Source organism: Corvus cornix, chromosome 5 (genome assembly GCF_000738735.6).
Source record: "Corvus cornix cornix isolate S_Up_H32 chromosome 5, ASM73873v5, whole genome shotgun sequence".
NCBI lineage: Eukaryota > Metazoa > Chordata > Aves > Passeriformes > Corvidae > Corvus > Corvus cornix.
Window position 1 is genome coordinate 16111600 of NC_046335.1, and position 576716 is coordinate 16688315.

At 39.3% G+C, this 576716-nt stretch overlaps 6 protein-coding genes, 1 long non-coding RNA gene and 1 pseudogene across 31 annotated transcripts; 7 read left to right on the forward strand and 1 right to left on the reverse strand.

Annotated features, from left to right (window-relative positions):
• The first annotated feature begins 25984 nt into the window (after positions 1-25984).
• PPP4R3A (protein phosphatase 4 regulatory subunit 3A) lies at positions 25985-67817 on the forward strand. 2 transcript variants are annotated; one of them, XM_039552458.1, is made up of 17 exons: positions 25985-27130; positions 34423-34478; positions 42476-42540; positions 43424-43484; positions 43893-43991; positions 46390-47007; positions 55751-55828; positions 55932-56048; positions 56543-56659; positions 56940-57071; positions 57160-57262; positions 58181-58339; positions 59512-59681; positions 61100-61242; positions 63744-63934; positions 64438-64664; positions 66929-67817. In XM_039552458.1, the coding sequence occupies exons 1-17, from the start codon at positions 26989-26991 to the stop codon at positions 67040-67042; spliced, it is 2592 nt and encodes an 863-aa protein (XP_039408392.1). In that variant the 5' UTR covers positions 25985-26988; the 3' UTR covers positions 67043-67817. The 2 variants fall into 2 exon arrangements, with proteins under 2 accessions (XP_039408392.1, XP_010392534.2); XM_010394232.3 differs by lacking the exons at positions 42476-42540; positions 43424-43484.
• Positions 67818-70887: 3070 nt separating this feature from the next.
• Positions 70888-74695, forward strand: LOC109146424. Its single transcript, XR_002048410.2, has 2 exons — positions 70888-70925; positions 73412-74695. It is a non-coding gene; the product is annotated as an uncharacterized LOC109146424 (long non-coding RNA).
• Positions 74696-77105: 2410 nt separating this feature from the next.
• Positions 77106-176721, forward strand: CCDC88C (coiled-coil domain containing 88C). 2 transcript variants are annotated; one of them, XM_039552389.1, is made up of 31 exons: positions 77106-77580; positions 77695-77795; positions 85164-85272; positions 116094-116163; positions 126010-126068; positions 127682-127765; positions 131352-131492; positions 132195-132379; positions 132915-132996; positions 133439-133597; positions 139873-140019; positions 141051-141195; positions 143897-144078; positions 147606-147743; positions 149211-150281; positions 152537-152664; positions 153559-153700; positions 154314-154502; positions 154881-155042; positions 156203-156480; positions 161158-161301; positions 162654-162840; positions 163073-163218; positions 164432-164521; positions 165301-165542; positions 169501-169683; positions 170039-170107; positions 170887-170955; positions 171737-172035; positions 173009-173224; positions 174429-176721. In XM_039552389.1, exons 1-31 carry the CDS (start codon positions 77521-77523, stop codon positions 175440-175442), a joined length of 6291 nt encoding a protein of 2096 aa, XP_039408323.1. In that variant the 5' UTR covers positions 77106-77520; the 3' UTR covers positions 175443-176721. The 2 variants fall into 2 exon arrangements, with proteins under 2 accessions (XP_039408323.1, XP_039408324.1); XM_039552390.1 differs by lacking the exon at positions 173009-173224 and having other exon boundaries at positions 77107-77580.
• Positions 176722-180112: 3391 nt separating this feature from the next.
• GPR68 (G protein-coupled receptor 68) lies at positions 180113-206670 on the forward strand. 3 transcript variants are annotated; one of them, XR_005601962.1, is made up of 4 exons: positions 180113-180849; positions 186754-186940; positions 187739-187858; positions 206458-206670. XR_005601962.1 is itself a non-coding variant. In XM_010394218.4 (4 exons), the coding sequence occupies exon 4, from the start codon at positions 202165-202167 to the stop codon at positions 203239-203241; it is 1077 nt and encodes a 358-aa protein (XP_010392520.1). In that variant the 5' UTR covers positions 180114-180849; positions 186754-186940; positions 187739-187858; positions 202030-202164; the 3' UTR covers positions 203242-204751. The 3 variants fall into 3 exon arrangements, 2 of the variants coding, with proteins under 2 accessions (XP_010392520.1, XP_039408238.1); XM_010394218.4 differs by lacking the exon at positions 206458-206670 and adding an exon at positions 202030-204751 and having other exon boundaries at positions 180114-180849; XM_039552304.1 differs by lacking the exons at positions 180113-180849; positions 186754-186940; positions 187739-187858; positions 206458-206670 and adding exons at positions 199864-200232; positions 202030-204751.
• A 40-nt stretch (positions 206671-206710) lies between these two features.
• DGLUCY (D-glutamate cyclase) lies at positions 206711-255667 on the reverse strand. Of its 16 annotated transcripts, none has more exons than XR_005601961.1 (19): positions 255233-255307; positions 245876-245952; positions 244065-244112; positions 241782-241987; positions 240817-240926; positions 236134-236209; positions 232740-232851; positions 229837-229990; positions 228974-229172; positions 227214-227364; positions 225669-225791; positions 223270-223461; positions 221019-221279; positions 220440-220539; positions 218665-218813; positions 213773-213892; positions 212845-212996; positions 208144-208224; positions 207579-207667 (listed from the first exon to the last, which is right to left on the reverse strand). XR_005601961.1 is itself a non-coding variant. In XM_039552291.1 (19 exons), the coding sequence occupies exons 8-19, from the start codon at positions 232840-232842 to the stop codon at positions 210158-210160; spliced, it is 1932 nt and encodes a 643-aa protein (XP_039408225.1). In that variant the 5' UTR covers positions 232843-232851; positions 236134-236209; positions 240817-240926; positions 241782-241987; positions 242631-242670; positions 244065-244112; positions 245876-245952; positions 255233-255307; the 3' UTR covers positions 208287-210157. The 16 variants fall into 16 exon arrangements, 15 of the variants coding, with proteins under 15 accessions (XP_039408233.1, XP_039408237.1, XP_039408236.1 ...); XM_039552291.1 differs by lacking the exons at positions 207579-207667; positions 208144-208224 and adding exons at positions 208287-210385; positions 242631-242670; XM_039552299.1 differs by lacking the exon at positions 208144-208224 and having other exon boundaries at positions 206711-207667.
• A 168-nt stretch (positions 255668-255835) lies between these two features.
• Positions 255836-328448, forward strand: RPS6KA5 (ribosomal protein S6 kinase A5). 4 transcript variants are annotated; one of them, XM_039552234.1, is made up of 17 exons: positions 255836-256427; positions 269199-269270; positions 280199-280417; positions 283982-284097; positions 284904-285011; positions 299810-299893; positions 303739-303842; positions 312471-312621; positions 313820-313981; positions 315208-315333; positions 316071-316204; positions 319080-319173; positions 321409-321579; positions 324947-325138; positions 325744-325903; positions 326904-327067; positions 328035-328448. In XM_039552234.1, the coding sequence occupies exons 1-17, from the start codon at positions 256364-256366 to the stop codon at positions 328272-328274; spliced, it is 2361 nt and encodes a 786-aa protein (XP_039408168.1). In that variant the 5' UTR covers positions 255836-256363; the 3' UTR covers positions 328275-328448. The 4 variants fall into 4 exon arrangements, with proteins under 4 accessions (XP_039408168.1, XP_019136080.1, XP_019136069.1 ...); XM_019280535.2 differs by lacking the exon at positions 255836-256427 and adding an exon at positions 257608-257685 and having other exon boundaries at positions 328035-328274; XM_019280524.1 differs by lacking the exons at positions 255836-256427; positions 269199-269270; positions 280199-280417; positions 283982-284097 and adding an exon at positions 298994-299121 and having other exon boundaries at positions 284924-285011; positions 328035-328274.
• LOC104687697 lies at positions 299941-302923 on the forward strand (annotated as a pseudogene).
• Positions 328449-344890: 16442 nt separating the features above from the next.
• On the forward strand, positions 344891-475623 carry TTC7B (tetratricopeptide repeat domain 7B). 3 transcript variants are annotated; one of them, XM_039552569.1, is made up of 21 exons: positions 344917-345113; positions 362987-363141; positions 363933-364101; positions 378353-378483; positions 380568-380689; positions 381089-381112; positions 390250-390328; positions 392316-392488; positions 396690-396753; positions 401401-401538; positions 406489-406572; positions 407776-407880; positions 409174-409291; positions 409488-409545; positions 413080-413152; positions 414457-414617; positions 428820-428936; positions 432891-432988; positions 444148-444288; positions 448808-449010; positions 474633-475623. In XM_039552569.1, exons 1-21 carry the CDS (start codon positions 344993-344995, stop codon positions 474852-474854), a joined length of 2556 nt encoding a protein of 851 aa, XP_039408503.1. In that variant the 5' UTR covers positions 344917-344992; the 3' UTR covers positions 474855-475623. The 3 variants fall into 3 exon arrangements, with proteins under 3 accessions (XP_039408504.1, XP_039408503.1, XP_039408505.1); XM_039552570.1 differs by lacking the exon at positions 381089-381112 and having other exon boundaries at positions 344891-345113; XM_039552571.1 differs by lacking the exons at positions 413080-413152; positions 414457-414617.
• Positions 475624-576716: the final 101093 nt, after the last annotated feature.

Consider the following 576716-nt stretch of genomic DNA (forward strand, 5'->3'; position numbering starts at 1 on the left):
AATATTCTTTTCTGCTGTTTTAAGTGGCAATTTTCCTTACTAAGCACAACTTTCCACTGCTTATTTTGATTGTCATGTTTTACTGGCTTATCATTGCTTTTGCACCACTATATTTGGCAAGCACTGTCCTCCTCCACTGATAATATACTGATATCATAATGACAACATGATCTTATTTTTGAGAGGGTGAGCCAACAGGTTCTGTAATACATAAAAACCATTTTACAGACTACCATTGTGCTTTGGATCAGTGTTGGATATCAGAAATTGAAATTCTGAGATTAAAAGTCTTTTCCTGGCTATGTTGGAGACATTTTTAGGTAAATTAGGGACAATAGTTTTCACAATGGTATCTCGTTTTCATCATCAGACTGAGCCTGTCTGCTTCTCAGGCATGTTGGAACTCAGCTTGCTGACATTTTTAAAGTACTTTAACATATTTGCAAGTGTTACTTGCAATTACTATTAACTCTATGAGCTGAGCATTGTAATACAGAGATGTTAAGTTGTTCTAATGTGTATGTTGTGAGAATCGTAAAAGACTTACTGCTGTTGTGACTTTCGCAGTCCTGTTGACTTAAGGGGCTGTTCTGATGTTTTATAAATATCTATTTTTGGATGTATGTATACATATACATTAATATGTATGCTATGCAGGGCAGTAGTGTCACTACTGATTTTATTCCTTCAGTTTCTGCTTCCACCTGTTGAACTTCCTCATTTTGCACTTTGTTCCAGGATGTTTGCCACAGATGACGAATTATTTCCTGGTTTTATTACCCTGTATTTGAAGCTTTTTCCTTTGCAACTTGGGAGGGCAGAGGAGAAATTTAGATATGCTGATACCATCACCTGTGAATAAGGCTTTCCTATGGACTTGCGTTTGGCCAGCTGGTAGAAGTACAGTCATGTCAGCAGTGTATTGCTGCACAGCTGTTTATGGCACAGTAACCTGTTTGTCCACACTTGGCTCCCTGTTCTGTAAGAAGGAGAAAATGCTAAGCATTCAGAGCTGACTGATGCTGTGATCTTTACTCACTGTCTATACAAGGATAAATATGGATACTTCTAAAAGAAATTACATCTTAAAAAAAATAGGCGTGTTAGTTATTTTCTTTAAATTTTGTTCCTTGCTACGTCCGGCCTGGAGTATACAAAACCTGCCATAAGTCCTTCAGAGGGAAGAACATACCTGATAACAATTAACAGTATGAACAGATTATTGGAAGCAGATGTGTGAGGGCTGCTTCAGACACTGCTGACCCCTCCATTCAGCTGGCTGTGAGCACACATCTTATTGTTTCCAAGGTGAAATGAGATGTGTTAATTCCCCAGGAGGAGAGATTTGCAGCAGGCAGCTCTGGTTGTCAGCCTTTTTAAACTGCTGCTGCTGGTCTTCACAGGGTCAGAAGTGAAATGTAGGTGAATTTTGGCTCTGTAGTGACTGAAGCTATTGAGGCAAGACTGCTAGTCCAAGGGGTGAAAGGAGACAGAGTCAATATCCTTTACTCTCAGGAGGATCTGAGTATCAGGGGGGCATTACCAGTAGCAAATTTGAAATGGAATGTATTTCTTTCTGTGCTAGTAACCTTAATGTACATTAATGCACATTTGAAAGGCAGGCTTTGTTTTGATTTTGGTGATGACCACATGTCACTTAAAAAGTAGATTTTCTTAGGTGTAGAACAATAGATTTTCTTTTATATGCCCATTCTTTATTGAAGTAATAGTATTATTAAAGATTTATTTAGTCTGTTGAGAGAAGTTACTACACAAACTGGTTTGTGATTTACAAAATTTTTGAACTGAAGCATGCAATTCATTGAACTGAACAGAATTACTTAATTAAATGTGACTGGTAATAAGTGGTCTCAAAATTTATGTTCAGTCATGTACTTGTCATACAGTTTTTCAATGAAAAATATAACTGGAAACATGCACTTGCTGTTGGACTTGGCATCTCAATGTGGTCCTGGGCAACAAACTCAAGGTGGTCCTCCTTGAACAGGGGTGTTGGACTAGATGCCGTTCAGCAGTCTCGTCCAACTCCAGTCATTCTGTGACTCTATAGTCAGAGGCCTTTGTGGGTATTTTGAGCATGAACTCACCCTGCCATGGCACTGACTACATTACAGTTTCTTTTCTGTACCAGTAGCAAGCTCAGCAGTTACCAGTCTTGCACCCTGATTTTGGTTGTGAAACTTAAATCTCCACCTTGAAAATACATATTTGTCACCTTTGATTAATTGCAACCTATGACTTTCAATTTGATCCTCAATGTTCTCTACTCAGAAATTTGTCTTTTTGCATAAAACACATAACTTGCATATGTTAACTTCAGACTGAAAGTAATGATGTATATGTAGTTGTTTTCATTAAGATTATGGCCTCTGTGATCCTAGAATTGCTACGGCACATCTGCTTTCAAGGAAAAAAAGGTGTGTACCAAGAATTTAACCAATTCAATCAGTTATTCATCTATGAAGTCTGTGAAGTATTTTACCAGTTTAATTGCAATGAAAGAATATCAGAAGACTTCTCAAGGCAAAACATGTATTTTTCTAAGAAAACCAGCTATTATTAATATAGCATAAATGAGGTGAATAATATGGAAATGAGAAGGAAGTTTCTACTGATGTATAACTCTGCAGGGCTTGTTTCCAACAAACAGATCATGAAAAACACCCATTCTTGCATCGTCCATTTTAAAATGAAACAGGACAGGCGATGCTCAGTTTTTCCCAGTATATATGTGATTAGCATGAGTTGTAAACTAGTCTTAATGACAATGCTGACACACTTGTTTCACTAATTTTCTGTGTTGCCACAGGTCATGGCCCTATGTAGATACCCTGCCTATCATTTATTCTTTGTCTTGTCTACTAGGCATCTTTGCAAGTTTCTCAAAATTAGAGACCATTACAAGAGAAATTACATGTTTAAATATGGCTTCATCCACTCTCATTCCTTCATTCCTGATACAGTATTTTGAAGTTCAGTGCTAGAGTAAGAAATGTGATGATAGCCAATTGAAGGTGAGGTGAATAGTAGCAGGTGGCAGCTGTTTATTTCAAAGAGGTGAGTTGCAGAATAGAAACAAGTATGTGTGGGAAGCTAGAAGCTGAAACTTCCAGACATATGGATATACTGAATATGCATTGCCCAGAAAAGAATGAGTGCACATTTTAGGGTAGGCCAAACAACTTTAAATTGTAACCCTGGGGTTCAGTTGCAGCTACTTGAATTTGACTGGGATGTTACCAGCGAATATTCTTATAAGAATGCAAAGGGATGTTTTTAAACAGAATGAACAAAGATTTGAGCTTCTGTATAGTCAGAATAATTAGATCTCCAGCGGGGGGTGGTGCTGGTGCTGCTGTTTGTTTATGTTCAGAGATTTCCATTTCCTGAGTAGAAGAATAATTCGTGTGCTATTTTTTTGGAGGTCTTTTCGGAGTGCTGACCAGATTCCATCTTTCTTGCCTTGAGAAGCTTTTAAATGATCTAGCTATATCCAAATGCAATTAATATAATTCGTTTTGCCTGTTCTTATATTTGCCTGAAAGTTAACTTGTATGATTTATAGATTTATGTCAAAGAGATTCAATCACTACTGATTCCTTTTCATTTTTCGTAGAATGATCGTTTCGCTGTGCAGCGCCGCCTAGTGCACAGACCTGCTGCTGCATCCAGGGACAGCTGCGACACTTGGCATGGCCGGGAGGGATGAGGAGCCTTTCCTGGATAGCTCATGGCAAACAACGTTATTCAGCTCTTGAGAAAAAGCAGCCTTTTTATTTCCAGCTTTCCTTCTCCAACATATGTGTAGGTTTTGCCTTCTCCTGACTTTAAATTCATTCCTAGCTTAAGTATAGTCTACTCTTACTTTCTTGCTAGTCTGTATATTAGTTGCAGGGCCATTATACTACTACCTATTGATGCTTAATGTGTTATTTTCCTGCAGCTCAAGTCCATGGTTCCTGTTTGCAATATAGGAGGCCACAAACTGGAACCCCACATTTCCAAGGTTTGTATTTCCAAACACCAGATTTTTGCCACATGGAATGCTTTTTCACATAGTAATTTCTCTCTGTTTATGGAAATGAGGTATGTATACAAAGAAAGTAATTTTGAATTTGAATGTAATGTAACCTTTTTTTTTCCCCCTTAAGTAGTAAAGATGTAAGGGGTCCAAATCTGCTGTTATAGCCATTTTGGCAAAGTTCCAGAGGAATTTAGAGAGGAACCAAGCTCAAAATTATTAATTTCATGCATTTTCAATTACTGGACCTCATGGTTTTGCAGGGTTTGTACCATTTCTATCAGCGGTCTCATTTAAATTATGAAACTTTCTAAAATAATAGTTATTCAGCATCAGTACCATGAGCAGAAACTGATCTTTAGTGTGGAAATCCTTCGTTTTAGGGTTTTGTAGAGATTACCAAAGAAGCTGTCTGTAAATAATTTTTTGTTACAAAGAAATCTCAGATCAACAGGGAGAGGTCTCTTTATAAATGAGGTTCTGTGTTCAGACAATTCAGTCTATGCACAGTAGTTTACAGACAATTATGAAAATAAATGGCACTTTTACACTTGACGAAGTAGACAGGTACTCTTTTCAAAAAATATTAATTAACTAAAAAGCAGTCTCTTCAGTGGCTCTGCCTCTAAGTATACGTACTAATTCAGAGTGAATATTTATTTAACAGGAGTGGCTATCTAGTGATGGAGGCAATTGTTTTCAGTTATTAAATCTTGAAGATTAAAAAATTGTAAAAGCAAATATGGTACAGTCATTCAGTCACCTTCATGAGCAATAAGGGAAGCTTTTTCTTCCCTAAGGCAGGTGCAGAATTTAAACCTCCTTTTGCCATGAAGCACGGCATGACAGCTACACAAAAAAGCTCCTGCATTAGCCAGTCTTCACACATACTTTGTTAATGCTGTTTTACCATGAACATGTTCTCTACAGAAACATTAATTCTTCCTGTTAGTAAGTTCTGAGTGAAGTTCCAGGTTAGAACACTTGATAAAGAGACAAGATCTGTAGAAAGCAGTAGTAATATGCTTTATTAGTTGTGTAGTTGGCAGAATCAAGCACAATCCTTCACCTAGTTGAAGAGCAGCAGGCTCCAGGCAAAGTATTACAGTGATACCGACACACAAACAAGGAAAGTGTAGTCTGTGACCATGCTAAGCATGAGCAGTCATGCTTCATTACTTGCTGAGAGGTCATCAAAGGACATAGCAAGCTCATCAGTCATATACCATATATTCCTTGTTCATCTGCTACAGAATGCAGATGGCTGTAATTAAATAACTCATGTATTGTCACTGTATGGATTGAATCTTGACAGAGAGACTGTCCTTTCTCCCCTTCCATTTGTTGTAGTTTGCTAAATATAACATACTAGGATAACATTGGCTTATATAGATGATATCAGGAAAGTATAGATTTAATTCAGCTGTCTTTTAATTAATCTCTTCACTTGACAAAAACTAGTTAGCCTGTATAAGGAGAGAACTCTTTAGAAGTCACTTTCTGTGACAGAACAGTGATTCACTAATCCAAGAGTGGATTTTAATTGAATGTTTTGGTACTATATTTTGCAATGAAGGAGAATAAAATGTGTCATTATTTTTGTGTGGTGAAAGTTCTGCGAGAATTAAAATCCATTTGGCTCACTGCTCCTCTACTATAAAAAGAAACCTATCAAGTTCAATGTACATACATAAATTCCACTTTAGGAAGAAGGAAATTGTGCATAAAAAATTATTGAAATCAATGGGAATTTCACCATTATTTTTGCTGTGCTTTGAGTTGAGACCTACGTTTTCCAATCTACAGGTAAGTATACAGATACAAAACCCTTTATTCTTGTAGAACCTTCTTGAATTTATTAGATATAAGTATCCACTCCAATGACCACTGCAGGATAATGTACATGGTATCTTTTCAGGTATCTTAAGAAAAAACATTCTATTTTGTTAACTTCTCGATTTGCTCGGAAAAGATTCTTTTCTTCCCCTTGCTATTTTGCTCTGAAAGTATTTCTTTAGGTGTAAACCAAAGCAAGAGATCTGACTGAAGCACTGAACCTCAATTCTACTCTGTATCATCTTAAGCAGCACAACTTTTGTCTTCCCTTCATGTGATTATTTATTTCTAATTTCGGAAATTTCTAATTTTGGAAACATATGCCAGGCCTGAGACTAACAGCAAGTGTTGTCAGTTTGTACTGTGATCATTTGGGAGCTTTGCATCTAGCTCTTTTGAGTATGTCAAAGTCTGATAGGCTGGAAATAAAGAAGCTAAATGTTTTAAAATTAGTGGAGGTCAGCTGTCAAAAAAATTCAAATAAGGGTTGTAAAATATCCTTTAAATCTGCAAGGAACAGTTTACTTGTCATTGTACACAACTTCAAGAAGATTTGATTTCTGCAAGGAATTGCATCAAAAATATCCCTATTGTATGAAGAAATGCCAGGCCATTACATATATACAGCTGCGTGTACATTTTAAATAAATAAGCTGGACTGGGTGACAACAGCAATGCAGTCAGAGTAAAATTCAGGTAAGAGATAACTATGAATCCTGTAGTACCAGTCCCCCTTCTACCACAAAGAGAATGATTTGACCTCTGTATTTGTAGCTGCTCTTCAGTTCCCTCCAAACTGAGTGTGCTTGAAGAGGCTTTTTCATCCAGCCCGTGTGGCCAGGTTACACTTGCCTGCTGCAGAGGGCTTTGAGTGTTCACCTCACCCTTGGAACACAGCTCGGTGTTGCTGCATAGGCAGACAGTGCTGTATATGATAATAATAGTAGAAATTGAGAATAACTAACTACCTTTTTTTCGGACCTTTTAGGAAGTATAAATTATTTGACCTTGTATTGTGCCCATGATATATCACTGAGCAGCAAATAATACTTTTTGAGCATAGTTCAACCAGAAGGAGAGGCAGTATCAAGAGCTCAAAAATTCATAACCTCTATAAAGGCCAAGTGATACAGTATTGGTAAGATGAGGATACTTAATATGCTAGTATTTAATACTTTCAAACAGTAACAAGGAAAAGAGTGTTGGCCAAATATTTCATAGCTTCTATTTTTACTTTTTTGATATGTTGTTTTAGAAGTTGTAAGCAAATAATAAATGTTCTAGCAAACATGAAAATTCACAATTTGATTGTGGAAATATGGCCAAATATGACATTCTTTATCAATATTTACTTTTTCAGCTTTTCCAAAACAAATCTACCAGTAGTAATTCTGATTCACCAAAGCACCTCTGCTTTGAAAGAAACAAGTTCTGAAAGCAAGGGCACAGCCTATTTAGCACAAACTATTGGGTCTGCTTTTAGCTCAGTATTGATGACATCAGTATCACTATTTCTAGTTCCAAAGATTCATAGATTCCTTAGTGTTCTGGTTTAGGAATGGTGCTCCCCAATTTAGTGCTCCCACTGAGACTCCAAACCAGGCTGCCATTCACTCACTCCCCCTTCCCCTCCTCCCTGTGGAGGGCTGAAGAGGAGAATTGGGGGCACAAAAGGCAAAGGTCACAGGTTGAGAGAAGAACAATTTACTGGGAACAGCAATGAGATAAGAAAACAACCAGTAACAGCAGCACTATTAAGAACAAAAGACTCCCTTCCCCCATACCCAGAAAATTACATGAGGCATTCTAGAATAACCTCCATGTCCTAGACTGTGCCCCCTCTTGACTACTGCAAAAATTAACCCTGTCCTGGCTGGAACCAGGACACTTAGTCACCTACACGATTCATACAGAACTCTGGAAAAATCAGGAGATCCTTTCCTGGATGAGCTAAAGAAAAAATAGATGCCATATGTAATGGAGTATTTATGCAACTCAGCCTAAACAAAATAGTTCTGTTATCAGTCCTAAAGTTGTATATTATTGTTGTTGTTGTTATTAGTTTATCAGAAGTTTTCAGACACACACAAAAAGAAACAGTAAGTTACATAGCATCAGTGAGTATAGTAGATTATTAATACCAAAACTACCTGAGAAAATCTCTTAGGTTACCACCACTTCTTATAATCTATCATATCTGCTGACAAAATCAGTTTGACAGGCATTGTCAGTCCTGAGAGATTTGTATCCTTAGCTACCCCTTTCTAGGAAATCATTTGAACTCTTCTCAGAAGCTGCATATTTTCAATAGGTAGATGCTCTATGGTTTCTACCTATCTTCTTATTTATTAGATAAGTATTTCTCCTCCACAAGAGTTCCTTGAATTTGAAATCATGGGCCTGTGTGAAGTGATTCTTCAAGTGTGTCCACTGTTAAACGGATGTATTTTATCTTTCTCTCTGGCTGTATCAGTTTTTTTTTTAATATATTCCAAATTTTTAGAGGTAGGTGCAAGTACAAATAAACATGGAGGGGAGACAGGGCTTTCAATCCCACGCTGGATTTTTAAGGAAACTGCTTAGCAGCATTTACTGCAGTCAGTGATAAATCAACAGAGTAAAAATTTGGTGGTCTTTTAACACTATTCCTCCATCATACTCTCTCCTTCATAATGTTCAAATAGCCTACCCTTCTTTGTAACATTCTAAAGGACTGGGGTTTTTTAAAGAAATTTTGCCATTTAAAAGTAACAAATTCCCACATCTTTTGTCTTCCCCAAACCACAAATCTTTGTATAAATGGTTCCTCTGTACATTTCAGATGTCATTGTATAGAAATTTTTTACATTCTTTGCTGTCTTTACTGGCCTATTTAAGGATCAGGCAATGTCAGCTGAAATGTATGTACTACCTTGCATGAATGTGTGCTCCGAAACAGCTCTCTCAGATGTCACAAGATACTTTACTATGCATTTTAGCAAAGAAAAAACACTTCTGCTGCTTTTTATGAGTACTAGCATAAGAAAGAAAGATTATGGAACTGTATTCTGTGTGTATGTGCATGCAGATAGCCTAGCTATGTCTATGCATAGAGACAGACTATAAACAATTCTAGTGTGGCTTCTTAGTTTGAATTTGATACAGCTGTTTCATTTATTGAACAGCTTAGGACCTTCTGCCAATAACTGGGCAATAGCTGCAGAATATATATGGACAAGGCTATATGAACTCTATTAGCTAGAAAGAAGGTAAGTAATCACTCTTTGTCTTTTTCAGCAGACAGGCAAAGGAAATACAATCACAGAATCTAAGCCTGTCCCACCAGCTTGTGGGGAGCTTATGAGGACCTACTCTCAAATATTGTTTCATCTGTGCAGGTCACCTGGCATCCACATCTGGTATTTGCCTGTTTGCTTTGACTGCAGAAATTTTTTCTTTAAATTTTTTTAAAATATTAGGAAAGACACACACTTTTTACTTAGGGAATTATCCAAAACAATAAGGAAATTATACTTCTTGTTATTGGCCAGTGGGAGCAGCTCTGGTAGTCACAGACTTCTCACTGGGACACTGTTCACGTTGTTTTTCCTCTGTGATTGTAACTGTTGTGGAGAAGTTTCCCATTGAATCTGAAGAGAGCAGTCCCTGCATAAACATTTGTTAACTATTATAAAGGGTTTAGAGGACACTGGTATTGCATTCCACCTTTCTAATCTCAGTAAGATGCAGATGCATTTGAATATGAGTCATTAATTTGTTACAGTAAAGGGGGCATTAATATATGTTCCCTCTTATTTCAAGCTGTGAATTGTGGTCCTGTATTGCAATGCCACTGTTTCCTATTCAGAATAGGCCCACCATTTCTTTGGAAGCTTCATGTGAAATGCAAGTTCCAGTATTTTACATCTCTGACAATTAGTAGCAGCTCCCAGACCACAGCTTTTCCTCAGTTCACAAGTCAGCAGGACTCAAAAGATCCTACACCTTATAGATGCAAAATTTACTTCTTGGCAGTTTGTCAGAGCCCAATACTCTCTGACCAGGTGATTTTAGATACTCCACATGAGGAGCGTTTAATATCAAATTTACTTCTTTGGTATAGTTGGTATTACATGGCAGTTCAATTTAGCAGAGTGATGCAGCAATCAGTTGAAATCACAACACAAGCATAATATAGCAGTTGCAATATTCAGCTGTAGTTAAATCTCTGTTCTAATATGATTCTCATTACTGGTCCCTGTATGCTCACTATCATAACACTGGGCATCCCCAGTCACCTGGAAAAATAAATGGATGGAAGCCAGCTCAAGCCTGTTAATCCCTTCAAAATTTATCATTTGTCCAATTTTTATGCTTTATGTTGTGCCAAGCTACCTATGCACTGCCTCACCACCTCCAGCCCATGCCCCAGTGTGGGTCTGGCTGGCTCACAAAGACATTGCTCTTTGTTAATAGTCTTGGAACCTGATGATTCACTGAAGCAACTGTCTGTAACTAAAACCAAGGTTACCATCCAGTTTACCTGGTATCGAAATAAGTTCAGCTTCCTTTATATTACATTATTCCCTGAACTCACTGGGGTTTGCCCTTCTTTGACCTCTCGTCCATTGCAGGGGTGTGCGGGTTGGTTACACAGCTGAAGTGCCAAAACCCCTGCTGAGTCCAGCAGTCAGTGGATCTTGGTACCCTGCATGACTTTGCCTTCCTTGAGCAACAGTAAGATTTACAGAAGTCCTTGCTGAATCATGTCACTGCACAGCCCAGGATGCTACAAGCAGCCTGGTCTTGTTGTGAACAGTAAGGGATGTCAGAAGCTATTGCTCTGTGAGTAGAAGCTCCTGCCTCACATTTCTGCTGAGCTTGTAACCTAAGCTTTTAAACTCATATCAATTTGGATTTAAATGCATAAACATTTCCCATTTATATCAAGCATGCATATAAATGTGGTTATAGCTGTCTATAAATAAATAGGCCCTTAATTTTTTTTTCTTACTTGTGATATGCTTTGAACATTGTTGTATAATCATTTTAGAAATCACTATAGTATTTAGTGGTCACTATAGAGACATCTGGATCTGGTGCTGGGTGATATGGTTTAGTGGTTTAGGGGTTACAATGATAGTGCTGAGTTTACAGTTGAACTTCATGATCTTAAAGGTTTCTTCCAACCTTGACGATTCCATGATTCTATAGTAGAATAAGATGTTGTCAACTGCAAAGTGATTATTAGCACTTCAAAATCTTTTATGAGCTCACAAGTCACTTCAATACCTCATTTTACTTAGTGTTCATTCTGCTATTTCTTGGCTAATTGCTCCTTTTTCTCTGAGTTTTTGCTTACTCCTTCTACTTCACCTTCCCTGAGGCAACGCTCCCTTTCAGCCAATCTCTACTCCTTGGGCATAACTTGTACTCCACTTTTCCCCATGACTTTGAGGCAGAGGCCCCTCAGATTTTGCCTCTTCCAGAAAGAAGCTCAGGCTGTTTTTATATTGCTCTTACTGAAAGCTGATTTCCATACCTACCAATACTACAAGTCTAGTAAATTTGTAACATTCTTATCTTCTGTCAGCTCATAATCCTGATGAGGTTCAAAAGAACATTGCTGTAAACAGCCCTTTCCAGCAAGGCAACAGTTCCTATTCCATGTGCACACAGTTACTGCCCCTCACTCACATACACAACTTCTTAAATAGCTGGTGCTTAGCAGATCACTGAATAGGTCAAATTAATAGAACAGAAGCAAAGTGAATGTAAGTAACAGAGATCAGTACATAAACAGAACCTTACTCTAACAAAACAATGTGTATGGTTTGATAATTATTTTAATTGTGTGAAAAAAATGTGGATTTTGGTAGGATATGTCTTGTAAAGCATGTTATTTCTATTGGTAACAGTTTGCATGATAAAATTGTTTAGGAGGAGATTGCCTTAATCACTAAGATAAACATCTCCCACCCAGACTTGAGAGGGGTAATTCTGCAGTAATTGGCCTTCACTAGTTAAAGTTGGAGTTTACCCCAAGTGACCATTTGTTGAAAAGACAAGCATGTGGTAATGGTATTAGTGGTGCTCAAATCGCTAAGGAAACCAGCATCTAGATACTAGAACTTAGCATTCTAAATCAGGAGGAAAAAATACTTCAAAGATGTATTTCCTAAAGATTACAGCATTTATGAATGCAGGCCCCTTTAAGAAATTTGCAAAATTTATGCTCTTAGATCCCAAAGAACACCTTTGAAAATCCCAGCTCTCAGAGGAGACAAAATCCTGTTCCATGCATCTGATGTGATATGAGCTACACTTAACCTGTCTGGGGAGGCAGGAAAGAATTCAAGGTTTTCTTGACACAGCAGTCAGTCCTTCATCCTATGCTGAGCAAGCACCCTGCTGATGATCAGAGAGTAAGACCAGGATTTATAGCTGATCATGATGGGAGTAGGTGACCTATCAAGATGCTTATATAGTCTGCATACGTGTCTTGGGGTGACTTTATGATATGTATCCCCTATCACCTGCTCTATGCCCAGACATGAATCCTTTGCCTTTCTGTGCCTTTAAAACTGGGTCCGAGAGAAAGAAAAAAAGCCAGGCGAACTTTTCAAAGCAGTTTTGTGTTCAAGGACACAGATACACACTCTCCTGCTTTCTGCTCAGCTCCATGAGCATGGGGCTTGAACCCACGACCCTGGCATTCAAACGGGGACAGTACCCTTCAAGAATGCTAAAATATTGATAGTCGGTTTATTAATTTCAGGCCCAGTTATTAGTTTCAGTAATACCTGTCTGACTTTTCTCCCTCTTAAAGGAAAAACAAACAACTGTGCTGCTGCCACTGATGCTTGTCTACTCTACAAATATACTGATAGTCTTGCATTGATTGCTGTGGCTGGAATTCTGGCTGGAATTGTTCCCTCCCATAGCTACCTGATGAATCCATCCTCTGCATATAAGCCCTTCATTCTGTGTTCTCACTCACTGCACAATGACTTTGTAGCCTAATTGTTGAACTCTGGTCTCTGATCTTGATGCTGTTGTTATTGGTCACTGGAGTAGGAAATCAAAACCAGTTCCAGCCATCAGCCAGGAACTTAAGACACTCTTCCTGCTGCAGTGTTACAGGTTGAACCACCATGCTTCCTCACACATGCTGTATTTCTGGCTTCATTTACCTGTGTAAATGCGTAAGAGCAAGTATTTCTGCACTAGGAAAGATGGAAACAGCCACATCCTCACCCAGCTTTATAAGCTAACAGTCAGGATTATCTCTTGAGGACAGGGTTTGGGCTCAGGCTGTGGAGGAAGTTGAACACAGGGCTTGTACTTTCTGGGTGAGTGCTCTGACTAGTAGAGTTGTACTGCCAACAACCAGCACATCCAGCAACAGCTGGCTTTGGAAAACTAAAGTAGCTACACACACATTTTAAAACTGAAGAGGGGCACCTATGATTCCTTTCACCTAACTACATGTGCCAACCGGAGAGATCTCCTTAGGAAATTGATGTGCCACTCCACTTACGTTTGGATCCTTATTAACTTCTGTGGGAGCTGAGAAGTTACTTGCATAGGCCACAGCAGACTTGGTAATGCTCAGACAAGTGTTGAAAAAACACAATGACAAAGGCAATGGTCACAAAAGGAAGCACAGGAAATTAAACATAAGAAAAACCTGTTTTACTGTGAGGATGCATAAATACCACTTGGGGACTCTCCATCCTTGGAGATATTCAAAACTTAACTGGACAAGATCCAGAGCAGCCTTTTCTAGTAGATTCTATTTTGTGCAGGGGATTTAGACCAGGCAGTCTCCAGAAGTCCCTTCCAACTTCAATTATTCTGTGTTTCTGTGAACACTGAGAATTTGAAGGCCAAACAGAAAGGCAAACTCTGACCCCAGGCTCAGCTTCTTGTTCTTGAAACTCAGATAAGTCCTATTTTTAGTACCCAAATCCTCACTGAGATCAAAGCAAAGAAAACCAGCTGCGAGAACTTCCTTTACACTTGCATGTATTTTCTTTCATGTATTAACATGGTTAAACTTAAAAAGAAATGTGTGTGGTGTGGGGGTGGATGGGTGTGTGGGTGGATGGGGGGGGGGGGGGGCGTGTACGTGTTAAAAAAGAAACAACAAAAAGAGGATGGGAGCTGCTTTGTAAGAAAGAATTAAACCCGAGGGCTGGAAAGCTCAGAGCAGTTGAAGTCAGAAAGGAAACTTTCAAATCTACACTTTGTACAGATTTTAAAGCATGAAATAAGTGGAGATGGAAGGGCTACAGACAAAAAAAAAATGTTAAATATCCTTCCACAGTTACTTCTGTAACTTCAGCCAAACTGGCAAAGAAGCAATTACTGGTTTTGTGGAAGGAGTCTGCACAGCTATGATGAAGAAATTTTCCATATTACATTCATATAGCTTTGAATGGAAGTGAGTTCTAGAGTTTGAATTTTTTTTCCCTTTCCTTGTGATTTGCTTCAACTATAGAGAACTAAATACACGTCTTTGCTTTTCACTCAATTTTACAGCTCCAAGTGTGTTTAATAAACCTTATTGTTGGCAATCAATCACTACTGGAAATGAATGCAAAAGAGGACTGGGATTAAATTGATAGCTACACACTGGAATTCTGTTTGTAGCAAAGTCATTACGTTTACAAAATGCATCCATTACAAGCCATTAAGAGAAAAAAAATGAATTCTGATCAATGGCTTTGCTTCCACATTTTTTTATTCTGAATGGTTGTTCAAATACAGTATTATTTTATTCTGAATAGTTTTGGAAAATGGGAGAGTTACATTTTGACTGAGTCAAGAAAAGTAATTATTTATTTTATGTAGTGTAAAAAATAGTTTTATAAAATTTTACTGAAATTCCCTGGTTATCTTTTCTCAGTCCTTGGATAGTATATTAATATACATCAACAAAGCATTCCTCTACATAACAAAAACTGTTCAAAAAATGTTATTCTTTATTAAACTTCAGGTAAAGGAAATGTCCCTCTTCTGGTTTTGGTTCAATCTTGTTACGTTATTATTATTTCTTATATTCTTTCATATCTTCCTCTAAATAGTCAGTTTCTTTCTGGTCTTTCTGTTTTATTCCATAGAGATGTGCATTCAATTACAAATATCTCATGAGATGTAGTTCAGAAGGATTGAAGGAAATCAAACTATAGGCATTGGGTGAGATCAATCTTTGTAAGAATGCCTTCTGATGGAATGGAACGACTTTGATACAGAAGGGAAATCTTAGATGGGTAGTGGGACATTTGAAGAACTGAAAAATAATCTGAGAACTCTGTTATGCTGATTTGTCATAAGGAAAGGTTGTGAAATGAATCAGTTAAAGAAACAGTAAATGTCTGCCAGGGCATGGAAAGGTCATTCAAGAATTTCAAACACGAAATTCCTCACTTGAAAACTGTGGTGTTTAACGCAACATTTCAATCAACCAGGAGAACAGATGACAGACATGTCACTAGTTTTCAAAAACTAGTAATCGCAGGGGTTATCTGAGGAACTACAATACCTACGGTCTGACTTTCATGGGCGGCAAGCGAATTGAAATTATTGTAAGTAGAACAAGTAGTAATTTGAGTAAATTAAAATACGAAGGAACAATCAATATGGTGTTTGAGAAAGGAATTTGCATAGCAAATGTAGCAATCATGAGGCTGAGCTGGTGATTTTTATGTATTTGGATTTGTAAAATGCTTCTTTGAGAAAGGTACCTCACTAAGAACTTTTGAAGAAGTTAACCTCTCATGGAATGGGAGCAAGGATAATCCATGGGCAAACATCTGGATGGGAGATCCAAAGAAATTATAATTTTCCACAAATAATAAAGAAAACAGGGTTCCACTGGATCTACAGCTGTCCAGACCCTGCTGTACAAGCTATTCACAAATGACAACATAAAGGTGTATACTGAAGCAGGAAAGTTTGCAAAGATAAAAAGTTGTGCAGCAAAGTCACAACTAAAGCAGACAGCAAGGATTTGAAGAAAGTTTTAACCAATGCTGAGCAGTCAGACAGTAAAACCTCTCATACAATGTATGCTTACCAAATTCAAACACAGGCACTTGAAAGAAAAATACAAAACAGAGAGCTCTTAGCTGTAACTACTCATGAAAGGATTTGGGAGTTATTTGAATAGGCAACACCATGCCCTGTGACAAGAAAAGACAAACTGAACATTACAATTATTTCCTCATGAAAAGAGTAGAGAACAAACCAGGAAAACATCATGATGTTGTACCAACCTTGAATCTCAAATACGTGCACTTCCGGTTATTGATCTCCAAGACCAGTGCAGTAGCACCAGATAAGATACAGGTAAGTTAAGCAGTAGGGATCAGAAATAGTGAATAGGTTCTATTCAAGGGAAACTGAATAGCACATTTCTTCATGGAAAAAAGATGATGAGAGGTGTAGAGAATATAAAATCAGTGGTATAACTATGGTAATTCATTGTTTCTCAGAAGCACAAAAGCTGTATAGTAATTTGAAACAAACAAAAGGAAACTCTTTTACACGTCACTTAGTTGTACAGAACACTGAAACAGATGGACCTTTGATCTGAGCAGTGTGGCAGTTCTTACAGTCTTGTGGCTGACACTTTTTCTCTGACTGTGTTCAGTGTCATGTTGAGGCAACATCAGTTGAGCAATATGAGAAGCTCAGTATAAAAATAACATCCTTTTCAAAGTATTCTTTCCATTTGTATCTACCACCCCTCTCTACTGTGACAGGCATTGCCAATAGCTAAAAATATGCAAGCACATAAATAACATCAGCACCAATCGTGTGGCAGTGATCTGCTTGTACCATACTTGTCCACATCTTTTCTGTTACCAGTTTTCCAATTCATAATTGGCAACTGCTTCTCCCAAATACTCTGGTAAAAGTATGGCCTTTCCACATACACTGCAAACTAACAAAATCAGGCTTTGTTACATTAAATGGAGAACATGAACTCTTCAACGACACCTAAGTACACTCTAAGGCCATTCCTAACAGAAAGAAGAATCAATGAAATGGTCTTCTGATCATTACTGTAGGAGCATTACAGAAGGTGAAAGTCAGTTTTGAAATGAGTGGTTCCAAGATAAACAAATTCAAACAAGTCCCTTTATACCTTTGCACTAGATTAGTAGGCAGGAGGAGCAAATTTTGCAATGCAAATATATGTCAGTGCAAACATGGTATTCACTGCATTCTTTTAAATGGCTATCTTTGCTTTGGAAGTTACTAATTTATGTTCACAACACAGCTATCTATAGGGTAAATCTACAACAACTGTCATTATCCCAGAAACCTCGTGTATTTGTGATATGGTAGCATGCATTATAACACAGAAGAGTGGCAGCATATGTAGGAAATCAATTCATTGCATTCCTCCAGTTCCAGTGACTGCTGAACTGTGGCTACAGAAAGATACACAAAAGATGAAAATGGTGTTCCTCTCCTCAAAAACTGCTGTTAAGAAAGCTGAGTCACCATTAGGTGGTGCCTAGGAATTGATATAGAAAGAGAAGAACTTCCTACCTCGTGCATTTATTTTTGCAAAAGAACCATGAGCCTGTCTATTCTTTTGCGCACGTTTATCGGAAGAAATTATCAACAACAGCCTACAAATTTCTTTAAGGAGAATACACTGTGCAGAAATAAATCAACAGCAAAATCTGACATTAGACTGGAAAAGTGCATAAAATAAGTGTATTTTTAATATATGCTAAAATCTGGCTTTTGCTTTTAGGATTAATAAATTAAACTGCTATTTTCCATGTGACCCTATGACCTCCTAAGGGGTTATTTCCAGTACAGTGTTTTGGAGGGGGAAAAAAAATCCCTCAGGATCCCTAAGTTCTTCTGCTATGAAAGAGCTGAACGAGATAGCTGGAGGCAAGAAACAGCACAGTTCCCAGTTCTGATACCATTCAATGTACGGCAATTAGAAAAGTGCCATTTAATTGTCATTCCAAAACCATCTCCTCTTTAAATGGCTGAAGTCTTGTTTTGCTAACAAGTTTTTCTTTCATTTTGTGAAATGCATGGATTTGAGTTTAAACTACTATAAAATTGCCTAGCATGTCCTGTGCTTAAAATGCAATTGATTAACAAAACTTGTATATCCTATTAAACTCATATTTCTGATTTTCCCCCCAGACTGTTACTTTTCCCATGTCCATGCCTTCACCATAATTTGTGGCTACAGTGGATTCTCTATACAGTTATTTTGCAATATTATCAGGGATCTTTTTTCCCCCTTTCCACTCCTCATGCCTACAAAGAGGTTATACTGAACTAAATGAATCCCCAAAAAGTCACTTCCTGAGAAACTTGAGAACAATATTTGTAATGTGAAGAAGAAGAGCACCACACATGGGATAAACATGCTGATTGATAGGGGAAGGCTTTCAAGGCAAGTATAAGACAGGAAAGAGAAGGATAGGAAAAAACCTCTAAAAATGTGTCTGGCTTGAGGGGGAACCAAGTTATGCAGGACCTTGCAAGCATAGAGAGTAGTCCTACAGCAGGGAACATGGTACAGCAGAGATTTCAAACTAGTGATAGCTATGAGCAGGATGGCAGGTGAGAACATAACCTAAGCACAACTCATTTGGGTGTGCTGAAAGGAATTGGTAGGAACACAGTAGAGAAATAAAGAGGGCAGCTGTATGAGTAAAGGAGGAAGATGAGCTTGCTCGGATCCATGGTTTCCTCATTGAGAAGGTCAGGGAAGGGATTTAGTGCTGGTCCATGTCATATATAAAAGGTAACAGGAAAGTATAAATCATAATCCCAATGATTTGGGATTACGAGAAGTGAGAAGCACAGAGGAAAGCAGGAAGGGATCAAGGTTTCAGCTTTACTGACTGTAATTAGTCTTGTTTTCCTTTATCTCTAGTTGCCCTAGAATACTCTCATTGCTGGAAAGCACTGTAAGATCTTTAAGTGATGAAGGCTGTTCCAGGGGACCTCAGCAAATGTCAACTGGCAATTCTGTTGTCCCCATACATGCACATTAAACTGACTGGCTATATTACACCACATATCTGAAGCAGTCGAGAATGTCTTGACATCAAGGAACCTCAAACACCTATCATAGAGCAGATGTTTACAAGATTTTTTATGCAGAAGATTTCAGAAAATTTAAAGAATTCTCACCATACTCTTTTAGTCAGTATTAAACACAAATAAACACATATAACTGAGATATATTCTTATAGATCATACATTCTCTCATTATTATTTTCTCAGGTTCTGTCACTAATGAAAACCATAAATGTCACAAATAAATCCGGCATGTTAATTAGTTTAGACAATTGTTAGTGAATATTTAATATCTATTATTCTAATAGTATAATTAATTTCTGTACAGTGAAAAGCTGCAGTGATGATTAATGAAATTGTAGGCACTTACACTGTCTTTGTTAGTAATGTCCAAATGTAGTCCTAGTTGTATTTATTTAGGACTGTTTATCCTCTCTGTGGATTTAGTCCCACTGTCCTGCACCAGCCAGTGCACAGCAGAGCTGTGTCACTGTAGTCACCCCACACTTCAACACACTGGGGCGTGAAAGCTGCCAGATCCCCTTTGCACCTCACTGCTCCAGACCTTACTGGCCCACACACCTTCTTCCTCCTGTACATCCGCTGATAACGCCCACATGCCTCTAATGCCTTTGCCCATTAGTCACAGAAGTGTCTGACTTGAGAGCTCTGCTTCGAGGCCACCCATGCTCTGCAAGAGACCCTCATAGTAGATTAGTACATTGGAGTAAGTTTGACTTCAGCATCGATGTCACCTTGCAGCAGAGGATTCCCTCACTTTCTTCAATGAGCAATGAAAAAACAATTTTTCTTGTTTTGATCATCCCACCCACTTGCTGGACTTCTTGCTCCTCAGTTCTCATATTGGAGGGGACATTAAACAACTGACCCTGGCTAACTTTCTTCATGCCTTTCAAGATGTTAGAGATGTCTGCCAAATCCTATCTCAGGTGCGAGCCCAAATCCTATCTCTGGTGTCAGCCAGAAGGGAGGTAATATATATGGAAAAAGAGGAGACTACGCTGGGAATGTAGAATCAGAGGAATTTCTATGTTGCTATTGAGGCAAACCCATTCCATAACAATTTAGGTTGTTTTTTCTAGGTAACAATAAGAGCAAAACCTCCAGTTTTGCATTTGGTCTACTTTGCTTTGCTTTCAGCTAGAGAGGGGATGCAAAGTGAGGACACTGCACGTTTCCCTCCCTAAATGCTTGGCCTCTGTTACTGCAGAGCTCCTCCACAGAGCCTGGTATCGCGTTCTCACCTCTGTGCTTTGTTGGCTTCATATGCAGAATGGAAGACACTAGAGCCAACTATAATTAGTAAAGTAATCTCTTGAGTAGTTGGATGTGCTCCCAACCTGTTTATATTACTCAGTTGCAAATTGCACCACAATCATTCCTGTTCTGTGCAAGTCTTGAATTATTTGCATCTCTAAGGCCATCATTGTCACAAACACTGAAGTGACTCATATTTTTTAAAATTGAAAAAAACAAGCTTATATTGAATTGCTGTCAGAACAATGGCTGATTCTAAATTACTTCCTTCAAAAAACTCATCTTCCTCCTTTTTTTCAGGACATTTTTTCAGGTGTCTGACATATTTTTACATTTATTACAATTTATTACATACAGAAGTATTGTAACTTTCACTAGCTTTTGTCCAGGAACCTGATCCTAAATTTACACAGGTCTAGTCCAGTCATCCCAGATGGCCGCTCCAATTGAAGTACCAACCTGCTGAGACTCTGTGCGTGTGTGTGGATGAGTGTCCACCTACCTGTGTCCATGTGCTGCTGTCTTGTTCTGGTTCTGACAATGTCCCTTCTCTACCCCTTTTGGCCTTTCTCCCTTTTCACTCTAAATCCGCCTATGTAGTTCTTATTTACACAAACTGGAAACACCTTTAACAGTTCCTACACTCACCTCAGCATGTGCCTAAGGTAACGAGGAATTTATTTTAATGAGAGTATTGCAGCAGATAGTAATTTTTAGGTGATTAGATAGAGATATAATAGAAAAATAGAGATCGTTTTTATCCTTATGGGTTTCTGATGGACTTTCAAATCTTCCTAGAAAAAGGGTTATGACATGGATCCATACTCCTGACTCTCTATCCATCGCTTTCTCAAAAGACCATCAAATGTGTGGGTCTAAGAGAAGCCTGTTGTAGTCTGAGTTATGGATAAAGTACTGGAAACCTTATTTTAAAAAATACATGGGAGCAAAAATTAGGAATAGGAAGTCTGCCATAGAAAAAGGGAAAAAAGGACTCAATAACTCTTACTAAAAACTTTACAAACACAGTCCATGGGCAAAATAATACATGTAAAAATAGAAATATGTACTGCACAAGGACAGCTAGCACAATTCAGACATCTTGGAGTTCCCCTCTCAGAAGGAGGGGAATTTTCACTGCTGGATGAATAAATGACCCAGGCATGTTCTCTGCATCATCAGTGCTTTGAAATTCTTCAGTCTTTTGATAATGAGGCCTACATATTTAGATAAAACATAGCATTTCCAGAGAGGCATACAGGATTCAAAACAAATACAGACTTTGCATGACTGCAGTTGCAGAGAACTCTTAAAAGGAAGCTCTTCTTGGAAGATAAGGGTCTTTTCAGTACTCTGAAAATTGAGATGACAATAGGAGTTGAAAGAAAAGAGATTACATTTCTGTGAAGGGGATTCGTATGCACATTATGTAGGAGGAAGAGTCACAGAATCTTAACTGCTGACCTTCACAGGTTCATGTTTGTGGTTCAGGTACAAGAACAGGGCTACTGCTTCTCAGGGATCTGTGGCAGGATGTGAAAGCTGAGCCACAGTATCTGAGACATGATTCAGAGGGTATGGCTGCAAAAGAGTGCATGCTGCAGGAATCTGAGATTTTGGAGTGCAACAAATGGATCTGCAAAAAAATAAAGCTCTTCAGAGCAGTCCTTTCTGATCCTTTTCAATTTCTTAAAATGTGTTAACTGTGAGGACACCAGAATTATAGAATGTGGCATTAAAGCTTCTTTTATTCCTGATGTTACATTCTTTCACAGTGTGCTAGTTTACAATACACCCAAAAGGTATATTATAGGATCTTACAGAGCAGTATCAGAAGTTTGTGTTGGGTTGCTTGTTTACTATGCAGCCTTGCTTCTTTCAGAGCTGCCTTACTATTTATTCCCATAGATGTGACCCTGTATTTGGCTGTATCTGAAGGGTCCCATTTAGGAGGTGTAGGTCAGAGCACAACCAGGCCACACCCTGGCTGCCTAAGCTGCTCATTCATCAGGTCTTGAACAAACACTGTTTACAGCTCAAAATTTTAAGTGAAAGTGTCACTGCTTGCCTTAAAAATGCAGTGCTTACTGGGAAGCACTTATGAGCTCACAGACATTTGTAAAGCTGGAATAAGCCAGAAGCAGCTGCCAGTAACCTTCCCAGCTGTCCCAGGCTAAGCCATTCTACACCAGCACCTTCAGTAAGTGAACCTGTCTGTTTCTGATCCTTATGTCCTCATCCATTTCTTGCCATTCTTCCAGGCTCTCTGAGTCATACACAGCTTTATGTACAGAGCTTTTACATTGACTTTCTAAACATTACAAGAAATCCTAAATAGCATCAGTCCTACTCTTTATTTCTCACAATCATCTAGGATCATCTACACTGATCAATAATTTCTTTTGAGCTATGCCAGTCACCTCAAATCTGACCCATGCAATGTATTTCTTCACAGAATACAATGTTGACTTTCCAGAAAAATACCTGAGAACTATTCATGTATATTATATCTGCACCATTACCCTTATGAGCAACTTTGTAATTTAACAATAAATTAAACATCTTTCTCCCTAAAGCCACATGAGCTGCTACTACTATATGCCCATCTTGTAATTCTTTATTGCATTCTGTGTGAGCATTTATTGTCTGTGACTGATGTCAGATAAATCAGTCTACTATTATCTGGGTTCTCACTTGTCCAGTTTGAATATTTATAGTCAGTCTTCATGTCTTGCAGACTTTCTGCAATAATTTAAGCTTTATTAAAAGTTAATAAGGTTTCATGCTTCCTGAGATCACACATGCAAGCCTCTTTAGGACTCTCAAATTCAAGTTCTTTAGGACATGCATACCTGAATATGTCTCTCTCTAAGAAAAGTTGTTTAATATCCTTCTCAATAATGACCAGGAAAGCACTTAGTCATCATCATATGATGCAAATACCTCACACATTCTTTCAAGTATAGAACAAATTTATTTATTAAACTATTCTAATTTTTTTTATGTATCAATATCAACATTTTTAAAAATCTTGATAGAATAGCCCTATAATAGTGTTAAGATTTAGGAAATATGAGCTGTTCCTAAAACTACCAACTATGCATAACTCTTGACATTCTTATCCATTTTTTCTGTGCTTCATAACTTGTAATGATTGCTAGGTTTGTCTTTTGTCTACTGTATGTATTTATTTCAAACTGCTGTGTTTGCTTCCCCACTAAACTAGAAACGTATTTTTTCTGAATCTCCCCTCTTTCTTGATCACGATATTCTGACTCCTTTATGGACATCTTCTTCTTTATAGACTCCCCTTATTATGATAATTTTTCTATATAATTTTTTATTTTCACTCAGTCATTCATTTCCACAGCTTTTTGGGGCACAAGTCAGAATACATACCTTGGGAACAAGAAGACATAGCGAGTGTCCATGTGTGTATTATGGATTGTAACCTTGTTTTCACATACTGAATACAGCCATAACTATATACTCAGGCAAGCACAGACTTTCATTCTAGCGATAATCTTCACCATAATAAATTCTGAAGTTGCTAGTTTCCCTAACATAATTTTTTTTTTGTCAGAAAATAGTTAGCTAGGAGTTTTAGGAGCTCTAATAATGCCTTTGTACATAGGACCAAAGTTATATGTGTGACCTGAAGTTCTTCATAATAACAATGCAATTTTTTTCCCCACAATTATTTTTAGACACCGAAAGAAAAGTTATCTTGTTCTTTAGTCTTGACCACTGTGCAAGAAAGTAGCTCTGTATGGTAAACCCAGTTCAGGCTTATTCCTATTACATTGATCCATGTGCAGTTACTTTCCTAGAAATATGAAAGTTTAAAACGGTATTCAGTACTCCATCTCATCATTTATTACTCAATTCCTGGTGGGCCAAAGTTTCTGTCGGGGCTAGGTCCTTTATTATTTACAGGAACTAAAGGGGCCTAAACCTTTTAACTCAGTTAATAGCAGCCTCTCATGATGCCTGAAGGTATTTCCTTCTGGACACAAACTGTCAAACCGCTAGAAATGGAGAGAAGGAATTGAGGTGTGACATGACAGACTTGCTTTATAACTCATTACTCCAAGAAAGAAAGAAAGAAAGAATGTTTCTTTCTTTCACAACTACTTTCTAGCATGGGAAGTTGCTCTCAATGCCCAACCTTTTTTTCTGGAATGACAGGGGTAGAAATGTTTGAAAAAATCAAACCCCTTGCCAAATATAATGAGAATTGGGTTAAAACCTGACACGTGGCCACTATTGTTGGACTGAGCATTGTTCAGACTGGTATCAAAATAAAACAAGGCCCATTAAAAGAAGCTGAGCTGAACATTTTCATAAAGCAAACTATGCAAACTGAAATCTGGTTAAGTTCTTGTTTTCAGTTAAAAAAAAATCAAAACTGCAGTGAGAAGTGTGGTCTCTACTTAATCTGATGGCCACAAGAGGGTACAATTTGTAAATGGTATACGAATATAACAGTCCTACAGAGTTTTCACTAAGTGACATCAACCTTTTCTGAAGCCACAAAAATCCATCTCCAGACTGGCCTGAGAAAAGTTTTAGCACAGCACCTGCTCAGGAACATCCCCTCAAGAGCTGCCCAGGGCACCAAAGGAAGGTAACAAGCATCTTTCTGTACACATGCTGTGTGGCAGTTCCCCTTCAGCTGGGCCCACAGTCCACAGTTCTCAGACATCTGAATCTCTTCAAACCTGTCGCTGCTTTAGCCAAGCTGAGAACCATGCTGAGAACAACAGGCACAACATACAATCAGCTATGTCACAGGCACCCAAACAACACTCTTGAAGGCTCTTGTATTCTTAACCAGCCCTGGGGCATCAGAGCAAAGGCCAAATGACTTTAACTGGGCACATCAGGAATCACAGAATATTCTAATTTGGAAGGGACCCACCAGGATCATCGAATCCAACTCCAGGCTCTGCACAGGACACCCCAAGAGTCACACCATGTGCCTGAGATCATTGTCCAAACACCTCTTGAACTCTGTCCAGCTGGTGCTGTGACCCTGCGGAGCTCGTTCAGGAAGCTGGCTATCAGTCCTGGAACCAAACACTGTCTTTCTCACGGGGCAAACAAAGTAGAAGATGGACAAAGGAAAAACATGGCTTGACTAGAGCCTTCCTTGTGACACATAATTAATTCTGAGGTGAAAGCTGCAAATCTGTGGTTTTGTCTCAAACCACCCGGAATATAACTCACTTTGATAAACAAGTATCAGTACTTGTTCAAAAGCATAAAATAACAGAGTATATATTGCAGTGTGCTCCCATGTACACTGTGTATCTAGAATGTACTGTGAAATGGACTCTCTTCTGCAGTGGTGCTGGTGGGGTCCCAAATGCACCAGTGTTTTCACATATTTTAGGGAAATCTGTCAAACATATGCTCAGATGTTGGCAGCAGTGGCAGAAGCAGAGCCTCGACAGCTTCTATTTGTTATGGGAATTGTTTGATCCCATCTACGACTGCGGAGATCCAACAGACATTGAACCAAAAGCTGTTTAACTTTGGGATCACTCGGCAAGGTGTGACACGAGAGAAAAAAAAAAGAAAGAAAGGAAAAAAAAAAACACAAAGCCGGGGGCCGCCGGGGGCCGCCGGCGCCTCCCCCAGGCCCACGGTAGCGGCGCGGCCACAGCCACACGCGCGTCCCCCGCGCGGAGCCGCTGGCTCTTTAAATGCCGGCGGGCGGCCCGTGCCGCCGCTGGCTGGGAGACCCCGCGCCTCCACTGAGAGGTGAAACCAAGATGGCGGCCGCGCAGTGACTGAGGCGGAGCCGGGGCCGGAGGGAGCTGGGCCGCACCAGCCGCTGCCGCTCGCCCCCTCCCTCCGCAGGGCATAGCGTTTCTCTGCCGGCTGGGCCGCCGAGCGCCTGGAAGCGCAGCCACGTCGCAGGGTGCGCTGGGGAGTCGGGACTGAGCCGCCGCAGCACCGGGAGGAGGAGGAGGAGGAGGAGGAGGAGGAAGAACAACATGGCGGCGGAGTTAGGCTGGGAGTGAAGCCGCCGCCTGCGACCGGAGCCCATGGGGAAGACGGGGCGCTGAGCTCGGCTGGGCATTCACCCCGTCCCGGGACGGGCAGTGTCCGCAGGCCCCGGGCAGCCCCGGCGGGAAGGAGGGCGGCTCCTTGGAGCCCCGCGCTGACGGACGGCGAGCGAGGGGCTTCGGGCCTGGGCAGCTGCTGCACAATAGAGCCGGGCTACAGGCCGGGGCGAGCGGCCCCTCTCCCGCCTGCCTCCCTTCCTCGGCTTCCCTCCGGCCTTACCAGCCTCCCCCCTGTTTTCCTCGGCAGGGCTCCGGCTTCCAGGAACGCCTGCTCCTGTCACGCTGGGCCGGCTGCTGTCCGCCGCGGCTTTCACTACCGTGGATCCCCTTCTCCTCTGGGATCCCTTCTTCACCGCCTCTCCTGCCCGCCCTTCGCCCTGCAAAGAGCCTCTTTCCTCTCTGCGGCTCTCCCTGCCTAGGCTTACTCGCCTTTTGTGCAGCGTCTGACTGTACCTGAAGGAGCAGCTCCCCTTTTCACATCTTCACCTCGTTTCCCCCTCTTCCCAAATCCTCTGTTATCCTCGATAATGAGGATTCTATTGGGGCACTGAAGAGGAGTACGAAGAGTTTGCTTGGCGTGCCCGTGTGGGGCTGCTCCCTTCTTTCCCGCTCCCCTCCCCTGAGGGGGGCCTGGCCCCCGACCAGCCTTTTGCTCCTCCAGCGATTGCAAGCCAGAGTGGTGGCTGCGGTGTGGCAGGCGGCAGGATGACGGACACCCGGCGGAGGGTGAAGGTGTACACGCTAAATGAGGACCGCCAGTGGGATGATCGAGGCACGGGGCATGTGTCCTCTTGCTACGTGGAGAGGCTCAAGGGCATGTCCCTGCTAGTCAGGGCTGAGAGTGATGGTAAGTGTGTACGGCTGAAGGTACAGTCTTTCCTCTGGCTACCCAGAAAGGGAACTGGGTGTAGCTTTGTGTCTGTTGCCTTAATGTTTTGCTGCGTAATTCAAGTGGTATTCCTAAAAGCAAGTAGTCGCTAACCCGGGTTCATTCGTGCTAGGCAAAGTGAAAAATAGAAGATTGCCATCAAGTGCAAGCATAATAGGCACTTGGTTCATACTGAATACAGAGTGTTGCTTGCAAAATGCGTTCAGATCTGGTCGTAAATCTTGCATGGGTTTGGATATCTAGTGGTCTAGTTTCAGAACTGATCACTGGATGTTTCTGGAAGCGATCCCCTCATGAAAGTTGTTGTTCAAAACTTAGATCTTAGTTTGTAGTATTTGTTTTTAGGAAGTCGTTGGATGGCTAACACCCTCCTTTTTCCACCTGCTCTTTTCTTTGGTAGCTTTTAGAATTATGTAAGGCATTATAACAGCTATCAACAGTTTTCAGATACAGTTATGGTAGTAAAGACAATACAATGGACAGAACAGCATTTTCAGAGATGCTTTTTTTTTTTTTTTTAATGTAATGAGACTTCTCAGTCCTTCAGCAGTTCTAGGTCTTCCTGAAAATAAATTTTAAATGTTAGATTATTCTTTCACGTTTTCTGGCAATGTATGTCAGTAGTATAAGTTGAGCAGTAATATCTAGCCCTGTAGCTACATGTTTGGGCTAGTCTTGGCTGTTGGTTAAGTGACTTCATGACTGCTGTGATCAGAGATTTTAAAATGCGTACTTTACAATATCAAGCTTGTACCATTTTGCTTTTAAAGTCTGTCAGTGCATGACTTACTACTTCATTAGATGTATAGCTACTGTATATAGTGACTTGTAGATCTAGTTGTAGCTTGTGGCTGTCAACAGACCTTGTAATTTTATTTATTAAGCTTTTTTATTGTAGGAAGTAGGATGAACAGCAACTTGAGAATCATTAATCCTTACTTTTTGAGAAAGTTCTGACAAACTGTACAATATGTAACCTCCACAGCAAAGCTCATAAACTGATATGGAGGAATCAGTCATCTAGATTGGATTTTGGTAATTGAGCTTCTGATAAGTCCCCAGAGAGATCTTGTAGTTTCTTGATTATACTTTAAAAGGTTAAACTGATACCTGATTTTTATTTATTTTACAGTGAGGAAGATGCATTTAAACCTTGAGCAGCTTCATAGTGCAAGAGAAAACATTTAAAACGGAAATAGATTTAGTTTAATTTCAACGTGAGAAGGGAATTAAAAAGCTATCACCAAATTTTTAGACTAATTTTTACAGTATGTTTTGTTGTAGATACTGTCCTGGCTGCCTACATGGCTATGGGGGTCATGTTTAAAAACTGTTATGTTTCCTATACATGAAAAGTTTTCCGATTTTTTTTTTTAAATTTGTTTTAGAAAAGAAGTCAAAAGAACTGCAGTTCCTAACCTGCTTGTGAAGAAATAGATCATTCATACTAAAATCCATTTATTAACTTGCAGTGGGATATGTGTGCTTCAGACTGATTAGAACCTGAGTTGGACTTTTGTTGCCAGCTCACCTGTAAATGAACATCTATAAGAAGGAAGATAGAAATTGGTATAAAAACTAAAATTAAGTCATCGCTTTGTGTTGCATAGCTAAGATACTCTAATCAAAGCAGAACTGTCTCAAACTTACTAATTGCACCTAATACACAGATGTTTATTTAGTAGGATGCACACTTTAGACCTCTCTCAAACGGCATACTTCGTACTTCGAAGTATTGAGTAATATACAGAGTTAAAGTTCTTAATATAGTAGGTAGTATCATTCCTGGATAAATGTGCACTCTATTAATAGCTAGTTTTTCTAACTTGCTTGTGTTAACACCTCATAAAATTTGATTTATATTTTGTTTACTCCCAGTGTCTATTGTTTGTGGGCTAATTTTGAAGGGAAATAGTCATTTTTACATGTGAGCAAATTATTTGGAAAAAGGTAATGCCATACCTGGGTTTTATATGCTGTGCAATTTGTGTTTCCTTGCATGCTTTCTTAACTAAATGAAGTAGTTGACTGTGATTTTTAACTTTTTCCCAGTTATCAAGGACATACAAGTAGTAGGAATGGACCTGTACACCATTTGCCTCCCTGTTTCCATTGCATTTTTGTATTGTCTTTCTTTGTCAGCTCCTCCTCTTTCCACAATGAAACTTCTTCCTTCCTGCATTTCTAAACCAGCTTTTCCTAGCCTTTGAGCTGAGATTCATCCTGTGCACACTGGCATGTTCTTACTGATTTACTCCAGGAAGCTGACAGAAAACCTCGGGATCTGCCTGAAGGTGCAGGCTCCATTTCCTGAGTGGAGGAGGTCGTGGGGATGTGAGCAGTAGTTCCTGATGTGTGTGGGAAATTCCCACTCCTGTTAAAGGACCAGTTTGGCTATGCACAGATCAACAGCAGAATTACCAGTGGTTTCTTTGGCTGACCACGTGGGCTAGCACATAGTTCAATCTTAGGATTTTGCAGCTGTGACTTGGTGTAGTAGGCTGCTTTACAAGTGGTTGAGATTTTATAGCACAGGGTGTTCAGATAAGGGAAATACAATCAGTATGCCATGTCCAAGGTAAGCTGTCATTTGGAATTGGAGGAATAAGAACTCAAGAAAAGGGATTTTTATCTGTAGGAGTGGTTTTTTGACTTGTGCTGGTGTTTAACCAGAAGTTAAAAGAAAATAATTTAGAGCAGATAAGTGATTTGTGTTGCTAGCTGAATGTCTAAATGTTCCCAGCACTGAACTGTTAAGAGTCATTGGCAGACAATTTGGAGACAATTTTAGAACAGAAATACCATGAACTGCTTTCATATCAGGTATATTATGCTTTGAAGCATGAAGTTGTAATTTTTTTACACTTTAATAGCTATTCACTTTTTATTTTAAACCCTGAAAAGTTTCTCTGTGTGATTCCTAGTTGCAGTGTATTCTACTTGAATTGCAGAGCAATAGTGAAATCTTTTCTTACAAATTATCGCCTTCCATGTGAGTTTCTGTGTGCAATCAGAAGCCTTTAATTTCTTACCCATTTCTGACGTGGTATTTTAGGTTGCTGTGGCCTGTCTTGTTCTTAAAAGGTCTTTGTGCTTCTTGGGGTTTACTGCATGGTTTCAGATCGCCTTCTTTTTGTTCTGAGCCCAGATGACTGAAGTGACCTCTAAAGTTAATGTTTCTGTTCAAGTAATTTGTGTTAATTTGAAGGCTTAAACCTTTAATTAAAACTTACTGGTCTTGTATCTAAACTTTTTGACAAGCCAAAGTTAACCCCTCCATTGCAGGCCATATTTGCGAGCTGTGTTTTAGGAACTCTTACAATTTTCATTCAGAAGTTGTAGTTTGCTTCTTCTGAAGTCTGTATGTTAATAACTTCTGCCACAGGGCAAGCACCTATCCTTGCTGTTTCTGTAGTGCAGGTATCAGTAAACCTGTACATCTAGCAGAAGGCTTAGACAAAATTTGGCTTAAGTTTGTTTTACCTTGTTCAAACTCAAAGGACTGATTTTGTTGGCTTGTTTTTAGGAAAGCAGCACAGTATTTATCTTAGATCAAAATGAAAAAAAGCATGGGGGAGGATGAATTGGGGGGGGGGGTTTGTTTCTTTTCTCCTGGTTCTCCCCTTTCCTTAATATTTGGGTTTGGCCCTCCAAAAGTGTCTTATACTCAGGAATAGTTTCTTGCAATTGTAGAACATTTTCTTGTGCCTTGGTTTGAGCCATTTCTTGAGTTTTTGAGGATTAGTTTCTGTGATTAGGTTGCAGCAGAGCTGATCGCCCACTTAAACCTCTGTGTGCATCTTGCAAGAAACAGCTCTTGAATTGAAACTTTCATTTAAATGTAAACATGTTTATTCTGGTGAGGGCTAATGAGCAGCACTATTTTTTTTCTTTTGAGGAAGACTCCATATAACAGTTTGGTGGGAGAGGAGCAGTGTTCCAGATTACCTGGTCTCTTCCATATGCATATTTGTAAACAAATCTACAAATTTGCTGTTTAAGACTGTTCAATTGGGATATTTGATGTCTCTAAATATAATTGAAAATCTGTATGTAATCTCTTTTGAGCAAGTCTTTCCCTATACACACATGTCTTCTGCAGCACAGAATGGTGTTTTCTACTAACAAAACCCCCAGCTGTGCTGTATTGCATTACAGTGGAAGGTAACAGAATTCTGCAAATCAGTTTTCTTTTTTATTGGTGGTTTCAGATGTTATTTTTTAGCACCAGTGTTTTGCAGTTACCTTTACAAATTCATTCAAGGCTGCAATTTTAAAAATAACTAGATCTGCATGATTTTGGAGCACTTACTAAAAACATAGCTTGTATTAAGGTGAGTTTTCAGGTCTTACCTAACTTTGAATAGAGTCATTGGGTCAATGAAGATGAAATTTTGTTGGTGTATTTTTATGAAGTAGACTGGATAGTCTTAGCATTTTCTAGGATAGTACCAATGGAAAAATACCTACATAGAAAGTAATGCTTATGACAAAAGCATCTCAAACAAGTGATAATGACCTTGAATGGAAAAGGTGTTTATTTGTGGTGTGTTATATCTCTGGAACCTTTTTCTAAAGACTGTATCTGTGTTTCAGACATCTGTTACTACTGCCTAGTTTACACGTGCAATAGCAAAGACTTAACATTGCCTCCTACCAGGAAGGGGCTTGATCCTATAAAACTTAGGGTATGAAATAAACTCATTGAACTAACTAGTAGAATAGTCACTGATTTTTGACTTGTTGAACCCTTTTTGGGGAACTTATTGCACAAATAAAGCATCATATTCTCCAGAAGGATGGATTTGGGGCAGTTACTAGTCATAGAGCACAATTTACCCTTCAGTATGTTTCTATCTCCAGATCAATATTTTTCTAGTTATTGTCCCAAATGGTGAGGAATAAGTTGAATCATGTAGTAGTGAGAAGCAATTCAAACCTTACAAAGCTTGGTTTGTCTTTCCTGCAAGCATCAGGTTTAGTAGAGAAGTAATGCTCTTTTTTGATAAGTCTAGTAAAGAAGTGATTCTCTAGTGTCTGCTTCTAGCTTGGAAGATGAAGTGTCTGCATTCAATTGTTTCAATTTTTTAAAATAGTATTTTGCCAAATGGCATTCAAGTTATGTATGATATTCTTCTAATGTTGGGATTTACATTTCTGTATGTCTGTGTTCAGCCATTGAAATACGATGGTGAAATTATCAATTACTTTTGATTCTTAGAAGATTGCAATTCATACTTGCTGGTATTAAATATTTCTAGACATTAAAGACTTTCTAGAAGTTAGTCAGCTAATTTAATAGCACAAGTAATATTCTAAAACTTCATGTAGTAGAAGCTGGGATTTTGAAAGCATGACTGACTGTGTAGCTGATGATTGTAATGGAAAAGGAAATGCTGGTTTTAGATGTTCATTAGGCAAACCCAAAATTCAAAGCTCGAGAGTATGGCCAAAGTATGAGCAATATATTGGATTCATTGGTAAACCTCATCTTAAATGTTTTCATTCTCTGTCCTGCTCTATGGTTTGTGATTATTTTTTTCTTTAGTTATGTGGTTACACTTAAGCAAATAAGCTGCTTTGGTAAAAGAGCTTGTGCAAGTTAGAAAACTGGAAAAACTCAAAAAAACCTGAATAGTGTTTTTGGGCTTGAGGCAAGAGAGCTTTTTCTTTGTGTCTTGTTTTCCCTTGAGGGGTATTTATTTCAGTTTTGTTGTTGAATTGTATCTGAGCTTGTAAACAACTTTTACTCCAAGAGCAGTTGAGACAGAGTGATAGCTTCTCAAGCCAACTTCATTAGTGAAGGCTGCCTCTTGTAGAACAACAGACTTAAAAATTAGGAACCAGCAGCCTTTGCAGGTACATTAATTTAAAAAAAATACTTAATTGTAAGTATAAGTAAGCTTACTTATAGTAAGCTAATGGATATAAAAACCATTGGTAAAGCTTCTGAATTCATTAAGTAGTAACCTTTCTTATCAGACAACAGAATGTTCTGATACTTAGGTAATTCTTTAATGATACACCAGTCTTACGGCAAGGGAAGTTTTGTGATCTTCTTCTTCCTCCACATCCCCCAGCCTAATATCTTCATCAGTGTCAGACAGAGGGACTGAGTGCGCTCTCAGCAGTTTTGCAGATGACACCAAGCTGCAGTGGTGTGGTTGACATGCCCAAGGGATAGGATACCATCCACATGGACCTGCACAAGCTTGAGAAGTGAGCCGTTGTGAACCTCATGAGGTGCAAGTGCTGCACCTGGGTCAGGGCAGCCCCTGGTATCAGTCCAGGCTAGGGGATGAACAGATGGAGAGCAGCCCATATTCTAGCAGTATGTTTGCCTTAGAACTATAGTGATGAAACTGAGAAGTTAACACTTCTCTTAAAGAATGTTTGGACTTTTCTTAAAGAATAAATTTAAACAGGTAAGTGAATGGAGAATGCCACTTTAAAGGGGCGCTTGCAACCTTATGTTTTAGTTATATGATTGACAATGCGAGTTAATTTATCAGTATTTCTTCATGTAAGCTGAGTGAAGCTCTGCAGATATGTAAATTTAAGTCCCACTCTAGCATTAGTGCAGCTGAGTAGCAAGGTGGATGAGGGAAGTGATTGGTCCAAGAGTAAAATCAGTTTTAAGGATTGTTTTTGCATAGATCAACCCTTCAGATCATTTAAATGTGACAAAATAATGCTAACACGCAAAAAGAAGGGAAAGAAGACACAGACATGAGAATGGAATTGCTGTTCTGTGTCTTACATCAGTAAAACCTGCTGTGAAACCACTGTTCCTGAGTTTATTGTGTGAAGTTTTTTGGTATTAGCAGTCACAGTGGTTGCTGCTCTAAGCATTAGTTTCTAGATATGCTTCCCAGGAAAAGAAGTGTTTTAGCTAACCTTTAAGAACAAATACCACATGATTACAAATTTCACACAAAACAACCATAGATAATCTCTGGAGTGCAGTTGTGATGCTTTTGGTGTGCTGACCTGCAGACTTTATCATCTCTAAAAGATTTTCTGTGGAAAAGTCATTACTCAGAATAAGAAGGGTTTAAAATTCAGTCCTCAGAGCACTCTTAATTATTCTGTACTGGGTGAACAATATCTCTGAGGGACAAATGAAATATCGAGCTCAAGTATAGGGGTTAAGAGACTTAGTGTTGCTTGAAGAAAGAGTGATCAGAAAATTCATGTGGAGATTAAAATTTTAGTGCATATGTGAATAAGTGGAACTTTTTTTTTTCTAGGCTCTCTTCTTTTGGAGTCCAAAATTAACCCGAACACTGCGTACCAGAAGCAACAGGTAAACATACTTTTCTTTTCCTCATGTTTAAAGGCAGATTCTTTAACAATATTCAAGCAACAGTGTAGCAAATAATTTTTTTACCTCTATTGCAAATGATGTTTTATGATCTTGTGCCAAAAATAGGCGAAGTAGTGTGCACCATTTTTGTGCATTACATGATCATGTGTTATTTCTCTGCATTTTTGGTGAAGTTACACAGTTAAATTGCACTCTGTTTTGTACCAGAAGTTTCTTTGGAAGAGACAGGCAAAACATAGTTGTGAAAATCACAAAGTAGCTGAGGTTCCTGAGGGTTATAGTATCTGAAACTTAGTATCATCTGGCTTTTTTCTTCTTTATATTTCAGGTGCTATAATTTTAAATGTATTTTTATTCAAGGGAAGACTAGAAGGCTTTAAAGCTATTTACATATTAACCTTTGTTTGTCTTTTACTTGGAAGGTGGGTATGGGTTACTACTGTTCCAAAGCATTCTGTATGCATAAAAGCAGCTTCTCACCTTTAGTTTGCATCTTGCTTCAATTATTTAAGCCATATATTGTGATCCCCTAAAGAATGCTCATGAGATGGGTGAGAAGTGAACTGTGTGGGATTTGTACTTTATTTGCTGCCCTTAGAGGTTTAAAAATGCTGAACCTGATTGTATTTTGTTGCCTGTTTGGTCAGCTCAGACTTGTTAAAATCTTCTCAGGTATAGTTAGTGTATTAAAACACTCTTCAGTCTTTTAGCTTTAATAGTTTATTACAGGCATGGACATACTGTTGCTTTGTTCACAGGTAGTCCCAGTAGTTGTGTAACTGCAGCTGTTTGTAGGACCGTATTTTAAACTGAATGGGGAGAACCCAGTATGGGTTAAAAATACCCTTCCTTGAAAAATTTAACCCATGTCTGTCTCTTGATAGAATTCATAATGCACTGTATAAGCAGCCCATACTGAACAACTGACAAGGCCAGTGTGGGTCTGGAGAATCAATTCCAGGGAGTGAGAAAGGACAAGACCAGCAAAAATGCTAAGCAGACTTAAGTTTTAGCTGTAATCCTGACTAGCTTGAGGTCATGATTCTATGATACAGTAACTTGAGCTTTAAAACTCCTGAAGTGACACTGAATATTTCACAGCTCTATGGCTTAAAGTGCTGATCTGGTGTGAACTTGCTTTGCTGGGTTAAATTTGTTCAAAGAGCATTGAGGGGTGAATTTTGTATCAATAGGCTGTGTACCAGATCAGACATGAAACCTACTTCAAGTAGGCATAAAATTGCAAGATTGGTGCAAACCATCGCACATGCCTGTCAGTGGTGGTTTTCCTACAGCATTTCCTACTCTGGGCCAGACATGTATTGTAATCTAGTGCTGCATAAATCATACTGGTCATTGTGAAAATATGGCTAGAGAAATAAAAATATTAAACATGAATCTGTCCCGTTAGAATAGCACTGTACATTCTCTGTTCTGGAGAAGGAAAAGTGCTGTTTTTAAAGCTTTCAAATGCTGTGTAGACAGAAATTTTTATTTGCAGGTGGATTGTTAATATTATTTAAGCAAACCAGTTTCTAATATAGGTTGAATATGGGGCTCCACTCCAAGCCTTAGAAATACCAAATGTTTCTTGGTGTGTGTATTAAATCTGCTTTGTAGCCTGTTTTCTTTCATGTGAGGCCTACTTATCCTTTCCCTTAGTAAACGGCAAGTTCAGAGTTTAAACCTGATTCCATATGAGCTAAGTTTGGAGCTTAGCAGCTGAAAGAAAGAGTAGGTTTTTTTTCCAGCTCTGCTCCTAGAACTCTGAACGGCTTAAACTTACTAAGCCACAAGAAAATCAACTTGGTACTTTAAATCCCTCTTCAAAAACTGGTAACTCTTTATGTTGGCAGAAATTTCAAGCCACCTTATGCAAGATGCATTTGTGGAACTGAGATGGAAGAGTGAGTGAGATCTTTCTTTTTGACTGCAGAAGGCCACTTAGGTCACCTCACTACTAGTGAAATGGCAGCCCAAGGTAGAAGACTTGCTTTTGAGCTTGCCTGCTGTTGTTAGTTGCACTTAAAAAATTTCAAGAAAAATCTCCCAGAAATCTAAGACTTAAAACTTCAAAGTAGCTGTGTAATGTTATGATCTTACCGGGCTTTTATCTCAGAATTTTGTTGTGAGGGTGAACCTCCATGCTATTTTAAGGGGTACGTAGCAGCACATCTGTTTCTGCTGTGGCACAGCATGTAAGCTTGTGAGCACTTTGAATATCTAATGGAATAAATAGATGAGTTCTGGCCTTCATCTAGGCTGACATGAGGCTTGTAAGAAGAAACGATTTTTTATTGGACCAACTGAAACTATTTGTGGTTGGAAGCAAGGAGAAATAATGTGTACTGAGTTCTTGGGGAAACTTGCTATGCCAGTTGCTTTGGATCTTTCAACAAAAGAAGCCTATAGATACATTTGTGATAAACAGTGAAGTCTTTCCACTGGTGAAAAAACCTTCTACGTATGCTGCTCTATTACTGCCATTGTGAAACAGATGGTCTCGTTAATTGTTGATGCCACAAATTATGCAATCTCATGGTATACATATGTGTATTTTAATAACTGCATAGTTTAGATAATTATTTATCAAAATACTAGCATGAAGACCTGAGTACAAATTTGCCTTGCTGCCTTTTTTGCCTTGGTGTGTAAAACATTCATGGAAACTAAAAACAAACAAAAACAACTGACCCACCAAAAAAACCCCAACAAAAACTATACCTGTGAAGCTGAGCTTGTAGTATGATTTTGTCCCAGTTCATACATCAACCTGAGATACTTCAGTTTGCACAGTCTAGTTCCCAGACTTACCTGCCATCTGGAGCTTTGAAATAATTTATTAAGGCATGAAATTCATAAGACAGTCTCTTAACTACCTTTTCAGTAGTCAAATAAATTAGTCTGTCACAATGAAGAGTAGTCTTCTGCTGTGTTTAAAAAGAGAGATAGGTCTGTGTATCTGATTCTGCAACACAGAATTACAGTGGAAGTGTATTGATGCTCTGAACCATGTACTTCCTGGCAAACTCATCACTACTTATACTAGAACTAGAAGAAAGGAAGCCATATGAGGAAAAACAGCTAGAAAGAAAACAACTTGAGAAACTAATGTCCTGTGGCTCAAAAAAAGGACTTAATATTTCTTATGTGAAGGTACTACTTGTAGGCAGAAACTTCTTCTGAAAAGGCAAAATGTGCACAGTACAGCCACATGAGCACCTGATTTGTATTCTTGTTTACAGCTTTATGTTAAGTTTTGTTGGTGTTTTTATTTTAAAATGTTACAATAACGGTCCTATAACTTTGCCATGGAGTTAGTATACTGGATTTAGTTACTGGGTAAGTAGCATACACCTTAAAAGCAAATTTTGTTTAGTAGGTGGAATTTAATTACACAAGGCATTGCTGGGTCACACATGGAATACTTAGTTTTTCTCTTCTGATATTGGTTGTTTTCTTAATATTCTAGTAAAGGTAGAAGGTATTTTAGTTGTGGGTTGGAGGGGGTTAAGGCATTAAAACTTCAGAATGTTAATGACAAAGATGCTGTCCTTAAACAAGTGATCCTTATTCAGAAAAGGGATAATTGCACTAGTATATTAGGACAACACATGTCCTAATATACAGGCTTCCTATGCAGCCTAAAGGATTAGAAAAACCTTCTATACACATAGCATTTATCTAGGGAGAAACCTGATACAGGTGTGGACTGGCATATAGCTTTTCAGTGTATTTTGGCAATGCTTTAAAAATAGAACAGTAAAGACTTGTATCCTCAGCTTTTTTAGATGCATCCATGTGTATCCTGTGAAGCAGTGATGAAGTATGTATTGCATCCCTTTCTGTGCCTGATACAAGGAAGATTTGAGTTGCTTACAGCTTCCACCTACAGAGTCTTGCTTCTGCACTAGAGGTGTCTTGTGTCCTTTGCTTTTGCAGTCTCTTTTTCAGTTCCTCAGAAAAATAAAAACTTAAATTCATCCAGGGTACTATCTACTAGCTATGTAACTTGAAGGTGGCCATCCTCAAATAATGGAGAGCAGACTTACTAATAAAAAAGCCAAGTTTTGAAAAGATCCAAAAAGGCACTGACAGAATGCTCAGAGAAAATGAACTTCATACCCTTGCTGTCATGACAAGCAAGTCAACAGTGAAACTATTTCAATAAAATTTCTGCATATTGTAGCAAAGATAGTAAGGAAAAGTGTGTGGCTTTGTGGGGTGAGGGAATAAACAAGGGGAAGGGTGAGCTGCTCTTGGGTTTGGGGTGGGCCGGTTCATCTATTTTAAATTAACATACATTTTTTTTCCTTCATGTCTCTTTTCCTGTGTATTCTGATTTTTCTGCTGTTGCTGAGTATGGCCCGTGAGTCAAGGTTCTGCTGCAGAACTAATAAACTGATTTTATTCCATGGGATTCATGGGAATGCAGCTATGAAATCACTAACTAAAAAGCTGTATTTGATTTTTGAGCTTTTGTAGAAGCTAGTAGAACACAATCTGAGTATGCCTTTGGCATGTTAATAAGTTTTTTGAATAAATTGTTAGCACATAATCAGGTTCTAGGTGAAAAAGTACATGAAAAGTACATGCGGAATTGAAACTTTATATCACATTACTTGGGTGGGTTTTTTTAGCTTGAAGATTCTGCCACAACCTACCACAATACTGTATATTTAACTTAAGAAGTCTGGGTAGTTCGAGTAATTTATTTCATAAAGAGAAACCTGAAATTATGAAGCTGTATTTTTGATTGTAAATATTTAGATAGCAAGGTGCTGAAAGGTGGCTTGGCATGTCCAGGGAAGTGTCTCTAAACAATATAAGGGCTTAGATAAGGAACTAGCAATCAGGCAGTCCAAGAGGGGAAGAAACAGCCTGGCTATGTTGAACCTTGTGTGGGCCAGGAAAGTGTCATAGGCCTGAACCATGTGAGGGCCAATAGGAAGAGATTAATTTGCATTTTTAAGGCTGAAAGCAAGAATTTATGAAAGACTTACCTAATTTAAGGGGTCACTACTTCTTGAGTATAGCCTGAATCTCATAGGGATGATGCTAAGAGAATGTTTTGGAGCTACAGAGAAGACTCATGTTCTCCCTGGGCATGAACAGTAGTGAGAGTCCACTGTCAAACAGTAATGTAACAGTTTTGTTAATTTAATCACATTAGGAAGGAAATCGTAGCAGAATCAAATCTAAAGTACTAGTTGCTCTTAAATTCTTCATGATGAAATCCCAGAGCTTGCTTTGGAGATTGTGTGAGTGCTGTACAACACTGAAAGCTGACTTGCTAATCAGCTTTCTAGTAGTTAAATAAAACTGATTTAATGTCTAATAAAAGTTGATCTTTAGTGAGTGCTATGGTGAGAACTTTAGACTGATAGTATGTATCAAAAACTTTTTACTCTTGAGGAAAGTCAGAAACCTTTTGGCAATAGTTTCAAAAAATGAACAGTCATAGGGTAGATACTAAACCCTGTCCTTCTCAAGTGCAGTTGCCTCTGTTTCCTGAGTTAAACTATTGCAGGTTAGCTGCTGAGACATGAGGCCTCAAATAAAACTGTAGTACACAGTAGTGCTTCTGGAGAACCTCTAACCACAGCTTGCTTCATGAGGGCTTGATGCAGCCAGCAGTGGGAGAAGCAGCACAGGAATCCCCCATTCTATTACAAATTTTTGCCTCAGACTATGCCCTTATAAGGACTAGAGTGTACAAAGCTATCCTCCACTTGTGGAAATGATTGATACCTCTTTATGGGAATGTTAAGTACCTAGGTCTCCTAAAACGAGGCCATACTCAGAACTTTTCATTAAATTTTAAAATTCCTCATTTTATCTGCACAATCATAATGAGCACTGTTATAACAGAAAACAAATTCATGTAAATGGTCCTAAGGAGACAGCAAATTTTGTATGGGCTAAGATAGTGATGACACATCCAACTGGCACTACTGTCAAAATATTTTTTTTGCAAAGCAGCAAATGATTTTTCAATCTTTGAATAAGATCATGAACTCTACGTAAATACCTCCTAATTATCATCCTATTTTAAAAAGATCTTTTTCAAGAACTGTGATGCATCTTAAAAATATGAGGAGCTAGAATGCTAAGATTCTTGCAGAGAACTCAGTATAAGATCCTTCAATGATAAAACCATTGCCCAGGTTTGTGACAGTTCACACACTCTAGCTGTGATTTAATACTGCTGTTTTACATTTTAATTGTTTAACAATGAGCTAGATAAGAACAAATTTTAGATGTTCTAATTATCCCATCCAGTTCCTTGTGTAGATGCTGATATTTTGTATGAAATGCAACAACAAAGCACATGCCTTTGATCCAGCTGAACCAGAACTGCTATTATGAATCAAATAAAATTGAAGATTTAATCCTCATCAAGGTGTAACGTGCAAGACTTATCTCCCTACCTCTCTACCCAATAGCCACTATTACTAAGCATATTTACCCTTACTCCTGTTTTCTCTTTGGAGGAGGCATTCTTAAGAAATTTCAGTTGCTTTCTGGAGTTTCAAGAAGTAGTGTTTGACATTTGGAAGCAACAGATACTCCTATTCCATAGTTGAGAGATCCAGAGTAGTTACTGGACTCAGCTTACACTGAGGAAATGTTAGATCAAGCATATAGAAAGGTTTCTTTCAATAAAATAAACAGAAAGTAGAAAGTAGAGTGTTACTGATGTGTTCTTCTATCTTTAATTCCATCTAGAATTTCCTTCAGTCGTTTCTTCATACATGTATAAGTCTTGTACTGTTATTTTTGATGATTATAAGCTTTGTGAGATTAACAAAATGAAATTATAGTCACACGTGCCTGCATTTAACAGTGAATTTCAACTTAGACAAAACTGTATATTATGCAACAGAGTGAAGTGCTTTTTGTTTCATGTTCTCTTTTTAAAAGCCCTTTGATGCAGGAAAGGTTGTACAAACAAATACAGTTTACTAAAGATCCAGAGAGTAGCAATTGATAGATTTCTGTTGAGGAACCATCATACAAAACCCTTCTGTGATAAGACAACAGATACTAATAATTTTAAATTTTAATGTTGGCAATTGGCAAACACTTTTCTAATATTGATAAAACAAACTGGAAGATTATTGTTCTGCTGTTCACATTATTTCTTTTATCAATTTTTTGTTTTGTTTTCCAAAGAAGAAATAACTAAAACCCAGAATGCACAGAGGTGTGAACTTCTGTAGATGATCTTGTTAAAGGGAAAAATTGCTATGCTGTGGCCGAATACACTTCTCTACATCTGTGACTGTAGTTTTCAAAAGCAGGTTTAACTTTCTGTCTTCTCTTTCATTTTTCTCTGCCTGCCTTCCTTCCTCTGTCTTGATCCATTGCTGGATGTTATTCAGAGACTTAGAGCTTTTGTTTATTAAACAGTTAATGTAAATAACACTGTCCTTGCTTGTGTTCTTCTAGTCATTTCCCCATTTGTTAGTTATGTTGTTTATCAAGAACAAAATACATTTTGGTCTTCTGGAAATGACTCGTTTAGAAATCTAACTACTTTCACCTGAATGGAAATGTAATTAGATGGGAATGTTGCAAGTTCTGCTAGGGTCTACTTAAAATGTGGTGTTAGGGTTGTTTGGGGTTTTTAAATTAAAGAAGCACTACTCAGCATGAACCTAAGGATAGAAAGGCCTTGAAAATTACTGCAGTAGAAATACAGTTGCAGAGATAAATGTATTAGAATTTGAACCTGATACTTACATTTAATACTGCAGTAAGGTACATACTATTTTTAAAAGATGGTAAACAAAAAAAAAAATTTTTGGGGACCTTCACTTTTCAGATTTTTGTAAACTGATTTTTCTTGCTCTATTGGAGTCAGCAGTACCAGGTGCTGTCAATCTGTTATTACCAGAGTATTTGCTCCATGACCTGTCTTTTAGAGAATAAACTATTAATTATGATTTTTTTCTTCCTTTTGTATTTTGGAGGTGGTCTTCCTAAATCCCTTTCTTCTGTGTACCACCTCTTCCTCAACCCTTTGGAAAAGGAAAAGGTAAACTATTTGCCATTTACAAGGTAAAGCCGTTAGTGCCTCTGAAGCAGTATAGCTGCTCTGGTAATGGCAAATTGATTATATTGTATTCCTTAACAATCCTGTTGGAGCTGGCTGATTGTGCTGTTTAGATTATAGTTTAGTTTAAGGTGTTTTCTAGTAAGTGCATATCAAAATCTAAATGTAAGGTTTCTCTTTATTGTCAGTGTTCATTATAGTATTGCTATAAGCAAAATCTGTACTTAATGAAGTAAGGATTCTGTATATTATGTATGAGTAGAAAAATTCTCATGTCTCTTGTCCTAGTGAGTAAATGCATGGTTTAGCACTTGGCTGAAATAATGTGGTTTCATGGAGCTATATGTATTTACTGGGGCTATATTTCAGCTGTTACAGGAAGACAAAAGACTAATGATAAAACTTGATTCAATACATATAAACAATGCTGATTTTATTTTCTTCTTTTACTAATTTAGTTTTTTATGTAGTTATTCTAAGAGTTACTTAGCAGACTCTCTGTCAACTACTTGATCAAATACCTTATCAGTGTGTGAAATTGCTGTTAGCAGCATCAGCTTCCACTTTCATGTATTGGTTTTGCATGCAGTTTGAGGGCTCTGATAAACTTATGAAGTATTCTAGTAAGCAGATGAGAGCTTCAGTGTCTGGGTAGTCAACATAGCTAAGCATGGTTTCAAATAATTTCTAGAAATCTAGGGCAAAACTTCCTTCCAGAGTTGTAGTTTGGAATAAATAAAACTCATGTGTGATTCAGTGTAGCGGGTAGGTGTAGTCCCAGGCAGTCAACTGTGCTGTTTCTCTTCTTCAGAGTTTGTAGCCATCTTGGAGCTACCATTTAAACAGCTGTTCTGTGCATTAGCAGAGTGTCTTCTGGGGCCTACAAAAATGAAAAAATGTATTGTAACTTTGATCCTACAGAAAAAGTGCAGTTTTTTGTGGTCCGGTGGAAACATTAAAAAAAGCCCCTAACATAAACCCCCACAAAACCCGTTGTTTTTGTTACAGTATTTTATTAAAGAATATGTTGAGGTGCAAGTGCATTCTTTTCTAGATCAACCTTTTTGAGATTTACAATATTATGATCACATAAAGTAAGAACATATGTTTCTGGAACTTCTTTTTTCTGATTTATGCAGAAATGTTTTTAATCCTAAGAATCTCAGAACATACAAAAATTTTATGGAGTGTGATGGTTGCATTTGTATTGTAATACTGTCCTGTCATAATTAGGTGTCAGGGTGTTCTTATTTTAAAATTTTACTCTTTAAATACTATTGAGGTTTGTAAGATCTGAAATATATTGCCTGAAAATACTCTCCCTCTCTTTAAAGGATACCTTGATTGTGTGGTCTGAAGCTGAAAATTATGATTTGGCACTTAGCTTTCAAGAAAAAGCAGGATGTGATGAAATATGGGAAAAAATTTGTCAGGTAAGTTTGATAAATGTAAGATGGAGACAACCTAATTTATCTTAATGTTTGTGTTCAAAAGTTTTAGGCTGTTCTGAGAGGTGAATTTGAGCAACAGTAGATAGAAAGTAAAAACTGCCATTTTAGCCAGCCTTCTCCCAAATTTTGCATTTTTAAAATTCGAAAACTTTCTCATTCCTCCAGAAATTTAATACAAACCTAATCTATGTTTTGGGTACTTTTTTGGAGCATTTTCAGGTCTTTCTGCTTAACATAACTTTTTAGCACTATTTTTGCCCAAGGAAGTGTTACTCAAAATGAGTGCTTAAAAAGTAGCATAACAATTGATGTCATAATTAACTTTTTTCTAGTTGGCCATAAGGGAAAAGATTACCTATCTAAGTTTTATTGTAGAGAGAAGAATGTATGTGAGTTCTTAGTGAGTTTTAAAATGTATTTCTTATAGTATATACCGTAAAATGTAACTTTATATATGGTATATGTAATAAAACCGTATTTTATTTACATTTCTCTTTCTACATTTCTCATTCTTCTGTTTCAGGTGAGGGGAATGTTGAGTTTCTCTCAGAACTTCTTTCCATGTAAATGTTTCCAGGCTATGAAAGATCGATCTGATAGTAGGAGATCGCTCTTTCCCTGTATTATCACCTTAAAGATAATGTTTTAAGAAATCAAACAATTTATATGTAGTATGTATATATTTTAACATATGTTTTACCACTACAACCAGATGATTGTATAGTCACTGAATCAGTGTTGTTTGTGGATAATATTTGTTGGCGTATTAACAATTGACCCAAAAGAGTTTAATCAATGTATTCACTGATGTTAGTCCACTTTATCAGTTCTTGTTTGGTTTTTTTATTCCCTTCAAAGCATTACAACTTCTCTTAATTCTGTGCTACATTGTGTGGGATTTCTCTAAATTATTCTAAATCTCTCTCTGCACTCTCTTTCTGTTCTTAACAAACATTTAGCTCTCCCCACTCTGTGTTTTGAAGTTTGTTCTTAGTGATTTCAGAAATAAAGCAGAAGAAACCTGGTTTCACAATTACATGCATATAGATTACTCCTTTTTTTAAGAATGATTCTTTTCAGCACTTTACCACTTATGTAAATTAAGTACAGAAATATTTCCAAGAACCTTAGCAGTCGATGGCCCAAAAGCTGGGGACAGAAACAAAGTGGAGAAGAGGGGAAGTTTTGTTCTTAGGAAACACCCAGAGAGGAAGCCCAGCTTCCTCACCCTCATGTAAAGATCTAATATTTTTGTAGGAAACCAGTGTCTTTACATCCTGTTTTGAGGCTGTGCTGTTGTATTTGTGTCTAGTTTACTTTATAGATCTTAAGCTTCCTCAGTCATTAAAACTTCTTCTAAAAGGAAAGCTTTGATATCCTTTATAGAGAAAGTGGTTGCTGCTGTATAAGCAGAACAATACGTGGGGTTTAGCAGCATTCGAAGTATAGGCTTGCTGTTAGAAATGAAGCATTTTTTCTCCCAGGTGTTTTTTGCCGATATTCAAGATTAAAAAGAACAGCACCTTCTACTGTTCTGCACAGCAGTGCCTCTCTGAATTTGACACATCAGACTCCAGGCAGATGCTAAAATTAAGATGTCATTAAAGCTGATACACTCTGGTACCCAAGCATCTGTGTGTTTTTTTACTAATTCATATTTTCCACAGTTTCCTCATATCTCTGGAGAGATCTTTGCAAGTCCTGTGCATTATTTTTCTGATGGTCAGTTTTCCGCTATTCTTTTGTCAGTGTTGGTTTGAGCTTTTTTGTTCTTAAGAGGAGATTCTCCATCTCTGTTGAGTATTTAGGAAGTGCACAGTAATGGATTTTGACTTGCAGCTCTCCAGGACTGAAAACAACAGATAAGTTAGCAAGACTGGCCTCTCTTCTCTGTTTGAGGTAGTGGAAGCTTTGAAAAGCATCAAGAGCAGTTAATAGCCTATAGATAAATGTTTAAACTACCACTAGAATAGTACTGATTTGCATTTGAAAATCTGTCTGCAGAGAATAAAGACTGGAAACAAACAACTTAGTTCAGTAGTCTATTAAGAAGTTGCTGTCCATATTAATAATTGCAACCTCCTGGTTTTATTTGAAGTACTCAGAAAATGTAGGTTTTTCCTTATTCTTCCTCCTGTTTTTAGAAAATAAATAAAGTTAAATGTCTAATGTAGAAACAGTTCTTTAAAGCTTTCTATTTGAAGAAGTCTTCTCATTATCTCTGTTATTTTCCAAACCAGCTGTGCTCAGTGTCAGACTAGATTAGCATTTCTATTTTGCCCATACAAAGAAAAAGTGTGATACTTAAATGGTATTTTTTAAAAAGCATTCAAGTAGCAGTAAAATTAAACTCCACTTTTTGACACATCTTATTTTTCAGGTTCAAGGCAAAGACCCTTCTGTCGATATTACTCAGGATCTTGTTGATGAATCTGAGGAGGAACGCTTTGATGATATGTCATCACCAGGTCTAGAATTGCCATCCTGTGAACTCAGCCGACTAGAAGAAATCGCAGAACTTGTGGCATCTTCACTGCCTTCACCGTTACGTCGTGAAAAACTCGCACTAGCACTGGAAAATGAGGGTTATATTAAGAAGCTCTTAGAAATTTTTCATGTGTGCGAAGACTTGGAGAACATTGAAGGACTACACCACTTATATGAAATTATTAAAGGAATTTTCCTTTTGAACAGAACTGCACTTTTTGAAGTCATGTTTTCCGAGGAATGTATCATGGACGTAATTGGATGCCTAGAATATGATCCGTCTTTATCACAGTCACGGAAACACAGGGAATTTCTGACTAAGACAGCAAAATTTAAAGAGGTGATACCTATATCTGATCCAGAGCTGAAACAAAAAATACATCAGACATACAGAGTACAGTATATTCAAGATATGGTCCTACCCACTCCCTCAGTTTTTGAGGAAAATATGCTATCAACACTTCATTCTTTCATCTTTTTTAATAAAGTGGAAATAGTTGGCATGTTACAGGTAAGTTTCAAAAATTCATAGTCTCTTACTTGCGCTTGGGCAAAGAAAGTTGGGTAAATAGTCCTGGAAAGATTGAGGTGCTACGGTGGAACCTTCACTTCTGTGATTCTGTAAGTGATTGTGGAGTGTGACAGAAAACGCATGGATTTGAGTACTGAGTTGTCAAATACAGGTTTTTTAATTTCTGGGTTTGGACTAGATTCTCTGTAACCGATTTAAATTGAGCAAACATGTGGAATATTGAATAAGGTTCTTTGGAATGAATAGTACTGTTTTCACTTGGAATCTTTGATTTTAATGGAAGTTTCGAGGGTTAGTTTTTCTTTTTTATTTTGGGACTCTTTAGTCACTAGACGTAGGGATATCTTTTGTCACATTACTATGAAAAAGATTACTTTGCCTAAATTTCACAATATAATCTCCTACCACGATGTAGCTGTTGCTAATTTCGAAGTAAATTAAATTAGCTGTTTGGAAAGTACAGATTAAGAACATAAGACTGCTTTAGGTGCTTGAATGTTTTCTTAGTTTGTCTTAATAAGTCCCTAAATAATGCTTCTTGGAATTACCAGTTTTTCATTAAGTATGTCTTACTGCAAATGTAAAGAGATTATTTGATACTTTACATAGCTTACCAATGTCTTAGATGTTCTGCACCAACCCATGAACTTCCTGAACGGTGTTAGAAATGGGTGGCACATCTCAGTAAGGGGAGCTTTCTGAAGCTTTCAGCTAACTCAGCAGGGTGTTACAGCACATGTATTTTGGTTTGTAGAAGTTAATTATCGTTATCTTATTTCTCCCAGAATTTAAAAAATGAATAGTCAGTGTGTTTGTAGGGGCTGTCTGATCTGGAGAAATGGACCAAGTGTTAGATGTTACTGATTGGTTTAACCTTATTTATCTTCAGTTTGACTCTCAGGATGTACCCTGTATAATTTCATGGAAAACATAGCAAAACAGAGTGAAAATTCCTTTTGCAAACTCATAGAGCAAATAATTGTCAAAACTAGGCCTCACAACTTTTCATCCATTGCACTCAGTTATCAGAATACTGGTATTACTTAATCCACTCTATCGGAGCTTTAATCTGTCAGGTGAAACACCTGGGCCATCTTCAGTAGTACTAGGCCCCAGCTTGTGCCCAGGTGAACCAAGCTGTTCATGTCTGTGTGTGTGTCACTGATAAACAAAGTCACAGTTGCTTATCTGAAACAGTTAGAAGGCCTTAATCATTTTGGAGTTGCCAATTTGAAGAAGTTTACAAGTCTGACTTTGAGAGAATGTTGGTGAGGATCAAGTTAAGGGATCTCAACTAGAGCATTCAGTATGACTATTGTCTCAAAAATGTCTTGCCCGCTTTGCAACAGTTGCTAAAAGCAAATTTCTGAAGATGATACATTTTGACTTGAGGAGTAGGAGGGGAAGAATTATTCAGGAGTCTTGGTTACAGTGGCTGATTCTGAGAGGGGTCTTGAGAAACTGGGCAAGAAAAAAAGGGCCTGATCCTGCAAAATAATTAAGGGTGTGTTTGCCAGACATCCCAAGATAATTTTATTGAGGACTAGTGACTGATGAGTTTCCTTTTTTTGTCTCTTACAACTTGTGTTAGGTTAATGGATGTAGAGCAGGTTTAGGTTAGTATACCAAGGTTTAGTATGGTTGCCAGACTTGTTAGTTGCAGTTTACAGTTGAAATAAAGGCTCAGATCTGATTTTGATTTATTGTGTGACAGCAGATTTTTTAACCTTACCTTCACTTCTGTTGCTGTTCTCTATGGTTGGGAATAAAGTATACTTCATGTATGTTGGAGCCAGAAGAATTAACATTGCATTTCAAAGTTGGATAAACATTTCGAATTGTTGAAGTGCTTTCCACAGCTTTGAGGAGCCCAGAATGATAGCACACAAGAAAGATAATACATCCTGTGCTATATTGCATTTCCTAGTAGTTTCACAGTACAGCTCTCTAGCAAGGAGGGAGAACTCCCTGAATTTATAAGTAAAAATCTGTTGGAATTCATTTGACGTTGTTGATCAATTTTTGGTTTTGAGGGAATTAAAAAATACTCACAAATTATGTGTCCGTTGCATTTCTAAGAGTTTAAAAGGTTTGATTGACTGATTGATTTTTCAAGTTCTTGCAGTGTAGCTCTAACCCAAGGTTTCAGCCTACTTACCTGGTATTTATTTATTCATTGATTCATAGAGCAATAGGTCAGGTTGCACTTTTTGAAAATCTCTGCACTCTAGTTTCATTTCAGCCCCCCATTCCTATAGTCTGTGTATAAAATGTATGATGCTATTGCTTCCCATTTCTTTAAGCAGAATAAATAATGCTCTGAGAACTGACCTAAAATACTTCTTTTGTTGTTTTCACTTCTATAACTAATTCCTAAGGGCTTTCTTCCATTTGTGTGTGGTTTAACATGCATTCCTGTAGCTGGTATCACAATACTTTGGGTGTGTGGAGGGGGTGTTACTTCATGAAGAATGTATAGTTCTCTGTAGTTCCTGCCATTCATTATTTTAGATCTTCTGAGATCTTGGTACTCACTAACCTTACATGTTTACTTAAGAAGTGGTTTCTTTTAGAAGTCATTATTAATTGAAAAGACTCTGGGATGCTTCGTGGTAGTTTATTGGAAGCCATGGATGAGATCTCAGGTTCTTAGTTGATGCATGATAAAGGTTGTTAATGCCTTTGCTGTTGACTTTAGGTTGTCTCTCTTGGACCATTGAGGATGTGAAAAAAGAGATCTCTTCTTGGAAAGTTTCACTTGGCAGAATAAAAGTAGACTCCCTGAGTAGCTGATATCCCATGACATACTGCAACTCTTATGTATACAACTGAGTTGTTGGGTATTCTGTTCTTTTCTCTCTCTCTCTGGCTGTAAAGGAAAGGAAAAGAAAAACTGTTACCTCCATCATGGAAAAACAGTGAGCTGTAACAAGGCCTTTCCATGTCAGGCTGTGTATTAACCAAAGTGGCACCTTACAGTAGTCTCATCTCAATTAACTCAGCCAGACTTCAGTTTCAGAGAAGTGACTAGAAGTCTGTACAAGACTGTACTGATTGTGTCTTAGGCTTTTTGACAGGCTGAGTGACTTTACTAAAAACTACCACTGTGTTTTATTTAAGGCATTTATGGTCAAGATAGGCCATTTACAGTCATTAAAGGTCACTGACATTTAAAGTCAGTTTTTGTTATAATTAATGAATATTGTAAATGAGAATATGCTGATTCTTCAGAGGTCTGGCTTTATTAGAGAGATTTTGTATGTGTTTAAAAAAAATAAATTCTGTAGTCACAGAAGATATTTGCTTCCATGATTTTGCTTTCTTTGGTAGGCAAATAATTGTTGCCCTTTTGTGCTAAAACCAAAAACAGAAAATAGGTAACCTTTGGCATTAGGGTTATGAATCATATTCTTCCCTCCTTCTTCATGAAGGTTAGCTTTCCCATAAGCTTTATAAAAATGTGCTTACATTGATAGGCTTTTCTGAGAACTGGAGGTTAGTTTGTGATTTGATTTTATAAGATTGGTCAATTGAAGTGAGCATGTCACCATCCCACTAAACTGGATACTGTTGTTGCATGATGAATAGTAAAGCCATGAAAGCAGTATTTCCAGCCTGCAGAATTAACTGCTGTGAAAATCTACTCAATTACAGGTTTTTTCATTCACAGTGTGTAAGATATGAGAGAGGTGTTTATAACATTTTTTTGCAATTTCAGCCCCTCCTAATATGCTCTTACTGCTTGGGGTCCAACCTGTTCTAGTCTTGAGATGTCATAGCCACCAAGAATCCTTGCTGAAACATGGAGTTCGCCAAGTTTTGAGAGTGGGGGTGGGATAGGTAAATGGTGTTTCTTGCTTTATATGACGCTCTTTTGCAATTTAAAAAAATACATACTAATGTTCACACTGGAGGCCACCAGTTCTTTCCCTTCGTATTATTAACTAGTTCATAAAAAAAAAACTTGCAAAACTGCGCCATAGAGTGAGCAAACACTATTTCCTTCTGTTCTCTCCCCCTTTTCTCATTGGTGTGCTCTTTTTGCCAGCAAGATGATGTGATGTTTTTATCTTCCAGAATAAAGAATATTGTTAGGATTACTTTTGGGTATGTGCATGTAGACTTCAGGGTCTTTAGTTTTCAGAGAAGGAGAAAAGTGGACATAAGTTAAAATAATTTTTGTGCCTGGTAGAGCAGTGATCAGATGTATTATTGCACTGGTAAATCAGAATTTTTAAATACAAAAATCATATTACTGGTAGTCCCTATATCTCTTTCCAAGAGCTAAAAAATTGCAGGCATTTAGGTACATCTGTATATTTTACTGTATTTATGTGTAACAATAGGCAGATTTTAATTTTTGAAAGTGGTTTTACAGGTAGTTGCTTATTCTAAACAGAGTCCTGTGGATGCAAACATAATTATCTGTAGTTGTTTTAGAGGAAGAATTGTGTTTAGTGCATGTTGGTAGTTTTGCCCAAATCCAGTCTTCTTTCTCATAGTAGTTGGCTCAGGAATAACTGGGGATTTACTTCCAGCAAAATTCACCTTGCAGTGAAGTGTAAAAGGATACTGCTTTCTGGGGGAAATAAATGACTTGGTGAAAGACATTTATGAGTGGTGCATGCTCATGATTTTTGGGATTAACTTCTTCATTGTAGAAAATTATTTTCCACGTGTGCAGAAACTACAGAAGTGATTTGGTGGATCCTCACTACTCTTCCAGCATGTCGATTCACGTGGAAGTAATGCATGATGAAGGCATGTGTGGAAAGGCAGTCCGATATGAAGGAGATTTTAAACTAAGAAATCTTCTGTGTGGTAGCAGGAAGGAATGTGTGTTTGAAGTGGTATTTATCTGTTTGCTAGTAACATTTCATGAAAATTTCACTTTATGGGCTAAAATACTGTTTCTGCCCAAAATGAATATGAAGGTGGAATTTAGGATGGAATGTGTGCTCTCTTTCCAGTTTAGGTGGTGTTGAGTTTCTTGGATGTTTGTTTTTTGAGAAAAGTAGGGTTTATGTCATTTATCTGTAATCACAGACACAAAAGTATCTGATAACTGAATGTTAATTACTAGAGAGGCCTGGTTTTCAAGAATCCTTTTTTAAGTGCCTTTTGGGAGGAGGAGGACTACTTTGAAAGTTGAATCACAAATGTAAATAGTGTCCTTTTTTGTGATCCTACCTTACCTGTGGGTTTTCTTGTTTTTAAAGTCATAAATGATTGAGTGAGTAGTTGGCCTGGCTTGTTTTTATCTTCATGAACTTTGAAATGTATTAAATCCTAGAAGCATCTACTTAGAACTTGTAAAGCATAAATGAATATACTTAGTGTCTGGTATACACATAGTTTAAATGTTGCACTTTTAATAATTTCTGTGCCTGGGGAAAGTACCTAGAATCCACAATTACATCATAAACTATTGTTTGCAGTTTTGTTCTCTTGGAAAACAGTTGTGACCTTCACAGCTTCTAAGATACAGCGAAATGTGTTTTGATACTTGTCTTCGTGAAAAGACCACATACTGCAGAGAATTATGCATTTGCACTGTGTTCACAGACATATTTTGGGGGATTTTTGAAAGTTGAAAAAAAAAGAAAACGTAAATTGATGTAATTCTAGCATTGAGTGTTGGTGCTTTGTGACTTCTAAAATATGTGAACTCTGTTCTCAGACTGTGCATTTCCACAGATCCTGGTAGTATTGTTCAGAAATGTTTCTTCAGATATATTGCCCTTGTCAGTAATTTTACAGCTTGAGAGAGAGAATCTTGTATTTAGAATGTTCTTTGCAATGACAATTTTTCTATAAATGTGAGAGGGAGTCATTTCTTGTGAACAGCAACCTGTCTGCCTTTCATTAAGCATCTGGAATGAGATAAATGCTAAAAGCTTTTCAGGGCTAAGCCGTAAGTGTGAAGTTAGTAATAAGTTGTTTTTATTTTCTTGGAATAAGTGCCATTTACTGCATATTATCCATATAAGGGTGGGATGTTTCAAATCGCTCAGATCCATCTTAATTTGTCTGATTTTAAATAGGTCATGGTTGTTTTGAAGCCTGGAGATTTCAGGTAATCTTGTTAATTTAAAAGTGCAAAGTATTTAATGGAGTTTGGGAGAGGACACGGCATGGAGAATATTTCAATATTATATTTAATGATGGATTGTAAAATACTGTATTGTGGTCTATACTTGGAATGCTGAAAAATAGTTACATACTGAACTTCTGCAAATTCTTCCTGAAACATTAAGTGCCAGCATTGAAGTCTTTATCGCTTGCCAGTGTTAAGTTCCCTGTACAAGTCCCATATGTTTGCAAGCCCAATACCAGGGTGAGTGGATTGCCCTCTGCTGCAGACAGCCACATCTTGAACGGGTCAGGAATGTGGCAGGATATGGTCAGAGAGCTGAGCTGGGGTCCTGCCCACGCCTTCCCTCCCAGCCAGCTTCTGCCTGTCCTGCTCTGCCACATAGTGCCAGATGTGCAGCTTCCTCAGGGAACTCCATCTCTGGGACACTGAAGTCTCATAAATGAGACCCACATACCGCCAACAGTACAGGGTCTCCTCCTTCCACAACATAAAAACCCCAGTTTAATACCCCTGTTTTTATTTTTCAGAAGTACACTATTCCTGGCTCTTACATATGTAAGAGCCATGATTATCTGCTGCTGCTGCTGTTGCCATTATTTTTTCGCAGTGATCACTCTTAAGATAATTTTGTGGTATTGACTCGCCTTTACTCTCAGGTATTATGGAAGAGGTGAAAAGTTGCTTTCACAGTGAGAATGGAAATAGGGGTTATGCTTTCCAGCTGGGGATAAGCATGCATCTTCTCAATAGTTTTCATAGATAAGATTAGTTCTACATCTTGATCGAAACAGCAAAAAGAGAAATGAAAGCAAACTATGTAGCCTTTTCTTAAATGCACTGCTAATCATAGAAAAGAACCTGCATATTCTTCAAAAGAACTGGATTTTATGGGGTTTGGCTTTGTTTGGTTTTTTTAAAATTAATTTTAGTGACTAAGTATGTCAGTATGTCTACTGTGGGTTACTTACGTTACCTATGGTGGCTAATGGGTTAAATATTAGAACAGAAAATTTAGAAAGCCATGTAACAGCTGAATAGCAGGTAGTCTAACATCCTTGTATTCTCCCATCAAAGCTTAAGGTACGTTTCTTGAAATCAAAGACCTTAATAGTTGTTTTGAACATATTTGACTGTTGATATCTGCAAATCAAAATTTACATCTGTGCTTGATCCTCCAGAGTGAATTTTGGTATACTTCAAATGAGGTCTCTCCTATCTCCTTTTGTTTGGATTTTGAAGTAGACACAGAAATAGCACCTGAACTTGTGTCCAGAAATCGCTTTTCTTCATTGTCTGTTGGGTCAGGTTAGGAGCACAGCTCAGCATCAGACAAGAGGAAACATGGCATATTCCAAATGTAGGGTTTACATTATAGTGCAGTGAGATATAGTAGCTCATGCCAGCCTGTTGTGGATTTATCTCTGTTGTGCAGTGCCATGTAGAGATCCTGATTGTGTTGTGGCAGTGTCACAGCAGCCTTAGCATGGTGTGCTGTCAGAACTGAGGTACTCACTTTCTCAGCAAGGCTGCATGGTGAGCCTGGATGAGGTATTGAGGTAATTCACAACATAAGAAAGTTTTTGTGTGTGTATCTGAAGTACTTTCATGGTTTTGCTTTATGCAGTGCAAACATAAGCAAAGCAGCTTGGATTTCTGGCACTGTGGTTTTGGGATGGAGGGATTGTTGCACATGGTGTTACTGACATCGCAAGAAACAACACTGGCAGCTTTCTGAAAAAATGTATTAGTTTCTGATGTACAGGAATCCTTCTTAGCAAGTGCTGTTTTATTATTGTATAATATTGGGAAAAGGATGGGAGAAAGTTTATTTCTGTCTTAATAATCTCCTAGTTGTTAGGACACTAAAGTTCATGGAAAGCTAAGTATTGCTGCTTCGTTCAATCTAAATACTCATTTGTAATGTGTTTGCAGCTGTTTGCAGTTTTGCTAAGGTACAGCAGTGTGAAAATAATGGAATGGGTTTTGATTGCTGTCAGCCAGAATGCCCAATAAATTCTGCATGTAATAGGAACAGTTGTTTTGATTTGGTCTCTAGAATTCACCCTTTTCACAACATTGAGGGGGAAGGAATCTCACCTCATTCCTGCTGTTAGGCGGCTTTCCCTTTATTGTGTTCTTGCTTTTGTTCTGCTGCAGACATCTAATAACATTCCAAAGATATAAATATATGAGAGTGTGCGTGCGTGCGTAGGGCTGTGTGGGAGATCATGTTTGTAAATGTATGTAAATAGCTGAAGCAAGGTTGGTGTGATTTAGGGGGACTGGCATGTGACAAGGGGGAAGGAAGTTGAAGAAGGCAAAGACAAAACAGTGAGAATTGCAGTAGAAAGTAGAAAAAGGGCAACTAGAAGGCAACACAACAAACGTTGTAATTGAGAGTGAATTGTTGGGGGGTGGAGTGATATGAATATGATTAAAGCTCAAAAACAAGATATTAATTTACTTGAAAATTGAATTAGAAAGTTGATAGTGGTGTGATTAATTACAGTATACAAACATATGTTCTCTTCATTCCAGGAAGCATGGTCTAGAAGAACTTTATATTATACTTGGATGCCTTTTGATATTGTCAAATAAACAAATGGTATTGTTTTGCTTTTGTAGGAAGATGAAAAATTTCTGACAGACTTGTTTGCACAACTAACAGATGAAGCCACAGATGAGGAGAAAAGACAGGAATTGGTAAGAAATCTGTAAAATATACATGTGGCAATTATCACAAAGTGACATGTGCATCCCTTTTTTTTTTTTTTTAATTACTGACTGGTATATTCCTGATTTTCAGGTAAATTTTCTGAAAGAGTTTTGTGCATTCTCACAAACACTTCAGCCTCAAAACAGAGATGCATTTTTCAAAACTTTGTCAAATATGGGCATACTGCCTGCACTAGAAGTCATATTGGTAAGTCATTTCAATTCTATTTGTCATAACAAGTTTGTTTATCTTCAGAGAGGCTTTTTTAAAAAAGTAGCTTCAGCACAAACTTCAGCAAGTGCTTTTCTTTTTATTTGCTTCATTTAGCTTGTCCTAGCTTAAGATTCAGAATGTTCAAAATATTTTTGTAAAACTTTAAAAGCTGTTACAATATGTCATTGGTAAGTGCCTTGGCGTTCTTCAGTTTTTGTTTTCTCATTTGCTTTCCTAGCTTTGTTTGCTTTTTGGTATCCAAATAAGTAAGAAAATAGGGAAATCGATCAAAGGGCAGGGAAACCATAAAATTTATTTTGCCCAACTGCTGTCAAATCTACAAAGAAGAAGTGAGAGTTAACTTAGTTTTAGAATATGGCTTTAGCAATAGTTAGGTATGATTTGTGAAAAGGAATTAAAGCTGTATGTTTTCTGGTTCCATTTAAGCTTTTCAAGAAAGCGTAAATGGTTTCATTTGACTTTCCCAGGGTATGGATGATGCGCAAGTACGAAGTGCAGCCACTGATATATTTTCATATTTGGTTGAATACAACCCATCCATGGTACGAGAATTCGTCATGCAGGAAGCGCAGCAGAATGATGATGTAAGTAGAGAGTCCTCAGAAATGTGTGTATTGTTTTTGAAATTACTGGGGTTTGAAATTACTGGTTTATATTTATGACTCTGTGAATGACATGAGCCCTTGTTTCAAAGAAGTATGGAATTTGGTAACAGGATACTGAACTGCTTTGTGTTTTTTAAAGAGTTCTGTTAGGTGAGATGAGTGTTCACCTGTTCACAGATGCTTGTTGCATTGTATAATTTCAGATTTGGTGGAAGGGAGTACCATTTGAATTGATTTTTCTTTCCCCCCCTCCTCTTAGGATATATTACTCATTAACCTCATTATAGAGCACATGATTTGTGACACAGATCCAGAACTTGGAGGGGCAGTACTACTCATGGGTTTGCTTCGTACTTTAGTTGATCCAGAAAATATGCTTGCCACTGCCAATGTAAGTAAATACCTTCAAATGAAATTACGTTAGATGTTTTTAGAGTATTTGATGATATGTGTTACATATATTTTTTTTCATTCCTTAGAAAACAGAAAAGACAGAGTTCTTAGGTTTCTTCTACAAACATTGTATGCATGTTCTGACAGCCCCTTTATTGGCCAATACTACAGAGGACAAGCCTAGCAAAGGTAATGACACTCTGGATTTTGGGCACATCAAGGCTGTTGAAAGTCAATGTCTAGAATAAGTGTCAAAGGACATTTTCTGTCTAAAAAATTTGAGTCTGAGATTATGATACATAGTTCAAAGTAAAACGCTGATTCATTATTTAGTCATTTGAATAATGCATAGGCATAAAACTCAGCAGAGAAACCTGATTTAAGAAGTGAGCAACTTTTGCTGCAAATTTGGCCTTAGCAAAAATTAAAATACTTGTATAATTTTTAGGAACTCATGGGGCAGTTCACTGACGTAGACTTGTAAACATGTCTAAATGTTTTTTTAAGGTCAGGGATTACTAGAAATGTTGCAACATTTCCCCTGGGAAGGTGTGCTGAATTTGAGGGTATTGTTTCTAGATCAGACTAAGAAAGCGGAGATCAGTAATGAACTAACTGTTCATGCTGGCTACTAGCAGCAGTTTGAAGACCCCAAGATATTTCTTGCACAGTACTTTAGTTAAAAGGCATTATAGATCACGTTTTTGGTGCAAACTCAGTTAAGATACTGCATATGGGGCAATAGTTTATGATGTAGATGTGTGGACATCATAATGTGATTTGGTTAAATAAGCCTGACTGCTTGTGTTAGGGTTAAGTTTTGTACTCTGAACCTTCAAACACCAATTTAAGAAAAATGTAATTGGTTTCATATTTTAAGAGAGTTTCCTGCCGTATCTGTATTTATAGAAAACACTCAATCCATAACAAGCTTGTTCAATTTCTGTTTAAAAGACTAAACATATCCTGCAGCATGTTCCATAAAATGTCTGTGGGAAAATAAAAGAACTTGGAAATGTTTACTGGAGTGCAGTTGGATATTTGAAGTTAGCTTCTGAAGGCAGTATTCCAGATATGTTAAATTATTTTGGTTTTGTTTTATTACAGATGATTTTCAGACAGCCCAACTCTTGGCATTAATACTGGAATTGCTAACTTTCTGTGTAGAACATCATACCTATCACATAAAAAACTACATTATTAACAAAGATATCCTGCGAAGGGTACTGGTTCTCATGGCCTCAAAGCACGCTTTCTTGGCATTGTGTAAGTTTGAAAGCTGAGGAATAAACTGGAATTTTGTGAATGTGAGCTGATACATATCTTCACTCTGCTGGAAAAAAACTGTTCATAGATCATGACAATTTTTGACTGAATACAGAAATTCTACTGTTATAGTCTATGTTTCTCATACTAGATTATAGATATATCAGCTACTATTAGTAAATAATTTTGCAGTTTTAGATACCTTTTTATCCTGAAAAAAGAAGGATTTTGCTTCATCTCAGTGGAGAGGGGAATTGAAGAGATGGTATGTTGGTATTGAATATACTAAGAGAAGCGTTGAAGTTTTGATGTTTTTTTAGTAGGAATTATCAGAGGTAGTTAATTAGAACTGTGACTACCTGACTGCATTAAACTGCACAGAAGTTCAGTGTGCTGCTCTTCAGACAATGGTAGTTTCTTGACCATGCTCAGCTCAGTAGTGTCAAAGCAGTGTGACTTAATTCTGGAGACAAGTAAGAGATTTTCTCTGTAGTTCAGTTGTGCACATAGAGTTAAACAAAGCCTTAAGTTGACTGAGCAGTACCATACAATAAGAAGTACCTTTTACATTTTGTAACTGAATAACCTGTACACATGGCTGCTAAGCAAAATGTGCTGCCAGGTGATATTGTACTTTATGCACGGACATTTTCTCACTTGTGTACACTTTAGAGTTTCAGAAAGAGCTTTAAACTGGTTGTAAATCAAGCCTTTGCCTTACTATATGCGTGAATAAAGTGTTGTTTACCAATTTTAAAATTAGATAGTTTATATCCTAATCAGATAGTACTAATTAAATCTAATCAAACATTTGAATAATAGGGATGATAAGCAAATTTCTCAGTTTTTTTACTGAGAAAATGTTTTACCTTTACCATAAGTAATTTTAAAAATCAAAAATAGATTTTTATATTAGCAGTAGTATAGTTAAACAATACTATATGAATCCTTCAGTGAACAGAGATCATTTCATTTGTACAGTTATGATGAAGGATTTCTTTATGATAGAGTAGATAAGTAATCAGCGGTATAGTCAAGACTATTGAGAAGCAGAGAACAACTGAACGTATTGCTGTATATGAACTGAGGCTGTAAATTGCCCTAACTGCTCAGTAATTTCTGCAATTTTGCTTTTAAATTTAAAAACTCCTTTGACAACACATCTGTTTCAGGTGCCCTTCGTTTCAAAAGAAAGATAATTGGGCTAAAGGATGAATTCTACAACCGTTACATAATGAAAAGTTTTTTGTTTGAACCCGTGGTCAAAGCATTTCTAAATAATGGTTCCCGTTATAACCTGATGAACTCTGCCATAATAGAGATGTTCGAATTTATCAGAGTGGTGAGTGCTGTTATATGATGAAGATAATTATTATATTGTTTAGTCTTGTAATTCAATATTACTTTTGGTTTTGCTTTTGCCCTAAATTATGCTATCATAATGGGACCATGTGATACTGTATTTATATGAACCTTGTTTTATATCACTATTACATATTTGTACATGTTCTTTTTTACATTCAAACAGTACCATTACTTGAAGATTAAATTCACTTGATACTGTACTCACAGTACCCAGATTTGCAAAGGCAGCACTAATCAAATTTCATCATGCAGATTGGATGGGCTTGTTATGACAGGAATGTAATTAGAAACTACTGCTACAAACCCATCAAATTTAGCTGTGCTCCGTAATGTCAATTCAGTGGAATATGGAAATACACATAAGAGCTACCAATCTCTTTTGATTATTTTAATGGAGTGCTACCAAGTTCCTTCCATGGGGAGTCTCTAATTGGGCCCAAGCTAGGGTGCAGACAGTTGTAGAAGAGTAAGTCACCAGGCATGGTCACCTCTTGAAATCTTCAGTGTTGATCACCTCTTTTTTCTTTGAGTTGGGACTCAAGGTAATGAATAAGATGACCTGATCATCATGAAACAGTTGATTGAAAACTGGTTTTGAAGCTATGAAAAAGTTCATCTGTGTAGGTGGTTGTGACTTGTACAGTGGTGTATTGGGTTTGCATGGCAAGGTTTTGGTGAGCAGTGGCTAAAGGAGTGGCTTCTGTAGAAGCTGCTGGAAGCTTCCCTTGTGTTCAGTAGAGCCAATGCCAGCTGGCTCCAAGATGAACGTGCCGCTGGCTCAGGTCAGAGCAGAGATTCCCCTGCAGCCTATGGTGATGTCCATGGTGAGACAGCTATCCCCCTGTAGCCCACTGGAGGTCCATGGTGGAGCAGAGATCCACCTGCAGCCTGTGGAGGACCCCAGGCCAGAGCAGGTGGGTGCCCAAAGGAGACTGTGACCCCTTGGGAAGCCTTTGGTGGAGCAGGCTCCTGGCAGGACCTGTGGAGAGAGGAGCCCGCACTGGAGCAGGTTCACTGACAGGACTTTTGATCCCATGAGGGCCCCTTGCTGGAGCTGCCTGTTCCTGAAGGACTGCATGCCATGCACTCTTACCAGTATAAAAATATCTCTAAGTTACAGTGGGGAAGACATTTTAGGCTTGAGTTGGGTCTAGTTTTTGTCAGGCTTTAGGTTCTGTTGTGTTCTGAAGGAGATACTGCTAGAAAATTGATGTTGTTTTGCTAATCAAATAGTTGAGGCTCTAGATTTTTAATTACACTTCTAATACTCATTTTTGCATAAGCTAATGAATACAGTGCTTGCTATGGCATTCTCATTTCAGATACTTTTTATATTGTATTAAATAAACTAATTGGAATGAAAATAAGTCACTTTATGTTTGTTTCTTCCTATAGGAAGATATAAAATCATTAACAGCTCATGTAATTGAAAATTACTGGAAGGCACTGGAAGATGTAGATTATGTGCAGACATTCAAAGGATTGAAACTACGATTTGAACAACAACGGGAAAGACAAGATAATCCAAAACTTGACAGGTAAAATGCACTAAATGTTCTTAATAGTATATTGATGCTTTAATTATCTTATCAGACTATTGATGGGCTGTTCTCTATTACTGGGAAATGGAGATTAAAATTTAGACTCCTGCTTGCATCTCAAGCCTTGCTGAATTTACTTGATTAAAAGTGTGATTTTCAAATATGTTGCTACAGACTTTTGATCAACTTTCAGGAAACGTTAGTTGCTGGACCCCCAGTCATAATGCTAATTTATCATATCTTAAATGTATGTGCACTACTTTAATGAGGTTGGAAGCCTACCAAGTATCTCTACCAAGTTCATTTATTTAAATAATAGATTTCCACTGCTGATTTGAAAGCCTGTTCAGTTGTGAATTACCATTCTGTGGATTTTTCTTTCAAAAATTTTCACATCAGATTTCCTTTTATTTTAGTTGTGGGAATAGATATTTAGATAGGTTTTATCAAAATGCCTGAGGAATAGAATAGCCAAAGAAATTTTCAGAGAATGCTTTTTTTGTCCCTGTTAGATTTGCTGATGGAGTAAGAACAATCTGATGCAAAGCTTGAATAGCTCCTTCCATTTGCCAGAACAAAAGTTCCCTTCCATAGTACACAGGTGCCCAAGGTTAAAAGGTTGAGATGTATAAAAATAGGAAGTTTAGGCCTTTTTGCTCCATTTCTTTTTGCTTTATGTCTAGTTTCATTAAAACAAAATGACTGCTTGTGTGAGCAGATGAGTTACTCTTAAGAATTGTTAGCAAGACCTGTTTTTGTTCTGCTTTCTTGAATTAGTTTGAAAACACAGTAAAATTAATTCTGAGTAGTCCTACTAGGATATCTTGACATTTCAGACTTCTATTTCCTGCCACAGGATTTCTTAATACTTAAATTTGAGATTTGTACAATTAAAATGAGACTGTAAGTGTAGATTTATTTTAAAACATTGAAGCACTTTCAAGAGCATGTGCAGGATCTGCAGTTTTGAGTACTGAGGTGTTAAAAGTGAGATGTTATTATTTTGGCTTATGTCAGCTAAGCTTATGACATAAACAGCTGAAATTCAAGGCTGTGATTCTTACTTACATTAATGCATGTGTGGGAAAGAATACCCAGCTGCTTTCTTCAGCAATTTCCATCCAGTATAGCAAGTAAAGCTTTAGTTTTTTTCTTGGCTTAAGTTGAACTAAGTGGTTGTGCTGCATGAGTTTATCCAACAGAAAATAGAGCTTCAAGAGGTCTGTAGCTCAACCTTCTTCCTACATTTTATATAGTGGCTGCACAAGTCCTGTCACAATCCATGTAATTTTTAAAGTGAAAACCCAGAAATAATAAAATGCACAAATAACAAGAATCTGTTTACATATTTTAGCAAAGAAAGTTCAGTAAGGAAGGAGACCAACATTTTGTGGACATGGGCCACAAAAGTATTCATTAGAGTTCCACTTAAGTCATAGTTCTGTGCTGTTAGCAGAACTTGAGTGTAAATATAATGTAAAATGATGCAGTATGTATAGATAAGAGATGATAATGCTGGCAAGCAACTTACTTATAACTAGATTTAGTGTTTTTATTCAATAGCGTGTAATGTTCTAATTTTTTCCTTGTGGCTTTTTCCTGCAGTCAGTAATGCAAATGTCTAGGTTGTATTATTAACATTTTGATCCCAGTAACAGAGACTTTATGAAAAACATGAAATTTCATCTAGTAAATTGTGAAGTGCTTCATCAAATGCTTCATCATGCTTCTGTTGGAAACTGTTAAAATCAACATCTAGCAATGAAAATGTTTTCAACCTCTCTTCCACTTCTCCTGCCCCATTCTCGAAGGGCCACATCCCTGTCACTCTGCTCCAAGACCATAATACTGCTTCTGTGAGAAAAGAGAAAAGTACGGTGGAGCTGAAATAAACCAACGTTGATAATAGATCAAATAGGGAGAGGTAGCAGTTCATATCCAAGGCCCTGAAAAATGGAAAATACTGATAAGTGACCAAAAGTTGTAATAGATGGATGTGGCAGAGAGAGATAGCTTTCTTTTAAATGTATCTTTTTAAAACTGGAGTCATATTTAAGTTAGATTTTTTTTTTTTAACTTGTTGGACCTGAATACAAACAGGTTACAAAATGTTTTCAGAGAATAAGTCTGTATTTCTAAACTCTTTGTTTTACAACTTTTTATTTACCGGTGCAAACTGATAAACCAAGTCTGAATGCAACACTTTAGTGAGATTTATTAAAATTACTTTTAATAGTGCTGTTTATGTGCTACAGAATTTTGTACTGATTGAGTAGTCTGTGCTATTAGCAGAGTTGTACTTTATTTGATTCTTTACATGGAAAAGTTTATAATGATATTTGCATTGAAAATACAAAGGTTTACATTAGGGAATGATTTGATGGTGTTTTTATTGCTCTGCAGTGTATGGATCTGTAAACTGTCACTAAGTGTTGAGTAGAAGTTTTATTATTGAGTTGATTTTTGAATCTAGGCTTTTCAAACTTACTGTTCTGCAGCATGCGCTCCATTTTGAGAAACCACAGGTACAGAAGGGACGCAAGAACCCTGGAAGATGAGGAGGAAATGTGGTTTAATACTGATGAGGATGATATGGAAGATGGAGAGGCAGTGGTGCCCCCTTCTGACAAGCCTAAAAATGATGAGGATATTATGGACCCTATCAGTAAATTCATGGAAAGAAAAAAATGTAAGTGATGAGAAGATGAATGCCATAACTTGTATTATTTAGTCCTACTGCAGTGAAGGATTTGCATGTATTTATTTTGAAATTGCAACATCAATTTGGTGTTTTACCTTTAAAACAGTTTGGTTGTCTTCAAAAGCAGAATGTGTTGTAGATTTCTTGAAGCATTTGAATTTAAATCTTAACTGATAGTCAAGTTTTTCTGTGTTTTATTTGGGTTATAATTCAATGTTATGTGATGAATATATATAATACTGGTTTATAACTCAAATTTTTCTACATAAATGTTCAGGTGATACCACTGGTAGGAAAAAAGTGTTCATTCCTGGCCAGTGACAGCTGGTAGGTGGTATAGTAGTATGGAAAAAAGTCTATGATGACTCACTTAATTGAGTTATACATAAAGACATAAAGTATTAAGCCTTTCCCCAACAGTGATTTGTGATTAAATGTTGGACTCAATGCTTTACTTTTGCTTTTTTTTTTTTCTTTTCTTTTCTTTCCAGTGAAAGAGAGTGAAGAAAAGGAAGTTCTTCTGAAAACTAACCTTTCAGGTCGTCAGAGCCCAAGTTTCAAGCTTTCTTTTTCCAGTGGTACAAAATCTAACCTTACCAGCCAGTCATCTGCAAGTAATCTGCCTGGATCCCCTGGGTCGCCTGGGTCTCCAGGGTCCCCTGGCTCACCTGGCTCAGTTTCTAAAAGCACATCTCAGATGGCAGCTATTACAACTAAGGTAATTTTGAATGGTTGTAGGTTGACTTCATTGTTACAGAGTAGGAATTTGCTTTTGCATCTCTCTGAAGTTTGTGTGAGTCCTGACACGTTAAGCAGCAATGGACTGTCTGGTTTGTGTGAACTTCTTGTCTGGCCTTCAGCATTTTTAACAAGATCTGCTGTATGTAGAAGAAATAAAAGCTCTTCTAATGCCCAGACTAGTCAAGTAGGAAGCATGCCACTAGTTGCTCCTAGCAGTGATGTTTACTGTGAAATACAGACAACACTGTACTTATGTTAAATTGCACTGGGATATTTGACAGGTAAAAATAAATATTTTGGAAACATAGCCAAATTTTGGTAGATACCACAATGCCCTGCTGCATCCATTGAGGATTTCTACTATCACCATTTTTGTACTGTTCAGAATTCTATAATTGACCTATAGAAGGAAATAAATTGCATTGAATGCTGATTGCTGTAAGCCAGAACAATTTCTGATACCCAAGTGTGACATTTTTACCTTTGAACTGACTTAGTTTTGATTTGGAACATACTGAAATAGAAGAAGAAAGCCCCTTTAAAAGAGCATTGTAACTTGGAGTGAATATTCAAAACAAGCATTTTTAAATACATTTTAGGACACTGTTGGATTTTATCAGATTTTTGACTAAAAATGTTTGAACTGAGTCAGGAAAGTAGTGGGACTGCTGTTTTCCCAGAATGGAGGGGCAGATAAGGTAATGCTGATACAGTGCAGTTCAGATAATGAGAATTTATTTTCATAACAAGTGTTTTCACTTCTGAAAGGTGAGATATGTATATCAGTTGTTCAGGTAATCTTGGAATAACACTGATTCATCCTCGTTTTGTAATGCTACCATTCAGCTTGTTTATCTAACGTCTAGTGAAGGTAAATGGAGATTTAGGTTTTTTCTTCTACTCAACATGGCTTAAGAGTTTGTATTTGGATTGCATTCTATTGAAGACACCTGGATTAGAAGAGTTTGGCTGATGGAAGAAGCTAAGGACACTTCCTCTAAATCCCTCTGTGAAGGAAACTCCTTGCATGACCCAAGAGTTAGTCAAGCACTTTTTAAAAGGGATGGAATTGGCTTGGAAATCCATTCAGTCTGTTAGAGGTTTGTTCTCTCCCAGAGAGAGTGTAATTCCCTGAGTCTGAAATGGAGTCTTTACATATGGAACATATTGGCTACAGTATTGACTCCACAAATTCAAGTAGTGGTGGCAAAAGAAAAATGTTCAGCTTACAAAGGGAAACATGCAGTGCTCTGGAAAACACGCATGGATTCAGGCATAAGGTATCTTACCTTCTTTCAGAGTAAAGCATGCCACAGTTGCAAACTAGAAACAGTGTTGAAATTGGGTTTTTCATTAATTACCAGATGTTGTTGTTTTAGGTGTAGTATACTCAGTGTTATGTGTGACTGTACAGAGTATGTGTAATTGTTTTTCAAGTTGTATTTTGGTATGCAGTTGACTGAAATGTTCTGGTTTGGATGTCCATTATTAGGTACCTGAGTAAGTAATAGGACCTTTGAGTAAAGTATTTGACTACAACTGCCATTGTAGTCAAATGCTGGTTAAGCTTCAGAAATTACTTAACATAATAGAGTTAGGGGAAGTTTCAGAAGTTCATGCTGCTGCTTTTTCATGGGTCCAGAACTGCCTAATCCTAAATTTGTGGGTATTTGCAATACAAGGGAGTTTTTAATGTTACTAGATACATTTCATTTTCAGCTGACAAGTTGTTTAAACTTTGTAACCCATACACTTCATTCAGTTACATTTTTCAAAAAAATTCTTAGTCACTACACATGTAAACTAACTTTTGTGAAGACAACATGTGTTTTAAAAGTATCATAATTCAAAAATTCAAATTGAAGGATATTCTGTATTTGTTTTTGAAGTGCTCCCAGATTGCTCAATCCCAGTCAGCTCTACTCAGTAAAAATAAACTATGTCTTCACACATGGAGCTGCAGTGACACTTAGCAAAATTACGTAGATTTTTGGCTTTACCTAAATTTCAATTGGAAATACTTCCAGTTGGATAAGTAAAACCCTATTTTGGCTTTATTAATTTAAACATTTTTCAGAGAATGTAATTTTCATTCATGCTGAAGGATTTATTTTTGTTCTGCTTAATTTTATTCAAAACCACCTGAACCAGTGTGCTTATGGCAAACATGTTACAATGCAGTCATGAACTATTGATGTGCAAACATTTTCTTAATTATAATAATTGTGTCTGTCTTTGTAGGGAGGCCTTGTTGGGCTTGTAGATTATCCTGATGATGATGAAGAGGATGATGAAGATGAAGATAAAGAGGAAACTTTACCTTTGTCAAAGAAAGCAAAGCTTGAGTCATCATAATGGCAACTGCTGGAGAACATTACCAGTTGGGGAAGGATTTTTTTTCCAAAAACAAAACAAACCCACAGCAAAGCAGCAATCTTTTGTGAATTACTGTGTATGACACAGATCAACCTATACAAATGGATTTCTGCCAATCAAGTGCCAATTCAAAGGAGCAGAAGAAGGAGAAACACTTTGTTTAGGGGAAGGACTTACGCCTTTGAGTTCTCCAGCTTGGACCACATGTTGCCCTTTTCTCAGGGAAGGAAATGGAAAACAAAACAAAAAAACAAAAAAAAAAAAAAAGAAAAAAAAAGAAAAAAAAAAGCCAACAGGGCAGGAGTTTTGTTAGTGGAACTCTGGATTGACTGGTCAGTTGCTACAATCAGAATATGCTTTCTTGGACCATGGATGAGACTTCTGAAGAAAAGGCAGGTTTTGCCATAGTTCTTCACTAGTTAAGAATGCCAGCAGTTTCTTTGTATAAAAGAGACCTGCCTTTGAAATCGTACATTCTGAACATTTTACTCAAGCTACAACAGGTTTTAAAAACCTCTGCGGGGGAGGGCCGAACATAAAGTTTCCTCTTTTTTTTTAAATTTGTTCCCTTTGCCCTTTAAACTGCAGAAATTTTTTTTGAGGTGGGGGATTTGTTTGTCCCTTCTTGATTAAAGATTGAGTGGAATTCTAGATGTGGTCACTTTTGTGTCATAATTTTTTTTTGCCCCCCTGAGTGTATGCTTAGTTGTTGAGTATATATTTGGGACCATTAAAATTTTTTGATGTAATATAATCTCACTGTTGTGCTGGTACCTGTTTCACACTGTGTAATTTTGTTCTGCATCACAGTTCTTACTGTGTTAAGGAATTTATGGAAGATGGTATCGTTTTTATTGGAAAAAAATCTTGCCACAATGTTCATAAAAGCAATACTATTTTGTGACTAAATATTTTATATTAAATTTTACAGCAGCACCTCTTGAGAGAAAAATCAGGGAAATAGGATGAAATAAAAAAATTTAAACTTATAAATAGGAAATTAGTGTTCCAAAGAGACTTTGAAATTTCATAACGCAGAACAGTGATGGTAACTAACTTACCAAATGCAAGGTGGATGAATTAGGAATACCAAAATACTGACTCATTTGACTTAGGAAAATGGCATTAGTAGTATTTTTTAAAAATCTCTGATTCCCTTTGGAATACCAGTTTTAATGAATAAAAGATGGTTGTAGAATAAACTCTTTACAAGGACACCATCTTTTGAAATTTATTCTAATACTCAGTTGAAAAACAGCAATTAACTTGGTCTAACTCAATGACTGCCTTTTTCCCCTTTTCCCAAAAGTCTAAATAATACTAATTTGAAATTAGGCATTATATCCTGCTTCCTTACTCCTTTTACAGAAGATGGCTTTGCATAGCAGTGCTTCCTATGAAAGGGCATTTATTCAGTTCCTTTGCAAATGAGAGACCCTTTCTTACATTTGTTTTCAAGAGCCAGTTTCCTTTTGGGCATTCAAAGCAGCAGTGTTGCAACAATCACGATGTTTAATACGTAAATGTGTCAGTACAAATAGAAATAAGAGAAATGAGAATCTGAGGCAGTGATCACACTCAAGGGTAGATGAGCACTTTGTTTCTGAACATTGTAGATGGCATGGCAGGTTCTGTGCCAACTACAAAAGGCAAAGCTTCAGAGCTTGGGTTTTGTCAGTATATACCAGCCATTTTGGATTTAAGTAAGAGTGTGCATTAGGGAAAAATTATTAGCCATCTTTTTCTCAAAGAGTTCATTTGTAATCACTTTCTAAGGTTGAGTTATTACAATGTATTTGAAATGTCTGTGATAGGGCAGTTCTCAGCAGTAAATTTTACAGAGGTCAGAAGTTGTGCACGTGGTCACTACAGGATTAGACACAACCTGCTGCTGCAGGCTGAGTCCCTGTGCTGTCTCAACAAACTGTCTGAAACCTGATTTTTGCAACTTCGGTGTCAGAGCAGACATTGTGACAAGGAAATCTGCCAGAATTAATTAGCCAGAACCAGAATTAATTAGCCAGAACCTAAACCCAGCTCAAGCTGTCAAACTTTCCCTGAGCATAAAGCTCTCAAAATTTATCCATACAGTCATGTTCAGGTCTTCCAGGCTATATTTCAGGAAGCCATTCTTCTGAGTTAGTCAAAGGCCCACTTTTTGTTAATGTTTTTTTCTGTTCCTTTAGCAATCAAGTGCTTGGATCTTGTGATGTTTGATACTTCAGTCTTCCAGACTTTCAGATACTTTCATAATACTTCTAGGAATCTTGGATTTTGAAGCATTGCATTTAACAGAAGTAGTAGTATCCTGAAGTTACTGGGTCATAATAATGAAAGCAGGAACTTTTTGAAGTTTTTATATTTTTATGAAGCTCTAAAAGACTGGTTAAACATTAGGCTGCACATCTTTTAATGCTCTCTAACTTATGGTTAGTTGTCTTCCCAATTATCTAATGCTTGTAGCCTGACAGGACATGTCTGCACTTGGATAATACATTATTCCTAAAAGTTGGAAGTAGGTGAATGGTGGGTATGCTCTTGCCCAGTGATACTCATTTTTGTGTTCATAAAAATCATGAAATGTACTTTAGAGGGGAAAAAAGGAGAATACTGGGATTGCAAGAAGTGATGGATAATTAAAAAAAATAAAAAGTGGGTTTGAGTTAATAGGTGGAAAAAATGATGTTAGGGAACAGTGCTCTGTTCTAGATCTTTCTCTGGGCTGATTTCTTAAAAGCATTTGTCCTCATCCCAAGACAGCTGCATGTATATTGTCCTAAGCACAGCTCGGTCATCTTCGTTGCATTTTAATTGTGCCGAGGTGTGGTTTACAGAGCACCTATTCCATATTTACAGACAAGAGCCAAGGTGTTTGAATCATCCATAGAGAGCCTTCTGCTCCTTCCGTGGCTGAAAGACTTGATGGCGATTCCTTGAATGTACTTCCGAGCTTTGAGCCTAGACTTGCTGGGAATACCAGACAGAATGTGTATGAAGTACCTGGTCCCCCAAGGAACCCACACACTAGTGAAAGTAATTCCAGGTGATCTGGAATATTTCCAGATTTTCTTCTAATGTGTGCAGTGTGTGGCAGTATTCGAGTTAACAGTGCACATCACCAAAAAAGAGATCTCCTGTGTCATGAAGGTGAAGGGATCTAAAACCTGGTTTATCTAAACAGTGAGTTGTCTCTAGAATGTACTGTCACTGCTGGGTGAGACACCATGTTCTCATGGAATTAAGTGCTTAATGTACTAAGGATGGAACTGTTTGGATGAGGTTTGCCTGTGTTTCTACATCCCTGCAGAGATGTTTAATTGGAGAACTGATGGGGCTCTGTTCTCATGTTGCTGCTTTGGCGCTATTAGGCAAGTGGCTGCCTTTTCTACCCAGCACAAGTGATGTTGGTTACCTTGCTAAATGATGTTTCCTGGCATCTGCAGAGTGGCCACAGAAGTTCAGCCTTACCTGTCTCAACCATTCCACAGCTGCAGAGGCATCCTGGAGCAGTGCTGTCAATGCCTGAGCAGCACCTGCCTTGAGGACATTGACTCCCATTCCAGGTAAGCTGTTGTATTGGTTTGGCACGGCCTGGTTTTTGCTAGCAGGGGGGCCACAAAGGTGGCTCCTGTGAGGAGCTCCTGGAAGTTTCCACCATGTCCAGCAGAGCCAATCTCCGATGGATCTGAAGATGGACATGCTGCTGGCCAAGGTCAGGCCAGTGGGAGAGGTTGGTAACGCCTCTGTGATGACATATTTAAGAAGTTTTTTTCTTAAAAACAAAGTCACAAGGTTTTGGATTCTAGTCAGAGAAGAGGAGGAGGTGAGAACATGTGAGGGAAAACAACATGGAGACACCAAGGTCAGTGAAAAAGGAGGGGGAGCCGAGATGCCTCTGCAGGCCGTGGTGAGAACCGCGGTGCAGCAGCTGTGCCCCTGCAGCCCACCGGGGATGCAGAGATCCACCCACAGCCCGTGGGGATCCACGGGGGATGCAGAGATCCACCCACAGCCCGTGGGGGAGGTGCCCGTGCCGGAGCGGGTGGATGCCTGGAGGAGGCTGTGATCCAGTGGGAGACCCGCTGGAGAGAGAGGGCCCTGCTGCCAGGCTGGAGCAGCCTGTCCTTGGGGGACTGCACCCCGAGGAAGGAGAGAGCCCCGGCGCAGCAGTTTGGGAGGGCTGTGGGCCCGTGGGAGGGGCTCACGCTGCAGCAGGGGCGGTGCGGCCGCTGCTCGGGAGAGCGGACCCACGCCAGGGAAGTTCAGGAGAACTGTCTCCCATGGGAGGGACCCCACGGCCTCACAGGGGAAGACTCCTCTCCTGGCGCAGCGGAAGGAAATCCCGGTGATGGACTGACCAAACCCCCAGGCCCTGTCTCCTGTGCTGTCGGTGGGAAGGAGGGAGGGGCAGGGGGAAGGTGTTCTAATGGCTTCTTTTACTTCTCATTATCCTCCTCTGGTTCTGTTAGTAATAAATTCACTTCCCAACTTAAGCTGAGCCTGTTTCGCCCTTGGAATATTTCTCCCGGTCCTTATCTCACTCATGAAGTGTTTGGTTGTTTTTTTTTTTCCTTTCCCCTCCTCTGCCCAGCTGTGGCAGGGGAGGGCAAACGAGCGGCTCTCGTGGGTGCCTGGCGTTGGGACTGTCAAACCTCAACAGCTGTGAAAGATGAGATGGGTCACCCAGTGTAAAACCAGGCAAGCATTCAAAGAAGAGAAGTTGCCACAGCTTAAGTTTTTCCAGATAAGTTGTCCATGTGCATGTTCTCCACTTTCTGGCGTCCAGAAGAAATGAAGGAATATATAGTTCATAGTTCAGTTCAGAAAGGAGGCAGGGCATGTGGGCATGCTGTAGATACAGGAAAACCTTCTGTGGGAGGGTCTATAATGCCTACCCTCAATCAGAGCCATAATTTAATTCATGTGAGGGAGGTATAACTTACTGTATTTTGGGGTTGTCTTGTACAGAAGCAGGAGCTGGACTCAACCTTTGTAGGTCCCTTCCAACCCATGATATTCTGTGGTTTTATTCTGTGGTTCTGTTCTATGGTCCTATAATTTTTCATCAGTGGCTGGTTACCTGATGAGCTTGTAGATTTGATTTGATGTTGCTCTAGTTGCAACCACATTTACTGGCGTATGAATCTTGTGGGGGTTTTATATAAATTATTAGAACAATTGAAAGCTGAAATGAAACCCTGTGGACTGCTGGGAAAAAGGCAATTAAAAAAGGGACTCTTTATCACTGGACAACCTTAGTTTTGTGCCTTCTGTCACAACCCCTCAAAACTGGAATCTTTCATTAGTTCCTCAAATTCATCTTCCCACATCTGTTCGACTCTTGCACGCAGAAGTGAATTTGGGGTGCTATTTGAGCAGATAGCGGGGACACAAGTTTCCTCATTCCCATGTTGCTCACTGTTCCAAGAAATGGCTCTGTCCTTGGTAGGTATCAGAGGTGGTGGTCCCATCCGTACTGCCATCCACTTCCCTGCTGAAGCTTTGTTAACTTCTCCCTGGAATGTTTTCCTTGCATGTGAATTTATACTTTTCTTCAACTCTGAACAGCCTAAGTATTTCCCAAAGCTGCTTCTAAAACTTTTGGCTGTGCTTGCCTATTATTTTTACCTCAGGCCCAGTGTCATCAATATGGATTTTGATATACTCTTGTATAACTCAAATGTCAAAACAGCAGTCTGAAAAATGAAAATTCCCTAAAGTTTTGGACCTTCAAAATCACATTCTGTTTTTATAAGGACATTTGCTAGTTACAATTGAAAGGAATTGATACTTATGATTTGAAATATTTTTCATATTAATAAAACAATCAAAACACGTTCTATTTGATACATTTTACCTCTTTCTATGCATTCTATACTTCCCTATTTTTCCTTTAAAGCAGTCAGTAACAGTTCCTAGTGTGGTCCTACTAGTTCTTTTACTTGTCTCATGATTCCCAGTTAGTGCTGCTGATGTAGTTGTTCTTTTACCTCCTGACAAAGAAACTGAGAAACATACACAGCAATCTTCTGCCTTGGGTGTTCCCTGCCCTGATGGGAACACAAGTCTTTGGATAAGGTGCCCAAGCCTTTACACAATTATTCTCTTCAGTAATCACCTTCTCAACAGACCAGGACCTATTGTGGCTTCAAAATCTTCAAGAAGACACCTTCCCCTTGCTGCTGCTGCCGCTTCAGAGGACATCTTTCTCAATGTGCTGGACATGAGGTTCCCACCCTACTGTATCTCCTGAACTCACTGCATTAGATCACCAGGACCAGCCTTTGCTTCTAACACCTCTTGTGGTTATGAATCTAACTGAAATTAATTTATTCTCTCTTCTTGCAGGCCCCTGAGCATTCTTCCACTGCTGTGACACTCACTGCCTCTCTGAAGGGTTCAAGTCAACGTGGTTATGTCATCATTTTGTGTTTGCCTGGGATGTGAGTCTTCCTCCCTTGCTTTCAAGTTCATGCAAAGAGCCATAAACCGCTGGTGCGCCTTCATCTCCTCCCCATATCTTTTGCTGAGTATTAACTCTATTGTTTGCCTTGTGTATTTGACTCTCTATTTATTTTCTATGGACTCAGAGGTTTATGAGATACTCTGCCCAAACTCCGTCTCCTTGTATTTTAGATTCTCTATCATGTTGGTCTTCTCAGGAGCCTCAGCAGCTGACTTAAATTTCAGCACTGAACAAATATGTGCCAAAGGTTAATGCTAGTTTTTTCTGAGAGTTTGTCTCTGAATGTTTCAGATACCAGCCACAGACTGTTAATCATCGGCATCCCCCCCTGCCTCCGCATTCAGATTGATTCAATGCACATTAGCAAATACTTCTGGGGTTTTGTTTGTGGTTTGGTAGCACATATGGGTTTGTTTCTTTTTACTCTCATTCAAATTTCTCTAACATTGTTTCTTTACCACCTTTGTCTAAAAATGAACAATATTGGAAACAGCATTTCAGAATCAAATATTGCGAGGAGCAAAGCTATCTTCTGACCACCTTCTTTTTCTCCTGGCACCCATTGTTTACAGCTCCAGAGTCTACTTAAAGCAAACGTGCTCCATAGCTGAGAAGTTGGTTGATGAACAGTCAAGTCATATTTACAAAAAAGCTGCTTAACAGCAGTCCCAAGCAAAGGAGGAGAAAAAGCTCTTTCCTGATTACCATGAGTTTAACTCTTGTATTGTGACTTCATGAATTCCGTTATTCCCATCCCTCAGCAGCTTACACTTCAGACAGCAGATGAATGGTAGAGCTTTGTTGATGGTTGTACTCGTTGCTAGGGGACAGCCTGAGGGGGGGGAATCATGCAATTTACAGTCAGCCTAAAGGAACATTTAGAAATGTTTGAGCTTAGAAAGTTCCTTCTGTAGTCTGTGTTGTTGAAAATCAAGCACTTTGTGGCTGTGAAAACAGCTTTAAAAATACACATGATGATAACGGAGACATTAAACACACTGGTGTCGTTAGTAGCTTGTGTCTATGTATGTGTCTTAAATCACAGTTCTGGTGCTTCTTAATTCTTTGATAATTATGTTCTTAGTTAAAAGCTGACCATGTGAAATGGTGTCAAAACAAAATTGTTGCAAATCACATTAAACTTAAATACTACAAGTTTTCTGCTAGTACATGTCTGGATCTGGACTTTCTTGGGTATATCCGTTGGTATTTGTTTTATTTTATCTGCTGTGGGAAGGCGGCAGCTTAGGTCCCATCAGAAATGAGAACTTGACCTGTAGTAGGAAGGTGAGGTTTTTACAAGACACATCTTTGGTGGAACACAAGGTGTGTGAATAAAAGTGCTCTCGCTATAAATGCTAAGGCATAGTTTGGAGAGGACGTGGAGGAAGCAGCACACACCCAGCTGGGTTTGACAGGTACGACACGGAATTACCGACGGGAAACCCTTCCACAAGCATTTTGGGGGCTCAGAACCAGAGTATGTATTTTGCCCAAGTCGGGCAGCGTGCCCTCCGCAGCCCCGCGTCCAGGGCTGCTCTCAGCGGAGCTCCGGGCAAGCCTGGGCTTGTTCCTGCCCGGGGCAGCCGGGCTCTGCCGCCCGCAGCGTGAGGCTCGGGTGGTTGGGGGAGACTCGCAGCTACTCAGCCTTTCCCAGCGTGCGTCCCCCGGCCTGCCGCCTTTCACAACACCGCGTGCCCCTTGCCCCATGCGTGTTGAAGCAGTTTGTCAGTATTTTCCAGACTGCATCAGTGCTCCCAGCGCATTTCAAAGCAAGGAAAGTATTATTTCCCACTGCTGCTTTGCTTTCGGCATCCGACGAGAGCGCGCAGCCGCTTCCCGCGCCTCCGCCGCCAGAGGGCGCGCGCCCCCCGCCCGCCGTGGCCGAGGCGGCGGCACCCGCATTCCAACCCCATTCCCAGCCCCTGCCCGTCCGGCTACCGCCGCTGCACCTCCAGCACCCGCCCCCATACTGCCCGGGGCCAAATATTTCCTGTAGCGCAGGCAGGCACCTTGAATAACGCGTGAGCATTTGGCAGCTAACAGCATCCCCAGGAAAGTTTCCTGGGTAAGAAGTTTGGGTTTTATAACTGTGCTCCATGATGCGCCCTCCCTTTCAATTCTTTCTACTGGCAACACCTGGATCGGACTATGCAGCTGTCGCTTCTTTTCAGGAGTCTGTTTGTCCTACAAACGAGTTGTATCCAAGTTGTGAAAAGTGGGAAAGCATTCTTCCATCTTTATTCTGTCTTCTGTGAATAGGTCTATATATTTTTCAAATACTAAGTTGTTTTTTGCTCGTAAACAAGTTGCAATTTACATGTACCAGCGTAGCAAGTGGGAGTTATCCGTCCTTGTCTACAGGGCTGCCTAAAAAAACGATCGCATGAAGCAGATCATTAAACCCGATCTTTAGTGGGACAAACAGGCCTCTACAATGAACACCAGTGTCTATCATTTAGTAATAGTTTGCTTGCAAACTGCTCTAGTGCCTCAGGCACAACAACAGATGTCTCTCCCTCAGCCGATGCACAAACACACATGCACCCACCCCCTTAACAAAAATACGTATCGAAGGTAGGTGGTTAATAATAACCAGAATTTCAGATATGTCGTGTCTGACTGTGCAAGATGCAAAATATATTTTTTGAGTTCAGTATGATCGAACAAGAAATAGTCAGAATGCACTAAAAGGTGGCTGATGCACAGGCTGATAAATACCGGAGATAAAAAATTGCATCTGTGAAAAACAGAGCAAACTGTCAAACGGAAATCCTGGCACAACAAAACCCCATTATGTGACACCGTGCCTTAAACTGGTCAGCTTCATTACGAAATTATTTCTCTTCAAGTTCTGAGCCTGGGATAAGTAAAGCAGCAATCATCCAGATTACCTGGCATTATTTATTTTCCTGACTGAAGATTGGGTAAATTCTGCCCCGCAGGAAAATAGCTGGCACCCCGGGCGCTCTGGCAGAAGGGCGGTCTGCTCCGCGGGCTCAGCCAGCCCGGCCCGGCCCCGCTGGACCAGCCCTGGCGGCGGGAGCGCCACGGGCACCTGCTCCCGGTTCATTCCAAGAGGGCGCGCAACAGGTTGTGCCGCTCGCTTTGCTCCAAGTTTCCCCTCTTAGTTCTTTGACCTGCGCTAAGGGGTTTACGCGGCGCATCTGGAAGCACCCCTACAAAGTACTTTGTGGTGAATTTCGTGGCTTTTAAAGCGTAAACTTCGGACCCGCGCGCTCCCGCTCAGCGCTGGCGCCGTTCCCAGCGCAGGAGGGCGCGGCGCCGGGCGGCTCCCGGCAGGTACAGCCGCCCCGGCGCGGCCGCGCGGGCGAATTTCCTGGCGAGGCCGCGCATCACCTCGGTGGCAGCGGGGACGAGGCGCAGCCGCAGGGGTGCGGGGCCGCCCCCGCCGGGGCGGGCAGAGGCCGCGGGCCGCTCTCGCTGCCGCGTGCGGGCGACGCCGAGCGGGCGGCGCGCCCCGACCCCACACCGCATCCCGCCCCCGCGGCCGCCGCCCATTGGCCGGCGCCGGCCCCCTCCGCCCCTTCCATTGGCGGCAGCCGCTGCCCCTCACGCCGCCGCCACCGCCCGGGTCTAATTGCCGGGCTCGGGCACACCCCGGCACAGGTACCGCGGCGGCCGGAGCGGAGCCGTCCTAGAGGAGCTCCGCGCCTTTGCTCCTGGGCGTTTGGCCTGGCGGCTGAGCCCCCTTCTCCTGGTGTGGCTCGCTCTTGCCTGGGGAACTTCTACTGTAGCCACGGGGCGAGCTCGGCGGGGGAAGACTGGCCTGTTGCTGTTGGGAGGAGGGAGCGCGGCGAGCGGCCCCGCGTGTGCCAGCGGGGCGGGGAGCGATGAGCCGCGCATTGTTTGCCCTGTAGGCAGCGCCCGGCGGGCAGTGGGGCGGTGGGCCATGGGCTCCGCGCCTTTGTCTCCCGAGTGAGCCGGCCCCGCGCCCGCAGCCTTCCGCCGCCGCCCGAACCCCGGCGACATGGACGTGACCGTTTCCGAGCTCCTGGAGCTCTTCCTGCAGAGCCCCTTGGTGACCTGGGTGAGCAGAGCGGGGCGGCGGGGAGCGAGGGGCCAGCCGGCGGGGCAGTCCTGTCCTGCCGGGGTTCGCTGTGTCCGCTCGCCATCCCCCAACCCGCTGTCCTTCCTCCGGCAGGTGAAAACCTTCGGGGACCTGGGGAGTGGCGACCAGGATAACCTCGGTATCTACATGGACCTGGTGGATGGCGTGGTCCTGAACAAAATCATGCTGCAAATGTGAGTGGGGTCGGAGGGCGGCAGACATGAGGGGGCGCGCCCCGGCCCCTCCCGCGGGTGTGGGGCTCCGGCCCGGAGTTTTCCTCCTGCGGGGAGGGCGGCCTGGGGCCGGAGCGATTTTCGTTTTGGTTGCTCTTCGAAATTTACAAAAAACAGTGGGGGGAAAAAAGCTCCGAACTAATTCAGTTCTATAAAGTGTTCTTTAACTTCTCTTTCTGGTCTTTTTGCGTGGAGTGTGTTTGGTTTTCCTTCTTTTTTTTTTTTTGTTTTTCTTTTTTCTCTCCTAGTTATCTCAGTTATTCACGCATGCTACAGTGGAAGGTGTGTGGCAGTACAAAGAAGGAAATGAAAGTACAGGATCATATAAAGCTTTACTGGGAGGGTCTCATCTGAACTTTGTTTACTCTTGCGTAAACTTCGATACGGAGTACGTAATTTGGAAAAAAACCCTCAGTGCTACCTCTTTCAAGTGGCACTGCAAGGCCATGTGTTGAGGGATCTTAGAAACTAGTTAAAAGATGGAGTGCTGAAAATACCCTAACATTGAAATGAATCGTTGTTAGGACTTGTGCTGTGTTTTTAACCACATCCTTTCCTGTTGCTGATCTGCTGTGCTGTATGCAGAGCCTGACTGTTTTTTCTTTTCTCTGTATTTGCTTTTAAGTATTCTGAAATATATCTGAGAGTTTGTAGGGAGAAGTATTTGCCTTTCAGGGGAGGAGAGTTTGGCAGTCACTCAGTTTTGGCAGTGCACTCAAGATCTTAAGTGACTGAAGTCAATTGAAGCTTGACCAGTGTTTTGCAGTGTTAATCAAGAATTAAGAATTCATATTAGAATCTTTTTGAATCTTGAGAAATAACATTAAGTCTGACAATCAATGCCTCACCTGCTCAAGTTGCCAAGTTTTGTTATCTTCTGATACCTGGTTGTTCCACGTGAGAAGGTAATAAAATTTTCTTTTGACTTGATGTTGCCAACGGTGAAAATTGTGTACTGGAACTTAGATAGTGAAGCTGGTGAAGATCCAAGATTCAGAACAGAACCCAGATCAGCCAGCACACATGGAGATAACAAACTAATGGTGTAAAATATTAGTAGAGATAGAAGCCTCTTGGAAAGAGAAGGCATAATTTCCAGCATTTTTTAAGGAATAATTACTCTTTAAAAAAATAATTTTCTGGAAATTAAAGCCTCAAGTAGAAATGTTTAGATCCAGGTTTGTAGCTTTCCAATGTGTGGGAAATTAAATTTTGATTTATGACCATTGTGTTTGGCACAAAGATGACCAACCAAACTATCAAGGAAGAGTTGCTGAGTCAGCTGCAGGTTTGACTAAACAGTAGTATTATCTAAGACATTTATTTAATTATAAGTGCAATCATCTTCTTATTTAAAAACAAGAAAAAAATAACTGAGTCACATTTAGTCACAAATTTATGGAGTTATGTGGCTTTTGAATGACTGTGGCATTTTTATGAGAGCTTCATTAGGTGGTGTGTGCAAACTTAAATATTTGTAGTTGGCCATTGAACTAAGTCTAAGGAGATAGAGTTGTTAAAGTCGAGGGAGCAACTGAGCAGTGGTCTGGAGACAAGGAGAGAATGATAAGATCTCATGGAAATAAGGAAGATAAGCATATAGGCTGGCTGAGTGCAGTGACACCAGTTGGTATTTTGTCTGCTCTCATGTGATTATGAGAGATGCCCTGGCATGCTTACTTGTTTTAAGCAGTCAGGTATATAAGTTGGTGGGGTTTTGGTTTTAATTTGTTCGGGTTTTTTCCCCAAGAAACATCTCTGCCAGTCGTGTCTCAGAAAGTGAAATGTGGGAGGCACAAGCACTGTAGGGTAGGAAACTGTCCCATTATACACAGTCGGGCCTTTTTTCCCCCCTTTTTAGGGAGATTACCAGTGCTTCTAATGGTGACTAAGGAGCTTGAAACCAAAAGCTTTGTGCTGAGAGCCCAAGACTGTTTAATTTAGGAAGGATTGCAATTTTATTTATATATCCTGACCTAGCAAGGTGCTCAGGAGAGGTGCTGACTGACCTTTACTTTTCCCTGGTTTTAACTTTAGAAATTGCAATGCAATTACTGGTTGCCTGTAAGTCATGAAAGTCTTGTAAGGCATGTTTCTGCCCCACAGAGCTTTCAGAATAAAAAAACAAATGTGTTTTTAAAAATTCTTGCTCATTGTTTTTAAGTCTTGGTCCCTGAAGATAGTTTTCAGTGCTTGGCTGGAGATTTCTTCCTGCTGAAAGCGTATTAATGGGAGCCTTTGATAAATCTAGAATTGAATTTGCCATGCTGTGATAGTGTTGACTGCTTGAAAGCATAGGTGCAGACATATACACACATGTAGAGAGTAGGGGGTGGCAGGGTGAAAGAGCTGGGCTCCTGATGTGAGCAGCTGCATCATCACTTGTGTGTTATTTCACTTGGATTTTTTTTATCCTGCTTGCCTGATTATGGGAACAGAAATAGCAGGGGCACACGAGCTTGCATCTAAACACCAGGTGTGATGCAGTACTTTGCTGCAAATCAACGTGTTTCTTTCAGTGAAGATTTTGAAATCCAGATTCTTGGGAAATTCCGTACTAAAAATACAACATTTCTGCCCTGCAGCAAAGCAGATTTTAAGTTTCATTCAGGGCAAAAAAGATAGGTGGATCTGTGAAGAAATCCAGATGTACCTGTTCAGTGGAGATTGCTGAGTGGAAGTAAGGCTTTAGCTGTCTGAGTTGTGGGTGGGCTGTAGGAGTTCAGTCAGCCCCTAATTTCTGTTGTAATGGTTTGGATTTTCCCTAAATGCTGTCTGACAACTTTGTGTGGAGAAGATTCCAGCTGCTTTGTGTTGTGGTGTCAATGTTTTTTAGGTGGTGGGTTCATCTCAGCAAGGCAGCTGTGTCACCAGAGAGATATGTGACAGCTATCTATCACTTTTCCTCCTGCCAGGTCCCTGTGGCTCTTTGACAGGAGGTGAAAATAGGGCTGTGCCTTCATTTCATCCTCTTCAGAAATGAACTGCCCCCGGGAATGCTAGCTCTGAATAAAATGTGGTTTGCTCAGGCTTGCCAAATGTAGCCATGGCACAAGGGCAGAGGAAGGGAACCTGGCTGGGTTTAGGCAGACTGTAGTCAGTAGGACACCAGCTGTTGGGCTTTGCTGGTGATCCCTTTGCTTACTGGTAATCTCTAAAACAAGCAAGACTATTTTTAAGAAAGTTGGGCATTGTTTGGTTCTCAGTAGGGGCACCTAGCTGTTAAACAAGTTGAATTTAGTAGGAAGAGTCAGACAACAGTGTTTGGTTTCCCCACTTAGATTTTAAAACAAGACAAATGATTTTTCAAATAATTCTGTTGTAAATGAGTGGTTTCGTGTGCTTGTGTCCTGCTCAAGTGTATATCCCAACCTGATAATTCATGAAGGACAACGTTGATTTTGCAGACTTGCAGTACTGGCTGAATGCTCTGCATACAAAAATGTTTGTTAATCTTCAAAGTGCTGTGTTTCAAGCTTGTGTTGCTGATGGATTTATGTATACCAGGTTAATGAGTTTCTCTGCAGACATACTTTAAAGAACTTTGTTCAGATGGCTGTGTGTCGCTTCCTGGTATGAAATCAGCACGTGGCGACACTGCATAGACTGCCTTCAGTGTTACAGTTGCAGCTGTGGTATAATACCTAACAGAATAAGCAAATATTTGCCCCATTTAACTTCCCAAATGAAACTTCCTATAAGAAATAGTGTGGAGCTTTATGTAGGCATGTAAGTGTTTTCATGTTGGCTTGTTCTAATTCTTCTAATTGATAATTGACTGCTTTTCTGTCAAAACATATAGCGAACAGGAATGTGTTACGAATACAGCTGATAACACTGTATAACTAACACTGTATTTGTGTTAAAATCCTGTTATAAAAATGCACAGTAATAGGTTTTTTCCATTTCAGTGGCAGCTGTCATGGTTTGTGGTGCTGTTGATACGTTGTCTTTAATTCAGACCACGTGACAGGAACAGCCACCTTGTGAGTCCCCGCTCTTTGTGGTTTCTAGAAAATGGCATGAATACCAGAAGGTTAGAGATGTGCATCTGTTTAATTTAAAATTTTAGAATCTTACTTAGAGGTGCACTTTTCCACCATTTTCTAGGCAATTTAGGAATTTGCCAGCCTTAGTAGCATTGCCTCACTTGATGAGAGAGGAAGAACTTGGGTGGTAGGAGGGCTAGAGTGGCCCCAGAGTGGTGTGTTTTTGATCAGTGCCTTGCCTGCAGAGCGAAGTGCTGCAGGATGCTGGGTCAGTCAGTTCCTTCTGGCATCTTATAACCCTTGGGCCTGACTTGAGGGGTTTCCCCTTGTTCATCAAAATGGTTTGTCAGAAATTGTAAGAATGGGATTGTCATTTTAAAATTTAAGTGGGTTTTTTTTGTGGTTACTTTTATTAACTGATGACTTAAAGGATTGCATCTTCATGTTGTGTTGCTGGCCCCATGCCTGCTGAACTTGTCACTTGATCTGTCTCCTGACCCTTCCTTTTCTCTTTCTTCCTAGAAGAGTCATGAGAGTGTACAAACCAGATGACTTCTTTAAAATGTTTGGGTATATAGTGAGGTTTGAGATTTTTACTTCTGTTTATTTGTCTTGGGTGGGTTTTTACTGGTTTATGGAGTACCTCCCTAAGTCACACCTCAGCCATGCAGTCTCAGTCTTATTTAGATAACCTTTTTGATCTTGAGGAGTAGGTGGTTTTCAAAAAAAAGAAATGTAGTTTTCATTAGATTTGTATGTAAGGGAAAGACCAAACATCAAAGGACTGAAAAGGCATCTGAGGTGGTGTTCATGGATTTTTCAGATATATCTAGATGTTAATTTGTTTGGGTTACCCCGTTAGTGTTGCAAAAAAAAAAAAAATAAAATCTCTCTTTAATTTTCACTGTGATCCTTGGAAACAGTTCCTTTCTATAAAATTCTTGATTTCACCATACAAGTAGGTGCTATAATGTACAAAGTGTGGTACCAACAGCTCTGTATTCTCTAGGCTAGGGTTGTCTTTAAGCACAGAAAGAAGAAATGGGATCTTGCCTGTTGAGAAGGAATTGTTTCATTTTCCTGCAAAGACAGTAATCCCTGTGGCAGTTTGAAGTGTAGGCTGTGCTGGACTTGCACATCTTGTGCAGAGGGTCCTCTCTGAAGTGAACTGAGGTGTGAAGCTGGTTACACAACATGTTCAGAAAACTAGGGTTTTTGAGCTACCTTCTATTTTCAGAAAAGCTTTTAACTTCCTTGTGATGGAGAAGTGGCAGGAGTGCCAGAGCTACACTGTGCTGCAGCTTGGCTGCAGGTTAAGAGGACCCTGAGGTCAGTGGCATTAAGGGCTCTTGGAGCAATCAATTACCCTTAACGAAGATGATAGGATAAAAGCTCTGCAATTGCTTCTGTGGGCCTGATCCTGCTGGTGCTTCTGTGGGCCTGATCCTGCTGGTGCTTCTGTGGGCCTGATCCTGCTGGTGCTTCTGTTCTTGTAACACAATCTCCACTGTGCAAAAATGAGCAGTCTAGGAAGTAGTTGTTTTGTGCCTTATGTGCCTTTGAAAACCTCATCCAAATCCTGCAGTTCCACTGCTGCAGCTGTTGACGAAATAGCCTCTCCTTTCCTGTGGCTCGTCAATGTGTTTTGTGGATTTTGGCCCCATTTTGTGCAGTTCTGGGAAGGATTGTGGAGTAGTGACTGCTAGCCAGTCAAAGATCTCCATTCTTGGCCACAAACCTGGAACACTGCCAGACAGTGCCATGGCAGCATGCTGCCTACATGAGCTTTCACATGGAAATGAGAACTGTAGGCTGACCCTTCTGTTTGGCCAGCTTCTCTTTACTGAATGTTTCTTCCCTTTTAGCTTCCCAGTTTGTTGTCATGGCCTTGCCTAAAAAAGCTGTATCCAGCTTCCTTTGAGGTTCAGCATCTGCTCAGACAGTACTGAAGGCAGGGTGATGTCTGAGCTCAAGCCCAGGTGGCATTTATGCTTCGCCCTCAGTGTCGAGGACCCATCCTGTCAAACTGTTACAAGTATGGCTTCTGCACTCCTGTATCTGAGCATCAGTAAAATGGAATACTTACTACAGATTTTACTTTAAAAGCTTGTTGCAGTTGCCTCTTTTTGTTCTTTCTTTCATAATTTATTACAGTACTAATCCACATGCAAAATCCTGTGTTGCTGGAAAGGCTGTGTAGTGTCTTGCTAGTTTTGGTCATCTGTGCTTCACATTGCTTAAACCTTTGTACATAAATACTGTGTCTGATGTTATCTGCTGTCAAGGCAGTTTTCTCTCATCTGTGGAATATCTTTGTATTTTTTCATACTTATTCACACAGCACTGCTTTCACTCAAGAGGTGCTCTGGAATGGTTGTGCATTTAGAAAAAAAAGTAAAAGCTCTTTGACATACTTATGTAAACGTTGGCAGATATATTTTAAAAATAAATATTGGATCAGTTCCTCTTTTATTTCCTTGTCAACGCTTGAGTTCAGTAGTTGGCCCTGGAAGAGCTGTGAATGGCTTAATTAACAGCCGCAGCAGAGCTCTGGGAGGCAGGTGTTTGGATTGTGTAGGAGTCTGCTGATAAGAGTCATTATTAGAGGGCAAACAAAATGCTTTGATCTATGCTATTGGCAGATAAGGATTTTTGGGTTCCTTTTTTTGCAACATCTTAAGAGTGTACAGAGAGGATCTGACATTTGTATGAAATTATTTGCAACTTTTTTCCCATGTCTTATTTTTTATTTTAGAAATAAAGTTGCTTCAGGTACAATTTTGATATGTTTTCTTTAAAATCAAACAAGAAACATAGCATGTATATGAGAGATCTAGTTAGATGATATGGGTGTAATAAGTACAATATTCTTCTTTTCCCTTCAGTTTATAAGACCTCTGGTCTTTGCAGGTTTTTTTTTACATCACTGATCAAGTATTAATACCCTCTTCTTGTTGTAAAACTCCAAAGCCAAGGAAGGCATGATAGTATTTCCTAGACTTTCCTTTATTTGAATAAGGAAAACCCCATATTATCAGAGACTGCTTTGATCTAGCTTGCACAAGCTAGGTAAGTTCTCTTTTCAGGGAAATATGGGTAAGAAGGGAAGCTGCCCTGAAGTGTTGTGTGGGTTGCAGTAGGGTACTTTGTGAAATGCAGGAAATATTGCCAACTTACACATAGGTGTAGAGGTAATGAGCTTATTCTATCATGAATTAATGTATACGTACCCTGTATAGTTGTCAGTGTATTTATTGCATAAACTTAAATGTTACTGAGATGTTAAGTCTTAACACCTGTTTAATTAGTAATATTTTATTTTCTTCTTCCTTTTTAATAGAGATCCTCGACCAACCAACCAACGTGTCAACAAGCACGTAAATAATGATACCTATCTTCGGGTTCAAAACCTGACCATCTTGATCAGAAACATTAAGACTTACTATCAGGTGAGCTTTCTGCTCTCTGCTCATTGATCTGTGGTGACTGCTGTACTGTTTTAGCTAGTGCAGGGGCTGGGGGCTCAAAGAAGCTTGCTGCAGGTGATGCCTTAGGTTTTAACTTCTATATTTTTCAAATTCTGTACTGCTTAGTGTCTAACTCTGAAGCTTCTTGTAGCCTGTTAATTTCTGCTCTCTTGTGCTAGGTAGACATAACAAAGTCTATCCGGGCCTGCTCTTCAAGGACACCCAGACTGTCCTAGGCCCAAAAAGTATAAACCAAAAGCCTTTGAGAGGGGGGCAAGCTGAGGGGAATTACATCATCAAACTGAAGCTTTAATTGGAGAATTAACTCTGATATGCAAATGAATCAAACCTATAAAAGTGTGAAGAACTCGTGACCTGTCGTCCATCTTGGGGTCTATCTTGGCAGTAGCCTCTGGCTCCCCAGGGGGTACCTTTGAAGGCCCTTCAAATAAATACCTACCTTATTCCCTTATTCCTGTCTAGTCTCTGTTTCTGGGAGGCCTCTCAAGGCATCACAGGAAATGGAGGGGAAACTGTGCTTGTGTAAAAGTACTTCCAGCCATGCTTTCTCTTCTGAAAATGACAATATGGTTATCTTCTCTATCTATTCCTCATGGCCAGAGGCTGCTTCCTTGCCTTCCTCTTTTTTTTAAAGAAGTTTTTGTGCTCAAAGACTGTCATAGCATTTGGAGATGCATATACTAAAAGGGCTGTTTTGTGGTAGGATTGTGTATGTGAAGGGGTTTGCTGAAATGGAAGTAGTGTTTCTAGACAGAAGACTTTTTAAAACAGGAAACCTTTTCTTAAAGGGGCTGCTAGAAAATAAAATCTTGATGAAGAAGTGTTTTTAACACTAGAATATGAACCTTAAATTGATAGGAAAAGTAAATCTGTGCTTAGCTTGAAGGTAGACTTCTTACACTCTGTACTTTGGTGTTCAAGTAGTTGTTTGTTCAGAACTCCTCTTAAGAGAGCGAAGTGCAGGAATGACTGCAGAGTCTCACAGTGCACTTGTTGGGTGTCTTTCTTGAACTGTCAGTGTTCCTGTACTGTCACAGTGCTCCCCTAAAACCAGGGTGGTGACAGCTGAGTGCTTTTGCAGAGTTACAAGCAGTTGGCTGCTGCTGGAGAGCCACAGCACAAGTTCAGTTACTCTAAATAGAATTTCTGTATGCACACTGTTATGTATATTTGGACTTCATAGTGAGAAGGTAACTGTTCTGCTGTTACCTTCTACACATCTTTTGCCAGATTTGAATGCTGTGCAGTGTAAACCAAGCTGAAACCACTTAGGATTGTTAAAATGCTTCTCTGTGTGTCTCAGTCATATAACGAACAAGCAAACTAAACTATCGGAGTTGATGTCAGTGTGTTTACCCTGGACACTTCATCTTTTTTGTATATACAGAGGAGACTGTGTATCGGTTTTGTCTTCAAAATACAGAAGAGATGTAGAGTAGTGCCTTTTCGTGCCATTCTCTTCCAAAGCTTGCCTACACTGCTTTTCCAGATTGCCACAACTCTGCTCCTGGACTTGCTTAGGAAAGCCTGAAAGACAGGCACTTGTGGAAAATGACAAAACCAGATGGGGCATATGAGTCATCTGTGCAAGTTCCAGCAGCCTGCTAGGAAAATGAAGTAACTTAGGTTTGAGATGATGGTGTAGGGGAGGATATCATGTGTTTCTGAGGATAACTGATCTGTGTCTCTTGTTGAGATCTGGAGATGCTGATGCAATGTGATGTCATTCCTGAGACTTGTGATTTCTAAGGGGAAATTCCATTTGGTCATAACTAGAGGTTGAAGTTTGGGGGTTAGTGGGTTGGTTTTTTGTTTTGTCTTGTTGTTGCTGTTTCTGTTACTCAGTAAATAGTTTAAATGTATATGGAGTCTATGAGAGAGACTAGTCTTAACCTTCCTTCTCCTTGCCCCCTCAAGATTTAATGTCTGAGAGTCTGGTTCTTCATGTGCTGAAACTTTGATTCACGTGCCTTTTTTTCTTTTCTTGAAGCTGATACTCTGACCTCTTTTAAAAGTACCTGGAGAGAGCTCAGGGTCAGGAAAAAAGAAAAGTGATTCAGAGTCATGTGTTATGTTACTTGTTGACTTAGCTGTTGAGCTAATCCAGTAAAGCTAGCAACAACTAAAATAGGTTAAGACACAGAATTTTCAATGGGAAACAGTAGCTGAGGCTTGCAGTAGCAGCTGTAACAGTCATGTTCCCATTTGTAGTCCAGAAGTTAAGTACTATGAATCTTGCTGCCTGAGGACAACATATATACTGTATGTAAACAAAGTAGTCATGAGAGCTTATCACTCTTTGCATTTGGTCCTGAAAATGTAATTACAACAAAGTTTAAAATAAAATAACTTTTTTTTGATGATAATAACGTTATATAAGAAACTTATTTTTCCTTGACACAATCATATCTTCAGGGCAAATCCAAGGTCTTGTTGCTAATCTGAGATTCCCTTTGATGTGGTGTGTGCAGCCTTCAACTTCCCATAGTCTGGGGGTAGTTGAGGCCGTCTATGCTGTAACTGAGCTCTGTGTGAGATTGATGCCAAGTATAGTGTTGCATCTGTACTCGTGTCTCTGTTAGATGTTTGGAGGTTTTCTTGTCATTAGGATATGATTTAAGTAGGTTTTACTAGGATTTTTTTTAACATGCAACCAAATAGATGCTTTGGAATATTAAATATTATTAATAATTAAATATTGTTAGGCTGCTTCTCTCCTGAATATTAGGAATGTTTTTAAATAGGCTGAAGTTGTGGGCATTGTTTGATGAAGTAGTATTAATACATTAGCCTAAGTTAAAGTGAGGGTAGTGTCTTACTGACTGAAAACGTGTCTGTGGGGACTGTGAGGGATAAGTTCCTGACAAACAATAGGAACACAAATTTTCTGCTTCCTCAAGAGAAACAAAAACTCCTAAAAACACAATACTGGCCTTGACATCTTACATTCCTTTTTGCTTCATGGACTAAAGTCAAGTTTACGGCATAATTGCTGAATTTGGTAGACCAGGTCATCTAGAATGAAGTAGTATTTTCATCATTGTTTTTCAAAGGACATTGGTAGGTATGCAATAATATTTGTCCTTCTTTGTACTGGGCAGGAGCAATCAAGAATATGACATAAATACATGGTACTGTAAACAGTATCTGAGGAAGGTGACGTAAGTGCCTACTAAATTTAATGCTGATATTCAGAAGGTAGCTGAGATTTTGGATCATGTAATTGTCTAGTCTTTCTGTATCTAATATCAGATTTCTAGTATATCTGTATAGCTGATCTCCATTAAAGCAAAATTCTCGTTAATAGAGATAATACTTCAGAAAACATGGACGGGTCTGATCCAGAAGCACAGTTCCAAGTATTAGTGTTGGCACTTTACTGATCTCATAAGCTGAGGGTTTCTGCTGGAAATAAGTATGAACAAGACAGGTTATTGGTGGAATTTGGGTTTGATTTAAGCTTTAAAGATCAACCCCTAGATGTGCTTCACCAGACATAACTTGGGAGGGGTACGTGCAATGAAGAGGCTTTTTTTCCATTTGAATAACCTCTCTCTTTTAGAAATTTGCCAACTGAATTTGTTCATTCGCAATTTTCTGAAGAGTTGCCATCTTGCAACTTTCAGCTGCATGAGACTTCATTGCTGGTGGCTGCTGAGAAAAACTGTCACGACTCTTAAAACAGACGATGACATTGGTTGCTGCAGGCTTTGGTGGTTTTTATTTGTTGGCTACCAGTGGTACCATGCAATGTCTTTGCATTTCCCACTCTCTCAACAGTTGTACCTTTGCAGGTTTTTATTGACTTGAGAGGCCCCTCTTTTGAAACTGAGCATATGACTCATTTTGCTGTGGGATTTTATGAGCATTCAAGATAATGTCATTAATTGCATTTAATAATGGTTATGCTACTGGTTCACTGGAGAAATGGCTGATCATAAAACTTCTGGAATTGGTGCCATATCTTGGAAAAGGCTGAACACAGCACAAAGTTTTCTTTCCTCATAGTGTGAATTTTATATGACTGTTCTTGCTCTGACTGAATTCCAATGCCTGGCTGTCTTTAAACTGAAAGAAGATGGAAGGAGAAAGCTAGAAAATCTGAAGGGTATTAGCCTCTCCCTTTGCTGTATTGTACAGAATATATAATCCTGTAATTCCATGTAAGTTCAGCTGTCCTGATATCTGCAATGCTTGGATAATATGCTCATACCTGTAGAGTTTTGGAAGAAGCCTAAGGTGGGCTGCCAGGGGAAGCTTGAACTGGCTTTATTGTGCTTCCTCTGCTCATGTGTCAGTCTTTGGGCTTAAATGTTTTTTCTAAGGAACTAAAAATCACTTTACCAAAAAAAAGGAGTTTTGTGAAAAGGTCTGTTTTGATAACAGGTAGTTTCCTAACCTTCAAAACTGTCAGCAATCACTCCAGCAGTATATACTGCACTCTCAAGCAAAAATTCCTAGCATTTACATGAAAAACTTGAATCTGACGGAAGAAAAGAATGTGATCATCCCTTGGCTAGGCCTGGATGGGTATTATGGTCACATCTGGAGTATGCAGATGAGAAGTGCTGTTGGAGGAAATGCTACAGTGTGGTCACAGCTGTATTTTTGTTGTGTCTACTCCCTGCAGTTGTGGCCACTAAATACCTAGCAGATTGCCTTGCGTTTCTTAAAAGTTGGAAATGTCTCTTAATTAAAAAAAAGAGTTGTACTGAGCCACAATTCTGAAAAGAGTTGTGACTGTGGGGCATGTGCAACTTCAATGAGAAACTCGTAATAACCCTTAGTGTTCTTATTAAAAGGAGAGGAGGGGTGGGTGAAGAGGAAGCAATTCACTGAATTTTTAGGGATACTTTATCACCACAAATCCTACTGTCCCCACCTAAATCACTTAGCTGGGCCCAGAGATCATGGAGGGCAAGGATGCCGTAATTTTAGGGCATATTTCTTCAGACCCACGTCTTCCTTTTACTTCTCTGCTCTGTACTTGCGTAAAACAAGTACAAGCTGCAGAGTTTTTATCAAGCGCATTAAAGGGTATTAGCTGCCTGTGAGCTGCTGAGGCTGTTTCTAACCTATGGAATAGAGATGAGTTTGTGTTCAGGCTGAGGCAAATGCTGTTTTTCCCTGTGGATCAGTGAAGGTCTTGCAATACCAGTAGCTTCCAAATCAGTAAATAGCTCCCACTTCTGTAGTTGAAGCATTGAGTCAGGTTTAGAGCTCTGAACTGAACTGCAAAGAGCAATTCAAACTTGGAGCTCCAGATTTGGGCACAGCTTAGGGACCGGCAACTGTATTCATGCTATAAATAAAGTTCTGGAAGTAGCAGTGTCCTCTTGTGTGAGCTGGAATCTTTCCCTACTAGGCAGGCTACTTCCAGTGGGCTAGTAATCTAGTCCTTAGCAAAGTAAACACCAAAATGCTAGAAATGCACACACCCTGAAGTCAAAAAAGTATTGTTCTGTTCTTAGGGGGGAAAGTTTGTACTCCCAATGGCCTACTGAAATTAGGTAAAACTAAACTTTTTTGCTAGCTTTGTGAGCTTGATGTGTTAAGCTACACTGTGCCTGAGTGACTGCTTTCCTTTGACTCCTGTTCCCTAGGGAACAGTTTTGGCTTAGGTCCAACCTTTCTTCATCTTGAGCTTTAAATTCCAAAATTATTAACTGAGAGTGTCAGCTTTCTCATGAGCAAGGTATCCGAAGCTTCAACAGACACTCTTTTTAATTCAAATGCTTTACTGATCTCATGCACTCCTGAGTGCAGCTCTCTCCCTTTTCTGTACAGTTGAGTGGGCTGTATTCATAGAGCCTCCCAAATTTTCTGCTTTGGCAGTTGTACTGTTGCACCTACCAGAGGTAGTGTGCATGTTCTTGTGGCGTGAAGTTACAGCTGCACAAAGCAACAACAGTGAGCAGCCATGAAGCCTCTCTGTCTTTTTCACAAGTCTACAAGAAATAAACAAACTCTTAGGACAAATAAGTTATTTGTAAGGTACTGTTGTAGGGATGGGCTGTGTTTCAGTAAGGCAGTGGGCCTTTCAGGACTCGAGATTCTGCCACTGGCACAACCTGGAGTAGAACCTTATTAGCTGTGTGTTTGCTTCCGCCTCTATTCTTCGTTTGACTTCTAGTTAGTTTAAACTTGCTACAGGCACAGACTGTCTATATGTATTTATGCAGTACTTAGCTTAATGAGGCCTTCTTGGTTCTGCAGTGACAAAAATATTTTGAGTTAGGCTTTCTCTTCTGCAGGAGCACGATCATGAGACATGAAGGTTGTATGTAAGACTGGTATTGTCCACAGTGAATTGTGAGGACATTCACTTATTGTAGTGGTGGGTGCAGGGCAAGGGGATGACTGACCTTGGTGCGGCCATTCTGGGAAATGCTGAACCAGTGATGTTAGTCTTTGATCTAGTTCTTCAGCTGAAAAAGAGTACCACTCTGCTGCAGTGGAACAAACATAAGAATAACAAAAATCATGATCATTTTGTATGTTATCAGGTATTTCAGTTATCAGGTCCTGTTATCAGGTATTTCAGTGGGAAAGAGACAGGTGACTCATCACTAGCAGCCAGACTATCTGATGCTTTGTTAGTGAAAATTGTCTTGGTCATTTCCAGAAGAACTAAACAAACATTTCTGCTTCAGAGTTGAAATAAGTTTCTGCAGAGGTCAGTTTTCAAAGTGTTCCCAGGTTGGTGAGAGGTACCTATTCCAGGTTGGACACCTGATTGAGACTACTGGTTGTGACTCTAGGATGCATTTTGGCTGATAGATTGAATTTTATCTGGAAGTTTAAGGGAGGACTCATTTTAGAGACATGGTTTTTTCCCTTGAGGCTCTGTGTGCATTTTAATGCAGAATGAAATAGTGACCTCAAACAGATGGAAGAGAACGGGCTGACTTTTAAACTACTTTTTTCCTGGAGCTAGAATATGGGAAAGGGCAGAGTAGCCTGACATACGTCTGCAGTCTTGTCTTTGTTTTGCTTAATAGGCTTGAGGGATGTGAATATATTGTGCAGACAAATGAAGAAACTGAGCCAAGGAAAGAGAGGAGCAGTGGCCTAAAATAGGCAAATGGAGGTGACCTGTAAAATTTTACAGTATGGAATAGCTGTTTGGTTCCCACACAGAAGCATTTACTTAACCTCTGACATGTTAATCGAGAGCAATTCTTGGGATGTCTGAACTGCAGAACGCATCCACAGTGTCCTTTATATGGCTTTAAAAAGACTAATGTGAGAGTGTGTGTGACTTTCCTTAAGGAAAGCCAAGGCCTAGTGTTAATCTCCTTGACTGTTGCTGTGATTACCAGTGCTAAAGCCACAGAGTATTTCAGTCCTCTACTTCATATGTATTTTTGGATATTAGGTTTGAGATGTAAGTCACTGTTCAGACAGCCATGTTCAGTCCTGCTGCCTCAATTTTGGGCAAATGTCCTATTTTTGTCAGCTGAAATTTTGTGAAGGAGGGAATTAAGTTTTATAGAGCCTACCAATTTTGGGTAAGTTAGAAAACAGCCTGCATGCCACTTACAGCTGAATATAGAGTTGAGGTTTATTTTTTGCTAAAAGATAATAAAAAATGAAAGCTAAAGATCGCTTTGTTGCCTGTGTTTCTGTAATGAATTCCATGTCATTTAGTACTTTTCATTCAAAAGTCTTTAAAGAGAGAAGATGAATTCCACAAATGTATAAAGTATGATTGCCAAACAGTCCCCTAATTGCATACCAATTCCCAAAGCGAATAACTTCTGCTTTTTAATGGCAGGTAGTAAAGGAAAGTGATTTATATTCTTATTTTAAAGGCATGTTCTGCCTGTGAAAGTGTTACTTAATCCAGTGTCACTTTTATTGAGGTTATTGTCACATTCTGTATTGTGACAGACAGGGTTCAGTCCACAGTCTTGCTTTCACACAGCTCTGACTCTGGATTAAGGTTTGGTGCTCAGGCTTGTTCCTGTCAGTTCGAGGCAGTGATCTGAGGCCCTGTGGTGTGGAGCAAGCAAAGGTGTCTCTTTGTGCCTGTAACTCAGCTGGCCTTGGCTTTCCACTCAACAGCATCCTAGTTCAGCTTGTGATACAAAGCTCTGTAATGAACTTTCACCTTTTTAATGGCTTATTAGACCCGTAAGGAATTCTTCCACAGGGTATTTTCATCTGAGACAGGTATTTGAGATGTCTCTTAAAGCAGTGCTTCTGTCCTTCTGAAGGAGTATCAGGTTTCAGAAATGTGTGGAAGATCTTGGATCTAACGCAGAGTTTTATTTACTTCTGAAAACTTTCGTGGTTTGTGTTGTAAAGGTGCGCTTGAGTTTGAGATGACCTCCAGTACTTTGGCAAATGTAAGTGCTCTTGGGCCCAGAAATAGGTGTGAAGGTTGTGGAGACACCTACCCTGGTTAAGAGTGGTGGGATTTACCCTGCTGAGCAGGTTGCTGGACCTGAGAAAGTCATGGACCTGGGGACAGGAGGGAATTTCAGTGTGCTAATTTCTTTGCTGAAGACAACTCACAGGAAAGGGTATATTTCCTACTTTACATGGTGTACGGACTTTGCACCAATGCAAATTAAGGAAGGCACCTGCTCATGAGTGCATAGAAATTGTAATGCTATCATTTCCGGATGCGTGCATGCATCTCCCATTTGCACGCGTTGGTTTTTGAAGAGAAGGATTTATAAAATGAGCAAACTCTAAGGCGCAAATAAAGCAGCAAATTAAAGTGTGTGCACATTGTACTTTGAGTAAGCAGAGTGACTTTTTGAAATAGCTGTTTAGATGGGCTGTTTGAATATAAGCTGTGTGTGAGATTAAGAGATGGAGTTGAAGGAGAGTCAAGTGTTTAAATTCTGCTGGGTCCTCATATGGCCAGTAAAAGTGCCTAAATAAAAATCAGCTCAGCAGACAGAAATGGCCCCTGTGGAGCTGCTACTGTCTGTTCTCTTTCACAATTAGCATTATTAAAAGTCTCTAGATGTTTGTTTAATTTGTTTTTTAGACTTAGAATGACATCAGTTGTGTGCGTTAGGTGATCAAGATAATAGTGACAGACATCTGCTCCTTTGGGGGCTGGGAGGAAAGACTTGTCTTTGCACAAAGGAAGAATATTGTATGAATGCCATTTAATCATTTTCACAGGACAGGAAGATACTTATTTAGTGGGTAATTAATATTTTTAAACTACAGTAGGTGATGCTCTTTCTCTAAAAAAGTCACCTTTATTTACCTTACATTAAAGAACTGACTTCAAAAACATCTAAGTTGTTTGCTGTATGTTTAAGAACCAAAAGAAGCTAAGTTCCCTGTGGAACCTTAGAGTTCTTGTGTGTCTTGGGTTTTTTTCTTCTTTTTTTAATGGTGCTCCTATCCGTATTATATCCACTGGAAACGTATTTGCAAGGGAGTGGAGCATCAAATTTGTATCGCAGAAAGACCTGTTAGATGTGCAGTGTATTTTATAGGAGGGGACGTTGGCACTGAGTTTAATGCCTGGTTCATTTTGGAGCAGCTGTGTTACAGTAAAGCTGAATGACTGGGGACCCAAGGGAGGCATGAGCATTTACTGGTAGAAATTGCAAGGAGCTGAATTTCTTTTAATTTTTTTTATACTATAGGCAGAACTACCAAGTATGTTAAAATACTCATTTGTCAGGATGAAGTTTCTGAAGAAACAGCATCAGTCCCAAGAAGCAGTTATTCTAAAAGTAAAATACATTTCACTTAAAAAAAACCCCCCAAAACTAACCAAGCATGAAAAAAGATGAAAAAATCCCAATCAAAACCAACCAACCAAAAACCAACAACAAAAAAATCCAACAAAAACTGCAGTCACCAAAAAACCCCTACAGCCAAAACCCTTCTCATTTGACTAGTAACCTGTTTGAGTTGCTTGGAGTCTCTCAAGACTGTGTAGTTACTTCAAAGCAAAACAACAATTCATCTACAAGGAGTTGCCCCTTTAAGGGGTAATAAATGTCTCAAGGTCACTTCTTCAATGTTGATATTTTAAAAAGTGAAAGAAAACCCCCAACAACCAAACAAAAAAAACCCTACTCTCTCTTTTCCTGAATATGCAAAAGTATCAGTATTGAAAGCTTTCTCTTTGTTTTCAGAGTTTGTGGCAAATGCTTATCTGAACAGCATGTGGATGTATCTTTACAGTTTTACATGCAGAAGGAATGATTCTGTAGTAGAAGACCACAAAAGCTGCCATTATTAGAAGCCTTGCTTACACTTCAGTGCTCTGGCACTTAATCTAGCTCCCAGCATCCAGTCATGCAGAAGAAACTAAACCAGAGTGCTCTAATTCTCAAACTTGGTTGAGTTGTCTCACATTTCTTCCAGTATGCATTTCCTTTGTAGCCTGAGCCAAAGTCTTGATTAGAGAGGTGATTTTCGTCCCCCCTTTTTCACTTAGCTCATTCTCTTCTTATAAATTGCTAGGTCCAAATTCTGTGCAATTGAGGGATTCAGATTTCAAATAATTTGTTTTTGCTTGAAGACTTGTCTTCCCTTAGACACAGCTGCAGTTTGGCCTTTTGTTTCCTAAAGCATTTCAGTTAACTTGCAATTGTCCTTCCTTTGTATGGCATAGGATCTGATTTTAAGTGACACTGACTTGATAGAGGTGCTGAGCATCTTGCATAGCAGGGTCTTCAAACAGTTTTGGTTTGATACCCTTGGATATTGTGAGACCAGAGCTGTCTGCCAGACCATGATTTGTTTTGGTTCTTCTTGACATATTGCTAGCATATTGCAGCTTTTACCAGTGTCAAGGTATGTATCACACTTTATCAGTGCTTAGAGGTTTTGCAGTGCTTATGGCAGCCGCTTTTAGTATCTGCAGAAGATACACTGGCTTGCTTTCCCAGTCTTGAGCTTAGCAGGACACCTGGTTTTGGAGGCTTTGAGTCCTCTGCCAAACCTGCTGTAAGAGAGACACTCTCAGATGAGAGAGCTGAGTTGGCATGAGAGAGTAAAAAGCAGTTGTTTTTATGACACGGTAAACTGCTGTGCTCTTCTAGCACACAGATTTTGCAGTCAGGCTTGTACTGTCACCCATTTATAAAGGACAGCTCATTTAAAGCTTCTTTTCAGTATGCTTTTAAACAAGTAGAAATACACTTATAGCCAAGTAGATATAGTGTTATTACCAGTAACTCTTGAGACTCTAAAGGAATAATCTTAAATACCAAATACATTTAAAAAACCCCAACTTCAACAACAAAAAAAAAACCCAAACCCACAAGCCACTTTGATCTTACTGATACTCATGCAAGTCTCTCCCTTCAGGTTGTATTAATCTTAATTCCCCTAAATGTTTTGTAAGTTAAGAAAGCTAATGGTGAAGAGTGATTTATTTTTAGTTGGTTAAATGCCATTGAATGCTGCTTAAAACACAAACAAGTTCCTGATTAGCTGTTTTTGCTGTAATAGGTAGCATATAATTCCCAGTTTAAAACTTCAGCAGTAACTCAAATAAAATACTTCAGCTGCTTCTGCCAACTATATTTAATATGCAAAGGAGATGACAAGCAGATTGGCTTTCAGCACGTTTGTTTTAAATAAGCTTTTCTATGTGTGATACTTTTGAATCAGTGAATCTGGGATTTTAAAGCAGCTGTCTGACCAGCGTGCCAAAGGAGGTTATCAGGTCAACACTAGATTTAAGTCATTGTAGTTGTGGGGGTTTTCTGTGTGGGTTTTTTTTTTTTTTTTTTGTTTGTTTGTTTTTGTTCTGTGTGGGGTGTTTGTTTGGATTGTTTTTAATATATAGTGTTGCAGTTTGAGAGGTTTGTGTAACTGGTAAAGAGCTGCTGAAAGATACATCTGCCTAAGCAGAGAAGAGGCTGGGAAATACTCAGTCCTTGTGTTTTTTATCCCCAAAACAAAGCCATATTAAAAATAAAATCTCACACACACACACAAACTCCTCTCCCCACCACCCACCCCACCACCCATAAATCTGTATCAAAGACTAGATTTCTGAGCCATAGGTTTCATTGCATTTGTGTGTGTAGTTTTTGGAGTGGTGGTTGGTTTTTAGTTCTTTTCTTAAGAAAGAGTAAATTCACTCTGCAGGTATATGCTGTGACCTTGTGGTTGTTTCCCTATTTATCCTCTTTGTCTGGTGCCTATGATGGGGAGTGTTTGACTGCCAGAGTGTTCTTTTGTTGGGGTGTGTACAACCATTGTCTTTTCTTCACTGGGATGATAAAGAATGGGTCTTACCTAACACAGTACCAAAAAATTGTGAAAGGGACAAGTGTACAAGTCTGGAGATACATACCTGGAACTCCTTTCTCACCATGCAGATTTCTTGTACTGTCAAGTTAGTTAAAGAGTTACAATGAAGGGTGCTTGAGTGCAAAAAAAGAGATTAAACTGCAAAAATGTACGGCTTAGTATTTCATACTGGTCAGTTCAGATATGTTTTTGACGTGTTTGATGTAACACTTGTTTAATATTTCAAACATCTGTTTGATTCTACAGCAACAAAAATTACATGAGTACATAGGATGGATTTTTAAACTATTTTTATGCACTGTGATAATTTTAATTGTTGTCTTACTCCACTTTCAACTAGGACTAAGGGGTTTTTTTTAAAAGTGCTTCTTCCCCTTTCCTACCTTCTTAGCCATCAGATGAAAAGTTTAACGTGCCCCAAATGAAAGATTTCAGGTCACTTGTAAGAAAAGAGGTAGTTTCACAAAACGAGAAAAAGTGGTATCAAAGTACATCTGTGTGACTTACATGAGATAGGTTAAGAACATGAAATAAAATAAATTGAACAGCTGTCAGAGAAAAAGAGTATGAAAGCCCTGACCCCAGAATACCTGCACTCCAGATGCTGGTAGATTTACCTGGGAGAAGGGGAAAGTCTGAAATATGATCCCATTTGCTGGACTTGTGGCAGCTATGGCACCAACAACTCTGAAATCTTTGGTTTATTGCTAGGTAGATCTGCTGGTGTTGATGGCAACTTTGACTTCCTTAAAGCATGAATCTATACAAACTGAAATGTGCAGCTTCTCAAATGCCCAACCCTTGCAGCACAAGCCTTCTGTCAGATGAGTGCCAGGTTCTAAGGACTGGTTTTCTGTCTGTTGGGTGTGTTGTGACTGTGGTGGGCAGAAAGCCTTTCCAGGTGGGCTCATGTGGGTAGTGCACAAGAGCTCAGGCAGCAGGGACTGTGCCTGGAAGCAGGGACCCCTGGTGAGGTACAGGGAGCTCAGTTTGTGTGTGCCCTTGGAGTGCAGACACCCATCTGCCTGGAGAGACTGGAGCTTTGCAATCTTGAAATACAAAAGGAAGCTCCCATTGGATAGACTTTTCTCCCCCCAAGTACAATGGCTGAGAACTGCAGCCATGGGCAGCTGCTTCAACAAGGCAGCTCCTCCCCACATACACTCATGAGCCTCTGGATTTATTTATCTCAGAGTAATCTGTCCTGTTGGTATCTAGCTGGCTGGCATAAGGCATGTCTTTTAATTACTCCCGTATGTACGTGAAGAAGCATTCAAGTGTCATGATGGAAGTGCAGTGCTTTTTGCTTGGTGTTCCAAGAAGTCTCCTAGAAGGGTATTCTGGTCTCCTTTTGCTAGTCTTAAATTAGGAAAGGATTTTAAAGGATTGTTACATTTTTGTAAGCTGGGATGCAAATCTTAAGGTATTAGGGAAGCTGTGTGTTCATAAAAAGGATGAATTTGGCTTAACTGAGATCAGCTCACTGCACTTACTAGGGGGAGAGAGAGGTTTTTGCACTGTTAGTCAGTTTAAGCACTCCCAGTTTGTTTAATCATCATTCCCTCTGTGTGATACAGGCCCTTTTGAGTTCCACATGTTTGGCACACACTGCTGCTGTATCACAGAAATTATGAATGGAGTGAACTGGTTTGCTGGCACTTGGGAAGTCATTGAAGTTTGTGCTTAACAGAACAACCATACTGAGTAATGTAATGCAATATTAAATACACAGCAGCCTAAAGTAATTTCTGTTTGCAGAGTGGGGACAAGCCTTTTTTGTTTATTTTTTTAGTGTATCATCAAAACAACTATTAAAAGGGAAAAATAGTATTTTTTAAAAATTATTGTCCTTCCAAGGAACCAGCTAGAAGAGAGTAGAGCTTAACTACTACTACCTCTCACCTTTTTAATGACAAGTCATTAATTTTTCTTTGCTATTCAGAGCAAGTCTGTTCCAGTTCCCAAGACATATGCTGTATGCCCTTGAGGAGTAAAGCAATTAAGAATTACAAGGAGTATTACGCATTGCAGAAATAAGCAACCTGCTGAAATAGTAACCTGCCATGTGTTCCTAAGTCTCTCTGTATGAATCAGGGCTCTAAAGTGGTGACTGATACATGAAGAATATGTCATCTTTGAGATTAACAAGAAAGCTGCACTTGAGAGGAGGAACACATTTATTTTCATGTTCTGTAACACTGACCTTCCTTCATGCAAGAAGATTCAGGCTTGAGTAGCTGCTTAAACTGCTGCCTCAGTCCTTAGGATAATATTGCTCTTCTGCTGAGACAAAGCAGGATACAGGTTTAGCTGAATGTACTTCATTACACTGTAGCTCTAATACCACAAACTCTCATTTCCTGAGTGTATTAACTGCCTGGGATTCTTTTCTGAGACTTCCTCCATTGCAGAAATAGGCCATTTAAACTAGTCTTGCTTTCTTGGGTAACTGGCCTCTAATAATTTCTCTAGCTTTCTCTCAGTTGGATAAGTAACCCTGGTTCTTATGATGTTTTAATACCCTGTGGTGTAGCAGTACCTCCTGGTATGGAGTAGTGTCTCGTTCTTGACCACTGGATTTTATGCAGACTGGTTTGGGAAGAGCTTGGGAACGCAATAATTCACTTTGAAGAACTGCTGTGGATCTGTGTTTCATGTCTGTCTGGACTCAGGAATTCAAACATTGTCTTCTGTGTTAACCACTGGACTGCTGTCTTCCTCAATTATATATATGTGAAGAGCAGAACACTTGATGAGGCAGATATACTGGATACACATCAAAGTTTATTAAAACACACATCAACATTTAATAAAAAAGTTGCCTAGTGAAAAAAGTTAGTGTTAATTAAAGAATCTGTGAGTACTAAGAGTTTAGAATTTAAAGTTCATGTTACTTGGCTGCCAAATCTTACAAAAATAAACTCTATGAGAGGTCCAAAGAGCAAGAACTTACACATCTCACTCTATATAACTGAGGTATTTTTAATCCATAAGGAGGAGTGGTGTGTTACAAAGTAGTGGAAACCACTTTGCATTGTGTGCATTCATAAAGAGGTGCTCATTAAAAATGCGTTTTTAGTGACCACCTGTTATTTGTTTAATTTGGTGCTTTACTACAGCGCTGTATTATTTTTATCATCCTTCTTTCCAAAGCACATTATTCATCACTTTGAACCATATGGCCAGAAATATATTCTGAACATCTGATTTCTGTGCTGGCCATTCCCTGAGGAAAAACCCTTGTGTCCATGTTTATGACCGACCAGCAAAGCTTTTTGTGCCATCTTTTCATGAACATTTCTTACCTTCTGCATACCAAAGATGCAATTAGGAGATTCACAGCTGTGGTGCTACAAGGCAACAAGGGAGTTGCACTTGATTAGGCAGAAAAGGCCTCTTTGCTCAAATTCATAAATAAAAAGCAAGTATTATGGGAACAGGGGAGAGCTCTCTGCATGTCCTGTGTCCTCTACCTATCTATCTCTTTCCTTTGCTCTTTCCTTGCCTGGAGTGATACCCAGGGGTCTCCCCCGGCAAAATTTCACAGAAGCTTGTAAGAGTTTGATTCCTCTGGATTAGGCTCATAAAAATGAGTATGAAAGATGCCTGTGGAGTTGTTATAATTAATTTTCCTTGTCTACTCCAAATCTTCTGTAATGTACAAGCATAACTGGGGATAAAGAACCCCATTAAATGTGCTGCAGCCCTGCATTTCAGCACTCTGGCTTTATTGACTGAGTATATCTCCCCCGTTTGGAGATAAGATGTTGGCATGGTGCTGTCTCCCACTTATCTTTTGTGATAGCAGTGTGTCTGGTAATGCTTGCATGAGTTGTACACTCTGTTCAGAGTGTGTGTACAGTGTACTACAGTGCATTTTCCCTTTAATGGGGGGCAAGGGAATGAATAGATGGCAAAGTATCCTTTTCCTTCAGTCTGGTGTGAAATCTTGTATTTAACATGACTAGTGGGCAGGTTTCATTCTTATTCTTCTGGCCTGTGCATGAATCAAAAACCTGCCATACAACCTGGTGTAATCAGCAGTTTGCTCACAGGAGGCCCTGAGTTTGAAACAGCAGGAGTTTTGCAGCTTGGAGCTGAATGGTGTTGGCAGAGCTGTTTGAAGAAGTTTGCTTAGTTCCTGTGTGCATTGTGCTGAGCCAATTTCAAAGGGGCTGTTGCCTCTACCTCGTGAGAATGACTTCTAGTCAAAATTCACAAGGAATCATGTATCTACTAGTCTGAAATACAGCAAATACTCTTTTTATTTTCAGTTTCAGTTGTGCCTGTTTTTGTATTGCTGGTTAGAAAGTAACATCAGTGGCTACAGATTTAGTCTGGGGGAGATTCTGGTCTTTACTACTGTGTGTTAATGTTTGATTTAGCAGATCTGCATATTTTCACTATCAAAAGAAACTGCTTCATTTGGAGGTTCAAACTAAAATGCCTTATTTTTGCACCCTATATTTACTGTGTATCTTAATGTTGTAGAAATAGAAACTTTGCCTTATGCTGAGATTTAGAGGAACAGTGGATTTGGGTACAGCTATTGAGGTGCCAGAGTACCTAGACTTGGGTTAAGGTACTGTGTTACAACTGGATTTTCTCTGATTATTTCCTCCAGGTAGTAAGCATCCATTTCTTCCTTTATAATTTGTGGGAGCTGCATGTTTTCTGAGCACTGTGAAGAAAAATCATTAATTTGGGTGCCCAGCTTCAAAATGCAGGCTATTACTATAGGTTTGAAGAGCACAATTTGTTTTACCGTAACATTCTTCTGGTGAGCGACTGCGCCAGTTCCCATAGAGATCCAGTTTCTGATTGGCCATTCATCACTGAACTAATTCATGATACTTTGAGACAAACAGGTTTGTCAGAGTAATTCGATGCCTGTGCCAAAGTATGTTTAAACAATGATGCAGAGCCATTTTAATAAGTTACGTGAAAGGCTGCTACTAAACTGGAGTAAGATAGTCCTTACTCCAGCATTTAACATCATCATTGTCATTCCCGAGTTTGCAGTGGAGCTTGCATGGCTCCTTTTCATGTTTTACAGCGGAGCTCCTTGCCAAGATTTTGTGCTTTACTGAGGTGAAGGGTGTAAACACTGTCTCTGCAGATAAAATTTTGCTTGTGCTACATCGCTCTGATTGTAGTGTCCCTTAAAATTTCATGGGGGCTGCTTCTAGGAATCAGACTTCTTCTAGACCACCAAGGACGTTCAGCATGCTTTGAGTGCTGCTAGGCTTAGATCTGGTGCTCAGTAGATGCAACAACAGTATACACTTTTGTATAACCTGTGTCTTCTGAAGTACTAGTAGTCTTTATTTCTACAGAGCAACACAGCCCAGATGTGCTGGATGGGACGTGTTGCTGTTCTCTGCAGCCTGAGGCTTGAATTTCTGTTGCCTGGAGCAATTTTTCTAGGGATTTATCCTCCCCTCTGCTGCTTCCAGCTCATCATGGTTGCTTGGCTGTTGTTTTGTGATCTGGTTGATATGCAGCTCAAAGTCACTTGATACTTCATATTGGGTTTCCCTCCATTATGTTGCTTAAATAATAAACCTGAGCTCTGCTGATGGAGGTAAGAGATACTAGCTACAAGTGAGGCAGCTTGGAAATTGCTGAGAACCATACATGTCTTCTACCTTTGTGTGCCCTTCAAGGACACTGAAAATTAAGTAGTATGGTTGAAAAAATGACACCAGTAATAAAAAAGGGGGTTGGCACTATGCATAGTTCTGCTTTTTCTACCTATAGCCAAGGCAGCACCTTGTGTTTGGGGGCTCTTGCTGACTTTGAATCTTTTGTGACCATTTTTTAAGGTTTTCCTCGGTAAATACAAGGTCTTGAAAGTTGCTTTTTCCTTCAGCTATAAATGAGGCTTTTGTCTGAGCATATGATAGATGACATCCGCTTTCAGGAAAGCACGAAACATCACATCTTAGAAGGAAATGGTATTTTGTTGACATAAAAAAAATGTAGTGGTCAGGAGCCTTAAAACTGGCATAGTACTGTTAGAAGCTAATCTATCCTAAATGTTAATAATGGCATAGTGACGCAGCTTCTGTCTGTCTCTCTCACAGATAGCATAAAGAAAGGATTTTCTAGGATGCAACAGTATCCTTCACATTTTTTCTCTTATCATGGGTATCCAGGGTATTGTAGGCATTGAGTGTGCTGTGACTACTGCTCAGTACTGATGAAGAGAAGTAAAAAGTGTGGAGAAAAGTCTTCTCTTAAAACATAGTAATTACTTAACTGAGTTTTCTGCATCAGAAGCTCACCATTGCTGCTTACCTCTGGGGAAGCCGTCTGCTAGGGTTGTCATGAAAGAACGCTTAAACTGAGCTCTGTGGTATGAGGCTGGTGGGAGAGCAAGAAGGGTAAAGTTCTGCTGAGTTAATTAATGTTAACAGTTATGAGTTATCTGCAAGATCCGCAGTAGATTACACAGATTGTATTAAGCAGGGCTAATCAGTCCTTTCAGATACTTAAAGGAGCTCTGTTAAGAGCTGGCAAGACTGAAAATTCTTCTTGAGAAAGTGTTTGCATGTGCAAGTATGCATATGTGTGTGAATGCATAGCCTGGATTGCCATTGATAAGTAAATTTTGCCTAGCAGCTACCACACAGGGATATTGGCTATTTCCTGTCCTGTGTATAGGTGAAATTGTGGCAGCTGTTGGAAGGGACTTTTTCCTTTTATCTATTTTTGGTCATAACTCTCTTTCTGTGAAGTATTTCCCCTGCTGTGCAGTAAGGAGATCTTTGTTATCCTGTGATATTAACTGCAATTTGAATTGTGGACTCAATGTGGCTCCATGGCTTTTCAGCATTAATTTTTAAGGGCTTTCTCTTGCATATCTGTGAAATAGAATGGTGTCTGGGGTTTGTAAGTGTCTAGAGGGTGAATTCATCATAAAGAAGAATTTGATGATTGCAGATGTAAAATCTTGATGTACCACAGCACCTTGTGTTAGGATTTTTCATATTCGTTCAAAATGCTTGTGCGTTCATTTTTTTAAAAAGGTGTTATAGCAACTATTTTTTGGTGTATATTCTCAGACTCAAAATAAGTTGGATAACTGAACTGACCCTGAAAGACTAACCTTAAATTTTATCAAGTATATGATGTATCACAGTTTTTCTTTCATCACTTCAGCACTTTTCAGTGTTGTGTGTTTAAGAAGCCACCTTGTTGCTGTGTGGTGTGGGGTAAGACTCCTGATGCTCTTGCTACTGAGCCATGGGGACTCCAAATGTGAGAATGTGGGGGATAGTTTTCCTTACAGAAAATCAGATGGGGTTTCCTGAAGGATTTTGCTTGTTACAGGTTTGAGCAGTTATAATGATCCCAGAGTAATAGGGGGGAGAAATAGCAGAAACACATACACACAAAACTCGGTATGTGTAGATGTATAGAGATACATAGTGCGTGTACCTATATCTTGTTAGAGGACAGTATTTGTTACTATGGGCCACCCAGCAGGCAGGGGCAACAAGTGAACTTCCGTGAGATGGGAATGGCACAGGAGAGGGCAAGTCCTCCAGTTGTCCTGGGGTGTAGAATGTCCGGGGGCTGCCCCAGGTCCCCTCCTGGACCCGCTTGCTTTGGGTGGGTGCTGAGCACTAAGCATCCTGAAGCATCATCCTCTTTGTTCGGTAGCTCCAGGCTGGCAGCTTACAAAGGGATCAGATGCCAGTGAGAGGTCTCCGTGGGGTGGGACCGAGGAGGAGGCTCCCCGGTGGCAACAAGTTTGGCAAATCAGGGAGGCTGTTCTTGGCAGCTTGACCTGGTAATTGCCTTGTTGGGTTTCGCCTGACCCGGCTTTGCCGAGGTGCGAATTACTGGCAGTAAACTCCGTGAGTAGCTGAGTGTCAACTGCAAATAGCTGTGTCTCCTCTCCGTGGGTACCTGTGCCCCTCCTCCGCGGGGGACTCAGTAACTCTCCAGATGGAAAGGTTGTTTGCCTGTGAAAATCAAAAATGAGCATAGAAAATCCAGAAAGGGAACGATGAGATCCGAGAGGCTATTTTGAGGACATGGCTTCCTTTTCCTGTCCTCTCATTTTATTCACTGCTAGATTCTCTGGTCATCTTTCTTCTCCTCTTTTTCTTCTATTGTAACTGCAGCTCAGTGTTAATGGTAAAACTGATGACTGTCGCAGTAAATGCTGGGAGTGCTTTCTTTCCCAAGGGTGCTTGGGTTACCTTGAGAAAGTCACTGTGAAATTTACTGCAGCTTCTCCACCTGTACAGTGCAGGAGGTGTTGAAGGTCTTGAAAATTCCCTGTGTGTTCCCTGCCTGGGGCAATCTGCTAGCTATAAAGAGAGACACCACTGTACATTTGTGCATTGGAAAACCATCTGATCTGACTTGAAGCTTCTCCCTTTACTCACCTTAAGAAAAAATTTTAGACTGTTGCTACAGTGGCAAAGCACATGGCTAGGGATGTGTGGGTGTTTGTTGAACTTGTTAATATTGGGTAAATTAGATGATAGTGATAATGCGGTGATGCATTGAAGTGATGATGTTGGATATAAATTCTGCTTCAGAATAGTTGGAAAGCTCATAACATTAACCTGCAATGATACCCGTTAAGAGCTTTTTTTTAGGAGTATTTGAGAGGGGCATGCCTGAACTGCAAGGACTCTCTGCTTTACTGGTATTTGAGGTTTTTAGTGCCCCTGTTAGCTGGTTGGTAATGGGAGTTTGCCTACAAGAGAGCGTCAGGTGGTTGTAGCAGAAAGCACCTAACATAATCAAGTGATTAGCAAATACAGACTCCTTTGGTTTTGTTTTAAACTACAGACCTCACCAGTGAAACCTTCTGTTCCCTCTACTTCCTCATTCACCTCATTTGTCCCATAGCATCATATTGTTGGGTCAGGCATCCTTGCAGGGTGGCACAGCTTGTTCCCTGTACCTTCTCCTTTTCCCTTCAGACCAGCTAAAAGCTTCCCTCTTCTGTAAATCCAGCGTGGCTTTTTGCATGGTTATCTGCAAATGCCTCAAGGACCTCCCTTGCCCAGGCTGCATTCTCTGTTGCAGTTAGAAAGTAAGCTGATGGCATAGTGACTGTGTACACGCTTCCCGAAACATTAACTTGCTGTCCAATACTAGGTTGCCTGCAAGCTGCCCAAGCACAGGTTTTAAGCTTGTTGGAAACTCATGGTTAAAAACCTTTAAAATTAGCTTTTGGAAATTGGAGGGTTTAATTTAAACTTAATTGATTTTTTTTTTTTTTTTCCCCCCTTCACATTTATAAACATTCTAGGGGAAGGAAGTACGACAAGTACTGACAGATCAGTTGCTCAGTTCTCTAACAGGTATTCATCAAGCACTGTCACAACCCCTTTCTTCACTGGGAGAAAAAAATTGTCCTGGAAATATTGCTTTTCCTGAGTTAGAGACAAAGATTTTCATGCGTTTCAAAGCGAGCAACGCTAACCAATAACATAAATGTTTATCCCATAAAATTCCTGTTGGTCATCACTGCTTGAGTACTGTCCATGTATTTACAGTTTCTCAGTTTCTAGGTGTCATTTTCTGTGTTTCTCCAGTGCTACCCGTTTGGGTTTCTCAAAATAGTTTACCAGTGTAACGTGAATTAAATCTTGTTTGTTCAGGGAGTATTATTCTGGAAAGACTGAACACATTTGTGCTTGTTTCTGAGCCTTTAACTGCCTTATATTTGAGCAGCTCTGAGGGTGTTTGGATGTTTGGAAGGCAAAGCATGGCACCTTTTGCTGACTTTTGACATGCCCCCATGGCAGTCAAGATGGCTGAGACAGTAGGATCTTACTCTCAGCATTAGTAAGAGTGGCAGGGTAAAGCAGCTTGTTTCTTTTGGGGACTGAGAGGTAGATGGGAAGTTTTTTTGTGCGTTCCTGCTTCCAACAGGACGTTAAGAGTATCATGTTGGTAACAGTCAACTTGGATGTACTTCTATTACCCTGAGTCACTGATGAAATTTGACTCATACATTCACATTAAAGTCCTTTGCATCTGTTAGGCCTCCTGTTTGCTACTAAAATATTTTTCATAATATTAGAAATCATGAAATTATCCCATTCTTGTCCCCTCCCTGCTTTACTCATTTTTTTCTGGTTTGACAGATTTGTTTTCTTATTTAAACTTCAGTGTTGCCTTGGCTTTTCAATATTTGTACTAGAGAAACCTCAGAATTATTCCTGTCACACATGCCCCTGTGCCCTCATAGGATTAGCAGTTTGTTTTAGAGTTTTCCCCAAGAAAACACATTCTTTTTCAAGCAACATTTGTACTAATAAATTATTTGATACTGTCAAAAATGCAAAAAGTATACATTTGTGCTACCTAGCTCCTGCTCATTATTCATCTTTGGGAAAGTAGTATTGCTATAATGTGTAACTCATATTCCTGCATCTTCAACTCCTTTTTTCCTCTACTTTTGGCTGCTGCTTTTTCAGGAATTGTGTCACAATTGTCGCTCCAGTGGCTGCCTGCTTCTTTAGAGTCTTGGCACTTTTTCAGAGCCTGGACCTCTGTATACAGTGTTGAAGCTGCAAAGCAGATGTTTAGTTCTGAACATCTAAGTAAGCCTCACAACTTGCCATGTACTTGCCTTGGGTTAATGAATTTTGGTCTTCTTCATGGCACTATAGAAATTGTGTTAAGAAATTCAGTGTATTTTATCTGAACTGGTATCATGTGCCCAGTTAGGTGTTTACTCTGTATGTTTCATACAAACACATAAACCCCCCAAGATTTAGAAATGCTTGTAATAGGAGAAATGACAGAAAACAGATCTTGCACATAATCTTCCTTAGAGAAGATTTTATTGTGTTGGTGTTTGTTTCTTGATAACAAGTTGTATTTTAATATTATAATTTTTTTCACTCCAGTGATCAAGGGCAGTGGAGTAGAGTTTGTACCTCGGAGCTCTGCATGGCTAATGTGTTTTGGTATCAGGCTTCAGTGTTAAGCTTAAATATAGTTGCTCAGTTTTAGAGTTTGACATGAAATTTTTGATTATCCCAGTAAAATATGCCCAGTGTATGGAGAAAACTGACTTCCTTTTAAAACAAGTGAGGGTGCTTGGTGCTGAGTTTCAGAGAATTCAGTGGTGCTTTAAGTCTGTTCTGATGGCCTGTGGTGTTTTTTTACTGTGTGTTAAGGTGAATTATTACAGCCCTTAGAGACCACCGTAGATTAGCTGAAGGTGTGTTCAACAGATGAATTGCATTTTAGCTGGTTAGATTTGTAATGTCAAGTGACAAGCCTTTAACACAGCACATTTCATATTCCCTGTTACTGCATAAACCACTGCAGGACAAATCAAAGATGAAATAAAATAGAAGTCAAGAGTAATTTGTCAGGACACTGTTACAAATGTGTGTAGTCACTTGCACATGATTTGAAAAGAGAAGTTGAGGTTAAATCGATAGGCTTTTTATTTGTAGCAAAAGTAGGTAAATTAGTCAAAGGTGCTGCTGGCAATACAAGCAGGAAAACACAGCGTTCCACAATTGGATTTTCTCTTCCCTGGGTCAAATCAATATTGCTACTAGGCACAACCATAGCTGTATGTTTTATTAGCATAAGTGATTAATCCTGGAGTTACTGAAACTAGGATAAAAAAATCTGCTGCTATACATTTCATTGTTCAGATGTAAATATACACTTTTGTACTTAGTTTGATTAAAAAATAAAAGTCCTACACAACTGATGTGTGTCAGCTTCTCCATTATTTATTCCATTATGTATATAAAAGTACCTTTATTTAAATACACTTAAATGGTTCTTTTTTGTGATGTGAACAATGCGTGTTGTGAACAATTTCATCCTAAAGCAAAATGTGTTTATCAGGACTTGCTTTGCTTCCCATGCCCTCTGATATCTGGAGTGATTTAGTTCTCTCCAGCCTGGAGGACTTAACTAGTTCATAAAGCAGCAAGTGTGCACACAATGGATCATATTATAACCACAGAATCTTATTTTCATTTCCTTCCTCTGTTGCTTGTTACTAATTTTTTTATCAGCCTACCAATACCTTGGGTATTTATAACAAACTCTTTGTTCCAGGGGTGTCTTACTGTTTGTACAGCTCCAGTGCATGAGGTTTTGCTCCTGGATGGGACCTCTGCACTACTCTAATACAAATAACAAAACCTGAGCCATAACAATGAATTGGGTGGATGGTTATGCCTGGGTCCTTCTAGGTTTTTTGAGGCGTTTTGTATGATAGACTATAATATGCCATCCAAATCTCATATGTGTAAGTTTTTAAAATAAAATCTGATCTTACATGGTGTATTTCTACGCTGAGTATATTTTTGTCATTTAGTGGGTTATCTGTACCCTGCACAGGCTGAGCACAGTTAAGACTAGGTATGATTCCTTCACATCCCCTCCCACTGAGATTCCAGTCTACGATTGTCAGAACTGATTATTTTCAGCAGATGAGGCAACAGTTATTTTAGTGGCTTTTGGGTTTCCACTTGAAGGGTCTTTAGAAATGTGCTTTGTAATTTGCTGGTTTTCAGTAGGAAAAAAAAAAAAATCCCTTTAAAGACAGCTAATCCTCTAGTCCGTCACATAACGACTGCAATTGTTGCAGAGATGAGCAAAGTTCTTAATCAAATTTTGTCATGTATATAATGTGTTGGCAGGGAAACAGTGAGCACTGAGTCACTACATGGTGTCATCAGGCATACTTGCATGGTAAGATGTACATGGAAAACATGTCAATAAAACATTTGTGTTTCTCTTCCTTGTCATTTTTGTGCAACAACTTGTTTCATCTTGTCTAATCTTTTGTGAGACCCTGCCATACAGTTCACGGAATCTTGCTATGATTTCTCTGACACCATTAATAACTCCTCAGATAATTACAGCACCACCCCCAACCTTTATGAAGTTTGTATCTATTGGAAGACAAATATATTTTTCATCTAAAATATAACCTCTTTATCGGCCACAAAATAGCTTTTCATTATTATTTTAATACAAAACTGGAAACTTTGGAAAAAAACATACTTTAAAAAAAAACCCTTGTTTCTCAATTTGCTGTTTAAAGTGTGTTTTACTTTAAAGGTTGTTCATTAGCATGTTTGCTTTTCCTTCAAATTCTGATTCCAGAAGAGAATTGTGTTTGATTGTCCCTTGGACTTGGGAGTGCACCTTGCCTTGGAAATGCAGCTCCCAGCCTGCCTTTGTGGTAGCATCCAAAGGGGCCTTAAAATGTGTAGGGGTAAAGCTGCCACCCTGTACTGCTGCTAAGGAGGCTTTGGGCTGGTGCAGATGGCCAGACTCCTGCTGAGACGTTCTCTAAGGGTTCAGTGTTTCACCAAATGTTTCCCACTCCAGGGATGTTTGTGAGATCAGGTCCGCACAGAGGTTATCAGAGTAAGATGTTGGCTGTGCTGCACAGATAGGACTCTGCTGAGCTTTCCTGCTCTGTTGGCCTGAGTTGCAGCTAAAATGTAAGCTGAATTCCCTGGCTCGATACTGTTTGCTTTTGCTGGTATAAATAAAGCTGATGATGATTTTTCCTCATGGGCATTTTAAGTAGGAAAGCACCATTTGGCTTCCAGTCAGCTGGGCAATTAGCATTTCATAGCCAAGCAATGTACTTAAATGGAATTGCTTGGCTTGAGCATTGAATTACAATGACTGGTAGACTGCCTCTCTCCTTACATAATTTATTTAGTACTAGCTTCTTGTTTAGGATTCAGGCAGAGGTTAATTTAATTTTGCATGAGAAGCTAGTAGTTACTCTATATTAATGCTGTGCTGTATGGTAATGCAGGGGAAAGTTTTTGTGTAAAGCTTGTATTTGTCTGGTCTCTCAGCCATGGAAAGGACAGTTTTGCCTACTCCTTTTCTAGCAATTTGTTCCTTGCAAGGACTGTTGGCACACTTGAATTGGCACTAAAAAAGTGCATCTAAGAATAGTACCTTAAGACCATGCTGTTGCACATGTATTTTTGAGAAGAAAATACGTACTGAAATATAGTATGGACCAAGGAGACTTTGTTCCTACAAAATTACAAGAGGCCCACTTACCCTATTACAAGTAAATACAGTGTTAATATGTGACCACGGTGACTTGAGAGGGAGAGCTTCCACTGCATCTCTTCTGAAGATCTAAGGCAAAGAGTAAACATCCGGTGTTGTGTGATCTTGGAGGGATAAAAAGAGGACATAAAATATCCCTCAGCACTCCAGGAATGATTAGAAACTTTCAGATGGAGGGAATGAATGTGTGTGTTCTTGTGTTTAGTAAGCCTAAATGCTTAATTTGGCACTTAGAATTTTATCTTTAATCTTGTATGTGTCTTGATTTTTCCTAAGGCCCTTGACTGTTAGAATCAATGTGGGGGAACTTTGGCTTTATTTTGTCTTAAGCTTCTTTTTAAAAAAGTGATTGCAGAGAGTTTGCAGATGTCAAGCAAGTTCACAGCAGGGGCTTAGACACCAGAAGGCTGCTGATAAGAGCACAGCATTTATATTTATGTTTAACCTTACGATTTCTAGGTAATTCACTGATGTTTCTTGGTGTACCAGCCCTGGAGAGCCCAGGTGCTTTCAGTAAACTTACCTCTGGCTTAGGCAGTATCCTTCTCATTGCTGGGTGTCACGACTGTCCCAGCTGGCTTCAGGCTCCATGTCTGTGTGGGCAAACACTCAGTGTGACCTTCACTTGAAAAGCCCTCCCTGTCGTTACAGGGTCATGTAACTGCTTGCTCAAACCTTTGTGGGCTTTATCTACTGAATTTGGGTGTCTGGCTCAAGGAGTGTAACACTTGGCTGCTGATCCTTATATTTTGTGATCATGGTGTTGATGTACTATCTAGAAGCATCCATTCTTGCCAACCATTGCTGCTGTCAAAAGACTTTGGACAAATCTTTTTCAAGTTTAAAATATCCCAATCTTTGGGCAAGGAAACATTTCAGAAACCTATGAGCACTGCACTGAGGGCTGACAGGGATTTGTTTTGATTCTTTAAGTAACACTTGATACCAACTTTTTTTTTCATGGAAATCTCACTAGCAACAAAAAATAAAAAAGTCAAACCATATTCTGAGGGAGCTGATTGCTGACTTGCAGTAACTGGCTTCTGAGTTGGTTAATTGTCTAGCTGTAAATCTGGTAACTTAGATCCTAATGGTTCTAATAATCTGGGAAATTGTTACCATGTGTTGTTGTTGTAACCTTTACTGTTTTAACCAAGCTTTAGTTGTGCTGTAAAAATAATTAAAAGGCTTCTCACAGGAGGAATTAGACTTTTTGCTTGTACAGTTGCTCTCCAGGGTACTGTGGGTTGCTGTGGGCTATTTAAAATGTTTGAAAACCCTGTTTCCCTCTCCAGTTCCTGCCTCGATGTGTTGCCCCTAGCCCTGCTGGTTGCCTGAAGTAGAAAGACACACACACACCATCTCTGCCTCTGTTATGGAGTCTTGCAGCTGTGTTTGATTTCAAGCATAATAGCATCCTTTATATATAATGCAGTAACATAATTGCTGCCCCTGTGGGGAAGTGCTGCGTTTTATCTACCATTTCTTTCTCTCTCTGGGCATCAGTGGCGTGTCCAGGTTCACTCAATGCCCAGAGTAGCTGTACCCTGGGAGATGGTTGGGTCCATGGGGCCCTTTGGTCCCTGTGCCAGTTTACAGGCTGGAACAGCAGAGTTTTCTGCCTGAAGCATAAGTTTGACTTCACAGGGTCTTCATGGAGGAGTGATAAGATGTGAGGGGAGCTGGGAGTCCAGGCTGAGGCACAGCATTTTACTTCTCAATCTGTGTTACTGAAAACAAGAAAATACTAATAAATGATAGACGTTGAAGAATTCCTGATTTGCTTTTAGGTGAGGGGGATGCTAGTTCTATTTCCAGATGTGGGATTTTGAGCAATGGATCTGAGATCTGGTCACATTATCCCAGATACTGAGTCAGTCACTGAGTGTCAGCTGAGCTTCACTAACTTCCTGAGGTTTCAGTCTGGACAAAATCTGAGTTAAACTGATCAGTGTAGGAGCTTTCCCTTAACATGTTTTATCTCATGCTTGCAGTTGTATGAGTGGATGGTTCATTGGCACATTGGTTCACAGAGGATAGTTTATTAAACTGAAATAACTGTTTCTCTGACTTGCTTTCCTGAGCTTGAAAAAGGAGAGCAGTGGCACTGGCCTTCCTTTATAAAGTGTTGAGATCTGCTGGTGAGCTGCACTACATAAGTCAGGTGTTATCACAGGCACTAATCTGAAGGTGAAGGCTTTTAGAATAATACAGATAATTATCTGTTTAAACATTTTACTTTGAAAATAAACGGGTCAGAGTATCACCTCTTACAACAATTGGAATCTTTCAATCTGAATTAACAAATCACTCTTCCAGGCTTGGGGCCATTTCAGCTTCTATTCAGTGACTGTCAGATTCTTGCTAGAAGGTATTGAGCTCAGACAATTATGAGGGAGTTCAGACATGGTTGTGTTGGATGATATACTCAAACAATTTTGCAGGAGGAGCTCATGGGAATGTTAGCAGCATAAAGGTTAGCTGTAATGTCTTTTGTGTCTGCCAGTTAAATAGCTAGCGATTTGATGATTACACAAAGACAACGCAAATTCCTTATGCATTCCTGCCTCAGTGCTGTTCCACGGGCTGGGTGACTGGAAGCAGAATTCTTTCTCCTCTTTTTTGCCATGGAAATTGCTGGTTAAAGCTCCATACTTCAGTATATGCGAAGTCTGATTTTTTTTTTTTTTTTTTTTTTTTTTTTTTGGTGTCTTTTTTTGGGGTTGGTTGGTGTTTTGGGGGGGTTTTTTGTTTGGTTTGTTTTTTTGTTTTTTTGTTGGTTTTTTTTTTTGTTTTGTTTAAAGCCTCAGTGCCGTGCTGTATTGTCATAGCACATATTGCACTCCAGCCATGTGGTCTTATATCCTATAGGTTTCACACCTGTTTTGGTGACAGATGCAAACAAACTTTGTTTAATGTGTCTCAAATGCCCAAAATACAAAATGCATTTGGCTAATGAGTCAGGGAATGTTTGGTCTGCCTTAGCCTAGCTTCATATTACATAAAGGACTGTAGAACCTTTTTCCTTAACAGATCCAAAACCCCTATTAGCTGTGACACTGCGATACTTCTACTTTATCCAAAAGCAGAACTGCCAAGGAGTGTTTTTTTGGTATGGATCAGAGGAAAAAAATTAAATGTGTTGTATACAAAACATTTTTTTAGAATATGCACTCTGCTTATCAAAGGCTGCAGGCTCTCTGAATTATTTCCTCTTTCAATCAGGCTTAATTTTCCTCCTGTGGTATAACTTTGAAAGCAGAGAAATAACAATGGGTAGCTTGGAGGGGAAGTGTTTGGGTGAATGGGTGATTGTTTCAGGAAGTGTGTTTCTTTGCTGGGCTGTGGTGCTTTTTCCCCTGGTCTGAATGCTTTTCGAGTATCAATGCCATGTGCCCTTCCAGTGGCCTAGGGGTAGTCTGGGAAGTGGAGACAAGCAGGAAAAAGGCACCTGCCAAACATTTGGTAGGGTTGTATCTGTGAACTTTTGTTTCCTGAATCTCAGCACAGCATTTCAGTCATACAGCTGTTTTCCTCCCAGGCTTTTTATGTGAAATAAAAACTTGCCTGCAAAATGTTTTATCCAGATCATCGCAAGTGGGTGCTGGTAACTGCAGGTCAAAGTTAACAACTGTATTCCTCTGCTCTTTGTTTCTGGGGTGCATGGCTGGTTCTGTTACTGTGCAGAGTCCCCTTTGCAATGTATTTATTGGAACAACTTTAAGCATTTTGCCTGCCCCAGGGTTTGTAGCCTTTCTTCTCTCCTAAGCCATTCTGTGATTTCAGAGCAGCTTCAAACAGCTGGCATTTACATGTTGGACCTGATGCACCTCTGTTCTGTCATCTCCCCTGAAATAAAACAACCCTTAAATGATGTTCATGACATACTTAATTCTGTCTTACTCCTCATTAAAAACAACGCAAATAAATCTAGAACTTTATATCCAGTTTCTCTGAGCAGTGCCAGATGCCTGGTCAAGGGCTTTTCCCCACACCCACTTCCCCAGCCCATCCTTAAATTTTCAGACCCATGAGATAATTTGACCAATTATTTGAGTTACTCAGACTTCACAGAGTGGCTTCGGTACCTTTGAACCAGCTGCATTTATATGCCCTGAAACATGACAGCAGCTGTATGTTGCACATCAGATTAATACAGATCGTGCCTGGGGTAAAGGCATGAATGATTGGTGTTCCTGGCATGGTCATGCATTTATCCTGATTAGTACCATGGGACCCTTTGAGTTCCATATTAGCCATTGTTAAAAGAGGCGATTAGTGCGTGTTAGCTGTGCAACCTGATGCTGTCTTCAAATAGTGATTTCTCTCTCAAGTGGGGCTTCCTCTTGTGACCTTTGACCTGCCAGTATGTTAAAAGTTTTGTAATTGATGGAGCTTTGTATTCTTTGTGGTGGGATTGATTTGGATTCCTTCACGCTGAACTTTGTCTGTTCTCTTTTGTTTAGGAGGTCCTCCAGCAGCTGATTGTAATGAATTTACCAAATGTTTTAATGATTGGCAAAGATCCTCTTTCTGGTGAGTAGTTCATCAGCTTCTTCACCTGTCTCCTCTGCAATACTAAATCTGTTTTGTTTTCTTAAGCGATTCTGTAATTCTGTTCTAATTTAGGTTGGAAAACACCTTACGGAGTCCAGCTCTTAACACTAAACTATGTCCCTAAGCACCACATCTGTGTCTTTTAAATACTTCCAGGGATACTCTATACTCAACCATTTCCCCGGACATCCTGTTCCAATCTTTGACCACCCTTTCAGTGAAGAAATTTTTCCTAGAGTCCATAGGAGTATTCTTAAGCCTCCCCTGGTACAACTTGAGGCCATTTCCTCTTGACCTATGGCTTGTTATTTGGGAGAAGAGACCAACCCCCACGCACTACAACATCCTTTCAGGTAGTTGTAAAGAGCAATAAAGTCCCCCAGAGCTTCCTTTTGTCCAGGCTAATCACCCCCAGCTCCCTCAGCCACTCCTCATCAGACTTATGCTCCAGACCCTTCCCCAGCTCCGTTTCCCTTCTCTGGACACACTCCAGCCCTTCAATGTCCTTCCTGTCATGAGGGGTCCAGACCTGAACACAGGATTTGAGGTGTGGCCTCACCAGTGCCAAGTACAGGGGGACAATTCCTGCCGTGGTCCTGCTGGCCACACTATTGCTGGCACAGAATGCCAGGATGCCACTGGCCTTCTTGGCCACCTGGGCACAGCTGGCTCATGTCCAGCTGCTGTCAAATGGCATCCCCAGGTCCTTTTCCACAGGGCCAGTTTCCAGCCACTCTGCCCCCAGCTTGTAGCACTACCTGGGATTGTTGTTGATCCAAGGGCAGGACCTTTACTGCTTTGAACCTCATTCCACTGGCCTCAGCCCATGGATCCAGCCTGTCCAGATCCCTCTGCAGAGCCTTCCTACCCTCCAGCAGATCAACACTCCCACCCAGTTTGGTGTTGTCTGCAAGCTGACTGAGGGTGCCCTCAATCCCCTTGTCTAGATCATTGATAAAGATACTAAACGGGGCTGGCCTCAGTACTGAGCATTGGGGAGCCCCACTTGTGACTGACCACCAGCGGGATTTAACTGTTTGGACTGAGAGTTGCTCCCAAGGGACTCTGGCAGCCAGTCTCCTAAACAGGCCATAATACAAACATGCTTTTTAATAAACTGTATGTATTTGTAGGCAAATGACAAATATTCAAGCATCTCTGAATCTTACAACTTTATGTATCTAGAATGTAACACTGAGGTATTTATATACCTGTATGAATAAATATACATGTGTATTTGCATGTGATGCATATATATGTGTGATGAGTGAGTTCTTGCCAAAGCCAGAGCAGCAGCTATTTGTTTGAAAGCCGTGTGTCTTCACCCCTTGCTGCAAGTGACCTAGGATATCGTCTGCCATAGGACAATGATGTGCTGTCCTTCAGGTGTTCGTGTGCCTGTATAATGAGTTTAGTTATGAATATATGTACACACACAGGGTCTTGCAGAATTGCCAAAAGATATGAAGGGACTGTTGCAAATGAAATATGGGAAGAAAATTAAGTGAAGATGGAGAGAAAAATACGCATATGAAAAAATAAGAAAAAGTGAGGAAGAGAATGGACAAAAAGAAAAACATTTGTCTGGCTATGTTGTTTAGACAATGATATCTGTTGCATGAAGTAGCATATCAAAAATAAGATGGAAGCCAGTGAGCTCATGTCCAGAGTCCAATGCTTTTGGCGAGACAAAATTAAAGCTGTTTAGCCTGAAAATGAAGTTGACTTCTTTGAACCACATTTCTGAAATGGAAAGTTTTGTTGCTATGTTTCTTACTTTTTTTTTTTTTTTTTTCTTTTTGCCTGCCCATTCTGTCTCTGCCTGAGCCCAGTGCTAGTGCCAAGGACATTGTATTTGTTTTTACCAAAGAAGGTAAACTGAATGAGCCCTGTCAGCAGTGATGGGGAATGACATGGTAATCAGCATCTCCAGAACAAATAAATGGTAGAAACCTTAGCAGAAGATTGTATTTTGCTGCTCTTAGCAGCTGTAGAGTGTGTATGTACAGAAAAGAATTTGTCCGAAAAGAATATTAGCAGCTGTTGGATCACTGATGCTCATAGTCTTGGCACTTCTGCTTAAAATTGAGCTGAGAATAAGGAATCCACTTCTTCAGCAAGCAGAATAAAGTCTGCAAGTCTTAATTGGGCTGTACAGGCTAGTGTTATGGGCAAGGAAGAAAGTCAAAATACAAGAGCTGTTGTTCTTCTCAGTCATATGGGCAATGGGCTGCTTAGCATCAAGAGTGCTGCTGAATAGAAATATCTGGGCCAGCAAGGCAGCATCTCTGCTGGTGGCTAAGTGTCAAGGGGAAAGGCTGGCTGGTTCCTTGTCACAGCCATTCCTGAGCGACAGCTGGCAGGAGACTCATAATGTGGTAAATACAGTTTCGGTTCCTGGGAAAGCTGCACATTTGAAAGCTGTCCTGGGTTCAGCTATAATTTCCTACCCTTGACCTGCTGGTTTTTGTCAGTACCTTAGATCTCTCTTTGAAGAAAGTACCTGTGTCTCTTGTAGGAAAGATGCTGGTCATCCATGTGTTCCTGTCTTCTAGCTCCTTTAATTACAACCAGAAAACTTTCTTCTCTGAGATCTTTAAAAATGTGGTGGTTTAGTTTGGCTTTTTTGGGGTTTTGTTGGGGGGTTTTTTTTGGTTTGGTTGGTTGGTTTGGTTTTGGTTTTTGTGGTATCTTAAGTCAGCAATGGGGAAAATAAATTTTATCTTTGGAATTATTGGGACAGAACATGAGAAGAAAGGATAAAAAAATGCAAAAGTGTAACATCTGGATGTCTAAAGTTGATGGCGTATGTGTGCAAAAAAAAGTACAAATTTCTTATTTAGCCATATTATATAAGGATTTTTGAGAACCAGTCCCAGCCTAGACATGACCAAAGAAGGTGGTGAGCAAAGGAAGACTCAAGATGTGTTTGCTTTCAAGAATGTATTCAAGAAGGAGAGTGTCTGAGGAGCTGATCTTAGTCTTACTGTTGGGTAGGCATTTACTGGTAAGACGTGCAGGAGAAATGGTTATAAAGTGGAGAACTTGAACTTCCTTCAGGAAGAAGAACCTGGCTGAGGGCTAATGGGAAGCTTGGAAAGAGGGAACAGGAAGGAGATGGCTGAGGCAAAGGTAGTAAAACCAATGCAAAAAGCTGAATGAAGGAATAGGCTGTGATGACCAGTGTGAGTGATGACCTGGTGATGATGTCTTTGTTTCTGTCTTGCAGAGAGGAGTCAGAGGAAGGCAGCAGCACTTGGGAGGGGAAAAACAAGCAAAACAGAGATGCTCTCTCTCTCTCTTAGTGAGGCAGAGATGAAATCCCAATTTTGCCTTCCCTGTCCTGTAGCTAAGTTATTTCACTGAAAGGTACCTCTTGATCAGAGAAAAAAATCAATCCCACGGTTTCATTGCTGGAACAAATCCAGTACTGCTTTGTACTGTTTGAGCTGGGAATGCTCTTAATGACTGTATTGACTCCACAGGTCCAAGACCAGAGAGCTGTTAAATCTGATTCACTGTGTACAATTTCAGTGACTTATTTCTTGTAACAAGCCCGTGTGATGTTTTGCTACGCACACTTTTCAGAAATTTTACTTTTCCCCTCTAAAACACAGCAAAAAGTGGTGTTACAGGCATTAAATTATGGATTGAACAGCACTGAGGCTGCGAATGCTGTTCTTGCTATTTAGCTTCCATTTGGCACTCACCGTTGACTGTTGGGGGCTTCTGCAGCTCTGCTTTGAATGTGAGATTATTGGAAAAACAGAGCAGCCATCACAAAAAATGCAGTAGCACTTGGGCTTTGCATAGGAAAAGGCACATGTCTGTTGGGTTTATGAGCTTTACTTGCTTTCATGTCCTCTAATTTGGTTCCAGGCCATGGTAAATTTGCCTACTGTAATTCATTTGTCCATGGGAAAAAAAATCAGAAATATTTGTTAGAAGATGAAGGCTTGACTGTTTTCTAGAATATAGGGAGCTAAAAATAAACTTGAAAGTTTAATTGAAGGATTAAAAAAATTTTCGCAGGAATTTGACTTGCAGAACAATGCAGCTGATATTAGAGGATTTATTCTCTTCACTGCACTGTGTGGTAGACAGCTACTACCATTAAATTTCCTCTTGGCTTCTGTCTTTCTCATTTGTTTTTCTTGCTGAACAGCTTTTTCAATTCATTACTGCACCACAAATCCCCCTGTGTTCAATAAGAGAATCATCAGCCTATTTATCATCTATGACATTGCTGTAATCACTTTTTCATATTATGTCTGGTTTTAGCGTGCCTTATAAACTGCCACTCATTAATGTGGCCACACAGGGAATATCAGTACACAGTAATGGTTGTGAACCTCTGTTTAGGTACATTTTTTAATTTCTCCATTCCTAGACATTTTTAGCTTTACACAGCTAGTGAGTGTACTTAGAAACTTATGGCAATTAATTTTTTGAAACAGTCATAATCATGAGGGGGGAGAGATTTTAACTTGTTTTTAGATCAAGAATGGAAATGAGGTTTTACTTGCCTAAAATAGGCTCCTTTCTGTCCCTTCAAAAAACTTTGCTGTTTATATACAGTTTTCAAATTACATGTTAAGTTTGTGAATGAGAGACCCCAAAGTCCCTGCTAACAAGTGTCTATAGAAAACTAGTTTTCATTAAAATTGTAAAAGTTGTCTACTCTCATTTGGGTATTTTTCATGTCTGGTTTCCTTCCTCATTTTGTTTCACAGTCCTCCAGAGGCACAAAGGTTCATAAAGTATAAAGTTAATAACAAAACAGTGCCTCAATAGTGTAAATCTAGCATTCAAGCTTTTCTCACTGAGGATGTTGCTGGAGTTCGGAAAAACAGCACTTGTGTGTTTCGCCCTCCCCACGTTCTCTGCACGCGCTCCAGCTGCTGCCTGTGACACTCCGTGTGCTGGTGCTCCCACTCCTGTGCTGGACAGAGTAACATCAGAGTAGAAATACGGAGAAACAGGCAGCACAAGCCCAAGATTTTGTACTTACTTGAACCTGCTTGTTCCCATTTCCTCTGACATCTTTCCATCCCCCCTCTCATTTTTTTCATTGTTTGTGTTCTCTCTGTACCTTGATCCTCCTTTTTTTGTTGTGTCTCCTAATCCCTCTGCCTGCCTTCTCCCTGAGTCCTGCCATCTGTTTCCCACCCTCCACCCCCACGAGAGCAGAGGGATCTTCTGGCTCTGGCACAGAGAGGCTCCCAGGATGCACAAGTGGTGTCTGGGCTTTCCCTTCCTTTATTTTCCAGGAAACCTGCTGGCCTTCTCTCACGCCTGGGAGCAGATGGGCTTTCTGCAAATGCTCCGGGTGGCTGGCTGGCTCCCTTGCAGCACAAACACAGGGCCTGAGAGCAATTGCCCTGGAATTTTAAGAAAAGGCATAAAAGTCTTTATTTCTTAATTAGCACCTTTCTGTTTAAGTGATGGTGTTTTGACTCTTGTCTGTTCAGCTTGTGGGTACCTCTCTGCTAGGAGCTGCCCCAGACCTAAATGTTTGCATCCTAGGTCATAGGAGGACAGTGTCTTGGTAAGATCAGCTAATAAGCATGAGTAGACTCCGCAGACTTCCTAGCTGTCTGGGAAGGACTTGTGTCATCCAAGTGAGCCAGCATAGGGGAGCTGGCACATTCCTGCTTATGCGGTTGCACAAGGAACTTTAGCATCTTATAAATGGGCACAAATCAAGCTTTTTGAAAAACATGAGAACCATTCACTGTTTAGAAGGCATGATTGAATCGGGGATGAAGGTTACTTGCTTTCCTTCAGCATGCATTGCAGGATTAGAGGCATTGCAGGGCAGAAGCACTGGCTGCAGTGTAGAACTTCACTGTGGTGCTCTGTAATAGTCCTAGAAGTGCTTCTGATTCACTTGGTCACCTTGGGCACTCCACTGAAGTGTGTGGTATCTCAGCTCTCCTGTGGGTGAGATGAAAAAGGAGAGAGGGGTAATTAATCCCTTCCTGGCTTGTTTTGAGGTTTAATTGAAAACTCTCTCTAAAGCACTTCAGATTGTTAGAGAGGTTTTTTCATACTCATACCCTGTTTTTTCTAAAAATCTCCTGTAATAGTGTAATTCTACAAGGCTTTAAAATGTTACTCAAATGTAGCTTGAGTATGAGTGATCTGGGAGTGCCTTAATGTCAACAAACTGTCTCCTCCCCACGGAAAACAACTTCTGAATGAAAGCCCAAGGAATGGAACTCTTTAATCACACATGATCTTTGGAAGCACTTGTGTGGCTGGTGTATCTGCTGAGTGGACCTTTAAGCCTTACAAGTGTTTCTAGTCAGTAGTACAACCTCACTTTCATTACATGATGTAGCATGTCTGCAAGCATAGAAAAATTTGTTGAAAAAACCTGGACTAATCTGACACTGAACCGTGCCATAAATCAAATCCCTCCTGATGGGCAAGAATTTTCTAAAAGTCCTTGCAAGGAGTTTCAAAGATAAACCAAGACTTTTCCTTGAGTTTCAATGCTGCCAGATAGTTGTTTATTAAGTCTTATCAGAGGAACAGAGCCACTAGCGTGACCCAGGTGCAGCATAGAGCACAGAAAGCAGGAGTGAAGTCTCTAATTATCAAGATTTACACATCCTTTTAAAGATAATTTAACCAATGGTTACTAAAAATGTATATTATTTTCACTTTTCTACCAATTATTCAGTGACACAACCAGGAACTGTGGAATTCTCTATCCAGTCATTCCAAACTACTTTTACTGCAGAGCATGGAGTAGTAGAGGAAGAAGAAGGTTTAGAGAACAACAACAATCCTCCATTTTGGTATTTTTTACTCTTACCTATTTACTACGAGGAGAAGCCCAAAACCTCTAAATTTTCACCCTGTGACAATCTTACATAGTAGTCTATCACCTAATTCACACCACTGTATTTTCTAGTTCTTGTCTGATCATTGGTAATTTTTTTCCAAGGTTGGAGGTTAAAACAGTGTTGTTCAGGGGGGTAAGAACCCTTAAAAACAGGCAGAGAAATATTCTCAGCACTCTGGGTTCCTACATAATCCTGACAGCTATATTTTCACTGCAAGCTGCCAGGGGGGAGAGCAGACTGCTAAATGTTTTGTTTAAAACAGTAAGAGACTAATAACTCATGATTATCTCGTCTTAATTTCTTACTCCTTTCTATAAACTCTAGTTTGTCCATCCCTGCCATGGCTTGCCGTGTCTGCCTCAGCTTCACTTCCTCATGGGAGGGCTGGAGTGGGGTAAGGTCTCACTCAAAAGGCTGTTTCCAGGCAAGGTCGGTCCCTGTTGACCTTGCTAAGTTACTTTGCAGTAATAGCCAAAGGTGTTTCACCTCATAGGGTCGTGGAGCAACACCAATGCCCATCTGTTACCTCACTGAGAAAATAGCAAAGCTGTGTTGCAGAGGGGTAGAGTGTGGTTTGAATGGCTTTAAGTAGCTCACATGCCTTTAGGATGGTATAGATGCTGTCACAGTTGGGAAGTAGCCCTGGTGTTTCTAAAATGAGTGATTTCAAGCCACTGTGCTCACCCCCAGGATAATTGGGATGCCGTGGAGCACAGATTGGAATTTATGGTTGACAGATGAAGGTGCCCAGAGCACATAAGGGTTACATCTCATGTCTGGCATGATCCAGAGCAAGCAGCCTAACTCCTTCAGTCTCTCCACGGAGATGTTCTGCCTGAGTAAGTTTGGGTCAATGAGAGACACACTCAAGTCACTTGCTCTCCATAACTTAATGACTCGCTTTTGTGTCCCACAGACATGCTCTGCATTTAATTCTTGGTCTGTACCTGCTTTGAAGATGATGTAGAATGATACCCAGTGCTGAAACTAATGAGAGCTCAGTTTCTTGAAAAAATACCTTCTGACCAAACCGATAGTCTCCCACTTGTGCCCTCAAAGGAACTGTTCATGAAGTAACAGATTTTTTTTTTGCTGTTGGTGAAGGGTTTTGTGTCACTGTCTATGCTTAAGATTGTGTTACTGAGGCTCATACAGGACAATCAGACTTTCACAGGCTGAAATGTAATTTGTGTGTTAAATTGTAACTTTTCAGGAAAGAGGAAGCCTTGTATTCTGCTACATATGGGGAGAAGAGTAAGAATGATTGTATGTTTTTCAAAACCAGTTTTTAAATATTCTGCAGGGGAATAAGCTATATTGTATTTACAGGCTGAAGTGTGAACTTGCATGCTTAAAGATGGTTGTTCCTGTTGAAGAGAAGAATTTCTGCTTGCAAAATCATAATGGTTACTAAATGCAAGACCTGGATGTTGAGAATTGTAGTGTTCATTCATACAGTCATGATGATTTTTGTAGGGCATTCTTGAGTCGTTTTAAAAGATGAACATTCCTAAAAGTTGTCGAAAATTTGTAGGTATGTTTAAATACTGGTTTAGGACGTTTGTGTGCTCGGAAATCAGGAAACAAGTTACTTCCTAAGCTGCCTGCACGTGGCCATGCTGGCTTGCAAGGTTGTGGGAATGGCAGGAACCGCCGTGGTAATTTAGGTCAGTGCCTTTGTGCAGCTGTGGGGCTGTGGCAGTTTAACTGATGAGTCAGATTAACTCCCCTTCCCTGGCCTTGGGTTCTGCACATGCCTCTGACTTTCTGCCAGGGCAGCCTCACAAGGGCATGGTGTTGGTGGAGGAGCGCAGTTGCACTCAGAATTTAGTATCTATGTAGTGATGGGAGTAATTGAACACCCAAGTAAAGCAGGGTATAAAATGAAAGTGTTAGTCCCAGTTATACACTCAGGAAGAATGCACATGTGTAGGGATGAGAGAAAACTATATGTGGCCTGTTTTGTTTCTTTGTTTCTCTTTCCTGATCTTCCCCCAGTGTGGATGAGGACAGGCTTTTTCTGAAGCTAGCTCCGTAAAGATGCTTTTATTTCCTCATTGAAACTCCTTGCCTTCCTTTTGCCCTCCTTGCCTTGCCCTTTGTCTTATTTTGATATACATAATGTCCTTTACCATCCAACAGTCCACATTAATTTTGTTGAAACAAGCTGTCTCTAAGCTGCACCAGTTCCCCTTGTGAGGCTTTCCCTCTCCTAACCCTAGGAAATGGCCGGCAGGGCTGCTGGTCGCAGCAGGGTTCCCTGCAGCAGCACCAGGGATGTGTCTCCTCTCCCCACGGCTCCCAGCATATGGTCAGCTCCTCAGTATCGCTTATACATCACTCATTCTCTGTCCTCTTACCACATGGAGTTTACGCTTCAAAGTGTGAACAGGCTTTGATGCAGAACACAGGCAGAATTTGTTTGCTAAAACATCTCTCAGAGAGGATTTATATGCACAGAATGGTATTCAGCTTTGGGAAGTCTGAGTGGCAACTGTTTTACAGAAGAAGAATTTAGGGCAAGTTCTTTGTGAGTAACCCTCCTTTGCTTCTGCCCATGGTGTTTTTGTTTTATTTTGGTAGGGTTTTTTGGAGTGGGGAGAGCTGTTGGTAGTTTGTTGGGCTTTTTTGCACTCTTGTTAATAACGACCCAAGAGACAAGGATTGGTCATAGGCATTGAACTATTTAAAGGAATTCTTTTTGTGATGTATTGATCAGAAAAGCCTTAGAAAATGATAGGTGAGGATAGCACATCAAAGGAAAAATGCCTTGCTGAAGTTGGGATTTTAAACTAATCCATATGAACTGCATTGTTGCGTAAAGAATACGGTAACTTTATAACAGGCATATATATTTTGTTCAGGCACTTGTTCGAAGGTCTTCTCTTTTTAGGCATGTATTTTGGAGAGGATCACTTGGACGTAGTTTATCTGTTATACACATGTACTGATGACCTTTTTTCCTCTCTAGGTAAAAGCATGGATGAAATCAAGAAGCTGCTCTTGTTGGTTCTGGGATGTGCTGTGCAGGTGAACATTCATAGAAAATAAGACTTTTTTGAATCTGGTTTTTTTTTTTCTGAGCTGAGAAAATCTACCCAAAGATCAGTGCTATGTGAACAAATCTTGAGCTCAAGACAGCTTGTGAGCTAAATTGTGAGAAACACAATAGGTGAAGGAAAGAAATGCAGGGGAGAGGAAGCACATTGTGTGATAGCAGTAGCCTCAATTTGTTGCTACTGCTTAATCAGACACAGGATGTGTACTTTCACAGCTTCGATAACACAGTGGGACGAGATAAGTTTTGAACAGTGCTCTTGATATCAAGCTTGCTGTTGGTTTATTTTCTTATTTTTTTAAATAAAAAGTGGAACAGTACATGTTAATGCCAAACAAATAGTTTAACAAGTCTAAATATTTGTTTAATGAATCATGATTTTATTTGCACAATATTTTGATTTAATATTGTGTCGAAAATACCAGATTAATAGATACTTTGTATGTTAGTGTGGAGATCTCTGTGTGTGACATTTGTTTAAATAAATAGAGAGACAATGCATATGGAAAACTGCAGAAATGCGCAGCAGTTACTGGATAAAGAAATCAGTGTTCTGCCCACCAAACCTCTGAGGCAGTAAACAATGGCCTTGTTGCGGGCGGGCCTTTGCTGATAATTGACCTTGTTTGTAGGTCTGCCTAGTGTCTTTGTCATGCCTTAGGACACTTACCCTGCTCAGCTATGTCAGCTCAATTATGTCAGGGTAAAGCTGTCTACGTATTGCCCCTCTGAATTACGTTAGTGTTGCATTGCAGCACAAAGAATTGTTTTTGCTGCTGTGCATCCTCAGCCCTCGTTTACTGGTCTGAGGTTCTTCCCAGTGAAATAAATGGTTGAGACTCAGAACCAGGCCCCAGAAGGACACTGTAAATGAGTTTAAAAAAACCCTTTTAAATACTGCTTAAGTTCTTCACAGTGCAGTGTTGTTACAAGAAGGCAATAACGTTCTTAGTGCACAATCACAGATATACAGATAGCAGATGTCTGCCTCTTCTAAAGCCTTAAGTAAAAGATTTACTGAAATCTGTTTGTCTGAAATGTCACTCATTTTTATCCAGAATGTTTCCCAGTTTTTTTTATCTAAAGCATATGTTGATTTAGTCCAACAAACAACATTGGGTGTTGATGTGGATAATATCTAAAGTGATGCATCTCTCTTCATTGCCAAAACTAAGCAAAATGCAAACAGCAAAGCAGACAGGTTAAATGGTGCAGTGTAAATGAAGGTTTACATTTGTGCAGCTCCATTAGTGAAGCTGTGATGATTTCTTCGGGCTGTTTCCCCACCTCTTGATCACACTGCATGTTGAACTTGTTTCTTAAGAGCAAAACCAGCCATTTAACTTAGCCTTAATTGTACTGACTATAAAGTTTAAATAATTTAATGCAATTTGGTTCGTGCTCCATATGGAGCAGTGAAGTGTTACACCTTCTAGTGTGACAAAGTATATAGATCTTAAAACAGTTTTTTATTAGCATTATGGGTTGTTTGAGTTTGGAGGTTTTTTTAAAATTTAAATGAAAAATTGAGCAGTTAAGTTTTAGGGTATGTAGCACTGTTTCAGGGTGTGCTTTCTTTTAACAGTGTGAAAGAAAAGAAGAGTTTATTGACAGAATAAAACAACTGGATATTGAAACCCAAGCTGCCATTGTGTCGCACATTCAGGAGGTAGGATTCCTAGTATTGTCTCTTTTGATGTTGTATCTCTCCCTTCCTTGACTTAACAGTCAATCTGTTAAGGATATTTTTGCTATAAAATATTAATGCTTAGAATTACATAATGGATTCATGAAATTCACAAAAAGGAAAATTGAATATGTTGCTGCACTCAAATTACAAGATGAAAATAGGTGTTGGGATCATTACTTGGCTCAGTGGTCTTTTAGAGATGCAGTGGTAAATGCCTTGCTTGCCACTTAAAGGTTATGTAGAAGGAATTGTTGTAAGGATCCATGTGCAATATTGACAAAATCCATGTATGTCTTAGAAGCTGCAGAGCCCCTTGCACCAATGGTGTAAACACTTAGTCCCCAAGCCCTGTGGTAGGTGACACAGCCTGCCCAGTGTTGGGGTCCCTCCCCTGCCATGGAGCCCTGGGAGAGGGGCCCTGAGGGCACAGACACGGGGTTTCCCTGCCCCTGCTCAGCCTCGTTCCCGTTGGTTGGTTTGTGTTCCCTGCGCGGGCAGAAGGACCCTCGGGTCCCGTGACTGGAACAGTTCCTGGGCAGAGCTCCGGCCATGCGGCTGGAGAAATAAACATCTCTGAAACATCTAGCAAGAATCTGTCTGTCCATATATATTTCCTTTCCACGGGACGCCTGGTTTGGTATATGCATGTTGCAGGATCCCCACTGCAACATAATGGTGGCGAATACGGGCAGAACGATCCCCAATCCCTAAGCGACTGATTTGTGTGAGTAAACCCTGGGAACTTTGGATTCCTCTTCTTGGTTTTGCTTTGCTATTCCATATCTAAACTATGGAGGAACCGTGGGAAGACTCTTGGCTCTCAGAGCCGCATATGGACATTTATCTTAAAATGATTCTTGAACAACGATTTGTAAATTTTAGCTTGATTCAAGCTCAAAAAGAACTGGAACACTTCCTGGCATGGTTGTTTAAGAACTTTTTCTATGTTTCCTGGGATTTAATTCTTACCAAGGGCTTTTGGAAAACCGTTTGGACACAGTTAATACTGGAGTCAAAATATATGCCGATGGAAGAATATTTTCGTGAATATTATTTAGTTACCGAGACTGTTGAGCAATGTCAGCTGTGTCCTGGTGAAGGGAAGCCTGGCGCAGGGACCGTGCGGCGCAGGGACCGTGCGGCCCAGGCCACGTGCACCGAGCGCTCTGCGAGCAGCAGCGAGGCAGTTCCCGCGTGCGGGCGGAGCCACGCGAGCCGCAGTGTCGGTGGCGGAGTGAGGCGCGGCGGGACCTGGAGGTGCCCGCCCAGCTGCGCACAGTGCGTGGTGGAGCGAGCCCTGTGAATGCCCGACCAAGAGGGGCGGCGCGCGGGCAGCGGCTGGCGGCGGTGGCGGTAGAACGGAGCCACGCCCAGCTGAAACGTGCGCTGGAGCAGGGCGTGGGGGGTCGTTGTTCAGGGGCCCGGCCAAGATGTGGGTACAGCACCCGGCATCGGCAGCGAAGCTGCGACCAGAGGAGGCGACGCACGGAGAACTGAGCGGCGCGGCCCGGCCCGGCCCGCGCGGCCCTGAACGCGACCCCGGGAAGAGCGCGCAGGCACGAGCAGCCCCGACAATTCCAACACGGGAGCGACTGAAAGAGAGAGCAAAGACGCAGCGAGACAGAAAACAGCAGCCACTCGGAAAAAGGAAAAGATCATAGTAACTAAGACCTTAGGGATAGTAAAATGGTATAATGTTAAGCAAAATTATGGTTTTATAACAAGGTGTGACAACCAGCAAGACATATTCGTGCATAGAACTGCTATTAAAAAGAATAACCCTGAAAAATGCATCCCAAGCTTGGGAGATGGAGAAGTCGTGGAATTCAAAATTATACGAGGTAGAAAAGGGTTACAAGCATCGCAGGTCACTGGGCCTGATGGTGTTTCTGTGAAAGGCAGTATATATGCTAAAAATCGTAGTCATGTTAGACAATATCTCCATTGTAAGCCCTCCCTACAGTCTCCCTTTCCTAATCCCACCTTTCCCTTTTACCCTATGTCCTATTACCCCCAGTGTATTCCCAATCTGTTTTTTCACCCATGGTTTCCCTCACAAAACCATGCTTTTGCCAATTGTTTCCCCAAAAATCCCTTTCCAATGCCGAGTGGGGGATGAAAAGGGGGAGGGAAGAAGTTAAACCCTCTCCTGCCTCAGTTTCCCCACAAAGCATGCTCAGAGTTCTGTCTCCCTTCTGTCAGCCCTAAGATGTTCCACAGAATCTGTTTGGACATTTAAAGACTCAGGAGGGTGGCTTGTTTTGTCTTGAAACTGTTCTTGTTATGTTTATCCAGTTGTTTTCATTCTCCTTTTATTAAAATAAAACGGGTGAGGTGTTGGGGTCCCTCCCCTGCCGTGTAGCCCTGGGAGAGGGGCCCTGAGGGCACAGACACGGGGCTTCCCTGCCCCTGCTCAGCCTCGTTCCCATGGGTTGGTTTGTGTTCCCTGCGCGGGCAGAAGGACCCTTGGTCCCGTGACTGGAGCAGTTCCTGGGCAGAGCTCCGGCCATGCAGCTGGAGAAATAAACATCTCTGAAACATCTAGCAAGAATCTGTCTGTCCATATATATTTCCTTTCCACGGGACGCCTGGTTTGGTATATGCATGTTGCAGGATCCCCACTGCAACAGCCCAGTGACTCGTTTCAGTGGCCTCTGAGCTAGATGGTCTTGAAGAGCTGAAATTGAACATATAGTCTTTTTAAAAAGGTATTCGATCCAATGACAAGCATTCTTAGATTTCTAGGACTTCAGAAGAAGGAAAGGCTATGGATAGGCCTGGCAAATAATACAGAAAGTCTCTTACTTTGAAGAGCCAGGTGGAAGTGCCCCTCAGTGGGAGTGGATGCTGACTGTGGCCAGGTGCATGCAGGTCATGCATGCAGGTGTAAAAAGCCTGGTACAGTCAGATTTGAGGAACAAATAAGGGAAGTCTTAAGACAGGAATTTTTTCTTAACATTTAAAAAAATAGTTAATTTTTAGGAAAGAAAAAAATTACAATGAGGTAAGGACATGATTATAACAAAAGCTGGAACAGTCATTAACTGAGCTTGAGAGACTTGCCTGATGTTTCTGCTAAATGATTCAGAGTAAATCAATTTAGGTAGGGTAACAGTTGAAAGATACACTGCTAGCAGCAACCAGAGGTATTTCTGCAGCTGATACAGCTCCTCCCAGCTGTATCAGGTGCAAATTGCAAATTCATTGAAATTGGGGATTCTTCCTAGTAAGTTCAGTGTGGGATCAGTCCCTTCTCTGTGGGGATTACCTCAGGGTCAGTAAGACAGTTGCATACTTCTAATATGCAAGTGTGCATGCTATTGATCATATTTATCTGATCACTTTTAAAACTCAGACTTTAAGAATTATAAAAAATGTAAATACCAAGAATTTCTGGGTAGTGTTGTAGTTAAGGTAGTTGCATTTATTATTTGCAGCCTGGGTTTGGTGAAATGGATATGTTTTTTAATTTATCAGTAGAAGAACCTGGGGGATGCTGCATATATGGTGAACAAATTTTCAACTCAACCAGTGGAAAGACATACTTTTCTGTTCCTATTCCTAGGTGACTCACAACCAGGAGAATGTATTTGACTTGCAGTGGCTGGAGCTCCCAGATATGGCCCCAGAAGAACTAGAATCTCTCTCCAGGAACATGGTTTTCCACCTCAGGAGGCTCATTGATGAGAGAGATGAATGCACAGAAGTACGAGGACATATCTATCCCATACAGAGCTGATGAGAAGCTGTGGATGAGGGCTCCATTCCTTCTCTCATGTCTTGTTTGTGGACTAGGTTTCTCTTTCTTCTGCACCTTTCTACTACACCTCTGAAAATTTGTAGAAAGTGTTTGACTTTTCCATTGGTTCTTGTGTAAGCACTAAGATGTGGTAAAATGATTGGTGAAGAGGAGTTGAGCAGTCTCTCCATGAAATGGAGACCGAATGTCTCTGAGTCTCTGTCTAGTCATTCATGCAGTGCTTCCTAGTCTCTCCATTGGCATCTACGCTCCTGGGCTCCATTGTCTTGTCTAGTTTTTTTTGATTCATCAGTTCCTTTCCCTTCAGATCTCTGGAGAAGCCTCACCTTCTTTGGCCTGTTAATCATCTGTCATGCTTTTGACTGCGATTGTGTTAATTAAAACTGTTAGTTGTTACAGGTTTTTATGAATTCTTCAAGGAAAACAGACTACTTATTTTGAGCATTGGAAGGGGAATGTTCTAGTGGTCAGAGCATAGTGGAGATTCCTTTCCTCTTCTGTGTAACCTTCATTCCTGGCTGTCACTAGGATTCTGTATCATGCTAGACCAGTAATTTCCTAAATCTAAAAATATTTTTAGGTATTTTTAAAACAATGTATAAATACGCTATTTATCTCTTGGCACTACATAGTCTTCTGTATTTCCAGGTCATTGTAGATCTCACTCAAGAGAGAGACTATCTGCAGTCTCAGCAACCACCAAGCCCTCTGAAAGTACCAAGTCCAGATTCTTCACCAAACCCTGCCAACCCTCTTTCTAATGAAGAAAAGCAGCACCTTGCAGTTGAGCTGGCGGACACAAAGGCTAAATTGAGAAGAATCCGTCAGGAGCTGTAAGTCACCGTTATTTTGTGCTTCTGGAGAGACTTGCATATTAAGTCTTGTACATCCTGAAAAAGCAGGAGCCTGTTGGCTCCAATACACCAGCTTCCATAGGTGCTCTCAGAATCACACCTTTCAAATCAGAGCAGTAGGAAGCTAGTAGTGTCTTCCATCTTTTCTTCTTTCATAATTGGCTTTTAAATGTAGTGATGGCTGCTTCCATTCTTCTTTTTGTCTCATCTCTCTCTTCCCCTCCTTCAAAATACCAACTGCTAGCTCTGCATTTTAACTTGAAGTAGAAAGTCCACAGGCCAGTGAAGCAGGTGCACGAATGAGATTTAAACAGAGGAACTTAGTATAAAAATAGAGTTGCAAACTCAGATCTATGATATGCGTATGGTATAATGGGAAAATGATGAAGCTGTCATAATAAAGAATATGCTGTGAGATTTGTATCTTCTTTTACAGATTCCTGGCAGTGTCCATATAATCAATATTGTTTCAGGAAAGAAAAAAAATTACTAAGATTTTTCTAATCTTTTTCAGGGAAGAGAAGTCTGAGCAGCTTGCAGATTCTAAACATGAAGTTGAGCAGCTCACCCTAGAGCTGCAAAAAATAAAGCAAGAGGTGAGATGGGCTTGTTTTACTGTGACAATCTTCCCTATTTAAAAAAAGATCCTGTTTCAGTGTGAGGCTAAAATTACTACTATGCCTCTTTTGTAATGAAGAAATCAACTTAGTCCAGCAAGCTGTTCAAAGATTATGGTTGTGGCATAGCAGTGCTATGCTTTTCACTTAACTGTTGAGAACAGTCTCATCTGTTCAGCTTGCAAATAGCCTAGTAGTGCCTGAAGCTTATGCAGCATCAGGCATTAGTAATGTCCAACAGGCTGAAGAACCTCTCTGTCTTGTAGAGAATTTACTGGCTACCAAGAGAATTCTTACTCCTTAACCAGGGGAATACTATTTGTCAACACTTAAAATCAGTAAGTAAATACAAAAAAATAAAGTTTGAAGTACATGCTTAAAAGTGTTAACTTAGATTTTTCTCCCTGGTTATCCCTCACAGAACATGCACCTTGCCTCAGATGCTCGCTCTGCCCGAGCATACAGAGATGAGCTCGACTCTCTGAGAGAGAGGGCAAACCGTGTGGAGAGACTCGAGATGGAACTGGTTCGGTGCAAGGAGAAACTTCACGATGTGGAGTTTTACAAAGCTCGCATGGAGGCAAGTGAAAATTAGGAGGATTCGTTGAGTAATCCTTAATGTGTGGCTTTTGTTGCATTACTAGTTCATGTGTTGTTTGTCATTGAGCTGACTGTAGCAGAACATCAGAGCAAGTAAAATTTTCATGACATACATCATAGCAGTTGACTGAGCATCATTAAACTTCTTTCAGTAGAGGAAGGACTTGGTGCGCACAAAATAAATGCCCATTAGTTTTAAAGAACTCTGCTTAGTTCAGCATTATGTGGCTAAACAGGACAAACCTTTTCTGAATGTTGTTGTTTTTTTTTTTTTTAGAGTCCAGATCCTTAGTTTAGCTTTAGGTAAATTCCCTGTGTTCCAGAGTTGTTCTTTGACCAGCATTTTAAATACCATGTATTAATTAGTTAAGTGGATGTCTGGGAGATTTTCCTTAGGGTTTTGTAGCAGATGCAACTGGTGTTAAAATGGCATTTTTAAGGATGACCTCAGATGACAAATTCTAGCCACCCCTTTTTGCAACTGTTACTTATAGTAGAAAGGAGAAAAAATTTGGTTCCTCCCTAGTTTTATGAGTGGGATATGTTAATGAGAATTGTGTGGCTTTGCCCTAGTAGTAATGTCAGTTACTCAGCTTAGTCACCTGCAGCTATGCCCATCCTGGAATTATTAATTGAATTAGGTTGCAGAAGACCTTGGAGATCATCTGGCCAAACTCATTGGCTCAGCATGGCTGACATTAAATTTAAGTAGGACTGCTTTTACTTTCTGTTCTTTCAGTTCTTTGAGGCATTCACACCAAAACTCCCAATAATCCACATACGTAACACTTCAGCCAAGGTCAAATAAATCCAGACTGCTGAACAAATGCAGGTTCGGTAATTGACAACCTCACTATAATTAGATAAAATCCAGGTCTGAAGTAGAAGAGTGAGGTTGCCAGGCCTCTTGCTGAGAGCATAGACCTTATTTTTCTGCTCTATAAACTCTACTTTGTAGGTGATTTTTTTTTCCCTTCTATAACCTAAGGGGGCAGCTAGCTGCTGCTTCTTATGAATAGGTTCACTAAAATGGATGGTTATTAAATGTAGTAATAGACTACAAAAGCCTGTCTTGCTTCTCAGTAATTCTCAGTTTGCATTAGGAAGTACAAAGCTCTGTCTCTCTCTGTTTTCCTCCCTCAAGCTGGCAAATCAGTCATGCTCTACCCTGGCACACTGGCTATCAGTGAGCCATCCTGGTGTTCCCCTTCTGACTGTGCGCTGGTGGTGCTTAGCTTTACCTGCTGCTCAGATAATTTACCTGGAGCTTGGAGAGGAGTTTTTGTCCCCTTCATCTGAGATCAAGGGAGTAGCCTCCTTGCTTGCCCCAGAGCCAGCACTTTCCTGCGCTGCTGTCTGCATGTCCTGCACTGCTAATCTTGCTTAACACAGCATTCAGTTAAGAGACCTTCACATTAGTTTCAAGTTTGTTCTAACTCTCTTCGCTCTCTCTTCCACTCTGTCAGTTTTTGGTGGAACTGTGGAATGTCAGAGATGAGTGCTGGCTCTCCAGGGATACCTCCCTGCAATACTGTCATAGTTTAACCCCAGCCAGCAGCCAAGCCCCTCGCAGCCACTCACTCACTCCCCCACCAGTGAGATCAGAGAGAGAATTGGAAGGGTAAAAGCTGGAAAACTTGTGGGGTTGGGATATGGACTGTTTAGTAGGGAAAGCAAAAGCCACACACACAAGCAAAGCACACCAAGGAATTCACTGCTTTCCATGGACAGGCAGGGGCCCCATCATGTGTAATGGTGACTTGGAAAGTGAAGCACCATCACTCCAAATGTCTTCCCCTTCCTTCTTTTTCTCCCCACTTTATATACTGAGCATGATGCCATATGGTCTGGAATATCCCTTTGGTGAGTTTGGGTCACCTGTCCTGGCTGCATCTCCTCCCAATCTCCATACACCCCCAACTTCCTCGCCAGCGTGGCAGTAGGACAGCAGAAAAGGCCTTGGCTCTGTGTAAGCCCTGCTCAGCAATAACAAAAACATCTCTTTATTATCAACACTGTGTTCAGCCAAATCCAAAAAACAGCCCCATACCAACCATTGTGAAGAGAACTTACTCTACCCCAGCCAAAACCAGCACAAATACAGTAGTGGGACAAGGACTATTTCCCATCGATCTGGCGCATGTCTGATTTGGAGCCCTAGTGTGGCCTTTAGGAAAAATTGTCGCTATTGTAGGGGCTGAGCTTTTCTAATGTGCAGCAGGATTGCACAGCTGTCTGCAGGGTGCTCTGTGGTTTAGAATAGACAGAGAGTTTCACATTCTCACCACTCCCTCTCCCATCATTGATCGAGTTTTGACACAGCCATGGACTGCCAGCATTGAGCAGCAGGCAAACTCCATTGGTCTCAGGCTGATGCATTCAGAGGATTCCACAGGGCACTATTCCATGTTTTTATGGTCATAGAGTAGCACAAAGGCTGTGCATACTAGCCAGTATCTAGCTTTCCATGGGGGCTCAGTTTTCTGTCAAATCTGACTCAAGTCCTCTGCCCCTCTGAAAGAAGAATTAATGTCTGGGGTCAGTACAGTGTCTGGTTAGATTTGTTCTGGGATGTAACAGAGTAGAGATTCTTACCTCTAGACTGTACAGTGATTATTCATTTCGTGGTGTTTACTGGTTGCTGATGGCTTGCTAAGCTGCTCTAACCCTTAAGACCAACAAATCATACAGAGCACAGCAGTGAAAATGTAGGTGTGTTCAGCATCAGCCATTGTTCTGTGGTAATGTGGTATCTTAAGGCTCATAGAGTCTTGACAGGGTTATTAATAAGCAGTGCCAGATTGGTAGGTGAGAAGAAAAAGTGGATTTAATGTTGTGTATCAATGCAGAAAGCTATTAAATGAGTCCTTAAATCCTTTTCCTTCCTGGTATTGCAGGAGGAGTGCAGAAGGTTCAAATCTGTATGTCAGTGTAAAACATTTAGGGCTTGTGTGTTGTTTTCCTTCTCTGTATGTCTTGACAAATTGTTTAGGAGTGACTTGTTAGTTGAACCATTGTTGAAGGGACATGAATGTGCTCTGGAGCCTTCCTGCTGGGGTGGCTTAATGAGCTGTGAATGTGAAGGAGCAGCTCAGTGCAGGGCTTCCTTCATGGAGGTGCTTCTCTGCAGTGCGAAGCTCCCTTCCAGGATTCATCTCCACTGAACCTTTGGCTGTTCCACAAGATGAGCTTGTTTGCTGAGGCCAAGGAGTGTGCTTTGCCCAGTTTTCCTCCTTCTCACCATAATCAAATTTCTATGCAGGATGACAGGAGTAATCTCTTGTGAATTAAAAAAAGGCAAAAGCATTTCTTGTATGTTTTCATATACTGTTCAATGATTGTCACAAGATGTTAACTGTGCCATGGCTCAGTAGCGACAGCTTCTGAACTGCCTCGAGGCAGGGGTTTGAACTGGGTCTGGATGCATGTGCAAGTTCTCTATTTTCAGATTTAAGCAATTTCATTGCTACTTTAGTTTCTGAAAATGTTTCCCAGTGGCAACACACCCTGATTGTGCAACCACTTATCCCCAGAGTTAATTGTAACCATCTGAATACACAATGCACATTCTTAAAGCTATTTCAAGTTGCAGTTGATAGGGCATCAAACCACAATATGTAATTCATTTTAGAAACTGCAAAAGCTGAATTAAACTCAGTGTATTAGACAAAAAAATACACAGCCAATTTGTTCCTGATTTTAAAATGAACTTAAGGTTATAAAATAATGTTGGTGCATTTGTTAATTCAATTAAAAATAAACCTTAATTTCAGAGGAAGCAGCACCACCTCATGACTACCACCTGCTGACTGTCTAACAAGTGTGATTTGTAGCTAGAGAGATTTTTAGGTCAGCTGTGTTATTCCAGCAACTTCTGGGAGATGTTAGTGCTGTCATGTTTTAGTTCGGACAGCTTTGCTTCCCAGGCCTTGAGATGTAACTCTACAAAGCTCCCATGGACTAATTATTTAAATTACATGAACATCTCAATATTAAGACAACCTCAGATCATGGTGATCTGGGGGTGAGCAATGTCTACCTTGTCATAGCAGGCATTTCCACCTGGTTATTAATTTAATATTTCATCAGAACTATTTTGAACTGGCATGACTGCCCATCCTGGGTACTCAATGGAAAGTGCCTCAGTTTTCCATACACTGCAGCTCCCACTGATGTGTGGTTTGTACCAGAGCCTGCATATGTGCATGTACTTGGCACATAGCTTGACTCTTGATGAGACACTAAAATAACTAGTTCTTGCATGGTAGGCAGTTTTAAGGATAGTTATGAGGTCATGTTTTTGAGGTCAGACGCCACCTTAGTTCTTAGGGCTGTGGTCCACATTGAGTGGGGTGATCTAGCAAAGTAAACTCTTGGCACGTTGCTGTTTCATTACAGATATTCTGGCAGCTTCCATAATAACCCAGCAGTTTTTGTGCCATGTACTTCCTCTGGTCTGTCATCTGTTTAGTGTCAGCCTTTTAAGTTTGCCCACCCTGAAGTGACCCTGTTAGATCAGACTTGGCCCAAAATGCAGGTTCTGTAACTTTAGTGTTTCAGTATTATTGTTATTTTAGTTACTTGCATACTCAGACATTTTAATTGAAGATGAACCTCTTCAAAAGCACTGACATACTTGTCCTTTTAATGCTACTATAGTAGGGAAATTTTTCTCTCATGCTTTTCAAGTTGGTAGCTGACCCACTGAGAGATCAAGGGTAGTATGGTACTGCATAAGGTAGACTTTCCGTATTATGCCATATACAGTCAAGCTGCAACAAACAATTAAGATTATGACAGGCTTTTAAATGATGCCCCCCTGTAGTATCAAAAGGCAGGGGGAGTGGCTGTCATCAGACACTCTTAACTTGTTCTTTACATCTATCTTGTTTCTTTTTCTTCTTCTTTTTTCTTCTCCTTTTTTTCTTTTTTGTTTGTTTTTTAAATAACTGAGCCATATAAGGCTTCTTAAGGCTGATTCCACCCCAAAAAATGAGAAGGTAGTTGCTGATTAAGCTGTGAAAATGATTTGCTCATGCTTGGTGATCTTTCAGGAATCTACTTGGTTTGGGTGTTTGTGGTTTGAGAGACCAGACATGAACACTCTGTCAGCAGAGACATCACATTTGAAATCAGTTATCCAGGAATAAACTTGTCAAGCATTTTGTCCTGTCTGTTTGCACATTTTCTGGTTTTGCATGTATCATTGGAACAGCAGAATGGTTCAGGAGAGGAGGGAGGAAACCCGAGAATGAGAAGTTTCTGTAGAGAATCAATCTGCTTCTTGCCCAGTTGTAACTCATCTGGGGAAAATTCCTTACTGTATCCATTTAATCTTTTAAATGCTGATGCGTTCCTGCCACAGAACATTTGTCTTGTACTCAAGACTTATCTGAGGATCAACAAAAGTAAAAGCTAGAAGTGAGGTATTATAGCTTAAAATGAGACATATTTGATACATGTGTTTAAAACATGACCAATGATTCATGGCCAGATTTCATGCTTTGGATATTTCATGTTTCCAGGATAAGATACTTAAATGCACAGAGTTTCATTTGTTATTTGCAAGAAACAGTTGCAGTGCAGGATAATTAACCTGTTTCTAATGCTGTGGCTACAGAAAAGTAATAAATTAAACTTCTACTCAGTAAAACCAGATCCAAAAGCTCTAATGAGTAAGCGACATGGCTTGTGCAGTTAATGCTCATGTGTTTAGTGGGGAAGTGGCAGGGAGTGTTAAGTATAAAACAACTTCTACTGTTCAAGTGAATTAAAATTCTGTTCATGAGAGAGAAAATTTATTAAACAGGCATTTGCACATAAGTGTACTGAAACAGGAATGCAGATATTGAATGTATTGATGGATACTGTTCCCCATCCCTTGAAAGTAAATCATCTATTTTGAAGCTGGGAAAACAAGGGACTATGATAAGTTGGCAAAGAAATTGGTATTACAACAGTGGAATTGGAACTGAACAGTTGCTCTTTGTGCACCTCTTGATCTAGCCTCATATAAAGCAAATGAAACTGTTAAACTGGTAAAATTGAGGAAAAAGACCCTAAGAAATATTAGATTTACTTGCATAATGACTCCCAGGTAATGAAACATAGTATCACCTCTCATTAAAATATTAGGTAAAAATCTTCTTATGAGACAAACATGTCAGATTTCTTTCTTTTTTTTTGCAATGTCACTTTATGAAACTCACTTGGTCTATGAGAAGTCAGTAAGAAATTAACACTTTTTTCCCCTAGGAATTAAGAGAGGACAACATTGTATTGATCGAAACAAAGGCCATGCTAGAAGAACAGCTAACCATGGCAAGAGCTCGTGGTGATAAGCTGCATGAATTAGAGAAGGAAAATTTGCAGCTGAAATCCAAACTTCATGATGTAGAGCTGGTATGCACTTTCTTTTTCATTATGCTAATTTTTTTAACTTTTGTTTTTATGCTACATTACAAGGGCATGTAGTGATAGGACAAGGGGGAATGGCTTCAAACTGAAAGAGAGTAGGTTTAGATTAGAAAGTAAGAAGAAATTCTTTACTGTGAGGGTGGTGAGGCACTGGAAGAGGTTTCCTGGAGAAGTTGTGGGTGCCCCATCCCTAAAAGTGTTCAAGGCCAGGTTGGATGGGGCTTTGAGCAACCTGGTCTAGTGGGAGGTGTCCCTTCCCATGCTAAGAACTGCATAATCTTTAATGTCCCTTCCACCCCAACCCATTCTATCATTCTGTGATTCAGGACATTATAAAGGTCATGTCATGCTAGCTTTTACGAAGTGGCTGGAGGTTCTGAATGCTTTTGTGGGTGACTTGATGAATTTTTGGGCTATGATTTCTGAAAATTTGAGAACCACTGAGGCAGCACTTCAGTGTCCATAAATGCAAATGGCCCAGATAGTCACAAGAAGCAACAACAGATTCATTCTCCAGATCTGTTTTCAGGAGTTAAAATTCAAATTACGAGGCAGGTGCTACTTGCTGATCCATATGACTGTGTCCAAGTTCGATGTGATGAGTTGAAGCTCTGCAGAATTCAAGGTTCTATCTGCAGAATTTCCAGTGTGTAAGAGCATGATGCTGCATGTTTTTGAAGAGCTTAGCTCTGGAGACATCTTGAATCCAGCCTGCCATACTAGTCCTGGCTTGTAGTGGTCCTGTGATCACCTGGTAGGTTCTCGCTGCCATCCCTCTCTCTCCAAGTGTATTGTGGGCCAGAGCTGATGCTAAACAGGGCCAGCTGGGCTTTGCTTTCTGTGGCATATATGGTAGCCCACAGCAAGCATTTAATGCTGAAGGTGTATTTCGTTATAAAACCACAGTGTTCAAGGAGATTCTTCTACCCTCAACATACACTGTGCTTGTAGCAGCTCGACCTAGAATCTTACAGATGAGCTGAATATGCGTTTGCATTCATGTGTGTCTTGCACAGGACCGGGACACAGACAAGAAGAGAATTGAAGAGCTTCTGGAGGAGAACATGGTCTTGGAGATTGCACAGAAACAGAGCATGAACGAGTCTGCACACCTAGGCTGGGAACTAGAACAGCTGTCTAAAAGCACTGATCTTGCAGATAGTGAGTACCAGCTGGGGTAGCTGTGGTGTTTGTGGTCTGTTTCAGAGTAGACAGATTGGTTGACTGAGATGGGAACAGAAGGTGAATTGAAGATTGGAAAACTTCCCTCATTCAGCCACTTGTCTTTGACCTTAGTTTTTTTTTTTGAACTTCTAAAATGCATTCCTTTAGTATCTTTCACTTTCCTTTGAAAGCATCAAAGTGTTTTGCTTTTGTTTTGTTCATCACTGAGAGAGTGACTTTAAGTATCACACTTTAATAAAAATTGAAAAAAAAAGAAAGCTTTGGAAATGACACAGCAGAAATGTCACACTGAATATTTCCAACTGAGTGGTTGGGTGGAGTCTGTGATCTTTAGTATTCTTTAGTACAGTTAATACAGACAATTAACTGGCCTTTAAGTCCCAGGAAGTAGTGTATGCTGAAGTCATTTATTTTTACTAGATACTGAAAAATGTGTGCAGTTAAAATAACTGGCTGATATTTTTTTCTTTGAGTGATTGATTTGATTTCCGTAACTATCACAAACATAACTAATTCATTCTTCACTGGACAGGTTTTAGAATTGATTTCTGTGTTTAACATTTACTCTATCATACCAGCCTAAATAATGATTCTAAGTGGAACTTGGGAAATACAAGCTATTTCCTGTAATTCAACATGCAGCTTTTACTGAGTATTCACCTTATTTTGCTAAGACTTGCATGTTTGGCTTTGTGTACCAGGAACAGTTGAACTTGAAGACAAAGGAATAAATTAGAGTAAGCAGATGTTTTCAGTGAAACTCTCTAGAATAGCTTTGTTTTGTAAAACAGCTGAGTGTATGCCTGACACCAATTCTGAAATCTTCTTGCTGTCTAGGATCCAAGTTCTCTTCACTAAGATTAATGACTAGTTAATTGTTATTTGTAAATAATAATCTTGCAAAGTAGGTTATGTTAGCCTGAGAAATGAATGTCACTCTAGTACTCCTTACATGTAATCAAGGATATTGCTCATTGTGTTAGTGGAGGGAAAACAGTTTTCTCAAAACTTAGAAATTTTGATCAAGAGTATTTCAGGAAAATGTAAAAATATCGTATTTTCTGGCCTGTATAAAATACCAAGTTTTGTTCCCTTCCTGATTTGCTTTCACTATCAGTGTAATAGAAGGAAGAATGCTAGTTTTATTTTGTTACATCTTATTTACTAATTTCTGAAACATAACTTTCAAAATTAGCTTGAGTGATTTATCACTGCACTGATGTTTAGCATTTTAGCCCTGGAGCATCAGAAACTCTCTGATTAACCAGAGAAAAAGAATGAGGAACTAAGAACATCCACAATCTTGTATTCAGTAGGAAAATAAAATGGTGAAGGAGGCTGGATTCTTTTGTAAAAAGAGACTATTCCAATTTGGACTTTTATCTCATGGAAGTGCTGTTGTGATTTTACAATAATTCTCTTTAAGAAGTTTTATTTCAATCGATGTTGCTGTTCTGAATGCAGCTTGTTTGTCACAAATAGAGTCAAACTGCAAAACTCTTTTGGAAAATCTCCTGTTCCTGGATATCAAGTTGAGTCTGCAAGGGTGATAGATACAAGATTTTATCAGCCAGTTTGGAATATTTTATTCAAAATAATTTAAAAAATAAGCATGGTAAAAAGTAATTTAGATGGACTTTGCTTCAGAACAGAACTTGACTGGAGTATTCAGTTAATGTTAACTATTTGAGTCTTCACTTGACCGAAGCTCTCCAGGTGATGCTCCATAAAAGAGACAAATAGGATTTTACTATTCTCAGAAAGTTGCCAGCTTAAAGTACTCAGTATGCTGTAGTGCTTATTTAGAAGGAGTTATTAATTTTCTTAGATTTAAAGACAGTGTTAAAAGTCAATTTCATATGAAATGCTGTTTTGAGGTGATGGGTAGCAATTATTTCATGTGAAACAGAAGATTGCTCTTGTAATTATTCAAATGCTGGGCAGAGAAATTAACAGAACAGTAAGGCCTGGGTGATGGATTTTGAGGCTGAGAGGTAGTGAGACTTTGATTTACAAACATTGAGTAAAATAACATCTCTGTTGTAAAACTTGATGCAATTTTTTTAGTTCTGAGATTTCAACTTCAGACACTTCTCAGAGCAGCATTCTGATGGGTGTCCTGTGCCTGGGTACCTAGTAATAAATTATTCTCTCTGATTCGGCATATTCTTGATGAAGAAGTTGTAAAGATAAGCACTGGAATACTCCTTTGTAAGAACTTTTTTCATGACTAAATGTGATTAGATACCTGAGTTTTCACTAGCTCTTGGAAGTGCACCACCTTGCTGTTTTAGCAAACAATTAGCAGGGGTTTATTTTCTGCCTCAATTTATTTCCTCTGATGAAAGTATGAGATGGTATCAAAGTATATTTTGCTACTAACATTAGATGCATTCCTAACATGACTAAAGCAGATTTAAGAAGAGTTAAGAAAGTGAGCAACTTTTGAGACAGCTGGCTGTTCAGATGGCTGTTTGTTCAGATAGTAGCCTATTTATTAAAGGTGCTAATGGTTATCTGTGAAAATGGGTTCTGTTTTTAACCGTCTTTACTTAGCAGTCAAGCTGAAATTGTAAGACTGACAGCAATAATCTTCATCTGAGTGGATCTCACACACCTCAAAAGGAGACGTTTGTAAATTGATTAGTGCCACCTTCTGTTTCTCATGTTTCAACAGCCAGAAAGTCCTTTGTGTTTGAGTTGAATGAATGTGCTTCGAGTCGAATACTGAAGCTAGAGAAGGATAATCAGAGCTTGCAGAACACAATCCAAGAGCTGAGAGATGTCTCCTTGACCTCCAGAGAGAGCAGCCTAAGGTTTGTGGAACTGGAAAAGGAAAATCAACAGCTTAGCAAAAAGGTAATTTGTTCACAGGAACAAGTGGAGCTCTTAGTTTTTTAAACACAGTGCACAAAGGACTGTGCAGCATTCCTGAATGATGAGAGTTTTCAGGGAGTTCACCCATGATCCCCGTAAGACTGACCATGGTTTTGGTCCCATCTATTTAATTGCATTCTTATGCAATTAAATTCTAATAATTTTATTTATTGCCTTCTACTTCACTGCCTGCTTATGTGCATCATTGTAAGAAAAAGTGACTGTTCCCATTAAATGAAAGCTGGTTTTCAGTGCCTGTTTGCCCCTGTCAGACTGTACTGTTGATTATGTCCTTTTCTGTTGTCTCACAACCATCACTACTAGGAAAGGAAGCCATGGTCACAGTGAACTACTTTAGTTTTCTGAAAGTTTAATAATTTTTACATGTAAGTCAAATAAATCACACAGGTGAATTCAGGTTAGCATGTTCTAAATGTCTTTCTGGCTGTCCAGAGTCCTGGATCTGCTTTTTCTTTTTTTCTGTCCTCTTCGCTGTTTAAAATTCTCTGGTGTCTCTCTCTCTCTGCAAAGATCTCAGTTCTTCCAGTCTTTGTAACAAACATGTAGGTCATCACTTGGTAAATTTACTTACATATGTGTGTGTGTTGCACTCTGTTATTAACTGTGATGACATTTAGCTCAAGTGCCAGCTCAGTGCTTGTCCTTGTGAAACAAACTGCTCAGTTCATCTCCAACTACCAGCCTTATTTTTGTCTGACTAGTAACTTGAATCCTCAACTCTGGTTAATTGAGCCAAATGCTGCTGGGAAAAAAAGATGCTTGCTACTCTTTAAGTATAAAACATTTTCGTGTTGGATTTTTTCACATTCCTACCGTTCATAAATTATCCAGAATATAAGGCTCATTTCTCCTTTTGCCATTACTGCTGTAACCTGTGTGTGTGTGACATTGATGCAATGATTTCTGTTCTGTTTGGCTTGCCTGTGAGCTAACTGGGTGTTTCAAAGGACAAGGGGAGAAGGCATCTAGATATGAAATGCTGCTTGTGGATGACTAGATTGTAACAAGCCCATTTCTCTGCTGGAGAGAACAGGTATCCAGCACTGGATCATTCCATCTTCTGGAGAGATTAATTTGCTAAGCTGTGATCAGTTCTGCTTCTTTGCTTTCTTTTGTGAGCAAGGAAAACTGCAAAGATTCAGTTCACTCTAATCTTCCTTCCACACTTCCATTTATGACCTGTTGTGTATAAGTAATTCAATCCAGCTCTAATTTACATGCCTAAAATTGGAGAGGGAGGCATAGAAAGCACTCAGCAGATACCTGTGGTGTACAGCCACTCAAGTCACTTGAACAACTGTGGTCAACCTCTGGCTTTGCCCTAGGCAGATTCCTGTGGGCACCTCCTGTTACAGCACTATATTGGTGCCAACAGTTGTGATTCCAGAATTAGTCTGAAGTTTTTGAAGATGATGAATGCTTTGACATGGTGGGGTCACCTAAAGGTCTCGTAGTTCTGTAAGACACAAAATAGTAGTAGGGAACACCTCTGTAGTGTAAGGAGAGCACCACATGTATCAAAGAAATGAAAAAAAAAAGGCAGGCAAAAATAGTCCTATTAAGAGCAAGTGAAATGCCTGAACACTACACCAGAAAAATACAGAATATGATGGGAGCTGGTGACTGAATACCACAGATGAGTCAAGTTGAAGGACTTCATCTCCCCTTCAGGGAAATTTGGGAAAACAATTAGTAGACAGCATTCTGTCTGGTTTTTGTCAGTGTACAAGATTATTTTACATACATAAAATAATCTTTGATGTGAGATGTTCGAATTTGTTTTAATCTTGCCTTTCTCAAGTATGTTTTTGTACTTCTCCCACACATGTATCCCCTCAATTAGAATATAGCAAGGTGTGCCAGGGAAATAATAGGCAAAGTCTCTTACTCACTCAAAAACGTTTAGTGTGGTGGGCAGGGGAGAGTGCAGGGGCTCTGGAAGAGCGTTAAAGTCAAGCATGTATAAGTCAGAGGACAAGAGATAAAGAAGTATTTTTCTCAAATGTTCTGTGTCTTTGGGGTTCTTTTGGTAACTTTCCTGAGATACCCATAGTAAAATCTTGTCTCCCTAAAGTTGTTTAATTGAGCTGAGATTTCATCCACTGTCTGAGACTTTCAAAAAATGTTGTTTGAATATGCTTGTTTATCTGCTGATCTAGTGCTTGGTGGGATCATGTAGCCAAAACAGGATTATTCAGGTAGTACAAGAGGAGATGTTATAAAGGAAAAGTTACGTACAGTTTTTTTTTTCCTTTCTTACAAGGTTTTCAGAGGAGCTAATAATAGAAAACCCTCCTTTCAGGCACAGTCAAGTAGTAGCAGTCTGAGTACCTGTCCATTGTCTCTGCCTTTCTGACTTACTGACAAGAGCTGTAAACAGTAATGTCTTACTTGCCTCCAGTTTTCTGGGAAATGCAGATGAAGATCAGCTATTGCTGAGCTACTGAGTTTGTTGCAGCTTTCTCTGAACAGCTCCTTTGAGACCAATGAACCGCCACATGGTTACATTTCCAACTGCTGAGCCCTCCTTATCTCCAATCTGGGCAGCCCCTGCTTGTTTAAACACTTCCTGTAATAAGGCACATGTTGACACAGGCAGAGCCCAGCCTCCAGCTATTTCCCACTTGTAAGAATTAGGTTTAATACCCCTTTCATTGACATTTTCACTGTTGGCAGAGTTGATAATACCAAGACAAAAATGAGCTGATACTTGTGCAGAGCTGTAGGTGCTCACAGTACTTTGCAAGCTTAGAAAGGAATAAATATTTCCTGACTTGGGGAGTATAGTTCCCAGAACCTCTTGGTTCTAAATACTGAAGAACTACTGCTTTTCTGTTCTTCATGCATTACAAGTATGACTTCAAAAGGAATAAGTAAGAAAACTTTTGTTTGTTGTAGGACTGGAGCCTTATTCACAAATCTTTCAAATGCAGCCTTGTCACCTACTGGGGAAAAGAGGGCCAACAGAGCACAGGGAGTGGGAATTTAAACTTGCTCACTCCAGTGCTTTAGTGTTTTTCCTCTGTTCCTGTTTTAGGTTGGTGTTTTGGTTTTTTTAGTGTTGTTGCTCACTGAAGTGTCTTAATAACTTTGTCTGCATTCAGTGGTAGAGTAAGACCATCAGTGATGGAGTGGCTAGGAGGAGGCAAGTTCCCCAGGAAGAGGAGCACCTTAATCACTTAGAAGGGGAGAAACTTAATCACTTTTGGCAGGAGCACAACAGGGCATTCAGCAGGCAGGTGAACTAAGCATTTCTTACTGCTGTGCCTTATATGCTCTGATCATAAATGGCATGAAGAAGATTCTTGGCACTGTGAGAAAAACAGTCCATTTCCTCCTCTGAGATTGGCAACTGCAGAAGAGAAGGATTTGATCTTTCAGCCATAGTCCCCATCTCATTTCTCTCTGGTCTTCAAAATGACTTAAAGTGCAAACAGTCCTTGTGTCAAGCTGTGGCTGATGTGTTTTGGTGTGTTCTCTCCATACAGATTGAGAAGTTGCAAAATCAAATTGAAAAAGAGAAGCAAAGCAATCAAGACTTGGAAACCTTGAGTGAGGAGCTGATAAAAGATAAAGAGCAGCTACAAGTTGTCATGGAGACTCTAAAAGCTGACAAAGACAGACAGGTGAAAACTTCTCAAATGTAATATAACAACGTGTGCTCAGTAATGGTAATTCAGTGATGCCATTTAGAGCATCTGGTTCTCTCAGGGAGATAAGGCAATTTGAGAGCTATTAAGTGCAGGTTGAACTTGTTCAAATCTAGGTTAAAAGCTTCTTCAAGTATAGAAGCCCAGCATGTTTTGCTGATTTCTGCTCTTGTTACCATAAGGGGATCTTCTGGCTGTTATAGGAACAGACATTCCCCCTTGAGGGAAAAAAGCCCTTGGATTTTACTAAATGGAATACCATCTGGTTTTAGGATGTGCAGATAAATCCCCATTTTATTGCTGAAGATTGGTCTTTTTCCACCTGTATGGCGTGATTGGTTTGGTTGAGGTCCTTCAGCCAGCCTTTTTGCACTATTTTAAAGACATGCTGAGAAAGTATTTATGTCTTCTGGATTGACATTTTAATGGCCCTTCAGCTTTTACCACTGTGCAGTTCATGTGCAATGCCTAGAAATTCTCTTGTTACAGGTTTGTGCAAGTATCATATCATCTGTACTAATCTGACAAATGAAAAAAGTACAGACAAAGATCATTAGAGACTGGTCTAAATATTCTCAACCTGTATGAAAATTTATAAGTTTCTGTGAGGCAAAAATTAAATAGCAAAACATCTTATTTTTGTGTAGTTCTTGTAATCTTGAAGGATTTTTACCCATACTTCTCCCCTGGGAAACTGCACTTTACCAACAAAGTCTTGCATTTCAGTTAGAACAAATACAGATGCTTTGTGGCAGGAATTAATGCATGGTTTGAAGGTAGGGCAGGAAGTAAAACAGGATATATTCTCAGTTGTCAAAAAGAGCAGTTTGTGATTTTTTCAGGTCTAGGCCCTTTTGATTTGTGTGGATGTTGTCTAATATAAGAATCAAATGCAAATTGCAGTCTAAATTGCAATTGCATCAGCTGAAATTTGACCAGTGGGATAAGTGTACTGTCCTTACAGGAAGTGTCTCTTTAATGACATCTGTAACTGCTCTACATTTTCAAGCATTCTGAGATTCCTGACACCTTATCAGAGATAATTTCAGTCTTCAGATCCTAAAGATGAGGACTTTGGGACTTAAGACTATCTTAGACTAAACCTAGACAGAAATATACCCTCTATTAGGAATTATTTGTAGCAAAGCATCTTCTCCAAGGTGTTCTCTGAAGGTCCTCTTTTTACTTTCTCCTTCTGCCTCAGCCTTCTTGGATGGTGGCAGGAATGTAGCGCACACTTTTTAATTTATTAAAATCGTGGCTTACCAGAGGCAACAATTTTTTTCAATAGTTTGGGTTCTTGGTTATATTCAGTAATTTGCTGAGAAATTTATCTTGGATTAAATGGATATGATTTTGTTAACAATCATCTGTCTGCTTTAGGGCTAATTTGTATTGCACTTGTAAAGTAGATGAATAACATTTGCACAACTGTTTATGTAGATAAAGGACCTTAAACAAGAAAATGATCACCTTAATCAAGTTGTCTTATCCCTGAGACAAAGATCACAAGTGAGCAGCGAGGCAAGAGTGAAGGATATCGAAAAAGAGAACAAAATCCTTCATGAAACAGTTACCGAGACTAGTAGCAAACTGAGCAAGCTGGAATTTGAGAAGAAACAATTGCAAAAGGATTTTGACCAGGTTAGAGAAAAAGTGGAAAGGGTGGAAGAAATGGAAAAAGAGCTCCACCGACTGGAGAGGGAGAATGAGCAGCTCACAAAAAAGGCAGCAGTGATGAAAATAGTGACAGAAAAAGTGGAAGTTCTTGAGCAAGAGAATGGCGATCTGGAAGTGGAAAATAGGAAACTAAGAAAATCCTTGGACACATTACAAAATATTTCCATCCGGCTTGGTGACCTGGAAAGGGACAACAAGCAATTGGATGAAGAAAATCTGGAGCTTAGAAGAGTGGTAGAGACCATGAGATTTACCAGCACAAAAATGGCACAAATAGAAGCAGAAAATAAAGATTTGGAGAGGGAGAAAGAGGACTTACGAAAGAATGTGGAAATGTTAAAAGCAGTGAACAAGAAATCAGAGAGGCTGGAGCTAATCTATCAGAGCGTCAACTCTGAAAACCAGAGACTTCAGCAAATGGTGGAGAACAGCAGTAAAAAGATCCAGGAATTAGAAAAAGAAGTTCAAGGAATGGAGAGTGAAAATCAGGTCCTCCAGAGGAACCTTGAAGAGCTAAAGGTTTCTGCCAAACAGCTAGAGAGGTTAGAAAAGGAAAACAAATCCCTAGAACAAGAAATGTCTCAGCTAGAAAAAGACAAAAAAATGCTAGAGAAAGAAACAAAACGGCTTTGGCAGCAATTGGAGTGGAGAGATGCTACTTTGGATGACAATAAAGAAAAGTTGGCAGTTGCTGAGAAGGAAAACAAGACACTAGAAAAGGAAATTGCTCGATTCAGAGATTCATCTAATAAACTGAAAGAGTTTGAAAAGGACAATAAAGACCTCCTAAAGCAAGTTACAATTGATAAGGGAACACTAGCTACATTGAGAGAGGTAAGCAAAATAATTCTACTGGGTTGTATGCTGCTATTTTTTTTTTAAGCTCAGTGAAGTACTAAAGGGAGATATCTGTCCCACAGGAGATCTTCACAGCCTTAACAACTGTTCCTGGAAAGTGGAACATACCAAAAACTGCACTTGGTGCAGCTGTGCAGTACTCCACTTTGTGTCCACAATACAGAGTCTCAAAATTATGTCTTTCTCCATGCAGAATAAAATTTTAAAACAGCTCTCATGTGGTGCCTTTGATACTTTCTCTGACTTTGATACTTTCTCTGACTGTGACCACAAAATTGTTTGCTAACGTAAGAGCTCCAGCAGGGGAGATTGACTCTCAGGTCTAGAAATTTCTAGCACTTGCTGAGGACACATTGGCATCCCTGTTCTGAAAGAGACAAAACCATCCCAGATGACCAACCTAAACCTTTCAATAAGAGCTGCACCAAGATTTGGCTTTACAGCTACCTTACATACAGCATCTTTCCCCACATGCTTCCCTGCTGAGTGAGAGCATGCTAAGCAGCAGTGATCTCTCCCTGCACCAAGCATTGGGACTTTGGCAATCAGAGGATGTGTGTGCCAGAACCTGGCACTCTTATAAGTGGCCTATGAGCAGATTCAGGTTATTGCAACTTGCTCTCATTGCCTGTCCCAGCTGCTGTTGTCCTGCCAGAAACAAGATTTCCTGTGAAATTAAAAGGAAAAAGGGTCGTGCTGCAGTAGCTCAGTGAAATAAGTAAGTTTAGCAAGACTAATACAGTAGGCAATCACTTACTTTAACGTTCAGTTTTATTTCAATTTTTGAAGCATTAGTGTAATTTTGAGGAGGAGAAATAAAGTCTGTCAGAAACACTTGACACAATCCCAAGTTGTGTTTCTGTCCAACTTTCCTTAAAAATAAATAAAATAATATAATTTCTGAGAAGGCTCCTTTTTAATCTTTTCATTCTCAGACTTCTGCAGATTTTCCAGTGGCGCAGACCTCCATACAGCAGCCCATCTTCTTTTCCTTAGTTACTTTCTATAGATCCTGCTGAAGGAGTTAATGGATGTTGAAGGGACCCTTTTTTACAGACCACTGGACTGGCACTGGCCTTACCCATACATTTTTTTCCCTTGCTGTGTGAATGAATTCATGGCTACATTTGTGATATCAGAGGACTCTTGAATACCTAGAGTTTAACAAAATATTTTTCTAAAATTTTATTCTTGCTTCTATTTGATATTCAGGGTAGTTTGGTTTTGTTTTGTTTTGTTTTTTTTACTTAAAGTGCTTCAGTAGCATTTTTGTTCTTTCTTCATGTGTTGTTTAAGAAAACTTTTAGCAGAAACATGAGCAATGTAGATCTCTATGGTGCCTTTGTATTTCAGAGAATTTTGAATGGTAGGGATCTTCACACTTAGCCATGCACCAAAAGTAATTTGTGCTTTTTAGAAACGCAGGCTGTCTTTCGAGGCCGTTTCCACACAGACCACTTTACTGGCATAACAGCAAAGCATTGTCCCAATATACCTTCTGGTACAATGCTGTCAGGTGTTCTCCTTGTGTGACTTCCTTGCTGGGTTCTGCTTTAGTTTCTTCCCAAAGAAACCTAAATGAAACCAGGCTGCATTAGTAGATACCAGAATAAGTGAGCAAAGTCACAAGTCCAAAGCTGTCTTGTCTCTTATGCTACAATAATACACTTTTTAAATTTTGGGCATTAATTTACCGTATGTCAGAAACTCAGTGCATTATTCACTACTGAGCCTGTTACCAAGTCCCTTGCTAATAACATCATAGCCATAATACCTCAGAAGACTTCCATACTGAGGTCCTGTTGCTCCTCTCTATGTATGCCAGTGCTGGCAGGGCTTTTTGTCCTAGCTGAGAGGTGGGAACTCCCTCTGCTGGTCCCCTGGCCTGCACACATCCCTGTGTGGCACAGAGATGGGGTGGTGTCTCCTGGTCCTCACATTCCTTCGTTTGGTAGGCAGGCACAAAGCCAGTGTTGGCAGAAGTCGTTCAGTACAGTGAGTGAGGCAAAGGCCAAAAGAAGCATTCTGCAGATTTATTTCAAGTGACCTATAAATAAAAGCAGTCAGTTTAATTCTGCACTCAGCTGTCACTGATGAAGAATTTTAGCTGACCTACTTGAAACTAGGATTTTATCCAGTGATTTTTTCAGTACTCTTAAAAGAAATGTGTAGTGCTGGATAATTATCACCACCCTTTGCATAGCAACTAGTCATGTTAATGCTTCTTTCAGGATTTGGTCCTGGAGAAGCTGAAGAGTCAGAAGTTGTCTAGTGAGCTGGATAAACTGAGCCAGGAACTGGAGAAGATGGGATTGAACAAAGAGCTGCTGCTGGGGGATGATAATGGAAATGATGACACGTAAGAAAACTGAGCTCTTCTAGTCATTCTTTTGACTCAGCCTAACTGAAGCCCTTTGCCTTTCTTTTTGGTTCTCATCTGTCTCCTTGCCATTACCCTTAACAAGTTTGGAGATAAATCACATTTTTCTGAGGCAAGCTTGGCAGCATACTGTAAGTTTTGCAAAACATTTTTTGGGTGGAAGGAGGAAATGCAATTTTCTACCTCCATGCTAGCAGTGTTACTACAGTTCCTCTGTGCTCCCCAGCAGAGTAGTTGGGTAGCTATTTCAGTGTGTACTTCTCTTCATGATCTCTTTAACAAGTAAGGATAGTGTCTATTAAACAGTGTCTGTCATTACTTCATGTAATTGGTGATCCCGATACCTGTTAGTATAAACATAGATATTGCCTAAGAAACATCTGATGGCAAGGAATTCCTTTGTAAGTCCTATAGTAATGAACAAAGAAAATCCCAACAACCTGTGTGTATATTGGCTTCTTGGTAAGACCTACTTAGAGAAACATACCCATCTTGTAGGAGTCTTTAGTCTGTGAATTTTCCTTCTTGTCACGAATGTACGAAAGAGCCATGAGAAGAAATTTCTGTAGTGTAATTATGGGAAAAAGAGAAAAACTTATTTTCTTTCAAGTTATATAACTCTTTCATACTTCTGTAGAACCATGCTGGTGTTAACCTCTATTACAATTGATTGGATTTTCCATAAGTGAGTTCCCCAGCTATAATATATCAGTAGCAATCTGCAACACTAGAGGAAATCATTTTCCTGAAGAAGCAAGCACATACAATTTAACATGTAGTGAGATTGGGAATGGGTGAAGGTGAAGTCTTCTATTTAGATGGTGGCTCGTATCCTAGTGGCATACACTGGAAAGCTATTATCATATTTTTCAGAAAATACAAGGTTCTGGAAAGCAAAACTGAATCAGCACTAAAATCAACACTAGCTGTGAAAGAGGAAAAGATTGCAATGCTGGAAGCGCAAGTGAAAGACTTTCTGAACTTGAACCAGCAGTTACAGAATGATCTAAATATGGTAAGAGCTTAAGTGAATTTTAACTTTTCACAGTGTAGTTCTGAACACGTAAATGTGTTCACATGTTCAGAGATTCTTTGGTTTGAGGTTTGATTTTTTTTGAAGAACAGGTTGTCTCTTCTCTCTGCCCCTTTCTATACACATCATTCCAAAGAACTTTTTTCCATTGGACTGCCTTTTTTTTTGTCCCTTTCTATATAACGAAACAAAATTCATTAAAAAATTTTGTTCTAGGGGCACATCAGCAAGGGTGCTATTGGATAATTGCTCTTTTTAGATCTGTTTTCCCATGTTTTTTTTATTGGCATGGCTGTGTTTTTCTGCCTTGTTTAGTGGAAACATAGGCTGAAGAAGACTGCAGTTGAAACATCTCACCTAGGAACAGCCTGTTTGTTAGGTGACAGTGAGCTTGGGTCAAAAGACCCCTGACTGGAGGCCAAGAGACGTGGAATCTTCCACCTGTCTGTGTCTCAGCTACCCTGTCTGTGAAGTGGGGTAATGGTTGTTGAATCTCTGAAAGTCTGTACAGAGCAAGAGAGGAGTGACATATCCCATCATTATTAATGCATAATCCCAGTTCCCTCAGTGCTGAAGTTGCTTGTTGACTGTGTAGGTGAAGAAGGACTTCGATGCACTTAAGCAGACTCAGCAGGATGGACAGTGTGCTCAGAAGTCACTGAGGAATTCAGCAGAGAAGCTCATTCCCAACCAGCAAATGAATGAGAAATTGGAAACGGGGCACCAAGAAGCTACCACAGAGCTTCTGAAACTGAAGGACAGGGCAATTGAACTGGAAAGGAATGTAAGCCTTCTTCTATTTCCTCTTAGCTGATAGACTTCCCTTGTGCTCATGAGTGGGTTGCTGGAAACTGGATTTTTGAGCTTAAAGGAATCTGGTAGGTTTTCTGGAGCACCCAAGTCTACCAAATTTCTTGGATGTCTCTTAGGACTACACGGGACTTAAGTGCTTCATGTGTCTTGTGTCCGTCTTGTCCCATCTTTGCAGGGATTAATGTGTAACACCCGTCCTACCTTCATTTAATGCTGGGAAGAGTTTGTTTTATGCCTTTGTTGCAGGATGATCATCACTAATTGGTTCTCATCTTTGATAGGACTCCAGATGATCAGGACAGCTGTTTCTTTTCTTCCTGTCACCCCTTCAATGCCATCTCTCTTTCAGAATGCAGCCCTGCATACTGAGAAGCAGCTGCTTAAGGAACAGCTAAAGCATTTGGAAACACAGAATGTCTCCTTCAACAATCAGATCCTGACACTACAGAAGCAAAACGTCTTCCTTCAGGAGCACAACACTGCCCTGCAGACGCAGACAGCCAAACTCCAGGTCAGGGCAGCCTTGTGCCTCTGTGCCAGGAGGTTGGATTTGATTACAGTAGTGTGGAGAAGATGACAGCTAATAGTAAAACGTTTGTGTTGGTAGGCTGATGCAGTGATGTAAAGATGAGGTCCAGAAGGTGGAGCTTAGTTTGAGGTCTGAATTTCTCTAAGCTAGAAGGGAAGTTGGCTCTGTAGCTAATGTCTGGTAGCTACCTTCAGCAAGAAGGTGGTTAGTTAGAGAGAATTTGTTAAAATCAATACAGCAAAATCCAGATGTGTTATTCCATAAGCTACACTTCTGAAATAAAAAAAAACTTTGCTCTTTGCTTTTTTCTGTTAATGCTATGCCTGTGAAAGAGCTTGGAAGAAATGAAAAGAGGACACAAGTCAGCTCCTCGTAGGTATTGTAGCAATGAGTTCCAATCACAGTTTTCAGGCTTTCAGACAAAATGTCAAAGTTGCGAGTGGAAAAGATACTCATAAAAAGTATTTGAATTTTAAAAAAATAAACTTAGTTTGAGAAAGACCAGTTTCAAAGGACAGCATTGGATTGGAATGGAAAGTCTATGACTTTCACTTCTCAAGCTTTTCCTCTTACCTGTTCAGAGATGGGTGTTTTGGTTCTCTTTAATTATTTCTCACCTGTAATTGACTTATATTAGCAACATATAAAATCAATACACCATCTCTCTACTGAAACCAGACTTGTTATGAGTACTGCTCACATACACAGTGTTAGGAGTATTGTCCACGGACACAGTGATGCAGTTAATATTTTTGAGTTTGGGTGAACTTAAGCTTCGTTACGTGTACACAACTGTGGGGTAACTTTTGACTTTGATCATGATTGTCAGAGATGCAATTGAGTTGCGAGTATTCCAGATCATCTCAGTCTTCGGGCTCAAGAGCTTCTGGTAAAACTGTGTTTTTTCAGTTTGGAGGTCATCGGGATAATTTTCATACTACTTATAGCATGGCTTTATGGGGTGCATACTAGCAGTGGTAATACCAAAATTATGCCAAATTGTACATAGATGCCTTAAGTCTACAAGGCAGTGACTTTATTCTTGAATAACTCTATATTGATGTAAGCTGCTACAAAATGTTTGTTGTATCTACCAGTGGAGGTGAATAAGTAATATTTACTTTCTATTTGAGAAACTTTAGGTAGAAAATTCAACTCTCAGCTCTCAGAGTGCTTCACTGATGGCCCAGAACACTTTACTCCAAAATCAGCAGACAGCCAAGGAGAATGAGAATGAAAATCTACTGAAACAGAAGGAGCAGCTGAAAGCTGAGTATGAGTCATTGCTTCAGGACCATGAACACCTTGCTTCACTGCATGAACGGCAGTCTGCAGAGTATGAAAGGCTAATAAATCAGCACAGCTGCCTGAAAACATTACACAAAACCCTGGATCTGGAGCACAAAGGTCTGGGTGAGAGGTACGCTCACTGCTCAGGAGTATAGTGTAGCCAGAATGTGGCCATGTTAGAATTTTAGCCTTAAATGTTGTCTCCAATTGCAAATAGAAGTTACGAAGTTGTTGCCCTGAAAAAGTGCCTAGTCATTCTTGTTGTCATTGGGACATTGGAGTTTTCCAAGTATTTTCATCTAGATTTCAGATCTCTAAAGGTGTCAGAACAGAGTTAACTCTGGTAATATTTAGCAAACAGTGGCTTGGATCTTGGGGATGCTTTGTCAGAAGTAGCTTAAATGCTTCCACTACATTTAAGAATTTGCGCTGTAACAACCTACAGCCTTAAAAACATTCTCCAGTTCTACTGTGTGAGGTCTCTGTTCTAACGATGAAGTCTGCAGGTCACCCAGGTAGTTACCTGTACGTGCCTGGTGTGTATCTTGAGAAATTTCAATAATTGAACTTTGTGGCATCCATGTCATGTCAAAGGAGGCTCTCCGAAGGAAGCTGTATTGACCTATCAGATAGTGATGTATTATTAATTTTCTTGTAGTTCTCATAATCTAAAGCTTTTGCTTCAGGCCTTTCAGTTGAATTAGGAAATCAGTAAACTGTTAATTGTTTAGTCTCTAGTCACTGTTGTTTTCTGACAGTTGTGCGTGGGTTGAACAATATACATGGTGTATTACTACAAAAAATGCTGCTCCTGCCTACCTCTCAAACTTCTCTTTTGCATTTCAGTGATTTTCCTCAAATCACTTGTATTTAAGTTTAATTTCTGTGCAAGATCATTAATTGGGTTCAGAGCAACTCAGTGGTGATCCTTGATGCTAGACTGAAAACTGGTGCTAAACTTTTCTTCTCAAAGATTAAGGAGCTGGCAAATAATGTGCGGTAGATTCTTATAAAGTACAGAAATAAACTTATTGTGATTAAAATATCCACTGGGGCTGTGTGACAGGACAGCTGCTTGGCTGTTGACTAAATGAGCTGTAAGTGATTACGCAGACGCTGTTCCTACTTACCAAGTCTCTCTCAGACTGATTAATGGTTCTCATTGGTTCAGGCTTTGCTTGAGATTACTACACTGCAGTCTGTTAAGGCGGTTTGCTGTATTCTTTCTTTGCTTGATGAGTACCAAATACTTAGCAGCTCTAGCCTAAGGAAAAAGTGTTTTTCAAAGAATAGGTTACCTAGAGAGGTAAGTGCTCAGATATCCAGTGTAATCATTAACAGTTTGGACTCTGTTTCTGACATGTGATTCCTAGTGAGAGGTGTTGCAGGGGAGCAGGTGGTGGCCTTCTCTATATTCAAAACAGGTTGAGTTTGGCAGTTTTAAGAGTGCAGTATCCTCCTCAGCAGATCAGTCTTAAAAGATACTTACCAAGGTGATTTGTCCAAGGAGCCCATTTGGCTGTCAGGAAAAAAGCCACAAGCCGCTTTTTTAGTGCATGTTTTGTTCTCCCTCCATCATGTGCTGCTGAGGGAGCAGAAGGGAGAAAGACTAGCTAAGAAAAGTTCTCTTATACCTCTTCTTTTTAACTAAAGTATTTAACTGCTAAGATGGAATATTTCACTTTCAAATTCAGCTAGAATGCACCGCCTGCTAAATTTTCACCAGAGCAGCTTAGTGCAGCCAAGGTGTTCTCTTGTGTGGTGTTTAAGAGATGGGTTTTGCTCATCAGAACTCCAAGGTGTTTGGTTTTCCTCAGCTGGTGACAGTACTGTAATCATAGTTCTGTTGCTTAAGGCAGGATTACACTTCCACACAAACCTATGACTGCAGCTTGTCTAGAAAGATCCACAGCAACTTCAGTTAGCTTGTGCACGTCCAACAGCACGTCCCCAAGGTTTGTGTAGTTACCTCTGCTGCATTCTAACCACAGAATGTTTTCTGCACCTGAGCAAACTTTGTTAAACCTCTCTTGGTTCTGTCTGCACAGTATTAACACTGCAGTGGGGATTTAATAATGGGTGGTGTGTTACTGCAGTGAAATGGCCTGTCATAACCCAATGAACCGCAGATGTGTGGGTTTGGCTTAGCAAGAAAAAGAGGGTTGGTATGTTTGGGTCATTTACCATTAATAACAGTTTTTTGACTTTGTGGTGTCTGGCTGACCATCTCAGAGAACACAGAAGGGTTGGCTGCTTCTGCTGCATTTTAAAATTTGCTTTACATATTGCATATTACTAAGAGAAGGTAATAACTTTCTAGCTACAATTGATTAACTGATCCCTGAGCATTTCTTTGTGGCTTAGTCTGGAGAAGTCTAATCCTACAGAGACATTGGAAAAAGAATCCCTGCTGTGTAGGATTACATATTGCAGGGAGCTGTATTATTATGTTACCAGTGCTGCCTGGTAATTATTTTTCTGGGTTCCTTTTGCCACGCTTCCTACCATAGCTGAGTGTTTTCAGAGTTGTCTCAGTCACAATTACCTACCCATAGTATTTCTCCTCAAAAAGCAGCAGAAAAAATAAAAGCCAAAAGGGAGTAAAGAGGACTGTGATTGTTCAGTCCTAGGAATGGTTATAGGTTCTATATGCGTGTATAAGAAAATCTTTTTAAAACCCTTTGTCCAAGAGCCTCATGCTTTAAAAAGTGAAATGACCATGAGTGCCGAATAGTTTACAGGAAGGGTAACCTGGTCCCTGGTGGTAGAACTTGTCAGGTTGCACAGATTGTGCTCAAATTGTAGACTCCAGGCTGAATCTGTACTACAAGAAGGTTTTGGCTGAGGATTAGGGCTTTGGACATGAAGAATCATTTCTATTTTTGAGACAGTCTCCTCTTTCTTACCTTTCACCTAACAACTAGGGGAGCAGCTGTGGTATACCTCGGGCTCCATGTGGCAGCCTGTGGTGCTGGGCCTGGCTGGTAACACTGGACCAGTATTCTGCTTCTCTCTAAGGAGCCCTCTTTAAAATATAGAGGGCTTGGATAAAAATGAACAGAGTAGCCCTATCATACAGACACAGCAAAAGAATTTACAGCACAGTTTCTTCAGAGACAGCCATGGGAATCTCTGCCAAAGGACTAACAGGAGTTTGTCTTCTCAGACTCTGGATTGGCACACAGTCTGTCTAAAATGCTTCTTGGAGCTGGATGTGAAACCTTCCTCTGCTTTCATGTTCTTCCATTTGTTGTACGGACATTGAATTTGAAATGTCCCAGACCTGAATAGAGGAAGAAAATAAATAAATAAGGTTAATTAAACTCTACTGCTGTTACTGGGAATGAATAGCATAAAGCAGCTTTTGTCTGGGAGACAGGTACTTTTCTGTGTGGCCCTTCAATGGACTGGAATTTGGGACAGGCTGTAATTTGACCCTGGGATGAAGGGAATGGTAGCCTGAAAGAAAAAGAAGTTGGCAGGAGTCAGTGTATTTGGTGCTGTCTGCTGGTTTTGGTTTTGGTTTGAAGTTTTCCTGACTGCAGAGTAACTGTGCTCTGCATTCATCTCTGCTGGCATGAGAGTCACAGAAAGATGATGCTTGTTCTCTTTAGCTTTTTAAGCAATGCTGCATCTTCCACCTAGATTCTGTTTTAAAATTGCTTGGAAGAATATTTCTCCATTACTGACACAGATGTATCTGATAGTTTGGGGCAATACCCTTATATTACAGTCACCAAAAAATGTGCTGATGACTTTTGACATTCATTGCACCGGTGGCCCCAGTGGCCTCTGCCGGTGTATCTGTACGGGCACAGATTCTGACAGAAGCCACCAGAGGGAAAAAAAAATCTGGGAACAGCTTGCTGCCTTGTGAAGTGATTTCAATCCACCTCGTTCTTCACAGCATTTTCTGAATGCAGGTGGTGTAGCACCTCAGGGAGGCTGAGCCTCCCTAATCCATGCCTGTGCCAAGTATCAGGGGACTCGTTCCACACATCGGTTACTTTAGCATTCCAGAGATCAAAATTAAAGACACAGTTGATGGCATCAGCCCTCTCTCTCCCCCCATCTCCCTGCCCTGAATGGTTTATCCACAAGTTACATAAACCAAGTAATAGTGGAAGGCCGGATGTGAACACCACTTTTGCTCTTGGTTTTTTCACTAGTGAACGAATAGAGCCACTTGAGCATGTGAGTCACCCCCTGCTTAAAGGTGTTTTGCTGTCAACTCACTGATACTCATCATCTGTCTGGAATATGCAGGAGATTAGTAGATGTGCAGGATGCTATTACCTATACATACAACCTAATATGCATGAGGTGGTTACCTAATAATTTCTTGCTCATTGCTCTGCTTTCTTGTTGCTTTTTGGGAGCTGCTTTCTAGTCAGATTTTTTACTCTTGCCACCATCAATTATTTGTGATTTGGATTCTGGTTTAGTGGAGCAGTTTTGATGCACTCTGCAGAATCTCATGCTTTCACCAAATGACCAAAATCTGGAATTGAAGTAAGATTCTGGCAGTTGTGTTCCAGTTTGCTTAAAAAATGCTTTTCTTTTTCTTTTATTTTTTTTTCCCCCTAAAGTCTTCTCTGCTGACTTGTATACTAAGTTGAATTTTCATGCATAGTGTGGAATTCTTCAGCTTTGGTAGAAGTTTAACCACATAAAGGTGGATGAAATAAAGCAAGCAGGAAAAAAAAATACTTTCTGGTCATTGGGGTATTACGTATTAAAAATCCTAATCCAGAGGAAGAAAAATGTTTAAATGAAAGCTGAGGGTGTGCTATTCCTCCTTTTGCAGATACAGCAGTTTAATGAAACACAAAGCAGAATTAGAAGAGTTGGAATTAGTTTTAAAATCTGAGAGAGAGGTTCTGCAACAAGAGAGAAGATCAAATGCAGTAACCACTGGGGAAAATCAGAAGCTGAGGGAAGAACTGGACAGGTATGGTTCCTTTGCTAAATTGTTATATATTTAATTTAAAAGTCAATTACGCAAAACATGGATATGTTGCTTTAGCTCTGAAGTACCTTCATATAATGTGTCTGTGGTTTTTTCTCTATTTCAGTACTGTTAATTTGGTAATTTTAACTCATTAAATATTGTCAGCTTCATGAATACTGTCAACCGATACTGTTATTTGGTGCTTCAGACCTGGGACCTTTGCTCATACAAAATAAGCTTCCACATGTGGTTGGTTCAGTTCACAAGGGTTTTCTGCAATGAATTGTTTCCAAGCACTTGCCTTTAGTCAGAGCTACAAATGCCCAACCCCCCAGATGGTACTGGGTTTTTTTTTCCCTTGAGGAGAACTGGTTTATGGTTTTTACACGATATGATTTTAGCTCTAGGAGTTACCATTGTTTATTTTCTGCTTCCCAGAGAAAACTGCCATTTCTGTTACTAAAAGCAGTCTTAGAGACTCTTGATCAGTGGGTAGCTGTTCACTCATGGCAGAGCCCCTTTTGAGAGCCACCCCCAAAAACCTCCCCCTAGCCTTGCTAGTTACTACGAAGGTGTTTTGAGAATCTGTTTGGTACAAATAAGGGGCCAAGACCACTTCAAGTTAAAGCAATGTCAGGTTAAATTATATTTAAAAATCACATTTTAAGTTGAGCTACGATTGTACAAGTGTACTTTAGAACAGTGCAGAGCTCTCCAGAGGTATTCTCAAGTTTTCTGTTCCTAATTCATTTTCTTAGGGACAAAGACGTCGCATAATGTTGATTGCAGGGCTGGTAGAGAGCCAGGCTTATCTGTCAGCAGATACAGAACTTAATCTGTTCGTTTAGTTATTTAATGTTATGCCTTCATGATTTGTAGACATTTTTATATTTACCTAAAAGTGTAAAAGACTGCCCCAGTATCATCTTACAACACTACAGCGTTTCACACTTCAGAACACTTAAATGCTCATATTTCATGCATCAGGATAAAAACAAGAATGTGTTTTCTTTATTTTTTGCCAGATAGAGCTGCCTTTATATACAAATGCTCTTAAATACTTTGTGCCTCAGAAATTTGTGGTGTGTTTCTCACATATTGAGGAAACAGCAGTTTTATTTTTCATATATTTTCCTTTCAGTTCTTTTGTAGATTAGAAATTTTTTTATAATGTTATCACTACTTCTTAATAAAATTTTATTATATGCTTAGAATAAAAATGTCCTTAGGAGTTACTCTTTGGAACTATGTTTGATTTAGTGAGAGCTGCAAACAGATGTGGTGTGGTCTTTGAATGTGAGGTCGTTTCTGTGAAGCATCCTTCTTAAGTCTGCTGTCTTCTTCGTGTTTAGGGTGAATTTCTTGCACAACCAACTAAAGGCAGAGTATGAAGGGCTGCATTCACACACTAAAGAGCTGAAAACTTCCTTGAACAACTCTCAGTTGGAGTTGAATCGTTGGCAAGCTCGCTATGATGAGCTGAAAGAACAGCACCAATCCATGGATATCTCTCTGACAAAGCTGGATAACCACTGTGAGGTGAGTAGCTGTAGATACACAGCTGCTGCTGCTTTTGAGTTCGAGAGCTGACATTTATTGTGTGAAGCTTTTGACATGCTATGTATAGAAGGCCAAACTAACAATGCACCCATAAGAGTTTGAAGTTTATGGGTTTGTATCTTAGGTCGCCATGCTACTGTTGTTACCTTGATTATGGTGCACTCCAGGGAAGCCAGATGCAGAGGAGAGCTTAATTTGTCTTGTTTAATAGCTCCTGTCCCGTCTAAAGGGAAATCTGGAAGAAGAAAACCATCACCTCCTGAGTCAGATTCAGATGCTGAGCCAGCAGAATCAGATGTTACTGGAGCAGAACATGGAGAGCAAGGACCAGTATCATGAAGAACAGAAACAGTACATGTAAGAAAAAAGAGATTTCAATTGTGAAACCTAAAAAAGTAATCTAGATGAATATAGAATACAAATCATCCATCAGAGCTAGAAGAGCAGGCAGTGGAATGATAGGTCTTCTTGATATCTGTCAGAAAAGGGGGTGTTTGGTAGGAGATAAGTGTAACTGGAGAAAGCACAAAATGTTTTCACATTTCCTTGCTGCAAAGGGATGTTCACAAAACACCTGGGGAAGCGCAGCTCTTTTCAAATAATACAGATGAACCTATGTGGAAAATTCAGTTAGAAAAGATTGGATGCCAAACCCAGTGGTACTTGTCAAAGAAGAAGAGTTTGGGAAAGTTTGGAAAGATTTTTAAGATTTTGGAAAACAGCCAAGTTGCAACAAATTTAGTCTTGTGAGAGTAATTTTATATTTAGGTTCCTGAATAATAGCAAATATTCATATTCATCTTGGTTTTGTCATTTGCATTTCAAGAAATACCTGCTTTCATGTTGTTTTTAAGGATACAGACATCAACATATGTTGCTGTGTCCTTCATGCACAGGTTGACACGCTGAAGTGAGATACCCTGTTTAAAGATACTGTGCCTTTACAAAGAATCCTGTTTTCACTGCAGTGAATTTCTCTTACAGATATGAAAGAAGGAAGAAAAAATGTCCTTAATCCCAAGAATTTTAGTTTAAGCACATCAGGATGATGTGGGAGTTACTGAGTTGAGTTTTATAGCAGTACTGGCTTATATGGTTGAAGTGTTAAGAAATTGTTTGCTGAAATAGGCTGAATACAGTTCAGATGTACTCTGTTTATCCTGGTGTCTGACTGTTCTGTGATGGAGGTACATTTGCCCTACTACTTGAATGAAAATAAGATTTGCTAACTTCCAGTGTGTAGGTTAATAAAATAATGAGTGAGAGATATAGTTAATTTTAACACCCACCAAACTAACTCTGCCTGAGATATTAGTAATCTAGCACCACCATCTACTGTTGTTCTTTCACCTTTCAAACTTACTGCACAAAAATCACCCACCAGCGTGGTTGGTAGGCTTTTGCATTTGCCCTCTTGAAACAGACTGTAAATGAACTCAGTGGGATTCTGAAGGTTCAGGATAGGAAGGTATTTCAGTCTCTTTCCTCTCTTGGTGGCTTTTGGTCTTCAGTTTTTTGATTATGCTTAATTTCATACAGATGATTCGGAATATGCTTTTCCCCCTCACAGTGATAAATTAAATGCCTTAAGGAGACATAAGGAAAAACTTGAAGAGAAGATAATGGATCAGTACAAGTTCTATGATCCTGCTCCAAAAAAGTAAGTTCCACATGGATTTGGTTCTGCTGTACAGATCTGTGAGGACAAGAAAGGGCTTTCTGTAACTGGGGATAACAGAAACTTCCTCTGAAGTAAGGGTGGTGTCATTTCCACTTGTCTCTTCACTCTTACTCTGAAAGCTATTCCCTGAAGCGCAGCAGGGTGTGTTAATGTGGAATATAGGGCCTCGTGCGGGGCCCTCTGTATTAATACACGAATCTGAAACAAAATTAATTGGGAAAGAGCCACTTTGCTCCCAGTATGGTGACTAAACAGCACTAGGAGCTTTCAGAGCTGCTCTTTCAAAGCAAGGGATAAGCAGTCTGTTGGAGAGAAAGGACTTAAAAATTATGTTAAGAACAAAAAAGAGCCAAGCTAATTCCACCATACCTAGTTCTGACTGATAACCTTAGCAAAGAGGCTTCGAAGCAGCTTTCATTTCTTTCCTCCTTAGTCTGTTCTTGTAGTGGAGTTTTTCACACTGTAAGAATGTCTTACGTGGGTCCATATGTGTAGTTTAGATTTCTAGCAGAGTGAACAGTTGTCTTTCTCACATTTCTCGTGCTGAAGAAATATTTCTGTAAAAGTAATTTTGACTTTAGTAGAGAAATGGATCTCAAGTGCTGTGAAATTTATGCTACATTCTTTGAACCAAATCATGACAGTAAACAAAATAAGAATGTAGGATGGCTTGATGGCTTTAGCACAGCTGTAAACTTCTTTTGGGAGTATTTCTTATAGCATTTTCTGAATTCCATTCACAAAACCTGCTTTATCAGGAAAAACCCCTGGATTGGAGCCAGAGCCTTAGTCAAATTAATCAAGCCAAAGAAGGAGACTCCAAGGGAGCGGTTGAAACCAGCAGCAGAAAGCCCCACATGGCATTCTGAATCCCCAGAGATGGTAAACTCTCCATCTGCTTCCCAAAAACTGAAATACCAACCTGAGGCTCAGGATAATACCTCTCAAGGGTCAAACCCTGTGGAAGAGAGAGAGAACCCTGGGGGTTCTTCAAACAAAGGTAAGGAATGCCCAGCCCAAATTTATAACCTGAAAAAATTTAAAAAATATTTAATATATAGAGAATGTTAAGGCTCAATCACTTTATATTTTATGTCCTTTTTTTTGGTTTTGGGGTTTTTGGTCGGGTTTTTTTTTTTGTTCAGTTGGTTTTGGTTTGGTTTGGTTTTTTTAGTACAATAAAAGTTTTAGTATGCATAAAACCCTGAACTAGAAATTTGAGTAAACTCTAGAAGGTAACGGGTTGGGTTTAGTTTTAGTTTACTTTCTTCCTTTTATCTACTACTACCCCCTTCGCCTTCTGTGTAAAATTCCTTCGTTTTCCTAGATGTATTGCATGTTACTGAATAAGTTGGTTCAAATAGTTCATTTACTGGGGTTTTGTAGCAAAGCAGTTTAAAACTTGATCATGGAATAGTGTGTAGTTCAGGAGAGGCTGCTCTTTGAGGGGCATGAGCTGGCTGACAGCCACTGCCAGCAGGTGGTGCACGTGCAGAACAAATAACCCATTTATTGTAAATAACTGATTTATCATAACCTGGTGATTTTGGAGGACAATACCATGTTTTGATTTAGAATTGAACAAGGAATTTTGTAATGTTAAATGATGAAATTATTTTTTTTTAACACTAAGGCATATGTAGGGAAGATGGAATGGTTTTCTGTTATGTTAGTTTATACAGTAAATCAGGTGTTCCTAATTATGGGAAATTTAAAAGAAAGTTCCTCAAAATAAATACTCTTCATCCTTACTAAAGGTAATATATATGTCCCAAGCTTTGTTTATTCTATTGAGATAATTTCTGTCAGCTTCTATATATAGATTGTTGTATTCCAGGAATACTTTTCAAGAAGCAAATTTGAAATTGATACTTGAATAAAAATTCCTGTCTTCCCACTGTGGTGGGTGGGAAACAGAAGGGGGGAGCAGCTGAGAAAAGTGGAACTCTTATTATAAACTACTGCAAGTATCTGTCTGTCTGAAGGTTTCCTTTTGATTGGGTAAAAAGCCTTTCTCTATTCTAATTCTTTGAGGTCATTTATTCACTTAAAGTAAAAACAGATGTTTTATGGAATAAGATCATCCATATGATTCCAGGAGATGTTAAGTGTTTAACATGCATCAAAAGTTCAGCATGGAAAGTTGGGCTTGGGTTGCTACAGAACAAGGCCCTTGTAGAGTGCCAGAGATAACAGAAAGTCTCTGGGGCTTCATTGATTTTGATGTTGTGTGAAACACACTTCTGTGCAGATGCAGATCACCGGTACTAAAGCCTAGAAGACATCCAGGAAATTTGAGTGTGTTATCACTGAGTAACATGTACACCAATTTAATTTTATATTATAAAGCGAAAACATTTTGAATGCTCTAACAGTAATTTCTTAGTGGACTTGCTTAAATATTGTGTGTATGTGGTAATCTATGACTTAACCTGAGTCAGATTAGCTATGTTCAGCTATGCATTCATCAGTCCTCCATTATAGGTGTTGGTCATTGTTTAGCCGTATCTGTTTTTACTGCTTGTGTAGTCTTTAATCTGTGTTAAGACATTTTAAATTTTATTTATAAGGCTTTTTTTTTTTACTTTTTTTTCTTCTTCTTTTTGGGATACCTGGGTGATAACAATTTAGCTGCACAGCGCAAAAAGATTGCCTTTTTGAGAAGCAAAAGCAAGGATAAAGAAAAGTCTCCTAAGTCTCCATCGAATCATCAGTCTTTCTCTAATCGGCTCCGGTTCTGGTCTTCTTCCGACATCCCATCCTCTCCTAACGAAACTCTTTCTTTCCCGGAACTGGGAATTTTCTAACAACTTCTCTGTAGCATTTATCTTCATTTATTTCTGTCAAATATTAAAAAAAAAAAAAAAAATCCCATATGCCATAAAAGAATACGCACATTGATAGAAACACTCAGCATGTCTATACAATACTCTAAATACAAGCAAAGATTAGTGAACATGGACTTAAGTTTTCCTGTAGAAGATGAATCACTCTTGCACACTGTGGATCATTTCTTCAATGCAGCACACTTAGGGGACCTCATGGCATACAGTTTGCGTATGTATATTGGCTGTGGTGCATGTTGTAAGTGAAGTTGCTGTTCGCTTCAATATTTTCTTGCAGTCATGTACTTGCATTGTGTCCAGTTAAAGTGTTGAACTGATTTGCTGTTGCTATGCTTTCTACAGTGTGGTAGTCATACTAAAATAAAAATACAGTCTTAAACTCCAGAGATTTTTCCAATAGTCTGTGCTACTAAATGATTTTAAAAGACAAGTTTTTTAGCATCTTTTTCTGCTTTTAAATAGTCTAGCTTTGAATATAGAGTGGAAGCTACTGGAAAAATTATTCTCAGCCAAGTGTCTTGATGCTTGCATTCAAACCTGGTATTTGCAAGGTTTTATACTTCCAACTGTGAAAATTCATCCTGAATTGAGCTGATGTTTTGGTTTCTTCTGATTCAGTTTCAACAGATTTTTTGGAAGAAGAATGTAGATTTGTTCTCTTAAGACTGGGAATAACCTTCATTAATCCATTGCCCAGAATTCTTGTTGTCTAGTAGTCATGACCTGGTGGCTTCTGAAATGAATGTGCAGGTCCAGTCCGCACCGTGTTAGAGAATTAGATGCAGCATGGGCAGTGTGCTACCAGGAGCTCAGCAGAGAGGCCAAAAGATCTCGTTTCCCTTCTCACTCTGAGAAGTGTCCCTGGTGGCACAACCAGGGACTCTGGCAGAATAGCCTGTTGCTGCCCATTTTGGGATTTGTAGAGAATGTTAATCTCCAGGGTAATTAATATTTTTGGCATCCATAGAACTTTTAAGTGTGTCTACAAAGTCAATTAGAAATACAGATTTGCATGTGAAGCTTTAGCCAGTAATTTCCCCTGCAGGCGTGGTATAAGCTTCAGTTCTGAGAGCAAGTGCTGGCCCTATGCAGTGGAGTCCACACAGACCTTGGGAGAAAACATTGTTCCTGAATGAAGTCAGCTTCCAGGGGCCACCTAAGATGACAGCACCTTGGTCCATTTCTCTAATACCACTTCACAGCTGCTCTGTGCTTTGAACTGTCTGTCCGTTGTCTCTGCAAGTTGTTTATTTTGACTGCTGCACTCTGCTGCATTTTCAACATTCAGTTTCTATTAATCAAGTAGTCTATAGAAATATATACAGAATCTAGAATCTTGCATCTCATTAAGTGTGTTTTCTGTAGTACATTCTTTAAATTTTGTTCTATGTGTGACTTAAAGCATTACATTCATGTTACAAGGAATTAATTAACCTGCTTCATCAGTAGAAAAGAATTTTTCAGATTCTTAATCTAAGTAATATTCTAGCAGACAGTTTTGTTGTTCTCCTGCTAAGATCCCAGGAACTCCACTTAAAAATCATTGCACCAGAACGTCTTAAGAGCAGTTTCAACCTTGTAAAGACTGAGCTCTTACCCACAGCAAAGATCTAAGCCTGAAAGCAGTTAGCTTAGTGCATGGATCATGATAGATAATTTTCAAATCAGCATTATTTTTCTTCGAATAAGAGCATGACTACTGTCACTCTTTCCTTATTCTATTTTATTACTGAAGTAAGTACTTACAAAATGCACCTACAAGGAATAATGTTATGGGAATTTCACACTTCACTTATCTTTTCTGGATTCATGTCTTTGCTCCTTTTCTTCCTCCTTTCACAGTAATTGTTGCATGTATAATATCAACCCTCCCACCGGCACTAAGCAGCCCTTGTCACTCCCACACTTTACAGAGAGCACACATGATTGACAAGCTGGTGGCAGAAATTTCCTATCCACTACTGCACTGTTTATGGAAAAGCTTGCCAAACTAGCGCCTCTGTTGTGCAGTTTCTTTGTGCCTGTTTGTCATGTTTGTATGGGCAGATAAATACAAATCCCCAAATGCTATTTTTTCACTGAGTCTTATTCATTTACCTCTCTCCCCACCAGCGCTAATGGACCTAAAGCAAAAAAGGAATTCCCATCACGGAGGCAGCAATGATAATGTTGAAATTTCAGCAGACTCTGCAACAAAACCCAGCTGTGTGGAAATGGGTCCCAGGACCTACTCAACCTCAGCTATTCACGTGCACACTTCCACTCCCATCTCTCGGCTCCAGAGCAGGCCCAAAGGTGTGTGGTGCATTTGATACACCGGCTGGTAGTGCCAGGCATGCTGCTTCGTAGCTCCTGCGAGGCTGCTAGTGGCATTTGAGTATAAAGCCAGAGCACTAATATTTTCACTCCTACTTTATCTGCTTAATGGTTTAACGATGAAATACAGGGTTTACTCACTCTTGTAATGTCATCAACTTGACAGACCACATTTGACTGTCAGTTCTTCAGTGGTTCCCTACCCAGTGTTTAGAAGATGGGTCTATAAAACCCTCTTGGATCACCTCAGTCTTCTACACTGCTAGAGAGACTGGCCTGAAGGATTAACCTTTCTGTGTTGAATTGGCCTTTTAAGTTTTATGTTCTTTTCCAGGCTATAATTCAGAAGATAATCTATGTGAACAGTCCCCGGAGGTGGAGTTTGCAAGCACCAGACAGCATGGTAAGCTTGTAGCATGTGTGAGTGCTCTAAACATCTGCATTAAGACTTGTTTCATTACATCCGTGTGAACTGTCCTGGAGTATTTTAGTTACATTAATATTACAGAAGGAGGTGTAGTAATGCAGCACCATTTTGGGAATGTGGTTCCAACTGCTTCTAGTTTTCTGCTGAAGCTTTTAATGGATGTTTTGCCAAAATGAATTTTCAAAACAATGTTAATGTTGAGGCAAGTTGCCTTCCCCCACCAACAGACCTTTTAATGCATGTCCTACAGATTTGTTGGTGATTTTTTTTTGAGAATGTTTAATTCCTTCCTTAAGGGAGTGAATCAGCAGTAAGAAAAATTCTATGTGGGGCTTGTGGATGCACAGTGGCAAGACTGTTGAAGCAGCAGAACTGCCTGCCTAGAGATTGTGGAAGACTTAATTTGCAAGCTGGCTAGCAGCTCCTTCCAAAGAAAACTGAGAAAGAGACAGCAACTTATTGTTGAGCTTTTTCAGTATCTGCATTACTTTATAGTTAGTGTAAAAACAAAACCCAGAAGGTACTACTTTATGCAAAAAATGAGATAAACAAGATGGATCCTAAACAACTTGAAAAATGAAGATGGTTTCTACTCAGTCCAGATTTTGGCATCCTGTGTATATTATGTTGTTAATGTTTTCAAAGTGACTTAGTTGCACAGGTCCTATTTTCAGAAGGGAGACTGATGCCAAGTCTTCTAGAGAATCAGAGGAACTTAAGATCTGTTTGTTCAGTGCTTGATTTTTGTTTTTCAGTGTCCAGGCCAAACAGTTTAGAGAGCAGTAGGAACGCTTCCAGCAGTAATTCACCTCTCAATTTGAAAGGTAAAGCTTTTACAGCTGAGTTATGACAAACAGGAAGTGAAATTCTGTGAAACTGTGTAAAATGCCATTTTCCTTCCAATTAATTTTAAAGACTGTTGTTTTGAAATGGTAATGATTATGCAATCTGGACATGGGAATCAAAATGCTGGCAAGAAGTGCTTTTCTAAGATTGATTCTGGCAAGGGGTGGCTTTTAAGGCACACAATCAAGTTTTGCTTCAGTCTGACTGGCATCGTATTGTGGGAAATATCAGGCCATTTATTAGACTCTCTGCAACGTATTAGACTCTCTACAGCAAGAGGTCTCTGTGGTTCTTACTCTGTACACAGCTTGTGTATGGAATCAGTGTGCTCTGGAGATTTGCTTTTGCTGAAATTGTGCATCCTTGAAGGATGCCAAGAGGGAAAAATCCGCTTTCTGCTTTTCCACTGTCAGGTTCTAGCTCTCAGATCACACAGCCTGGGAGATCTTTTAGTGATTCACAGGTTGTAAAGAGGCACCTCAATATTATCTTATTAATATAAGGCTTATTAGCCTGCAGTGCTATTTTTATTCTTTGGAGAAGTAGTTGTGCTTGTTTAAGGTGCTGAAAGACTCTTACTAGTCCTGATTTTTCAAAGCTCTGATTGCTTTGACTTCTGTAGGAGAAAAAAAGTAAGGTAAAAAATGTCACCCAGTCTGTGTGGAAATGGCCCTGGATGATAAAGTTCCTACTTGAGTGTGAAATCTACTGATATTACATCAGAGCAGTGTCATTAATGGTATTTATGTTTCTCCTCAGGTTCGTTAGACCATATCCATGGTAGAACTGAGAGCCTCAGCAGTGAAGATATGGTGCCAAGCAGGGAGGCATCAGCCTTGCTCCGAGACACCTATTCCCTTCACTCTGTTGCTGCTTTCTTAAGCCCTAGCAGGCATGAGTCCTCCTCCCACCGGAATGGTTTGATGTCCTGTGATACACCTCTGAAGAACAATCCATCTCAGTCTTACGCAGGCAGGCAGCGGTCTGCCTCACCTGGCAGTGAGATGGTAACTTTGGAAGAGTTCTTGGAAGAGAGCAACAGGCTGTCTCTACCAAGTGTAAGTAAATAAAGCCAGATAGCCCATTTCAGATGTCAAAAAACTGTTAAAAGCTGATTTAGGAGGATGAGGGCATAGGGAAACAGAGAGAGACAAGATGATCCTTGTTCATATACGTGAGTACGATGATGTCTTGCGAATGAAACAGTTTCAATAACTGAGGCAAAATTAGCTTTCACATAGCACTCTGCTAATTTATTTTGGTGTATGAGCTGTGACAAGTCAGATAATTCACTGCAAGTACTGTGTGTTGGACTGCTGGGGCTCTTTGCTAGCAAATGGTTGTGGTCAAGGTTTTGTATTATATCATCAGTTCTCAGCTCCAGGTATTTTTATTTATAAACTGGTAACTTTTCTGTGTAATTTTCAGCACTAAACTATAATTAGGAATGAAACCTAGAATACTTTTCAACTGAAGTGCAAAATACGCAGTTGTAAAAACCATCTCTTAATCTGAAAATATCAGTGCATTTGAGAAAGACTATTTTTCTTGCAGACGGAAGTTTTTGATACTTTTCACCATGTTTGTGTGTTGACTGGTGCTAGTTCAATGACTGCAACAATATGTCTCTTATTGAAGTGCTTTTTTCAGGAATTAAATGTTTGTTTTCAAGATGACATTTGTCTTTCACTGCTCAGACATGCTGTACAATGTGAGGCAGTGCACTATTGAACAGGTATATACCTGTAAGGAATATCTTAACAATTAATTGATAGTGTAAGTGAACAGAGATTTCTGTTTTATGAATGCCTTGGTAAAAGTATTAAAATCAGCAGAGCTGTGCCATTTCATGGCATCGGTAAATTCTAGCCCTTGGATCTTCAGAGTAGTGTTTAAATACACCTCCTACTCCCTCATTATTCCAAGTACAATTCTTAGCTTTTAGAGATGTTTAAAATTATTATTTTTGTGTGTGTCTGTAACTACCTGACCATGTCCGTTTTCATTCTTTGTCATCCTGTTCCTTTTCAGCATCGGCGCAGTTTAAATGAGACTGAAATGATTTCATTACACCAGTTTCTGTTAGAAGCTGATGCACTGTATCCCTCTTGCTACTCCTTATGTCCTTCCATTCATCAGGAGCATTCGCAGTCACTTGAATCGGTCCTCAGTGTTTCATGTCCTGACAGCGTGAGGCACAGAACAGGCAGGGGAAATAGGAGATCTGCTTCATTCTATATCCCCAGGGTATCCATTGTTCTTATTATGAAGGCAACAGCTGCTGACTTACCACAGCTTTTGCTAGCATATTAATACCTATAGAAGCATACTGTAACTCTTACTTGTTATTTTAAAGGCTGGCAGATCACTTGCATTAATTGCTCCTAAAGTATTTGCAGTGCTTGTTCGTACACATGCGTGTTTTCGGAGGATTCATCCTTCTGTAATGTTAATGTGTGTAACAGCTGTTTAAATAAAGTTAAAAATAACCTTAATGCTTTAACACTTAGTGGAGCTTAGAAATTTTTACACTGCACTATTACCATTGATGGTGTTTGGTTATGGAAAATGAGTTTTTTGGCTGGAAGAAATATTTGGAACACTAGTGAAATAAGTATATTAAGCTTTAAACATGCTCCCTGAAGAAAACAAGTAAATTTCATTAGCTTGCTCAGCATGTTGTTTGTAAAGACAGCATGTCCCTTAACTGTTCTGAGCATGCCTTTTACTAATACTACAATGGCTGCTGATCAGACATTGCCATTTTTGGATTGCATGGACCATCCCCATGAAATACTCATTGTATGTTTTCTTTTACCACCAGGTTAATTGTCTGACTTGAAATTTGCAAGTTCATAGTGGGCGAACAATTTTTGTAATGGTATTTTTGTACATTTCATTGTATCGCACAGGCAGCTTTTAACATATATTGAGTGGGAAAGGTGAAGGGAATCAATGGAGAAGGAATGAAACTTTTTTGTAATGCTAGCACATTTCCCCAAGGTATTGTCTTCTGTTATCTTCCTGAAGTTACTGTAGAGAGTTATCCAGATGAACTGTATTCTGGAAGATGACAGACATCATTGATATCTGCTGATACCAAAGGCTGATGTAATCAATATGATATTGATGTTAAAGTGACAGTGGCTGATGTGAAAGGAGGCAAAAGAGCTGCTGTCCAGGTTGCAACCAAAATGAAACTTTTAAAAATTATGACAATTAACCTGGCAAACAAGGCTGTCATAATCTAATTACAATAAGCACATTTTTCCTTGAGTTGGATTTATACCCATTTAAGCATTCATCTCTTTTGTTCCCCACTATATAAAATCTATGGTTGTGTTTGGCTTGAATTAAGTGGGAAGGAAGACTATGTGAATACAGAGTTCTGCATGATTCTTTAAAAAAAATGTGTTGTCATTAATGTGATGTGCATATTTTCTCACACCAGGACACCTCCACTAACAGAGATGACTTGCTCGGCGATTATTTTAGGAAAGCAAATGAGCATTCAGCTACTGGGAACTTGCTGGTTCAGCTGTCCAGAAAGGAGGCTGCTAAGATGCCCACTAGTCTTGTTGCTCCAACTGTGAAGATGGCCATCGCTGGTGAAGAAGGAAGAACAGCTAAGCCTGACAATTACATGAAGCCAAACCTCAGACAAGTTGAACCTGATGCTCTGGCAAAGCCCCAAGGGTCCCTTAAGCTTCCTCACACGCCACAGCACCAGTCTGGCAGCGGGATGCGGCAGATGGCACAGCCTCAGCAGCCTGGAACTGTGAGCAGGAGGAGTACGTCACTGAGCAGGGCATTTAGCTTAGCCTCTGCAGACCTCCTCAGGGCTGCTGGCCCAGAGGCCTACAGGCAGGAGAGCCCTCAGAGGTCAGGAGCAGAGCTGCATGGGGGCAAGGACGCTGTCAGTCAGACCACCAGAGCTTCTGTGCCAACGAGCTCCCAGGCACCATTAAGAGAGAGGCCGCAGTCTGCAAAGGTGGCAGGTTCCGTGCAAGGTGTTGATTCCCGCTGTCGGCAGCTTGATGCGAGGCGCCTTTCCCTGGTCCCACCAAAAGATGAGAGGCCACTCTCCTTCCATCAGTTCTCTGCCTCACCCACTGCATCCACCAGCAGTCTGAATGCTCAGCAGCAAGAGCGTGTGAACCCTGGGCAACACTACTCGTCTGCATCACACACTCCCTCAAAAGTCAAACCCAAGTCAGCACCTCGTACTGAGGAGGTGGCCACAGTGGCCCCTGCCAGAGCTGTTTGCAGCAGCACTGAGGGAAGTACTTCCCCAGGGCAAGGCCAGGGTGATGCCCTACCCACCAAGTGCCAGGGTAAGCTGTTAGAAAGCAGCTCCGGGACTGTAGAGGAGCCCATGAGAGGAGGCACCTCCAACAGCACAGGTGGGTCTCCTGATCCCCAGGGGGATCAGCAGACGGTTTGGTATGAGTATGGCTGTGTGTAACCCACAGGTGTAGCTGTAATACGTGTGTTTGGTATGGCTGATGTCCAGGTACCATTTATCTAGACACTGTCAGGTCTTAAAAGGCATCACCTGCATGCTGCTCTGAGTGTTCTCTGGGTACTGTTCTGTAGTTGGACAAAGTGTGATTAAGAGAAGCAAGGAGCAAAACTCCAGTCCTTCTTCTGATGCTGTTGTGCCTAAAACAAAGTGGAAGCCTGACCTAATCTCACAGCAAACTTGGCACCTGATTCTCACAGGTTGTGAGCGTTCCCCAGTCCAGCAGAATCTTAACAGGGTCTTCTGTCGTTGCTGCACGGTGCACCCTTTTACATGCATTAAAGAAAAGTTTCACAGGTCATGTGTGTGCTAAACCCAGCCCCCCCATTGGTAAATAACCACACTGAAAAGGTCATATAAAAGCCAAATTTCTCCCCTAAAGATAGAACCAAATGCTTAAGTAGCATAGAGATGACGAGCAGAAGTGCATGGCTTTAGCCATGGATCTGGTAAAATCTATTTTTCTAGCCACAGCTACATCTTATAGAAGGTATTGTGTAGACTTCAAGGATGGCATCTCAACCTTTCCCACTTGGACTGTGTAAACACAGAGGCCAGCATAATTACCCCACTGCCTTCACTATAGCTGCAGCTCAGTGGATCCTTGACTCTGCAACCACAGTGGTGCTGCCTTTTGAAACTTGTTTTATCTTTTATACAAACACTGGAACTATTGCAGCCTTTCAGGGGAGATGCCATTTCAGTTGCAATGGTGGCATCTCGTGTACAAAAGTGTCTTGTAAGTATGTATATAAGAAGACCAAGTACTGTATAAGAATGCTGTGTAAATTGTGTTATTACAACCTTGTGTGCATGACAGCCCACATCGTAAGTGGTTTGTGGGATTTTGTCTCTTAGAAATCCTTGTTTGTCTCCAAGAATTTTTCTCAGTATAGAAAGCAAAATAATTTTGTACGCATGTGAAAGAAATATACTTCTAAAAATCTATTTATGTGCAAAGAAGTTCCTTGTATGTTTCTGTCCAGAGTGTCATCAGCTGCTTATGTATATATGATCAAATGCATATTTTAATTCCATGTTTGTAAAGCTGTTTTTCTTGCAATAGACTAAATCTTTAAAAAAATACTTGTTTTGCTGGTTCTGATTTAATTTAGTAAAAGATAAAACTGATTCATTTAATGATGTTTTTGTTATCTAATATGTAGCAATCCCATTCTGAAAACTACAAAATTGTTTATAATAAAGATTAAAATAAAATTGATTGATGTTGTACTTTTTGTCCTTGGAAAAATAAAAACCCCCAAAAATGTGATTCGCAGTGCTGGCGATCTGTCTGCAATGGCTCTTTGTAAGCCTTAGTATTGATTTGCATGTCTGGGTGAAGTTTTATTTGTTTTTACAATGTAAGAAGGTATAAAGACTTCTACCAGAAGTCCTTTTGTTTAATTGTAACCTTCTTACCGAAGACTACAGGAGGGCTGAACATGCAAAGTAAGTGACTTACAGTTCACTCTATAATTGGACTGTTAGATTTTTATGTTTCTCTGACCACTTCAGGCAGGGCCAAACATGCCGTCAATTTTGACCAAGCTTGCATCTTGTATAGTCTGTTTTGTAATTAGCTCTCGGGATGCCTTATGAAAGTGAGAAATTATTCATCTTTCAACATGTAGAGAATGGCAAAAACCCCCGTTCTGCCTTCTCTGCTATTTTAATTGCAAACTATAGTTTTGCAACAAATTTAAAATTATGTGTGCTCTATGGCAATTTTGGAACATACTGAATGTTCTTAGTAAACTCAAATTCTTCTTCCAGAAATTTTATCTCAAAATGGATTCTTGGCAGGACCACTAAAGGTTCAAGACTGGTGTTTCTCTCTTGTTTCAGCTCCTTTTTGGAGGGCATGTGCAGGCTGGACTGCTGAGGAAGCGATCTGTGACTTGTTAGTTACTGTAGATCTGCTTTTGCTATAAATACCTGCCCAGTGGCACACCTTAGTTGTCAGTTTCTGGGTAATTTACAATTATTTACGTTCTCAGTTCTAGTGAGTTTGAATAAAAAGATACTAAATACATATGTAGTACCATTCGGGTGTGGGATAATTCTAAATACAGATGTTCTGCCATGAAACAACTGTTGAAGCACAGAGTGCAGTGGCCCTGCAGTGGCCTTTCTGGGAACGTTCAGGAAGGTTTTGGTGTAGGTGCCTGCCCTGCCGTGGCGGGTGCAGTTATTTCGCAGTCTGCTCAGTCCATTAATTGTCAGCTCTTCCTTGACAGTCACGGTGGCTCCCGGCCGCGCTCCCGCCGTGTGCTGCGCCATCAGGTGAGGAAAGTCTGGGCGGGGGAAGGCCTGCCCACAGCCCCGGGGCTGCTGCTGCGCTTTGTCTTCCTGAGGCGCGCAGAGCCAGCGGTAGCGTGAAAGAGGCGTTCTGGTGCCTCAGGGGGAGAAGGGAGTTGTGTTTATGAGAGACAGAAATCGGCAAATCCTCTCTAGTTTTGTGCAGGTGGAGCTGGGCGGGTGGAGGTGCCGTGAGGCACCAGCTTGCGTGAGGTGGCGAGAACTATGGGGAGAGGTGTTCCTGTGAGGGTAAAGGATGGCGCAGAGCTGCCCGACCCTTTCTTGATGCCTTCCAAGAAGTGAAGATTAAATAGCAGCTGTTTCACATTGCGGCTGTCGCGGCTGGGCCAGGCTGCGGGGGGGAACACAGCGAGCTGGCGGAGCCCCCAGCTGCCTGTTGGACAGCGGGATAAAGGCATCTCCAGGAGCCCCAGCCTTCCTCACACTGGCTTTTCCCAGCTCTGCATGGGCTGTAGGATGCTGATATTTCCTGACAGGAGGGAAGGGTGTGCTCTCTGAAGGTTGCTAATTATGTGCTAAGTAGTGCTGCGAATGGTTCTGGGTTCAACGCTGTAAGCCGTTCAGTGGCTCATTAATTCTCTAGGTCGAGTTTTTTATTAAAGGACGGATTTTTGAAGGGGATCCATCCCGAGGAGGCAGCTAAGTTGCCAGTAGTTTTCCAAGAAAGCCGAAGGGCACTTTGTGACTTTGGCAGCACCCGCTCCCTGCAGCGTGCTCAAATTCTGAAGTCAGTGAAGCTGTTTGACGCAAGGAAACAAATGATGGTGTGTGTTTGAAGTACAATAAATGGCTGCTGTGGGAGTGGCTGCCAGGAGGTTGCGTGCTCTGCAGTGACAGAGTATATCCTTAGCGAGAAATCTGAGGTCCTTTACAGACATAGCATGTCATGGAAACCTTTTTCCTATTAGATATTTTTCCACTGTTCCTCAAACTTGGGACCTGATTGTGAAGTGAGCAGACCTTTTCTGATCTCAGTTAACTGAGTTCAGAACATAAAACCACCACAAGTAGAATTTGAAAAAATAGAATTTACTTTTTTTTTTCTATAATGAGGGAAGTTCAAAGTGTTAAGGACATTGTAAAAATAACTGGTGCTTAGCTTAGGAAAACTGTGCATCAGCATGTGGTCGGAAATTATTTCTGATTGTCCAGACATTTGGGGACATACTAGCTCAGCCACAGGTAAATTACTTTTAAGACAGAACATGGAAGAAATTTATCCAGAAATTGTTCATTCAGGTGAAAGGATTACAGCCTGGATGTTAAACTGATGTACAAAGAACAACACTGTTTCTTTTTTTTTTTTTTTTCTGGTTAAACATGAACCCAACTGTCCAGAGAGCATTTGAATTGTGGGTTTGCATTTTCAGATGAAGGGGGCAGTGGAGTGTGGAATCAGTTGTGGTAGATTTCACAAAAAAAAATTTATCCTAAAAATTGCTTCTCTGCCTATCAGGATCATGGAATATCAGATCCCGACGGCGCTGGAAATGTTCAAGACTAGGTGGAAAATTTGTGAATGTTTTTACAAGTCTCCAGTACCAGGCAGAATTGACCTGAAGTAACAGTGCAGGGTGAAATAATTCATTTACCAGAAATAACGAATGAAGTTGTTGTTATGAAGGGCTCACAGGGACTGGAGAATTAGACTGGGCCATGAAGGTCTGGCTTGAAAGCTGGTGCTAGAGGCTGCTGTATGAACTAAGAGAGAATGGCATCAGCTGAAAAAGAGTCATTATTTAAGAGTACTGACAGGAGTTTAAAGTTAGTGGGAGAAGGTATGGCAAGTTTTCCAAAACTAAATGGTGTTTTTCCAGTTACAAGAATTTTTTCAAAAATATGAAGAGAGCAGTAGAAAACAGAGAGCTGCTGTTCAATAGCTTCTAAAATAGGAAAGTCCTTAAAAGGCTAACCTGCGTCCTAAAGACAGAAATGCGAGTTGGTGAATTGTGACAGAAAGCTGAGATTTGTTCAGATTTGGAGGATTGTGAAGAATCCCATTAAAGAGTAACATGGATGAGTAAGGCACCCCAGTAGAAGAGTACTTGTGCTTCTCTCAGCTGAAACATGGAAGAGACAGTTTATTTATTTACTCTTGTTGGGGGTTAGGATATAATGGTAGGGAAGCAAAACTGGGTTTTCCCTGAGAAGAGGACGATGAAAATGTGGTTATTCCACAGAAACTAGGAATGTAAAACATGTCCAAAACAAAACACAGGATGCCATGGAAACTGTCAGCTCATCATTCCCAGATGTTCTAATCAGCTCTAGTTAAAATACTTGAACATTTTTAACCAAAGATTATCATAACTGAGGATTACGTAGCTCTGATGGTGAGACCATGCCAAAGTGCGTGATGTGTGTTGCATACCAGAACGAAAAAGAGCAGCAGATCTGAGCACTGGCACCAGCCTGTGAAAAGCTGTATTGCACAAGGGAAAACAAAAGCAGCCCAGCTCCCTCTGCAGTGAGTGACATCCTATGGTGTGATCTGAAACTCTGCTCAAGGAGAGTGCGCTTAGGAAAGGGAAAGTGAAGCTATTGGTGAGACTCATTGCACCAGGCTCTTATGAGATCAGATAGATTAATAGAATATGGTGTTATAATGGTTTTGGTTTATGATATGAGAGAGTTCATGGGAGAGCTAAACAGCCTGTGCTTTAAGAAAACATCATCAGATAGAAGTATAAGAGCCTCCTGCTTCCTCTCCAACATCTCATGCTGGCTGCCTTTGGATTCCACGCTTGGAACAGTGAGCACCTTCTCCATGTAAAAAACTCTGAAAATTGCGGGTCAAAGATCACCTCACTTCTTGCAGTCGTTGAGTAGTCTGGAAGTGCAAAATGGCAAGAATAGCAGTTTGTGTTTGGGAACATACTGCTAAGGAAGAACATGAGTGTTTGAGAAGGATATTCCAGATGAAGAAGAACAACTTGCCAGTGGACTGCTGAGGCATCTCTAGAGACTTGCATTGGAAGGAAGAGGGAGTTTTCTGCAAGAAATGGAAAAGTATGTCTGAACAACTGAGGTGAGCATTTCATAGGGCTATTACTATGATTGTTTTACCATTTGGCAGGGTATTTTGAACGTTATGGGATTTGGAAGTCTATGTTCCCTTGCCATTTTAAGTACCTCTGACCAAAATTACCCCATTCTTGTTAAACCCATGAAAAAGTTCTTCCTTCCACCTTTGCAAGAGGATTTTTTTCTCTAGTTATGCAAAACTTGGACTTGCATTTGTGTGCACTGTGAGCCCACAAATACCTAATCCACAAATGAGTGTGGTTTAAGGCTGCTGGGGATGTTCAGCTGCAGCATCTCAGCCTTCTACAGAGATGGAAAATTCCCAATCAGTTTGAGTGCTTCTGTAGGACCCTTTTGACTATTTATAAGGGAAAGTAGAAGAAATCATGCAAATCAGGGAAATGTCTGTGAAGGAAAAATCTTTGGAACTTTTTTTACACCTGCAATCCTCTGAACAAGGGTTGCTTGCTCATAGCAGTGCAAAAGCCTGTCAGAGTTCAAGGAGAGTCTGGATGATGCTCTTAGTCATGTGACTGAGTGTTAGATAGTCCTGCCAAGAGCAGGGAGCTGGACTCAATAACCCTTAGGACTCTCTTCCAACCCAGTACATTCTGTGACTCTATGAAAAAGCAGATGGAGAAAACAGGTGGCACAAACTGAATGGAATAGACCTTGTATCAATTTAGTTGGGATTTAACTTAAATTAAGCTAAAGTTGGTAACCTTCAATTTGCTCAGTCTCTTGAGCTTGCTTACAGATTTTTTGGTCCTTCAGTAAATGATGCAAAGGGGTAGAATGCTTTAGGAAGCTGTATGAACAGCATCACGTAAGCAGGACTGTACAGCTTATGTACTCCCATTTGCATCATACCTCCCAACTTTCTGATACAGTTGTTCCTTCTCCATGTGGAGGAGTTTTAGATCAGTTAGAGCACAAAAGGTTTAAAGCAGCATCCAGTGGGGGAAACGCTGTGTACACTCCAGAATGCAGCTTTGGTACCTTCACTGGCAAGAGGATCTCTCTGCTATTGCTGTTTTTTCTTGTGTTTCCACACAGTAGCACCTTGCTCCTGGATAGCTGAGGCTTAAAGGAGGTGGGTTATATATGTTTGATGGGTAATAGTATATTTTTATATACTATTTTGCTATGCTCTTAAAACTACTTCTTCCAACGACAACCACATGGTGTGTTGGTAGAAAATTCTTTGGATGAAAAGGAGCTTTCTCGCTAGATCCTGTCCAAAGCTCAGATAGTGGAACCAGCTACCACAGTCTGATCAAGCCCATTTCACCTCCAGCAATTTTCCTTCCATTGTGACTTCTCCTTGCCAGCGCTAGACATTTTTCTGTTCTTCAGCGCAGAGTATTATCTTTATTCTCTGTGGGAATTAGCTAGCACTTAAAAATATTAGTAGGATGATAGATGCATTTAAGAAGATCCATATCACTTTTTGCATATTGAGGCAAAATTGTTTCTATTTAGTCTTCAGTATTTTTAACAGTACAAGTTTCCACATCATTTTCATTGTTTTAGAATTTCCTTCCTTGCTTATTTTGGCTTCTTTAATTGAAAAAAACTTGGAATTCCTGAAGCCCAGTTCTATTACCCACATTCAGCTCCCATGAACACAGATCCTTTTCCTTGTTTATTTAACCAGCCATATCAATGGTAACAGGTCCCATTTGGCAGATCCTGAATTCCCACCCTGCCCTACGTGAACACGTGCTTGTTCTCTTATGCAATCAGCCAAATGAATGAAAACAGATACCAACGACTTTATTGTATCAAATTACATCCACATGAATTTTTGTAACTAAAATCAGAAGAAATGTTCCCTTCACGTATTAAACTCTTAGGTTATATCTGTTTAACAAGGTTTACCTGGAAAAGGAGAGTATGCTTAGAAGGGAATCTAAAACTGAACGTGGGAAGGAAAGCAAAAAGTGAACTCAGTGACCCCTGTCTATTGTTTTTAGCACGATGTCTGTAGCAATGTTTTATGGCAAGCACCATTATCTGAGGAACTATGAACATTCATGCTTTGATAGAAGACTGGGGACTATATTGTCCTTGAAGTATTGGTTCAAGGGCATTTAGGCCCCATCTTCCTCACTGCATTGGGGCACTGGTGTATGGACTACCTTATGACTACAGTTCTTCTCAAACTAAAATTCCCAAATCCATGCTAATAGGGGGAAGAGGAGCAGCACAGGAGATTAAGGCCACATGGCTGTCCCTCTTGATGAACTCCATTTACCTGTGACCAGCCTTCTTTCCCATAGCTGAATGGAAGTTCATGCACACATTTATAGTGTACCAACCCACCCGCGATCATACACAGGTCCTTCACACAATGAGCCACACATCAAAGCCTGTGTCTCTAGGGGCACCATAACTGGGGAAAGACTTAATAAAGTCTGTTCTGTAGATAGCAAGAGCAGAGATATTTTAGCCTGGATTCTGGACTAGCTGTAATGACTACCAATAACTTCACTGCCCTTGATGCCGAGATTTTGAAAAAACTTTTTATTAATTCTGATAGTCTTGCCATAGAAATTTCTACATTCTCCACTTCCTTTGTGTCTATGTCTGCGCTGTTCAGTATTGTGAACAGAAACAGGCAGAGCCCCTGGATGGCTGTGTAATGCTCATATCACCTCACTCTTTACTCTTTTCTGTATGAGTGAGGCCTTTCTCCCTTTATAGGCAGAGGGAAGAACTGGGTGCTTGAAGCTGTACCACAGGGCACTCTAGGGCAAGCCAGCTGATCCTCTACAGGTCCTTAATCCTCTGCAGATGATGACTGGTAATCCACATGGTAGCCACCATACGGTATTACTTGGTTGCCAAGTTCACCTCCATGAAGCCCATTTCTAGCATCCAAAATGAAGTCTCCGTGTTGGATATTTGCAGTCTAGGTGCAAAAGATTGTTAAATTGCATTTTCAGTGTAAATGAAAAGTGTTCCCTGCCTCAGGAAGGAACTAGAGAGGTGTATGTTACCTGGCAAAAACCCCAGCCCTGTGGGGATGGCTTGCTGTCCCTATCTAGCTTACTGAGTCCTTGCTGCCCTTCCAGGTTCCTACCTCTGCTGTGGTGGGCAAAAGTAGGACATTTTGAGTGCTTTTGAATTTAAATTTTGAAGGAGCTTGGAAAACACCAGCATAGTGAGAACAGAGAGAATTTCCTGCTGGTCATATGTTCCTGTGAACAACCTGTTGCCCTTCTAACCTGTGGGAAAGTTTAAAAATAACACATGGTGCAGTGCAGATGGGGACAAGAGCAGAAGCAAGGGAAAATAGGAGGAGAACATCTAGATAAAGCAAGATGCCTGGCTGCAGTGAAACCTCTGAAACAAGTGAAGCATTGTGTTGCACGGCCACCCCTCCAGGCAGTGTAAGAGCTGGCCCAGCAGTGACTCTAGGGTGGTACCAGGAAGAGCATTAGGAAGTCCTTGTTATTCAGCTATAGAATATGGGAATATCTCTGTGTCACTGCAAAAGAGAGAACTTATTTTCCTCTTTTCCTCACCAAAATGGGTGCTTGAAAGGATTTAAATCAAATTTCATAGCAAAGTTGACCCTCATAGGCAAAGCATAGACCAGGTACTGGGAATCAATGCCAATACTGCCAGAAAGGGTCTCTGCTGGAATATGCTTAAGGAGGAATGCTTATGACTGGAAATGAGATCGTTGTGGGTGAGTAGAGGCCTAGAAAACATGATCTACAAAAAAACACTGGAAAAGTGGGGCTGCTTACTCTCCAAAATCTAAAGAGGGACAGCATGTATAATCCTCAGACATTTAAATGATTGATATTGAGAAAGGTAGCAATAGACTGTTTTTCATGTACATTCACAGAAGGACAATAAAAAGATAAATTAATTGGAAATATAGAAGATAAAGATTTTTATATTAGTGCAAGCTTCTTAAGAACAGTCCTAGCCAGGGAATGGAGACATTGCAAGGGGTGAGGCAGAATCTTCCTTAATGGCAATTTAAGAGAAGCTGAAGCTCTAGAGGAGCTAGTCTAGCCTTTCTCAATGGGTAAGGAGATGGTCTAAATGACCTCCTTCCTGCTGCATTTCCATGGCATCTGTGTCATTTATAATGCCAGCTTAGCTCCATTTTTTTTGAATCTTGCTGCTTCTAGTTTTGACATATGCAAGCCAGGAGCAATTCAATTCAATAGTGTTACTTAATCATCACACACATTAAAATGATTTGACCAAAGTGAGTGAAAAGCTAGAATTGCTACTTGGAGCGAGTAATAGCTATTTGTCAGCTTTAATAACTACTGTATAATTCATGGAGATAAAAGACTACAAAAATGTTATTTCTTTTCATTTTGAGAGTCTTAAATATGGTACAACATAATATGCAGTGGCTGAGTGTGTGTGATGGAGGTGACAACACATGGCTCTGCCCCCTTGGAAGTGATGAGGGCAGTTGGCCCAAGCCCCTAAATCCCATTATTTTAGTTACCTGCTTTACAGCATCTGCATGCTGAGGCAAGCAAAATAGAATGTCTGGATGAAAAAGAAACAAACACAGGATTTTTCTGGAGTTTATTTTGCTCTGTCATTTTCTGAGAGGGATGTTTGTGGAAGTCATTGTTTCTGCTCCACTTGCAAGGCATAATTTACCAGCTGCATGGGTCAAGTGCTGCCTTTTTAGCCCGCTCTGATAGACCTGTATTGTGTCTGATGACCAAGGTTCAGGCTGTGCTTTCTGGATATTCTGTCCACCTGTATCCAACATCTGTGTAACACATCTTTGAGCATGTACACATGTCAGCATGACAAGACAACTGCACCCAACGTGGGAACTAGGAAAGAAATACTGCCCACGATATTATCTCTGCCAGTATCTCTGCTTTCCCTGGTACCCAAAGGGTAATCACTCTCTGTGGATCTTCTCAGGGCTTGTTCCCTATCTGCAGCCTGGACCCTGCAGAAGGTGGAATGCTTTCCCTGCAGCCACCAGTGAGAACTGTATACCACATGATCTCTGCCCTGACGTGCTCTCAGGGAAGGCAAGTAGTCAGTATAATGCCCTGTTGCTTTTTACTGAAGAAAATGCACGTACTACCAAGGAAGTTACTGCACTTCATTTTCTTAATACCATATTTTAGAAATTCTTTAATAAAAGTGTTGCAGTATCCAAGGGTATATAATTTTGGATTAAGAGGTATTGAAGCAAATGTTTTATTTCACTTCCTGAAAGGCCCCAGTCTGCGTGATTTTCTTAATATATATATTCTTATATATGTATATAAAAATAAATAATAAAGACTAAATGAGTACAAAATAAAAGAAAACAATTTAACCACAAACAAAAAAACAACAAAAACAGAAAAATTTAATCAGAGGAGGGAGTATTCCAAGTAGTCCTAATAAATGTGACAGCAACCATTCATATTTCTTAACACTGTAGAGGGTGTTCAGCCTCTGGCTGTGCTCCCAGGTGCCTGTGCCTTGCCTGTTCGGCCAGGTATGCTGCCTGACCTTTGACATCCTCTGAGCAGCACAGTGAGCCTGTAAAGGACTGTTCTCTGCTTGTTGCAGCCTTTTATGACCACATCCAAGAATTTCCTATTTTTTCTGCTCCATCCCTCCTCAGAAACTCAGAGAGGTTTCTTAACCCTGTAGATAACTTCAGATCTCTGATCTGCCAGAGGCCCTGGCAGAGGAAGGGCTCTGCCATTGGATAGCCTGTTGTACCTGAAGAGCCCTTTGACTGTGTTTAGAATGAGGAGTTATTTTTGATGCTGTTTCTGACATTAGCCATGGGTACTCCTGGAGTATTTCCAAGTTTTCTAAATAAATGTTCTTGTGTCATCTCCCTGTTTTGGTTTGTTTTATTTTTTCTATTTTGTTTCTGTGCTTATGTCACTCTCCTTTCCACCAGGCTGGAAATGGAGAACATGTCTTGGAGTTCCCTGCACAAGATTCCTGTTTCCAGTCTCACTGTGTCTGGCTGTCCTTGGAGCACTCATGCCCGTTGCAGTGACCAGAAGGGAGCCCTGGTTGGGTGCTGTTCTGAGCATACAGGGCCACTGGTGTCCCTACAGCAGTATGGCAGAGCACTGCATCAGGTGAGTTACACACCAGTTTAGAGCCTGAGCTGGTAACAGCTTTTGTTTCCAGCTTCAATGGTGTAATTTGTAGTTATCTGTGTTTTTAAAAGCAGTGCGTTTCAGTTTGAGTGACAGACAATTTAATACATATCCCACAGTGCAGCCTTCACTCCTGTGGGAATAGGGGTAGTGCTGTCAGTTAGCAGGAGGTCAGCTTTTTCATCTGCTACACTCTTCCTGAGTGACCTTGGACAAGCCCTTCGATCTGTTTATCTGTCTGTCTGGCCCTCAGTTTGTCTGGCTGTTTAGACAAGAGAGGAAGGAACTGCCCCCCCTCACAGCCCTTACTCTTTCACAGTGAGATAAGATGCTTCCTCATGCAGAGATCACCTTCTGCTGTGTTTGGATGTAATGGTCTGATGTCTGCAAGCTCTAGAAACAACTTACTGTAAATGATACTAATAACAACACTAACACTGTATACTTTTCAATACGCCTGCATGAGGCAACATCTGTGTGTGTTTAGATAAGCTGGAAGCAGCTGTATTTGGCCTCTGCACCAGCTGCTGCGATTGCAGTGCAGTTCTCTGCTGGTCAGTGCGCGTGCCGGTGGGTACGGCTGGGAACACCACTCCGTGTACGTTGCAATCTCTGTATTTAGTGCCTGCTATTGGCACTCTCATCTCTCTTACTTATGAATAAGTGGGTGAGGGAGGAGAGGGCTGGGCTGGGCTGACTCCTTCACAGATGAAACATAAAGAGCACAGGAGCTGAAACACAATCTCCTCCTCCTTTCCTGCGCTGTTTCACGGACAGCCTTGCTCACAGCTGGGAGGAGGACAGCCTCACCAGCAGCCTGAGCAGGAGTGAGGAGAAGGGAAGTTTTGTGCTCTTCACACTGCAGGCGAAACGTCTTTGCATGAACTCTGCTAAAAGGTGAGTTTCATTTTTATCTGTTCATTCTTGAAAGCAAGTTAATTTTCCATCATTGAGCTAGGTCTCACCCCTGGAGAGGTGGTAAGACAGTTTTCTATCTGAGATGTTAAAGCAAAACAACGAGGTGCTCCAAGGACTCAAGCGAAGCAACGTGTCCAAAAAAAATTCACAACTTCAAGATTAATTTCCTTGGCAAAGTTCCTACTAGCAGGAACTTGGAATAAAGATTTTCCCAGAACCACTTTCTTGAGTTCCAATTAGGCACAAGGAGAGCTGACTGTTCAAGTTGTATTGATGAGAGGAAATTGTTAACATAAACTGAGAAACTGTTGTTTGCAGCAAGGAATCAGAGCAGTAGCCTGAAGATAAGTTCCTGGAGTCATTTTCAGAGAACTTAGTCGTACTGTATAAGTTGACTAGATACAAGATATTTGGAAGGACTAGTAAGTGACTTAAATACTTAATTTCCCCTGAGAACACAAGCCAAAAGTTACACCTGGCATGAAATTGCTAAACCACATACCTTGATGTGTGGGTACTCCATGTACACCCATGTAGTTTTGTCTTTGTGTCTCAAACGTATGTCATTACTATATTTTCCAAACACTAAGCTACTTTTCTTGCTGCTGTTCAGAATCTGACTTGGGAAACTTGAAATGTGAGGGTTTGTTTAGTGAAGTGAAATCCATCAGGTGAGGAATTAATTTTTTTTTTCAATAGGATCAAAAATTTTTGTTCATTATTTTAGCTTGTCCTTGTTATGAGAACGTTTTTCTGGTTCTTGTCAGTCTTTGTAAAGGAACAAGAAAAGCAATTCACTGTGTGATGCTTTCTTCTTTTGTGTGTTGCATGGGGAGAGGAGCTGAAAAATGGAGAATTTAGAAGAATGTAACAGCTTGTCCTGTCCTTTTCTGTTCAGAACACATGCAGATATTTATTAATAAAAATGTAAGGAGACTTAGTAAAGTAAGTAAAAATGGCTACATGTAGGCTCATAAGACATGACAGAGTCACTGTGAGCATTATGGGACTTTCTGAGCAGTCTGTTAGTCAGTACCCACTGTGACTTTTTCCACATTAGCACTCTGTATTCACACTGGCTCCAGAAGAGCAGAATGTCTAACCACTTCTTCTTTCAAGTTTTCTTTAACCAAGAAGCCAGTAAAAGATAGCCAATCCTGTGTATTTAACACCCACTCTTCCATTTCTTCTTTGAGGAAACAAAATTTTCTATTGTCCTCAGCCCTATCCTTCCTGCCTCCCCGTCTTACTGCTGCTATGTTGTTATTCCCCCATATCAGGCTGCTCCTGTGCAGGCACTTGTAAAGTCTTTCTGTTGTATGAGTGAAGAGGCAGAAGAGCGTGGTTTCCAGCTTATTTTACACTCCATGCTAAACAGCTGTAGGTAAGATGAGAAATAGATGTAGATAGCATGGAAAGTACATCCCCAAAGTTTTAAAGGACTTTACAGGGTCTAGGAAGTATACTGTAAGAAAGTGTTGGGTTTATAGGATCAGACTAGCATGTTGTTCTGTGATAGCAGGGGTGAAAATGTCTACATCATAGCATTGTGATTTGAATATCACAGTTTTAAATGAAGAAAGATTTGGTGGTTCCAATATCTCATTAAAAAGCCTTGTGTCACTTGACATCTTCGTTGAGAGGTATTTATTTCACTTTGTGGTTGGTGGACAAAAATTGACTCCCTTTGTTCTGGATCTGAGGACTGCAAGTAATCTTACAGCAGTGGGAAAAGAGAGAAGTGGGATATGGGGAAAGGGAAGAGAAGGGATGAAAGTGAATCTCTGCAGAACTAGGTGTACACAGGTGTCATCATACTAGATGTCATCAATTAGGGTGAGCCTGAGGCTGCTTGTGAGGTCAGACAGACAGGAAGCTTCTTACCCGTGGCTGCGCACAGTTGCACAGGGCCAGGTGTTCAAAGGGGGCAATAACTTAAATTTTCCTCACCTAAACCAGCCTTGTGGATGGTGTTACTCAGCTGAACCAGCTGATGCTCTAAATGTGTGTTTTCTTGGCATGGTTGGCATGCACTGGCTTCTCCAGTGCATGGAGAAGAAAATTTCTTGCCTTCCTGTTTTTCTAGTCCTGACCTGAGGGTGCATTCATGGTGCCCTGGGGCTTCACTTCTGATGGCTGTATTGTGTCAGTGTGGTGATAACTAAAGAAAGTCAGGTCCACTCATGAGGACATTTACACAACTTGGTAATTATTTTTAAGGGAAGAATTGTGGAAAGAGAACTCCAGACATGGCAGCCTTGTGAGGCTCATTACCTTGTAATTAGCTGATTGTCTCCTCTAATATGTTTGTTTTTCCTATCAAGCTTATTCTGAGTGGCTTTTATTGCTTGTTATGAATTATTCTGCCAGCTGAAGCATTTGCAGAGCTGCTGACCCTGACAGCTGGTGGCAATTGTTTTTGAAAAGACACAGAGCAGCTTTACTGTTTAGAAGAAACTGACGAATAATTTTAACTAAAAGTATTAGTAAGCAACAGCAGCTAAAAAACCCATTGCAGTTTATTCTCTAAGGGATACATCCACTGTAACCCTTTTTCTCCACTAGAAACACTGTTCTAAACTCTGTTAATCTACAGGGTAGCAAAACAAGAGCTTTTCAGGCACTTCATCTGGAAACTGTAACTAATTTGTCTGAAAAAGAGAAAAAGACTAGATAATAGGTTTAAAACCCTGCTAGAGGGAGAGTGAGAAACAGGCTCCCCTGAAAGTATATTTTCTGTTCCTCTCCATGGAGCCCTCTTTCCAGAAATTGTTTCTGTGGCAACAAACTCCTTTCCAGCAGGGTTGTCTTGGAGTTTGATCTGGGTTTGCTTAGGCTCAGATCTGTCATCATGCCAGAATCAAATAGAAATGCAAAACTGATCTGACCTTCAGGTAACAGAGAGGGCACTCTGCTGCTGTTACTGTTGCTCCACAGGAGATGTCCTCCTGACATTCTCCACTCAGAAATTGCTATGGACAGCTATTGCTGCTAGGATGAGCCTAGACTTTCCTTTCTGAACATTGTTGCGTTGTTCAGCAAGGTTTCAAGATTCTCTTATGTTGTGTTCTGTGGGCCAGCAGTAAAGACACAAAGCTTGGAAGGGAGGTTGAGTAGCCAGCAGAGGAAGGGGAGATAACCAACAAATTAATTACAAGAGCAAATGTAATTGAGCTATCAAATTTGAGTCCCTTTAACGACACCTGAATAAAATGCTAAAATGGTCAATATCAGCAGGGAAGAATGGAAATGTTTCAGAGATCTCTTGGCTTTGCTTTCTTTTAACTCAATATTTTAGTAACCATTAGAATTTTGTCATTTTATATCTGGAAGCATTTTGTCTTCCTTCTGCCAAAGAAGGAGAGTTTTTACTCTGTGACGGATAATGATTTAGTGTCTACTCACATACCTAATTAGAGGATGTATCTGGTTTATGGCCCGTGTTTAAGAACTGTTCAGATATAGCTTTTAAAATAGCAATTGTCTTTTAAACTTACAAGAGGCTTAAACTAAAATACCCGAAACTATCATGTCAGAAAACTATTATTTCAAATTTGAACTTATGTCCAAATTTCAGAGCTGCTTTTACACCTCCGCCCCAAAGCAGGACCTGGATTTCTGAACAGCTCTCAATTTGGAATCTCACATCTCCTGTGCCAGCTTTTCCGTCTCATCAAGAGCTCATCAGAACTGTCCTGAACAAGCATTTGATTCTCTCCCTTTTCTCTAGTCAGAAGCATGTTTGGAAGTGTGAATGGTTTACAGCAAGGTTGTTGCTTTTGCTGTGAATTGCTTCTTTGATACTATTAAAGAAGGGAGGGTTTGCATTTCTGTGAGGTCATGCCTCTTCAACTATTTTTCTCAGTTTTCGTGTTGAATGTCTTTTATCCAGAAATGGAAATTCAGGAAATGAAAATGTAAGCAAACCTGCAGATACAGATGCCAGCACTTTCTTTAAAGTGATTAATCCACTGGGAACTAGGTTGTTGGAGTCCTGTACCCTCAAGTGAAAAAAAAAAAGGACTGACGTTTTCAATAGTCATCTAGGGAGCAAGAACAGCAACGAGTGAAAGAGCACAAAGGAAAAAACCTTTTGCAAGGCACACTACTTCTCGTGAGAAGACTGAGAAATAACAATGGAAGAACATGTCTTACATGTGAATATTGACTCAGTTCTACAGGAAACTTGGTTAATCTCCAGAAGGGAAACTGAAAAAAAAAAGAGAAGAAATTTAATTAAAGATAGCAATAAGGGATAGTTTAGTAGAGTTAGGTTTCTACCTAAGATGGGGACTATTTGAAGACATGCACAAATACATATGCATAATGCAGCACACATACCACCCCCCCTCAATGCTGTATCCAAGGAAGAAATACAGAAATACAGAACAAGAGCCAAAAAAGGCTCACTTGAGCCTCAAAGGAAATAAGCGTAGCTAAACAGAAGTGTGTGGAAGGGTGGATGGTGTGCTAGACTAGAAAGAATTGGATCTAGAACAGAAACATGTCTGAAGTGCACAATGGTGATCAGTGCAAGCCGGAAACCCAAACACAGTACAAAGGCAAAACGGAATTATTTTCGTTTTTCAGATGGCAACAGTGCACACAGTGTTAGGTGCTTCAGTTGAGCAGGCTCCTATCTCATGATGAATTTGTTCTCTTTGGATAAATCCAAACAGAAGAAAAATAATTAAGTCAAAGAAAAATGAGTTGAAGGGAAAAATCTTCAAATATTGTAAGCAGCTTTTCACTTTACCATGTCTTAAAACTTTTGCAGTACAAAATGAATCATATACTGAATCATATATGCAGAAAATGACATTTCAAAAAGAGATGACTTTATTGAATGTATCATTATTTGCTGATGCATGGAATAATGAAAATGCTAACATTCTCCTTGAACAGGAGATCTGCTCCATCTCTTTGGACATGCCAGAGTTTCAACCAGTTAGACCTAGCTAGCAAAATTTTTCCATCAGACAGCCTTTCCTGTTTGTCAAGTGTTATTAGTCAGGCATTGATTATGGATGTCCCAAGCTTGTCAGCAGTATTGCACAATAAGTCTCATCCACTGAATTATCAGTGAATGAAGAGAAAAAATTCTATAGATGGCTGTTTGGTTGCTTTCCAAATGACTTTTAGTTAATGATATTGTTCTGTTTGGAGGATATGATCCTTATGGCATTACAAAAGATGCAAGCAGAAAGATACCTTGGTCCCTGCTTTGTTCTCTAACTTTTCAGATTTTGAGCAAGTTTTCCCTTGAGTGATGCTGGGGAAGCTTGACAGAAGGGACTGCCTTGTGTGTTGCTGGCATTCTGTTCCCTTTCTGAGTGAGCATCTGGGTACAGAGAGCAAGCTGCTCTTAATACACACATCAGCTCCAGGGCCGTGAGCCTCTGGCCAAAGGCAGAGGCTGACAGCCAGAGCTCTGCTCAGCCTTGGTGTGTGCTGACTGGGACGGGGCGAGCTGACCGGGACAGGGTGCCGGCAGTGTGCTACGGCCCATGGTATGTAAATGAGTGGCTCATGCTCAAGCAGCAGAGAAATCTGTGGGTGACTCCCATGGCTCCCTTTGAGCAGCCACTCTGTGAAGCAGGAGCTGTGTGGTAGTGCTGGGGCTGCAGGGACACACTGGCAATCTGAGAAAGGCAAAAATCATTGAAATGCAACACAGATATGAATTAAATGTTAAGTCACTGACCTCAACGCAAGATCATTGCCTGATCTAGCACTGTGCTGGTGTCAGAGCAGGCTGCAGCATCAAAAGAGGCAGTAATACAGTTTAGGAAAATGAATCAGAAGGATGATTTTCCCCAAAGCTGTAGATGGTAAAATGAATCAGAACTCACTGAACTTAGAAGGATGAAGTTCCTATTTCTCAATCCCAGGTTACAACACAGTTGTTCCAGTCATTGTTTCTTATTAATATTGCATGTTGATCATGGCTTATATGGCTTCTAATAAGCAAGACCTGTGTAATCTTGGGTTTTTTTGCATTGTCCTGTTCAACAAGGATCAGTGTATGAGTTTGGGATTATAAGTAGTTCTGATATCTATGACTGATTATGACTTGCCTGCTGCTTCTTCAATAGACACAGGATGGGTTTTTTTCTTTTGTGTCAAGGAGTATTGTGGGGGAGAGGGACATTGACTTCATTGAGGTTTTATTCAGGGAAAAGGAAGATTTGGAATTTTTTCTCTGAGTAATAGAGTGATTTAAGATGTCTGCAGGAAGTAGTGTGATGTGTTTTCCTCCACCCACTGTTCTGTACTCAAGCAAGTCATACACAGAGCTTCAAGGAGATGTGCCCTGTGGGTAGGAACTAGTCACAGTAGCTCAGCAGTGCAATACTTGGAGGGTCATGTTGTCCACTTGGTTGATCTTTAACAGCAGGAAGTGGGGGGCAAATTAGGGTCATTTTTTTTAAGCTTTGAGGCAGCTATAGCGTGACTAATTTCTGCTGTGATTCACCTCCCTGATACTATTTGGACTGCTTGACTGAAATTACACATTGCATGAACTTCATAAATAGGGATTTTCCGAAGTTTTTTCTGTTTTCAGCACTTTCTTGCGCTCAACCAGTTGTTCAGACCTCACATTAGGTAAAAAGGCCCTAATCCTAGATAAAGAATAAGTAGTAGTGTGAGATAGAATGAGTAGTCTGAGGGAACAGGCAGATGTAGTTGCCAAGCTACTGTCCATGATATTTGAGAAGTCATGGCAATCAGAAGAAGTCCCAGGTGACTGGAAAAACGGAAACATTGTACTCATCTTTAAAAAGGGTAGAAAGGTGGACCCTGGGTACTACTGACCTGTTAGCACCACCTGTGTGCCTGGGCAAGATCATGGAACAGATCCTCCTAGAAGCTCTGCTAAGGCGCATCAAGGACAGTGATGTGATTTGGGACAGCCAGCAGAGCTTTACCAAGGGCAGGTCCTGCCTGATCAGCCTATGGCCTTCTATGATGGAGTGGCTGTATCAGTGGACAAGGGAAGGGTTACAGATGTCATTTATCTGGACTTCTGTAGAGACTTTGACAGGGCCCCCCACAGCAGCCTTCTCTCTAAACTGGAAAGAGATGGATTTGGTGGGTGGACTCTTACGTGTGTAAGAAAATGGTGGAACAGTTGCATCCAGAGTGTCATAGTCAATGGCTCAGAGTCCTAATGGACCTCGGTGACAAGTGGTGTCCCTCAAGTGTCTGTACTGGGACCAGTTTTATTTAGTATTTTCATTAATGACATAGACGAAGGAATTGAGTGCAGCCTCAGCAGATTTGTAGATGACACCAAAGAGAGGAGGGACACACCTGAAGGATGGGATGCCACCCAAAGGGACCTGGACAAGCCCAAGAAGTGAGTGCATGGGAATGTCATGAGGTTTAGCAAGACCAAGTGCAAGGTGCTGCACCTGGGCCAGGGCAGCCTCTGGTATCAACAGAGGGTGGGGATGAACAGATCAGAGCAGCCCTGCTGAGAAGGACCTGGGGGTGCTGGTGGATGAGAGGCTGGACAGGAACATTTGGAGCCCAGAGAGCCAAACACATCCTGGTCTGCATCCAAAGCAGCATGGCCAGCAGGGTGAGAGAAGGGATCCTACCGCTTCACTTCCCTCTGTTGAGACCCCACCTCCAGTGCTACATCCAGATCTGGGGTCCTCAGCACACGAAGGACATGGACCTTTGGAGTGAGCCCAGAGGAAGGTTTCCAAGATGATTAGAGGGATGGAGCACCTCTCCTGTGAGGAAAGGCTGAGAGAATTGTTTTTTTTCCAGCTTGGAGAAGAGGGGGCTCCAGGGTGACCTAATTGCTGCCTTCCAGTACCTGGAGGGAGCCTAAAAGAAAGATGGTGAGAAACTTTTTACAAGGGCATGTAGGACATGTGATAAAATAAGGGGGAATGGCCCCAAACTGAAAAATTTAGACTAGATGTTAGAAGGAAATTCTTTACTGTGAGGGTGGTGAGGTACTGGCACAGGTTGCCCAGAGAAGCTGTGGATGCCCCATCCCTAGAAGTGTTCAAGGCCAGGCTGGATGGGGCTCTGAGCAACCTGGGACAGTGGAAAGTGTTCCTGCCCACGGGTTAGAACAAGATGGTCTTTAAGGTCCCTTCCATCCAAACCATTCCACGATTCTATGATATTGGACAAACTGTGCCTATTAACCTACCTCCCTTCCTTGCCCTTCGTCTCAAGTTGTCCTTCCTATGCACAGGCATCAACTAAGAATTCCAAAGTAATAAAAACCTGAAATGAAAAGGTTGGAAATAACATGGATTTCCCAGAATATCAAAAGTTGGAGCAAATGGAATGATTTACCAAGACTGCAAATAGTTGCATATCCATGTTAGGAAAAATTGGTCATTGATGACTAATTAGTCTTTTGTTTATGTGGATTCTGAAAAAAAATGTTGCCGACTTCCTTCTTTGACAATAGATTTATAAGAGGAGTCATCTGATAATGACAAAAGTAAAGTTATTTGTAATTTACAGAACACTTTCATGGTTTCCTTCAACTGAAACAGATACACAGAGTAATAATTATTGTACTCAGAAGTTCACGTTAGAAAAATCCACTTGCCAGTTTCAAACACTGAATAGATTGTGCATAGATGTAAAATACTTTAGTTTAGAAATTCAATTTGACTCCTCTTTTTCACAAAACAAAATGTTATGTCTGTTTTACCCCAATTCATTATAATTCCTGAAACATTAGCAGCAATAATTCACAAATTGCTGTAACTAAATCCGCTGGAGTACATGTATTTTTTTAAAATATCTGTTAGCCTTTGCTGATCTATTTTCCTCTATGCCCCCATCCTATTGTTAAAAATAATTTTGTTGGTTGCTGGTTAACAATTCTGGTTCTAAAGACTGGAATAAAAACCAACAGGAAATATTTCAGTTATCTTTATAGAAATATAAAAATACTTACATACCATATAAACATATGTTATATAAACATATATATTATAAAAATACATACATATTTGTGTTTGTCCCTCATATGTACTTGTCTTTTCCTTTACTTATCTTGTATTAATAGAAACATCTTCCATTGACTTTAATGGCTCCTTCTGCTTGGTACCCTTCTAGAATCAGAATGGTCTGGTTTGGAAAGGACCTTTAAAGGCCATCTAGTCCAACTCTCCTGCAATAAGCAGGGGCATCTTCAACTAGACCAGGTTACTCAGAGCCCCATGAAACCCAACCCTGAATGTTCCCAGGGACGGGGCATCCATCACCTCTCTGGGCAACCTGGGCTAGTGTTTGTCACCCTCATCATAAAAAAATTCATCTTTGTATGTAGTCTGACTCTACCCTCTTTTAGTTTAAAACCATTACCCCTTGTCCTGTTGCTACGAGTCCTATTAAAAAGTCTGTCCCCATGTTTCTTTTAAGTCCCCTTTAGGTACTGAAAGGCTGCAACAAGGTCTTCCCAGAGCCTTCTTCTCCAGGCTGAACAACTTCAACTTTCTCATCCTTTCCTCATAGGAGAGATGCTTCACCCCTCTTGTCATTTCTGTGACCTTCTTCTGGACCTGCTCCAACAGGTTCATTTTTTACATCATAATTCTTCTGATTGAACCCAAACATCATTGTGCCATTTCTTCATACTCAGTGGTGCACCCAAATTTCTACTTTCTTCTACTTTTTTTTTTTTTCTTCAAACTTGCTCTAGGGATATTGTCCCTTTCCTGCCCATTTTATGTTGTTTGACCAGTCCCTAGTCTCTTCGGCTGGTCATCGCTTCCCTGCCTTCTTATCTGACCTTATTCTTCCAGGTTTTGTGAAACAGGATCAAACAATCTGACAAACCTGCAAGTGTTGAAGGAAGTTTATCGTGTGAATTTAAGGGCTGGTGTTTGTGTAGATAATGGCCTGAACCAAATCCTAAACTGAAACCACTCTGGGTTTCTGATTCCAAGGTATGCAGGACAGTTTAAGTCCTGCAATGACAGCCAAGTGACTCAGGCCTGTCTGCACTGTATGACAGGTGCAGGGACAGATTAAATAGCAAGAGACCATGCAGGCACACAACTATGTTACACTCCCTGTTAATGGAAGTGGGTGCTTTGTGAATGAGACAAGCTGGGTGCACAACTGTTGCAAATTCTAGCAAGGAAGTCCTTTGCTGCAGTCCTATTTGTCTCTGCTAAAAAAATATGTAGGCCTAGTTGCAGACAGATTTCTTACAACAAAAATTGTAGCAATATTCACTGAAACTGAAAAGACCCACCTGGGCTCCGTGGTACTCCTTGGTCCAAGGTGAAGAGGCTGCTGTTGTCCGTGGCTCTGGCTGCTTCCTGTGCCGTTGCCAGCAGGCAGTGCTTAACCCATGAGCTGCCCCATGGTTCATCATGCAGGGGCAAATCATGCATTTGTCAACAGCTAAGGCACAAAGGAGTTGGGAAAGAAAAGAACTGTCGTTGAACTCACCAGTGAGTAATAAAGTTGGCTTGTTTAAAGCATGAAAAAGTGAGGCTTTCTGAAGCTCAGGGATCCTTGGCTTTATTTTAAATCCAGGAACAAGAGAATTGTTTGGAGCTCATGTAGATGGAGAGAGTCTTCCAATTTATTGCCAAGACTTAGCCTTAGATGGGTATCATCTAAAAGATGTGGGCATATAGGAGAGAGAAATATTGCCTGGAAATGACTGCAGATTCATGATACTGAATGTGTTACATGAACTACGCTCAAAAAAAAAAAGTCACACAGCTGCACTATGTCCATATTAAAGCTGTCTAAAAGAAATGCCTTTGTGTTCCCGTTCATAACTGCTTTCAGCTTCATGATTGTCTGCACCCTAGATGTTTTTCATAGAGCAACTTTTTAAATTTTTCTCCTTCATCTATTCAGATGTTGCCAGTAAGTAATGGGGGAATTATTTGTCTTTTCTCTTCTATACCATGCATCACTTTTCCTTCATTTTCCCCTTTTTCAGACAGCCTGTAAAGTATTGTGTTATATGTTTTTAATAACAGAGTGGGCTCTTCCACACCCATTTATTTAAACCTGCCAGTGCAGTCCTTTGATACCAGGTTTGTTGAAAAAATCCTGCAGTTTCATTCCCTGTCTGGTGCAGAGCTATATTTAGTGTACCTGGTGCTGGGGAAAAGGTGAACTGCCTCTGTACTTCCGTTTGGCTACTGAGTCTGTCCTTAGCCAGGCACGAATGGTCAAAGGGTACAAAGGTGGCCCAGAGCCCACACACTGAGGAGGCTGAAACAAGGGAAGAATTTCCTGGCTCACTGTTGCCACCGACCAGAACAGCAGTGTAAGACAGGTATTGCCCAAGAATCTGGACCTTTGTTTTTCATCGCCATCTTTGAAATTGAGGAGGGTTTGTTAGCACAAGGCAAAGAGATTTGTTACAGCCAGCCTTCTTTTCCTGCCCCTTCAAACAGCCCACTCCAGAATTTCCTCCAGGAGCAGGAAATGTTGTTGTAATGGTAAGTGCATATTATATTAGCATAATATTGTATCAATAAGACTTTTTCTGCCTCCTTCACATCCTGCATTCTGGCAAGACTTTTAAACTAGGCAGAAATTATTTTTATAATCATATTCTCTGTACATAAACATAATTTGATAAAAACACTTTGAGTTCTTAGAGGAAAAGAAACATTTTCAAAAAACACTGCAACTGTAGAGTACATCTGCTTTTCCTCATACTGTGGTCCATAATGACTCACTGGGTAACACTGAATGAAACTCAGTGCTAGACATATAAAGACAGTTCTGAATTTTCAAAACTGTCAACAGCTTTTGAATTGCTATTACTATTACTTATTGACAGGAGCTGGACACTGGCTGGACACTGGTAGATATGATGATAGGCCTCAGATTTTAGGCATTTTAGAGAACAACTAAGGTGTGCCAATCATCCTGCGCAGGCAAACCCTTACATGTAAAAGTCACCAAATAATACAGAAATGCTATGAAATACAAACGCAGCCCTGGAGCTCTGGATTAAAAAGGCGGGGTGGGGTAAGAAGGTTATCAAACCTGCCTCAGCAAAGATTCTGTGCACTGCCCTTGTCTGCAGGTGGAAGAGATGTGTGATGGTTATCAAGCCTTTGAGAAACTGGATAGTGTTACAGGAGAACTAATGGCCAATAAGTATCAGTGTTTGGGGAAATTTGTCCATAACTTTAGTGACTGATTTCTGCTGTAAATGTCAGCACTGCTAACATTGTCATATTTATTCCAGGGGAAGGTTATGGCAATCTCCTTGAGCAAACTTCAAACTGAACCATAGATATCTGTGACTGGGTCCCTTTAGCAGCATTTCTTCTGCTGAGTTTGACACATGAGTTGTAACTATTGTGACACCTGCACTGGAAGGGGTGAGTCTCTTAAACCCCAAAGGAGATGCTTGAGACTGAAAGAAGGAGAGCAGAGTGCTAGACTTGAGCAGTCTTTCACACAAGTTGCATGGGACAGTGAAGTTAGAAGTTTTGAGGGAGATGATCTTACCTTGGCTTGTTGTTTCTCGACTGAGAGTTTCTGAGCTCCCAAGGACATTCCCACCAAAACAAGGGCTGATTTTCTCTCTGTTGGTAAGAAACAGTAGAAGTAAAGGGACGAAAAACACATCCCAATTTTTATTTGTAGGTGTTTGCTGTGAATTCTGTGGAACTATGCTGGTTGAAGCTAAAAAATGAAGTTCTTTGCAGGTTTGATCATTTATTTCAGCCAGGCAATTATTTTCTGGCCTAAAGCAAGTGATTTTCTTTTCAGTTTCTACAGGAGTAAAGCCTATCACTATTAAAAAAAAAAAAAAACATGTAGCAAAAAAGATTATTTGACAGTAACATCCTCAAGTGCTAAAACTGACACTAATTTTACTGTAGTGTGGTCATGTTTCTGTAAGGGTTGCCTTGGAAGAAATTTTATGTTCCTAGATGGCACAGAATATGATTACAAAAATGCACATTAGCATAGCAAACAGCAAAAAGAAGCAAGGTCTTATCTTTGGATAGTGCTGCTTTTGAATTCATAGTGTCTGAAGCCGTAAAAAGAGTACACAAATTGTTAACCTTACAAAGGTATAGCCAACAACCCTGAATTTTCTGAGGAGAGATTGAAAGAAACACAGTCTTGCTGTTCTGCACCATCAGGTTAAACATGCATCCCCTTCAGACTAGGCACAGTTTGCCCTGCTGTTCTCCAGTGCTCCATTTGTGCCCATGTGAATATATCACGAGGTGATAAAATCCTGCATGGGGTATTACATTGTTTAGTCGAGGGTTTCATCACTGTGAGCTGGGTCCAGGGTTGACCTAGTAGAACTGAGTGCTAACCCATTGTCAGCAGTGGTTCTTGTGTTTTAACTAGTTTAGCATAGCATAGCATAACATAGCATAGCATAGTATAGCAGTGGTTTCTGTGGGTATGTGTTTGGATTATACCAGACTCCTCAGGTGAAAACAATTACATTCATATTTGGTGAAAGTGAAAAGGAAAGATACAAGTGTGTAAGTAGTAAGAGTAAATGAGTGGGTTTGGGAGTTGATGGCAAATAAGGAATATGTAGTATCAAATCCTGTAGAACTGAGACCATGGGGATGCACTGTACCGGAGTGTTACCATGCCCTTCCAACAGAGGAAGACAGCTTGCTTTCAGGATTGTGTTTACAAGTAGCTGTAAGAGAGAGTGCTAAGAATTCAGTTTATTTTTTTAAAATCCTGATGAATTGAACTGCATATTACATGGTATCTTGTATATAAAGGAAAATTTAAGAAATGGAAATTAAAAATCAACAGTTTTTTGAACCCTAGATCCTCTGAAGAAGTCTGAGTGGACTGCTGGTTTACCAGAGACACCTTTTCCATTGTAGAGAAATCTGATTACTGCTTTTCTGCCTCATCTGTACAACAGAGATGATATTTCTTCACATTTTAGATGCCTCCAAAGCTAAAACAACAAATATTTGTAATTGGCTTTGTGATGGATCACATAATTTTCTGGCACTTTTCTGTTACATGCTAGGACTTATGTGATTCATGATTTCCTAGACAGGCTTTATCTTTATCAAAGACTGTAAAATATCTACAGCTAGGAAAGAGCAGCTTTCTGAATAGTGTACTATATATTTAACAATTGTACCTCTTCTAAGGATTTCCTTGTGCTTTATCTTCAGGTTATTAACATCCTGCAGCAAAGGCATCACTTCAGCCTAAACATTTGTGGAAGAAATAAACTCTACATGAAAACTGAATGTAATTAAGTCTTACATTCAGGACCCTGATGAGTGATACAGAGAGAAAAGTAGAAGATGGTGAATTTCACAGAGAATGCAACTGAGAAGTGCAACATTAATCATGATATCCATGAGACATTATCCCCTGTGGTGTACATATTTGTGTTTATATTAGGCTTGCCAGCTAACTGTCTGTCACTGTACTATGGGTATTTACAGATCAAAGCTAAAAATGAATTAGGTATCTACCTTTGCAATTTGACTGTAGCAGACCTGCTGTACATATTTTCTTTGCCTTTTTGGCTTCAGTATGCTTTACAGCATGACAACTGGACTTACGATGAGCTGCTGTGCAAAATTTGTGGCATCATCCTATATGAGAATATCTACATCAGCGTGGGCTTCCTGTGCTGCATCTCCATTGACCGCTATCTGGCCGTAGTGCACCCCTTCCGGTTTCAGCACTTTCGGACCATGAAGGCTGCTGCCATTGTGAGCATCATCATCTGGGCCAAAGAAATAATGACATGCTGCTTTGTGTTCACGCACGGGGAGATCAGCATGGATGCTGAGAGCCACTTGGTGTGCTTTGAGCATTACCCCATCAAGAAATGGGAGCACAATGTCAATTACTACCGCTTCTCTGCTGGCTTCCTTTTCCCTTTCTTTCTGCTGGCCTTCTCCTACTGTGGGATTTTACGAGTTGTCCACAAGAGTCCCGGCACTCAAAAGAAGAAGAAAATCCAAATTAAAAGACTGGTTTCAAGCACTGTTTTCATATTTTTAGTCTGCTTTGGGCCATACCACATCCTACTTGTAGTTCGTAGCTTGTTGGAGAACAACTGCTCATTTGCTGAGAAAGTATTTAATGTTTACCATATTTCTCTCTTGTTAACTACTTTTAACTGTGTTGCTGACCCAGTATTATACTGTTTTTCCAGTGAAAGCACTTACCAGAACTTTGTCAAGATGAGAGACTCTTGTCTAACATGTTTAGGCCGTCTGAGTACTGAGACAAAGGAGTCCTATCCACTGAACATTACTGAAACTCCCAACAGAACACAGCATGAGCAACAACCAGAATTATTACAAATACCACTTGATGGTGCTGGAATGAAGGACTGCTTCACAGCTGATATAGACAGCCTATAGCATTAATCAAAAAAGGACCTTGATCCTAAATCTGCAGCTATGGCCATGTTGTGTATCTGTCTGAATTATTCACGTATTACAGCAGTGTGACCTCGCAAAGGCTTATGAGCAATGCTGTACAGTGAAGCTGTTTCTGGAGGTGCTTGGACCCTGGCAATAGGGAGGAAAGCATATGCCAAGTCAGTTCAGTTATAATCATATATCTGTTGTTGTCATGCTACCACTTAAACCCTGTTTGTCTTGATGACTGCATTGACTGGAATAAGCCAGTACTCATGGTGTGTAGTTCTAGTGAACTCATCTTTAACTGCTTTCTGTTTTCCTCTGTTGCATCTTGAGAAAATAATTCTCTACAAGCTGTCATCATCTATCGAAAAGGTCAGAGACAGAAAAAATTTAATGTCTCCATATGTACTTTTAGAAAGAAAAAGAACCAACAAAACACTTCTGCAACCTCTCTGTAACTCTCTGAAATAACTTCTCCTTCTGCCAGTTTCAAAGCATGTAGAGACCATGCCAGAACCAGCCTCCTGAAACAGTGGTTCCAATAGTGTGAGACGTTATGGGAGAACATGCACAGGGAACTCAGCACCTGCTGAGACCTTCAGGCTGTTATTTGACTGTTGAATCTCAGACTGTTAAACCTCATCATAAGGCTCCTAGAGACTTCCAGAACTATGAGACTCTGGGCTCCAATGGTGTGTCAAGTGTCAGTAACTTGGTGTGTTGACTTGGAAGAGAACAGAAGGTTGGTAGTGTGTGAGGCACTTTGATCCCATGTGCTTCTCTGAGTCACTGTATTCATTTATTTACATCTAAATTCTACTACACCTTGCTACAGTTTTGATTGTGTCCTTTGCAATTTGTGTATTTTGTGCAGCACAGACCATGCAGGCAATTATATAACAATTCATTTGTCAGGGAAACTGTTGAATGAATTCTGTATAAACTCTGTTCTTGCCCACAGATAATATAGTTTAGGGTTCGGTCATGGTTCAGTAAATACAGTATCAGAAATATGATGTATGAATGATCAGTGTCCTGGTTTAGACAGCAACAAAATACAGGAGTAAGTGGAGAATAGTGGCTTTTAAAGATGTGGGAGTTGTACTCTATAGTATTGTTTCTACCACCACCTCCTCTCTAGGTTTTCTAGGGTTTTTTTGTTACAGTAATGAATCCTGTATGATTCTTCTTAGTGATCTGCTCATCACACCTTCTTGTATCTGTAGCTGTTACACCATTAATATTCCCTTGTCCTTTCAATTCTCTGGCTTCAGATCTTCTTTGAAACACCTCTCTGCACCCTGGAGCTGATAACTTCCAGCAGTATAATCAGTTTTGTTTCTTTGGTTTGCTTTTAAGTCAAAAGATTGTCTAGACAGATGTCTACTCATGCTATCTGAAGTATGTCATTGTAACACAGCCTTGCTTGTCATCAGATTCCAAAAGGAATATATACTAACAGTTTTCTGGAAACCACCTTGAGAGTGCAATATTGGACATAATTAGTGGATATGTTTAATAAAGAATGTTTTTATAATTTTCTTTTTATATTTTTTCACTCAATGTTTGAAATAACTATCTTTTAGCTTTGGCTAAAAGATAGTTATTTTCTATTTGTGAGACTACAGATCTTCTCCTCCCTCCTCTAGCAGAAAGGATTCATGTCTCCAATCCCAAGAGGGGATTAGGTTTGCTTAGGTTAACATTTGATTTGTTTAATTATTTTACATTTCTTTATACTTTGACCACTCAGCTGGATTAATTACAACTGCATTTTTTTCTCCTGACTATTAGCACTGTTTAGCTTTATTTTCTCCTAATCTTTCATCTCATCTGCTGTGCGTTCCAAGGGGGTCATAAGGCAGGGACTGCTGGAGTGCTGAGCCTGTACATTGTTAAGCACCAACTCCTTGGACCCCCATGACCTGTCAGACTGCAAGACACACACATGGTTTGTTCTAGGATTAAATATTTGTTGTCATGTTTATGCGTTGCTTCTTTACAGTTACCCATGTTGTTTAAATTAGACAACTGGAATGCAGAGCATGCTGTACTATATGGAGTTGTCATCTGAGGGATTAAGGCTTATTTGAATTGGTGCTTTGATGTGGTCAGCTTTGGTCAGCTGCTGCAGTTGAAAATCAGATGGAAACTTGTGTAACACAGCCCAGCATTCTGCTACAGTTCTCAGCACTTAACCTGCTAACCCTCAACAGAAGGGAGGGATTTCTTCTTCTTTTTCCTCTTTTTTTTCTTGAAGCTGACATTTTATCAATTCTTTCTGTATTGTAACTGTCCACCTCAGGCTGCAGAACTGTAACCAATACAGCAGGAAGGTAACTCCCATTCAGAGTTTTCCTTCCATCTCAGTCAAAACTCACTCAAGAGTCCTGCTAAGGTTGCTAGAGACATGCTACACCTGCTATTGCAGTAAATACAGTGCTTGGGACTGCACACGAGAAGGGATTTTAAAAGCATGCACTAGAGAAAAAGAGAAATAAATTATTAAATTTTGTATTTCTCAATGAAATCTGACTGTTAAGACTTGTATTTTGGGGGAACCAAGAGCAAAACCTTTTTTTGACAAAAGTTAGTGCTTGGAAAGAGTAATATACATTGCACCTGTTAGTGTAGTATGTCAGTAGCACACAGAGAATAAAAGCAGCTGCTTCTTTTAAAATGATGCCAATTTCATTCTGTGAATTCTGTGCAGCAGTGAACATATGCCATCCTACAGGGTTACTGGCTTTGGCAAAAAGTTCAAGCATTCATATGAAATATTTTACTTAATACTTATAGTTTGGAGAGTTTGAAGACTTCTAAAGGAGATGTTTTCTAATTGTGAAACTTCAAAGATACTTTTCCAGAACATCTTTTGAGAAGGTTTGAGATTGATCATTTTTTTAGATTTATCTGTAAAATAAACATTGGGATCTTCGGTGAACCTGAATGTCTAGCTGGCTTTAAGATTTCTTTCTGTCATGTGTTCAACTCTTTTATGTCTTTAAAGGCTTTATGTGCTCAGGGACTTCAGGAGATTAATATTCAAAATATGCTGGTGTTTGTGGTATGAAATTATTTTTCTCATTCTGAAAAAGTTGTCTTGCATCGAAGAAGGAAAATAAAACTCACCTGCCAGGAAGGAAAAGAGATACAAAGTGTTGCTGGCTGCTGGAACTCCAACTAAAGGCAACTTCCATTTTATGACAGGTAAAGCACCAGTGCTCTAGAGGTGCAGTGTCAAAGCTACCCTCCCCTCTCTGCTGTGAGGGCTGACAGCCAGCAGAACTTCAGTGCTGACACTCATCTGGAGTTAAGGTAAAAATCACAGCTTTAAATGACAAAAGTTGGGCACAATTCACAACCATTTGTTGTGTACTGCTTCATTGTTAGAAATTCTATGGGATAGAATTTAATGTTACTTCACGCGGTCTTGTCAGGAGCTGAATTTCTATAACAGGAATTCATGTCAATGTTTATTTACATAATGTTATTTCATACTGAATGCAAATGTTTATTCATTTCTAATCATACTTTTATTTCTAATAATTAATTTTAATCATTATTTATATATTTCTATTCTTTTTAACGACAGGATGCTCTGAAATGTCTACAGTTTTTCTCTATTACCCAGAAAGGGGCAAAATACATAAAAGGCAAACTACTGATACAATGGAGGTCAATGGCACAGCCTACCCTTTACATGGAAGGTCTGCAATGCTGCCCTTATTTTCATTAGCTCAGTTGAAATTTTCTCCTTATCTCCTCACATTTCCACAAACTATCCCCCACCATAAGAAGACAGAGGGGCTACAGAAAGTGGAGCTTTCACTATTTCAAAACTGCAGTTTTGTTTCGAATCTCCCCTCTCTACTGTAGCTGTTTTCCTCACCGCAAGTATTTTTAAACCCAAGTTGTTACGAGAGTTACTTCCTGTTACAGTTATGAGGTCAGTGAAACAAGAACAGCAGTGCAATAATATCTCATTGTAATTGCATGGTTTCTTTGTAAAAGCCAGATCACCTCTCATCATAAATCATTTAATATTCATTCTCCATTTTAAAATTACAGAAAAGAAAGGTAGACCAAGTCATGGTGATGATACCCTCTTCTTGTTGCACAGAGATGTTGTAAGGATAACAATGAAAGGCTGTGTGTGGTCCAGACACCAGAGATGAAAAATCATCTTTTTTTTGGTCTTTTACACCTTGTGAGAGCCTCAAGAATAAGGAAATGACATCGGAGCAACTCTTGATGCAGAAATCATTAGGGGCAGTCACTGCTGTGCTTCTTGCAGCAGCTTTTCAATCATAAGCGAATGGGTGTTGTAGAAGGGCAGCCCGTCCACTTCCATCTCTAGACTGGCAGTTTTGCCACTGCGGACCCCGAGCTGCACAAGTGTTTTCAGAAGCTTTTCTTCCTTAAAAAACAAAGAAACGGAGTATAATTAAAATTCTGAATCAGACAAGAGCAGTCATCAAGATCTTTATTTTAATTCTGGGAGAGACTGACCATATCCTCCATATTTATTTTGCCATCAACTTGCAAGTACTATCTCGTCCCAAAGAATATGTTTAGCATCTGGAGCTCAGGGAGTGTCAGATGGTTTATACCCTTGACTGCTATTTAATTACTGAATATTATTGTTCTCCACACTCCCTCAAACAGAACATTAGTGTCAATTCAGAAACATCTATCATTTTTTGCCTGGTTTCAAGTTCCTATATTGCAAAAATCAGAATCAGAGGAACCTCCACCCAAAGTATCTCAAAAATCCATCTGTGGCAGCTGCATCCAGCTGGCTGCAGCTGCATTTTTAAAGAAAAGAACAGAAGGGAAAGAGGATGCACCAGGAGAAAAGGTTATAGAGAGCACCTGGATGGGCTGCACACTCACTTTTCTGCAGCTTCTCTGATCTCTCCGTGCCTTTGGCCTTCTCTTCCCTTTTTCTTACTGATTTTATGAGAATTTTGGTTGCTTAGGGAAGAAGTGGGGACAAAACAACCTCAGAAATTGTGCTTCCTTGGCATGGTCTGAAATAGCATAAACTTTGTTTAGAACTAGTTATTTTCTTGCTTAACTAATATAAGCAGATAACAAAGCATGTTCCAAGTTGAGCTGTAAAAGTACACAGAGGGAACAAAATGCTTTTTTGTGAGCTATGGGCCAGTTAGCATTGTGGGATGAAAAGATGGAATAAAATGAGCTCTGAAAAAACCACAGGGAACAGTGAAATTTGAAGATCTGGTTTCAAGTGGACGCATGTCTGCCATCAACGGCTCTGCTTTTCATTTGTTATGAAATGTACACAGTAAAACTCTTTCTATTTTTTTAGCATTTACTATACTGAGAATTTATTTCTTGAATTCTATTAATAAAAATCCAAGAAAACAAAAATCCTAGCTTCCCCTACGCCAACCCGGTGATAAGTTATGTAAGACCTTGAAACACTCACCTACCTATCTTTTCCTCCCTTTCTTTGCTAGGAATGCCTTTTCTAGTCTTTGTCTACCATGCCATTTCCACTTGCATGGAAATTGCTACTGGAACAGTCCTACCAGTGTCCTTGACAAAGAGTTCTCTAGGTTTTAACACTTCTTGTTTGACATTACCACACAATAAACTCCAGCAAAGTTCTTTATCTCCTGGACACAAATGAATCATGAAAAAAAAATTATAACGTTAAAATATCTACTCTTATCAAATGTTAGGACTTTTTCCAGGAACACTTCTAAACCACAAAGAATACAGGAGCTGTAGATCTGAATTTAGACACAATATGGTTGTATTTTACATAATAGAGTACATGGTCAAAATGTAATCATTTCTGAATGAAGCAAAGCATGCCCTGTATGACCAATTCAGTTTAATTTTGTAACTTGCTTTCTGAATGCACTTTCTAAAGATCTGTCTTTTATTTCCTGGTAAAACATCCTAGTTCTTAGCTGCAACAAAATTAAATGAGGGTCTGGTTTTCTACTAAAGGAGAAATATGCATAGTTACATGGTGTCAGCAGTGATGCATCTATGTAAGGAAATTATCAGGATACATTAGTAGCATGAAATTTGCTACTTTGTAATTTATAAAATTATAAATATACATCAGTTTATATCATATGAATGTTCATATATATGAATGCAAATATACAACTGATCTTTCTGCACTACAGAGGTTTCTCTTAGCACTGAGTGTATCTAAATGCTTAAGGACAAAGGAGATCTCCTGTGTCGCAAAAGAGATGCCCAAATTGGATACACAAAATGTAATCTCTAAAATGAATGGTTTCTGCTATGTATTTACATATTAGAGCTCTCTGATCTGCTTATATGAGGTAAAAAAGTTTGCTTGCTTAATGCTACATAACTATGCCTGATAAACCATAGTTTGTCATCAAATGCTACTGTTTCCATTTGTAATAAGCAAATACAATGTACAGCACGCTTCCTTAGCTGTACAGTGCTGCAATTTGACCACAGTTCTCTCTTTAGTAAATCATTATGTTGGGAGTGGAGTAACCAGAAAAAATAATCAGAAAAATAGAAAAATACCTTGTTAGTTTGTGCTTTATTCACGGGAACAACTTCCTTATGAATGGCAAAGGTAATAAAGCATACTAAAAATACATCACACCTTCATATATTTATAATATAGTTCATATTCTTAGAGGTCATCATTTAAAAAAACCCCAAATGATACAGTTAATACGCTGCCATTAATGAAGAGCTCAGTAAAAGAACAAATGATTGATATATTAACCTGATTGTGAGATGCAATGAAATGCAGAGTTGACCGTAAGATGTTTAGCATTAGCTACATTTGGATAAGTATGAATGAATTAATTTCATTACAGTCACTTTGATATAACAATACTACAAACATCTGAAAAGCCAAGCCAATACCATAATCAAATTAGTAGGTAAGCAAAGGTAAAGGTAAGCAAAGATTGTTTAGGTCCAATTGTTTCTTGCTCCTGCAGTTCTCGCCACGGAACAAATGCTTTGCAGCATCTGTCGCTAAGATGTGTGTAAAGGCTGATCCATGAGCACAGAACAATCTGAGTTTGCTGTTCAGTGGGAAGGGAGAGCTCCACAGTTCTGGGGTTTGGCAGCGCAGCCCTGACACTGCTTGAACAAGAGCCTGCAGGGAAATAATGCTGGTGTTTCAGGGGAAGTCTTCACTTAGTAATTATGACCTACAGCATTCATGGAAGTGACATTTTTTGAACAAAAATAAAGCACATGATAAGACAGCTGTCTGCTGCTTAGGCACTCCTTCAAATGTCCTCTTTTCAATTACAAATACAACTATAAACACCAAGATGGATCTGTGTGGTGTTGCTCTTTATCTCACTAGGGCAATTATTATACCATTAAATGAAGATGAATTTTGCAGAAAGTAGCCATATAAACATAAATGGTCTGATTTTTTTATACTAATGGAGTATGTGAATACTAATGTATTCAATCTTCTGCATTGTTCACTGTTGTGTGATTTATAATTAAAGATATAATATTTTCTTGTCTGACATTTAGTCATTTTCTCTCCTCCAGAAAACTGTTTCCATTAATTTTATCTCAATAGATTTTTGTATTGCACTTTCAGTAGCCCATTATTGGCTCATTAATATTCCCAGCTGTATAGCTTAGTAAAACAAAAACAAGAAGGTTTTCCTGTACACAGTATGACATTTAATTACACTATCTCATTACCAGGAATTTTGATCATAGTAATTTTAGGATGCATTAATTTAAAGGTCAAAAACCAGTAGATGCCACTGGAAAAAACATTGAAAACTGAAAAGTAATTAATGTATTTTATGAAAAGACTGTGCTAAAAAGGGCCATATAAGCTTTGTTAAACCATATGGCTGTGCCAAGTGTTGGTATCAGTTTCAGTTTTACGACCTCTGGATAAAAAACTAAGATAGCAAGAACTAAAAAAAAATTGTGAGATCTACTCTAAAATACTTAAAAGGTGCTTTGTTGGAATTTCATGCAGAATGTGCTGTCATCTCAGGAGAAAAGCTTCTTTGTTTTGGACAGTTTCTATGGTAGATGGATTGCATTTTGCTTAGCATTCTTGGAGGTCACAAACTTAATGCTTTTGTCCAAATCTCTATAGAGGCACTCAGCCAATAAAGCCGAATTTTGAAGTTCCTAAGTTATTGCAAATACGTGGAACAAACCTTATTTAATCATTAAGAGTGTGTGTGTGTGTGTGTGTGTATATATATAGACAGATTTTTTTTAACCACTGCCAAGTTAAAAATAGAGGCACGTGCTTAGCAGGATGAGCACAGATCACAGTCATTTCTCACCCCTCTCAGTTATTTTACTTTTTCTCAGTCTGAAACCTTTGCATTCCCAGAATATCACACTGTACAGAGCTGCATTAGTCAAAACACATTTAAAAATATTCATGTACAAGTTTTTCTCCAACTTTAATTTAGAAACATTCAAAACTAATTGTAGAAAGGTTCCAGAAAGGTGGAAAGATCAGAAGTACGGTACAAAGATCAGAAGTATGGAGTGGCTACTGCATAAGAACTGTGACTTGATTTTGGAAGCAGACATCTAAAGGACACTAAAACAGAGAGTTATAAAATCATGAATGATGCTAAGGAAGCAAACAGGGAATTTTAATCACTGTATCTCGATACAGGGATTTCTTGGATTGCCCATAAAATTGTAGCACTGTCTTCTGCTTGAAGTTAGAAGACATGAACACATTCATATTGAAGGATTTTTATTTGCAACCTGTTTTGGATCCTTTGTGGAACAGTCTAAGTACAGTGTGGCTGCTTCTTCACAAGGAATGCCCAAAAGTCCCTGAAGACCTTGTGTCTTAGGTTACAATGTAAGATGTAACCAAAAGTATGTATTCTATCACCAGCTCTTAAAACCAGGTGGGGCAGGGTTCTTTGTCTCTTCCATGACACATCCCTGATAACTCCCTCCAGGAGATATCTTCTGTTAATGGGCCATCCAGCCTCACTGCATGACTCATAGAATTACATCATCCCATTGTGAGATGCTCCGCCCAGGAGGAGGAACCAAGCATTCCTACCTGGATATAATCTGAGGTGTGGAACACCACAATGAGCCCTCACCTACTGGGTTTCCAGAGGACAAGAGCTACATGACCACCACTGGACCTTCAGAGGAAGACCAGACCCTTCTACAGGATCACTGCTTCTACAGAACCGTATCTACCACTTCAAAGAGGGCTTCAGCCACCCCTTCATGGGACTGCTGCCACCACCCTGCCCAGCAGGGTGTCAGGTCATATCCTGACTCTGTCAGGTTAAGCCAGTATTTCTGTATTATTGCCTTGTTATATATACTAGTAAAGAACTGTTATTCCTATTTCTCATATAATTGCCTGAAAGCCCCTTAATTTCAAAATTATAGTAATTTGGAGGGAAGGGGGTTACATTTTCCATTCCAAGGGAGGCTCCTGCCTTCCTTAGCAGACACCTGTCTTTTAAACCTTGTGAAGGTAAGGTATTGAACTGGACTAGGCAGGATTCAGCAGCTGGTGGCCACTTCCATCTATGTGTCATGAGCAAGTCTCAACCCCTCGTGCACAGGAATTACCTTGGTGACGGACGGAAGTGCCGGCAGCCAGAGCCTCTGGCTCGGTGCCCGTGGAAAGCCGACGGCTCTGCGCAGGTAGCGGTCGTGGATCTCACAGGAGCGCAGCACAGACAGAGCACAGGCAATGGCATAGCCACCCCAGTTAGAGACCCCTGCAAAAGTGACACTGAAACCAGACTGCAAAAATTGGCTGCTTAGTGTCCAGAGTGTGTCAGAGACACCTGCGTTAGGAACAGAGAAATCTGAGCCCAAGAACAATACGGACCATCCAGTTCACAAGTTGGTCCTTGCTGAACACCTCTCTCTCACTGTGAATTTTATTTCATGCTGGTGTATAAGAGAATTTTAACTGTAACATTCAACTTCAGTTGAATATTAAGAATGTACATTTGTCCTTGAGTGATTATTGAAAGAACTTATCTCTTTGTAAAGGAGCAATATGACTAATTTATGCCTGATACGAGCACACTCACAGAAGTTTATCAATTATACTGAAAATTTGTATGTGCACAGACATTTTAATTCCCACACAGATCACTTCTGCAGTCTTCCTTATGGATTTTTGTTACTGAGTAACCTGGTCTAGTGAAAGGTTTCCTGCCCATGGCAGGAGGAGTAGGAACTGGATGATCTTCAAGGTTCATTCAAACCCAAGCCATTTTTGGATGGATTCTATGGTTCTGTGATTTTATACAATGTGTGATTTTTCAAGAATACTCAGGATTTGCCCTATTTCCAATTAAATACACTTTGTTCATTGAACATTCTCAATTTTCAGTCAGTTCTTCTGAAGCAACAGGTCCTTAACTCTTCAGAAAACGTACATAATACTGAGATAGATTCGTTTGCCAGGGAAAAGACAAATGTTTCCTTGTCAGTTCTATTCTCAAACACCAGCTACTCTCCCACCCCACCAAAAATCCCTTACCAGCTACAACAGTAAAATCAGCTTCAACATCACAAGCTATAACATCTCCATTTTTTATGTGCTTCTTTACAGCATCTTTTACTTTGCCCATTCCTAATTCATTTCCTCCATCTCCAACACCTTTATAAAAGAGAAGAAGACAAAATGAGTATGAACACAGCATATAAATGACAATCCCTCTAGAAGGCATCCAGTGTCTTCCCCACAGTTGCTGTGACAGTTCACAGCTCCATATGAGATGGTTTATCCTTTTTCATCCACACTGCCTAAAAACAGAAGACTGTGAATGAAATAGCTGAAAGCATCATCTATTACATGCCAGCCTCTAGGTTTATACAAGCAATGTACACTGTACATTGTGTGCATACAAAAGAGATCAAAACTATCAAGTGGTTGTGAACTGCAGACAGAATTAAGACAATAAACTTTGCTTATGGAAGGTCTTACATGAGTGTTCTATGTACTGCATTATCACAAGTACATCAAGACAGAGAAGATAGAAAATTAAACCAAAATAAACCTGAGAAATTAGCTGGCAATTCTATAATACAGCAAGCATAGAAAACTTTGGCTTGTTACAAGCTTTAATCAAAAAAAACCAGAATAGAAATAGTAACTATTGCAGAAAGACAAGCAAAAATATACATAAGGATTTGGGCAGAAGTAGGCCTGACTGCACTGCCCATCTGTTTGATACAGATCACTAATGTGCCACAGTACCCAAAGAGCCCAGCCCTGTGTACTATTACTGTTTTCATTTTCCATAGTCATTTACCAAAACGACAACTAGTCTTTATTTTTTAAAGTGCTCTTATGTACTGGATGTGGGGCATTGATTTTTGTTGCACAAATAGAAATACTGTGTATTTGTCTTAGTGATTTTAGTGAAAGTAGTGGGATCTGTGTAATTTCAGAAAAATTCTGGGCAACCCTATATTTAGGACATAAAGTTGTCAGATGTCATTTAGAGACCTGGAGATGAAGGTAACATATAAACTAGCAGTTTACATAAAAGCTGGATAGCACCTCTAATCTCTCATCAATATATTAAAAACATACTAAAAAAATTCATCTATTTAGTTGGAAACTAAAATTTCTCTTTCATCTGTTAGTCTGAATGGCATTGTCTTCAATTTGAAGATTTTACAGAAAAATCCTAGACAATGTCTGTGAAACAGAACAGTGAAGAGCTCCAAGTCCTTGCTGCAATGTATCAGATTTGAATTTGAAATATGACTGTGCTCTAATGCATAGCATGTGTTACAGGAGAGAAATTACAATATTTATAATTTACACTTCAGCCCTGAAAACTGGTAAATTTAACACTTTTAGTTACTGCATAAATATCTCATGTGTCTGTAGCAAATTTCTTCTTTAAGTGAAATGGAAAGTTATTTCTCAGCAGCAATTTTTTATTTGATTCCTTAAGTCTATCCAGTCAAGTGGGGCATAACTGAGTGACACATAGCTTACATAAAAGGATTTGCCATGGAACAGCTACTTTTTTTTATCTTTAATAATCTGCTCACATTTATTTCACCATTGGGAGTTAATGGTGCTTTCAAAAATCTGTTCATTGGTGGTACTTTTCAAACAGGTATTGATTCAATCCTGGTGCTTCTATCCTCATATATAAATACGGAAGTTCTGCTTTGTAAGAATCTGATTTTTCTTATACTCAAAATTAAAATTTTTGCTCCTAATATTCTTTAAAAAGGCTAAGATGAATTTCTTGTCCCATGAAGATAACCAACAGTTTCTTTAACCGAAAGATATCCACTGCTCAGGGCTTTTTCTATCAGTCCTGCTTTGCTTTTCTTGTCTTTGTGGGAGTCCTGTCACCAGGATGGCAGCACAATTAGGAGATCTACTGCTGTGGATGTATCCCATTTGTGTGACACTGGGAGGAAAAGAACACCCCACTGAAAAAGTCTCCTGTCCCCTCTGTTTTCTTCTTCCTCCACACATTGCCAGAGATCTGTTTTACTGTAGATCTCCAGAGTGAAATTCACCTGTGCAAACACAGCCATCCACACATGAGCCAGTCAGTTACACTGCTTTTAAAGTCAGCAGAAAGAAACACTCCCTTCACACATTCAGTTCATCTCACCCCAAGGCAGACATCTCAAATATAGATGTCTGAAAATAGGCAAGATAAATCCTCTTCTAAAGGCCCAATTGCTTTCCAGGCAAAGGAAAAATAGTTCTGCTGGATCTTCCATGCACGTTCCCACTGACTACATTGTTTTCTGAAACTACATTCATGAAATATGCAGGAGATGCCAGTCTTCTGTGCTAAAAATCTTTATGAAAGGGAAATGTGTGACCCCATTTTTTCATGCAGTACTTTGGAAAGCTTTTAATCAGCTCCCACATAAATAGCATATAGCTATGTCAATTGTATGACAGCTGAAAAAAGTCATATGTGGTTCCAGTACATCTCTTAATCTTTCATTTCAGTCTTATGTGGAAAATTAGTCCCTTCCAAACTCAGCCTTTCATGTTTTCTTACTTTGTGAATTCCTCAAGGCTGCTCCTTACTCCCTGAGTTTTTAGGATGTCAGTACCCATACAATTGTAAGCATTGCTCATGCTTTGTCTGTGGTCAAACTACAGGATCAGATTTTTTTAAAAACACAGATCTTGTTTTAAATGGAACTTGACAGCAATTAATCAGCATGTAACAAATGCTCTAACATTTCCCCTCTCCACCTACTGACACAGTGGTTCTTGCCATGGAGCATACTATATAAAGAACTTCTGTAGGCTGAAAACTTGATCTTTCTAGTATTCTAGCCCATAAGGCTATTCGAGTACTCCACCCTAATGATGTACAATGTTTGCATTTATATGCATCATATGCCTCCAAATTCCTACTGACCATATAGAAAGTTGAAGATAGCCCCACCAGAAAAAAATTGATCCTCATCAGTAGCAATACACTGCTATCAGTAATGGGACAAGACACAAAGGCCACAGCCCAGTGGCTAAGTTAAACTAAGCTTTGCAGAAACGCATTGAAAAACCCAACAGCCAACCCAAGAAATTGCTGCCCAATTACAAAAAACAGATACAAAAAATTAGTGTGATAAGCAAAACAAGAAATGTTAACTAGGTAACAGACAGTGCAAGAAACAATTACAGTTTTTTTCTATAGATACTCAATTAGTTCCCCAGAGCAGAATACCCACATACACAAATGCCGTGGGAGATGAGAGCAGATTCCTTCATTGTCCTTTGAAGCCTCCGACTTGTTAAACTATTTTCTATGCAGATATCTCTTTAGAGAAAGTTCACAGCACTGAGACATAGTGAATCTGAATAACTGCTTTTCTTCTTTTTCACAAGCCTGTGGTATTTTTTATTAATTGCAATTTGTAGAATATTTGAATATTCAGAGAATGTTTGAAACAAACTACATTCTGCTGAATAGATTCAAATTCTCAGCTGGCAGAACATTCCTAACTCCAGCAAATGAATAATATACCTTGAGCTGCTGAGGGAGATATTTGAAGAGATTAGGGTATTTTTACTAAAGGAATCAGGTTGTGATGTTATGTAAGTAGCTGGAGAGATCAAGTTCTTGTATCAACAACCTAAAATCAGGGACAAGAGTTGAAACTAACAGCAGCAGATAAAGCTCTGAGGCATTTTGCCAGACGTCTTTACAAAACAGAGCTTCTCCTATACTTAATCAGTCGATCTTTGTCCTCTGTTGAGATTGCCAAGACAGTGCCATCTAGAGTACTTCCTTTTGAATGTTGGAAGGTACTTCTTATGAATAGGAAAAAAACTGAATTAAATCTAAATACAAAGTATTGCAAATTTTACAATAATAAAAAAAATCAGTGAAGTCCTCTGCTGCACAGCTTTTAAATGATATCAATACAGTGAAATCAGACCATGAATTAACTCTGCAGAAGCTCTCTAAATTCTGTGGAAACATTTGAAAAACAACAAAACTGAGAAGCCAAAGTTCCCATACTTTTGGTAACACTTAGAAGCAAGTCCACAGCACTATAAGAAGAAAAAAAGCTAAATTAGCAGACATGTTCTGATGTGGCAGTCTGGCCTGGGTACTTATTTCCAATTTAATTTTAATATTTATAGGGATTATATATCTCCAAACCTCTCATTTGGGCCACACATGGTAGCAGGAAGCATTTGATTGTACAAGAATGTTGTACAATGGTCTATGGCATATTTTTTCAAAACCAGATACGAATAAGTTTTCAAGAAAAAAAGGTTTATTGCCTAAAGAGAGGAGCAGCATGCTGACAAAAGCATTCTCGTTAGAGGGACTAGCAAAGGGCAATGTTGTTTTGGTGGGAAGGACAAGGCATTCCTTTAAGGATTCCTACTGTACACACATATTTTGTTAGAGAAGGCACTATTAGAATAGATGCAAGTATGTAATTCCTGCTTAAAGGGATGTACTGCTAAAGACAATATAAACAAAGATTCTATCCAGATTGCTGATTTAACTTAGGTGTAACAATCATAAACCCAATACTTTAATAAGGAATGTTACCATCCAATAACCATTTACTTTCTATGCTGCCTTTAACACATAAAATACAGAATGGATTCACTATTAAAAACTCCACTTAGAGTGTATGTACATACACTTATGTACAGGTAATACACCTGGCCTTGCTTTTTTTCCCTTAAATAACTTCGAAATCAACTTTTTTTTTTTTTTTGACTGTGAGAATCCTATAATAGAAACTTGCCATTTTTCTCCAGCAATGGTCTCTTCAAATTCAACCAACAAATGGCTGTAGCCTGAAAGCAGCTACTCAGCACCTGCCTCCTGCTCCCCTTCACTACCACTAAGAGGTCCTGTTTTGTGCTTCTCTTGCTTCTGAGAAGTCACACAAACTCACACTTACCTGTTGTTGTGACCCCTGGAATGGTTTGTGCAGCTAAAAATAGTTCATCTATGGGATCCACAAGATGTTTAATGTTAACTTTCCTGGCATTGTAATAATTGCCATCAGCAGCCATCCCAGCACGCTCTATTGCTATCAGGTGATCAAATCTGGTTAGAGGTGAATGAAAAAACAGAGGGGAAAAGTCAAAGCTGTGATTTTCACATGAAAAATTCTTCTGTTGGCTGCTTGTGCTTGGTTCTACTTCTTGACCATTTGGGATTCAAGGTAAAACTTGGATACTGTTTTGTTATTTCTGAATGTAGTTCTCTGTGGGGTTTTTTTCAAAGGTTAGCTCAGTTTTTTTTTTAATAGCTTTAGTGCAGCTCCCCCAAACCACATTTGCTATCAAGAAATGGAGAAGTTCATGCAATCCTCCTAGCCAGCAATCGTTTGGGTCAGCCATCTGGCCTGCCTCTGTTCCACATTAAAGCAGGTGGTATCTTGTAAAATATTAATACACTTGCACTCTGCGAGTGTATTCAAAGAAAACAAAAAAGTGGAAAACTAATGATCATCTAAATCCGTGTTAGTGCAAATATATTTTCTGCTTAAAGTACATTGCTTGACAAATATTCAACTGTTTCTAGTTAGGCAATGTGTGGGTTTGGGTCTTTAGATTTGGGGGATTTATTTTTTAAGTGTATGGCTATTTTGTTGGTTATGAAAGCAGGCAGATGTGCTGCGGCTCTCCTACATTTTAAGTAGAACTTTAGTACTCAGTTCTGCCACTGTATGTTAGAATTAAGTTATTTTGCTTCTGTTTCTCCAATTTTACTGTCAAGAGATTACTAATTCTGCTGAATTACTTAATGTTCTTGTGGGTGGGTATCTACAGTGATTCTAGAGACCTTCAGCAGGTTAGTTGTCTACCTAAAAAATTACTTCAGCTTTTTGGGACTAAGGGACCAATTTAAATAGAATCTGCCTGTACTTTTATTAAGCATAGCTATAAAAGACATTTTTAAAACAATACACAAAAAATGAAAACAGTATCATGCATACTATTACAGTACACACTAACCTGTGGAAAGAAATGGGAATTGAATAAGCTAATGAAGCAAATACCAGGGTGAAAGACCTTTTTATTAAAGAATACAAACTGAAGGCAACTACATTAAAATACTTTATGAGGAAAGATGAATAAAAATGAGTAATGTATGCCTACTTCAAGGAAACTTAAGTTGCCTGCTAAGTCATGAAATGAGCAAACAGCTACTTAGCAAATTCTCCAGTGCATTAACCCTAATCACACCACTACAAACACACAAGACTATTAAGTCAGGTCATATTCCCCAGTTGTCATACTAGAGCTAAAGCTCTAGAAAATGAACACACTCCACAGCTCTTTTCTTAGTTCTTTCACTGATTTTGATATAATACTTTTTGATCTTCTCACTGATTTAAAAATTGGTAAAATAATATATAGTGTGTGTAGATATATTTCCAGAATAACAGCTGAAAAACTTCTAGCAGTTTTTTGAAGGAAAAGAGCTATTGATATATGAAGAATTGTTTCCTTTTTGTACCCCAGAAGTGCATAATTGCAGAATAATGTGTAATTCTGTACTCTGTGTGTGGTCCAATAACAGTGTTTGGGTTCGAAGTTTGTTCTGCTCATTCCAAGTCTTAAGGATTTACTTGTAGCCATTGTGCCTTCTCAGACCATGGTCCTTATTTTTATTATAGTTTTGCACAGTAGAGGTGTGACCCATTCTCAGAAACGGAATACGTACCTAGGTCTTCCAGGATTCCCATTCTCACACAAAAACATTAAAGCTGAATCAGCATTTTGCCTTTGATAACTCAGTAGAGGGATGGGTTTCTTCAGGATTCCTAAAGGAAAGCAAAATTAAATTCAGATACTAAATACTTTTCCTTTTGTTTGATGTGTGTTTGAGTGAATTTAAAAAAAAAAGAAAGCAAAATTGCTAGAACACTAAGAATTAAAATCAAGAACTTTATACAATTCTTGATGAGCTCCCTGTATTTTTATTTTAATTTAAACTTGTTTCAATGTAAATGCTATTAAACAGGACCTTGAGGTAGAAAACAGGTCTACAAGAATAAGAGCAGACATCCAGAATTTATCCCAAGCAACTCATCCAGAATCAGTACCCAGATATGTACACATTAACTTGATGCCAGCTAGGTTTAACAAAATGTCATCGTAGCAATGCTGAGCAGAGCTTAGAGGATGAATTCTGATTCATTCTCTGGGGAAAAAAACTCCTGTACTAAGTGACAGATTAAAACTGAAGCAAACCTTGGCTCAAATTAGAAAGATAAAAACTGAAAAAAACCGTGTCTCTTACCTAGTTGAACAGCTTCTTCCATAATCTTTTTATTCAGATCCATGGCTCGCTGATCTGTAACTATGGCAACCTGCTTCTCCAAGGCCTGCAGCATGGCTGCGATGGCAAGGGCTCCCGGGGGGCCGTCGTTCTCCTCGGGCGGCTCGTGGGCGCAGTGGGTGGGAAATCCCGTGGTTATCAGCACGGAGCCAGCGTGGGACAGCGCCAGGCAGGCCCGCAGCAGCTCACCCCGGCGCCGCAGGTGCAGCACACCCCGCTCTCCTAGACAAGTGGTTTTAAAGAGAGCGGTACACTTCTGGGTATCACTCTCCTGGCCAAGTTCCCTCTGGGTGAAAGTACATACTTTAGTGACATAAAATGGGTTTAAAAAAAAAGAGAGGAAAAACTTCTGGTCAAGGCAGGAATTGGGGTAATTTCCTCAGGAAACCTAAGAAGATGTAGGATATGAGTAATGAAGATAATGGGCTGTTCTTCCAGGTTAAGAATGTCCAATTCTGAAAATTATTATAACTAGCATTTCTAGGTATGAGTGCAAATAGCTTTTTCTGAGAGCTTATTGCATATTGTTTCCTTTCCTTTAGCCCTCTGCTTTCCTTTGACAGTCTTGCTAGACCAGGTTTAGCTACTGAAGCTAGACTGCAACTCAAGCATCCCACACCTTAGTTATAATGCAGACTTCAGATGTGTAAGCTGCTCCTTTGTCTCTGTTTAACTCCATCCACTTCAGGAAGAGCTAATTCCCAAATAAATGTCACTTAATGAAATGATTAACCTCAGAAGTGAGGCTTCAGAGACATTGTAAGTTACCTGGGGACTTTTTAAACTCAATGAATACAGTGGTATCCAGGTGACTACTAGAAGTTCTTGTAACACTTCATGTAGTAGAGAACCATGTTATCAGACCTTGAGAAACAGGTGAATATTAACAGAAGTCTCTTCTCATGGGTCAGTCCCTAAATAGGCAACACTGTTTTCTGTGTATGGCTTTCATTGCTCAAACACTTCCTATCCCATGTCCCTTCCCTGTCACTTGGAAAAAAGTTCACAGCTCAGTTCTTTCGATTTGCTAGCACTCAAGAAAACCATGAATACCAGCATGATGGGCTCATAGAGATAAGTCTTCACTGTTGTTTTCCAATCTCCTCACATCTTCATCCTTCTCGCTCCCCTCATCCCCACATTTTCCTCTTTTTGTCCTCAGTTTCCCCTTTGGCATTTATCCCTCTGTTCCTCCTAAATAACACACAGGCAATACACAGATAATGGATAGATAAAAAAGTTCAGAACAAAACTTAGCATAAGCAGAATATAAGTCTCTGAGAAGAGGGGTATACTGACTGAGACAAAGTACTGTACTCTCCTTTAGCAATAAAATGAGCTAACTCTTAAGTTAGGTCCCGTATTTCTGCAGAGCGTGGCACTGTGCCAAGCCAACTCCAGAGAGTGGGAAAGGAGAGGCCTTGTGAGCAAAAATAAACAGACCCAAATGTATGCACACAGCCCAAACCCGGAGCTTGGGAGTGCTGGGCGTAAGCTGTTTTCCACTACTGCCTACAGAGGATTTCAGAAAATTTATGGCACACTGAGCTCAGACTTTACAGTAGCCAGAGGGGACTAACTCAGTGTGTATTTTAGGAATGGTTGCACTACTCAGTTTGCCTTTGCTTCCCTCTCTTCCTTGTACACACAGGCAGCCCTACCTACACAACCAGCCACTACCTTCTGTGGTGACATGGTCACTGATAGATATGTCAGCAGAAATTAAGATAATTCCACCCATCAGAGAGCAGTGTTTGAAAAACACATGCAACTACTAGAATTTTCTAGTAAGAGCACAGTAGTCATGAATATATGTAAAGAAATGTGCTATTTACTCTACAGTGAACACCCATGTAGCTGTTACCAGCAAGCTGAGGTACCCTGTACTTTACATACCAATTTCAGTTTTATTCTGTAACAGTTCTTATTCCCTGGGGACTCTCCAGTCTGCTGTAAACATCAGTGCTCCTGTGATGTTTGAGAGCATATAGTCATCAAGATCAGATGAATGGTTTTGGCCAGACTCTGATATTAACTACACTAACAGAAAATATAAGACCTAGTTATATAAACTCACTGCATTCCACAAAGAATTCGTAAAACCACCTTTAGATTCTTACTGTGTTCTTGAATTTTAAATATGTAAAAAGGCAGGTTAGGTGGTATCTACCCCACAACGAATGCATTAAAGGGAGACAGTTTTTGTTTATACCTGGATCTATTCCAATTAGAGTCTCCAGAGTCTTTATCTTCTGTGCTGCTTCTGCTGACACAATACTGAAATGCAGAGGATCTTGAGAGATGCAGTGGACCTGTGGGACTCCTCCTAAGGATCTGACATTGTCATTCTTCAGGTCGGTAATGAACATGCAGCCAGGAGAGTGAGTAAAAGCTAATGGAGCACCTAAAATGAATGAAAAAACTTCAGTTAAATGTTATTATTGCAACATAATGAATTATCAGGATGATAAAATTTTGAAAAGCTACTTCATATAACAACAGAGTCCCTGCCTGATGACACTTATAAAAATAGGTTATATTTTAAATTTACACTGCAGTAATTAATACACTTTGAGAAAGAAATATATGCCTGTACATCTGAAAATGTTTTCACTTTTAAAAAGCTCACATGGGTAGTTGAGTTTTTTCCACAATGTTCTCTTTGGTCTAAACTTGAGGCAACCTAAGAACAGAACTCTGGTGCCCTCCCAAAAGGTCTGTCATGATGGCGTTTATCTTCCCAAGTCACCATTACATGTGACAGGGCCCTGCTGCCCTGGAGATGGCTGAACACCTGCCTGCCCATGGGAAGCAGTGAATTAATTCCCTGTTTTGCTCTCTTTGAATGCATGGCTTTTGCTTTCCCTAGGAAACTGTCTTTATCTCAACCCATGCATTTTCCAGCTTTTACCCTTCCAATTTTCTCCCCTAAACCACAACCACTGTAAAGTGGCAAAGAGTCATGACAAAAGGGGACCAGTAAGCCTTAGCAAAGGAAATACGAGTAGCCTCTAAAACCCCGGAGAAAAATAAGCTACTTTATACCTGACAGCATAGTAGCTCCCTAAGCTGAAAATATTTCCTGTCTTTATACTGATTCCAGAAGTCTGGATCTAGGTAATACTTGATTTGGCAAAATTGGTACATTGTTAGGCAAATCTCAACTGGTATACTTAAACAAGCAAATCTTCACTTGATTGGGAGGGTGAAAATAAAGATATTTCTTTACTAAGTATATATGTGCTTGGTTTGAGCTGGATCTGTTGGGACTCTATGGCTAGCAATTTAAAGCACCTGGGGAACATGGTTGTTAAGGTTTACTAGACCTCATTGAACCCTGTGAGCAGACAATTTTTTGTGACAAGCTAGCAGATTCATGTAAAGTATGGGTACTGACGGTATGGCAGACTTTTAACTACCTAGCTGAGAAAGTAGCACAGCAAAATAAAAACTGTCAAAAATTTCCTGGAAGGCACTAATGACAACTGGTTATAATATAGAAAATGGAGAAATAAACATGAGTGAAAGTCAGTTCCAGGCAAGGGCAGGATAGACAGTCACTTTGGGCAACAGATTGGAGAGACATTTGCAATTTTTTTCTCTCTTTTCCTTACAACAAGGATGCATGAGGAAGATAAATAGGTTTGCTGAAGAATACAGGAAAGAGCAGGATTTTCAGCACGGATTTGGGACTGGAGAAAAGAGATTGTATGTAAGAAAGAAAAAGAAGTCTCTTCTCTTAAAGCTGAACATATTTAGAGCAGGTGTTGAGAGAAGTTCAGACAAACATCTGTAAGAAACCATGAAGATCCTGCAAGGAGAGAAGGACAAAGCAGATGGCCTCCCAAGGCTCTCCCAATTATACTGCCTACGATTGTTAAGCTTCTTTTTCAGTAAGAATGAAAATACAGTATTTCATTCCACTCTAGTGACTTAGAGAAGTATATAATACTGTTACTATGGTTTTGTTGCATTTTCTTGCTCTTTGTGCTCATGCCTCCATAAATCACTGCACACAGTGCAGAAACACTCTGTGCAGAGGAGAAAGTTTCGTTTATGTAAAGTGTGTCACATTTACTTAATTTTGGAAAAAACTAAAAGCTCAACATTCTCCATGAGATACTTAAGAACTCTTTTCCATGTCAATCAATTTGCTAGCTCTTGACAACATTTTGGAATGATTTTTGGCTTCTCTTTATTTTTTTCTCTTTTTTTTTTCTTTTTCCTTTGCTATTGCTTTAATGTAGTACAAAATACTATTTCAAAAGAAAGAAGCTTAAAAATGAATGCCTTTAAACCTCTTGTTTTTTACAATGCTTAAAAAGATGTTTTGATGTTGCCAGAGCTGTAGATTTAAACCTTTAAAATACTCACTCAAAAGTGGTGAAATTTCAGCAGGAATTTTCTTTAAAGTAGAGCTGTATTTCACAACAAAAACTGTCCTGCCAAAGTCTTTTTTGTTGTTTGGTTGGGGTGTTTTTTATCTTACCCTAAAATCAAGCCTGCTAATCGGCCAACTCATCCAGTCTGCTTTTAAAAAAGCAAAATAAAAAAGAGAGAGAGAAAAGAGACTGAAAGATAATTTTAAAAAAGTCTCCAAGCAGCACATACTGCAGTTGATAATTGCTTCTACTCCTGTTACTCCACAGGCCCAAAACACTGGAATATCACCAGGGTGAAGGTGAACTGGATCTCCATAATCTGGTTTAGAAAGATCTTGTACTCCCAGCAGACCTGGAATTGATCAAAAATTAAATCATGAGTGATTCTAATTAAGCAGTAATACTGCAAAGCTGGGGGGTGGACCCCAAACATCATTCAATGACACTGACTTGAGTGCAAGAGTGTCAAGTCTGCCTAAAGTGGAACATTTAGTTTGCCTTTGAGAGCATATTCTCAGAGCCTGAGCTGACTTGATTTCCCTTTTTGTACTTGACAACACCAATAAAAATGTATTTACCTTATTTCTGCAACAAAATACAAGCTAGACATTTATGCTGAGCTTCCAAGATAATATAAATCCTCTGGATAAACAGAAGAATTATATTCGTAGCACTGGCAAACAAGAATGAATGATTGCAATGCAAAATGAGTTCTTTCTAGAACACATTTTCTACTGCTTTAACTTCCTACATTCTTTAGCTAGAAAAATGATCAATCTCTCTTTTCCTCTCTGCCTTAGATAAATACATCTCACTCTTAGCTGCCTTTCACTAAATTGTCTTTTATTTTATTCTAACACCTACTTGTAATAATCTGGGTCATTCTAAGCACTCACTATCCTCCCTTGGTTTTAAATTCTTCAGGTGTTTAAATGTACCACTATCTTTTCTGGAATTAATTTATGTAATTTGTATATATAATAATTTACTCTTTAGTAATGACTTATTACTAGTTCCTCAGACTTAAGTACTCAGATATGTTACTCAAATACATTACTGGAGTGTTGTGTTAACCAAAGACATCTCCTTCCATGCCCTTTCCACGTATGCAGCCCATGACTACCAAACTTCTGACAGCAGGGGGGAATTATTCCTATATATCTTCATATTACAGGTGTTTGTTTGGTTTTGCTCTTATCCACACAGCCTCCTGTCTTATTTTTTTTCCAGTTTTGTTCAAACTAGATTTTTTAAAAAATCTTGTCATAGTTCTATTCATTCTGTCTTAAGTGTTATGCTCATTGTATGCCATCTCAGTATTTTTAAAAATAATGCAGTATTTACTTTCACATTCAACCACTAAGACACAACGCATCCACACATACTTTTCCCCATGCTGTCAGTCATTGCCACCCTGTCACTGGAATCTCTGACAGCAAGAAAGTATTCACATATAAATGAAACTGCATACATTTCAGAAAAATGTGATTACACTTTTTTACCAAAACCACCCCGACATATAACTTACCTACGTCCAACAACTATCTTTTATCTAAGAAATCCGTGTGTTCAGCTTACTCAACACCTTGTTTTTTCTTTTTTTTTTTTCCTTCTTTCTTTTTCCTTTTATATTCAGGTTTGTGACCATCAGAAAGGATTAAAACATAATAGATTTAGTGGTACAGGTATTTCAGTCCTACCACTTCCCATGCTTTCCCCCTTCACTTTTATCCATAGTCAGGTGTATGAAGAGTGAAAAATGAAAAGCACTGACCAGGGTCACCTATGTGAATTGGTGCTCCATGGGCTTCTTTTAATTCACACGTTGCTAGCACAGCTGCTTCCAACTTGCTTTCAGGAATAGGTCTCATTGTGACTACTAAGTTGCAGTGAAACATAGAAACGCTGTAGCAAGGCACAGATGTCTGGCAGTTCAAAAGAATCCAGTGTTAGCAGGAATATGGAATACTACTTCTAAAATATTAGAATAAATGAATTTAAATCTTTGTGCTGTACTTGAGTTTAGAAAGGCATTCTAACATTCATTTTGAATCCTTTTGAAAAAAATTCTTAGGATCCCGTATTTTTTCCTTTAAGAGTCCATCATTTAGCTTCATCATATAGATCACTAAAATTTTCAACATCATGCATTTCTTGTTTCTGTGCACCCAACAAGGTGAGCTCAGTATATGTTGAATATTATCAGAAAACAATGGTGTGTTCCCTCTACAGAAAGTGAAAAAGCTAATGGAAGATTATTGCACAGCTGCAAATCTTCTTGGACTGAATCTACCCTCTGTACTTGAACACAGTGCCCTGCAACACGCCTGGGTGAGCCGCTGCTGATGGCAGTACCCACTTGCACAGAAGCAGCATGCCAGTTCCATACAAACAAAATTTTTCATGCCTCTACAAAGGCTCTGGAATTCATAATCCTCACCAACTGGGAGGCTGAAGCACCTTTTCTATTTAGAAATTTCTATTTAGCAGGTCAGCTTTTTATAAAAAAAAAGTCTGGTATCTGAGTTACAGTTGAACATAAACAAGACACACAGAGAGCTAGAGCTGTCTAGAAAATGTTCATTTAAAGCCTTTATAATGATAATAATAATAATCACGCCCGTCACTGAAGAAACAAACTGTGCAGTTCTTCACAGCATTAATGTGCTATAAACTATAGAATTTTTCCTAATTCTGAAATGCTAGAGGCAGATACATAGTTCTACTTTTTCTTTAGCCTTGGTAGAAGGACTCACATATGAGATACGTTTTGTATTTTGACCAGGAGCATAGCACAGATTGTGTAAGAGTAACACTGAAAACAACAATAGCCTTCCTCTAGTAGCACAACATCTGAACTAAAGGAAAAAGGTATGCAGATAGGTACTTTAATGTTCTTAGTATTAAGGGGTTTGCTTACTGGAGCCAGAATTACACTAAGACTTCTGTTAACATTAAAATCTACACCATAAACTTTCTGAGCTCAGTCATAATTTTCAGTGCTATGGTAGACACCCCCAAGTCTTTGGGAACATCTTCTGTCCCAGAGGCCTGGTTTTGCAGCAAATGTGCAGTTTAAAGGCTCTACTGTCACAGGAAAAATCCAAAATGTGGCTGTCACGCAGAAGAAACTGCTATGGTCATGGTTTATAAAAGGAATATTCCAACTGCAAGCAGGAGCTGGTATGGAGAGCAGGACACACGTAAAGGCATGGTCAGAATAGTGCATGGATCACTGGGTGACACTGAGAGGGCAAACCAGAAAGAATCCAAATGAAATGGCTGCCACAGGAAATGGGGAAAGCTTTGTCACGAAAAATGAATAAAAAAAGAAGACTGGCCTTGCACTGAAATGAGGCTGGGAATATTTTACTCTGGACTTTCATGCTCTCAGCACTAGCACATGCCTTAAGTTACTATGTAGGTAGAGAAAAACAGTTCTGATTTGAACAATAGGTATATGCACCTAATGTGAATACAGGCAAAACTCACAGGCAAAATTACAATAAAGACTATGTGTGTGCATATACTTACTTTGTACATGCTTACATTACATTTTTGCTCAACGTTTCTTATAGGAATGCCAGCTTTTTGGACTGCTTTTTCAAAAGAGAAGCTGCAGCCTAAATAAAAAGTCACCATGTCCTTGAGTTGTTCAGAATACTCCTTAAGGCTTTTCAGTGATCCAGTACAAGCTCCATGCTCATATTTTCTGTACTGTAGGCAGTCAGTTCTAGTGAAATAAGAAGTTATCACAGCTTTATCACATTTTTTGAAAACAAGGTGCATTGGTTGAATTGACATAAACCCAGTGTGAAACCACAAGATACAGCCATTTTTTTTCTGAGTAATAACAAAACAAACACAGGCAAAACCCCCAGAACACCTTATTCTGCACAAAACCAAGCTGGCCAACACAGCATTTTTTCAGTTTTATAGGTAAAGGCCCCTTATGTGTATCTAGCCTCTGGCTTTCAAAAAATCGGAAGCCGGTTTAAGCCACGTTTTTAGTGTTTACTACAGGAGTACATCTTTCAAATTTCAGAGACTCTGCAAGTATCATGCAGACATCATGGCCATGTTTCTAGTAAAGAAAAGAAATATAAAACACTAATACTGAATTCTGCAGGCTCAGACTGCAAAATATTTTAAAATTACACAAGATTTTGCCTTTGGATTAGAGAAATACTTGTAATAGTGACAATTATCATAACATGTTTCTCAAGAACAAGATGATCAGGCTGCTATATACATGGTTTTCACACAGAGGTATAATTCCAAGAAAAGAACCTTGTTCAAAATGTTCAACAGTGTAATCAGGCTGTTTCCTGACACCCTCCTAATCACCACCAGCATTCACTGCAGAATATTGACCAGCAGAAATGGTCTGTAGTTACCTGATATCAGAATCATTACTCAGGGAAGGACATTTCCAATCACCTGGTTGACTTCTGTGCAGCAGTGGCAAGGGTCCATCGTTTGCATAGCAGAATTTCTCAAAGTCATCAGCCAGGGACTTGTGCAAAATCACAACATTGGCCTGTTTATAGCCTTAAATTGTGGAAGGTAGTAATGACTGGTTATTAATTCAGCTTTTTGTTTGTGAAACAGTAACTTTTCTGTATAAATTTCTTTGGATGGTCCAAAGGAAATTTTTGATTCAGAACTCTGTAATTAGATTAAACCTCCTGAAGTGTCTTAAAAATCATAGCTGGGCCCACTCTACCTGTGAAGTCATTCATGGCTAAAACAGTTGGCAGACATGGGTAGTAGCAGAATATGAAGACACCATAATTATTAAACATTTCTGTGAATTTATATATAAACATAATTTCTTGTCTAACCTGGGAAATTACTGTTCTGTAGGAAAATACTTTATTTGCAAATGTTAACCCAGAGCCAAAGAAAGGCTATCGCATACCACACTTTCACATTTATTTTTCACAACACCAAGATATAAATTCCTGGTATCTTGTTGTTCGTAGAACATTCTTTAAAATTTCTTGGCTAGGGAATTTTAATGTGGGCTGCAATTAAACAGATACGATTACAGGTCAGGAATAAACTCTTGACTGTTCACTGAATCTCAGTAATTTCCACTATTTCTAATTTAAAAAAAACCACCTAAAATACACAGAACTGCTACACAATTTTAAAAAAACCACCTAAAATACACAGAACTGCTACACTTTCTTCACTTGGAAACAGCTTTGATTTAAAAGGTTGTTGACTACTACCATGAAATAGCTTCTAAAGACATTGATATTTTTGGAATGAGTACCACTGAAGAAAGGTCCCATTCATTTATTTAGCATTTATTTTCTTAACAGTAGTAGTTAATACCAATGCCATTTAAATTTTCCTGCGTGGAAATATCAGCTGTTCAAATAAGGAGGGGAAATTTGGAGTACAACTGGTCTGGGGTGTATAAACCCAGCAATTAACAGTCCTTAAATTCTGTACTGATACTCTCTTGAAGAGTTATTACTGTCTGATATCAGGCAGGCGAGTAGGAGGCTACACAGAAGCACTCACTTTCTTAAATACTGCAGTAGTCTGTCATCAAAGAGGCAATAATTTAGTTGAAATCAATAAGCTTCCTTCAAAGGCTGTAGAAACTGAGCCAAATCTTACTCTTGACCAAAGCTAACAAAGAAATCCAAAGATAGAATTCTATTCCTGATGGAAAAATGCAAAGCAAAGGCAGAGGTAAGCATGTATTTGCATACTGAATTTGTCCACAAACTGCTCTCTTGGGAGCAGTCAGCACAAAAATTCATTTTATTACTAGCAAAAGTTACTAAATACAGAAAGAGATTCTTGCTAAATACAGACAAATATTTTTGCTGAATAAACATACTACATTTAGCACTGAATAAAACGCTATATTCAGTTACCCCTCAACTTCATTCCCTGCCATCCATGAGAAATCCACAGGCACTTGCTGCTTTGCTGGTTATATTAATGACTTCTTAAAATTATGGGTTTAGTCAGGGCATTCAATTGACAACACCAATTTTCACATACTAGTTACAGATGACAGACTGAATCTGCAGGCAAATATCCTCCTGATAGCTATCCTTACTTTTTGTACAAATGAAATCCATACCTCCTGATGTATTCACTTGCATTATGGAATCATTATTATGAATGTATTCACAAGCAATGGTAGTGGGGCTGGATGTGCTGACCAACCCAGGCATTAATTCAACACACTCATGTCCCAGTTCAGAGAAGTTTAGAAAGAGCTTTTAATTTCTTTGGTGAATGACAATGAGGACAGTAAGAAAGAATTGGATAACAACAACATAAGACAGTTGGTTACAATGGTTCTTTTTGTATAATGAAGCTGTTCATGAACTTGTTTTGTATGTCAATAATACTTCTAAAAATGTTAGAACTAATACATTTGAAACTACTGCAGCAACAAATTCATTAAAAAATTCAGTTGGGGCAAACTGCATATTATTAACATTATAAAATGTCTTCCATTAGTATTTTCAATTTAGGAACTGATAGAAAAGAAAACCACAATTTCAAGACTCACTATGGTTCTACAAAATGACCTTTAACATTTTTTATCGTAGTGCTACTACTGTGCACACAGCTTTGTTGATCAGCTATTTGCCATGGTATTTTTGTTTCTATTACTTTTTGAAGTTGATCAGAACAACGACAGGTTTCTCTGCTTCTGTAGAAGTCCAGCTATGACAGGCAAGACAGAAATTAATCTTCCAGAATGCATTCAGTTATCTGAGTATAAAACTAATTTTTCCCTCCCCCCTTATAATTCCCAGTATAGCTGAGCCAGAAATCTTCCCTTTATGCAACAAATGAAGCAGAAAACCGCTTCTGTAACTATATATCTCTAATTCTTCCCCAAAGCATATTTGATGTGCTAAGTTAAGCAAGGTCTCTGTGAAGAACATAGCAGGTCATCTTACAAATGCGATAATAACATGCAAGCAAAGCCAGATTTGCTTAAAGATTTTTCAAATATTTTCTGCATCCATCATTTCTCAGTGACAATAGGAAGCAGAGGGATGCACTGCTAACATTGAAAGCAAAGTCCATGTACATTACTCAGGTAGGATGGTGCATTTTCTCTGCTATATCTTTATGATTTAAAAAACAGTTGGGTGCTTACAAGGTGGTTTCAAAAACTCCCAAGAACATAACATATTCTTCTGTTTTACTTTAGTGCTTTTGATATTTCTTCAATGCTTCACAAACAAAAAACCACATAGTTATGAATCTAAAATGGAATCACTTTGCACAGAGAGCTGTTAGGCTTACTTACCTTCCGCCATTCCAGAAGTGTTACTAATAGTCAGTCTGTTGCATCGAATTATTCTTCTTAGCACATGGGGAAGGAGAGATTTCAAGCCTCCTGTCAAAAGCATCTCTTCATCCTTAACAGAAAGATAATTATAAATTCAAACACAAAGCACTTTTTCTTTTTTTTTCACATTTTAAATTCTGATTTTCTGGAGAACTTAGCTTATGTTTCCTCCTTGTGTTCCACCAAAGTTATTATCACTGGGAAATTCTAAGCTGTAACTCAAAAGGGAGATCAAAGTCAAAGGGTTATTTCACTGACATTCTATAACTATATGCAAACCGAATCTTTCAATAGATTAGCTGGAGACATGCACTTTACCCTTTGGGATAAAATGCAAAATTTTGCTGCCCTATAATGTAAGAAACATTTCTTTCCTCCCTGATATATATTAATTTTCTAGAATATTCCATTTTCCAGAAGTCATTGTAACTTTAAAATTGCAAAAGCACAAATGGATTAACCTACCAAGCTATAATATGTAATATTACTTTTCTGATCAAAATACTTTTAGACACTTAGCAAGGCAACCTTGTGGTAAAGAGAGAACTATATTCAGAAAATGTCACTGTAATACATTTCACATGTATTATGGTTTTCAAATACTAATTATGCAGAAGTGAATACTCCTGTGGCTATTCTTCCACTGGGAAAGCAAACAGAGATGTTTAAGTCACTTGTCATACAATCTGCAGTAGGTACAGAAATAAGTTTCCTAATTACAATCAATATCTGTCTCTTTTTACTTCTTTTGAAGATTTAAAATGTCATTTTTCTGCAATCCAGACAAAGTTCACACATAGTTTTTCTCTCAACCTGAACTACTAATAACTAAAAAGGGTTTATTATATCACTATCAGGAAAAAGTAAGAGTTAAGCCAGACTAAAATAATAACCTGGCTGCATATGATTTTAACCTTGCTCTTTTTTAGGTAAAGAAACTGAACTATCCTCTGGGTAATCAAATTACCAACCTCCAAGTTTTTCTTTAATTCAGAAGAAGCCATTCTTGATGTCATTCATATGAAGTAATAAATATGAGGGAAGCTGTGCTGCTCTTTTTAAAAGATGCTACTAAATTAATGTATAATGAGATGTTACAACCTTCTAGCAAAAGTTAACTTTTCTGTTAAAGGTCCATAGTTTTTGTGCTATAACTATGATAGTACAAAGTTTGTGAGTACACTCTCACAACTGGAGACTGGAGTGGAATAGTGTGAAAATTTATACCTCTGAGCAAGTATTCCACAATTAACTCGAAGAGCAAGTTTTGACTAAAATCATACTTTTATCTTAGTCTGTCCAATATGTTTCCCAGAGTTTGCAGAGTTTCGAAAGGTTAAGTTAGATGCACTGACATTTAGAGTAAACTTTGCATCTATCTTAATTCTGACATCTTTATACAACAGTGTCAGCCAAAAAAAGGTCCTTTTTCTGAACTCCAACTAACTACTTTCTAGCTCTTTTTTGCTGCTTTTACATTATCACTCTGCAGGCTGTACAAAAATAGTCTTCATTACAAAATCATGAACAATTCCAAACACACACTTTAAAGATAACAAGAAGTTGGATATAGAGATGTCGCTGAGCACTAATTCAGGCCTGTAAGTATAAATTTAAGATACACTATTCTTAGAGTAAAGAGAATTTCTAACACCATTCTGGAATGATTCATTCAAGAGATTTCAAACTAAATACAATGATCCTAATAAAACATTCCAGATGTGTTCATTAGATTCTTTCAGATAATTTTTCTTTATTTCTGAGCATCTTTAAAACCATCTAAATCGTCTGTAGGATTGATGGCCTGCTACTGATGAACTCCTAGTTTACTTGGACTTGAAAGACAGTCTGAGTTCAGAAAACTAGTTTGGAACAAAAGCTGTCTTTAACTCAGTATTTTGTCACAAATACCCTGTTCTGATGTTGGGAAAGCCTGACTGTCCTCTCATAAAGTGTGTGCCCAGCAGCAGAAATGAAAGTACCTATGAGGTTTTAACAGCAAACATTTAGGCCCCTAAAAGTTTTTGGTTCATATGACAGCAAGTGGCTAACAAGCTACAGGACTATGAATACCAGTAATGCTGAAATGTCAGCTGTAGATACCATACAGAAGCACCTGGGCCTGTTGCTCCTACTTGTGAATAAACATATAGTGTTGATGTCTGGTTAGAAAGTGAATAACTTAAACTTTGTATAAGAGCAATGAGACAAAACTCACCTTCCTGTGGTGATTTTATATAATAACAGGGAAAATTCAAGAGGATTAACATTCTGAGTTATAACTTCAGATCACTGTATTTGCTGGACAATATCAGTAATAGATGATGCTATTATTTTTGTTGATTAATTACTAAATTTGGATATACAATAAAAACAGTGAGATGCTCACAGTAACACCCAGCTTTTGCTATATGACTTGCCCATGAATGGCTGGAAATGCAGTATGCTATTTCTCTAAGCTAGGAGGCATAGTCAGGTTTAGATTCCTCAACCACCTCTAGAACTTCCCGAAAAATCCTTGGAGCTATCATGACCATGGCATGTTTGGAATGACTGGGGAGAAGCACAGAGATAATTAGGATCTTAAAGCATCTTTTCCATTTTGTCCCATCAGAATGCCTTATGAAGTGTACAGACTGACTTCATGGGGGCCTCAAGCAGCACTCCAAGTAAACAGTCTGAGACAGTGGTTAATCAGTTAGCAGGATCTGTGCCTTGGCAGAGGTTTCTTAATTGCTTTCACTTTGTTCTGAGATAGTTTCAGATAATCATAGTATCAGTTACCTCGTGGGGGTATGTTGGATCATGACACAAATAAAGACAATATGCAGGGTGTTAAAAAGGGCTTAAGAGAAGAGGGTGACAGAGCTTTCAAGATGGCTGTTGTGCCTGAAGGCATCCTGTGTGCTGTGCCCCCAAAGAGACTCTAAGATCTGGCTTTCCAGTGTGTTGTCTTTAATGGAATGAACATCTAAAGCAGACCAGATAGAATCCTGTGTAAATGGCATTTGAAAATCAGGTCATTGACTGGCTTCATGACAAATTACATACTTAAAGCACCCAGTCTGAAAAAAGACCTTTTTCTAAGTCATGCTGCTCACATCAGACTCCCTGACTTCCAACACCAACAACCAATATAGTAAAGCTTCATAGCACTGAAGCATCAAGTTTGCTCTTGATGAACACTTTCTTAAACATTTGGTTCCACATTAGAAGCACAATAAACACTTTTCTTTTTAGAGTTTTCATGAAGATTCAATATATTTCAATTATATCTTGAGTTTTACACACTGAACTTAAATGAATAAATATTAAAGTACATTGCTGTCTGAGACATTAAGATGGCACTTACCCACTACTGATTTGTGGGCACTACCATATCCTGGCCTGCACTTCCAGATCTTGACAAGGATGATGAAACTTCAAAGCTGGAAAGAGATGAAAATGATGTAAGGAGCTATGTGATCAGGTGGTGATGAGAGGATAGCTTATGCAAGATCAGTAGTTCAGAATAATGAATCAATTTGTAAGAAACAATATTGTATTGAAATGACATTATATTATAAAGATATAGATAAATATTCAAGAAAAAAACTCTTCTTTGCATCAAAGTGGCAGTCAAAGTACAGTTTGGTAAAAGTTCTAAATGGATCTGGTTTTAATAAGTAACATAAAATTGTGAGTTGACATCTTCATTCAGTAAATATTTGTGCAGCACCACTTCAGTAGAGTTAAGCGGATACACACAATCTGATTAATTTGGCCCAGGTGATTTTCAGAATATCTCATCGCCCACACAGTAACAATTTTCAAGAAAGCCAGATTTGGAGGGCAAATATTGTTTTATTTGAAATTGTGATCCCTGGTTGCCATATGAAGTTTTAAGTCATTAACCATTTCTACATGCTGTTCTCAGAGCACTAGTTGAACACGGCTGGCTGAGTGGAAAGATGTGCTGATCTTTGCTGAGGTGACTGGAACAGAACTTGTTCTAAGCCTCATTTTCATAACTGATTGTAAAGAATATGCTCTACTTCTCCCAAACTCCACAACTCATGCAAGGAAAAAGGCATGTTGAGAGGAAGACATGAAGCAAGAAAAATGTAGTTCCAGACAAGATTTAATAAAGAGATTGCCCTGAGTTTCAGGTGACTTACATGATGGACAGAGTAGCCTCTTTGCATCTCCCAGGCTATTCCTTATTTTCTTCCTCTTTGTCTACAGTGCGCCTCTATCTCTGCATCTTCTGCTCCCTGAGCTCAGACCCCCATCTCCATAACTCCAAGCTAGGCTGACCTTTGTAGTACTTGCTTCCTTGGTTTATCTGACTGCATCCACTGGCAATATGGGAGTTCGGATGCCTTGTCTCCTCTCACTAGCTCTTTTAAATTTATATACTTGCTGTGTCTCTCAGTTGTACCTTAACCTCTCAACTTTTAATCTTAAATGAGCTTTTCCTCTTCCCAGTGTGAGACAAAATAGTCTAACATCAGAAATCATAATACACAGTAAATTCACAAATGTTTGCCCAGACTTGTAAGATTTAGACTCCTCTGACCCTATTATACTCATATGTGTATATGTATCTGTATCTATATATACACCTTTTAATGTTATAGACAGGCTTGGCTTAAGCATAGTTTTTCTAATTATTTCCTTCTTAATTTTTGACAGTGGAACCACCAACCAGCCCTACAAAATTATATATCTTACAAGATACAGTTTATAAAACAGTTTTACAATCTGCAGAACATAAGCTCTTCATAGAAAAAGAGGAAGAGCAGTAAGTGAAACATTTTATATTACCTTAGAGCTTTCAAAATGAAAAAGTGAACCTGTAAATTTTGCAGGTATTTAAATACGAGCATAGATTCTTTACAGGCCCACATTGTAAATTATTAATTACCCAAGAAAATGGAAAAATGTCATTTAAGTGTCAGAAAGATTACACTTTGAGATGCAGTGGGTGGGTCCATACTGCTGTGCTAAACCACACCAGATAAAAACGAATCAAGAAATTATGTAATAACACAAAGGATTAAAACATTCTTCAGAGGTGTCAGTGTGACTACTTTGCTTTCACACATATCAAGTAAATTAATGACATAGAAGTAAAAACCAGCATTTATGTGGTTTCAAAAATGGAACACATGAGAATACACAACCTGTAAAAAGTATGGGTGGTAAAGGTAATAAAAAGGTCTGAACACTGCAAAGCAGTTAACACCAGATTCTGATGTTACATATTACAGGTCTGTTTCTCCAGTGGCACTCATAGACTAATTAAGAATATGGTTTAATGCAGTGTAATCTAGAGACTTGCTTGCAAGGAGCCCAAAGACTCTTATGAAATACAGCCTTGCACAGTTTATATCACTTTTGTCCTATTTTCAGTTTAAAGTTTGATAAGAAGAATGGGTGGTGGCATTTACGGGATCATGAGCCAAAGAAGTGCAAGGGTCACTACTTAAAACTGCTGGGCAGGTTTTTTTAGATATTGTCACGCAGATACCTTACCCAAAGCTACTGCTGCATGAACAGGAACAGCAGGGTAACCTGAAACATGAGCCAGCCCATGGGCTGCCTTTACCAACACATAATGGAAAGTAATCTAAACTAATTATAATCTAACAAACTCTTTGTGTGCTATGCCTTGCCCTAGTATGAATATGGTTACAGAGGCTTGTTAATGTAAACACACTTTAAATGACCTGCTGTTTAATCATCAAGCTGATTTGAAATTCTGCCAGAAGACTTCTATGAAAAGCACAAGCTTCTCTGCAAATTTAGTCCATTTGATTTTCCAACAGGGTCTCTCAGTTACACTTGTGATCTTTTATTTGAAGAATCAATTAATGATCACTTTTCTTCCTATCTGCTATGAATCATTTCAAAGCACAGAAGTTCTTTGTGTATCATTCCAAAAGGGGAGTGCGTTGTGTATTTTCAGACAGTGGTTCATCTGGAAAATTACTATTTAACTTTACATTTGAAACATAAGGTATATGCATTTGAAGTTTTTGCACCTTTAGATGAGGGTTGCAAATGGAAATTTAAATTAGCTTCCATTAGTGTTCTGTCTGCTGCTTAAAGCAGCCAGCCTATACTTGAGATCTGCAGATGATGTCAGGATGAGAAATTGATGATAGAATCAATGTATCTTTGATGTAATCTTGTTTATTTGCAAAAAAGGTACACTTCTAGTTTCTCTCAGTATATTAAGAACAAATAACAGAAAGCAATTACCGGTTTCAAAGTGGCAATTTCAGACAGCACTGTATGCTACTGTGACCACTGCACTGGTATTACTTTACACTCAGCTTCTGTTCTGGGACAAAATAAATTGTTTCTCAGGTGGAGAAATATGGGCAGTGACTAGAGAATAGTTCACATCGGGGCCCTGCCCTTGCATGGGCACAACCTATGCAAGATCCCAGTTGTTCAGGCTTTATTATCCTGCAAAGGATGAGGCCTCATGACTTCACACACCCTTCCAACCCCTTGGGTAATAGCCTAATACCCACATTCCTGCCTCATCACCTTAAAAATACACATGACCAACAAGTTTTAAAACAGCCACCTCATTTCCATGCACCTTCGGCAAGACACAGTATACACCTAGGAGGAGACTAGGAAATTCATCAAGATTTAAAACTGCTACTTTCATGCCTTTGACTTTGCTGACAGGAATAGTCACCAGCTGTAGTAAGAAGAGACTACAGATGATCCACCAAAGGTTGTTTTCACATAAGATGACAAGATACGCTTATACAGCTTCAAGAAATTGAAAAAGAACATGAGGACATGAGGGTGGTATTTAAATATTGTTTCCCTATCTATGCTGAGCTACAGATCTTCAGAATTGCTCCACAATTCTCTGGGCTGGGTCCAGATACTAGTTCTCTAACTTGGGCTCTTCTGGCACCAAGACAGCCCAAGAATGCAGGAGGACCTTGCTGCAGGCCACCAGTGCCAGCATCTCCCATGCCCCTGTGGCAGCACTGGCCAGCTAACAGTGCACTGCACACAGCAGCCAAGGTGATGGGTATCGGCTGGAAAAAAAACTCCTGAAGTGGGAAAAATCTTACTCAGGAGAAAAGAAAGTGGAACTCCCTAGGACAAAGTACAGTGACTTGTACTGCTTTGTTGGCAAGGCAGCAGCCACAGGTGCTTATTTTGATAAGAACATATGTCACCACCTAGGTTACACCCAGTCACGTCATGCACGGTCACAGGGCTGATGGAGTGCTCATTCCTACCAAGGAATTCCATCTGAAGGTAAGCAGGTAAGTGATGTTCTGCTACCTACGCACCATAAAAATAGAACCATGCTCCCAAAAAACGTGCCATGCTCCTGCTGTCAGGTCATTCAGGCTCCCTCCAGGATTACGCCATTCCTTTTGTATTGACATGTCTGCCAGCAGGTGCTGTCACTGCACCCACTGCTGCTCACCAAGCAGTTCTCAGCGATGGTCACTAAAGAAATGATTGCGGCCCATGTGTTTACACAAAGTTAGTGTCCTTGAGGTGCGTGTGTCTCAGTAGGCTGTGTCTGGGGAACCTCCAGTGAATTGTACCTCTCTAAACTACCAAGAACAAACACCTCTGCCTCCACATATACCTGTAATGAAGAGATACTAAGTTTCATTGTTCCACTGCTTCCTTCAGCTCTTAGACCAGCCATCTTAGAACAGCTCAAAAGGACCAACCATCATTTCCCTGACAAACTTCCTGGCTTAAGCAGTGCTATAGGGATAACCAGATTAATCTGTGGCAGGATCTCCAAGAATACCTCACTGCAACTTTCAGGAATAAGTATAGGTAAATTGCTGTTAGCAACTGTGCTATGTGATAGCAAATGGTCTGCATTTGGACTGTTATTTTGTTTTGGAGCATCTACACTGCCCCTGTAATAAATGTTAATTTTCATCAAGGATACCTGGACAACTCTGTTCTGCAGCATCCATTCTAACTTGAAAGGCTCCAAGTCATGGAGAAACTATGGCTGCATTACTATGCTTTCATTAATGCATACCTGACAACTGTGGTATTATGTGTTGACCGTAGTTGTCATGATGATCTGGAAACGGCCCTCAATGGTCTGTTTGGTGCAGCCAGGGACCTGCAGACACATTTCCCCTCTATCTGCAAGAGCTTAGGGCATGTTTGATCAACACTCAGTAGAGCAGTACAATGAAAAGGACAATGAGCAGTGCTATTAGTAATTAGACATATACTCTAAGGCTGACAGTATCACAGTCCATTTGGAGAAGAGAGTGCTGCTTTGTCCCTAATGAAGATGCCCAAGTTCTAAACCCCACAGACATTACATACTTATTTGATAGACTGCATCACAGACCCAATAAAGGATGAGTGATAATCTTTAACATCCCTGAACTTGTGAACAAGAACTTGTAGTATGAATGAGTTATAATTGTGAACAGTCAAAGCCCCTTGTGGTGGGCCTGAATGAAGATCTGTACATCATTCCTAACTCTTCTTCCCCTGCCTATACAGAGAAACTATGAAACTCTACAGCACATGAACCTTTGAGGACCTCAGCTGGGCAGTAATGTGGGTGATGGAAGACCTGGATGATGTGGCAGTTCAACCAAGCAAATGAGTGTTGCTACACTGACCTGATCGTCCAGTCATCTGCAGGAACCAGGAATTAACTAATTCTATAGGCAAATGGCAATCACGCTGACCATGGGAAGAGACATTCTGCAAGCGGTGTGTTGATGCTGCAGAGTACCAACAGTTGCCTTCACCATTTCTGAACTCAAAACAGTCATTCAAGACCAGTATATGATGTAATTGCCCTGGGCAACTGTCCTCATCCACCACAGCAACCCTTGGCAAAGCACGGAATGCTACACCACAGCCGTAGGCTACCACAGTGCCTTCTGCCTAGAAGAAAGGTAGGCTTGAACTGAAGCATTGTGTTCTGAAAAGGAAATTCCCAATTACCTTACACTTTTAAACTGAAAGAAAGGATACAGGCCCTTATTGAACTGTCCTGGGCAGCCTGACCCCACAGCATGTGGGTGTTTCTGATGCAGTCACTCTGTCATGGCACCCTTGGGGCATCACCGCTGGTGGCAGCAGCACTGTGGCTGTGCAGTGAATGCAATGGAGCAGCTCAGGAGATCTGCTCTGCTGTTGATCCCAGCACAGGCCATGTGAAGAACTTCACATCTAAGGTCCTGGTGACAGATTAGACAGATTAGATCAGGTATCAGTTGACTACACTGTCTCACTCTGCAGCTATTCAGTGCCTTATACAATCATACACAGTGTTCCATGCAGTTACAGCGGGCATAGTGAACATCTCAAACTGCTGTGTTCATAAGCAGTTATCAGCAAAGAACTCAAGATGTTGAAAAAATGCAATTACCTTTCTAGCTCATAGAGTTAATCCTGAACTTTTACCACTTTTCTCTATGTTCCATGGGTAGAGTAAGATCTGTACACATATCACCCTCAAACCTTTTATCACCATTAAAACATTTTTTTAAAAGGCAGTTTGGTGTTAAAAGAGATGACTCATAATGCTGCAGCATCAGTTAGCTGGCTTGAAAGGGATGCTAATGTCATAATTTTGATTTTCATTACCAAGAATAAGAAGGTAAGGGCTGAAAATGTTTTACACACCTATCACCTCATTTTATATTTTAAAGATATAAATAAACTACAGTCATTGGTATCTTGGTGTGCTCTAATTCAAAAATTGAGCCTGTATTTTTTATAGAAGCAACACAAAACAAAAATTTAAGTTCTTACTATTATTATTTTCTTTTAGAGTTTTGTTCCCAGATATGGTAGAGGTAAATATGCATAAAACCTTACCACAGAGCTTACAGCTTAAGGACTCAAACCTATAGTACTTCTATGAATAAAAGCAAAAGAGATAAACAGATAATTAGTCCCATCGAGCTCAAGGACAGATGAAGTGCTTAAACATTTGCTGCATTGTACTTCAGCTGCATACATGTTTGAATACAAGCCATATACTATATGCAGATCGAAGCAAAGAAAGATGTGACAGAAAAGTTAGCATAAAGACAGAAAAATATATAAGCAATACAACTGCTTTTTATAAGCACATGTATGAAACAAGCTAACCACCTTGATATAAAATAAGTTATAACTAGTATTGATGAACCATACAGTTCAGAAATAAGGTTTAGCTCTGTTTTTGTCTTCTTAGCAACCATTGATCCTTTTTCCTGGTTTCTGTATACATGCCAGATAGGAAATGGTAATAATGTACCTTAAAATTCCATATCTCACATTTGGAATTTGATAGGACAAAGGGTAATATCTTCAAACTGGAAGAGGGTAGGGTTAGGTTAGATACTGAGACGAAATTCTTTCCTGAGAGGGTGGTGAAGCACCAACCCGGGCTGCCCATCTCTGGAAGTGCTCAAGGCTGGTTTGGAAGGGGCTTTGGGAAACCTGGTCTAGTGGAAAGTGTTCCTGCCCATGGTAGAGGGATTTGAACTAGATGATTTTCCAGGTCCGTTCCAAACCATTCTATGATATTCCTATTTACAAAGCACTTTTTAAGAGTAACCATTTTTGTTCTTCGACTTTTTTTCACATAACTTATTATATATCCTAAGTCTGAGGAGTGTGCTAAGTTTTGGTTTATTTTGTTTTCAAATGAGAAAAGACTCTTGGCTCATTTGAGCATTAGCTTTTGATCTGACTGAATTTTCCTCCTTCTCTGAAATGGATTTTCAATTTACATTACATCATAGTGCCTGAACAGTTTCATGGTACAGTTAATATATACATGAAGTCCAAATAATTAAAAATATTATTAAAACAGTATTCTTCAGAAAATAGAATTAAAGCTGCATCTAGCCCAGTTTCCTGACATTGATAGTGATCAACAATGCATACCTAAGGAAGAGCTCAAAAGCAGAGAAAACATTCACAAAACCTAGCTGCTTTATCCTTCCAGCATTTCATGACCTCTGGTTCAGAAACTTTGGAGCTAAAGGACATTTCTTTGTTTGTAGAAGTTAACGTAAAGACTGATAGCCAAGTGGACTTTATCCCATATAACTGTATCTTGCAGCATATAATATGGATTTCACCAATTACTTTACTTGGAAAACTGTCTAGATGCAAATGCTAAGAATTTTGCATGGATTTCAAAGCTAATATATTTAAAAGTAACTAAACTGTCTTTATTTTAGAATGCAATCTACAAACACAGGCATTCCTTTAATCCTAATTCCATAAAAATATTTCCTCTTGAGACAAGCATCTTACATGAGTGTTCCAGCAATCTTCAGCAGTATCTCATCCCAAAGGATCAGACTACATGGTATATGCAGTGAAAAAAGACAAGACAAATTAAAAGCACTCAGCAGCTTGCATTAACATGCTTCAAATCTAAATGTACAATTAAAATAGAGCATTCACATTTGAAAAACTAAACTCTGAAAAGCTGTGGGGTTTGTCTCCAAAAGACTAGTCAAATGTGTGGGATTTTGATTGTCGGGGAAAGGGAGTAATGAGTTCGGTTCAAACCTAGGCCTATTTAGGTAGCTTCTCTTTTAATACAATTAGTACAAAGACATATTTTTGGGACCACCTGGAAATTTGAAGATGGAGTATTTAGGAACAGTGTTTCTGGACAGAAAAAAAGTAAACCTACAGAATGGATAATTGTTCAGCTACTTGGAAATATAACAAATCCTATAAAGCAAGGTGTATTGTATGATATATTGCTATATCGTAAATACAAGGAAGTATTTTCAAAAATGTGCAAAGTTAGAAGAACATTATGATTTGAATACAGGATCAAGGTGTTTCTCATTACAAATTAAAAAGAGAGGATTTTAATCAGTTAAAAGTAAGATGAACAGACATCAGTTACTAGAAACTGCTGTGATTTCCAGTCAGACTGGTGGAGTAGTAGGAGACTGCTATTAAAAAAAAGTTACTACAACTAAAACACTTGAAGAGATGATGGTACCTAATGACTTTCAAACTCCATTCTCCACTGACAGATTTCCCTAATGGAAATTTCTTTTCTCTTCTCATAATACTTGTCTTTATAAATTAACTGACTTTGACATAGAAAGTTTGCTATACAAGGCTGATTTTGAATCTATTAAGCACTTCAAACTGCAGATATATGAGATATACAATCATTGAGTCCATGGGAAAATTGGCAGAAGTAATGCAAGCTCACTGGAGCATTAGAAGACTATGAAACCATATATAAAAAATAAGCAAATCTGTGTCTTTTGCATCAAACAATAAACATACTTCCCCCTCCTCCCCCCCTCTCTGTAGTGGAAAATTTAAAAAACAAGCATTCTGAGTAGATCCAGCTTCAGTTTGGATAAAATTACACAATATTTTCCACTCCTTTTGAAGACAGAAAATATTGTGATTTGTACTTGGTTTCAAAATCTGGGCAACAAAAAAAGTATATATATATATGTATATAAATAATATATATGCATTCATTCCATGGTTCATCATATAAAGCAAACTGTTCTCAAGCAGTTATTTCAAGACTGAATAAATTTAACAGAATAAAAGTCCAAAATACGTATGTTATAGTTCAAAGAATAGAATGATCAGTATATGACTTTTCCATGGTTACTAAGTACACAAAAGAAAATACGTGAAACAAAGTGCATTAAGTGGGCATTGTTCAGGATATAATCCATGTATATTAAAAATAGCTAAGTATATTCACAGAAATGCATCTAATTTCAGTGACCTTGAGTTCATGAGCTGAAGTCAAGCATCTCAAATGTCTTTCTTAAAAATAAACAGGAATAGAGAGGATACCATGCTTATTGATGGCTGATTTTGTACCTTGATAGACACGTATTTCTGATGGACAACCAATTTCTGACCTTTATAATCAGCTTCAGTGAAAAAGTCAAAGTTTTCCCAGTTTACAGCTGTCTTCTAAGGGCTTTCATCACAGCACATTAATAAGAAATTTTGGGGGGCATCTTTTTGTTCTGAGTCTGCATCTTGCTCAGCACAAAGTCTGTATCTTGGCCAGCTATAGCAAGGGCTCTTCAGTATTATTGCACTGTGATGTAATCTCTTACCTGCACTGAACACTTGGTAAAGCTGTATGTTTTCAACTAGAGATTGAAACTTCTGCTGAAAATAGCCTTGATACCACCTATAAAATAACATTCAGAATTAATTCATTAGATCTTTTTGTAATAAATCAGAATACATTTGTGGCCTCTTTGAAACAACTTGGGAATATTGGGGGTAACCTGACTGCTGGGATATTTATTGCATGAATATGTGGAGTTAACAGGTAGATGTAAGACAAGCAAATAATCAGAAAAGACAAGAGGTAAGTTTCTCCAAAGTAAATAGGTGAAGATTAGCAATGAACATTCTATAAACAGGGGATGGTGTGATTATTAATAAAATGGATAGGCAGACTTTCTTTAAATATTTTGGGTTTATGGTTATTCTAGACAAGGCTCTGGTTTAATAAGAGTATATGACTTCTGTATTAGTCATGTTTAAGAACCTCAACAGGAATAAAGTTCACAAGACTAAACAGAACAGCCAAATCAGTAAGGCCAAACCACATTAAATTGTAACCCAAAGCTTCAACTACGTAAGAGGATGCACTGTGAAGCTTCAACATAGAGGGGGAAAAGCAATAATAGGAAGAGAAAAGTGATAATGTGAGATGCTTAACGTCACCTTCAGCTGTGACAACAACATCCTTAACTCTGTAATTGAAGACAAATGGATGTTGCTGCTACCATAGCAGAGGCAGGGAGTGGGGGGTAAGGCTGCTCTCCTGGGGTGTGTGGGTGGTGTGAAGGCATTTACTTCTGCAGAGAAAGAGAGGCACTGGAAAGATTAGGCAGCTGTTGTCTTAGAGAAGGCATGATTATTTTTACATGGCATATCCAAAGTCAGAAAGAGTACATACAAGGCTACAGAAAACACAGGTTTGGTCTGTCTTGAGACACAAGATTAAATAAGGGATTAACACTTGCTGTTCGTCAAAGCAGTGAGACTCTCATGATTTCCTCAGAAAACCTCTCTATCTCTTCCTTATATATCCATTAAAGGATAGTGTTCTGGGACTGCAGTGGGTTCCTGTCCAACCCCAAATGATTTATAATTCTGTTGTTTTGGTACTTGTTATCCAAAAGTAATTATTTTATCTTATGTGTAAACCAGACCATTACCTCCACTAATCACAGTTTTCTAAAGAAAAATACTGTCACACAGTGGAACAGTTTAACCAATTTGTTATCTAAAGAAGCAGGAAAATAACGGCAAGCATCTCACAACTCACTCACTACTGCCAAAACCAAATTCTTGGACAGGAAGATACTATAAGGCCACATCACATTATAGATACGTGTTTCTGTGCTAATGTGACAGACTAGAAAGATTACTGGCTCAAAACCTTCCATGTATGTGCATAAGAGACAGGTCAGGCCTTTCCCTGGTGAGGTGGTGCCCTACCCCATACAACCCCCCAGGCCTGTATCCCTGCTCCGAAGTGACCAATCCCTGACACACCTGAGGCAATGCCCTACACCCACCCCAGGAGCTCCCAACCCAGCTCCTGAGTGGCCAAATAACCAGAAGTCCCACCTGGGGGAAGGGCCCAGGAAGACCAAGGGGTATTTAAGGCCAAACAGGAGCCATACATGCCTTGATCTACCTCCTCTTGGAATTTCTCTTAGTTGGACACTGTTGGAACCCAGGAGTTGGTAGCTATATTTGTTCTTTTTGGTATCTTTATTTTCTTTCTTCTTCTGATTCCCTCTTGTTAGAATTTTGAGTAACTTAAAATTGAATGGGCTTTGAGCTTGCTAAGTTAATACTTTGAGAAGTGGCTTATGTTGAGTGAATGCTGTTCTAAACCTTTTGCCAAAGTTCTTTGATTTTCTAAAGTTGTCAGTAAAGTCTTTTTTTGTTGATCTCTTGAGAATATCTTGTCAGTATTTCTCCTATGCATCTAACTCAAAGTACATGAACAACTGTAAGCCCTGTTAAGTCTCATCAAGCAAGTTGTTTGGGGCCTTACAACTGGTTTTGCCTGGGGTAGAATTAATTTTTCTTCACACCAACTGGTATGGGGCTGTGTTTTGGTTTTAGCTGAACACAGTGATGATAATAGGGATACTTCTCTTATTGCTAAGCAGGGCTTGCAACAGCCAAGGCCTTTTCTGCTTTCATACTGCCACACTGGCAAGAAAATTGGAGGGGCATGGGAGGAGATACAGCTAGGACAAGTGACCCAAACTGACCAAAGGGATGTTCCAAACCATGTGACACCATGTTCAGTATTTCAAGTGAGGAGGAGAAGGAGGAAGGGGGGGCACATTTGGAGTGATGGATTTCATCTTCCCAAGTCACCATTACCTGTGATGGGGCCCTGCTCTCCTGGAGATGGCTGAACACCTGCCTGCCCATGGGAAGAAGTAAATCAATTCCTTATTTTGCTTTGCTTCTGTGTGTGGCTTGTGCTTTCTCTATTGAACTGTCTTTATCTTAACCCATAAGCTTTCCAGCTTTTGCCCTTCCAATTCTGTCCCCAATCCTGCCAGTGGGGCAGTGAGTGAGCAGCTGGTTGGGGCTTGGCTGCTGACTGGGGTTAAAGCAAGACAGTTACTCAGAGAACAAGCGATTTAATCAAAGGCATACACTAACTTCTCTGCATATTACAAGTAATCTGTGGCATTTGCCTCATCTGACTTCCAGTTTGAAGATGCATCCCACTAGAGTTGCAGGAAGGTAACATTGAGTCAAATGGGAAGCAAATAATTTATGACAGTAAATCTGTAATCAGTGTTGGGTTTGGAATAAAATCCTTGAATACAAAAGTGTTCTTTTAAAAATGGAGAGAGATGTGTTACTAATATAAATCTTTATTAAATCTTGAAAGTGCTGGGGGGTGAGGGGGTTGAAATACCTCAAAGTTAATGGAGTTATTTACAATGTGAATAATCTATATTGCTGTCATGTTCCCCATCAATACATTAAGAAGCAGTCACAACAGCAAAGTAAGCTTGAATGTGACATGTTGTAAGAAGGATGCCAAACCTCACTCTTAGCCAGGCTTAATAAAAGTTGCCAGTTAAAGGAAAATTGCTTAATGGGGCACTTATTTGCATGGAAGTCTAACACTTCACAGAAAATGCAAATCCTGAGGAATTTACAAGAAGAGTGTACAATGTCTTCTGACCAATTGGAGTTTGACATTCTCTTCAAAGACTGTCACAGCAAACACTCTACATTAGAAAAGAAAAAAGATGTATTAAAACTGAGTGTTCTAACATTTAAATAATCTAGGCTTCCCCCAGAAGTCCTCTCTACCTAAGAAAAATGAAAGAAATGAGGCTGTGCATGGATTACTGAAAGCTCAAAAAACTCCAAGTGCATGGTGCATAACCTCTACAGCAGATTACCTACAGCAAATATTTTACTTGATTTTTTTGAGGTGGTGAAGCTACTGCTTCATATTCTGGGTTTGCCTATGAAATAAGGACAGATGAAGCAAAACCATGGAGGAAATAAAAGGTAACAATTCTTCACTCTCTTTTGTAACTAAATCATTATGGGCCATCAGATGAAACTAGCAAATGGCAAAGTCAATCCAAACAAATAGAGGCCTTTATCCAAGGACTACAGTGTTATACCACAGACTGTCATGACACTACACAGCTGCTCCTGGCCAGCACTGGAGACAGCAATGCTGAGCTAGAGATACCCTAGTTCACATCCTGTATCTAAATAAATCAGTATGGGATTAAAAATTTAAGAAAAACAGTTATGAAATCATAGAATTGCTTCAATACCAGTTACCTGTTAGCTCTAGTCACAAGTCATACAATTTACAGTGCCAGTGTCAATTATGCAGGTGAAGTTAAAAATCCTCATCTTTTGGATGTATTGAAAATTTGTAATCTGCTATTATAGCTTTTGCTACTTGATTTTTCACAATAGTATTTTATATCTAGGCCATGTTCACGGAAACCTATTTATCCACTGGTTCTCTAACACATTTTAATTTATTTTTATTCCTTAAAACTAAGCATAATCCTTCAAACCTTTCATCAAAACATTTTCCTGGTCCTTTTAAAGCTGTTTTTAGTTGTAATGCTGCTTATATTAAATTATATTGTATTCTATTATAAAAATATAATAATACTCTATGTTGAGAGGTGCCTTCCAGCCACCTGATATAGTAGTTGAAACTATTGGGAGTTTTCCTACTTTTTCTGAGGAGCTCCAAGTCCTTTTCAAACTCCAGGAGATATACCAACTGAGTTTGAAACATCATATTCTATTAATTTATCCATTTGCTTCCAGATTTTCTCTTCTTCCACTTCAATTCATGGAGACATCTTATCTTTATAAATTTAAAAGAGTAGGTTCAAAATCAATAATCATACAACTTTTCTCCAGATAAAGGAAAAGGAACCTCTGTAATACTGTTCACTTCATTAAATCTCTTTTTGCTCTGTGGTAATTTAACAGATGCAGTATCTTTAAATATATCATTAGAAGAAAAGTTATGGAAATGAATTTATTATTTTTTAGTAACAGTTTTCAAAAATTCCTTTCCCCTTCATTTTATGTGGCACTTCTTTTTACTTATCTCTTTTTCTGCAGGCTCTCTTTAAGAACTACAATGCAGAACTTTAAGGTCTGCCATTTAAACACTTTTTTTCTCATGTTTATGCTTCCTTCTCTGGAGCAGGAAAGCAGAACCATAACTTCTGCAACTATCAGAATGTATTCACAATCTTCATGATGAGTTAAAAGTTTTAATTTCATCATCACTAGCTTTCAGATCACCTTGATTAACTTCTCCTTTCTAAAGTCCCCTTCTCCAAAATTTTCAAAATAGTGAGAATTTACATGCAGGTCTTGAAAAGGACTGGAAGTTTACTCAGTCAGTATTACTGAGGTTTAACGACAACATTATGTATAACACTCCTGTGTTCCCTCCAACAAATATGAAAAAAAATTCAAACTATTGTGAGTGAGGATTACGATTCAAAAGTCAATTCTTTTTATTAAACAGAAATTCCATTTCTGCCTAGCTTAAGCAGCTTTACCAGTTCAAAAAGTAAAATAACCCCCTATTTCTGTTTTAATGGCTAGTGCGTTCTCTCCCCTCTAGACAGCATTCACTCATTTTCCTTTTCCTCATCAGAAACTGAGAAACCTGACAATTTTTTTTCTCTTCTATAACCATGTAGACTTTTAGCAATTAAACTTTGTAAAGTGCTGCCTGTAATAATAGTAGCTGCAACTGTACAGAGACTGAAGAAAAAGATAACAAATGACTTTTCAGTGAAGAAAGTAATACTAACTGAAACAGGACCCTAGAAACAGTAACAAATGCACTCTTTCAAGAAATGATCCACTTCCTGACAGACTTGTACCACTTCCGTTATGAGAATTACTAGACTTGGATGCTTAGCATAACTTTTCCTTTCATGGTAAAACATTAAGTGGTTTTAGAGAGATAAAACTGTTGCCCAGAGCAGTTTCATAAAAAATACTTTAAACAGCAAATATACCTACCCAGTCTATTTATCTGACAGTTATCAAGCACAGAATGTTCAATTAAAGATTCAGATTAAACCAAAGATAAAAATCAGAGAATATATGCAAACTAAAAACTAGAACTAATACTGTACTAAAATCTCACACAAAAGCTCTTTCATGTCGTGTTTGTCTTTCACAGTGAGTACTTCCCTAAATTAATTTTGTGGTTTCCAAAATTTGATCCTTTTTTCCCCCTGCTGTGCAAATGCTCTCCATGGAGTGATTAAGGGGAACATTTTGTATCATCTGGCTTTCCAAAATTTGTCCTTTTAACACCTATTTCTGTAACAATTCAACGACCATAAGAAAGCACCAGATACCTTCAACTTTCACCTCATAGAAACTACAATTTCCATAAGCAGCTCCCCTTCAGAAAGAAAGTAAACCAAATACCTCAAAACTGTGAGGCCCTGGCACCCTGGAAGTATGCAGCTATAGCACTCACGTTCTTCTTTTTCTCTCTCATTTCCTTTCAGAAGTCTGTACACTGAGCATTTCAATTTCACCTCAGGCCTCAAACCAGCTTGGCACACCACCTCTTTTAGAACCAAACCAAAAATGCTGTGACATTTGTTCTTTAATGAAGTTCAATAATATCTTTCTATGTGGGAATTTTCCACAGCAATTTTTTCCTCTGTCTTTTCACAATTAGGAATGGCAAGTAAATACACATATTTTTGAACAGTTGTGTTGCGGGGTAGAGAAGGGACATCTATCTTTAGAATGGTGTTACTCCATAGTCCCAAACTTGCAACACATACTCAGCCCAAACACTGACCTGGTGGCTGACTGACCCGTTGGGTTGCTCTTATCATGCAGATGAATATGAAAATGCTACTATAAAAAAAAACCCCAAAAATGATGCATTTACACTATGGAGCAAGAGCGGCTCTGCACTGCCCTGTAGCTTTTAATCATTGAAACATCAAATATTTTTCTTTTTAATGCCAGAGAGGTAACTTATTGAATACATATTATACAAATAGTAGGTTTTTTCAGTGTTGCAGCACACACGCACAAATGTATTTAAATGCAAGTAACACTTTCGGTCAGTTAAATTGCACTTCTAAAAGCACAGTTTACATACCAAGGGTGGTTTTACTTCTTCAAACTATAAAGAAATCGCTTGCAGATCAGTCTGTACTCCCTCTGGGTCTACAGCCTATCACTGTTCCTGTACTTTCTCATGCTGCTTTAGCTGCAGCGAGCCACATTTCCTCCCTCATCTGACTCTGTGACTGTCTGTGTTAGTGATTTAAATGGGACAAAGGCACAATCTGAGTGCTGGTACATGACTATAGGTACTTCTGACTGCCGGCATGCAGGAGTTGGGTCCCTGACTAGTATTCTTCCAAGCAATGTCTTTGTACAAGTTGGAGGCTAGCATAGCTCAGTAATGGTAGGCAGTCCCTACAAATCCAGGAGGCAATTCAAGAAAAGCCACTGTTTTGAAGGGGAAAGAATTTAGCTGCACCATGCTATGTCATGCCACTTCCTGGACACCTACAAAATGAATCCTAATCAGTTTTATTTTCTGGTACAGATCTAGCCTGTATATTTCCACCTATCTGTAATTCCTATCTACCATTTAGGTTGACAGAACTCTGGCCTTTTACAGTCACCCACAAAGCCATGTGATACTGCTTCTGAGACAAGTGTGATGGAGGCAATGTAACCAGCCCACTACACCTGGACCATTCCACTGAAAGTAGATCTACTCTTATGTCAAGAACACGACCAAGTCTAGCCCTCCACTGCTCCCAAAAGTTTAGCTGAAAGGAAAACTTGAGCATACTCTTGTATTCATGGACTACTGACAGAAGATTTAGGATTTCACTGGAAATATAGCTCTTTTCTCTGTCAAAAGGTGGGATTCTTTTCAAGCATTCAGTAAGGCTGTTTCTGGATTTGACACAAGAATCCCACTGCAAAAACATTTTAATACCAGAGAAAGTGTTATGCAAAAAATCTTAACTTTTTTTAATGGAAAAACCATGTTGCAAGTACATCAGGGCATCCCTCAATGACAATAAAGAACTTTCAGTTCATGTAGTAGTACTTTGCAAGCCCAATCACATCTTAAACTGAAGTATACACAGTAATCACTGTATCTTGTTATATGCATAGTCAGCATGAATCAGTATTCTTGGTTTGGTATTTTAGGGTTACTGCCTCATTTTTCAAAGCTGTTTTAGCTGAAATTTGGAAGGAGAAATTTTCAGCCTGAGGCAAATAAGCAGATACAGTCTGTCAAGCTATGAACATCTGAAACCAAGACTATTAACAACTACTGGATTCAATGCCAATACCCCTCACACTGAGTGCTAGTAAATGGAGTCAGATTTCAGCTTCTCTTTTCTGAGGCTGCCAGGGACAGTTAGTCCAACTGTAGGCTAGTAGAACCATTGGATGAAATATAGTACTAGTCCCTTTAAAATCTAGTATCTGGGACATGGAATAATCAGAAGTAGCTGTTACGCCTTGTAATGATGAAGTAAATCTCACAGTCCCCACTAACTGTACAGGGGAGCCATTAGTTACAAAGATGCAAAAACTTAATTAATTAGTGTAATATTCCCATTTTCCCTTTTGTAGTTTAATATTATACTGATATAATATTTACTTTCTCTGCAATAGTGAAGCTTCTAGAACCAAGTGACAAAAGGGAATCAATCATTTTCCAGTTTGAAAACATCTCCCGTGATCAGACTTTCTATATTTATAGTCTTGATATAATACTGTTGGAAAGGCAGTAACTGTATGGACATTTTAGGTGGAGTTATGTGTGTACCATATGCTACAGGGAGATACCTCCACAGAACAGCTGCAGTGCTTGCTGGGGAACACCTTCAAAAGTTTTACCAAAAATACTATGAAACCTTTAGGTAGTATTTTTAATTTCTGGGATGACAACCAATTGCAAAGGCACCCTAAACCTGATGTTTGGTACATAAACAATTATGAAGTAGAAAGCTCTCACCAACTTTAAATAGTCCAACTCAATCTCTCCACAAGAAACTGTAGAAATATATACATGTACATGCATTTTTAACATATATGTATACAAACACACTTAATATTTAATACTGGAATGTGAATAAAGGATTAACTTAAGACATTTTATTTCATTGATCTTTGATGTAACTGAATTAAGACTGTGTGAACACTGCTGCTGAGACACGGCATTGTGAATTAGCTTGTGTGTAAGGATAGAAGCGGTGGCATTCAAGAGCAACAAGTCAGAAATTACTGTAAATAAGAAACGGAGAGAAAAGTCATTTGCTTTATCTGTCTCAAGGAAATGAGGGCAGCTTTAGAAGCACCAGATTGCCTCCAAAACATAACAGACTGAGAGGCTTAACTGACGTGAACAGATACGACGTGTTTTGAACCTTATCTCCCTCAACAATGCAGTCAAAGCCCGCTGTGAGGACGGTGTCTCCCTCGCAGCTGAAGGGACCAGATGAACGCGCCCCAGGCAGGGCAAGGTGAACCGGTGGGATGTACCCACCCAGCAACTTCGCCCACTCCCACCTTACGACAAGCAAGCCCCTGTCAGGCACCTCCTGAGCTGCCATAACCCACCAGGCCGTGCGCTTTTCTACCGATCACCAAGGTTGGTTGAACTTCTAGTACATGCGGTCTCTTCGACCTCCCAAGAGGCGGCTCCGCTCGCCGCCTGCACCCCAGCCCAAGCCACGGCCCCGGCCAAGGGCGAAGGCGGGATCAGGCGTGACCCGGGCCCCTGCGCGCACCGGGGGCCCGGCCACCCGCGCCCCCCGTGTTGTGGTGCCCCAGAGCTCGGTGCCCCGAGCGCGAGGCGCACGGCCGCGGGCTGCAGGCGGACATACCGATGTGCCGCAAGCTCTCCAGCCCGGCCGCGCCGCCGCTGCGAGTCCGCACGCGCCGCCCGCGCGGGGAGGCGGGGGCTCAGCGGGCGGGCGGCCGGGGCCTTGCAGGAATCCCTCCCACCCTCGGCTGCGCCTCGCTGCTCCCTGCCCCGCCGCATCCCCCCGCGGGGATATCCCGCTTCCCATCCCGCTGCCGCATCCCCCTCGCCACGCTGTAGCCCAGCTTCCCCCTCCCCCCCCCGCCGCCACTGCGAGTGGGTCAGCCCACGGCGGCTCCCCCTTCGGGGACGGTGGAACCAGCCCGTAACGCGAGGAAGGGCGCCATGGCCGCTCCCTCACGTGATTGCCAGCTCCAGTGGTCAATCAGCGCCTTCCCTTCCCTCTCGGCAGCCCAGCGCCCGCCCTCCCGCGGGGTCGGGGGGCAGCGGGAGAGGCGGGCGGGAATGTTTACAAACAACACCAAGGAGTAGAGGGGCCGGGGGAAGACGGGGGGCGGAGCTGGCGGTTGGCGCAGCCGCCGAGCCAATGGGGGCACGCGGCGCTCGGCGGAAGGGCGGGGGCGGCGCGCGGGGAACGTTCTCTGCCCGACGGCCGCCGGGGTTCGCGGGCGCGCGCGGCCAATGAGCGCCCGGCCCGGGGAGGGAGGGGGCGCGAGCGCCTGAGTAGGAGCCGCTCCCCGCGGCGTCCCCACCTCCGCCCCCCGTGTCGTTCAGCCTATCCCGGCCGAGCTCGGCTCCCCTCGGGTCCACTCGGCTCCCCTCGGGTCCACTCGGCTCGGCGGGGCTCGGCTGCGCTCCCCGCTGTCGGGCGGGGAGGGCGGCCGGAGCCCGGGGGAGGGGAGCCGCAAGGACATGGGCTGGCTCTGAGCGCCGGGGGAGGGAAGCCGTCGTGCTTGTGCCTCCCTAGATTTTAATAACTGTTTGTTGTTGGGTGGTGTAGGTTTGGTGTTTTTTTCGCCCCCGTTTTCCCCAAGGCGGAGGGGAGAGCGGCAGCCCCCAGCGCGCCTGCATGGCTCCTCTTCCCCGGAGCGCCCCTGGGAAATAGAACCCGTCTCGGGCCAGGTGACATCTTCCCGCCGCCGCGCTCACACTCACGGGGAGCGGCAGGGGCGGGAGAGCCGCCCGTGAGGACATGGAGGGACCCTCGGGGGAAGCGGAGCTGCCGCTCCTCACGGTGAAGCACGAGCTGAGGAACGGTGAGCGGGCGGGCCCGGGGGTCGTGCGGGGGCGGAGGGGCCCGGTGGGGCCGGGCTGGGGAAAACACTGCTGAGCAGGGAGCTCCGAGAGAGTTGGTTGGGAGCAGTAGGGAAATCTCAGTGTGGGGAAAAAAGAGGATGAGCTGGAAGGTAAGGGCAGGAGCGTGTACGATGGGGGCGGGGAGGGGGCCTTCTCTTATTTCTGAAAAAAGTATTTCACTTCGAGTTCTGCTCTATGCCTGACTCCCCTGTCCCACTTCCCGGTGGTATTTGACGCTTTTGAAGAAGATAAAGGGTAGCCAGGCTCTCTTTTAAACATTTTTTTTTTTTTAAATTGTGTGTTTGACTGACTTCTGTGGCTATGTTGGGGGTGGGGGGGCGGTTTGTTCCAATCCTCAATGAAGTCGTTTTATATGACAGCTTTTCTCTGACCTTGGTGAAATGCCGGAATTGTAGGGAGGGGAATGTGCCAACACGTAACCGCAGAGTTATCTGGCTTTTCAGTCTGTGAATCTTTTTGTAGCTCGGTAGTTACTTGACGACCCTCTGGAGAAGTAGTTCAACATGTGAAATATATATGACCTTTAAAGATGTAGCAGAAATGCTCTGTTGTAGGTTGTTGTGTTGGGGAAGAGCTTTATTTCTTTTTAAAAGGGATTCTCTGCTTCTCAGAAGTTTCTAGGCAACTTGAACACTGCAATAAATCTAAATTTTAATCTTAATTTAGAAGTGCGTGTAAAACATAATCAGAATGTATATTCTCTGTATTGATTAACAATGAAGGTGCTGTTAACCCATGTGCTTCATTCCTTTTCTGTCATCATCTTTTTCTCCATGATGAAGTAAGAGTAAGCATATGATGCTGTTCACTGCAAAAGTTTGAGAGAGCTGCCCGCCGGGTTAATGTAGTTGACATTCTCGAATGGGCCGATGTGAAAAGCGGGTGGTGGTGCTGGATCTCCTCGGTCTCGTTCTGCCTCCTGCCCCACTGTCCCTCGGTCTTGGGGTCGGGGGAGTAGCCCCAGAGGAATACAGCTATCACTGCTCCTTGGCGGGGGGGGGGGGGGGGGGGGGGGATGGGAGGAGGAGGGGAGGAGGAGAGAAGGAAAAGAAAAAAAAAAAAAAAAAGGCGGTCTCTTGATAGCTACAGAAACCGAAGGGACTGTAGTTTCCTTCTTTCAAGAAGAAGTAAAAGAGCTGCTGGAAAACATAGTTGTCTCGCTAGGTGTTGCTACATTTAAGTGTGGAAGAGGAAAAGGTAAGGGGAAAGGAAGTGGAACATTTATTCAATATATTTACATAGCTATGTCTAGATTTCTTTTGTAAAGGTTGAGAACATGTATGCCTGAGGGATCGTTATTTAAAGGTAGTTTGAGGAATAAACACATTTGTATAAACTAGACAAAGAACTGTCTAATGTAGTGTAATAAGCAACTTTGATTTTAATCCTGATCATAAAGCTTTATGAAGTACCAATTCTCACTTTTATTTTAAAAAGTCTCAACCCCGTTTGTCTTTTTAAGCTTCTGAAATTCAGTTTAGTAGGAATAAGTTGCTTCTCCCCTCCTTGTTCTGTTCTCTGTATTCAGTGTTTAGAAAACTCTGCTTTCTGAAAAATGCTTTCTAACAATGACTTGTCTATTTCTGGAGCACTAGGGTGGAGGAGGGAGCTGTTCTGTCATGTACTCCTGGGAGACTCCTACTCCTGAAGGTGTCAATAGTGTCATCACTATGCAAGACGTATGGAAATACTGTTTCAGAACTTGTCTCTATACAATCCACAGAGATACAATAATTTGAGGAGAAAAGTTTCAGTCAGCTTCTGTTGATACAGAAATGTATAAATCTATAGGATACTTGGCAAGTTTAAAGGTGTTTTCTGTGCTGGGTCTGGTATGTGGATGCTTAGCTGCTGGCTAGGGTTAACTCACCACAGCTTTAAAGCATGCAGAATGATTATTTAATTTTGCTTCATTTTAGGGAAGAGGGTGAGAGGGCATGCAAGAACTAGAATTTGGAGCCAGCAGATCTTTGTCATTCCTAAATATGTTCTATATAATGAATATCCTTTAATGTGCAATTTGTTTAGATTCTGGTGTTCCCCTCATCTGTGTTTTTTCTTTGATGGTGCTAGCTCTGTGACTAATTGAATCGTTTAGAGTTACATAGAGAAAGTAGCTGTCAGTTGACAGATGAGAAAGAGGTTGGTCTCCCCAGTGCTTTGAAAGAATTTACTATTGTCATAGAAATAGAGAGTTCTTTGAGAAGGGTATATCTTATTTTCATGTTGTGGAAGCTGCTACTTGAACCGATTGTAAAAAACTCACTAGTTCAAATCAACTGAATGCAGGTAAACAGTTTGCATTTGGAATTACTTGGTCTTGGGATTGCTCTAAAAGTATTAAATGAGTTAAGGACAGGCATTGATTATGGTCAAGTGAGTAAGTGAACATACTTTAGAATTTGAATTTAAGATTAAATGAATATCTTAAAGAATGAAACAGATGATTGTTGTTACCTCCAAGCAAGTATGGAGGCATATGAAAATGTGTTAAGTTTGAGCATATGCAGTGCTGTTTCTACATAGACCAGCTGATAGTTAACCCTATCATACCATGGTTTGACTTCTTTTAAACCTTGACTTTGAAATTACAGTGCTGGCTTTGGTACGTAGGGTCAGGTTTAATTTTAGCTTTATATCTCATAGTGTTAGAGGCCTGAAATTCCTCTGTTGCATGACCAAAAAGTAATTGCTGGAAAAACATCACTTGATAGGCATGTAGATTGGGTCTGTGATAGGGAAGTAACACTTGAGTGCCTCTGTGTGATACCATGTGATATGCTGTGTTACAAATAATGGGCACTGCTCTGTCTGTATGTGTTGTGTGTGTATGTGTGTGTGTATATATATGTGATGTTTTGCAGATTAGACAGAGCAGTGACTTTTAGGACACATTTCATTTAATAATGATATTCTCCCAATATATTTACCAAGTTTTTTTTCTTTTCCTAACACCAAACCATTTTTGTTCTTGATAGAAGCCTCACAGTTTAGCCACTTCAGAATAGTTACTGTCTTTCTTGTCTCACTTTGGGAAGGAAAATGAGGTTTTGGGGAAAGTGGAATCTCTTTTCAGGAAGTAAAAGCAAAAATGTACCAAAGTTGAAATAGTAGGAAGTGGTGACTGTCTCTGATTCTCACTGAAGCTGTCCAGTGAAAATAATAAGAAAACAAAATTTTATTTAGCATCTGTTTTTGGAATCTTGTAAGGGGAAAGGTTTTATTTTTTGAAGGGTAACTTTCAGAGTTAATGCAACTTCTAATCTTTTTGCAGACCTTAGGAATTACATATTATTTACACTGAAAAAAGAACATTGTTGCATCTTAACATTTCTGTTGCTTGGTAATGCTGCAGAACTGAACAATGGCAAACGGAAAGCCTATCAGAGGAAACGTTTTACATGATAGAGAAGGGTATGGAAAGAGAAGAAAAGTCTTGTGATGTCAGAAGATAAGAAGGAGACAGAACAGTTAAGAGTGAGATTTCCTCCCCATCTCCTCTTGGCTTTTGTCATAACTCTTGTTTTTAGAAAAAAGGATCCAAGGATCCTATACCTTAAGTGGGTATGAGTGATTTTGTAGGAGGTTGCCCATCTTGTGGCATGCATGTGCACTCCCTGCTTTGCCCAGGGAGAGGCAGAGATTGCCAAAACCAGGATCTTGAAGGGAACTTGTGAGGCATTCCATGAATATATGGGCAATGGGCTCTATATACATTGTTTGCTTTGCTTTACAGTGTTGTTCTTTTCCTTTTAGCAAGTCTGTTTTGAAGAGGATACTGGATTTGTTTTAATGTTTTCACAAGCTTTGGGCTAAAGAATTTGTGTTAGTTTGCAGCTTGCCTGACTGTTAAGTGCATGGGAAAAGACATGTATAGCCCAGAAGGTAGTGTAGCAACGGGCTGCAGAAGAATTTGGAACTTCCCCTTGAGTCAAACTTATAATTCAGTATGAAACTATAAAAGGCTTCAGAAAATAAATACACGGATTATCTAAAGGGTTTCATAATGCAAATTCTTAGTTACACCTTCTTGAATGGGAACTTAAATTAGAATGGATTTATTTGTAAACTGGAAGGTTCATGTTACGTTCTAGGGAATTGTGAAAATTCCTGTGACTAAAAAACATGATGAATCATGCACTGAATAGCGAGTTCAGCCTTCACTATGGAGGTACATCTGGCACCTATATTTTATTTTTTCTATTTTTAAAAGGAAACTTTATGAAACTTTAAAGATACTTTTAAAGTTACTTTTTCTGTAAGGCAGGTTTTTAAAAACTTATTTACTAATTTTGTGTATTGTTTAAGGATCAGGAGGTACTAATAGACTATTTCAAAGCTTGGATTGCTTTTGCTTCTACTTTTCTCTTTTGAGCACTAAAAAATACATATTCTTGGATTGTGGGAACTATAAAGAGTATTTTAAGTTTATTAATCATTTTAAATACCGCTTAAATCTGTGGATTTTACTCCTTACGCAATCAATATTTTCTAAAAGTACTTTGTCGTCTAGGAATTTATTGTTATTTATTTTCTTGTAGCTTTGATTATGAAGAGGGATGGCTATTGATCTTTCCTGAGTTGTGTTTGTGGCTTTTTGTTTGTTTTTGTTGGGTGGGATTTTTGTTTGTTTGTTTTCCTTCCTCCAGGCTTTGGAATCTAACAAACCTGGCTAAAATTATCTATAAAAGGGTCTGGTACAACTGATCATTTTGCTGTCATTGTTTCAGTGATGTTCTATAAAATGTCTAATACAAATGAGGACTAGAAGTTGCAGTCTTCATTGTCAGCCTGTTTATTAGCTTTGATCCAATGTCTAATAAATGTGATGGTTTAAAATCTCAGGCTTGATTCCACAAAGGAATTAGGAGTCTTACATGCTGTGTTAATACATTTTAGGATTTTATTCAGAAGGCAGTTCAAAGAGCACTTGCCAGAATTCCTTAATCATATGACAAAGCCTGGGTATCTGAGGATGTGTTTTCCCAATATATTTTCCACATAAATATTTCTGTTATATCCCCATCATTGTATAATTTGGTATCTTATGGTAAACATGCTCTCTGTCTCCTCCCCCCATAGAATTCCAATGATGAGGTGCAAGTTCTACTAAGATTTCTTTGCTTCTGACTCAGTCCATAGATAGGCAGATGACCTGGTTTGTGAAAGACTCACGTTACATGCAGTCAGTTTATTTGGGTTTGTGTTTTGTTTTGGGATCTATTGTGACTGTTTCCTCTTCTCATTTTTCTTGACATCTGTAAATATTTTATGCTGGCTTGGACAGATGCTTATAAAAGCTTTACTTGGGAGAGGATAATTCTTAAGTTTTCTGATTAATGTCTGCATAAACAAATATGTAAATACCTTCCATCACCATGTAAGTTGTCAGTTGCTCTTTTTTGTTGATAAATTAATCTGTATTCTGTTACTCTTGATGCTGTGTCCGAGGTGCCTATGACTCATTTTTTATAAGGTGTTTTCATTCCTTACTAATGATAGAGAAAACCGAAGTTGATTCATATCTTATAGTTAGATAAAATTTTTTGTTTGAAAAGATATGCACAATCCTTAGATATCTGATTGTTTCAACTCGGTTCTGCATTAGATTATGGCAATTTTTTTCATTAGAATCTTGTCTAATTACATTTTGTTAGGGGTTTTTTTTTTGTGGGTTTGGTGGTTTTTTTTTTTTTGGGTTTTTTTGGGTTTTTTTTTTTTTTTTTTTTTTTTTTTTTTTTTTTTTGTTTTTTTGCAATTGTATGATGTGTAGTGTTGCTACACATTAAGTTTGTAGCTGACCATGGAGGTGCCTCTGGACCTAATAGTGATTCAGCTTGCAGTAATGATAAACCTCATGGCAAAGTCACCTCTGTAAGAGGAAAAGATGCTGCTGCATGCAAATGGATCTTAACATGGAGCATTTTCCAGTTCAGACTACTGTGAGTCTGCATCATTAATCTCAGATGCCTGGACTTTTATATTTATTTCAGCTTCCTGTATGCAAATGATAACTTTGGTGGGATAATCTTCTATCTTCTATTTTCATAATGGTAATGACAGTTTCTTATCATGTTTTCCACAGCATTTTATGCTTCTGAATTTCCACATACTGTATTCCATACAATATATGTGTATGCTGTATACATACATGTATACATGTATGTATACATACTGTATTAGCTAGTACTTTAGAGGTCTTTGTCATCTTTGCCTCTGTGAAGTTTGGTTTCCAAGCCTTCTAGAATGGAATCAGCAGCTTTGTGAGAGCTTGAATTTTTTCCACGTTTTTTTTCAAATTTTACGATTTTTTCTCAGTTCGAGTGATCTTACCCTTAAGCATCTAATATTCTACAGAATCAGCAGTTACCAGCCCAGTTACCTTAACTGATACCCTAGAGTTCAGAGCAGTGTGAACTGCATTTTCTTTTCTTTCACATGAGTTCAGAACTGTGTGTTTTATTTTTGCTCTACATTCTTTCTTTTGCCTAAGAAAAGTATTCTTGGGATGTTATGATTTTTAAATTCCATTTTAAGCTTGTAAGGTAGTACCCTGACCTGATTAAATGTTGCTCTTGTTCAGTGACCTGACACTTACTAGGTGGTGATGGTCTCTCAGATTTCAAGGACTTTAGAATATTTCCCTTCACAAATAGTTCTAAGTCGTTGTAACCAGTAACAAAGTATAACTCTATATAGCAGATAAACAGTATAACATATGCATTTTCTTCAGTGTCTAGCAAATAGTTGTGTAGTTTCTATTGCATGGTGTCATTTTTTTTTCCTAGAAAGGAATGTGCTAGTTTTGCTTAATTTTGAGGAAAACCACCCACTCTCCACTCTGAATAAAGCATAAACATATAGGTTTTAAAACAACATCTGTTCTTTGATGCTGTGGCTTAAGTAGATCTGTTAGGTGAGTGGGGATGGGCCATTCTCTGAACTAACAGGTTAAGATCAAGTTAATACTGGTATTAGACATTGCAACCTAATATTTGGAATAATGCAGAATATGTTCTGTCTCATTTTCCTTCTCTGTTCTTCTTATAATTGCCTGAGGTTCATTGTTCTGCTGAATAAAACAGCAGAATTGGTCTAGTGTTGCAGAGAATAGCAGAGACAAGTTTTGGCTTTCAGGCAGAGCTTGTTTTAGAAGATTGCTTGATCAAGTTTGGTAGAGGAAGCTCTAGCTTTGTTTGTCTGCTTCAAGACCTGTATGCAGTGGAGTCCAGAAACAGAGGACAGAGCACATTTTAACTTGAAAACAAACCCTGTTGAAATATTATTTCTCAAGATCAAAGAAGTGCAATTAAAAGCTTATAGACTCATTGCACAGTACCCACTTGGACAGTTCTTAGTTCAGTCTTGGCCATCTCAAAGTTCATGTAGTGAAGATGACAGTCATGTCTCTTATGTCATCTGGAGATCCTCCATCAAACAGAAATGTTATTCTGGATAAACAGGCTGCCCTACTTCCAGGGGACTGAGAATGACAGCTCTGGTCTCCATGCACTGGTGTCCCTGCTTGTCTTTGCAGTGGTAGTATTTCTGGATATTTCCTTTCCTTCTGCTGTCAGAGGTGATGATTGCAACTAGTACCTCTGTTTCCTCTTCGTTTTTATGAATTCTGTGATGTCTTGGCCTTTCCCTTCACTATTTGTTTCTGAGTTGGTGTGTTCTCTCTTGCTGTTGCCCTCAGCTGCACGCTCTACCTAACCATATTGGTGCAATGCTGCTTAGTGTGGACTACAGTAGAACATTAGTAAACGCAAGATTTTTCTAATTGTGTACCCATGCAGTGAGGTTATCTCTAAGGGGATTTGTTAGCTTTCTTTTTTTCCATTATGTACAACCATCCCTTTGTAGTGCTGTGTCATGTGTAGCTTCATATTATTTGTAGAGAAACTCTCATCCTGTTGACTTGGGCAGTACTTTTCTTCCTGTCCAAACTTTATTCCATTCTGTGCTGCACTTCAGCTGATGTGTCAAGACACTTGAAGAAAAAAGTGCATGGAAAAGTAAATTTTCTGTTTCCAAAACTGCTTTCTGTGCACCAATGTACATCCCAATGCTGTCTTGACAGATAGGCTGTGCAGTGTGAACAGACAGTTGTTGGGTCAGGTGCTGACACCATTTCCAGCACGGTGATGTCTGTGGGGTGTGAGAAACTTTTCCCTTTTCTGTTAGTCGTTGTAGTAGTAGTGGTCTCATTGCAATCCTTTAAAACGTCTGTCTCGGGGTTTTTTTTGCACTTCCTCCGGCTGCATGTTGGGCGCCAAATTTATATTTGTCTTGGTTTGAGACTGTCTCGGTTTTTGAGACAAAACTTCAGGAGGAAACACTCTGGAATGAGTGTTCTTCCCCTTTTCCTCCATCAATGAGACAAATGGGTCAGAAGGAGTGAAAGTGGGAAAAAGAAACCAAACTGTTTATTAATACACGAACAAAACAGGGTAGATAGAAAAAACCCCTCAAAATACAACAGATTCCCAGAGAGGGAACAGACACGCGGGCTCAGACCAGCCGGGGCTGCCCCCGCAGGCTCCCTGGACCAGCGAGGAGGTAAGGGAGGCAGTGAGGCAAGGGGAAGGGAAGGGGAAAAAAGAACAAGGAAAAAACCCAACAGAACCTTTTCCCAGCTAGCTGGAACACAAAGGAGACCAAAAAGCAGCACCGTGCTCCCGGCGCTCTCCCTCCTGAGCCCTGCCGAGACCCCTGAGCCCTGAACTGTTGGGCCCAGCTGTTAAACTGCCCCGCACTCGTCCTGTGGCCCCGCCCCCCAGGTCCATCTTAAAGAAACAGCATCCTTGGGCTTTAAGCCCCCACAGGTTTGGAAAGAGATGTCTTGGAGGAAAGTGAAAAAACCTGTTTATTTAACAAGCAGAGTGCATGCAGTCACAAAAAGAATAATGTTAGATAATAAACCTTCTTGTTGTGGAGAAAATCTGAGTCCTTTCTGTAGGTGTGGTTCTGCTCTCTGGAGCTGGGGTGCAGTGTGGGCCCCTCCGGGCCATGGTGTGGGGCCTCCCAGTGATGGTGTTCTGGACTAGAGCTGAACAGTTCCAGGAGAAAAAAAAAGAAGAAGCCACAGTCCCAGGAAAACTCCTTGCTTCAGCTAACGAACAAGAAGCTAGCTAAGAAAAGAATGCACCTCTCTGCCCTGCTGTAGAGCTGAGAGCTGGGGAGGGAGTGAGTGAGTTATCTGTGCTTTTGAACACAGGTTGCCAAAAGAATTCCACTGGCTTCCCCCCACACCCTGTCTTGGACCTAGCTTTAAAGGCACAGAACTCATGTCTGGCATAGGGCAGACGACAGGGGATACAGCATCATAAAATCATCCCAAGACAACATCTCAGTCTTGGAACAGTTTTGTAACTGCAGAGAGCATCCCTGGTGAAAGGTCTTCCAAAAATGGTCATTCAGGTTCCTGGGAGTGAGTGGTGAATAGAATAACTGATACTTTGAGATTTATGCTTCTGAAAGCAAGTTGAAGAAAATGTTGGAATGACAACTTGCATCATGGAGAAACTGCATTTCATCTCTGCTAATGTGTCAAAGTGCTGCACCTGGTTTCAGCAGATGAAGACAAAGGACTGCTCTAGGGGTGTCATTAGAAAATGGCACAAACAAGCTCTTCAGCTTGCTTTTCTTGCACTGTGACTTCAGAGAAGGACAGAGCACTGCAACTGAGGCTGTTGGAGCAAGCCATTGCCATGTGGCAACATTGGGAGGAGCACTTTCTGGGAATTGTTGTTAATCTTTTCTTATAGCTTTGAAAATTTGTTATTCTTATTTTTTAATTAAGGATAATTTTACTTCTTGCTTTATAGGGAGTATTTGTGAGAGAGTTTGTCTCAAGTGTCCTATCACACTTGTGTGTTACGCAGCACCATTTAGCTATTGTGGGATGGCTTTTTTCCTCAGTATGATGTAAAAAGAATGAGGTGGGTCTTACGTTGGAGTTATCACATGCTTATTTGTGACGAAATTTTCTTCTTTTACTATGAAAATAATATTACAGTAACCTTCAGGATATTAAATTTTAATTTTTTTTAGGATAAGGCCATTAAGCATCCTGAATGGAAGTAAAAATGGAATTAAGAGGAGAGTGCAAAATTACAGCTCACATTGAAACAAGTACATAATAATTCAAACTAGCTGTCACTTAGCTTTTTATTGTGTAGCCTCATGAAAGTGGAAAAGGTTTTACTAATATTATTGAATGTGAGTTTATCGTACAGTTTAGATTAATGGATTGAGTTTCAAGACTTGATCTCTTTTTAGGATCACAGCCAGCACTGCAAATTTCAGCATGTTACTGGAGATGCAGTATTTCTCTGGATTCCACTCTGTCTTCTTATTCAGTTCCAAGAATATGGCAGGATTAAGTGACTGTTTTGCTTTCTAGAAGGGTATTTAATTGAAAAACCTTCTGCTGACACTCTTAAAGGATGTAAGATAGCAAAACCTTTCTGGAGTAATTCATTGCAGAAGATCCAAGTTGGTGGATCTTGAAGTGAAAACTTTCTTCCCACCCTGAGTTCAGCACTTACTTCGCTAGTGTCCAGAGAAGGTCTGTGTCCTGAATCTCTTCAGTGTTGTCCACTCCTTCATTAAAAAGTGGATACTCTAGCCCTGGTCTCTTTAGAATAGTCTGCGACTTCTGATGTCCTTGGCAGGAAAGACAATGTTTTGAAACTGTATATTGAGTACCATTTTCAGTACTAGCTAAGAAGAATAATATGAAATATTAAATTGCCTGAAAACAGTTTGCTTTCTGTGACACAACATACCCTAATTGTATAGACACTAACTCAGTCTAGGTTTGCCTAACCTGCTATAGCTCCTTCATTGGCACAGGAGTGTGGCTTCCTTACTGCTGTCTTAAGCAGTGACTGTGATGTAGCTCTAGCAGAAGTATTTGTTCTATTTGCAGTCAAAAGTAGTACAGCAAACTTCAATTCAGCTCCTGTGGTGCATATTGACTCACTGTTTTGTTAAGGATTCTGGTACAGTCTTGCCTAGTACATGTTACTAAAATGGAACTGATCACAAAACTAATCTTTCTCTAATAATAATAACTTGATTATGTTGTGTTTTTTAATGTGTTAGAGTAGCTTGTAGATTCCCTCAGATTTGCAAAAATTCTTGTGTGTACTTCTGGTCATACAAGAAAAAAAACCTGAAAGCTCTTTTAGACTTTATAATCTCACAGTGATTTCAAGTGGTGTCTCTGCACTTACACCGTTTGATTAATCCTTCAAAAAGATGAATTATATAGATTGAAAATAATCTCTTTTTAGGTGAGATTTCACCACTGTTTCGCATTGAGAGCACTAATGTTGCCCTGACCCAACTAAGTACATTTTGTATGTGTGTGCAGACTCCTAGGATTGGTGCAATAAGTCATGAATTTGCTTTTTGATTTATTTAGTGTTTGGATTTTTTTTACACTGGCTCATCTTTGCAGAGAGGTCTTTCCAAAGCTTTGTGTTTTGAGTTGTTGAGTTACTGCAGTTCTGTGAGTGGACATTAATTACACATTTGGACACTAATTTAGGAAGCATGTCTTTATAAAAGTTTCTTCAAAATGTCAAACCGAATGAGAATTTCTGTGAAATTAGTAAGTTAATGTCAGCATCTCCTATCCTAACTGAAGACTTTTTCTCTTTACTAGCCTTTAGACATACAGTTTGTGTAGAAGTTTCTATTTGAGGCATTCTTTTAGTAGCCAGCTTATGCAACTTCTGCTGTTAGATGCTGCATCCTTAATTGTGCTTATGAAGCTGCTTGGTAAAGTGGATCAGGGAACTGAACTTGGATGTGAATAATCAAACTTAGTTAACTTTTTGTCTTGCCAGACTTAGTTAACTTTTTGTCTTGCTGCTTTTCAGCCTAGATCATTTCAGTGAGGGGTTTTGCTGAATGGTCTACAGTGATATAGATGCAAATGGGTGCATAATATTATGATCGTAATGAAAGATGGAAAAAATGGCAACTGCTTAAGGCTTTCTTATAGGAGTTTAGAAGAGAAAAAAAGGCGATAAACAACAAAGCAACCCTGTGCAACTCCTTGTTTTTAAACAGAGGTCTTTATATCCCTTCTTAGAAAAATGTATGTTAGACAAAATAAGTACTCAAAGTTGTATAGATTTGTATAAACATAGTGCAAACTGTGCAACAAATGACAACTTTGTAGCAGCTTTGACCTTCCATACTTGTGAGTTATGTAGACTTAAGGTCATTTCTACTTGCTACTAGTAGAGTCTTTAATAATCCTGAGATAAATGCATGAGCAGTTGTTGGAGCTGTGTTTATGTCATCCCAAACACCATATAATCCAAAAAACTGAGTATTCAGGGTGCTAGGGCTAAGGAATGGCCTGATTGCTGTCTGTAACTATGTGACTGGAGATTACAGACAAGGTAGAACTGGACTCATTTTACAGGTGCCCAGTCATACAATGAAAGATGGTGTATACAAACTAGATAGGCTTCAATTTTTCTGTGATTTTCTACCTCTGGGTACATTGATGGCAGGAAGAAAATTGCTTTCCCTTGCTTTTCCAGTTAAATACAGTATGGAATTGGTTGTCTTCTTAGCGCTGCTTATTTAATTCATCTGCTAACTTGGTTTTATTGTAGTAAGATGTCAGAATGGTGTTTTGGTGTGCTACGTATCTGATGTGATTTTTTTTTTCTTCCTTTCAGCAAATTTGACAGGCCATGCAGAGAAAGTTGGCATTGAAAACTTTGAGCTCCTGAAAGTTCTTGGAACAGGGGGTAAGATGCACTGTTTTAAAGTTAAATGTTGGAAACATTACTCATATGTATGATTTAGTTTTCTAGCTGAGGTTTTGGTAATTGGAACATTCTTTAGGAAGGTAGCACTTTTGTATTGCATAGTGTATTTTTTTCAATTTTTTTTTCACAAATATCATGCAAAATTGGAGGTCACATGTTTTAGCACAGCACGTTTTAAGGTGCACATTTTAAAAAATAAAGGAAAACATCTGGTCAAAAGTTTGTGAGAATTTAATATAGCTTGTGGAAAACCTAATCTAAATTAAGGCATGATCTTGGTAATTTTGTTAAGTTTTGGGAAAAAACCAGTAATTTTAATATATTATTAGATAAGATGCCCCATTTTTTGACTAATCTGTTTTAGGGTCACTGCTGGCTCCATAACTTTCTGTCCTAGTCAGATCCTAGTATTTTATAAGATGGATAAAGTTCATTATTGTATTGTGGGTTTCAGCAAAATGTTGGAGATATCTAGAATGTTGTAGGATTACTGGTGGTAATGAAAAAAACCCTTTGTTTCCCCTTTGCTAAAGGGACACACAGACAGGGCCATATACAGACCAAAAGTAATGACACTTATTCTTTTTAGGGTGTTTACGCTTTTTTGGTCAGTATTAAATCAGATGCATTGTTGAGTAGATTGGGATAATCATGAAGGTGGACTATCATCAGGGTCTGCAGAAGTTTTAGGCTAGTTAAATGATGCCAAATTTTTGGGTGTTATCAGCCATGAATGGCTGGCAGTGAGGCTGTAATTCCCCAAAACATCACTGAAAAGAGCAAAGGATTTTGATTTTCACTTTTAGCTGTCATATTGATTCTTTCATAAATTAGTTAAGCTCTTAAATCACCTGAGAGGATACTTTCCTGTTTCTGCAGTAAATTTTTAAAAGTTTAAATTTAAACATGCTAAAAAATTGAACCCTTGCTGTTAAATTTCAGTAGTTAGGGGCAGACACAAGGAAGCTTTAATATTCATAGATAAATGTTGCATATTCCTAGGTAGAAGCAATCATGACTTTCTGAAATGGTCAGTGTGGATCTGAGTGCGGTTGACAAAAATGAAATTATAAATAATTATGCATTTATGTGAGGATGTCTTTCTTTCCTGCTGATGGAAACATTGGCTGGATTTGTAAATATGTGTGTATATGAAAACCCGTCCCATACTGGAATTTTGTCTGTTTGTTACCTTTGCCATTGGTCTGAGATCACGCTAATATTACACCTATTGCATCTGGGTTACAAAGTAAGTTGGTGGTTTCATAAGGGCCAGTCTTCAAGTTCAGACTAGTAGTAGCCTCACCTTCTCCTGTCTTTAGGCAGTACCTCTGAAATAGCCCATTTTGCTGCTGTTAAACTGTTGTCAGTCATTCATTGCTACCTCCCGTGCCTTCTTTCCTTCATGAACAGGTTGGCCAAATTTTTCTTGGCCTGGAATACTCTTAACCATAGCAGGTAATCCTTAGGCTCACAGTGCAAAGCTATCCTATTCACTCAGGTTAACAGGGTAATTATTGAGGGACCCCTTTCAGAAAAGGCTCCTTCATCGGATGACAGTGGGATTGACTTTGTGTGTGTGTGTGAAGTAAAAAAATAAAGTGGAATAAGCATGCCTGTCTGACTTCATCGTGGTCTAGTAGTCTTCTTGCTCCAGAAATGTCTTCTGTCTAAGTAGATCTTAAACTATTTTAAGAACTGACTAAACGATTCTTGCAAACTTTAGGAATCCAAGGACTCCTTGGATTTCCTGGAACAGCATTTGTAGGAGGAGTAGTTGGCATTTGTTGTGGTGTTTGTTTTTTGGTTTTTTTTCCACTTTTTTGATACGCAGTTTTAATCATAGCCTGAGGTTTTTGCTTCAGAAATCTAGACTGTCCGGGCAGTCAAGAAGCTTTGTTCAGTCTCAAGCCTATGACAGCTGAGACTCATGCACTAGATGTGTCAGAGGTTGCTGCTTTCTAATTACTGGGTGGCATTAAATGCCAATGACCTGATCAGAATGGAGCTAGTTCTCTTTGCTTTTGGGTAAGTGACCATCTGTCAGTTGGCAATGTTTGCTGTAACATGGAATTGCTGGAAACAGGATTCCAAAGAGGTCAGACCTTGAAGAGGTCCCTTAATTGTTTGGCCCAAGACACAGTCCGTTATACCTGTATCACCCCTTGTGCTGATTCATTCTTAAAACCCTTCCAGTACTAGAGATTCTGGAACCTTACTAAGATGTTCTTGCTGATGAAGTTTAATTTCCTAACTTGAGAAACATTCTGGGCATTGCTATAAGCAAATAGACAAAAGCTATTTTTACTCTGGCAGTGAAAGCTTTATCCTGGTGTGAGGTATTTTTATTGTATTATTGATAGTACTGTAATGTAACTAATGCTAAATAAAACTGTGATGCTGTTTTAAAATGCTTCACTGTGGAGTTATGCAGCATGCAGTGTTTTCAAACTAATACTTAATTGATCTACAGTAATGCAAGGGAGAATATATTGAAACCTCACAGTTACATTAAGTGATGACTGTAGATGCTATTTAAACTAATTACAATATTTTAAGGATAGTCTGCTATGAAGCAACTGGAATAACCACAGAAGATACTCAAAACATGCTAAATTAAATGATATCCTTGCATAAGGATATTTAATTGTGATGGTTTCTTGCAGACTTGGTGGTGATTCTTTTCGGGTAGTAGCAGTGAAGGTTTATTTAAATCTTCATTTTTAAGCTTTATATTTTAAAACCACAAACATTTAAGATTATTAGAAATAGTATCTGTGTGTGCTGATGTTTCTCCTTTGGAAGCCATTTTTTGCCATAACTTTTTTCATGCTGTGGCTTAGCATAATTTCATACTTACTATTTTCTTTAGTATGAATTGCTTTCTTACATTCTTTTGTCTGTTTTCTTCTAATATATGCACTCAGTTGGAAGCACACTTGTTACATTTTGCTTTTTGGTATTAAAATTGTATCATGCTATATGCTTTCTTCTTTTGACCTGAGTCTCAGAGGAAAGACAAGGAAGCAAAAGTCTGAATTGGATTCTTTTACATTGCGGTTAGGGGATCGTAATAGACGAAACTTATCCATTGAAGAAATCAGTAGCACTTTACTTCAGTAAAATGAAATACATGACAGTATGCCACTGTTAATGAAGCTGTTAATAATGTACTTGTTGCTCTGGGAACAAATTATTACTGGCTTGACTTCTGACTGCCCCGTGTTCTACTCAGTATACGCTTTTTGACATTGCGCGAGTCTTTCTCTTTGTTATTGTATAGCCTTGCTAATACAGAATTTTCAGATTTCCTGTCCGTGTTCATGTTTCCTGCTTGTCCGTCCTGTCTAGTTAAAGATTTTCTCCCTGTGACAAGGAAAACTAGAGTCTATTCTGTAGAAGATGGTTACTTTTCAGCAAAGTAATCTAATTGCTTCCCAAAGCCAGGAAAGGAACAACAGGAGAAGGTGGCTGTGTTGATTTATGCACGCCCACTTGGCTTATTTGCTTCATTCTTTGAAAATGTGTTTTTAAAATAACAAAACACTCTAGAGTGCATTCTCGTTCATACATTTTTCCACCAAGGATTATTCCTTTTTCTCTACTGAACTTCATTAAATGCCACTTTCGTTCACTCTTTCAACTGCGGTTAAGAAGAGACAATACAATTAGTTCCTGAGCATGTGCACTTATAAGCCATTCTACCTTTTGACCTACGAGAAGACAAAAATAATGAGAAACAAGAATCTAACTAACATATATGAGAGAATGTTTTATACGTGATCTTTTGGATTTAAGTGCTTATACAGGAAGAATATTTACCTTATATGTGGAAGATCCTCAGAATCGGAATGATTTATTCATATGAAGGGAACAAAATTAGTGGGATGAATGTCAGATTTAAATAACTATCTCAAAAATCTTGTTATACAAGGACATATAATGAAGTTTCATCTAAGAGGTCAGAAAGTATTCTGACAAAGTTAAGACGGTGAAATGAAGTTAGTTCTTTCAAAGCATATTGAAGAAAATATAAAATATTCTCTCATAGAAGGAGGAAAAAGAAAGAAGTGGGGATACTGTGCTCAAGAGAGTGAGCCAAAATTAGTGAGTGTCTAAAAATAATTCCAAACTCCAATTAAATATTTTACTTCAGTTTCTGCTGAGGGCAGCTAGAATGTATACTGATTGTTAGGTGGGATGGCTAATTGGAGACAGGGCTTGGAAATGGAAGATTAGTTTTCTGCATGAAGAGCAGACTGAAAAGAGGGGGCTGTGTTCAATATAAGAACCTGGACAAATTTGTCATATTCATCCGCCAGAGAATTCTGAAAAAATCTGTGCATTAAATTGGAGATCAGTAACCAAGATTCTTACTGGAACTAATGTCAGAGAGAACAGCAAAAACAGTCTTAACATTGAAGAAGGAAAGGAGAAAATAAGATGATGTTCTCAGGCAGCTTGTGGTTGTTTGTTCTGACTTCATCAAACTTCAGCAGTATGCAGTACCTTTAAAACAATTTTTGAAGAAAATTATTTACCTTAATTCTTGTAATAATTAAAAATTAATGGCATCTTTATCCAGTGGTAGAATGTCTTTCATATGAGAGCTGCCTTCTAAAAACTTACATGCTTTAAAAAAGAAAAAAAAAAGTTAGGCATGTATTGTCTGCCATAACTATTTACTGTAATAGCATTTACTTTTTAAAAAAAAGGTAAAAAGCCAAAAAATAAACAAAAGCAAAATGCTGATATAAAATACATTTTAAGATGCAACTTACCCTCTCCTGTCACTTTCTGCTTTTCATATTAATCATCACTCTCTTGCTTAATGGGAGAGAAAATTTGTTCTTGGGGTAAGTAATAACATTGAAAAAATTCCATTAGTGATTCTTGCCTGTTTTTGACAGTTTGGTCATAGACAATAAAAACTGGAATTATTCTTCAGAATGCTGTTTGAGATTTGTTAAGGCTTCTGTTTAGCTCCACCCCCCCCTCCCCCATTTTTAGCTGCTAGAGCTATATGCTTTTCTAACTTTGCCACATTCCAATTTTTAATTCATATGGACAGATACTAGCACAGTGAGAGTTCTACCTCCATATTCCTTGGGCAGATTAAATCTAAATTGCAGAGCAAAGATGTCATTAGGCATATATGTGAAAAACAAGGTTCACTCTTTATAAAATTTTAAGAAAGGTTTAATAAAAGGGACAATTAGGAGACAATAGCAAAAAGGGTATTACGGCCGGGTGCTTTGGCAGAGCCAAAGGCACACCTCTACATCCAAAAGATCATCTTTAAAAGTACATCTCTTATTGCATATTCATCACAATCATGCATGATTCATAAATTCTTTGGAGTTTCTGTGTATCATCCCGTCAGCCTTATCTTCCTCCTTGGCTCCATTCCGTCTCTGCTCCCTCCATAAATTCTTCTCTCTCTGGTTTTCTGGTTTTTCTTCTTCTCTGATAAGATACTCCAGGAATATGAAGACTTTCTCTGCCTATCTTTTCTAAATTGACTACATAAACAATAGACATTCTATATCATGTATTACATTACAGAATCTAGGTAAAGTTTTTCTAACATTAAGGAACATGCAAAAATCCAACATCACAATACATTCATAACATACATCATGCAAGAATACAATGAAATTTATTCAAAACCTTAAATATTTTGTGCCTCTGAGCCTTCTCCTTTGTAGTCTCATGATTATTCTTACGCTAACAGTAAAAAAGTAATTTAAGAAAAAGGTGTAGCTTACGTTAACACTTGAAAAGATTAATTTTAAAAAACTGTCTGGGTACAAGTATAAAGTTTTGATGAATTTAGGAGTCCACAGAAACCATCCATTGTGCTATAAACAATAAGAATTGCACTCCTTTTTCTCTGTTAGAATTAGCTGGTGTGATGCAATGCCTTAATGTGCTTGCATTTGTACAGAAAGAACAAGGTAACAAAGAATACTTCATATTTTTAACTCACTGTCTTTCAGCAACTATGTATTTTAGAATATTCTAATGGCCTGCTGAATTGTTACTTAGAATGGTGATACGTATTAGTATGAATACTTATATATGTACTTCTGTCTAAGTATACTTGTAGGTATGCTTATATATACTTACTATGTATTACTATGAATTTGTATTCATGGAAGGGGCAGTAATGAAAGAGTTTTTAGCACCCAATTATATTTTCCTATCTCACGAATTGAGTGGAAATTTCCTATAAATTGCTGGTGTGAAATATCTTAATCATCATAAAGGCTGATGTCCATATAACTCAGCAACTAATAATTACTGTTAAAATTTTTATTTTATTTCTCTTCAGCTGTGAGGTCAGTCTAACATAGTTTGTGTATGTATTATATATAGTATTTTAGTTTTTCTATCATTTAATGTATTTTCAATGAATTTGGGGGCTGGATATTTGGTGATTGTGTGTGTTTCATTATGGGGTATATATTGCTGGCTAAATATTTCTGCCTTGGCATAGATTAGATGTGCATGAGATTTTATGAGAATGAACACTAAAATGTTGCTCTTTGAGAAATTAAAAAAGCTTTACTGAAGTACAATTGTCAGGTAAGAGTATTGCAATTAGCTTATGTGCTCTCTCCTTGCTGCCACTCAAATAAATTGCTTTTGCAGTGTTGTCTTTTAAGTAGATATCTTGTGGTGATATCAGAGATTCTGGTGTTGAATATATTATGAGTCATTTGATTAAAATAGTGCTACTTGAGATTTATTCTCATAAAAAAATGCTGAGAATCGTCATCTTTCTGTCAGTCCTTTTCAGATTCCTGAAGAAACAATTTGTACCATGGCAAAGCTCTATGTTGCAAAGTCTTTTATGGTAACAAGAGTGTTGTTTCTAGAGAGTCTTACAGCCACTGTACCAGATAATTTTCTCTGGCCACTGTACCAGATAATTTTCTCTGATACTACGTGTAAAGCTGTAGTAGGTACCGCATTCTCTCACTTAAGATGCATTATTATATGTTTTTATAAAATGTGATTAAAGATACAGGTAGCCAAGTGTTAAAATCCTGAGGCTTTTCTTTATTTTAATTTAGCTTAATGTTCTCCAACATTTCTGATAAAATTACTGTTTCCTGGGAACCTAAGGAAACTTACGTTTAATGCTCTAGACTGCTTTTCAGAAAGGCACAGGGAAGTTAATTTTCAAACTCCATTTAAAACCTCGTGTAAACTAGGGCTTCTTCTTTAAGCATTTGGGAAATGCAGGTTAAGGCCATTCTCTGCACTGTTTTTGTTGCCTGTTAGAAAATGCAAAAGTGTTACCTACACTTTTTTTTTGAGAACTAACTCCTTATAAAAATGTAAATACTACTTTTGGAAGCAGTTTCTTTAAAACAATTATCTCAGTAGTAGGAATCTGTTTTTCAGATGCTAAAAATAATTTAACATCTAGTATTGGAAAATAGGAAATAAGATTAAAATGGTGCATATGCATAACAGTATTACTGTGGTCACAATATTATGGTCTGTATAACCTTGATTCAGGTCACCTGCGTCTGTATATCGTGACAGGATTTATGGCTCATGCCTATTTTACTAGAGTAATCCTTTTACATCTGTTTATCCATTTCTTGATGAGTACCTGGTGACCATTCAGTCTGGCTTAGGTATGCTTGAGATCTTGTAACTAGAAGGTTGGGAAATGAAACATAAAATGCAAAGTCTTGAAAGAGACTGTCCTACATATCTCACAAAATAGAAAGATGTTTACAATCACCTATTCTATTTGCCATTCTTGAGAGATATGTTATGAAAACTTACTTTATGAAAGCTCTTTTTGCCGGTAATGAGTTCTGTAAAGAAGGGAAGCACGTTTCTTTAGGGTGTGATGAGTCACGTAAAAAACTTCTTAAAAATAATTGTTCAGTATATGAGCAGTATCAGTTTTATATACTGACTGGAGGAGAACCTGGATTTAGGAAAAAAGCTCACATGTCATTTGGTAGTTTAAAACTCTCTATTACCTGTCTGGGAAAAATCCAGCAAGAAATCTGGAGTTGCACGTGATGCTTATTGGGAGCTTTGTATGCTGTAGCATTTTTAAAGGGCAACTAAATTTTAGTGTCTCACATCAGGACAGTATACACTTGTCTAGTGTACGTCAGGTTTGAGATATTGAGCATTCTCTTTGAGAAAATAGTGTGAAGGTAATTACAAGGGTCAGAAAAACAACCAGCTGGTTTGTTTTTCTGTCTCGTGATGGCTTAAGGAGAGGCTTACAATGATGGTTTCCTTAGTGAGCTTGTAGCAACCTGCAGTTTGGGGTCTGCCTGAGCCAGAGATTCTCTTCAGTGTTTGGCAACACTTGATGTGCTTTCCTCTCCCTCAGGGATTTATGTAATCTTTTTAAATTCATCTGCATTTTTGACAGCTGCAGTATCATGTAACACTCGTTCCACAGCTTAACTGCATATTTGTTTGTGTGCTTTGCCTAGTTCTTAATGCTGATACCTAATGATTTAATTTGTTGCCTTAGTTATTTTGTTTCTAAAAATAATGAAAATTGTTTACTTTAGTTCTTACAGTTTTTGATTTTTTCTTTTTTAACTCTCTGTAATCTTCTTAAGTACTCTACTTTTTCAGGCTAAATAAAACATGGAAGTATGTTTAGTTCCCTTCATATTTAGAGGAATTCTTTTATCCCTTTTGAATGTATTATACTTTTTTCTGATGGGAGCAGGGTAGTTGGGGACAGAAGACAGAAGGTACCAAAATAGCGTGCTTCATTCAAGACAGGAGCACACAAGGATTTCTAACACAGCATAAGGGATTTCTGGGTTTGTGTTGAAGGTATGGGGGGTGGTACATTTGTGTTATTTCTTCACTTCAATACTTTCTTTGAAGTTTCTAACATTCTATTTATTTTTTTAGATTACCACTTGCCCTTTTTGAAGCCTGTTGTGGTATTGGCTTTTCTTCAGTTCTCAGGAATCTTTCTTGTTTTCCATGACCTTTCAAACATGATGGTCTAGCAATAACATCTGCTAAATCCCTTAGCACTCATGGGTGAATCCATCCAGGGCTCATGAATTTGTGGGTATCAGGTTTGTCTGACCCTATCTTCAACCAAGGGAAAGTCTCCAGGCTCTGGGATTCCTGAGGACCAGCCTTAGCAGCGAGTAAGAAGCAAAGGTGTTTAGTAACTCTTTCTCTGTACCTTTCGTCACCAGGGCATTTGGCAGTGGGCCCACATTTTCCTAAGTCTCCCTTTTGTTGCTGATATCCTTGAAGAAGCCCCTCTTGTTGTCCTTGATATCCCTTGCCATATTTAATTCCAAGTGGACCTTTGATTTCCTTGACACATACCTGCAATACTTGGACAATATTCCTATATTCTTCCCAAGTGGCCTGACCTTTTTTCCACATTCTGTAAACTTCCTTCTTCTGCCTGAATTTTGCCAGAAGTGCCTTGCCCATCCATGCAGGTCTCCAGCTCCCTTTGCTTAATTTCTTATTCACAGGGATGTCCTGGTCTTAAGCATAGAGGAAGTGCTACTTGAATATTAACCATCTCTTTTGGACCCACTCTACCTTCTGGAGACCTAACCTATGAGATTCCTCCAAGTAGGCCCTTGAAGATGCCAGAGTTATTATAGCCCTGAAGTCCAGGGCTATAATCCTACTTACTGCCATGCTTCTTCCATGCAGGATCCTGAACACCAGCTTCTCATGGACACTGCAGTCAAGGCTGCCACCAGCCATCACATCACCAACCCGTCCTTTTTGGTTTGTTAGTACAAGGTCCAGCAACACACCTCTCCCTGTGGGCTTCCCCACCACCTTTGTCAGAGTTATCAGTGCTCTGCAGGAACCTCCTGGGCTCCCATGTACCAAGCTGTGATGTCTTTCCAGCAGCTGTGGGAGTGGTTATGAGAACTGTGAGCCTGTGATCGTGACAGCTACTTCTGCTGTCTGTGAAAGGCCTCATCTACTTCCTCTTACTAATCAGGTGGTCTGTAGTAAACAGCGTCACCCATTTTAGCCTATCCCTTAATTCTTACCCATAAACTCTTGGCTCCTCCTTCATCTACCCCTAGGCAGAGCTTGATACATTTTAAGTTTTGTCTTACATAAAGAGAACTCCACCACCTTGCCTTTCTGGCCTCTTTCCTAAAAAGTGTGTAACCATCCATGACAGTATTCCAGTTATGCAGGCTATCCTGCTGTATCTCTGTAATTGCAATGAAATCGTGGCCCAGCAACTGGACACTAATTCTAACCTTTACTGTTTCTACAGGTTTGCCTAGTAGTGGTATCACATTTATTTATGTAGAATTCCTAGGAGTCCTTTTAAGCTCATTATGAGAGCCTCAGAAAGCTCCTATGTATGAAATACTGATGGGAAGAATTCATTGGCTTTTCTACAGGTTTTTGTAACTTCTGTGCTTTAAAACCAGTAATGAAAGTATAGGAGTTGTGCAAATATGGGCAGACTATTTTAAGAACAAAAAAATAGCATCTCTCTTACTCGGAACTCTTGCTTAATTCTAGATATGGATGTTTTAGTATATTACAAAGGAAGAAATCATCAGCTTTTAAAATAATTTTTAAATACTGAAGTGGTTGGATTGCTTTTCCCACTCTTGCAGCATTCAGTTATGAAGCTCATTGGGTTGAAATTTTGCTCAGTAAAGGTCAATCTGAAAGACGGAAAGTGTTTTGGTAGATTTTTAGCCTGGGTGATTACTGTCTGCCGTAACAATGAGTAATTGAAAGTAATAATGGTATTAGACAGATCTATAGTACAGGTAGGTAACTTGTATTGTCTTTTCTTTTTGTCTTTTTTTTTTTTTTTTCTTCTTTGTGTTTCTTCTCTTTGCTTTTGGTTTTGTTTTTTTTTTTTCCCCTCCCCAATTTTTAAGCCTATGGAAAAGTGTTCCTGGTGAGGAAAGTAAGCGGCCATGATGCTGGAAAACTGTATGCCATGAAAGTACTGAAGAAAGCAACTATAGTTCAAAAAGCCAAAACAACTGAGCACACAAGGACAGAACGACAAGTCTTGGAGCACATTAGGCAATCACCGTTTTTGGTCACGTTACATTATGCCTTCCAGACAGATACAAAGCTTCATCTCATTTTAGGTGAGTAGTCTTCAGGATTAAAGTTTTTATTTAAAAAAAAAAAAAAAAAAACAACAACAAAACTCCCCCCAAAAAAGCCCTTCTATCTCAATGTTTTGTAAGGTTTTTTTCATGTGGTCTAAAGTACAGTGTGTTTGGAGATTGCATGAGAGAGCATAGGAAGTAAAATACTGTTCATCTTCGACAGTGTCTGTGTTTGTGGTTTTCCTGTTTGAGCTTCAGTGTGCTACTCTGACTTGGGGGGTGTAGTGGTTATCTTATATGCAGCAAAAAATGTATGTTCATCAATGACCTGGAAGCATTTGCTTTGTTAAGTGTTTTGTTATGAGATATTGAGTATTTGAGTATTGAGATGCTTCCATGTTTCAATTTTTGGGTGTAAAGAGACAATCCAAAATCACACATTTCTGTGCTGAAAGTAGACTTGTTCATAAGGTTTGGTATTACTCTAATTTTAGAAATTTACCTTTCAGATTAGCAGCAAATTTAGTGTATGCAATTTAGTGTAGCAAATTTTGGTGTATGAAGTGTATTTGTAAGAAAATTGCCAGCAATTTTTAAAACCTTCTTACTTAGAGAATTTTAAAAGAATTGTAAAATGAATGATTAATGTAAGGCTTGGATTAATAATATGTTTCTCTAGTGAAATGTTTGAGGAAGTAAATTGTCCTTTAATTGAAGTGCAGGTTTTGCATTCCTTTTTGTCCACAACTTTGATTTTTTAACCTTTATTAACAGGCTGATTTACATTAAATTAGCAAAATTTTATTAATGTTAAATGAATCTACACCTCTAGGTGTCAATTCTTAGAAAGATATTTTATGTACATACCTTAGTTTCATATACTGCAGTGAAATAATAAATATGTGGAACTGAAATTGAGTATTCACTAAATTCCTTTTGAAAATGAGAGTTGAAAATTGTAATATAGTTTCTTGCAAATTCCTCTGACTAGGACATTAGAGAAATACATAAAAGTTTGTCACAAATAAACAGTTAGAAATATATTGATAGCTTTCTGATTCCTTGATAGTAACTGTTAATAATTAAGGTTTTGAAATTTTTATTGGATTTAAAGTTATTGATTAATAACTTGGAAAAAATTGAAATATCCAATGAGATAAAATGCGAACATTTATTATAAATATTATAGAACCATTCTTTAAGTCCAGATAGTTTTTGCTAAAATGCAGCTTAGATCCCATTAGAAATATTTTTAAAAAAAGAGGGGAAACCCAAACAAAAAACCCCCTCAAACCTGAGATAATGTAGTTGCCTAAAGATAAATACATAGCAGGGGGAAAATTTAGGCTATAAGGTTAATTAGAAGGCAATAAAAGCCTCTTGTATGAAAGCAAATTAAAAAGCTTGATATTATATTCTCATAAGAGTCAAAAAGGAGCAAGCCCAGTAGTTCTGAAGAAAGTTGTGTAGCAAATAGTGCAGCCTGGGCACGTGTCCACCATAACGCAATGTTGAGGTGATGTTTGAAGCAAGAAGTTCATAGCTAAGAGAGAGAAAAACAAAACAAAAGGCTGTAATTCTTTCTCATAAGTTCTACATCCATTTTCAGCATATCTGTTGGGGCCAGAAAGATCCTTTTTTCCTTCATTTTCAGCAGAAAATAGGAATAATTAGTTTCAAAATTACTTTTAATGACTTTCTGTAACAGTGAAAATTTCTCTTACTTAACATGATGTAAAGCTACTTTATAAATCAACTGGGCTTCACACCCTCCCTGAGGGAAAAAAACCCAAATAGGTGGTTACAAATTTTTCATGTCTTATTATGTAAGTCTGTGTAAATCACTTCAATGTAGTTTTGGAGGTTAAATGTTTCAGAGGCTTCTGGATTTTGAGGGAAACCACTATCTGTCTTGTTTTTGTACTTGGCTGAATTTGGTATGTGAGCAACCTACCATTTTAGTTTTAAGAGGTTTTAGAATTGGAGCCTCAGTGCAATATTTAGTACAGTTCTTCATGCTGTCAGATTACATAGCTATATGAATTTAGACTGAATCAAGTACAGACATGCAGCTGCATTTCTGCCAGATTTCCAGAAGACAGGGTTAGGAGTTGATTCCAGGTTTTATGTTGGCTTTAAGCTATACTGAACGAACAATGTGTTATATCCATGTGAGTACCATTATTTCTATACAAAGCTTGTCACGCAAGGTTAACCTTCTAATACTTTAAAAAATAGCTAAATAATCTGAACTGTCAGGTGGGAGTTTATACTGAACTAACCAGGAATTTTTTTTTTTTCCATTGTGTCAGTGATTCATTTGATCTTGCACCAAGAATTTGACAGCTGGTTGTTTCACTGGGCTGTGGTTAGTGTTACAATCTGGATAAAATTAAGCTTGTTGTGCCAATCCTGTGGCAGCTTTGGTTTGGATCTGTCACAGTCCTTAGAACAGCACCTGGCAATTCAGTGCTTACTTTGTGCTAAGTTAACAGTTCCGGGTAGAAATATTTAAAAAAATTTGTTTCTGTTACCTTTTTCTACATGCTGGAGCTCTTCTAGAAGAAGGAAGCAATTGTAAAATGTGGGTTATTTATACTTCATTAAATCTTTTCGTTTTCTTACTGGTCCAGATAAATAATCCTTCTCACGTTGTTTGATTCCACTAATACTTCTTTTCAAAGAGAGAACTGAAAAGTGGAGAGAGATCAGAATGTGTGTAATTTGTATATATGCTTTCTCCCTCAAACTATTAACTTAAAATAGGATTGGACCACTTTCATGGATTTATGTGTTATACCCATGGATCTGTAGAAACAATATTCAAGAAAATACTGAGTAAAATGTTGTGGGGCATGTTCCCTGCTCTGTATATGTAGACCTCAAATACAAAAATGGGGGCTCTGAGGTTGCAAATTAATGGCTGTAATGTACACTGCTAGCATAAACAGCTCTACATCTAAAATATGTTTGTGTTACAGTGGAGCTCTGTTGTAATAATTTTTTTTTCCCCTTTCCCATACTGTGGGAAAATCCTTGTGTCATAGCCTGCAAAGAATGAAAGTGTGGTTTCCATGAGGGAGTGTATGTGGAAATAATCTCCTCCAGTAAGTTTTGCCATCAAGGTTTCCCTTGTGAAGGGAAAACTGTGTAATTGTCAGTAGTTGATTATTTCCCCTAATACCTGTTTTCTGAATTGCCTTTCTTTATGTCAGTCTGCCTTGCTGCTCATCAGAGTTACTTCATGAGAGTCTACAACGGTTCTGTTTGTAGCTATCATTTGTACTTCTTTCTTTTCATATTCCTAAGTAACTAAAAGACTGATTTTGTGAAAAACCCCATCTTTATAATTTAGGAATAGTTGAGGGTTATTTTATGGTTTTACTGCTTATTCAAAAGTGAGTCTTGTTCTTCCCTCAGTCCTCTAAGAAAGAAATTGAGTATTGTACAGCATGATGAAATACTGGTGAATGACAATGAAGTAAAAGCATCTGATAAGAATGTGTTACTAAATAACTTACAAAGTACCTAATAATGTTCCAATAAGAAAATTAAATTGTCGGAAAGTGGAATTATAAGGTTCTTTGTTCTATTTTTTAGACTATATAAATGGAGGAGAATTGTTTACTCATCTTTCACACAGAGAGAGGTTCTCAGAAAATGAGGTGCAAATTTACATTGGAGAAATCGTTTTGGCACTTGAACATCTCCACAAGGTAAAGTAACTTCATTCTGGTGCTGATTTTGAGGACTTAGAGCTGTATTCTTTTTGTATCATATAAAGTTAGTAAGGAGAACTGTTGTTTTAGATTGTTTTAAATTGAAAGTAACTTTATCTAACATTGGGACATTAGTTGTATAATTAGAAATAATCCCCAATGAAATGTCCCTCCTTGTGCACCAGTTTAAGGCTACAAATTTTTGTCTGCAGGGTAAAGAGTAGTGTTACTGACAAATGATTTGGTCATTTTTAGTAATCCTTGTGAAACAGTGTATATCAGTAAAACTAATTTGTAATGAACAAATTTTGGGTTGTATTATTCAGTTATCCTTGTTTCTACACAACTGAGTAGTAGAGTTCTAGCACAGCTGTAGGCATGAAAAGTGTTACAGTTCTCAGAAGTAGTAAATAGATTTGTAGACTATTGCAAAGTGTGCATACCTGTCTGGTCTATGTCTAGACCATATAACAGAAGCATCTGTTTTCATTCTCAGTAAAAGCTGAACTGAGTTTTGCACTCAACAGCAAGTGTTCAGTCACTTTTAAATTTGAGTGATATACAATATGTCCTTTAAATTTTAAGACATTAATGCACAGTGTAGTTTCTGAGAATTTTAATGTAATTTTAAAGTTATTTCTTCAAAGGCTTTTACAAGTTGTCTTTTTTGAGGAGCAACTTTCATGTGTCAGATTACCTTAATAAGGAGAATTTTGGTGGCTTCATATTTAAATGCATTCAGCAACATCTTCTTGATGTGGTTACACTATTTGGAAATACGTTTTTTTGTATTCTGTTTGCAGTTGGGGATTATATATCGGGATATAAAACTTGAGAATATTCTCCTCGATTCTGATGGCCATGTGGTGCTGACAGACTTTGGTCTGAGTAAGGAGTTTCTTACTGATGAGGTGAGTACTTGGCTCTCCAGTAAGTGTGGACAGAATTGAGCAAGATGACAGTGTTTCATTGGAATCCTAAGCACATTTGAGAAGGGTGGAAAACCTGCATTCCAGACTCCTACATCATAGGACAAAATCTAGTTGTCTGTGTTACTAGGTTCTGAGCTTCCAGTTTATTGGTCTTAGGCCTGCCAGTGTTGCCATACATCTTTGTTCTAGTTTTCCCTGAAAAACTTTCATGCTTTCTTCTGCTGACCTTGACATGAAAAGGGAAAGACCCGCGTATGTCTGAAAAGTCAGTTACATTTTCATTTTCAGATGCTTTTTAAAAAAAATGCTTGACTGTGCTAATTCTTTGCAATGACTAGGCAAATGGTATGCTATGACTCTTCTTTATGCTAATAATAATTAATGTATTATTATCTTGTCTTTTTCTCACGTCTTCGTGTCACTTTTAATAAGCTTAATTGCAAGCTTTTAGGATAAAAGCTTATCTCATTCTAGAGACGTACATAGTACCTAACATAGTGATCTCTGACTGTTGATGTTCGCTATTAATTATTTGTAAGGTACAGTTCTGTCTCCAAATAGGCTTTTTAGACTTCAGAGAGTCAAAATTGTGCAGGATTTTTCTTCTGAGAAAATTTAAAAATGGATATTTTTTGGCTTTCACATTAGCCAAATCAGAGGTATTGAAAACTGGGACTGCAGATCTAAAAGTCTTTGTTAGAAGCGGCAGAAGGGTTTTCTAAAAATAGATAGCTGGTAGTTTCTCTAGAATATTTGCATTTCAGATGGAGTCTGGTAGGATTTAAGAGGGACCATTTTAAAAGATATTAAATTTTATTTTCTGAACCAGGGAAGTAGTAGAGATAATGTCAGTATATTCCTTTTAAAGTTACAGCACAAAACCAAGAGGAGGTTCAACTGGTATGAGAAGGGATTAGCAACAGATTGCCACACCAGTGCCAGAGAGTAAGTACAGAGAGATGCAGTTTTCATCAGGAAAAAATGATAGTGAAAGGTGTGGCTAGGGAGAGTGGGACCTGCTTATAGAGCTGTGAGAAAAACTGTGCTGGGTGCAAGAGACAAAGCAAAATACTGGTATTGTTGCACTGATGGGAGAGAAAAGGAGCAGTTCCCCAGCCTCGCAGCCAAAGTTGAATGAAGCCTAAATCTTCACTGTGTTGAATAGAGAATCATAACCTTAAAGTCTCAAAACAGTTGTTTTTAAGAAGTACACCTCATCTGTGCTCACCTTTGGCACATAATTTACAAGCAGTGCAAGGAAAGGTGAGGACTTGGATAGGCATCGGAGGTACCTGTTTGCTTTATCCACACTATGAATCGGATTCCTCTTTCTCCAGTCATTAAATAAAGCCACCTTGCTCCTTGGTCATTTAATGTCAGTTCTTCTGACTCTAATCCATTCTATTTTCAGTATATACCTTAGAAATGTGTTCACTTAATTATATTTTTTCTTTTATTCTCTTTCACATTTTGTATTTGTCTTCCCTGTAAAAAAAACTCATTTCTCATGTTTCATCTAATGAAAAAAGTAATTGCAATTGCATTGTTTGCTTTCAAAATCTAAGGAATTGTCTCCACTTTTCATGTGTGCTTTTGTAATTTAGCTACTGAACTTAACCATGATTAAAATAACCCATTTACACATAGAAATTGACATTTCATATTTTATTCTCTGTAGACAATTGAACTACTACTCGAACACTTAAAATTCATTAGAATAGATACTTACACTTCTGAACCAATGTACTTACAACAGGTAGAATTTGCCTGTATAGCTGTTCTCATGCTCACTAGGGTAGCACTTTTAAATAAAATTACACAACTGTGTAAGTCGGATAAAGGTGTAGCAATTGCAATTTAATCAGAGCAGTGTACTTTCCTATCTCTCCCTTTCTTCACATGTCTTTCCTGGTCCACCTGCTTCTTGCAAGAACTTCACCATTAGAAATGTGTACTTAAGCAAGTGGAATTTGTTCTAGTAACTCCCTCTTCGGACTAATTTTCTGAAACAAGATATATTTAGGTTATTTAAAATGTATAAAAATTATCATAGTAGAGGTATGTACTATATTTAGAGTTCTTATTAGAGAGAAACCCTTCACCATGTATTTATGAATTTTGGATAGTTTTGTGGTTAGGGATGCTTGCTAGAAAACATCATGATTCAATGTTTTCATTGTCTCTGCTGTAATCTGATGGCTGTTGATGATTTCCATGTAGCTGGGCACGTAATAAATCTAACAGAACTACAATAATTACAGCAGATTGACTATTCAACAGTGGAGAGGTGGGAAGCTGCTTTTCGTAAGCGCTTGAGTGAAAGGAAGCAAATGCCCGTGACTTGTAGGAAAGCAGAAACCTATTGATCTCTGCCATGGAGCTACTAAAGCATGAGTGTGAAGAATGCACTGTCAAGTATTCTCTCTGTTATTATGTGAAAATAGCATGCAAGAATAAAATACCCAAGTTAAAGCAGTGCAGCTTTAAGAGCTTTAAAATATTTTATGCTACTGTTTTGCTAAAACCTGAAATTTGTCTTTTACAACTGAATCAACAGTGGTGTTTCCTTTGTTTTATCTTTAAAATGAAGTGATATGATTTTATTTACATGCAAAAAGAAGAAATAACCTGACTAGAATAAAAAAGTTCAATAAAAAAGAATTTTCACGTAGGGTAGGTCAGTCTCACAAAGTATTTAGGTATGAAATTACTTTTGATGCAAACTTTATTTAAAAGCTCATGAAGACCTACAGTTTTACTAGCCTAACCATAGAATGGAATTAGTAAGAGATTAAGAGATTGAAAGAGATTTAGTATTACCTTTTATGGCATTTGTATTCTTAACCCTGTGATGAATTTAAGGCTAGTGTTTATGATTTTTAAATCTCAACTAATTTGTAAAAAATATCGGGGTAAAAAAGACAATTTTATCCTTATGTTTTCATGCATCTCAGCTGAGTGTTTGTCTAACTGGGGTTCAAAGTATATCTGCACATGACATTAATATAAGTTATTATTGGGCATATGGAGAATTGGTATGACTTGAAACTTCTACAGCAGTGTTTTGTTCATCGCACAGGTGAAATCACTTCAAAGTCGTGTAATGCATTTATCTTTAAAAACCCTAAAACTCCTAAGTAGTTGTTCTGGGGTTTTTTTCCATTGTATTTTTTGTGGTTTGTCTTGTGGACTTGTGGCTTAGGCATATTTTTATCTTTTTATCTCATTAATAGCTCTACTTCTATGCTGGAATTGTTTTGATTTGGTCAGTGTCAGTTTAACCTAGTCATCAGGTCTGGTCTTAATTTTGATGTGTATTGCTAAAATGCAACTTCATTTTTTACGATCTTTCTGCTCACATTTCCTTTAGTTCTGTAACCAAACTAAAAATCATATTTTAGTGTACATGGAGATGTCTATGTCTCAGAAAAAATAATATGAACACATGCATTGAATTACTGTAAAAATGATATATTTGACCATGCATAATAATTAAAGTTTTTCTTCTTAATTAAATCCAGTGAAGTACACTTTCTTCCAGAGTATAGTGAAGTGCTCAATTCTTCTGCATTGGTACATGTCTTCTGCATTATCTTAAGTTTTTTCTGAAATTTTTGTGTTTGCTTAATGAAATTCAAATAAATTAGATAGTAAATACTGAATGTTGTCAGTCTTCAAACAGTGTGTCTGTGAGCATACAAATGCCTTGGCAATAAATAATATAAAAGTGGATATTCTGTATGAGGGATGATTGAATTGAAGCCTAAGACTTTGGGTGGATGTCTGTGTACTTCTATCTGATGTGTAGAATGAATATTTAATATACATTGTTGTTTCTTCATCTGAAAATCTCTTGATCAGAGTTGGAAATTTAGTTATAACTCTCAAATGCTTTTCACTGTTGAATTGTTTGATTTCATTTATTTGATGATAGAGTGAACATTTTGTTCTGGAAAGAAAATTAGTTAATTTAAAAAAATTTTAAATGATACACGTTGGAGGAAAAGTGATTAAATGGAGATTGGTCCACTATGGGTTTTGGTAGATGATCTAGGAAGAGATTTGTATACGTTCTTAGTGGAGTTTAAAGGTAGTGCAGAACAGAGAGGAGTGACTACAACTTGACTCATTTAGTGCTTTAGGAACTGTCATCTCACGTGAGTGAACTAGTAGATTAGCTATGCATTTAACTTTAAAAGGCTTTAAAAGACCCCTTATACTTGTCCAATTAAAGTGAAAATGTCTTATCATTGCAATTAGACTGTACATTGTCCAACACTGAGCATTCTCTTGCAAAAAAGAGTAAAATTATCCATACTTCAGATAACTTGTGTTTTAGTTAAAGGATTGTTCAGTGATGTAGACATAAACAGGTATAAGGAGTAGATTTACATTTCTCCAAAGAGAAAAAAGTAAGAGTAAATTGAATAGTGAAATTAGTCCACAGAAGTTAACATGGGTTATAAATATGTCTGGATAATTAGTTTTGGAAAAAGACATGAAACAATGGCAAAAACTTCTTGTTTTGTTTGGTGTACTTCAGTTGGCTCAGTTTTAACTGTCTTGAAATTGAATATTAAGAACTACCAAACACTCTACAGGCACATCACTGAGCTGGACTACTTTAACTGCAAAACCAGGTCATCAGTGATCAGATGACTGACTGTTTGAGCCTTTGCCCAGGAGGTTTCCTTTTTCAGTGCTTATCGCAAGGAAGATTGTGCTTTTCCAGCGTGGACCACTAATGCAGAAGACCAGAGCATAAAATAGTTTCTGTCCAGATTTTGATGCCAAAATATTAAAGTTCTGTTAAGAATTTTTGCAAGACAGATCATGATGCCTTACAACGGACTGCTTTAAGGATACTGTTTTCCTATTGTAATATACCACTTTAAAAAAGTCCCATTTTGGGGAGAAAGGCCAACCTCTGTGTTAAGTAGTCTGGTATCTTCTATTGGATATTAGGTTGCTAGTCACTAAGAAAAATTCTGATTCTGTTTTCCAAAGGAAAACAAGTAACTTTTAGAGAGCAAATGCTCCCATTGTCATGAATCCATTTTTCCCATAGATTTTTTTTTCTTTTGAATTACTGCAAATACCCTACTTCCATGAAACTTGGGCAGCCACGTGCGAAAAACTCACATGACCAGAGATTCACAGACAAATGTAAATGAATTTAGAACCAGATGGATTGCATTTGAGCAAAATGGTCCACTCTCACTCCTTTACCTTTTACACGTGGAGCTCTCTGAAACTGTTTATTTGACATGTTCTGTATGATTTTCTTTATTAAAAAAAAAAAAAAAATTAACTTTTGAAGGCTTGTAGTAACAGCTAGCAGAACTCTTCCTAGAATTAGCACTCTTCCATACCTTATAATTTTGCTTCTCTTTGAAGAAATATGATTTTTTCAGGTTTTGCTTTGTGTACTGTTCTTTCTTGGTACTATTACCTCTCTCATCTCAAAAAGGCGATGCTTTAGAAAACAAGCCTTCCAAAAATTGGAATTTTGAGAAGAACCTAGTACAAAATGTTCATCCAAGTTGACAGTGGTACAGACTTGCATTCCTTCCACACAATAATACATTGTTTCTGAATTTTTTTGTCTGTAGAATTGAGACTTTTGTTTTCTTTACTCTTAGTTATTTACTTTAAAATCCATTATCAGGAACTGGTTTAAATAATTTCATGTAGAATTGCAGTTGCATTGCGCTGTGAAACCGAACATTGCTGTTGTAAAAGTCTGTGAAAAGGTTTCTTGAATCTCCACTTGACATTAGATGAGGGTGTGGCCTTCCACTGACTTTTTTTCTGGGGTCACAGAGGTAGAGGTCGTAGCTTTCTTGGTTAACACAGTGCAAGGTTTAGCTACCCTTGCTGTCCCCTTTATCTGCCTGTTCTGATGGCATCTGCTGGCAGGCAAATCTCATTCTTGCTTGAAAAATTCAGTAGCATTATTCCATGTGTGTTTTCAAAGCAGAAGTCATCAGTCGAGCTGTGGCAAGAGGCATACTAACCAATATATTCTGACTTAAATGGCTTCTTCAAGCTGGAACAGCCACCAGGATAGGATGTTCAATTAATTTCACATGACCCTATACTTTTTTAAAAATTCTTCATACGATGACATTTCAAACTAGTGGACCTTTGATCTGCCCTGTTGCAACGATTTTTGCTCTAGTCTAAGCTTTTGTTTTCATATTACAGTCTTCATTATGATTTTGTTATATGCAACAGAGCAGTCTAACTAGCGTACCACTAAGCTTTTTGCCTGTCTTTGTTCTTTCTTGTTTGTCTCCTGCAAAGGTTAGTTTTGGTCATGAATAGAAGTTTACAGCTGCAGAAGCAACAGTCTTCAGCTGAGAGACTTTTTTTTATAATTTCTGGTATGGACAGCTTAATTACTCAGTGTTATTTTTAGATATTGCCACCAATAAGTTTCCCAAAATAATTGAAATTTTAAAAAACCGAAGTGAGTAAAAACAAGAAACCAGTCAGTACGCAAGGACTTTGTTGAAACAAGATTTTTTTCCTCATTTTAAACCTATATTGCATCTTTGAACTGTGAGAGATCTTTTTGCCAATTTTTATATAATTTTGCCTTCCTAAATTAAGATTGTAATTATTGTTATTCTGGGCCATTAAAATAATGGCGAAGAATGTTAGAGGTATAATTTCTATGGAGATGGGTTTTTTCCTTGGTGCAGTTCTATTTTTGAGGTAAATATCTATGGTAGGTTGACTTCTAAGACTCACTGAAGGTACAGGTCCTGTTTCTGCCAAGAAATCAGGCTTCTCAGTCTTTACTTGCGAATTTTCTGAAATGTAAAATCCATTCAGCAGGGGAGCTTGTTAGTAGCACCTCTGCTATGTGGCCTTAAGTAAATGTTCAGTTATGATATTATTCTTTTGATTTATCCTATGGTCCTGGTTTTCTTACTAAGCTTACCGAGGGAAATCTAATGTCTTGCTTGATCAGTAGCTTGCAGCCAGTTTGCTGATAGCTAATATATGAAATGTTCTGTGTGATACTGCTGAACTCTTCAACTGCATGAATTCTTCAGTCCTGTAAGCTGTTCCTGGAGGAACTGTGGTTCTTGACTAGTTTTCCAGGAAGCAGCAGGGTGGGGAGACAGCTCACACTAATGCAGGGAGCAAAGTGTGATAGTGAGGCAGGTATGGATCAATGTGCTCACTGACCAGGAGTGCAAGATCAGAACGAGTCTAGTGCCAGAAAAACAGGCTTGGTTAACAGTCCAGTGGTTATCAAAAAAGTTTGTTGTGAGGGAAGAGGCTTGAGGACAAATCAGGATTTGAATTTGGTGGATCAGTATCAGCGAGGTACCCAGCCAAGTACAGACATACCTACAGCACAGCTGATGCAAGGTTCAAGAATGGGAGCCTGAACTTCTGCTCCCAGCTGAAAGTGGAAGAGGCCCGCCCCTGAGAAGGTTCCACACAGGTCACTCAGCTGCATTTTGTCAGAATTGGTCTTAAGCAGAGATGCCTTAACCCCTATGATTGGTGAAAGAGATTGTAGAGCCTGTTGATAAGCTCAGGGTCCTGCCATTGGTAATTCTGGGAAAGCTTTCGCTATTTATGCTTGTAGCGAAGCTGTAAGTTATGACTTTCAGGACTCTGTTTACATACACTCACAGCTGTACAAAATAGGAACAATGATGGTACTTGATTGGAACAATGATTCTTGTATTCTAGAAATTTTGGTACATCTCTTCATTTCTGATGGGTGCTATTTGAAACACTACTGATAGAGCCCAGAGAGGGTCTAATTAATGCAGTCTGGAACTTTGATGTACCTTTAACAAAGGAAGAAAGACAACTTGGGATTTGAAGCATTTGTTCAGAGGTATAAGCAATTAAGGAAGATAGTTATACTCCAGTGTGTTTCCCTGAATTAATCAAATGAAGAGCAACAGCGAGAGTTCTCTGGTGCAGTACGAACACTGGTGTCTGTTCATGCATAGAAATTATCTACCACTTTAGGCATTTGAGGAGACTAAGAAATGGATTTTATGTTGAAAGGACAAGAAAATTGTTTAATCTGATACCCTGTGAAACTCTTTAGATGAGCCCGTACACCCAATTAAGTCTTACTTCTGAATACAGTCACATTATATATCCTTTCTAACCTTTGCTGTCTGAATTTGCTTATTTCTTAACTACTTACTTTTTCTTCAGCAGCCTTGCAAAAATAGTAGAATGAATGATTCTCCTGTCAATTTCTAAATATGCATTGAATAAAAGAAAATTATTAGAGGGGACAGTTTAGTGTATATTGTTTAAAATGTTCTTTGTTAACTAAGAAATTGGTAAAACTGTAAAATAGAAGAGTCAATGGCCATACCATTGTGGCTGAAGCTATTTGTATTATATTGATACTGATAAATATGCACACAAAGACATTTCAGAAATCTCACAAAAACACACTAGCATTATTCTTCAAGAGGATTCACTACCTATTTAGTGTTTCCAGTACTGTTGCCTCTTGCTGCTATTTCGAGTTCTGAATTGGGAGTCTGTGTTTCTGCCTTACCCTCTTGGAGTGAGACCTTCTGTGGAAGAGTAACATGCAAGTGTCTTTTGGGATGGCTTCTTCCTCACTGGCTGAAGTGTTGCAGTCCTAGCCAGGTGGCAAGTATTTATGCTGAGTGTTGGGACTTCTGTATGTATTTGAATTAGTGGCTGGGAGCTGTTAAATAATCTGATACAAAGTTAGATACTTGGTATCTTTTGGGACAGAATTACTCTCCTCAACATATTTTTTTTTAATAAAGCCTTCCATGAAAGGGTATTAGGGATGTCCACTGCCATCACTGAACCTTCATGAGAACAATACCTTCTGTGTCTTTTTAACAGGACTGACTTTCCTGCTAGGCTAGAATTTGCATGAAGCACTACTTAAGAAATAGAATTTTTCTTAGGTACAGTTAGTATATTAATAATCATACCACAAAATAGAAATTTGAGGAACTTTGCAAGCAGTTCTGCATTTTTCCAGTATGTGAAGTATATGCTAGGTGATTGCTAAAAGAGAAGCCCCACTATACAGAGAATTTTAGCTAAACTATGATTTTTCGTGAGTTTGATTTGTCATCTCTAAACCTCATCTGAAAGTTGGTATAGAGAATTTTACTACCCATGCAATAAGGGGGGAATTGTCCTTGACTAAGTGGAAAGTCCATAGCTGTATTAGATTTAACACATTACTTAAATGTGTTATGCCATTTCAGAATACCTCCAAGAGAGAAGTATTCCTCTTTTCTTGCTAGGTCATAACATTTTGAAACCTTCATAATGATGAAGTCAGATTAAGGGAATGAGGCAATTTAATTTGCCAACTAAGAACTACGGACAAGCATAGGAATGTTGTAAGAATGTTGCTGAAAACCATAGAAGAACCCAGTCAAAACATGCATAGTAATTATATTATTTCTCCATAACAAACATGATGAGAACCAGTAAATAATTCTTGTCTGGATTGGAGAATTTTTCATTGGACTTGTGGAGTCAATCATCAGAGCAGCCCTGAATGCCTTCAGAGAGCTTCTGTCTGGCTACCTGGTTCCCTTCTGTGCCATTGCACACTCTTGCTCCATGGCACTAGGTGCTAGCCAGCCATAGTTATTCCTGACAGATGAAATATGTGCCACCAGAGACTGTACCTCTGACTCTCCAGCTCTACGGCTGGCCTTTGTGTTCTTAGCCCAACAGCACTGAGTTTTCTAGGTTTTGGTTTTGTTGTCTTTTTTTAAATATTGACTTCATTGAAGGAACAATTTTTAAGCTATGTGATAATGTTCCAAGAATATTTTATATGAATATGGAATGCAAGGAAGTTAGTTCAAGCCAATTTAATAGCTGATAAGTGTTCTTTCCCTTATATAACATAGTTTCAATTTCTTGAAATTCTTGTACTAGAACTTAACTTGCTCTAGGTTTTAACCAAGCCTTTTGACCTTATCCTACCATCTCTTCGAATAGCAAGGAATTCCCATTAGAGAGTACTTACACTATTAAAGAACTTTTAGGGAAGAGTAGCGTTGGTTTTATATATTTACTTTTTACAAGTTACAAAATATATTTAAGGAGTCAAATTTCACAGTTTGAAAGAATATGATAGTATTATAGTTTCAGAATTTGTCATATCTGATGTTCCAGGTAGCAGTCTAGCTCAGTTAAGAACAAAGTATTTGTGCAGTAAGTAGTCAGAAAACAGAAAGCAGTCTGTCGTGTTTCAAAGATGACCTTTCATGTAGTTGGAGAAGTGGGTCCTAATTTTGAATGCTGAAAAGAATGGGTTCAGTGAATACCTGGCTAATCCTCTGTCTAAATAATGTTTGCACAAAGACTTCTAAATTAAATAAGCCATAAGGTTTTATGACTCAAGTGTCTGTTGGAGTAGTGGTGGCAGTTATTATTTAGATGAAGCTCATCAAGTTAAAGAAGTACTTCAAAGGCTGTATATTTAAATGTTAAATAATACATCTTCAAATGGCATAGTAACTGTCTTAAGACACTTGAGTGCTTTCCACACCTGCATTTACACTTCGGAATTAAAATCACAATTGCTCAAGCTCTCAAGCGTTTCCCCAAAGCAGTATATGTATGGCAAATAGATCTTCTCCTCAGTCTTGTGCACATGTGCAGAACAGTGTACTTGGAATATGCCTGAGTGTTCTAAGCCAGATACTCTAAATGCACTTTTCAGTTATACAGGTCTCTATTTCCATGGGGAAATTAATTTGATTTTGTTGGGGCCCTGAACTAATGATGTTCTGCCTATTGAAGGAGTTATTATACTATATAACAGTTCCTTGGGATCAGGTCCTCTTCTCTGAGAAGAATTGCAAGGCCTTCACCTCCAAGGTGTTGGGAAACACCCATCCAGAATCTGTTGTCACTATTTCTTTGCCCAGATTGCATGCCCTTTTTGGATGCATTAGGACATTGAATCAGACATTTACAATGCTTCTGGGCTGTGTGAGTTTTGTGGCACTGGAAACTAACACCGTCCTGCCAGCACAGTATCCTCTTAAATCAGGCATAGAGGAGTAGTCCTTTTTCTGAAGAGCTGGCTGCAAAAAGGCAGTTTGGACCAGTAGAGGTGAGCCTTTTAAGAGCATGTTGAGCATGAGTGATACCTTTGCTGTCTTGATGTCTCATCTGATTCCTGTGATTCGCTTTGGAATCGCACTTCTTGTCCCACATACTGTTACAACCTGTTGAGCAGTTGCAAGACTTAACAACTGTCTGAGCTGCCTTTGCACATGTTAGTAAACTGAATCTGTATTATTGTAGGCTAGGATGGATGCTCTAAAGGACACATCCTTCTATGACAGTAGTGACTGTTTCTCTATCAGTCAAGCCTTTCCAGTAAATGTGGTGAGTGTGATTAGTGTCTGCAGCAGAGTAGAGTTTGATCTTTTTGCTTTTTTTGGTTGCTGTTAAAGTGCTTTTTTTGTATTTGTTGAAGGAGGTCATTAGACAACTTTGAAGGCATAAGACCTCTCTGTCACTGAGGAGAAAACTTTACACACGTGCTTTCTACATTTTCAGGTAGTTTCAAATGCCTGCCTACCATTCCTTGGTTATAAAGCAGAGCCAAGCGAAGATATCACAAGATCATCAAGAACATGGTGGTGCAAGATTGCCAACCCTCTGTCAGCACTTTTGATTGATTTTTGGAGTTAGGTATTTTGATCTCTGCAATTGGTGTAATTGTGGTCAAGATGCCCAGGTTGGGGTACTTAGTCTTAGCAAAGAAGACACTGTTCTGAGGTAGGGTTTTTCTGGTGAAGTGCTGTCTTCCAGGACAAATGGTAATCTGCATCACACATCTCTTGGATGTCACAGAGTTCTAACGCTCTGCATGAAAGCTGCCCGGTGCCCTTTCTTTTTTTTGATGAAGGAAAATGAAAATGGGATGTTAAAATAAGTTATGTGGAGATGTACTGAAACTGCCCTGGCAAGTTAAAGCAGTTGCAATTCACTAGGCTGCTTAGATCAGTCAGAATGATAGCCGGGAACTAGGAAGCAATGCAGTACACCATCTTTTTTAATATTGCTGTAGCTGGTGTGGGGAAATTTATATATCTACCCTGTGTGTAGTACTACAGTATTTATTAGAAACAGTCTGGTAATATATACTGGGACAGCCCCTGTGTCAGTGTGTTGTTCATCTCGAAGGTAAAATAATAGGGAAATATAACGTGGTTTTCTAATTTAATAGCAAGATGGCTTAACAAAATGAACTGCCTGGCTGTCCATGTGAATGTATCTATCACTATTCAAGAACTCGTAACAAAATTCTCTGTGGCTTCAAGACAAGTTGTTGCTCTCTTAAGCAGCTAACTGGTTTGAGTAGCCACTTTGTTTACCTTTACTAAAAGATATGTTATTGCATAAACATTCAGAAATTATGCTGAAATGTAAATGTGGAGGGGGTACAAAATAGGATTTGGTTGTGGTTTCACAAATGAATGTTGAAATACAGCTTTCAGTGACATTTTGTGACAGAATCACAGAGTGGAAGGGGTTGCTAGAAGTCATCTTGCCCAACCCCCCGCACAAATACAGTCACCTAGAGCTGGTTGCCCACAGGAAGCCTTTTGAATATCTACAAGGAGGGATACTCCACAACCTTCATGGCCAGCCTGTGCCAGCACTCAGTCCCCCTCACAGTAAAAAAGTGTTTCCTCCTCTGGTCTTGTCTCTAGGCACCATTGAAAAGAGCCTTGCTCCCTCTTCTTTGCGTACTTCCTTCAGGCGTTTTTGTACTTTGATGAGATCTCCCTGAGCTTTCAGGTTCACCTCTTCAGGTGAAACAGTCCCAGCTTTCTCAGCCTTTCCTCAAAGGTTCCCTAAATCATATTTATGGTTCTTTTTGCTGGACTCTGTCCACTATATCCTTGTCTCTCATGTACCCAAGAGACCAGAAAATGACAGAAAATAAAACTGTTATTGGAGATAACATTCTTTGAAAATGGTTTTAAACCCACGTGTAGTGCATAACAGAGGAAACTATTAATGACTTCCTGTAAGAGGCATATTTAACAGTGGCAAATTTACCGAAGTGTTCCTAGTGAAATTTCACACTGCAAAACCTGTGTTTTTTAAGTAACAGCTAGATGTAATTGATGAAGCCTGTAACTTAATAAACCACAACATAAACAGAGGTTTCTAACAAAGAAGTATCTAGATTTTATGACTTCAACTGTTTTGAAGTCAGGACTTTCTACAGTATCTTATGAAGGCAAGTCTGTGTTAATCTGTGGTGGAGTCAGAGTGCTTTGCTTTCAGACAGTCGTCTTGATATCTCACTTTGGCTGCATTATCTTTACTCTTTGGAGAGGTAGCGAGTGAAGAACAGTTTCTTTCTGCGTTTTCCACTCCCCTTCCTTTTCCCCATTCTTCCTCCCTCCCTCCCAGCTGAAGGAAAAAAGAACAGAGATATTGAGTAGGTTTAGACTGGCTGATGGAGGGCTAGGGATTTCTGATAATTTTTCTTTGTTTATGCTTTTTATCACATTATATTCCTTAGGATAACAGGTTCTGGAAAAGATTATCAGAGAGAAACAATAGTTGTGTCAAAAGAAAGTGGAATCATGAAAAGTTCATTATTATATGGTTTTGTCTCAGAAGTTAATATTTCAAGTTAATATTTGAACAAAATGAGGCCTTATAACTATTTTGAACTCAGAATTTCATCCCAAAAAACCAGTCACAGTATATGTATTTTAAGAAATACAGTTTAATAATATGCTGCTGGACTGTTTAACTTTTATGCCTTAGGTAGCACAGAGCACTATTTCTACTTTTAGAAGCTTCTTCTCATTAGTGTAGTCTCTTATATAGCACCTGTTTTAAACTCCAAATCTGAATCTACAAATGTAAAACCTGACTTTTGAAATATTTGCTTTTTTGAACACTCTTCTTTAAAGGACCTATCAGGATCTCTCCCCAAAATGCTAGAAGCATGAAGGATAAGGGAGGAACAATGTTGCATGGCCCAAACACATGTGCTTTCGTCATTAGCAAGGTACAGCATGACCTCATGTTGACCTCAAAGGTAAATCGCTACCAGGGAACAATTATACATGCCTGTGAAAGCAGCTTAGTTTTGAACATAGTCAAGAGAATAATTCAGTGCATAGAATAAAATTGAATTTACAACACTGTCTGCCTTTCCCTTTCTGTCTTGTCTCTCTCCAAGTCTCTTCTTGAGATAATGTTGTTTTTTATATATGTGTTTGTTGTGAAACAAAACAACTTTTCTAGCGGTCATAACAAATTCCTAAATATGGGGAACCCAAAGGATCTTGTATCCAATTTAGTCAAATTGTACATCTTACAAAGAAATTCCCTTTTTAATGAAAAGTTTCATTTGTTATCTAGAGCACTGGTATTGCAGACTTCAGAATGTATATCTATGTTACTTGGGGAATCTTGTGTAATTCTGAAATGTATAAATCATTTTAGACTTACGGGAGAGTTTTTTTTAAATACTAGTAGATTAATTTTTGTGTGTTTATCTTAGATTGCAACACAGACTTATGACATTTTATTTTTTCATAGAAGACTAAATATTCTGTAGCATTATGTGATACATCTCTACATATGATGGAATATTATTTAGCTAGCAGTTCTGAGCTATTTGGAGAAGAATTGCTGCCAGCATTTCGGAACTGTTAGCCATATCTGTCCCATATCATTTGTATAATATAGTTGTTTGATGTAAATTTTACTTTTTTTTCTAGAACGAGAGAGCATATTCCTTCTGTGGAACAATAGAATATATGGCTCCAGATATTGTAAGAGGGGGAGACACAGGACATGATAAGGTATGTTCTGAGTTTATTACTGAAAATAAACTAATTCTTCAGTCAACATGTTGCTCAGTTTGGGTGGTTTTTGTAAAATATGATGTTGTCTTATTTAAGTATGTGTTGTTTTAGGTTGTCCTAAAATAGATTATTTCCTGTGTATTCAGTGGTCTGTTGATGTGTTTTCCTTTTCTGATCTGAGGTAAAGGGCATGTTTATAAAGGTATTGAGGCTTATTTTTGTTCTGTTCAAAATTTGTTCTAAACATGCTGTGGGACAATAAACTTAGTTGACACTTATTTGCCTTTGCATGAAAAACTAGTTCAGAGTGGAAAGTGACTGGTTTGTGGCTAATTCTGATATACATGTTAAATTGGACATCAGAGAAATCTGTTATACTTACTGAGGTATGGGATGGGTTATTAATGTTAAAAGTGTTCTCATATTGTAAAAATTAATTGTTTGGCTTGCGACTCAAGTTTTATTACACAGTAAAGTGTCAGTAATTGATAGATAAGATCAAGACAACAACAATTAACAGATTATTTTTAAAACAAACAAAAAACCCTATTCTCCAAAATAATTCTACAATATTCCTAGATAATTTATTCTGATTGCTCACTATACTTGGTAGTTTTGGAGAATATTGAATCTATGTGGTTTTTTGCTGTAGACTGAGTTGACTTGTCTTTCTGTTGTGGATCATGGAATGTAGTTGATTGTGGTTCTGGTCTAAGAACTGGAAAAGTCTGACTTTTGCCCGAGAAAGTTCTTTCTTTTTCTTCTCTATGCATTCTGTGTCTCTTTTGGTCTGAGTTTACCTTCAGTTAGGGAGCATTGTAGTGGGCACAGCTGGGATTTGGCAGTTTGAAGTATAGCAGAATGACCTCCCTGATTCTTCTACTACACATAAAATAAAGTGTGCTTTGTCTTTTCACTGAGTCATTGTTTCACATCTACCTTGAATTCCACTATAACCTCTTTGTCTTTTTCTACTATACTGATTGCCCAGTTGCTATTAAAAATGGAATTTAAACTTGCGTATTGAAGCTTCTTCCTGCACTCTCTTAATTTAGTCATTCCACCTCCAGAGCATCTCTCAGATTTCTCAGTCATGTTGAATTATGATTCTGGCTTCTCAAAGCTTGCAAATTCAGTCTTGTTGCTGACTTGAAGAGGAATCTCTCTTCTGTTACCTTTGGTTCTCTCTGATACTTCCATCAGATGTTGTGCAGAGTCATACGGTGTTTTATAACGAATAGCTTCACAGTTTGATGGTGAATGTTAGCTGATCGATAGGGGTGATTTTGCAGTTATGTGTGTGATGTTAGTTGTTTACACCACACGTTCACTACCTTAGCATTGGCAGTGTCATGTATTGTCATTTTAGAAGGTTTTTAGTGTATTTTATACTTACTGCATATCTAGCAACTCAAAGACCTTACAAAAAGAGAAAACAAGATTGCTTTAGTATGCTGTGCTCTCATTAGTCAGTATTTATCATCTGTAATCTCTTCTAGATGATTGCAGTGTTTGTCTTAAGGACTTGCTCTAGTATTTCAGTATTTATTTTTTTAAAGTTTGATTTCTGATTCTGCAAATCCTCCTTTTCTTTTGGAAAAACACATGCCAAGAAGAAATTCTTTGGGATTTTCTCTGAGAATTATGTATTTGTAAAGATAATTAGTAACAGTGCAGAGACTTCTTCAGCGAGTTCTAGACACTCTTGGCTGAATATATCAGAAATCAGATTCTGTATATTTTGAAGCAAAACCAAATAAAATATGTGGTGATTGTCATGATTTCACTAGCTGTCTTCCTGTATTGTGTTAATATTGCCAACACAAGTAAAGCAGAAGTTTCATTGATTTTCAGATTTCATGGCTGTGAACCTGAGAAGCTCAAACACCTGTAATTAATTTCATTGAAAGGACTAAACTGCTTCCTTTATTATTCATAGTAGCATCCTTCCTTTTGAAAGAGAGAAATATTTTTTAAGTTATGAGAGATATGAATAATATGATGAGTATATGAGAAGCCAAATATCCCATGTATTACCACAGTCCATCTCTCTAAGGCCCATGAGGTGCAGTGGTGGCACTGGATGACCATGATTGAACAGTGCCTGTGCCATCTGGAGCTGCACATGCAAAATGGATAGCAGGGGAAGTAGCAGGAACCAAAATGCAGTAAACTGTCAAAGTGGGAGTAACAAGGCTCATGCTAGATCCTTAGTAAAGTTCTTTAGCAAACAAAACCACTGTTTTACCCATGATCCATTGCAACAGTAGCATGTTGGAGACATGGTTTTTTCTGAAAGCTCTGCCTGAGTGAACCAGCAAAGAGGTGAAACATGAACTGGCTGAAACTGTGTTCAAGGTTGGAAATGTCACAGGTTTAATAACAGGAAAGAACTGTGCTTTTAAGCAGGTTCCCTAAAAATCTCTCTGGTTCGGAATATCTGACAGAAGCAGATACTACCTAAGTGAAAAATTTCAGGATCCTAAATAGACAAATAGTGGTCCAGATAATTAAACATTAAAAAGTTGTTGTTGTTGACAACAACCAAAAATTGAATGCCATCTAGAGGGACCTGGATAAGCTCAAGAAGAGGCCATGCAAATCTTAGGAGTTTTAACAAGACCTAGTGCAAGGTGCTGCACCTGGGTGAGGGCAATCCCTGATATCAACGCAGGCTGGGGATGAACAGATCAGAGCAGCCCTGCTGAGAAGGACCTGGGGGTGCTGGTGAATGAGAGGCTGGACATGACCCAGCCATGTGCACTCACAGCCCAGAGAGGCAAACGTGTCCTGGGCTGCATCCAAAGCAGCGTGGTCAGCAGGGTGAGGGAGGGGATTCTGCCCCTCTGCTCTGTTCTGTTGAGACCCCAGCTGGAGTGCTGCATCCAGCTCTGGAGTTCTCTGCACAGGAAGGACATGGACCTGTTGAAGCAAGTCCAGAGAAGGGGCACCAAAGTGATGAGAGGGATCCTCTCCTATAAGGAAAGGCTGAGACAATTGGAATTGTTCAGCCTGGAGAAGGCCTAATTGCAACTTTCCAGTACCTGAAAGGAGCCTACAAGATGGAGAGAGACTTTTTACAAGGGCATGTAGTGACAGGACAAGGGGGAATGGCTTTAAACTGAAAGAGGAGATATTTAGATTAGATATTAGGATGAAATTCTTTACTGTGAGGCTGATGAGGTACTGGAACAGGTTGCTCAGAGAAGTTGTGAATGCTCCGTACCTGAAAATGTTCAAGGCTGGATTGAACGGGGCTCTGAGCAACCAGATTTAATGGAAGGTGTCCTTGTCCATTGCAGGAAGTTGGAACAAGATGGTATTTAAGATCCCTTCCAATCCAAACTATTCTATGATTCCGTAGCATTTTTAGGTGCCTGGATTAACTGTGGCCTGTGATCTTAAACTGTGCTTTTTGAACGTTCTTTAATTTCATTCTCAATCTCGTGAAAGTTCAAGTTCCACTACTTCTTAGCAAGCCTTAGGTTCCTCTGTTATTTTGAGTGCGTATTAGAATTCATATCACATGACAATGGTAAAAATAAAAATTAATTCTGGCAGGAAAACAAAAGGAGCTTGAGTAGTCAGTGTAAAGAGTTCAGATTGAGAAATAAGTTGAAGAAGCAATTGGAAAGATTTCAATATAAAATTAATTTATCACAGGAAATACCTTCAATCAGTACAACAGTTGTTTATTCTTCATTGTATCCCATTTTGCCTTTGTATTGATAGGTAGGTTCTTCCTATGCTAGTTGCTTTCTAAGAGAATTGTTTTGTTCCTTCCTTTGTTAACAATTTTACTTCAGTGTATCATAACATACATAATTATTGTTGTTCTCTAGGCTGTTGATTGGTGGAGTGTTGGTGTTCTTATGTATGAATTATTAACTGGAGCATCACCATTTACAGTTGACGGAGAGAAGAATTCCCAAGCAGAGATTTCTAGGTAAGATTCAAAGCAGTGAAGTATATGTGCTTGCTAACAGATGATCCTTATAGTGTAATATATGTTTTATGAGAGTTTGTTAATTTAAAATTTAGGAAGAAAGTGCTGCCATGGTAACATTTTATGTGCTCCAGTTCTGTTTAATAGAATGACATCTGAAAGTAGATAGGTTTTATTAGCTAATAGAACCAACTTTTACAAAAAACCTGTTTTGTTTAAACTACAGTGGAACCATAGCTTTGTAGATACTTACCTGTTGCATGGTTACCATTGAAGAAGAATTCAAATGAAATATCAAATTGTATGTAAATAGAATTATCACATTCAAAATCTTAATACATTAGAGATATCTTTAGCTAGAGGTATTTTTTAAATCAGCTCTTGCTAGGTCACTCTGGCAGACTGCAGATTTAAAGTGTCAGAGTGTACCCTACTCCTACCTTTTTGTTACAAATAATGTTTATTTTATTAGTGTATAATATGAAACAAAGAAAGTGATCTTTGCGAGGCCCACTTGCATAACTGAGAAGAAATGAGTATGATACTTACAGAAATGAAATAACCTATACCATTCTTACCTTTTACACGTAAACTTCTTGTTATGTTCAGTAACCTCTACACTTTAGAGGTTTGTTTTCAGTACCTGTGTAAAAGCACTGGAACATTTTAAAAAGACAAACCAATAAGCTTCCCCAAAACACATAACTGAAATCTCTCCCAAAACAAACATTTCCTTTTACTGGATTTCTTTTGGAGCAGAAGTTGAGGTCTTCAATTGCTCAAATTACTAACTGCTGTCAAAATGAGCTTGTAAGTCCAGTCCCCAAAGTAAGAATAGTCTTGCTTCTATTGGAAGGTACTGTCATGCTTCTAACCCTCACCTAAAATCACTTGATATTTAAGGTTGTAATGGATGATAGAACATACCTCAGTTATTTAGATAATTTATTTCACTTACGCTATAAATTCAGGCAGTTTCTTGGCAAATGGAGGCCTGTGTATTGGTTTTTACTTCTCTACCAGAGCAGGAAACTTGGAGGGTCACTAGAAAAAATACAGGGGAGAGGCAAGTCCATTAACAAAACAAAATTCAGGACTTCACCATCTTGGTCATTATATTGCAGTTAAAACTTCAGTTATCTCTTTCTCACCTATTTAAGGTTAGGAGTTTGGTTGACTAGTTGCTTATGCCATGGCTGAATTTGGTAATTTTGATTTCCAAGATTTACTAGATGGGACTCTGAAGGAGTAACAGGTTTTTTTTTAGAGAGAACTTTGAACTGAATTTTACAGGTATAGTTTCCCAAAAACTGGGAAACTTTTTAGTTATGTATTCTACAGGACTTGACTTGGTAGGCCCTTATGTGCTCTTTAAGATAATAATATTTCTGATAATTTGAGTAACTGCAAGGTTGTTAACATCTGTCCTCTGACACCTAATAACTTATTTTCTGATCTTTAGTTGTGGCAAGTTTACTGTGTTGCTGCTCAGTCTGTTTTTGTTCTGGTGGGTGTTTATGCTACACATTTATAGACAGCAGTCCTGTAGTATTTCAGCTTTTATTTTGATAAATTTAGAAGTTAAATTCTTACAGTTTCCTATATTAAAGATGTTGCCCAGTCTTCCTGTTTCCTGAAAAAGCCTTTTCTTAACTCAGCTTGTGTTGTTCTATCTTACATACAGACAATTTATTCTTGTTGATGTTTCAAGAGGCTCTTGTTTAGAGGAAGGAAGAATTTACCATCTGAACAAAAAAATACTTCTTCCTTTTTCTTGGGTTCCTCTTGTTGATGCCAGTGCTGGTCCGATAGATCTAATTCCTTCTCCTCTTTTGTCACTTTCAATTGATAACCCTCTGGTTTACAGTTGAGATCTTTTTATTTCCAGCTATATTACTGCATTTCTGACTTGATTTCATCTGTCTTGTGTTACTTCTATACTCCTAAGACCCACTGGTTTCTGAACCCTTTCCATTGATAGCAATTTCTGTGTTGGATGACTTCAGTTTTGTGTGCTTGCAGTTTGTCATGAATGTTATGCTCCTTTGAAGAGCATATGAGAACAGTGCTGCTGCCCTGGCTGCTGCACTGAGTTGTGTGGGACCTTTTGGGGAATGGTGACTGCTGCATGCCTTTGAGAGCAACAGGAGTGTGTTTGGAGCTTTCCCTGAGGATAGCGTAAAGCAGGCAGAACAGAAACCAGCTATTGAGAGCTGCCACTGATCATGAAGTTACTGGCACTGGTACAGAGATATGAGTCGGTACAAATTTCTATCTTGATAGCAAAGTTGTTCTAACCAGAAATTATATTGGTTAACCTAAATATGCTTTAACTTCCAATTGCAGCAGACTTAGAGAATTCAGTTTTTTACTTGCTCACAAGCTCTTGAAAGCATGGTTTCCATGGCCTTTTATTTTTCTGAGTTTAGGGAAAAAAAGTCTTCTAAATGGATTCAGGTCCTTTTTTCATTTCACCTAGGTAGGAAGTAACCTTTGATATTTTTAGATAATATTACTCCTTTGTGTGGCACAATGGCTGTCTGGTGTTAAATCTAAGCATGAAACTTTATTCTAAAATATCTCTCTAATGGAGAGTTCAGTTTTTGTGTCAGAAATAATGTGTAGTTTCTATTTTTTTTTTCTCTTTCTGATGAGAAATTGGGTTGTTCTTTTATCATAATCTTTTTGGCAACACTGTGGACTTCTCTTTCATGGAAAATGCAACTGAAGTAAGTGTATACTTTACCTTACATCTCTGTCTCTGAAGACTCTTTGTTCACATGCTTGGTATTACGGGTTATTAAACTATTAAATTTAAAAAAAAATTCACATAGCTACTCCAATATCTCTCCTTTTCTAGTGCACCCTCTCCCCTTTCTTTTCCCTTGTTCCCAAATCTTCCTTTGATTTTTGAGAATTCTGAGCTTATATTGCTGCAGAGCCAGGGATAAGACTCATCCTGCAAAAGCATAGGCAAGGGCTGGGATTGATTACACACCCAGTATTTTCAGTTTGACTAGGAGTAATTTGTAGTGCTGAATTGAAAGACAGACAAATCCATTTTAGGGGGCTGACTTTTGAGGGTCCTGTCATGTATAGGACTTAAAATGAGCAGGAACGTTTTGGGGTATTAGTTTGCAGCTGCGCAGCAGCCTAGAAAATCTTACCAGTTTTGGGATTATGAATAGATAGAAACCTATATTTTCTTTTTCATTTGTATACATCTATAGATCTATAAAATAATCTCTAGAAGTATATGATGCCGTATTGGCATACTAATGCCAGTAGCAGCCTGGGGTCTTTGTTCGATGTAGTTGGTTAGACTTTATTTAAACTTCGTGGAGGACAGCTGAAATTTGACAATCTGTTAGATTCATCTATGATCCTGCAAGAAACCTTTTCTTCATAGAGCTGTTGGCAAGATGCATAGCAGCTGTATACTGGGATGCCCTTCTTTATTGATTTCCTTCTTTAATCTGTGCCTGTGAGAACTCTAGTGATTAAAAGAGCTTTTAAAAGATGGAACAGTCATTAAATCCGACTTCTAATTTGCATGGTGTCTTCTGGTATTTTTTCCTAGAGCTTATAGCTGCCTATCTATAATGTACAGCATTTGTAGGTTTACATGCACATCAGAGTGCACCAGTCACTCTGCCTATAGATCCATTCAACCGTTCAGTAAAACAGATGGTTTTAAGAAAGGTTTAAGTATTGTAGCAAAATTTCTGACTTGCCTAGGACCAGGGATACACATACGTATCTGACTGCTCCAAATTGGAATAAAAGAACAAGGAGTTTAGCATGACTTGTTCTGAGGTGACAGGATCATTCTCAAATATGAAGGTGAAAACTCTGCTTTGGAAGTCTTGTCCATTTGCCCTTTAACAAGGTTACAGCCTGGGGTTGCTTTCTCTTATTCCCTGTACATGCAGAGACATGTATCTTTTTGATGATGCTTGTAACACAATGCCTCAGTTTAGAGACCAGTTCAGGAGAAAACACTCTGGAATGAGTCACCTCCTTTAAAAACGGTTCCAACGATCCCTTTCAGCCAATAGGAAATGAATACTAGTGGATGAAAGTGAGAAAAAACCACCTCAACCGTTTATTGACAAAACGGAATGCCCAATGGGAAAAAGGTAAATAAATGCTAGATATTAAACTGTCAGACCTCGCCCCCCCACACACACTAGAACAAAAAGCCCAAAATGCCAGGGGAAAAAAAAAAACAAACCACCGGCTCGCCACCTACCTACCTACTGGTAGAAGATAGCAGCTTCTCTCTCAGGGAAAAAAAAACCACCTAAAAACCAGGAGATTCAAACAACAGTTTGGGCAAACAGGTGGGAACCTGACTCTCTGACATTGGTCCCCTCTTCACAGCAGATGAAAAGGGTGGGGTTGGTGTGCTTTCTCTCGCTGGCTCAGGTTTTCTGAGGTCTGGGGCTGAGACAGAGTGGCCCCTCTACTCCTGCTGGTCCTGACTGACTCCTGTCCTGCAGGTCCTGTTATCTCTGGTCTCAGAATTAAACTAACTGTCCAGTTTACCTTGGAAAAGTTGCCAAAGGATTGCTGCTGCAGCTTGTCCAAGGCCAGGGAAAGGGAAAAAACTTCTTGCCTGGGCTAACAGAAAAATCAAGGTAGCCGAGCAAAAAAAACAGACCCCGAGGCACCCTGGACACCTGGGGGAGTGAGGCTTTGAAAAAAAAACCCTGAAGAGCCCAAGGCTCCCTCCTCCTCTGCACCCACCTTAAAGATACAGCACCCATTTTTGGGCATAAAGCAGAGGATCAGGGAATAGACTATCCTCATACATCACCACAAGGCACACAATTCTCAGGGTACTGTAGAATTAGATTAAGCACCTCCTTTTCTTCCTTATCATCCATTAGTGTGTCCTTTGCATTATCATGTATGTTCTTGGTCTGCAGTATTTATGGGGAAAACTCATCAGAGCTCAAGTTCCTGAAAAACAATACCAGTGGGGTTACTCCTAGTTCTGCGTAGTCTGCCATAGAGAAGGGTAAGATGGAAATGATTCATGACTTCAAAGTGTTAAACTTTTTGACCTATGCAAGGGGTGGTTTCTTTGAGTGTTCAGTACAGCCAGAGTTCTCTCATCAGCAGGGTAATCTCAGCTTGCTGGAGCTCAGAGGGCTTATACCAGGCCAGGAAAGGCAATAAATACAGCAGAGTATTCCTTCAGCTTTCCCAGTTGCCACTTGGGATACTTAATTCTTCCTGCTTGCTTCTGTCACTGTTACTGGATCACTTCCATGAACAATGTGGACAACCCCATAAAAACATGAAACGTACAAAAGAATGGTGGTGATTGAGAAAAGGGTCATTAATGCTAAAGGCCATAGCTTCTTTACAGAAGCACATGCATCCCAAAAACGATGTTGATACATGCGAGCTTCCTTCCTCTGAACACTGTATGGGCTACTGTTAGAGCCTTGAGTGACTTAACTGTCAGTACAGCCCTTCAGTAATGTTGAACTAGTGAAACTGGGCTCTCTTTACTTGATCAAGCTGCTCCACAAATATCTGCTCTCTCACATGTTGATCCAATCTGGTCTTTCTTTTCTGGCAGCTTGATTTCAATCCTAATTAATGTGTGTGCAGCTTCACATACTTCATGATAATTTTATGTAGTTCCTGGAACTTCTAAAGAAGGTAGCTTCATTCTTCACTGCCTCTGTAATATGGTTCTGTGAACCAATCCAGAGCATCATCAGTGTTTTCTAATATCAGTCAACCTCAAAAGTATTTCTGAATTAAAGCCAGTGGCATTTATAAATACAACTTACAGGAGTCTCCTTGTAATGGAGCATGGCAAAATGCTGCCTTTCCTGCAGTGGGTTGGGTCATGGAGGGTCAACAGATGGAAGATACTTCTCAGTACAAAACTTACTGGATGTCTTCTGGAAATACAGTACAGCAAAGAGGAAAACAGTTTAGGAGGTTCCTAGAGTGTGTGGAAGAGAACTTGCTCTAGAATTTCCCTTTTGATTTCTAAGGACATCCCAGAGTTTCAATCTCATTGCTTTAGAAATCAATTTCAAAAAAATACTGACTGGAGGGGCTTTTACCCCTTCTGAGAGCCCAAAGACAACCTGCTGCTTTCCAGGATCTTTGCTACTTACCTTTCGGATTCTTTCATCAGAAAGGTTGATAAAGAAGCTTTTTCAGACTTCTCTAACCACAGTGATTTTCAAGCTATGAAAACACTGTAGATTTCATTGGTCCTCCTGTAAATAAAGTAGTTTTTCTATCAAGGTGTCCTGTCTTCTGTCTCTAGAACAGGAAGGTTTTCTTACTTCCTTACCTGCTTCCCCTTTCTGAGACTGGGTGATTTCTAAAGAGACTGAATCTTTACTTCTCCATCCCTCCTACAGTGTAAGAATACTCTTGTTTAGTGATGTTTAAATTTGGTAATAACATCCCTAATTGAAAAATCATTTGATAAGATTGTGCTTTCTTCTCCTTTTCTATAAAGTGAAATGTGTCCAGAAGTTGAAGAGAGGTCTTATGGTTGCTGTTACTTCTGCTAGCAGAATGGCTGTGATTTAGACCCTTACTGGCAGATCATCCATATGTCATTTAAAAAAACAATCCTGGACCTCTACACCATCTTAAAACTCAGAGTGTATTTTTCTAACTCCTTTCAGCGTTACTTAAACCAAGAGGTTAGCTTGCTTTGTCTTTGTTTGCTTGGAATTGGATACTGCGTCAGTAGAAGCTACCCCTGAGATGTGTGCATTTTGAACTTGGTTCTGTCCTTCCACATTGCCAGAACAGGATTATTTAGGAAGCAATCTGTTTGCATCTATTTTTGGACTAATCCAAGAAGCTAGAGATTTCAAGATAAAAATTTTCTCATGGGATAACTGACTCTAAAGGATATGTCATGCGTAACTTTCAACAAAATGTGATCAACTTAAGCTCTGGCAGAAACATGTAATAGTTGAGATTTTAGTATTGCCATGAACTCTTGTCATTTGAGCCTCAGCCTCTCATGGCTTCAGAATCTTTCAGTCTGTGTTTAGTGGAGGCATTGTAAGTCCTTCCATGAAGTCACCACAGTGAGAGTATGCGTCAGGCTGTATAGACACCAAGCTGTACATGAGGCAGCAATATGCCCTTGTGGCAAAGGCAGCAAATGGTATCCTGGGCTGCTTTACACAAAGTATGGTCAGGTTGAGGGATATGATCCTTCCGCTCTACTCAGCACTGGTGAGGCCACACCTGGAGTACTCAATTCCACTTCTGGTCTCTCCAGTGCATGAGAGTGATATATTGGAGAGAGTCCAGCAAAGGGCTGCCAAGAATCTGAGGAAAGGCTGAGAAGGGTGGTGCTCTTCTGCCTGGAGAAGGGAAGGCTCAGGGAGACCTCATCAATGTTCATAAATGCCTGAAGAAAGTGTACAAATAAGAGGGAACCAGGCTCTTTTCAGTGATGTATAGTAACAGGACCAGAGCTAGGGAGCACAAATTGAAACACAGGAGGTTCCCTCTGAGCATCAGGAAACACTTTTTTACTGTGAGTGTGACTGAGTACTGACACAGGCTGCCCAAAGGAGGTGGTGAAGTCTCTCTCCTTGGAGATATTCAAAAGGTTTCTAGACATGGTGGTGAACAACTGGCTCTAGGTAACTGTTTAAGCTGAGGGAGTTGGACCAGCTGACCTCCAGGGATCCATTCCAACCACAACTCTTCGTGATTCTGTATGCTAAAAAGTTTTTTGTGTCTCTGTTTTAAACCTGTTCACATGTCTTTGGCTATGTTACTTTCCTTTAGAGTCCTTAGCTTCAGCATTTAGATTTGGAGTAGCTGAAGGAAAACTTGCCTACCTCTTTATACAGAACTGTGGGAACTACAGATGTAAAAGATAGGTATTGAAATGTGATTCTGCTTAGGCTTCCAAAGTTTTGACTTCCACTGGCACAACTTGATGGTTTCTAGTTCTTGTATTGAAAAAGATGGTGTGGTCTCTGTTTACTTTCTTTACTTTGTTTTGAGGGGAACACTGCCCGGCTCCCTTGATTCATCATTACAGTAAGCTGGATAGTCCTAGCCTTTTTATAAAACGTCCTATAAAACACATTCTGTGTTTCTGATTAGTCCTATTACTGTTCTCTAAAACTTTTCCAGTTATAGTGCCTTCTTTTGAGACTAGGGCATGAGCGCTGCACACAACATGGAGGGTGCAGGCAAACCTCCAATGGCTCAAATACAGGATTTTTTTTTTCTTTATTTTCTAATACTTTTTAATATTGGAATTACTTTTGGTTTGACTGCTGTTAGGCATCAGGTTGATTTCTTTGTGGAGCTATCTGTTGCAGCTATGAGATTTCTTTTAAATAGTAAGCTCAGTACATGAAATGAGGATTGTTCTCCTTTTGTGGATTGAGTTACATAATGTATCTCTCCAGAGGTTGTGTTTCATGCCCACAATTCCTTAAACCTTCCTTTATTTAAAAAAAGGTTGGTTTCATATTTGTCATACTCCTGCTTTTGGGTACAATAGAAGTTTAAGTGAAATGTTAATGCTTCCATTAGTATGGTAAATCTCTAACTCTCAACATTTTAAGTAATTACCACATTGTTATTTTGTTTGTTTTAAAGGAGAATATTAAAAAGTGAGCCACCTTATCCTCAAGAAATGAGTGCTCTGTCTAAGGATATAATTCAGCGGCTTTTAATGAAAGACCCCAAGAAGAGGCTAGGTTGTGGTCCCACTGATGCTGATGAAATCAAACAGCATCCCTTTTTCCAGGTAAAGCAAACAACAAAACTCACCAGATCCCACTTACTCTGCATGAGTGCCTGTGAAATCTAAGTCGAAGGAAATTCTGTTATTTTGTTAACAGAACTGCTTAGAGACATGTTAATTGCATGAATAATGGCACTGAAGTTAGTAAGAATATCCATGTGCTTATGTGTATGGATTTTGCGTGTATTAGAAGGGCGTGCTAGGTTTTTAATATATTGTCTGTATCTAACAGTTACTTGAAGAAGCCAAAAGACACACTGCTTAAATCAGAAGGTTTAATGCAAAACACTGAAATTGTGTTATGTTGTCTGCTGGGGTTTTTTTGAGAGGATTTTTTTAAAGATTGCCACTAGCATTACTAGTAAAATTTGAATGTTGATAAAGTTCACTCTATTTTCCTTGGCCTAATTAAATCTTTAGTCTTGTTTAGTTAATTTTAATTCTATTCAGATTTCAGTGTATTAACATTTGCTTTCAAACTGTGATGAAGACTGAATTTGTGTACAATATCTGTAGTGTTCCATCCACTGTAGCTAAAATTGTGTGCTTTCTTTGAAAAAAAAAAATTATGTATTTATGGTGCTTCTGAAGTTAAGTAGAGTTAAATGGAGTTAAACTTCCTTAATTCACTGTTTGTTTTGGGAGATAAATTTTGTCATCATATAACACTTTCTATTCTTTACTTAATTTCAGTTCCACTCCTTTACAGTAACAGGGCAGTTTTCTCATAACTGCTATTTCTATGCTTCCTCTTTCTAGTCATGCCTTTAAGTAAGAATTTGGAGGTTTATGCTCTCAGGGCTCTGAAAACTGACATCAATAATTAAGCATAGAAATTGGCAATGAAAAGTTGAAGATACTACATGCATGCGCTATGGTTTACAAAAATATAAATATTGCTTATTCTGAAAAACAGGAAGAAATTCAAGGACCATCACGCTAGTTGTTTGGCTCATCTCCACTGTTAAATTTAATTACGTTGATTTTCTTTTTGATTGGATTTTGTCTATGTACAAATAAGTATGATACTACTTGGCTTTACCTAAGCAAATCAGTGGAGCATAATTTGAATATTTTTCATCTGCCTGTGAAAAATAGCAGATAGAGTTAGGACTGTGTGTCTGGACAAGTCTCTCTTTCCAATATCTCTTTATGTTAAATTTTCATTTCATTCCAACTTACTTTCCTGTTTTTTGTTTAGAATATGAATTGGGAGGACTTAGCTGCCAAAAAAATACCAGCTCCATTTAAACCAGTAATCAGAGATGAATTAGATGTCAGCAATTTTGCAGAGGAGTTTACAGAAATGGATCCAACATACTCTCCTGCAGCAACCCCTCAGACTTCAGAAAGAATATTTCAGGTATTTTAAGAAATCAAATTAATTTTTTAAAAAAATTCCCCATGTATAGCTAGCTTTTTTTTTTTTTTTTTACTTCCTGCCTCGAAGTTCTTGGAATTAATTGTGTAATTTCTAGTCCCAGTTCCCCGGGCTTTTTGTTCAACAATTGTAAAATGAGAAAGGTGGAAACAGTCTTATTGCAAGTATGAAATTCCTTGTCTCTCCATTCCCAGCTGAATGTCCTGCTTGCTGGACTAAAGTCAGTCTGTTCTTTATTGATTCTTCATACCTTATGAGTCTTGTCATCTTGACTCCATCAGCGTGGGCTGCCACCTTCAGCAAGAGCAATGTAGTTCACCCATTTCCCCATTATGCGCTAGTTGAAGTAATCCTTTGGAAAGTGGGAGCTACCTGCAGAGCTGAAAGTAGGTCCTCCACGTTTTGTAGGAGTGCTCTAGTTATTAGACCGATGTATACAGAAGAGTAACAAAGCTTTCCTTACTGTTCCCTCCATGCTACTAAAGAGCAATTTCTTCTTAGACTGCATGGTCTGGATGTCAAGTGGGCAGAAACAGCTCACGTGCAGTCGGCTTGGTACCAAAGCTGCAGAGGTGAACAGCAGTTTGGATTGCTTGTTCTTCTCCCCTTCCTTGTGCTTGTTTGTTTTTTATTGTCTGTTTTTGAGCAGCTTAATCCTTAGGGTACAGGAATGTGGCATCATATTTTGGAACTTGTTAGATTTGCAGTGACTGTAGCAAGCAGGTTATGCATGTCATAATACCATCTGATTCACCCTGCCGGGGTAGTCACAGCTGTTGTTATGATACTCAAACTTGGCCCATAATTAATATAATGTTTATATTGTTTATCCATTTAAAATTGTTTGATGCTTACCTTGCAACATACAAACTATTTCATGTCTTAACTTTAAGGTGTCATGGGAAACTGGCTAGTTTGAAGTACAAGCCTTTATCACTATTGTAAAGCAATTGTAACTGAGCCAGATTAGCATTAATTAGAATTCTTGTTGTATTATTGTTATGTCTTTAACTGTGGAGGATCATATAACCAATTCCAGGAAGATACCTGTTCATGTTGAACAGAGAAAATTACAATTTCTCTACTATGATACAAAAATTCTGATTTCTTTGAAAAATTCTTCTGAAACCTGATGTTTCATATGTATTATGATAGTTTATGTACGACAGTATCAAGCTATAACCTTTTCTGATGTTTTAATTTCATAGGGATATTCTTTCGTTGCACCTTCTATTTTGTTTAAACGCAATGCAGCTACAGTAGATCCTTTTCAGTTCTATGTGGGGGATGAGCGACCTGGAGCTACAACTATTGCTAGAAGTGCTATGATGAAGGTAATAATAATATCAAGACCTAAATTAATTTGGTTAAATTAAAACTGTTTATAACTTCCCAAGCAGCTAGGCTACAGATTACAAAATAGGCATCATTCATTTTTCTGTTCTCTGTAATGGCTCCTCAGATGATCCAAGCATCTGATGATCCATCAAATCTTGCATGTGATACTATTAAGAAGCAGTTGAAGTTTGATCTGAAAAGTGAGATGATTGTCTAGTTTTCCAGAAGACTGAAGTATAGTAGTAGTAATAATAATAATAATACTCCTGATAGTTCTTGTTCAGCCAACCATTGTAGATATTTTTGAAGCTACTTTAATTATATCATAATTCCTTCTGTGTTATATTTACCCAAAAGAGTGTATACTCGTGTGAAGCCTTATAAGAACACATGCTATTGTGATGTCCTCAAATGAGCACATAGTTTTGTGGATAAATGTATGTATGACCATTTTTGATCCTGTTTGTCTGAATATTTTGTATCTTCAACTGTTGTAATAGTAATGATTTATTTAGTGGTTGTTTGTTTAATGTAATGTAAGCTTTACTCTTTGATTGTTAGAATAATTTTTATGCATTTTATTAAATAAAATGTAAGATTAATTTTATTAAAAAGAGAGCTCTTTTACAATTTTAAATGTAGATAAAAAATTCTCGTGGAACTTTACTCTTTGTCTTTGACTGTGTGTACTGAAAGTATTCTGCAAAACTAAATACAGACAGTTTCCTAACAGGACTCTCCATTTTATCATCATTATGAACTGGATCTGAAAGAGAAACCATTGGGAGAAGGAAGTTTTTCCATTTGTCGAAAGTGCTTACACAAGAAAACTAGCCAAGAGTATGCAGTAAAAATAATTAGCAAAAGGTATAAATATTCTGTAAGACAATAAAAATATTTTCTTTGCTTACTGTCACCCATGGAGTAGAATAATGTTCACTACATTTTTGGAAGTAGAAAAATAACTTTAAAATTATTTCTTGTTCTGTGAATCTACAGACACTTATTGCAGCCTTAGGACCTTTAAAAGATTCTGAGAGTCTTTTGAAATAAAATGTTATTCTTCTTGGGACACAAGAAGAAACTTAGAGAGTACTTTTCTGGTTCCTAGTTGTATTCTACCGTTATTTCCCCTGATTTTGCTCCTAACAAAGTAAGATTTAAGGCTCTTCTATCTTGAGACTGAAGTGAACTGAATGTAGGCTTATGCTAGCTCCTTCTCCTAGGCAGCCCACTTGATTGCCTAGGATACTGCTTTTAAGAATGGTCTGCAATGTGGGTTGCCTCAGATCTAATTGTGTGTGTGTGTGTGTGTGTATAAAATGGAATTAGACTATGGAATTGTAAGTTGCATCTTGTTTCCTGGGTGTTCCGAAGAGAACACTACAGTGGAAGCAGCTGACTTGTTTTGTACACGGGTACTGTCTGGTTCTCTTCCAGAATGGATATCTCTGGGAGTTTCTGCCCAGAGAAAAATAAAGATAAGGGATTCTTTGAGGAGCAGATGGATTTTTGCCTTCATTTTGCAGAGTTCATTAGTAAGTACGTCCCTAGTATGTTGTAGAATGCTGGCAGGAAAGTAGGACTGTTCTGCTATCAGAATGATAGTTCACAGTGATCTCTTGTCCAAGACATTTGGCTGTACCTCTGTTTTCCCAAACTCTGGAAGAAGCTGTCCACCAGACTTAAGTGTTTCATCATATGCTTTTTGAATAGGGTAAGTTCAAGAACAAGAAGCCAAAGTGTAGGTGTCTGAGTTAGTTTTCTGAGGTCTGCTAAATTGATGGAGGCCTGCCTAAAACTATCTTACACTAGAAATGGGATTCAGTAACTTAAACATAGACATCTACGTAGTGCCATTTTTTAGCATCTGTTGGTGTCTTCTCTGTCCTCCAGTTCCCATCAGTCTTGTGACTACTACCTTTGTGGCTGAGCTGTAGGTTAGTGCTCCCATTTCATCTTAAGATAGTGTGTTTTGTTTCTGGATAACAGTGAGCAGACTAGTACTGACTTTTCCCCTAGAACTTAAGTTTTAGAAATTATGTCCCTAAATTTTATTACTCATGGGTTCTTTTGCTCTTTCTCCTTCATCTTGGCGGCTCAGGCTAAATGAAGGTAAGAAGTGATCTGTATACAGAGATTTAAATTTTTTTTTAGGATTGCAGGGTATGAGCAGACTCAGCATGTTTGTACAGTATTTAGAGTTAGCAGTAAACCCACGTGCTGAACAGTTGGCCAAAACCCAACTTGAATAAGAATCTCTAAATACTATTGCTCTGGGGAGCACACCAGTAAATCTGGCTAAAAGGAAAAGTATAAGAAGTTTCTAGCACCTTCTCTGCCTCAAAGCCTTTCACTCCTACTGGGCAAACGTGCCCAAAACCAGAATCTTAGACCTAGGGAAATCTTTTCATGATGCTTGAGGTGAAAGCTGGGATGAACAGTTCCTCTGTGGTGTTGCTTTTTAATAGTGCTGGATGTGCCCCCAGCCAACAATTTTAGGTTTATCTGTGTGTCTGATGACCACTGAAACAGTGGATCTCTGTAAACTTGCTTGAGTTACTGTTCTGGAACATCCCATTTGTTTCTCACAAGGTTGTTTAAAATCTGAGATGGTAACTATTTACCGAGAGGAAGTATTTAGAAAAGCCCACATACAAATTTCAAAGGTTAATGCTCATGATGCTGAACCTTTTTCATCTATTTCCAAGGTCCACTTCCTTCTGTTAGTAGTTTAGGGGGAAAGACTCTGAGAGTCAGGTTTTTTAATTCCTTAAGGACCTGAAGTCACTTTCAGTTAAAAAACTTCACCAGCAGAGATGCAGATGGAACAGCTTAGTTTACTTGTTGATTATATGAAGCCTACAAGAAAGACAGAATTCTCTTGCACAGAATTCTCATTGTGATTCTCATCCTAATTAAGGAAAAAAAAAAGCAAACAAAAATTATGAACACATGTGGTGAGAGATTCTATCTGTATCTGTTACCCGTAAAGCCATTCTCTGAGTCAGTACAGGGTTAGCCTTTCTTGGAGAGAGTTTTGGCAAAAATCTTCAGGCATTAATTGCCAAAAATAAATTAATATATCTAAGTAGTGGAAAAAAATGTTCTTCTCTGTCACCATTCTTGCAGCTTTTATAATGATCACCATTTTCACTTTTTATGGCTGTAGATTTCAGTACTTGAAAGAGAACTTATGCAGTGATTTTTCTCCAGAGGTAGTCTCTTATCTCTTCCATTTCAGATTTTTACAATGGTCTGGTTTGGGGGTCATTTGCATAACACAATTCATATATAGACAATGTTTCTCTTTTTCTAGTAGAGCTCATATTTTACATACCATTTTGGAAGTACTTGTCCCCATTAAGAATGGAATAGGATTGGGCCAAGATAAAGGTGAACTAACAAATACTGGTAGTAACAGAGGTGAAGTCAAATTGCTCTGGACTAAGGGCATGGTTTGTTTTAGATAGAAACTATTCTATAATATCACATCAGCTTTTGCTGTAGGAAGTTGCAATTGCATTGAAAACATTATTTGAATTGGGTGTGGGTTTTTTAATGTACTAAATTGCAGGGTTATGGGGAGAGTTGTTCTTCACTTTTTTTTAATATGCATTTAATTGTGTTCAAGTGGTTGTAATAGTAAAAAAATCTGGATTGCAAGCAGTTAAAAAATAACACTTGGAATGTGCAATTTGCTCAGTAAAATTGGTACAAAATGACTGCTCAATTTTTCCAGAATGGAAGCCAACACCCAGAGGGAAATAACAGCTCTGAGACTCTGCGAAGGACACCCGAATGTAGTGAAGTTACATGAAGTTTTTCATGACCAGGTATTTTGAAGAAACTATAATCAGCACCTAGCAAACACATCGCCATGTGTTTTTCCAAGAACTTTTTGGACTTAAGCATACTGTAACTGTGGAGGCAACTTTTTTCCTAGGGCTTTTGTCTAATCACGATAGAAGATGAAGCAAAAATTCTGCATTCAAATGATCTTGCAGTTACTCTAGCAAATCAAAACAGTATGTGAAAAAATTAGAGGCTTGGATTCTGTTTGTTGTTCTGTTCTTCAGTGTCTTTGTTAACCATCCTACAATGTGTTTGTGGCCCAATTTCTGTATCTATGATACTGAAATGTGTTATCACCTTTCCCCCAGGGTCATCATAAATCTTAAAATAGTATTTGTGAATTAATTTAGAAATGTTGGAAATGAAGATTATATATCTAGCATCTTTTCCTACACATTAGTAACTTAATGGAGATAACCAAATAGCTTGCCAAGTTACCAAATGTGAAAATAGAGCCTCTATTTGAAAGTGCATTAAGATCAGTTTATTTAGATACCTTAATTGTCTTTTTCTTTTAATGTAATGTAAACGCCACAGCATGTAATAAACCATAATTTGATCTGAATTGAAAGTTGGCTCTGGTTTGAGCTAGGGTTTGGACCAGATGTCCTGTAGAGCTCCCTTCCAGCCTAGACTGTTCTGTGGTTCTGGTCTATGATTTTGTAATGGAACAAGGGATCTCTGGCCTCTCCACATATCCCAGTCTGTCCCCCTCAAGCTGTTTATACTGGGGCCAGCAGAGAGCTCATGTAGAGCACTTCTGAAATGAGCTGAGAGGATACACTATCTGTACTGTAATTTTTAACAACAAGAAAACCCTTTTTTTTGCATATAGGTACAGTATGAGTACACGTGTAGAACAGGACACTTCTTTCCTTTGATTAAATTGAATGTACTAAATTAAGAAAAATGTTCTCCAGACTGCTCTGCAACTGAATAGGCTGCTCTAAACCAATCAACCCCCACTTTTTTTTTAGCTGCTTCTGGTAGCTCCCAGGTTACATTTCAGATTACCTGCTGACAGTATTCTGAAGACCAAAACTGTTGAAAATTTTCTAGTTTTGACCTTTCTGCAGTTTGTCTTAATAATTTCCAGTATTTAACTTGCTCTGATATCAGTTTGTTCAAATTCTACATTAGTATTCCAATCATGTAATATTGGGTTGCAGTCTCTTGATGAGCCAGAAGTTTTCTAGTGAAAAAAGTCTCGTTATCCTTTCCAATTTCCCTGTCAGCTACTCCTAAGGCATAAAGAAAGCTTTGCAGCAGAGGATGTCATTCAAGCACTACTAGACACCTTGCTTATTCTAAGAAGTTACTGCTTTCTGTCCACAATAGCTCTGCTTGTGTTCTTTGGTATCTAAAGTGTACGCCTTCTGACTATTGCTTTGAATTCCATTTTTTGGCCTCTTCCCAGAACTTTTTGCTCTGCTTGCAACTTTTTGTTACTGTTATTCAGGGGAGGGAAGGGCTGGAAGCTGTGGCAAGCCTACATCCATTGCCTTTTGAGAATGCTGACTTCACTTCCCCATTCCGTGAAGTCTGCTGTTTCTCTAATGGCAAGACATTTGAATTGCAATTGACTGTGTGCCAATGTCTTTGACCCTGCTTATTGATGGCCTTGAAAAGAACAACCTTCTAAAAACCCATTGCTTCTTTAATTTAAAAAAATGCTCTTTAATTTTTGGGAAGGTGTCCCATGTAATTCTAATGATGGAGTAGTTTTGGCTACTACTCTGTAGGGGATAAAATCACAAGTTCTAGATAATCCTTGAATCAGAGGTAAAGTTTCAGGGTGTTTTTAAAGGATTTCATAACATTTAAGAGGTTAACTCCTTATGCATATTAATAGATATATATATTTATATCAGAAGAGGCTTAAGCAGCAGAAGTTTAGCTTTTTCCAGCTTTACTTGTTAGCCTAAGTAAAGCCATTTCATCTCTCTAAAAATTTATCCATTTAGCTGGTGGCATTGTGTTTTTGTTAATAAATATGGGTGCACGTGGGGAAGACTTCATTCTTCAGTCTCAACAAGATTGATGGAAAACATGCCATCTGAGATTTGGTGCTTGTGTTTGGCCTTCCAAATTGCTACAAGCAGCAGTGCTATTTTTTCAAATGTTGAGAACCTGTCAGAATAGCACCTAGCTCCTGAGTGAGTGTTGGTTCGTAATGTTACATTTCTAACATGCTGTATTTTTCTTTATTGTTTCAGCTTCACACATTCCTAGTAATGGAATTACTGAAGGGAGGAGAATTGCTTGAGCGTATTCAGAAAAAGAAACATTTCAGTGAGACTGAAGCCAGTCACATTATGCGCAGACTTGTTTCAGCAGTGAGCCATATGCATGATGTAGGAGTAGTCCACAGAGATCTGAAACCTGAGGTATAGTGATTGTAGATACATGTTTAGACAATAAGTTATTAAATGTCTGGAATGTGATGTATCTCTGTTTCTCTAGCCTTTGTTACAGAGTTTTCTATTTCTGTATTTTAAATAAAATGTTACCACTTTTACTTTGCAAATTCAGTAGATATTTTTCTGTTCACAGGTAAAAGTAACTGTTAGGAAACATTTTTAGTTCTGTAGGCAATCTCTACTCTTGTTTAAAAACGTTCTTTGCCTATTTGGGGACATTTTTCACTGTCATGTATTTATTGTATGAAACAGTTCGTAAGCAGAGCTAGGTTGCTTGGGTACTTTGCCTGTACATTTCCACCTTTTGTTTGATCTTAATTTCCTCAGTAGGGCTTCTTTTCCAGTTAAGCACAAAATGAGGACTAATAGAGATGTGAGATTTGAGTTCAGTGAGTTCAGTAGTTTTTCAAAAGAAACAATTTATCAGTATGTATTTTTTAGTGACTGCTTTTCTGATACTTTGTTGTTCAGCAACATCTTGTCTTCTAGACCATTCCATTTACTCTTGTAAAGTTGACCACTGGCTTTGTTCTGCTTCCTGGAGCCAGTGTTTCTTGGGTGCTTTTGCCAACAGTGGGTTGGGATGTGTTTTCTTGAGCCTGAAAATAGTGTAGATTAATGTTGATTCATCCAGTAAGGATGTTATATTGTTGGGTGATTACAGCCATCATACCCCAGGAAATAGCTGTTCCTTTTGTATCTGGAGTTAAAAAATAATCCATCATTCCTACTATCTTTTTGTAATATACCTTCTGTGATATGAAAAACTTGGTATTTTATAGTAATTCCAATTCAGCTGGTAAAGAGGTCTTGTAGGTGTTGCTAGTTGTTTTTGAAAACCAATCCAAAATATACGAGTTTGAAAGAATCTCTGTCCTGGGCTCCTGTTGTAAGTAAACAGTTAAAGAAGGGCTATTTTGAAATTCTAATGTGTGAGTTGAAAAAGTCATCAGAGAAACTTTCTCCAAGAGTCACATCATCAGGGTAAGGAAACATCTTTAGAAACAAGTAATTATTAAAAGGACAAAACCCAACCCCCCTTTCTCTCTTCTATTCTTACCATCTTAGTCTTACTACCACTTTGAATATAAAGGCACAGTAAAGCAGAGCTTCAGCTGCATGGTAAATTAGGCAGTCTTCAATTTTACATTATGTTCAAGAACAGAAGTCTGGGAAGTCCAAGTAATGAAGGGTTAGCAAACAGCTTGCAGAATCTATTGCCTCCACAAAGTTGGACTTAACCTGCTCATCTCCTTCCTGCTTGTTGTTTTGAAAGTTACTGTTTTAGGTTCTGACATGAACTTAGTATGGGATATGCAGGTTTCCCAATATAGATATGGTTAGTGTACTTTTCTGTAAAAAGATGTATAAGAAATTCTGTTGCTTTTCTAAGAATTCCATTCAGATTTTTTTGATGTTCAACTTTGACATCTAATGTGCTACTAATAATTCTTTTTTTAGAAGTCTGGCTGCTTAAATGTAGCTAAGGACGAGACTTTCTGAATTTCATGAACTGAAAGACTTCTATTTAGCAGTAGTAACTAGATTACATGTGTTGGTCTACAAAACAGAGGAAAAGTACTGGGTAGAAAATAGAGAATTCATAGGAATAAAGAGTCTGTGTAGCATACGTGACCATATTTGGAGCCTCTCAGTAGAGGATTTGAGGAGGACTGTTTCTGTGATCATTAATCTGTGAACTGGGTTCTAAAGGTATTACAACAAAACGTAACAAATAAGAGAGACTGGTTTTTATATATCCATAAAATATATGTGGAATATAGCTGTAAATATTTGGGGGATGGGAGGGTTCTGAAACACACTTTATTTGCCTAATCAACAGGGAAGCCTGAACCCTATGTAGGATACTTGGACTGTACCTTTCTTTCCATGCATAACCAATTTAATTTTTGTCTTAAGAAAGGTCTTTTTAAACCAATGTTACTCATTCTTGTAGACTATATAACATCACCATAGAAAAAGGACAATTATATTAATCACTTAGCCTTGTATGAGTATTTTTGCTGATGTTAGGCTTCCTTCAGATCCATTTTGCACAACAATTAAAAACTGACTTCTCTGAATGTGCATTAATCTATTACAGCAGTACAGAAAGTAAAAATACTAAAATACTGTTTTGTAGCAGCTACTTTCTTTTATCCATAATGAATGATCTCAGGTTCTCCTTATTGATCTGCTGGCAGCCTAGCAATCATTTTTTACCCTTGTTTATGAGTTTGAAATTAATTACTTTGTGTGAGTCATTCACCTTTTGTATTACAAAAGGGCTATAGGATTTCTAATATTGAGACGTTTCCTAGCATTCATAGATTAAACAGTAAAGGCAATAGCAAAATTATGCTCTTCTCTCAAAAGCTGAAGGGAAGAGTAGAATAAGCTTATAATTCATCTTGGCCTCAGACAGTTTTTCTATGACTTAGCTCCCCTCTTGTATCTTCCTTGGCAGATGTAAATACTTGGGGGGAAAAAAAAGAAGCAGATTGCCGTATATTTTCTAAACTGATAATAGCTTGTCTGTTTTCAAGTCCAAAGTGCCACATTCTAGTGTGTAAAGCTGGAATTCTCAGGATTACTGTACCAATGTCTCTACCTTGGTGTAAGGACTAGGTTTGTGGTTGGACTGTTACGTGGCCTTCAGTGCTTGAATCCCGTTGGTACCAGGTCTCTTCCAGAACACATGTCCGTACTAGCTTTGCCACCTATGCCAGCAAAGACAGCTCTGAGTGCAACCTCTGAGCTATTGGTGCACTTCCTAACACCACTTCATACCAAGGTACATCTTTTTACCACAGTCCTTCACTTTCAAACAACTCTTGTGCATTATTGTCCTCAGGACGATAATGTGTTACCACTTGAGTACCAAAGACTATGCAGTCACAAGACAGGACAAGCAGTGGGAGTCCCCCACACAAGAAAGCTGTTGTTCACAACATGCCAGAAGGAAGTGTAAGCTTAAGAAAATTTGCTTTTGTTTGAGGAAGAAGGCAATTCTTCCATCTCCAGACATGTTGAGGTCTTAGCTTTTTCTTGTGTTCCCTGAATTCTTTTCTCCACTGTTCTCTGCTACGTGTCCATTTTCATTAGTAATCTCAGAGCTGCCCTGACTTGCAGGTATGCAGAGGGCAGGTAAACACATCACATTTCTTACAACCCAGAGTATTGTTATTTTCACTTTTCTCTTCTTTCCCCCAGTGTCTCACAGTTCACCTTTCCTCTAAATAATGGAAAATTTTCTGCAGTAATAAATGTAGCAAAATAATTATAACTAATTTTCTACCCAGTGCGGGTATTGATTTTTGTCTTTGCTTTTCAGAATTTACTATTTACAGATGAGACTGATAATTCAGAAATAAAAATAATTGATTTTGGCTTTGCTCGTTTAAAACCACCTGATAATCAGCCTCTTAAGACTCCGTGTTTTACTCTTCATTATGCTGCCCCGGAGCTCTTGAATCACAATGGTTATGATGAGTCTTGTGATCTGTGGAGTTTGGGGGTCATTTTGGTGAGTGCTTGAGGTTTTTAACTGTAACTTTATTGCATGTATTTACTTTTTGTTAAAATGCAAAGGACTTGAAATTATTTCAGATGTGAATTGGGTATATGCTGAATTCAAGGGAGGTGAAAACACTGCTGCACAAATAATATGTTCTGAAGACAGATCTTTTGCAGGGACAGAAATTTTTTTTTACCAAGTAGGAAATAAAATTTAACATTCTTGGGAATGAAGAAATTACCTGATACAGTTAGCTTCTTGCAAAGAGATAAACATGCTAGGGGATTTTACAGGCTTCCATGTAATCTTTCTACAGTTTCAATTCAGAGAAGGAATCCACCTGTATTTTGATCTACAGAAAATTAGTTTCATTAGGTATAAATAGGGTAGAAATATATTTTGTTCATAGCTTCCTGGAATGGATGAATGTTTTTTTTCTAACAAGGACTCCAGAGAAAGTCTTGCATGTTTTACATTTTCTACAGCCTTAAAGTTATGCTAGTCCAAGTTTTATTGCATAGCATTGGTGAGGCAAACAACAGCCCTTCATATTTAACAATAGAGTTGTCCATAATATACTGTGTTTCCTAATGTTGCTTTTGTTCTTGTGGCAGTACACAATGCTATCAGGACAGGTACCTTTTCAGTCTCAAGACAGAAGTTTAACATGTACCAGTGCATTGGAAATTATGAAGAAAATAAAAAAGGGAGAATTTTCCTTTGAAGGAGAAGCTTGGAAAAATGTTTCTGAAGAGGCTAAAGAGCTAATTCGAGGTATGTATTTATAAGTATTTCATGTATATTATATTTTTATTTCAAAAGATAAAATTCAGACAACCATACAATATCTGGATGCTGTAATCAGCACCAAAGCGTCTAACCTGACAGAGCAATATCCACAGCTTGAGCTATATACTGACCTCTAATACAAACAACGAGTAGAGGTGGACAATCAGAATGCATTACAAATTGCTTGTACACCTAGCAGAGTTTTCTAATGTGGTAAGATGCTGATAAGGTTAGTGGGATTAGAAGGAAATGAAGAGCTTCAGAAAAAGTGAACTCACTCTTACAACTTATTTAAAAGCAGAGTTTTTCTATTATGTTATTTTTGCTTTTCTAAAAAAACCGAAACAGCTTATGAGATAAATGTCTTAAAAACTGAGCTTTTGCAGAAAATGAATTTATTGCTATTTCTTTTCCATTGGCTCTTTTAATTCCTGTACCAAGCCTACTTAGTGTTATTTCTGAGCTACTTCACTGACGTTTGCTGTACTTTGGGTCCCCTTAAGCTTTTGAGCATCTAATTATATTTTCATCATGAGCTAGATACCTACCTTAATTCTACTTACATGGAGTTCTTAATTTTTGTAGAAGCAGACTTGTAAGGAATTTTTCTGCCAAAAATGTAGGGATTTCCAGATTCAGACTTGAGTGGATTGTGCAGGGAATCTGAGGCTTACTCTTTTGAATTTCATCCTAGACAGGTTTTAAGTGAAGAAATCATTCGGTAGTTCTGAGTTTGTGTAAAAAGAGATGTGAGTTACCAAACAGTTAAATATCAATTTTTTGCTTTTAAGATCCTTCTGGAGAGGATGACTGTATAACATTGTGTGAGCCTTATCTAGGATAAATATTGGCATACCTGGGATAAATATTGACATTAGTTACTTATCAAAGCAATGCATGAGATTTTATTAAGAAATACTTGCATTTTCTATTGAACAAAGATAAATAGCTCACAGTTTTAAAGAATGTAATGTGTTTCTATTAGGACTTCTTACAGTGGATCCAAACAAAAGAATTAAAATGTCCAGCCTGAGATACAACGAGTGGCTTCAGGATGGCAGCCAGCTCTCATCTAACCCTCTAATGACGCCTGATAACTTAGGCTCTTCAGGAGCTGCAGTGCACACATATGTCAAAGCCACTTTCCATGTAAGTTCTGAGAAATGTTATGTCATGTGCTATGTTTTGTAATGTGTCATCTAGATTTGTGTATATTTTGTCTTAACAACAATACATATCTGTCCTATAATTAAGTAGGTACTTATAGCTGGATTTATTTTCCTCAATAACATTTCCTCATAGCATCTCTGATGGAGTACATGAAAATATGGATGATGAAGCTTGAAGAAATTTCTTGAAGATATTTATATTCATGAGGATTTGGGCATTGAGTGCTGTTCTTGAAATGGCTATTAAAAACACTTTATTTCTTAGAGAAATCTATTAAAAGGTCTTCAAACTTTTATAAAAAAAGACAAAACTTTATATTTAACTCAAGGAAATGTTTTTGTCCCGCTGGTTACTAAAATGAAGTAAAATTTCTGGAATATATGTATGTTTTATGTTTTGTATCATGTTTTTTATATCATGGATGCTTTTTTAAGTGGACTTACTTGTCTACTCAAAAAATCATTTGAACTGCAACTGTAATTCACAATCACAGTGTTGATTCTCATGATACCTTCCACAGAGAATAAACCAAAATTGAGCAGATTTATGCTGAAATGCTTGTGGGCTCTTTTTAGGAAGGAGAGAAGAAGAAAGTAATTGTTTCTTGGAGAGGTCCTGATTATGCAGCATAATTTGGGCTGAAAGAAAAACTGTAATTTAACAGTGTCCTCTCTGAAAATGTAGTGTTAAATAGGTGAAGGCTTAATAAAAATACTTCTAAAGTAAAAAGAACAAGGAGAGGAAGACATCAATTAATAATGTTATATATTGGCTCTTATGTACCTGTAAAAAGGCTGGTAGAATCATTCTTACAGCTACAATAGGAATTAGTCAAGAAATTACGTTTTATCTTCTGATGTATCATAGACCACTCACAATAAGTGATGAGGCATAAAATGTGTTAAATCTCTTGAAAAACTTAGAATTACCTTCTATTTTTAAACAGGCCTTTAACAAGTACAAAAGGGAAGGATTTTGTCTCCAGAATGTGGACAAGGCACCTCTTGCAAAAAGAAGGAAAATGAAAAAAACAAGTACAAGCACAGAGACACGTAGCAGCTCCAGTGAAAGTTCACATTCTTCTTCCTCTCATTCTCATGGTAAAACTACACCTACAAAGACATTGCAGCCCACAAACCCTACAGACAGCAATAACCCAGAAACCATCTTCCAGTTCTCCGACTGAGAAGCAGAGAATATCCTGTCTCGAGGAGTTAAGTGGTTATAGACTTGGCAGTACCTGTATTGTCTTCTCCCACCCTTCCTCCCTGTGGCTTACAGGCTGCTACAGGAAGACGTCTTTTGCTTTAGAAATTTATTTTAGTCATACCTTTTTAGCTTTGTAGTTCCATACATTTCTTTTTAGTATTGTTTGGTATCACTGGATATAGTATAATACTGTTATACAACAAACATTGTATTCTCTGAGGGGTAAATTACTGGTGTGCAGTCAAGCTCAAGGTGAGGAGCTGTGCTGCTCATGGTACCGCTTGGAAGAAGACTGTTTCTCGGTGTCACAACCTTCCTCCCAGTTTCTTCCCCACTACTCAAAGAAAGGAAAGCTCTGTAACATATATAGAACTTTGGGATCTTCTGCTTTTACCCAAGCTCTGTGAAGAATGTTATAGAATTTGATTCTTTGTGCATGTAAAGAATCATTGGTACAATGCACCAAAGCAGTATAGTACTTTAAAGCCTTTTAAATTTATGGTTACATTCTGTCCCATTTATTTGAATTTTCAGATCAAAATGAAGCACTATGGAACTCTTATTTTGTTTTAAAAAGTAACTCCACATATCTTGTTTTAAACAACTGAGAATAGAAGTCTTAGATTTTTTTTTATTTATTTATTTTTTTAAACGCATCTAGGGTAAAAGATATCTAATAAGGTGAGATGTCTAGTACTGTGATACAATAACTTTTTTTTTGAAGTTATTAACTTCTAAAAGATTTTACAGATTCTAAAATGTAATGCTATAAGAGAATATTAAATTTCGTATTTGATGCTTTAGAAAATGGTCACATGTTAAAATACCTATTTCAAGATTTAATTATAATTTATATTTTCTTTTTATATTTACACAATAATTTTAAAATACTAAGATTTTTTTAAAGATGAGAAAACTCCAGTTTCAACATTTGTTATTATAGGGTCCATAAAAATGCATACCAAGTTATTTGAATTTTGCATTGTGCAAATATGGCAGTTTAATAGTGACTGTAAAATATTAGAATATATGTTTTATTTTTTGCACTTTATAACATCCAAGGGAGATGTTTTAGAATAAAGTGCACTCAGATCTCTCTTCCTACAAGGTGCTGAGCACTGTTTTACTGGGCTGAATGACCTGAAATCCACCATATTTGGTGGTTGTGGTCATTGTGAAGGAGAATTCTGTAGTTTGCAGGAGTGAATCGCTGTATATTACCCACTGTTTTCATTCCTTACTTTAAAATGCAAAGCTCTTTCTATCTTGCTTTTACATTGTATATAACAAATACTAGACCTGGGCACCTTGTGTAGTGTAGATGTCAACAACTTATGCACTGGGAATACTAAAGGGAAATTATATTGAACACTGTGCTTCACAACTTGTTCACTGTGGTGTTCTACAGTGAAGTATTTCCTACTGTGATAGTATAGTATGTACATAACTGTTTGGAATCATAAATGTGACTTACAGAAACATCAGCATAAACTTTTAAATCAGTATATTTTATAAATTTATGGAGAGCTCTTTTATAGCTTGTATTCTCAATGACTAGGGGTAACTTAAGTGCTAAAGATGACTCCAGTTTTGCAAATGCTTACATGTGTAAGTTTCCACTGAAGTCAGAGAGGTTCCTTGTCATATGCCTAAATTTGTGTGATGGAAGACTAATTGACTAGAGGATTTTGTTAACAGCTGTCTCTATCCTAAAGTAACCTTAATCCAAACCCTATGCAAAAAAAAAAAAAGGTTATAGAAATTGTTTATATCAGTGGTTTTATTTATAGAATTATATCAGATATCAGTATTGACAAATACAATACATCCATGTTTACAGGGATTGTGTGTATCAAAACAAGGCTTCGAAGCCCAACATGTTTGTTCTGTGTTTCTTTAATATAAATAATGGCATTCTGAGGTTTTGGAATTGCTCATGTGAAATAGTTTACTACTTTCTTGATGTGAATGTCAACAGTAATTGCAGCATTAATTTCAGGTTGATGTGAATATTGAGATTTGCACTGTTTATGTAGAAGTAGTATATTTAAAGATCAGTCTATGTGCTAATAACACAACCAATTTTAAGTGGCCGATGTTAAAGTATTGAAAAATAATTGTCAATGTAATATATTCAGGTTTGCTTTCTGAATGCTCTCTTTGGAAGTAATCTCAATAGTGAACATGGCTCATTTGTGAAAGAATACTTTTTCTCTCCCGAATAAACTTGCTGTAAATACAACAAACAATCCACCATTAATACTTGTTATGCAGTGAATTGGGAGATTGAAGAACAGGTTGCTTGTGAAGTTTGCACTTTGAGCAGTTCTTGGAATTTGTTGTCTTCAGGATGAGGACAACAAAAAGCAATTTTGGTCTGATTTCATTCAAGTGTAAGAAACTTTTGGATACCGGGTGGATTTGGAATATTGTGACCCAGCTGAAAGAACTTAAATATTAGGAACACAGAACAGTTGTTTCCCTGTTGGGAAATTTAAACTGTTTCTTGACAAACTGATGAAACAACAAGAATGTTTGCACAAGATGCTAAATGCTAGAGATAATGGTTGTATTGTCAATATTTTTTTCTACACAGGTTTTGAGAGACTGTTGTGAGACTAAAATTATTAGAATACATCACTTGTATCAAAGACAACTTTTATAGCTGAATATTTCTGTGTCCTCTTTGTGCTCTCACAGTAGTTGTTTAATAAAAATTTAAACCCAGGGTATTTCTTTCGGGCAGGGCTAAGTAATTTAGGTGTCACCTTGTATTTGCTCTGAACCAGTTACCCAGGGTAGCTGAAATGTTTATGACCTCTGTCTTCTGCCTCCAGGTAACAGAGCTCTTGAGGAAGTGTATTTGACACTAAGCTGTCTGAATTTTTAGATTAGCATCTTTACATAAACAACTGCTGATGTATGTATACACTGATACAGTGCAACTTGAGTTGCAAACTAGGCAGCTCAAGAGTAAGTTTACTTCTTGTTCTGATGTCCCTGCAGGGGAATAGTTACTCCTGGCAGAACAGTTTTAATCTGTTGCACAGCTTGGCACTCAAGGTCATATAAAGACCATGGGCCAGGTTTTTCATACTCAGACCACTGTTTCAAATTTGAAGTGTGCAAGTTAATCTTCATTAGTACTATAAATACTTTATATTGCCTTGGTGAAGAGATGTTACACTGCAAATTATGTGTATACTCAGATTTTCTTCACATTGCTGCTATACCTCAATCAGCTTTAATGTCTAGTAATGGTATCTGTCTGCTGTCAGAAATACAGTGCTGTCAGCAATGCTGTAGGCAGATTTGTGTGAAAAATCAAATTTCTTATCAGTAAAGATTTAAATTAGTGTGGGTTTTAATCTGATCTTCAAAGTACTCAATATCTGGTGAAGCCATTTCTTTGTAATACTTTTAGAAACACAAATACTAGTATAGTGGGTAATTCTGCTAAAGGATTTAGCAGTACAAAGTACAAAGAAAATAACGACTTCCTGTTCCTCTGGCTTAGGGAAATTTCTGTACTTTAAGGAAAAGAATCAGTGCATTTGGCATATGTATTGTTTACTGCTATGAAAAAATCCTTATTAAATACTTTTAAAACCCCTGTTAAATACTCATTGAACAGTTGGGGGCGGTGGGTAATGTATGGCATCTCAGAATGGATTGGGGCTTCAAATTGGCTTTGCTGATGGACGTATTTTTTCAGCCCTTTTCCATGGCTACTTTTCTGAACAAGGTAACGATTCCTACACAGCTGTATCCCTTCTCAGTCATCTGACAACAGAATAATTCTCAGCAGAAAATGCGTTCATTGGTTGTAATGAAATATTGCACAAGCATCTTATATTTTTCATCTGTGCATGTGTTCTCTGCATGCATGTAGATACATGCTGTATTGCATGTCTGGATCTCAATTTAAAGTAATATGCCTTGATTAAGAGAACTTGTATTTTAAAAATGGGTTCTGGACTCACACAGGTTCAGAGGACCAGATAAGGGGGCTGCCACAGAAGAGGAAGAAGGTTATGGGAAGTCAGAGGTGAGAGGCTTCTGGGAAGATATTTTCAGGGGTAATTTCTCCCCTGTCTATCTCCATGTGTATGTATTATTCACTGACTGAATTGCAAGCTTTCTTGCCAGTTGTCCAACATAAACATTTCCTACTTCTGCAGGTCTCTGAGTATGTGTGTATGTAGCTTTGTAACATTTAGTTCATCATACTGAAATATTTGTTATGTCTCAAGTATCATTCCAGGTGTTTTTACTAAGTCAATGGTCTTCATTCTTTCCCCCATAAGTGACAGATTTTTCAAAATCCAGTTTTTACATGGCTAAACATGACATTGCTTTCCTTCAGTTGAGATAGTTGACTGAATATTCTGGATTGAGAGCACAGAATATAACATGGCTGTTTCAGCTGCAAAGAGGTAAAACTGCTTTGATCTTTGTCTGCTGAGAAACACTTCTCAGTTTGGTCCTTTGACCCACAAGGCACTGGATTCTCTAAAAGTAGAAGAAATGCAGAGCTGTTCACTAGCTCTCACCTGCCATCACACATTTTTATATATCACATATTAAATAAATTCTGAAGGTTCAGGACACTTGTGTAGAAAAGAAAACTCAGACTGATTCCTGTAGTCTGCCCTAGAAAATAAAGTGATGCTTTCAATTACACAGACCAGCTGAAACAGTCTGGTTTGTTGTACCCAGAAACTGCAAAATGGAGAAATGCAAGAGACTTGCAATAATGTAAATTTCAAGAAAACATGTATTTTGACAACCTTCGTGTTCTGTTTGATAGAAATGGAAGACAGCAACTGGCTGGGAAACAATTGTAAGTGTTAAGGTAGAGATGTTACAGGCTGGTCTGACTAATACTTTATTCAGCGGTAGAGAGGAATCCATATTATTGACATGTAAAATTGCTTTTAAAAATTGGCAGCCAATCTGACTGTATTTACAACAATCATGGAGAAGTCTGCTAACTTCCTTTGAAATACCAATAATAAAGGAAAGAAAAACAGAACTCTAATTGCTTCAGGAACTGCCAGAAAACCTAACAGATGAAACTGCAAACTGATTGCAAACTTGTTACAACTTTCTTAATACAAAGATATTTGTCAACAAATCCAGCATCAAATCTTAAAATTGGTGTCTCATTTATGTTCATCTAATTTTCCTTGGTTGTTTTTTTATTTTGTTAAATATGTAGTTGTCTTAGTATGATTGTGACCAAAGGTGTATTTTCATAAGTAGGAGAAAAATTTAAGGATTTAGGATTAGGCCTTGTGAATAACTAAAAGAAATCTGTTTGGAAGGGTAACCATTTCAAATATGCATATATATTACTAATATTTGCTGATAAAACTATGTCTAACCAAGTACATTTTATCTAAGTTATGGGTGTGATTCTGTGTAACATTCAGTTATGTTAAAAAAGCTTTCAAGTGTAAAGTCTTTGGAGTTTAGCAAAGTGAGAAGAAAGGGGGAAATTGTATTTCAAGATGATGGTGCAAAGAGGGGACAATGCTTGAAATTTGTCCCCAAGTTACTAGAGGTGACTGGTTACGGAGGCATCATCGTATTGTCTGCAGAAGCTCACTCATTAGTAACAGTACATATGCTTTTTTTCCTTTAAAATCAATATACAGTGGAGAAGAGAACCTAAATTCCCTAAAGCAGCAAATACCTCAGAGCTTTTCTCAGGTGTCTCCTTAATGAGTTCTCGTCGTTTAAATAGACAACTCTGCTGTATAGAACAGTTACTCCTGTAGAAGCTATGCCTGCTTGAGGGAACAGGATCCCACTCTCTGGTGATGTGTTCACTGTAGGGGGATGGTACAAGTTAGAGCTCAAGGTGCTGTGTCCCTGCTGCTTTTAAGTTCAAGTGTTAGTACGATTCTGCTTAGTATGTATCACCATGTCAGTCCAATTGGTATGCAGCTGTGGCAGGTCAGTTCAATTTTAAAGCTGTCTAATTAAAAGGAAGACTTGAGATCTACTTCAGGACCAAAGTGAGAACAGGCTTTGAATCTTAACATACATCTGGATTACAAAAATGAATAAAAGTTTGGCATTGGCTTTCAACCTTGACAGTCCTAAGATGCTCCTGCAGCAAATATGGATGCTTACAGATATCTTTACAGTATTGATCTCTTTCACCTGCAGAGAAAGAAACCTGGAAAATTCTTGCCAGATAAAAACTTTTGCTGGAGTCCCACTAGAAATCATCCCTAATTTCTACCTTTACTTTTGAAGCTGTAAAGGCAAAAAATGAATTGCTGACAGATTCTGACAGCTGGTTATAAAGGAGCAGGCTGTGTTAATTTGCAGTGAGAGGAACAGGGCGTTCTATTTCTTGTGTCAGTGTGGGCAGGGAGTGGGGAGAGGGAAAGAAACGGGAAGAAGGGAATGCTGAGTGCTTTACCTCACTGTAATTTACAGGACATTCTGGTTGCACACCATTGCTTTTGAAGGAGCAATGATCTCCACATTTAATTAAAATCTTTTTGAATAAAAAAACCCCACACAGATTAACCTGACAACTTTTCTTCTTGGAAACAGTGCCATTTTCAAATGGCAAATCCAGCATCACGGACATTGATTTCCTGATTTCCTTAATGCCAGTTATCAACAGATTGCAGTGAAATTTTCTTTCTGACAAATACGCACCTCTCTAAAATTCTTTGTCTTGCCAACAAAGTGCAAACCTTGTGATAGTAGTTTACCAAAAAGCAAGAGAAGTAATTGAACTGGTTTATTTTGCCCAGTATTCAGAAAATGAATGAGGATTTTTTGGAGTGAGTCCAGAGGATGATTCTGAATTTGATGGGAAAAGTACTAAAAGAAAGGATAATTTTGCAGTGGTGGAAAAAATACAGGAAAGCTGTGTTCTAGAATACTGCTTAAGATTTGGGGAAGATTAGTGGAACCAGATGTCAGGTGCATGCTCCTGTCTCTAGAGCTGTTAAAGCTAACCATGCTTATTTGAAGGGTGATAAGCCCAGCCTGTTGGCCAGTCCTGCCAGAGCCACAGGTTTTAGGAAAATCTGTTGTTGGGCTTCTGTCTTGGAGGTACTTTGCCTTATTTGCAAGTCTTGCTAACTACCAGGGTATGATCAACTTTTGGCAAATCAGACTCTTCAGCTGTGGTGGAATGATAACTGTAATGAAGGTTTTGATTTTCAGCAGCCTGTTTTCTTCCTCAGGCCATGATGTTCAAAATAGGAAGAGATTTTTTTTGTTGTTGTTGCACTAAATTGTGTGGTTAACCACTGTGGTGGCTTCCAAGTTAATGCAAAGCAATCTGGAGAAGTACATTGTGTCGTTGTTAACAAGTCAGCCTTGGATTCCCCTAGGAGCAGCTCTTGCCAGAGCTGTGCACAGTGCAGAGCAATAGCATGGGTATTCCCTGTGGTAGCTGGTGGTCTGCATGTCCATTGTTCTTCTGACTCTTGAAGTTGTGCGTGCTGGGAACTCTTTTCACAGAAAAATGGAAATAAACCGAACGTCTGAATGCTAGGCAGATGATACTTGGGTGAAGGCACTTTTATTGGTAACAACCAGGGAGTTTACTGGCTGTTGCATTATGCACGACTTCTCTGGCAGTAGGGAGAAGTATCTGAACGAGTCTCTAAGACAGACTGATAGTATTTGAGCTATTACTGATCTCCAGCACTGTCAGGAGCTTGGGTTTGGAGGAAAATGTGTGAAAATGCCTATATATGGTAAAATCCTATGGTATAATGCTATCAGCATACCTAAAGAATCCTACGTTTTTCTAGTATACATTGGGATTAAGTAGGTTATGCAGATTTTATTTGGGTTTTTTAGGATGTGTGTGTATGGTGTTTGTTTTTAATGACTATTATTTATTTTTACTCCCCATATTGTATACTTAGTTCTGTTACTTTCCTGGCAATTCTATTTATGTTAACCCACTTATCTCTTTGATTTCTGTAGTCTTTCTGCTTGTCCTGAAAGGTAATACATGGGTATTTGTGCCCAAAAAGAACTGTAGAGTCAAATGACCAATATACAGGGGAAATAAAAGGATGAAGAAAGACTATGCAATATGCACTTTCCTTTATCAGTGTGGAAATACCCAGCTTAAATTGCACTGGTCAATAAATAGGTACCTTACTCTTCAGATGATGTGACTGACAAACAGAATGAATCGTGTTAGAAGTACAAAAAGAACAATTTTTTAAATAACTAAATAATTAAAAATTTTGGGTCGGTGGAATGAGTGTAAACAAAAAGGTACAGGCTTAAGTAGCATCTTCAAACTTGCATCTAAATATACTCTGAACAAGGTGCCAGATCTGGCTGGCTGAGTTATCTTTTACACCTTGAAGTAGAGTTAGGTCAGCAACTGGTAGGAGAAGTCAGCTTTGTCCTGCAGATGTGGAACTTCAGATTTTCAGGAACCTGTACTTGGATCCAGCAGGAGCAGTAAGTGGCTGAAAACTGGGAATTAGCCCCCAGAAGCTTTGTTTGTGAACTATCTTTGTGAAGATAGATAAAGTCCACAGAAGGATAGTTCGCATCCATTCCCAACCAGCTGTAGTCACAGCAACATTACTGTTTTCTACTTGAGTTTTTATCAAGCAGCTAAAAAAGCACATATGCTGTTCTTATGTTGTCTGTGCTCAGAGATAAGATGATCTCCAGGGAAGTGGAGTAGACTGGAAATTATGTTCTGTGGTTTCAGACAACCCTTTGCAGACTTCTTTGATCATGTTACTGTATTTTAAATTAACTGCATTTCAGTCCTAATCTTCTCTGGAAATACCAAGTTGAGCTTTTCGTAGAAAGGAGCTGTGCCATATCAGAGTATATGAAGAAGAAAATAATTGATTTTTAGATAATCTCAGAAGCTGCAAGCAGAGTTTGTCTTTTGACCAACCAGGGCAAGTGTTAGGCAATAGAGTTCTGAAAGGTTGACTTAGGCCAGATAAGGAAAGTTGTAGTGTTTAAAGCCAACTGAATATTGTAAGAATGTCAGAAATGTAATGCTGAGTCAAACCAGTGAGACCAGAATTGCACACAGCACTCCGGTGCAGATTACAGCGGGGGCTACACTCTGGCAGAATGATGTTGGCTGCTTTGTCCTCAGTAGTCTTTTTGGTGATGCCTGATGTTTCATAGTGCACAATTCCATACTGCACAATGCAGCAAGGATTTCAGGGAATTGTCTGTGATTTCCTGACATCCTGTATAAAATGTAAGTCAGTCATCTCTAGACATTTGTATTTGACCAATTCATGTTACCTGAAAAGCACCCAGTCTTGTTTTGGAGATATCAAGACTTGAAGAATCCATTGCCTCTTTGGTATTTAACCAAATAGCTAATTATAGTGATAACGTTTTAAAAGTCTAATTTCTTATATAAATTTGTTTGGCACAGGTCTCAACTTTTTTTTTTCTCTCTTACTCTGTTTTTAAATGCTGTTTTCTTTACATGGTATTTAATTTCCAAAACAAAAGGCAAATATTTTTTTGATTCTTCCAGTTGTTATGGCAGAGACTGGTGACTGGCCAGGTCTCTGAACTCATATTTGGTATGCAGAAATAGCAGCTCACACTCGTGTTGGTGGGTCCACTTCCTAGTGTTTCTGACCTGTAGGGAGTATGGATCTCTTGGAATTTTCCCCAGCTGATCCTAGAAAGTCTCCTTCTCCCCTCTCTACTAAGGACCTTGCTTTTGGAACATAATAATGTAGCCCTGTATGCAAATTTTCTCTTAGGGTCACCTCAGGCTGGGCAGACTGTGTTCTACCACTGTCTTCCACCTTCCTTTGGTACATAGGCACAAGCCCAGTCTCCTCAGGGTGCCCCTGGTGTTCCATGACCTGTTCAAAGGCACATGATGAGACCCAAGGAAGCCACTCTTTGTTTCAGACTATTTTGTACTAATTCTGGATCTGTTTATTCTTTAAAGGCTTCTCTCCAGTTATTAACATAATTGAAAAAAATCTAATTTAAATGCATGATTTTTCATTCTTTCCAAACACAGCACAAAAATAGTTGCTGAGCACTCCTTTGTCTCTGTCACCAAAGATTTTCTTGCCTCTGGATAGTAATGAACTGATGATGTTGCTAAAATTATTTCATTGTCCTCAGCAACTTTCTTAGCCATTTGTCATAGTACTCACAACATGCAGTATATTTCTGCCAGTGTTTTAAGCTACCTACGGGTTTAGAAACTTTCCGAAGTTATATGTAGCTTTCGACTCCCTCTGGTGGTCTGGCAATGGAGCTGGCAAACGGTTTAATTGCTCGTAGTGACAGCAACAAGCAACACGTTTGAATGCAGTAAGACGTTGGATTTTGTTTTTACCCTTAAGAAATAGGCAAAGATAGTACATGGCTGGTTTTCTGTGTTGAAAAGCAGAGGCCTAATAAAGTGCAAAACCGTTGTATATTTCTAAAAACATATTTTATTTATTTATTTATTTATTTTTAAAATCCAGAATATTATTCTGGACACTGTTTTCATAAATAAGTCAAAAGAATAGGAAAACGTCTTTGCCTCTGAGGTTCAATTTGTCTAGGAAGGTATTTTTTTTGAGTTTAAGCTAGAGATTAAGCTACAATCTGGATCACATCTACAGTTTGGCTGAACTGTGTCTCTCAGTTTTGTTATTGCGCAGAGACTACGCGGGGACCCTTTTCACCTGCTTCCCTACAAGTAGTGTTGAACACCAGTTTGAAATACAGCAGGGAGGAGGCTTACCCTGGCTTTTCCCTGAACTTAAAAGTAGCCAAAGCACTTATCTGAAATCCTTGAATTTTTGAGCAAGACTGAAATGTTTTACACTGACACAATAAACATGAGAAACAGCAAACTATGGCATTTTTCTTCCCATTTTGCTTCCTATTTCTTACTACATGTTAATATAGGATAGCAAATTTACTGGCACCATACCATTGTAAAAATACAGTTGTGGAGCAAGTCGCAATTCAGATATAAATACATTTATTCAGCCTCCAAAAACCAGTGGAGTGCTTTTTTTTTTTTTTTTTAAATTCTGGAGATGACCTTTTTTTTGGTGTGTGTAAATACGTGCATTTGTGGTGCAGAGGATATTTCCAGGCACAGTGTGGCAGGTTTAAAATGTAGTATAAACACTGAGCTGGAAGAATGTGATTTTAGTATATATTGCCAGCTGAGTGATACTCTGTTGCCCTTTCACTGGCAGTGCTGGCTCCCATTTCACATGAATGGGCTTGGAAAGGATCTCTTTTGAAGTCTGACTTTTTATTTTTTGCAGCACATTTAGTAATTAAACTTTGGATTCAGACAGTCAGTATCAATGACTGCTAGCCCCTGTCATTTTTTTAAAGACTATGAGTTAGCATCAAGGGGTTTCTTAAAAGTGAAAAAATCTGTTTGCCAGATTGTACAGGCATACATTCCATTTTAAGTATCAATTGCCCATTATCTCATAAGTGCAGTATGAACTGAATCACTTGGAAGGCAACAAACTACCAAATCAAAAGTCCTTTGTGAAGAAAGCTTTTCAGGTTCCTAAGTTTTCTTGAATTGTTTTGTGTATGATTTTAACTTTCAAACGGCCATAAAGACTAATTGGTTTACAAAATAATGTACATTTGCAGATGAAATTATTTTATCTCTAAGAAAATAAAATCATCTAAGTGCAAAACCTTGAAATGCTGAAATAATTTGGTAAAGTTTATTTCACTTCTTATATGACTGTCTTCCTTGCTATGAGGCAGGGGTGGCAGGTTTTATAATGGGCGTGTTGTCAGACTGTTGATTTAGTGGATACTGTTCAGTCTCACTTTACTTCCCTTCAAACAGCATTTTTCTATTCTCAAAAAGGAGACCAATGTCACTGTGAAAATATTTTCTCAAACAATTTTCATATGGTCTGTTCTAAATTTCATAGAGATTACTGACTTCAGTAGGAATGGAGAGCTGTACAGTTACCTCCTTTCGCTAGTGATGTTGTACTAACTGAAAAAAACCCCAAAACTTAGGGTCCAGTAAAATTTTTGCTTCTATAATGGTTATGAGCTGTGCTCTTCACTGTAGAGAAATTAATTATCACACTAATGAATTTTGGCTTGTGAATGTTTGCAGTTCACATTTGAGAAAATAGCAGACGGTAGTAGGAGTTGATTGTGATTGCCTTAAAATACAAATAGTATTTGAATTGCTTCTCTGATCACTTGCAGTAGGAATATATTTAACATTTTAATAGGCATTATAATGTTGATTTGAATTGAAAGACAAAAGACTGGTAAAATTACCATTTGGGCTGTGGAGAAGCCTTTTAATATTCACTTTATTTTATTTTACTGTGGATGTAAAATAAGGACTTCTGTGCTGTCTTCAGTAACATCATATTTCCCTCAAAATTGTTTTCTTTCTCTTATGTATGCTACAGATAGAAAAATAATTTTAATAATCAGCACTATGACTAGCAGTTTCAGACAAACCTTTTGGAAAAAACCCAACATACCACTGGTCAGTGTGCCAAACTAAAACCAGAGTAGTAGGTAAACTTGCATATTAAACACTTTTTCTTTAAATAGTGAAACAACACTGACCATTAAGCATTGCTAACCTTTGACACAAATTGGCTGTAAAGCTTGGATTCTTCCCCACTACTTCAGTGGTGAACAGTATTTGTCTAAGAAGCCAAAAATTCGGTCTGGAATAAAAACCCCATTGACCCTGTAAGTTTGCTTGCAGGAGTTTTTTCCTCTCCTCTGAGTTTTGAGCATTCTATTTTCATATGTTACTTTTATAAATGCAAGTACTTTTTGAATTGGTTTTTCTGATTCCTTGTTATAGAATGTTTAATATCCTAGCAGAGATTAAAGTGCTACTTTATTTAAGTCAATTTATATTCTCTATAACTTTAACATTGTCACATTAACAGTTTAAAGGCCCATCACACCTGTTTCTTATAGATCTGTGTGGAGAAAGTTTCTTTTGGAGGCTAATTGTCAGGTTATGAGAAGTATGGGAGTACCATATCAGTGTGTGTATTGGGTTTGTGAGGCCAGGTTTTGGTAGCGGAGGGGACACTGCAGGAGTGGCTTCTGTGAGAAGCTGCTGAAGCTTTCCCCCATGTCCGACAAAGCCAATGCCAGCTGGCTCCAGGATGGACCTACTTCTGGCCAAGGCTGAGTTCATCAGAGACGGTAGTAAAGCCTCTGTGATAATATATTTAAGAAGGAAAAAGAGTTATTGCACAGATGTAATTGTGGCCAGGAGGAGAGGCATGAGAATGTGCGAGAGGAACAACTCTGCAGACTCCAAGGTCAGTGCAGAAGGAGGGGCAGGAGGTGCTCCAGGCACGGGAACTGAGATTCCCATGCAGCCTGTAGTGAAGACCATGGTGAGGCAGCTGTGCCCCTGCAGCCCACGGAGGTCAGGGGAGCAGAGACCCACCTGGAGCAGGTGGATGCCCATAGGAAGGGTGGGGGAAAGGTGTTTTTATGATTGGGTTTATTTCTTATTATCCTGCTCTGATTTTGGTAATATTGGTTGGTAATAAATTCAATTAATATTTGCAAATCGAGTCTGTTTTACCTGTGACAGTAATCAGTGAGTGATTTCTGCCTGTCCTTAACTCATGAGCCTTCCATTATATTTTCTCTCCCCTGTCCACTCGTGGAGGGGAATGATCATGTGGCTTTGGTGAGTACCTGGCATCCAGCCAGGGTCACACCACCGCAGTGCGTAACTGTGTAGTGAAAGGCCCTCTTTCTTCATACCAAGCTCATGAAATTGCACTGAACAATCCATTATTTCTCTTCCCTCTGTGTTTGGAGGGATTGGAGTGGGAGAGATGGCATAAGGCAAAATAGTTGACCAGTACATCTTAGTTACTTTTCCTGCATTTTGAATTTCTGTCCTTTTCAGAAACCAGGTATCTCTCTATATTTGCTAGCCAGCTGCACTGTACAAGCAGACTATTTCTAGCCAAGTACAGGTATACTTTGGTATGCCCCAACAGTGTAATAAATAGGCCATTTCTAGAAACCAACACTTTGTTTAAGGTTGAAAAAATAAGGGACAACTGACAAATATGCAGGATCATGCTTCTTTTCTCTGTTACTTTTATGCTATTCATTCCAAATCCATTATTGTATTCCATTATGGGTCATCTACAAAGGAATTTTCTCAGAGCAGTTTTAGGTGTATGGAAACTTCATTAATGTTAAAGCAGATTTTCTAAGCATTTTAAAATGTGCTAATTCCTTTTGCAAAGATATCTCACTTCATAAATAGGAGCTGTTGAGATAATAAGCCTGATGAACTGTAATGTAAATATTTTAATACTATTCTTTTGCTGGTAGCTTTTAGTGAAATGATGTGATCAGTGCTAACAAAATGTGCTAGAATTGTTGTGAATCAATATGAATAATCTTCATAGGCAAATTAGCTCTTTTAGAAAGTTGAAACTTTAGTTTTCATAGTCTTATCTGTAAAAGAACTAGTAGTTATAATATCAAACATTTTGAATTATCATTCTTTTCCTCCCTCATTTTTAACTTGTCTTTTCTCTCCAGTAAAAAAATCATGTTATAATCAGTTTGATGTTCTCTGGATCTTCTGAAAAATCATGTAGGCAAAAAAACTTGATTACTTATTTCTCCTTTTGCTTTTGTTACATTATTAAATCCTCTTTCCAGTCCTGCAATACTCCATTGTATTTTTAAAACACTGTTATGTTCTGCTACCATTTCCTTTCACTTCTAAAATCTGAAATTTTTTTGTTTGAAATCTGAATTATTTTGTTTGAAATGGGACTGTAACCTAAAGGTGCCATAAAAGCAACTTGACAAAAAGGCAAATTACAGTATCTGAATTTTGTGTTGTTATGCTTTCAATAACACTGGGATTGAAAAGTAAATTCCCTGAAACACTGAACAAGACATTTCATGCCTGTCATAGAGTTGCAATGGCTGTGATGGTCTAAGGATGATGGAAGCAAAACAAGATGTGATGGAAGTAGATATTTATTACATTGAGGATATAGCTGGGGAACACACTAACAAGCTTTTAGTTGTATAAGCCTGGGTTTGTTCCTGGTCAATTAGTGATTCAATGGAAATTGTTGATCTTTAAAAAGATGCATCCTGTTTCTCATGTTTCAGCTGATGATCAAAACCAAGCAAAACTTCAGAAGGCATCTGTCTCTAGAATATGTGAACCAGACAATTGTTTAGAAATTCTGTTATGTGAACAACTCTCCCAAATGCCCACAGGCAATGTCATGTTTACATTTAATGGATCTATTTATAGAACAGTAGTTGTACATTTGCCCGTATTTGACTTCTGACTTCATGAACTTGTAATTTTTAAAGACTAACATGTGCTAGATCCAGAGGAGTGCAATGCATGTAAAAGCAAAAATTGCATTCAGCCTGTTTTTTGAATCTTCATCATCATCTGTGACAGTCATCCTCTCAAACTCAACCAAATTCAACCAAATTGGCTTCACTGACTTCTCATTTCTGTGGATGAAAAGAATTAATTATACAAGTCTGCACTATGACCCAAGGATGTGGAGCGAGATACATGAATCATTTGAATTCATGCTGTATGTAGATACACCATATCTCTGCAAAACCTGTTCTCTGTCAGTGGGCTGTATCCTTATTTTGTGAAAAGTAAATAGCAATTTGTGTGGTTTTTTTTTTTTTTCCCAATTCGGTCTTTTTGCTACTTTTTCAGTGAAAATCAGTCATGGCAGCAGCTTTCCAAGGTGTATATAAGTTTGTGGAACTTGTGTGTCTCGTATGTGTGATGTAGTGTTTGATAAAGATACAAAGTACCATCGGAATTGTTTCAGCAAGTGTTTTTGTTCCAGCTAAATGTTGGAAATGCATTTATTTTCTCAAAACACAGGGCATAATCTCTGTACCTTGCATTCCCTATGGTTTTTGACTAAGGAGGAGGTGAGTCCGGAGCTGGTGGCCACGCTGGGGTCTGCTTGGTCTGGAACACGGTGTGTAAGCGTCTGTCGGCTACTGGGACGGCAGAGACCGCGGTGAAGGTACAAAGATGGAAAAGCCAGGGGAGAGGGCCATTAAATGGACTAAAACCTCTCGAGAGAGCGTGGGTGAATGGTTTCAAGGTGGGCGAAGAGGTGACCGGAGACGGGCAGGAACTAATTTTGCGTTACCTTTTGTGGAAGGGGCAAGTGTAGCAGAGGCGGGGCGGTCTGTGGTCATCACTCGCCGGTGGAGGAATGGAATCAGCTGAACGTGCCATCCCCACCCCACGTGTAAGCCGGTTCTGAGGGGCAGCTCCTGCCGGTGCTCGCGGCAGCCCGGCGGTACCGGCCCGCTACCAGCGGCACTTTCAGCGGCGCGGCGGTCGCATTAGGAAGACTCCCCCTCTCCCTCCCCCTCCTGCTCTCCCTACGCCTCCCGCGGGTTCCCGGGCAGCGCTGTCCGGCGGCCGGAGCGACCCTTCAGCCCGGGCCGCGCTCCCCGCCAGGCCCGGCCGGCCCCGCCGCTGGCCCCCCCGCCGCGCGCAGCCGCCAGGGGGCGCCGCTCCCGGCGCTCCCGGGGCCGCCAGCGCGGCGCGGCCGCGGCGCTCGAGTTCCGCCGCTCCCGGGGCCGCCGCAGCCCGTCCCCGCCTCCCCCTGCCCGCCGCCCCGGCCCCTTCTCCCGCCGGGGCCCCTCGGCCCGACCATGGCCACCAGGAAGGCGGGCTCGCGGCTGGAGACGGAGATCGAGCGGTGTCGCTCGGAGTGCCAGTGGGAGCGGATCCCCGAGCTCGTCAAGCAGCTCTCGGCCAAGCTCATCGCGAACGGTGCGGCGCGGGGAGGGCGGCGGCGGGGCCCGGCAGGTGCAGCCGGGCGGGCCGGCGAGGGGGTCCTGCGGAGCCGGGGGAGGCGGGGCCGCCGGCCGGAGGGGCGGGCAGCGGGTCGGGGCGGCCCGGCCGGGCGGGAGCGGCGCGGGGGGCGGCGGGAGCCGCCCAGGGCCCGGTCCCGGCCGGAGGCGCCGCGCACATCGCCCGCGGGCGCGGGGCTGGGGTGCCCGCCCGCCGGAGCCCCGCGGAGCCGGGGCCACGCTCCGTCTGGCCGGGAGCGCGGCCCTGTGCACTGGCGCCCCGAAGCGCGGAGCAGCCCGGTGTTTATCACGAGCGCTGCAGTTTGCAGGCGCACATGCTGACAGCGTGCATAAAGCCCTAAATGTCCTTCTGCCTTCTGTGACTGCCAGAGTGTCTGTGCACAGCGTGTCGTATGAAGGCTTCCGTCCTTCCTTTTAAAAGCAAACCTCAGCAATATAGCGCAGCTTCATTCTGAGGCATGGAAGTACGTAATGAATGCGGGAGATACAGGGAAGTTCTCTTTGCCACGGATGCCTTAATTCTGCGTGACAGAAAATATGGGGATAGTGTCTGCTTCTCTGGGCTCACTCATATGCTTGAGGTGGACCTGGAGGTATTTTCAGAGTGCAGTCAAGTCTGTGAAGACAGAACTTGGGGCGAATTCAGAGGTGATAAGTTAACAGAGAGAGGATGAGGCATAACATTGACAACAAACTGGAAGTTTGTTGTGAAAGAAATGATAGCTTTGCACGTTTAGATGGGGAAGAAAACTGCAAGATTCAGCTCTGTAGAAATACAAATAAAAGAGGAAAAGCCTGACTCAAAGAGAAAAGAATTTAAGAATAAATGGGTAGTAGGTAACATTATATGTGTTTGCCTTATAAACAACTGAGTGGTGATCCTGACACTGGTGTTATGCTAACTAAAAATAAATATGACTGAAAAGATGGAAGGTATGTTTAGTTTCACGACATGCATCATTGAATGATAGACTATGAACTAGTTAGAGACAACTACAAGCAAAGGCATGTTTTTGCTGTCTAGTTGGGAAGCACAATCTTCATAGTTTCAAGATGTACTTAGGTATTTCAGACAGGCAGGGAGAGCTAGGCAGGAGATGTTATTGAGAGTTTGACTTGAATTTCTCTAACCTGTGTACTTTTTACCTAGCTGAAGCATATCAGAGAAGATTATGCAATCTGCATAACTTTACACTTCAGTGATTTTCCTATGAAGGCATCTTCTAGATTCTGTACCAGTCAAAATACAAATTATTGAAGCATTTTCTGATCTTTAAAATATGGGAAAGTGTCATATGCAGATTTTATCTCTTTCTGACAGCACATGAATGATTAAATCAATGTGCATGGCTTCCAAGTCTGGCTAACTGAGAACATAAACAGTGAGTAAGCTAAGTAATCATATGGGATTCTTCTTTTGTATTGGAGTAACACAGGAGGAGAATAATTTATTTAGTGAAATACCTGCACCTGCTGTTGAGAGTGTCTAAAACTGGAAGTTTGTGTTCCAGATCTGGGTGTACCTAACAGGTTGCAGGCCAAGGTTATCAGCTAGTGAGACTACCAAGGAGAGGGGAGTGCCTGTGTTCCACCCATGAAGAGAGATGTGCACTGAAAGGCACTCTGATGCATATCCCTTTTGTTACTTAATCTGAAGCAATTAAGTGAAGAAAAAGTACTCTGGACCTTACTGCATCCTTCTGTACTGATGTTCAGTTTTACAAATTGACTTGGGACTGGATAACAAAAATCTGGTTTTTGCCTGAATGTGTAACAATATGTCATAGGAATGATTTAAAAGCGTAGGGAAGAGGATCTTCATTCTGACCATGTATTGGTGTGTAGGGAATTGGCTTCAACTCTTGAATGCTGGAGCATTTCAACTGAGGATATCAACATTGCTAGGAATAGTGTTTATTGCTCTTTAAACACAGATGGGAATGAATCCTTTGGGGAAGGCCTCTTGTAATCTTTTCCATCTTGCACAATTGCAAAAGAATAGACTGCTATTTTACTAGGACTCCGTTACATCTCCTTTTTGGAATTGGGGATTAGACAACTTGACAAAAAGTTTATTGGTCCAAGTTACTATTTGGGGTGTTTTGCATTAGCAAGTTCCCATCTCTTGAAGTTTGGAGCCTAAATAAGATGAAGGAAGAAATAGCAATGACAACTCCTAGGATGAAGGTCTGTGTGGATACATAAGGCAATAGTATGTACTTCTGATGAAATGCAGAACTTGAGAGGTGCAGTATTTTGAGCGGACTTGATTATTGTATTGTTTATCCTGTTTAGTTCTGTTGATGGATCTTATCTACTCCCTAATAGAAGTCTGTGTATAAAACCTGGCAGTGGATCAAATATAAATGACAGTTTAGGTAGGATTTTGGTTGCATAAAAATGACACTAGAACAAATTTCTGTGTCTGATGGATTGCATTTGAAAGGCTTTCTGAGTTTGCTGAGCTTTAAGAAAAAGAGAGAAGAGAAATATTGATGAATTGGTCACTTATTTTGCTATTCTATAAGTAGTAGTCACAATTGGAATCATAGAAAATGTGTATTCTGTGTCAAGCTTGTGACTTGCATTGCTTTTCACAAAGGATGGATAGATGGATGGATGAAAAAGGGTCTTTAACCTCAGACTTGTTAGCCACTTAGCCTGTTTGTATTATATTTCTCTACTTCAGAACCAAGACTCAGCAGCAGTACTGAGATTCATGCCATGTAACACAAATCTTGGTTTGAGCTTTTGCTTCATCAGCATTCTGCTAAAAGATTGGGTTAAAACTGTTATGTGCAGGGTGCTGAGTTAGCCTTGGCTAACAGCACATGCCCACCCCCCTGCTCAGTCTCTCCCCTTCCTTAGAGGGGCAGAGGAAAAAGATAGGATAAGATTGTAGCTTCAGATAAAGACACGGAGATCACTTACTGCTCTGGGCAAAATAGCTTGATTTGGAGTAACTGAATTAAATTTGTTGCCAGTTAAAATAGAGTCAGATACTGAGACAGAAAGAAAGATATGAAAGTCACAATTTTTCTTCCCCCTTTCCCAGGCTGAACTTCACTCCTGTGCCCCTCCCCATGTGGTGCTGGGGGCAAAGTGGTCACAGTGAAAGATAGTTTCTTTCTGCAGCTCCTTCCTTCTCACGTTTTTCCTCTGCTCTGGCATAAGCTCCCCAGCTGACAGCAGTCCTGCTTTGAACAGGCTCTCTGCGCGGTACAGTTCCTTCAGGGCATATCCACCTGGCTTGGAGCACCTCCTCCCTCTCCTTCTCTGACCTTGATGGTTTTTTGCTGTTTCTCACTCCTTTTGTTCTCCTTTATTTTGTTTTGTGGCATTTTCTGACCTTTCTTAAATACAGTTTCACAGAGATGCTGTCAGTTTTGCCAAGGGCTCAGCAGTGTCTGGCTGTGGTACTGTTGGAACCAGCTGGGCCTGGGGCAGGGCAACCCCTGGCCTTTTCCCACTGGAGCTACTCCTGCAGCCCCTTTGCTGCCAGCACCTTGCCAGTTATAACCAGTACAGAAGGCTTTTCAAAAACTGTAGCAGCTGGCATAGAAATCATCATGCTGCCCTGAAGGTCACAGAGATGCAGTCCTTGGATAGACTGTAACCTGTTTGGTGCCGTCCTCAAGTGTTCAGTGTTCACATCCTGAGTATCACTTCTTGAATGGAACTGAGAAAAACCCAAAGTTGTTAGAAATAAAATCTTAGAGCAGTTTTCATTAATGAAACTTTGTGAGTGTTCCCAACTGGTTTAACTAACTTAAAAAGGTTGCTCCTAAGAAAATGATCTGAAGAAATTTTGATTGCTTGTTGAATTTTGTCTAACATTGCAAATGAACAGCGTGGTGGTGAAGCATGGTCATGAGAGTTAGTGGATGCCTTGAGTACATAATTTCTTGCTCACAGAATATTGGAAGAGGTTACAATACTAAATGCTGAATATCTGAAACTAATGAGAATGTATTTCAAAGTGCTCCTGGAACTGAGAAACACAATTGGAAGCTAGCAATCACGTTGCAAAGCTGATTGCAAGGCCATTATGTATTTTTGATGAAACAGTAGCGTCTCATAGGAAGTGTCTACAATAGACTTCAGTCAGAAGGTTGTGTCTGTTCAGGGCATTTTCAGGGCATCAGTACTCTCGTGTTTTCTTTCCTTCCTTTGGAAACAAAATGAGGAAGCTTTAGGTTGGTTCAGTAGCAAGCTGAATGGATAAAATAAAGGATCCATGGATTTCCACGGGAGTTTCCGGCCATTCATTGTTTCTGCAATTGGAACGTGACCTTGCTCCAGTTCAGTGAGATGTATGCCTCTGTCTGGAAAAGCACTGAGGGGGTGAATTTTTATAGTTTAAATGAGGTAGAATGATGTAATTCTGTAGAAACCTTAGCCAGTGTGAAATATTGCATTACTGCGGGGAGAGAATGGATGCCCAGGAAGTTCACGGATCTATATGCTACCAAGGGCATTGTGACATTGCTGTGAAAATAGAACATTACCTGCAGGTATCAAGTTTGCTGGTGGAAACACACCAACAGTGTAACACAATGGTTTTTTACCTAGTGAATTTCTTAGTACTTTTGCTATCCCATTTCTGTGTGATTTGTCTTGTCTGTGATCACTTCTCTGACTGCCTTTCCTCTCAACACCTTGTTTCTATAGTCTTCTATTAGACCTATCCTCATACTTAGCCTGGCAGAATAATGGAACAGAGAGGAGTTAGGAGCAGAATAGCAAAACCAAAAGATTATGAATTATTTTTACATGTCTAATCTTGTTTGTCACCTTCTATGCTGCTCCCTTATCTTGATATAAGTAGGACCTAAAAATAGAAACATCGGTTTTCATCATTTTGCAGCCTTGTGAAATACAAGACCTCAGATGTATGGTTAAAGCTTATCCTCAGAGTAAACAAGGGATTTCTAAACCTCTTAGGACTCATGCCCTACTTAGAAGGTGTTTACCAAATTTGTTTGTTTTCAAACATACAGTTTGTAGTGTGATTTATATATGCAAAGCTTTCCTAAGAGATTGACATCTCTACCAGAAAAGTTTGCAGACCATGTGACGTGCCTTTTTGCATGTCCACAAAAGTAGAAGTGAAGGACTCTTCATTTGTTATCTGTTTTTGTTTTCCTCCTGATGCATTCACTGTCACATTTACAGAACAAGCTTACTAAGGACAGACATTTTTCTGAATGAAGAGCAAAGGTGGTGACAGTAGTTAGATGTGTTCTCATATTTTTGACTGACAGCTTTGTTTCTTCAGATAGCCAGGGGTGTTACAACAGTGTAAGTGATGATGTGGATCATCTGCTTGTACTCCAACTGTGTTGTCATCTGGAATAGAAAATGCTAGCGTGTGATTTCACAAGTAACCAAGCTGGTCTAATGCATGCTGCTATTATGTAGAGGAGTTCTTTCTTCCTGCCTTTAATCAAGCTGCTTCTTCTCTATGCAGCTTCTCCTGGTTATGTGTTCCTGGCCTCTCCCTTGTGTTGATGAACACCAGAGGTGGCAATTACTCTGCTTGGCCAGCAGTAAACTCTGTACTTCTTGTTCTGGGGCCTGCTGTGTCTGCTGGCTTGCCAAGCTGATTTGCCTCGCACAGGGGTCTGAGTAGTGTAACAGCTGGTGGAAAATGAACAGTAGCAGCAGCCAGTGAAGGGCAAATGTGAGGGGAACTGTGAGGAAGCATGTAGTTGGTCTTAGTGAAATGAACTAAGTATTTGGGATATTTGGGGCTTATAACTGCTTACATTTATAAGGATATTTCTATATATTATGAATGTAATTATTTTAGAAATTGGATGTCTCATTTAGTAATGTTGTGTTGGTTGCACTTTTGCCTTGTTTAAAAGTTACAAGAAGAAATAGTAGCCAGGTTTATCAGTGAATAGATACTGGTATATATCTGTATTATAGCTTCTCTCAGTTCCTTTAAACTAACTTCAGGGGTTAAAGGTTATGGTTAACTTTTCTATAGGGAAATAAATTCATTAGCGTAAACTCAGGATCATTGATATCACTTTTGTTTGAGTTTGAATTTCATGTTAGTAAAGAAGGGGTCAGAAGGTCCTTAACTGTACCAAATATGAGCCATTCTCCTTCCCTACCAAATCTGGGCCATTCCTCCTCCTCATGAATCTGTCTTTATAAGAATAAAATCTTAGAATTTAATGGTTCAGTTCTTCACAGTTTTCTCCGCACTGAACGCTGTTTAATTTGTGCACTGATAAGGAGTGAGCTTTGTAAAAAGCGAAGTGGCAGGATACTGAGATAAATTGGAAGAAGTGAGGCTGTCTGGCTAATAGTGTGAGGTGGGTAGCCAGACCTTTAATAATTGGAGAGCATTTGATCTCTGCTCCAGGCTGTGGAGGGAGAATGCTGAATCTGGGCATTTCCCTGCTGTGAGCAAATGTGTGGCAGAATGCATAGTGGCAGCTTTTAGTAGCTGCTCTGATCTGTGATGTTATCAGTTGCTCAGGAGTTACTTCAGGAGGTGTTGCATAACTTTCTGCAAGTTCCCACCCCACTGATGACCTGTGTGTGATTGATATGATTCCACTCAGAATTTGTATGCATAAGCTGAAATCCTATACCATAATCTCATATTATCTAGAGTTGTAAACTGTGTTTCTTTAACAAAAAGTGGGTGGGAAATCCCTTTTATTCCTAGAATTTTGAATGCAGCTCACCTGAGACCAGTAACTTGATTTATCTCCATAAAACTTTTACAAAGGCAACCAAGATGTGAAAACACCAGCACTTTACAGGCCCTCCCATATTTTTCTGCAGTTAATTATGTGAACAAGTTGTAGGTCATCTTTTAAGTGTGCTTTATCTCAAACTCAGTTTTGCATGGGCTTAGCTTGCAGCTACACTTCTGTTTTACTTTTTACTATTTAATTGCAGTCTCTTTACCTTAATGGGAAGAAAATGGTGTGCATTAATCAAGGCTTTAATGGGACTGCATTAGAGCTGGGTTTGAGGAAAGGCAGAATAGAGACCTATTGTTTTTGGAACAGCTGGTAGAATAAAAACTAAACAAGCAAACAAAAAAACCACCACAAAAAATGAACCCCACCAAAACACCAACCAACCAAGTTGGCAAAAGGTACTTTATGTCTTAACACTGCTAGTTATGTACCTGAGACAATTGTTTCTGAGATTGACAGATGTAGGGTACTATCTTTCAAGAATTTACTTGAGCCTTCCCAAGTGGACCTGGAAAGCTAGGAGAAGAAAATTGGAAATGGTAGAGAACTGCGAGATCTTGCCTCTGGGGAACAGAGGCTCATCTATGTGCTTTAATCTAAGCTTTGGGTCACCCCAGAGATGAAAAATGTCTCTCTTATGACCTGGAAATTAATCAGTGATTTCCTTTTTTGTCAATCATTTTCTTTATCTTTTTGTGACAACATCACTGTCATCATCTCTCAAATTTGTGCTGTGCTGCAATATAGCTGTTTGGTAGAGAACGGACAAGAGCCACTGTCCTTGTGCCATGGCTTGGTTTTTGCCTTCTATCTAAATAGTCTCTAGTATTTTGTTGTTGTTGTTAGTAGCAACGAAAAACCGTTTTATCCTTTGAGAAATAAGTCGTGGCAAGAAGCAAGATTGGAATGAATTCCTAGCTATCAAAGCATGTGCCTTTCCTGTTCTCCCAGTCATTCTTTGATATTTATAACCTAAACAAAACGTAGATGGGAAGAAGCTAAATTTTGATCATTATTCCTTAGTGTGGTTGATAGAATTGCTTCCAGTTAAATACTCAAAGATGATGGTGGTCCTGTTTCCCACACTTTGTGCTTCCCAGTCTTGGGTATGACACTCATTTCTTGGTTTTACATTGCATTTGACTGAATGGGCCAAATCTTATTTAATTGTAAGCCTGTCAGTATTCTAGATGATACACTGTGACTGCCCTGGCTTGATTATTTGCTGTTCTGATGGCTTTAACATTTCACGAAATCAGGTGAGCTTGAATATTAAAAAAAAAAAAATAGTTTGAAACAGTTTTCTGTTCTTAATATGTGTCATCATAAAATAAATTTCAGTAGTAGTGGTACTTTGCAAGTAAATTTGCCTATACATAAATAGATTGGAAAGCCTATAATATTTTTCTTCAAAGCAAGTTTTGGCTGTCAAGCAGGAAAATTGTGTAGGTACTATATAGCTACACAGGAAAAAGGTGCCATACCCACTGTGTACCTAAGAGGCAGAGAAATGAATGACTGTACATAATTAAAGGTGTTAGTAAGTAAAATTAAATTTCTTTGAACAGCTGGCTCTGTATTTTCTCCTTCTGGTTTTACATGAGTATCATCTGCATCAGTTTGCAGCCTTTCTGCCAATAGTGCTTGTTGGTCTGCACATGTTTTCTGCATACTTTTCTGCTGTCTCCATAGGTCTGGCTGGACAAGATCCTGGGCAACCTGCTCTAGTTGATCTTGCTTGGATCAGAGTTGTTGGACTAGATGATCTCCAGAGATCCCTTCCAGTGTCAGACATCCTCTGATGCTGTGAATTCTTGCTGCTAAGTAATCAGTGATGGAATCTAAGTGTCATCTGTATATCTATATGTTATTTTTCATGTTTTTAATGTAAACCTTGTAGAAATCTAAGATTAGTTTTAGCATTCATTTTAATTTAAGTAGCTCCTGGTCCAGAGTTACTGAGTGCTGAGCACAAAGTATGAGTACTTGGAGACTTGTACTGATATTCCTCTTCAAGCCAATGCTCTTACTGTTTGATACATTGTGGACAAAGCAAATGTCTTTGCTTTAAGTGCAACTTGTTCCTGGGTATAAAACATGTGTTTCATGCTTTTTCTGCCAGATGAATATGAAATCAGTTCTGGATCCAGGATTTCCAGATCCTCCTCTGGAAGAAAGCTCAATTTTTAAATGGCCGCCTTCATAAATGTCCTGTGGGAGGCTGCAAGATTTTTCTTGTTTTCAGCTGTTTTACAGAAACCTCGCTCTGAAATCTTTGTCTGGGTACGATATAGAGCAGTTGACCCCTTTGGGATCCTTCTTGCTGCATACCACTCCTAGATAAAATTCCTTAGTGGTTTTTTTTGGGTTGTTTTTTGTTTTTTTTTTTTTAATTTGGGCATAATGATATTCCAAAAGGTTATAGGATTTCTGAGGGAAAAATCATCATAAAATACTGCAGCATGCACCATGCATTCAGGTACTCTGAGCCTTCAACTTTACCTTTAGAGAGAGTAAGAGTTTCAGGGATTGAGTAGGAATAGTTTCTTTTCTCAGTCCCAAGCTAGTTTCCCTCTGGGAAGGCTTGAAGCACCAGAATGGAGTTTACAAAGCAAATCTCAGCTTCCTGGAATTCTGCACATCAATGTATGATCCCATTTGGATTCTGGAAATTTCATACTTGTCCTCTTTACACATTGTCCCTTTCCTACCCTGGGTTTTTTTGGTTTTTTTTTAATAGTCGTGAATTAGGACTTGAGTTTTTTCATTTCTCTTTCTTTCTGGACTCTGGGACTGGGCACTTGAAGCAGCAGTGTCTTCTGTTCTTAGAACTCCATGCTTCATCTAATTAATCTCACCTCATACGGTGTCTTCATTTGGAACTAATGATAATCATGATCTTTAGACTTCAACGCATTTGGATAATTGTGCTTTTTAAGAGTCTGAAATAAATTACCTGAAATACTGATGATTTTGGTGAAGAGTGGGTGAAATGATACATGTGACATAACATGCTTCTAGATTTATCTGCTTGCTTACAAGGAAAGATTAAAGTTTGTTTGGCCAGTCAGATTCTATAGATATTTTGCTCTGTATTTCCTATTCCTAAATACATCCTATTCAAATTCAGATCCCCAGGACCTGAGTCTGAGGTTGAGCATCTTTGCTTAAATCATTGTAGTAGGAGATTTTATCCTAATTATGCACTTTTTTTCCTTGCAGCTGTGTAATTCAGAGGAAAGAGAAATGAAATACTAGAAGTACTTCTTTTCATCTATGCCATTTGGCGTATATGGAAGAAAAAGTGTTTTTCTCCATACTCTTTCTTGCTGTAGATGTTGAGCTGTTGAGGGAGGCTCCCTAAATAACATGTAACTATCGTTGTTAGCACAGGATCATGTGTACTCTTGCCAGTGTACCACAGCAGCATGATATGGATGTGTAATTGCAGAGAAACATCTGGTGTATGGAGACTTGATAACAGGAGCAGGATTGTTGATAGTTGTTGCCACAGTTGTGATAGCAGTTGTTAGCCAAGAGGTGTGTTTCTGTTATACCTTCCAAGTATTTCCTTCTGAAAAAAGTAATTATCAGACCCTTAAAAAAATTACTTTTTCTGCATTAATATTAAGAACACTTGAGAAACTGCATATGTAGTAGTCATGATCTAGACAAACTTCTGTGTTTTGCTTTGGTTTTTATCTGAAACTGTTGAACCACCACAGGAAAAGTAATACTTTACCAAGGCAGTTATTTGGTGCCCCACAAAACAACAGGTAGCAAGCAGGTTCATTAGGTCTATTGAGACCACATCAGCATTCACTATGAATGTATCTTAGTGTACCCTGGAATTGAATAAACTTTTGAAGTGACTTCTTGGAGTGAATTCTGAAGGCGAGAGAGAGCTCCTACTCTCTATTCAGCTATGCTTTTTTTTTTTAGCTGTATGCAGTGTTGCCATTCTTTTCTTTCTCTCTCCTTCTCCCTAATCTTACTTTTCGAGAGGAATTTAGAGCTAGATATTCCTCTCACCCAGCCTGCTAACAACCCCTGCATTCTTCAACAAGTACCTGGAGGTTGTGGTAGCATTCATCAGAAAGATGACTATTTCCAATTTTAGCATATGATTCAGTGGATGGTTCAAGATAGACTATGGTTTTAACCTAAGTCAGTATTAGTATTGTAAGTAATCTTCATCATTCTTGACCAAGGATAAATGAAGACTAATCCTCTATTTTAATTCTGTTTTTCTGTGCATAACTGCTTCAGATCCTGATACTGTGGTGAAGAATTTGCTTCAAAAAACAGATACTAAAAATAAAGTAGCAGAGCCGCTTTCATTATGATATTTTTAGAGACTATTTTACAAAGACACGTCATTGTGTGTTTTTTCTTACCACCTGTTTATGGCAGCCTGTATTCTCATTTTGAAGATGATTAATATTGATCCATATTGCAAAGAGCGATAGCGATGTCTACACAAGGCTCTTCTCAAGCCATTTTGTACGAGTGTCTAAGCTTTCTCTAAGCTGAAAGAAAGCAGCTTACATGAAGTGTCTGTGTTTTTTTGTTTTTGCTTTGAGTGCTAAGAGAAATGGGAATTTCACCTAAAGCATCCTTGAGTTTGTCTTGGAGTTCCAAGGTGCTCGGAGTTGTCTTTGATAATAGGCAGAGGACATCCTATTAGTCAGGTGGATCATTTCAGTGATACTGTGATGTTGCAGAAACAGATGGGCAAGTTAGGCTCTTCTTCTCCAGTTAGGAAATGGTTCTGCAATGCAGTTGTGATGTAAGTCATCAAATACCCCCTAAATCTGCCAAGTAATTGTTGTTGATGAATTTTTCAGCAGAGAAATAGATGAATAGGAGGGAGTCTTTCCTTTAATCAAGAACTGTATATCGAACCGTAATTGTCTCAATTTTCTAAAAGTGGGACACTGGTTTTCATGATACTGAAACTGTTTTTGAACAGTTTTTCATCTGAAACATCTGTTTAGACTGGCTGAAGGAACACTAGACTTCAAGGTATCAACTTTACAGAGTTTAATTCTGTCTCTATAAAGTGTCTCATAGAAGAATATCATCTAGAACACTCATGCTGTGCTGGAAGAAAAAGAAAAGCAATTTCTTCTCAAACAGTTCTTATATTATTTCAGGATGTCTTAAGGGATAGCTGTATCGAATGAAAAACTCTGCTAGAGCTATGGCTTTAAATGGTTCCCTTCAGAAATGTCCATGTAATTGGAATTTTGTTACAAGCACCATTGAATCTTACTGGCACAGAATGGTTGACACGATAAAACCAATGCTTTGTTAATAAAGCACTCACTCAGTAATAATTTGCTTTAAAAGTCTGTTGCCAATATCTGGCCCTGGTTGACAGACTTAGCAGATGAGTGACTCAGTAAATAAGAAAATTCTGCTTTGCAGTGGCTTTTATGGGTTGCAGTCTGTGACCTGTTATTTTCAAGTGTTAGTCAGCAGCAGCTGCACCAGTGCAGCACTTCGGTGATGAAAGCCAGTCTGACAGTAACTCTTTCTCTCGTGGTGCTGTGTCTCATGATCTACAGCAGTGGTACAGAGAAAGGGTGAGTTGTGCTGTGTATGAATGACCTAGAAGAGCAGCTTTTGTTTTGCTGCTTGGTCAGATCTGTGTGTAAGTTGCAGCTGCTGTTTTCTCCTTTCCCACCTTTCCTCTGAAGGAAAGTATGGGCAGTACATGTTGCTGCACTGTGACTGTCTCTAGCTGCTGTGTAAATCATTAGCTTCGCTGACTTGCATCAATGATGGGAACAAAATATCTGGGTCCTATTGACTACTTTGATTCTCATCTTAAGGTGCCTGGATAGTTTCAGAGTATGTGCCAGCTTGAACTTAAGGCTTTGTTCTCGCTTGTGTCCTGTCTTGAAAAACATCAAATTTCTAAAGTTTTCAAGTCATTATCAGAGAGGTGAAACTATTCTCAGGGTGAAGGGGGGAGGATGAGACAGGGAAGGGAGAGAGAGGATAAATTAAATTTTCCAGAGGTGGCTTCTTGTTTCTCTCCTCTTACTTTCCCCAATGTGAGAAATTCTGCTGTGTATAAGAGAGAAATAATCTTACAAACTTTCTGTAGAGTGCTAGATCTGTGTCTATCCCTCTCTTGTTCTACTGTGGCCCCACAAATGGATGGGAATTGGGTCTTCTAAAGCTGGTCTTCCTCTTTCTGTGGTGCAGCTGATATAGCTACACTTTGCTCTTGCATGTGCCAGTGCTGTTGTTTGGTTACAGGCAAAGTGATTATTTTCCCCATTTGTAATAGAAATTATTTCAGCACTTTGTTTTACAAATCCTCATGCCTCAAGGTATGCATTTTCATACCTAGCAGTGAAAGGTTTATTTTCTTTGGTGTCTGACCTGTTCTTTGGCTCGTCTGTTGTAAGAATCCAAACTAGTTGTTTCACATGCTTCCTTGACAACTATGCAGTTAATATAAGCAAAACACATCTGGCAGCTGTTGCTGTTGTAGCTGTTCTTACCTCTTTCTCCATAGAGATAGATCTACTGTATTTAACTTAATTAAAGAAATGCTTGTTACAAGAGTGTGGACCAGAACAATTTTTGAGACCTACTTGAAAGGGTGCATGTGAGAGGGAAAGGTACATGTGCTACTTTCTTCTTTGGCACTTCTGAAGTTCTGCTATTTGAAGTGTTAAAGAATGTCAGTGATAGACCTCACTCTTTTCATTGTAAACAGCCTTGGTGGTATTTTAGCTCCTGAACCAAAGCACTTGTTTTAGAGTGTAATTTAGATTCCTTGCTATGTTTGACAATCTTGTTTCCTCAACCTTCTTTGGAAATGGAGCTTGCTCAGTGAAGCATTAAACTGAATAAAAGGGAAGAGGAATGTTACTTGTTAAATTAAATACTTTGGTTTCAGTGAGTACAGATCAGAGAGAAAGTATCAACTTTCACATCCCTTAAAACATAAAGTAACCAGTTTGACATATTTTCACCCTTTTTTTAAGTTGCCACTTAACTTTAAAAATACAATTAGCTAAATTAATCTTCATTTTTCTTCTCCCAAGTGGGACATTACCGTGCTGACCTCAAGTATTATTTTCAAGGTCCATTCCTGTTTGTTAATCCCCTTTTTAAAGAGGCTCATAAACAAAAATTGTGTCCTCAGGACAGACTGACATCTTCTGAATATTATGAGTAAAATACCTGTCCTAAAAGGACCCCCCAGTGACTGAGTCTTTGAAAGGCAATTAATTGCATACAGTGAACTGAAGTTTGGACCGGGCCTCTGATCTCTGAGAGCCTTTCACACAGCCATGTTAAACTCCTTGAACCAAACTAACCTGCTCTGAATTGGTGTACAAAATCAGGTGTCTTTTCTGTGCATGCACTTTAAACTCTTTGATTTCCAGAGAGGTGGAATAGTTGCAGAAAGTGTGCAGTCCTACGGAGTGTTATGCTAAAGCTATGTTTGAGCAAGGTAATGTTGGTCATAATATCTGATTTTACTATTTGTTTGTAATAATACTGTGGCTATGGTAATGAAATGTGGGATTTGGAATAAGTCTGTTACAAAGGAGATTTGGGCTGAAGTACCGTGTTTAGATTTGGTCACTTTAATTTTTTGTTTAGTTTGCAGCTTGAAACTGAAGCTATACGAGTTGTTGATAATATCAATTATGCTATAACTTCTGTTTGAAGGAAAAGAAAGAATATGCAGAAAACAGACTGCAACAAAATAGATGCTGGGTATCTTTAAAAATAAAAAAAAATCATTGTTGTATATTGTGTTTTTTGGAAAATTTACTTTATTGCAATTACAATTGGCTGTACCATTTGTGCTTTTTAGTATATGTATCAGAGCTTGCATAAAATATGTTGTTATTGATGGATATAAAGCTATTTGATGGAAAAGTCCCATGAAATGAAGCACTATGCCCTGCTGTTTTGTACAAAGGGGAATGCAAGCCTGTGATAGCCTGGTAGGTTATGTCAGTGTGACAGAGCTGGCCAAGGCAATTGCATGGACACCCCTTTTTTTGAAGGCCCTTGTGATGGAGGGTGATTCTTGGTGACTGGAAATAGGTACATATGGCCATTTGCAAGGAGGGTCCAGGGACTGCAGGTTGATCAGCCTAACCTCAGGCCTTGAGAAGATTAGGAAGTATGTCCTGGAAGGATAAGGAGGTGATTGGGATCAGTTGACATGGGTTTATCAAGGACAAACCAACCAGATCGCTTTTGACGAAAAGTGATTGTATGGATGGAGACAGTGGTCGGAGTCAATGGAGAAAAATTGCACCAAGGGAAATGTTGAGTGGATAGCAAGCTAAAAATTTCCAGAAGAACAGTCAAATGTTGTGCAAGGTCATCTGGAGATGTTTTGTAATGGGTGGATATGCTCAAAACTATGTATAATTTCCTACTGTTGAAATATGTGTTTTATTTATTTTTCTTCACATAGTACGTTGAAGTATCTTTTATTTTTCATTTTTGCTGAATGGCCTTCAATGAAAGAGTGGCAAAATGAGTATAAATTGCTTCAAACAAACCTATGTGGCTGAGGGGGCAAGCAGTCTGGGATTTCTAGCTTGGACCCTTTCCTAGGGGAATGCCTTGGACCCTTTCCTAGGGTGACTGTTGGAGCTGGTGGCTGTTGCTGCTACAAGGCAGTGGAGCAGTGGAGGCTGCGGACAAGGGATTTCAAAGCCTGGTGTTGGTCCCTCCAGGTGACAACATCTACTGGCCCTTTCCCTGATTTTTGCTATACTCTGACATAATGTTTTCTAAACACAGAAAAGACTCTGTAAGCCATATTAAGCCATAAATTCGCTCAGTCCTCACAGGCTCACTTGTTCCCTGCTGCAGATAACAATGGGTTTCTTGTGCATTACCAAAATATTTCTTATTTGCCATAGAACCTTCTCATTCTGGTTCTGTTCAGAAATTTTGTATTACCAGTGTGCAAGGAAGGAAGATAACTAACCTTCAGTTCAGTATATCCCAAGTTACATCTAAAATACTATAGTCTACAAACTTTGAGATTTTATATTTATCAGAATCTGCGTTTAAGTTCTCCTATTTGTTATGAAACGTTGGTCAAACTTTATAAACAGATCAGCTTCATTTTTAAGGGATGTGTAAACTGTATGATGGAGTTGCTGATGCATGTCGAACTGCCGTTTGCCATATGAGCTTTGGAGAGGTAAAGAAAAGCAGGTTTTTGGGGGGCAGTTAGTGATTCCTTGTTATAATGTAGCTATATTACTGTGTGGTAGTAATATTAATTTTTTTTAACTGGGAATGGCGTGCCTTTAATAGGTACTTGAAAGATGGAATTGTCACTGTTTTTTGAAATGTCTCCAAAGCAATGGTGCACCAGGGAGATAAAACAGAAGCTTTTCCCCCTGCTTCCTCATATTTCAAGGCTGTATCCAGAGTTATAAGGATAAATTGAGCAGAAGGTGCACAGTTTAGACAAAACAAAAATACATGTGAAGTGGCATAAAGGTGCTCTTAGGAGAAGAAGATGCTTGTAGAAAGCGACACTTCAGATTGTTTGGTGTCGTCTGATCTGGAGATGAGATGAGTATTCCTGAAATATTGGGAGAAGATTTGATGGGCTTCTTTTGGGTGAACTTTGAGAAAAGAACTGTTACTAAAAGTTTAAGATTGATGAATTTGACAGTTGTGGTTGGAAAGACAGAAGATTAAGCAGGCTGGTAACCAGGCTGCATCTGTAGTGTGTTTTGTCTTCCTCTGGATGCTGAGAACTTTCCCTTTTGCAGTAGTGCTTAAGCAGTAAAACATGAGTGAATGGCAGTTGAGAATAAATAAATGTTAAGTTTACTGTGGATATCTTGCCCAGCACACCATATAAAAAATATAAACGGAAGAATAAGTGCTCCTTACACACCTTAGGCGTTTCCTATTTGTCTGGTCTCTTAAACTTTCTTTTGAAGAAATTGTGGTTTAAGAATCAGCAGATAGCTGGAAGTTTTAGGGAAAAAATTGTAGGTTTTTGTCTTTCTGCTTGGTAGGACACCTTCCAGGACAGAAGCTTATAGCTTACTACAGTCCTTATAGCTTATACTGAAATTTGTTATACTTAAAAGATAGTGCTGATGCATTTATACTTCATGAAATACATATATTTCCTGAGGCAAAGCTTTTCCTCTGCAGTAACACTGACTTCTGCATGCTCTGGTCTTTCTGCCCCTTTCTGTAACTTCTAGGGACCGTGCTGAAGGTGGTGAGCACTTTTCTGACTGTTAATCTTTTGCCTTTTCCCTTTTAAAAAATCTATTTCATTTATTGTTATTACGTATTTGTATTGCATATTCAGACATTGTTTGCAAGACATGACCCAGTCTTTTCAAGTCCCAGAAGGGTGATGACTTTTGCAGCACTCTTCTGACTTGAAGGAGAACTCAACACATTTCAGTAAAAGAAGTTTAGTGGTCCTGGATAAGGGTGCAGTAGAGCATTACCAGTTTCTTGGATTTCAGAAGTGTCCTGGGTACAGCTTTGCTGGGCAGCCTGGTATTCCATTCTACCTCCGGGTCTGAGAAGTGGTGGGAAGACCTGAGAAACAGGGAGATGGCTAAGAAATGGGCTGTCATATGGAAGACTTGGGATGGCTGGAGCCTTAACAAGGTCTGAGGGAGATCTAGAGAGAAGATACGGATGGTGATCACGGACATAATGAGGGACATGTAACTTCAAACAAATAAATTAATCCAGTGATATTTGGATTCATAGTTGAAACCAGTTTTTTGGGGAAGTGAGTATCAGAAGTGTATCTTGTCCTGTTCAGAAAGCTACATAAAGCTTTGGAATCAAGTGCTGCTTTTTGAGGAGGAAGGGCAGAATACTGACTTGAGATTAATATTTTAATTCTTTTTATTTTAGAACATGGGAGACTTGATTCTACAGTGAATCAAAGTGGGGAGAAGATAAATCAAAAAGTAAAACAAAGTATCAGATGACGTGAAAACCCTGAGTATTTAATGCTGTGTTTGTTTTGGTTAGTTTGTATTTAAAATTCAGGCAATTAGTGAAATAAAATTATTTCTAATACTTCCTGTGTTTGTTGTTTTTACAGATGACATGGCAGAGCTTCTTCTTGGGGAGTCCAAACTAGAACAATTTTTGAAGGAAAATACTCTTAAACACAGTAATAGTCCACGGGGCCCCCAGCCAAAGCTGACGGAGGTCAGGAAACATCTCACGGCAGCACTTGATAGGGGAAATCTCAAGGTATGTAAGTCAGCCTGAGCAAGAATTAGGAAAGTTGAGCTTCACTGGAGTATTGAAGAAAGGTTCCTTAAATTATATTTGCAGGTGCTGAAAGTGAGATTAATATGAGAGAACTTTTTCTGTCAGAACCTTCTAATGTTCATAACCATTCTGGTCCTTCTTTTACTTAACTATTGTTGTAGCTACTACATCAGCTTACCTCTTCTGTTCTCAACATCCATCTTTTGAGAAATCAAAAGAAGCTTATTTTACAGTCATCTATAACATTTTGTTTTCTGTGGCTTCTGGGAGTATTAATTTTCTTTTCTCTCTTCATTCTTCCATTAATTCTTTTTTTCTAGACATTTATTCTGCCCTGATACTTTGAAATGGTGTGAATTAAATATGTAGGCTGTGGAGCTTATATCATTAAGTTTTGATGCTATGTTATTTTCAACTGTGCTTGTGGTAGAAAAAGAAATCACTGAAGGAGTTGTAATGATAGGCTGCCTTTAAATAGTTTTATCACCTGGCAAAGCTGGTTTCCAGCAGAGAGGTATTTGTGGTACACATGTAAATAAGTATGAGAATATCTAAAATGACTGGTAATGCTTTTCAGTAACTTGCTGGAATGAGATTTAGTGAATTCCCCTCTACTTCAAGCTTCTCAAATATTACATAAGGATTTTGTTCATTTGTTGCTCTGTTACAAAAAATATTCTGGGGGTGACAGAAAACATACCTAATAATTATCAGAAAGAATTAGGTGTGTTTTCTCAGGGAAAACACTTTCTTATTTTTCTTCCTTTTAGCCAGAATTCCTACAAGAAGCCAACCTAATAATGGCCAAATTAAACTATGTGGAAGGTGATTACAAAGAAGCTCTGAACACATATGCCAGAGTTGGTGTCGATGACTTGCAGCTGACTGCAGTGCCACCATATCGGCTACGGATGATTGCTGAAGCATATTCTACAAAAGGTAAGATTGCTCTTCCCAGTATCATAATATGGAAGTAATTTTTCAAAAGTTAATTTTTATCTTGGCCAAAGATGAAGGTTTTTTTAGTGTGAATGTCATCTACACAGTAGTAGAGTGCCATATCTGTAGATAAAATAAGAGGGTGTTTTGGGTCCTTTAAATTATTCAGGGTTTGTTCTAAGTTGACAAGACTTTTACGTCAATTAATATTCTAACTGTGCTGTCACCTGATCAAATTTTTTGAGTGTATATATTTAAAAGTCCTTCCATGTATAAATATCACAACAACTGTGGCTAGATACTAAAAGTATTATCACTATTGCAGAAAGTTAAGGGTTACAAAATGCAGTGCAGTTTTGTGGTGGCTGTGGGCAGAATGGAGAACCTTGATTCACGGTGATGCCTTTTACTGAATGTTAAAATGCTCAATCTAAGCTAGGTTGCACAGCTAAATTGCCACTTAATTGAAGAGTGTTAATGACATGATAACTGACCTAAAGCGATGCATCACTTATGCCATTTTAATTTTGAATTTTTCTTACATTAATAGAGTTTTTTTTAGAAATTCAGAAGGTGAAGGAAATTAAAAAGCATTTTCTTTACTACTCTAGTATAGTGAAAATTGTAATGCTGGCCTTGTGTCTTAAGGTGGCAGTGCCACTTCAGTTTAGAAAAGTCTGTAATAGACTTAGGGCTGGTCAGTGTGTTGGGGAAAATAGTAGTTTGTATGCCAGGGGTTTATCAGGATTTACTGAGTGAAGTGTTTGCTTTGATCTGCTGTGTTTAAGCTTGGGTTTGGTTGCGTACGTACTTTTTGTTATGGCAAGAGGGGTGTCAAAGGCAGCAAACAGTTTGTGAGAGACTTCAATAGCTTTGACTGACAACTGATCAAGGATTGTTTCTAACGTGAGTCTTGGAAGAGAGTGACTGTTTTCCACCAACACAGTCCTCTAGTAAATGTTAGACAAGCATGAATCATGTCCTTTAGAGATGTCAAGGAAATAAGGAAACTAACTGGTAGCAGAGACAAAAAGATGCTTCGTAAGTCTGGTCACTATTTAGATTAAAGTGGGAAGTGGGAGTATAGGGGGAATTCTTGTATAAGATGTAAATTTGCCCAGTTTTCTCAAACAGCATATCTGTGGGCTTTTGGGCAGTGTCTGGTTTGGGTACGCTTCCACTTGGGTTTGTGGATTTTGGCTGTTTGTTTTTTGTTTTTTAAATCTATGAGGATGCCTGTAGAATTTGTCATGTTCTCTCCATGGACTTGATCAACTTTAAGTACCTAAATTTGCTTTTATCTCCAAGGAATTTAATTGAATCTTTTCCCAGAGCTCAACTCTTCTGGCTCTGTTTTATTTGGCCTCATAAGGATATAAAACAGTTGAAACCATGGTGGCATAAATCTTGCAGAAAATATAAGTATTATTAATTTTACTAATTTAAACATAATGTATTAGAAAATAGAAAAACGGGTGTCTTTTCTACTCTGGAATGTTTGGTAGGTTCAGAATTTAAAAAAAAAAGCCAGAACAGAAACCCAGCATATTTTCTGTCTAGATGTGTGGTTTTTATCTTCTTATTTCAATTTTTATTCTTAAAACATTGAAATCTGTCATATGAGGCCTGATTTATCTTGATCGGACTTCATTACTTTGGTCACTTCTATTGGGTGACTGGTTACCAGTTTACCTGAGCAAACTGTTGGGGCTTTTTTGTTGTTTTGTTCATGTTCAGGAACATTTTTTTTTACTGTTGTTTTTCCAGTTTGAATGAAATTGTAGGATGGTTTGGGTTGGAAGTGATCTTAAGGATCATCTCATTCCAATAGCCCTGCCATGGGCAGGGACACCTTCCACTAGACCATGTTGCTCAAAGCGCCATCCAACCTAGCCCTGAACAGTCCCGGGGTGGGGCATCCACAGCTTCTCTGGGCAACCTGTGCCAGTGCCTCACCATCTTCAGAGTAGACAGTTTCTTCCCGATAGCTAATCTAAACCTGTCCCTTTCAATTTAAAGCCTTTATCCCTTGTCCTATCCCTACATGCTCTTGTAAAAAGTCCCTCTCCAGCTTTCTTGTAGGCCCATTTAGGTACTGGAAGGTGATTTAGGGTCTGCCTACAGCCTTCTCCAGGCTGAACGACCCCAACGCTCTCGGAAGATTAAAAAATTATAATTTCCCTTCTTCTCATGGTGGAAGATTGCAAGAATATAGTCTTCTGTGTGTTCTAGAATGAGGTGGTAATCACAGAGCAGTCTTAAATTTAGTTTTCAAAGTCTGAACAGGTTTAGAGTAGTTGATAACTAAATAGCATATGTTTCTACCCAGTAGTGTACATTTCATTCTCACTCTCTTCTCCCTTTCTGGTGGATTTTCTTCTTTCTCCTTTAAGAGTGAGCTGTAAACCTTACAGTCTGAATTTAGAGTCTCTTCAGAGGTGACTGAGGCTTGTAGGTATTACCCAACTAAATACAAGTTATTCTTACAGAGATTTTGTGCTTCACTGGGATTTGTATTTCTGCTTGTGTGTTCAGGATAACTGGATTATATAAAGGTAAAACTCTTCAGAGTATTTAGATTTTATTTCTTTGGCAGTCATAGTACCATGGTATTAAGCAGTGAGGGACTGTCCGTGCCTGTTTGCAAGCATTGGCCCAGCTGCACCATTTTGTGCTGCAGTCTGCAGAGGCAGTGAAAGATACCTACTGAAATTGCCCCATTTCAATCCAGTTCCAGTGGATTTGCAGTCTTGCAGTCTTGTAGTATTGTATAGTGATCCATTATGGATGTTCTTACCACTGAGAAAGGCAAAAAGCAGATAACAAATGGTTGTTTTTAATTGCCTTTAATTTTTTTTCATTATTTCAGGTGGGACCACCTCCAAGTACTTACCTTTTCACTCTGAGGCTTCATTCTGTAACCTCAGGTGATAGATTGAGAGGGATGCGTGAGTTGACATGTTTCTTCTTCTACAGTTTTTACAGGGTAATTATATGAGCATGTTGCACTGTAACCATAGACAGTTCCACAGCTCACAAGAAGCCCTTGGAAATGACCTGCTTTCCACATGGCTCATCTTACTCTTACATGGACATCAAAGTACGTCTCTCTGTTCTTCACAGCAGAGGAAGGGTCAGCATGTGTGTATGGATGCAACAAAGTACAAAATGGATTCAGGGTCAGCTTCAAGCTAAATTTTGCTGGATTTTTATCTACTGATAGGTAAAAAGAAGGGGAAGAGGAGCAGCAGTAGTGGCAGTGGTGGGGAGAAAAAATGGAATTGGAACATGGAAGGGGAAACCAGAGAACTAAAGCCATCTGCTGCCTGTGGTGCACTCATGAAGGGTGTCCTCAAATTTTTTATTACATATATGAGTTAAATGCTTCTATATACGTATATCTTTAAAAGAATGCTTTTAGTTCTTTATGCTGCTTATAGCTTTAGTTGAGGACAGCATATTTAGAAGACTATATATGAGAAGAGGGATCATATGGAATGATAGTAAGTCAAGCCAAGGATTCAAAACTCTCAAACCCAGCAAGGAAGCTTAAACAATTGTTATTATTTTCTTGGAAATATCCAGTTAGTGAAATGCTGCTTCAGATCTTCCAAAGGAAGTTTCTTGCTAGATTTGTCAAAAGTGCAACATTGTAAAATTTCAACAATATTTTAAGAAAATTCTATCAACTTACCTTTTGAAAGATTTTCTATTTCCATTACATGTGGCTCTTTGCCAGCCTGTGATGTGCAGAGAATCACAGGGTCTCAGTGCCCGAGAAGTGCTGGAAAGTGGTTCCTTTCTGTTGCTTCTTCTAGGGAAAGTGTTCAATATTGTTAGTGTGGTGATAAACGCATGGCTGCATTTTATCAGACTCAATAGCTCATGGACAAGTTGTTTGGTTTTAGTTTTTTCGTGGCTTCTGGCAACAAAAATTGCTGCTAGTAGTGATGTCTTGTGCTTTATCCTGACTCAAAGAAGATGTAGGATGATCTGATGAAAAGTTTGCTGCTGTTGTGTCCATTAAAACAACAGGGAGCAGACTAACCATGCGAATGCATGAGGCAAAGTCTCAGAAACTTGGTTAGTAGAATTCCAATATTTTCCTGCCTTTCTTCACCCTATTCCTCAAATTCACATGTTGAAAACAGAGTCATAGTAGAAGATGATTTTCTTTTATGTAGTTAACTTCATGGACTAGCATACTTTTTGACCTTACACTGATGTTTTTGTGTGTGTGTGCCCATAGAATACAGTTCTGATTACACCTAGTGTTTTCTTTAAGGAAAGAGCTAATTTCAATGCTGTGCTTCTGAGTAATGATTCTGTATGGGTATGTAGAAGGTGTTGTGTGGGATAGACTATTAATAAAGTCATAGTTCTTGTATTAAATACATAATTTTTTAAAATTCAAAGACTTACTTGAAGACATTCAGTGGGACATTTTTAAAATATAATATAAAACATAAATTGAAAAGATGGAGCTTTTCAAATCAATGGACCGCTTAGTATTTGCAAAAACATGAGAATACTTACTTGGATCTGTTGGTTAACTTTCCCCCCATCTGCTTGTAAATTCATTTGACACATAAGCAGAGGAGAAGCATCCATTAAAACAATTTTCTGTAGCAAAATGCCTGTGGTTGGAGTTGCCAGCTTGTTTCAAGAGGGTGTGATGAGGGAGAGAAAAATAGGTGTAAAAGTATGACACTGCTGAGAGGATGGGCAGGTTTGCATGACTCTGTTGTGGCAATGTGTTAGCCTGAGAGCAGGTGTATGAAATTGCTGGAGTTGGCTCCCTGAAGCTGTTGCCTGTTGGTCACAGGAGCACGTCATACCTTTAGTATGAAATTACAAGGAGGAGTACAGAAAAAAGCAGATTTTGTTTCTTCTGCCACAAATATAACTTGGATATCAGTACTGGTTATTAGAGCTGTCTTATGTGGATCGAGCAAAGCTAGGAAATGAGGCTGGGAAGGGGGAGGAGGAAGGAAAGACAGTCTTGAGATTGTGGTGACAAGTCTTGGCTCCAAGTAAAGTGTAGAGGTATTTTGCACATTTCTGGCTGTATTAAATACTTGATATTTAAGTATCCTCATAGGAAGGACTACTTTCTGATAGGTAGAGAAGGTTCCCTTGTTCAAAAGGTTAAGTTTGTCTCTTTAGGGTCTACTTGTTTATGTTCTTCACTAGATCAGTTTAATTAGCAGTGCTCAATTCTGAGACTGAGGACAATCTTGAACTCATGAAGAATTGAAATAAGACAAGTTATGAATCCATGAAGAAGTAATTAAAGAGTGTGTATATCTTTTTCTTTTAATGTCAAGCTTGTGTAACTAGCTTTAACTTTTCCTACTTCTCTTACCAATCAGAAAAAAAAAGTTATGTGCTATTGCCATACAGAAGCATGTATTTATAATCCATTTTAATATTGGCTGAAGCTAATAATCCCCTAGGGTTGTGGCCTCTGGGAACAGAACAATTAAGTTTGTGCAAGTTTTCAGCAGTATGTGAATGAGGTAATATACTGGAAAGCGCACATAGGCAGTATTCAAATACTGTGCAGGCAGTATCTCCTATGTTTCTAAGCAATTTTGTTTGCTTATGGAAGCAGAGATAAAATGCATGCACTGTGGGATATTGAGGTATTATTTTGGGGAGGAGCAACTTGTCAGGAACTCTGAAATAGCAGGTATTTACTTAACTAGGAAATAAACTTATTGAAACTTTTGGTAACATAATTCTGATACTGCTGCCTAAGTCAGAAGACATAATTGAAAAAATGAATTTATAATACTTGGCATTACAAATTAGCGACCCTTTCTAAAAATGCTTATAGAGGAAGACAGCGATTTACAGGTCTGATGTTTCTTAAAGTCTGCAACTTTATAAACTTGATTTTAGTAAAGAGAATGTGTTTATAATTAATACAGTGTATAGATTTATGGACTACTTCAGGTATCTGTCAAGATGACTGTGTTGCTTTGCATTAATGAATTCTTGTTAAGTGTGTGAGTGATATTGTTTTATAAGTTAGATTGTGACATTACAGAATTGTAGCCTTATTGCCGCAGGTCATTTTACATCTTTATTGCTTACATCTTTATTTGAATAACTGTGTTTACATTTAGATGATGTATGTTGAGAAAGGTGAGACTGTCTTTACTGCTGCTGACCCATATTCAAATTTAATGTTGCATTTACCAAGTTAAATGATTGGCTATTAATTAGTTCTGTTTACAGAAACATGGAAATACTCATTAGGTTCAGTGGCAGTGTCAGGTGCATGTGGATTGCTACTTTGCATTTGGGAAAAGATGCTGCACTTAACTTTAATCATATGCGATTGTAATGGGATCTTGTACGCTGCTAGCCTGTGTCAGCAGACACCGAGCAGCTCTTCATGGAAGAATGCTAAATGAAAGCTGGTTTAGTAATTACGCTGGGGATCTCTAGACTCATTAGGCAATGGGTCAAGAACTCAGGTTCCTCCCCCCCTCCTGTCTTGCTGTGCAAGTGTTGCAGACTGTCAGTGAGCATTTTGCAGACCATGGCAAGGAGGTCTATGGTATAGGGAGTTCAAATTTTCTCCATTAAAGCTTTTCTTTCCCCAGACTACATTTATGACTTCTGCCCTGCTGGAACAGGGACTGGGAGGAGCCCAGGCATTTGTCCTGCTTTCCTCAGTGCTGCTTTTAGCTCTATTATTTGAAAGCCAAACTCTGAATAAGAATACTATATTTCTTGTTAAAATAGAATTCTTTTGGACTTGAGCAGTTTGGTGGTGTCTTCGTAGTTTCTTCGAAACCTTTAGAATTTCTTCAGAATCCTTCATTTGGCAGAGTTGTTGGGGTTTTAGGAACTCTCCTGTTTTGTTTTTTTTTTTGTTGGTTTTTTTTTTTTTTTTTCTGTTAAAGGAATTTTCCCCATGCGTGTTGCTACGGGGACAAATTGCGGGGTACTTAAGAAAAACAAAGACCTAGCCATTGGGGGTGGGGTGCATCTGGCTATTCTTTTGTTTCACCTGGCTGTGTGGGCAGTCGGTCTCGTCTTTTGGACAGAGAGGGAGGCTGCTTTCGTCTGCTGCTTTTCCTTCTGCCAGAGAAACCCCGGGATCCCAAGCCCACCTTTCCCTGCCCCGCTGGGGACCGGGCCGTGGCCACCCTGCCCCCACCATTGCTTCGAGCCTTCGCTACGTTGTAGCCCTGCTTGCCCTGCCTGCCCAGACCTCTGGGGGGTTCTCCATTTGGATGCGTCTCATCTGCCATCCGGGATTTGTGCTCATCCCTGCTGTTCCAGCCTGCTGTTCCCAAGGGTCTGGCCGGACACCGGGATCGGCTGCCCAGGGTTTGTGAAGCCTTTGTCCCATCCCTTCCCGGGATCCCAGGGCACCGGTGCCGCGTGCTCCCCGAGCTCGCTCCGGAGCGCCCCCTGCAGCTGCGGGGGAACCATCGCACCTGCCCTGCTCACCGGGAGCCGCCAGCGCCCCTGCCGGCTGCGAGCGGAACTGCACCCGAGGGGAAAGGGCCTGACAGCCGAGAAGGCTGGGGCTGGGTTTGTGATTGTTCGCTGTTACTGCCAGAGTTATTGCTGCTTGTTTGACTGGTTATACACATATAGATATATAATAGTAAAGAACTGTTATTCCTATTTCCCACATCTTTGCCTAAAAGCCCCTTGATTTCAAAATTATAATAACTCGGAGGGAAGGGGGGTTGCATCTGCTTTTCCAATGGGGGCTCCTGCCTTCCGTAGCAGACACCTGTCTTTCAAACCAAGACAAGAGTGAAGAGAGATTAAAAATGTTGGGCCCAAATTAAAAAGTAGTGATTCTGGCCTTCTTTTCTCATGCCACAGGAAGAGCAGATATCACAGTGGAGCTCTGTCTTTTTTCCTTAGAGGTGCTTGTAGGAGCAATCCTGACACTTTACAGTAGAACAGTATAAATTCCATAGTTAAATAATTTCCTTTGTCCTTAGCAAATGGCTTTCTTGATGCCCATTCCATACACTGGTGAGCAGCATTTCTGCTTTGGGGGAGTGTTCAGCAGAGAGATATTCACTCACTCCAGGATGTGCAACAATAACCAGTCCTTTTTCCAGCTTTTATCTCTAGGTTGAACTTTTTCAGCCCTGCCACCAGATGCTGGCCTGTTAAAGGGCTATACTGTAGCAAGAATTGCCTGGCACATGGTTATTAACAAACAAATGTGTGTGTGGAAAAATACTGATCTCTTCTGTTTAAAAGATACTGTAAAAGTCTGTTTCTTAAGAAAACACAAAGATTGGAATGCATTACGTTTAGAGGAAAAGTGTGACCAGTTGTTTCACAACAGTTATCTCAGATGATGTTAAAAGAAATCCTGAAATCTTGTTATGGTTTTATTGACTGCTTGGAGTAATAAGTAGGTATTAATTTCAGAAAAAGAGGTGAGTATTTCTGGGTTTTTTTCCCTTTTTAACTGAGAAATTTCAAGGTGCTTAGAAGCGCTAGCATAATAACTATGGCATTAGAAAAGCTGTATTAATGAAATGACATTGCAGTATGGGCATGTGGGATAAAATGCTCTGTTCTGCCTGAAAAGTTGTGCTTATGTTACTCCGGGTTTAGTCTAGAATGGAATTTAATTCTCTGTACGTAGTGCATGTTTAAAAGAGTGGGTAGCCAGAGGACCTTCTCTTAAAATCTAGTGTGCTGAGAGAAGGGGATATTGGCTCTTTTCCTGGTGCCTTTTCTGGAAAGCACATGTATGAAGCTAGCCATAAACCTTGCATTCTGACAGTTGTTGGAGACTTTTCCCCTTGAGTCTTGGCATAATGGGGTGGGCAGTACAAGATACTTTAAAAATCAGAGTAATTATTTTTGTTTCCCTAAATTGTCTAAAGCAATAGGCAATGCCTACAGTGCATCTTGAGTCACTGTAACAGTAAGAGGTAGTTTATTATAAATATATTTGCTTACTCTTTATTCTTTTTCTCTTTTCCTTTATAATAATTACTTTCCAAATATCAGTAGGGAATTGAATAAAAAAACACCCCCCATGCTTTGCTTTCTAAAAAAATTCTCTAAAAATATTCTCTGCAAGCAAATCAAAATCTTTGATTGAGGATTTAATAAGTCCTTCCCTTCAGTGAGATTAGCAGTTTATGTTCTAAGTTCAGGAATAAACTGTGGGAGTTCCTTGATAGCAATAACAATAAACTAAACATGAAGTTTCTTTAGAAGGAGGTGAAAGGGGGTTTTTGTGTACAGCCTTTGGAACACTTACCAGCATTTGGAACATTTATCAGCACTTTGCATAGCATATAAGGAAAACAAAGTGCTGTATACTCAAATACACTCAGGTTTTACATGTCCATGTAAGGAAAACAGGAAGCCAACCCAGAAATCTTTATGTATTGATGCAACTCTCTCTCTTGAAAAAAACATGTTTATTGACTTAAGTATAAAATAGTAATTCACTGTTTTTCCTCTGTCCTTTGACTTGTCTACTGGAAACAGTGGATAAACAATGGGGTCCGTTATTATTTGTGTTCTCTAAAATTTCTGCAGACAAGGTACTGGCTGGCATCATGGATAATCCTCAGATACATAATGCTATAAGTGTGACAGGCCTTACCCTTGTGGTTCTGTTGGGTTTTTTAAAATGATCTCAGTAGTGGTCTGTGTGGTAAGAGTACTTGGTAAAGATCTGAACTGTGCTGTGGGTTCCCTTTTGACCTTAGAGTAACTTTTGGTTTACTCTGTGTGGTGAAATGGGAGTATGGCTTAATTGGTTTTCCTACAGAACTGAAGTCTGGGGTTTTTTACATAAAAAGGGTTGATTAACTACTTATGTGAGGACTTCTTAAAAATAGTTTGTTACTTGTTCTTACTGAGGCATCCTCTTTTTTGGATAGTGGTCAGTTTCTGGAAATGTGGTGGTACGGCCGGCCTGGTCTTTATTTGGAAAAAATGTTTACATGGCATAACCTTGGCCACTGATTTGATACTGCAGACACAAGAATGCCACTTATTTGAAGAGAATAAAAATGTCTAGTGTTTGCTTTCTGAATTTTTTATAAAACATATAAAGTTTTTGAAAATTTAAGGAAAACCTTTTCAAGTTACTATATAATTTAAATATCAGGAATATTCTTCTCTTGTCCAAATGCTGTTTGTTGCTCTTCTGCTCTTTTGACAAGCAATTTTAGAGTTACCTTGCAAAACGTGTAAGCTTAATTAGTATGGACTCGTATTCCTTTCACTGCTTCTCACTTTCTTTTCCCTCAGGAGTCATGTTGCTTGATATCAGGACTAGATATGTATGAGATAAGTGTCTTCCCAAAATGAAACTGACCCAGTTTGTTGGAAGCTTTTATTTGAAGATGGTTTTAACTGGAACGGTTCAATCTTAAAAGCCTTGAATATCAAAGTCAACTTGTGATACCAGTTGTCATGATACTCTTGAATGCAAAATAAAACAAAATAATCAAAAGTTAAATAAAGCAATAGCTATGGCCTTTACAACAAATGCAGTAACATTTTATAGCAGTAACCTGTACCTTATTTCCAAATATCTCTAAGCAGTGTGTAAACAGTTAAAGAAATGCCTACCCTTTTGGGGGAGAACGGCAGATTCCTGCCTGGCAGGTGTGGGAAGAATCACAAAGGGGAGAAGTGACTTGTCTGATTCCATGACAAATCTTCAGTAGATAATTTAGGATGATATGTGTTCTTTTGAACTTCATGTGTTTCTCTGTTTTATATGTTACCATGTGCTTGTTCTTGTTTCTGAGGGCCCAATATAATGATCCCTATTTTAATTAACTTCTTATCATCTCTCAGTATTCTCATGAAGAAGTGGGCAGTATATTATGTAGTTGTTATTGCTGTGTTGCTATGTATGTATATTTTAAATTAAATAGTATATATATACACTTTATATATAAAGTGTATATACATACTTTATTTTCTTTATACATTACATTATTTCTTAAATTTCATCTGCATTTAAGAAAAAAATGAGTAGTCTGGAGTGACTTGTTTTAATGAAATCATAATTAGAGCAATCATAATTTCTTCAGGATTTTTCCTCTAGTTGATACGTTTTCATTTTTAACACAGCATTAAACTGCAATTTTTACTTGTGTCATCACAACAAATACAGCATGCAAACCATTCTGTTAAGTGGTCATTTCAGAATAGATCTCCAAATAAACTTCCTTCTCCAAAGCGTTACATACTTAAAATATACATAATTTCCTGGGTTTAATAAAAATACCAGAAAAAAGAAAAAGTGAATACTAGTTACACAGTGGAGTTTCTCTAAGAAGTAGTGTTCTGTACTTCAAAGAACACTTAAAATTAAATACTTCCCTAATTCATTACTTAAAATTTCTGGCTGAACACTGAGGTGTTTCTGTATCATAATGATAATTCTCAGCTAAAATAAGAAAATGTCCTTATAGTGAGTTTTTCAGATTTAAGAGATTATAGTTATGGCCATAAATTGTAAAAATAGAAAGAATAAATCTGAGTCATCTACAAATAGTCAGTTGAGCAATATGCTTCATATAGTAGATGGTTACTCAGGGGTGTTGGCTGTTCATAGTATGGGAGAGAAGGAATGGGGAGGAGTGATCCACACACAAATTACCTGATGCTTTCAGTCATTTGATGTGTTTATTAAAGCTCATTTATTGTATTCTTTAGTCACCTTTGAGTTTGAAGGTGTTCGTGTAGGACACTGCAAACTTTCTATCCAGTATCAAGCTTACATTTAGATCTTCCTTTCAGAAGTCTCTTCAAACCTCCTGTAGTACAAGGAGACCTGACTTTTTTCTATAGTTAAGCCTTGCTACTTTGGGGTCTATTGTTACTTTGGGGACTTATTGTTATTCAAAAAATTTCTTGGATGTTTTGATTTGACTGAAAAGTTGAAAAAAAGCAGATTAGTTAGGTACTCTAGACTATTTGCAAATATACTTAAGTTTTAGAGGTATGCTAGGTTAAAACTATGACATGTCAGCAAAACCCAGTGTCTACTTTACTCAGATTTAATGAGTTTTTAGGAGACAGACAATTTGTGTGTTTGCTGTGCTTTAGGAATGTGTAGGTTTTTTGAAAAGTATATTGGATGTTACTTTGTCTTTAGCAGGAGTCTTAGTACTGGAGTCAGGATTTTGTCTTAGCTGGATGTATAGCACATAGAGTAAGATATATGTTGCTTGTACTGGTAAAGGGTGGATTGGAGGGTAAAGGTGGCCAACAAACTCTCATACAAACGTAAGGCATCCTCTCAAGCCAGAAATCTGGCTTTATGTTTTTTTATACAGATGAGCTACGCTTTTACAGAGAGATTGAAACTTAATAGATGTTCTGAAATAATCTGAAGGCCACAGATATTGCACAGTTTTGAGTTTACCAATAAATAAACTCCAGGTTATGTAGCTGTGTCTTCCGAAGTTTTTTTGTAATTGTAATGAAACATACTGTACTGACCTTACAGTATTGATTGACAGAAATCCTTTGATAAAATGTTCTTCAAACTGGATTTGTACTACTTGGCATTCTACAGACATCTGCCCAATATATGTGTTTTGTTGTTGTTTTTGGTTTTAGTTTCTCCAGCAATGGATTCTCAAAGCTTTCAATGATGAGTTGATAATACAGTAATTTAAATTGTAGATTATATCAATGTAGGAGCAGTTGAAGGCACTTTAGGATTAGTGTGTACTGCTGACAAACTGGAAGAATGACCTGAAATAAATCTGTTAACGTGTGGCAAGTCCTACCTCAAATGCAATTAATTATTCAAATAAATATAAGATGAAATAGTTGGCTTGAAGAATATGAGCTGGTGATCTGTTGCAGATCATAAGTGGAAGAGAGTTTTTACTAATATGTAAGGGAAGGCACTGAAGTTCAGCTGATTTTTAATACCTTTTTTTAAAGTATCCCTTATGAAAACCAGGAAGTCTTTAATCTTCTCTGCTCAGTGCTCTTGAGGCCTCAAGTGAAGCCATGTATCCTGTTTTGGCACAGTGAGTCATGGTAGAGGTAACCAGTTGGAGAGTGTCTAGAGGAGATAAAAATGATTAGCTGTCAAGGAAGCATGAAAAGAGAAATTAGTGAGAAATGACATTTTTTGTTGCGAGCATGTCTCTCTCTCTAGATGAATCACAGAATAATCTGAGTTGGAAGGGACCCAGAAGCATCATGGAGTCCAATTGTAAGTGAATGGCCCATAGGGGATCAAGCCCATGACCCTGGTGTTACTGGCACCATGCTGTAACTTGCAGTGTTTTGTGAAGACCAGAATAACCTCTCTGTGAGAATGAATCAAAGTAGTTAATCTAGAGAGAGAGATTTAGGCATTAGGAAAAAATGCTGTTTGTGAGAATGGTTGAGCTCTATTGTAATTTGCATATGAAGGCCAAGGCATCCCTATCCTCAGAAGCTTTAAGGAACAGGTTAGACAAGTGTCAGGGGTTGGTTGATTCCTCCATCAGATAAATGGATTCATATTCTTGAGGTCCTTTCCAGCACTTTAATTATCTTGAAAATAGCTGTAATAGAAGTGACTTGTGTAGGAGTTAGTATTGATTAGTAAGAGTTGTTGCATTTTTATTTGAGACAAGCAAAGATTTTTTTTTTCTTCAAAGCACGACATAATGTATTTGTTGGGTAAGTCCTGATCAGAAAAGTCTTATATGGCCTTGATGAGAGTGAACTCCCTCTTCTAAATTTAAATACAAAAATTACACTGCCTAACACATTGGTTTTTTAAAATGTATTTGTTTTTATAAATTACACTTCCTAACACATTGGTTTTTTAAAATGTATTTGTTTTTATAGATGCTTTTGCCTTGCACAGTAACTAGGTTAATATTACCTTGAGTGCCTTTTTTCACTGTGCCTTTGTTTCTATGATCATTCTGGAACAGTTAAGGCATACTCAGTAATGTAAAACGGGTATAGAAAGACACCATATACTTTTGTGGTAGATCGTCATAATGTCTTTTAAATCAAAATTGCTTTAAAAAAATTGCTGCTTCTGGATTTATAATTATTGAGGAGGAGCCACTTTTATTTATTCATTTTTATTATTATTATTATTATTATTAGTGTCTGTTTTAGGGGATCATACCTTCCTTTCCTTTGTTTCTTCTCCTGACTAAAGGGGCTTAACCTGGACTATGTTTTGGGTATAATACTAGATGACATTAGTTTTTAATGCTTCGTTTGAATTTTTTTTTTGCCTCCCAAGGTCTCTGTCTTGAGAAGCTGCCAATATCTTCCTCAGCTAGCAATCTCCATGTGGACCGTGAACAAGAAATTGTTACATGCTATGAGAAGGCTGGGGATATTGCTCTCTTGTACCTCCAGGAGATAGAAAGGGTAAGCTGGGGTGATTTTCCTGATTGAAGAATTGTGTGGCTCATCTTTCATTGATGTGGTCTTACCAACATCTTGGTAACTCAACAAAAAGATGTCTGGTGTTTCTTTTCATAAGAATTCAATGCACATTTACAATTTGACAATAAGTTAGTATGCACTAATGGATGCCTGGCATCTATCCTTCTACTGTTGTCTCATTCTGACCTCTTGGGAAACAGCACTAATTGCCAAAAAAGGGACAGAGCTCCTCTGAGCTACTCTATATATTTCAGATGCTGATCTATGGCCTCTTGTTACGCTGTGGTAGTTCATTCAGAATCATGGGATTATGGTGTCTTTCAAACACATATGTTACAATATGTATGTTGCATGTATGTCCTTACTAGCTGTTCAGATAATTCTTGAAAAGAATTTAATTCAAAATGAAGCTATGAAGATAGAAAATTAATCTTGTTGATGGTTTTTTTGAGTCAATAACATGACTGCGCCTAAATTCTCTTTTATAAACTATTTGAAGATAAAATTCTGACATAACATTGTACCCGTCAGCAAGTTCAATGACATAGCAGCCAGAACAGTAACTGAAAGTGTGTTTCTTCAGCTGATAGGCACAGTCCTAGGGCAATGAAAAAATCATCAGATATCATAGCCAGATAAACATATGATTTTGAAATATAGATGAACTTCAGATAACTCTCAATACTTTTATAAATTGAATCAGGAAAATGTTCCTGGATTTGATAGTCCATTTGTCATTTTTTCTCATAAATATATTCCTTACTGCATGTATGAAACTGCAGTCACTGTCAGACTCTGGGGTACTAGATGTGTAGTAGACTTGGTTTTTATTAATGAAAGCTGTTGTATCTGAGCTTCTCAATGTTAGACAAAATACAACAGAATATGGGCAGTTCTGCAGAATATTAAGCAAGTTCCTGTACCTCCCTGCCTTTTAGAAGTTATGGATTATGAATTATAAAAAGTTAAACTTAGGCTCTTCATTTGTTAAGAGCGTAACACTTCATGATTTAAATGCTTCAAGCTTTTTCTGAATTTAAAGGGATACATAGGCTCTTTTATTTCCTCCTCTTGATTTCATTTACACCATTAACTTTTGTCTTCTGTTTGTTACCACTTAGCAAAAACCCTTAAGTGATATAAATGCTTTTTTAAAATAAATTTGTGGTACCCTTTATTTCTAGGAGTTACACACTGTTGCTTTTTATTTAGTCTTTGAGGTACATTTGGGCAAAATGCAGTATGCTTGGGGCTCTGTTCTTTGGCTTGTGAATGCTGTTAGAGTGAAGTGAGGTGACAATATCCATCTGATCCTCTTTTTCAGACTCATTGCTTGCAAGCTTCAGGCCTGTCACCTGACAGCTGTCTTTGAAGGAGTTATAAGACACAGTTAGGGTCATGAAAAACAGAAGAAAAGGGAAAGAAAACTGATGGGATGGGGGAGGAAAAAGTAATTCACATTGTTTTTAATATTCATACAGGTTTTTATTTTCTGAGGGTTTTTGCTTGTTTTGTTGTCATCTTTTAGTGGCTGGTAGACTATGTGCACTGAATATGAAGGCAAATGAAAAATGATAACTCCACATTTTGACAGCATTTTTAATGCTGAGGTAATACAATTATTTCTAAACATTTTTTTGGAAATCAGTCTGGACATAACTTTCAATCTGCTTACTGCTCTCTGCAACAGTCTTTTCTAACCTAACAGGAGTTTTAGATTTTTGAATATCATCACCTCCTGCTACTGAACAAGATTGCAAATATGCTTTTTCATATTCCTCTCTTTCATATACCATTCTTCAAACAATTTCTGAATAAGTATTATAAAATTTTGCTTAGCAGTATTTCTGCTTGGTAAATAAATTATCTTTAAGGGCCAAGAGCAAAAAGGTTGATATTTAGGTAGCAATGGAGGTAAAGCTAGAAATGGTCTACTAGCCACCACCTACAAATGGCAAAGATTTCTCCAACATTAAATATTAGCTTCCATGTAAAAGTACACAAACCTTGATTTTAAGGTTTTTTTCTAAATACACTTTTCCCCCTTTTTTCTTTTGCTCTCTTAGGTAATTAATGCCAATATACAAAACAGAAGCCCTAAGCCAGGGCCCACTGCACATGAACAAGAACTTGGTTTTTTTCTGGAAACAGGACTTCAAAGAGCACATGTTTTATATTTCAAGAATGGGTGAGATTTGATTCTTCTTTTATTGTGTTTGGTTTTTTGCTTAGGTTTTGTATTTGTGATTTAACTGAGCATCATTTTTAGCAATTGTGGATTCTGTAATTATGAGATCCCTTATTAATAAAGTAGTAATTTTTTGATTAAAATAGTAAGGCTGCCCATATTGTATTTATTTACATATTGGAAAATTGTTTAGTCAAAGTATATTAAAGCATTTTATAGTTTTACTTACTAAATGTAAGAACTTAAAGTACCTTAAGTTTTAACTATTTGAAATTTATTATCGAGTACTCTTAAAAGTAATTGTCAACATATTGAAACTCTTGATTTTTATAATTTTGATTTTGTATAATTTTTTTCCAAATCTCTTCAGTTATCACTTATTTTAACATTATGCTGCAGGATTAATGTGCATGAAGATCAACAGTATGTATACAAGTATACAATCTTCATTGTACCTGCTCTGTAGATCCCTTTAGATTCTGCATGGGAGTTTCTTTATAATTTATTTTAAATAAGGCTTTGCTTAAAAGCCTAAAAATAAATTCAGTTACCACACAGAATGAGAAAAAGAATACAACTCTCCATTTTTAAGAACTTCAAAACTCGGCACAAATGGGTTTTAAGTACATTTCTGACATTTGTTGTAATCACATACTTTAAAAATTTGTTCCTGGGGCTTCTTATTTCATTAGGAAATTTGATTTTATTGAAATATTGGAACTCTTGATAGGACTACTATTTTGTACCAAAAATGTTCCTTATTCTTTCAAATACGTAAACCAGAGATGCAGGAAATCGTGCAGTGTCTGTAAAGAGTTCGAGATTTTAATGTACTGAAGGTAGGGTAAAAAAGGGCTATCCAAGTTTTAACCTGTTCAGGGATTTTAACAGGGAAATGATCACTGTGCTTTTGAAATCTTTCTTAAAGTATTGAAGTAGTGGTGCAATAACATGATCTGCGAGTTACACTTTAGTTCTGTTTTCATAACTTAATTGCAGGAGGAATGGAATGTTCTGAAAGCTAATTTTTTTCATTTACCAGGGCTAAAAATAAGATCTCTTTTTTCATGCCTGCACAAAAAATAAATAAAATATAGTTACTGAAAAAATCCCAGTGGCAGTCATGGTTAAGAATAAGCTAGGTATTCCACATTTTGAAGAATGTTGATTGAAGGCCAGGGATGGAAATGGTGTCTACTGCTGATTGCTTTTACACACAACATGTCAGATTAAATGCACCATTTAAAGCAGGTAGTGATTAATGAAGAAAACAAAGAGCAACTGCACAAAAAAATTTATGCAGTGGATTGTTAAGGAGCATCCAGACGTGAGTGTTTTTCCTAGACCATATCAGCTGGTCTGGTGTGAACTTTGAAAGACGATTTTATTTCATGTGCATTTTAATCCTTCCCAGTGAAGTTGTTGGTGATCTTGTTAACTCCTACATAAGCATATAATTTTTTTGCAGTCTTTGATACAGTGATCCCTTGCAGTTTATAAGCTAATTACACATTATATATATAATTTTGAATTTCTTCGTCTAGTTCCATTGGCCAGTGGTACTTTTTTTGTGGTATGATAGGAAGTAAGGTGTTAGGAAAAATAGCTCCATGACAATCATTATTTTATATATTCCTGCTGTTACATCCATTACTTTCCTTCCTTAATTCAGAGTCAATCACAGTTCTTTCAATATTTCCTAATATGGTCATTGTTCCAGGCCGCTTGTTGTGTGGCTGCTTTTAGGGATTGCTTTCTTAATTTTTTTCATTTTTTAACTTCAGTTTACCAGAACTGAAGAGAACTTTAAATATGTACTTTTTCTAATAGGTATAAATTTAATTTATAGCCTGCTTTTTCATGCATCTATTTTAAGGATGTTTTGTCTCATTTTTAAATATGTCATCCCTCTTGATGTCAGGTTTATAGAAAGTAGGTTTGAGATCTTTCCAGTAAGCTTTGCAACATACTTCAAGTTTTAATGTAATCTAAAATCATTTTTGTACACGTATGTCAGTTTCAAACTAGAAAAGAAAATAAGATAACTTTTACACGAGCTGGAAGACCATAATTTCAGCAGTAACTTAGGGAGTATTGCTGCCTACCCATAAAGTTGGTTGATCTACTTCAAATTTCCCTTTTGTTTGTTAACTGTACAAAGATTTTCTTTTAAGTTGAGTAATCAAGTTTTTCTAGAGGTTTAAGTGATTATGTTGCAGGTATGCATTATCTTGTATGAAAAGCTAGGAAGTGTTTGAAACTTAACTTAGCCTTTCTGCTAAGTGGTGGTATTTTGAAAATACATGGAAATGCAATTAGCTAAAAAAAAAAAAAAGTTGAAGTGGAAATAGTCTGAACCAGAAAAGTGTTCATTTAGTGCTATTAAGACACAAAACTGAAATGAATGGTTTCTTCTGAAGCATACAGAATTTCATTAAAGAAACAAACTACATACCCATTTTTCACTTGGGAGATGAGGAACATTTCAGCTTGGAAATGCCTAACAAGGAGGTTGATGAAGTTTTTCTAAAACTTGGGGTAGGGTTTGTGTATTTTTTAAAAAACATTCCGAAATAGGTAACTTTACATGTCTTTCAGGATGATTACATAATTTGTGTAGTAGTTGCTTTGTAATTTCATATTGAAGGAGTTCAAAGTTCTGATGTTTTTCCAAGAAAAGCTGTGAGCACAGGAACTTTGACATTAGTATTTAACATAGCTGTTTTCAAGTAGAATGCCCCTGAGAAAGAGAGGTCAGCTGTTTATGTACCCAGTGTTTCTTCAGTCCTACTATTTACTTTGTATTCATGTTATGAGGTTTACAAATTAATTTTGTCTTTTTTATGGTTTTTATTTTTGAGGTAATAATGTTCACAAAGATACTGGAAGTGTGTGCTCTTGAAGTAAAATGGCGTTCTGGTTGAAGTCTAAAATCAGTAGGCCATCGTGTGAAAACCAGACTTAACCTAACTTTCAGAGCTATTTTTTTTGGCTTATTTTACACCTCCTCCAAGGATATTGCTCTGGATCCAGACTGCAATTTGGTCTGTCTCCATCATGGTTCACATACTCAGTTAAAGCCTGAGGATCCTAGAGAAGATCTGTACTCCTCATGGGGCCATTACCCGTGCTGGCACAGCCACAGTGAAGCAAGACATTACCAGTCTCCTCCAGCAAGTTGTTATGTATAGATTGGCTTCTTCTCCATAGAAAATTAGCCCTAAAAAAAGTAATTAAAAAGATCAACCAATGTTTCTCAATTTTCGTATAATTGATACACTTGATTTATATTGGCTTTAAATGTTTGACAAGCACAACAAAAAGCCCTACTTAGAGTATGGGATTTATCTATGTAGAATTTCTTTTACCTGTTTTTGTCTTTTCACTATAGCATATGACAGAAATAGCATAAGAATATTGCTCTCTTTCTGGTAAGGGAGGAACAGTGGATGAGGGCCAATCTGTAGGTGCTTCTATTCCACATGTGTATCTGTACAGTGCTCACAACTACGGATTTTAGTGATGAAACCCATGAGAAAAGGATTTATGGAAATGCTTGACATAAATGCACATGAACATCCTGTAAGATCAGCTCTCTACTGTATTAGAATGCAGTACTAGATACCTATCACACTGCATCTCTTGAGATCTTGTTGCACATCCTACATCAGGCTCAAAACAAGTTGGTGTTTAAGTAGAGTAGAAAGTAAGATGTAAACATTGAAATCCTACAAAGTATCACATTCCTTATATGTAAAATATCACTGCTGTATATTGGAAAGCAAGCAAGATCACTTCTGCTGCAATTTTCAAAACAGCTTTTTTCTCTATATACCTGCTTTCATGTTTGTGTGGTTAGGAAGGTAATGCAAGAATATATTCAAGATAGGAACAAAAATCACTGCTCTGTGATTCCTAGCAAAAATAAGTTTTCAAAGGATACTTTATTTAATCTGCCATATCAGAAGCTTTCCTCATCCTTATTTCCAATACTGTTCTTACCTCTTAGTTTTCACTGAAAAAACTTCATTTGAACATGAGAGGAAATTATTATTCCCTCAGATATTCAAGATAAAATCATCCATTATGAATGCTTTCTCTTTCAAACCTTACTGTATGTTTGTTGCTCAGAATTGTGTCTTAACTTCAAGAGTTTAAAATAAGATTCCATTGTGAAGTTACAGGTAGGAAACCTGGCAGTGTTACAGGGAAGACTCAAGTGGAAATAAACATGAAGGAATCGCTTTTATTCAAAACCTTATCAACTTCTGTAATAACTAGTTATACAAAGAACAATGAAAGAGTAATGTCAGTATCTGAGTTGATGTTCAAGGTTGATACTCTTAATAGTTTGTGATTGGAATTCTGACTCCAGCTCACTTTTTCCAAGAAGATATGTAGCATTTTTTAGCCCATGTACTACATGTCTTGACGGTGGCTGTTGATTGCATTTGCAAGCATCAGATTGTAGCTTTTGGTTTTATGATGAGTTGTGATGGCTGGCAAACAAAATTGGATCCTCAGTCTGGGGAGTTATTATTTTGTACACTTCCCTTACTCCCCTCAAAATGCTCATTTTACTGCTGTAGTTAATGCTCTTGTTTTTCCACTGTAAAGAGGAGTTACACTGCTAGCATGCATTTTCCTTGTTTGCCTTTTGCTGGTTCAGGTGCTTGTTTGGTTCTTCTGGGGAGTCTTTTTGTTCTCAAAGAAATCCTGTCTTTCTCTCATTCTGGTGAGAAGAATTGATTCATTGGAAGGTGTGATAATGGCTGCTGTGGCTGTCAGAAATGAGATAGGACCATGGCAAGTGAGCATAGGAAGATATCAAGAAGGAAGAATGGTGGAAAAAGGGAACAAACACTAAGAGATGGGAATGGGGAGGATGAGATCTTCCTCTTCAGGTAGTGAACCATTAGGTGGACTACCTACCAGTGGAACTGCAGTCTGGGCAGTGTTTTCATTTTGAATGCATGAATGCCAGAATTGCTGCTTGATTGGGCTTTTTCAAATACTTAAGCTTGTGTAGCTCTAATGGCACACTGAAGATGTTTTATTTATAAGCCCAAACAGCAGTTAAGAACTTTCAAACATCAAGCAAACATGATCTTCTGTAATGAATTTGAGAAATCTGGGATTTTTCTTTCTACATGAGGTAACAATGGATAAAATGAGAAGTGTGCCACGAACATTTTTTTAAAGTAGGTTTAAAAAAAAAAAAAAGTAGATTCTGCCCGGAAATTAGGGATTTTCTACATTTTATTCAGAAAATAATGCCCTGTGTTAATTAATGTTTTGTGAAAATTATATCGATTGTGGGTGTTCTGAGAGTGTAAGTATGAAAGGAAGAGAGTGAAAACAGGACTGTCTGAAGTTGCAAGTATGTTGCCTCTCATAGATCGGTATCTAAATGCATCCCAGGGTGTTTTTTTAATTGTGGATTAAGTTATACTTCTTCTCCACCCTCTTAAACATGAACAGAAAACAGACACAGACATTAATCACAATCATCCAAAGCACCATCCATTGTGCAGAGTATGTAGCTTTGTCCGTTTGGGCAGGCCTTTTATGAAATTTATGGAAGAGAGCCATAGAATTGCAGTCCTAATTTATTTTCTTTTTAGTTCATCTTGTAGGGCTGTACAAAGCACTATGGTAAACAGCATACCTTGGTATTAGGATGTTCTGTTACTGCTTAAGAGTTAATCTCTTGCTTTGTCACATTTCTTGCTTTTTGCTTATGTAGTAACTTATTTTAATGTGAAATTGTTTCTGGCCTTAATACTGTGTAAATGACTGTTAATTGGCTAAAACGAATTAGTTAGAGTGTATGGATATTAATCCTTATGTTTTTTTGTAACTATGTCAGTTATACTGAAGTTACTAAAATGTCACTGTTCTGATTGGCATGCATATTAAGAGTTTTGGCTGCCCTTACTCCTTACCTTTAAAAGAATTCCTTTCTTTACTTTCATATTGAGTTTTTGGGAGAAAAAACCAAACTTTAAAACTTACAGCGTACCTATGAGTTTACAAACATTGCATTTCTTTTTCTAAGTATAGACAGAAAGAGAGAGAAAACACAAGCGAAGGTGGGAAGTGAGGTCAATCTTGTATGAGAATAATTAATTAGGTTCTAACATGAATTGTTGTGGCTTAGGGTGCAAATACGTAGACACAAGGATGCAAATAGGCCCTAAAGGCACGTCTGTATGGACTTTCATTAGATCTTGGTTCTCAGCCTAACTGGCAGAGGGCTACTTAAAGAGTCAAAGTAAGGGTTTTTTTTCCTTGAAGATTTAAAGCATCAAACATTCAGTTATCTTTAAAAATGAGAAAAATGCAATTCAAAGGAGTTGCTTTGAGCATGTTCTGGCAGGAGGCAGTCGTATAAACACATGTATGTAACTATCAGTGTCCATCGGTGGGCTGTCTTTGTCTTGTCTGAAATCACTGAAAATGTGTCAGTTACAAGTGAACGTTAATGTACCTTAAAATCCCTTGTCCCATGGAAGGAAGGGATCTCAAAGTCATTTACAGACACTGTGGGACATTGCTGTCTAAGTTAATGTGCCCTTTTGCTCTGGCATTCAATCAGCACAGCGAGAGCTGCTGACATGGGGGCACATTGTAGTGAAAAGCAGGTAAAAGCTGTGTGTGTCCTAGGCTAGGAAGGAAAACCATGTGCCAGAATAGCCACCACTCTTCTCAATGTTACAAAATGTTAACAAATACAGGAAATGTACTTTGCTGAAAGCAGTACGGTGTGGAGATCTACCATACTATTCATGGTGTATTTTGCTTCATTTCTTGTCTCTCAAAGCATTTAACTCGATTTTAGGGTGATTTAGATTGTAGTTTTGAAGTCTGTTTTTTATTAAATTTCACGTAGAAGATGCTTGACAAGTCTGTTTTGTGTTTGTGTTGACTTGTGCAGTGGATAACTGTTAAATGCTTTATGAAGCAAAAGCTAATTCTGTATTTTAACTGCTTTTTTTTCCTTGTACAATCTTACTGCTTTTTCCATGATACAGTAGAACTTCAGTCACAATTTTCAGTCCCTTGCAGATGCTTAAAAAAGTGTGATAGGTAACTAATAGCAACCTGTCATGAAGTGTTTAAGGGCTTGTGAAAGTTGCATGCTTTTCATAAAGTGTTTTGTTATTGTTCTTGTAACACATCAAAAGACATAAACTACATATGGAAAAAAATGCCAATTCCTAAAATTTCATGAAGTTAATTGTGATTTGAAGTTCTACTACATAGTATATGTTTCATCTGCACTGGGAAAATAAAAGTTCAAGCTGACAAGTTCTTACTCATAACTCTTTTTCGACAATTTTGCAGGGAGCATTTCAGTTTTTTGGCATCTGCTTTGTTTGGTTGGGGTTTTCTTTCTTGGTTTGTTGTTTTGTTTTTTGGTTTTGTTTTTGTTTTATTTTCTTTTAAAAAATCTTGTTATAAGGATACATTTGTGACTTTGCAATACAGTTTTTGAGAAATAACACCATTTATGGGAAATACACACTTAGACCAGAGGACTTAAAGCTGGGATTCCAGTGGACTGGTTTTGGCTCTCTAAAATATTTGGAATGTGGTATTACTGAATGATATGCATTTTGGCTTTCCAAAGGTGCTGAATGTATCTAGCTTCCAATGAGTTTGGAGGTTTTCTTGAAATTTAGCCTAATGACTATCTGTCCTTCATTAGTGTATGACGTTGGTGTAATAGTCATCAGCTATTGAGGCCTGCCTGTGTGAAATGTATAAATCAATATAGTCTTTCACACAGCCGTTTTCATGCAGATGTTTACACAAGATGCATTTTCTTTTCTATGTACTCGCTGGTCCCGCTATGGTCAAGCTCTGCTGTAGCATGTGGGCTTTTTACAAACAATTTTTACTTCTTGTGTGATTGGTGATTATTTCTTTTTAGCCAACTGGTGGCATACTTTGGCATAACTTTCAAGCTGTTCATACAGGTTTTGTTATTTGGAAATGCTACTTCTTTTAAAATGAGCTTTTATATAAAAGTATTTTAGAAGGTGAACTTGTGCCAGTGAAAGATGATGTCATGCTAGTGAAAGATGTGTGGAAACTAAAGTTTCTGAAATATTCTGATAATCCTTTATTATGTAAAACAGGACAGAGATGAGTGCTATCATGTAATCTGAAGAGTAAAATAAATGAGTAGGTCTCTAGGTAAAGTGATAGGAGTACTACAGTCCTATAGCAAGATCTCTTGCTTCACACACTAGTTTCAGGTATTCTGCAACTAAATTGAAAGAAATATCTGTATAAAAATGCTGGCTTTCTTTGAATTTGTGCGGAGTTGCAGTTCAAAAGATCAGTATTTTAAATATATTTTTAAAGAAAGACAGCAAACTAAGGAAGGCAGTTTTAACATCTGATTTATAGTGCAGTGCAATAGTGTTCTTACTTACAGAAAGCTTACACAATATGTAACAGTTCTTGTCTCTTTGTGCTCTGTCTTGGGTAAATGCTACGCAACTTGCCCATAACATCACACCTTAAGACAATATGTGATGTAACAGCAATGATTTGAGACAAATTATACTTTTGATCAAATACTTTGTTTCTTGACTGAACCATTTCACTTCAAATAGTGAAATGGTTGTCCTATTGTTGTGTTCAGGTTGCAGAATTCAGTTGTTCAGGTCAGCAAAAAGCTAACCCAGTCCTTCACCAGTTCAAAGACAAATTGTATTAGTATAAAATAAAATACTCACAACTGCTTTTATGTGCAATAAAACCTCCAAACAACTGATAAAGAGGTGAGAAAAAAGGTAAAGCTGTAAGATGATTCAATATAATCTATTGTTTGAGAAGAAAGTTCAGATCTGCTAAAATTGTTAGTATCAATGATGCCTCTGAGGATCTTCAATCTCTGCAAAAGCTGTTTAGGCAGCACATGTGGAAGAAGTGTAGATGGAGAAACTTGAATTGCAGAAGCCACATGAAAAGCCAGTCAGAGTCAAGAACAGAACACTGATCCCCCAGTTCTCTTCTGGCCACACAGTGGGCCTTAATGTGTTTGTGCTCTTTCCCTTCTAAAAAGGAGTTCAAAATTTTATGTTTTATATTGCTTTCAGGGTTACAAGATTTACTCATTTTTAGTCTCCCTGTTTTAAGATGTCAAGAGGCAGCTAAAATGGATTTTTTTTTCAAAGTTTATACTTGAAGCCTAATGTAATTGACAACTAAAACTATTGTAGCAAAGAGAACAACTTAGTTTTTTCTTTTTGAGGTGGTTGCTTCTTACTTTTTTCCTTGCCTTCCCTTGAACTATCTACTGATCATGAAAATGTCCCTGTTTTCAATAAACTGTCAAGGAGTGTTGTTATAGTAATCAGTGTTGAGGTTCCCAGATGAATATGTATCTATATCTCTATCTCTATATATCTATCTCACAGAAAGGCAGTGAGGCTATGAAGGGAAAAAAAGAAAGTAGCATGGATTTTAACAACTTTATTGAGAAATATTTTAAGGTATTACTTCATCCAAGTTGGAATAGTGTCAAATTCTATGTTTGTATACAGGAACTTGACAAGAGGAGTTGGTAGATTTAGAGAGTTACTAAGAGCTGTTGAAACAAGAACTACACAAAACCTGCGAATGGTAAGTTATATTAAACCACTTTCCTATTGTAGCATCTGAATTTCGGTAGGCAGGGAAAGCATAAAAATAATGGATGAGTTAGAGAAAAATAGTCAGATACGTAGCATATTGATAAGGACCTGGTGTCCAACACTGTGTAAGGTTAACATTTCCTGGCTTAAGGGAATGATTAAAGTAAGGAATGTTTGGTACCCAGTCTCTCCCCTATTTTTTCCTATATGTGGTTATAATTAGAACCTGACTGGTCTCTAAGTGACCATGTTTTCAACCTTGATTATAATTGCCCTATTTATGAGCCAATGTAGTTTCATGTTTTCGTAAGGTAGTGGGGGTGAGAAAAGAGTGCATAATTTTTGTGTGGTTTCTATTAAGCTGAAGGCTATCAATTTATAAAGCCTCTTAAAGGAAAACCATAAAAGCAAAATCATGAAGATTTGTTACTTATATTGTCAGAAACTTGAATCTTTTATATAATAAAAAGTCTGGGCCTTTAAAACTTCCAAAATGGTAGTAAGGAAGGTAAGTGGTTTCTTAATTCATTCAGTAACTGATTCCTAGTAAATATATTTAAATTATTAAAAAATAGACTTTCAATGGACAGGGATAATATTGCAAATTTTAATGAAAAAGATGAAGGGCTTCTTATGGTATAGAAGTTAAGGTGGAAGATGCAGATTGTATGGTGCTTTCTGTGACTTAAACATTACACATCTGTTTTTGGGAAACATTACTGGGAAATTCTGCCAATTCTGATGCAAATCTAGATCTTGCCTTCTTTCTACTGCCCTGGTAGAAAATCTTTGATTTTTCATCATTGTGATATGTAGCTGTGCAGGTTCTATTGCATGTGTATGAAACATTAAAGAGGAGATTAACTTGATACTTATGGATTACAGGATGACTTAAAAGCTTTAAATTAGTATTATTTAATTAAAAATATTTTTGTAAGTATTTCTACAGTTAAATATATGGTGACAGTAATAGTCAAAATAAACCTTTTCTTGCTGATTTTCAACCTTGTTTCACTCTTGCTGAGCTTTAACAGTAGCTAACACCAGCATTCAAGTACTAGTTGTCAGAAGCCCCATTCAGCCCACAGACCACAACTGTCTGTGGTGGGTTGACCTTGTCTGGCTGCCAGATGCCCACCCAGCTGCCCTCAAACTCCCCTTCCTTAACACATGGGGAGAAAATAAGCTAGAAAATGTCTGAGGTCTGAGATAAAGGCAGGGAGTTTGCTTACCAGTTACTGTCACAGTCAAAACAGGCTCTTCTTGGAGGAAATTAACTTAATTTATTGTCAATTAAAAGAGAGTGGGATCATGAGAAACAAAGACAAAAACTAAAACACCTTTCCCCCCTCACCCCCTTTCTCTCAGGTTCAACTTCAGTCTTTGACTTCTGACTCTTCTACCTCCTCTCCCTACCCTCCCATTCCCTGAGTGGTGCATGAGGGGTGGAGGGTTGTGGTGAGTTCCTCTCTGCTGCTCCTTACTCCTCACACTTTTCCCCTGCTCCAGCATGGGGTCCCTCCATTGGGCTGCAGTTCCTTCAGGGAGTATCATTGTTTCACCGTGGTTCTCTTAGCAGGCTGCAGTGTGGACAGCTGCTCCACTGTGGTCTCTGTCATGCAAGCAACTGCTCCAGGTCTATAGAGGCTGATGCCATCAAGGCAGTAGAGGTTATTGAGCATCTTAGGTTATTGATTGTCTCAGGAGCAGCAATTGGGTTGTTTATACTTCAGAAGTATCTGAACTTAACTAATAAAATTGAAAAATTGTTTGTTATTGCCATTATTTTTCTTTGTGTTTAGAGAATTGAACTGGGTACTTTTACCTGTTAAACAGCATCATGCCTGTTTTTTTGGATGTTGTAGAATAAAAAAATATATTCTGTATAAGTAGTCTTCATTAGAAAAAATCGGAGCATTTTTTAAGAGTTTGTATTCAGCATTTCGAGGGAAAATATCTATCTTTTGCTTTTACAGACAATAGCAAGACAACTTGCAGAAATTTTGTTACGAGGTATGTGTGAACAGAGTTACTGGAATCCACTGGAAGATCCTCCTCACCAATCACCCCTCGATGATCCACTTCGAAAGGGTTCAAATACTAAGAATTATGCGCTCAGTAGAAGACCACGGGTATACACTGGAGAAAAGTATGGCTGAGTTTCTGCCTCTTTTGTTTCTGTAACTGCAGTTGTTACCCAGTGCACTGGGTAATTTAGTTTATATTTTTGAAAACATAGAAGGAATTTGGCAGTGTGAATGGGAATGTTTCCCATGCTGTGTAGACAGATAGATAGATGCTCTGAAGAGACCTAGGGAAGAAACATGGCTCTCCAGGTGGAAGTTTGCACTGTATACATTAGACCTTTTGTTTTCAATTGTAGAAATTTTTGTAGAAATTGTAGAAATTTTTTCTTTTTTTCCTATTCTGGTGTATATGATATATTCAATATCTCTTACTATGCATGGGGTAAAAAAGAAAACATGGACTGGATGGCAAATCCGATATTGCACATTTTAAAAGTTGTGTGCTGCTTCTAGGCATCTATCCTGCTTTATCATAGAAAGGAAAGATTCAGCCATATGGTCAAGTTGGTCCAGGAAGCATTATGAAAAAACAAAACATATCTAGAAATTTATCTAGCAGTTTCAAAGGTAGTTTATTTCCCAAGGCAGCTACCTTACAGCTAATCATCTTAGATGAGTTTTGGCACTTCTTTATGCTGCCATCTTTTTGTTTAGTTTTAATCTTCCCTTGAATCAGGTAAGTGATACTTTTTGGATCATTTTTGTGTGGTATATCTCATAGCGAATTCTGGAGTAGTTATGGTGTGTTTTCTTCCTTCTTGAAAATGTAACTTCTTTTTCCAAACCAATCACCATTAGGGTTAGTATTAGATACAGATAGCTGTTTCCTCTAATTTGAAATTTTTCATAGAAGTTAATAGCTCTGATCCCCGGACACCCCTTCCAACCTCAACTATTCAGTGATTTTGTGAAATCACTATGATCTGGGAATATCTTACGAGATCACGTTGTCTGTTCCATGGGAAATTTTTGACCCTCTTTCTTCAAAAATGTATTTTTAAATGTATTATTATATACATTTATATATATATATATGTGTATATATATATATATAAAAAATATATATGTATATAAGATATATATATTTATATATATACACATTTATATATACATTTTTATATATATGTATATATACATATATATGTATGTAATATATATATTATAATACAAAAATGTATTATTGTTGTTGTTATTATTATTATTATTGTTATTATTATTGTTTTTTGTTTATATTGTTGTCCATCTGGATTAAAAGTCAGGCATTGTGGGATTGTAGTTTCAATCTTGTCTGACTAGCTCTGGGATGTGAAGTTATTAAAAGCAGTCTGTTGAGCTTTAATAAGAGATACAGGCACGGAGTTGAACAATCAATTTACTGGAACAACTAACTGTGTTTCCCTGCAAGTACATAATTAATAAACTGTACATGCAGGCAGCCTGTTTTTGTATAAAGGAAGTACCTTTTTTTGTGAATACATCTTGATCACTGCTCTTAGAAGTACATTTATTGCCCAGACATGAGGAAATCTCTTTTATGCAGCTTTAATTATTTTCTTACTCAAACTACTTGGTATTGCACAGCAAATCCTAAAGAACAGTCTGTTCCTCTCTTACAGCATATATGCCTTATTAGTTAACATGAAAGCTTTTTTCCATAAAGTGACCTTGTTATGTGCCAAAGAGTCTGCTTCTGTGGCAGATTGATTATAGAAGTAGCCCTGCTTACATAATGGAGGGATGTTTTGTTTTAGTGTTCACAGTATCTTTATATTGTAACATAAATGCATGCAGTATGACACCATTTTGAGTTGTTTAGCTGTATTTATTGCAGATTTCCATTAAGGAATATTTTACACAGCAGCAAGCCCACATAATTATGGTGTCTTTACTGTTACTAAGCAGAATGGCCTTTATCTTCAAAGACTTCTAGCAATTCTCCTTCCTGGATCAAGAATAGTTACAGCAGGTTTCTTGGGCTCAGTCTTTCAAACTTATGTTCTCCATTCTCAACTCATAGCAACATGCTTCCTGCAAAAGCGGGGCTTTTTTCAGTTTAGTTCTCTCGTTCTTGGGATGTGCAGGTAAGGAGTTCCACAATTTCAACGGAGCACGTAATTAAGTCCTTCCATCACATCAGACTGGTTAATACCATACCACATAAAATATGTCCAGCCAAGTATCTCATCTCCAGCAGTGATTGAAAGCAAGTATCAAAGACAATGAATAGCAAGACAGATATGTAGGAAATCTTTTCCTAGGTATTGTTCTGACCACCAAAACTGGCTCCACAATGCACTGTTTTTTTCTGTGTTGCCTGATATTAGATAACTGCATTGTGTTCTTTTGAGGATTATGGGTGTGATTTGGCTAATAGCATTTATGATTTTGTAGATCTCTGTGTAATTGCCTCTTCAGTTTTCTTTAATAAGTTCTTCAACTGAGCATAACTTTCATGGTTTGCCTTTGGTTTATAGCCATTTCATGCTTTTGGTTGCCTCTTTTGCTCTGCCCTGTTACATTGAAATTAGTTTACTCACGTGCCTGCCTCTATCAGGAGACAGAAAATGTCTGAGTTCAGCCAGCTTAACTGAACTTTTTGCTTAGACAGGTCAAGGAAATTTCTCACTAATTTCTGCACAGAGAGGATCTTCACTGTTTGAGTCAAACATCAATATAACTATGAAAATATGTTTGAAATTGCAAGAGAAAATAATGTTTGCTTTTGTTTTGATAAGTGACTTTTTAGTGGTTCTCTTTGGGGCAACATCCCTTCTTTCTCTGAGAAAGTAATTTCTCCAGCAGCTCTTTCCAATCATTATTCTGCATTCTGGATGCCATTGTCAGTTGGTCAGGTTAAATCTTCTTCCAAGTTGTTAAATTCTGCATAGAAGAGTGGATTGTTAAATAAGGATCACTCTGATGCTTCCTCATCACTCCTCATTCCTCATCGTGGGTGGTTCTTGTTCACGAATAACTGTGTTTTGAAATTTTTTTGTTATGTAATAATAAAAATGTATTCTAAGATTTAGAATACTCTTAAAAATCTGGTGAGCAGTTGCATTGATTAAAAAATAAAAATACAACAACAGAGCAGCTGCCCTGGGGTCTTAGCTGTTTTATATTACCACAATACATTACAATGTATTGTTTTATATTACCACAACATTAACAATGTTGCTTTCAACCTGCCTGGAGTTCAGATGTGTTTTAGTTTCCATTTTCTTTCAGGGATTTAATTACTGCTTATATTTCTAGTGCTTTAAAAAAACCCCAAATGATGTTTTAATGTCAGACAAGTTTTGTTTCCTGTCTATAATGTATTGTAGTTTAAACACCCTTAGGACCGTAAGAATTGATTATTAACAGCAAATTATTTTCTACATTTGAACAGTTAATTGTGAAACTAATGGTCTGAATTAACAGGAAATAGTACTTTTGCTAATTCAGAAATAGTTTAGAGAAAGAAATCTGAAGAGATAAAACATAGTCACTGATTTGGGGGAATTTTCTGTGTGTATGAGAATGGATGAATTAATTCCTGCCAGTCAGGTACCCAGTGCAGATTACTGCTGTCTGTTCAACAGCATAGAAGAGTGTTCAGAAAGCATCCAGTATTCCGAGAAAGCAGTAAAGTCTGGAAACTAGTCCTATGCAGACCTTCAGCATTAAGTTAAAAGGAAGTGTGCTTCATTACTAACAAATAATTCTATTGCTTGGAAGTAAGAGTGGTTATGGCAAGCAGGTGGAGATTGTCATGGCTCTATTTAAAAATATTCATAGCTATTGAATGCATCAGGAAAAAATTCTCAAGCATATCTCATGAAAGACTGATAGAAGTATTTCTCTACATACTGCCTGAAACACAAAAGTTCTCCTGTTCTTGTGCGAGAGTTTCCTCTTGCCAGCATTTGAGTCAGTGATGTAGATTCAGCTCAGACAGATTACGTGTAAGAGGCTAATTAAACTATGGGTTTAGTGTTTACAGTTGTCAAATTATGTTCAATTTTGGAGTCTTTGAATGAGTCCAACTCTGACAGCTGTGGTAGTTTTGTTCGTTTATTGTGTTCAGACAACTTTTCTGAAATGAAAATATAGAGCATTGCAAAGAAATGCATTTTAACTAATTGATTTTTCTATGCGAGTTACTTTCTGTTTTCTTTTTTGGACATTTTCCAGTTTTTACAGTGCTTTTAATATATATGTGTGAACTACGCATGAAAGTAATGTGTTCTGCTTAAATAATTAAATTCTCGTTTTGAACAGCATCTTCTGTCCTCAAGAAAATACAGAAGAAGCCTTACTGTTGCTGCTTATTAGTGAATCTATGGTAGGTAAAATAGAGTGAATGTGCATGTGCTGTGTGTGTTTTCCTTATTTTGTTTTTTATTTTTTTAAATTAAAACAGGACATCCCCCCCTCCCCCCCCATGCCTTACTTTGCCTTATCTCTCATTTTGTGTTAGGAAAGCAGGCAGTTATTACTGAAACTCAAGTTTTTGTTCCTCTGAGGCAGCAAGATGAGGTCTGCAAGTGTTATGGAGTTTTTCTCCTTTGGACTGGCTGTACCTCGCCTCCTTCCAGCCATAGGCAGGTGGACAAGCCCGGTCTTTCATTTGACATCACTTACCAGTATGAACCACTGTTACACCAGTTGGTTGCTATTCAGACAGACAAAAAATCTAAGTTATTTTTGTTGTAAAAAGCAAATCAAAAACTACTAGAAGAGCATAATAAACATTGCCAAAAAGTACCTTCCACTGTGCATTAAACTTCAGTCACTCAAATTTGTAAATGATTTTTGATGATACTGACATTCCGTCTTTGCTACTGGTTTATTTTTTTTAAATGTCCCCATTTCCTCAATAAGTGATTCCTTTCAATGGTCTACTTGTGACCTTTATCAACCTGCTATATTTTCTGCTAGCCATCAATCAACTGCCACATACTGACATTCTCATACCTTGTCAGTTTTATGTTCTCATGTAAAATGAAATGTTGGAGCTTTTGCTGTTTTTTTAACTGGGAGGATGAAACTTGTACAGTCTCAGGCATCATGCAGTCTGTCTCACTGCACATCAGTGAGATGCAGTCTTTTAAGTTCTGTAGGTGGTTCAAATGCTTACATATTTTGGCATAATTTCTGTTTTGCTACAGTTAAATAGGATCAGAACATTTTAGTGAACATTGTCCTAGTTTAACTGTTTTAAAGTGGCAGATACTTACATTGTAGTGCTAACTACTTTCCTCATTCCTAGTGATCTGCCTTGCAATATTCATGACAGAATCTAGAAATTCTGTCTAGATTCTGATTCTCAGAATACAGAAAAATCAACTGGGCAAAGATTTTCACATATCATATGTTGGTTTTGCTGCAGCATATACTTACCACTGAGAGGTGCTGCCTGTGCCTCTGTAATGTGCCTGAGCAGCAGTGAAGATGTACAGAATTCTGATGTGAACTGTGGTCTTGATGTGAAGTGAAAGCAGTCCCAGTTCTGCAAGATCTGACTACAGATTGCTGTGTTTGCATGTGTAGTTCCTTACATATCATTAAGAAGCCAAAAACCAAATTAAAAGTACTGCCTTGTTAAGTGTCATTTCAGGTTACTTACAGCTTTTCCTTTGTGAATTAGCTCTGCCTAATTATATCAAACACTGTCACTGTAGAGCATATACCTCTAGCAAGCTTTCAATTTTTTTCTTTTTTTACAGTAATTATTGCAGGTTATTTCAGGCAAAAGAGTTTGTTTCGGGGGAGTATAAAATCTTTGACATGATTGACTTACTTTGGCTAAGTTATTTGTTCAAATTAGTTTCGGAGGAGGGAAAGGGGAAGATTAAGCATAGAAATATTCATCATTACAAACTTACCTTTCTGAGAGTTGAGACCTGTTATTCCAGCTTCAGTGCATGTTAACTTTCTAGCTGTAGTAGTTGTGAAGTAGTATGTGATTTAGGATTCTGAAACCAATATTTGGGAAAGAAGTAACACTTAGAGAAGACTGAGTAATCGTTGGTGTTTTGATATGCTATTGTGTTATTAAAGTAGTATGATCCCTTACTTTCATTGTCTGTGAATTAGTAAGAAAAAGCCCTATTCAAGGCCAGGTTGGACAGGGCTCTGACCAATCTGGTCTGGTGGAAAGTCTCCCAGCCCATGGCAGGATGATCTTTAAAAGGTCCCTTCCAACCCAAACCATCCTGTGGTTCTATGATCTGACATCCTCATGTTACAGTGCATGTATGTGTTGCTGCATGTCAGCTGAGTTGTAATAACAGAATCACAGAGTGATTATGGTTGGAAGGAACTTCTGGAGATCATTTTGTTTTGCTCACACGGGGCCATCTTGAGCAGGCTGCATCTCTGTCCAGACATCTTTTGAGTATCTCCAAGGAGAGAGACTCCATAGCCTTCCTGGACAGCCTGGGCCAGTGCTTATTAACCCTCACAGCAGAAAAAAAAAAGTTTTCTGATCTTCAGAGGGGACCTTCAGTGTTTCAGTTTGTGCCTGTTGCCTCTAGTCCTGTCACTGGACACCACTGGAAAGAGCCTGGCTCCCTCTTCCTTGTGTCCTCCCTTTAGATATTTCTAACATTGATAAGGATCCCCTCCTGAGCATTGTCTTTTCCAGGCTGAAGAGTCACAGCTCTCTCAGCCTTTCCTCATAGAATAGATACTCTGGTGTCTAATACATCCCAGTTGGCATTTGTTGGACTCTCTCCAGTAGCTCCATGTCTCTTGTACTGGGGAGTCCAGAACTGGACCCAGTACTGCAGGTGTGGCCCCCACCAGTGCTGAACAGAGGGGAAGGATCACTGCCCTCGACCTGCTGGCAACACTGATGCTAATGCAGCCTGCACTATCAATAGCCTTTTTTCCAGCTGGGGCATCTTGCTGGCTCCTGCTCACCTTGGGTGTCCACCAGGACCCCCAGGTGCATTCCTGTCAAGCTGCCTTTGAGCTGGGGGCCCCCAGCATACATGGTGCCCGGGTTTGTTCCTTCCCAGGTGCAGGACTTTGCACTTCCAAGCCTTTTCTGAAGGCTTTGATGAGGTTCCTGTCATTCCTCCAGCCTGTTGAGGTCCCTCTGGATGGCAGCACAGCCCTTTGACATACCAGTTCAGCAAACATACTTGGGCTCATGAACAGGATCAGGCCCAGTATCAGTCTCTGGGATACACTGCTAGTTACTGGCCTTCAGCTGGACTTTGTCTCACTGATCACCACCTCCTGGGCTCAGCTTTAGGTGTGATTCTTAACCAGTGGAAAAATGGCTGAACGTATCCTTCCTCCCACTGAGGCTGCACTGAGTTATACTGCTCAAGTGTGTTACAGGCTTAAAGTGTGCAAGTGTGGCCAGATGACACGTTGTGGTTTAACTGTCACCTTAGAGTGTCTGAGACCACGGCAGTTCTGAAATACTGAGCATGTGAGTTCCTACATACATTCTGGTTTATAATTATCAAGAAAATGATTGTTCAAATACACAAGATATCTGTGATAATTATGAGAGATCCTTGTGCTTTGGCATTGTCAACCATTGTTTCACAAGAAGTGCTAGTTAACAGCTTGTTCAAAACTTGCAAGGAGCTGAGTCAAATAGTGATTAGTGGTGGAGTTAAAAAGAAGTTCTTGAAGTTGACTAAATATTTATGCAGTTTAAAAAGGAAAAGCCAAAGACTTCTTGATCAAAAGAAAGCAAAATGTCTGTTTGGGGGTGGGTGTGTGGGGGGATGGGGATTGTGTGTGTGTATGTGTGGGGTTGTTTCAAACCAAGGTGTGGATTATTCAGTTGATAATTCCTGAGATGTCTGTGCATTTTACACTCCATGTATCTCTTTGAAAAATTTTCATTGTTTAATTATTCTGATTTTAAAGATTTATCGAGTATGTTCAGAGCTTAAAATGTTACCCTGTTAAAGTGGAGAAAAAATTTATTATCCCTTAGTGTGTGTCATTTTTTGCATCTGAAAGAGGGGAAAATAAGCTGCCTATTAAAATTTAGTGTATTTAAGTAAATGTACTAAGGGGGCCATGCCCTGTGAAATCAAAATAAAGAGGGGGAAGTGAAGAGAGAAGTATCTTTGACTTCTGATTTCAGACTACCAGATATACTAGCATTTGTACCAGTGGGAATATTAAACACCAAGAAAACTAGAAATAGATAGGATAGGAAGGTAATGTGTTTTCAGAGGCTTGATGGTAAAGTGGGAGAAGCACTGGGTCGTTCAGTAAGGTACTAGCTACTCTGAGACCCAAATTTTGTTCTTTACTCTTGGACATGATTTCTCTGTGAACATGGTCAATTAATTTAATCCATTTCTAGCTCAGCTTTCTTCCTTCCCAAAAGGAGCACTTTACTTAAGGAATTAGGTTTGCAATGTGCCTTTCACGAAACGGATTTGAAAGTGTAAACTCTTACTGCAAACACAGCCTGATTCCAAAGCTGTGCCCAGAACCAGGATTAGTTCTCACTTCTCTGTAGTAACTGCTGAAGGTGACTGTGGGTTATCCTGGGCATGTTACCATTCACAAGTTAGATGGTAGTGTCATAATGTTGTGATGAGAAAAGAAGTTGATAGCCTTATTTTATGGAAACTGAAATAGAGGATTTGAAGATCCTTTTAATATGTTCTATTAGCACACAAAAAGTAAAAAGAAATTTTAGAAGATGAATATCCATTATATTGAAAATATACCTTCTTTTGTTTCTGGGAACTCTTCAATAATTTTAAATACATAACTTAGTTTATGGGATTAGAATGAAGTAATTAAAAGTAGGTCCATCAGTCTTGCCACTAATATATAAAATTGGTGATTCTTTCTATCTGTAAATTAGTGCCAGATACTATCTCTCTCTATCCCTTATAGTAACTGCTGTCTGTGAGGTTGAACACAATGGTAGTTACTTGAGTGAAAATGTAGCTTGAATTACAATGGCTGACTTGATTTCTTTCTTTGTGGTGTGTTTCAGGCTAACCGTGATGCTGTGCTGAGCAGAATACCAGAACACAAGAATGATCGTATCATCAGTTTGCAAAGTGCATCTGTAGTCTACGATTTACTTACGATAGCCTTGGGAAGAAGAGGCCAATATGAAATGCTTTCAGAGGTTTGTTGAGAGTTGCGAATATTCCTGTGTCATTGTTGATATTTTCAGTTAATCGTGGTAATTGTGGTAGTAATAAAGGGCTAAAACTAATATAGGACATTGTTATTCTGACTGCTTTCTAAATACAGGAGGTAGTTTCCACCCCAAAATGTTTGCTGTCTAAATTTATACAAGTGACTTGAGGTGGCCAAACAGAGAAGTCGTGTGGAAGGTGTGGTAAATGTTTAATGCCACAGAAATTCACATGATTTTTAGGTGGGGATGCATGGATCTGCTTAAAAGGGTACATATTAAATGGACAGAGCAAGAAGGAATGGCAAAAAATAAAAGTTGTTCTGGATATAGAAGTGGTAGATATAATTTCCTAGGAAAAATGTTTGTAATGAATGAAAAAGGATTTCAGAAGAAAACTTTCTTTTACACTTCTTAATATTTGAGGTGATCCATAGTCCTTACAGTTTGTAATTGTTTTGAAGTTAATAAAAAGGAAATGAAGTTAATAAAAAAAATTTCAGGTCTTTGGGAAATGTGTTACTTACCTCAATGTCTTATGTTTAATTATGTAGCATGCTTGTGTTTTGTTAGATTGTGGCAACTGCTTCAGGAAACTGCCAAGTTTGTTAACAGTTCTATACCTGAGAAACAGCTACAGCTCTTTGGGCAGAGCAGATCTTTCTGCTGCTCAAACAGTGCTCACTCAGCAGCAGGATACTGTTGCCGACCACAATTAATTGGTATCCACGAAGAGTACTTCAGCATATGTGCTAGGAAGGCATACCCAGGAGCTGATTTGTTAAGAAACAGTTTCTCTCTGCCATAATAGAGGACTTCTATTAAGAAAAAGATGAAAAAAAAGCGCTCTAGTTCTTCTTTGGTATATGTTGATAGTCACCCATTAATCTGCATCTCACGTGATGTTAAACCCTCAGTTTGGGTATTCTTTTTCTTGAAAGTATTACCTAGCTGCCAGTTGGGATACAAGTCAGTTTAAATCAGTACAGTGGAAGGTGTTTCACAGAACAAAGGAGTACGAAGACAGGACCAGCCCTACAACATAATCTAATCGGGAATATTTCCATTTACTTCCCACCACAGACACTATCCCCTTGATATGGTTTTAGGCAGGTGCACCAAAGGTGCAAGAGGTGGCCCATCCATATATTTCAGTCTAGAACCCAACAAGTATTATAAAAAACCCAAGAGGCCAAAAAACCTTGAAAACGGTGATTTTTTTTTTCTTTAAGTGACTGACAACCTTTCCATTTTATATAGTAGCCTAGCAACTGGGCAAGGATAGAGGAGCCCTGGGTTCCAAATCTGATTCTTATGTTTTGTCTGGTGTCATGATGGTTTTGTTGTGGGTTTTTTTTTTTTTGTTGTTGTGGATTTTTTGTCTTTTTTAGAATGTTAAACAACCATTATATTTACGGGAACATAACAGGTTCCTGGGATTCTTTACAGTCTCCTTTGGGACACTTTGGGTAGCATTTATGTCACAGTAGATACAACTTCTTGCTTCCAGTTCTTCTTACATTTCTTAACAGGGAAGGATTTTGACTTCATCAGGAAGGCTGGAGGTATCTCTTAGCCATGTTCTTAGCCAAGTGTCTTGAAGTGTAGGACATTACCCTGAAGGGTAGAAGGAAAGACTTACAATCCCCTCACATAGAGGAAAGCATAGCACTTGTTTCCCTCACTGCTTGTGTGATTTCTCCTGTAGCTGACAGATGGTACTGCTTGTTCCTTCTGTCCTTTGGGCACAATTGAATATTCTAAATAGTGGAAGATGTTTTAACTTGACTTAGATCTCTGATTTCAGTGCCTTTTTGGAACTTCTTGTGCTGGTGGTGATCTTCATTACAGACAAAAGCAGGGCCATAAATATGTGGAAAGTAGGAGAGACTGCATGTTTGATGAGCTACTTGGTTGGGGGTTTTTAGTCATGGCCTTAGGCTTTGAAAGCTGAAGCCTACCTAAGGCTTGTTTTAAGGTCTTCTCTTCTTGTTGTTTTGTTTTGTTCTGTTTTTTTTTAACCTAGCATCTTTTAGTCTAGCATCTTTGTGGTAATATTCCAACAAAATTGTATGTATATTCTTTTGAAATGTTTTTTGAAAATAAGAAAATAATTCCACTATGTTTGAAAAATACTTTCAATACAGAATAATTAAAATGTATTTGTTATATGTACATGAACTATCTTTCCTGAATATGAAAAAAGTGATCTTATGAAGACCTGGTATAATAAGCAATACTTATTTTAGCGTACAGATATTCTAGATATATAGCTGCAGCAGGATCTTACCAGGAAATGTTTAGAACATCTCATTTCCTCCTATCCTTGTCATTCAAAGCACAGTGGAAAACACAGACTTTAAGAAGCTCTTGCAGTTTAGTGAGTAGAAAATATCTGCCCTCAAATCCTGCTGCTCATAGTCTGTAACTTTTATAATTTGAAGTATTACAATAAACACAAATTCAGAAATGTTAAAACATTCTGTTCAGTTATATAATAGGCATTTAATGTTTTAGGGCTTCATTGTCTTTGAGCTGATTTTGATTGCTGTAGTGGAGCTGTTCTAGATTAAATCAGAAATTGGGAAATTATTCTAACTGTGGAAATGGTATGCACCCTCCAGTTCCATTATCTTATTGCTGTCTTCTGGTTTAGCTGATTACATACAGAAGTAGTTGGTTGTTATATAAGAACATTAAGTGATCAAAAATCTGTCTCATCCATGTTAAACTGCTCTAATGCCAAGTCACGTTCTTAACTGAAAAGGGCTCATGTTTTTATCCAGCTTGTATATAATGGGCTTTCAATTTCTTAGGGTGGCTTCAAATAGATGGAGGAGCTTTATACTGTCAATTCTTTCCTGAACAAAAGTACTCTGCTTGTAATCAAGTTAGTTTTTAAGCTTTGTAGGATGCAAGGTATTGAGGTTATAAGTGTCCTACTAGAAGAGATATTTTCCAGTCCAGACATTTTCCTACATTTTCATCATTTCATCTTTCAGCTCTCTAACTTCAAGCATATACTTTTCAGGAGACCATAGTGCTAAACAACCAAATTCAGTAGTGTGTTCAACATAGCCTGTTCATATAGTGATTTGTGATTATTTACAAGGCAATATCAACATTTGCATTTTCCGTAGGAGAGGGATTGTACAGAATGTGTTTTCAAGTAGTTAAGTCATTTGCCATTATCCTGAACATTTTCTTAACTTGCAGTCTGCCTGGTGACTATTGCTTGTTATGTAGTTCTTGTTAAAGGCTGTATGTCTTTGAAACTCCTTGTTGTTACTTTGTTCAGGAGAACCCAGTTTAAGAGGTTTTCATGTTGTTGTGTAGGTCACAAACACATCTATCCATTCATCCCTTACCGCCACATACACTATGTCTGGTTTTGTCATCTTACAAAGAAAAGTCAAGTCATGTAACCTGTCACTTTTCTTACTGAGCAGGGCCAAGTAAATAGAACTTGAAGTCAAGCAAAAAAATAGTAGATATATTATTAGTATGTTGAAACTCAGGCCTTTTTGGATAACCTACAGTTGTGTCCTGTGCCCTTACAGTTGCAAAATTATAAAGCCCTAAAGTATCAATTTCTTAATCCTCATTTTCTGCAGTTAGAATTGGTAATTAATTTTTAATTGAGCAAGGCCTAGAGAAGAAATTTTACATTTTTTACAGTACTTACGTACGCATCTCTGTGAAGTATCTAAAATAATAGAAGAAATCACACATAACTTACTTGTTTCTTTCTGTGCTCTTTTTGTTTTCACTTATGAAAAGTCCAACGGGAAAATAAATCCTGTCTTGTTTTTCATAAATAGACATTTAATTAACTTACTACACATGCAACCTAATGAACCTTTTACAGCAATATTAGAAAGTATTTGGTTTTAGACATTTCATTCCTTTACAATAATATAATAAAAGTTCTATTAAGTAATAGTCTTGATATTGGATATTTTGTAGTAGGATAAATTCTAGTGTGCATTAGTCACATGTAGCAAATAATGCACTTCCCTTTTGTTTAATTTTCAGTGCTGTTCTTTGCTTCAGATTCTGGTCTAGTGTGGGAACACACTGCACACCTTGTTGTGCTTTCTGTAATGTTAATGTTGAGTTTGTATGGGAAAAATAATTCATGTTTTTATGGTGTAAAATATACACTGTAGCTCTCAGAGCAGAAAAGTTGCTTCCTGTAATTGGACTCTGCAGACTAGAAAATTAATTCCTAAATCAGTTTATTGCAGAAAAGTGTTTGACCTTTTTGCTATTTAGAACAGGCCTGATTGGTTAAAATTAACATAGCAAAATGAAATTATTCTTATTGACAACAGCAGATATGAAACATACAAAATTATTGTATAATACTAATTTCATATATTTAATCTCAGTGTATTAATAAAGATTTTCCTTTTGGCATTCAGTTAGTTTGTTTAAAATCTCAGCAGAATATGGAGTGTGAAGTTAAAATTTTTACAAATAGAAATAATACTTCAAGGTGAATCTTTATATACCGCCCCTCCTTTTAAATGGTACTTGTAAGTGCTTGTGGTACTGTTGCTTATTAAGTATTCATGACTTAGGAAGAGAGTGTGTACAATTTTCACTTAAGACTTATCTCCTACTTTTTACAGATGGTATCTTCAGTAAGGTGATATTAATCATTCCTTCTTTCAGACTATGTAATACAGTACCAGCAGGAGTATTTAAACAAACATAGTAAACGGGAAATCAATTTTCTGTTAAATTCTTTTCCATATAGAATCTGACAGCTGTTTTCATGTATTTGAATAATTTAAAATTTTTATTACATGTAAGTTAGAGTCTATAAGAAAATCTTAATACTACTAGATAATACTACTAGATATTAGATACTAAAATATCTTCTCAATAATTGAAGAACATGACCTTAAATAACAATTTCCCCCCCATATTTAGTGTTTAGAAAGAGCCATGAAGTTTGCGTTTGAAGAGTTCCATCTCTGGTATCAGTTTGCATTGTCCTTGATGGCAGCAGGAAAAGTAAGTCTAAATTTTTTCTAATTCTTGTATTGATGGCATTTGATAACAATGTTCAGCGCTTCCATAGCTTTCATCTGTAGTGTTTTTGAAAATAATTCTAATCCTTAAATCAACCAAGTATGCCGTACTCCTGAATTTATTCCCAGTGCTGTACAAAGAATGTTGTTATTTGAACAGCTTCTAACCTGGGTGATGATAACAACTATCTTGCCAATAATCCTAAAATAAGCTGATTGAATACAAGTAGTGAGTTACACCAGATCCTATTATCCTGTAAAACTTGTTAAAGTGTGCTTTTGATGACTTAATTTATTTTATACTTAGGTACAAATTAATGCTGATTCGTGATGCTCTTGCTTTTTTTTTTTCCTTTGGAAATTTCTGACTTTATCTTCTTTAATATTGCTGCCTTTGAGACTCTGTATTCTGTGCAACTAATGGATTTTTTAAAAAAAATTATCTAAACTAAGAACTTAAGTTTTGAGATGCTGTTCTCTGTTTTCAGTTCTTTTTGCTTTTCCCTGTCATGTTACAGAAAATAAATGACATTCATTATGTAATGTAAACAACTAATTTTCTAAAATATCATTCTCAATGGGGATATTTTGCTTATTTTCAGTATGGGGGAAAGGAATGTATTTTCCTTAGAAAATATTTAGCAGCACATTGGTTCTGAAGAGACTTGGTTCTTCTTCCAACTCTATTTACTTTGAGTTATCTTCCAAACTGTGATTAGATAGAGGCAAAATAAGTCAAAAAAAAGAGGAGCAGTGTCATTCTATCTTATATCAGACCTATTCCTATGTGCTGTTTTAACTCCCAAAGAACACCAAAACACTGCTTGTTTAGAAAACTGTCCCATTCTTTCTCTTTCATTTGCCGGTCTCAAATGCTGTGAGTTTACAGGCCTAGCAAAGTTTTAAATGCATCTCAAAACTTTTCTGAATTGTGTACCATTGGATTTACATTCTTAGCCAATATTTCTCTGGGGATGCTTAATGATAGCTCATAGGAGTTAAATAACAACAGCAGTGCCTGAAGTCTTGTCTTGCACTGGCTTGAGGAGTTGTGACAAATTGTCACCAAAATGTGTAGTAATGTCTCCTTCACAAAGGAAAAATAAAGTAAATTGTGGAAATAGGAATCTTCTATCTGTGAAACATTTATGCTTTTCATAATTTCAATGGAAAATGTTTTAAACAGTCTGCTCGAGCTGTTAAAGTCTTGAAGGAATGTATACGTTTGAAACCAGATGATGCAACTATTCCACTCCTTGCTGCAAAGCTCTGTATGGGATCTCTGCACTGGGTAAGCTTTGCCCTCTGTCTTCTCAGCAAGAGCTGTAGTAAAATCTTGATTTAGATACGTAGCAAATACTTTTGCACAGTGATTGCATGCACTTGGACATACCTAAAAACACAGCACAGATATGAATATGCACATGTACATCCCTGTTTGAATGGCTAATTTGAAATACTTGACAGTGGTTATGTTTATCAAGGTAGCATATTTTGATACTGGTCTAAGACATAGCTTCAAATGTATGGAAATTGAAACATTGTTGGAAGACAGATTATAAATGCAACTTCTGTTATTTTCTGCAAGAGGAAACTAACTTTTGGGAAGATAATGAGACAAATCTTTCATAATCAAGAGACTCTTCTGGTGATACCATGTTTGCAGGTAGCTGTGGTTTATGAATTCATAGTAGGGACAGTTGAGTTGTATTTTAGATAAACTTGAAATCAGTGTATCTGTACAAAAAACATTAAAGTGATCGAAGATCATCGTGTTGTTTTCAAGATACTTGTGTAATTTTTAGAAGAATGAGTATATTTTAAAAAGAAGGAAAAGAGAAGGGAAAGGTCACATACAGAAATTGAGGAAGTGCTGTAGTAGCACAAACATGGCTTATTGAGGCTGACAAAAATATAGCCTTAATTAAGGTATATCCTAGTTCTGTAAATTGTTCCCTATGGATTGAGTCCGTATGGAGTAGCTTACTGTACTTAGCATTTATTGTTACTGGAATGGATTCAAATGGGCTTTTTTTTCTTTCTAGATTATTAAATAGTGTGCTAACATGGGTGTGCAGTTAAACCTCGATTTTTTACCTGCTTCTCTGTTTATGAGTTTGCATCCATTCAGCAATGCAGTATTTGAAGCAGTTCTGCATGGATATACTGTTTTTATACAGGGTAGGAGCCACAGTTCTTGTGATTGATTTTCCTAAAAAAATGGTTCATGGGTCAAGAACCATATTTATGAAGTGCAAAAATGGTAGATGGCATATATGGACCAGAAATACCTTTTTTTATTGGAAAAAAAAAAGAAAAAAGGCAAAAGCACAGTAAGTGTGTTTTGTGCCAGATTTCTCTCAACCATAGGAAGAGGTATTTCAGCTTAAAATCTGTGTTTTTTACTCAGTATTTGGCAAGAAAACTAAGTCTAATGAGAAATGAAATAGTCCTTCAAAGCAATCATGGCTGAGATTTTAACAGGTTCAGTGTGCATAATACACATTGTGAGCATTCTGAGCATTCTTATAATGTAAGATTTAGCTAGTTTTAGACTTACATGGATGTTTTATAATATTTTCAGTTGGAAGAAGCTGAAAGATTTGCCAAAGCAGTTGTTGATCTCGGGGACAAAACATCAGAGTTCAAAGCAAAAGGCTACTTGGCACTGGGATTGACTTACAGTCTGCAGGCTACTGATGGTAAGACAGGAATAAACATTCACATTTGGAAATTCCCATGCTGTCTAAAAAAGGATACCTGGCAGAATGGTAGACATCTAATTAAAGGTTCTGTGTGCAATCATTTTTTCAGTCAATGTATTAAAACGTCTTCAATTAGTGTGTGGAATGAAATCTCATCATCGTTCATATCACTGATTAAATATATCCTTTTTAGCATCTTTGCGAGGGATGCAAGAGGTCTTGCAGAGAAAGGCTCTTCTTGCATTTCAGAGGTGAGTGGGTGTTGATTTTTCCATTTCATTCTGCTATATGTAGTGCAAAGCTTTTATTACGTGCTGAAAAGAGAGACTTGTAGAAGATTTTGTAATGACAGCTTCACCTCTGGGAGTCTCCTGTCATGAGAACAGAATGTATTTCTTTAGCATTTATTTCCATCATTTTCTGCCAGCATTACCTAAATTGATTTCTAAGGATTTCCCTTTTTTAAAAGACATTCGTGTTGCTCTCTAGTATAAAATATTTGTTCAAATATTCTGATCTAGAAGGAAAAAACACATGATGTAAGATTTCAAGTCATGGTTCAATGAGATAGTGTTTCTAAGAGCTGTCCACTGATCAGATTGTATAGGAGGCTTTTGCAATTATCTCTGTAGGAGCAGAGCAATAATTGAGGCCCTGCTGCTGGGGCTGAGCGGTGAAGTGCAGGTGGTGAGGTAGTAAGCTAGGGGAAAATGAAAATTCTGTCTGGAGATGTAACAGTGTAGGCAATGACAATGCAAATGTCATCTTCCAAGTGCATTACCTGGAAGCAATGCCACTGGGGATGACAGTAGTTCATTCTTGTGGACTCTGCAAACGAAATGACAATAAACATGTGAATGAGAACATTTCTACACTAATTATAGAAGAAACAAATCTTGATGACAAAGCTGGAAAAAGGGCTGCAGCATCTAAATATGTCTTTTATGTTTATATACCCTTGAAAACCCTTCTTTGGTGAGAGAAGCCTGAATGTAGGGAAACAGATTTGTGCATTATTGTGAAAATGAAGTCCTGGCTTTTTGGTGGTGATTTTGTATCTGAGGGGATAGGACTGAAAATGTGTTTTGCAGGTAACTTTAGAGTGAGGCTGGTATGTGTTGGTCCTTCTTTGTTCTGTGTTGTCTTAGCAATTCCTTGGTATGTAAATATATTTTAACATTGCTCTTCCTGTTCCTTAGTGGTTTTAATTAGTTTTTTACTACTTCAGCATTTTCTCCATGTTGAAACTGAACTTTCTGCCTCCTGATTTATAACTCAGTTCCTCATCCATCCCTCTTACCACTAATGACTTAATCATCACTATTTCAAAAAGTACTGTACTAACCGTTTTTCACCAATTCTGCTCATTCACTACTTTTGAGACCCTGATAGTGAATTGCTTCCTTCTGAGGGTTCTTGAAACAGCAAGGGGTGAAATGGCCCATAGTCTGAAGCTAACCCCTTTCAGTTCAGCATCTGTTGACCCTGTTCTCCAGTTCAGTATAGTGATTCCCAAAATTCTGAGAGTCAACTTCTTGGATGGCTCAAAGCGCCATCCAGCCTGGCCTCGAACACTGCTAGGGATGGGGCATCCACAGCTTCTCTGGACATGTTCCAGTGCCTCACCACCCTCATACTGAAGAATTTCTTCCTAATATTTAATCTAAACCTACTCTCTTTCAGTTTGAAGACACAACCCCTTTCCTATCCGTACATGCCCTTGTAGAAATCTCCTCTCCAGCTCTCCTGTAGGACCCCTTTAGGTACTGGAAGGTGCTGTAACATCTTCCTGAGCCTTCTGTTCTCCGGGCTGAACAATCCCAACTCTCTCAGCTTGTCTCTAAAGGAGAGGTGCTTCAGCCCTCTGGTCATTTTTGTGGCCCTCCTCTGGACTTAACTCCAAGAGGTCCATATCCTCCCTATGCTGGGGACCCCACACCTGGACACAGCCCTCCAGGTGGGGTGTCATGAAGGTGGAATAGAAAGGGAGAATCACCTCCCCTGCCCTGTGGTCACACTTCTTTTGATGCAGCCTAACACATGGTTGGCTTTCTGGCCTGTAAAAACACATTGCCAGGTCATGTCAATATTCAGCTTCTTATCACTGTGAAATTACTCTTTCTCAATCTCTGTTCAAATATTGTTGATTGGTTGTGTGTTATGTTGCCTTTCACCCAGCACACCAGTCATGCCCACTTTCTCTTACCACATCTGAAAAATAAATGTTTTCCAGGAGAAGAAAGTTGAATTCTCCACCTCCTACCAGTTTATAAAGCAAGCAGCCTGTACTGGGCTGTGTATTTTGGTGTGCCTGTTTTTTAAAATAATTTTTTTCTAGATTTTTAAAATCACCTACCTAGAGGGCCAGTTCCTGAAGAAATAAATGTCCTGAAGAAATACATTTACTTTTTGGACCATTGCCTGAGCCAGATGTCAAGGCTGACCAATTTGTGATGGTGGCCATTCAAGAAGGTGCTTATTGCTCTCTTCACACAGTACTGAGGGGGTGTTCGTTTCACTAAATTTCTTTTTTTTTAAATTTTGGAAGACTTTCAGTGCTTTTCCTGTGGTTGGTGTGAACTGAAGTTTCACAGACCTCACCAAATGGTAGATAGATAGTAACAGCTTTATTCTTTCACTATCTGAAACTTGGGTGACTGAATAAGAACGCTCTGAGTTAAAATCTCTTGTTCTTGTTTCGTATTGCTTAATTGGAGAATTTAAATTTAAAAGGTCTGGTCCTGGAAGCTGTTGGGCTTTACCTGTGCATCTAGTCTCCAATTTACAGGTGAAGTTAACAAAATGTGGAACTGTCCCTTAATAACTTAAAACTGCTTTGAAGCATGCTGGGTGTAGTTGCTAAACTAAGGGACCTGTACAGCTCTTTGGACTTGAGAAGACAGAAATGGACAGGTCAGAAGCAGAAGGTTCTCTGTGGTTGTAGTGGTTTAAAGGTCAGTTTTGATCCTTCCTCCCAATGGAAGCGACTCGCATGTTCCAAAGATGATTATTGCACGTCGTAGTTCTAAATGAGCCTCCATTAAAAGAATGCCACAAATGTAAATAAAGGAATAGTTCCAGGCTTCCTGCCCAGTACTTACTACACATCATTTTGGGGTGCAGCCATAATTATTTTTTTGTGTCTATGCTCCAGCATCCCTGTGCTAAAAAGCTCTTATCTTGCAGCAGAAAGATTGTATTACAGGGGGAAACAGTAGAGTGTATTACAAGAACAATTTCCGTGGGATAGTAAAATGACTCAGACTCAGTGTGCGCGTTTGACCGAAACTGTAAAAAGAAGAGAACAAATATAATTTTTTTAAAAGGTGGGAAAAAGTTGATATAATTCATCTCTTTAAAGGCATGGTGTTCTGGGGAATTCGTGTTTGGATTTTTTTTCCCTTTTTCTTTGTAAGAAAACTTAATTTAAGGAATTTTTATTATAAATATTCTAAGTAATGACATCTAGTGTTTGTTTAGGAGTACAGTTTATTTGAAGAATCATTTTGTATTAAAGATTTATTTTTAAGATTTAAGCTGAAATGACATAATTGTTTTCTATTAAAAATGATTTTTCACATCCCAAGGTGCTTCCTTTAAAACAAGGATGATTAAGAATTATGAGAAAAGTTGCTGAAATGAACACCACTTAAACCAAAATATGAGTATACATGTAGTGAAGAGATCTGAATATGAATAAATGAATATATATACATTTATGGGTATGTCTAACCTGTCGGAACAAGGGGAAAATTCACTTTTTGTTTTGTTTCTTTGTTTTTAAGGGCTCACAGTTTGTCTCCAACGGATCATTTGGCAGCATTTTACTTGGCACTGCAGCTTGCCATATCCAGACAGGTTAGTTATGTTTTAAAAGTGCAGTATCATGCTGTCATATGAAGATTAGAATTTGTATCTGTTGATGAATACAGATGAATATTTCTTCAATAAAAACCTGGTTTTCCTTGTGCACATATTCATATATAGGGAAAAATACTGAAATACTGAAAAAAAATAGTGAAATACTCTCTCCAAACACCTTCAGTCTTATGCAGTTCTCCAGAGTTCTGCCAATATTTCCAGCTCTAGGATCAGAAACAAGACAGAAGTAATTCCACTTGCTTCAGCATTTGTGTTGCTAGAGAGAAAAAAGTCAGTTTTTACAGTGTTTTTACCTATTATGTGTAATTACTGCTCAGATCCTGGAGAGTGGAGGTCTTGAATCTAGTCTTTAACCATCTTGACAGCGCTTAAATCTTGAATACTGGCTAGTAGCCATGCCCTTCCTGAATACCGGAATGAGGCTTGGTTGTTGTGAACAAAATTACAAAAACTTGTTTAAGAAAACTGGAAAACATTTTGACGCTATAAAAGAGATCAGAGCTTAGTCCAGCTTGTACAGCTGGTATGTTTAAGGCATTCTACCATACATCACGTGAATTTGGATAATGTGGAACTGCTTTCTATATATCATGGTAAGCCTCTTCCTGTGTCATGTTTATTTCATAAAGTAGCCCTGAGCACAGTTGTTTACATTCTCTAGGTGACTACTTTTCATCGCTAGTGAGTAGCACAGACCTTGGACTATGTCACTTTAGAATGGAATGGATTGTCACTTTACTAGCACAAAATATTTTTGAGTAGCAGGCTATGACTCTGTACTTCTGAATTCCAAAATTCTTGTGTTGCTTAATTAAATGTCCTGGTTTTAACACTTACTGTGAACAAAAAAAACTTACTTTGAACAAAAACACAGGCAGCTGAGGAGATAATGAAATTCTACATGAAGAAAAGTTACTGTTGCTGTCTAACTGTACATTTCAGTTAAACATTGCAATTAAAATATTTTCAAAATCATATAAAAATACAGCCAGGACTTGAAAGAGAATATTTTAAGGGGCTGAAGGGAACTGTTTTATAAAAACATGTATCTTACTTTCCCGGGTTAATATATTATTTAATTTTCAGTGTTCACCGCAGAGCATCAGGTCCATTTTAAACTTCTGAGCAGTGTCTTACAGGAATGTATAGAATTCTACATGTTATCTGGGTGAACATTTTGAAAATTTTATGGATGTCAATTAAGTAAAAGGCAATACTTCTAATAGTGGTGCTTTCTTTTTCTGCCTTTTTTTTTTTTTTTTTTTTTTTTTTTAAATCAGATACCAGAAGCTTTGGGTTATGTTCGTCAGGCTCTGCAGCTACAAGGAGATGATGCCAACTCTCTTCATCTCCTTGCACTCTTGCTATCAGCCCAGAAACACTATCATGATGCTTTGAATATCATTGATATGGCCTTGAGTGAATATCCAGAAAATTTTATGTGAGTGAATGTCATGTTTCCTTTCTACGCTTTCTCTTGTATTTATTTTTCCTGGATTCTCATCTCATTCATTTCAAGAGGGGGTTGATTTGAAGATTGGTCTATTTTCTTTTTCCAGCAGTCTTCCTTCCTGGCCACTTAGTGCAAGTCTGCTTATTAAAGGCTTGTTAAACAGGGCAGGGATAAAGGATTTGGTTTGGAAGGGAGGTTAGAGCTGGATAGGTGATCTTTCTTTGTTTTTTTCTACACCCTCTGTGTAGATAATTTCTCCCTATTGCATGACTTATAGTATGTTTGTGTCTTCTATTTTTATGCAATATTCCAAGAAGGATAAATAGGACTTAACTATTAGCTAGGACAGATTTATCCCATCCTACAGATAACTCTATGGATATGTAACCTATTTTGTAAAATACACCATGAACAGAGAATCTCCACATTTGCTTAGATAATAACAATTCATCTGAAGTTGGCTGATGGACAACTAAATAAGTGAACAGGGAAGAAGCATGTTTGCTAAATGTTCTCTTGTTTAATAAAAAAAATCATTCTTTCTGTTTATTTTTCATGTTAAGTACATCTAACCATACATTTGGATTTTGTACTTTTGTGAGGTTCGGGTTTGTTTTGTTTTTTGGTTTTTTTGTTTGTTTGTTTGGGTTCTTTGTTTTGGTTTTGTTTGTTTGTTTTTAAATTTATTTTCTTATGAAAATCTAATAAAATTCTTTATAGGAAGATATCTTAGGGACAGCTTCCATTAACTTCCAGTCTTCCACTTTGGTGATTTACCAGCTGTCACTAAGGTTATAATCCATAATATGACGCATAGCCTACATGCTTATTTGGGCAGTTTTTTGAAGTATCTCATTCTTAACTTCTAAATGACTGGCCTATATCCTAAATTGTTATTATATCAACCTACCAGAAAAATATGATTTCTTTGTATTATTAGTTTGAAAATAGAAACTATAGTGGTATTCCTTCCTCTTCCTTGACATTTCATGTCTCCTTTTGACTGTCTCTTTAAGGTACTGTTGCCTTTTTCCTCACAAATCTGACCAGGACCTCTGTTGATACCATCTCTTTTCCAAACTTCCATGGCTTGCAGTCAGTTCTGTGCAACAGCTTTTGTTGCTTTTTGCTGTATGTCACTTCCTAGTTTATCTACACACCTGACTTGTCTTGGTTCTTATCAGGGCCTTCTATCCATGTTTCACAATTTCAGAACTATGTTGCAGTTTCTCTTTCATATCTGTTCGTGCTTTCCTCAGGACCGAGGGACTTGTCAGTAAGTCAAGGTTTGAGAGGCAATTGAAGTATCAGCTTCCTAATTTTATACCCTATTATTGTTAAGGACAAATATGTTCAAAGCACTATGACTGTCATCTTCTGTCTGTTCTTGTTTCATCTTCTGCCACTTATTGGCAATGTAAATAAGGTATCTACAACTGCTATGTATCTCAGAGTAGTAATAATCCTGAAGTATTTCTGAAACTGTCGTTTTGGAACTCCCTATTGTTATAAGAGAACACCCTATTATATTCATCTCTGTTGTAATGAGAGAACAAAGGTTCATTCAGTAAAATGTTTAAAATTACTCTTGTGAGCATTCAAAAAGTATTTACGGGTTTTTCAAACGTGGTTCATGGCTTTTCCAGAGTAGTTTATACTGCAGCTCTGGTTAAACATGTTGTCCAAGTTGTTCATTACAGTACTGATCTTTGTATTAATCTATGTATATATATTCATCATATGGGTCACCATAGTGGTTCTAAATTGTTGGTCCTGTCATATAAAACAGACTCTGTGTTAATACAGTGTACTGCATTACAGTGTATTGGTACAGGTCAGGGAATTTGAGAGGAATATCTTGGCAGTAGGAATCGCTATCAGATGTGGCAAAAAATGCTAAAGAATCCAAGGTGAAATAGTTACATGTATCTCAAGAAAGTCTTTTAGAGTCTCGTTTTTAGTGCTGTCAAGTTCCCAGAGAAGTCGAAAATATGATTGAGATTTCTTGTCTGCTCTCTGCAATTGATACTGACAGCCAGACAGGCACATCTGGTCAATAATATAAATTTGGATTGATTCCGTCGTGTAACTGGGTTATTTTTGCAAGGATTTATCAGCTTTTGAAAACTATATGTGGTGCTCTTGAAATGGTTGACAATGTGTACGTGCGTATATATAAAATACAAAACACAACTTCTTTGTGTATTGCTGAGTCTGTTTTCTTATTTTGTGACTTCTGTAAACAATATAGTCTCTACTAGGTATTTCCTAGTAGACTGGAAAGAGATCCTTTTGTGTTCCTCTACAGCTTGCTAATTTTTAGATACACTGAAACATATGATAATTTGCCTGTGGTGCTTTATTTGGTTTTGTAAACCCTTCAGATACCTTTATGCTTTATCTTTCTGTTATGTCTGCAACCCAGTAAACTAAATACTACAAGAGTTCTCTTGGTATTCTCTGTATTTCTGCCAGGATCCATTACCCCAGCTTTATGCAAATTGAAACAGCATAGTAAATCCCTGTACTTGGAAATATTAAAGCATAGTGCTTGTGATTTATATTATTCCCTGTTTCTTTCATTTCTTGTGCATTATTCCTATCTGCATACCTCTATATGCTGTAATTGCATTGCTGCACTGTGCTGTTCTTGCTCTCTTCACAGCTGTATGTTCTTTTTGTTATGCATTTCTTTAAAAAGAATCTATGTTTTCACAAGTTTATTACTTATTATTTGTAAAATGCCAGAGGTTGCAAGGAACTCATAGGCTACACCATGAATCACACAGAAAAGTCGCTACTTTCCAGAACTCTTCTGTTGTAATCAATTAGTAAGCATGTTGTCTGTCAGTTTTTGACATTTGGAAACCTGGTGCATTACTAGAGTTCATGTTCAATATTTGAAGCTTACAGCAAGCGTACGTTTGGATGTGCAATTAATATTAACCTTCCTGCACTATGAAGGTAGAGATTTGGCCAATCAGATCATGATTTTGCCCTGGGCATCTTAGGTCAATAAGTAGAAAGAAATTCCTCAGAGCCAAAGAATTCTGTCCCATCGTTATCTAAAGGAGTGGAAGGAAGGAGCAAACACATTGGGCTGTTAGCAGCAAGGTATAGCTTTTTCTTTGAATAGAGAGTTGATTGTTCCTCCTGTATTCATTATATTGGCAGCATAAATGTGCAGTTTCCTCTGACATCTGAATAGGTATTGGGAAAACTATTGGCAAAAATCAAAGAAACCTCTAAAGTTGAAATAGATATGTAGCTATGTTTTTTTAGAAATAATAAAAAAGGAAGTTGTTTACTGAATATTTATAGCACTATTGTTTCAAACTTTTTTTAAGCTTAAATTGCTAGGTTGTAGCCACTCTACTTACAAAGAAATCATCTGTATGAATAAAATCAATCTCCTTCTAAATGCTAGCTAATCTTTGAAGCCTCCTGCAGTCTGAGCATGCTTTAATCCAGGGACAAAAAGATCTCTAGACAAGAGATTACTGAACAGATTAAGATACTGAAAAGATTATGAATACTGTACTCAGTATGAATACTGAGATGGGTGGGAATAAGATGCCAGCACCAAAAACCTGAATAGTTAATCTCAATCAGGTGCTACTGTGTTCAAATTAATTTAAAGTTAAGGTTTTTCTCCTTTCATTAGACAGCTTGTCCTAGTCATAGAAATGTAAGTTCAATTCTTCTCCAACTTGACAGGATTTGAACCCACAAATGAGGCAGCTCAGAGTCCTAACCATCAGACTATAAGGGCAACTGAGGGAGATGATCATTTTCTCCTCCTGTAACAGAAGCAGGGATGTGCTGCCCTGAATGCAAAGACACTAGGCAGGAAGGAGCCATAACATATTCTAAATTGCTAAAGTGCTTAGCTGTGAGGGGGCTTCAGGTCTCAGTTGCTTGGGTTTTCCTTGAGATTTATTTCTGTTAATCCAGTGATTTCCCTCTCTGAATGTGTAAGCAGTCCCAGAGGTGTGCATTTCAGTCTGAGGGTGTGTTCAAGGTGATGCAAGGTAACAGTGTTTGTGTTGCATTGGTTCATATTGGGCTTGTATATCTTGTTCAATATATATAATACATGTGCAAGTACCTGAGGAGCCTTATGTACAATATACCCTGTTTTTTTATCTGCTTGTTACAAGGAATTTATATCTTAGTGGTGTTTCAAATGATGTGAAATCTTGAAACCACACTTCTGTCTGTTTTTAATTCATGATTAGTCAAAAGTAGATTCTCAGTCAAGGGAGACAGAGTCAGGTTTCTTAGTGAAGTACTTGGGATATTGTTTTCTTAATCTTAACTGTTTGGGGTTCCCTTATTATTTCAAATGCTGGGACACTTAAAGACGAATGTAATGCCTACAATTAGCGTAATTAGGCAAAATCAGTAGTAAATTGCTAATTTTATGCTGAAAATTGGAACTGCAATGGATAGCAGCTGACAAGCTTTTAAAGTAGCAGAAGTAGGGAACAGCAGATGGGTTATTTGAGGAGTGCAAGCATGTTATTTTAATGTTAAGTACACTCAAAAAGGAAAGACATATGGTAACAGGTTTGAAGACAACTGAAGACTTAGTTCACAGTTTAAACATTTACATTTCTTGAAGTGTGATGGAATTTTTTTTTTCTTCCAAGAATATTTCACAGAAGCATGAGGCCAATATGTCATTCCTCTGAAAACTATTAAATCTTTTCCTTCCTGACCCTCAAGGGCTCTTTTGAGCTACATTAGATTTCCCAGAATCACAGGGCCTTTTAACATTCCTCTCAGTTCAGTGTGTAACAAACTTGTTTCCTCCTTGGAGATGTCCAGGTAAGCATAAAAAAAGAACTGGTTAGTACAGGCAGTGTAGGATGATACATATACAATGGTGTTTTGTGGGACAGGAAGATATTTATCAACTAAAGGAAACAGACTACCCTATTCTGCTTTCCCAATGTCAGCTGTAGTTGCACTGCAGTATGTGGTGCTGGTAAAACTTTGTGGGGATTTTTCCTTGATAAATAGAGCCCTGGAAATTATTTGAGGAAAGGATGGTAATATAAGTTTGGACAAGAAGTAGTGATTTGCTATGCTTGCCAAAATCATGTCTTTCAGGTTTGTATATGCATTCTTGTCAACATTTTACAACGTGCATTTTCAAATCCATTCCATTTTGATCCTGTTTATTTTGGGAGTTAAATGAATCAGTTCTCAGGAATGATTTTTCTGTAAGTCATGAAAGACAGTTTAGTTTGCTTGTGTTTTTTGGTTTTTTTTTTTATTCTGTGTTCTTCTACCTCACTCCCTCATCCCCCTTCCCCTTTGGTTGTTGTTACATGCTTTTACTGAATGGTCCATTAAAAAAGACACTGCTGATAGGTAGATATTACTTTATATAACAAATTGGTCATTGGCCTCAGGGTCTTATCCCTGACTTATGTTTGCTAGGCTGTAGATTCTTTGAAACTTGATTGAAAGAGTCCCAGTTTGGGTCATGAGCCGGCTGCTGCAGGGAATTCAAGGCATGCAAACAAAAAGTTTTCAAGTATAACTAATTTGTTCTGGCTTTAGTCAGAAACTATCTTCATTATACTTTAGAGATTTACATTTTCTTAAGGACATCGAGTTCATAATATGGAATACAGTATACAAACACTGCACCAAAAATCACAGGTCTGACTGCTTTGGGAACAAATATATGGGGAACAGTAGGGTGCGAGGAAGTCCATCTAATGGACACCAAATATACCTATTCATGATTTTCAGAAAATTGCATTATTTTGGGGCTTGAGGGCTGGTTTTGTTTCTTCTTTTGCTTTTTTGAGAGTCATGCTTCAAATAGCAATCTGAACAGCCTATTTTTACTTCATCCATGTTTCTGTGTGTGTATGGAATTTCCAGTACTTGGGATCTCTGTGGCTGGAGTTGGAGAATGTTTGGTGATTGACTGAGAAACAGTTTAGGATGCTTTTTTTTTATTAAGTTGAATGCTTTCCTGGAGTTTTTATAAAAACTAGATTTGATTGTTTGACCTCCTGTTGCCAGTGTTGGACTTTGAGTGATTTCAAGGTACTTAAAAATGATGACTTCTCATGTTTTATAATTAACTCTTTATGTCTCTCCTGATAATAGAACTCTCCTTGAGTACTGAAAATGGAGTAGACTGACTGTGCAGTGGTTCACTTTGCAATTGCAGCAGACACCTCTCTAAGTTTCTTTCTGTACTTTGATTATCATGGTTGCATCTAAGATCACTGAATGTGTAAATACATCCTTTACAAAATTACATGTCTTTCATAGTCTGTCTAGTTTCATGTTGTCATTCCCCCTGTAGGTTAAATTTTTCAATTGTGTCGTTTTGTGTTTTGGTAATGAGGCAGGTATTTGGGAATTGAATAATGTGAAGCTGTAAGCTTTCTACAGCATGTGTGAAAGGGACAGCTGTCAAAACTGGATGCTTGAATTTATAGTTTGCAGCCAGGATGATCAATTCTTAACCCCCCAACTGTCTTTATATTAGAAGTTCCTAAATTTACTTTACTTTTTATATTAATATAGGTTTAGCTAAAGCATACCTTCCAGAGGACTTCCAATCTTGATAAGAGCACATCTAAACCTGGAGAAACCATTGCAGCATGTGGTAGCTCATTTCAGTGTTGGAGTTGCACTCTTCATTAAGACTGCATTTTTGGTTTTAATTTGAATTGATCCCTTATTGGTTCCTTTCCAGCCATTGGTTTTTATATCATAATTTGCTAAGCCCTCTGCAGTCCTGGTGACTTCATTCTCTTGATGGTAGTTTCTGTAATCAGACCACCTCCCAATGTCCTTTCTGATAAGAATGTCACTCTACTTGCTGGCAGTAAGGGCATATTCTCCACCCTTTCAGTTATTCCTTGCACTGTAGCCAGTTTTATCACAGGTGAACGAGAACTGCAGAAAATATTTCAATATCATTTATTACTTCATTATACAAGAAGCACCTGCATCATGTCTCCTCAAAAGGGCTGTGTTAATTATTTTGAACATAATTGCTTCACTGGGGACTTCTATTCAACTTCCTGTTTGCTGGCATTCTTATTTGCTTCTTGGTTAGTTATTTTTATGACGTGTTTCCACATATAGATTGCAAAGGCTTTATTTGTTCCAATAGCTATGTATTTAATCTTTAAAAAGATATTTGGCATGACAGCTATTAAGCTGTACTGCTGAACAGTTTCTTGAGGAAGTTTCCTACTGTGTTTTATAAGGATCTTTTCATTAGGAGGGTGTATTACATGTAAATTAGAGTCCTGTTGGATTTAATTGAAATTCTCAAGTGAGGAATTTTAAGGCAATCAGCCCTACGTTCTCCTTCTAAAAGAAGCTACCAACTTGCAGACAGTAAACTATTGTCAAAATCTGGATTGTGAATGAGATAAACACTGGGAACTTCAGGGTTTTCTTCTAATTTTAACCTTTTTCTTCTAAACCATTTATTTCTGAGTCATTACAAGATTTTTAGAAGGGCACGTGCTCACAGCATGTGCTGACACAGAGAAAACTGACGGTGCCAAGGGTTGGCTTCCCTCCTACTTCCTAATTTCTTATGTTTCCTGTCAGTCATCAGTTTTCCCTGTATGTAATTGTTGAGTGCAAGGAGTGACTTGCTAATGCTTTATCTAGGAAAGGTCAATAGATGTAGATTCTTGCAAATAATTAATTTTGAATAATAATTGCTCCACCTTAATTTTGTGCATTCTATGTACAACTTTCCCACTTCAATTATTCTGTGGGGTCTCATAGTTAACCTGATTTAATTTGCACAAGCAGTTGACACTATGACAGTTTGTTACAGAAATGAGATCAAACAGTATGAAGTACGCATGTGAATGTAAGTCCTGCATCACCGTATTTATTTTTTCCCTTAAATTCAGATCATATGAAAAGAAGTCTACACTGTCTGTTAAAAAAGAGTTTATTTTCAGAGTCCAGTATCTTTAGCATTACATTCTGCATCGTCCTTTCTGTGATTCTTTTCTTAGTGCAGAATTATTGTCAAACTAATTAGTCTAAGATTTTGCAAGTCATCTGATTAGACTTGGTGGGTTTTTTTCTTGGGGGGGGGGCGTTGTTTGTTTGATAGTTTTTGTGGGGATTGGTTTTGTTTGGGGTTTGGTTTTCTTTTTTGATATAGTGCTTGGTTTTAAAACCAGAACAACTTCTTTTGAATTCTTCTAGCATTCTAGGATTTAAAGTTGTGAGATATATCAAATAAGCACTTAAATGTGAAAAATGAAATATTATATAACTCCACATAGAATTGGTATTTTTCACCTTTCTTTTATGGTCTCATAAGTAACAGGCTGTATATCAGAATTGATTATATAAAGTTTATTATTGTACTTAAGCTATTGTAGAAATTGATGTGGTTTTCTGGGAGATCAAGCTGTTTGTTTGATACTTTGTGTGGTTTTTTTCTTGGTTGTACCCATATTTATGGGACTCCCAGTATATTAATTATTTCCTAACATTTTTAATAATTGATTGTCATGTAAAAAATACTGTTAGCTGAAGTTACTCTTAGCAAACTCTTAAATTATTCAAAACGGTTCTCTTAAAACTTAGTAAGTTTACTCCAAGTAGGTTAAACATAAACCAAAGTAGTTGCATTTTTAATCCTGCATTCCAAGCAAGCAGATTTGATGCATCCTTTTAAATTTTATTTTCCTAGGGGGGTTCTTAGGTTTCTCAGCAAGGCTTTTGGTACTTTACACTATAATTTTCAATGCACATACTTTTAAGTGTTACGTACAGCTCTTTCTTATGTTCTTCAAGTCCTGAACAATGTAAATAATTTATATAATAAGAGAATAATAATGAAGTTTGCTTCCAACACTGACTGAAAATAGAGCAGTCTGAACAGTTTTGATCAGGATATGGGGATATGCACCCTTCAGAAGAAGTCTAGTGGAACTGTAAGTTTCCTGTAGGATGTTACTTAGTCTGAGAGACGTTAGGGAGATTCCTGATTACTACTGCATTGAGTGACAGTGCTATAGCAGGCAGGTCTGGGGGAAGAATCATAGATAATGTGTCATGTTGCTAGATTTGAAGAAAGGATCACAGAATGTAAGGCAGGGGTCATCCATGCAGTAGTGTATGAAATAGAGATATCCAACTATGTCTGATCCAAGCCATTGCACTCTTATGGTGCACAGCAACTTGTGGAAATTGCTAACTTGATCCCAAAAGAAAAACAGCTGATTTTAAAATGATGCTTGAGGTGAGCAATACCTGTTCACTGAAAGAACTAAGAGTTCTCAATATTAATAGTGTGACTTGTCACATAGCAGAGCTCAGTCTTCCATACTTCAAATTTTTGCTTCATTCAACCGGTTAGAAATACCTTCAAAAGCTTAAGCCAGTATTGGACAAATTAACTCCTCTTCATCTCCTGACGTAAGAGAGTTGCTATGGAAGGAAATTGGTGGTTGTAGCATATTCAAAAAGTGAAACGGGCTGGCTGAGAGTTAGGACAACAATTGTATTTTGGAGATTCCTAAGTTCTTTGCTACAAATTACACTGGTTGGCTGGTGGAGAAAGCTTCAGATCATGGACTAATAGATTAGTTTGCATCAATTAGGAAATAAAGCAGTAGCAAGAACCTTTGATGGCACAAGGCCCCATTATTACAGTTGTCCTGTCTGTAATACTTCTCATGAACTTATCAGTTATATTTTAAAAAGGTAGGTTATTTGCACCACCTCTTCTGTGGTCTATCCAAAACAAACTGTGAGGAAGCAGTCTTTTCTACAACTTAATTATAAATTAAAAGACCTAATTCCCACCCTTAGTGTTTTAATATTCTGAATGGCCTTTAGATATACTTGTTTTTGTGAAAACTATTTCCTCTAGATAAATGGTTCTTTTCCCTTCCTGCTGCTTGTCTCATCTGTATTTATAGAAAGAATTTGTACCTCTTCTTGGCTTTTTTTTTCTGCTAGACTGACTAAGTGAAGTGTTTTTTGTACTCTGCAGCTTCCAGTCAATGGATCATCCTCACAGCCTTTCTCTGCAGCTGTTCCAATTTGAAATTCCTCAAGTGTGTTTTTAGCGGTTACAATGAGAATTATATGTAACATTCCAGGTGTGATCTCACTGGGATATGGTACAAGGGCACTGTGTCTTTCTCCTTCTGTTCCAATGAGTAGTCCCTGAATTGCATCTGGCCTCTTCACAGCTGTCTTACGTTGATGAGCCCAGCTATTAGGCAGCTCTGGTTTGGAATAACGGTTAGACAGGTTGTTTGGTACAATCTCTTTACTAAACTTGAACAGTAACCCTTTTATTCATTAATGGTGTTATCTAATGTTCCTACCCTCCTGACAAAAACATTGGCAGTATAGATGCTGTTCCCCAGTCATTCCAGAAGTGATATTTTCTTTAAAGTTTTTACTTTAGAAAGGACAATCCTATGTGTCACTGTTTCCATAATTCTGAGAAATGGATTATTTTTGACTGCATTAACTTTAGTCATTCTTAAAGTGTTCTTGTTCTCCATTTGCCATAGTTTTCATATGTCAGACAACACAGGTAAAGATTATGGTGAAGGCTGGGGGTTCATTCCTGAATATTCTTAATCTTCATCCCTGTTTAGTAAACACATTTTCTTTTTTTTTCCTACTTTGAACAAAAAAGCCTTAAAAACCTATAATTTTAATGTATAATAATCTGTTCAGGTGTAGTTTAGCTTTGCTTTTTACTAATGTACATAAGATGCAGCTTTTTGTGTTGCTCTTTTGTCCCCTGCCTGTCCCCTGCTGTTCTTGATAGGATCTCTGCACATTTCTGATGTCTTACTTGCACAGTCTTATCAATGATTGGCTTGTCACACATAGAGTTTTACCCACTCAACTTGAGATGCAGATCCTTAAATGTTTGAGCATCTTTGTGCTAAACACCAGGCTTCTGCTGCATCTTGAATGTGTTTGCTAACCCTCACTGTCGAATTACTTGCTGCTGAAATTCAAAGACCTAGTTATAAACCCGTTTGGAATTTTTTATTCTTTATTTAAATAAAAATCCAGTAATATATGGATTAGGTTATGAGCAGCTGTTTTATAATGTCCTCATTAGTTAGTGAGAACAGTCTTCAAGTAATGGAGTCATTTGCTGCTTCAGTAGCTATTTCATAAATTTATCAGCTATTAGCTCCAAGAATAACTAAGTCTTTCCACTTAAGAGTTTGATTTGTTCTCCATTTTGTGTCTGGGTAATTAATCTCCTAAAATGATACAATTCACTTTATTTTTAGCAATGTTAAAGATCTGCATCCAGAGAAAACACTGATGGTAGAACAAATGCCCTATTAGTCTATCTTTGAAAGAACCTGTTTTACCTACTTCCCTTCCCCAAAGGATTTGACCCAAACAGATTTCTGTTCTTACCTGTTATATTTATTCCACATCTCTGACACACATTGTCCTATTCTTCATTTCTTTTTTGAATACTGTCTATTTCTCAGTACTTGTATTCTTAGTAGAGTGCTGTTCCACCATGTCAAGGTTACTCTGGCACCATGTGCCAGTAATTTAAACTTCTGACTCTCAAACAGAAAACAGATAATTAGTGATGCTCATAAAATGTACAGCTTTATTTTCATCATCTTATCATTTGGTAGTTTTTATCTGTTCTTCATCATTTTAGTAGAGTATCAAAGCTTCTTCTAATGTTTAAAATTCTCTGTATCTGTTATGCAGGCTGTGTTCCAGAAGAGCTGTTTTCACAGATGCTTGAAGCTGACCTTTCAGAAAATGTTATTTCAGATAACCTACCTCTTGGTTTCTAAAACCTTTCTGGTAATACTTGTCCCTGAGCTGCTCATACCTCCAGCCATGTTTCAAGGGAACTTGAAAAAATTAAGTTAATTTGGGAGACCTGTTTGTCACATAGTGTTCCTTCTTTCTGTTGCCTCCTTCCTCTTCCATTCCTTCCCCTATTTGTCAAGTATGAGTAGCTGGCAGGTTTTCATTTTATTATTAACCTCCCATTTCAGTTTTCTGAGGTGTCTTCATTCTTTTAAGATTTATAGTCCAAATATTTCTCGGATCCAGGGAAGTTGCTTTTGTGGCTTTATAAATGCAACCTTTTCTACTCAAAAGATTATTTTTGCTGTAGTGTGGATAATCCCACACCAGTGTACTTTATTTATTAGATGCAATTTCCTAGCCTTTCTTTATTAGAATTGTGAATATTTTTCCATCATACTTTGTTTGTTGTTTGTATTTTGGAAAATGTGCAAACACCCAGTCCAGACTGCCACAATGCGCAAGAAACAGGAATGATGTTGCAACGTGTACTAAGTACATCCAAAAGCAACAAACTGATGTGTTGCTTTCATTCTTGTGCAGATATTTGTCTTCTGCTGTCTTGACATTGAATCCTACACTAGTAGCCCAGGTTCCAACATTTTTGTTACACAGACTCCTGTTATTTTGTACATGTATTTTTAAGTAATTTCTTAATAACCAAATCCCCTCCCTTTCTATTCCCTGCTCCATTTTTCCTTTTAAATCTTGCTTGCTGAATCTTAGCATTTTACTGACCCTGTGCCTTCCCTCTGCTACAAAATTCCTGAAACTCTTAAATGCTTGAATGCTATTAATGGAAATTCAGTCTATCTGTAAACTCTACATAATAAGGTGTATATGTTATGATTATTGACTCTAGAATAACTTGCAAATTCAGTGCTTCTGAATTGATTATGTTCCATAACTTTTGTAAAATGCTTTATGATCACAAATTTTAAGAAATTGAACTTCTATAAGCTCTTCAAACTGTCAGATGTACTATCTCACATACAGATAAGCAGGAAAGGGTTTGTATGAGATAGGTTCCTGTGATTTGGGTTTCAGGTTTTGATGCCTAGGTCTTGCTGTTTGGGTGCACATGTGTTAAGGACAGAATAGACGAGGGGAGTGTGAAGGAAGGAGGTTGTTATTTGTCATTTTTCCTTCTCTTTTCAGTAAAATGATGGACAGACCTGGGCATGTTTTTCTTTCAGTGATATAGTCACTGTTAAACAAATATCTAGAGAGGACATCTCTGCCAAATGAAACACAGCTTTAAATTATCCATATAGTTCCCTGTATACTCAAATCCAATTTACTGATAGGAAGAAAGCTAAACTAGTGTAACTGATTACTCTTCTCTTTATTCTTACAAGATACCAAGTGAGACTCCATATGACCTTATGTACCTGGCAGGTGCTCTTTGCTCATTTTCTTAAGCTAACTCAGTGACCTGCCTTTTGTTTCTTCTCAGTCCCACAACACACACGTTACACACTTAAGGTTGTGTGATTCAGTTTTAGATTTCCATGCTGGGTAGTTTCTGCCAAGGATGTTCAGTGCAATGCTAAGGATTTAACTACTGTAACTCGATGTAGTTTCTTATTCTTGAGAAAACTCTGCACTTTTCAGTTACTATTAGCAGCCTCCAAGTTTGTATTTGGGATAAGAAACTTCTGAGCTTTCACACATACCCACCCGCTACACCCTTCTCAGTCTTCCCACGCAAACCATATGAGCAATCATATAAATTTTTCACTTAGTATGATTAAGGTTGCAGTGGAATAAAACACCAAAGTACACCTGGGTTTTAAAACAGAAAGTAGGCTAACAGTTTTATATGCATGCTCTTCCTCTGCTTTGTGTTCTTTAATCTGGGATTTTACTAAAAATTGCTTTTCAGTTAGTATTTTTCTAGTGTATTATCTGTTCCTAGGTGCTGTGACTCCTATAAATGTGCCTACCAATGGACTAGTTCCTTTATTGTCACACTATTTATATTCTTTAAGTAACTAGGAAGGTGTCTAGGTTAATCTTTGTGGAAAACCTACAACTTGATCCATCCTGTGGAATCCTGGGGTACTGCTAATATCAATAAGCTACGTTGTCTTGAAACGTTTTTTTTAATTAAAAAAAATCCTGTCAACTATTGTTTCTGTCCAGTTGAAAGGCATCTTGTAAAAAGCACTGTTACTCTGATGGCATTAGATATTTATCATAATTACTTCATTAAACTATTACTTAAATTATTACTGTATTTGAAGTTATGTTTTCTCCAGTTTGGTGTGATGCTGACTGTCTTTAAAAATGTTTTTCTTGAATTGTAATCTCTTTCAATTTCCCTTTCCTTTTCACTAGATTACTGTTTACAAAAGTCAAATTGGAGTCCCTGTGCAGAGGCCCAGATGAAGCACTCCTTACCTGTAAACACATGCTCCAGATATGGAAATCCTGCTACAATCTAACTAACCCAAGGTAAGATGCTGTAGAGTGCTGGGCTGCTCACTACCTTGCTAAGTAGCTTTTCAGGGCAATATTAGGTCAGCAGTCCTGCATTTACCTGTTTTGGTATTTCATATGAACAAACTAATCCCTGGGGTATCGGGAGACTGACTTGCAAAGACATCACTTGATGGTCATGTGGAACTACCCAGGCTTCCACGAAGTAAGGTATGCCAAAGCTACTAAATTCTGCAGCGATAAAGGCTGGTTACACAGGTTGGGTAACCCATCCATTCTCAATGTACTGGTATGGTCTTGTTTCGTTTCCTGATCAGGGTTTTAGTCTTTTATATTGTCTAGGAGAGAGATTGCTGTAGTAGGAATTTAGTTCAAGGACTTTCAAAAATAATATGAAAGAGGACAAGACATTAATTAAAACCATAGAAGCATCAGGGATCACATGTGGGTAGATATGATGTGCTTGCATAGTCAGCATGGCTGTCTTTTAAAGGGAGGTCTTGTTCATGAACCTATTTCGGTTCTTCAGGGGCATTAACAAGTACATAGATAAGTTCTTACAGTCCCGTTTGGGTTTCCAAAATGCTTTTGTGAAGGTCCTTTGCTATGTATGTTTAGATAAGCTGTGAAACAAATGGGAAGGCTATTTAGCAGGAATCCATGCTGGTACTATTCAACATGTTTATCAAATACCTGGAGAAGGAGACAAGCAGAATTTCCTGCTATCTGGTCGTTTGAAGGGTTGACAGCTTCTGGAGAAGAGATGCTGCAGCAGAAAGGCTTTGTACCAGGTGACATTAGATACCTATGCAGCAGTATGGTGAATATGCAGTTTTTGCTGTACTTCGATTCCAGTCATGTAAACACAGGCATCTCTTTAAGAAGATTGACAGAGTTGACCTAATGGCAGAAGAGGGAGAACTGCTTCTCTCCTTAGGGAGCTAGTGAGCATTCAGAGCAGCAAAGTTTGGAGGGTGTGGCAGGAGAAGGCTGGGAAGGCACCTGAGTCAGTCACAGCATATTGAGAGACCCTGACACTGCATTGTGGAGCAGGGAGCATCACTCAGGTTACACAAAGCAAGTATGTCAGCAGCCAGAAAGGTTTGAGCTCAATCTTTTCACTGAATGAGGAGTAGGGGCCAGGGAGAAAATTTCTCTTCTAACTTAGTGGGTGGTGCTTTATTTTATTTAGCTGGTTGTGTGTGTGGGCAGGCAGGGTTAAGAGTTTAGTGTCTGAATGCTGTACTTTGCAGAATAGCTACAGTTTCTGTGCAAGCCTAATTTCAGACTGGCTTTGCATGTACTCCAACACAACTTTTCACCTTCCATCTCTGCTGTTATATCCTTTACGCAGATCAGGGCTCTCATCATAGCTTGTCATTACTGTGTTGTTGTTCTTGTTCTTGTGCTAAGAGCTACTGTGCCCTGTTAAACACACATTAAGTAATGCCTCCTTCAGACATCAGCAGTGACTGTGAAAACTTACTCTTGACTGTGTCAGCTTCAAACAGCAGTAGTTGATAACTCTCCTTGGCACCATTCTCCTTCAAGAACATCTAAGTGGAAAAATTAGTGAGGACTACCTTGCATCTTTTTTTTTTTTTTAAATACTGATTTTTTTAATCTCAACATCTAAGTCTTTTCTTGAAGTTAATGGCAGTGCATTAAGATCAAATTCAGATTGGAATGAACAGGACCTGTGGATAAGTGTCATGATGGAAGGAGACAGGTTTCCCAAATCACACATTCAGGGTTACATCAAGCAGTGAATAAAGAGACCTGAAATGTGACTGGGAGGTTCTATTCACACAGCTGCACTCCTCATGTACTGAAGAATGATGATGCAGGATTATTGTGAAAACTTTAATTTTTCAACTTTTGTAGTTTTAACACACGCTTCATTTTATTGCAAAGCACCATTTGAAAATTATGTCTGCCACTGGAAATAATTGAAGCCTTTTTAAAAAAAGTTCTTTAAGCCAGTAATAAAAGGTCTTTTAATAATTTTAAACCTATTTGTAATTTTATTTTTCAAAGATTTAAATATCTTTTATGCTTATTTGAAATATCTTTTTCTATTGTGATTTAGACTGAAAACTAATTTAGTGTATCATTTTCCCAATGAGAAAAGAATTTACTTTTTTGATAAGCTGTGGTTTATATTAAATATTTCTTCTGCAATTAATCAGATTTTGTGGGAACTTGGGTTCAGTGTCCCCAATAATGTTTTAATGATAAAAATAAATCACAAATACCTAGATATACCTTAAAATGGGCCAAATGCAATACTGTGCATTACCTTTGTTCAGTTGAGAGAGAACTTTTGTCTTTAATTGACATACAAACTTTTTTCTCATAACATGGTTAGTATGAATTTTAAAATTGTTTTGTGATGCAAGGCTTGGAAGATGTTTGCCTTTAGCCTACTGCTTAAAATGCATTAGAAAATAGTTGAATTCTTTCCCACTTCATGGTTTGCATTTGGAAAAGGAATAAACCACAGTGCCAGTGCTGTGCTTAGAAGATACTGACGGTAGGTCTGGCTCTACTTGTCAGCAACATTGGGCATGTGGTTGCATGTGGATTGAGGAAGTAATTACCACAGAAAATTCACACCAAGTGATGTAACAGCTATAGTTGATAGTGCATGTCCCAGAAAGTTCCCTTCTGTTTCCTGTAGATTTCTATAATGATGTCATTTTGTAAGGAAATAATGCAATAATGTTAGGATACCACAAAATTTTAATTCTACCATTTTAGTAACAGCTCTACAAAGAGAGGATGTTGTATCACTGATTTTTGCAATAATTAAGAACTGTTGTAGAATTCTTGCTCTTCTCTCAATTCAAATTCAGAAGGAAGCAGTTGTAAAATTAAGGCAAATAGAGAGATGTGCTGAATTCCAGTCTAGCAGTTTAGATTAAAGTTTCTCAGGCTTTACTTTAAACTAGGAATTTCATACAGTTTTTTCTCTTCAGGGAGACTCAGATGAAAGTTTACACTCTGCTAAGTTGGGCTAGCAGTTCAATTGCTTTAAAACTTAATTACTTTTAAGTTTGTGGGGTGGTTTGGTTTCTTAATGAGGCTTTAAAGAAAATATTTATTGATAATGAATTGTACCAGACTTAACAATCCTAAAAATGAAATTACTGTACTAACCATAGAATGTTAAAGAAGAAATGCCCATGTATGCTTCCTTATACTTTGCTGACAATGTGTCTCAATTCTTGCCTCATATTAAGGAGAAAAAGTATTTAGTTCTTCAGTCCCTGTTCTTCTGCTGAATCTTTAATAGTAGTTCTAGGAGCAATTAGTTTTCCAGCAAGCATATCAACAAGAAGCCTGAGGGGCAGATACTGAGTTACAGCTAAAGTAGAAGTGCATTTGTCCACAAAAATCACTGCTGCTGCTTTGGCTCCTGAGATGTTAGAAATGTTCAAAATGTTTCTGCTATGCTGTTAGAATCAAATTCAACATTAGGCAGTTGATCTGCATGTGTGCATATATAAAGAACAAAAAAAAAAAATCACAAAACCAAAACAGCCCTTTATAACATCTTCACCTCAAATTAGATGTCCTGGCTTTAGTGTTTCTATTCAGTCTGGTGAAAGTGTGGATTTTCAACCTAACACCTGCCTTCTCAGCTTTCTGTAATAGATGTACTCCATATCATTTCTGTAGAGGTGTTAGTTATGAATCAAATTAAAAGCCAGTATTCCCTTTGTGGTTGTATTAATTATGAAAACAGAATTGCTGAAGTAAATAAGGATTTAATTTTGCTCAGCTTAATTCTGTTTTAATGCAACTGGCTTAATGCACTGTGAGTGGTTAGTGGTGCTTGGTACTAAATTTGGTCATAGCAGTAACTTTTATAGCAAGAACCTTTGTGGGAGTAGGGCAGCATGCAACTTGTATATCAGTATATAATTTTTTATTTTAATAGCTTACAATTTCTGTACTTCATTACAGTGATTCTGGACGTGGGAGCAGCTTGTTAGACAGAGCTATTGCCGATAGACGACAGCTTAATACAATTACATTACCAGATTTCAGTGATCCTGAAACAGGTAAGAACTGCACATCAACCATAAAATAGGTCAAATGATCTGGCCGTAGATAGATTTTGTGTTCGTTTTTTTTCCCCTGATTTTGCATAATGAAGTTATATTTTCATTATTGTCATATATGTGGAAATAGACATTGTGTAATATAATTTTTTTTTTCTTTTTTATTTATGAAGTACTTGCTGACCATGTTCTCTGTAAATTAAAATATCTATAGTTCTTGCTGAGCTTAGTAGCATTTCCTTATGCAAGGGCTAAAAATTAGTATGCTGAACTAGCCTACTTGCCAAAGTCCTGTGCTTTTTGGTCCATTCTGTATTTGCACCTTTTTGTTTAAAAGGTAAATAAAAAAACTTCAGAGAACTTTTAATCTCAAAAAAATATAAGATGTTAATTAGTTAAAATCTCAATTATATGTTAAAATATAATTACATGGGTGGGTAGGCTTACTGTGGGCATACTTTGACATAAGCAAAATTTGTTTATTGTAAATTATACATACTGTGATATTTTTATATACATATAAAAAATTGTGGTGCACAGTTGTGCTACATAAAAGCTAAGATTGTTACATGTGAGTAAATACTGACAATATATAATTTGCCTGTATTAATATATTCAGTTATCACAAGGCAAACTAATATACTTTAAAAGTTATGCAATCAAAAAGCATGTGAGCCATGCATTCTGCAAAGATTGCAGAAGGAATTATCATAATGCTGCTAATTCCAAAAACTTTTTCCATATCTTAACTTGTGTTCTAAATATTGAGAGTTTTCTTATTTCTTTTTAAAACCATAGAATGCTTTTCCTGGCACCTTTCAGGGGTGTATTTCTGCTCAATCACTCTTTGACACAAACAGCTTATGGGAAAATTTGCCAGCCTACGAATTTGAGTACACTTGACCCATAAATTAAGACACATTGAAATGTATAATGTCTTTGCTTAATATCAGAATAGTGCAGTAGAGAAAAATCCAATTTAGCTATTTAACTTCTGAATGTTAAAATTGGATTGAATGTTCACTCAATCTTGAATTTAAAGTAGTATTCTGTGCTTGCTATAGTGCAAGCAGTTTTGATTGCAAAGATCAGGTCACTTGATTTCAGAGAATAGCAGTATGATATAACAACGTGGAATCTTCTTTCTTCTTGTATAATTAAAATGGATAACATTATATCATTCTATGGTGATCATTCTATATTCTAGTCTGCCTAATTGTTTCTGTTTTAAGAACATAACTAGATTTTATAGGTTTCATATACATATATAGATAGACATAGCTATAGATAAAATTTTATGCCTTCAAAAAAGTGCTTGTTGTGGATGGGTGTTGTGAAAGGTTTTTTGTGGTGGTTTTTTGTTTGTTTCTTTTCCAGTGGGGGCATACAGCTCTTGATTTATACCTTCAGGGTGTCCTGTTTCATATCTGCCACATTGAGAGCACAGTGAATTGGTGCACTTTAAAGGCTGAATATTCCTCAATGCTTTTAAGTAAAGATGAAACCTCATTCAAAACAGTGAGCTTTTCAAGAAGCTTGCCTCAGATTCAAATCCTGCAGCCAATACCCTGATCAAAATAGGATCTCTGCATACATTCTGATTTTTCTAGCAGGTCCAAATTGTATTTTTTTCTGAATCTCAGCTGTGTTGTTAGAACTTAACTCTATTGTCAAGGAGAGCAAGATGGAAAATTAAAAATATGGGATCCCTTTTTGATTATTTATCTTATAAAAGGTAATTGTGGAGGATCAGTGGGTGGATGTCCCTTATGTTTTCTTTTTTTTTGATTGGGAGTTGGAGTTGATTTTGTTTGTTGGTGGGGTTTTGCTAATTGTTAATTTTAGCAAAAGAAACCTTGTTGCAATACTAGTACTCAATTTCTGGCAAGGACTAGAGCTTTGTTATCTACTGTTTCTATGTAATTATAGATATAAAAAATCTCCACATCCAGTATTCGTTCAGAATCCTTCATCAGAATATTATATAAACATTCTTTTTATAATTATAAAGGAGGAATTAAAAGATTATGGTACTATAAGAATCAAAGCAGTCAGGCTTGTCATAGTGTTTGAGAAAGCTTAAGCAGGCTGTCAATAAAATATTATTCACAATAGCTAGATGAGAGAAACTATAGATGGTCAAGATTTTAGACCTATATAGGGCTGAAAGAGCTCACCTGCAAAATCTGTGGATTCACAGGGTTTAGAAATGCAGAAGGAATTTGGCAAATAAGTAAACAAACGTTAAAGTGCAGGAAAGTTCTGGCTGAAAGTTGTCTTAGGATGGAAATGTTTGCTCCTCTGCTCGTTAAACTACCTTGTGTAGTGCTACATTGTGAGCACATTTATATGTGAATACATGTGAACATTTGGAAATTTTGCCCTTCATAGCTTTGCTTGCCATCTGTGATGATGATGATGATGATGATCCCCTTTGCCTGTCTAGTCTGAGTTCAGTCATCCAAGTACCAAGAAATGAGAGCTAAAATTCAAATTTGAAGTTTATGTAAAATCTTTCCAAAAAAATCTAGCTGCAGTGGATGTAAATTCATCTTATTCTTAGATGTATCAATTAAGCAGAATTTGACCTTTTAAAAGTATTAGAAACCTGCTTTATATGGAGTTCTTACCAATCCTGTAATAATTAAGTGATTCAAGTTTAAGTCTGTGTAGCCTTTGAAGTATCAAGAGTGTATTGTGGATTTCTTACATGGCTTCACTGTTGATTCTAATGTCCTGATCAATAACTATGTCAAATTTACTTTGTCTCCATTTCACTTGGCTTGCCATGACTGGCGTGCACTCATATTTGTATGTATCGATGAAGGAAATAAATGTAGAGGGGAAAAAAAAGGCCTTTGGTGAACCAATCAATCTCACAGGGAGACACACACATTTCATATCCAACAACAGGTAAAAATACGCAAATCTCTACAGACTCATTGGCTATTTGGTTAAGATAAATTGCAATCAATCTTTTTTAAAACTTTCTGTTCAGTTTAGTTGCTGTCCACTGACTTTATTATAAGAAGAAACAATATAACCTGAGTTTTAGATTTTGGCCTTTATTTCCCCTTAAATATATTTTTAAAATTTATGCATTTGGAACATAGGGGAAAAAAATCTTTAATTTGCTTTTTTAATCAAATTTAGTATGAAAGGAGAGCACATATAAATAAAGCGGTATTTTTTTGTTGTTTTTGCTTTCAGAAGTGACATTTATTTTACGTAGGAACCATTTTGATCTTACTGAATAGTGAAACAAATGCTTTGCATTTTTGGCATCCATGAGTCCATTAACCCTGTTGGATCTTTTTTCTTTCCTGTCCCCCCCCACACTCCCTTATCATTCTCTTTGTTTCGCTTTTTAGCCTCTGATACTTCCTCATCTTCTCTCTCAAGAACAGAGTCTCCTCTCCAACTGTTTGTATCTTCTCATCTTCCTCATCCTCATCCTAAACCAGATACCTTTGTCTGGCCCCATGCAGCCTCTCCATACTGTGACCAAGTTCCTGAGCCCTGTTCACCTACTCGCTGTAAATTGGCTTTCTATTCCTGATGAGTGTGTTTGTGCTGTATTTTTCTGATAATCTTCATAGCTGATAAACCATGTTTAAATAGATTATGTTTCAACAGTGTCTGTGAAATCTGGCCTTTCAGCTGCTTTTCATTAAATACTGCATGGGTTTTAAGAGTTTCATCAGAGAAGACTGTTCTATTGATCCCAAAAGATGTAAAGTTACAGACACATTTAATACTCTGTTCTCATGAGTATTACAGAAAATTATAGGTGTTCAGTAAAAGAGATTATTGGTCAAGGCTGCTTTGTAGCATTTACTAATGTAAATTATTTCCAGTGCTGGCATCTTTTGCCTAACAAGACTGTCCCTGCCACAGAATCTCCTCTTATCTGGACTGTTTTTATTAATTTAATTTCAGAAAGCCTTTAACTAATTGCATCCAAAACATTCCCTGAAAATTCACATGAAGGAAACCATTGCCTAAGTATCAGTGTGTATCATAATGCAGGTAGGGCATATTGGTATGATTTGGAAGAAGCATTAGAGCAGTGAAAATCAGCATTCTGCTGTTTCAAGTCAAAAGCTATTCTGTTGTTAATTGAAATGATGCCAATTTAAACCAGCTGTAAGATCAATCCCCATGCTGTTTGAATACAAACTGTACAGCAATGCTGCCAGAGTAGTTCACGTGACAGGGTAAAATCAACAAAGCTTTTTAGCCATTTCTTTTTAACTCCTTTTAATTTCTGTTAAATTGCCGTTCACTCCTACATAGCGCTGTTTTTGTCACTGAATTTACTATAATCTGATTTTAAGAAATTAATTTTGATACCTAGTCTTTAGACTGATTTAATGTCAAAGATATTAATTCCAACCAAAATGTAGCAAATAAATCTTTGCATATTAGCAAAAGTTCACTTGTTAAAATAGCTGACGTACATATGTAAGCCTGTAACTGGAAATTAAGGAAAGTTCTGCCTTCAGATGCCAGGAAATCTGTGTCCTACCGAAGTTGAAGTCTAACTTTCTCACTGGCTGCTTTTACAGGTTTGGGTGTCGTTGAGTTGAACTTGCTCAGACCTATACTATAAAGAGTACATTCCAGTTAATTTTAAATTACTTGTTCTTGTTCTTTGCAAAGCTATAAGTTAATGAGAACCTACTCAAGAATGAAGGCGAACTGAAAGAATGATGAAGCCAAAGCACAGATTCCATTACGTGAAGCCCAAGTTTTGCATTTCCAAGCTACTGTGTCCTCAGGGAAAGGAGCTTCTACCATATGCATGAGAAGTAGCAGAACCATGAAAAAGAAAAAAGAAAGATACTGGAGTCCTTTGTATAGTGTCAATAATTAATGAAAGATAAAGCTGTCTGAGTAAGGAGCCATTTCCCTAGATGCCTATAGTATGTTAGTATAATTTAAGGGGCTGAAAATCTCATGTTCTATATCTTGCTCAATTCAGTTTTTTTTCTGGTGAAAGAAGCCAAGGGCATTTTGTATTACAGACTTGACTTCCAATTTCTGTTGAACAGAAACATGATTTTAGAGGTGTAGCATCTTATTTAATTTTTTCATCTTTTGAAAACCTGATTTACGGTTTGAAGATTATCAGAAATCTTTTTGCTTTCTTAGAATTTTTGGCTTATATATATCTATATAACATTTTTTTTCTTCTTACTTTGGGTTTTAATTTGTGCTTTGATCTATCCAAAGGCAATCCATCAGATGCTTACTTTCATGGGGTTTACTCCCTTTTTTCAGTTTGTAAGTAGTATTCACTGTGCAGCTATATTCATTTCTCAAGGACTAAAATCACCTTTTCCTCTACCACAAAATGTAGACGTTTTGTCCATCAGTAGTTGAAGCTTGATAGTGTGTAAAGCAAGGCTGATGCTCTTTGCCCATTCAGTCATCCTAAGGGCTGTAATCTTACGAGACCTGAATGCACTCAACTAACACTTGCATTTAATAATTAAAGAGGCAGTATTCATTTCTAGAGGACTGCAAATAAAGATATATTAGGCAGGTCTTGTGTAACATAATGGCCAACTGCCAGTACATTGTATTAGAGAAGATATTATGCCACTGCTATTCCTAAAGAGGTACATTGATCCAGAATGCAGTATTGCAACTACTGTTGTGACTCATAATAAACTATTACTTTCTTTTGTGGTACAAGTTTTGCTTGTAAAATAAATGAAGAGTACGCTTTGAAATAATGAAATTATGAAAGCAAGCTAAATAAGAAAGAATGAGGAATATAGATTGTCTCGGTTTTGAAAGACAGGTGTCTGCTAAGGAAGGCAGAGGCCCCCCTTGAAGTGGCAGATATAACCCCTTTTCCCTCCAAGTTATTATATTTTGAAATCAAGAGCCTTTAGGCGAAGATGTGGGAAATAATAATAACAGTTCTTTACTATATATATATATATATATGTATATAACCAGTCAAACAAAAACAACAACAACTCTGGCAGTAACAGCAATCACAAACCCAGTGCCAGCCTTCTCGGCTGTCGGGCCCTTTCCCCTCGGGTGCAGTTCCGCTCGCAGCCGGCAGGGGCGCTGGCGGCTCCCGGTGAGCAGGGCAGGTGCGATGGTTCCCCCGCGGCTGCAGGGGGCGCTCCGGAGTGAGCTCGGGAAACCCGCGGCTCTGGTGCCCTGGGATCCCGGGAAGGATGGAACAAAGGCTTCACAAACCCCTGGGCAGCCGATCCCGGACTCTCGGGAACAGCAGGCTGGAACGGCAGGGACGGACGCAAATCCCGGGTGGCAGACGAGATGTATCCAGATGGGAGAACCCCACGGAGGCCCAGGCAGGTAGGGCGAGCAGGGCTACAGCGTAGCGAAAGCTCGAAGCAGCAGCGGGGCAGGGCAGCCACAGCCCGGTCTCCAGCAGGGCAGGGAAAGCGGCTTTTGGGGTCCCGGCGTTGTTTCCAGCAGGAAGAAAGAACGGCCAAAAAGAAAGAAGCAGCAGCTCCTTTCTCTGCAGCTTCTCTCTCCGGACGCTCAGAGCGAACTGACCCCACACCCAGGTGTAGACAAAGGAGTAGCCAGGCCCGCCCCACTCCCCTTTTTGTCTTTCTTAAGTACAGCTATTTGTCCCCTAGCAACATGCATATGGGAGAAAATTCCTTTAACAGGAAAAAAAAACTAAGACTAAACTAAAACCCCAACATAGATCAATAAAAATAATTGCTGTTTTAACGAGGACGTGAAATAATATTATTTTTCTCTAATCAGTTACCTTATAAAGCTGTGTTCATAGCATTCAATACTAAATTGTATTTTTTTTCATTGTTTACCTTTCAATAGATTTTTATGGGGTAGTACAGGACATCAATTTGGTGAAGGAGAGAAAAGTGAAAAGATAGATAAATCAACACGTTTGGCAGTGACTAAGCACAGAAAATCTTTTTCAAAGAGCTGAGAGGATGCTTTGTGAATGATGCTGTCCATACCTGACTGCTATCATCTCCATGCATAACTTCGCAGTAAAAGTTATGTTTGTAATTTGTGATTGTGAAAAGTATCTCAGACTCTCAATGAATTTTAAAGGAAAAAATTGAGAATTTTGGCTAAATCTGCCAATCCGTCTTATCAAATGCATCACTTCAGGGATGTATTAGTCCTGCAGAAGGTGCTGCCTCTTTGCATGATGTAATCGCTTTTCTTGGAGTTCTCTGTGTGTCACACCACTAATATTCTTACTTCCAGCTCTTCGTGTGCATGCGAAGTGGAGTCATGGGGGTTTTCCTGTTTTCTCCTGCATAAGCATTGCAGTTAAAGCATTTTTTTCTTTATGTAAATGTTGAAATGTTAAAATGGGATGAATATAAAACTGTTGAGTAATATTCTCTTTTATGGTATAAAAAGAAATCCTGCCGTAGTGTTTTTGTGAGTTGATATGAACATGTTCCATGAAGGATGAGCAGCCATTCTATTACTCATTTTCAGAAGGAAAATTTGATGTACATAGCAAAGTGATTTTGTTTTTCTCCAAGCCTTCATGCCATCTATGTCCTGATAGAGTCCATGTATTAGTTCATGTCCATTACACTGCATTGTGAAGAATTTATGTGGAAATGACAAAGGAAAGAACTGAAGAAGTCATAACAGGCTCATTTACATAGGATGTATGGTATTATAAATAGCATTTAATGGATGAGTTCATATAGCCTCTCCTGTAACATTTAAGAAAAGCCTGAAGAGAATAAACTGAATACTTTATTCACAAAAGTTTAACTGTAGGTGTGTCTTGGAAAAGAAAGGTTTCTGTGAGATGACTTCTTGGTTAAATTTTCTTTGTTCAAGGCTCTTGGTAGGTTTTCTATTTGAGATTGAATTGAAACACTGAATCTGCAACATAGGATGTTAGTATGATGAGTAGAAACTAGATTCTGGGCAAGTGCCATTATAGGAAACTTGAGTGGGAGGTTATACCTTTTTGGTTTAGGAACATTTTGTCATGGTTAAAATCTTCTGTCACACTTTGCAATGTGCAATGTGATTGTGATTCCAGATGTTAATCAATTTAAGTAGTGAATTCTACATCTTGCGAAGATAGTCCCTGTTTCACACTTGGCCTTTTTAGTATAAACAAGCTTCAGAACAAGGCTAAACAAATGAAAGCGAGTAGCCAGGATCTATTTTGGTGATATATAAATTTTCCAGGCTTCATGATTTCTATTTCAAAATAAATACTCTTTGCTGCTTGTGGTATTTGGATGGATTTCTTTCTTGATATTTAAGTGTCATGCTATAACAGCAGGTCTGGGAAGAGCAAGGGTATTTTTTGTGTGAAAGATACGGTAAAATATTAAATGAGAAATTGCTGCAGCTCTGTCTGAGCATTTGAAGGAAGCTACAACAGAGTGAATTGTAATACTGAAAGTGGGATATGCTTGTGTTTGGCTGTGGGTACTGACCTCAGACCAAAGAAGGCAAAGTGCAGATAAGACTGAGATGAGAGAGAAGAGCTGGTGACAAAACCAACAGGGAACCTCCAAATAAACTGGCTACATAGGATCTGTAAAGCCTCAAGCAGACTCTTAAGATCTACTCATTACCCTCAGTTTCTCACAACCCACTTTGTATCTTTACCAGTTGTAGTTGAAATTACTGTGTGTTTTAGAATTATCATGTGAATATAGAGATCTGAACCTGTTAGGACATCCTGGATTAGGACAAGGGTTCAGATAAATTAGTTCTAATATGAAAATGCTTGAGTAAAATTTGAAGGAAAGTAGGAAAAAACTTTTTAGTACACACAGTCTTTAAATGATTTTTAGTTGTCTGCAAAATGAAAGTTTACAAAATGTGTTTTAACAGAAGGAGCCAGAAATGAGTCAGATGACAGCTAATTGTGACAATACTAAAGAAGTATTTAGGGGTTCATGGGTTAGAGTATTAGCATGAGTGCAATGTCCCTGAAAGATGCCTGATTGGCCATTGCTTTGTATATGTGTGTGTTTTCTTCAGAGAACTAATTGGTGCAATATATTATGAGGTACCTTTTTCCTAAAAGGAAAAATAAACAACTTGAACAATAGCACTTCAAAGAAAAATTTTAGAAATACTTTGAAATTTTTTTTTCTTCCTTTTTTGCCACTTTATACAAAGTCCAGGGTAGGAAGCACTCAGTATTCAATCTGTTTAATTTTAATACAGATGGCACAGAAACTCATAAGAATCATACCACAGTATAGTTCCTTCTTATAAATAAATTGATGTAAAAAAAGCTTTAATAATATATTTTCATATGTGCTTTATTGTTTAGTACTGGAGGCTTAAAATCCAACAGCACACTTTCTATATGAAATTACTTACGGCCTGGCTGGCAGCCAGAGTCCTTGCTTTAAATAATAGAAAATACAGGCCCTTTTTAATACTAAATTGCATACTTGCTTTTCCAAAGGAAGGGATTAGGTGATCTCCTTTATGGCACTGAATTGCACCTTTTCTTTACAAACTGTTCTGGAGAGACAAGAACGCAGTTTCACTATTAGTCCCTGGAAGGCTAACAAGTGCCAGGCTGCAGTGATGTGCATTTACAGAAATGGCTGCCAGACAATAAAAGGGTTACTCGGGACTATTGCTTATTTTTGGTACCCTTGCTAGTATTTTTCTTATCATGCACTCCATGTACTTCTTGCTTAGACTTCCCTTTTAAATTTCTTCAGAATTTAAGCTTTAAAATAAGATACACAAAATCTTTAGTGAATGTTCAGCTGTGCAGGCTGGACTTCGAGTTGTTTCATCAGCCAGTAAAAAGGAAAGCAAACTCTACTGCCAGACACTGTTTCAGATCTTCAGGGCAATTCCTTGTTCATAAAGACATGAATTGCTAATTATGTCCTGTGCTGCTTTTCCTTTGTTTCTGTCAGTTAAGGGAACTATGATGCACACTTTCAGACAAACTTCCTCTTCCTATTGATCTGTGTACTAGGAATTTCTGGTGCTTTCTGGTTTGCTGATTTATCTTGTCACATTTAAAAATATGTATTTTATGTGAGGGATCTCTTCTCATTAAAACTTTTAGAAAACCTGGGATATTGAGAGTGAAGGTTTTGTCTATTTCTTAACTTGTAATGATGAGGACAAGCTTTTGTGGTGCAGTTCAACTTGTACAGGATTCAGTACTTTCTTTTGGAGTATCTGCCATTGTTGATCATTATGGATACGGTGATGGAATTAGACAATTTCTCATTTGATCCAGTATGGAATATTATACTACCTTTATTTTTTAATCAGGCCTAATCAGTCTGAGATTTGGTAATTTGTAATTATAAAACAACTAGGTATATGCTGAGGCTTAGATGACAAGAAGGAGTTTAGTTTAAAATATTCATGGTCTTGATTTAAAAAAAAAAAAGTCATGACTAAATATGCTGGCAGTAATTGACTATCCAAAGTACAGTTCCCATTAGATATTCTCTAGTCATAGAAGCTTTTTTAATTCCAGTACTTTGAAAAGGGTATTATTTGCCAATGAGATTCTAATCTGACTTGGAAATTATCCATTTTATGAGAATTATCCTTAGTATGCTTTGGGAATGTTTTTTATGCAACGGACTTTTCTGCCACAGGGCACTTTAACTCAGCCTTCTTGATGAGGCACATTTTACATTCAGTGCAGTTTAACGGTGTATTTGTGATAGTGTATGTCATGATCGCTGTGTGTATTTTAGTTCTCTTTTTTTCTTCTCTTGTTAGCTGTAAAATAATCCTCTAATTGCACTCTGTGGAAAGACATAGCTAATACTAACACTGAAGCCAATGCAGCAACCTGAAGACTACAGTGTATGATACCGTCACAAACCTTTTTTGGGTTGTACATTGCCAGAAAAGAGGTGTCAAGTTTAATAGAGAGTATTCATAGTAGCAACCCAAAAAAGTGTCAGGTACAGTTACCAAAGTTTAGTGTGTTTTTTATATAGACTTTCAGACCGGTATAAAAGCTTTCATAAGAAAATTAATCTGGCATTTGAGAAAAAATCTCCAAAATGGTGAATGTAAATTAAATCTTGAGTTTGGGGTAAAGCCTCTTATGAAAAGGGTTGCGATTAAATGTTTTATGCAATGTATATGGCCTTCATTCTTTCTGTGGTGGTAACTTCTTTTTATTACTTCTACAGGTTCTGTCCATGCTACATCAATAGCAGCTTCCAGAGTGGAGCAAGCATTGTCTGAGGTTGCTTCTTCTCTGCAAAGCAGTGCCCCTAAACAAGGTCCCTTGCATCCTTGGATGACTCTGGCTCAAATATGGCTTCATGCAGGTATTGTGATAGTAAAATTTATTTTTCTATACCCTCTCCTTTCTTGCTAGCTTATGGACTTGCCAAAATCTGTTTGTTTCATTCAGAATCTGTAACCACTTATCAGATTATATTTTTTGCATGTGTATGGCACTGAAACAAGCCAAGAGATAAAAAGCACACTGGAGTCGCTTTATGTGTAAGATCATTTATGAAAGATAAGGCAGTAGTTTTAGAATGTAGCTGTTACCAGTGGAGTCACGTCTTCTGTAGAACAAATGCAGCACTCTCTCCCTGGTCCCTGAAGAATTTAGTTGCTGAAGTACCTAGAGTATCTTAGTACTTGGAAATCTAGGTGTCCTTGCAGAATCACAGAATATTCTGATTTGGAAGACACCCACAAGGATCATAAAGTCCAACTCTTAGGTGAATGATCCATAAGGGGGTGGAACCTGGGACCTTGGCATTACTAGCACCGTTCTGCAACCAAGTGAGCTAATCCGAGGTCACTGATTCCATTGAATGGAAAAAGATGTTAGTAAGATTCTTGAATAGAGTTCCTGCAACTACAGAAGTTTATAATAGAAAATAAATAACTCTGCATATGCAGGGAAAGAAACAGTAGTAGTACTATTGAGCAACCTGTCCCTTGCAGCTGTGATAATGAGCTTGAATTCAGTTCTTTTCCTTCTGGTTTCATTAATGTAAAAGACTCAGGATTGTTTGTCTAAATGTGGAGTCATCTTGAGTGGATTTAGTATTGTTATGATGCTTCAAGCCTCAAGCTAAATGCAATATCACAAGTGGCTGTTACATAACATTTTAACCAGAAAATGGTGATCCAGTGTTTTTTTACACAGCTTAAAATGTGTAACATGCAATTGTTTTTATTGGTAGCTGGATCAGAAAGACGTAATTCAGAAATCAGCCAGCAATTCTTATGTTTTGTTCTGCTTTTAGAGCATTTTTCAGTGACATAATTTTATTTTTCTTTAGTGTTTATATTCAACAAAACAGTGCTTTATTTCATAGCATTTTAATTTACCTATTTACATTTACAGTTTTATGGTGTGAAAGTCATTGCAGGGCAATGGCTCCCAGCTATTAGTGGTTTAGAGGAAAAGCCCAGAAGATTAGAAAGAAAGAGCAATTACAGTGATTAATAATAGTGATCTCATTTGGGCTACTCAAAAGCAACACAGATTAGAATAGGGCAAGGTCCAACAGGGTGTAGTGCTCTGCATTGTGGCATCATTGATTTTAAATATTTATAAACTGTCACAGATGACCATCTACAGTAACTCTTAGCATCTATAATGCTGGTAATTTCTCAGCCTTCTGTGGCAGCTTGTTCCACTACTTATTTGCTGTTTGGTGGGGGTGTTCTAAAAATTTTTTTGGGTCATGTGCTGTTGCTGATTATTCAATTCATGCAAGTGACTGCTACTGTTTGGCCACAAAGGAGGAGTCTGGACACTCTTTGCTGATTCCTTTTTACTTCACAACTTTGTCAGATTTGCATGCATATTGGTGGTCTGCTGCTACAATCTGCTGCACAGGCCACTGTCCACTCTTAAAAATATCTTTAAAATATTCTGACATGGGCAGAACTCATGGGCTTGCCACTGTAGGGAGAAAATTCATGCAGCCAAAGCTCAGCTGGAGTTGAAGCTGCCAGAAATATGGGGGACAATAAAGAGTTTTTTCATGTATTAATGGCAGTAAGCAGTATAAAAATAACATCAGCCCATTACAGGATGAGGCAGAGGTGTTTAACACATTCTTTGCCTCTGTCTTCAACATGGATGATGGACCAAGGGGGTCTCAGGGCCCTGAGTTGGAGGACCATGACTGGGAGAATTATCAACTCCCAGTCAACCCTGAAATTGTGCAGGATCTACTGCTCCAGCTGGATCCCTGCAAATCTATGGGGCCTGATGGGATTCACCCAAGAATCCTCAAAGAGCTGGCTGATGTCATCACACCACCTCTTTTGATGATTTTTGAGTGGTCTTGGGAATCTGGAGTGGTCCCACCTGACTGGAAGCTGGTAAACGTTGTCCTGATTTTCAAGAAGGGCAAGAAGGAGGGCCCTGAGAACTACAGGCCTGTCAGTCTCACTTCAGTGCCTGGTAAAGTTATGGACAAGATTACTCAGGGAGGTATTGAAAAACACCTGAAAGACAATGCAGTCCTGGTCACAGCCAGCATGGCTCCATGAAGGGAAAATTCTGCTTATCAAAACTGATTTCCTTTTATGACAAGGTAACCCACCCAGTTGATCAAGGGAAACCAGTAGATGTAATTGTTTTGGATTTCATAAAGCTTTCAATACTGTCTCTCACAGCATCCTCCTGGACAAAATGTCCAGCCCCCACCTGGATAAACACATCATGGGATGGGTGAACAACTGGCTCATGGGTCAGGCACAAAGGGTCACAGTGAATGGGGTGACATCAGACTGGGGACCTGTCACTAGCGGGGTTCTACAGGGCTCTATGCTTGGCCCTGTGTTCTTCAACATCTTCATAAATGACCTGGACACAGGTCTGGAAGGGATAGTGAGCAAGTTTGCAGATGATACAAAACCGCGAGAAGCTGTTGACTTCCTCGAAGGCAGGGAGGCTCTGCAGAGAGACCTTGACAAATCAGAGGACTGGGAAATCACCAACCATAAGAAATTCAACAGGGGAAAGTACTGGATTCTGCACCTGGAATGGGGCAATCTTGGATGTATGGATGGACTGGGGAAGGGGAGGCTGGAAAGCAGTGCTGTGGAAAGGGACCTGGGGGTCCTCTCAAGTTGAACATGAATCATCAGTGCCCTGGCAGCCAGGAGGGCCAAATGTGTCCTGGCGGGCATCAGGCACAGCATCGCCAGCCAGGCAAGGGAGGGGATTGTCCCACTCTGCTCTGCTCTGGGGTGACCTCACCTTGAATAATGTGTGCAGTTTTGGGTGCCACAATATAAAAAAAAAAATATTAAGCTAGTAGATAGCATGTAGAGGAGGGCAATGAAGATGGTGAAGTGCTTTGAGGGGAAGCTGTATGAGGAGCAGCTGAGGTCATTTGATCAGTTCAGCCTGGAGAAGAGAAGACTGAGGGGAGACCCCATTGGAGTCTACAACTTGCTCTGAGGGGAAGAGGGGTAAAAAGTGTGACTGGATCTGCAATTTCATGTTAGTTCTTCATGTGGATGAGACTTTTTCCATCAAATAACATTTCAGTATTTTCTAAAAATAAACTGCATTAATCAATACATCTACATAGACATATTATTTATATTTGGTAGAATGTGTTCTGTGAAATCACCAAGTCAACTGAGGAGCAAAATAATGCTCCTCCGGTAGAAAAAGGTCTGTTCTCTCACCAATATGAGCTGGTCTTACAGGAAGAAAAGAATTTACTCCTGCAACCATGTAAAAATAGCTTAATAAAATAAAAATGGAGAAGGACCTTTAAACTACTAAACCTTTAAACTCAAAGTCCATGTTTTGTTAGTAATTGTTATAAATTGATATTTATGAAAATAATTATGAATATTCATAGCAGGTATCATCTGTAAATTATAATGTATACACTCTACTATACTGAATTTGACTAGTTAGAGATACTTTTAAAGCTGTTGGCTGCAATTTTTTCATAAGCAAGCTCCTTTAAAGGCACTCAAATATCAGTTTGATTCAGATTTTTAGGCATAATCCGAAATCCACTGCTGTAGTGTGAGTTCCTGATGTGAGAGCCTTTAAACCAAGATGGGTGGCCTGTATCATACAGTGAGAAGCATGTCTCCAGCAGTGACAGATCACTTTGCTGTTTTGATGCAGCAGCTTGATTTAAACCTTAATCTACAAAACTCTTGTACAGTGTGACACAAGAGAATGCAGTCATACAATTACCTTGAGAATCTATTTTTATTTGGTCTGTAAAGGAAAAGATTACCCAACCCAGAATTTTAATAGCTTTTTCTTGCATTTAATATCTCTTTGTTCCTCTCTTCTCCCACTCTTTCAGCAAGAGATTAGGATGAACCAGCAAGGTAGTGAAATAGCAATGTTGAAGAGTGTTAGAGTATCATAAGAGCTACTGAAGGCAAATACTTCTATTGTTAGTTGTTAATTACTCACTGAATGAAACTTTTTTCCCCTATAGTCAATCTGATTTACATAAGTGTGTGTCAGGCTACTCAACTGAATTAAAGAGTACTGGAATACTCACATGCTCGTGTCTTAAAAATAAAACTAAAATGAAAAAATCCAAGACTTAGGATAAAAATAGCAAACTATAAAGAGTATTCTGGGGTTTAAAACAGCCATTTAGAAATTGTAACTCCTCATACACTTTGAAAACCAACTTTCCTGAAAGAATAATTAATTTAAAATAATTTAGGTAATAATTTGTCTTTTAAGACGCAAAATTTTTTTAGGAAAATAGCCTTTATTTAAACTGAAATTATTTGCAAATACAGCACATGTGACAACACCTAGTCATGGTATGATGAAGCAAGAATCATTAATTGGTCCTGACGTTTCTTCCACAGCTGAAGTCTACATAGGAATTGGGAAGCCTGCTGAGGCCACAGCATGTACCCAGGAAGCAGCTAATCTCTTTCCGATGTCACATTATGTTCTCTACATGAGAGGTCAGGTGGCTGAACTTCGTGGAAATATTGATGAAGCCAAACGCTGGTATGAGGAGGCCTTATCTATTAGTCCTACCCATGTGAAAAGCATGCAGAGGCTGGTAAGTCTTGAGCCCATGTTCATAAGCAGCATCATCTCAACTGGGGAAGTCTTGGCTTGGTGTACATAACCCATAGCTTGTGAGTTTGGGATCTATATTCTTATTACAAAATGCTTTGGAAACAATCTTTCCTGGCATTTATTCAGTCTTCTGTGTGTTGGGACATAAAAAGGATTTGCCAGCCATAAGACTATTTCAATCCTAACAGAGACTATAGAAGAAGTCATTTGCATCTGCCTAATATTCAGTGCCATTGGGAAATGAAGGTGGCTTATGGTAAGAGAAGAGTTGGATACTGTAGTTGGATACAGTACAGGAAAGACCAGTCACTTTGGTGTTCCAAAGTAAAAGTTGAATTTGTAAAATCATAGAATATTCTAAGTTGGAAGGGACTTACAAGGATCATCAAGTTCAACTCCTGGCCCTGCACAGGACACCCCTAAGAGTCACACCATGTGTCCGAGAGCATTGTCCAGATACTTCTTGAGCTCTGTCAGGCTTGGTGCTGTGACCACTTCCCTGGGGAGCCTATTCCAGTGCCTAACCACCCTCTGGGTTTTCCTAATATCCAACCTAAACCTCCCCTGACACAACTTCAGGCCATTCCCTCAGTTCTGTCACTGGTCACCAGAGAGAAGAGAGCAGTGCCTGCCCCTCCTCTTCCCCTCACAAGGAAGTTGTAACTGCAGTGGGGTCTCCCCTCAGTCTCCTCTTCTCCAGGCTGAACAGACCAAGTGCCCTCAGCTGCTCCTCATACGGCTTCCCCTCAAAGCACTTCACCATCCTCATGGTCCTCCTTTGGACGCCTTCCAATACCTTTATATCTTTCTTACATTGTGGTTCCCAAAACTACACACAGGACTCGAGGCTACATCAGTGCAGAGTAGAGCTGTTTTCTTCATTCTGCGTGTTTATTGATTACCTTTGTGCTATGTGATTTCTTGGGTTTTTGAAAGGTAGAGAATCAGTCTTGCCCTCGAATGAATGTGTAGCTTTAAGTACAAAGGTACCTTCCCCAGTATAAACATATGCTTATTTATATACTTCATGGATACATACATGTATATGTTGTGTGCTTGCTATGTTAGGAAATTTACTTTCTTTTAATCCAATTTTCTTCCAGATAGAGCAGAATAGAACAGCTGAAATCAGCTTCATACCCCATCTTTTTATTTGGAAGTAGAAGCTGGTTTCTGCCTAGTTACTTATGAATTATTCAGAGAAATTTCTTGTGCATCCCTGAGGGAAACATATGAGACAAAAGATCAGATAGGAAGGCAGCACAGGGAAATTTTTTTGTTTCACCTTTTCAGCATTTCAGGATATTTGAGCCTGCTGACAAATGCCAAAAGGTTCCTTTTTCTGAAGAAGCAGGCAGTCAATCTAAAGCAGGGCAACTCAGTGAAAACGAAAGCTCATGTTTTGCTGGGTATCTTTTTGCCCCTCCTCTGAATGCACCTTTGAATAAATAGTCTGTAAACACACAGTACTCTTCAGAATGACTGAGAAATTAGTTGTCTAAGAGGCACGTGAGATGAAAATTACTGGGCTTCTAATCCAGGTTTCCTTTTTATGGGATTTTCTGTTCGAGTCCTAGCTTGAAGGTAACTGTTCATTTCATTGGATTGGACAGTCCTTTTAAAGGATTTTTATAATTTAAAAATTTTTTATAAGAGCTTTTTCTACTGTTCTAGACTTTTCTGCACTTTTCTGCACTAGGATGTTGTTTTCAGTAGATTCTGAGAGATTTATGCTGCTTAAATACAAATATTCAAGACGTATGCTATAAAAATACTTGTCTATGTAATTTCATGTAGGAGAAAGTACAGGATTCTGTATACTTCTTGACCTTTTGACTATTGCAAAAAGTATTTTAATGAGGAAGCTTGCAGTGTTTACTCTTGCCTGTGTGTATAGATGAATATCTGTACATCCCAACGCTTTGTTTGCATATATTTACCTAGTTATAAAGAGAGATGATCTCAGTGGCAGGGGAGCTATAGCAACAGCAATGTGGAGGTATCGGCCTCTGTGACAACAGCTCAAACATTAGCTTCTAATATTTGTATTCACAATTCTAAGCTGACAATTGGTTTATGAATGAAAGTTCTGTGTAAAAACCCCTTATTTTCTGATTAATTTGATGTTTTAAAATTATTTGATATGGCTTTCTAGTAATGCTTAGAAAGTATTATAAAATGTAATTATTTTCACATAAAAGTTACCTTAGAGCTTATGTTTATTTAATAAGTTTTGGTGAATTTCTTTTTGAGGGGCAAATACTGAGTATAGATCATAATAACTTTATGTATAAAATGAAACAAAAAGCAAGTAAGATTTAAGGATGGCATGAGTTCTAGCATGTAGCATGTGTATCCAGGCCTGCTTCTCCAAGTGAAATTACTTGAAATAGTTGAACCTGAAATTAGTTTGGAAGAACTTTTCTTTGTTTTTATTAAAATTTTAGAATGAGTGACATCTGACACTCAGTAAAATTTCCTGATCCTAATGGTTTGGAAATCTGAGTCTTTGATTGGAGAGAGTCTTTGTAGTTGTCCAGAGGGGAAAAAAAAAGCTAAATAAAATGTTTGTTTCAATTTGTATGAACAACAATAGCATAGTGGGCATAGGAGTTTTCTCCTTTTATAATCCATCCTTTTAATGATGTTACATCGCACTGGTAAGGAGGATGAAAAGCTAAACTTTGAAAAATTTACTATTTTTCATATAACATTTCATACAATATTTTGGCCATAAGTCTCTCTAAGTACCTATTCCTGATTATGATCTACTATGGTGAAGTGCTAATTAAATTAATTAAGTGCTAATTAATTAAATTTAAATTAACCTTGTTAATTTAAATTACTGAAGAAATGTGTGAATAAAGACCAGAAAAGTTAGCTTTGTGGCTTCAGAAGTGTTGTACTTCTTCCTCTGAGTTACAGCATGTGCTGCGCTTTGGAGTTTCTGCAAAAAGACTTTTGCATTTGTCTCTTGTGCAGACTCCACATTCTGTTAGTGTGACCATGAAGACTCTGCAGGAGTCTAATGTATTATCTGAATGAAGTTACTTTTTATTGGCTGGCATCATTATTTTTGCAAAATTACAGTTTTTTTAAAGAAACAATTTCTTACTCATTTTGCTTCTGTCTTGAAGGTCTTCACTCATTTACTCCTTTTTCAAGAGATTTATTAAAATGAAAAAGGGGAGGTCTTGATGATGGTGTGAAAATTGAAGCATTTAAGGGTGATGAAAGAGGTCTGTTTGCCAACAAAACGATAATCATAAATGGGAAGGTTTGGGGGAAAGGTTTTTACCTTATTAATGAAATGCCTAAGACAACAGCAAGTGCTGGGGACTTGATCCACAAGTAAATGACAAATGGTTTAGCTGTATTCTGCTTAACTAAAGTTGGGAAATGGAACTTCTTGGGTCATATTATTGCATTACCTAAGATGGGAGCTATTCCAACAGAGAGCTAGCTGCAGGGGCAGCATGTTTGTGTTTGTGCTCACTGCTATTTCTGCCCCTTCTAAGAGGTTTATTAATACCTTTAATTAATAAAACCCCCCTTCTTGGGAGGTTTATTAATTAAATCAGCCAAGCAATAGAACTAGTTTTTTTCAAAGAGAAATGCTGTTAAAATTCTCTGCAGTTCCTTGTGGAACTAAATTATTCCCCATACAGTTAATGTTTCCATCCATCCATTCATTCACTTTACTTTGTTGAGCAATGCTCATTTTAAGCTCTGCCTTGTTCTCAGGTGCTATTTTTTACTGTTTGTCACTAACTGAAATTTTCTCTAAGCCAGAGGTTATACCAGCTTGCTATTTGGCTAGCTCTGACTGTTCACAAGGTGTCCAGAGGGAAGCAATAACATGTCAGTATTAATTAGGTGTACTTTACAGAATGCAGCAGCAATGCTTTTGAACAAATGCAGTGTCCTTTCTTCCTTTTAAGGTTTGTATAGTGCATTCAGAAAAAACAATGTGAACTTGTGTTCTAAAGGTTTCAAATGCTTTGTTTTTTTTCCTGAATTTCAAATAATTTTTTTCTCACACCTAATGAAATTTAAATTTTTCTTTAATTACTTAGTTTTAAAATGATGATTCACACTTCAATGTCATATACCTATGGTTATCACCTGCCTGATTTTGGCCAAAATAGATTTATTTGAACAACTTTCTCCATTCTCCCTACCCTTTATCACCACCTCCAGATTTCTGCATTACTGCTGCCTTCCTGCTTTTGTCATTGTTTTCCTCCCCTGTGAAAAAAAGAATAAACATTCTTTTATCTCCTGCAGTCAGAGTGCTGTTGTGGAAAGTAGCCCTTACTGCTGACGTCTGAAAAGTCCTGAAACAGGCCATCATTCTCTAATGCCTGAAATGGCAATGAATATTTCAATCTATTGTCCAGGAAACAAATCTGTGTATTCTCTCTCAGGCTGAAAATTTCCTATGTAAATTTAGCTTTGAAATTAAATAGGTATCCAGCATTCGTATGTTGGTATAATCCCAGAAGACTGTAGTATTTTCTGAATATTACGTAATTCATCATAGCACTTGCCATTTAATACTATTAGTAGCTTAGGTTCTAAGAGCAGAAAACTAAAACAGAAAGGGAGAAATTACTTAAGCAATTTACTCATGTAGAAATTAGTTTTCAGAAAGCAATATCTTAGAGAGTTACATTCCCTACTTCACACTTTAGATACCTGTTAGTTTCCTATTATTATGCATAGCTGAACCAGATCTCTTAAGGCTCAGATTAACTATGTGTGCTTTATCTCTCAGTTATAAATACACTGTTATTTATTTCTTACTATACTGACTCTTATTTTATTTTTTTGACCCAAAGACACTGCCAGAAAGAAGTCTGGCAGTATGTATGGGTGGGTAGTGTGTGCTTACGAGCCTGTCACAGATGTTGACTGAAAGAAAGGAAAAACAGAGAAGACTTAGAAACATGAATTCAGACCCTGTTTGAAGGGATCATGGGAGTTAAGGAAGATAAAGTGTAAATACAGTCACCCAACTAACTTTTTTCTTTCTGTGAGTCAGTGTTCTCATCTGGAGAACACTGAGTAACTCATTTGATTTTCATCCTCAGGCCCCTGCACAGTAAAATTGTTGGTTTAGGCTGCATAGGTTTGTCCTAAGCACATTACGCTGGTTCTCATGGGTGGTTTGGGTTGTAACTGATGACCACAGAGCTAAATGCTGATGCCAAATCTCAGTGCTCATTTGACTCACTCTAAATGCATCCTTACACACATGGTGGTTGAAGAAGAATGGAGAAATAAAGGTCATTGGTTTTGTTGTATCTGTTAGTAAAGTGTTCTGGGTTTGCCCTTCAGAAACTTCAAGATCATTTCACAAAAGGCAGAGAAAGCAAAATATATGTTTGGCCAAAATCTCACTGCTCCTTACAATGGCATTTCACTGTGACTTGGCCACGTCTAAATGTTCCAAATGATTGTATTCTGTACTGTGAAAAAACAATTCTGCTTGCATTTTAACCTGGAAACCATTGAGTTCAAGTAACTCAAGGACCATTTCAATACATTTTAAATGCTTTGTCTGCTGTGAGGCACTCCCAGGCTATATTCTTTTCTGTCATGAAAATATTATTTCCCCTTTTAGCCTTACAAGAGAAAGCCATCAGTGCTCGGTGCAGTAAAAAAGTGCATAAAATCAACTTGCATGGTCATTAGGTTTTGAAATACAATAAAGTGGAGATCAAGGTGAAAAATTAGGGAAGTTTTTTTCCCTGTTTGTTTCAAAGTTACCTTCTTTTATTTGTAATGTTGAGATCAAGTACAGCAGTTAACCACTTCATACTGACTTGGAGAAAGATTAGTAGAATTTCTTATTGCCTAAATGCTTTACCCGAATTTTACAGTACTCTTTTAAAGCAGACCTATATTTGTTCAGTATTTGACAACAATAACTGCTACAAATTTGAGTTTAAACTAGAACCTAGTTGCTCTTTTGGAAACAGAAAGTGACTGTAGGAATTTGCAGCACTAATTTTGTTTATAGCTTGAAGCGGTGAACTCCCATTTACTCAGGCAAGACTGTTGATTCCCTGAGAACTGTTGTTCTGTAAGTGGAATGATGGGGCTGATGGTATAATACTGCTTCATAACAGACTTTCTTTTCACATTACTCTGTATTTACTCCAAATGGCTTAAAGCAGCTGTGACAGGAGCAGATCTTTCAACAAGAAAATACTTCCATTTTTGGATGCTTTTCACCCTGTAAGAGCGAGCTCTCTAAGGTCTCTTCAGTTCGTTGGTGCTGTCCTCAGCCGTGAGCCATTACAAAAGGAATTCTGCAGCTCACTTAAATGGTTGTTTGGTTTAGACAATCTGAGTACCTGAATATGAAAAGGTAATCTGATTTTGTGCAGCATGCACAATGGCTGCATTGAATGGAACTGGGCTTATATGGAGAAACTCAGCTGTTGAGGTGTACTATTTACTGAGAATCTAGTAGCAATGGTTAAGGCAGCTTTCTGAATACAGAGAGAAACTGTTTCAAATAGAAATCCTAGGAATGTTAATTTAAAAGTAGACAAAAAAAAACCAAACCAAAACCGAAACACTTAAAGGTTCAGAAAGCTGGGGTGGTTTTTTTTTTAAACTTTGGGGGTGTTTGGGGTTTTTTGTTTTGTTTGATTGTTGGGGTTTTTTAACATAAGGATTTTTGCCTGTAATCTCAGCTTTAAATTTCTGTTTTCATGTTATCTGTGTGATAGATTTTTCCACAGTTTATCTATTCAGGCACAGCTTGCCAGAAACCATTTTATCCCTTCTATTTGTTCCCATTTAAAAAAATGGAAAATTAATTAGTGGCAGATGCTAGCAGAAGGAAGGGATGCTTTGGCTAGAGTTACTGCTCTTTATTTGGCAGGGCACAAATCATTCCACTGTTTTTATTGTATTGTGTGGAACTGAAAAAAGTCCACCCATCAGATAATTCATGACAATTCACTGTTGAAGCAGGTCAGTCTGCAACGTGCAGTAGTACTCCAATGGAGTTCCTTCTCTTTGCTTGGAAGACTTTAAGAATCTTTGTTTCCAGCTTTTGAAATACAAGTAGTGTTCATCTCAAGCTTTGATTTACGTTTTATAGGATAAAGTCTTTGAATTTGGTACTGTTATCTGCACTGAGGCTTCCATAGACAGAGATGTGTCTAATATTATTTAAAGAAAATAAAATATTTATGACTCTTCACTGTTGTTTACATAGAAAGTATCTCTTTCGTAGTACTAAGCAGAGATGATGAACAGCCAGCAAGATTGTAAAAGCATCTGATCACAGCATAATGAAAAATTTCCTTTTTCAGGCTTTTTTTTTCTTTGTAGGTTTTAGAAAGGGTAATTCCTATTAAAAGTCTTTCCAGAGTCTTTCTATCTTCTTATGCCTTTTACCCTCTAAAGGGCCAACTACATTAAGGCCATTGACAGATGGGTTTTGTTGACATCCCTTTTCCTCTGTGCCTTTTTCTGGGTAACTGGCCACCTAAAATAGGATGTAGGGGAAAAAACATACAGATTTATACTAATCAAAAAAATATTAACAAGGATGACTTGTTAATGAAGGAAAATGTCAGTAGTCTTAGCAGTCTTAGTAATTCAGGAAATGGCCAGGAGGCCTTGTGTCAGTAAAGTGCTAATAGTTGTTCTTGATATTTAAGTTCTCCTTATTTTCAAAAAAAAAAGAACAAAAAGGAAAAGAGAGAAGGCATGGACAAAATGGAAAATGTGTGCTCTTCCCTGCTATCTTCTGTAGTCTCTTACATCCCTTTTCATGGATACTTGCTGGTCCTTTTTTGCATGGATCTCAAAAGTTCTATTTTTATTTTGCTCTGTGTAATTGCCTTTCAATATGAGAATTGCTTTGCAAAACACTTTTAAAATTAGGTCATTCTGCTGAAGTATGCACTGAGCTAATTATGCTTATTTTGCTTCCCTGACCATTTTTGCGCTCGTTGAATTTATTAAAGTATTTCTTTATAGATGGAGCTGAGAACTTACACAGCAATAAAAGCTACGTAGCACCTGGTATGCTTTTGCTTGTCGGTAACATCTGGCATCTAATCACTTATAATTGAATTTCATATAATTAATAAAGAAATATTTTTAAGGATTGGGGGCTAAATATAAAGAATCTGAAAAAGGCTTTGAGAGAGCAGCCATCCTCAACTTTAAATGAACAGAAGAGATTTTATTTTCCTTCTCTTGTGAAGGGTTCTGTTGTAGAATTCTGTAGGTGAGAACTCTTAGTCTGCAGTCCTGTGGACATGTTGTCTCTTTGTTCTCTTTTCTTTTTCTTTTTCTTTTCCTTTTTCTTTTCCTTTTCCTTTTCCTTTTCCTTTTCCTTTTCCTTTTCCTTTTCCTTTTCCTTTTCCTTTTCCTTTTCCTTTTCCTTTTCCTTTTCCTTTTCCTTTTCCTTTTCCTTTTCCTTTTCCTTTTTCCTTTTCCTTTTCTTTTCTTTTCTTTTCTTTTCTTTTCTTTTCTTTTCTTTTCTTTTCTTTTCTTGCCTAACTTTGCAAACTGGTGAAATATAACTAAGTGCTACCATCAACAGCAATCTGAATGAGATAAACCATTCCATGTGGCTTAGTTGAGGTGGTGAGTAAATGTGTGTGAGAAACTTGCAGCACCATCAGCAGGTGTCTGCGTCCTGACTCTGTCAGTCTGTCTTAGAATAACATTATTATAAAACGGTGCATGAGTTATCAGTGCATGTATTTTGCTATAAATCTTATGCAGTTTTCAGATGCATTTCTAATGCACTGGTGAAATTATCTTTTGCTTTTTGCTTTTGTATTTGTCACAAGGGAGCTTTACTTGCTTTGGCAGAAGCTTATTTCCTGAAAAAAACAGACTGCTCTTGAGAGGACCAGAAGTTACCTTATAATTTGGGTTTTTTTCTGACTAGGAACTTAAACAACTTGTTCTTGAAAATTATGCTTTATTTTATCCTTATCAAGCAGAAAGTAGCCTACCTTAATGCAAAACTAGAGATCTGGAAGCAACGGTCCCCCAGGAAATCATTTTAATGCTCGCTTTTGCAGGGTTATGTCAAGCAGCTGTATTCCCCAGATAAGTTGTCTGCTCTGGTTCCGAGTTTTTCTGCAAATCCCCAGTCTGGAGCAGTCTTCCTATGTCTCTCTCTCCCTCTTCAGCTCATCTCATTTAAATTTTATTTGAAGACCTGTTTTCCATTGCTGAGGCTTAGTGTCTCTGCTAGCCAGTTTTATACTTAGCAGTAATTCCCCTGCTCATGAGTCTACAGTTTAAAGATGAGTTGCACCTTGCACTTTGGAAGAATTCAACCAACTTACTATGTGTGAATAGCATAATATATTTTCTCCAAGATTAGATTTCTTTAAACATAGACTGTGTTTTCTGGTAGCAAACTTGTGTTAGATGGAGTTAGAGAATTGGCTTTTAAGTTAGTGATGGGCTATTTTTTATGTCAAGTTATTTTTTTTTTAATCTAGATGAACAAATTAAGAGAAAGCAATTATTTCAGTGAGCTTTGTGGGGAAATCTGAAGTGCGTTTTGTACATCTCTGAAAACTATGTTCATTTTGAAGGTCTGATGGTTATTATTCCATAATTATTCCTATTAGAGTATATTCTTTTCAACAAGTAGAAACAAATGGCATGAAGAAAATTACGCAGTGATACTACTCAGAAAGCTGCCATCTCTTGATTTTTCAGTAGGGGAGAGGAGACATGCTATCTGACCACTTTGTGTACTTCATCTCACTGGAAAAGGCCAGTGTTTTCTCTAAATAAAACTGACTGCAGACTTAGAGTTGTTAATGCTTTTAATGCTACTTCTGTAATGGTAAACAACCTCGTTAAGCTGATATGGGTGGAAAAATACATCATCAGTGAGACTAAGTAATGATAAACTTGAAAACAGAAAGCTGTTTTGGGCTTTCCTCACTTTTCAGTCAGCAGTACAGTGTTGATCTGCACCTTTTAAAATTTGATACTAATATGTGTGGACTTACAGAGAGCCAAGAAGTAAGAGCTTTCTAGTTTCAACAGTTAATCATTACTTTAATCTGTATGTTTTGTTAAAACACTAGCTTTGCAAACAACTCTTAGCATTTGAAAAAAAATACCATTAGTTATAGTTATTATATTTTTAGCCATTAATATTTAAGCATTGGAAGAATAAAAAGTAACTGGCTAAGTTGAGCATCTGCAAGTGTTACGGCAACTAAGAGCTGGTATGTCAAAGAGTAAGACAATAACTTAAATCTTTTTTATTCTTTCTCTGAATCAAAAATTTGGATTTTTTAAAAGGTTATAGTATTTTTTTCATAATAATTTTGAGTGCTGAACATGTTAAGTTTCAAGTATGTTTGGCCCTGAAGCATGAATTCCCAGTTAAAAACTGGGGAAACTGGAGCATAGGTGCTGTGACATACCTAGCTTTAAATACAGTACAAGCCTCCTGATTTCTCATTCTGAGCATCACATTCATGGGACTGACATTTAATTCCTGTGATTATTCTTTCCAGTGCCTCTGCACTGTGAAGAAAATAATTTTACCCATAGTCATCTCCAATGTCAACCTCGTTAGGGCAGCAGTATCAGTATTCCCGCTGCCTGCTGAAAGGAGCCTGTGGAGTGTCTTTTGTGGGTGTTGACTTGCAAATTATTGGCAGACTTTAGGAGGACTTTCCCTTATGATATTTAAATTTAGTTCTGTCACTGATGGACCTCCTATTAAAAAGTAGATTATTAAATCAGTTCTATAATTTATCAGTGAAAATTATGTCTTGGATAGTTATTGCCTTTGCATGCAGTTTAAGTGAAGGGATCTGTGGCATCTCCTTGATAGCCATTAAGCTCAGCCATGTAAAATGAGGCCCTTGTATCACTCACTTTCAATACTCTTAAATAATATATCACTTCACTTACCTACGTCTCTCTTTCTCCCAGTTCCTCTCCTTTATGGAAAATTTGTCAATATTGCCTTGGATTTGCTCAATGAATATATTATTTCCCAAGTCACTGCAGCTGAGATGCCTGTGAAGGAGATGTCTGTTTGGACAGCAGATTGGTTCAGAAGTACCTGAGGCATCAGTGCATTGTTTCTGTGATTACTTTTTGATCTGGTTTTCAGAGCTCAGTTAAACATTGCACTGTTTTATAGTAACATACTTTTGTAAATGATAAAGGTAAATTATTTCCATAAATCTTTGGTTCTTATCTTACATTTTTACTTGGTAGTAAGATAAAATTCAAGAGAAGTTAACTTCAAACCAGAACTAAATATGAAGTACGTGGGTATAGAAATCTAAAGGAGAAAGGATTGCTGCTTTTATTATACAATGAGAGGTTAGTTTTTCTTAGATGTTCTGTTCAGGTCTATGCTTTGGTTCATCTTCCTACAAATGAAAATCCTACCTGGGTTTGAACAAAAAAGAATTAAATCTTGATGTATGTCCTTGGGGAAATTGAAGACTATTATAGTCCCTAACTTGAATTGGTGAGCACAAATGTAACTCTGGAATGTTTCTTTGTGTGTAACCAGAGTCAGGTTTGGAGAACTAATGTCATAAATCTTCTTTCGTTGTTATGTTGTTTGTGTGCTTATGTAATTACCATTTTATGCAATAAATACTGTTTTCAGTAAGACTTTTCAGGTCAGCTTTTCCCTGAAGAGGGATAATACCCTCTGGGAAAGATCAGTTTGGTAAGAAATGGCAAGCCATAACTTTGTGCTCCTCTTCTGTGATTAGTGGGAGGTAAACAGAAGAGGGCTGTATAATACTTTGAAGTATGTCACAATGGTTCTAAGTATATATTACTGTCCAGATGTTGAGGCTGAATGTAGTTTTGTACTAAGATGCACTTATCAGAGTCTTGAGAAATTGAGAAAACTTTTTGCATCACACTGCATTACAGCTTCTTTCTGCTAATCTCTGATGTGTATTTTATACATGTGTGGCTTTTACACACTAATCTGAGAAATCCTGTGTTGTGTTAGATGCTGGTGTGATGCTTCAAGGAAGCTGGCTTTCAAGAAATAGCCCTTAAATTAGATTTGAAGTTGATTTTAGGAACAGCTTTTCTTTCTTTCTTAAGAGCTGGTATAGAACTGAAGGAAAAAGAAACATTAGCAAAACACTGAGTTAAAATGGAGTGCTCATGTTCAAGAGCTACGTATCTGTACATAAAGCATTTGACCTGGAAGAAATATTCAGTCTTTTAGTACTGCTCAGATGAACAAAGCAAAGCAATTCATTAGCAAAGCACTTACTTGGCAGAAATATGAAAACAGGAACATTGTTCACACTGTTAAAACCTAAGCCCTGCAAGGAGACACTACCCAAAACCACTTGAGCAGCATGCTTTAGTAGGCCCATTAGGATGCAGACATTTGATTCTTTCAGTTTTTCTTTCTGAATACTTTGATGAAAAATCCTGAGGTTTTTAAATGCTTTCCTGTTATTCCAGGAACTAAACATTGTAAGTGAATTTACAAATGCTTCTTTTATGGATGTATCTGAAATTAACATGAAATTAACCCCATTTTTTTCTGGGTTCTAATTAGTTAGTCTTTAATCAGTGATGCTGGTGAAATGATTCATTGCAACTCAGTGTATTCAATCTTCCTCAGCCACTACTAATACTCTGGTTATATCTTACACATTGAACTTACTATTTAAGACCAATATCCTTAGGAAATCAGGCCTATGAAATCACTATTTAATACATTTGTTTCATCTGATCAGAAGAGGGAATGATGAAAAAAAAAAAAGAGGCTTGTGCAAATATTACAAAAATAGAGGCAGGAGGAAAGACTACCAAGGCTTTTTCATTATTTCAGTTTTTATTAGGTATCAGCAAACGCACAAGAGTGAGTGTTTGTAAATTCTCCGCTGCAGTGATGTAAGACACAGTCATTAGAAAACCAAACCAGGCTTCACTGAAGTCACTGCTGTTAAAAGTTGACTTTTTAAAGTTATTCCAGAACATAACATAATGTATTGTGCTACATTAGCTTAGTTAGCTGTATTACTGGATAGCATAATATGTTTAGGGAAAATAGTGAATTGTGAGTGATACAGAGACCTTATCCATAAAGGGCTATAGAAATAACAAAAAAATCATGTGGATTCAACATTTCTTCTGTACAATATACAGTATGAAAATGGCTTCAGAGCTCTAAATCTACATGGACAAAGATCGTGTTAGGTAGCACTTTGGAAGAATACTTGCTGTCTATCAGAAGTGATCTGACCTACTAAATGAAAGGATTTTGCCTTGGCTTCTCAATTAAAATGACCCTGATGGTAAGTGGGGTTTGCTACCTTAAAATAAATATTTTAAAATAAAGACATCATTTTCAAAGTACATTCTCTCATTGAAAGCCAAACCCCCCTATTTTCTAAATGGGTGCAATAATAAATTAAGGCAGATATTGTCACGTGTTTACAAATGACAAATGTTCAAAAGATGAGCAAGTGAACCTCTATCAGCTGCACAGCCATTTCAATTTCCATTTTTCCATGGTCCTTGTTACAGTTTGTCCTGACAGGTGACAATGGCTTCTTTGGGATTCTGTCTGGTTTTTAATTTATGACCATTTGAAAAAGTGGTAGCCACAATAGCATTGGAACAGATGGTATTGTGAGGGTCACGGACCCAAAGATTTATCAGAGGGCTATGAAATGCTATGACACAAATGCAGTCTGTGATGATACTTTGTCATATTAATTGAATGCCTAGCCACAAGTTGGTAGGTTACAGTTGGCAGAAATAACTGGTTTTGATATAAAGTATAAAACTGTATGAAATGCTGTCAGATCTATTAAAGTAATTGACATGTCAAACTTAATTTCCTTTAAAATTGTGATACGATAGTATGAGCAGCTGGTGATCTCTGGAAAATAAATGAGGTAGCTTTAGCTTGGCCATCCAAACTCACCTCATTTGCTGCAGAATCAAACCCTGTTATGAGTAAGTGTGGCCTTTCTGCCATGTGGATTACATTTGATTTAATGTAACATTTATATCTGAATATTTTTGTGACAATAAATCAATGGATGTTTAACACAATAGCTGGTAGGAAATGTTTGTATCTCACCTCAGACTCAGCAGCTCACTTAAGTTCCAGAATTCCCACCTTCCCCACCAAACCCATGCTGTTGCTGTAGCTCTTATTCCTTGAAAATTCCTTCCTTGAAAAGTGGAAGCTGCCACTTTGCATTTCAGCTCTTTACTCAGAGAGCATTAACTTCCCAGTTTGCTTAGTCTGATCAAATCCTAGCTTTGTGGGGGAGTGCCTTTTCTGTCATTCTTGTTCTTCCTGACAACTGTGCTCCAGTGAACTAGAAAAGTGACTCAAATGGACAGGGCTCTTACACTCTGGGAAGCAGGGCTCAAATTTATTCCAGCTGCCTGTCAGCTGACAATAGTAAAAAAAGGAGAGGACTGAGGGAGAAAAACAGCATTTGGAATTATACTTTCTCTGCAGATTCCAACCTTGTGCACTAATTTATTATACAGCTTGGAAAATGTATTTCAAGAGCCATAAACCAACTACAGAATATGATTTAACATGCAGTGTCAATCAGTGCAGTGGTGGATATCCACTTACAAAAAGTCCGTAACCGCAAGTCATATTTTGCCTCAATCTTCAACAGGAATGTGGTATTCATCATGGATGGCAAAAGTAAAATTAGCAGTGGAAATGAAAGTATAGAAATGATGGCAAGTACTTGCTGGTGGAAGAGTATGGAGGAGTTGACCAGAATTCTGGAAGAACTAGGTGATTAAATAACTGAGGCTTCACTAAATATTACTGAATTTGTTAACAGAAAATTTTAGAATAGTTCGTGCAGTACCTCTACTCAGTGAGAAGAGTTACAGGACAAAGGCAAAAGTGAGACTTGGAGACCCTACAGTGAAAGAAATAAAATAACTTTCAGAAATACAAAGTCCAAGAGCAAGACTGAGTATAGAAGTGATTGGGGAGAACAAAGAGCTGGGGTAGTACTTGATCAGAGCTGCATCTCCATTGTGCATGAGTTGGCCTGGCACAACATGAGATATCATCTTGTCCCTGTTATCAGCATCATCATCTTGTCAACAGTGTAGTCTCACCTTTTCTAAGCCTACAGATTCTCCTTCCCTTGTGGAATGGTGGTGTTCATGCTCCACGGATTGCTTTATGTCCCCAAAACAGAGACTGCCATGCCCAGTGAAACCAGCTGAGGCCAGCCAACAGGACAAGTGAACCCTCAGTATGCACTAAGGCAGAGGTTTCACTCGGGGTTCCTCACAGGCTGGGGCTGTGATTCTCTTGTAATCCCAAGTAACATGGCTGGAAGGCAAACCCAGCCTGTGGCTTTGCATCAGTGTTGCCCTTGCACCTGGTGAGTGCCAAGGTGACTGCGGTGTGGCACTGGAAATCTCTGCAGAGTTTCCTGGGAGGAATAGGAAACTTTAATACTAATATATGATCCTTGTAAACATGAGAGGAATATGCATAATCCAAATAAGGCTAAGTGGCATTGGCACTGGAGCAAATAAAAACAAACTAGCTAGGGAAAAATTTGGGAAGATGATGTGAACAGGATTCCTAGCACTTACAGGCTGAACACTGTGGAACAAGAAATTGACAATGATCCACAAAAAAAAGCCAGTTGAGAGAAAATGTGACAGGCTTATATGGAATTTAATTATAAAACTTAGGTGATGCTTCAGTTTTATTAATCTGCTTCCAGATCAGTACTAACAAAAGCTGATTTGTTGAGGTACATTGACATTATTCTTAGGTCTTTAATAATTTTTTCCCAAAAATACTGCTGTTTGGGTTTCTCTCTTTAGTTGTCAGAAGCTTTTTTCTGTAGTTTCCAGTATGTTCAACTTCATCCAATTTTGTGCAAGGTAATTCAGTGTAAAGGGAAGTGTTTGTTTTATTTTTCTGAAAGTGCTAGAAGCCCTTTCTCAGCCAATGGTTAAATTCTGGCTCTTCTGACCTGTGCCTGATGGTGCACAGATGGGAGGGTGTGGGCCCTCCCTTCACACTGAAAATAGCTGTCCCTTAAAGAAGAGTCTGCTGGCAGCTGTCCTGGCAGACTGGCAGGTTAGTAGCTACCTACAGCTTCTGCCTTGCTTTTCAGAATCCGGGGAGAGATGGGGGGGGGCTGCATTCCCTCTCCTGCCGGGAGGTTTTTGCACACTGCCATGAGGATGGCCCTTCCAGTGCAGTGTGCTGAGCATGAGCAGCAGATGGCAGTTCACATCTGCTTTGCGGGGGAGGAAGTGCTCTGTTTCCTGGGGATGCTATTGAAAAAAATATTTATTAATGCTGTATTAAAAATAACCTCTTTTTCTTAGAGGTTACTGCAGTGCCAGTGTAGTAAGTGCTGCTGCAGTGTCATAACTCTTTTGAAACAGTGACATTAGTCATAGTTATAAACATATGTATGTACGTATTTTTATATGCAGAAGTCTCTTTGGCTGAGGGCAAAAGGAGTAGAAATGTGAGTAATGTGCTTTAATCTATGAATTTCTGGGTTTTTTTGGTTATGAAAAGATTGGTCATCTTTTATCTAATACTGCAGTTCTGACTTTTGAATATTTAATACAGGATTTTTCAGAATATTTTCGAGAAATGCACATGCATAAATGCACAAAGGTACTTCAGAAGAATATCATTCACTTCTGATTCCTTTTCCATAGTCTCAAAAGTTCAGACAAGTAAGTGCTAGTTTCTGTAGTACTGAGTGTGTACAAGCATGGACTACAAGTGCTAGCTTTCAATACAGTGGCAATCTAGCTAAAGATATCCACAGTGCTTGATTTGAACTCTGACAGTTCTATTAATTATAAATTTTACTCACAAAGCCTAGCACTGGATCTGCAACTCTAGTTTTCCTTTGATACACAAACTATTCCTCTGACTTCAGATTGATTTCTTCATTAAAACATTTGGTCAGTTTTTCTAATTACTATTTCCAGAAGACACATACAACTACTATGTTCTATGTGGTTGCATAGAAGAACTGTCATTAATGAAAAACAGCTTCTTAAAAAGTCACTGCTTGCTATTTCCAATTATTTATTTTTTAATTCTATCCATAATTGACTGATGGACAGAAAAACATTAATTTCTTGACATTATAGTAGTTTTGCATGGAGCACAAGCTTTCAAAACCAGGAACGTTCAGGTGTTCTAAACTGGAACCTACTCTTAGGCAGTGGAGTAAGGACCCTGAATTCCTGGTATCCTCAGTTCTTGTGGAAAATCCAGCTTTTGCTCAAATAATTGAATATTGACTCAGTGGGCTGACTTTGAGGATACTCATTTCAAAAACCTTGGTCTGAGATTTTCTGTTTATCCTGTTTGGCACTTGTATAATTTTTGGAGGATTTGGGTCTTTTTTCCCTCTTTTGGATATTGAAACTTTTATGTTACTCCTAGGTTTTGAATAATAGAAATACAGTTTTCTGTACTTCTGACCCTTTGACTCAATACTGGGAAAATAATGGCATCAATAACAAACAGTTCTTAGGAGTCTCTGTATGGAGTACAATGATCCAGTGGTAAACTTGGCCTTGCTTTAAAGCCAGGCAGTGTTGAAATACAGCTACAGATTAGACTGATTAAGTGGCAGGATTTCTGTAGGGAATGCATTGTGATGTGTTTATATCTATAAACTGTCTACAAAGGGGAAAGACAAAAATGTACCAAATTACAGAAATTACTATGGGCCCTTTCATAAACAGCACTGCGTGAAGCTGTGATCTCCTGCACCAGTTTTCATTGCAGGTGTATGTATTTTATAAATCTGGGAAATCCTCGTTTCTGGTTTGTGGGAGAGATGAGAAGACAATGATGTGGCTTCAGTGCTGGTAGTGGGGGGAGGGAAGATGCAGTGCTACCAAGCTTCCAGATGGAAGGAGGTGATCAAGAGACCTACATACAGTTCAGCATCACCTCATGGTCTCACACCTGGGACGAAATGTAAAATGTTTGCACCAGATGAGAAATACTCCAAGTTTAGGACTGGCCATAATCTGAGGGCTAAGGCTATATGTAATTATTCCCTGATGCCAGTGGTGATGCAGTACTTGCCAGAGCTGTAGCCATCTGCCTTTTGAAGGGAGAACCATTGTGGGTTTACTGTGTTGGTAGCCACAGCATATAAAATAAGACCCTCAATATAATTTTCAGATGGAGATAAAAAGTTAAATAAGATCTGGAGTCACTATCTGCTTCACTTTATCATAAGCCGTTCTATTTGTTTCCAGTGTACATGCTATTGTCAAATTGGTTCTTGCAATGTAGCCTGGTAATCATGCTATTTTTTTAAAAGCTGATAGGATGTTCACATAAGGTATAAATCAAAATTACAGCAGATTACTGCAACAACATGTTGTCTTAACAGGAAAAGTCCCCCAAGAGCTTCCATCTCAGTGGAAGGCGACAATCAGCAGTTTTTTAAAAAAAACCTTCGATTTTGAACCTTTCTGCATTCTGGGCTGTGAGCTGTAAGGAACTAAAAGGCAAGCACATCTTTGTGGGAAGGGCTCGGTCATTTCCAAGGGAGTTACAAGTACAGAGAAGCACTCCCGACCACACGGGTTCGTTTTTTCATGCTGGCGATGTGAAGTTCAGTGAGTAACAAAGCCAAAGTTGTTGTTTTAAAAATCTGTTGCCAAGCAGTAGGTTTTCTCCTAGCAACAAGTGTTTTGCAGCAGGGGAAGCAATTGGATACCTCAGGGGGTATGTTAGCACTGGGGGAAGGGCGGAGAAAGACCAAACTGGGGCTCCAGAGGGGCCACAGAGCACACAAAGGGTGTGCTGGGCATGGAGGAAGGCGAGGGAGGGGCCAGGCGGAGAGGGACATGTGGCACAGGCAATGTTCTGGGATAGGCTCTGAACAAAAGTGTTGGCTCCAGGCACAGGTTCATATTTGTTCATCAGCTGCTTTGTTTGGTTTAGTGAGTGATTGACTGTTATATTATTAGCTGCTTGTTCTCATTTAAAAAAGAAAATCCATACTGAGCTGCTAGGAAGTCTTATTTAGACCACATTTGAAGAAATACGCTTTTTATTTTTCAAAAGAATTGTCTTGTTAGAGAAAATAAGATAAGTAGTTTTTTATTCTGTATTTTGGAAAACGAATTCTATACATGTTGCAGTTTCTTTTCCAAAAGAAAAAAAAAATTAAAAAAAAGTATTTTTATCACCCTTACTTGTAAAGTAAGTGTAGTGTGGTTAATCCAGTTGGTTTTAAATCTTATAATGTGGCCACCCTTCAAAATCCCTGCATTAAAATGCAACCTGTGTCTGCAGATACAGAACTATGTTTATTCATCATTTTTTGATGGAGTGGCTTATTTCTAACTGCTGCGTTGTGTCACAATTTTTTCGTACTTGCAGAAAATAGTTATGTACAATGACTCAACGTGCATGTGCCTTTGAAAGGAGTTTATAAATGATTTCTTATGCAAAGTCATACTTTGACTAGATGGACATGTTTCAGCACAAAGTCATCAGCTAAAATGAAAATAGGAGAGCATAGTATATAAATAATGTTCTATTTCACTCTACGTAAGTGTAAAATATTGATTATAGACTACATTTAAAATGCGTATTTTTATCACAGAGGTTGGAAAGTATCAGCTGTAGAATTTTACTTATTTTTCCATGTATCATGACAAATTCTTCTCATTTTGCCTCACTAACACTTCTGTTTCATTATTATAGCATAACACTGTCAAGTCTCTGGTAAACCTTCAGGTTTGATAGATTTGTTTAAAAATAGCAGCCACCTTAACACTTGCAAAATAGGCTGAAAAAGCACCATGTAACAAGGGGCAGTTTTGTGATGCTAAAATTACACTGCATATGGATTTGCAATGCATACATTGCACACCGAGTTTTGTAACTATTTATGGTCATAATCCCTGATTTTTAAGTTTTTAGATAGGATGGGGATGTTTCTAACATTTCCTTCTGATATCACAGCTTAAAGTTGATTATCTCTTAGGCTGGGACCTGCTTAAAAACAGTAAGATAGTGAACTGGGAAAATTATTGTGAAGTTGGATGTAGTGAGTTCTTTAAATCTTTTGTAGCTTTTAAAAATCTTTTTTTTCCACATCTGAATAGCTTTGTGTCTGCTTATACGTAATCAGCTGTTAGCTTATTGAGCTTCAGCAGGTCATCAGCAAAACTGGCCACTGTTCTTCTGTCTCCCTGCTCTTATCATCAAAGGCAAAATCAGTCCGTTTTTTATTTTCATATGCTTATAATGTTTTCTTATAGCTATTGTTTTTGCAAGACACACTTTTATCTCTGAGGGTTATTTTTTGGCTAAATAAGGTCTGTGTCATACAAATCTAGAAGCTTTTTAGCAATCAAGTCATGTAACAGACCTGCCAGGAATAAATTAATATGAATATCATATCTGGTACTACTCAAATCTCCACAGTTGAGACTTCTGTAGGTCAACAGGCTGCATTTCTTAAACATGGTGAGAATCTCTGGCACTTCTTTGCACATTAAGTCGGCCACGTTTTTTGTTCTGTCCATTTCTCCCAGTTTCCTTCTCTGCAGAGAGAGTTCAGCACCGTCCCTGAAAAAGGCAAGAGTGCAAATGGACTCATGGTTACAGTTCCCCTTTTTTTTCACTTTTAAATAAATTTCATTGCTTTTGAGAACATCTCCCACCTCTAGTCTATATTTTTCTCAGAGAAAATGAAAATGTTCCTCTTGATATCAAGTGAATAAAGGTAAAAATCTCAAGTGGTGCTTTTGTTGAGACTGAGAACTGTTTATTTTCAGGCACGGTGGAGAAGTAATCAGATAGGTAAGCCTTAAGAAAACCTCCAGCTCTCTTCAGACAAAATTTTTAGTTACACCGAAGAAGCCACAGTGATCTTTGTAGTGTTACCTTTTTACCCTTTTTTTTTTTTTTCCAGTTCAATGGAATCCAAATATAGTTTAGCACTTTACGATAAAGCTCTGGTTTGATGAGACATATGATGGGTAATAATTATGACTGTAATTTTTTCAAAGTTAGTTCCATGAAAAAAAATTGAATGTTAGCTTCTCACTTGCCTAGAAGCAAATAAAAAAGTGACCTTACTGGACTGCTCTAAATGGCTGGTTTTAATCATTTTTTAAATAGTTGTTTTTCAAAATCAAAAATCAGTTATTTACAGAGTTTTAGTCCTATGTTTATTTGTCTAGATATGTCTTTTCCATTGACTGTTTGGTAATCATTATGACAGGTTAATTTGCAAAGAGAGAAAGCTTGTCTGCAGAAAAAAGATACCTTTGCAGTGAAGACTACACTACATGCTTATTTAAGCAATTATGGCTTTATACAATTCCTTATTATATCATGTTGTTCAGGCTCTGAGTGATGATAGTTTATCAATAAATAATAGTGCATTTTCTAACTGGAAATTTTATTTGAAGTCTGTAATGCTCCATTTGGAAATCCCAATTCATTTGAATGTTTTCCTTTTAAAAAATGCTTACATTTGTCTAATGAATAAATGGGCTCTGTTTGACTGAGCATTGTAAAAAACAATTCTTGGAGAGATGTTTGGGTGAAATAAGCAAAAACTGGTAGTTTTGTATGTGGGGCAATGTAAAATGAAGTGTAAAGGGAATGATTGAGGGAGGAAACACATGTGAAATCATTGACCAAGAGGGAGACTTTGTGACTCCAGACTGGGTGAGGAAAGAGTTGGCAAGATCTTGAAAATAACCTGTGGCAGAAGTTGGAAGCACTTTCCCCCCCATTTTGATTAATTCCTGGAGGGTTTTGTTTTGTTGGGATGTGAAGTCTGGATAGAACCTTGTTTGTAGTGACAACAGTACCTCCCTGTCAAAGGCAGCACACAGTGTTACACAGTGCTGCTCTTTTAGAAAGCCCCTTTGGAGAGCCCCTGGAGGCTCTTGGAATTGCAAAGTCCCTTTTACTCCCAGCTCTGGCTGGGCACTGTAAAAGGCTGCTGACCTTTCCTTGAGCAGAGAGCATCTGAGCTCCACAGATCTTTGAGTACTGTTGATTATTCAAAGTGACTGGTATAAATATCAGTGGATTGGAGACATGAAGCACTGGTTTCATTTATTGTGATGATGGCACAAAAAAGTCTCTTTGTTTCTTCAGAGATTCCCTTCACTTTCTGCCTGTGCTATTTCTCATTAGAGTTCTCTCTTCGAGTTTTTTGAATTACAAAATCAACCCCTACAATGAAGAACTGGCTAAAAGAAAAATAAGGTTTGCTTAGAGAGTTTACAACATACAGACATCCTAACCAGTGAGAAAGTGAAAGCCTTAACACACTTAGGGGAGATCAGTGATTTCACAGGAAAAAAAATCAACTTTAAAAGAACCCCAAAATTCTCAACAAACCAAACATGGAGTAAAGTAATAAGCATCATTTGTACCGAGCTGCAAAATGAAGAGGTGTACACACATTAGAGGCTTTTATAACTCTGCTAGGAGCAAATGTCATAAATTTATAGTTCTTTCATGTGAAAGTGATGCAATGGCAGGAAAGATCCTGCTTTCTCCTGCAGATGCCAACAGTTGTCTTAAACACCTCTGTCAAGTACTGCAGCATTCTAAAATGAATGAAGAACGAATAGGTTGCCTTAGATTTCTGTAATTCCTTTGGAACTTACTGGTTTGATTATCTTTTGTCAAATGGATGTTTTCCTACTGACAGTTATTATTATTTACACAAATTATTATACAGCATTTTTTCTAATTGATTCAGTTCCAAAATCCCTCTAATATTTTATCTTTTTAAAGACTATATCTCTATTTATAGAGAGGATATACAGAAAAGGCATTCTGCTTAGGTTTTAAACTAACATGCCAAGTCTGAAGGTTTGAACCATATGTCACTTAGGTATCCCTCTGTGTTTCTGCAGAGCTGATGTGTTGTTCAGGCCCATCTCCACCCATAAAGCAAGAGACTTAACATTATTCTGCAGATAAATGTCGTCCATACATCTGCTGCTAAATAAGTGAAGGCCAGAACTGGTAGCTTCGAGATTTTGTTTCCAGTTAGAAAGCAGAGGAAAATATGCAGTGAAGGACTGGGATAATTTGTACAGATTTCTGGGAAGTCTTAGAGGAGTTTTGGTTTGGGAAATGGGATTAGTTGGGTGGGTTTTGTTGTCATTGTTGGTTTTAGTGGTTTAGGTTTTTTTCCTGAAGAGTTAATTCAGAAAGCAAGCATATGCTGACAGCTGGTAAACTGAAGTTAGTTTTCTTGGATGAGCGTGGGTGCGAGGTCACCAAAGGATATTGCTGTGTGATAGACATGCCTGCTCCTTCTGCCTGTGGTGTGTAATGCTTAATAGAGCAAAGTCAGGCAAGGACTGCAAACAATTTGAAATGTTCTGTGCCTCAGAATTTTAATGAAGTCATCTAGGAAGGGGATTTACAAACTGGACACTTACAATGGATGACATCTGACCATCATTCTCAGAGTTAATGAATCGGAGGGTACTTTGCATTCTTTCTCTGGATCACTTGTTTGAGTTCAGCCCACAACTACAGTTATCAAATGTCACTGTCCTTTTAATGCTCTGCTTGAAACAAATCTAATTTTCTATTGATTCTTTGGAAGCAAAGCTGCTTGTCCCAGGGCTACCATCCCAGTCTGAGATACTACTGAAAGACTTGACTTTCAGGAAACACTCCCTCAAGAAAGCTGTGTCCCCAAAGCATGAGGGTACACGATGCGACCCCATTGCCCACACGAGTTGTTCCTTCACTACTGCTACATGCTAATTTCAAGACTGATGCTTGTATTCTTAGGAAGGTATAAAAGCAGGCAAACTGCCAGTATTTGCTCTAGTTCTATCACCTGGAAAATCTCAGCTATCCTTTTTGCCATACAGAATAGGGCAGATGTGACGTAATATGTGTCTCTTCCTATGAACAGGCTTATATCTGCAAAATTGGATTTTTCTTCAGTCTTGAAAAGAACAGCTTGTATCCTTAGCAAGCAGGAAAAATAGTCTGGCATATTTAAGAAAAAAGTATTACCAATATTCAAATAATTCGCATGTTTAATTAGTATAAAACAGACATATCTGCACCCCAAAAAAGCAAGGCTTTTGAAAATAGAGAATCTTGTCTTGAAAATTAACAACATTTACATTTTATTAGGGTTAGGTGCACTGCAGTGACACCAGCTTTGTGTATTCCATCTCCTTGCTTCATTTTTTGTAGTTTCTCATCTGATACCTACCACTCACTGACAATCACTTCACTGCAGGGAAAAAAAGCACTGACCCTGAGAGTTATCCAGTTTTTGTATTGGAAGTACTGTTCACTTGCTCTGAAAATGCTGACTCAATTGACAGCTCAAAAAAAGTCCAAACCCAAAAAAGCCCTCTAGCACCTCTATGTGAGAACATCTGCCAGGCTGATACAAATTAGCCTGCATTGCATTTATTTATTCACTTGCCAATACTGTACAGCACTCTTTATATTGTTCTACAGTTCAGGGTGTGCTCGGTTGTTCTGTAGGATGGAGTCAGCAGTCTTCCCAAGCTGAAACTCAGCCTGGTGGGCACAATTCTGGAAATGTATGGTGGATAATTCAGAGGCTGCATAGAATGTCAGTACTTTCTAATCATCAGTGCTTGGGTTAATAAGGATTTTAGGGACAGATGTACAGAGAGATAAAAAGAACTGTGGTCCAAGGAGTGGGGGCTGGGAGGGGAGAAGTCACAAGGCCTCTGTAAGCAGTAAGGGACGCCTCTCTGCAAAACAAAGATTTGTGATCCATATGTGTTTTGCAATACAGAATCACAATGTAAAAACGCATATTGTTAGGATTATTATAATCCCAGAATAAAGCTCTCTTACTGGGTCATTCCATGACTTTTCTGGCACAGTAACATAGCTGAATGTGATGGATGGAGATTTCCATGGCCTCATTCAGCCCATATCCTAGTGGGTTTGGATGTGCGCTGGATCGTGTGGTGTTGAATTGGATCTCATCTCGCAGAGGAAAATGGAGAATCTGTAACAAGGAAGCTTATGAGGAGGTTCTGTGCCTGCTGGTCCTTTGTGCATTACTGGGGCAATATCAGTCCCTGTTCTGTTCTGCAGATTAAATCAAGCACTGTGGTTGTTGCCCATTGAGCTGAACTCAGTCTTGTTACAGCCATCCCCGAGGGCCGCTGGTGCCGTGTATGCTCTCAGGTGTTACAGGGCATGAGCTGGGTGCTGAGATGCACAGGGAGGATATGAAAACTTCAGGGCATGCACCTTAGGACTTCAGATAACAGGAGCTTATGCAAAAGCCCAGGTAATTCCTGCTTCTTGGCAAATGGGTGGAGTTTTTGTTACTTAGTCTTTGTTTCCTGTACAAAGCCCCTTGACTTTGTTGGTGTGGAGTAGCTTGCTCCAGTCCAGCATCAGGTCATTTCTTTTCTTAAATTAAAAAAAAATTACATAGTCTAACACTTTGAGCCCAAGAGCTGCCTACCCTTATTTCACTGCAGTGACCTTGTTTGAGCTACAGGAAAGCCCTACTGGCCAATCTCAGCCATTTTCCCTTTGCTTTCTTGCAGGCTCTGATACTTCACCAGCTTGGGCGCTATAGCTTGGCAGAGAAGATTCTCAGAGATGCCGTCCAAGTGAACTCCACAGCCCACGAGGTCTGGAACAGCCTGGGAGAGGTGCTGCAGGCTCAAGGCAATGATGATGCTGCGACTGAATGCTTCTTGACAGCACTGGAGCTTGAAGCCAGCAGTCCTGTGGTCCCTTTTACCATCATTCCCAGAGTCCTTTGAGAGGGCACCTTGATCAACCGATTTTTGGTCTGACTTCTGGGTGAGCAACCCCAGTGTATGAGACTGCCTGGTAACTGGTTAGTTTGAGAAACTTTAGAGCTACAGGTAACAAACTCCACTCTTAGCGGGAAAGTGGCCAAAGCAGGGAGATGCCACCATATGTTAATGTCAGACTGAGATGACAGAGTGGTGAGCCAGAGCCAAATCACTCATATCGCCTGCAGTTTTGCCCTGGTAGTTTTAAAACATCGTTATATTGTTCATGGATGATGTGCCATATTTTGTTAGTGATACTTGAGTGTTACATAAAATTATAATGGAATCAACTACCAATTGTAGAATAAGATTCAGTGGCAGAACAGACTATTTTTAACAAGTCTGTTAATAAAACTCTTCTATTCCTGCCTCTCAACCTCTTTTGGCCCAAAGTCAAAATGTGAATTTTCTGTTTCCATCTCTATTTTAGTCCAGGCCAGAAAATCAGTTGAGTTCTTGTTTGTAGTTGTTAATAACTGTGATGTGTGGCTAACTGTTATCTAGAGCAAAGGCTGAGTACAAGAATATTTATATTTTATCAATGTATGCCTGTTACAAAAAATATATTAGTTATTTAAGTTTAACTTTTTTATGTGAATTCAGAGTTTATTTATCAATGGAAATATGTAAAAAGAAGCTTCAAATGGAATATTTACCGACATTCCTTATACATGAACCCACACTTGGCTAAATGGGATGATTATGTTAATAATAAAATGATTTTTAAATGGAACCTTTCCTGTGTCCTGTCCTGGTTAAGAATCTGGGGGAAATAGATGGTTTGTGGACACGTTTTTATGAGCTGGCTGGCTGGCCTTGAAGATGAGCAACACCAAAAGTAAATTGTTCTGAGGCCAGTCTAGAGAAAAGAAGCTGCTATACTCTTTGCCAATGGTACCGTTATCTTAGATTTCAGGTTTCCTTAAATCTTCACTACTCATTTTTTCTTCCTTCCACTCCAGCTCTCTATGAAGCCAGATTACACTGCTTCTACATAATATACGGACATTCACATATACCTTGGTAGTGCTTGGGAAAAGCATGTTAAATATTTATACAATATTCTTTGGGTTTTTTTACTGTCTTCATAGTTCTTTCTCAACATCTCCTGCACTTTGTGTCCCTTGAAAGAAAAGTTGGCTGGTTTAGCAGACAAATACTTGCCAGAGATTCTCTGGGATGTGTAGAGAAGAGTCATTGTTGCAATGACTATTCAGGGTACGTGAGCTGGGCTAGTAGCGTCCGCTCATTTTCAGCGTTGGGCACATTTGGAGCCTGGGAAGAGTTCCAGCTTCCCCATTAGACTGGGTGCTCCTTGATACTTGGCTGATTTGTCACAAGAAGTGGTTTTAAAGTGCTTAGCACAGGATAGCAGATGATTCAGGAAATGTTGTTCTTTGTTGCTCACCAGAGCTTACGCGCCTCAAACACATGGAGGATCCTCACTGCGGCAGCGTGGGGGTCCAGTGAGCATCTTCTAATGGCAGAAGACTTAAACCTGGGGAACTCTTCAGTTTTCCCCCTGGCATTTCATGTGCCTGTTAGGCTGAGGCTACTTTGAAATTGTAACTGCTTGGCATTTGGCCCATATGTTCTCTGTAAAATGGACCAAAACCCTGTAATAGGTAGTGTTTTCAAATCTATTTTAAAGGCAGTAGAAATTGTGTCATCTTGCTCACTGTGAAAAACATCAGTTTTGTTTCCCCATTTAAAGTCCCTGTTTGGCGTATTTTCTTCCTACTGTCCTTGGCTTTCTTTTTCTCTTTTCTTTTTGCCAACTGTTCTCTTTTCTAGTCCCAGTTCATAATTGGTGTTCTGGCCCTGCTGTCTTTTGGCACCCATTACATGATACCAAAAAATAGTGCAAAACTTTCATTTGTTTAATTCAGTTCTTCCTGAGCACTTTTCCTATCCCAGTTCCATTAGTTAAATTTGTGATACCTTTCACAAGTGTGCTCCTTCACAGTATTGACTCACCTTTTACTGTAATATCAAAGCTTTTCTAACAAGGCAATTTGCACCTAGATATGACACAGGGGGTCTTTCTCAAGAGAGCTTCAGACAAAAGTAGAGAATAGGAGAATTCTGTAACAGAATTCAGTTCTGATTCTTCTCATTCCAATTCAAGTCCTGGGCTGTTTTGATAAACTCCCAATGTGGAAAGGTTAGCAATCTAATTGTGTCATGTCTTTTATTAGTGGAGAAGTTGTCACTGGTGTTGTGCATATCAGGTGAACCTGAATATCTGTTTTCTTTTTCTTGCACTGGAATCAGTTTCACTGTAAATCCACAAGCCTCTACCTCTTGGGAATAGCCTCAGCTACCTATTTTTAAAAATAGTCTGTAAGGCTGTGCATTTAGGAATTTTCAGGCAGAAGTGGAAATCCTTGCAGCATATGAATTATACAGCAACACTTGTTTAAACATAGTTTTTGAGTTAAAACAACAAGTTTCTAGGTTTTACAGCTGCACTTTTTTTTTAAACAAGTAAGAAGGCCAAGATAAAAAAATATCTGTTTTAGTTGCTATACAGAGAGATTTGCCTTTTGCAGTCTGCTGTCAGACCACCATAACTTTTCAGTCACTAGTGAAGGAAACAATGCCTGTGTGCACAGCCAGTCCCGGAGAAGTGTTCCCTTGGTGCCCGTGGGTTGGTGTCATCCTCATGAAGGCTGCTCCTGGACTTTGTGGCTGGCAAAATCTCCATGTGGACACACAATCTGTGTGTGCTCTTGCTCCCCCAGCCTGTGTCAGGAATCAGAGCTGGTCAAATGATCGGTGAGGTAAGTCAAGGGCTGAAAACCACGCCAACCCCCTTGCTCCCTTGTCTCAAGGTTTTACTAACCTTTGGGTGGGAGCCAAGTAAAGGCTTCAGGTAGTTCTTCATCTGATTTACTGCACCAGTAGTAACATTAATTTGCAGAGGAGAAAGGCAGGACAGCCCCTGCTTGGAGCAGTGTAAAACAGTTACTAAAGTGCATCGTTGAGCACTCATACCAATATAGGGACAAGTTGCACACGCCCAAGATCTCCAGCCTTTCAATGGGGATTACATACTCTTCTCTTAAATCCATAAGACTGGAATAGTGGGTTTCAGAGGAGACTGCCCTTATTCTGCAGGTTGCTTGTGCTACTCAAAATGATTAACATTTGGTTTACTGAGCATATGCTGAAGTGTAGCAGCAATCTCTGTTGCACTTGATAAAAGGTTGGACTCTGCAGCGCCTGCAGTAAGAAAACTTATCATTCAAGTAATTGGTAAAAGTTCATCTCTAATTTTGGTGCAGATAACCATTTCTACTCCATGATTTATTTTATTTCGACTTTTGCTTTCATGATTCACAGGAACAAGAGAACCAATCCAAGCAGAACTAATCCAACTGTATCTTTGAAAACTTTTTTTCATTAATTATATGCATTTTAAACATCAAAGCTATTTTTAAAATTGCTTTAATTTTCCTTGAAAATCTGTTTTTTCCTGAGTAGACTGTTCTACTCTGGAATGATAGCAGAAGCTTGGATATACTGGAGTTCCAGATATACCTTGCTAATTCTTTGTTTGTTCAGTTATCAGTTATAATGGTATTTTTCTCACAATTGTCCTTTCTCTTCTCTAGCATCAAGTTAAAACGCTTATATGCTAAAATATGCTTTCAGCAAGTATACTTCTCCAACATTTCATCTATTTAACCTCATCACTTCCAAACTACCTTTTCTGATCACACTGATGGGCTATGGTGGACTGTTACACTTCCACATGCATCCACATTATTACAAAGACTAGCTGGTGAGGATTCTGCTCATGGACAACAGGAAAGACAGAGAATACTCAGCTTTTGTCCTTTGTGGCTGTCATTGCTGATTGTGTGAAATTTGCTGGGAAGTCTCTCAGACTTGCAAAGCGAACAGGTGGACTCGAAGAAATGGGACAGTGAAGTTCAACCTGAGGAAAACAGAAAGCTTTTTTGGAAAGAGGAATGTGTGGGGGGTGAGTGTTGCTCAGACTTTGCTCTTCCCCATTGCAGGGAAACACAATACTGCTATGCTGGTTTGTCACCACCTTGGTCACCTGGCCTTTCCAGTTCTCAATTTAAAGCACCTTTATAACCCAGGTGGGTAATCTCCCCAGTTACTATTTCAAAGAGAGAAAACTGTACCTATTAATTTCTCAGTCCTTTGAAAAGATGTAACTGCTTCTGTCTGGCTCCTGTTCCATGCCCAGTCATGGGACAGACAAGCACCAAGTGCCACTACCCTGGCACTGCTTCGGACATTTGCAGAGTGCAGCAGCCTCCAGGTGTGCTCTTTTGGATGTGGCCCTAAAGCACGGCAGGAGCACACAGCAAAGCTCCCAAAGGCAGGAGGGAGAAGGCTTTGGTCTTTCTAAATATGCCTTCACTTAGAAAACTTCCTTGGAGGGACTGAGTGTAAAAACCTATTTTAGACATAAAGAGGTCAATGAAATGTGCCATTGCTGTGCTGAATTCTTTTCCTTTGTGTCCTTACATGAGGCAGGGATCTCTGTAGGAGAGATGACCCTTTTTCCAGGTATATTTACGTCTGCTTCATCCAGGTATAAATCTCTACAGCCTGCTCCCCCTATCCTCACTGGGAGCAGCATGACTAGCTCTTGGCTCCCTCTCTGCCTCTAGAATTGCCTCCCCAAGGATGTGACACTTCAATATGAAATTACTGAAGGCGCCCTGTCTATCTGGCTTGAAAAAATTAATTGATAGACAATTAAGTAAGGTAATTATAGTACTTCTTTGTTATCACCACAGTGACATGGCTTTAAAAGCATGCACGGTTGGTGTTTTCCTGTTTGTTTCTATAGCTGAGCCCCCTCCTCTGTAAGGACAGTAAAGCTGAGAGTCCCTCTGGTGGGTACAGCTGAGGAACAAACATCTGATCAGCACGTGGGCCCTGGGCTGTCTCCCAAAGAGAAAACTGGCCCTGCTTACCAATTTTTAAGTGGACACTTTTGCTGCACATGTGCATGCACATGCTCACAGTTACAGAGAGCCATGTCACAGGTGCATCTTACAACTGTGGCAGAGTTTTGAGAGGAAGTTCCTGTACAAGTTCACTTTAGCTCCTGTAAAGCCATCTCCTCTATAAAGAGGCTTTGCTTTTTTTGACAGATAGCTGGTTGTGCCAGAAAAGGAAATTCTGGCCCCAGTTTTCACTTCCAGCGCATGTCAGATGTATATCAAATGATGAGCCTGAGACATTGTTATTATTAGTGCAGGATTTCCTAAGATTGTTGTTTTCCAAACAGTACCAACTACTAATGTAGGACTGGAGGGGGCAACAGAGGCCATAAAACATGCCAAGTTGCTTTCCTTTTGACTGTGTTGCAAAAATAGCTCTTTATTGGAAGTAAAACAATCTTCTGACTGAAAAATTGTTTTTTGTAAGGGTTCCTTCAAGAAAGGTTTTTCTCTTTCTTCTTTTTAATATTGCAAGCTTTTAGCATAACTAACTCCTGTGAGCTGGAATGAGAACCCTGCAACCTTCAGGGCAGGTCCTGTGGCCAAAGGGCCCAGCAAGTGGCTTCATTGACACAAGCCCTACATGCTCTTAGACTAAAATCACTTCTTCCCAGGCGTGCCCTTCAGGAACGTCCCACTTGTTTGATGATCCCATTGCCCCGCTTCTGCAGTGGTTGCCCACACTGGTGGCCAGCCTGCAGGAGGCCCCATTTCTAGGGCAGGTGCTCCTGGCCACTGCCCTGCCTTGCTGCACAGGGGTGCATGGGCTGGCAGCACCACATGGAGCAGAAAACCACAACACACTGGTTTGAGAGCAATTGTTTCATGGTGTGTGCTGAGTCAGCCACATTGCCATCTGAGAGATTAAAAATAAAAAATTAAAGGAGTAGGCACAAGTTCCTCTGGCTTATGAAAAGCCCCCAAGAGGGCCCACCAGCAGATGCAAACGAACTTTTGTACAGTTTCCATCTTATGCTCGTCAGAGAACTCTGGCATGTTCTTCATTGTTTTGGGTTAGAGGCTTCACGTGAAGGACCACGTGCTGCAAGGCTGAGCTTCAGCAACAGCAAGGGTTAATCAAAACACGTTTTAGATGCCAGGTTATGGTGCGACTTCATCTCGTGCCTGACCCAAACCAATGGCAGCTGCTGTTGAACAGGAGACCTGGTTCCTGTGTTTGCTTTGCTCCTGTTATGTCTGGTTAGTGTGAGGCTGCAGGACGAGCCAGACCAACCCACTGTGCTCATGGCCTTTACTTTTGGGGTTGTTTTTTTTTACTGCAGAGGAGGCAGTGGAAGTGGGGAGGTGATGTGAGCCCATTTCAGAAATAGGTGGCAGTTAGGTAGGTTGGATTATGCCTATTGAGAACCTGCATTGTTGTTTCCCTCACTGTTATCATCAAAACAAAGGCTGAAGTTTTGATGGGTGGCAGTTCCCAGCTGGGTCTCACGAACATGTAAAGTAGTTTTCCCTTCTGGCCACAGAGCACCACACTTGCCCTAAGAAACACAATAGGAAAGAGCATGGGAGGTTTCTGTTCCCAGCAGAGAGATGCCTTTGCTATGAGTAGTAGCCTGAGGTATTATGCTAATGATGTCTCTTGTTACATTACAGTTTGAAAAATACAGACTGGGTGATACTAGAGATGCTCAGGAAAGTTAAAATGCATTCATTTCAACTGTGATGCTAATAATCAGTAAGATAAAAATGTATTACATGCTTATGTGGATGTTTCTTGTTCAGAAATAATGTAGACTTTGCTCACTGTAGCTTACAAATGCACTATGAGAATTTGTAAATTGGTGTCTAACAGTAGCCTAGACTCATAGCTCCCAGCCTTGCTAGAAAGGCCAGAGGAAAGGAGGCACAGATCATATAGGTCACAACTGAGAAGACTCAAAACAACTCTCATGGCCAACATACCTCAGAGCATTTTCAGCCTCACCCTGTGTTTCTTATCTAGGATTCTTATCAGACCTTGATTCCCTCTCTGTAGAGGATTTGAATGGGAAGTGATGCTATTGCACAACTATTTCCTTTCCTGGCCCTAAAATGGACTTAAGTTGTAATTCTTGGCCATTATCACCACCAAACATTCAGTGCTTCGTATAGTGGGTTGCAGTTTTTGAATCATTCTCTTGCCATAGCCCAGATTACACCAATGTTAACACAGGACTCTGGCACACGATGGAGGGAGTATCCCATCAGTGCCGTGCTTGTGAGACAGCTCTGTCAGTGTCCAGCCTTCACAGACATTTCTAAATAGGATTGTCACTGGGAGTGATGTACTGTGATACTGGGGATTCAGGCTTAGCTGCATTTTACTTCCCAGTATGCTGATATTGATGCTTTTCTCATGTTCTGATGCTTCAGCCTCCTTTCTGTGCAAAGCCCACCGTGGATCAGTGACAAGAGCTGCCTCCATCCTGCTCTCTGTCCTCAATTTCCCATTTCACTGGGACATGCTGAACACTACGCTCCAATGGCTTTTGTGTCCTGATTCCTAGAAGAAAGCATCCTCCCGAGAGCAGCTCACTCGGCCCGAGACGCTCAGGCACAGCGACAGCTGCAGCCTACATGAAGCAGGGGTGGTATAAATAGCTTGCAAGAAGAGAGGCAGGAAAAATTACATGGTATGGCACTATGGCCAGAGCTGCAGTATTCAGGTTCAGCCTGGTTCTGCAATCAGCTTTGCTTGAGCCAGCATCAGAGTTATTCTGGGGGGGACCTAAAATTTCCAGTTTTCCTCATTTGCTAAAATTCATGTTTCTAAGTAGTTTGCAGAATTTTACTGTGGTATCAATGACTGTGAGTGTTCGAGCTTTATCTTAGTCACTGACTTACAAAAAAGAAAAAAGCCTATGTATTCTGCAAGTCAGGAACCCTGGGCTTGCCCAGCTTCATTCATTGGGCTATGGCAATATGCCATGCGGCTTTTGGAACCCTGTCTTCCTCTTTGCAGGACAGCTTCAACAGGGGGACGTTTTGTCCCCAACTCCCCTCCTTACCCTGCTGATTGAGTGCCTCTCTTTGTGCTGAGGTAGCTATAAGTCCAAACACTCCCAGCCCAGATGAGACAAGACGTGAACCATCTTACCAATTGGATGGAGGCTGTAATTTCTGGGCTGTTGTAGCTTAGTTGGCATGATGTGGGCAAATTTGCACACCAAGCCTGAGGGTACTGCAGCAAAATAGTGCTGAAGTTTCCAGGGCAGGAATCAGGTGTCTAACAGACCCAACCTGAGCCTCTCCAGCTGTATGTGGTGCTTGGATTATATGACACACAAACTTCCCTACTGACCAGGAGATGCTCAGTGAGTTTTAGTGCTTCAAGCCTGATTAAGCCCCTGGAAGTGCAGGTTGCACTCATGAATAGTCACCTACATTTGGTGGGTTTTCATGGTGGATTCAGCTGGGTGGTACCACTGATGCCTGCAGATTACCATCCAGGAGAGATGAAGATTTGTCAACTAAACCCTAAACATTGGGTGGGGAGTGGAAGTGGCACTGAAGTACACAGTTTGCATGAAACAAATCCACAGGCTGACAGACTTGAGAGGTTTCATAAGTTGGTGTTTGGATGTGGACAATAGTAACCCTCACCCATGACCCCAGCGTGGAAATGGCAGCAAATGCTTGGCTGAGGCCTCCATTGTGCCCCCCAAGGGAGGTACCTGCCAAGCTGAGCCACCTCACTCGCCATGGCCAGCTCACTGCTCCAGAGCCAGAGGCAGACAAGCTGCTGTAGGGTTGCAACCCCCTGGTAGCCACAGCTGGTCACGACTCATGCCTGTCACTGCTCTGCACAGATCACTGTGTCAGACATGCAGCTTTCACAGCCAAAACTCATGCTGAGGCCATCCCTTAGCAACAAAGCTCTTACAGTGCTTTTACTGCTGCAATGGCTGAAGATTGGACACCATCTCTACCACCAGAGCTGCAAAGTGGTGCATACCAAAGCTGTCCCACAGCTACCTGCAGCAAGGCACTGCACCAGGAACACTGCTTAATGTGAGCTGACCCTGCTGTTGAGAAAGACTTTTCTGGGTGTTACTCTGTACATATACTTATCCTTGAATAATATTCTACAAGACATCTCTGTCCTTCTTGGTTGGCATGGCTTGGCTGCTGGCTGACTCCTGCCTTGGAAATACAAGCTTGGTAATCTTAAGAAGCACAATAAATAGTCAGCATCCTGCAGAAACCAATGTGACGCAGCAAAGCCCATCCACCAGGAATTAAATACCCATGAATGAATATAAACTCAGGCATGAATAAACAGCTCAGCATTACCTAGGTCTTAGCTGAAAGCCCCAGCAACACTGGCAAACTGTGTGAAGGCCATGTTATGATGGTTCCAGTAACTGTCTTCTGATAGTTTCAGATGTGCTCAAGTCTGGAGCAGCCTGAAAGAATACCACCACAATGATTCCAGTTATTACATGGTATGGCACTATGGCCAGAGCTCCTGAGAGGAGCAGAAATGAGAAAGTCTTCACCCAGGAGATGCCATAGCATCTAGATTTATATACTGACAACATACACGCTCCAGGTTGCTTAGCACCATTTACTCCAACATCACAGGCCTCCACCACACAGTGAAATACAAGCCAAGAAGCCTGAGAAATTTTTTTAAATTACAGGTATGGTACTTCAACTATATCAACTATTCCTTGCACACACGCACAAATTCCTATTTCACTGCTATTAGCAGAGCACACAGGCCTTTATATGCTTGGTATTTACAGTTTTCATGGCTCTAACTAGAAGCTTTATAGGATAAGACAGAAGACACTGACAACCACCTTTGACCACATTTGTATATCCATGGACAACTACCTGAGGGTAATGCACAGCATCCAGGCTAATAATGCATGTGCTCCCTGCAGTATGCTGCCTGTGGATAGAGGTTTACCTGGAATCTGAACAAGGAACATGCAAGAAGTGCATTAAGCCACCTTCTAGACAAAAAGCTTAAATTTCATTAGCCCTGCAGGGTGCAAGTATGCCACACCTGGTGCACTGTAAACTCTCCATCTAGTTTGGTAGTGAAAAGTATCTCTGAGTGGAGATCAGAGCAATCAGCCCGCCTAATAAATGGAGTGAGATTCCAAAGGCCTGCAAGGGAGCTTCCCACTGGCACAGTGTGTGCTGAGGTGCCTTACCATCCCCACCCAGCATTTCAAACAGCTCTTTCTGCAATGGCTGTCATTACAGGAGGCCCTCAACAGCATGTTGTCCTCTCTGCTGACAGCTGAGTATCCAAAGTAGTGAAATGCACAACATCTGCCAAAGGAGCAAGCCATCCTGAATAAATTAGCATCCACCTGGGATATGAGCTTGGACCCCTTGACTGGCTGAGATCAGCTAAGAGACCAGCAAGAGTACACAGGAGCATCCACACCTCGCTTCACAAGTCTACAGAAGGCTGGTGAAACTCAAAACACTGTTGCATGCATGCATGCATGCATGCAGGAAGGAAGGAGAGAAACTGTGTAGTGGTTTCCATCACCCTAAGCTGGAAAAAAATTCCTCCTGCGCATCACGGAAAGCCCACAGATACTAGTGGGCATGCTGCTGGAAGCAGCCTCTCTGCATGCTCTCACAAGTGGATGCCACACTCTTCTGTATCACTAGAAGATGGGAATAACAGAGAAACAGAGAAATGTGAAGAGCTGAGCAACTCCTTCTGGCCCCACAGATAATCAGCAGTAGCCATTATGCAAATAATGAAGGCATTTCAGGAGAGTGTAGGCAGGATCAGCAGAGACATAGCTGCATCTTTTCAGCCTGTCCTCTCTTGAAGTTGGGAGTCTGCTGCTGGAAGAGATCTCGGGGTACTGCATCCCTTTTGTCCATTGTGGGGCAGCACCGCCTTTTCCTTGCTGAAGTAATGCAGCAGGGTCCTCTGAGCAACAGGCTCTGCAGACCTTTCAAGGAAAACAGTCCTTCCCACAGGTTTGCATCTTCCTTTGCAGAATTCATTGCTCAGGCTATGGTTCAGATCATGGCTGTGGCTGGTGGCTGCCTCCACTGGCTGGGTGGGAATGCTCACTACCAGGGAGAAGAGGTAGCTCACTGAATTTTAATCACATTTTCTCTGCCAGTGCCATGGCCAGGAAAATACTTGTTTATGTGATTAGAAACAAGATGTGTTACACACGTATATGGTCTCATCAGCAATTAGTACCTGAGTATTGCAGACAATAACTTCCTGGCTGAACACAACACAAATCTCTTTGTTATGATCTCCTGGAGTGCCTTTACCTCTAGGATCCTGATGTTCCCAAAGCTTGCGGGAGGGAATGGCACCTCAGCCAGGTTCCTGATGTACTGGGGAGCTTACAAGCCCTTAGCAGTAAATGCAGCTGTCAGGAAGAGGGAGCCTGTGTGCACCAGGAATAGCTGTGTTTGGTGAGGGAGAATTTTGTGTCTTCATCAGGAACAACTCAGTGGGAGTCAGTGAGCCACAGTGGTTCACAGGGAAGCAAAAGTGAGTTCTTTGTGTCTGTGCAGTAAGTCAGAGAAAAGAGACTCAACACAGCCACAAGCTGGGGTTAAATCACTGTTCCCTTCAAGGGTGCCAGACCTCAAATGAAGGTGAGAGCTCAGTGAAAGCTTCAGGATTGCTCTGAGGAGCTCAGACTGCAGCTCTTTGATGGGTGAGACCAGAGAACAGAGTGGTGCTTAATGGGGTCAGGAAAGGAGCTGGTCCTGGGCAAAGTTTTACCTGGCTGCCTGTAACACAGGCAAATCAGTGGCCAGATTCCTGCTGCCAAATCCCCACCAGATCTATGGGGATCTTTGCAAAGGATAGAGTACAACCTCCCTCTTATGGGAGAGTTTGGAAATGCAAAACACCTATACAGCTGTGGCCCAATTCAATAACTTCTGAGCAGCTACACAACCTGTGACCCCATCTGCAGAACCACACATGCTAGATCTCTGCCCTGCTCTCCGTGTCTCTCTTTAACATTAGGGAGCTTGTACTTGAAAAATCTTTAATGCAGCCATCTAAAACCAGCCTCCCTTAACAACCCTGCCTATTTAAGTATCTTTTGCAGCTCATCATCTGTCACAAGAAATGCAGTACATTTGGGTTTTTCTACTGCAAGAACTGGCAACACCCTCTGCTTCCTAAATCTTCCAAAATAAGTTGCATGCATTCCAGATAACTTGCAGAAAAGCTAAAAATGGGAAAAGCTAACCTCTGAATTTAATTTTTTGCTTTTCATTTTCCTTCTTGGATGTGCTCCCTGTTTTGAGCAGTTGTACTTCCCGTTAGGTCAGGCACTAGACAATAGTTTTCCAAGAGTCTGGAGATTAGAGAAACCCATAAAACAATTCCACATCCACCAGCACAGAACTGCTGGCACTCACTGAAAGGTCTGCCCTGGAAGTGGCCTGGGTTGTCTCTCTCCTGTCTGCTTTCTTTACACTGATATTTCTCTTCCAAAAAAATCTTCCAAGCTGTCTGCTTTTATCTGCTCCTGCTACTTACCGAGCCTCCCCGGTTTTCTCAGGCAGCACATCCCTCAGTGTCTTCCTCCCACTCACTGCTGAGATTAATGCTGCAAAATATTCCAGAGCTATCACATTCTGGTACTTGGAGCTCATTTTGTTCTTTCTCAAATTCAAATTTAACTTAAAATTAAAAAGCCCCACACAATTGAAAGCCTGTGTATCTAAGTGGATACACAGATCTAGGAGCAAGTAGTTGTTGGGGGTGATGAAGGGGAAGCCATGTCAGATAAAATGGGTGGCCTTTTTGATGTGAAGAAGGTTCTTCACTTTATTTAGGTGTAGGTATGCAACTTGTGTGAGTCAACACTCCCTACCATGCAGTGAAAAGTCTGCCTAATTTGGAGCACCCAGGAGCTTTGGATTGTCCTCTGCAGGTTTCCTGACCAGGTCAGCAACAGGGCAGGGACTACACCAGCCCAGAGTCTGAAGGATGTTAGGAGGCAGAGTAAAGGAGCCATCTCACTTTATGTTGGCAACTTTATGTTGACTTTATGTTGGCAACGAGTGATCAGCTGAGGGCAAGCCTGGCTGCAGGACAGTGGTACTGTGATTCACCCCCTTGGGCTGGGAGCCAGCTAGGAAACAGTCAGGAAATCAGATTGTCACACTTCTCAGGACACAGGCAGGAGGTGGGTGAGAAACTGAGCAAATCTCAGCAATACAGAGTCAACTGCAGAGTCTCTTGACCCATCTGTCTCCAGCATGGGCAGAGCCATGCTGGAAAATGGGCACCCTGCTCATGTCTGTTTGCAAACAGGCTGGGTCTGCCCTTCCTGTGCCCCACAAATGAACTAGGGGATTCACCTCCCTCTGCCCAAGCCAAGGGCCAGCTTCAGAGCACAGCAGCTGACTTCACCACACATGGACAGAGGAGGGACTTTCTACCCACAGTTGCACTTCCCTTCAAAACCCATGTTGCTCCTTTGCCTTTCAATGGAATAAATGCCATGAAGCACTACAATGGTAGTTAAAAATGTACTCGCATACTACGTCACGGAAGAGTGGGCTAATAAGGTAATGATGACTAACTCCAGTGTTTCAAACTGGGGGAACCAAGTTCTCTGAAAGAGTAAGGTGATTAGGTGACCTGTTGCTATTGAAAGTTTCTACATCAGCCCACTTGGCAGACAGGTCTCCTGGCCTACAGAGTAAATGCAGATTTATGTGGTGCAGAATCATGTTTTTTGTCCTAGGAAGGGCAGTTCTTTGACCTGGAGCTGATGAAATCTGCTCTGCTTCATACCCTTTGTGGGCTGTGCTTGCCTGCACAAAGCCTCACTTCTGTGTCTTTCTGGAAAAGGAATTAGCCACCTTATTCCTGCATGTATTGAACTCAGCTGCCAGCCACTTTCAGTTTGTTGCAATAAACCGAGAGCTTCTAAACTCTGGCTGGAGTCAAGTCCAACAGTAATGCGGTCAGAAAGGAGAGAAGCATTCTGTGCCTTGAAGAGAGCTGGGATATTTGCCAAGATCAAGCATAGTTTTTTCTCTAGCCAGTCAAGGGACACAGAAGCTTTTCCAGACACTGTTGTCCAATTCAGAGTAGTGTGGCCAAAAAGCAATAATCTGGAGGAATCCACTCTGGGCTGAATTTGGACATTATTTTTAGACAAACATTGTGTCCTTCTTTACAAGGAGAAAAACACCATACAATCTATGTTCAGGCACCCACAAATACACTGCTTTGAGACATATTACAGTATGAGCAAGCCCACCACTGATTCTCCTTCATGCTGGAGTACAGTCATGGCGCCTTTCATCGACTTGATGGTGTCCAAGCCATTCCAGGGTACAGAAACATCAGTGTCCTGTCAGGGGGCTCACTCCACAGCACTCCTTCCCCAAGCCTGGCTTCTGCAGGAGGTCTTCTCTGTGCCACCAGGGCTTTGGGTCAACAAGCAGCATGCCTTGCCCTTTGCTGTCATGGTCCAAATGCCCAGCCTGGACCATTGGCTCCAGGCTTCTCTGCAGAAACACCTCCTGCTTGTTATGGTGAGAAATTTTGCAATACGGCCCCACCATTCATTACACACTGCAGTCATTTCTGCTGCATGCTTCTGATTAACTTCTCCACAGTGGTGAAAACAATGAATGGCTTGGAGAAACAGTAAGACGAAACCAGAAACACTTCAAAGTTTTCTGTGTGAAGTCTTCTGGGTCATGTTACATCATCCTAATAAAATCTACAAACTCAGGACACCCTGGTGGCCAGGGATTTACAGCAATGCAACAACACATCCTGGCACTGATCCTGCCCCATTTCCACCTGCATCCACAAATTCAGTCCTTCTCCTTCCTCCCCGCTGCCCTTGGTGCCCTGCTCAAGGGTCACTAGATCCTGAACTTATGCCTCTCAAGATGCTGTTAGGAAAATCATCTGCTGGCTGACAGCACTGCCTGGCTGCCCAAGGCTGCCCTGAAAGACTGGTGTGTTAGGCCAGCTCAGTGCCATTTGGCAACATAATGAGGTCTCCTCAGAAATGCATTTCAGAAGATTACCTGAGTTCGAAGATGAGCTGCCCTCTGGTCACAAACTAATCCTGCTTAGAGGAGATTGGGCACAACAGCAGCCAGAAGGGATACTTCTGATTGAAACTATAGTAAAACCTGGCCTGAAAATTCTGTCTTTTACACCTTTTCTAGATACGAGCTTGCTAATTGCTTACTTATTATAGAAGATCCTATCACATGTAGACAACATAGAGAATGACAAACTTTTTGTAATCCCCTTGCAGGGACATCCAGCAAGAGGCAGAGTAGCCATTGCCCCCACTCAGCAATGCTCAGGGGCAGCTCTCTGTGCCCATTGCTCTGAGACACTGTGTCCCACTTGGTAGATCAGACCAGATCAGACCACATATAAATGAAAAAAAAAAGAGGTTTCAGAAGAAGAACTGCAAGTGTCCCCTGGAATTTTTGCCCAAAACCTGGGTTACACCCAATCCTTCAGAATGCAGAAGATATATAGTTGATAATAATTTTAATTTTCCTTCAAAATAAGAATTTGGAGCCTCCTCTCCTAATAGTACATTAACCACAGATAGAGACATTTGCAGAAAATAATAGTGTTTCTACATTTCTTTTGCAATGCAACAGAATAATACAAAGGTTTAGCTAGGAGGATAGTTGACTTCTCCATGTAAAAGCTGTCACAGTGAAAATAAAAATGAATCCAGCAAACAGCACAACTAAACAAATCCACACTGCCTCTGTTGCAGTGGGTTGAGTTGCTTCACTGTGATGGGCACCAGTGCCTCTGTGCAGGCAAAGCATTGGGAGCAGCCACAATGAGCCCAGAGGATGCACCACTGCCATGTGCATAGCAAGGAGCTGCCACCATTTGCCAACACCACCCCATTTTCCACTGCTGTCTGTTGTCCATGCTGTGCCTGAGAGGCTGGAGCACTGGTGCTGTCAGCTTACCACGTGTGGGGCTCAGCAGGACAGGAGGCACAAGGCCACCTATAACAAAGTAAGAATGAAGATCTGCAGCTAGTGTTATCAAAGCTCCCTGCTAGCCTTGGGTAAATGTCCTGCAAGCACAAGAAGCAAAATACAGTTTTGTTCCCTTCCCACGTCAGTTTAGAGAACCAGTGGTGTTTTACCATGTAAAAAATTAACATGCTTTAAATTAATTTTATATATATATATATATATATATATATATATATATATATATATATAAAATCATATGAAACTCATTCCTTATTACTATCTACATACTTCTGGAAGGCACCAGTTTAGTCAAGTACTGCAGACAGCTTTGGGAACCTTGCATGAAGGGAAACATACAAGGAATTGAGTCTGACAACCAAAAAATTCAGTCAGGGGCACTGCCACATTCAAGACAATGAAGACACTCGTTTACGAAGTGGGGTGTGCAGGTGTCCTCTAAATCAACCAGAAAGCTTCAGCTCCTATCTTTCCACCCTGCCTTCACTGGGTAGTGCAGATCCAGCAATGGCTTTGTTGTTACCATGGCAGCTAAGCCCTTTCTCCTCATTCAGGGTCTCTCCTTAGCCAGACACAACATCCAAGCTTTAAGGCCCTCTCTCTGCCAGCTCAGTGGCAATCACCACTGGAAACTCCCTTGGCACAGCTCCTGGCCTCACTCTGGTGACACATGTGGAGTCACATCCTCCCTGCAGCTCGTGAGCCAGCACTACCTTCCACCCTATGTTAACACCACGGAGTTTCCTTCCTCCATGTGCTGAAGAGAGGAAGAGCTGCCTCCAGTGCTGTTTACGAAGCATGCACGCACCCAGATGTGCTAGGATGAATGTATCCTCAGCCTTTTCCTCCTTGGTAACCTAGAATTAGCCCATTTCTTTGCCACAAGCCTCAGTGGTGTCACTTACAGGAACAGGCCTAAACTTTCCCCATTTGCAAAATGGAATTAAATCATAGTTCCCTGTGTTATGCATCAGTTTATTAAGCAGTAAACACTCAACTTGCAGCAAACCCAATAATAATTAAAGGTGGTCAAGTAGCCATTGCTCAGGCATGGTGGCCCAGTAGGAAGAGGTGCTAATGGCAGGGCAGAGCTATGGACCACCCTCTGGGCCCTCAGCCCAGCCTTCCACAGTGGGGGGCACTTTACTTCTTACCTCTCCAGGAGCCATGACACACAGAGTAAGGGATGGGATGAGGCTGAGTATACAAAATTTCACAAAAAATCTTAGTGGTACCCTGTAGCTACATCAAAAGATGCAGTTAGCGGGGTTTGGGAGAGGTCATTTTGGGGAGTATTTCACAAGTTCCCGAGGGAGCTGGGGCAGGTTTCAGTCCCCAGGCAGCTCAGTGACAGAAAGACTGGAGGAGAGGATTACCAAGCTCTTCTGGAAAGAGGCAGGAAGGAAGTGGGAGTGCAACTTCCTACTCAGGACACTGAGACTTGACCCCTGCTCAATTTTCCTATGACTCAAATGGTATTTCTTAAAGCAGCCCTCCTTCCAATGACTTAAAAATAGCAACTGCTGAAGCAGAGGAGACTGCTGACTAATGCTGTACTAGAGGATATATCTTTCTCTGGAGAATAAGCTGGTACAAGTACCAGTTTTTGGATGAGCTAGGCAGGACTGCCAGGGTTACCCTGTGACAGCTGACCTACAGTTCCCATGCAGACTATCTTCTAAAATATAGAAAAGATGACTAAACAGGTCAACTTCAATAAAGAAACTTCAGTAACAACTGTGTTACAATCTACATAAATGACATTCCTAAGGGATCTACATTTTCAGTGGCAAAAATTCATGGAGTTCTCAGATGAAAAGGACATGAAAACTACCACTATAGAGACCAGAGGCCTTCCTCGAATCAAGTCCAGTTGAACATGAGCACAGCATTTGGAAAAAATGCCCTATCCTGATGTTGTGTGCCCAGTGACCACAACCTTTGGCAAGTCATGGCAAGGAGAGGTTCCCCTGACTGTGAAAAGCCTGGACTTTATTTCCAGGCTGAATTTGTTGAGATGGACCTTCCCTGCTTTTGCTGTTCCTGTGCTCTCACCTGCCACACTGAGGAGCCCTACAATGGCGTATTCCTCGCAGATGGGAGGCACCTGCGAGAGAAAGCCTGATTTAACCAGAGGCAAGGCTCCCAGCAACTCCCACAGTGGGCCAGGGCTTCCAGTGCATTTGCCAAGCAGGCATTTCCTATTGTGCCCATCCTACCAAGCAGTCTTAGATGCACTGTATCAGTAAGGAAATATCCTCCTTATTCACCAAGCTCCAACTTTTACATTGCCTGCAAATGTGATCAGCACAGGGGTCATGTTGATGCCCTTCAGACTATTGATAAAGCCATTAAAGATGTGGGATCAAGGAACAGCCCCTGTAGACAGATGCAAACCCACCAGAAAAAGAGATACACACACACACACACACACACACACAAAAGCACACACATGCAGAGCACATGCCACAGTTAATGTGGCAGGAGATGAGGCAAGATTCCTCCTGCTGCTGATGCCCCAACTGGAAACAGGCCTGCCAAACAACAGTTCCCTAGTTACAATTACACTGGAGCTCTGTGAGTCACTTTCCAACCCACTGAACATACTCCACTTTGAATTATGTATCATTTTGGGTTTTTTAATCAAAACATTGTGTTTTCTCGAAGAAAATGCCTGGCTCAAAACTAAATTTAAACACACAAGTATTTTTACCTTTAACCACCAAACATTATCTCAGCAAAGAAAGGGACTCCAGTTAGTTTGACAATGTTTGGCATTTATTAAGCCCCTCTTCCTTCATTTTAAGTAGGTAATTCCATTCAGCTGTTCCAGTACTTTGCCTGGACTCAAAGGTCATGAAAGGACATCTCATTTATATATTTTAAATATTAGTACATCACCTTTCCTCCACTCTGTCATATCCCTAGTGCTCCTAGCAATACTGCAAATCAACATCTTAAATAACATCTGCTCAAAAGGCTTTTGAGTGACTTTTACACACACACAAAAAAAATTTCCTTGTTGTCATGCACCATTTGCATCTTCATCTAGCTTTCTCTACAGTCCTTGCCTTAGTATTGGGGTAGTACCAGTGACGTAACTAGTTTTGTCTTGAAAAAGGTTTTTTAAAAAAACATGCCTTATTTTTCTGTACTTTGGTCTTACGGAATCACAGAATCATTTCAGTTGGAAAAGATCCTTAAGGTCATTGAGTCCCACAGTTAACCTAACACTACTAAATCCACTAATAAATCATGTCCCTAAGTGCCACACCTACACCTCTTTTAAATACCTTCAGGGATGACAACTCTACCACTTTCCTGGGCACCCTGTTCCAGTGCTTGACAACCCTTTCTGTGAGGAAATTTTTCCTAATATCCAATGTAAACTTCCCCTGGCACAACTTGAGGCCATTTCCTCTTGTCCTATCGCTTGTTACTTGGGATAAGAGACTGACCCCCACGTCACCACAGCCTCCCTTCAGGTAGTTGTAGAGAGCAGTAACGTCTCCCCTCAGCATCCTTTTCTCCAGACTTACAGAATAATAGAATTATGGTTCAGACTGGTTTCTCTCTTTTGAGTTTCCTTGTTTGCCACACACTGCTGTTACAGGATGCATCTATTTGTCACATTTCAGGTGTTTCAAGAGACTCCTAGGTGCCATCCATGCATTGGTCTCTTTCCCAAGCAGTGTCCATCCAGCACTTCAGAGATCAACAGGCAAGGGAAATGTCTGCACTGGGATCTTGCCAGGAAATGGAAATGCCCAGGGTAAGAAAGAGTCAGGCTGAGTCAGCATCCCTCTGTTGAAAAACACTCTTCTGGTTAAAAAGAAGCAGATCCCCCTAGGGAGAACAAATTAGCAACCCGTATCTGACACCGTTTGTCTTTCTCCTGATGGATGAGCCATTTTTTCCTCTCTTTCGGAGTAATACTTGGCTGTACTTTCCTTTTAATGAGCTTTTGGACCAAAGCCCAAAGTGGATCAAAGCCATTGGGGGAGAGGCAGGGAAGCACATGACCCAAACCTTTGCCTTTTCTCTCTTTTTCTTTATAAACAGAAGTTTCACCTTTCACTGCTGAGGTTAATGTCAACAAAGGGGGTTGGTGCTTTGGTTCTGGAGTAGCAGGTGACTCACCCGCCAGTTTACCACTGATGGACAGCAAGCAGGAGGCTGTTGCTGCATCCCCATGGGGAGAGCCCTCCAGAGAGGGGCAGAGAGAGAGTGTTCACAGCCAATAGGCAGCACTTGCCTTTCTAAGCAAATGCATCCCTGCCTGAGCAAACACAGCAGCTCCTGAGGGAAAAACAGAAGGAGGATTAATGGATGATTTTCTACTCCTTGTGTGACACAAGGGCTCTAGTCTCAAGGTGGTGAGAAACTGCAGCTGTTGGGAGAGATAGCAGCAAGGCAGGGCAGGCAGGAGACCATGTCATGTCTCTGTTCTTCCTTCCCCGTGTCCCTGGAGTGTGATTAGTGAGTCTATGATTCTCAGCAGACAAGTTTGAGATCACTGGGTGGAAAGCACCCCCAATGCCAGGAGCTGTTGCTGCTCTGACAGCCACATAAAGAGCCTAAAAATGGGAGACAAGTAGTCCTGCATGGTTACAGCCTTCAGGGCTTGGCCGCACTTTTTGAGCCATTTTTCCCCTTTTCTAATACAGAGCTTTTCCAGGAGTCAGAAAATTTGCACATGCCTACACGTGCCTGCCATAAAAGAGAGCTGAGCACAATTAGGATGCTGATGAAGCTAGGAAAGGACAGGAGAAACAAAACCCCTATCGTCCAGCAGAAGCAGAAACAGCAATAGCTGTAAAGAGCCCGCGTATGACCCCTACCCCTCACCAAAAGCCTTGTGGCTGCTCAAGAGTCAGGGGGGTAATGTGGGCCCCCTGATGCTTGGGTGCCCGGCCCCTGGGTTCGGCAGAGGTGGGGGAACGCCATGGGGCTCTCCAGATGAGCTGCTGGGGCTCTGCCAGAGGCCCTGGGCCGGCACATAGGGTGACAGGGGATGCCAGGATGCTGCTGTCTGAAATGAGCAGTTAACAGAGACTGTGTGTGATGGGGAGCAATGTGCACTGGGGGATGGGTAACAGGGCAATTGCCAGCCCCCGGCTGCCACATGGCCTTTGGGGGGGGCCTTTGGTCCCCACTGTGCTAGGAATGAAGGCCAGGCAAGCATCCTCTCACTGGATTTCAGCATTTTTTTGCTTCCTGTAGATATTTCTTACAAGGCATAGGGTGTTGGTGGTGCTCCAAGCAGTGTGCTGAGGACCATCCTGCTCCCAAGCTCTGTGAGGGAAATACTGCTGATAGCACTCAGGCTTTTATTTCCAGGAGGCCTCTCCCAAGGGACGGTTGCCCTTCACTGGGTACATTTTGTGTGTTAGGCTACAAGTGTGACTGAGCAAGAACAGCCCATGGCTGCTGGCAGGCCCTGGGTGCACTGCCTGGTTTGTCGCAGGCTTGCAACACCTCTGCTACACAGACCTGCTCGTGGCATACTCCAGATGGCAACTCGGGACGCGGGGATTAGCTGTATGGAGCACACTCCTACAGACAATGAAGACGCTGCCAGGCTTATTTGTTGGTGATTGTGTGCAGAACTCTGGAACACGCACTCTTTGTTCTCCCTCTTTCCTACCTTTGCAATGCCTCTTCCCAGCAGAAGACAAACGTTGTGCCTTGTTTGTTTTCAGTGCTCCCGTTGGAGGGGGCAGGGAGCTGCACAGACTCATGTACACAACTCTCTTCCTCTTCATTTAGTTTTCTTTTTCCTAGGGCAAAATTAGAGCCATTTGAACTAGAAGCATAGAGCTGCTTCTCATTTGCAAATCTCCTCCCTCTACCCCAAAATACAGCAATGTAAGGAATTAAAAAAAAATGTTAAACCTTGCATCTGTCCTCCTCAAATATTGGCTGTGTTGAGCATCTAAATAGAAAAGAAACATAATGAGGTTCCATAGGATTCAGAGTGTGAAGCACACCCGAGAGAAACCCATTGCACACTAATGGGCATTCCCCAGAGTTTCTGACTCATGAATGTGTTTGGCACTATTTCTGTAGGGCAAGTAGCAAGAGAAGGAAGACAGCCACTAGCAGAGGTGTCTACAAGCCGACTGCAGAAGTCAGTAATGCCAGAAGACTGGAGAGTGGCTAATGAAGCATCTCATTTCAGAAACGACAAGGGGAGACTTCAGGGAAGTGCAGTAGTGACCTACATAGAGCAGAAGGATACAACAGAAAGGCCTGGAAAAGTGAGGACAGCCAGGAGGAGGCAGAGGAATTGTCAGGGCAACGCAGGAAGACTGTATGAAATAGGATGTAATGAAGCAAAGGCAAGTATCTTCTCTACTGTGAAATAAACAGGCAAGATGCACTGTGGGATGTGCTAATAACTGATGTTTTGATTCTTCCATGTAAAAAAAAAAATTAATAAAATTGAATTTATGTTGGGAATTCAGGTCACCCACAATCAAATAACACAGACATTTTGTGCAACCCAAAATGTGGGTGAATTTTTTTTATCAATTCAAAGAAGCAGAAAAATTACCTAGAATGTTTTGTTTGAGCCTCCAACACAGTAAGGAAAATTTCTAAATAAAATATTGATGCTAATTAAAAGAATATTTGAAAGCATCTCAATAAAATACTTTTATGATTTAAAGGGCTTTTTCAGGATTTCTGCTCACAGAAGAAATTTAGTAAAATTGAGATTTAGTTACAAAATGTGCTGCTTTACCTTACTCTACATATTCCAGAGGAGAGGGGAATGAAAAAAAATTAATTCAGCTGCAGCCAGCAGCTGTTTCTAGAGTTGACATTGCCTATTGTAGCTCCCAGAGCAAAACAAACATATCTTGTCTCTGTTGAGTTAATTACAGTGAAAAACAAAACCAAAAAAGTCACTTATTTCTCAGCAAAGACCACATCTGCATATGTGATAGTTTCCTGATGAACACAGAAAATGGAAGGGAGATCTCGTGGCAGACTAAGCTCTTGTTCTGTGTCAGGCACAGAAGGAGTGGCCCTGTGTCAGTGTGACCACTGTCTCAACTTTCAGTGCTGGCTTAAGCTGATGAGGGGAGTGAGAAGCAAGTCAGTTAAAGTGGGAGCAAGTACTTCTCTTCCACTATGAAATAGCAAGTCTTAAAAAAGAGGGAGCTGCAGATGGTAAAGTCTTAAATTGCCATGGCAAGCTTTGCTGGAGAGTGTTTCTAGTCCCCTCAGATGGAGCCTGTCTGCAGCTGATTCACAGCAGGTCACGTCAGCTTGTCCTGCCTGACTCCTGAGTCTGCTCATCTAGTCAGCATGGCTGACAGGGGTGAAAGAGAGGAGCTGGTTGAAAACATTTGATATGGCTCTAGACAGGCAGACTGATTTGCAAATTCAAAGCACAGGAAAGACTGAGAGCTGTTGCAATGGATTGCAAATGAGCTTGGAAACACAGGCTTGAGGCACGAGGACGGAATGTGGCTGGAGCTGGGTGGGTGATTACCCTGACGAGTTTTCCAACTGTCTCTGCCTCTTTGCCCTACCTTTCCCTTTGCCAAGCAGATCTCTCCTTTCTGAAAACCGTATTTACTTGGCATGAAAGGAGCTGGGGAAGCCAGGGACTGAGAGAAGTGCTGAAGGAGAGGTCCCAACTGTTAAAAAACCAGTAAAGGAAAGCGTGGGTGGACAGGCCAGCAACAAAAGGGAATGCAAAAAAACTATCTTTTCACTGGTTGGAAATCCTTGCAATATTGTTACAAAACACAACAGTGTAGAGAGTAATCCCTGTGAAATGTGACCCACGTGGTTCAGCTGTGACACTGTGCAGAAAACACAACCGTTGTTACAGTGGCAAAATAAGAATCATATGCATGTTTGGCTTCAGACTTCATGCTTTTGTTGCTGTGAATTTCTGTCCAGGCTATCAGGACTGTAACATCTATAGACATGCTTGACATCATGGGTGGTAAACCCAACAGATAACTATAGATAGGGTCTGACTATAGGTCTGTCTACAGTCTATCCCTTACAGGCTCCAGCAGCTGTCAGGAGAGGATGCTCAGGAAAGAGCAAAGTGAGATGTGGACAGAATGATTCCTTTGCAGCAGCAGCCTCCCATCTTCAGTGGGGAGCAGGCTGGGAACTTTTTGAGCTTCAGGCTGCTGCCGGGGCTTGATATCTGATAGGCCATGACAGACCTACCCTTCCTGAAGTTGTCTTATCACTTTCTGAACTTTTGCCCTCCACAACTGTTCATAGCAATGAGTTTCATTGTTTTAATATTGGAACTCTTGTGTGGGGGAAACAGACTTCATGTTGTTTGCTTTATATCTGCCAGTAGGTAACATCATTAGCTAACCTGTATTGCAAGGACTAGTGAACAATAATTTCCCACTCACTTTCTCCAAAACACCTGTGACAATATTAAATCTGTCAACTCTACCCCAGTCATCTCTGTTTTAAAACAGTGAACCAGAGGCTGTTTGATTCCCCATGCAAAGAGCTGTTCCTCGTGTATCATCACCCCAGTTACCCTTGTTAGTGTACCTCTGGATCCCATCATTCCCCTTGCCAGGTTGAAGGACCGCAGCTGCAAGTAGATGCTACTCCATACATCAGCACCTATGAATTTATACAAAGGCTACTGAGATGCAGCTTTAAGAGAAATAACAAGTGTTACCCAAAGAGCTCTTTCCTGAGCTGCACTTGTTAATTTAAAGGATATCACTGTGCATGTAAGGCTAAGATTATTTTTACAGATACAGTCCTTTTAAGCTATCTGATGTTAATCTCCTTTAGCATGAAAAGTAACTATTCCTATTGGCAAGCTGATGTAAGAAATTGATTCTTACAGGTAATAGCTAGAAAATTTGGTATGAAATCTCTCTTTGGCATTAATATGTCATTCTTAAGTAGAACATGGTAAATCTTGGAAGAAAACACTTTTTAAGCCTTTTCTTTTATGGGAATTTCTAATATGTCCATGTCCTAACTCCATATCAAAATATAGCTTCGGCTGATGGCTGAAAGTCATCACTGTTGGTTGTGAAATTAGTTGCTATTTTCAGTCCACTTCAAAACTCCCATTAGTCCAGCTAAGACACATGCCAAAGTCCTCAAAAAAACAAGAACTGAACTGGCAGAGAGAAGAAATTGTCCCTGCTATGCTAAGGTTAAATCTCTGAATAAAATAACCTTGAGGATGGGAGACTGCATGCATGCTGCATCTGCTCTCTTTGCAGCTAATGGGAGAACATTCTCTAATTCCTACCTATACCTTTTCATAGGTGACTTATCCATCAAAACCCATGAAGAGCAGAGTTGAGGTCCCTGAGTACCGTACAGTTGCTCCTAAACCCCAGCAATCCTTTTTTATTTTTACAAAGCCATGGGCCTCTTCAAAAATTATGGTTTTTTCTTTGAAAAATCAAGCCATCATCTTCCTAGGTATTAATACTAAGCTCACATTTTCCTCTCAGCTTCTGCCCCAGCAGGAATAACATAATCTTCATTGGTTTGCAAATTGCAAACAGCTCTCCTGCACCTACTCGAGCTTCTCAGCTCTGTTTTTCATACTGAAACTCTTCTGGGGAAGGGAAGGCAGGGGGGGCTTGCTTCCCTTGAAGAAAAATAAGAAAATGTTTGCATGATAAAACTGATGCCTGTTGCCTGGTGGTTTAAACAAAAGAACCCTACTGTGGACATTTTCTTCTGTAGTGCAGAGCAGTTTGGAAAGCTGTATAATGTGTCTTGACAGCAGTACAAATCACTAAAGGTCAAGGGCTTGGGGATTAACCACATCCCCATATAACAGGCTGATATAGAAAGGGCAGGACCATAAGGGTTCAGATTTAGAATGAAAGGTTTTGAATACAGCTGATGAAAAAAGATTTGTGGAAAGGGGGGACTACTCACACTCAGGCATGCTAATAAGGTCACAGTGCAGAGGCAAATATGGTGCTGTCCCCATTCTTTATTAATGCAGTCAACAACTGGCTATGGGCACCCTAGTCCTGAGATACCTTTTTCCTTTCTCCTCAAATTTTCTTTAGCTGCAGGTGCCCATCAGCCCAACCACTCTGCTCAAGATGGGTCAGCTATCGTAGGTTGTTCAGGAACACATCCATTTGAGTTTTGAGTATCTCCACAGATGAATGACCCACAACCTCTCTGTGCAACCTGGGCCAGTGCTTGGCCACCCTCACAGTAACAAAACTGTTTTCTTGTGTTTTGAACATCTTCTGCATTTCCATTTGTGCCCATTACGTCTTGAACTGTCAGTGGGCAATACTGAGAAGAGTCTTGCTCCCTTGTGTTCATTCCCTTGCATCAGGTATCTATCTATGCATGTTGGTAAGATTCCCATAAACCTTCTTTAAGGCTAAACACTAGTTTAAGGAAGTCCTTATATTTTAAAATCAGATTCAAGATAAACTATTGGAGTGGAAAACTCGTTGCTTCCGGTACTGGATCTGAGAGGTATATGAAATAGTGCTTCCATAGACACATTAATATTTAGGAGGGTTTAGAAAAGGAGCCTTTTTAGTTCTTTTACTTCAGCTTTGTGATTGTGACATGTGTCAACTGCATCGTCTGAGTTTTCTCCGGTGCGCATGCAGAGTGCTCCCAATACACCACAGTTCAAGCCTTTCCTCTTCTACATGAAGAGAAAACATCAGAGATTGTCTCCTGTATTAGAGATCAACTGAAAGGAGTTTGCACCAGAAAAGCCTATTGAAATTACTGTTCCCCCTCCCACTGATAGAAGTATTTTTTCCCTGGAATCAGCAGTGAAGACATTATTGAGCATCATCAGAGCGTGGAAAGGACAATGAAGCTTTCAGAGGACACTCTTTTTAAAGCTGTACTCACTGGATAATGAGTAAGTTAGTGTTCTTTGCCAAAGGGCAGAGCAATTTTTGCAGATGTCATTTCAGTAACTCTGCTATGATACTTGTACTCTTTAAAAAAAAAAGAAAAAAAAAAAGGCGAGACAAGTGAAAATACTATAGGCTACATAAGCCTGATGAGGAAAAAGGACAGGAAAGATGTCACTGAATGCCACTATTTGTTAGCAGCATGGCTCCCTGGAAGAATTATTGTGTAGTATTTTTGTTCACTAATTATGTGCTAAATTACATTAAATTATCACAGTAGTGCCTCATAATTACAGTTATTATGACAAACACCAAACAAATGAGTAAAGGAGTGACCTCTTTCATTTGAAAACAGCAACAGAAGTCTTTCACAAATGCCAGCTTTCTGAATATGCAGCATTAGTGTCAATTTTCGATTTGCAATTGGAAGGACTTTTTGATTAACTTTTTAATGCCCACTGCTCAGTGAAGGTCTCCCCTGTTTAGCTTAGACAGGAATGGATAAAACTATTCCCACTGGCTGCCAGTCATTTTTCCCTCTACCTTCCAAGGCTTCCTCCTGCCAACAAAGTCCAAGGTGCAGCATTTCACAAGCATCCTGGAGACATCTCTCAGAATTTGAAATGTAAAATCCATATGAAAGTTAATATTACACATACACACACACACACATTTTAAAATATTTATTTATATTTGGTATTAAGTATAAACAAAATACTAAATTGTGTCCAAAATATAAAGCTAGGACCATTGTGGATTTTTTTAATTCAATTCATACTTTAATTTTGATGCCAATAACTTACTACTGCAAATCCAGATTATAATCAAACTCCCATTTTCTTACAGTGCCTTTCTGCCTCCTTCACTCTATACAAAATGCCTGATACATGTGTTTGTTAAAAATAGGATGGTAGCTTAGAAGGACTGTAAATATCTGTTTTGGTAATTTTCAAGTTCCTCTGTTCCTTCAAAACATGTCAACAATGTTCTCTCATTCCATACCTCATTCACAGAAGAGATGACGAGTCACACTTGTAAAAAATCAAGGAGGAACTTCTAATCATCACTAATCATCACTTCTGTGCAACTTCTAATGTGGGCTTGCCGGACACACACAAAGCACTTCACATTTCCATTCCACTGAATGACTGTTACTAACACAAAGCGTAGTTTACTGGCAGATTTATTTCAGGGAGTTGTGAAATTCCAGTGAATAGAATAAGTATTTGTTATTTCAAACACCCAAACACATACACTAAAATGGCAGTTCTTATATATTAATTCTGTGCAGGCACAGAATTGCTATTGTTCGATCGATCGCTATTAACAAACACTTTCAACTTCAGCTATCCAGACAGTCATCACTGGTTGACTAAGAATATAACCTGGAGAAACAGACTCAGCACATGCTAACAAAGAGGTGACCTAAACTCATCAGATGACATTTCTTAGGAAAGATTTTGCAGAAAGAATCAACTAGATAAAAATCTAGGCAGATTGAGTGGTATACTTGGGAAATAATATATACTGTACATGGCAGGTCTATTTTGTGTATCAGCTGGGGTTTTTTTGAGAATCAAAAATGGGATACGCTGTTATGGCTCCTTTGGAATTTTGAAATCACCAGGTTGGTGATACTGTTCCTAGCATGGAAGTTTTACTATCTACTATTTATTAGTCTGTCTCAATTATATATTTTAGCTCTATATTTTATCATCCTCACTCAATCCCAGTCGCTACATGTTAAAAATACATTTCTATGGCAAAAAGGTATTTTGCCCTTTTAAGGGCAAAGGCAAGAGAATCAGACTTGTAAATAACAGCTCAAACCAAGAGCACACTTCACAGGTATATTGTAAGGTAGTGCACATTACTTTTTAGGTACCTGCACATAGTTTTTCATCTTATGGGTAGTGCCTCAATGCTCTGAACTTGGCACACCAAAGCACTTGTCCTTCCAGAGACAGCCACTGTAATTTCCTATTCAGAGCAATACATTTAAAGAGGTGTTATTCTAGTAAAGAAAGATGCTACTGAAAATACACCTGATATTTCATTATCATAATCATGTTGTGACCCAGTCATAACCTCTCTAAACTCCACCTGACTCATCACTTGAGTAATTGGTTTCATTTAGTCCAGTGCTATTATCAACAACTTTTTATGAAGGACGGGTCAGAGTTGCCATGTGTCTCAACACTGTATTGCTACAGTATCCTGATGTGAACATGAATAGGTTCATCCTTCATGGCCTCATCAATCTATGTGGTTATAATCAGATTACTCCAATGTGCTTATTGCATAACTTCTTCCAGACTGGAGTCCTGGGTAACTATTCTGCTAACAGTCACCTGGAACAGCTTTATACAGGGCTTGTTCTCAAGGATTTAAAATTTGCACTTCCAGGTTATTAGAACATTATGACTTGGAAAAATTCCCCCAAACCTGTATTTTTTCAGCTTGCTGCTGCCTACATCAATTTTTCTGCTCAACTTGTAGAAATAAGAAGCTCGTAAAACTTTTTGACTGTTCCTTTTCTACATCCTCTGGGGTTTTTTTCTGGTAGTCTGCATTAGTCCACCGTTTGCTATCAGATATTTTGTAAATTCTTCCTTTTGGCCTCATACTTTGGGCACAGGTAAGCATAGCATGTACTGCATTTGTCCACATGTAGTAACTTGTCAAATTATACTGTAATATTGTCAAATACTTATTTGCTAAGAATCACCCATCACTACTAGTATAAAGAGAGTTGTTTGTTTTTTGAAACATGGCCAGGAATGTATTTTTGATAATCCATTTTGCAAAGCCCCCAAAAGACACAACAGCAGCCGAGGCAGATCCATCGGTACTTGGTAGCTGCAGAAACTTAACAAGGGGAAACCAGCCCTCTCACGCAGCAGAAGCAACCCCATGAAGTGACCCCACAGGCTGTGCAACACCCACTGATGAGGTAACCTGGAAGTACCACAAGGCAGGTTTGCTAACACTGTCAAGGTCTGACTGTGCTCTAATGCTCTGGTTACTGCTCAAGCCCAGAGATTGTTCACTGCAGGGCAGAGCTGACACATGCCCCAGAGGTGAACACGGGAAACTCACAGGTGTCTTTCTGCCCTGTACTGCTGGTACACAGCCCCTTTCTGTCATTTGCTACCTTTCAGAAGAGTTGCCTGCTCTTGTTTCTTAGCCATTAGCCACATTGGCAGATATTTTAGGATAAAAGAACTCATTTCAGCTTACTGGAGAAAGACAAACTTCTATGCACCAGGAACCTCCAGAGCAAATTATGCAGAGTAGGGACAGGCCATTTCCAGGGATTTTTTGAGAAACATATAAGTACTAATATATACATGTAACTTTTATACATAATTGTGCAGTCAAGGCCAACTGGAAGCTCAAAAAGCAAAAAGTGAGGCTATTATCTGAAAGTAGTGCACTGACAGCTTGTCAGCTGAAGCATGCTAATGTATCTGTAGTTGTGGACTGACTGATGTTTTCATAGCAGAAATGACTGGCAGAGCTTGTCCACAGCTTCAGGCCTCACTAATGCAGCATCTGTTCCAATAGCTTAACTAGGCTGTTAAAATCCCTCTCCCTGTTTCATTGAGGGAGAAACCGATATGCATTTAGCTAGCAGGTGTTAGGCTACTGTTATACAATATTCAGGGTTGTTTGGGATTCTTTAAATCAATAGTTAAAAATTCAATGGCTTGGAAATTTTCTTGTCATTCTTATAAATAATGTCAATGCATGAAGAAAACATCATTAAAGAAAAAACAATTTAAAACCCCTTGAGAACCAGACTGTTGGAGAGACTTTTAATTTCCACTTTCGTGCTAAAAGTCCAAAGCAGGTTGAAGGTAACCTCCCTACCCAGAGACAAATGGTAGGTGAATTACACAGTAATAGATGTATTTAAGGTTTGGCCATTTGTTCTAGAAGATCTCTGTGGACAGCAAAACGTACAGAAAATTACTGTTACAGTATAGGGTAGGCAATTAAAATAAAGAAAAAAGCTTTCTTCCAATTAAAACTGGTAAGGAGGGTAGTCAGGAAACAAAATAAAACCACTCTCAAATTGTCTGGGACACGAGGCCTATTGATTTTGTAGCTGTGAACATGTGAAGTCAGAATCTTAGCAGGTACAAGCAGTCAGCCCTCTGTGCATGTGCGTGTGTGTGTGTGTGTACTCACCATATTAAGTATCACATCCCAAAGACAGCAGACTCCTACAGTACAAGGCCCTACAAACTCCGTACACTACAGTCATGTAGGGCAAGATCAAAGCATGGCTGCTAAGGATTTAAACACTGTCCTTCTTTCTTCCTGCACTGTTCTCACATCCCTCTCTGCCTTTCCCCTTAGATCTTCATCTGTAATTGTGCAAACTGGAGATTAAAAGCTCTCACACACTGCAGGAGAGATTTATATTCCTTCACAGCGTAAGTGGCAGGTGCTAAGCAAAGGAACTGGAAACTCAGGTGGCCATGAACAGGTCAGCTGGTGAATTAGAAGCATGCTGCCTCACTGAGGGCTTTGGGAGGGAGAGGCTTGCTTCAGGAGGAGGAGATTTGGACTCATTTTGGGCAGCCACCACCTATTTAATTTCTTCTTGCAAATACCAGTTCACCTTTGGCCTTGCATGGAATGCCAGGGCAGCCATAGAGCAATGTAAAGGACAAATCCTTACGCAGCCCTTGCACATCCTGACTGGCCTGTGGAGGAAGCATGGACTTTTGACATGAGGGAGAGGGGAGTACTTCTTATGTATTAAGAGTTAGTATTTCTCACTAGTTCTTGTCCCTTCATTCTGCAGGTCTTTTTCTTCCTGTGTTCTGCAGCTTATTCTCACTCTGTTGGACTGATTCCCAAGGAGTGGCCTTTCTGCAGTGTTGTTACAGCTCAGAAATGTTAGTCACCATTTTATCAACATTAAAACGTTCTCAAGATAATCCTTTTAAGAGAACTGTCACTCAACACACTCTCTAGTAATTCTCTCTGTTGCAACAAGTCAGAAGAATAAATAAGACATTCCATTCATGTTACTTATCTCACCTTGTTCTGTACCCAGGACTGGAGTGAGTCTGAGGGAACATGCCCTGGTTGTAAGGTGTTTGTGTTTACATGGCACAGTTCAGTAAATCTGTTCAACTTCCAGTAAGAAACACCTTTGTTTGTGGTTCTTTTACAACACTCTGAATAATGCTCAAAGCACTCTGCAGAGACATAATTGAAAGATTCAGTTCTGATTTAACTAATGCCATTGCAAATCAAGAATAGCTCCACTAAGTTGATTTTATATAAGATCTACATCACACTTGCATGCAGTAGTGATAGGAGCTTTACGAGTACTTAGATAGAGGAGTTAAAACACATGAAAAGTCCTATACACATATGATAATTAATTTATTTGAGATGCTGATGCCCAAGTTATCTTGACTAAACTGAGTAGTCCAGGTTAGATTCTAGTCCCTTGAAATCTCTACAGATATTGCCATCAACACAACCAACTCAGGATTTCACAGCATATATATATTTACTAGGGATTGCTTGCTAAGAGAATTCACGTGTTTTATATCATTCTGCACTGGTGAATAATTAATACCCAGAAAAGGTTCAGCATTTCCTTCTACAAGGAGGCTGTCAGAAGCCTACTGGATTTGAAGATGCTGCTCAAATATGAATAATCTCCTGTTGCAACAGCATTTCCTACACCTGCAACAGCAGAATCCACACTTCTTCTTTCCTTCCTTGCCTCTGTGGTATCCTTACTGTGGAAAAGAGTTTATATTTAATAATCCTACTAACAGTGGAAGTTGCAGATACCGTATCTTTCTCTACCAGAAGCTGCTGCTCTCAGAGTGGAAGGGGGAGACAGAAAGGAGGTGACAAGATCCTACACTGCCCCACAGAATATAGATGCCAAGAGGGAATTTTTATCTGGGACAGTTCTTCAGAGAGAGGCATGGAAAATGAGAAAGGCGAAGAGTAGCAACACTTGAGAGAGACAGGAGAATACATTAAATTCAAGCCAAATTTCCAGCAAATACTTTGCATTTATAACTGTTTTTACCCATATCTGCTTCCTCTGTCCTAGAGATACTGTGTGAGTGAGAGGAGAGCTAAACTGCATGACTGTGAGCAGAGGCAAGCCATAATAGTGGCAGTTCAGATGAGCTTTGTCTTCTGAAGCTGAGTAGGGAACCCTTCCTTCAATGAGGAATCTTATGTAATTAGCCCCTCTCTTTTACACTATTGACTTCAATTCTTCAGGTTCGGAAGTAATGTCTAAAGCTTCCTGTTGCTCTGCAAAGTTAAACACACTGAAAACATGGTAAAAACTCCAGTAGAAGAGAAAAAGTTATTGACTGACTTTTCATAGGACTGGAGAGTGTATTTGTAGGGAGCCAATGTGTGATTGAAGGAGACTGCCATGCTGTCTTTTAGCTGAGGGATGCCTCACCAGGGTCTTATCCTGTAATGAAGCAGCTTTTAATTGATATCTGTGTCTTGTTCAAGGCATTGCCTTTCTGATGTGCTGTACAACACACAGCAATGTGATAGTCCTTTTGGAACAGCCCACTGATTTGAAATATATGCCTTTAAGATATCCAGTGGTTTTGCTTTCACTTGTGGCTCAAACAGAACACCAACTTTAATACTTCTAAAAAAGCAAACTTTTTTTGTTTGTGTTTAATGGCATGGGAAACTAATTACATGTGAGAAGACAGAAATGACAGCCTGTCATGGGAATCTCTTTACACCTATTGAAAACAACAGTGAAGCACAAAATATTAGTAAACTTTCAGTTTACTATGTGACAGTTCAATAGTGGATAAATGGTCATGAATGTGCCAGAGCTGGCTCACCCTGACAAACTTGACTCCTTGGGTGCTGAGTTAGGTGAATGACTAAGGTATGTCCTTGTGGGAGGGACGTTTTCCAGTTGCAGCAAGAACATAAACCAGTTTGAATAGCAACAAGAAAAACAGTGAATGAAGTCACCAATTAATTTAATGGGATATCATGAATATAAAATTACAAAAATATTTTTGCCTGTCACACCACAAGATATCAGACTATTAAAATGGAATATACATATTCCTTCACAGAGAGGTGTCATATAAGTTATTGTCCTTTAAATAACCCAGATCACAATCACTAGATTTAAGCATCCAATTTACTTTGAATGCTTTTAGATCATAAATTCCACAGGACACAGGTTTGCATATGTTTTATAGTTACCTTAACAAAATTAGCTATATATATCACTTGCCTGCTTGCTTTAATCTGTTTTTGTTATGCTAAACCACAAAACTAGCCTGCTCACTTCCTCTTATTTGTTACCGTGCAGTCATTGTTCAAGCTGACAATACTCCAGACATTAAAAAGCCACAGAACCAGATTTTATAATTGTCCATCTGGATAGAAACTGGGGACAGCCTGGAACATTTGATTCCACTCAGGCCCCTCTCGCCTTGTATGCCTTGTTTTACCTTTGCAGGTCCAAGACAGTTTTCTGAGACAAGGCTTTGGGACACAGTGAGCTGCCCTCTTAGTGCTACAAGCAGTCTGAGCAGCAATGAACAGGTCTTCAAGCAAGGAAATGTTAATTTGGTTTTCAAATTCAAGATTCTTAATAAAATCTGAATTATTAAAACATTCCCACACTCCCTATGGTACATAATTTACAATAAAAAAAGTGTATCAAAGCAAAATTGGAAACCTAGAAAAGAAAGAGGCAAAGTGAATCTATGAAGGAGTTCAGTTTATGTGCTCCACAGCATTAAACTGAAGTTAAAAGTCTACAGGGAACTGTAACTAACAGAACTATATTTTTTAATTACTAGATGCACTGACATAATGGCTTCATGAGTCTCAAGTGTACTCAGCTTGCCCAGGCTGCTTGGAGTTCACTGCTACCTAACTTGCAGATTCAGTGAGAAAAAGGAGGTGTTTCTTTCTGAAGCAGGTGATAAAGCTCTAGTAAATTTAGATCTTTCTGTACATAAGGTGAGAGCAAACTCTAAGAAAAAAGGAGCAAAGTATAATGTTAAACTTGGCCAAGCTCTGCAATGGGAATTCAGCACAATGATAGAGAATCTCATTTTGCCCCAGGTAAATAACAGTCAGTGGTTAAAAAATTTAAAAGTCATGATTCAGACCCAAGAAATGACTGCCTCCAAAATCACTGGAGTTATGCCAGTTCTATGTGACTGTATTTAGGGTAGGATTTGTCTTCTGAATGCTTTGCCTTGACCCCTCGTGCCCTTGACTATCTGTCAGTCAAGTAATTTAGCAGGTGTCAACTTCCAGCTCTGCAAATCCCTCAGATCCCCAGTCATCCCTGCCCAGACCTCAGCTCTCACGCTGTTTGTTCCCCTTTCTGCCGCTCCAGCAAGAAGCCCTGAGGGTTTTTTCACTGTGTTGTCCAAGCAAGTAAGGACTCACTCTGCTCACACATCCATGGCATCCTTCCCTAGCAAGGGGAATATGTGGCACAGGGAACCCAAAATCACAGGAATACCTGTCAAACAATTCAAGCATTTGGGGTGATGCACTGCTAAAAAGGCAGTGCTATGTATGCTGAGGTTCACTGCTCAAGCTTATCAGACAAACATCACTTCAGAGGCAGAGGCAGAGGTTAGAGCACTGAGCCCCCTTGGGAAAAGGAGGCAGAGGATGAAAGAGGACACACATTGTCCTATTTCTTGGCAATTCTTCTATGGAAGCCAAATCCTCACCTGATCCTACATAGGAAACAGGTCAGAGAGTGGAGTGACAAATGCTCCTCAGATAGTTGGAAAAAATAACTGATGACTACTGCAAATGATCACAAGGGCATGCAAAATGGATTTTAGTAGCAATTTAAATATGAACTGACATATTTGCATGGTATTTCAGACACTCCCACAGAAGTGACTCTGATAATTGTAATGCTAAGAAAACATCCATGATAGAGTGAAACCAAGGATGTTCAAATATAAGGCCAAACCAGTAGGGTCTGAGTGCCCCAAATTCAATTTGCTCTAAAGGGGATTCCACAAACACATTATCTCCTACTGTTCAGAGACATCAGCAATATCTGAGAAGCATAATGCAGTGAGTTAGGCCAAAGTAATTTCTTCTTTTCTTTAATTTTCTTTTTTGTCTTAATTTGCTAAATTCTTCATGTATTTTGCCACCTGACTTTACTAAATTCCAGTTGAGGAATTCTCTTTTGTGTTTCTGATTTCTTCTTCTAGAAACTGAAACAGCTGCAGATTTCTACTAGGTAGAAACCTACAGTACTGAGAATGTATCTCAGAGGTGTGCTGTAAGAAAATTACATTTGTAAAGAAGACAAACATCAGGGAAAAAAATTCACAATATATACTATTTTTTTATTAAGCTTGAATGTATCTCGCTTTTGTGGTCTTGATTACTGTTGTCATAAGACCAATTACTTTCTTTCCTATTTTATGGTGTGATTTTAGTGGCTTTCAAACTTACAAGTAGTCCATAATCCTATGTTAGTTTACTTGGAACTGGTCTACTGAGACATATTAAATGACAAAAAATTATTACCTACATCAAAGGTGAATGTTATCAAATAGAAATTGCAAGGGTTGGTATTGATTTTGGGGCCAGTCAGTCTGGAGAGCTTAATATCAGTAAAACTCTGGCAGGTTCAACAGGATGCTCTTGATTTATGCTGGAATAAGTGGAAAATTAATCACATCTCCAATTTATCACCTGAAAAAAGGCAAAATAAACCATCTTAGAATTCACAATTCTATATTCTGGATCAGAGAAATCCTTGGAGTAATCCAGTCTACAGCAAAGCTGAACAGCACAGCATTACAAAAGGGAAAATATCCCTACACTGCAGACCAGACATTACTCCAGGGTCTCCTTCCTGCTGAAGCACAACTTGCTTTGTTATTGCAGGGTCACTTCTATATGTGACTGCAGATACACAGAGATCTTTCAGGAAAAGGATTAACAAGAAAAACTACAAGATCTCACTATATTAATTCTTCAAAAGCAAGTTAAAGGGAGGCATAGGTCACAAATCACAAATTAATAGTTTATATGCAGCTGCCTGTAACCAATGTGTTGGAGCAAGTCACTGTTAGTACTTCAACCTCACTGTGGTGAGATGTGTCTCCCTTTGACAGCTGAAAGCTCCCTGGTCCTATGAGCATTCCAAGGCTGAGCACAAGGGCTGTAGGACCACTGGCATGCCAAGATGTCCTGCATTTCACCTAAAGAGCCCCTCTTGTTTGCAGAAGGTCCTTTCCTGCACGTGGCTAAGGAGCTGCTGGCAGCTCCATGGGGACCCTTTCAGCCTGGAGCTGCCTTCCCACCGCCACTGCAGTGCTGGGCATTGGGATTCTTCCATGCTTGTTGCACAGCTGGCAGCAGCAGAAAGAACTAATTCTGCCTTGTACTGAGTGGTGAATGTTGGAGTGGGTGTTTTTTTCCAAAATTAGGATTTCCCCGACATAAGCTGCCTTCTTGATTTTCTGGTTCATATCAATCGTTAACTTACTTCCTCAAACAGGTTCTGTAAGGGCTTTCTAGCAAAAAAAAAGTGTGTATATACGTATTTATATATACACATATATATATATATACATATACCCGATTATAGTGAGAGTGTGTGGAGCAGGGCTGACATTCACCCACGCATTGGCCGCTCCCTTCAGACACTGCTGCCAAGAGCCTGAAACGGTGCCTGTTTCCCCATCACCATGGTAACCTTGAGTGGGAAGCAGCATTTCCTACAAGGCATTGCACTGAACCTCTGTGAGATGCTGCCAGGGTGGGGGTGACCCAGGACCAGGAGCAGTGCCCGCCATGTGCTAGCAGCACCCCTCAGCCTCCCACAGCTGTCCTGCTTGCCAGCCACTGCCATGATCTCTCCTGGAGGCTCATGGGCTCCAGCACTTGCAGATGCCCCAGGCCTGCCCCAGCATAGGGCTGGTGGAAAGCGTGGCAGCTGCCTGTGACAGCTGCTGGGCATGGAGGGGCTGGAGGGAGGGACCCCAAGCAGCTGTCCTGCTGCCTCCTACCTGCACTGCCTTCACCCTGACCCATCTCAAGGGGCTTTATGATATGGGGAGCAGTTTACCTGAAAAAACTCCAAGTGAATATAGAAACTCAAACCATGCCAAGATTTTGACCCCACTTTCTCTGAAACAATTGGTTTCCTTGCTGCAACTCTGGCAGGTAAGACTAGCTAACGTAAGGGTAAGCCATACCTGACCAATCTGGTGGCCTTCTACGATGGAGTGACTTCAACAGGCAATAAGGGAAAACTGACCCATGTCATCAACCCAGACTTCTGTAAGGTCTTTGACATGGTCCCACATGACATCCTTAACTCCTAATTGGAGAGATATGGATTTGATGGCTGGAGTATTCAGTGGATAAGGAATTGGCGGGATGGATGCAGATAGAGTTGTGGTCAATGGCTCTATGTCCAAGTGGAGGCTGATGATGAGTGGTGTCTCTCAGGGCTCTGTCTTGGGACTGGTGCTCTTAATATCTTTATCAATATCATAGACAGTGAGATTGAGCACACCCTTAACAAGTTTGCAGCTGACATGAAGCTGAGCAGTGAGAATGGGATGCCATCCAGGAGGACCTGGATAATCCTCAGATAATCCTGGGCCCACAAAAACCTCAGGAGGTTCAGTAAGTCTAAGTACAAGATGCACCCGGTCAGGGCAATCCCAGACATGAGCCCAGACTGGGAGATGAACTCACTGAGAGCAAGTCCTGGGGGATGAAAAGCTGGACACAACCCAGCAATGTCCATTTGCAGTTGAGAAAGTCAAACACAACCTGGACTGCATCAAAAGCAGCCTGACCAGCAGGCCAAGGGAGGTGATTCTGCTCCTCTACTCTGCTTTTGTAAGAGCCCACCTGGAGTGCTGCATCCAGCCCCGGGTCCCCAAGATAAGAAGGGTGTGGACTTGTTGAAGTGAGTCCAGAGGAGGGCCACAAAGATGATCAGAGGATGCTCAGCCTGCAGAAGAGAAGGCTGCGGGGACACTTCAGAACACCTTCCGGCACCTAAAGTGGGTCTAGAAAAAAGCTGGACAGGGACTTTTTACATAGGCAGATAGTGATAGGACAAAGTGGAATGGTTTTAAACCAAGGAGAGGGAATTTATATTAGATAAATACTCTGTAAGGGTGGTGAGGCACTGGCACATGTTGCCTAGAGAAGTTGCGGATGCTCCATCCTTGAAGTGTTCAAGGCCAGTTTGGATGGGGCCCTCGGCAACCTGATCTAGTGCAAGGTATTCTTGCCCATGGCATGGGAATTGGAACTAGATGATCTTTAAGGTCCCTTCCAACCCAAATCATTCTAGGATTGTATGATGCTATGATTATGCATTTTAAACAGTATGTAGGTTCACTGAAGTTATTTTTTACTTCCTCCTCTTACTTCTGATTAACATCTAACCACAGTAATGGAAATTTTAAAACCTTATATTTGCTTTGAAGCACATACACAAGTCTAAAATCTGGGTAAACAATTAATAAAAGCTCATCCACTCTCTATTATACCAACCCACATCCGTAGCTTTGAGAGTCTGATGATTACTATAACTGCGTAAGTTTGAAACTCAGTGTGACTAGGTATAAGCACATTTTAAAAAATTTAGGTATTTCTTTCTTGTGTGAATATGTCTCTGTGTGTATGATCTGGTATTAGTGGGCAAAATGAGTGGTGAAGTGAGAAAATTCATTCTCACAGCTACCTTAGGCACCATTGTAGACAAAGCCTGCATAATGTAAATTGTGGTCCACAAAAAAATGTCCAAGCCATCCAGTGACTAAATACAAATTACCTGCTCAAAGCAAACCACCACCAGTGCACTACCTGTTCCTATCAATCCCCTTCTAAATCTTGTTAGTTTTTCCACAGAGGAGTGCTGAAACTGAAACTCAGCCCGTACTCAGACACAGTGAATCCACCCAGGAAAGAGATGCTGTGAATTCCCAGCTGATGGAAAAAAAGTTGGTTATGAGGTTGTACTGGAAAATTTGGTACCAGGGAATTCAACTGCAGAACACAGATTGAAAGGATTTCATTAACTCTGTCACTGGGCAGAATATTTTGTTCCTTTCCTCAGGCCTCTATATTTATTCCTTATTTCATTAAAATGACTACCTCAATTTCTTGCCTCTCCTTCTCCATACTCTCCCATCTCTTTCTGGCAAGGTCCTTCAGCATGGTCCTGACACCCCTGGAGACTAGGTTCTCATCTCCCCCGGGATTCTTGCCAGTGGAACATCATGCTCTATTTACACCAGCAACTACCCTCTCCTCAAACACAACTTTGCAAACATTATCTGGAACAACTCCTTAGTTAGAGGAGAACACTACTGTGATCTTTGCTTTACTACTCAAAACTAAGAGGAATTCTAGAACACAAAACCTAAGGAAACACAATTTCCTAGGAATTTGTGCCTTACAGCTGACGTAAGTCCTGCCTAATAGACACAAATTCTGGCTCCAGTTGCAGGAAATTCATGGTCGCTTTTTCCTGTGTGAATTCTCTGGTGTATAAAATTGGGGGTTTCACAATGCATTCCTTCTGAGTGGAGACATTACCAGTGCCTCTCCCCACTACTTGTATGACAAATCACATAAAGAATTAATGATATTTAAATTCAATGTCAACCATGTCACACTGACTGCAGCTGGATGTGGATTAAAAAGCTAGACAAGGTGAATAAAAGACAGACACCTACCTGTCTCAACCTTCTTTTAGTTAGGAAATCCAGCTGATATCTAAGTTTGTCAGCTTGCCTAATGTGTCCTATAATAGCAAAATCAAAACTTACTAGAGTTTGATGAAGGGGTTGGAGTAATGGCACTCTTGTATTAAATTTCACTGATGCCAGAATTGTTAACCTCCCACCAAAACTTAAGCCATATTGTTCCCAACTATTATTGATATTCCTTAGAAAAAGATACAAAAGTGTGGTTTGCAACAGCACGAAGGGCACCAAAATCCTCACAATAATTTTCTGGTAAAAATGATCAACATTCAATTCCTCATGCTATATTTTTATTGGGTTTGCTTGCCCAGGCTTGGGTAGCAGGCAGGGCTACAGGGGTGGCTTCTGTGAGAAGGTGCTGCAGCTCCCCCCCATCCAACAGAGCCAATGCCAGCCAATGCCTCCAGGATGGACCCACCCCCAGCCAAGGCTTCTGGCCCAATACAAATGGTGGTAACATCACTGTGATACGTATTTAGGAAGGAAAAAAAGTTAACTTCAAAGGGGGAGAGAGGAATTAATCATAATTCCTCTGGAACTGGGCTCATAATTTGCCTAAAAATCATGAAATTCAACAAATAATACTAATATTTTTATGTTATTTCCTGGTTTCTGAGACTTCAGATTTTAGCCTTTTTCCCCCATTTTTCCTCCCTATAATTATGAAAGCTAAATCTTTCTTAAAAAAGAAAAATTCACCAACATTTAATTCCCAAGAACTTCATGGGTGGTTTTGCTATTATATCTGAAAAGGTCATCCTCTTAGATGTCTAAATACAGCAGAAGGCTCAAGAATCAGAAAGTGATTTGCTGATGGAAGATGCTTCAGCTATTTCTGAAAACAGATGTGTTATAAACTATCCTGTGGCAACCAAATTAACTTTCAACTTCTTTCTCAAGCTGGGCAGAAAGCTAAGAACTGAATTTTTAGTCATTTTAAGAAACCTAAGTTTTAAATATTTCATCTTTGTCTTGCTATCAGACAGGATTTAGTCTCACAAATCAGATTTTGGCTTCAGTGAGTCCTAATCATCCCCTGCCACTGCCACTTTACAGATGTAGCTCCATTTTTTTGCTTGGGAATACTCTTTTTCATAATATATTTAAGTTCGTTTCATGTCTTTCCCAAATAGGGAAGTTCAGGATGGACAGAGTCTGAGTAATTCTTTCATTGCAAGACGTTTTTGCACCTTTTGTTTTGGATGTAAAAGACAATGAAACCTAAACAAGGACCACTGAGAACCATAGTTCATCAAGGCATCTGTGCTGTAAATACCAAATCTATACATAGAGATTTTTTCCTTAACCAGAGGATTGCTTGCATCTTTTTTTTTTTTTTTTTTAATGAAACTTCAAAATGATACATCCCAATTCTTGGCACTAGTAAAATGTTCAATACAGGTAACTGTTCATCATACTTTAACAGCAGCCAAAACACAACTTCTTCAGTGAGTAGTGCCTATTTCCTGATTTCTACCCCAGTCTGTCGTATTTTAATTATTTTAATGAGAGAACAAAAAAGCCAAAATAAAATATTTTAAGGCAGGGTGCTGTCTGGTAATAGCTGCTGGTTGCTTCTCAGGCAGAAGAACAACTCTGTCATGCAGTTAGGCACTCATTTCCCTGTCATGACTTACACAAGGCTCATCACAGAAACCACACTTAAAAGGAATCACATTTCTAAAGGCCAATGAGATTATTAGAGCTATTTACACTTGTCTCCTCACCAGCACAGATGATGCAATTCCATCCAGGTTGCATTCAGATTAGTAGCCCATGGCTTCATGATATTAAAAACACATCAGGTTATCCCTGGGAATCTCTTAATCAAGCACATTTACCATGTCTAGTTATTTCCTGATTCTTCTCAAAAATCACAGATTCCAACCTGGGTTCTTGTTTGTTGCCACACTCAGAACAAATTGTCCTGCTGTCCAGATCTCTCTGTAGGAAACCATGTTTATTTGGGTATCAGTGATGACTCTCAAGGGCCATTTAATAATCAGAGATCAGGTTTCAATCCTTCTTTTTCTAATCAAGGCAGTTGCAGATTATACCTGCTCACACCTTTTGACGTTGAGACATTAAAGGTAATCCTTTGCACCCCAATAAAAGTCCACATTTGTCTAAGCTACAAAAATAATCAGTTATACATATTAAAAGTCTTTTCTTGTATAAAAAGGCTTTTTATCTTGCTCAGTGCAATATTGAGAAGCATTGATAACATAACAGTGGTTAGAATAATACAGGTCAATGAAAAAAAGTATCAGAAATCTACTTACTTTTGTTGGTTTAGTGCAAGAGCACAGACTTAAACAGGTTTCACTGCAAGGCATCAAGCTGTCACCCCACTTTCAAGTAACTGTATCCTTTCAGATGCCACAGTGGAAAGAATTCATGTTTGAAGCGGGGAACTGTTGTAAAAGGGATTTGCCATAAAGGGGATTGCGCAAGCAGGCCAGTCCAGCAGGTCCAACAAGGGAAACAACACACTTGTTTTTCTACCAAGTAAGGCTCCACTTGTGCAATTGACTAAAGATGACTTAGTGCAACCACTGGTGACAGAAGAGCCATCACTGTGGCATTACAGTATTCCAACATCCATGGCTCATGTGGCAACCCCTAGTGACAGCTGGACTGGCACACTGGCCTGCTGCAATGGCTTCAGTCCTCGCTGCATTCTGGGCACAAACAAGCAAAGCTGGTAATACTGTAGTTTCACTTCCCTTCTCCTTTCTCTCCTCTGCTGCAGAGTCCTGATAACCAGGACCCAGGCCAAAGGAAAGACATCTGTATTCAGCAGTAACAAGGACAAACCTTGTGTCCTTTTGCTGACACAGAGTGTGACCAAGAACAGCACTGAGCTTAAGGAAAATCCCCATGAAAGCTGCATAGATTCAAGCAGAAAAATGAAGAGCATTTTTCATCTAGCATGCACTCAGCTTCTTCAGGAGCATAACACCACATTGATGTGTTGTCAAGAGCGTGGCAGCTTCTCTGTAGAGATTCTTCAGTAAGCTGAATCAGTAGATTTTATTTAACTGTCAGCCCTTCCTTACAGCACTGTATCAAAGTCAAGAAACAAGGCTTCATCCTCATCTGACTCTCAACAAATACTGGCTGCTGGGGTACTTCAGGGAGGCAGAACCTGCACCAGGGTTTGGAGGAGCACAAAGAGAATGAGTAGCATATCAACAATGTCTGATTTTCAGAAAGAGCTGAGAGCATCCTAAGAAAGAAAAAAAATGGAGCTGGGCAGGAACAATCAATGGCAGCAACTTTTGGAGCTTTTCTGTCTGGAAGTTTGCATACTGTCAACTGAATTCTCAATATTTTAATTTGGTCTTTGAGACCAAAATATGAATGCATTTTAGTTTATTCAGTCTAAACTTGCCTTCTGAGCAACCCATTGAGACTCTCTGCTTCAAGACAAAATACAGGACAGTGATAGTCCTCCATATCTTCAGCAGGTTATCCTGCTGAGAGGTAGAAAGAGGTAGACTGCACAGTTGCACCAGCACTTGAATCTATTTCTAGTGATTTATTTATAGGCAAAAAGGCAAGAAAACTGTACTCCTAGCTCCATTCAAAAATACCAATTGGCTATAAATGTTCCCAGCTTTCCATCAAGGGATTTTTTTTCCCCTCCTCCCAACTGCTCTGCAGTTAGTGCTACCTTGTACTGTGTCTCTAGATGTACCCATTGGAAGTGTATGTTGTCAGCTGTTCTCTACTCCTTTCATCTGAGAGAAATGCTGGTTATAGTTGGGTTAATTATTACATTTAGTGTTATCCTTTTGGGAATCAATGACAGGTTACTACCAAGACTGTTACTGCAGATAAACCTTGAGGGCTCTTCCACTTACCCTACAGACACAAGTCCTAGAGTGGCTCTGTCCTGAGCAGCCTTTTGGAAGAATTTTTCAAATGTAAATTCCTTCATTTTGGTGAAATTCTTTTCTTGATGGGCAGGAAAGTTTTGAATTTGTTTCATTTCATTTTCTGTGTTGTTTATACCTCTGAACTGATGGCCTGTAACACCTAATGCCCTTTTTGAGATCACATTCACATGACACCTTGCAAAACACAAACTCTTTTCTTCTGAAAATTGTGCTTGCTCACATAGTATTTCTCTTCAGCCAAAAAATAAAGTAATTCCTTCCACAAATCTGCAATTTTTTCTATACATGAGACACAGAGTTAATCTTGGCATGTTTCAGCATCTGGATATGAAAAACTTGCCTGCCTCAGAGGTTTTTTGAGGTAGAGCAAATCATATGCATTACCAACATTAAAATCCATTTTACCTTATATTGCTTCCAGCCCATTCAAGCGGGCCATTATCATAACCAAACCATTCAGACACACTAATTTCTTGCCTTCTGCTCCAGCTTTGTAAGTGATCTCTGGGAGATGGTTTTGGAGAAAAAGAAAAGCTAACAATTTAAATCAGTTATAAGTGCCTATACATTGATCTGGCACAGGTTCAGTAGCATTTTCCTTAAGACTGACCCAGAAATAAGTGATTATATAGAGAATAATTTATTACTAATAATCAAACGTTTTCATTATGTTTATGTCAAGCAGGTATTGGGCATATGTGTAGCGGCTGTTGTGGTTCCCGGTGCCCTGCACCGTGCCAGTGTGCCGCACCATTCTGCGAGCAGGTCCAGACTCGGCAAGCTGCCCAAGCCTGATGCTGCCAAGCCGGGCGAGCCCGCGGTGGCGTTTCCATCGGTGTTCCCTCGTGGAAGCAGCCCTGCCATGGAGGAACGCAGCCGCAGCCCCGGCGCTCCGGCTGGGCCTGAGCCAGCCCTGCATCTGCGCCGGCAGGGCGGGGGCAGCTGGGCCTGGCACAGCACTGAGGTGGCCCCACGCAAACCGTGCGGCACGTCACGGCTGCCAATCGCCATTTCTCCAGGAAGGAACGCTGTCCTCGCAGCCCTGCCCAGGGTGCCACCGTGTGCCTGTGGCCGGCTCCCCCACGGGAGCAGAGGGCGATGCGGGGCCACCCGGCAGTGGCTCCCCGAGGTGGCTCTTTGCTTCTGAGGGCAGAGGGAGGCGGGAGCCCGGCAGTGTGGTGGGGCCGAGGGACGCGGCGGATCCCGATGCGGATGCGGATGCGGATCCGGATCCCGATCCCGATCCCGATCCCGATCCCGATCCCGATCCCGATCCCGATCCCGCCCCCGCCCCTGCCCGGCTGAGTCGCTGCGTCCCGCCCCTGCGCCGACACGGCTCTTAAAGAGACGGCTGGGAGGGTGTGGCTTCCATACCAATGAGCCGCCTAACGTAGCCCGGCCGGCTCCTCTTTCCCCTCACATTAGCAGGAAACTCACATGGAAGGAGTTAGTAAAACCTGTGTGCAAAACCCCTCAGGGAGGGCTGACTCCTCTGCCTTACTCCACCACGGAGGACAGCGAGGTAAAGACGTTTCCGCAGGAGCCCACTGCCTCTGCTGTGCTTCATGGCTGGCGGAAGCATAGTACCGCTCCCCAGGTTTTTTTTTAGCTAGACCAGAAAATGCTTTTTCTCCTTCCTCCATTTGCTTTTTCAGCCCAGGCAGTAGCTCAGCCCACAGGGCAGACAGCCCCTCCAGACAGACTCCATAGCCATGGCCACTGAGCTCCCACTCCAGCATGTCTTGACACAGCTCCTCCGTCTCTCTCTTTTTTTTTTTTTTTTTTTTTTTTGAGATATATCAAGTAAATTATCAGTTTTTTAACACCTACATGTGCTTTTTGACAAGAACGATCATGCCTTTTGGTTGTGTGTTGTCCATGGAAACTGAGTATTACAGATCCCTGTATGGTTACAAAAGATGTCCACAAAATGCACGAACACACTACATTTTAATAAAAAATCAGTTTTCTCAGTTTTCTTGCACAAAAAGCTCCTGCATGCTCCTGGTTTTCTGCCATAGGTAACCAATAATTTGAGTTTTTCTGTGTACAGTGGATACAGTTGCTCACAGAAATCAAATAGTCATGTTTTCCCTTTAGCCACTGCTTTGGGCAATTGCTTCAGCTACTTAAATCATTTTGCTCAGCAAGGGGGCTTTGATGACAAATGTCAAAGAAGACAGAGGACAATATTACAAAAAATACTTAGGTTCTTGTGGATATGCAGCAGCATCAAGCAGAATTTCAAAGAGAAAATGATTAGAGAGGAGCCTTGTTCCTCCATGTAGAAAGCTCAAGCATTTTGGTGGGACACAGTGGTCCTGTGGAAAGTCCTAGACTTGACAAAATTATTAAGGAAAGGTTTCTGGTGTGATTTTGACATTTATGAATAGGAAATTCTCTTCTTTGAATATGCTGCATCACTTAATTAAAACAAGCTATTTTTGTGAATGTTTTTGTCCATGAACCATTTTCTTGAGTATTGATTACGGGAATGAACAGAATTTACAGGAATTAATTTAAAATCTGAGTGACTATGCTTGAGAATTTTTTGTTATATTCCTTACCTATTCGTTATATATTTTTATTTCTAATGTTGGTTTGATTACCTAAAGATAGAAACAGATGCACAGCCACTTGCACAGCGTAACAATCATTCAGTTATTGCTGTAAGTAATTACTCGTGTTTTATGAAATACCTCTAGATTTTTTTTCTACAGTGAGTTTGTATCATTGATTTGAAAATAATTGGAAACCCAACTGAACAGGGGTGGATTATGCCCTACGTCTCGTTCTGGTGTACATTTCTAAAGACACATGTGGACCAGAGCTGAGTAACTAAGAGACAAAAACAATCCCTGCTGTACGTCCAATACTGATGCCTTATGAGGTCTAGAAAAGATGGCAGGGATGAAAGGAAAAGCGCCAAGAGCAGAAAATATTATGTAGCGTGTGCTGCTCTGGAGGCTGTGGGCTGATTTAGGCTGTGGAAGCTACTCTGATGTATGTCAGTAGCTTTTCTGGTCCCTGATAATGGCTTGAAATCCTAAGGCACAATGATGCCTTAAACTTCCCTCAAATCCATAGGCAATGAAATGATTACCTTAAAGGTTCTTTGCCTCTGGAGATGAAGCATGGTCCCAGCTCAAGAGTCTTCTCTTAAAGCACTGGAATAATGCTCAAAAGAACTAAGCAGAAGTCCCAGGGCATTTGAGCAGATCCTAGAGGACTCAGACATCAAGTTAGGACAAAGACAAAGCTTTCTGATCTTCTCACTCTATCAAACTGCACTCTTTCAGAGCCTGAAATAGCAGAGCAATGCCTAAGGGTACCATGGTGAGGCCTCTACTGGTATTACAATGCTCAGTTATTTCAATATTTCTAAAAATATTTAAAAGAAGACCAATCTCAACACAGCTTGGTATAAAAGAGGGGGGGAAAGAATAAAAAGAGGAAACATTTATGTATGTGCTTTTATCTTATATTTGTATCTTGAATTTATCATTATACATATTGTCTGTTTTTTACTTGTTTCATTATCCCGAGACAAGACTACTGAGGTCTGGTTATATGGGCCTCACACCTGGGTTTGTGTGAAGCATAGTCCAGGGGTACTGCTGTGAGGAGGTGAGAGTGCTGTGAGAGTGCTCACATTGCATTAGCAATAGCAGTAGCCAAAGGGAGTCCATCTTGGCCTTTGTTCATTTACTTCATTTCCAGAAAAGAGTTTTCCTACAGAACAAGAATTCAATACAAAACTAATAGACTACAGTAAAATACAGGACTGGATGGGGACTTCACCTGAGAATATCTGTCTCATTGGACCTCTGACTGTTGGTTTTTTTACCATGTAAGGTACAGTAGCATCTGCTCTCCCAGTGACTGGGGATGTGGCCAAAGCCATTAGAGACTGGCATGTATCTGAGAGAAAGGCCCTGGCAGGGCAAGGCATGCTGCACACTGCTCCCGCCCTGGTAACTCAGTGCCAGGGTGTACCCAGGGGATGGGAAAGGACCAGGAGCCTGGGCCTGTGTCTTTATCACTGCTTCAATTCCCTTCTAGATTTTGCCACTCCTGGTCTTATTCCCATGCCATGAGTAGTTGTCCTTCCCTGCAGCAAGCAGTCATGCAGTCAGGCTTTGTGCTTTAGTTTCTCAGGGTGGAAAGAAAAGAACAAGGCAAGAATGAGCAGTTGAACACAGTGCGATGCCCCACATTTTCTGAAGGACAGGCAGTGGCATTAATTATAATGCCAGAAGTAGAATTTTCCTCCTGAAAGGACAAAAAAGATGAATTACATTCTGATATGAATGATAAAAATGTCCATGATTCTACTAGACAAGATTAAAAACATTTTAAAAGGCAATTTCTTCCCATGTTTTTAGTCTAGGTTTAATGTTAACCATAGAAGAAACCTCCACTATTGGCGGATTTTTCCATAGCCTTTCAATACATATTCTTATGGCTTCCCCTGAGGGAACTAAGCTTTGAATGGGGAAAATCCCAGAAGCAGGGTACTGGCTAGCACCAGCTCTGCTGGAGAGTGAAAATCTTTATTCCCAAAACCCAAAAAGGGGATCTCATTACTTGTCTACTGTTTCTGTCTGTATTGTTCTGTTCATAAGTCAAACCACCCAGTTCATCAGGCTGGTGGGCACATGTTCACATGGGCATATTGGTCACTACTTAAAGACCTCCAGGGATGAACTGAACACATTTACCAAGATTAACTACTCTGACTGCTGTCGGTTTATCTCTAACATGTTACAGGATTGCAAAAAAACGGAGAACACATATTTTTATGTATTCTAGCACCCCAGATATATATATAACTACGTATTCCCAGGCTCACTAGAGCTTCTCACAGATGGAAGCATACAAGGAGCAACACACAGAAATGTGGAGCAGCCTCACACAGTTCCTGCCTTGCACATCTGCAGCTTTAGGGAGAAAAGAGACTGAACTCTGAGCCTGTTTCTGGGTCTGCATCTCCTGCTCTCCTGTACCTGCAGCCAGTGACAGGAATACCTGGGCACTGAGGGGGCACCTCAGAGCTCTCTAGAAGTTGAAGCTTTCAAGCTGCATAGTCACTTTTTAAAATCCTGGCAGGGAAGGAACCAGAAATGCAGAAAGACATAAAAGCAGAAAAGCTTTTGGGAGACCTCGCTGCCGTACAGAAAGTGCCTGGTTCTGAGCGGCAAGGCCCTTTTCTGTCAAGATACTCTCCAAAACAACTATACTTAGGACAATTTGCTGTATTCTCAACAAAGTTATGCAGAACACTTTTAATCATCTCCCTGATTACTTCAGTGTTTGTATGATTAAGCAAATGAAAGTCACCCAAGACCCATGCTTCATAAATACAAAAATATCTGTCTTAAACATATATTGCCCACTGTACCCCACTGAATAGTTTACAATCTTTCATATTCTTATTGTAACAAAACCTTATAAGGCAAAGATGTCTTTTAGTAATGTATAGTGGTTAAGTAACATGTCCAAGGTCACCCAGCTTCATAGCTAGCCAGGAGCATTTTGAGCATCCAAGTTAGTGCTTTAATCAATGAGCAGTTTTTGCAAAAAAGCATGTAGCCTCCTAAGCTGTGCAAAATCAGATTTTCAAGATGTAATAACCTGCAAATGCCTCCAGTTGCTGTTCTCTTGTCACCAGTAATGAATGCAGGTAAAGCAGATGTAAATTCCCTACACCTAACTTTCCACAAAATTTGTTTTAGGATAAAGAGCTGTTCAAAGGAAAATGAGACCTATGCAACTTGTAGAAGGTTCTGGAAGCTATGGTTTTATGCTTACATTATGTGTTGCTGTAGTAATGTCCCTTTCCCATTCAAAATTCACCCCTCTGCTGAGATCAGCAGCACAGTAATGGTCTTTTTGAATGCTAACCCTTTGTCTTTCCAGTTTAGAAATAATCAGGCAGTCCTATGCCAGATGTACTGCACTTGTCATTGTACTGAGGACATACTGAAGAAAACGGTAAGCTGCTTTCCTCACAAACATGGTATTTGGAAACCAGGGATTTTTAGGAAGAGGAGGCAACACCCAATGATCACCAGCCACTTACTGGCTCATTCTACCCAGCCAGACCTTTGGGGTGGTTTCCATTTCTAGGCAATGCAGCCTGAATCCCACTACAGGGATGCAATCATGGACGCTCCAAATCTCTAAAGCTGCCTGGCACTGCCAGCATGTTCTTACTCATCCTGCTTGCATAATGCGTTGCTGTAGTGTTGTCATTGAGCACTGTAATAAATGGCAGAAACAGCCTCTGCTTTCCTGAGCTGCTCTGAGCTGAGGGAAGACGTTGTCTCCCCAGGCCAGCATGGAGCCCTATATAGCCAGATCCTCTGACTGCAGGATTTCTACTATGGCTTTGATCCTGTTGCAGGCACTTCTGTAATATCTGGTTTTTATTTAGGTCCTGCCTGAGGTTTGTGTTTGGCTCTAAGGCCTTTTGACTGATTGGCATCCCTGATAAGGGGTATTATGTAGGCACAATACTCTTCCCCCTTCATGGTGTGCACTTCTCATTGTGGTGAGATGTGGTGCTGGGCTCAGTGCTAACATGTGTGCTGTCCTCATGTAGTGGAGGTGGGAATATGGCACAAAAGGATCCTACAAAGTTTTGCATCATTTTGGTGAGGATAGCTGTCCCTGGTGGATAAATATGTAAGTTAAAATACAGAGATTGGCTCACAAAAGAAAATGGTACCTTCAAGAAGTGTGGGATTATTAGTAACAGGGAGATTATAGACCTCATATACCTTCCATCTAAAACATCCTAACCTTTTGTGTTCCTTCTGCCTATGGATAGGTTTAGCCTGGATCTCTTATGAACAGCTTGTATCAACAGGGAGCCTGGCATGGAGTGCTAAGAGAAGTATTTGTATCACTTAGTGGCACTGTGCATATGCTGCCCATGCACTTTGAAGTTGCTGTGTTAGCTGCAGGATGTATCATGTCCTTTCCACTGCTTCTGAAAGACTGACTGACACTTGAATTCGTAAGGATTGCATTATTAATGTTATTCTTAGATTTTCCTCAGTGGGATACACAGTGTTTCCACTAATCCTGTCATTGGCAAAAAGCTGCAAATATAGGGCTTATTTTCCCATGGAGACACCAGGAAGAAATGACTACTGCCAATGCAGGCCATGAACTAACTTGTCAGTCCTTGGTGCTGATGAATCTCAGAACTTCCAGCCCATGGGGGCTCATGGATGGGGTCAAGCTACAGAAGACCACACCTTCTTCAAATAAAAGGTTGTATTTACGTGTTTCTGTTCACCACAAATATTTTCTTGTCACATTGTCTGCAGCACATTGGTATCTCTGTCCACTGTGAGATTGTAACTTCAGTGCTGAAGAGCAGGAGCTTTTTTGTCAGTGATGAGCATGTCATGCTGTGAGTTGGGACAGAATATAATAGTGGAGGTGGGTAAAACTGCCATAGGTGGAATATTACCACTTTGAAATGTGACCTGTACACCAAACCAAATTTCTAGACTGAGAAAACTGTATTGGATATTTAATATTTGGGTGGTCGTGACCTCTGTTGTGCATTTCATAGCTTATAAGGCTTTACTGCCACCCAAGTGTTCCTTACAGCTTCAGGTATTTGATGGTAACTGTAAGCTCAGACTTCACCTACAACTCAGTCTTTAAAGCCACTGTTCACAGTGAATCCCATGCAGCAAACCACATCTTCAAGAAGATGAGCAAGAATTAGAGGATCTAGTATTATAATGTTTTACTAAAAGTCAATGGAATTGCTCATGTATGGTATGCAAAAACCAGTTCACTGGGTTTCTACTCCATCATGGATTTCTTATTAGTTTTAGAGGCTATTTTGAGGTTTATTTAGAGGCTAATTAGCCTCTTTCTTGGAGCTTCTTCCTACAAGCCATTTACCTTGTGATCCTGCCTGTTGTTAACAATAAAGTCCAGATAGCACGATCAAATATTTCAGGGTATTTTATGTTTAAAAATACAAGTTTGTGGTGAGGACACTTTGCTAAATTAAAATAAAAGAATAAAATACTGTCAGACTCCCTTAATAACTGGGTATGTCCCTTTCAACATATTTCTCTCTACTTGTCAGCTGGAAAGGATAAAATACAGCAGATTTTTTCATTTGACACAAAATAGGCTCTGAGTGACTTGTTATGTAAATTACATTTCATTTAAGTTCAACTTTGGAGTAAAGAAAGACTAAGTAACTATCTAAATGAGGAAGGAAATTTGCAGGCTTGTGGGAAATACTATTCAATGAATAAGACCCCACTAGCAGAGACACTATGGTGCAGGGGCTGATTAAAGTGTGACCAGAAAGTCAATCTGTGTCATGTATTTTTAATTGAAAAACGTCAAATTTGGAGTGTAACAGGGAAAAAAAGTCTCCTTTCAAAAAATACAGACTCAGATCCCACAGTCCAACCACAATAAATTAAGCTAACAGCTTTAGAAATATCTCTGAGTCTTTCATAAGGCTGTGTTACTAATAGGTTGTTGAGACAGGCTTTTTCTGAAAAATCTTTCATGAACCTGCTGCACAAGCCCTTTTCAAATAAGGAAGTCTACTTCCCTGAGGACATAGGCATTAGACAGCACTGCAAAACTGCACAGTTTGCTCAGCATTATCCACAGCCCACCAGCACATTCCTCCCCCCTTCATATTTGCCTGCTTAACACCCTCTCCAGGATGTCCATGCTGATGGTGGGGGATAAGGGGAGTCAGGCAGGGGCAGGGCGCAGTGCATGCCCCAGATTTGCTATTGTTTCCACCAAAAGTTCACTCAATGTTCACTGTCAGGTAGTGCTGTGTATGTGAGGCATTACCATGTAGAGTGGACAAGGCTACCAGTCAGAGCAACTGGCAGAAATTTAGTTCCCCTTATCATAACTCAGTGGTAAGACTCTTTCTGACCTCAGTGGAGCCAAGATTTCAATGCAGATGGTGTAAGTCTGATCAAAGCAGTTCTACATGAGACAATGCCTGAATTATCAGCAGAAACTAGCTGTGAATCCTTCTTGAACAGATGAAAGAAATAGTGAAAATATTTGTATCAATGCCTACAAAGGCAAGGGTTTGGTCTTGCACTCTGTAGACTGGGAATTCATTAATTTCCCTCAATCCTGCAAAAATAATCATTGAGTAGCATTCGGTAGATTATTTAACCTCCATCTAATACAAGTTTTCCACAAATAAAGTGGGAATTGTAGAATCTGAGAACATAATTTACAGCTCTGAGGACTAACAACATGACTTGAACCAGGCCTAGTGTAGGTGAAGGGCTGCATGGGATTTCTTCAAGCCATGTCTTTAGTCAGTACCATGCTGTTGAGATGCAAGTTCTGCAGAAGATATATAAATATACGTTTCAATTTTTAGAGAAGGCATCTCTGTATGCACCCAGGCACCATTATGTTAGCATCACTACCTAGTCTGCTTTTCACTTAGCAGTTAATAAAAAGTCATGCTGGAATGCTCCACTTTTGCTACCATTTACTTTCAGACTCTTTTTGGTTCATTTTACCAGCATAGTCTAAATGTTTGAGACTGTGTATGCAGAAAAGAATTGCAGCTGAGAAAAATATTAAAAACACCTTGACAAGCCCTGATTCATTATTAATTTTTTTTGGCACATAACTGTCAAAAATAAAAAAAATACTAGAAGCTAAAGTTATGGTTTTAAATCTCAATTTCTGTCTTTATTAATACACCAGGTACAGATTTTTGCAACACAATGGTCCATGGTCCACAGTACACTGAAATGAAAGCTTTAATGGGGTTCAGCTGAAGGCCTAAACTATGTATTTTCCACGCTTTGCAATGGACACTTACAGCTCAACACCAGACAGCACTCTTGTCTTCCCAACTGGTTTTGTTTATCAAAAATGCCCTCCCCTTGATAGTTTAGGAATGACTGCGAATCCCACAGTAATTTTCCTTGCCATTGTTTTTTGGTCTGAAGTAGGTATTTAATCTGGTATAAAATAGACAGACTCAGTTGCTCCCAGTTACCTACTCGTATAAATTCTCCATATCTCACTGAAGTCCAGGGCCTGTTTTTTTCTGCAATTACAGCAGTGTCATTTTACTCATATAAGTGGAGAGCTGCATCTGGATCACCAGTAGCCCTGCAGGTGTGGAAAAGGGTTTCTCACAGATCTAAATCAAATGCTGAGCCAGATTAACACTACTCACAACAAGTAGGTTATATGTTCACAATGACACCCCCATCAGTCACTCAGAACTACACCCTATACAAAACATCTCTGTCAATTATAGTTCAATGTATTATTAAAATACTTTCTATAGTATATAAAGCAGGAATGAAAACAGTATGATGTGCAAGGGAATAAAACACTTAAAGGTTTTAGTTAGCTGAATATTATTGTGAATAGTTTTGATCCTAGAAAATGATGGAAAGATCTCTTTTTTTTTCCCTCAGAGCTTTAAGCCCTCCATCTTACTCCTCCTTTGTCAACAGCACTGAAACAGTGGGTGAATACCCAGAAGTAGGTCAGGATTGCTAATATCCAAGGATACCATGTTTCTGTGGTTACCTTAGCTCTCCCTCCCTTTCTCCCCCTCCCTCCCTCTCTGGAACCAAAGCACAGCCCCCATACCGTCACTCCACACCAGTGCTGCATCACCCACTTCAAAACTGCTGCTCCTGAATTACACCCACGCTAACATACGGTGTGTGCACCACAGCTCCCGGCTAGGATCCAAACCTGTGATGCCCATAGAAAGAGCTGTGAGCTGCAGGGTGCCGAGGCCAGGTGCCACACTGTGTCTGTCAGGCTGTCTGTCCTCTGCCATGCTGCATCAGCACCTTCCCTGATGATGGACAGGAGGCAGTGCAAGAACTGCCAGAGAACAGTACACTGGGATCCATGGCCCAGCTGCACCTGATGGGGTGCTGGATGGTAACAGGCACACTGGCAAGTGTGGGGACCCAATCACCCCACAATACCACCCAGAGCCAATCAGAGAAATTAAGTGCGATTCTTCTGTGTCACTGCAGCCCTGATGCCCTCACGCGTGACTGAAGGGGATGTTTCTCTTCCAGGCATTCCAGATAGGATGACATAAAATAGACTGGGGCTGTGGACATGGAAACAGAGAGGCAAAGCTTAAGGCATAAACACAAAGCAAATCAAACTGTGGCAGCTGTGTACAAAATGGGCCAGCTCTGCATTTGAAGGCGTGAGAAAGCAGCAAGCAGGCTGTGCTCAGAAAGACAGGCTTGTGAGATGTGACAACTTTAGCCCTAATTCATCATGGGGTAAATTTGCCAGAAGTAGGGCTAGGCCACGGGGACTTAAGGGCTCTGCATTGATTCACGTTTGGGCAGGCTTTGTACCAGGCTTTTGTTTAACTGGGATGTGCTTTCCCTGTTTTTTGACAGACTCGTGGAGTGGTAGAAGTAAGACAAACAGCCTGGCAACTGTGGTTTGTTTTCAGCAGTCTTATGAAGTACTGTGTCTATTAAACTTGCTGGCTCTAAATTTGGGACATATTTGCCCTTATTTGTTGTTGACACCAAAGTTCATGCCAACCAGCTCTCTTGTTAGACTATTCAGGGAGCACCCTCAGCAATGGGAGACACGCTGGGCCAAACAAACTTGTTTGCAGGGTGTGGATTAGAGCTCCTGCTGGTACACACCAGCACAGCCCAACGGCAGATGTTTTAGGACCATACGACTTGAAGCAACTGAATTACTGAATCCACTCATTATTGCAGACTTCATGTAATACTTGTTTAATCCAGAAGGGTCCAGACAGCATCTACTCTACACCAAGCAGTTCCCAGCACTATATCAGCCACCCTCTGACAGTACTTGCCAAGAATTGTGTGTCAATTTTAACCATTTTGGGTACCTGCTGAGTGCCAGATTTAAAGAACTTTCCACTTTGACAAATTAACACTTCTCTTCTGTCCAATTTTCCCTTAACTCATATAACCTTCAAATCTGCCTTCCTGTTGTTGTCAGCCCAAAAGAATACTGTTGGAAATAGTCTTGATTTAAACTGAGTCTGTAAGCATTTTAAATTTTAATTACAGTTACTCACCACGTGAATGGGAGGATCTCCAGGATTTGGGCTAACTACTCTGCAAATGTGTATAGATCCATCATCTTTCTACCTATGAAGTGATAGCAAAGGATGTAATCAGATAAAGTGGGTGGAATACAAAGCTTTTAGCTCTGGTGGATACATAAGCTGTTCATGGAATTCTAGACAACAAAACACCACCAAATTATAACACAAACTGTCAACTTTCACCCAATACCATCTGCAGCGAATCAGAAAAATTGTGTTTGACTGAACCTTTATGAAAGGAGTTTAGTTGTCATCTGACAAACACAGAGGTGAATTAGAATTTCATTCAGAAATAATTCCTACTGTTAAAAAGCTAATTAATTTTAGTTTCTCTTTTAATTTTTTTCTGGTCAGCTTCAGCTTACAGCTATTGTTTCTTACTATGCTCTTCTCCACTAAACTAAAGAGTTCTTTCCACTGTGAAGTTATTCACACCATAATCAGGACACTTCTCAGTTTTCTTTTTGATAAGCATAACAGGTTAAGCATTCAGAGTTTTTTAATAGAAAGTATTATATCTAGTTATAATCCTATTTTTCTCAAAATCTTTTTGGAACTCTTTTCTGCAACTTCATCATTTTTTCAATATTCTTTTGAAAATGTGGATGCTCTGGCGTTATCCAGCAGCCCACTTGAAGTATCATCAATGGCATTTGCAAAGGAAAAATCTGCACTTTATTATTCCTCTCTCTACTCATCCAAGAATCACATTTAGACCTCCTTTTATTTTAACGTCTGTTACCTAATGAGTTGCCAAGCCAATTCTTTATGGAGTTTTATCTATAAATTGTCCAGATATACTGATTTAAATTGATAGCTAAGTGACATACACCATTTGGCATCTCCAGCTCCTGAAGGTCCACTAGTCAGTTCAAGGGCTCATTTTTCCATCCATATGTCCATAACATCCAGAAAAACAATTGTACATGCCTGTCTGTCTGTCCTCTCTTAGGTCATCCAGTCCCTTTTCCCTACCATGCCCCAGAACATTCTGGATCTCTGTTTTCCGAATCTGTACATACAATCTGTAGTGCTAATGCCGTTTTTCAGTTTGTATGGTTCTGGCATTACACACAGTCTCTGTGATTCAGCCAAGATTTCCAGAGAGGATGCTATAGGCTGCCCATACACAGAGCGTGGGGTAATCCTCTGAGCCCAGGAGGACATGGTGAGCAGGGAAGGAAGCACCCTTCAGACAGAGAAACACTGTGAGGGAATTGGACAGAGGGAAAAAATGTGTAGCAGCAGCAGCAGACAAATTGGGCAGGGGACAGGCAGACAGGGAGGATTTGCTGTGCTGGTTGCCTTTTTGAATAAACTTGTCTTTTTTCCCCACCATCAATCTCTGTTCTTCAGCTTGTCACTTACTGTATTACCTTTTCCTCCACCCTACACTTTCCCCTACAATGTCATTTCTCCTGCTGCCTTTTATTCCCAGTTGACTCATTCTGACTTAGACTCACCCTCCCCTGCCAAGGCTCTTCATGGAAACAGCATTCCTCCTGCTGCTTTCACACCCCTCTTTTGGGTCCTCTGTGTCACCCCCTTGTCCCTTGTCCTCCTCTTTCAGGATATTAGAATGTTTCTGGGGCAGGGGCTACTTGGATCCGTATTCACCCAGTCCCTTGTGCAACTGGGCCCCTGCACTTGCTCATTTTATTTTAGCTGCTCTCCTAATAAATGTGACTAATCGCAATAGCACTGTGATGTCTAGTAGGAGAGACTGATGAAATAATTGTGTAGTGGGGATGAAACAGCCAGGCTGATGGTGAAGCAGAGCAGGCATTAGCTGTACCAACCTTACATAACATTGCAGGCTGAGTGAGAAGCACCCAGAAGGAACTCACTTCTTATCTCACCCCTTCCTCCCCCTTTATTATGAAAAAGAAAAAAAAATAGAAAGAAAAAAAGAAAAAAAGTTATATTTCCTTTACTGCTGCTGCATGCCTGGGTGTAGGTCCCTAGGCTCACAGTGGGGCGGCAGGGACAGCTGCCGCACTGTGCCGGTCAGGATCCGCTCCAGCTCTGATCCCACACAGTTTGCTGGGCACAGAGTCAGGTGTCACTGTTAAAAAATGGTTCTCTGCCTTCTGATTCATGATGGCTTTTTTCCCATCTTGCAGTGGATGTGAAATATAATTTGAGTTTCAATATATAGCTGGGGGGGCTTTCTTCTCTTTTTAATTAGTTATAATCCTTGCCTGTACTGATGCTTATGTCACTTTAGATGGCTGATATCTGCTAACCACCTTTCTGGAAGACTACAAAAGACCGGTGAAAATGAGAATGGGGAGATGGATGGATGGATGGGTGGATGGATGGATGGATGGATGAGGGATGCCTCTATTACAAGGAACGAGCACAGAAAGCTTGGATTAGGGTGAACAGCTGGTGCAGATTCAATAATCAGCTTCTCTGAAAGAAAAGCCTATTTTTCCTCATCTCATGGCATTAGAGAACAGGATACCAGAGCTGCCAACCTTACAATTGAAATCTGCCCACACAGAATAGCAAATTCCCCTTGGCTTGCATTTAAATGCTCCTGGCTCAATTATAACTCCATACAGTCTTTAATACATACATGTGGTCTGCATATTATCCTGCAAACAGAGTACTGAACTGCTTCTCTCAGCATGTTTCTGCCTTCATTTTAACACCAAAGGGAGGGACAGGGCAGGGGGAGAGAAAGGAGGACAGAGAGCTTATCGAGTTTACAGCTGCTGCTGAGAATATTGGTTTGATTTTCACTGCTGGTCAGGATTCATTTCCGCAACAGGCAGCAGGTTGGGGCAGTGAGTGTTGGTTTAGCAGACTTAGGAGGTCATTCTTCGGGACAGCCCTGTGGGAGTAGCACTCCATTCCAAGGAGCCAGCTGGCAGCTGGGAGCCATCCTGGTGAGCTGTGGCGTGAGGAAGGGCTTTGACACTTTCAGCTCTCAGTATCCAGAGGGGAACAGCGGAGCCGGCACAGGTGTCTCCATAGGAAAAATGAGGGGGCTTGTTGGCTGTTGATTTTCCCAGGTATTTTGGTGATGCTAAACATGGCAGGGCTACCAAGACTTTCTCTGACCCTACTGGCAGCAGCAATAGCTACAGTGCAATCTCCCTTCCCTTCATCCAAGGCCAGCAGCCAGCCCTGGGAGGCCAACATAAAGCCACTCACTTTATTTCTGCAGCACCTGAGCCCTCTCCTCAAGCTGCACACCTGCCCAGATGCCCGGGGTTCAGCTGTGATCTAGAGAGCAGACAACCACCTGACCATGATGGTGACAAATGGGACAGCAAACAGCTGTCAGGTGGGGCCATTTTTCTTTTCATTCTGCCAGATGTGAATAAGAAGTTAACAGCTCAATACATCACACTTGATCCCATCAGCCAGTCTCTTATCTTTTCAGAAAAGTAGAGGAAATATATCAGTTTTAATACCCTCTTTATTTTGAAAGATCAGGATAAAAACAGTGGTCAGAACTCTTGTTATCACATAGTTTCAATCTGTAACAGGATACTGAATATTCAAAGAGAGAAAACCCAAAAGCTTGGGCTTCAGGTTTGCAGCCGAGCCTTTTAATAGCCACATCATGTTCTTGTTTATTCTGTGGCCTTTTTTTTAAGGGAAAACACAGCTTATCCCTGCTGCCCCAAATGCAAGGAGAAGACTGGAAGGGGCTGCATGAAAATGTGTCAGCCTGGGTCCCTCCTGTGCTTCTTGCAGAAAGGGAAGGAAGATATTAATGCAGATGATTTTGTTACATAAATACATGTTGTATCAGGGCCATTTTTAGCGTTTGTGGGGGTGTGAAGAACTTCTTCAAGCTGCGTATCTATTTCATAGGATTCAGCTGAACTGAGGAAAAGGACAGAGAGTTTTAAGGTAAACTATCAAGATACATTTATTTAAGCCCACACAATTCTGTACAGAGCTCCACATGACAGAAACAATATTTCACTAGCATGTCTCTGGCCTCAGTAGTGCTTTTTAATGCTTTGTAACTCAAAGACCTCTTAATGTAATTGGATAAAATTATCGACAAATTTGTCATCAAATTTCAAATATTGTGTCTCCCATTTGTCTTCAGAGAGTTTCAGTTTCTTTAAATTCCAAAGGGCTGCAACACTTAATTAAAATGAAATTTTAAAATCCAGAAATCTAATTTTTAATTTAATCTCAAAGTAATTTAACTTCAAATAGATAATTTTCTTGTCAGGAGGGAGCCCATTTTTGAAAAAAAAATAAAATCTGGGAGTAATTTCACAAATCAACTTCATAAAATACAGAACTTCTCTTGATTTCTGAGCAGTTTTCTATCATCCCTTCCACTTCAGCTTCACGTCCCATTCATCCCTGAGGGGTGCGTGGGGCTCACTTCACCCTTCCTGATGTGTTCATTCCTACAGAAGTTAGAGAGTGAACTGTGGCCCCCAGCAGAACTGTGCCAGCTAGTAACATCTTACACCCAGCCTAAAAATGGGCCCAGGTTTAGCTGTAGGTGTAGGCTCAGGGTGGCTGGGGCTGGCATGGACAAAAACAGATTTTGCCCTCCTTCCACACTGCAAGTGTCCAGCTACCAAAGCAGCAAGGAGATCCTCTGAGGGGTTTTGGCTGCAAATGTTTCCAAAAAGCATTTTCTCATATTGTCTCAGTGGCCATCTGAGAGCATTTTCCTTCTGGAACGCAGTTCTAGGAGACTGTGTTTTGCTTACAGGAAGGCATTGCCAAAGTGAAGTTTTCATGGGATTAACTAGTGCTACGTTTTTTGTTTCTCATACTCCAGAAAGATCTGGCTGTTTTTAAAAGGACATAAAAAGCTAACATTTATAAATCATCTGACCTTGGTAATCTGGTTAATTTCCACATAGTGCCTACACTCCGTGTTTCTCCGAGCTCACCATGCAATCCACATGGCAGATCCCAGCTGGGCCACAAGGTACTCAAAATTAACGTGAAGAGAAGAAGGTTAAGGAGGAGAAAGGTTACCTAAATAAGTCTAGTTTAATATATTGCACATCCATACCAGCCTTGATCCAGAGTATTTTAAAAACATGGTAAAGAAGGTCAGTCTTACTTAATAAAATTAGGCAGAGAGAGGAGTCTGTATTTTGGGCACTTTACCATTTTAGAACTCAACTTTTCTGCCACCTGTGAATTACTGCTCTAAAAGATTAATTTAAAGCCACCCTCTGAACTGGTGGTTTAAGTGGAAAAGAAGTCTTGAATTAATTTCACTGGTTACAATAGTTGATTTTGGTGATACAATGACAAGGAAGTCTCAAACCCACACTGGGCCCCATATTTACTCCTCAATGCTCCATTTGCTCATTCTGTTGATGACTTTATCTCAGATTTATTTTGAAGACACTAAACTCCAGATGAACATCTATCCTGCTGGGAAGGGAAGAAAGGTTTAACATTATTGCTCAGCATTCATCAAAGGAGACAAGATAAATGCAATCCATCATAATGATAAGGATTTCTGGGTGACCCCTTAGACTCTAGAGCACAATTTTGGTAACAGTGTAGGAGGAGATTCAGGAATTCAGAAAGACTTCAGAGAGGTCGTATTCTGTGGGGAACAATAAAACTGCTAAAACTGTCCTTTACACAGGCTGACTATCCAAAGCCATGGCTTTTCTTTCTGGAGCAGGAAATAAAAATATTCGGGATATACATCTTGAGCAAAGAGTAAAATTCATTTGCAGTAATAATGCATTCAACATGAAAGAAATAAAACAACAGAAGTCTCATCATTTAAGAACACTTGAATCTGGTTCAAAATGAGATACACACTGGAAAGAGGCATCCAGTACCAGCTACAAGGACAAGGACAAGCTGAATGGAGAAAATAATACAGAGACAGAAACCTTTTGTTTCCATTAGAAACATAGAGTATCTCCAAGATGTTTGTTTACTCTAGCTGCTTGCCACACAATAATACCACAAAAGAACTTTTCAGTGAGTGACAACTGAGACTTAAGAGAAGTTGCAAAAGCCAGCTTCACAAAAGGAGTCACTGGGACAAGTAGGTTAAAAATTAACAAGACCTCTAAACAATAGAACAAATGAAATCATCCTCTTAGGCTGACACTCTGCGTTATAAAAGAGAAAGTAAGGAAAATATAGAATGGAAGGAACATGCAGTTCAATGTCTTCAGCATGTGGCTAGGAAACAGGAAGAGAGCAACTTGGGATTTTGTGAAGATTTCACTGAATTGAGTGTCTGTAGCAGCAGTCCCAGCTCAGACACAATGCTCCTGAGACTGCTGGGAGCCACCACTGTGGTATCACCAGTGCACCATGCACCTCCCCAAAGTATCCTTCTGCAGTCACAGCAGTAGAGGACATTCTGAAGGGTCAGTCAACACAGCTAAAATCTGTATATAACTACCTGTATTTGTACGTGCCTGTTCTCTTCCACCTAACTAAGGTGCTTAAGTTAAGGCCTTTGAAGCTCTTTTACCCCTCTCTAAGTAAGAAAGAGAAGTAGGATACTTCAGGAGGTGGCTCTGGCTTTGTTTCCAAGGGGCAGTTTTTGCTGCTAGCTAAAGCAATGTAATCTTCACCTCCTCTTCTCCCCACTCACGTCAGCACAGGTAGGTAGTTGACAGTGGAGCAATGTTGTGAACTGGGCTAAAAGAAAACTCAAAAAACCCCAACCAGCCAACTAACACACCAACCAAATAAACCCCACAGAAATTAGACAAGCCTACAGTTTAGGTGATGAAACAAGTAGTGATCTGATAATGAGACCATTTGTTCTCCAGACATGTTCATCCTCATAGGTTTAAGAATACAGAATCAAATTAAGAATACAGATGGGCACAACAGGTACTGAACACATTCCACAGGGCCTTTCCTCAGGGAATATGAAAGTTTGAATGATTGCATGAACAGTTACAAAAAGGAAACACTAAGAACAGGTAAATCCCAAATTCATAGTAAATTTATGAGAAGTGGAATGACCTTTACTCACCTTCCTTCATCTCTCATCCTTACAAGGAGAGAGAAAAAAAAGTTGATTTTACTGTGTTATGTTAGCTCTTTTTCAAGAGACACAGTGGACTGTATTTTGTTCCTGTAAAGCTACTGCCAGAAAAGGTTATATTTGTACTTATATGCTGCTTTGTTCCCAGTACTGTACAAGAAGTTACATTATAAGAACACAGACCCAGTATTTATTCAATCACTGTAATACATTATATTCCTACTCAGTGATATTTCAATACACTAGCACAGGAGTTTAGAACTGAAAGGTTCCTTAGATAAATATCTTCCTCTTTTTTTTCCTCATGTAACTATACTAGACCTATAATACCCTAAGTGATAATATATACATATATGTATAAACATGTATTATGCTGTTTTGCTAGTGCTGTACATGCTTGTATGCACGCATCTTTGCCTGCTCAAACAAGACCTGCAGCCTAGCTGTATTTGTTACATCTTTCTAATTCTATTTGATAAATGCTCCCTTTAAAATCTTTCCTCTATAAGCTGAAAAGTCAATGCCCTAATTTTAAGTCGCCCTTTGAAAGCAAGCCAGTATTCAGATGGATATTGACTCTGGGCCTGCTGGTTGTTCTACAGAAGTGTTTGGAAGGCTGCTGTTCTAATGAATGTGTTAACATTTGATACACACACTAAGAAAATCAATAGCACTATTTTTAAAAAAGCATGCAGCTTTACTAAGTACACTGTCACTACCCCGTTGTGCAAAATTTACTAGAAACTTCCCTATATGACTAAATTGCTGCATCTGGTTCATTTCTCTACGTGCCTGCCAGAATGCATACTACCAGACTTCAAGGACATCCAAAGTCAGCCTCTGAAGCAGAAAAAATATGGTTATTTAAGTTTGAAGTGTATGTGGCAGTCAGTTCCCGAAACTGTCATGCAAGTGTTCGTTTTTCCTCATTTCTGCCCTGCTGTTTGCACATAAAACACCTAGGGAACCCAATGATTTTCACATCAGAAATTCCTGCTTCTGTGGTTTCTGAATGAATTGGGTAACTATGGGCAGAGAATAAAATGTTTTTATAATCACTGTTGAATAAATTAATCCCTGGTCTTTAGCTCCTTGTCTTCACTGGGCAAATGCATTGCAAAATTCTTGAATCTCAGCCTTAGATCTGCTCCAGCCCATCTAAGTCACCCTGTTTTCCAAACAGCTACTAAAATCATCCAGTCCATGTGAGTGAACAGGCTAAAAACCTGTAAGGAGAAGGAATATGTGTAAGAAGCAAACCCAGATGAAATCCAAATGCAGTATATATTCAAGCACTTCTGACTTAATTCTAGATCTGTAAATGTGTCTTCTCCTTAAGCAACTGATCCAATGCTATAGTATGTAGGCTTGAACCAGGGACCAAATATAACACCAAAGAAGTCAACAGTTAAGGCAAGATAGAAGATCAAACAGGTAAAAATCTAATAGTACATTAAACTATATCTTCAGTCTCTGAAAAGTTGCAAAATTTAGGAGTACAAAACTATGTGAATCAATCAAAACTAATTATTTCCATCATTTTACTCTTCAGAGCTAGTTAATTGCCAAAACATGGCACCAACCTCATCAGATGGAATAGAGATTTCTTCATATGCATTTGTATATGCCTGTAGCAGACATAGGTTAGATGAGAAAGGAGGCAAGCAGCTTCACCAGAGCAAAAACTCAGATTTTTCATGTGGTCCACATGTGCCAAAAGATGAGCTGGTGACCTTGCTCAAGAGAGCATTGGCTGGAACTCAGAAAAAAAAGGAGAGTTTATGACTTAGGTCTTTCCCGACTTAAACGATTCTATGAGTCTATGATTTTAAGTGAAAAAAGTTTATTTTTTCTTCTAGTTTGAGCAAGTGATGATCATGATAGAAAATATATGACTTGTTTTTTTAAAAAATTACTGTATATAATTTCAACACTAGGGCTCCAAAAGAAAACATAATACTCAAATGTTCATATAGCATATGGTATCCTTCCGAAGTCCTGTAGAACTGATACAGAAAAGATAGAATATTCTTAGCAGAGATTCAGAGGATATTCACTAAATGGAATGTTTGGTAGTTCAAAGAATATTTTTCCCCACAATGAATAATTGTACAGGGAAACTCATTGTCACAGACGGTTATCCATGTGGAAAATGGAATCAAAGTGCAGATTCAAGGGAAGAATAGGCACTTTAATGGGTTAAAAGTACATCATAAGCACAAACTCAAATATAAATTATGTTCCATGCAATATTTCACCATGGGGGATTAGGAATGGGATTTTCTTGGTGGTAGATTACTACTGTTGCCCTTCAGTGCTTCTTGCTTTGTCCTCCTAGATGCCTGGTGGGTGTACTTGCCAGAAAAAATACAAAGCTATCTAGGTCAAAACAGAGAGTCATTGCAGCAGCTCTACCTCTTCAAAACATTACTCTCTCTTTTGAGAAAGGGATAAAAGACAGCACAGGAAGCTTTAACAAGTGGTTCTTGCTTCTCTTACAAGAGCACTGAGAGGCTCTGGGCTATGCTGTTCTGCAGGCTGCTCACAGCACCACAGAAACAAGCATGGCACGTGAGCAAGCATGGCTGCAGGTGGACCAGTGCCTGTGGCACAGACCTGCACACAACCTGGAGCAGCCAGCACAGCTAGCAGGCACAGCCTTCAGCCTTGTGGGCATCTCGAACCACACCTGTGTGAAAGCCTGGGCTGAAATCTCCTGCCTTGCTACCAGCGGTAGTGAGCTTAAAGCTGTGATGGCAATGCCCAGTGCTGCAGCAGTGAGCTGTGGCATACTGTGATCCTACCTATCTAAATGTCATTATCCTCACTTTCAAAAGACACCTAGGGTAAGAAAGGAAATTAACCGAATTACCCAATTTATCTGTATATTAGGAATCGATCCCAGTGTTCTTGGGCCCCAATGGACTGCTTTAACTCCACATTCCCTCCTACAGAGACACTATAAAATTAGACTAAAGTGGCCTCTATGCATTTATAAATGTCTTATACTGGGAATGTAGAGAGGAAAAAGACTATTCTGCCCTTCACACATAAGCAGTATCATGTAAACAGGAAAGAGTGGGAAGGCAATCTCCGCTACAGGCCTTTCTAATGAAACTGTACTTGTGAAACTAGAGTCCTGTAAGGAATAGGCAGGAGACCACAGGAAACCATCTATAGATCCACGGCTCACTCTGAACCCACATTATTCAAAGAAAGACAGTAACCTTGTGCAAGAAGTCCAGAGGCTGGTGACTGGAAAAGCACCGCACACTGTTGTCATGTGAGGAATGGTCAATGAAATGAGGGGAAGCCTGTGGAGGTAGAGCATCCATGAGCGTGATGGCAGGATGAAGCAGCAATGAGAAATATATCTGTAGTTCACTGAGCTACCACAAACTCAGCTCACTGAGCTACCACAAACATTTGCTGGATTCTTCCCCACATTCTTCTGTCTCACATTATTTAATCAGCCTCACTAAGTAAAGTCCTTCACCAAAAAGTCAGAATATTACAGATTGTTCTGTGGGCAGGGGATCACATATGGGTATCTAGCACACAGATATTAGGTTAGCTTCTGGGCAGGTATTCATCAGGTCTAACCTGATAGAATACCAGCTGTTTTTTCTCTTCAGCTGACATGCCTTTCCACATATAAGTGATATAAATGCCCGCATTTCTGCCAAATCAGTAGGCAGTATCACTTAGCATCCAGAACATGGGCTCTGACTACTCTTTGAGCTCCTTCTGCTCCTGAGGCAGTTCGTTCAATCATGATTCATTTTAAGTAGATGATTTCCACCATGCTGGACAATTTCTTGGTTTTTTATTACATGATCCCTCCAACTACAGGGGATATTTTGACACTGTGCAAAATTTCATTATGTGCATGGATACGTCCTGCAGGTTGTAACTATCTCTCTGGATTTATGATAATTAAGGATGTTCCAGAAAGGGAAGAACTTCATTATTTATAGGCTCAGATTTTTATGAGAAGTACATTACTGCTGATAAGTGTTTCTCTAAGATCTGATACTTTACTCTTTGCTGCAAGAGGACTAATAATACTGGAAGGCATTAATCTGTTTTACTCAAAATCATTCTGATTAAAGCACTAAGAAAATTTCCTTCAGGCTCAGTTAAGACCCTTTGTAGAGTGAAACACCTAATAAACTGTACCTAAAGGAAGCCTACAAGAAAGATGGAGAGAGACTTTTTACAAATGCATGTCATGATAGGACAAGGGGGAAAGGTTTTAAAATAAAAAAGGAGAGTTTTAGATTAGATGTTAGGAGGAAATTCTTTATGGTGAGGGTGGTGAAACACTTGAACAGGTTGCCCAGAGAAGCTGTGGATGCCACATCCCTGGAAGTGTTCAAGGTCACGTTGGATGGGGCTCTGAGCAACTTGGTCTAGTGGAAGGTGTCCCTACCCACGGCAGGTGGGTTGGAACTAGATGACCTTTAAGGTCCCTTTCAACCCAAACCATTCTATTATTCTGTGGTATGGATAGAAGTAACAGCCATCCAATGCAATGGGCCAACCTCTGGGCCCAGCAATGGGTTGAGCAGAGGGATTCTTTGGTCAAAACCAGCACAACTTTGTTGTGTGTCTGTGAGGGAAAAAACAGCAAAACCTGCCCAAACAGCAATGGGCCATGTTGCAAGAACATCCCCAAGGAGTCAGCAGGAAGGTCTATGGCCACAGAATATAGGGAGATTGGGGTTGTGAAAATGGCTTGGGTGCTTTTTATTTCTATTAAAATTAGACAAACAAGATTCTGAGGTCAGTAGCTGTAAATAAAATGCATTTTTAAAAGATTAAATCTCATTGGAAACTTCTAAAGGGAAAAAAACCCCCAAAATGTAAAGGCTCTGCATATTGACTAGCCACTCAGAGGGTCGATGGTGCCAGAAGAACACCTGGTCACATTCTCCTGCCTGTGTTAGAGGTACTTCTAGCTGGCAGCCTTTTCCCCTGGCACCTGATGGTGAAACAGCTGCCAGTGTAGGATACCAACTTGTTGTTAGGTCCTGTGGGATTGATGGAGCATGGGCTGTATCAGAGTGAGCAGGGTGACAGTGCACATCTTGTTGCACAGGGTCATTGTGGAATATAAAATCTTCAGGAGAAAAAGAAAGGCCCTGGGTTTGCTCTATGTGAGATGTTTTAATTTGCACAAATGCAAGTGACAGACACTTTGGAAGTTTCCACTTTGTATTCTGCTTTCATCTTAATTAGTTTTAGCTTATTCTTCCAACAAGGGAAAACCCACAGAACACTGATCAAGAGAAGAAAACTGCAGTAGTTGTAATAGTCCCCTTCACTCAGCTGTTAATACTGTACTTAAAAGGGTATGCATGTAGTGGCATATCATCTCTAATGACCAGGTTTCACAGAAAGTTAAATTCATTGTTGTGACAATTAAGGAAAGCTACAGCAGGATCACACACAAGGTGAATTCAGCCACTGGATGCCTTAAATTTGTTCCCCACAAACTGTGAGCAACACATGGACGCTGGTTCTTTATCAGCCTGAGTCCATCTAACTGCAGGATTCTCAGACTTAGCTGTTCTCTGGCCAGCTCCTATGAATTTGGACATTCCCCTTTGGCCTGCTAAAATTGAAGGTGAATATCTTTTCATGCTGAAATGCCAGGGTACTGGAGCTGGTTAGTGTTGGAGCTGTTTGAGGACGGAGGCAGGGTCCCATGGCCAGGCGGTAAGGAAGAAGATGACCATGGCAACTAGCTGGTATATAGCTGCAGTGCTTGTCGGATTATAGCCAGAACAGTGAAAAGCAACAGTTTTCTTTCTGTGAAATGAAGGTGCTAATGCCTGCTGATAGAGCTGTGGGAACTTCTCAGGTGGCTTTCCATGACCCAAACATCTGCTGCAAAAGTGTGATAGAAGAAAAAAGTGACTTGGTCTGATTAGCATCTAAATTACTTTTGTATTAACTGGCCAAACTTCTTCCAAGACATGCTCACTTTTTACAAAAAAACATGTAGTGAAAGACAAGCAATTATTTTGCAAGCTGCAAAATATAGTCACTGCAAGTGGGCACAAGTGCAGACGAAGCAGCCAGCACCAGGAAGCATTATACCCCCTGCCAAAGAGCCCCTCTTCGTATTTATTGTATGTTAAGACAAGTTGCCCTCTGCAAGCTCCATTTCAGAGCCAAGAGGTAGGTGCAGGATTGACTGGCATACTGTGACACTGGTATGGTGGAGGAATCCTGACACTGTTGTTTTGCCTCAGACCAGCCCTGCCGAGTGTGCAAGGATGGGATTTAAAAAATGGTGGGCACTCACAGCTAGTGCCAATGGCAGGTCAAGGTGCAACTGCCCTGCGGCTCCTGGCACGGGGTCCTGAGGGCATCTCCTTCTTCCCCCCGACAAGTGCTACCTGGTCAGCCTCTCCATTTCCAATTAAACAGAATATTCTCTTTACAATGATGTTCGCTACAGCTGTATGTGTATTTTGGACCTTTCTACTCCACAGAAACATGGCAGTCATCCCCTAAATGAACCTAACCCCTCAACAGCCTTCTTGAGTAGATACCGTGTCATCAGCTTTCCCAAGCAGCAATCAAGTGCTTTGCAACTGAATGCCCTGCCAAGGCACACACGCATGTCTGTGGCACAGAGCAAGGGGAACCAGCCATGCGCGAGGAGGGCAAGGACTCTGTTGTGTCACCAGGGCATCATGGCCTCCTTCAGCCCCTGCTCCTGTGCCCCGAGGGTCAGCCCCACACTGGCTCTGCCTGCAGACTTCAATAAGCCTATGGAGATGTTCCAGAATGGGATTTGCCTTTGCTTTGTTCTACCAGATTGATGTAACAGCAACAGAAAAAACGCACAGAGAGGATTTTCCGGCTTGTCATCCAAGTAGAAAAGGAACAGGAAAAAAGAGAAGGAGAAAGTAGAATAACAGAGAGGGTCAAAATGAAAGCAAGCAGGGAAGATAAGGTGGAAACACACTTCTGACTTCTTGGCCCACGTTCTTCACTATTTCAGCAACTGTGTCACATAAATCTTGATCTCAGACTTGTTTGACTTCTGAACCCTTCCACTCTTGTTGGAAAGCCATTTTGGAATCTCGCTCCTCTCATTTCTAGAATCCTTTTAATTTCCAGCCTAATTTTATTCATAAATATATGTCCAGATCTTCTTGTGGAACTTTAAGCTATAGTCTGAACTACAGCTTAAGTAGTTCTCCCTGGATGTTAACCTCACAATACTGGTTTTATGCTTAGCTTAAGCTGTCTCTATGTCTGACCTGCTGCCAAACACCTGATAACAAATATATGTACAGACAGGACATTCCCTGGTCAGAAAGGTGTCCCTCTGCCTAGCAGCTGAAGCAAACCCACTTGCAGCTCTGATTCAGGACCCTGATCCCAAGAGCTAGAAGATGGCATTGACCTCTGCAGAAGCTTCCTCTGGATCACATCCATCATGCCTTAACAACACAACCACATCCTTCTTTCCCACTCACAACCTGCCTGGTGCAGAAAAGGGTGTGCAAGTGTTGTGAAGGACTGTTTTACAAGACCCAAACTCCCTGGTATATGCTGTGACACCTGGGCTGGAGAGATATATACAGCAAATTTACTGCCCAGCCACACACCACCTGGGCTCCATGTGTGTGATGAGTCTCACATGAGGGACACCCCAGCCACATGTACATATGCAGAATAGCTGCTGAGTCTGTCTGCAAACCCCAGTGAATCTTCTGGGGTTTCGGGACATCTTACTCTGGATGGAATAAGAGGGTTTGTCCCTTGGAATATCAGAAAACTTCCTCTTAGACTACCTTTGCTTGATTACAGAAATAAGTATTTCATAAATACAAATCAGGAAACAAGTAAGAAATAAATAATACTGTTTTAGAAAACCATAAAAATATGAAAATTACCTAATCCTTTGATTCAAGCCATATTAGGGGACCAGGGGGATATATAATTGCTCTGCTTCCTGGATTATCTGATAGAGTAACACTCAGAAGTACTGCTTGCGAACTGCATACATAAACCTGGTTTATCGCATCCCCAGCAAAGTAGATTATGTTTTTGTGGTTCCCTTATCCACATATTCAATCAACAGGACCACATTACTTTCCTCAGTGACCTTCATATTGCTCTTCTGAATTAAACAGCCTTGCATTAGTCTCCAGCTCTAGCTAAGGTACTGGCTGGAGTGCGAGTGGTGCGACCGGGGGGAGGAGCCTCGTGGTGACATCAAGGTCAATTATCTCAGAAAAGAGAGGAAAAGCCCAGCAGAAGGTTCACCTTGAACCTGCAGGTGACCAGGAAGGCCCAGCCACTCTAAGCTCTTTGTGCTGCTACAAGTGGCATCAAGCACCAAAGAGAAAGGGAAAACAAAGAGCAGAGTTCCCCCAGTGCTGCTGTAATTAAGCACTTAATTAGGTGTGAGCTGAGATGGATGTATTGCTGCAGTGTGTGGGTTTGGGGTCCTAGTCCGAACAAGGGCAAGGGTACAAATTTTGGCTCAGTTGGAATGAAACTGGAAATTTATGATTTAATCTGGCAAGATTTTCTCCAGCATTGAAGGACTTTACCAGTTTCACAGGTGGTATGAACCTGTGTTATAGTAACCCATCTCTTTGATCTCATTTGGCATCTCAAACTCTGTCAAGTCTGAGGGACTTCTGTGTTTTAATCCACCTCTCTTTGGCAGCCTGTGGTTTCCCCAAGACAGACTTCAGTTCCTGGACAGGCCCACTCAGAGACCCTTCCTGCTTACCTGAGTCCTGAAAAACTGGCAAAGGGAAAATGTTCTCTATTTTACAATATTTTATCATGCATTGAATAAAGAGGTATATATTTTAACTAAGCCAAAAATATTTAATGTTTAAGTTTGCAATTATTGATAACTATCTTAAGACAGAAATCCCTAGATATTTTAAAACTCTAACCATATTGTCCCAGCTGTGTTATCCATAGAGAATATGATACAGCTATGTAAAGCTGCTATGACTGCTAAGTGTATTCAATTATCTCTGCTAGTTTTGTCCCCCCTCCCACACTCTCCATTCATTTCGGTGTTCACTAAATATTTTAAGCTTGTTAAGTGAGTTCATGCATGCATTACAAATAAGCACTTTGGGAAAAATTTATGGCTATTTTATCCATCTCAATGTATGGGCATGAACGTACCACTAATCTGCACAGAGCTGTGAGACATTGTCCCTTTTCCTCTTACCCTCCCCCTTCAGAAAAGAAAAAACCCAAACTTTGGAAAATGGGTCATGCGACACAGGGATTTCTATAGGGAGCCCACGGAACAATGTGTGCATTCGACAGGCATAGTAGGCTCCCATTGTCTCCTCTTTCAGCACACAATAGAGGCTTTGCCAGTGGGGAGGCTAAATGGGGAACAAATGGATGGACAGTAAAGATGATGTCGGCAGAAAGTGCAAGAACCTCCTTCTGCTTCTGTTTCTTTCAAAGGCTTGAAAGTGATAGTGTGCATAGTAATTCCTCTCCATTGTGGTGTATCTAACGTTTATATTCACGCTATGCTTGCTGAAGAACTGCTGGCTGTGGTCAGCAGAGAGGCCTGTACACATGCCTTTATCCCACCAGCCCCTTGGAGTTCAAACAGTATGGCATCTATGTGTGGGGAGCAAAACACCAAGTCTTATGTTAATGGAGATTACAGTGAAGAATGGAGGGATGAAAGCCTGGTTGCTCACCCACTGACAGCGACTGGAGGATTTTCCCTTTCAGCAGTGAAGTACCCGACTATGGCTAAGTTTCATCAGAACTTTCTTTACCATCCATTTCAGAAGTTTCACTACTGGGCTGGAAAATTTACATGGAGATAAACCCTGCAGTCAGGCCTCAAACAAATGTAAAAATGGCTGTTATCTATTTGTGAAAGACCCAGAGATGGAACTACTAAAGCCGTGCAAATATACATATGAAAACCTACCTAGTTAGAGATGGTACACGTACAGAATTGCACAGAAGTCAGAGAGTTAATTTATCCCAGCTGATAACTTAGATTGTGGAAATGAACACATCTTTTCTTTCTGAGCACTTTTAAGCCACATTATATCAATTTGAAGCAAAAGAATAATTTTCTGTTAAACTCTGTGAGATGACTCAAGAACTGTGTAGAGAGGTGATCAGTTCCCATTCACTTCCAGAAGACTCTTCCCCCAAGGATTTGAAGTGGCAGCCAGCAGCAACGGCAGTTCTTCCATGCCTCCCTCCATCACTCTCCTCCACAAATTTTAAGTTGTAAGATTTTAAACACTGCTATTGCTACAAGTGAAGAAATAAAAGACATCACTGAAGTATCACTTTTCAGACCATTCATCAGTCCTCGGTATATTTTTGGTCTGGGAAAAAGCCCACCTACATTAAATCTTTTTTTCCCCTGGCCTTTTGTTTTCAAAATGCTTGATAACAAGATCCATTCCAAGATCCATCTCAAGAATCCCTAGAAACCTATAAAAATCATCTTCATGTGTTTAGAGTTGGGCAGTAGTAGGAAGATGGGGTGGTTTTAACCCGTGTATCCTCAGTGGCTCCACCCTGGGCTAACAGCGATCTCCTGAGGATGCCATGGTGGCCCTGCATAGAGCAGGCTCACAGCCTCCACCTGTGAAGCCACAGATCTGAAACTGGTTTCACCATGGAGAAACCAAAGGTTGCAGTGGGGCTGGGATATCTCTTTCCTCACTCCAGTTGGCCCCTCCAAGGAAAAATGGTAGCCCATGGAGAAACTGACAGCACTGTCAGCATGCTACCTAATGTGAGCATTAAACCTGTCTTAAACAGAGGAAATTAATACCAAGCACCTCATTTGAATGGCATCCCGTTTTGGAGAAAAGCCAGGACATATAAAGGTTGGTTTGCTCTGCTCATCACTCACATGACTGTGCCTTTTGTTTTTCAGCCTGATGAGAGGCAAGGATAGAAAATCAGCCCCAGCTCTGAATTTCCTGGCTTTTGTCAGTTGATGTTACACCCGTAACATTATTCAAACGGGGGGTTTTGTGTGTAACAGATAAATGTCCACAAAGCCCTGTCTAATGCCTTTTAGGTTGCTAGGAAACCTGGCTCTGTAGCCACCAAAGAGATATCTCTGGCTAGGGGCTTAGATAAGCTCTGACTTGTTTTGATTAGGTGAGCTTTATTGCAGAAAAGACAGCAGCATGCTTGACATCATGAAAATATGACCCCCTTACAAACCTGGGGCACAAAGATCATTTATTGCTCACAATAGCATCCATGGGAGAACACTTAGAATACTTTTCTAGCCTTCCAAATCACTTCTCCCCAGAAAAAGCCACACCTCCTAATTAAGGACTCCTCTGGTCCCCTAGGGCTTAGGACTGCTGTTGGTAACACCTCTGTGTTAGACCATACTGAGGTGAAAAGTCATTTTCAGCCTGGCTTAATTTCACATGTCAGGAGAATTTGGGTATTTGTGGTCTGGTGGGCAGCACAGATAAGTAAGAACTAGACTACCTGCCCTCTGCTCTCGGCTCTGCAATTTAGTGATTGTGCTTTGAAAATAAATTTGAACAAGCTGTACCTGTGGCAGATATTTGTGCAACCCCATTAATGGAGGGGCTAGAGGGAGTGAGTCCCTCTGGTGTTGCTCGTGGTGACCCAAGATCTGCTCCGGGGTGCTGAGGCTCTTCCCCTTTCTGACCCTGCCTGCTTATGCCGGTCTATGCCCTGCCCTTGCCAATGACAAGCCCAACAGGCATTTGGTGAAATGGTGGAAGCTTCATGCCCTCCTCATAAGTGGTTTCCGCCCTTTACCTCCTTACTGATAAGAGGTTTTTGCCTTTTTCTAACTTACTGCAAAGCAAGAACCTTGCTTCTTGTCTTGTCCCCAGCATATATAACAGGTTATCCCTTCCACTTTGCAGCACCTTTTATAGATTTGAAAACAGTTCTCCTTTCTTCCTCAGTCAACTTTTCTCTAAACAAAACAACCTAAACTTTCTCCATCTTTTCTCACAAAGTGTATTTTCCCTAAGCTCTTTTACTCCATGATATATTACATGTGAAAGCAGGGCAGATATTCTGCAAAGCTATCAATGAAACCAGCAATATTGAGGTGAAAGCACCAGTCTGACCACAGGCTCAGTCATACTGTACCTGTGAGCTATGCAGTTTCTGTCCAGATTGCTGACAATAGCTTGGGATCACATTATCTGCTCTTTAATCAGAAAGGCATGAGAGGCATCTGGAAGAGTCAAAATTACATGACAGAGACTCTGGATTCATGCTGAGGTGTAAGTAGAACTCAGGACGTTCAGTTTGGTCTGAGTTCATGTTTACATATTCACATTTAATAAAGTGCATGGCTCAGTGATATACTCTTGTGTGACATACATTGTACCAGTCAGAAGAGACAACCAGCAGCATTACTAATGAAGTTCAAAAAGGCTCTCCCTCAATTCCCACCCAATTGCATGAAAAGTTTCATTCACAAAGAATGTGTAATCTATCCATAATCATAGCATTTTAAAAGAAATTTCTGCTCGTCAATCTATCTCAGGTAAAGCTATTACAGGAGCTAAAATATGATCCAAATGGTGAAAATGATCAGGCTCTTTCCAGCTAACTGGGAAAGCAAGTCTCAGAATAATGAATGCTGTGCTGAGAACTCTGCAGCTGAAGCGTTTCAGTTGGGAGAGCTTGGTACAAACAGGTACTTTCCAAACCATTCAGTATATAGGTTAATATTAACATTAGGCATTGCACATTGAATTCAACAGTCTAAGAAGCAATGATCTGGTATGCTCCCCTGAACTCATGACTGAGCCTTGGGTTTGTGTACTGTGTTCAAACACACCAGTACGTCCTGTGACCCTGCTATGAAGGAGACAAAAAAGCCTGTTTACACTGTCTTTGCAGCTCACACCTGGAGCAAGCCCTGGTTCCCTGGCAGCCTGTACAGCATGGCCTGTGTCCCTCAGGAACACACAAACCATGACCGCACCGCAGTGTTCTGGGAACAAACCTGGCATCTTACCAGCCTCCACTGTTGTCTGCAACTGGAGGTGAGAGCATCTCCTCACTCTCCCAACACGGATGTCAGAATGCGCTTGCCCCAGGCATGGCAGATGACAACACCAGCATCCTCCTCGTAAAGTGACCAAACCAAATAAAGGAGTGCAGAAGCTGCTGCAGAAACACATGCTCACTTCTGCTCTATTCACATCTGCTGCCATTGCTTCCTCAGTACAAAACGTCAGTCCCACCACAGAAAACCTCATTCATTGGGGTGCTGACAAAGCCAGCTCAGGCTAGGGCTATGGATGGCTACACACAGATGCCTGTTAGAGCCAGTCTTGTCCAGATGGTGTTTGTTGCCCCAATTATATTCCTGTCTCTTAACTGTCAGCCAAGCTGTGACATAGCAAGTTGTTATATGGAAGTGTTTGCAGGGCCTGCATGTCATTGTTGGCAAACAAGGGCGGGAGGCTGCTGTTGGAACAGGCTGCTTGTGTGTGTGTGTGTGTACATGTTAGTAGTACCCATGGGGTGAGGTGAATCTCTTGTCCTGGCCCCTGAGCTGCCCACCTCTGCTGGATAATGGCTGAATCATACAGCATATCTTTCCTAGGCACAGTTGTACCTAAACACATCCTATTGATCTCATCTCTTCAGTAAGTATAACTCAGACAAGACACCTCCCAGAGCCACAGGCACTGCCAGAAGCACGGCTTCATGCCTGGGGCCCCTCCACTTGTCCTGAGCATGGCAATGAAGATGGAAGGGGTGAATGGATGGCCTCAGAGAGTCTCATCTGTTGCAATGCTTGTTAAGGTCCTAGATGTCTCAGACCCAGCAAGATGCTCAAGTCCCAGGTGACAGTGCAACACGGAGCTTACTGTTAGGGATATCAGTCCTGATCTGGTGTAGTTCATGATAGATAGAGGCATGTATGCCAAGCTGCTCCAGCATAATCACTGGCATCACAGCTCTTTACATGCACAGCCTTTGTTTTGATGAATTTGGAGTCAAAGTACTTACTGCTGCAGGCCAAACCCACAGCATGAACTGGCCTCAGTTCTGTGGTACATGGAGATCCTGGAAGTGCTGAATATGGAAGTCCTGAAATACTTTTTGCACCCAAAAAGCGTTTAGATTTTTTATTCAGTAAAAATCCCAAGTGGTCAAATAATAAGAGGATTGATGTAGAGTTCCCCAAGTTTTGAGACCAAGGCCAAGTACCATCTGAGTAGAGATGGACTGCATGGATGTGCCCAGAGTAATGGATTGTGCTCACAAGGTCTGAGAAGAACAAGTACAAATTTTGCAGCTGTACTGTGCACATTAGCAGTTTTGGCAACTGCATGCATGCTCTTACAACTCTACAGATGACAGCAAAACCTGCATCCCGATGATGCAATGGGCTCTGCTGTGTTTGAAAGGACCAACCTGACCAACTGACCCACATCACCAACTGACTGTACTCTTTGGCATATATCATCCCTCAAGAAAATGCAAATTCTTTGGATTCACAGACACACAGAAAATCAGTGCTGCCTGTGTACTCTCAGATGTGTTGCTGTCACGGCCTCTCTTGAGACTCATGCAAACGAGATGCCAATCACTTGCTCCCCCACTTGCCCTCCCACTTCCTGCTCCAGGGATGAAGTTGAGAATTATGTGAAAAATGTAAAAATCATGGGTTGAAATAAGAACAATTTACTGAAAACGGCAATGAGATAAGAAAATGAACAGTAACAGTGACAATATTAATAACAAGTGTGCAAAAAAAGAAGGTGATTTACATGCAAAATGCACACTGAGCCCTACCTGACATGACCACAGCCAGTAGTGCCCCACCCCAACTGCTCCATCTGCCATGCTTCCTTCCAGCTGGAAACCACATCCCTTCCTCTCAGAAGTCCCTTCTCAGAGTCCCTTTCCCCAGCCCATGACATAAGATGGTATCAAATAACACAGTGCCTTGGCCATACCCTTATGCTGATCTGGGCCAGAACCAGGACAGTTTCCCAGACTCTTTTTGAGTCGCCTCACCTAAAGAGCTCATGCAGCAGAGAGATTAGTTGTCAAGAAGATCACAACATTAAGAGGGGATGTCCCATGCCCACTGTTCAGGTCTTCCTTCCCTGAACTGGGTATATGAACATGACTCAATAACAGGCCACATACCTTCCGTACAGTTTTCACAGCTCTTAAAGATGCCATCTGACACAGAGTAAATGGCTGAAGTTCAGCTAGAGTCAGTGAAAAGTTTGCCCAATTTAGAAATGGAGCTCTCCTTAGGAACAGCAGCGAGACCCATTCAAATTTATGAAAGCATACCTAATTTGAGTGGTTTTAGTGTGTCTGCTATTACTTCTGCCACGAGGCTGAAGCTTTTAATTAGATTAATGATCCATGGGTCACTGTGACCAGTGATTGATGAGGTTCTCAGCAAAATCGATTCACTGTTTCTTTCCACCAAGTGTTGGTGCCACCCTTTTACATCCCAAAATGAGTCACAATTAAGACGATGTAGTTTGATCTGGTTTTCCCTGACCAGACACTTCAATTCAGTGCCTACAGTTTGTTGAATACAGTTTTCCAATAAGCTCAAGGGAGCCTAATGGTAGCAGTGCGTTAACCCACCAATGCCAATTTGCAGTATTGGGTATCAGGATATGCAAATGAATTAAATTAGATCTTGTTTTCAAAGGGTATCATAAGCTGTCCCTTGAGCTTTATGTGCTTTTGGACATAATTTGATACATTAACATTTAATTTCTGCCAGGTGGGGTTCACCTTCCTCTGAGGTAAAGAGCTTACAGCGTGACACAGATCTTGTACCTCCATCCTTCCTCTGCTAATAAGAAATACAAGATCCAGTTTCTCTCTCCCTTCCCCCACTGCTTTCCATCCACAATGTTTTAAAATCTGACAGTAATGTGAAAAATAGTGTTGTATGGCTCTGTTTTCACTCAGTGACTCCCAAATTATGTTTGCTACCTTGATGCGCCAGTGCTGTTGGGAGCTGAGCAGCGAGGCTGGTTGTACTGCTCTCCTTCAAGTCCGTACTGTTCTGGGACAGTTGCTTTACCTCGATCCAAATGTAAGAACAACTAAGAGGAGATTTTTGCCCAGTTGTGGACTTCTGCTGATCCCATCACCTGCTGGAATGGGATTTGGGGATATTACCCAGCCCAGTGTGAATACTTGCCACATGTAGGCCCTCAGGACAGTTCATAGCTTTGCAGTTTACCACACAGTTTGATTAATGAAGTTCCAAGTGACAGGGGGCATAACAACTGCCAGTATTTAAGATCACAGTTTTTAAAGATCATTAGGGACCACTAGCCTTCATTATATCAGAAGCCAAATAATTTAATCCAGTAAATCCTGCCTCAAATTCTTATCTTGTGGTCAAGCTGGAGTGTATATTTTCAGGAGCTGCTCCAAACTCAGTTTACAGATTTTATTTTAAAGAGGTATCCCACTGAGCTCTCTGTGTCCCTGTGACCCTCCTTGTGTGCAGAACCATGTGAGTCACACATCTCCATTCTTACAGTCAAGTTTTGTTTAAAACATGGCTGGTTTTGGTTAGAGCAGCATTATTTGCTGAGGGTTGCCAATGTGTTCTGCCTTGCTTAAGTCATGGTTTTATGATGTAAATTAGACAGATAATACTGTCTGTAAACCATACTGCATGATCAGATGGCAGACTAAGCTTAGTGAGATAGAGATTTCCTTTTTAATTAAAACTGCAACGCTTCTGTGTGGTGGATTAACACTGAAAGGGTCGCTGGAAGAAGTGAATTAAAGTAGGATCTGAACAATGAGGAAAAATTGCTCAAAAATGGCCACTAACAGCATAACAACTGTGTCACTTACCAATGTCTTCCTTGCAGGACTACTAAGATTATATTATGTTAACCCTTACCATTCCTTAAAGATAGTAAAATGTCATCCTTGTTTCATTGGTATGAAAATTGGGATGTGGAAAGTTAAAATAATAATGAAATCGTATCTGGCTTCTTTGGGAGTCGAGAGATTTTTTCAACATCTCGAGAAATCCAGCCCCAGTAGCTCTTGTTAGGTAAATCATGTTTTTCCTTCAGAACGCGTGCGCTCAGCAGTTAAGCTGCCATGCAAACACGGAGCTTTAATTCTCACAATATCCAGTCCTTCTGGCCAGCTTGTCCCAGAAGACTGTCAGCAAGCAGTGCTGCAACAGATGTCACGCTTGCACAGATATATCCAGGCTTTTCACTGAAAAGAAAATTTCCTTTTCCCTAAACTCTACCAAGTTACAAGTTCTTGATTCAGACTGATGCAAGTCCACCTTCACATAGGCCTGAAGATGGATTTCTCCTTATTAGACTCTCTTTGCTGTTCAGATGACATCTGCTACCAAAGCCGAGTATAGTAGATGGTTAACTCCAAATCTAAAACTTGCCCTTGAATTCTTTTGCTAAATACTCTGCAGTTAGACATAAGCTCAGTAAGGCAGAGACTGCAGTACTGTATCACTAGGAAACATGTAAGGAGGAGAAATCTGAGCCATCCTTGTTTCACAAAAAGAAAAGAGCAAAAAAAGCAGCTGAGATACATACCTGAGAAATACAAGGGGAACTGAGAAATCCTGAATCAGCTGCTCACAAAGAACAAAATTATTATAATTAAATTTCCACATGCATATTTACAGATTAGAAATGCAATGCCTAACAATTCTTAAGCAAATACCAGCTTTCTTCCAGAAAAAAACAACAAATCCAAAACAGAGCAGCTATTTGGTATTAAATCTCAAGAAATAATCAAATACTTCTGTGCTGGTGCAAAAGAAATAAAAAAAAGGAAAAAGCATAAACCTGGGAGGGGGGGGTACGAAGGAAATGAACTGAATTAATCACCTACAATTTCCTCCAAAAGTGATGTAATACCGCTCAATCTTCTATATGAGACAACCTATAGGAAAACCAGGAAGCCTCTAATACTCAGGCTGCCAGGTCCTTGAAAGGAGGCTGAATTTAATTTGAATACTTAACAGCACAACGGCATCCTCAACCTTCGAGGGGGCCTCTAGGCAGAGGCAAGGTTAGTTTATAACAACAATAAATAAAATTACGCTTACCCCTTCAAGTACATCAAAGGAAATTAATTTTTAGTTTTTTTAGAGTAACTGTGAACAAAAACCACATTAAGCAGTATAGAATACATTTGAGACTAGTGCAAGCAATGCAGCTATCCAGACATTCAGGAATTGGAAAAAGAGCCTTAAAAAGCATGTTTTGCCATCAGCTCTCCTTGTATCCCCTATTACAGAAATCCAGGAGATTGCAGATGCAGGCAGGCTGAGGGAGGACCCGTCTCCACCTGTGATTACCTACCCCCATCATTTTATGCCAGTAAACTCTGCAATGCAGCAGTGAGTACTCTGCACTTGGGTAAGTGTTTGCTTGTCTCTCGATGTCTGTGCCAGTGAACGTGTGCAGGCAGCAGGGAGCTTTAATAAAGCAAACTCTGCAGTAGACTGCAGAGCAGGCTGATTAACAGTTTCAGTGGTACTGGGGAGCGTGGCAGAACACTCTGCCTCCCCTCCTCCACCCAGCCTTAAACCTGATAGATCAAAGCTTTGACCAGCATCAGGTGGTTAAAACACAGTTCATTAACTCGTGGTGCTTTCTGCCTGCTCACCGTAGAAAGGCTGCAGGAGTTGCTTAGGATGATCACATACAAAATGTGTTTACTGGGGTTCAAAACAGCTTGTCTCCTTCCTGCCAAGCCCACCCTTTAAAATGATATTAATTAAGAAAGCAGCTTTAATGCAACAGGCAAATGGCATGTAATCAGTGATTATAGCAGCAGGCAAGGACATGATTTTTCAGAGATTCAGTGAGAAGAGGAAAAATGCAAGATCTTGCCTTCCCTACACCTGGGCCTTTGACCTGCCCCTCCCTGCTCTCCAGGTCCCACGGGTGGCATCTGCCTCACACCGATGCCTCTGAGGGACATCCGAATTAGGGAGAGAAAAATAGTTTTCTTTCTCCTTCTGCAGTAAACCAGCTGGGAAAAGAGATGTGTTTCCCCAGCCCAGTTTTCAGACCAAGGGAAAAAGAAGACAATGCAGCTACAGAAGGGTGCAGCATCACAGTCACCCCGCCTGTCCTCATGGACCAAAGCAGGGGAGCTGGTTGGGCTCAGTACCCTGAGGTGGGAGCAGGCCCTGAGAGGGTACAGGCAGGGCAGCAAGGGGCAGCCTCCAGCATGGAGCAGGACCAGGGCCCCAATGCAGGGAAACACTCAGCAGGCAGAGAGTGATCAACAAGCAGATTGACGCAGCTGTACGTTGTTTCTGAGAATGAGATTGAAACCAAATTACTAAATTGTCCCAACTGCTGTCCCAACACTCCCACTCAGTGTATTTGCTTTTCTGCCTTCTGTCTTTGCTCCTGCCCTCCCATGAGAAAAAATAGTTATTTGTTTATATTCCTTGCAGTCCTCTATAATGCCTTATAAAACCACTACCCAGGCTTCTAGGCCAAAAACCCATTTTGCAGCTGTAGAAAATGCAGCTTGGAGAGTCAGAGTGACTCAGTTGGGATTTTATAGCCAGCCCACATCAGAACCAGCTTTCAGTACTCATCTTCTTTGGCTCCTAAAATGAACCTTCTTCTACCAGCACCAGAACTTTCCACTGGAGCTAAAGTTACCCATCACAGTGAATTTGTTATCTTTAGTCCCTCGGTCGGGTATTTGTTTCTTTGTTCTTCAGAGTCCTGGATGTTGCAGGATGTAAAGCCGAGTGTGTACTATTGTTCACTTCAGCTTTGTGCTGATGAAAGAACAAGCACAAAGAAAGGAGAGAAGAGGAGAAAAGGGGGCACCTTCTTGTATAAAAGGCTCTGAAATCCCATATGGAAAAACTCTATAGAAGTGAATAAATGTGATTCTAAAAGCCTATTGAATTTAAGAGAGAATGATCTCCTTCCCACATGGTTTTCTGACACCATATAGACTGGTGCAGTCTTTGAGCATCTAGAGAAAAGAGATCAGACGCTTTTCAGTGCTATGGATTTATCTATATAAAACTATTGCTTCAATTTCTACTAGGTACCTTATGAGAAAGGCCTAGGAAAAAGGAAAAAAGAGAATTAGGAAAGCAATTTTAGTTGGTTTGTTTTGAATTTTGAAGTGGTTGCCGAATAGCAAGCATTACTACTGCTTTCTTCTGTTTCTCAGTGGTATTGTATTTGTTTACTTTGTTTGTAGTTTGGAAATTTTTTGTGGCAATTGCCACTACAGTGTTGGGTGGGGAGTTTTTAAAATAGTGTGAATGCTTTCCTAGATGTTTTTTGAGATGAGTGGCTTATCTAAATCTTTATCTTCACTACACATGGAGGAGGCTGTGGTCAGGGGAAGGCAAAGTCAGTCTTCATAATAATTTATCTGCTGGATGAAAAAGGAGCAACTGAAACAGTGGTATAGATTATATGATCTAAAGACTCCTAGGGGAAGGAGAGGGCTGCAGAAGGCAGCATTGCAAACAGAAGGCTTTTTCCATGTAGCTGTTGTGGGAGGCACAGGCTGTCGGTCTGCCAGAGAGAGCCACAGCTGTGCCAGATGTGTGGGGATATGAGTGTAATGAAATTCAACATGGCATTCAGGTAGATTAATTTTTCCACACAGAATTCAAGGAAACTATTCCCAAATCCTCCTGCATGTATGTGCATGTGTATAGGTATGTTACATAAAAGCAGTGTTTATGCTGGATGCCCAGAGGAAACATTAAATGACTGTGTGCACTGTTGATGATGGACACTAGAGAGCCCAAAGGCAACTTTTCTATCATAAATTTATGTCAGTTTTTATATGCTACAACATCTGGGTCCAAAAAATTGGAGCTAGCAATCTAATAAGACAGTTTGGTTATGAGCAGTCACTCCAATGTCTTGACCCTGATCATCTCCCTTTTTTAGATGATGAAAATCTTGGCCTGCTCACTCACAGACTGTTCATTTCAGCCACCCACAAGTCATGCCATCTTGCTGGCAGGGGTGAAGTCAGCTCTGAAAGTCCTGGGTACAAATTCTCAGCCACAAGAAATTCCCTGCTGGTGCTGAACAAATTATCTGTCAGTTGGCATGTGCCGTTTTCTCTGTCTTAGTGAGCAGTCCTTTTGCTGCTGGCATGGGTGTGGTGAGACACACAATGCCACCCCTCTGGAAAGTTCCCTTGACAGGCAGATACCCTAGAACTGCCAGGCTCTTTCCTGGTGGGACAGCTGGGGTAGAAAGGCCATGCAACAGGAAAGGGGAGGTTTTATGGCCCCTGCCTCTTCCCTTGCTTATTTGGACAAAGCTGGGAGCAATCAGCCTTTCATCTCCCCCAGGACTTTTGCATCTCCCCAGCCATAAAACATGGATAGCAATCACCTTCCAGAGGGATTGGGAAGCTTTGTTTGGCAAAGCTAATAAAATGCCATGACTGAAATGGAGGGTAGAAGGGCAGTGTTTTAATTATTGTTGGTCCTTGAAAAGTGCGGAGGGAAAGGGCTGCTGCAGGGAGCATAGTGACACCTTGGTAGCTTACAGGACTGTCCTGGGCTGCTTTGCTCCATGTACACCAGAAAGCCTTTGTTTTCCTTGTATGCTGGGAAAGCTGTTTCCATTAATTGTGTCACCACATGGCAGCCTGCGCTCAGCAGGAAACCACAGAATCAGATAACCTACTGAATCATTTGCAGCTTCTCACCATTTGGATGGCATTTTTCCACATTTGTGCGTTGTTTCCATCTTATTCTGGGACTCTGAGTTGATAGAGACCCAGGCTGCTGGACTGGGTTGAGTCCTGCCCTGAGCTGTGGGGCCAGGCGGTCATTGCTGGTGTGTATGGCACTATGGGTCCTGCCACTATGGGTCACCTCAACAGACACAGCCATGAAGGAGAGGAGTGATGATAATAACACTGTAACACAAGTTAGAACACCTTTTGTTTTACGTATGGGGCTCTTTCTACAGATATCACTGGGTTTCAGTCAGCTCCCAAGTGCAGCTCCTGCTTTCATGCTGCCCCAGCTTTCCCGATGGCTTTTAGATCTCTTACAGGCAGCAGGGGCAAACACACCACCAGGAGCCGTTCCTGTTCCTGGGCCCATTCCTGTGCCATGGAGACTGCAGAGATCAACAGCGCATTCAGTTAGGTGATTAGGGCTCTGTCTCAAGCATCATCATCCACACTGTGAGTGACGATATGCTTGGATTTCAATAAACCTGTTCTGGTTTTTAATTAATTATGGATTTCTAAGGTTATTAATTAACCCTGTTAATTTTGCTGTTCCATTTCTTAGACAGAAAAATCTGAATTAAAGTCTCTGGACTTTTTCCTGTCTGCAGAAACAAGCAGCTGTCCCCTTGTGGGGTGGAGTCATGGGTTTATGCTCTGCTTCTTATCAATACAAGCGCACTGGTATCCATTGCTTTGGTATTCACCTCTTTTCTTACCTTGACAAGTTTTATGAAAAGCAGCGATGAAGCGTTTGCCAGCTCCTTTCATGCACTCTGACAGAGCCACTGTGTGTCACAGTGTGAGCTTGTCTTCCCACCTCTTTGCCCCTCTGATGTTTTGCTGTCTGCTTGCAAAGGCAAAGGTTTTATTCTGAGTGTGCATATTACTGTCTCACTCTTGGTAAACTCCAAAGGATGTCTGTGTATCTCATCATACAACCTGACACAATACCCTTCCCAGATACTGTTCTGTTTCATTAATATGTTTCTCACTACTGCCAGAGCCCGATAGAGTTGTAGGAACAGTGGCTGGAGAGTGCAAAAGGCAGTAATGAGATTTATTTTATGTGCGACTTTATGTTATTGAAGAGCTTTATGTATCATCTCTCTGTATCATTCCCTCTCAGGCTGCTGCTGGTTGAACATGTTCTGTCTGACTCCTGCATCAGCCACACTGTGTCTTGATTTCCACTTAAATCAGTCTCCTACCACTTTAACCCTGGCAGCCTTTGAAATCAGGAGGCCACTGGAACAATAGGCAGAATTTATACTGCAGTTTTCATCTTCACAGCAATTTTCAAGCAAGAATGAATCAATCTTTAATGGTCCCTTATGTGGGACATGACGAAAGACTGCAAGGCTGGTTTTACAGACTGGGCTCAGAAAACCTGAGGGATTTGCTGAAAGCCACAGAAAAAATATGGCCTGAACTGCAAAAGAATAAATGAGCTTGTACTACCAATTTTTTACATCCACATCATGTTCCCAGACCTTTAAACTACAAGGCACTTGATTTTCTGGGTCCTCTATTGCATTACTAACAGCAGAACCAGGATATTTGCTGCCACCTCACTGTGTCAATGATATTCACTGATGTAACATAGTCTTTCAGTGGAAAGGGAAATTAATTATTGGAAGTTATAGGGCATATGATGACCCAATGCCTGGCAATGTGCAATGCCTTGGTGGAGTGCAGGATGTACTCAGGGTGGTACACCGGGAAAGGTCTTTGTGTGGAAAATGATTCCTCAGGCATCGGAAACACACTTTCTTCCTCCCCCACCATTACAAAATGCTACCAAGTGGTTTCCTCATGGTGCTGAACCTGCTGCTCCTCACTGCTCTGTCTCTCTCCTTCTGTTAACTGAACTGAATAATTTGTGGTTTCACCACTGAACCACAATGTATCAAGATTTCAGTCTAATATTAGTATGTAGCTTTCTCATTCTGCATATCATGGTATATCTGCACCTTAGCGATTACTCTGGAGTTTGGATTATCCTTTCCAAACCCTGTCCATGTAATTTCCTTACCAGAAGGGCTATCAAGCATTGGAACAGGCTGCCCAGAGAAGTGATGGAGTCACCATCCCTGGAGGCATTTAAAAGACATGTAGATGTGGCACTTAGAGACATGGTTTAATGGTGGACTTGGCAGAACTGGGTTAAAGGTTGGACTTGATGATCTAAGAGGTCTTTTCCAACCCAAATCATTCTATGACTTTGAGGTCTTTTCATTTACTGACATGAATCTATTGTGCTATGACAGTGGGCAGTGAAAATTTGGTTATGTTAGTAATATGGTAATACAAGAAGTCAGACTGACTAAAAATGGTTAACAAATGTGAAGGACTGTTGGAAGTTCTGGAAGGTAAATATGGTTTAAATTCTAGGAAAACACTGAGAGAGCCTGCTAACTGCAATTCCAGCTTGGACAACTGCATGCTCCCTGAACTTGGATAAAGGAGTTGTTATGCTTTGCTGTAATAAGCTTCTGAAAAATTAGTTAATTTTTCTATGGTTCAAAGGTGGGTTATGAAATGAAATTACTAACCACGTAGAATATCCTTACCCTGTAAAATGAAAAGCAGATGATTAAAAAAAAAGTTAGCTTTCAGGTCACTGAGAATTCCAACAAAACCAAAAACATCCCCCAAAGGAACCAGAGCAGGCAGAGGTTTGTAACACAGCTTCTGCTTTATCTTGCACTTGGAGGCAAAAAGGACTCCTACAGAATAATGCAATGGCCTTTTCCCAACCCCCTATTTCCTGAGTACTCCAAAAAGATGAAGGGCCAGGAAGAACAAACAACATCAAGAAATGGCAGGTTCATCATGTTCTGGCATAAGTAGAAATAGTCTGGAAAGAGCTCTGTCAGTACAGTTTTCCCTCAACAGATGTGACCCCACATTTTCATTTGGGCAAAGGAAATCATTCTAGTGAAAGACAGGGAATTTAACAAATACTTCAGGGCAAAATCACATAATTTGCTAGAAACTAATGAATCATATACATCATGTTTCCTTTTCATTCTTTTTATTGGTGCCCACACCCATGATCCACCTCACTTCGGTTTATTAAAGATCAGAGACCCTGTTAAACCTTCAAAGTCAAGGATATTAGAAAGACCCAAAGCTGTCAGCAAATCCTAAAAGAATTGTACTGCTTTTCTCCGTTTAATTTTTTTAAATTTGCTATTCTTGTTTTTCCTATTTGCCATCAAAGCTGTGGGAGGTAGTGATGCCTTTGGACTACTGCCCTATATCTTTTCATTCTGACTTTCACTTTCCATTTTGGTCCAGTCTGAAACAGGAAAACAATGTGGGTGGCAGAAGGGCAGCTTCCACCACTTCATTAAAACAGCATTTATTTTCTTAAATTGAAATGTCTTGTGGCGTCTCTCATTACACCTATTAATATATGACCTCATACCATTCTTAACAGCATTTGGATATTATTATTTTAGATTCAAATCCATGCACTTTTGATTTAATACATTAAACTCATCTAATTCCCATATATATATATGTATTGCTACTGGCCAGTTGGTAGCTGAGTAATATATATCTACATCAATGATGTTTTAATGATGCATTGTTCTAATATATCACCAAAAAGATAGTGCTCACATGATAGATTAGTGCCATACATCACTGTAGTGAGGTATTTTTTATGATCTATTGCCCAAACAATGCCATTGGAAAGGAAGAAGAGACACATAAGAAATGGTAGGTTTTAATTTACTACAGTTTTAAAAACATTTCTAATATTCTTAACACAATAATAGCTGACCTAGTCTGAAGTGGAAGAGACATGATATTAAAAGAGAGGTCTGAAGCAGATATCTGAAGTGCAATCCAGTGGGTCAGAAGGCATCACACAGACTCTTGAGATAAGTCCTGTATCTATTTATAGCAGCAAACAGAAAAAAAGAATGTGGAATGAGGGGGAACCAAATTTTTTTGTTTTCAAAATGGATATACATCTGATTAGAGAGGTGGGGCTGGGGCTTCTTTGGCTCCTGGCAGGATGCCTTATTGGTACAAACTCCAGCTGATTCCAGCTGTATGGATCCATGAAACATTCTCTCACTGGAGCTGGGGGTGAAAGGAGGTAACATTTTTGATGGGGTTTTTTTTTTTCCTTGTCAAGTAATGCTGATCCATCAGAAAATAAAAAAGTTCAACAGAAATATGGCTATGTTGATGAGGCATAAGTTCTGGCTAAATGCTGGCTGATTAAAAAAGATGATATTTGGGGGTAAGGCTCTGGGCAAAATGAAGCTGGCTTGATCCAACTCTCCCACTGTTCGGCTTGGCGTGACCAGCTCTGCCCTGATACACTGCTCGCTTTGTGGCTTTGGGGCTTCCAGCTCTGCCTTTTGAGCTCACAGTCATGATGCAAGACTTGAACCTATGGGTTTGCAGCATGGACCAGTGGCTTAACCTTTTCTGGAGCAGACATTTGATTGCAGAACTGCACCCTTTGTGTGCTCATGCAGACCCTGCACAGCTGCAGTGTGCGCAGCTCTGTGGCTGGACCAGCTCCTGTCACCTGGAGGGAGTGGGACCTCAGGGTGCAACAGCAGCTTCCATGAGGAAAGTATTTCAACATGAATGCTGAATGCTCTGATAACTAGTCACATATAGCAAGAGTGTGTATTGGGACAGCAAAAAGATAAAGGTGAAAGAGGAAACAAAAATGAGAGAGCTGAGCATCAAGCTGGCACGGACAGCAGTGGGGTGAGCCACCAGGTTGCATGGGGCTCTTGAGCAACCTGGTCTAGTGGAAGGTCTCCCTGCCCACAGCAGGGAGATCTAAATGATTTTAGGTCCCTTGAAACCTAAGCCATTCTATGATTCTGTCATTCTATATGCCAAGTAGGTCTTGTGAAAACTGCCCTTACCAAAGCATTCCTTTCATCCTATGGCTGCATATACCTTAGTGCGCCAAATGAAGATGTTGTAAGACAAGAAATCCCATAAGCTACCTAAAACTAAAGCTGGTGTGCAAAAAGTATTTGTTTCTTCAATAAAAATACTGCTGCATGTGAAATATGAAGTGCATTGAGTTGTTTGATAATGCTTTTCTTATATGTGTCCTTCCACTAACACCAGCTGGAACAGTGAGTGAATAATAAGGAAAAAAATATAATTATTTGTATTAAAGAACAAAATCCCTGTTCACTGTTATTATCAAGTTATGTAGTTAACTTGTATCTAATGTAGAAAACAAGACTAAGCAGATACTGTATTCCAGGCAAAAAATACTAGCCTTTAATTAAATGAAGTAAACATCTCATTAAATGTCTATTTTTATAGACACTAATGAACATTATTGCCAAAGGGGCAAAGGAAATAAGACAATTAATATGGTAAAATGTATTCCTTTACAATTTTGAGTAGTAAATCTTTCCTGTGATCTAACAAGGTACAATAAGAAATCCTACTATATTAAAATACCTCTAAGGATGTAAGAAAACTGATCTCTGATCAGCTCAGCTAGAAATTAGACCACACATTTCCGCTTGGTTTTTTAAAACTCCTACTCTGATTATAATGCACCATTGGAGAAGACAGTGTTATTTATTTTAGGATATTTCACACTAGGAGAGCAGAAGCTCTCAACTGCAAGGCAACCTTGAAAGAGGTATGGACATTTGAGCAATAAAGACCTAAATTTTAGAAGTTTTCTTTAACTTCTGCTGGCTCTTTTCAGGCGGAGCAGCATACCTTTATTCCTATGTGTTCCCACAGGTTGCATGGTGAGATTTGTACTCATCGTGTTCTGTTTGACCTGTGAAATTCAGGGCACAAAGTGTTTTTGCTCAAAGTCTGCCTGGTACAGAGCTGAGCTTTTCAAGGTGCTGTGTTTCACGATTGATTGTGGAATAGGGCTTATCCCTCCTCATATCTGGTGTCTCCACCCATATTTGAGAAGGGCTTTGCTCCCCACCCAGGCTCTCTCCTGTCTCTTCCTCCTTTCCTAGTTTCCCCTTCCCACCCTTCCTGCTGTCCTGACATGCCGTCAGATGAGGAAGCTCCCTGAAGCTGCCCAGTGCAGAGCATAGGTCTGAACTAGAATAGGGCTCTTTCACAGCTGCTGGCACCTTTTCTCCTGCCTTATCTGCTTTCACCCTTATTTTGCTCCTTGGTTGTAGGGAACACAGCTTTTGCTCTGCATATTTTTCACACATCATACCCAGCACTGTTCTCTGTCAATGATTTGAGAGTTTCCAAGGAATTAGTGACCTCTCTGCAAGCCTGAGGAGCCTCAGGAGCTGTGTTTATCCCAGTGTCCTGCTGCAGGCAGCCAGCTCTCCTCTCCCTGACAGGCTGCAGCACCACCAGTTTCAGCCCTGGGTTTTGACCAGCCGTAGTATTCTGTACAGGAGGAGGCACAGCTTTGTACATTGCTCATCCAGCAGAGCTTGCCTGTGTGGTCACTGGTTATTCACAGGAGACCCTGCCTTTGTGTCATCCCAGTGCTGTTTTTCTCTGAGGTGTTGGATATAAGGCATTGCTGGAGGCCAGATGCCCAGTGTGGGTGATCTAACCCTCTTCGCTTCTGCCTTGGAAATCAAGATCAGTCATGGCTTATGGTCCTGTGAGCCAGATGGTTAGCAGGGCTGTTGAATTCATTTCTTGATGTTTCTGTACATAAATCTAACAAAATGGTTTTACCTTCCTACAGCTGGCACATGTGCCTAACGATTTGATCTTTTGCATTTTAAATATTTATTCAGTACTTAATTTAAACTCCTGAGACTAATCCTGGTGCTTTAACTTAGCCCTCAACTAGTTTCACTGAATCATCTCTATGACAATTCAGTGATCTTCAACAAATTGGCTTTGTATATTAGCAGGGCTCCATCCTTTCTTTATTGGTATTTTGGGGGTATTTTGAAAAGAGCTACTGGTGATTTTTTTAAGTATTACAAGGCATTAAACTGTTGTTTCTGTCTTTGAAATTATAGATGGTCTCCATAGAGACACTGAAGTTCTACATTGCTCTCTTGAATTGCCTGAAGAAGTGGCACTTAGAATTACATTCGAAACAATGCTAATTAGCAAATGCTGAATTTTAAACAAGCTTCACAGCAAGGTTTTTGTTTGATAGAAGCAGCAAACCAGCAATCAACTGACCAAACTGAAAAAGCTGAACTACAGGCAACATGCTATTTAATTATTCATTAGACATTTTACAGGGTTAACTTCATTAGGCACCATTCCCATTTTGAGGAATCACCAAGCCAAGTGTAAGTGCCTTAGAAATCCAGCATAATAAGTAGTTGGAAAAAATCATCAAAATGAAATCTGCTTCCCAAATTACAGATATATTGAGGAGGGGACAGGCATGAACAAACCTCTGTAGCCATTTGATGAGAATGACCCAGCATAAGTACAGAATGGAAATAACTTGTCAGGAGCCTAATCCTGCAGACAAAGCTACCATGAGAGGGTTTGGGTGGAGGACAAAACAGACATTCCCAGTCTAGGATTAGGCCTGGCCAGCACAAGGTGAAGGAAGATGGAGCAGAGGTCCCCACAGGCCCCTCAGTCTCCCCTTCCTGCCCAGAACCACGGGTGTCTCTGATTCACATGTGTGTGTGTAGGGGCAAATGCCCCACAGGGGTGCTGGGGGCCCTGCATGGGCTGCCTGGGAGGTAAAACCAGACAGATATTTTGGTCACAGCAGAGGTTGGAAACTGGCAGTAGCTGAAGACAGAAGCCAGATGTTGTTGCTAGAACTCATTAATCTGGCAAGGTGCAAGTAGGGACAAAAAGAAAGCTTTGGAGAAGGCTTTTATATTAGCTAAAATCTTGACACTTGCAGAATAAGCCATAGGCAAAGGAAATGATTGCAAGAAGGTGGAAGATTTGTGGATCCATGCAGAAGCCACAAAGTGTTGGGAAACATCTTGGACAGACACTGATCTAGGCTCAGATACACTTAGCAAAGTGGAGACTAGAAATAATGTTTATTCTACTATTTGGTTTGAACTGTGCATTTCTCATGTTAGCTAAAGCAAAGTCCGAGTCTGCTGCAACAAAGCCAGCGAGTGAGGACAATGTCCTGCCTCTCCCAAGCCAAAGGAAACTGAAGAGGAAACACTGCTCCCTGTGAGCAGCACTACCAGAACTGCCCCAGGTACAGATTCAGGTGACTAGTTATCTGCAGTTAGATGCATTACAGACCAGGTGCATAATTCTGGGCCACACTTTGCCACAGTTTATACTTGGAAGAGGACAGGATTGCTGGCATGCTGGAAGGCAGGGCAGCACGAATTGCCACCATCACAGTCAGGAGGCTCAGCCAGCATGGTTATAAGTGTACATTGGTGTAACTGATGACTGCAGAGAGCACTGATCCTTAAACTGAAAAGTATTTTCAAAGAGTACCAACATGATAGTTCAGTTTCAGTAGTAATGCAGTGCAATCACTTACCATCCTGTTTCACTCTATTGTGATTGCATCACTTAAGTGGGAAACAGTGAGAGAATTATCATCTGGGATTATCTCTGATGGTCTTGATTTGTGGAGCTAAACCTTCTTCACTTAAAGCATTTAATGTTTCTGTAACTCTCTCAAATGTTTCTCATTCATCAGACATGGCACCACTGTCAATGAAGGATTCAGAAATGGAGAAATGAGCAAATCAGTACACCAGACTTCACTTCACAAACACGTCTGTCAGCCCTCCATGCATACGTTCAGTGCTGCAACAGGCATCTACCTACCACCTGCTCTGTGTGGGGAGAAACACAAGTGCAAAACAGGACGACTTCAAAACAGTTCTGCTCCTTCAGCTGGGATGATGCTTTGTATCAGGTATTTGTATTAGCGGATTATATTTCCTGAGATGAGACAAACAAGTGAGTAGGATGAAATCTTCTATCTAACCAAATGGAATAAAATGTGACTGGTAATGCCATTCCCAGCTATGGTGATACTTCGTCCTACTTATTATAGCATAGCTACCTACATATGGGCTAAAACTCAGTATAATAAAATCTTTCTAGCTGAAGTGGTCCACAGCCTGTAGTCAGTTATTTTTGTGCTACCACTTTTTCATATCCGCAGTAACTGCGCTTGCCACGAGCATTTGAATGACCTGTCACAGCAGAGACTTGCCCTGCAAACAGTCTCTGTGCTCTGCAGTTCTGCTCAGTAATGCCTGTACTGAACCTGACTACAAGAATGATCTCACCCTGTGTATTGTTTTCTGTGTAGTGTCCACCATTATTATGACTGCATGTCCTAGAACCTAGAGAAAGGCTCCTGTAAAGAAACAATTATTTCCCTTTTCTTTTCAGCATGCATATTTTATTCCTGCTAGTTTTGTCAGCAGCATACAGAAGCTGGGTGCTGAAGCCTGCAGATTTCTTGTTCTCTCCTGACACTGAGTCCCACACATATCTCAGTCAGGGAGCAATTGGTCTCCTTTCATGTGTCCACTGTAGGAGTATTCATAAGGGAAAGTCTGAAATAGGACCTTTTGATTTGACAAATGGGAAACACAAAGATGCTGGGTTGCCACTGTTGCTGGCTAAGACAGCCCCTCTCAGCAGCATCCAGGCTGAGTTCAGCACATTTATGTAGGTTTGAGTGAGCATGCAGTTTCTTCTAGTCACCAAAAGGTTCACAAATGATCATGCAAAGAGATGAAAAAAAGAACCTGGTGTTTAACTTTACCTTTCTCTCTCCATTTGTTTGGTGCCAGCTATGTAAATACCAGCTTCTCCATGACGTGACTGCTGTCTAATCTAGGGTAAGGTCCTGCCTCAGGAATAGCATCCACAAGTGGATTTGCCTTGCTTGCATGAAAAGATAGTCAGGCACTGTAATCGCCCCCAGTCCCCAGACTCCCAACACTATTTCCCAGTCTGAGATGCTCCTGGAGAAAAAGAAAAGGCCATGTGGAGGATGAATTGGAATGCTCATCTGGGACTACTTGCTGAGCCTACACTGTGCTCATTTTAAAGCAGCCTTGGTTAGAGTTGTGTAGCCTTATGAAAGACATCTGCAAAGCAGCCCTGGTCCACAGGAAGCAGAGAATGGGCAGGGAATGGAGGAAGGGGTCCCAGGAGGCTGAGAGAGCAAGCACAGGTGGGGTCTGCCACAGCCAGGGTCAAGGGCTCTCACAAGCTCTGAGGATTTTAAGGGTGTAAAGCCCCACTGAGACTCAGCTCCTTCTTCCAGTATTTCCCAGACTAGGAAAGGAGGGACATGGAGTTGGACCACTTAGCTGAGTGAAATGAATAGAAATGAGAATGAAATGTTTCTTGAATAGTTGTATTCACTTTAATGTGTTTTCCTGTTACCTAGAAACAAATTAGCAATTACTTCAGATCTGATACCCAAAGAATGCACCTCTGGAACTGACCTGACTGCAGGAGTTCTGGCTACGCCTTGATCTGCATGTGGGTTTGAAAAGTTTGGTCTGTGTCCAAAAGTAATCTGAATCCCAACAGTGCTTGTTGTTTTATAAGAGTGACTCTAATTGCTGAATTAAACAGAAATAAGAAAAAAAAATAAAACATTCAAATATTTTTTTGACTGTAATAAGGCCTGTTTGATATTTCCATGCTTAGTATTGAAGTGACCCATCATTTGGACTCATCATTTCATTCCACTTTGGTCCAAGAACTATGAAGCAACAATACTTTTTAACAGAAGCTATACTACAATACATTAACGAAAGTGTTCACTTTCTCAGGGCTGAAGATGTCTCCTTGGACTAAGGTTCAGCTCCTGTATTTTTTGGCTTTTGGTTGATTTATCCATGCAGCCATAATATCATTTTATGTTTCCTTTCCTAGCTTCCTAAAGGAAACAGGAAAAATAAAAATGCATTTTAATGCACTCCACAATGACTATTTAAGCATTACATCATCAGAAAGGCTGTCACTAACTAGTAAGTGGTCCCAATGATAAGACAGCATTACCTAGCAACTGCAGAGAAGTTATTAAGCCTTTTGTGACTACTATATCTACCACTGAAGCTGGAAATATCTTGTAGCAAACAAATGCCTATGTCCAAATGCATGCAAAAAACCCCAAAGCTTCTTCCATCTTGTGATTATGGTGTGAACATTTTTCTCTTTAATTCTGAAAAGATGCCCAGTTCAGTTCTGCAGAAGGACATATGAGGACCACACGGCTGTGCAGGAAGCTTCTGAGAAAGAAGGGAAGCGTGATGAATCGTTGTAGTGCTATGTGTGCAGACATAGGGTGATACAGGGCTTTTTTACTAGCTGAAGAAGGATGACTGGTTAAAATATTACCAGAACTCTCAGGAGATTTACAGTTATTATTTGAACAGGTCATGAGTCTATGCAGGCCTCCTAAATATCATCCAATGTTTTAGAGAACGTGTTATGTTCATCCCGTATGCTGCAAAGCAGAAATAAGCATTTAGCTGTAAGCCTTAAACTTAAGTAAAATTTATGTGAAGAAAGCAAAATTAAACCTAAAGCCTGGTATGATTTACATGGGAATGGGCAGATCCTGAGGGTTGAAACACCTGGGGGACACCTCCCAGACTCACATCCTCTCCTGCCAAATGCTACCAGTCCCTGAGTTTGTGCAACTTCCAGAAAACTCCTGGGATGGCTTTTGCTGAAGGACTGAAATCTGAAATCCACTCTGGGAAACAGAGCAAAGACCTCCACTGCAGCTGCAGTACAACTGCATGCCAGGAAACCAGCAGCAGAAGCAAGTGCTGCAGACAGGAGGAATGTGGGAGAGGTACCAAGAACCAGGTCTGCACATGAAGGACTAGGCTGGCTCCCAGCAGGACAGCATCTCCGTGGACTGTTACTTTCTTAAGATTCAAGTGCATGCCATCTTTTCCTGTGTGGTCTTGCACACAATGTTCATTTCCAGAAGGAGATTGCCAGACACAGACAGAGCTCAATCCCTGATGTTTTCTGTGTGAATAAAGAGTGGAGGAAAAAGTGTGTGTCCTCCTGTTTCCCATGCCTCATTAGACAGGTGTCCAGGTCCTCAGAAAGACCTCTATGGTCATAGCAGCAGGCTGTCTATCTTGAAATACTACTTTTTTTTTCTTTTTTGTTTGAATACATATGCATAGTAAAAAACACAACAGCCCAATTTGTAGGTCTTTTCTTAAGTTGCATGGCTTGCAGTAGCCATGAACCAAGCAAACCAGGAGAGTAAGCAAGTGTGAGGAGAGCAAGAAAAATCCAGAAAAGAACAGCAAGAAGAGTACAGTAATTGCTTTTCAAATCCAACAAAGATGGTCTGGACAAACATCAGTCTAATTGGAGCAACTCTTCAGTATTTTATTCCAAATAAATAAGCTGTCCAACTCTATTATTTGTGACGTTGTGTATTTGTTCCAATGATCTTTACTGGGTAATGGGACTGCACTGCTTTGTGTGTTTTCATTCCAAATGACTAAAACAAGCTTTGTAAAACCTCCCCAGAAAAACATGATGTCCTGCTAAATCACTACTCCAATATGATTATAAAAACCCCTGACTCTTACTACTCTGTTAGTTTGTCATAAGCTGTAATAAAGCAGAGCAATAACTAGCCAGCACAAAAGAATGAGCATTTCCAGCAAAAGTGCAGAGAAGCATATAGGACATAATTTGTGTTCTGCAGAGCCTCAAGCCAGCCAGAGGCTGACACTCTCCCTCTCGCTGACTTCACTAGAAATGTCTCAGCATCTCATAGGATTGCAGAGCACCTGGTAATATCAACCTCATCAGTGCAGTTCCAAGTACTCAGTGTTCACGTCAGCTGTTAACATAAATTGTAGTTGAGGGGATGCAGTACTTGGTAAGAGCTAATTCAAACACTGGTGAACACCTTCACTGGGTCAAAAAGGGTGCACCCACTCAGCCACCCATGAAGGTATCATATCATAGCCATGTGGATGAAGCCATGTAAAATGATTTTGCAATATTTCCATATCATAAAATATGTACATACCTTGAATCCACCACTAAGCCATCCACAGAGCTTTTTGAACTGTCTTTAGGACCTGACCAAACCGCAGGTCCTGAGCCTTCTTTGATGCTAGGACCACTTTTATAGCACCCAATTACAGCTGTTTTTCTTATTTTAATTAACCAATTTCTTAATAGCAACAAGATACTTGTTAGACACGCATGCATTTCACTGTGAGGAGATAATGGCACAATAAATTTTGAAAATTCATTTGGTCTGTGACCTTGCATCCTCTAACATCATCCAAGTAGGCACTGGATTTACAGAATAGCACTGCATTGCCTGCAGCATCCAGACACCTAAGCCCTTGCACTTCACACAGAGACACTCATTAAAAACTGGCCTGATAGAGTGGAAATAAAATAAAAACAAAACATGGAAACTGTTGTTGCAAAGTAAAAAGTGGCCCAAAAAGGGCAATTCCAGTAGTACATTTGTTAATGTAAGGCAAAATTACAACTCTAATGGAGACTTTCAGTAGGAATCATAAATGAGCAATGAAGATACTGGTCTTTTCGAGTGCCACATGGTTCAGTAGAGAACTCACACCATTTTAATGAACAATTTGTTAAAGAGAAGAGACATAGACAATTTTTTCCTCAATTAAAGTCAATGGGATTGTATGTATAAGTCAACTATAACTCAAAGTGACATTCTTTAAATACTGATTGAAATTCTGTATTAATACATCTGTTGTTCTAATAATTTTATTCTTTGTGAGTGCAAAATTCTCTTTTTTCATCATAGCACACTACATTGCCTAAACACATCAAGAAAACATACAGAATTTCAAAATTATGCACTGTACAAAGTTTTTAAAACTGACTGCAAACCCAATGCCATCTCAGCAACCTTATTCAGAGGGAACTGGGGGGCGACTGATTACTTCTCTATTCATCAAGGGAAGCCTTGAATACCTAAGAAAGAGGCTGGATTTTTTTCCAAAATAATTGCCATTCTGCAGTTTCTGTTCTCTTTTCAACTGAGATATTACTGACTTTGAAAACCTGGCCCCTGGATAGTCTGCAAGGTATGAGTTAAACTAGAGAAAATATTTTATATAACTTTATATTAACCCTAGTGTTGTACAATGAGGTGATTAGGACACCTCACATATATTCACATATCCTGGAACTTGTCCACTTGAACACTTTGCATTTAATTTCTTTGTTAATTTTCTTTTTAAAGGAAAAAAAAAAAACCACTTATGGGTGAAGGCATAAAGGTGATAGTCAAACTCCCCCATAATATTAATGTTGGAGGGTGACTAACCGAAATGTATTTTCTTCAAAATTGATGTTTCTCTTTTCATTTTATTTTCTAAGTTAGGAAGGTGTGAGAAAAGGAGATTGTAATGGAAGCTCGGTTTCATTCTTGACCACAGCAGGCACTGGGAAGATCTCACTATGATTTATGTGCATATATCTGGTATTTAATTTCCTTATCTTTTTAAATGAGCTGTGAATAATTCAGGAAATGACTGTTTGGATAACAGAGTTTGTGCACCCCTGAAGATTGAAATCTTCTAATTACCCCATAACAGATACAGCTTGGAAGTCGTAACACCAGGTTTCCTTATCCCACCTACCCACAGCCCAGGGTTCATCCCTATGCATGAGCCCTTTGCTATCCAGCTCCCAATTAGTTCTCAGCTTGTCCTTCAAGACATCCAACAAGGCTGACAGTGAAGATAACGTTCATAAGAGGCCACTTGCCCTAGGGGAAGTCAACTGTCACTATCAAACTTGTTCCAGCAAAAAATTAAATATTTGGCATATGATAATAACATACCTGTCACTATTGCCTCAGATCAGCCTTCAACCTCACCAGAGAGAGGGTCATAAGTCCTTATTGAGCTCTTCATTTTATTTCCCAGTAAGTCCTCCTCTTTGAGCATTAGCTCTTGAGCTCATTGACCTGAGTACACACTTAAGAAACTCTGTTAGTTATCTAAAAAAAGATAAAATTAAGACAGGCAGAAGCTGAGTTAATCACTTGGACATATGGAGATAACGTGGCAATGCTGTTTATATGCAGGCAGGCAGTTCCCCAATAGCATCACTGCAAAACACTCAGGGTTTTTAAACTGGGAAAAAACCCCAAAACAAAAGAAGGGAGATATCCATGAGATAGCCAGAATTTGATGGACTTGATTGAAAGCTCTTCTGCTTAGTTTGCAGTGGGCATAATGAGCATGATCTGTAATTGCTACACAATATTTAAAAACAAAGGCCAAATTAAAGCCAAAAAACAAGAAAATTTTTCAGTTAGGTAAGGGAGGCTGGTTGGACAAAGGAAAAACAATGATTTTGCCATAAAACTCTTCTTGAAATACACTATAATGGACAGTCCTGGCTGCTTAACTTCTCTTCAAGTGCCGTAAGGGAGGTGAGAGATAGGCTTGGTTTTGGTGTTTGGAGATTCAGGTCACCACATAGTCTACTCCATTTGGTAAGGCTTGAGCAAAAATTAGCCATTTTTTTTCTCCCATGGCTACTCACAGAGTGGTGGCTCCAGAGCTGTGCTCTTCTGATGCCAGGAAAGCTTTCATTTCCAAGGTGGGTTTATGTGGGGACCCTCCTACCCATTTGTCCTTCTAGAATTATCCCTTGATTTAAATGACTTTTATTTTCTGGCATTTGCTTTCCTGGTAATTTTTATAGAGACCAATCATAAAAGTATTAAAGATGTTCATATTGATCCAGAAAGGAAAAAACCAGGAACCACCTGACTGACACAATATAAACAGCTGGGGGATGGGGAGGTTTAAAGGTGTAAAATTTCTCTTTGCGCATGAATATCAAACATACTGTGTTTCACTTGATTAACAAGAGAGAGGCCAGTAATTAAGTTTAAATCTGAATTTGCCAATTGTTTTTGATGGTTCAGCTGCCAGTGTTTCATTCACAAAGCTGCATACAGCCAGCATCCAGTCGTAAGATGTTTCCTTCCCTGCATTTATATACCCAGGCGGCAGCACTGGGAGCTGCCAAGCAGAGACCAGTTTCCTCCAGTCCTTCCCACCTGCCGGCGTGCAAATGTCCTGCCACATTTCCCTGGGCAGTTGGGTGCCATGGGCCAGTGAGCTGCAGGTGCCAGGTTTGGGGAACCAATCAGCTGGCCACAGGATCTGGCCCGGTGGCTGCTGTGCTCCTGTGGGCACAGGGAAGTTTTGGCTGGGCAGGAAGGAACCAGCTCCATGGCTGACTTCCTTGTGAAGGACAATAAAAGCAGTGAGGGAGCTCACACCAGCCTGTTTGCTTGAATAATGATATCAACAATAACAATAAATCCCCTTTTCCAGCCCACTTCTGTGGAGCAGCCAGAATGGACTTTAAGGATGTAATTCCCAGCAGCCAGAGCATTGTGTGGGGCTCCCACGGTTGGTTTAGGCTGGGCTCATCAGCTGCCAGTGCTGATGTGAGCTGCAGAGTGCTTG

Excerpts from the sequence above, each read along its gene's own strand:
- GPR68 (XM_010394218.4), top strand. The coding sequence starts at position 202,165 with ATGGTGAATTTCACAGAGAATGCAACTGAGAAGTGCAACATTAATCAT.
- TTC7B (XM_039552569.1), top strand. The coding sequence starts at position 344,993 with ATGGCCACCAGGAAGGCGGGCTCGCGGCTGGAGACGGAGATCGAGCGG. Across the intron at positions 380,690-381,088 it reads GTTTTATATTTCAAGAATGG|GATTAATGTGCATGAAGATC; the intron begins GTGAGATTTGAT and ends ATTATGCTGCAG. Across the intron at positions 432,989-444,147 it reads TTTCAGTGATCCTGAAACAG|GTTCTGTCCATGCTACATCA; the intron begins GTAAGAACTGCA and ends TTACTTCTACAG.
- RPS6KA5 (XM_039552234.1), top strand. The coding sequence starts at position 256,364 with ATGGAGGGACCCTCGGGGGAAGCGGAGCTGCCGCTCCTCACGGTGAAG. Across the intron at positions 280,418-283,981 it reads AAAGCTTCATCTCATTTTAG|ACTATATAAATGGAGGAGAA; the intron begins GTGAGTAGTCTT and ends TCTATTTTTTAG. Across the intron at positions 316,205-319,079 it reads GTAAAAATAATTAGCAAAAG|AATGGAAGCCAACACCCAGA; the intron begins GTATAAATATTC and ends CAATTTTTCCAG.
- CCDC88C (XM_039552389.1), top strand. The coding sequence starts at position 77,521 with ATGGACGTGACCGTTTCCGAGCTCCTGGAGCTCTTCCTGCAGAGCCCC. Across the intron at positions 152,665-153,558 it reads GATAATGGAAATGATGACAC|AAAATACAAGGTTCTGGAAA; the intron begins GTAAGAAAACTG and ends CATATTTTTCAG. Across the intron at positions 155,043-156,202 it reads CGCAGACAGCCAAACTCCAG|GTAGAAAATTCAACTCTCAG; the intron begins GTCAGGGCAGCC and ends GAGAAACTTTAG.
- DGLUCY (XM_039552294.1), bottom strand. The coding sequence starts at position 232,842 with ATGCTTTTGACAGGAGGCTTGAAATCTCTCCTTCCCCATGTGCTAAGA. Across the intron at positions 229,991-232,739 it reads CACTTCTGGAATGGCGGAAG|GCTATAAACAGGCCAATGTT; the intron begins GTAAGTAAGCCT and ends CCACAATTTAAG. Across the intron at positions 210,386-212,844 it reads CACTTCCGTCCGTCACCAAG|GCTCTTGTTCAAGCAGTGTC; the intron begins GTAATTCCTGTG and ends ATTTCCCTGCAG.
- PPP4R3A (XM_039552458.1), top strand. The coding sequence starts at position 26,989 with ATGACGGACACCCGGCGGAGGGTGAAGGTGTACACGCTAAATGAGGAC. Across the intron at positions 42,541-43,423 it reads ACCCTTTGGAAAAGGAAAAG|AGTGTCTTCTGGGGCCTACA; the intron begins GTAAACTATTTG and ends GTGCATTAGCAG. Across the intron at positions 57,263-58,180 it reads AGAGGACAAGCCTAGCAAAG|ATGATTTTCAGACAGCCCAA; the intron begins GTAATGACACTC and ends GTTTTATTACAG.